This window comes from Bufo gargarizans, chromosome 4 (assembly GCF_014858855.1).
Source record: "Bufo gargarizans isolate SCDJY-AF-19 chromosome 4, ASM1485885v1, whole genome shotgun sequence".
NCBI lineage: Eukaryota > Metazoa > Chordata > Amphibia > Anura > Bufonidae > Bufo > Bufo gargarizans.
Genome location: NC_058083.1, coordinates 243,509,941 through 244,086,656, shown reverse-complemented (window position 1 = coordinate 244,086,656; position 576,716 = coordinate 243,509,941). Strand labels below are relative to the sequence as shown.

Sequence of the window (576,716 nt, the reverse complement as noted above, 5' to 3'; positions counted from 1 at the left end):
AAATCATTGTGAAAACTTACATAAATAAAAAAGAGTATACATATTAGGTATCGCCGCGTCCGTAACGACTGGCTCTATAAAAATATCACATGACCTAACCCCTTAGGTGAACACCCAAAAAAAATAAAAATTAAAACGGTGTAAAAAAAGCTATTTTTTGTCATCTTATGTCACAAAAAGTGTAATAGCAAGCAATCAAAAAGTCATATGCACCCCAAAATAGTGCCAATAAAACCGTCATCTCATCCCACAAAAAATTAGACCCTACTTTAGATAATCGCCCAAAAACTGAAAAAACTATGGCTCTCAGTCTATGGAGACATTAAAACATATTTTTTTTGTTTCAAAAATGAAATCATTGTGTAAAACTTACATAAATAAAAAAATTGTATACATATTAGGTATCGCCGCGTCCATGACAACCTGCTCTATAGAAATACCACATGATCTAACCTGTCAGATGAATGTTGTAAATAACAAAAAAATAAAACGGTGCCAAAAAAAGCCATTTCTTGTTACCTTGCCTCACAAAAAGTGTAATATAGAGCAACCAAAAATCATATGTACCCTAAACTAGTACAAACAAAACTTTCACCCTATCCCGTAGTGTCTAAAATGGGGTCACTTTTTTGGAGTTTCTACTCTAGGGGTGCTTCAAATGGGACATAGTGTCAAAAAAAACTGTCTAGCAAAATCTGCCTTCCAAAAAACGTATGGCATTCCTTTCCTTCTGCGCCCTCCCATGTGCTCGTACAGCAGTTTACAACCACATATGGGGTGTTTCTGTAAACTACAGAATCAGGGCCATAAATAATTAGTTTTGTTTGGCTGTTAACCCTTGCTTTGTAACTGGGAAAAAAAATTGAAAAATTGAAAATTTGCCCAAAAATTGAAATTCTGAAATTTCATCTCTATTTGCCAATAACTCTTGTGGAACACCTAAAGGGTTAACAACGTTTGTAAAATCAGTTTTGAATACCTTGAGGGGTGTCGTTTCTTAGATGGAGTCACTTTTATGGAGTTTCTTTTCTATGGGTGCATCAGGGGGGCTTCAAATGGGACATGGTGTCCAAAAAAAACTGTCTAGCAAAATCTGCCTTTCAAAAACGTATGGCATTCCTTTCCTTCTGCCCCCTGCCGTGTGCCTGTACAGTGGTTTACGACCACATATGGGGTGTTTCTGTAAACTACAGAATCAGAGCCATAAATATTGAGACTTGTTTGGCTGTTAACCCTTGCTTTGTACCTGGAAAAAAATTATTAAAATGGAAAATCTGCCAAAAAAGTGAAATTTTGAAATTGTATCTCTATTTTCCATTAATTCTTGTGGAACACCTAAAGGGTTAACAAAATTTGTAAAATCAGTTTTGAATACCTTGAGGGGTGTAGTTTCTAGAATGGTGTCATTTTTGGGTGGTTTATATTATATAAGCCTCACAAAGGGACTTCAGACCTGAACTGGTCCCTAAAAATTGGGTTTTTGAAAAGTTCAGAACAATTTCAAGATTTGCTTCCAAAGTTCTAAGCCTTGTAACATCCCCAAAATATAAAATATCATTCCCAAAATGATGCAAACATGAAGTAGACGTATGGGGAATGTAAAGTAATAACTATGTTTGGAGGTATTACTATGTATTATAGAAGTAGAGAAATTGAAACTTGGAAATTTGCAATTTTTTACAAATTTTGGGTAAATTTGGTATTTTTTTATAAATAAAAATGTATTTATTTTTACTTCATTTTACCAATGTCATGAAGTACAATATGTGCCAAAAAAACAATCTCAGAATGGTCTGGATAAGTCAAAGCGTTTTAAAGTTATCATCACATAAAGTGACACTGGTCAGATTTGCAAAAAATGGCCTGGTCCTTAAGGTGAAAATGAGCTCGGTCCTTAAAGGGATTCTGTCACCAGGATTCACCCCTGTCAGCTAAACATATGCTGATGTTCAGGGCCTCATCAGGATATCTAATGTGGGCTTCTAAATGTGATCCGTAGCCTTATTTTGCTAAAAAACTGGTTTTACTCAAAGAAATTAGGTGCCCAAGGGGATGTCAAGGGATGCAAGGTGCCGGCCGCACCCACCGCTGTTCGTGCCCAGCGCCGCCTTTCCAGACTTCCCCCCCTCCTCCTGCTGTAAGATCTCACGCATGCGCACAGGCCTCTCTCAGAGCCCTATGCGCACGCGCGAGATCTTACAGCAGGAGGAGGGGGAGGGAGGGAGAGCGAGAGGCGGCACAGAGGATTAGGAGGCGGTGCAGAAGTCTGGAAATGCGGCGCAGGGCACGAACGGCGGTGGGTGCGGCCGGCACCTTGCATCCTTTGACATCCCCTTGGGCACCTTATTTCTTTGAGTGACAGGTTAGTAAAATCTGTTTTTTTTAAGCAAAATAAGGCTACGGATCACATTTAGAAGCCCACATTAGATATCCTGATGAGGCACTGAACATCAGCATATGTTTAGCTGACAGGGGTGAAACCTGGTGACAGAATCCCTTTAAGGTGTTAATTTAATTTTTTTTAAGATAATGAAAGCTAAAAACAGTGGCATTAAAGAACTTGATGCATCCTGCAAAATCATCTTCAACATGTAACTTCAGACCTGAGCTCATACACTATACAACAACCATGTTCTAGGACTATTGACAGCCAATCTTGCAAACGTTGGCTCTGGAGTCTGGAGAAGCAATTACCAGTTTTCTAATTACTTCTGTGAATTCCTTATGACTCTGACTAAACACAATAAGCTCATCATATCACATTATGTATTGTAAACCAGTAGACACTATAAGAGCTTAATAACTCCAGTGGTGTACAATGCCTCAGCATAGTCCCTACTACTTGTAATTTATTGCTGATTCTGGGTAAATTCCAGATTGTAATGGAGTCAGTTTTTAGATGCAACATATCAATTGAAGTTTCAGCTATTTTTGTCCAATGTTAATTTAGGATGCATATCAAACAGAATCAATATTAATTGAGTTTTATTGAATGTATGAATATATGAACTTGTGTTTATACCATCTACTAACTTAGAGTACTTAAACCGGGTTTTCCCATTTCAGTGTGGTTCTACCATAACTTCTAGGCAGCATGCTCAATGTCTTGGGGTTATGTTTGATACAGATCTGTCATTTACTTCTTATATTTTATCACTTGCCCACATCTCCAGAACCTGCCCTTTTCTTACTGTGGAAAACAGCAAAAACTGTTGCCCTGGTTCATCCTCGTCTTGATTAATGTAACTCATAACTATTTGGTCTTCCCCTCACTAAACTCCAATCTGCACGGAATGCAGCAACCAGGCTCATCTTTCTGTCCAACCACAATTCCAATGCCTCCACCCTGTGCCAACTGCATTGATTATCCATCCACTAAAAAATACAATTTAACTTTATCACTGCCTCCGAGAAAGCTGTGCACAGTGTTGCATAGTGCTCTCCTCTCTCCAATCTGTCAAACATCCTAATTGTGCTATACATTCTACCAATGAACATTTTCTTTTCCCTCCACCCATTCGATTATTCTCAGAACCTGATACCTTCATTAAGCTTTTCCCCCCAAAACACCTGCACCCTAATAGAGATGTCGCAAACATAAAATTTTCTGTTCGCGAACGGCGAACGCGAATTTCCGAAAATGTTCGCAAACGGGCGAACCGCCATAGACTTCAATAGGCAGGCGAATTTTAAAACCCACAGGGACTCTTTCTGGCCACAATAGTGATGGAAAAGTTGTTTCAAGGGGACTAACACCTGGACTGTGGCATGCCGGAGGGGGATCCATGGCAAAACTCCCATGGAAAATTACGTAGTTGACGCAGAGTCGGGTTTTAATCCATAAAGGGCATAAATCACCTAACATTCCTAAATTGTTTGGAATAACGTGCTTTAAAACATCAGGTATGATGTTGTATCGATCAGGTATTGTAAGGGTTACGCCTGCTTCACAGTGACAGACCAAACTATGACAGACCAAACTCCCCGTTTAACGCACCGCAAACAACCGCAAACTCCCCATTTGCACAATTCCTTGTCCTCTCTGACGTCATTGAAGGTCTCTTCCTCCACCCAGCCACGTACAACACCAAGGGTCCCCGAAAGGTGACAACAAGCCCCCTGGGACGCCTGCTGTGGTTGGTCTTCCACCTCCTCAAAGCCACCTTCTTCTTCTGACTCCTCTTCTTCAGACTCCTCTCTCTGCGTTGCCGCAGGTCCAGCAATCGACGACGACAAGGCTGCTTCTGGTGGTGATGGTGAGTGACCACAACTCTTCCTCTTCATGCTCATCTACGGCCTGATCCAGCACTCTTCGCAGGGCACGCACCAGGAAGAAAACAAATGGGATGATGTTGCTTATGGTGCCTTCGGTGCGACTGACTAGGTTTGTCACCTCCTCAAAAGGACGCATGAGCCTACAGGCATTGCGCATGAGCGTCAAGTAACATGGCAAAAAAATACCCAGCTCTGCAGAGGCTGTCCAAGCTCCCCAGTCATACAAATACTCGTTGACGGCTTTTTTTTGTTGGAGCAGGCGGTCGAACATTAGGAGTGTTGAATTCCAAAGTGTCGGGCTGTCGCAAATCAAGCGCCTCACTGGCATGTTGTTTCGCCACTGAATATCGGAAAAGTGTGCCATGGCCGTGTAGAAACGCCTGAAATGGCCACATACCTTCCGGGCCTGCTTGAGGATGTCCTGTAAGCCTGGGTACTTATGCACAAAGTGTTGTACGAACAGATTCAACACATGTGCAATGCACAACAAATTGCTTCCGTTGTCACACACCACTTTGCCGATCTCCAGTTGGTGCGGAGTCAGCCACTGATCCACCTGTGCGTTCAGGGCGGACAGGAGTGCTGGTCCGGTGTGACTCTCTGCTTTCAGGCAAATCAACCCCAAGACGGCATGACACTGTCGTATCCGGGATGTGGAATAGCCCCTGGGGAGATGGGGGGGGGTGCAGTTGATGTGGAGCAAGACGCAGCAGCAGAAGAGGACTCAGCCGAGGAGGTTAGCGAAGAGGATGGAGTAGGAGGAGTAGAGGAGGTGGCAGCAGGCCTGCCTGCAAGTCGTGGCGGTGTCACCAACTCCTCTGCAGAGCCAAGCATTCCATGTTTGGCAGCCATCAGCAGGTTTAACCAATGCGCAGTGTAACGTGATATACCTGCCCTGACCATGCTTTGCAGACCAGGTATCAGTGGTCAGATGGACCCTTGCCCCAACACTGTGTGCCAGACATGCCATGACTTCCTTTTCCACAATAGAGTACAGGTTGGGGATTGCCTTTTGTAAAAAAAAAAAAAATCGGCCGGGTACCTTCCACTGCGGTGTCCCAATAGCTACAAAATTTTTGAAGGCCTCAGACTCCACCAGCTTGTATGGTAAAAGCTGGCGGGCTAAGAGTTCCAACAAGCCAGCTGTCAGACGCCGGGCAAGGGGGTGACTCTGTGACATTGGCTTCTTATGCTCAAACATTTCCTTGACAGAAAGCTGACTGTGGGCAGATGAGCAGGAACTGCTGAAGGTGAGAGGCGGAGTGGCGGGTGGTTGAGAGGGGGCAAGGAGGACAGCAGTGGTTGACGTGGCTGAAGATGCTGGACCACGAGGAGGATGGTGGATTTGAGTTGGTGTGCTGCTTGCACTCATCATGTGTTGATCCCATAGGCGTTTGTGATGTGAGATCATGTGCCTTCGCAAAGCAGTTGTACCTAGGTGGGTGTTGGACTTCCCACGACTCAGTTTCTTTTGGCACAGGTTGCAAATGACACTGTTATCAGAGGCAGACACACAAAAAAAATGCCACACTGCTGAGCTTTGCAATGACAGCACTCTGGTGGTGGCAACAGCATGCGTTGATTGGCGTGCTGTCTGGCTAACCCCGGGTGCCGATACATGCTGTCTGACTGTGCCACCAGCTCCTTGCGACGACCTCCCCTTGCTTCCAACTCCTCTCCTCCTCCTCTCTGTCTCCCCATCTGAACTTTGCCCCTGTTCTTCTTTTCTTCGAGCGGGCACCCACGTGACATCTACGCACACATCGTCATCATCAACCGCTTCACTTGTATCTGACAACTCAGCAAAGGAAGCAGCAGCGGGTACAACATCATCATCATCACACCGTACGTCCATGTCTGTAATGCTGCCTGACTGAGACATATTCCTGTTATCTACATCCTCTGGCAATAATGGTTGCGCATCACTCATTTCTTCCAACTGATGTGTAAATAACTCCTCTGACAGTTCAAGTGAAGCAGCTGTGGTGCTAGTGTTAGTGGTGGCTGCAGGCGGGCGAGTGGTAACTTGAGAGGTGCCCGAAGCTGAGCTGGAGGAGGATGGTGCGTCAAGATTCCGAGCGGAAGCTGTAGAAGATTGGGTGTCCTGTGTTAGCCAGTCAACTATGTCCTCAGAACTTTTCGAGTTCAGGGTATGTGGCCGCTGAACACTGGGCATTATTCTAGGGCCAAAGGAAATCACAGCACCACGACCACGACGGCCCCTGCGGGGTGGCCTGCCTCTGCCTGTCATTATTTTTTTTGATTAGTGGTACTATGCGTGCAAGGTACTGTGCCACCCGATATGAGTGGTGGGCACTGGCAGTAGGCACAGTAAACTCTGTGGGCCTAACACACACTGGCAGGCAACTGCAATTATATTACAGAGACATTTATTTTTTTACTGTTTTAAATGCAAGCTACTGTGACGGACTTAGCCCTACTAGCAGTCAGACATCCATTACTTTGAGACCAGCGGTGAAAGGGTGCCCACTAACCATCCCGTGTAGAAAAAAATCTGTCACGACCTTAGACTAACATAAGTCCTGTCACGACTACGGGCATTCCAAACGCGTCTGTCACGTCCACAGACTTAGCATACAATCCTGTCACGACTACAGGCATTCGATAAATAGAAAATAAATAAATAACCCTGTCACGACTACAGGCAGTTATGTTCAAGCGTCTGTCACGTCCACAGACTCGGCATAAAGTCCTGTCACGACTACAGGCAGTCTTGGTAAATACGTCTGTCACATCAACAGGTCTGGCTTAAAGTCCTGTCACGACTACAGGCACACCACCTGCTCGTTAGCACGTCCACACACTAGCACGAAGTTCTGTCACGACTACAGGCGCACGAACCTGGACGTCCACACATTCGTGGTCTCACCAAAGGTGCTGCCTGGTCAACCCTGTCACGACTACAGACACAAGACCAGGGCCTGTCACGTCTTCAGGCTTCACAGGCACGGGAGCCCACATGGGCACAATTACGCACGCAGCAGGTGGCGGTGGCATGGTACATCCGCCACTGCAAACGCGCGGCGGACGGGAACCACTGGTGGTCACAGCAGTCGGGCACATGGGCACGATGTCGCTGTTCATAGTTCGGGCGAGGGGGGTACTAATGGCTCTCAATTAATGACCAGTAGGAAGATGTCGCAAGAGTTCACGCCAGGAGGCTCTTCCGCGTCGCGGGACAGTGGGGACACCCAGTCTGAACGAAACGGGGGCCTTCCTTACGTTCCTGGACCATCCCAAAGTTGTCTGCCGAGCTGCGCCGGAGGGGCATCTCCTTTCCAGCCTCCGCAAGGAAAGCGGAGTTATATCGTCTCCTGATGACAGACGCACCGTTCGTGAGCCAAGCTGAGGTGTCCATGGGAACTATTCAGACGTCGCTCACTCAGCTACATGCCGTGATCAACAGCATGGCATCATCCATGACGGACTTACAGGCCAGAATGGAGTCGGTGGAGGCCAGTTCTGCTGTGGCAATATTGGCGGCACCAACACCAGTGGTAGCTGCGGCAGGCCAATCCAGCGTTTCTGGTGGGTCATCCCAGATTCCCACGATCGCCCCTTCCCACTTCATTCCGGCAAACATCAGGCAGGACATATTGGAGAGTAGGGACGTCAACCTGGCATCCCTGCTCATTGCCACACATGAGGCCCCGGACAATAAGACCATTGCATGCGGTGAGGTTTCTATCATCCTGAAGTCTAAGGATGCCAGGTTAAACAGGAAGCTTAATATCACCGAGTTTGTGTTAGCATTCAGCCTATACCGAGACGTCATTTGGACAGCTAACCCGCATAGGAGGACTGAGCTAGACTTATACAGGTATAAGGTAGTGGAATTAGGGTATAAGTATGGCTTGCACAGCGTTTTTTGATTATCATCGGTCATTCTGAGCTAAAGCGGCAGCCGCCCTGACACAGTGCCAACACATCCTGGATTGGTCTAACATAGACACCGAATTGTTTTGTTGCCATTTTGCAGGGCTGAAAGCTCCGACCTGCCCCGTCTGCAATTCATATTCCCACTCGGCGGGTTGGTGTACTAATACGGGCTACGCAGCAGAGGCAGTTCAGCCTAGTTCACCCCCAGGTCCATCTAACAACAAGTCATCATTCGGGGTCGATAAATTAGGGCGTCCCATCAAATACCTTGGGAACAGCCAGATATGCAATAATTATAATTACGCAATCTGTCATTATAATCAGTGTAGGTTACTACACCTATGTGCGATCTGTTTCAGAGCCCATCCGCGAGTAGCATGCCCTCAGAAAAATCAAGGCCCGGCGTGACTAAGCGTGGTTAACGTGGAGCTGCTCGCTCAGTTCTTGTCTGCCCATCCACACCCAGAATGGGTGCAGTTCGTCATCAACGGCTTGATCTACGGTTACCACACTGGTCTTCTCGCCCTCCCACAGACCACATTTGAGTGCGGAAATTTGCAGTCAGCAGCTAGAGACCCAGAGGCGGTAACACAACTAATCAGCACCGAATTAGACAGGGGTTATCTGATAGGTCCTTTCAGCCAACCTCCCTTTGCATGCTGGAGGGTCAATCCAGTAGGCATTGTGACCGGGAAGTTCAATAATAAAAAACTCCTAATTTATGACTTGTCGCCGCACATTTATTACAAATACCAAGCTTGAACTCATTAATTCCTTCAAAACAATTCGCCATGCGTTACGTGTCCATAGACGAGGCCATTCAGGTCATCATAAAATTGGGGAAGGGCACTTGGCTGTTAAAGGCAGATATCACTGAATCCTTCAAGCTACTGCCCATCCATCCAGAGTTATGGCAGTGGCACGGCATGAAATGGCAGGGTGCTTATTATTTCGCTAGCAAACTGACCTTTGGGTCAAAGTCCAGCCCCTGGTTATTTGACCAGCTGGCCAGCGCGCTGCATTGGGTATTGTCCAACACCTTCAGGGTAAACCATGTTATCCACTACCTGGATGACTTTCTCCTGGTAGAATCCCCAGAGCAAGAGCCTCAAGATCTACAGGTCCTGTGCACAGCTTTTGCAGACCTCAAAATTCCATTGGCCCCACACAAGGTCGAAGGTCCTAGCACAGAGATCACCTTTTTAGGGATTCACTTGAACACAGTGGACATGAAGGCCAGTCTTCCTCAGGATAAGTTGGCCAGAATCAAGATGGTTGTTCACAGACTAGCTCAAGGGAGGGTAACAACCAGGGCAGATCTTCAGTCACTCCTTGGCATGTTGAATTTTGCCATGCGAATCATGCCGCAGGGCAGATTGTTTATTTCAAGACTACTGGTACTCCTGCCACAAGTGCCATGCCAAGATAGCCCAGTTCACCTGGATCAGAATGCCATCTCGGATTTACTGATGTGGGACAACTTCCTCTCCCAGTGGAATGGAGTCTCTCTGTTCATTCCAGTAGCATCCAATCAGTCACCAGTAGTCCATACAGACGCCACTCCCACTGCCGGCTTCGCAGCCATACATGGCACCCATTGGTTTGCTGAACCATGGCCAGCAGAGATTACCAGCATAACTGGGTTTTCAAGGAGCTCCTCACTCTTCGAAATCTATCCCATAGTAGAAGCGGCAGTGACTTGGGGTAAACAGTGGAGAAACCAGACGGTCCTGTTTCTAACCGACAATGAGGCACTCGCTGACATCCTGATAAGGGGGAGGTCAGGTTCCAGGCACATAATGGCTTTCGTACAGAAGCTCATATGGCTAGCATTGCAATTCAACTTCGATTTCATTTGCTCACACATTAGTGGACGACGTAATGTCACAGCCGATGCTCTATCTCGCTTAAACTTTCCCCTCTTCTTTCAGGTCTTTCCAGAGGCATACCACTCCCAAACACCGGCCCCGCCTCATGGCCAGTTACTGATGGAGTAGCGCCATTTCTCAAGATGGCTAAGAGCCTCATGTCCGAGTCTCTGTCCGGCAACACACAAAAGGCATACAAGACGGCCTGGCGATTGTTCGACAAGTTTAAATTCACATACCCTCCAGCCGGTGAAGGTCCTATCACATATCTGATGGCGTTTACAGCTTTTTGCCACTCACATCTAAACCTGTCCCATAGCACCATCAAGCTGTACCTGGCTGGCATACAGCATCATTGGTATATTCAGTTTCCGGATCAACCATCACTATTCACTGCCCATCCGATCAAATCCTTGTTGAGAGGCATCCAGAAACAATCCATCAAAAGAAAACCCACTAGGCGGCCTTTCACCGGAAACATGGTCAGGACCATTTACGATGCACTGGCCAATAACCCGTTCGGTCAGTACATCAGCTCACTCGTCAAAGCGGCAATGTATCTGGCGTTTTACGGATTCCTCAGGCTGGGGGAGTTCACCTGTGCCAAGTCGTCCAGTGGCTACCTGCAGAGAAACCAACTGCAACGGGACGGCACGCATATTATCCTCCGTTGGACTACAGCAAGACAGGCCGACCTGGGGAGTCAGTTCAGGTCAGATACTTTGCCACAAACAACAAATGGTGTAACAACAAAAGTCGCAGTATTGCAGGAGTGGTTGCAGTGTAATGGGAGCGAGCCTGCTGAGTCCCCCTTGTTCAAGCTGGATGGGTTTTCACCTGAACATTCAGCCTTCCTCAAGTACATTCGCCTACTAGTGTCCTCGTCAGGGGTCAAACTGCTGGCCATTACAGGTCATTCGTTCCGGATAGGTGCCGCCTCAGCAGCCTCCAAAAATAATGTGCCGGCACATGTCATCCAGAAATTGGGCAGATGGAAATCTGCGTGTTACGCCCGTTATGTTCCTGATCCTCAACAGGAAATGTCCCTTGCCTTCAATCATTTGCTCTTGCGAACATGATCCAAACCTTTCCTGCATCCGTGTGGTTTTTGGCCCCTTCAGGCTACCCTCATACAGCAGTTCCGGCATAACTCTACTGCTTCAGGTAGGTACGGTTAGGTAGTTCCTCACAGAGCCGATCCTAGCACAAGTGTTAAGCAATAGTTAAAGCATTGCTGTATTTGTGCTGGGGGAGGCGGGGCCACACAGGGTTAAAAGGCAGCAGCCGTTACCTGCTGCACGATCGCTGGCAGTTCTGCCCACCCAACCCCCCCTTTTCTACACATAATCCACACTGGGTAGCCCCCTTCAGGCTACCCTCATACAGCAGTTCCGGCATAACTCTACTGCTTCAGGTAGGTACGGTTAGGTAGTTCCTCACAGAGCCGATCCTAGCACAACTGCAATTATATTACAGAGGAAAAATTGTTTTACTGTTTTAAATGCAAGCTACTGTGACACCAGATATGAGTGGTGGGCTCTGGCAGTAGTGGGCACAGTACACTCTGTGGGCCTGACACACGCTGGCAGGCAACTGCAATTTTATTACTGCGATTTTTTTTTTTTACTGTTTTAAATGCAAGCTATATTGACACCAAATATGAGTGGTGGGCACTGGCAGTAGTGGGCACAGTACACGCTGTGGGCCTGACACACGCTGGCAGGCAACTGCAATTATATTACAGAGAAGAAATTGTTTTACTGTTTTAAATGCAAGCTATATTGACACCAGATATGAGTGGTGGGCACTGGCAGTAGTAGGCACAGTACACGCTGTGGGCCTGACACACGCTGGCAGGCAACTGCAGTTATTTTACAGAGAAAAAAAAAGCAGACTGATGTACTAGCCCTAAAAAGGGCTGTCAGATGAGACTTTGAGGACTGGAGTGGACACAGAACACTGGCCTAACTAACAATTTCCCTATTAAATCAGCAGCAGCTGCACTGTCCCTGCTCTCACTAACACTGCAGCTTCCGAATAAATCTATGATGGATGCTGTCTTTGCTTTTTGATAGGAGGTTGGAGGGGCTGGGAGGGAGGGTATGCTGCTGATTGGCTGGAATGTGTCTGTTGACTGTGAAGTACAGGGTCAAAGTTTGCTCAATGATGACGTATAGGGGGTGGACCGAACATCGCATATGTTCGCCCGCCGCGGCGAACGCGAACAAGCGATGTTCGCCGGGAACTCTTTGCCGGCGAATAGTTCAGGACATCTCTATTTACGACCACATATGGGGTGTTTCTGTAAACTACAGAATCAGGGCCATAAATATTGAGTTTTATTAGGCTGTCAACCCTTGCTCTGTAACTGGAAAAAATGGATTCAAATGGAAAATCTGCCCAAAAAGTGAAATTTTTGATTTTTTTTCACTGTTTTCCATTAATTCTTGTGGAACACCTAAGGCCCCTTTCACAAGGGCGAGTATTCCGCGCGGGTGCAATGCGTGATGTGAACGCATTGCACCCGCACTGAATCCTGACCCATTAATTTCTATGGGGCTGTGCACACAAGCAGTGATTTTCACGCATCACTTGTGCGTTGCGTAAAAATGGCAGCATGCTCTATATTGTGCGTTTTCCACGCAACGCAGGCTCCATAGAAGTGAATGGGGCTGTGTGAAAATCGCAAGCATCTGCAAGCAAGTGCGGATGCGGTGCGATTTTCACACACGGTTGCTAGGAGACGATCGGGATGGAGACCCGATCATTATTATTTTCCCTTATAACATGGTTATAAGGGAAAATAATAGCATTCTGAATACAGAATGCATAGTCCAATAGCGCTGGAGGGGTTAAAAAATAATAAAAAATAATTTAACTCCCCTTAATCCACTTGATTGCGCATCACCATGGTAAAAGATCATGTGACGGACCATGTGATGACCGGAGTGACGTCACCACAGGTCCTTTTCCTGCACACAGCAAAGAAGAAGACAGAAGAGAAGCCGGGCTGCGCAATCAAGTGGATTAAGGTGAGTTAAAAAAAAAAATCATTTTTTTAACCCCTCCAGCGCTATTGTACTATGCATTCTGTATTCAGAATGCTATTATTTTCCCTTATAACCATGTTATAAGGAAAAATAATACAATCTACAGAACACCGATCCCAAGCCCGAACTTCTGTGAAGAAGTTCGGGTTTGGGTACCAAACATGCCGATTTTTCTCACGCGCGTGCAAAACGCATTACAATGTTTTGGACTTGCGCGGAAAAATCGTGCATTTGCCAGCAACGCACCCACACCTTTTCCCGCAACGCCCGTGTGAAAGAGGACTAAAGGGTTAACAAAGTTTGTAAAATCAGTTTTGAATACCTTGAGAGGTGTAGTTTGTAAAATGGGGTCATTTTTGGGTGGTTTATTTATTGTGTAAGCCTCACAAAGTGACTTCAGACCTGAACTGTTCCTGAAAAAAGGTTTTGAAATTTTCTGAAAAATTTCAAGATTTGCTTCTAAACTTCTAAGCCTTGTAACGTCCCCAAAAAATAAAATGACATTCCAAAAATGATCCAAACATAAAGTAGACATATGGGGATTGTAAATTAATAACTATTTTGGAGGTATTACTATGTATTATAGAAGTAGAGAAATTGAAATTTGGAAATTTTTCCACATTTTTGGTAAATTTGGATTATTTGTATAAATATTTTTTTTTTCACTCCATTTTACCAGTGTCATGAGGTACAATATGTGATGAAAAAATAATCTCAGAATGGCCTGGATAAGTAAAAGCGTTTTAAAGTTATTCACACATAAAGTGACACTGGTCAGATTTGCAAAAAAATGGCCTGATCCTTAAGGTGAAAATTAGCCCGGTCCATAAGGGTTAAAGGGGGAAAAAGAAAAAAAAATCTGTTTTCAAGTTTTTTTATTCAATATGACAAATTTCATATATCACGTAAACAAAATTAATGACAGGCACTTACTAATGTATTGTGATTGTCTATATTGCTTCCTTTGCTGGCTTGATTCAAGGCTCATATCCAGGCGTCATGACCACCCTGCAATTCATCAGCAGTGGTCGTGCTTGCACACCATAGGAAAGCGTGTCAGCCTCTCTGCTGGTTGGGACCGTGGTAATACTTACAGAAACAGACTATTTTTTCTTTTTTCATTTTCCCTAAAACAAAAATAATAAATATATCAGGGGGAGAAAACAGAACTGGATCGCACATCCACAATGCTATGTTTTGATCTAAATAAACTCGCTACACAGCACCATATTAAAGTGTACAGCCCCCATACTAAATGCTGTACAAGAGGCATTAGTGTACATTTTGATCAAAAAGCATAAGCCCACTCACCACACTAAGGTCGCCTCTTTGAGTGGGAACAACTCTGACAAAAAGGTGCAGCACAATGCGTGACAAAGTGGCACATCCCTAGTAGGCGGCGGGACCCAGGAGTCAAACAAAGAAATGTGTCAGTCTCTCTGGTGGTTGGGACCATGGGAATACTTACAGAAACACTTAAGAAAATATGAAAACAAACTATTTTTTTCTTTCTTCATTTTCCCAAACACAAAAAATAATAAAAATGACATAAAATGTCTCACTTATCACCAAAAAACATTTTAAAAAACGCAGACATCATCTAAATCAGTGTTTCCCAACCTGTGTGCCTCCAGCTGTTGCAATACTACAACTCCCAGCATGCCCGGACAGCATTTGGCTGTGTGTGCATGCTGGGAGTTATAGTTTTGTACAGCTGGAGGCACACTGGTTGGGAAACACTGATCTAAATGACCAAATAGGAAAAGAAAAGTAATGGCATTTAAAGACACATTTACGAAATAATTGGAAGATGTGTCTGTTGGGGGGGGGGGGTCTTGAATTTGTCAATAATTATTGTCATTTACTTAGAGAAGATTAAAAACTAAAGAAAATGGCATTTCTCTGTAAGCAGATGGAGCTGTTTCCTGACTATAAACTTCAAGCACATTTAGCCACAGGACAGCAAAACCATCGTTCTACCAATAGTTTTCAATGCTGATTTGTGTAGTAAAATGCCTAGAGATGCGTGTCTGCCCTGTTGCCCTCATCCAAGACTCCAGAATCATAGTTAGGCTTTCCTTCACAAAGATTCAGTTCACTGCATAGCCCCGCACCTAAATTCCCAGGCTTGATGGGGCCCAACCTTGGCACCTAACACAGGGACTCACTCCTTGCCAGCATTCCATCCTCTTACTCAGTGTCTCACAACTGATAGGTGTTACACGCTGCAGTTCGTTCTTCCTGACTAGCAAAGAACGTTGGCATCAGAACGTTGTATTTGGGCCTGGAATTCCTGTTCTTCTGGAGTAGCAAGGAAATCTGGCATCAGGACATTGTATTAGGGCTTGGGACTCCCCTCTAAAAGATAAAACTGAGAGCTGCTTTGTATGAGCATCCCTGACTCAGTCAGACTTAGGTCACCCTTCTATTACAGGGACAGCCATTCATCTGAAATGAAATACCTGGCTGGATGTGGATGGTCGAGGCTTCCCCCAGCAAAACCAGCTGTTTTCTGGAGATGTTGAGAGAACATCAGCTGATGACTCAGCTGCCCCATTTTCAGTGAACAAGGAGTGAAGGAGTGACGGCTCCTTTAACTTAGGGGTTTGCTACGAGGTCTGAAATAATTTAGGGTTCTGGTCAGAGGTTAGCATACATTTTTGGGCTTGGTTTGGGTCTGAATTAATTCAGAGGTCAGGTCTGGGGTCTCAATTACATATACAGCAAGCTGTAATGCACAGTGTGCTCTGACTCCTTTTTCCTGCTTCCAGTACATCAACTTCAGGAACTGAATGTTCCCTTGTCACCTTATATGTATGATCCACAATTGATATTGACACAATATAATGTTATTCAGTTCATCTACTGTATGTGGTTCCAATGTTATGGCTGAATGGTGTGTAATGTACTGTGCACCGTAGTTGGGAAGCCATATAGCAGAGCAAGTTTTCATTGCAACTTTAATTCTGATGCCCTTTCCTTAGGTTAGGCCATCAGTGCTTGATTTCTTGGAGTCTGCCATGTCCCTTTCATAGTATACACAGGCACAATGCACAGCCCCTTTCTGCAGACCATGCACAATTCTAATAGGCCACACATCCTTTTCATGACATGGCACTGCCCCCTCGGTGTACATTTGGGTGCCAGAGCTGCATCTGATCCCACACACAGGTTCATGGAGGACTATAGTACGGGAAGTGCCAGAATGCTTCTGTGATGCCCAGGAGAGTTGCCAACTCATGCAATAGAGCTCTTCATTTTCAGGAGCCTCCTGAATATTCTTCTTTTTTCTTTTATTTTTGCTTTTTATCTCAAATACAGAATTAAATTAAACATATCTCAAAAAAAGTTAAATACAAAAGCAGAGAAATAAAAATTTAGAAAATTTAGAAAAATAGTCTCTTACTGGCTTGGATAATTAAAGCATCCCAAAGTTACAGATTTTTAAAACTAGGCTCTGTCAGGAAGGTGAAAAATAACAGGAACGGGATAAAATCCATCTAGTAGGATTAATACTAATGCTTATTTACGGCATAGTGAAATAAAAAATTTTTTTTTTCCTTTAACCATATGTACCTTGCTATAAACAAAAAAGTTGAGGTATTTCAGGGGAAAAAGAGCAAAAGTATGAACACTAATGGGAAATGTAATTTGCATCAACTCTACCAACACTTTGCTATGGGGGAAATAATTGGTCCTTTAATCAAGATAATGCAGTCCACCTGGCAGTCGCACACATCAGTTGTGTGCACTCAGGGCTCGGGCTGTTGTGTGCTCCTCCAGTCCCAGGCTGTAGAGAACAGAGAGCTGCTGATTGGTGGATTAGAATCTGATCAACCAATCAGCACTTCCCCTCAGAAACATGCATGATGATTGCTGTTACAAACTGTCATTCCTGGTTGCCGGCTGCAGGAGGAGGAAGATGTCTCCCAGCTTTGCTGTATCACCCCCTCTGTCTGCAAGAGAGAAGCAGCCGTGTGTCTGTAGTGACGTCTGCGACCCCTCTTTAGATCATGGTAAGTTCTCAGTCAGACATCGCAGGAGGGGGATCATTACTGTACCAGGGAACTGTATGGGATGATTTATGTGTATGAAGAGTTCATCTAAACCACTGCATAAGACGAGTGGAGCTGTTCATAACAGCCAATAAGGTTCCAGTGCCTTTGGTTCATCTATTCACTGCCCCCTTCATCGTACTGGTCACTTGCCAGCCTAATTTACAGATCACTGCCTTATCTTACAATTCACTTCCATATATTACTGGTCACTGTCCTAACTTACTGGTTATTACCCTACCTTACTGGTCTCTATCCGCCCTATTTTACTGCTAACTGTCCTATCTTCAATTCACTGAGATTGATAATATAGAACACCAAAGAAGATATGTTGGGAATTATGGGTTATCTCAATGTCCTGTTTTGGGGTATGGTCATGAATCAGTAAAATCAGTTTTTTTTATACTAGAATTGGGGTTATGGATGATATTTATTGTGGGTGACTCTCACAACTTACCTATTATTAATTACTGTATCGCCCATTATCGTATGTATCAGTGGTCTTAATAGTCTGACATTTCCACTGTCCTGTCTTACTGGTCATTACCCTATCATACTGGTTATTATTCATCCTTTCTTACTAGTCTCTGTCCTATCTTACTGCTTACTATCTCCCCTCTCTTCCTGGATGCTGCTCTATCTTACTGGCCAATGTTCCCCCTATTTCACTGGTCACTCACTGTCACTGGTCACACAAACAACAGCAACCATGATAACACCAAGGTAAGGAGAGGCGATGATTAAGGCTACTTTCAAACTGGCGTTTTGGCTTTCCGTTTGTGAGATCCATTCATGGCTCTCACAAGCGGTCCAAAACTGATCAGTTTTGACCTATTGCATTCTGAATGGAAAAGGATCCGATCAGAATGCATCAGTATGCCTCAGTTTGCCTTTGTTCCGTCTCCATTCTGCTTTGGTGTCCGTCTGACGAAACTGAGCCACAATGTAAGTCAATGGGGACGGATCCGTTTTCTATGACACAATCTGGCACAATAGAAAACGGATCCGTCTTAGCTATGTTAAAGATAATAAAAACTGATCCGTTCAGAATGGATGCAGATGGTTGTATTATCTGAACGGATCCATTGTGCAGATCCATGACAGATCCGCACCAAACGCGAGTGTGAAAGTAGCCTAATTATTATGTCCACTGCTTTTGGTAGTCCACAGCACAAGGAGAGATTTATCATTCTTGTACACCAGAAAACTGATAAACAAAAGTTGCAAATTCTGTTTAAACTGTTTGTAAATGGCGTTTTACTGCCAGCCTCTCCATTTTTTGAAAGGGGTGGGCTTGGACATCAGCCCCAAAAGATTTACTTGTAAATGTATGCCAGTTTTCTGCTGTAAATGATGACCGAAATCTATGGCAGCTGTGAGCTGGCCAAGAATTAATTCAGGGCGCATAGACTGTCAGAGGATGCACTTAATTTTTAACCAGGCATGAACTTTATGATAAATTAAATGCATCCCCCCTGCTCTTGATAAATTTCCCCTGAGATGTTTGGTGAGTGGAAAACAACTCCAAACATGTTCTGACAGTTGCTGGCTATTATGGGATGATGGGAGTTGTATTTCTACAGCAGCAATTGCTGAGCCAGAGGTTAGAGACCATTGTTCTAGAACAGGGGTAGGCAAACTCCGGCTCCCAGCTGTTGTGAAACTACAATTCTCAGCATGCTCCATTCATTTCTATGAGAGTTCTTAGAAGTGCAGAGCAAGTATGCATACTGGGAGTTGTAGTTTCACAACAGCTGGGAGCCGGAGGTTGCCAACCCCTGTTCTAGAAGTTGAAATAATTTCTTGCATCAATCGTTATCAGGGTTTTGTTTTATTTCAAGTTTACATCAAATTTTATATTTCTCCTCTACTGCCTCCACAATTGCCTGAAAATGATTTATATGTTGTATTCTTCCTTGCAGGTGTGCACATGTCCATCATCTCTGAAAGAGGGTCCCACAGATGCATCCTAGCAGTTTGAGCACCACTCCTACAAGAGTCCATGCCCTGAGTGATTTCATTGGGTAATTACTCCAGGGTGGTACTTGTGTTGGGATGCACCTCTGGCTGACTATAATCATTATATAAGATAATGATGTAGGTGTGTGCTGTCAATAACCCCATAAAGATTTGTGAATGTTTAGATGAAATGGCTACTATCAGACAACCAGGAATGGATGTCTAACATCCCATGATCTATGCAGCTTATCTGGATACTTCATGCAGTACAGGAAGTCTAAGTGGCCATTTATGGACAGGTATGTCACGAAACGGCCCTGAGCGCGCCGTCCAGCGGGCCACGTGACTAATAACTCAGACAATTTGAAAGACCATTTTCCTTTTTATATTTCGGTTGTGCGTTTAAGTGTATGGACATCTTATTTCGTGCTAGATTTGGTTACTGGTGTTGTGCTTTTAAATGTATTCTCTTTTCCCTTTGTTGTAAGGATTGGAATCGCCCGTAGTCCTGGTCCCCAAAAAGGACGGTACCACTCGGTTTTGCGTCGACTACCAGAGGTTAAACGACTGCACCATCACTGATGCTTACCCCATGCCCCGAGTCGACGAGCTGTTAGACAAGATCTCCCAGGGCCATTTCTTGACCACCGTCGATCTGTGCAAGGGGTACTGGCAGATTCCCCTTGCAGAGGAGGCGACCCTGAAGTCGGCCTTCATCACCCCGTTCGGCCTGTACCAATTCCGGGTCATGCCGTTCGGGATGAAGAACGCTCCGGCCACCTTTCAGCGGTTAATCGATCGCCTCCTCGATGGCCTACAGGAGTTCGCTTGCGCGTACCTGGACGACATAGCCATATACAGCCAGACCTGGGAGGAACACCTCCACCATCTGGGGGTGGTATTAGATCGAATCAGGGACGCCAACCTAACCCTTAAACCGGAAAAATTTAAAATAGGGATGTCCGAGGTGCAGTACCTCGGCCACCGGGTGGGCTGTGGGACCCAGCGACCAGAACCCGCCAAGGTAGAAGCCATTCTAGAATGGCCCACCCCCGTGACCAAGATCCAGGTCCTCGCCTTCTTGGGCACCGCGGGGTACTACAGGAAGTTTGTCCCCCACTACAGCGACCTCGCCAAACCCCTGACAGACCTGACCAAGAAATCCCTACCCCGCCAAGTCCTGTGGTCCCCGGAGTGTGAAGCAGCCTTCCAGAAGCTGAAAACCGCCCTAACCCAAGCCCCCCTCTTAGCAGCTCCGAATTATAACAAACGTTTTATCGTCCATACGGACGCCTCAATGTTCGGACTGGGAGCCGTGCTAAGCCAAGTGGGGGACGACGGGGGGGATCATCCGGTGGCGTACATCAGCCGCAAACTCTTACCCCGGGAGGTGGGATACGCCGCGGTGGAGAAGGAGTGTTTGGCCTTGGTCTGGGCCCTGAGGAAATTTCAGCCATATGTTTACGGGCGGTCCTTCACCGTTATGACCGACCACAATCCACTGGTGTGGCTCAACCGGGTGGCGGGGGAAAACGGACGCCTGTTGCGGTGGAGCCTGGCCCTCCAACCATTTAATTTTACGGTCCAGTACCGGCCCGGGTCTCAGAATGGGAATGCCGATGGACTATCGCGACAATCTGCCAGGGAACCCGGAGACCCGAGCTCACGACTCCCCCTATTCGACCCGTTGGGGTCCAACCGTGTCCGTCTGACTTTATTGGGGGGGAGAAATGTCACGAAACGGCCCTGAGCGCGCCGTCCAGCGGGCCACGTGACTAATAACTCAGACAATTTGAAAGACCATTTTCCTTTTTATATTTCGGTTGTGCGTTTAAGTGTATGGACATCTTATTTCGTGCTAGATTTGGTTACTGGTGTTGTGCTTTTAAATGTATTCTCTTTTCCCTTTGTTGTAAGGATTGGAATGGCCTGGTTGAAATGCAATTGTATGCTAATTACTGTGTACCTTACCTCTCCAGGGGTGTGTAATCTGAGGTTGTAAGAAGGCCATCTGTATGCAAATCCGATGGTCTGATTCAAGCCTGGACATGTCTAGGGTTACATAAGACTTGCAGTGTGTGTATAAATGCATGTGTCCAAGACCCTAAATAAATCAGTCAGTCCCTGTTTCAAGTCATACAGCAACGTCTGGTGAGTGATTCCAGGGCGCCACACATTGTACCAAGAAGGCCGGGCCATTCGGCAGTCGGGCTGATCTCCACCGTGGGTGCCCCATCCCCTCCGCAGATGTCCGAGACATCACCAACCAGGGGGTCAGATAGGAGCAGGACCGCAGGCGGACATCCCATTCCGTCACAAGGTAGGAAAGATAGTTAGCTAACAAATGAGAAATTGTCACGAGGGTATCGAGAACCACGCCTGACTCCGTTATACCTGGGGTCAGGAAGTCGCAGCGGTTGGCTGCACGCTCTATTTAAGATAGGGCTGTTTTCTTTATGGCAGCTTTCTGGGTTTGCTTTGCAAACCCTTTTGGCTCACTCAGGGATCCGTAGCTCTTTCTCCTCAGCTGTTCCTTGTCCAGCACTCCCAAACCTCCTTATATTCCTCTCTCACACTTCTCTGGTTGCCAGAGATAGAGCTTCCTGCCTGGACATCTATCCTGACCCACTGGAGCTGTGTTGCTGCGTTCTCTGACTGTTGATTCAGAACGCTACCCTCCGGATCCCTGTTGGACCTTTGTGGACAGTTGTTGTCGTCCACCTGGGTGTTTGTGTTTGTCTGTGTTTGTCTGTCCTCTCCCTGGTGTTTCCCTCTTAGTGCAGTGGTGAGGACTAGCGATCCCACCGGCCCGTTCACTATCTAGGGCTCATTTCAGGGAAAGCCAGGGTTTAGGCACGTGATCGCCGCACGGGTGAGGAACCCGTCTAGGGTCGTCAGGGCAGTCAGATGCCAGCCGCAAGGTGAGTTAGGGGTCACCACCTTTCCCTCTCCCTTAGGCAGGGCTTTCCCTGTTTTCCTCCCTGTGCGTGAACCGGTCATTACATTATCTCTGGCCCTTATTTTGTGTAGGTAAAAAAGAAAGAAAAAAAATTAGATATATTTTTTTTTTTTTTTTTCTTACCTACTCAGAATCCAGTATGGATCAAATTGCTGCTCTGTCCAAACAATTTCATGGCCTGTCTTTGGAGGTGGTAGGATTGAAGGCGTCGGTCCTCCAGCAACAGCAGCAATTACAACTGACCGCAAGCCCAGCGGTTGCTACTGGTAACCAGGTTGTTGCGGAACCCAAGGTCCCTCTCCCTGACAGATTTTCTGGGGGAAGGGACAAGTTTTTGGCATTCCGTGAGGCCTGTAAGTTATATTTTAAACTGCGCCCTCACTCCTCTGGTAATGAAGATCAGCGGGTGGGGGTTGTTATTTCCCTGCTGCAGGGGGACCCGCAATCCTGGGCGTTCTCTTTACCTACTGATTCCCAGGCTCTTCGGTCAGTGGATGAGTTTTTCGGGGCCTTGGGTCTCATATATGACGACCCTGACCGAGTAGCACTGGCTGAATCAAGATTACGGAGACTCTTACAAGGAGAACGGCCGGTAGAGGAGTATTGCTCTGAATTCCGTAGGTGGGCTACGGATACCCAATGGAACGACCCGGCTCTCAGGAGTCAGTTCTGATCTGGGTTATCCGAAAGGGTTAAGGATGCGCTTGCATTATATGAGACCCCCTTTTCCCTTGATGCGGTTATGTCCCTTTCTATCCGTATAGAGAGACGCCTTAGGGACAGGTTGAAAGAACCGGAGAAATTGGTAACTCCTCTCAAGCAGCAGTTAGTCTGTACGGACTTAGACGAGCCTATGCAGCTAGGAGGAACTACTCGTCAGGTCCGTCCTCCTGAGGCTCGCCGTAGGCGTAGGGTTTGTTTTTTTTGTGGGGAGAGGGGTCATTACATTAATGTCTGTCCTTCTTTCCTCAGAAACAAAAGACCGTCGGAAAAACTACTAACCCCAGGCTGTGTGGAGGATGTCAGCCGGGGGGTATACGTCTCCTCCATACGTACATCGCAATTTGTGTTGCCAGCGGTTATTGTTTTTGGTGATAAGACGGAGACTATTTCTTTCTTTTTAGACAGTGGAGCAGGGGTAAATTTGATAGATGCCCATTTTGCCCGCACTTTGGGTTTGTCTCTCTGTACGTTACAGAGACCCATTCCCATATTCGCTATTGATTCAGCTCCCCTGTCTCAGAGAAACCTCACCCACATTGTTCATAATATACACCTTCGGGTAGGGGACCACCATAACGAGATGCTTTCAGGTTATGTTCTGGAGGGGCTTCCCACTCCGGTGGTGCTGGGTCTTCCCTGGTTGGTAGCGCACAATCCAGTAGTGGATTGGCAGGCCAGGGAGATATTGGAGTGGAGTGAGCAGTGCAGAGAAAATTGCTTAACTACCTCAGGACCGCCGTACGCAGGATTGCGTCCTGCCGGCGGTCCTGCTCTTCTGGGTGGACGCATATACGCGTCCTCCCGCGAGAGCCGAGATTTCCTGTGAACGCGCGCGCACAGGCGCGCGCGCTCACAGGAACGGAAGGTAAGCGAGTGGATCTCCAGCCTGCCAGCGGCGATCGCTCGCTGGCAGGCTGGAGATCCGAATTTTTTAACCCCTAACAGGTATATTAGACGCTGTTTTCATAACAGCGTCTAATATACCTCCTACCTGGTCCTCTGGTGGTCCCTTTTGTTAGGATCGACCACCAGAGGACTCAGGTAGGTCAGTACAGTAGCACCAAACACCACACTACACTACACCCCCCCCCGTCACTTATTAACCCCTTATAAACCCCTGATCACCCATGATCACCCCATATAAACTCCCTGATCACCCCCCCTGTCATTGATCACCGCCCTGTCATTGATCACCCCCCTGTCAGGCTCCGTTCAGACGTCCGTATGATTTTTACGGATCCACGGATACATGGATCGGATCCGCAAAAAGCATACGGACGTCTGAATGGAGCCTTACAGGGGGGTGATCAATGACAGGCGGGTGATCACCCATATACACTCCCTGATCACCCCCTGTCATTGATCACCCCCCTGTCATTGATCACTCCCCTGTAAGGCTCCATTCAGACGTCCGCATGATTTTTACGGATCCATGGATACATGGATCGGATCCGCAAAACACATGCGGACGTCTGAATGGAGCCTTACAGGGGGTGATCAATGACAGGCGGGTGATCACCCATATACACTCCCTGATCACCCCCCTGTCATTGATAACCCCCCTGTAAGGCTCCATTCAGACGTCCGCATGCGTTTTTTGGATCCGATCCATGTATCCATGGATCCATAAAAAATCATGCGGATGTCTGAATGGAGCCTTACAGGGGGGGTGATCAGTGACAGGGGGGTGATCACCCTGATTACCCTGATCACCCCCTGTCATTGATAACCCCCCTGTAAGGCTCCATTCAGACGTCCGCATGCGTTCTGTGGATCCGATCCATGTATCCATGGATCCGTAAAAAATCATGCGGATGTCTGAATGGAGCCTTACAGGGGGGGTGATCAGTGACAGGGGGGTGATCACCCTGATTACCCTGATCACCCCCTGTCATTGATAACCCCCCTGTAAGGCTCCATTCAGACGTCCGCATGCATTTTGTGGATCCGATCCATGTATCCATGGATCCGTAAAAAATCATGCGGATGTCTGAATGGAGCCTTACAGGGGGGGTGATCAGTGACAGGGGGGTGATCACCCTGATTACCCTGATCACCCCCTGTCATTGATAACCCCCCTGTAAGGCTCCATTCAGACGTCCGCATGCGTTCTGTGGATCCGATCCATGTATCCATGGATCCGTAAAAAAGCATGCGGATATCTGAATGGAGCCTTACAGGGGGGGTGATCAATGACAGGGGGGTGATCAGGGAGTCTATATGGGTGATCACCCCCCTGTCATTGATCACCCCCCCCCCCCCCCCCCCCCCCGGTAAGGCTCCATTCAGACATTTTTTTTGGCACAAGTTAGCGGAAATTTTTTGTTTGTTTTTGTTTTTTCTTACTAAGTCTCATATTCTACTAACTTGTGTCAAAAAATAAAATCTCACATGGACGCACCATACCCCTCACGGAATCCAAATGCGTAAACATTTTTAGACATTTATATTCCAGACTTCTTCTCACGCTTTAGGGCCCCTAAAAAGCCAGGGCAGTATAAATACCCCACATGTGACCCCATTTCGGAAAGAAGACACCCCAAGGTATTCCGTGAGGGGCATATTGAGTCCATGAAAGATTGAAATTTTTGTCCTAAGTTAGCGGAAAGTGAGACTTTGTGAGAAAAAAAAAAAAAAAAAATCAATATCCGCTAACTTATGCAAAAAAAAAAATAATTCTAGGAACTCGCCATGCCCCTCATTGAATACCTTGGGGTGTCTTCTTTCCAAAGTGGGGTCACATGTGGGGTATTTATACTGCCCTGGCTTTTTAGGGGCCTGAAAGTGTGAGAAGAAGTCTGGGATCCAAATGTCTAAAAATGCCCTCCTAAAAGGAATTTGGGCCCCTTTGCGCATCTAGGCTGCAAAAAAGTGTCACACATGTGGTATCGCCGTACTCAGGAGAAGTTGGGGAATGTGTTTTGGGGTGTCATTTTACATATACCCATGCTGGGTGAGAAAAATATCTTGGTCAAATGCCAACTTTGTATAAAAAAATGGGAAAGGTTGTCTTTTGCCAAGATATTTCTCTCACCCAGCATGGGTATATGTAAAATGACCCCCCAAAACACATTACCCAACTTCTCCTGAGTACGGCGATACCACATGTGTGACACTTTTTTGCAGCCAAGGTGGGCAAAGGGGCACCTTTCGGATTTCGCAGGCCATTTTTTACACATTTTGATTGCAAGGTACTTCTTACACATTTGGGCCCCTAAATTGCCAGGGCAGTATAACTACGCCACAAGTGACCCCATTTTGGAAAGAAGACACACCAAGGTATTCCGTGAGGGGCACGGCGAGTTCCTAGAATTTTTTATTTTTTGTCACAAGTTAGCGGAAAATGATGATTTTTCTTTTTTTTTCTTTTTTCCTTACAAAGTCTCATATTCCACTAACTTGCGACAAAAAATAAAAAAATTCTAGGAACTCGCCATGCCCCTCACGGAATACCTTGGGGTGTCTTCTTTCCAAAATGGGGTCACTTGTGGCGTAGTTATACTGCCCTGGCAATTTAGGGGCCCAAATGTGTGAGAAGAACTTTGCAATCAAAATGTGTAAAAAATGCCCTGCAAAATCCGAAAGGTGCACTTTGGAACATGTGCCCCTTTGCCCACCTTGGCAGCAAAAAAGTGTGACACATCTGGTATCGCCGTACTCAGGAGAAGTTGGGCAATGTGTTTTGGGGTGTCATTTTACATATACCCATGCTGGGTGAGAAAAATATCTTGGTCAAATGCCAACTTTGTATAAAAAAATGGGAAAAGTTGTCTTTTGCCAAGATATTTCTCTCACCCAGCATGGGTATATGTAAAATGACACCCCAAAACACATTCCCCAACTTCTCCTGAGTACGGCGATACCAGATGTGTGACACTTTTTTGATGCCAAGGTGGGCAAAGGGGCACCTTGGCAGCAAAAAAGTGTGACACATCTGGTATCGCCGTACTCAGGAGAAGTTGGGGAATGTGTTTTGGGGTGTCATTTCCCATTTTTTTATACAAAGTTGGCATTTGACCAAGATATTTTTCTCACCCAGCATGGGTATATGTAAAATGACACCCCAAAACACATTCCCCAACTTCTCCTGAGTACGGCGATACCAGATGTGTGACACTTTTTTGCTGCCAAGGTGGGCAAAGGGGCACATATTTTGGATTTCACCGGTCATTTTTTACACATTTTGATTGCAAAGTTCTTCTCACACATTTGGGCCCCTAAATTGCCAGGGCAGTATAACTACGCCACAAGTGACCCCATTTTGGAAAGAAGACACCCCAAGGTATTCCGTGAGGGGCATGGCGAGTTCCTAGAATTTTTTATTTTTTGTCGCAAGTTAGTGGAATATGAGACTTTGTAAGAAAAAAATAAATAAATAAAATCATCATCATTTTCCGCTAACTTGTGACAAAAAATAAAAAGTTCTATGAACTCACTATGCCCATCAGCGAATACCTTAGGGTGTCTACTTTCCGAAATGGGGTCATTTGTGGGGGTTTTCTACTGTTTGGGCATTGTAGAACCTCAGGAATCATGACAGGTGCTCAGAAAGTCAGAGCTGTTTCAAAAAGCGGAAATTCACATTTTTGTACCATAGTTTGTAAATGCTATAACTTTTACCCAAACCATTTTTTTTTTTGCCCAAACATTTTTTTTTTTATCAAAGACATGTAGAACAATAAATTTGGCGAAAAATTTATATATGGATGTCTTTTTTTTGCAAAATTTTACAGCTGAAAGTGAAAAATGTCATTTTTTTGCAAGAAAATCGTTACATTTTGATTAATAACAAAAAAAGTAAAAATGTCAGCAGCAATAAAATACCACCAAATGAAAGCTCCATTAGTGAGAAGAAAAGGAGGTAAAATTCATTTCGGTGGTAAGTTGCATGACCGAGCGATAAACGGTGAAAGGAGTGTAGTGCCGAAGTGTAAAAAGTGCTCTGGTCATGAAGGGGGTTTCACCTAGCGGGGCTGAAGTGGTTAAATAGCAATTGCTTAGTCGCCTCCATAACTACCCTACCTACATTTATTTCGGATTTTGAGGATGTTTTTTTCTGAAAAGGGTTGTCAGAAGTTACCACCTCATCGTCCTTATGATTGCCCGGTTAACCTTATTCCCGGCGCAAAATTACCCAAGACCAGGTTATATAATCTTTCGGGTCCAGAGAGACAAGCCATGAAAGATTATATCTCTGAGGGCTTGGCTAAGGGACACATCAGGCCCTCTTCTTCACCCGTGGCTGCAGGGTTTTTCTTCGTTAAAAAGAAAGATGGGGGCCTGCGTCCTTGCTTAGATTTTCGCGAATTAAATCGGATAACCATCCGAGACCCATACCCTCTTCCGCTCATTCCTGACCTGTTTAATCAGATTGCGGGTGCTAGGTGGTTCTCCAAACTTGATCTTAGGGGGGCCTACAATCTGATTCGTATTAAGGAGGGGGATGAGTGGAAGACAGCGTTTAACACCCCTGAGGGGCATTATGAAAATCTAGTTATGCCTTTCGGTCTGACCAATGCTCCTGCCGTTTTTCAACATTTCGTTAATTACATTTTTAGTCATCTAATCGGCAGGTTTGTGGTAATATACCTAGATGATATTTTAATTTATTCGTCTGTTCTGAGAACACATGAGGAGCATGTCAGACAAGTACTGCAGGTCCTACGGACTAATGAATTATATGCTAAGATTGAAAAATGTGTCTTCGCCGTTCAGGAAATACAATTCCTGGGTTATTTTTTATCTGCTTCAGGTTTTCGTATGGATCCTAGGAAGGTCCAGGCAATTTTAGATTGGGATCTTCCTGAAAACCTCAAAGCACTACAACGGTTCTTGGGCTTCGCGAATTTCTATAGGAAATTCATTAAAAATTATTCACTTATTGTAAAACCGCTTACTGACATGACTAGGAAGGGGACTGATTTTTCTAAATGGTCTGACGCCGCTAAAGTTGCTTTTTCCTCTCTAAAAGAGAGGTTTACCTCAGCACCTGTACTAGTCCAACCTGATGTCTCTCAGCCTTTTATTGTTGAAGTCGATGCGTCAGAGGTGGGAGTGGGGGCTGTGCTGTCTCAGGGTCCATCTCCTGGCAAATAGCGTCCTTGTGCTTTCTTTTCGAAAAAACTATCTGCAGCAGAAAAGAACTACGATATTGGCAATAGGGAACTATTAGCTATTAAACTTGCGTTTGAGGAGTGGTGCCACTTCTTAGAGGGGGCAGTCCACCCCGTCACTGTGATTACGGACCACAAAAATCTCCTGTACCTCGAATCAGCTAAGCATCTCACCCCTAGACAGGCTAGGTGGTCGCTATTTTTTACCAGGTTTAACTTTGTTTTTACCTATCGTCCTGGGGCAAAGAACACCAAGGCTGATGCACTATCTCGTTGTTTCCCTGGAGGGGGTAATGTGAGTGATCCGGTGCCCATTCTACAAAGAGGAGTGGTTGTCTCTGCGGTACACTCTGTTTTGGAGGGGAAGGTGTTAGAGGCCCAGGGGGACGCCCCGGTCTCTTGCCCCTCAGAGAAATTGTTTGTACCGTTGAACCTAAGTTTCGAATTATTAAAGGAACATCATAATTCGGCACTTGCTGGGCACCCGGGTAGTAAAGCAACCTTGGAGCTATTGTCTCGTCGTTTTTGGTGGCCAAGGTTGCGTCAGGATATATTGATTTTGTGTCTTCTTGTTCTTGTTTATTTCTAAATTTTGGAAAGCTTTTTGTTCCCGTTTGGGGGTACACTTGTCCTTTTCCTCAGCTTTCCATCCTCGAATGGACAGACTGAGCGAACCAACCAAAACCTTGAGACATATCTAAGATGTTTTGTGTCTGAAAACCAAGAGTTGTGGTCATCATATTTACCGTTAGCTGAGTTTGCCATAAATAATCGTCGTCAGGAATCCACTGGCAAGTCACCATTTCTTGGTGCATATGGTTTTCATCCCCAATTCTGTACTTTCAAAGAGGGGGGGTCTTCTGGGGTTCCCGAAGAGGAAAGTTTTTCGTCATCTCTTTCATCGGTATGGCAGAAGGTGCAAGCTAACTTGAAAAATATGGGAGGTAAATACAAATGCATGGCTGATAAGAGACGGTCGCCAGGTCCGGACCTAGGAGTGAATGACTATGTGTGGTTGTCTACTAGGAATATTAAATTGAAGGTTCCCTCTTGGAAACTGGGTCCTAGGTTTATTGGCCCTTACAAAATTGTAGCCATCATCAACCCCGTGGCTTTTCGCCTGGAGTTACCTCAGACTTTTAAAATTCATAATGTTTTTCATAAGTCGTTACTCAAAAAATATGTTCCACCTCTAGAACCATCACCGCTGCCACCCCCTCCTGTTGTCGTGGATGGTAATCTAGAATTTCAGATATCCAAAATTGTTAATTCTCGTCGGGTCCGCCGCTCTCTTCAATATCTGGTGCATTGGAGAGGTTACGGTCCCGAGGAAAGAATGTGGGTTCCTGCGTCTGAGGTAAACGCCGACAGGTTAGTTCGGGTTTTTCATGCCTCTCATCCTGAGAGACCTCGTCCTGAGTGTCCGGAGGCCCCTCGTAGAGAGGGGGGTACTGTCACGAGGGTATCGAGAACCACGCCTGACTCCGTTATACCCGGGGTCAGGAAGTCGCAGCGGTTGGCTGCACGCTCTATTTAAGATAGGGCTGTTTTCCTTATGGTAGCTTTCTGGGTTTGCTTTGCAAACCCTTTTGGCTCACTCAGGGATCCGTAGCTCTTTCTCCTCAGCTGTTCCTTGTCCAGCACTCCCAAACCTCCTTATATTCCTCTCTCACACTTCTCTGGTTGCCAGAGATAGAGCTTCCTGCCTGGACATCTATCCTGACCCACTGGAGCTGTGTTGCTGCGTTCTCTGACTGTTGATTCAGAACGCTACCCTCCGGATCCCTGTTGGACCTTTTGTGGACAGTTGTTGTCGTCCACCTGGGTGTTTGTGTTTGTCTGTGTTTGTCTGTCCTCTCCCTGGTGTTTCCCTCTTAGTGCAGTGGTGAGGACTAGCGATCCCACCGGCCCGTTCACTATCTAGGGCTCATTTCAGGGAAAGCCAGGGTTTAGGCACGTGATCGCCGCACGGGTGAGGAACCCGTCTAGGGACGTCAGGGCAGTCAGGTGCCAGCCGCAAGGTGAGTTAGGGGTCACCACCTTTCCCTCTCCCTTAGGCAGGGCTTTCCCTGTTTTCCTCCCTGTGCGTGAACCGGTCATTACAGAAATGCATATATAAGTCATAATGTAATGATCAAAAGAGGAGAAAATGTGGCAGGAAGGAATTAACTCTGATTTCTTGTATCAATCATTATCGGAGTTTTGGTTCATGTCTGGTTTCTTTCCACTTTCCCACAGATGCACCCTAGCAGTTTGAGCACCACCCTTACAAGAAGAGTCAATGCCCTAAAAGCATGATTTCACCGGGGATTACTCCAGGGTGGTCCTTGTGTTGGGATGCACCTCTGGTTGGCTGTCGTCATCCTTTTAGGTAGATAATGAAGTGAGTGCTGTCAATAACCCCATAAAGAAGCGGAATGTTCAGATGAAATGGCAATTATGAGGTGGTCAGGAATGGATATCTAACATCCCATGATGTATACAGCTTATCTAGATACTTCATGCAGTACATGCAATTTAAGGGGCCTTTTCTAGACAGATAGTTAGCTAACAAATCAATGAGAAATGCATATATGAGTGATAATGTAGTGATCAAAAGAAGAGAAAATGTGAAAGGAAAGAATTAACTCTGATTTCTTGTATCAATCATTATCAGGGTTTTGGTTCATGTCTGGTTTCTTTCCACTTTCCTGCTTCTCCTCTATTGATATAACATTTAATAATTACCTGGAAATGATTAATATGTTATATTCCTAGTTAAGGGTGTGGACATGTACATTTTGTAGGAAGGATGACATCACAGCTACAGAGTTGACCGTCTGATAGCCCAGCTCGACTGCCCACCTTTCCTGAAGACCCCTCAGCGTTTTGAGAGTTGGGTGGAGGACATCATCTCTGAAAGAGGGTCCCACAGATGCACCCTAGCAGTTTGAGCACCACTCTTGCAAGAAGAGTCAATGCCCTAAAAGCGTGATTTCACCGGGGATTACTCCAGGGTGGTCCTTGTGTTGGGATGCACCTCTGGCTGGCTGTCGTCATCCTTTTAGGTAGATAATGAAGTGAGTGCTGTCAATAACCCCATAAAGAAGCCGGAATGTTCAGATGAAATGGCAATTATGAGGTGGTCAGGAAAGGATATCTAACATCCCATGATGTATACAGCTTATCTAGATACTTCATGCAGTACATGCAATTTAAGGGGCCTTTTCTAGACAGCGAGACAGATAGTTAGCTAACAAATCAATGAGAAATGCATATATGAGTGATAATGTAATGATCAAAAGAGGAGAAAATGTGAAAGGAAAGAAGTAACTCTGATTTCTTGTATCAATCATTATCAGGGTTTTGGCTCATGTCTGGTTTCTTTCCACTTTCCTGCTTCTCCTCTATTGATATAACATTTAATAATTACCTGGAAATGATTAATATGTTATATTCCTAGTTAAGGGTGTGGACATGTACATTTTGTAGGAAGGATGACATCACAGCTACAGAGTTGACCGTCTGATAGCCCAGCCCGAATGCCCACCTTTCCTGAAGACCCCTCAGCTTTTTGAGAGTTGGGTGGAGGACATCATCTCTGAAAGAGGGTCCCACAGATGCACCCTAGCAGTTTGAGCACCACTCCTACAAGAAGAGTCAATGCCCTAAAAGCGTGATTTCACCGGGGATTACTCCAGGGTGGTCCTTGTGTTGGGATGCACCTATGGCTGGCTGTCGTCATCTTTTTAGTTACATAATTATATGTGTATGTATTGTCAACAGCTCCTTAAAGAAGTGTGAATGTTCAGATGAAATTGCTACTATGAGGCGGCCAGGAATGGATGTCTAACATCCCATGAACTATGCAGCTTATCTGAATACTTCATGAAGTACAGGCAGTCTAAGGGGCTTTTTCTAGACAGGTAGGATAGATAGTTAGCTAAAAAATCAATGAGAAATACATATGTGTGATAATGTAATGATCAAAATGGTGAAAAACGTTAAAGAAATAAATTATTTCTGATACCCTGCCTGCCTGTAATCAAATTTCTTTCATATTAATAATATATTCTGTTGTGCTTGAGAAAATTATACTTATATACGCATAAAAACTTTTTTAACAAGAAGACTTCATATCTTGAGGACCCGTCGAGCCTACCATCAACACCCTCACATTCCAAGAAGACAGAAAAGAAGGACACATATCTCTGGACTATGACTGCTCGCATTCTAATTAGTTGTTTACCATGTTCAATACTACATGCTCTTTGCATGCTGTATGTGAATATATATTGTCATATTACAATATATTGTCATATTACTTTATTGTAATCCCCTGCGGGGACCCTTAAAATGAGTGGAGAGGCAATTCTTCTTGAACTAGATGATCGCGTAAATTGTCTTGATTAAAGTGGGCAACATTAACCAGTTTTTGACTGCCCATTTATATACATCTGGGGGGGTGTTGCATTTAACTCCACAAGGACATTTAGGAGTGTCGTTGCAGAGTTAGGATACTTTCACATCTGCGCTTTCACTTTCAGCTATTGAGATCCGTCATAGGATCACAAAAGTGGGGAAAACGCTTCAGTTTTGTCCCCATTCATAGTCAATGGGGACAAAACTGAACTGAAGAGAACAAAGTGCACCAAAATCTTGTTCCATTTCATTGTGTTCCAATAAAGCACACAAAAACAATGCAAGCAGAGCTTTTGAGTGCGTCCTGGGATGCAGAGCAAGACGGATGGTAAATAAATAGTGGCATGCCCTTGGCTGGGATCCGGCTTTTGCGGATCCGCCATTTACAGACAATAAAACACTTACGACTATGTACATGAGCCCAAATATGTATATTTACTCATATTCCTATGTAGTCCTACAGCCTGTCCACCTCATGCTGTGAGTAGAGAATTTATCTTAAGACCTCCATACATTTCCATGGGATTGAGTGATTTGCTTGTGTGAAGATTGGTACTTATCTTATTAAACAATACCATAAGGGCCCAGTTGACCCAACATCTGGTATTAGCATAATTGAATTGGATGACAAAATAGATGTTTCTACCACCACACAGCCTCCCAGATTCAGCGGAGCCGAAAGTCATCATTTATCAAATACTGAAGGATCAGAACAATATGGGTTCCAAACTAAGGTTTTATCAATGCCTGGATCTTGGCTACTAGAGTTCGTGGAAGGAAAAAGTAGGCGGTAGACTGACGATCCATCCCAGCAGGGGTCATACATCCTGGGCCAGAGGTTTAAAACTGTGTTTAAATGGGTCTTGCAAACATTTAGTAAGCTTATCATGTCAATTAATTTGAAGACCATTGGCCAAGATACCCAACTTTCTGCCTGGCCCTCAAGGACTCGGTGGTGGGCTTAGTTACCCCACAGCAAGCTTCATATTCCTCCCAGAAGCTCAATCTTCCTTCCTGGGGCTTCATCTCCACCCTGGGAAGTTCACCAGTAATGACAGTAAAATCTGTCATTCTGCACAATCCACCTTTCCCCATCCCCATGCCACATTTACATCAGCCAGTTGTTCTCACCCAGGTGCTTTTGCTCTACAGGCACATCAGATATACCAAGTGGACTGACATGCAGGCTTTCTCCGACTGCACCAAATCATTCCAAAGAGAACCAGGATCTTTTTCATCAGCCTCTCAGCGTATTCGACTGGCCAGGTGTAGCACTCATTATCCTATTATTCATGTATGCCTTAAATAAGGCCTGAGGGCATTATTATACATATTACATCCCAATTCTGTAGAAATACTCACCAACTTCCGATTGCTAGTCATCTTTTAAATGCCCAATTGATAAGAGCCTGTCTAGTGACGTGTTCATATTAGAGGCTTTTGTAGACCCCCAAAAAAAACACACATATTTATATTTGTAAGGGCAAGAAGATTTTCCTGTGAAGAGTCTGCATTTGAATAGAAATGTGAACACATCATAATCAGATTGAGCAACCGCGGGTATAATGTCAATCATTTAAGTGGGGCCAAAGAAAGGGCTGCTGCTTGAAGAACCCGTGTACACAACAAGAAGATCATCTCAAGATAGATGTGCCTCTACATGTGACAAATTTACCATTAGTACACATTTCAGCCATATCTGTAAGGATATTGTGGCAATCATCTGCAAATCAATACTTGTCCTGTGTAAAGATGCTGACCTACGTTTCATTTTACAAAAGAAAGTTACGTTTATATAAAAAAGAGCTGTTACAGAGGGAAACATTTTTTTTCCCCCACAGCATTTAAAGTGGTTGTCTCACAGAAAATATTCTACAGTTTTCAAACCAGCACCTGGGTCTGAATACTTTTGTATTTATATGTAATTAAAAATCTGTGTAGCGCCACCTGCTGTTTTTTTTTCTTATTTCTTTGACCTGCTCACTGAGAAGGCCACACATGCTCAGTTTCATCCTTCAACTGGCTACTGAGCTGTGATAGGGAGAGCATGGACACGCCCCCTTAGCTGCAGCAGAAAAGACACTCCATTTGAACTGCCAGCTTGATATAAATCTAGCAGAGCATTGAATGGGGAGATTTCTGGATCCATGTGAGGTACAGGGCTGGTTCTAGCTTTGTTAGAAAGATGTTGTCATGTACTATGTGTGATTTACATTTTTTACATTAGTCATGGGATAACCCCTTTAAGCATAAAACAGGGTCAGTGTCTACCTGCTTCCACCTCAGAGGATCACACAAATGTGTTTACAGTCACTCCAATAACTGTAGAATGGTAGAACATGTCCTATTCTTGTCCGTTTTGTGGACAAGGATTGAACATTTCTACAGAAGTTAAAAAAATAAATGGTTGCATGCACTCGGCTGGGATCTGTCTTTTGCGGATCCACCATTTACAGACAATAAAACACGACCGTGTACATGAGACCTAATATGTATATTTACTCATATTCCTATGTAGTCCTACAGCCTGTCCACCTCATGCTGTGAGTAAAAACTTTATCTCTAGACCTCCATACATTTCCATGGGATTGAGTGATTTGCTTGTGTGAAGATTTGTGCTTATCTTATTAAACAATACCACAAGTGCCCAGTTGACCCAACATCTGGTATTAGCATAATTGAATTGGATGAAACAATAGATGTTCCTATAACCACACAGCCTCCCAGATTCAGCGGAGCTGAAAGTCATCCTTTATCAAATACAGAAGGATCAGAACAATATGGGATACAACTCACACAATAAGATATATAATACACGCTACAAGATAGGTTGTCTATCTATCGCAGGTCCGATTCTACCTAACTGGTCAGAAAATTCCTTACTGGATGAATAAACTCAACCCGAATTCAAAGTCCTCCAACTGTCCTGAAAATTCTTAGATGACACTTAACCAGTTTTGTTTTAAAATGAAAGTAATAGCTTACTTCAGTGTAAGTGGTCAGAAAGGAAAACAGCAGGACACTTTTAATTGAGCTCCTTATCACATAGAGAAATAAACATAAGACACGGTTATCCATTTCAAAATCATTTATTAAAACGAAATCCCTGCAGAGAAAAATTGTGATCCAGATGAAGACAAAAACCTAGACACATTTGGCCAGTTTGTGTCACAGGGAAAAAAATCCTTCTTGACCCTGAGAAAAGGCCATCAGTCGGAAGATCCTGGATCAGAGTCATTGATAATTCCACCTGGTTGGGGTCTACTTACCTATATATCTCACTTACCTATTGTGAAGGATGGAAATATATTGAAATTTGCCCATCTTACCTCCATGTTGGATGTACACACGGAGACGAAGACTGTTGTGATCTCTGTTGACTCTTGGTTTCTCCATCTGGGACGTTGGTCTGGGGCTTGTATCCTGAAAGCCTCTTGCCTTAACTATCAGCCTGGCGTCCACCGGCATGCCACGCATATAGGAAGACTGTTCTAACCATCTCCGTGTGGTTGGTGATTGAACCTGCTTGGTCGATGCATCATAAATTTTGGTGATGCTATGACTGCTGTGTGTTTAATCCATAAAGTCGAGTTCCTATAGAAGCACAGAAAAGCATAGTAAATATGTGGTTGGAAACCAACTGTTTCAGATCGACAGACAAAACCTGCCCTGCGGGGTAAAATATCTGCCCATTAAAGGGCATATCCATATATAAAATGTCACATCCGAAAAGAGCGGAGCTCGCCTACTTGGCTATTTTCTTAAGCCTCACTAAAGTGAAAGGAGAGAGCAGCACAACGTCGGCCACTTCCCCCTTTCCTGGCCGTGTGTGACAGGGTCCCGTTCTTGAGACAGCAGCAGGTGTCAGAGGTAGGAACCTAGACACTGTAACCTGGGAATGTGTCATAAATTTCCAGATAGAACAAGCCCTTTAATAACAGAGGACACAGCACCCTCTAAGCAGATCCTGGAATGTCTCCTTCATTATGTTGTAGGGCTGGTAGGACATACGCACGTACACTACCAGTACTGGCTGCTATGACATGGCCACATGGGGAAGATTGCCCAACATGGAAATTTTACTGCAGATTTTGCTGACATTCCACAGTGTATTTATGTGCGGATTTACTAAAGATCTAACTCTACGCATTGCAAACGGTGAAATATACTGTGGAAATCTGTAGTATAAGCTAAACCAATCAGATTCCATCTTTTATTTTGGACAGCTCCTTTGGAAAATAAAATGAGAAATCTGGTTGGTTGCTATGGGCAACTAAGCCAGTTCTACTTTACACCAGTTTGATAAATGACCCCCTTAATTCTTCTCAATACCAATCATGATTCCTATTCGTTTTGAATGTGTACTCTTTGTGGAAGCTTCCATGCAGATTTATTTTATTTTATTAAGTATTGGTCATTTAAAAGACAGTGTATAAGAAACTGGTTATACTAAAATCTTGTTAATGTAATAGTTTGGTAGATTGCTAATTACTGGCACCAAAAGAAAAGTCCACTGGAATCTGTGTAAATTCTGATGTAGCAAATGGATTTGAGGGCATGGCTGTGCATATTACACCTCAAATCTGTCATTACACTCCCTAACTTACTATTGTTAGGGCAGCTTTTAAATGCCATAGTGATTAGGGGCCTTTCTAGTGACAAGTACATTGTAGAGTCTCCAGTCAGTCAAGAAAGGGTTAATACTTGGGACCACTGTGGCTGACTTCATAGTTAAAGTGCATGAGGTAGGTATCAATAATAAGCCCCTGTAGTAACTATGGTAATTGTGCTGCTGATGTCATAGATGCATAAGTCTATGACATAAAGTATCCACAGATGAAGGTTCCATAACAGAAGGACAAACGGCCATTTGTGGAGCCATGCTTGATGTGTCTGGAGGCCTGGAGCTTCACCATCTGTAGAGGGAGGAAGTGGACGCCCGCCTAGCTAGCCAGATCAGCCCTATCGCTTAGCCAGCCAGATCAGCCCAATCCACCTAGCCAGTCAGACCAGCCCTATCTGCCTAGCCAGACAGATCATCCAAATTAGCCCTAGCCATCAATGGGTCGACAGATGCTGCAGCCAGATCTCCCTCACATCCAGCGCCAGCTGCTAAAAATGTACGTGTAAGGCCAGGAGTGGTCGAATTTGGCTATCTCCATAAGAGGCTGGCACAGAGAGTTTCATATTGTGTAACTGCTTACTAATCTGTTTCTTTAACTTTTTAACATGTGTGACTATTTGATGTCCTTTCTGTCATATCTTTAATGAATTTCTATCATGTCTCATTGAAAATGTACACCTTCTGATAAAATATCTTGTTCCATTTTGGCATTAACCTTCTAAGCCCAAGGGAAGGGCAACCCTCCAGCCATGGTTCCCTAGAGGTTTCCCCCACAGGGGTTTTTCCTCTCCTGAGTGCGGGGGGGGGGGGGGGTGACTCTTCGTGAGTCGGGGTTGTGCCATGTTCAGTGCCCTATTCATAGCGATTGGCCTGAGAATAAATTTGAGGCACTGAATAAAAATAGTCATTTAAAGTTAAATAAATTCTCTCTATTTTACACCCAATTTAAGTTTGAGTGGTATTGCTTCGGAGTGAGCGTTCATTAAATATTGCATAGCGACAAAGCCAGTGGTGCGTTTTTAAACCTGTGCAGCAAGAGGATGGAGCAGAGATGACAAGCTATTCAGAGATGACAAATTTATCAAAAAGGAACTTGTGTCATGATAAAGTTGATGTGCAGCGCACTATGTGAGGAGAGAGGAGAGGGTAGGAGCGGTGACTGAGGCAGTGAGGGTGGCTGTGGTCCTCAAGGTGCCTGACACTGTGAGCCTGTGGCTTAATTTTTTCCAGCTAAGTAAATAATCTTCAACCCTGGTAGTTGAACGGACATGGCCGCTCATTGTGTCCTGACCACAGTTCCATGGCCCCTGGTACTGACCTCCCATTCTCTTGTTGCGTGGACCTCAGGTACTGGGGGTGTGAAAGGATGCTAGCTCCAACTCAATAGAGGTCAGTCATGCCGAGAGGACTGCTTCATCTTCCTCCCTGGGGCTTAAAGGGTGCTATACATTGATGAGCTATTCACAGAATAGGTCATCAATATCTGAGCGGTGGGGGTCTGACACCAGGCACCCCGACCGATCAGCTGTTTGAAGAGGAGACAGTGCTCCACTGCCCGTGGTCTCGCAAGTGAAGTGTAATCACAAGTACTCGCTCTATTCACTTGAATGCCACCACTGCAAAGGAGTCCCAGCTGAGTGTAATGAAGAGGAAGCAGCTCTCGCATGGAGCGTCACCTCTTCAAACTGCTGATCTGCTGGGTTGTCAGACCCCCGCCCATCAGATATTGATGACCTGTCCTGAGGATAGGTCATCAATATATTCCTTCTGCACAAACCCTGTAATCTTCTCCTGGATAATGGGACACTAGCAGTTGCTGAGCCCACACCAGAGTTCCTTGTCTCCAGGAACCAGTGGTATTTTTCCACCCAGTGACCCCGAACAGGTGGGGATTGGACAATGGAGGGGGACGGTGCTTGGGAATCATCTCCTCATAGCAGGGCACATGTTGATTTTTAAAGCAAGCTCAAAGAGGTAAGGTTCTAATTTGCCATCAGAGGAGGGAATCTGATATTGCACCCTTACGGAGCATCAGCAGACGCTGTATCTAGGGCAGAGTTTTGCAGCCTCGGGTTCCAAACTGAGGTTTTACCAATGCCTGGATCTTGGCTCCTAGAGTTTGTGGAAGGAAAAAGCAGGTGGTAGACTGCCGATCCATCCCAGCAGGGGTCATACATCCTGGGCCAGAGGTTTAAAACTGTGTTTAAATGGGTCTTGCAAACATTTAGTAAGCTTATCATGTCAATTCATTTGAAGACCATTGGCCGAGATACCCAACTTTCTGCCTGACCCTCAAGGACTCGTGGTGGGCTTAGTTACCCCACAGCGGGCTTCATATTCCTCCCAGAAGCTAATACCCAACTTTCTGCCTGGCCCTCAAAGACTCGGTGGTGGGCTTAGTTACCCCACAGCAGGCTTTATATTCCTCCCAGAAGCTTAATCTTCCTTCCTGGGGCTTCATCTCCACCCTGGGAAGTTCACCAGTAATGACGGTAAAATCTGTCATTCTGCACAATCCACCTTTCCCCATCCTCATGCCACATTTACATCAGCCAGTTGTTCTCACCCAGGTGCTTTTGCTCTACAGGCACATCAGATATACCAAGTGGATTGACATGCAGGCTTTCTCCGACTGCACCAAATCATTCCAAAGAGAACCAGGATCTTTTTCATCAGCCTCTCAGCGTATTCAACTGGCCAGGTGTAGCACTCATTATCCTATTATTTATTTATGCCTTTAATAAGGCCTGAGTGCATTTTTATGCATATTACATCCCAATTCTGTAGAAATTCTCACCAACTTCCGATTGCTAGTCATTAGAGATGTCGCAAACATAAAATCTTCAGTTCGAGGGCGGCGAACGCGAATTTCCGCAAATATTCGCGAACGGGCGAACCGCCATAGACTTCAATAGGCAGGCGAATTTTAAAACCCACAAGGACTCTTTCTGGCCACAATAGTGATGGAAAAGTTGTTTCAAGGGGACTAACACCTGGACTGTGGCATGCCGGAGGGGGATCCATGGCAAAACTCCCATGGAAAATTACGTAGTTGACGCAGAGTCGGGTTTTAATCCATAAAGGGCATAAATCACCTAACATTCCTAAATTGTTTGGAATAACGTGCTTTAAAACATCAGGTATGATGTTCAGGTAGTGTAAGGGTTACGCCTGCTTCACAGTGACAGACCAAACTCTGACAGACCAAACTCCCCGTTTAACGCACCGCAAACAACCCATTTGCAGAACCGCAAACAGTCCATTTGCACAACCGCAAACTCCCCATTTGCACAAGGTTGGATACCAAGCTAGTCATGTCCCGTTCCTTGTCCTCACTGACTTCATTGAAGGTCTCTTCCTCCACCCAGCCACGTACAACACCAAGAGTCCCCGAAAGGTGACAACAAGCCCCCTGGGACGCCTGCTGTGGTTGGTCTTCCACCTCCTCTAAGCCACCTTTCTCCTCTGACTCCTCTTCTTTAGACTCCTCTCTCTGCATTGCCGCAGGTCCAGCAATCGACGACGACAAGGCTGCTTCTGGTGGTGATGGTGACCACAACTCTTCCTCTTCATGCTCATCTACGGCCTGATCCAGCACTCTTCGCAGGGCACGCTCCAGAAAAAATGCATATGGGATGAGGTTGATGATGTTGCCTTGGGTTTGACTGACCAGGTTTGTCACCTCCGCAAAAGGACACATGAGCCTACAGCCATTGTGCATGAGCGTTCAGTAACACGGCCAAAAAATACCCAGCTCCGCAGAGGCTGCCCTCTTTTTTTTAATAAAAAAAATCTGATCTTACCAGTTTAATCTCTGTTTTGTCCCCTATCAGGGGCCGGTATATGGAATAGATTTTAGGAACCGGGAAATGGAAAAAGATGCTTGATCGGTCCTCTTACTTCCAATTTGGGGCACGGCGCGTGAGCCGTGCAATGTACTGTACTACCCTATATGAGTGGTATGTTAAGTAGTACTATTCCTATCAGTTTAATCCCTGTTACGTCCCCTATCAGGGGCCGGTGTATGGAATAGATTTTAGGAACAAGGATATGGAAAAGATGCTTGGTCGGTCCTCTTACTTCCAATTCGGGGTACTGCGCGTGCGCTGTGCAATGTACTGTGCCACCCTATATGAGTGGTGTGTTAAGTAGTTCTTATCAGTTTAATCCCTGTTACGTCCCCTATCAGGGGACGTGTATCGAATAGATTTTAGACAACCGCAAAGAGTTGTCAATAGTTGATACACTCATGACATAAATTTTATTCCTCTATGCGTCAATCTTGGTGTAGTGATGACTGTGCTCGTGCGCACATTTGGGAGATTGCAGGCGATGGCGGTTTTTCAAAGCCTATGGTCGTGCTGAGGTAGTTCAGTGACAGTTAAGTGACCCAGAAAACAATGATTCTGCAGTGTGGGCCCATTGTTGGCTTAGTAGGCTTTAATGATCACCTTAGATGATCACAAAGAAAATTCATGTTTTTTCTATGAAAAATTATACAGCCGATCGCTTTTGGTCTGTTCACAATGAAGCAACGACCTTATCATCTGGGGTGTGCCAACATTGCCATTGCCAACACACTCATAGAGGTGATCGCTTCATTATGATACGCAAGCCCCTTCACCACAACAAGGTAACGATCACGAAGGGGAATTAACACATGTAAGTGCCTTTTTTTTGTTTTATTTTTGCAGCCACAGTGCAGCACCAGAGGCCAGAAAAATTAGGCATGTACACATGCCTGAAAAATCAGGTATTGTTGCAGCCGGAAAAATTTATGTTTTCCAGGCAGAAAGTGCACTAAGTAGATAACACAGGGTTAATAGTGGCTCACCCTTCTGAAAACCAGGTCAGGTGCTCTCACTAAGGTGTGGTTCACCCTAACCACAATAGCAAATATATAAATGTATAAAGTATAGTGGGCACTCAATAACTGGCGCTACACATCAGGTCAATCTTGTTATAAACACAGTACATTTATTTAACAATCATTACAATACAGTGAATATTACGGTCTATCAATAGACATGATTCCAGATATGTAAATATAATAAAATCCTCTAAAACTGATCCATAAAGTTCACATATATAAATGTAAGTGCTGATCTTGGCGCTTCAGAGAGTCTCAATCGTGTAGCTCACTGCTAGGGAGTACAGTCCTCAATCTCATAGTATGTATCAGTGAGTATCGATGATAGGTTAGTACTGACTCTTTGATGTCCGGCTGGCTTGTCTCTGCCTGTGGCAGCGTCCCACCACAGGTCAGTGCACTCACCCGACTTCCTTACTGTGTTGTGGAATATCCTCCGATATTATGTTTCCACGATACCGCTGCGGTAGTTGGCCACCTCCTCGTAGCTTACAGCTGAATGTCCCCACGTGTTGCTGGCGTCCTGCGTCTTACCGGTGTTCCACGTGATCAGGACATCAAGGTGTCCTTGTTTGTTGATTGGTTTAAAGTTCCTGTAAAGAATCGGGGGTGGTATCACCAGCCGTCTATGCGGTTTTGTCCGTAGCTGATCAGCTGATGTTTCCAATATAGTGAGGTGTCTTTTCAATATAAGGATCTCATCTGCTATACGCGTTTCAAGGTCTCAGACCTCTTCCTCAGTAGCCTGGCCAGTAGCCTAGCCTCGATATCTGCAGTTAAGGCGAGGTAGTCTGCTACCTGTTGGTCGAGGGTGGACCCCGAAGGGCTGTGGCGATGCGTAGGACTTAAAAAGCTCTGCATGTCCTCCATCAACAACACTGACTTAATAGGATGGAAGAATTTCCTCCGTCTACTGATACCTACCCAGATCCCCTTTAAATAATCACACCAACACCTACTTGCTTTGGTAAAATGACTGTGATGGCCAAGCTTACCCTTGGCCGCACTCACCGACCCAAGGGCACCAACTCCTTGAAGTATACCAGTATCCCTCCTGTAGGCCTTGTAGCCCAAACAGGAGCCCCATCCTCGATATTAACAAACCATATGAGATGCAGGCTCTAACATGTCCTGCATCTCTTAACCATTGAATTGCTCCCCCAGGATCCCATATCAAGCAGCCCCTTCTAAACTGCCACAGGGCTACAACCAATACAAGGGCGGGAGGGTGGGAAAAACTCGCTGGCTCAAGCTGGCAACTGACCAGTAGCCCCTCCCTCAGTTCCTTATATACAGCCCGCGAAACTACCAGCTCCCCCCACTCCGTCCAGCAGACCAGCCCCCCAACCATGCACCAACCCAGCATCATTAACCCCTTACTAGCCTACAGTCTTCCCCCTAATCAGTACGCCCTGCGCTATGTCTGCGCCTCGCTCCATTGCTATTATGACTTAATAGGATGGAAGAATTTCCTCCATCTACTGATACCTATCCAGATCCCCTTTAAATAATCACACCAACACCTACTTGCTTTGGTAAAATGACCGTGACGGCCAAACTTTATTATTCCACACATTAAAGCAACATCTTTCACCATATAACATGAATAATAATAACAATAACAACAGCAGGCACTTTTTAAACATCCCTCAACATTATTACCTACTGCACCGTAACAAGGATCCTGGAGGGCAACCCAAACTAGCAGTATCCTCCTTCACCGCCTCACCTCGTACTTCAAGCTTACCATTGGCCGCACTCACCCACCCAAGAGCACCAACTCCTTGAAGTATACCAGTATCCCTCCTGTAGGCCTTGTAGCCCAAACAGGAGCCCCATCCTCGGTATTAACAAACCATATGAGATGCAGGCTCTAACATGTCCTGCATCTCTTAACCATTGAATTGCTCCCCCAGGATCCCATATCAAGCAGCCACCAAACAACCACCGGTGACACCTCACCTGTGGGTGTCCCGCCATACCTTAAGGGCAGTCTCCAAACCCTCCTGAATACCCAATGCCCACATGTCTATGCCAACATCATTAAGGTGCACACCATCCTCTCTCAAGAATTGAGGCTATGCCGCCTCCAATTCCCGGTGACGCACTACCAAACCACCTTGCCTGCGAACAAAACGCCCCACCTCCTTATTCAATTTCGCCCGGGCTTTATTAATACGCTCCACCGACCTGGCGAACCGCCAGCAACGTCTCGCAACCACCTCTGACCACACAATCAACAAATCCGGAAAATCCGACAATAAGCGCAGCACATCCAACTTAATGTCCCGGATTACATCCCGAGATCGCCGCACACCCAGATCGTTGCCCCCAACATGGAGCACTAAGATATCAGGCGACCGATCTAAAGTGGCATTAACATGAATTTTAGGCAACACCCGACCCCAAAGGAGCCCCCTCAACCCAATCCACCTGATTACCAACTCATCCGTCGGGAAACCCAATTGGCGCCCGTTCCGCCTGACATCCGCACGTAAGGCCCCCCAATGGACGTACGAGTGCCCGAAAATCCATGCCAGACAAGGCGCTGCCCCTGTAACAAAAAATAAACATATTCATAACAGAACCAGAACACCAACACGCTCCATTCACAGAAGCCCCGCCCAACAATCATTCATAAAAGATGAGGTCGAATATATGAGTGAAAACAATCCGACTCCCAGCGCCCAATACGCTTGATAACATCTTCACCCAGCCCCCACCTGGCCGCTTCAGTTGCTGCCCCGATCCGAAAGGAGTGGGATGCATAATCATCAACAGGCAAACCTGCCGCCAACAAACACTTCCTAAAAACCAAAGAAAACAGTATCTGTGGATCACTCCAGCTGGACAATATGGAACAGGTGCTCTTGGTCTGAGTGGCCCACCCAGCCACTAAGAAATTGGAAAACTTTGTAAAAATAGACCAGGCACTCGATATATGTTACCAACCGACGAGATATTTATTCTAAAATCAATTATCTAAAATAGCATATAATAACAGCACACAATATCAGAATAAAAAGGTATCAATAAAATATCAGTAATGGCAATTAAACATATAAAATATAGCAGCAATAAGTAGCAAAATAGCAGCAGTTAGCAGCAGTGGATGTATCAAATAACAGTAGAAGTCCGTCTATATACGCCACAAATATTACGTATATTCCTCTTTGGTTGCAGCAGAGGATATAACGCTAATTAAGGGCTAGATGTAAAAAGTATCTTTTCTCAATTTAGCTTTCCTGTATTCCGGGTCGAAGTATCTTAAAGTCTTTACAGTCCCAATCCTGGCTAGTTTTATTTGCGCATATATAGATCGCCAGTCTTTACAATATTACGGAGGGAAAAAGAGGTACAATTGTGGTGAGCGAGGTGGCGTCCCACCTAATTGTATGTGCTCATTCAATGTTACCTTACTTATGTTCCTCTCCTGTTTCCAAGTGTCGACTCAGCGTAGATGCCAGCTGACTCTGTGTCCAGTATCGTCAGCGGATTTTGCGCTCAATGAAATTTAAATGTTGCCAGGGTCTTTCGTTCCAGAAGCTTAAGTTGGATTCAGAGGGGACTCTCTGCCAGCATGCCGGTGCAAGGTATACCCATACGCGTTTCGGGGACGTGGCCCCTTTTAGCTCTTTTTCCCTCCGTAATATTGTAAAGACTGGCGATCTATATATATGCGCAAATAAAACTAGCCAGGATTGGGACTGTAAAGACTTTAAGATACTTCGACCCGGAATACAGGAAAGCTAAATTGAGAAAAGATACTTTTTACATCTAGCCCTTAATTAGCGTTATAGCCTCTGCTGCAACCAAAGAGGAATATACGTAATATTTGTGGCGTATATAGACGGACTTCTACTGTTATTTGATACATCCACTGCTGCTAACTGCTGCTATTTTTCTACTTATTGCTGCTATATTTTATATGTTTAATTGCCATTACTGATATTTTATTGATACCTTTTTAGTCTGATATTGTGTGCTGTTATTATATGCTATTTTAGATAATTGATTTTAGAAAAAAATACTCGTCGGTTGGTAACATATATCGAGTGCCTGGTCTATTTTTACAAAGACTTCCTAAAAACCGCAACCTGTCCTGGTGAACCAACAATGCACCCGATCCATCAGGCCGCACTCCCAAATATTCCTCAACGCAACGCACTGGACAAAGTACCGACCCCACCAATTGCCGAAGCCACAAAACCACACCCCTACCTTCCTGATCAGTTTTAGACTTGCGTATCACGCACCTCAAACCGCCGTCACACACAGGACATCATCCAACAACAAACCTCCACCACCCGAGCGACTAGCTGCTACCAATTCAGAAATACGAAATGCTTCAAAAAAGGCTAGCGAAAATGCAGCCCTAAACAAAAACACCTCAAATGCCGACACACAAACCGACTCCGCCCTCTCCCACAACAACTGCAACACCGTGAAAGACACTGGCCTCCTAGTCTCCCTCCGAATCATCCCACGACGGTAACCCTTCAACGCCTGCCGAACCCCAAAACACTTAGAAACATCCGCCAGACCCCGCCAGCGCAACCAGAAAGCCACAGCCGCAACCCTCTTTGACACCACCGAGAAAGACACACCTGCCGCATAACACGAACCCACCCAAAAAACCAATAAGGTCCGGAAATCATCAACCGAACTACAACCACCTACCTGCTCAATCAATTCCTCCCACAAAGCCCACACTGCTAAGTAGGCCGACCACGTACCTCTACTAAGCGACTGCCTAATCAGATCAGCTGACACCCCAAGGCCACGCTCCAGAGCCTCTGGGGACGGGGTAACCCCCGTACTTCAGCACCCGGCGCCAAGCTGCGAAAGCGATCCCACTGGAAACGAGAAAGGGAATCAGCAAGTGAGTTGTCTACCCCAGGAATATCCCCAGCAACAAAACAAGCATTCAGCCGCAAACCCCTCAACACCAAATGCCTTAATAAATTCAACACCGGCGGAGAGTTGGCTGACTGACTATTAATCGCCTGCACCACACCCAAATTATCACAGTAGAAACGCACCCGCCGATTCCTAAGCCATTCCCCCCACAACTCCGTAGCCAAAACAATAGGGAAAAGCTCCAACAACACCAAGTTGCCAAGGACACCAGCCCGTCTCCACTCTTCCGGCCATGCCTCCGCACTCCATTGACCCTGACAAAAAAACACCATATCCGCACGAACCTGCCGCATCCGAAAACAATTCCAAATCCACACTACTAATCGCCTCTTCCATCCACATAGACCGCCCATTATACTCCCCAAGAAAGCTCTCCCAAACCGCCAAGTCCTCCTTTACCTCAGCTGGTAACCGCAAGTAATGAAACGGTGCAGTAACACCCGTAGTAGCCAAATGCCGGCAAAAAACCTCTCCCATCAGCAAAATACGACAAGCGAAATTCAGTATGCCCAAGACCGACTGAACCCGCTTGAGCTGGACCTTTTTGGCCCTACGTAGGAAGACAACCTCAGCCAACAAATCAGACACCTTGTTGTCAGGTAGCCGGCATTCCATGGCCATGCTGTCAATCTCAATCCCCAAAAACGTCAATACAGTGGAAGGACCCTCCGTTTTTTCACCCGCTAAAGGGATCCCAAACCTAGCCGCCACACGCTCCATTGTATGCAACAGAACAGCACACACCCTGGATTCAGCCGGACCCAAGAACAAAAAATCGTCCAGATAATGCAATACCGAATTCCACCGACTCCTGTTTCACTACTACCCATTCCAAAAACGAACTGAACGATTCAAACAATGAACAAGAAATTGCGCAGCCCATCGGCAAACAACAATCCACATAAAAACAACCATCCCATTGGAAACCCAGTAAATGCAAGCTATCCGGGTGGATGGGCAACAACCGAAAAGCAGCCTCAATGTCCGTTTTAGCGAGCAGGGCGCCCTGCCCGAAACGCCTCACCCAACGCACTGCCGCATCAAATGACGTGTAGGACACAGAACACAACTCATCAGCAATGCCATCATTCACAGACCCCCCTTGCGGATAGGACAAATGATGAATCAACCTAAACTTATTGGGCTCCTTCTTAGGCACCAAACCCAACGGGGAGACCCACAAATCAGGCAAAGGACACTCCTTAAAGGGGCCTACAACCCTGCCTGCCGCAACCTCCTTCTCAATCTTCTCCTTTACCACACCCGGATGGCGCAATGCAGAGTTCAAATTCCTAGCCGATACACTCGGCACAACTAAACTACACGGAATCACGAAACCCTCAGTAAACCCCGCCAACAACAACCGAGCCACCTCCCTATTTGGATACTTCCTTAAATAGGGGACCATCTCTTCCACCCTCACCGGCGTCACCCCTCTTCTGCGTAACCTCGGGTCCCTTACCTCTCCCTCGCCGGAAACACTGCGACAAACTGTGGGAGCCACCGCAACCGGAGCACTCATGCTTGTACCGGCAGTCTGACAAGAACCTGCAATGGCCTTCATTATACTGCCAGCAACAACCCTTTCTATTCCCTCCTTGAAAATCCGAGGCCGAGGGACCACCGGCCGCTCTCCGAAAGGGCTGAGAACCTCCCCTAGGCGCCGCCATCAGCCGCATCCAGAGACCAATGTCCTTATGATCCCATCGTATGCTGGGCCTGACCGCCTTCCACTGCCGGAACTGCTCATCATACCTAAGCCACGCCACACCCCCATACGTCCGATGAGCCTCTCCTATCGCGTCCATATAGCAGAACAGTGCAGAGCAATGTTCAGGCGATTTCTCCCCAACCACACTGGCCAGAATCGCAAAGTCCTGAAGCCAATTCTGAAACGTACGCGGGATCAATCTATACCGCCTCCGTTCTTCCTCCTCCTTCTTACTCTCATCAGGTTTACCCCTATCTAAATAAAAAATTTCCAACGGAAGCAATGAGAATATTTCCACATACTCATCCTTCCATATCTTGTCCCTAATGTCCTGCTTCAAGTGAGCCCCCAGCGGCCCCTCAAAACACACATATATCTCCCCCTTTGCAGCATCCGCCAACCGAACTCCATCCCCCACATCACTACTAACATCCGCAACCGCCCTTGAACCTGAGGCCTGCGAACCAACAGCGGAGACACTCACCCCAGAACCACCAGTACCCTGCACCATCCCCTGATCCAACACCCCAACACCTGAGCGGACCCCCAAACCGACGCCGGAGAGACAGGCGCCCCAGTTCCCAGCCGTGAAAGCAAAGACAGCATACCAGACAGTACCTCCCGAGCTAAAACATCCGCCCCAACCCCCCCCACTATGCTGTACTGGACCCCCAACCAGCATCTGACACGACGTCATCTCACCTGGCCGTCCCCGGATGGATCCTCCGGCAGCCGCGGATCCGCTCTCAGACACTCCCACCGGCGTGCTTGCTCCGCAGGGCACGGCGAACTCCAGAATGGAAACATCTCTTCCGCCCGCCGTGATGTCCGCGCCCAAATCCAGTTCTGCCTCCTCCAACTGCAATGCCTCCCCCTCCTGCAGATGGCGAGAGGGGAGGGTAATACTCCTACTCCTCGATGTGTGGGCCCGAACACTCGGCCAAAGGCTGTCCAGTCTTCCTGCCCCCAACTGAAGAGGCTCTGCAGCAGCTGCACTGCAAGCCGCCTCTCCATGCCCCTGCTCAGGGGGCAAAGCCGCATTATCCCACTCCTCAATACTTTGGGTGCAATGACGCCGGCCCACCACTTCACCACCAGCTCCTGCGCTCTCCCTGGACACCTCACTCCTCAGCTGCCAGCCTGTATCCATCCGCCGCAGCGCCGACACACCAGAAACTTCAGCCGCCCCAAGGCCCGAACCGGAAGATGGCCCGGCCGCACTGCTTCCTCCAGGCTCAGCTAAGGCCCTCCTGGCTCGCTCCCCGCGCGGAATATCTCGCGGGGATGCAGCCGCAGGTGATCTCACACTCCCCCGTGTAGCATGGGAAACAGGCCTAGAACGAACCCGGCCCTCTCCCGCCGGCCCGCCACGCGATCCCAGATTCCTCCCGCTGCTCCTGAGGGCCCGACCGGCTACAGACACCTCAGACCGCAGCGGAGGGTCCCTGGCGGGGCTCCCAATACGTCGGCGGACCCGAGGGGTGGATTCAGGGCTCAAACGCTCAGGGGGGACAGATCTCCTGGCCCTGACAGCGCGAGCGGACACAACCGGAGGCGGCGGGGGGGGGGGGGGGGTTAAGAACAGCCTGGATGGTCTGCTGAAGAAAATCCATACCATGCAACTCCACCGCAGCCCGCACCGACGCCAAAAGTTCCTCCATGGAGGCCATGACCACAAAAACTCGCTGGCTCAAGCTGGCAACTGACCAGTAGCCCCTCCCTCAGTTCCTTATATACAGCCCGCGAAACTACCAGCTCCCCCCCCACTCCGTCCAACAGACCAGCCCCCCAACCATGCACCAACCCAGCATCATTAACCCCTTACTAGCCTACAGTCTTCCCCCTAAGTCAGTACGCCCTGCGCTATGTCTGCGCCTCGCTCCATTGCTATTAGTCTGTAAAGCGTCCTGTCCTTGCCGGCGGGGTCGTGGTAGGAGGAGGATTACTTTCACCTCTTCCCCTGTTAGATTCCCATTGTGCTGTGACATCACCCTTATACGCTGTGTAAAGCATACTTTTTAACTTGTTTTGGTACTGCTGCATCCTTTCCGACTTCCCGAAATTCAGTAACATTTCAGCCACTTTCTGCTTATACCGGGGGTCTAGTAGCGTGGCCACCCAGTACAGGTCGTTCTCCTTCATTCTTTTTATACAAGGGTCCCTCAACAGGCAGGACAGCATGAAAGACCCCATTTGCACAAGGATGGATGCCGAGCTACTCATGTCCCATTCCACGTCCTCACTGATCTCATTGAAGGTCTGTTCTTCCCCCCAGCCACGTACAACACCACGGGTACCAGATAGGTGGCAAGGAGCACCCTGGGATGCCTGCTGTGGTTGGTCTTCCTCCTCCTCAAAGCCACATTCCTACTCTGACTCCTCTTCCTCAGACTCCTCTTCCAGCGTTGCCGCAGGTCCAGCAAGCGATTCTGAAAAGGCTGTTTCTGGTGTTGATGGTGACCACAACTCTTCCTCTTCCTCTTTACGCTCATCTATGGCCTGATCCAGCACTCTTCGCAGGGCACGGTCCAGGAAGAAAACAAATGGGATGATGTTGCTGATGGTGCCTTCGGTGCGACTGACTAGGTTTGTCACCTCCTCAAAAGGACACATGAGCCTACAGGCATTGCGCATGAGCGTCCAGTAACGTGGCAAAAAAATACCCAGCTCCGCAGAGGCTGTCCTAGCACCCCAGTCATACAAATACTCGTTGACGAATTTTTCTTGTTGGAGCAGGCGGTCGAACATTAGGAGTGTTGAATTCCAACGTGTCGGGCTGTTGCAAAACAAGCGCCTCACTGGCATGTTGTTTCACCGCTGAATATCAGAAAAGTGCGCCATGGCCGTGTAGGAACACCTGAAATGGCCACACACCTTCCTGGCCTGCTTGAGTACGTCCTGTAAGCCTGGGTACTTATGCACAAAGCGTTGTACGATCAGATTCAACACATGTGCCATGCACGGCACATGTGTCAACTTGCCCAAATTCAATGCCGCCAACAAATTACTTCCGTTGTCACACACCACTTTGCCGATCTCCAGTTGGTGCGGGGTCAGCCACTGATCCACCTGTGCCTTCAGGGCGGACAGGAGTGCTGGTCTGGTGTAACTCTCTGCTTTCAGGCAAGTCAACACCAAGACGGCATGACACTGTCGTATCCGGGATGTGGAATAGCCCCTGGGGAGCTGGGGGGGTGCAGTTGATATGGAGCAAGACGCAGCAGCAGAAGAGGACTCAACTGAGGAGGTTAGCGAAGAAGATGGAGTAGGAGGAGTAGAGGAGGTGGCAGCAGGCCTGCCCTCAAGTCGTGGCGGTGTCACCAACTCCTCTGCAGAGCCATGCATTCCAGGTTTACCCAATGCGCAGTGTACGTGATATACCTGCCCTGACCATGCTTTGCAGACCAGGTATCAGTGGTCAGATGGACCCTTGCCCCAACACTGTGTGCAAGACATGCCATGACTTCCTTTTCCACAATAGAGCACAGGTTGGGGATTGCCTTTTGTAAAAAAAAAAAAAAATTCAGCCGGGTACCTTCCACTGCGGTGTCCCAATAACTTCAAATTTTTTGAAGGCCTCAGACTCCACCAGCTTGTATGGTAAAAGCTGGCGGGCTAAGAGTTCCGACAAGCCAGCTGTCAGACGCCGGACAAGGGGATGACTCTGTGACATTGGCTTCTTACGCTCAAACATTTCCTTGACAGACACCTGACTGTGGGCAGATGAGCAGGAACTGCTGAAGGTGAGAGGCGGAGTGGCGGGTGGTTGAGAGGGGGGAAGGAGGATAGCAGTGGTTGACGTGGCTGAAGATGCTGGACCAGGTGGAGGATGGTGGCTTTGAGTTTGTGTGCTGCTTGTACTCATCATGTGTTCATCCCATAGGTGTTTGTGATGTGAGATCATGTGCCTTCGCAAAGCAGTTGTACCTAGGTGGGTGTTGAACTTCCCACGACTCAGTTTCTTTTGGTACAGATTGCAAATGGCATCGCTGTTATCAGAGGCAGACACACAAAAAAAATGCCACACTGCTGAGCTTTGCAATGACGGCATTCTGGTGGTGGCAACAGCATGCGTTGATTGGTGTGCTGTCTGACCCCGGGTGCCGATACATGCTGTCTGACTGTGCCACTAGCTCCTTGCGACGACCTCCTCCTGCTTCCAACTCGTCTCCTCCTCTTCTCTGTCTCCCCATCTGAACTTTGCCCCTGTTCTTCTTCTCTTCGAGCGGGCACCCACGTGACATCCATGGACACATCGTCATCATCAACCGCTTCACTTGTATCTGACAACTCAGCAAAGGAAGCAGCAGCGGTTACAACATCATCATCATCACACCGTACGTCCATGTCTGTAATGCTGCCTGACTGAGACATATCCCTGTTATCTACATCCTCTGGCAATAATGGTTGCGCATCACTCATTTCTTCCAACTGATGTGTAAATAACTCAATAAGATCAAGTGAAGTGGCTGTGGTGCTAGTGTTGGTGGTGGCGGCAGGCGGGCAAGTGGTAACTTGAGAGGTGCCCGAAGCTGAGCTGGAGGAGGATGGTGTGTCAAGGTTCCGAGAGGAAGCTGTAGAAGATTGGGTGTCCTGTGTTAGCCAGTCAACTATGTCCTCAAAACTTTTCGAGTTCAGGGTACATGGCCTCTGAACACTGGGCATTATTCTAGGGCCAAAGGAAATCACAGCACCACGACCACGACGGCCCCTGCGGGGTGGCCTGCCTCTGCCTGTAATTTTTTTTAGATTAGTGGTACTATGCGTGCAAGGTACTGTGCCACTCGATATGAGAGGTGGCCAGTGGGCACAGTACAGTCTGTGGGAATGACACACACTGGCAGGCACCGGCAATTATATTACAGAGAAAAAATTGTATTACTTTTTTATCTGCAAGCTACTGTGCCACCAGATATGAGTGGTTGCGGGCACTGGCAGTGGGACCAGTACACTCTGTGGGCCTGACACACACTGGCAGGCAACTGCAATTATATTACAGAGAAAAATTGTATTACTTTTTTATCTGCAAGCTACTGTGCCTTCAGATATGAGTGGTGGTGGGCACTGGCAGTGGGCACAGTATACTCTGTGGCCCTGACACACACTGGCAGGCAGCCTCAATTATATTACAGAGATAAAATTTTATTACTTTTATATCTGCAAGCTACTGTGCCAACAGATATGAATGGTGGCGAGCACTGGCAGTGGGCACAGTACACTCTGTGGGCCTGACACACACTGGCAGGCAACTGCAATTATATTACACAGAAAAAAATTGTATTACTTTTTTATCAGGAAGCTACTGTGCCAGCAGACATTAGTGGTGGCGGGCACTGGCAGTGGGCACAGTGCACTCTGTGGGCCTGACACACACTGGCAGGCAACTGCAATTATATTACAGAGAAAAATTGTATTACTTTTTTTATCTGCAAGCTACTGTGCCAACAGATATGAGTGGTGGCAGGCACTGGCAGTGGGCACAGTACACTCTGTGGGCCTGACACACACTGGCAAGCAACTGCTATTATATTACTGAGAAAAAATTGTATAACTTTTTTATCTGCAAGCTACTGTGCTAACAGATATGAGTGGTGGGCACTGGCAGTGGGCACAGTACACTCTGTGGGCCTGACACACACTGGCAGGCAACCTCAATTATATTACAGTGAAAAAAATGTATTACTTTTTTATCTGCAAGCTACTGTGCCAACAGATATGAGTGGTGGCGGGCACTGGCTGTGGGCACAGTACACTCTGTGGGCCTGACACACACTGGCAGGCAACTGCAATTATATTACAGAGAAAAAATGGTATTACTTTTTTATCTGCAAGCTACTGTGCCAACAGATATGAGTCGTGGGCACTGGCAGTGGGCACAGTGCACTCTGTGGGCCTGACACACACTGGAAGGCAACTGCAATATATATATATAATAAAAAAAAAAGCAGACTGATGTACTAGCCCTAAAAAGGGCTTTTTTGGGGTGCTGTCAGGACGCTGAGGACTGGAGTGGAAACAGAACACTGGCCTAAACAATTTCCCTATTAATTCAGCCAGCAGCAGCACTCTCCCTGCTCTCACTAACACTGCAGCTTCAGAATGAATCTAAGATGGATGCTGTCCTTTCTTTTTGATAGGAGGTGGGAGGGTCTGGGAGGGAGGGTATGCTGATTGGCTGGAATGTGTCTGCTGACTGTGAGGTACAGGGTCAAAGTTTGCTCAATGATGACGTATAGGGGGCGGACCGAACATCACGTATGTTCGCCCGCCGCGGCGAACGTGAACAAGCGATGTTCGCCGGCGAATAGTTCGGGACATCTCTACACCCTAATGCTCTTTAGATCTGTGCATACACAGATAGGAGGTCATTTATTATACTGAAATAGGGGACGGGCCAGCAGACCGTTATCATTTACCATTTTCTACGCCTGGTTTAGGTTTATGGTCTAAATGTAAGATAGCTCGGAAGCTAGCTTACATCTAGACCGGCGGTAGATGGAGAGGCCTGTGGCACTTCTTAACTTTGGTAGAACCACCACCAGCTATGGGCCTTTAATAATATATATATATTTTATATACAAATGAGCAACATTGAGTTCATTTGCTCATTTATATATATGGATGCATTATTTTGGTAGCTGCTGGGTCCTGATTCTCTCATTTTTATATCTTCGGCCACCAGATAGGTGAGGAAGCTCAGCATATTCTTTGCATATATCCATTTTCAAGTGAGACGTTCTTTTTTTTCACTTTTTGTCTTGTGTGCACCCTATTTTCTCATAGAGTGTAAGCTCTTGTGACCATGGGCTTCATGCCTTTCAGTTGAATTGTTCATTAGTTTGTTATTCTGCAAAGTCTAATTTTACGGGGGAAAATGTAGTGCTGTATGTACCCTCTAAACTACAAAGTGCTGCGAAATACATTGGTGCTATATAAAGCATATTATTATTACCATTAATGAAGGGTATTATGAAATCAGGATTTAATAAGCATGCAGTGATGCAATTCTTTCTAACAATACACCATTGCATGAGCCATGCATCACACACTACAGTGGCCTTTTGCCTACAGGATCCATATTGATAAATTAAACCCTACACACACTGTCAGAAATCCATATAGCCATATAGCCAAGGGTTTTATCAGTCGCTGCATTGTTTATAGATTTTTATAATTTTATGCTTTGTATTTAAATCTATGAAAATATGTTCAAAAGAAAAGCATGTGAGCTAGAGCCCACAAGTAAAAGCACAGATGCTTAAATATCTTAATTGTTAGAAATTGTCAGCAAACCCCTAACAGCTACATAATGGAATAGTAGGGTTAAAAAAGACCCAAATGCATCTACAGGGAGTGCAGAATTATTAGGCAAGTTGTATTTTTGAGGATTAATTTTATTATTGAACAACAACCATGTTCTCAATGAACCCAAAAAACTCATTAATATCAAAGCTGAATATTTTTGGAAGTAGTTTTTAGTTTGTTTTTAGTTTTAGCTATTTTAGGGGGATATCTGTGTGTGCAGGTGACTATTACTGTACATAATTATTAGGCAACTTAACAAAAAACAAATATATACCCATTTCAATTATTTATTTTTACCAGTGAAACCAATGTAACATCTCAACATTCACAAATATATATTTCTGACATTCAAAAACAAAACAAAAACAAATCAGTGACCAATATAGCCACCTTTCTTTGCAAGGACACTCAAAAGCCTGCCATCCATGGATTCTGTCAGTGTTTTGATCTGTTCACCATCAACATTGCGTGCAGCAGCAACCACAGCCTCCCAGACACTGTTCAGAGAGGTGTACTGTTTTCCCTCCTTGTAAATCTCACATTTGATGATGGACCACAGGTTCTCAATGGGGTTCAGATCAGGTGAACAAGGAGGCCATGTCATTAGATTTTCTTCTTTTATACCCTTTCTTGCCAGCCACGTTGTGGAGTACTTGGACGCGTGTGATGGAGCATTGTCCTGCATGAAAATCATGTTTTTCTTACCTTCCAGAAACTGGCAGTAGGACTGGGAGTTGAGCTTGACTCCATCCTCCACCCAAAAAGGCCCCACAAGCTCATCTTTGATGATACCAGTACTCCACCTCCACCTTGCTGGCGTCTGAGTCGGACTGGAGCTCTCTGCCCTTTACCAATCCAGCCATCTGGCCCATCAAGACTCACTCTCATTTCATCAGTCCATAAAACCTTAGAAAAATCAGTCTTGAGATATTTCTTGTCCCAGTCTTGACGTTTCAGCTTGTGTGTCTTGTTCAGTGGTGGTCGTCTTTCAGCCTTTCTTACCTTGGCCATGTCTCTGAGTATTGCACACCTTGTGCTTTTGGGCACTCCAGTGATGTTGCAGCTCTGAAATATGGCCAAACTGGTGGCAATTGGCATCTTGGCAGCTGCACGCTTGACTTTTCTCAGTTCATGGGCAGATATTTTGCGCCTTAGTTTTTCCACACGCTTCTTGCGACCCTGTTGACTATTTTGAATGAAACGCTTGATTGTTCGATGATCACGCTTCAGAAGCTTTGCAATTTTAAGAGTGCTGCATCCCTCTGCAAGATATCTCACTATTTTTGACTTTTCTGAGCCTGTCAAGTCCTTCTTTTGACCCATTTTGCCAAAGGAAAGGAAGTTGCCTAATAATTATGCACACCTGATATAGGGTGTTGATGTCATAAGACCACACCCCTTCTCATTACAGAGATGCACATCACCTAATATGCTTAATTGGTAGTAGGCTTTCGAGCCTATACAGCTTGGAGTAAGACAACATGCATAAAGAGGATGATGTGGTCAAAATACTCATTTGCCTAATAATTCTGCACGTAGTGTATTTCAACCTTTCCATGCAGCACTGATCCAGAGTAAAGCCTCATGCAGACGTCCATGGAACACGGTCCATGAGATACCAAACTGGCATTGCAGGAGCACACGGCATTATAGCAACCAATGAAGCCCTGTGCTCCTGCAATGCCAGTCCGGTATCTCACGGACCGTGTTCCAAGGACGTCTGCATGAGGATTAAGGCAAATTTTGCAATCCAGTTGCCAATTATCCTATGTAAAGGAAGGAGCAAACATCTTTATTCCAAACAAATCTTTGATTCAATTATCTACCCAAAACTGTAATTTTCTGTCTTTCAGGAAAAAAATATTTTATTAGAAAAAAAATCTAATTACAGAAAACAGTAAAAACAATGTTACAATACTGGGAGAGGAGATAAAACAGAACCCTCTGAGGATAGTCGATCTCATCTTGCCTATGCTCTAGTATTCATATATGATTTAACTCCTTAAGGACACAGCCATTTTTCACCTTCCTGATTTCACCTTCCTCACGGTGTTCCGTAGCTGGCAGGTTCCAATGCCTGTGGAAAGCATTCGGCTACCATGCCAGCCATCGGGTCCTCATCACTTCAGCGTGGTGACTAGAGATGTCCCAAACTATTCGCCGGCGAACAGTTCCCGGCGAACATCTCTTGTTCGCGGCGGGCGAACATATGCGATGTTCGGTCCGCCCCCTATACGTCATCATTGAGCAAACTTTAACCCTGTACCTCACAGTCAGCAGACACATTCTAGCCCATCAGCGGCATACCCTCCCTCCCAGACCCTCCCACCTCCTAACAAAAAGCAAGGACAGCATCCATCTTAGATTAATTCGGAAGCTACATTCTTAGTGAGAGCAGGGACAGTGCAGCTGCTGCTGATTTAAAAGGGAAATCGATAGTTAGGCCAGTGTATTCAGTGTCCATTCCACTCCAGACTCATCTGATTTGTTGTAAGGACAGCGTCCTGACAGCACCCCCAAAAAGCCCTTTTTAGGGCTAGTACATCAGTCTGCTTTTATTTTTTTTCCTCTGTAATATAATTGCAGTTGCCTGCCAGCGTGTGTGTCAGGCAAACAGCGTATACTGTGCCCACTTACCCAGTGCCACCACTCAAATCTGGTGTCACAGTAGCTTGCAGTTAGTTGCAGTTAGTTGCCTGCAAGCGTGTGTGCCAGTTTTTGACTGTAATATAATTGCAGTTAGTTGCCTGCGGGCGTGTGTGTCAGGCCTACAGTGTGTACTGTGCCAACTACTGCCAGTGCACAGTGAAATGCATATCTGGTGTAACAGTAGATTCAATTTAAAAATAAAAAAAACTTTTTTGACTGTAATATAATTGCAGTTAGTTGCCTGCAAGCATGTGTGTCAGGCCTACAGTGTGTACTGTGCCAACTACTGCCAGTGCACAGTGCCACTCGATTCTGATGTCACAGTAGATTACATAAAAAAAATAAAAAACTTTTTAGACTGTAATATAATTGCAGTTAGTTGCCTGCAAGCGTGTGAGTCAGGCCTACAGTGTGTACTGTGCCAACTACTGCCAGTGCACAGTGAAACGCATATCTGGTGTAACAGTAGATTCAATTTAAAAATAAAAAAAACTTTTTTGACTGTAATATAATTGCAGTTAGTTGCCTGCAAGCATGTGTGTCAGGCCTACAGTGTGTACTGTGCCAACTACTGCCAGTGCACAGTGCCACTCGATTCTGATGTCACAATAGATTACATACAAAAAAAAAAACAACAGTTTTTTGACTGTAATATAATTGCAGTTAGTTGCCTGCAAGCATGTGTGTCAGGCCTACAGTGTGTACTGTGCCAACTACTGCCAGTGCACAGTGCCACTCATATCTGGTGTCACAGTAGATTACATAAAAAAAAACTTTTGGGACTGTGATATAATTGCAGTTAGTTGCCTGCAAGCGTGTGTGTCAGGCCTACAGTGTGTACTGTGCCAACTACTGCCAGTGTACAGTGCCACTCGATTCTGATGTCACACTAGATTACATTTAAAAACAAAAAAAAACTTTTTGGACTGTAATATAATTGCAGTTAGTTGCCTGCAAGCGTGTGTGTCAGGCCTACCGTGTGTACTGTGCCAATTACTGCCAGTGCACAGTGCCACTCATATCTGGTGTCACAGTAGATTACATTTAAAAAAAGTAAATAAAACTTTTTGGACTGTAATATAATTGCAGTTAGTTGCCTGCAAGCGTGTGTGTTAGGCCTACAGTGTGTACTGTGCCAACTACTGCCAGTGCACAGTGCCACTCATATCCGGTGTCACAGTAGATTACATTTAAAAAGAAAACAACACTTTTTTGACTGTAATATAATTGCAGTTAGTTGCCTGCAAGCGTGTGTGTCAGGCCTACAGTGTGTACTGTGCCAACTACTGCCAGTGCACAGTGTCACCAGTGCCACTCATATCTGGTGTCACAGTAGATTACATTTTAAAAAACAAAACACTTTTTTGACTGTAATATAATTGCAGTTAGTTGCCTGCAAGCATGTGTGTCAGGCCTACAGTGTGTACTGCGCCAACTACTGCCAGTGCACAGTGCCACTCATATCTGGTGTAACAGTAGATTACATTTAAAAATAAAAAAACTTTTTGGACTGTAATATAATTGCACTTAGTTGCCTGCAAGCGTGTGTGTCAGGCCTACAGTGTGTACTGTGCCAACTACTGCCAGTGCACAGTGCCACTCATATCTGGTGTAACAGTAGATTACATTTAAAAATAAAAATAAACTTTTTTGACTGTAATATAATTGCAGTTAGTTGCCTGCAAGCGTGTGTGTCAGGCCTACAGTGTGTACTGTGCCAACTACTGCCAGTGCACAGTGCCACTTAATTCTGATGTCACAATAGATTACATACAAAAAAAACTAAAAAAAACTTTTTGGACTGTAATATAATTGCAGTTAGTTGCCTGCAAGCGTGTGTGTCAGGCCTACCGTGTGTACTGTGCCAACTACTGCCAGTGCACAGTGCCACTCATATCTGGTGTCACAGTAGATTACATTTAAAAAGAAAACAACACACTTTTTGACTGTAATATAATTGCAGTTAGTTGCCTGCAAGCGTGAGTGTCATGCCTGCCATGTGTACTGTGCCAACTACTGCCAGTGCACAGTGCCACCAGTGCCACTCTTATCTGGTGTCACAGTAGATTACATTTAAAAAGAAAACAACACACTTTTTGACTGTAATATAATTGCAGTTAGTTGCCTGCAAGCATGTGTGTCAGGCCTACAGTGTGTACTGTGCCAACTACTGCCAGTGCACAGTGCCACTCATATCTGGTGTAACAGTAGATTACATTTAAAAATAAAAAAAACTTTTTTGACTGTAATATAATTGCAGTTAGTTGCCTGCAAGCGTGTGTGTCAGGCCTACAGTGTGTGCTGTGGCAACTACTGCCAATGCACAGTGCCACTCTTATCTGGTGTCACAGTAGATTACATTTAAAAAGAAAACAACACACTTTTTGACTGTAATATAATTGCAGTTAGTTGCCTGGCAACTAACTGCAATTATATTACAGTCAAAAAGTGTGTTGTTTTCTTTTTAAATGTAATCTACTGTGACACCAGATAAGAGTGGCACTGGTGGCACTGTGCACTGGCAGTAGTTGGCACAGTACACATGGCAGGCATGACACTCACGCTTGCAGGCAACTAACTGCAATTATTTTACAGTCAAAAAGTGTGTTGTTTTCTTTTTAAATCTAATCTACTGTGACACCAGATATGAGTGGCACTGTGCACTGGCAGTAGTTGGCACAGTACACACAGTAGGCCTGACACACACGCTTGCAGGCAATTAACTGCAATTATATTACAGTCAAAAAAGTGTGTGTCAGGCCTACAGTGTGTACTGTGCCAACTACTGCCAGTGCCACCAGTGCCACTCATATATGGTGTCACAGTAGATTACATTTTAAAACAAAAACACTTTTTTGACTGTAATATAATTCCAGTTAGTTGCCTGCAAGCGTGTGTGTCAGGCCTACAGTGTGTACTGTGCCAACTACTGCCAGTGCACAGTGCCACTCATATCTGGTGTCACAGTAGATTACATACAAAAAAAAAAACAAAAAAAAAAAAACTTTTCGACTGTAATATAATTGCAGTTAGTTGCCTGCAAGCGTGTGTGTCAGGCCTACTGTGTGTACTGTGCCAACTACTGCCAGTGCTCAGTGCCACTCATATCTGGTGTCACAGTAGATTACATTTAAAAAAAAAATAATTCTGACTGTAATATAATTGCAGTTAGTTGCCTGCAAGCGTGTATTTCAGGCCTACAGTGTGTACTGTGCCAACTACTGCCAGTGCAGAGTGGCACTCATATCTGGTGTCACAGTAGATTACATAAAAAAAAAACTTTTTTGACTGTAATATAATTGCAGTTAGTTGCCTGCAAGCGTGTGTGTCAGGCCTACAGTTTGTACTGTGCCAACTACTGCCAGTGCACAGTGCCACTCATATCTGGTGTCACAGTAGAATACATATAAAAATTTAAAAAACTTTTTTGACTGTAATATAATTGCAGTTAGTTGCCTGCAAGCATGTGTGTCAGGCCTACAGTGTGGTCTGTGCCAACTACTGCCAGTGCACAGTGCCACTCATATCTGGTGTCACAGTAGATACAATTTTTATTAAAATTGCACTTTTTTTTACTATAATATAATTGCAGTTAGTTGCCTGCAAGCGTGTGTGTCAGTGTACTGTGCCAACTACTGCCAGTGCACAGTGCCACTCATATCTGGTGTCACAGTAGATTACATACAAAAAAACTAAAAAAAAAAAAAAAAAAAAAAACTTTTCGACTGTAATATAATTGCAGTTAGTTGCCTGCAAGCGTGTGTGTCAGGCCTACTGTGTGTACTGTGCCAACTACTGCCAGTGCTCAGTGCCACTCATATCTGGTGTCACAGTAGATTACATAAAAAAAAAAAACTTTTTTGACTGTAATATAATTGCAGTTAGTTGCCTGCAAGCGTGTATGTCAGGCCTACAGTGTGTACTGTGCCAACTACTGCCAGTGCAGAGTGGCACTCATATCTGGTGTCACAGTAGATTACATTAAAAAAAAACTTTTTGGACTGTAATATAATTGCAGTTAGTTGCCTGCAAGCATGTGTGTCAGGCCTACAGTTTGTACTGTGCCAACTACTGCCAGTGCACAGTGCCACTCATATCTGGTGTCACAGTAGAATACATATAAAAATTAAAAAAACTTTTTTGACTGTAATATAATTGCAGTTAGTTGTCTGCAAGCATGTGTGTCAGGCCTACAGTGTGGTCTGTGCCAACTACTGCCAGTGCACAGTGCCACCCATATCTGGTGTCACAGTAGATACAATTTTTATTAAAATTACACTTTTTTTACTATAATATAATTGCAGTTAGTTGCCTGCAAGCGTGTGTGTCAGTGTACTGTGCCAACTACTGCCAGTGCACAGTGCCACTCATATCTGGTGTCACAGTAGATTACATAAAGAAAAAACTTTTTTGACTGTAATATAATTGCAGTTAGTTGACTGCAAGCGTTTGTGTCAGGCCTACAGTGTGTACTGTGCCAACTACTACCAGTGCACAGTGCCACTCATATCTGGTGTCACAGTAGATTACATTTAAAAAAATAAATAAAACTTTTTTGACTGTAATATAATTGCAGTTAGTTGCCTGCAAGCGTGTATGTCAGGCCTACAGTGTGTACTGTGCCAACTACTGCCAGTGCACAGTGCCACTCATATCTGGTGTCACAGTAGATTACATTTAAAAAAACAAAAACTTTTTTGACTGTAATATAATTGCAGTTAGTTGCCTCCAAGCGTGTATGTCAGGCCTACAGTGTGTACTGTGCCAACTACTGCCAGTGCACAGTGCCACTCATATCTGGTGTCACAGTAAAATACATATAAAAATTAAAAAAAACTTTTTGGACTGTAATATAATTGCAGTTAGCTGCCTGCAAGCATGTGTGTCAGACCAACAGTGTGTACTGTACCGACTACTGCCAGTGCACAGTGCCACCCATATCTGGTGTCACAGTAGATTCATTTTTTTTTAAACTACACTTTTTTTACTATAATATAATTGCAGTTAGTTGCCTGCAAGCGTGTGTGTCAGTGTACTGTGCCAACTACTGCCAGTGCACAGTGCCACTCATATCTGGTGTCACAGTAGATTACATAAAAAAAAAACTTTTTTGACTGTAATATAATTGCAGTTAGTTGCCTGCAAGCGTGTGTGTCAGGCCTACAGTGTGTACTGTGCCAACTACTGCCAGTGCACAGTGCCACCAGTGCCACTCATATCTGGTGTCACAGTAGATTACATTTAAAAAACAAACACTTTTTTGACTGTAAAATAATTGCAGTTAGTTGCATGCAAGTGTGTGTGTCGGGCCTACCGTGTGTACTGTGCCAACTACTGCCAGTGCACAGTGCCACCAGTGCCACTCATATCTGGTGTCACAGTAGATTACATAAAAAAAAACAACAACACTTTTTTGACTGTAATATAATTGCAGTTAGTTGCCTGCAAGCGTGTGTGTCAGGCCTACAGTGTGTACTATGCCAACTACTGCCAGTGCACAGTGCCACTCATATCTGGTGTCACAGTAGATTGCATTAAAAAAAAAATCTTTTTTGACTGTAAAATATAATTGCAGTTAGTTGCCTACAAGCGTGTGTGTCAGGCCTACAGTGTGTACTGTGCCAACTACTGCCAGTTCACAGTGCCACTCATATCTGGTGTCACAGTAGAATACATTAAAAAATAAAAAACACTTTTTTGACTGTAATATAATTGCAGTTAGTTGCCTGCAAGCGTGTGTGTCAGGCCTACAGTGTGTACTGTGCCAACTACTGCCAATGCACAGTGCCACCAGTGCCACTCATATCTGGTGTCACAGTAGATTACATTAAAAAAACAAAAAAACTTTTTTTGACTGTAATATAATTGCAGTTAGTTGCCTGCAAGCATGTGTGTCAGGCCTACAGTGTGTACTGTGCCAACTACTGCCAGTGCACAGTGCCACCAGTGTCACTCATATCTGGTGTCACAGTAGATTACATTAAAAAAACAAACACTTTTTTGACTGTAATATAATTGCAGTTAGTTGCATGCAAGTGTGTGTGTCAGGCCTACAGTGTGTACTGTGCCAATTACTGCCAGTGCACAGTGCTACCAGTGCCACTCATATCTGGTGTCACAGTAGATTACATTTTTTTAAAAACAACACTTTTTTGACTGTAATATAATTGCAGTTAGTTGCCTGCAAGCGTGTGTGTCAGGCCTACAGTGTGTACTGTGCCAACTACTGCCAGTGCACAGTGCCACTCATATCTGGTGTCACAGTAGATTGCATAAAAAAAAAAATCTTTTTTGACTGTAAAATATAATTGCAGTTAGTTGCCTACAAGCGTGTGTGTATGAGGCCTACAGTGTGTACTGTGCCAACTACTGCCAGTGCACAGTGCCACTCATATCTGGTGTCACAGTAGAATACATTTAAAGATAAAAAACACTTTTTTGACTGTAATATAATTGCAGTTAGTTGCCTGCAAGCGTGTGTGTCAGGCCTACAGTGTGTACTGTGCCAACTACTGCCAGTGCACAGTGCCACTCATATCTGGTGTCACAGTAGATTACATTTGAAAAAAAACAACACTTTTTTGACTGTTTTATAATTGCAGTTAGTTGCCTGCAAGCGTGTGTGTCAGGCCTACAGTGTGTACTGTGCCAACTACTGCCAATGCACAGTGCCACCACTCATATCTGGTGTCACAGTAGCTTGCACGCATAGTACAACTAATCTAAAAAAAAATGACAGGCAGAGGCAGGCCACCCCGCAGGGGCCGTCGTTGTCATGGTGCTGTAATTTCCTTTGGCCCTAGAATAATGCCCAGTGTTCAGAGGCCACGTACCCTGAACTCGAAAAGTTCTGAGGACATAGTTGACTGGCTAACACAGGACACCCTATCTTTTACACCTTCCGCTCGGAACCTTGATGCACCATCCTCCTCCAGCTCAGCTTCGGGCACCTCTCGAGTTACCACTCGCCTGCCTGCCACCACCACCAACACTAGCACCACAGCTGCTTCACTTGATCTGTCAGAGGAGTTATTTACACATCAGTTGGAAGAAATGAGTGATGCGCAACCATTATTGCCAGAGGATGTAGATAACAGGGATATGTCTCAGTCAGGCAGCATTACACGCATGGACGTACGGTGTGATGATGATGATAATGTAGTACCCGCTGCTGCTTCCTTTGCTGAGTTGTCAGATACAAGTGAAGCGGCTGATGATGACGATGTGTCCGTGGATGTCACGTGGGTGCCCGCTCGAAGAGAAGAAGAACAGGGGGATAGTTCAGATGGGGAGACAGAGAGGAAGAGGAGACGAGTTGGAAGCAGGGGGAGGTCGTCGCAAGGAGCTAGTGGCACAGTCAGACAGCATGCATCGGCACCCGGGGTAAGCCAGACAGCACGCCAATCAACGCATGCTGTTGCCACCACCAGAATGCTGTCATTGCAAAGCTCAGAAGTGTGGAGTCTGAGCAAGCTGGTGGAGTCTGAGGGCTTCAAAAAATTTGTAGCTATTGGGACACCGCAGTGGAAGGTACCCAGCCAAAATTTCTTTTCACAAAAGGCAACCCCCAACCTGTACTCTATTGTGGAAAAGGAAGTCATGGCATGTCTTGCACACAGTGTTGGGGCAAGGGTCCATCTGACCACTGATACCTGGTCTGCAAAGCATGGTCAGGGTAGGTATATCACGTACACTGCGCATTGGGTAAACCTGGAATGCGTGGCTCTGCAGAGGAGTTGGTGACACTGCCACCTCCTCTACTCCTCCTACTCCATCCTCTTCGCTAACCTCCTCGGCTGAGTCCTCTTATGCTGCTCCGTCTTGCTCCACATCAACTGCCCCCCCCCCGAGCTCCCTAGGGATTATTCCACATCCCGGATACGACAGTGTCATGCCGTCTTGGGGTTAACTTGCCTGAAAGTAGAGAGTCACACCGGACCAGCACTCCTGTTCGCCCTGAACGCACAGGTGGATCAGTGGCTGACTCCGCTCCAACTGGAGATCGGCAAAGTGGTGTGTGACAACGGAAGCAATTTGTTGGCGGCATTGAATTTGGGCATCTGGGTATTTTTTTGCCACGTTACTGGACGCTCATGCGCAATGCCTGTAGGCTCATGCGTCCTTTTGAGGAGGTGAGAAACCTAGTCAGTCGCACCGAAGGCACCATCAGCAACATCATCCCATTTGTTTTCTTCCTGGAGCATGCCCTGGGAAGAGTGCTGGATCAGGTCGTAGATGAGCGTGAAGAGGAAGAGTTGTGGTCACCATCAACACCAGAAACAGCCTTATCAGCATAACTTGCTGGACCTGCGGCAACGCTGGAAGAGGAGTCTGAGAAAGAGGAGTCAGAGGAGGAATGTGGCTTTGAGGAGGAGGAAGACCAACCACAGCAGGCATCCCAGGGTGCTCATTGTCACCTATCTGGTACCCATGGTGTTGTACGTGGCTGGGGGGAAGAACAGGCCTTCAATGACATCAGTGAGGACGAGGAATGGGACATGAGTAGCTCGGCATCCAACCTTGTGCAAATGGGGTCCTTCGTGCTGTCCTGCCTGTTGAGGGACCCTCGTATAAAAAGGCTGAAGGAGAACGACCTGTACTGAGTGGCCACGCTACTAGACCCCCAGTATAAGCAGAAAGTGCCTGAAATGTTACAGAATTACCAGAAGTCGGAAAGGATGCAGCGGTTCCAAAACAAGTTAAAAAGTCTGCTTTACACAGCGTATAAGGGTGATGTCACAGCACAATGGGAATCTAACAGGGGAAGAGGTGAAAGTAATCCTCCTCCTACCACGACCACGCCGGCAAGGACAGGGCGCTTTACAGACATGTTGTTGATGGAGGACATGCAGAGCTTTTTAAGTCCTACGCATCACCACAGCCCTTCAGGGTCCACCCTCAGAGAACGACTCGACCAACAGGTAGCAGACTACCTCGCCTTAACTGCAGATATCGACACTCTGAGGAGCGATGAAGCCCTTGACTACTGGGTGTGCAGGCTTGACCTGTGGCCTGAGCTATCCCAATTTGCAATAGAACTTCTGCCCTGCCCCGCTTCAAGTGTCCTGTCAGAAAGGACCTTCAGTGCAGCAGGAGGTATTGTCACTGAGAAGAGAAGTCGCCTAGGTAAAAAAAGTCTAGATTACCTCACCTTTTTAAGATGAATGAGGCATGGATCCCGAAGGGACTGACAGTGGGCGACACATTTGACTAAAAAAGGCTACAGCAGTGGCTGCAACAATACCAATTTTTTCAGGCATGTGTACATGCCTAATTTTCTGTCAATTCCCCTCCGTGATCGTTACCTTGTTGTGGTGAAGGGGCTTGCGTATCACAATAAAGCGATCACCTCTATGAGTGTGTTGGCAATGGCAATGTTGGCACACCCTAGATGAGATAAGGTCATTGCTTCATTGTGAACAGACCAAAAGCAATCGGCTGTATAAATTTTGAATAGAAAAAACATGAATTTTCTTTGTGATCATCTAAGGAGATCATTAAAGCCTACTAGGCCAACAATGGGCCCACACTGCAGAATCATTGTTTTCTGGGTCACTTAACTGTCACTGAACTACCTCAGCACGACCATAGGCTTTGAAAAACCGCCATCGCCTGCAATCTTCCAAACGTGCGCACAAGCACAGTCATCACTACACTAAGATTGACGCATAGAGGAATAAAATTTATGTCATGAGTGTGTCAACTATTGACAACTCTTTGTGGTTGTCTAAACTCTATTCCATACACGTCCCCTGATAGGGGACGCAAAGGGATTAAACTGATAGGAATAGTAATACTTAACATACCACTCATATTAGGATTGCATAGTACATTGCACGGCGCACGTGCAGTGCCCCAAATTGGAAGTAAGAGGACCAACCAAGCATCTTTATCCATCTCCGGTTCCTAAAATCTATTCCATACACCACACCGGCCCCTGATAGGGGACAAAACAGAGATTAAACTGGTAAGAACAGATTTTTTTAATGAAAAAAAAAAGAGGACAGCCTCTGCGGAGCTGGGTATTTTTTGGCTGTGTTACTGAACGCTCATGCACAATGGCTGTAGGCTCATGCATCCTTTTGCGGAGGTGACAAACCTGGTCGGTCAAACCCAAGGCAACATCATCGACCTCATCCCATATGCATTTTTTCTGGAGCGTGCCCTGTGAAGAGTGCTGGATCAGGCCGTAGATGAGCATGAAGAGGAAGAGTTGTGGTCACCATCACCACCAGAAGCAGCCTTGTCGTCGTCAATTGCTGGACCTGCGGCAACGCAGAGAGAGGAGTCTGAAGAAGAGGAGTCAGAGGAGGAAGGTGGCTTTTAGGAGGTGGAAGACCAACCACAGAAGGCGTTCCAGGGGGCTTGTTGTCACCTTTCGGGGACCCTTGGTGTTGTACGTGGCTGGGTGGAGGAAGAGACCTTCAATGACGTCAGTGAGGACAAGGAACGGGACATCGCTAGCTTGGTATCCAACCTTGTGCAAATGGGGAGTTTGCGGTTGTGGAAATGGACTGTTTGCGGTGTGTTAAACGGGGAGTTTGGTCTGTCAGAGTTTGGTCTGTCACTGTGAAGCGGGCATAACCCTTACACTACCTGATCGATACAACATCATACCTGATGTTTTAAATGGATCCCCCTCCGGCATGCCACAGTCCAGGTGTTAGTCCCCTTGAAACAACTTTTCCATCACTATTTTGGCCAGAAAGAGTCCCTGTGGGTTTTAAAATTTGCCTGCCTATTGAAGCCTATGGCGGTTCGCCCGTTGGAAAACATTTGCGGAAATTCGTATTTGCCGTTTGCGAACGGAAAATTTTAGGTTCGCAACATCTTTAGTGGTGACCCGATGGGACCAGAGACGGGGCCCCCATCCCTCCGCAAACCCCGTACATGCCATAGTCAGCGTTGACCGTGGCATAGAAAGGTTCATGTGCTGGCACCTGTGTTTTCACCGATGCCAGCATATGCAGCAGGGGCCCAGCTGTCAGTAGCAGTCGCTGATCGAGCAGACCGCAAAATACATACGGTTGTGTGCATGAGCCCTTAGTGTGTGTTGGGTGTGAGTGCCTACACAGCAGCCAGGGAGTTACTCCAGCTATGAGTCCGTGCCTGTGCTTTGAATCAAATGTTTGGCATTATTCAGCTTTCGCATTTTTTACTTTTGGTTTCATTTGTAGACAAGCAGGGAACATTTGTACGTTCTTGAACATTGCTCACTCACTAACAGCCTTTTCTAGAGCAGATATTCACAGATAACCCAACATTCCAAAAGGGAATACAAAATGAATGTAAATTTATTGAAAGCAATCCAAAAATGTCATACCTGACGTTTCTGTCTGATCCCAGACCTCTGAACCTTCCACAGATAATTGGACTGGACCACATGAACAGCAATAAAAGCACTGCATAATGCAACCACCATGGCTGGAGAATGGAGCTGTGAGACTACCTCCTGGAGACATTCTCAAGTTTAAAGGGAACCTGTCACCTGGATTTTGGTTATAGAGCTGAGGACATGGGCTGCTAGATCGCCGCTAGCACATCTGCAATACCCAGTCCTCATAGAGCTCTGTGCTTTTATTGTGTAGAAAAAAACAACTATTTTATGTATATGTAAATGAGGCTACTAACGTTTCCGGAGCCCAGCCACACCCACTGTGAAGGAGCCCAGCACCGCCCCTTATACTCCGAATCTCCTCCTTGCTCCCCGACATCACAAAGCTAGAGCACCATAATCTCACGATGCACGAGCTAGCGCATGTGCAGTGTCGGAATAGTGTTCCTTCCCTGTGCTGGCATGCTTTTTGACGTCGGGGAGCAAAGAGGAATGTCAGAGGATGTGGGGCGGTGCTGGGCTGCTTCACAGTGGGTGTGGCTGGGCTCAGAGAACGTTGGACTCATCTCTCAAGCATGGAAGAGACAGGACTCATCTAAGGTTCATTTACATATATATATATATATATAATCGTTTTTTTTACACAATAAAAGCACAGAGAGCTATGGGGACTGGATATTGAGGATTTGCTGGCGGCGATCTAGCAGCCCATGTCCTCAGCTCTATACCCAAAATCCAGGTGACAGGTTCCCTTTAAGTGCCAGTGGAACGGGGAGACAAAATTAAGGACAACATTTTAGAAAACAACATAATGAGCATTAATGAAACATTTCTGTTTGTTAAATGAACCTAAAGGGAATGGGTCGGCTTTCTTAGCTGGCCCCTCTAAGAGCAAAATAGCCTAGGGACAGACCCGCTAATTTCAGTCGTTTGTCACTCGTGTTTTACCATGCAGCAAATTTAGAGTACAAAGCATGCAATTAGCCCTGAAGACTGCCTGATATTTGGGCAGGTAGAGCACCCATGGATATGTGCAAAGTGAATGTGGCAGAAACTATTGCAAAATTACTGCAGTCATTTCTCCCATATTCAGCTCTATTAATTATCGGAAGCACATCCCTGATTACACAACGTGATGTGCTGGTGATAATCAGCAGCTTTCATCCTGATGAACGATGTCTATCAGCCAACATATGGGTGTTTGCTCATTTATCGGCTGATTGGCAGCACAATTATGCCAGCCACTTATCGGGAACAAGTGTTCCTATGAATGACCATTCCCAATAACTGGCTCAGGGTATGTCATTAATATCAGATTGGCGGGGGTCTGATACCCAGCACCCTCTCCGATCAGCTGTATGAAGGGAAGGCGTGCGCAGTGTGCACGTGCTGTCTCCTGTATCTCATCCTGCTCACTGCTGCTAAGTCTATGGAGAGCAGGAAGAGAGAACTAGGCAGATGGAACACGCACTCTGCATGTGTCCTCCCTTCATACAGCTGATAGACGGGGGTGTCGGACTGGTAGTGATGACCTATCCTAAGGATATCAATATTAAAACCCCAGAAACCCCCTTTAAGCCTTTAATTCACTCATCAGTGTTTTGGTCGATGATTTCCATTAGTGTTTATTATGCAAAACGAGGAGGACAGCCTATACAGATAATGCATCATGGAAGGATTTGCACAGATTCTTCTATGTGTTGGTGCTGCCCCTGGTTTTGCATAACAAGTGCAAAAAACTGATGTGTGAATAAGACCTTAATTCAAATCTCAGTTAAGGAGATTGTCCCTTCTGGATATTTATGGCATATCGATAAGATACGCCATAAAAGTTTGATAGGTGCAGTTCCAAGGAACAGGGCCTTTCCCTGAATGGAGAGGAAGCTGTTCATGCTCTGCCTCATCTCCATTCACTGCCGTGGGGCCTCTGAAAATGGCTGAGCTGGCTATAGCAGTAAATGGGGAAAGAAGCACTTTCTCCGTACCAATGGGTCCAGTAGTGGGACCTGCACCTTTTAGACATTTTATTGCATATTATATCAATGTCCAGATGGGAAAAAAAACATTTAACACAATTTACGTAATAAAGTCTGATCATTTAGCCATCTGTAAAATTAAGAACTCAGAAAAGTAAAATTAACAACTCAAAATGCATGATTAGTAATCTCTCATACACCACTATGCAGTGCTTAGAAATACAAAAGCCAAATCCCGGCTTATGTGTAAATTGTGCGTTTTGCTTTGCGCAGTTGTCGTCATAGTAACACATTGCAGGTCAGCATAATGCTTTATCAGCCCCAAGCAAAAATGTGAACTGAATGAAACAAACCTTTACATCCAGGGACCTCAAAGAGCTGTAGTGCTTTTCCATTAGTGAGGTGTTTTTAGCTTTTACTAAATGTAACCCTTTATAGGCTACAGTCTGCGGAGCTCACAAATCCAATAATTCCATTTTATTTTGACATTGTTAGTCTGGCACTGGCACCAATTCAACATTACTCCATTGTTTGTAGCAACACATAGACACGGACACAGATAAATGTTACCAGTAAGTATCCTCCCATTAAAATCATAAAGTAGCTAATTTGATATGTTTCAGTGTATACTACCAAAAATAACACCTTTCCAATGGAGACAGAATATCCTGATCTCCATTTGTGGAGGTGAATGCCAAAAGTGCAAGATCTATAGCAAAAAGTCACCTCCATTTTGACCTATTTCAAGAGGTTCACCTATTTAGCTATGGGCAATAATCGGGATATGGTCGACGTCATATTAGTACACACAAAACTTCCTAATCATACAGTTGTCACTTCACAACCCTGAGGTAAAGAGCTGCCTCATCCTCCTCTCTGCTCTACTTGTCAGGGATTCTAATTCTGAATCCCTGTGGGATTAGGACAGGATTTGTGTATACTGATAGGACGGCGGCCATTTTATTTCTCCTAATGATTGTTCCCTAGACAAAATGAGCCATTATAACTAATAAAAGGTATTTGGCAATGTATTTATCATAAAATAATATTTAAAGGGGTTTTTAATATTGATGACCTATCCTCAGGATAGTTTATCAATATCAGATCAGCAGGAGTCTGACACCTGGCACACCCGCTGATCAGCTGTATGAGGAAACGACGTGCACAGTGCGCACGTGCCATCTTCTGTCTCTCTTCCTGTTTACCGCTGCTGTCTATGGAAAAGCAGCGGTGAACAGGAAGAGAGAAGGGAGATGGCATATGCGCACTGCGTGCACCATCTCCTCATACAGCTGAACGGCGGGGGTTACGGGTGTCAGACCCCTGCCGATCTGATATTGATGACCTATTCTGACTGCTCTCCTTAGATACAGTTTCTAGCTAAACTAGAACCTTCTAGTGGGAGGGGTGGAGTGGAGAAACTTGGCACAAACAAATACAATGTTACAACATTGCTTCAATGATACTCAGTAGCAATGACACAACTTCTATGGGATAAATCGGTCTGTTCAAGTGCATACTACAAAAAGCTGGTCTGCAATTATAGGAAGCGTTTGATTGCTGTAATAGCCAATTAAGGCTTTTCTATTGATTATTGAGAAGGATAGGAATAATTTTGGACTGGACACTTTTTGCTCAAATGTAAATAAAAGCTGAGAAATGTTTTTTCCACAATAATGCCTCTTGTACATCGTCTTATTATCTTTTGGGAGACACCTATGTCATTTCCCGTCAAAAAATTACTTGCTGGTTGAATAAAAGTAACTTTAAGTCTAAATTTCAATGTATAATTGTTACTATCCCACTAGAATACATGTGCAAGGGGTTTTAATACCCCATCCACACAGTATTGGAAAAAAATATTCATAGGAACATGATTCCATCCTTTAATGCATAAGGTGAAATCAGATGCAAATCTTCATGTAAAACATACGGATTTAGCTGCAAAATCAAAGTGAATTCACAGATTAGTGGTGAGATCTGTAGTCATATTTCAATTGTGTATGGGCATACTGTAAGACCTCACTCACATGGCAGAGCCTGTATGAAGGCTCTGCTATGAGTCCCTATGGCGCGGGTTGTGACTTTTTTGTGACTTTGGCAAAAGTCGCACATAGTAAATGAGCCCTAATCCAGGTCTAATCTTACCTTTCGCTCTTAAACATGGACCACTGTGAAAAGTGGCAAGGATAACAAAATGTCACAAAAATTTCACAGTTGCCATGACGTGCAACTTTTTTATGCCGCAAAGTGTGTCACCATATGGTTCTCCCGTGCAGCACAGTCTCTATAATATCACATCAGATGGAACATTGTATAAAATTTCCTACATAGTATTTCTATCTTTCTACCTTCTACAACAGGGGTAGGCAGCCTCCAGCACTCCTGCTTTTGGAGAGCCGAAGGTTGCTGACCCCCTGTTCTACAATATTTAAAAGGCATCCATCTCCTCATCCATCTCTAACAGTACACTTACATTCATAAACTGACCACTAAACTGAAATCTCAAATGGTAACGTTGCTGATGGTGCAGTCCTTTGCATCCCAGATGGTAGTTTCTGAGACTGTCCCAAGTTAAAGGGAATGTGTCATCAGAAAATGACCTATTGTTTAAAGGGGTTCTCTGGGAATTAAGAAAATTTTAATACTTAAATATCAATTTATTATAAAAATATTCACAAATACCTTTCATTAGTTATAATGGCTTGTTTTGTCTAGGGAGCAATCATTAGGAGAAAGAAAATGGCTGTCGTCGTCCTATTAGTTAACACAAAACCTGTCCTAATCACACAGCAGGACAAGTTACTTAACAACACTGAGGTAAAGAGTTGCCTCATCCGCCTGTCTGTTCTGCTTGTCAGGAATCATGATCCTGAATACAACTGATAAGATCTTCAGCTGAATCTCTGTAGGAATGGAGTTCGTGAGGAGACATGAAGTACAGAGATGACGGACAGGACAGACTGTGGTAATGTGGGGCTGTGATAATGGAGACTGCATACAAGTGCTGCTACTCATTAGCTAATTCCCCACCATCCACTCTGTATTTCATGTCTCCTCATGAACTCCATTCCTACATAGGTTCAGTTGAAGATCTTATCTTCTGTATTGAGGATCATACTTTGACAAGTAGAATGGAAAGGAGGCTGTGGCCGCTCTTTACCTCAGTGTTGTGAAGTAACTTGTCCCCGTGTACGATTGGGACCGATTTTGTGTGCACTAATATGAAGGCAGTGTTTTTATGTTTAACATTTTTTAACCCCTTCCCGAAATCCGCCATACATGTACGGCACCCGTTCCAAAACGTTGGGAGCACCATAGACAACAGGTGCCTGCTGTTTCATACTGCAGACACTCACGGCTAATGTTATCGGTTGGCAGTAATGATGACCGCGGACATTTGACCCCTCAGATGCTGTGGTCAAATATGACCATGGCATCTGAGATGGCTAAAACCTGGAAGAGCATATTTCCCGGGCAAGAACGTTTTCCTCAGGTGGAAATTGGGGGAAAGCATTTTATGCATATAATGAGCCGGAGCCGGTACTAGGCTTCCAGGCTCATTACTTTTACATATTACAGTTTAAGCCAGCAGGTGGAAGCACTGAACTGCGATATACCTCTTTATATATAGAACTAGCAGAAGGACCCGACTTTGCACGGGTATATTTAATCTATTTCATTTAATGTTTCTGTGTGTTGCTAAAAGATATCGACAGTATCCCCCATAACAGTGACCTCTACAGCACCCCGCTCCCTTAACAGTTAACTCCATAGCCCCCACCACTTAACACTGCCCCCCCCACAGTGCCCGCCTCCTTATCTTTGACCTTCACAGAAGCCCACCCCTTTAACAGTAAGTTGCACAGCACCCCACTCCCTTAACACTGACCTCCATAGGGGACCATACCCTTATCTGTGACCTCCACTGTTCCCTGCCCCCTTAACAGAGACCTCCACATCACCCATCCCTTTAACAGTGACTGTCATAGTACCCCATTACCTTAACAGTGACCTTCACAGTACCCTGCTCCCTTAACAGTGACCTCCACAGAGGCTTTACCCTTTACAGTAACATCCACAGTAAACGTCCCTTTAACAGTGATCACCACAGTGCCCACCCCTTTAACAGTGAGCTCCACAGCAGCTGCCCTTTTAATGGTGGCCCCTGCCCTCTTAACAGTGACCTCCACAGCGCCATGCCCCTTTAAGGCTAGGGCTACACAACGACATTTTGTCGCGCAACATTTTTTTGCATCAATTTCGCGCAACAATTATTATAATAATAGGCTATGGTGTCACACTGCGACATCTGACATGTTGCGACTGCGACATGACAGTCGCAAAAAATCCATCCCAGATTAATTTTTCTGTGACTGTCATGTCACAGTCGCAGCATGTCGCATGTCGCAGTGCAACACCGTAGACTATCATTAGAAAAATTGTTGCGCGACATTGGTGCGCAGAAGGACCTGGCTTCGCACGGGTATATTTTATCTATTTTATTTTATGTTTCCGTGTCTAGTAAAAAGATATCAACAGTTTCCCCCATAACAGTGGCCTCTACAGTAAACGCCGCTGTAACAATGAGCTCCATAGTGCCCGCCCCTTTAACAGTGATCTCCACAGTGTCCGCCCCTTTAACAGTAACCTACACAGTGTTTGCCCCTTTAACAGTTACCTCCACATTGCCCGCCCCTTTAACAGTGACCTCCACAGTGCTCGCCCCTTTAACAGTGACCTCCACAGTGTCTGCCCTTTTAACAGTGACTGCCCCTTTAACAGTGACCTCCACAGTGCCTGCCCCTTTAACAGTGACCTCCACAGTGCCCACCCCTTTAACAATGACCTCCACAGTTCCCGCCCCTTTAACATTGACCAACCCTTTAACAGTAACCTTTATAGTGGCCGCCCATTTAAGTGTGAACACCCCTTTAACAGTGCCCTTAACAGTGCCTGCCCATTTAATAGTGACCTCCACAGTGCCCGCCCCTTTAACATTGACCACCCCTTTAACAGTGACCTTCATAGTGGCCGCCACTTTAACAGTGACTTCCACAGTACCTGCCCCTTTAACAGTGAACTCCACAGCGCCCGTCCGTTTAATAGTGGCTCCTGTCCCCATGCATGTAGCAGTGTAGTTGTGCTGTCATACGTCATATGACTGAATATTTAAAGACCTGCGAACTGCTAAAACGTGTGATCAGTTGTTATGGCAACCTGGAGTAGGACCTGCAAGCTTCTATTGGCTAATAAAGGACACGTGACCGTGTAAATGGCAGTTCGGATTTAAGTGAAAGGCTTGCTGGCTTCTATTGGCTAATGCAGGTCATTTTGGGGGAATATCTCAAAAACGGTAAGTCCTAGACAGCTGAGACCCAGTTTAAAACCTTACCGGACACCTGATGTACCTGTGTGCCAAATTTGGTGAAGATCAGTCCAGTCGTTTTGTCGCGCATAAAGAACGTCTTGACAGACAGAAACTCATTTTTATATATATATATATATATATATAAGAGACTAGCAGAAGGACCCGACTTTGCACGGGTATATTTCATCTATTTCATTTTATGTTTCCGTGTGTCGTAAAATGATATCGACAGATTCCCCCATAACAGTGTCCTCTACAGTACCCACCCCTTTAACAATGACCTCTGTAGTATCTCTGCAAAATGACAACTTTGTATAAAAAATTGGGAAAAGTTGTCTTTTACAGAGATATTTATCTCACCCAGCATGGGTATATGTAAAAATACACCCCAAAAAACATTGCCCTACTTCTTCTGAGTATGGCAATACCACATGTGTGTCACTTTTTTGCAGCCTAGGTGCGCAAAGGGGCCCAAATTCCAATGAGTACTTTTAGGATTTCACAGGGCATTTTTACGCATTTGGATTCCAAACTACTTCTCACGCTTTAGGGCCCCTAAAATGCAAGGGCAGTATAAATACCCCACATGTGACCCCATTTTGGAAAGAAGACACCACAAGGTATTCTGTGAGGGGTATGGTGAGTTCATGTAAAATTTTATTTTTTGTCACAAGTTAGTGGAATATGAGACTTTGTAAGAAAAGAGAAAAAAATAATCATTTTCTGCTAACTTGTGACAAAAAAATAAAAACTTCCATGAACTCACTATGCCCATCAGCGAATACCTTAGGGTGTCTACTTTCCAAAATGGGGTCATTTGCGGGGTGTTTGTACTGTCTGGGCATTGTAGAACCTCAGGAAACATGACAGGTGCTCAGAAAGTCAAAATGCGTAAATAGATTTTTTTGCACCATAGTTTGTACATAGTTTGTAAACGCTATAACTTTTACCCAAACCAATAAATATACGCTTATTGCATTTTTTTAAATCAAAGACATGTAGAACAATACATTTAGAGAAAAATGTATATAGAAATGTAGTTTTATTTGAAAAATTTTACAACAGAAAGTGAAAAATGTCATTTTTTGGCAAAAATTTCAGTCAATTTCGATTAATAGCAAAAAAAGTAAAAATGTCAGCAGCGATGAAATACCAGCAAATAAAAGCTTTATTAGTGAGAAGAAAAGGAGGTCAAATTAATTTGGGTGGTAAGTTGTATGACCGAGCAATAAACGGTGAAAGTAGTGTAGTGCAGAATTGTAAAAAGTGGTCTGGTCATTAAGGGGGTTTAAGCTAGGGGAGCTGAGGTGGTTAATAACAGTGACCTCCACAGTGCCCGCCCCTTTAATAACAGTGACCTTCACTGTGCCCACCCCTTTAAAAACAGTGACCTCCACAGTGCCCGCCCCTTCCTGGACACCTGATGTACCTGTGTGCCAAATTTGGTGAAAATTGGTCCAGTCGTTTGGTCGCGCATAAAGAACGTCCAGACAGACAGACGTCTAGACAGTCAGAAATTCATTTTTATATATATATTAAGAGATAAGAGACTAGCAGAAGGACCCGACTTCGCACAGGTATATTTTAGCTATTTCATTTAATGTTTCTGTGTGTCGTTAAACGATATCGACAGTATCCCCCATAACAGTGACCTCTACAATACCCAGCCCCTTTAACAATAACCTCCACAGTGCCCGCCACTTTAACAGTGATCTCCACAGTGCCCGCCACTTTAACAGTGACCTCCACAGTGGCCCCCCCTTTAACATTGACCTCCACAGTGGTCGCCTCTTTAACATTTACCTCCACAGTTCCCACCCCTTTAACAGTGACCTCAACAGTGCCTGCCCCTTTAACAGTGACCTCCACACGGCCCTCGCCTTTAACAGTGACCTCCACAGTTTCCCCCATTTAACATTGATTACCTCCCTAATAGTGACCTTCATAATGGCCTCCCCTTTAACACTGACCTACACAGTGCCCGCCCCTTTAACAGTGACCTCTTGCAGTGCCTGCCCCTTTAATGTTGACCTCCACAGTGCCCACCCCTTTAACTATGACCTCCACATTGCCCGCCCCTTTAACATTGACCACCCCTTTAATAGTGACCTTTACAGTGGCCACCCCTTTAACAGTGACCTCCACAGTATTTGCCCCTTTAACAGTGACTTCCACAGTGCCCGCCACTTCAACAGTGACCACCGCAGTGCCTGCCCCTTTAACATTGAACTCCACAGTGCCCGTCCGTTTAATAGTGGTCCCTGCCCCCCATGCATGTAGCAGTGTAGTTGGGCCGTCATACATCATATGACTGAATATTTAAGGACCTGCGAACTGCTAAAACCTGTGATCAGTTGTTATGGCAACCTGGAGTAGGACCTGTGAGCTTCTATTGGCTAATATGGGACATGTGACCGTGTAAATGGCAGTTCGGATTTAAGTGTCTTCTATTCGCTAATGCAGGTCATTTTTTGGGAATATCTCAGGAAAGGTAAGTCCTAGAGAGCAGAGACCCGGTCTAAAACCTTCCCGGACACCTGATGTACCTGTGTGCCAATTTTGGTGAAGCTCGGTCCAGTCGTTTGGTCGCGCATAAAGAATGTCTAGACAGACAGACAGATGTCTAGACAGACAGAAACTATTTTTTATACATATAAGAGATATATATAAGAGATAAGAGATAATAGAGCAAGTTCTATATATTCTATAAAAAGTGTAATCTAATGGTTGCAAGTTTAAGTTAACTTGGGGACATAAACAAAAGTAAGAAAAAAGTTTAAAAAAAGTTCTGAAAAATATTAAAAATAAAAAAATATATAAAAATTCTGGATCTCAATTACTGCTGCAAATCCCTCTATTACTCCTACTAGCACCACACTCAATTTATTGCAAATGAGCCAGGATCCAGGAGTCCAGCCATGCTCAGGTAGGAGACACCGTTGACACCATTACCACTACCATACAGAGACATTACACCACTCAGGCATTCCCAACCTGGTACGTGAGTTACAACACCTTAAAGGGCCCTGTGTTAGTACCCTGTGCACGCTGCAATTGGCGTCACAAACAAACTATAGACTATTATTATACCCATATCCTGACCCACTGCAGAATTTGGCATCCGTGTAACCGTACCACGGTCAGGCTCTACTGCAATTGTGCCTATGGTCCATGTTGCTGCCATAAAGTAATTTTCTAAATGCTCTCTGAATGCTGTTAAGAACAGATCAGGCCAGGTGGCCGCCCCCATAATCATGCTCAGAAAGTATAAGAAATCTGTAATCACAAAATAAAAGCAAATTAGAAAAAAGGAAGTCTGGTTTTAATGGCAGATGACATTTTACTGACACATTTCCTTTAAAGAAGCACTCCCACAAAAAATGTTATTCTCTGACCTGCAGGTACATGATGTAAACTGTAGTGAAGGTATTCTTCTTACCAGTGACTGTATTTGTGAGTTATACCTCCCTTCTGATACTCAGCTATGTCATGTGACCAACTCTCTGATCCAAAGGCACTGGCGTCACGAATCCAACAGGGACCTTGCCCCAGGCACTCAAAATACCCGTAACATCCAGGGCACCTCATCCACCATCAGGCCTGGTCCCTACATACAGAGTGTGCCCCAGAGGAACCGTGTCTACCTCTCCTTCACTGCCACGCGCCTGCCCAGGGTTCTCCAATATAGTGAGTAACCCTCGATTGCCCATAACCGTGACCTCACTTCTCTATACCCTGCAGGTCTGGCGTGTTTCATAAATTGGCGTCACGAACAGGATACGAACATTCCTGCGCCATTGCGGATTTAAAAACTGTGTGCTGTAAATTGTCTTAAAGTGACACGCCCCAATTGTTTTATTGAAATTTGCTGGGCCAAAGTGAACTGTAATAATTGTGGTGTGAAGATTGCATTGTATGGACTGTTTTCTGCTTATTTAAGCCACCGCTTGCTGTCAGTGAATAGACAGCTATTTTGCTCAAAGATGGCCGCTTAGCTCGATTGGATTTGTTTGCTGCGTCATCTTCATCCTGAATTGGCGGTAAAAATTGGCGCCTTCTGCTGAAAAGTGCGGGAAGGCTGTATGCTGGCGCCACCGCCCTGTCTGGACATTTGCATGTCTGCTGAAATGGACTCCGCCTCCCCCATACTGGAGTACCTGGGGGGCGGCCTCCCAGTGCAATGGGAGGATCTGTCTGAACTTGTTGGCACCACCCTGTCGCTCTCCAGAGAAGGATCGAGCATGTTGAGGAGTGAGGACTGCTCTTGCGAGATGTCTGCGCCTGATCTACTAACCATGAGTGTTACTGGCGTAGAGCAAGAGGACGCTCCACCGGCCTACTCTCCGGGACCGGAGAGACCTGCCTGCCCGCCACCGAGGACGCAACCGGAGACCTACTACGGCTCCTGGAGAGACTTCTTCCAGCCCTCGTTCAAGTGGTCAGCGTTGATGGCAGAGATTCGGGAGGCCGCAATAAAGAAGACTACTAAAACCAAAATCTACTACGAAGAACTGGCAAAGACCGTTCACGAGTGCCACACGGACACCCAACCCCGCCTGGAAAGGAGAATGGGGTTGGTTGTGGCCTTTGACAAGGACCGAGGCTTCGGTTTTATCAAGGACTATCTCACTGGAAGAGACTTGTATGTCAATCGGAGGTCCGTCAAGCGGAGCTACCTCCCAGAACATTTGCATAACCTCCGCGAGGGAGAGGAGGTTGAGTTCACCCCTGCTGAGGGCCTGCGAGGCCCCTACGCCACTGCCGTGTCCCGTCCTAAAAAGAAGACGGAGGACTGGGACCTTGATGAGGACCACCCTGGCTGCGAGCGCGAACCTGTGTGCTCTCCAGAACGGGCCCATCATGCCTTTCAGGAACGGGGCTCTTTCATTGGCCCAAATGTATTCTGGCAACCAACAGTGGTGGAGAAGAGGGTTAGCCCATGGCCCTCACCTGAGCTGCCTCGCAGGGAAAAGACTGTACGTGAACTACAAGATGCAGAGAGATTCAGTGCTACCCTGGAGAATATCCGAAGAGGAAGAAAAGCGGACGCCTCACATGAGCCTGCAGCGGCTGCGCAGGACGTGCCACCCACCTTCCAAGTGCCGACGGCAACAGCGGAGAACAGCGATCCCGACTCCGAAAGCCTGGACGACCAGATCGTGCGGCTGGAGATGAAACTACGGGAGCTGCGCCAGATTGCCTCCGCCAGGATCCAGACTCCACCTGACCTTAAAGAAAGAGGACTTAAGGACTCGGACGTCTCCGGGTCTAAGGTGAGAGTACCTGTCCCTTCCAGCCGTCCCTCCTTAGTATTGGCACCAGCGGTGGGATCTTCTTACGCTGTGCACCGGCGCACAGAGCCAGTCGTCCAAGAGCCCACCGGACCGCTTGCAGCAGCGGTACCCAGGCCAGTGCAGCAGCCCGCTATTGTCATGCCTGCACCGGTGCGGTCAGCAACTTTGATAACCCCTAGGCCTATGGGGCCTATACCTATTAGGGGTCCATTTATGCTACAGTTGCCCCCCAATACTGTGTTGTGGGCACATCCATCTGTGGAATCTCAATACAGGCCCAATATACAAATGGAGCCAGGGAGCACCACTGAAATGCAAAGTGGATATGACTTGCCCCTGTGAATTGGCCTGCTAGGCCCTTGATGTTGGATTTATTTTGCCAACGGATCCTAAAGAAGATTTAACCCTTTCAGGACAGGAGTCCTTCGTTGTTTTGGCCCTCTGTTGCTGCTGCCAGTTACCCACGGCTCAGTGGAGGCGGCAAACCACTGAAATACCACGTGCAGCAAGGCCATCTTGTTTACAGGACCTCCTGCCTGCTTTCTCAGAGTGAAAACCCAGTTGTGCCTGTTTTCATGTTGCACCTTTAACCCTTTTCAGGTTGATTGAGGGTATTACAGCGCTTACTTTGATGTGTATGCCATTTAAATAATGTGGACTATTTTATGTGCTGCTGTTTTATTATGCACCTTAAATTTCAAGAATTGGGCCCAGGGATAGACTCAAATGCACATGAGCCTCTGAGATTTTGCTACTATTTTAAAGAAATGTGCCCAGAGATGGACTCCACCTTGTGCGAGCCTCTGTGATCCTATTTTCCTTGCTTTATCATCTGGGAAATCCTTACTTGGTTGGTGGATGGAAAAAAAAAAACCTGGGTGCGGACTCATTTTATATGCTTTGAGCCTCCAAGAAATGTTATTTAATTGTTTTTACATTTTCTATGGACTACAACTGTTCTATTATGGACTATCCTGGTATTTACTGTTACGCTGTGCCAGGTCAGCGCCCCTGTTCCCTTACATGATCCTGAGAGAAGAGAACGGCGCCCCTTTTCACCATTACTTGTTCCTAAGCCAGTGGAACTGCCTGATTTATGCATATAATGTATTCTTGCAAATGTAGATGGAATTTTCCTGCTTTGCATTATTTCCTCTTTTTCAGGTGCAGTATCCAGCTGTGCAGGGCCCCTTCCATGTTGCGCCGAGGACGGGCAACGTTATAGCGTGGGGGTATGTAGTGTCCCACTAGGTAGGGGTGGGCACTACACAAGGGTCAATTGGTGTGCGCGTTACTCCTACTCACAAGGAACAGAAATGTTATATTTAATTGTGCATTTAATGTATTTTCTAATGTGTTTTTGATATGTAATGTACCCTGTATGATGCAATAGCAGGCCTAGTTGGGTGTAGTTAGACATCCCAGACACTAGAGGGAGATAGGGAGCCCCTAGTATAAATGTCCAGGCCCACAGGGAGAGTGCAGTGCAGAGTCAGGAGTCTGAGAAGACAGAGGTTAAAAAGCCTGCTCCTGACATGCAGCTTGATAGCCCTGGCTGCTAGCTATGACCAGGAGGCTAGTGAGGAGATCCAGCCTGCCTGAAGCCAAGAGAGCCTTAGTTAGCTCTGAAGACACCCCAGTTGCAGGACAGAACCTCCTGGGAGAAACCCACAGTCAATCAACAGCCACGTGAGAAAGATCCAGGGAAAGATAAGTAACCCTGATGGGCAGATGCAAATAGAAAGGAAAGCAAGGATTTAATTAATACCAGAGGAAGATAGTTACCAAGGATTTAAGCCACCCTTTAGGCATCCGGGCCTTGGGATATAAAGCCAGAACAGGAGTTCTAGAAAGGACAGTGTACATTGTTTCTGAGGAAAGGTACAACCTGCTTCTGCGTGCATTGTGAATTTACCCTCTGCGTATCTTGCATAAGTAATACCTGCCATTTTGGAAATAAGCCTACTTGTGGAACTGTGATTGAAAGACTGTGTTACCACCTGCTGTACAAAGTTGGATTGTTCAGTAAAATTACGTTTGGTTCACTATTCTACTTGTGTACCTCCATCATTCCAACTACCAACCGGTGTGCCACCGTCCAAAGGCACTGGCGTCACGAATCCAACAGGGACCTTGCCCCAGGCACTCAAAATACCCGTAACATCCAGGGCACCTCATCCACCATCAGGCCTGGTCCCTACATACAGAGTGTGCCCCAGAGGAACCGTGTCTACCTCTCCTTCACTGCCACGCGCCTGCCCAGGGTTCTCCAATACAGTGAGTAACCCTCGATTGCCCATAACCGTGACCTCACTTCGCTATACCCTGCAGGTCTGGCGTGTTGCAACAGGAAGTCAGTTTTTCTATTAATTAATGAGACTAGGGTGCCCACTTGATTCACCCCCAAAAGCCAAACACTCTAGTCAAACGCCGACTCCGCTAAGCAACACCAATTCCGCTAAACCACGTCCCCCGCTGCCGTCAAAGGGGAAGAAAAGTACAGAAAGAAGGTCTAGTGAGCTGCAGGTGGGGAGGAGTGCTTTTTTTCCCCATCAGTCAGTCACAGTGACATGTTCGCCGGCTCTAATGACTGTAGTGACTGTCTGGGGGTGAGAGAAGCCTGTCAGTCAGTTTGTTTGTGCCAGCAGCTCACACACAGACTGCACAATGCTGCTGTCTTTTTCAGTGGCTCAAAGTACAGCCCTGCAACCATCCAGGCCCTGCGCCAGTCGGAGGACAGGGAGCCAGAAAACCGGACTGTGCAGCCTAAAACCCGACATCTGGCCACCATATATGAGACTGACATTGAGGAATACATAAACTGGCTTCCTGTCCACACATAAAATGCTGCTATTTGGAAAGTCAGAGTGCTGGTCACATGGCACAGCTGAGGATCAGAAGGAAGAAGATAACTCACAAATACAAACACTGGTAAGTAGATTACCATCACTAGAGTTTACATCATGTACCTTTCTAACAGATCAGAGAAAAAAAAATGTGAGTGATTCTTGGTGCTGGTTAAGTATTAAAGATCCAATGCCATCATTTTCCTGACAAAGTCAAACATGATACTTACAGTCATACTGAAGGAAATGTGGGGCAATCCCTATGGTTTTTGGACTCCCATAGACACCGGGAGTGTAACACCCCAGAGTGGTGTTACCACTCTTGCACCCTGCTACTGTCTTTATTGCGCTAACAAAATGTCATCTTATGTATTTTGTTCAAGTACTATTGTTACGGCCATGGTCATGGTCGTGACTCCTGTGTCCGCATGCTGTTGCCTGCGGTTTGGTTGTTGTTGTTCAGCCACAGGTGAGGGCCGCTAGTTTGTTGCCTCACTTGTGGTTGCTGCTGGCAACATGTGATTGTACTTGGCAGTATAGCAGCCGGAGCTGGTGCTAGGTTGCATACTGTCAAGTGCATGCGGTTACACCTGAGTTGTGTGTGTGTATTTATGCACTCTGAATGTCTGGTGTGAACTCTGTTTTATGTTTGGTGTGCACTGTGACATTTTCCCTTCACTGTAGCTGCCCGTGGCAACGTTTGGTGTATGTACATGTGGTGGCAGTGTCTCTGCCTTTTGGCCGGCTCCCAGGACACGTTTTCCACACATGTCGTTGTCATCGGTAACAGCTGCAGTGAGTATCTGTGTGTATTTCCCTTTATGTGGTCTCACTGCACTCCCTGGTGTTGGAAGGGTTAATTCCCTTCTGTGTGTGTGAACACTGGGTGTGTCTGTGTGGGTGTGACTACTTGGGCCTATAAAGCCTCAGTGTTTAGCACGTGTCTGAGGGGTACTTCAGCCATGGCTAGCTGGAGTAGCCTCCTGTCTTATTTCACATCCCAGTGGGGGCCACCCTTGTGGTCATAGGTTTATCTGTGAAGTTTATGTCTTGATGTTCAGTTGATGTTTTCCTTTGTCTCTGTTTATTTGCAACTACGGATGTCCTGGTTACCTGTGTGTTATGTGTGCTGTGTCCTCTAGTTGTTCTGTGGACATTAGTAGTGCATGCATAGGTTCCAGTCAGTGTGGCTGTGACAGGTACGTGTGGAACTAGTTGTTCGCCTGTCATATCTGTATGTTGTATGTGTTTCCCCATTCCTTGTAGCTTGGCCAGTGAGACCCCTGTTCCTCCGTGTCCAGAAGGAACAGGCCGTCTTACCTTGACTCCTAGTTCAGGGACCGGTCGGAGGGTGAGTTAGGGACCCGAGGTTCCTGAGCATGGGCCCTCCTACCTTCAAGGTCGGCCCATGCAGCTAGGAGTTAGGGTCAGGTTAGGGACGCTTTAGGAGGTGACCTGCTCCCTAATCCTGTCGTCCTGGCCGAGCAGCCTAACATCTTCAGGCATCGCACGGCTGAGGGTTTTCCCCATCCTCAGCCGTGACAGTATGACCACAAAGGCTCCTCACTTGGCCGTCCCTCGAAAGAGGGTGAAGCATGTACCGCCATCTGTGGAAGGGGTGCATGCGCGTTCTCCGGAGGGAGAGCGTTGTGGGGGTTTCGCCGCTGACGGCGCGGTGACCTGGCGTTTCCTCGCCATCCCTTCACCGTGTTCGCTTTTGGCGTCCCCTGATTTTATATTTGCACGCGTGTTTTTTTGGTGGACACACCTTCGAAAGAGGGTGCAGCATGCAGTGCCATCCTCTTTTGGCCTGCATGCGCGTTCTCCGGAGGGAGAGCGTTCCGGGGATCACCGTTAACGGCGCGGTTGGTGGCTTATTCCCCGCCACCTTACCTTCCGTGTCCGTGTTGGTGATCCCTCGTCCCTCTCCATGTTCCTATCTCTGGTCGTCTGCTGGCAGCATTCCGTTAGTGGTCCAGCTGCGTGCTGGTTAGGAGTGTCTTCTGGCAGCGACTGGAGTGGGGACATGAGTGTAGAGTGGATGCAGTGTCAGTGCGGTCTCCTCGGGCTGTTTCTTTGCTGGTCTCTGGTTCCTGTGTGTTGTTCCAGAGGCTGGCAGTCGGATCCTGGTTCCTGTGTGTTGTTCCAGGGTCCGGCAGCAGTCCTGGGGAGACTCGCAGGTACTGACACTGATTCCCTTTCTCCTATCCCCTTGTGTGAGTCCCTCACTAGTTTTCTTTTTTTTGGTGGGGGGGCTTTGAGGGGTGGGAGTGTCACGTCATGGTCGTGACTCCTGTGTCCGCATGCTGTTGCCTGCGGTTTGGTTGTTGTTGTTCAGCCACAGGTGAGGGCCGCTAGTTTGTTGCCTCACTTGTGGTTGCCGCTGGCAACATGTGATTGTACTTGGCAGTATAGCAGCCGGAGCTGGGGCTAGGTTGCTTACTGTCAAGTGCATGCGGTTACACCTGAGTTGTGTGTGTGTGTGTGTGTGTGTATTTATGCGCTCTGAATGTCTGGTGTGCACTCTGTTTTATGTTTGGTGTGCACTGTGACATTTTCCCTTCACTGTAGCTGCCCGTGGCAACGTTTGGTGTATGTAGGGTCGGAGGGTGAGTTAGGGATCCGAGGTTCCTGAGCATGGGCCCTCCTACCTTCAAGGTCGGCCCATGCAGCTAGGAGTTGGGGTCAGGTTAGGGACGCTTTAGGAGGTGACCTGCTCCCTAATCCTGTCATCCTGGCCGAGCAGCCTAACATCTTCAGGCATTGCAAGGCTGAGGGTACACTGTGTATTTCTAAGGTTTGTAACTGTTATGTTCAAATGTAATGTGCCTGGTTCACCGGCAAGTGGCAGCAAACATGGCAGAGCTGTACTTAGGTAGAATGGAGCTTTCCATTCCATTCTAACCCCCTCTGGAGAGGGCGAGTCCCACTTCCTGCAGGAAGCTTTGGGACCAGTGAGAGTTAGTGCTAGCTTACCCCCTGATTGGGGAAGCTGTGCAGGGCACGTCTCTGCTGGACATGCCCAAGCTAGCCAGAGAACCCTCAGCTCTGCTGGCCACGGAGGCCAAAGCTTAAAGCCTCAAAAGACAGGAGCATAGTTCCCTGGCATAACTTAAGAGTCAGACTACAGAGAGAAGGTGAAGCAGACAGAAGAAGCAAAGTCATACAGTCAGCCTGTCAGTACAGTAAAGCCAGAGAGTAACAGATGTAGCAAAGACGAGTTTGCCTGCCAGTTTAATGCTAAAGCCTGCTGGGACCAAGATAAAGTTTGAAGATTGTTTCTGATAAACGTTTATTCAAGTAAAACTGCTGTTCAATTTCATCTCCAGGTCTGGACTAAATTTTTCTTGCAAATTCCTCAATTATTCCCCCTATTTATTGCTTCGGAGCCAAATCCTGGGGTCCAGCCATATCCAGGTAGGAGCACCGTGACACACATAAAGGTACATTTTAGGCCGCACTATACCACTCGGCATTCCTACACCTGGGACACGTTATACGTAGAGGGCCCTAGGGAGAGGTGCCCGTTGCAGGAGCAGTATCTTCAGATCTCAGTAACTAGTATAATCTGAAGAAAACTGTCTTCATATGAAATCAGAGGCATATTGATGTACAGTAGTATGCCACAGACGTCCATAGATGCTCTATAGCAACTTTGAGGTTGCACAGTCATAATATAAATAGTGAATGTGACGCACAGGAGTAACTAAAAACCAGTTGAGGTGCACTCAGTAAAGCGGACTCACCCTGTCCACTCCAACAAAGAAACTGAGTACATATTGTACCTACATATTTCTTTTATGTTGAATGTTAAGTGATTGCTGCTTCATAGTCCGATTACCAGTCTATGCACTTTAGGTGCGCCATTTTATATTTAGATGTCTATGCTATTTTATTATTAACTGTTGCTGTTTTACATAGCCACGACTATATATTGAACTATATTGTATATACTAATAAATTCCTTATAGTTCAGATATCCTGAGAGTGCCCAGTTCTTTTTGTTACACAGTCATAAAATAGTAATTTCATAATATCAGTCCTACAATAGCTGTTACTGTAAATCACAATTAACTCTTTGTATAATATATTGTATTTCAGATGAATGACCTAATTTCTTACTTTGAAAGATGCATTTATGTAATGCTATATGAGCTTTCTGTAATTTGTGCTATATAGAGTATTAAGACTCAATAAAGGGCGATTTGGCGGAGCAATAGTGAAAAATATGACAAATCACGTACCCAATATGTGTACATGAGGACAAGAAAATATTGATTGATCCTGTAGCTCCATGAATGTGATTATGCCTTAGACTGCTAACTGCACAATTTTATCTGTGGCTTACTTTTATTGAGCATTGATTGACTCTTTGTAGCTGCTGTTCTATGCGGATACAATTGCAGTACGAACAGATGGGTTGCACCACAGTGTCTGGATAAATGCTGTTGCTTTTAACATTCACATTTTTTTTCTATTTTTTAAAGAATATTGTACCAAAAGTAGGCTGGGAGAAGCTGATCAGAACAAGGGTGGTTTGCAGCTTTAATTTGACCTCAGGAGGGAAGTGGAAAACAGAACAGTACACTAGTAAGGAAAACAAAATTGACAATTATTAAAATTGGCAAATGGCCTGGTAGTCTCATACTGGCATGTTAAAGTGAGGCGTAAAGGTTTCCAGAAACCTAATTGTCAATGTGAAATGGCACTGCTGGAGTGTGCTGAAAAGATGCGGGAAACTGAGTGGTGGGGGAAGGGGATAAAGGAAATTGAAATTATGACGAAAACTATTCCTTCTGCCAGATTTTGTGACCCATTTATTTAGGATTCCTTAATGTAGCCCAGACCAGTACTGAAAGGCACATAAATATACTTTTTATAGTCCTGTTGCTTAAAGGAACACAAAACCTAAAACCGAATGAATGAAAATAAACTTGCCCATAGTCATTGTCAGCCTGTGGGAATTTCTGCAGCTTCAGTCTAGTAGGGGTTCATAGGCGTTAACTTTCTCCTGATCTTACATTTTATGCCAACTGATACAAAAGCAGTTTAGCTAAAGGGGTGTGATTTAAAGGGTTATCCCCTGCAAGCTGTGACCCAACCAGAACCCATACGTATACATATAACCAGAGATTCAATTTACCTTGCAATCCATTTGTCTAGCTCCTTTGTGAGCCTGTATCATGGCGGCTGATCTTGCCTCACAAAACTTTAAAGACTACAATCCCCACAATGCCTAGCTTTTCTGCTGTGAGTGTTGATGTTTATTGGTTGGCTGCCTGATATACAGTCCAGTCACGTCCCATCTATTCTACACACTGAGCATGCTCGACCTAACAAAGGCTCAGAACTACAGGTCGATGCCATGGTAATTTAGGGGGAAACACAGTGGGTAGCAGGGAGGAAAACTACTTTTGTAACTACTGAACTATAAATATGTGAAATGTACATTATATTAAGTAATTATTGATGATAAATTAGTCTAAAACATAAGCTATATTTATGGTAACCAGAATACCCCTTTAATGTTGGTCTCCTATTACAGACATTAGGGTGAGGCTCATTTTGCAGCCAGTTGCCCTACAGCCAGACATGAATGTTGTGAGTAAGAGAGATAAAAGGCTGATCTCCTTGGACACAGAAAAATTCCTTATGTATTTTCAGCTGTTTTGTACGAGAAATTAAATAGTTGATTTACTATCCCTCTCTACAGTAAATGGGAAAATGCTGTCAATCTGTGACATGTTTCAAATGTCATTGATTTCAGTGGAACTCTAGTGTGCTTTATGATTTCTAGTAAAATGGGGTAATTTATCAAACTGGTATAAAGTAGAAGAATCAGATTTCACCCATTATTTTCCGAAGGAGAGGTCAAAATGAAAGGTGGAATCTGATTGGTTGCTATGGGCAACTAAGCCAGTTCTACTGTACACCAGTTTGATAAATTACCCCAAAAGTTTTTTTTTTGGGGGTATAGATTGGGGTCCAAGTTTATGTACCCCCACCATTGTTTTTTTATGAGACATGGGAAGATTGATTTAAAGGGATGTATAAGTTATTTAACCACCTCAGCCCCCCTAGCTTAAACACCCTTAATGACCAGACCACTTTTTATACTTCTGCACTACACTACTTTCACCGTTTATTGCTTGGTCATGCAATTTACCACCCAAATTAATTTTACCTCCTTTTCTCCTCACTAATAAAGCTTTCATTTGGTGGTATTTCATTGCTGCTGACATTTTTACTTTTTTAGTTATTAATCAAAATTTAACAAAATTTTTGCAAAAAAATGAAATGTCTTTGATAAAAAAAGAATGTTTGGGTAAAAAAAAATGGTATGGGTAAAAGTTATAGCGTTTACAAACTATGGTACAAAAATGTGAATTTCTGCTTTTTGAAGCAGCTCTGACTTTCTGAGCACCTGTCATGTTTCCTGAGGTTCTACAATGCCCAGACAGTAGAAAAACCCCACAAATGACCCCATTTCGAAAGTAGACACCCTAAGGTATTCGCTGATGGTCATAGTGAGTTCATAGAACTTTTTTTTTTTGTCACAAGTTAGCGGAAAATGATGATTTTTTTATTTGTTTTCCTTACAAAGTCTCATATTCCACTAACTTGTGGCAAAAAATAAAATTTCCATGAACTCACTATGCCCATCATGAAATACCTTGGGGTGTCTTCTTTCCAAAATGGGGTCACTTGTGGGGTAGTTATACTGCCCTGGCATTTTAGGGGCTCAAATGCGTGCAAAGTAGTTTGAAATCAAAATCTGTAAAAAATGGCCTGTGAAATCCGAAAGGTGCTCTTTGGAATGTGGGCCCCTTTGCCCACCTAGGCTGCAAAAAAGTGTCACACATGTGGTATCGCCGTACTCAGAAGAAGTAGGGCAATGTGTTTTGGGGTGTCATTTTACATATACCCATGCTGGGTGAGATAAATATCTCGGCAAAAGACAACTTTTCCAATTTTTTTATACAAAGTTGGCATCTGACCAAGATATTTCTCACCCAGCATGGGTATATGTAAAATGACACCCCAAAACACATTCCCCAACTTCTCCTGAGTACGGCAATACCACATGTGTGACACTTTTTTGCAGCCTAGGTGGGCAAAGGGGCCCACATTCCAAAGAGCACCTTTCGGATTTCACAGGCCATTTTTTACAGATTTTGATTTCAAACTACTTTGCACGCATTTGAGCCCCTAAAATGCCAGGGCAGTATAACTACCCCACAAGTGACCCCATTTTGGAAAGAAGACACCCCAAGGTATTTCTTGATGGGCATAGTGAGTTCATGTAAGTTTTTATTTTTTGTCACAATTTAGTGGAATATGAGACTTTGTAAAAAAAAAATAATAATCATTTTCCGCTAACTAGTGACAAAAAATAAAAAATTCGAGGAACTCGCCATGCCCCTCATGGAATACCTTGGGGTGTCTTTTTTCCAAAATAGGGTCAATTGTGGGGTAGTTATACTGCCCTGGCATTTTAGGGGCCCTGATGCGTGAGAAGTAGTTTGAAATCAAAATCTGTAAAAAATGGCATGTGAAATCCGAAAGGTGCTCTTTGGAATGTGGGCCCCTTTGCCCACCTAGGCTGCAAAAAAGTGTCACACATGTGGTATCGCCATACTCAGAAGAAGTAGGGCAATGTGTTTTGGGGTGTCTTTTTACATATACCCATGCTGGGTGAGAGAAATATCTCGGCAAAAGAAAACTTTACCCATTTTTTTATACAAAGTTGGCATTTGACCAAGATGTTTATCTCACCCAGCATGGGTATATGTAAAATGACACCCCAAAACACATTCCCCAACTTCTCCTGAGTACGGCGATACCACATGTGTGACACTTTTTTGCAGCCTAGATGTGCAGCCTCTGGGCTGAAAGAAAAAATGAACGGCACAGATTTCTTCATTCGCATCGATCAATGTGAATCATTGCCGGGATTTTTTATTTATTTTTATATACAAAGCGTTTGCCAAAGCATATGAACACCGCCGCCTCCTCAGCTCATATGCCTCGGCAAACGTATCTTTTACTGCAGAGGAGAAATCTCGTCTTGCAGCGCCGCATACACCGACTTTTGTGTAATCTGACAGCAGCGCGATGCTTCTGTCAGAATGCACTTCAGTGCTGCAGCTAGTCGATCGGTTGGTCCACCTGGAAGGTAAAATAACCAAAAGAAAAAACCAGGCCGCAACGCAATAAATTTATTAACCACTTCCCATCTGGGCCATTTGCCCCCGTCCTGACCAGGCCTAATTTTGCAAAACTGACATATCTCACTTTATGTGGTAATAACTTTGGAACGCCTTTATTTATCCAAGTCATTCAGAGATTGTTTTCTCGTGACACATTGTGACACACACGTGACACACTTCATGATAGTCATAAATTTGAGTCAAAATATTTCACCTTTATTTATGAAAAAATTTCCAATTTACCCAAAAATTTGAAAAATTCGCATTTTTCAAAATTCTCTGCTTTTAAAATAGAAAGTGATACCTCATAAAATATGTATTACTTAACATTCCCCATATGTCTACTTTATGTTGGCATCATTTTGGAAATGTCATTTTATTTTTTTAGGACGTTAGAAGGCTTAGAAGTTTAGAAGCAATTCTTCTAATTTTTAAGAAAATTGCCAAAACCCACTTTTTAAGGACCAGTTCAGGTCTGAAGTCACTTTAAGGGGCCTACATAGTGGATACCCCCATAAATGACCCCATTGTAGAAACTACACCCCTCAAGGTATTCAAAACCGATTTTACAAACTTTGTTAACCCTTTAGGCGTTCCACAAGAATTAAAGGAAAATGGAGATCAAATTTTAAAATTTCACTTTTTTGGCAGATTTTCCATTTTAATCCAATTTTTTCTTTAACACATCGATGGTTAACAGCCAAACAAAATGCAATATTTATTACCCAGATTCTGCGATTTACAGAAACACCCCACATGTGGTCATAAACTGCTGTATGGGCACACGGCAGGGCGCAGAAGAAAAGGAACTCCACATGGTTTTTAGATGCCATGTCCATTTGAAGCCCCCTGATGCACCCTTACAGTAGAAACTCCCAAGAAGTGACCCCATTTTGGAAACTAGGGGATAAAGTGCCAGTTTTATTAGTACTATTTTTGGGTACATATGATTTTTTGATCATTCATTATAACACTTTATGGGGCAAGGTGACCCAAAAATTGGTTGTTTTAGCACAGTTTCTATTTATTTATTTTTACAGCGTTCACCTGAGGGGTTCAGTCAAGTGACATTTTTATAGAGCAGATTGTTACGGACGTGGCGATACCTAATATGTATACTTTTTTTCATTTATTAAAGTTTTACACAATAATAGCATTTTTGAAACAAAAAAATTATGTTTTAATGTGTCCATGTTCTGAGAGCTATAGTTTTTTTTTATTTTTTGAGAGATTTTCTTATGTAGGGGCTAATTTTTTGCGGGATGAGGTGACTGTTTTATTGGTACCATTTTGTGGGACATACGCGTTTTTGATCACTTGGTGTTGCACCTTTTGTGATGTAAGGTGACAAAAATTGCTTGTTTTGACACAGTTTTTTTTTTTTTTTACGGTGTTCACCCGAGGGGTTAGGTCATGTGATATTTTTATAGAGCTGGTTTTTACGGACGCGGCAATACCTAATATGTCTATTTTATTTAATTTCTGCTATTTTTACTTTTTTTTTTTTATTCCTTACTTGGGGACTTTTTTTTTTTTTTTTCAACCCTTTATTTTTTTTTTTTTTACACTTTTCGTCCCCCATAAGATCATACCTCTGGGGGACATTTACTTCACTTTTTCTTTTTTTTTTTTCACTGTTGATTTCTCCTGTAACTGGGGCTGACATAGTAGCCCCAATTACAGGAGAAATGCACCCCCCCCCCCAGAGAGGCTGTACAGTGCAATACAGTGCTGTACAGCCTCAGTGCAGGGCTGATCGAGGTCTGTGAAAGACCTCACACAGCTCCTGCACTCTCCGGTCCCGGCGGTCACATGACCGCCGGGCCGGAACAGGAAGCGCATAGCGCTCGGTGAGCGCTGTGTATGCAGCAATCCAGAAGGCAGGGACACCTGGGCACTTTCCCTGCCTTCTCTCTGGGTTGCCCTGCTGTCACTGACAGCGGGCAACCCGATCAGCAGCTGCACGATTAGCGTGCAGCTGCAGTTTCTGAACGGACGTTTTAAAACGTCCATTCAGAAATAGAGATCCACCCATAGGACGTTTATATCCTATGGGCGGACGGAAAGTGGTTAACTTTATAATAACATTTGAACGGAACATATAAACTTTATTTAACTTTTTGAACAGAATGTTAACTTTTTTGCTTACTGGTGATTTTTTATTTTATTTTTTTACCTTTATAGGACAAACCTCTCCTTCCCCATGGGACAATGAGCAAAGCGCAAATCGCCCAAAGATGTGGCGAAGTACATTATGCACTTTGCCCCAGGTGAAAGGAGAGGTTTGCAGCAGCTCTGTGTGAATGGGCCCTAATTGCCCTGTGTGCCTGTCCTGTGAGATGTGATCCCTATGCTAAATGTACCTGTGTGTGGTACTTCCGGAAACACTCCCCAAAGCATAGGGCAGGGTGGTCAGGGCAGTCAGGACAGAAATAGTGGGTGTCACGCCTTATTCCACTCCTGCTACAGACACAACATCTTTTTCAGGGTGACGGTTGGGTTGAGGTACCGGCAACGACATTGGGGAAATGTCGCTCGCGTAGACGGCTCACTACACTGGTTGATGGGGCCACGGAACCTCCTGGATACAGGAGGTTCTCGATGATCTCTTCCTGAAATTTGAGGAAGGATCCTGTTCTCCCAGCCTTACTGTAGAGAACAAAACTATTATATGTAGCCAATTGAATTAAATATACAGACACCTTCTTATACCAGAGTCTGGTGCGTCGGGAAACTAAATACGGAGCCAACATCTGGTCATTGAAGTCCACCCCTCCCATGAGCGAATTATAGTCATGGACACAGAGGGGCTTTTCAATGACACTGGTTGCTTGTTCAATTTGTATTGTCGTGTCTGCATGAATGGAGGAGAGCATGTAAACGTCACGCTTGTCTCTCTATTTCACCGCAAGCAGTTCTTCATTACACAAGGCAGCCCTCTCCCCCCTTGCAAGACGGGTGGTAACGAGCCATTGGGGAAGCCCCTGCGGCTAGGTCGTGCAGTGCCACAGCAGCCAATCTGTTCTAGAAACAAATGCCTGAAGAGGGGCAGACTTGTGTAGAAATTGTCCACATAAAGATGGTACCCCTTGCCAAATAAGGGTGACACCAAGTCCCAGACTGTCTTCCCACTGCTCCCCAGGTAGTCAGGGCAACCGACCGGCTCCAGGGTCTGATCTTTGCCCTCATAGATTCGAAATTTGTGGGTATAGCCTGTGGCCCTTTCACAGAGCTTATACAATTTGACCCCATACCGGGCGCGCTTGCTTGGGATGTATTGTTTGAAGCCAAGGCGCCCGGTAAAATGTATAAGGGACTCGTCTACGCAGATGTTTTGCTCAGGGGTATACAAATCTGCAAATTTGTTGTTGAAGTGGTCTATGAGGGGCCGAATTTTGTGGAGCCGGTCAAAAGCTGGGTGGCCTCTGGGACGGGAGTTGATGTTATCGCTAAAGTGCAGGAAACGCAGGATGGACTCAAATCGTGCCCTGGACATGGCAGCAGAGAACATGGGCATGTGATGAATTGGGTTCGTGGACCAAAATGACCGCAATTCATGCTTTTTGGTTAGACCCATGTTGAGGAGAAGGCCCAGAAATTTTTTTAATTCGGAAACTTGGACAGGCTTCCACCGGAAAGGCTGGGCATAATAGCTTCCCGGGTTGGCGGCTATAAATTGAGTGGCATACCAATTTGTTTCTGCCACGACTATGTCCAAGAGCTCCGCAGTCAAGAACAACTCAAAAAATCCCAGGGCCGAACCGATCTGAGCTGTCTCAACCCGAACTCCAGACTGGGCAGTGAAAGGGGGAACTAATGGTGCGGGTGAAGTTGGGGACTGCCAATCAGGGTTTGCCAGCACCTCAGGGACTCTAGGGGGTCTACGGGCCTGTCTGTGCGGTGGCTGCGACGGGGTAACTATTGCACGTGCCACCGTACCAGCTTCAACTGCCCTTCTGGTGCTCGCATTTCACCATGTTGTACGGCAGTGCACTAGGTCCAGGGTGGGCTGCACTGCTGGTGTATGCCTAACCACGTAATCCGACAGCGCCAGCCCCACTCTGCTGCCCTTGAAGCGGATCCTGCGCAACCTGTGGTGTAGCAACACGGGGCCGGGTACGCCTGGTGCTATCAGGGACCTCAACCTCCTCGTCCGAACTTTGGGTCAGACTGCCACTGCTTTCTACAGGTTCATATTCTGACCCGCTAGATTCGTCAGATGAGGGTTCCCATTCCTCATCCGACTGGGTCAGAATCCTGTAGGCCTCTTCAGAAGAATACCCCTTGTTTGACATTTGGACTACTACATTTAGGGGGTATTCCCTGAGACTACCCAAGAAAAAAAAGCAAGCCTGTCTTACAAATGGGAGGCTAGCAAAGTACCGGAGGCCGCTGCGATTGATAAAAAATATCAAAACTGATTTTTTTTATCGCCGCAGCGCTTGGAAAGTGATTGTGCAGTGATAAAAAATAAATAAAAATGTTGTCACTGCGGCAGGGCGGGCATGGCTGAACGCACGTGTGGGCGACTGATCAGGCCTGATCGGGCAAACACTGCATTTTGGGTGGAGGGCGAGCTAAGGTGACACTAATACTATTATAGATCTGACTGTGATCAGTTTTGATCACTTACAGATACTATAAAAGTACAAATGCTGATTAGTGAATCCAGTGCGGTGGGCTGGGCGCTAACCGATTGCTAACTACCTATCAGTCAATACCAGTGAAAAAAAAGTGACAGCTTACACTGATCACTTTTTTTTACACTGACAGGTGCGATCAAGGGGTTAATTGGGGTGATGGAGGGTGATCTGGGGGCTAAGTGAAGTGTTTGGTGTACTCACTGTGAACTGTGCTCCTCTGCTGAGACCAACCAACGAAAATAATCAGCAGAGGAGCACAGCAGCCATTTAACACCTTATATTTATAAATATAAGGTGTTAAATGGCCTGTGATTTGTTTTTAAAAAAAATCATCAGCCTGCCAGCGATGATCATTGGCTGGCAGGCTGATGATGCAACCCCCTCGAACTTTTGCCGGCCCGCGATGCGCATGTGAGCGCCATCTCGCGTCTTGCGAGATGACGCGTATATGCGTGACCCTGCCTGAGACTGCCGCCTCCGGACCGCGATCCTGCGTTAGGCGGTCCGGAGGCGGTTAAAAAGCTCCCCAAAGGCAGGAATTGTGATAAAATAATGAAAAAAATGACACACTCACCAGTTTAATCCCCCCCCCCCCCCCGCTTTCAGCACCACTGCGCTGGTCTTCCCCACCAGGCTTTGTTGACTCACCTCACAGCATACCAAGCACAGTGCCGTCCATTGTATAGTGGCTTTGCCTGTTATTGCAGAGCAGGCCCATTCACTTGAATGAAACTAGGCCATGTGTCTGAAGGTGAAGTCACTGGTCTAGGGAGAGGCTATGATGGTGCTCTTCAAATAGTTAATCATTGGGGGCCGGATTGGCCATAGAACCTACAGGGAAATTTTCCAGTGGGCTGATGCCCAGAGGGCCACACAAGCTCTCTTGATGGCCATAGGCCAGGTACATAATTATCTGATGCTCAACGACCACAGGTGCAGTCCTGAACTCAACTGTATTACCGTATCATGATGGTGATACACTCGAATACTGTGGTTGGGGCGGCAGTATTTTGTGCTGCCCTGTGGTATTTGGTTCTGCTGGGGCAGTATTCTGTGCTGCACTACAGTATTGCAGGCCCCACCTACTTTTGTTGATCCCGTCTACTAGTTTTGGTCTGTCTTCTGTCAATTTGGACCACCTAGAACATGGGGCCACTTTTTTTTTTTCAGGGCCACTTTAAGTTTCCAATTCGCCCCTGTACATGTTGATGACCTATTCTGAGGATAGGTCATCAATATAGACGCTTTAAACACTAGACCACAAAGCACTTTCAGGATGTCTAATGTAATAGGAAAATCTCAAGCACTGTATTTGATACCATGTTCAACATCCTGAGGATAGCTCATCAATATACAGTAGAAGACCCAGAAAGACATTCATGATCGAGTGAAAGAGTTAAATAATACACTATGCTGAAATGGGTTAGATTTGCAGAGTAGGCAATTTTCTTTACTGAAGTTAGAAATGGCAGAATTAACACTTTGAGCAATACATCTGAATTGTAACATATGCGTTTTGGTTGGATGAGGAGCTTCTTGCTGCTTGCACACAGGTTTAATGATGTATACCTGCAATAAATCACAGGGACGGGTAAACAAAAGATGACATTGATAAATCAGTGTATGTGTTAAGTATCATACTAACATCTGAAATGGCTGCAGTTGGCATTCCTATACCTAGAAAAATTCCCTCTACTTCTGTGCTTTAAGGCCCCTTTCACACGGGCGATTTTTCCGTGCGGGTGCGATCCGTGCGGCGAACGTATGGCACCCGCACTAAATCCTGACCCATTCATTTCTATTGGGCTGTGCACATGAGCGTTGTTTTTAACGCATCACTTGTGCGTTCAGTGCAAATCGCAGCATGCTCTATATTGTCCGATTTTGACGTGACGCAGGCCCCATAGAAGTGAATGGGGTGCGTGCAAATCGGATGGCATCCGGATATACATGCGTTGCGTTCAGTTTTTTTTGACGGAAGTCACTTAGCAACACTCCTGGGCTATATAATACAGGAAGTAGGCGTTTTTTTTTCTGTCGGTCTGCATGTGGTTTTTGGCAGCACATGAGGGAGAAGTTTGCTGGATCTATTTCAAGCCCTCGCGGAGCGAATTATCGGCAGCATGCCCAAAAATCCTCGAGGCATGGATGTTGAGAAGCTCATTGTCCTGGTGCAGGATAGGCCCTGCCTCTGGGATCTCCGTTGTTCGGACTACCAGGACCGATATAAAAAGGACGCTGCCTGGGAGGAGGTTACCCAGGATCTATTTGCAGCCATATGGCAAACGACCAAAGGGCAAAGTCGCCGGAATTTAAGTAAGTTAACAATGTATACATGTTTGATCTATGTTGTCCTCCCTAGTATATAGGCCTTGTTATACCTTTGTTTACCTATAACTTTAGAAATTGATCCATGTTCCTTTATTGCCTTTCTATTACCAGTTGAAGAGGTCAAGAATCGTTGGCGGAGCTGCCGAGACCAATTCCGCAAGGAAATGAGAAAGCAGGGGCGGAGCGGGGCTGGTCTCCCCAAGAAAAGGCCGTACCTCTTCCGGGAGCAGCTAATGTTCCTCCGCGCTGTCATGGATCTGCGTCCGTAAGTCCATTCTACACAATAAGCTATACGCACTGTATGGGGAATTTTTACATACTGTGAATGTTTTGAATGGATCAATGTGAAATGTCATATTTATCACTAGCAAACATTCGCATTGCTCCTTTCTTAACCTAAAGTAGGAGATTAAAATGGTAAGTTGAGTAAAGATTGATGGTACGTAAATAATGTAGCAGGATGAACCCACATGCTCTATGGGACATAAGATGTGTAATAAATGTATTTTCAAATTTTCGTTTCCTCGTTTTGGTTAAAGTTAACACGATAGTATACATGAGTATAGACCTTATATTTCTGAGTGTGTGGGTTATCCCTGCTACATCTATACTACCACAATTACCACATATGTCTATTTTTTTTTTTTTTTTTTTTTCTTTTATTATACTTTATTGTTATAGTACAAAACTTTATATCAATATTACTTTGCGATATTATAAAATTCATAAACCCGTCAATTATATTAAATGACATTAATTTCCCTTCGCCAATCCCCCACCCGACCCCACTTTGCAGGGAAAAAAAAAAAAAAAAAAAAAAAAAAAAAATTTCTTCATAGAGAGCCTAAGGGGGAAAAAGGTTCTAATTAATTAACCCTATTCCAATCTTTCCAGAGTTTTTCCCATTTCAAGTAAGATCCTCTTTGTTTGTGCAGAATCTTTTCATAAGTTTTCACTTTCTTGACCAGGCCCAACCATTTGTTGTACTCTGGTGCAGAAGGGGAAAACCATAATCTAGTGATCAGGAGCCTAGCTAAAAACATAACCTTGATCAGCATTTGGCGTTTTATAGGCTGACAATTAAGCTCCGATAAATCTCCCAGGACCCATATCCTTGGTGACAAAGGGATAGAAATGTTGAGTTTGTGAGCCAGATTGTTTTGGACCAGGCTCCAGTATCTGCTCACCATGGGGCAGTCCCAGAACAGATGTAAATGGTCTGCCCCGGGATCGCCACAGCGTGGGCAATCAGAAGAGGCCCTAAGGCCTCTTTTATATAACCATGTGGGTGTCACATAAATTTTGTGCAAAATATTAAATTGTACAACAATGTGATTGAAATTGTGTGAAACCAACTTTAAACTATCCCCCATGTTCTCCCAACTTGGAGAACCCACCTCTGAAAGTAAGAAAGACCAGGCTCTCTGTCCTGGAGAAAGAACATCCGAACAAAAATTATTCATTAAGTGTTTATAGCAATGTGATATTTTAATTCTCGTGACAGTTTTCTTACAAATTAAATCGTGTAGAAATAAAGGGGTATCAATAAAAAATTGGCTATCCGGTATGCAAGATAGTGCTGACCTCAGTTGGAAATATGGAAACCAAACCACCTCACCTAAATTTGCCCTTTGTTTTAGTTCCATGAGGGGCAATATTTGTCCCTCACTGACCACTTGGTGTAGATACTGAACATTTTTGTTCCTCCAATACTGGCAACAATTTAAGTCATTTAAATTAAGGAGCTTAGAGTTGTGCCACAATGGGGTACAAATAAGTGAAGCCTTAACTCCACACCATCTCCTTATGGCCAACCAAGTCCTCATAGCCATTCTGCAGAACAGTGTATACCCACTCAGTATGTTTACTAGATAATCAGACTCCAATACAGTGAAGAAATCCGAGAATCCTGAGTCTTTCACCACTCTACTGCAGAGAGGGCTATTTTCCCAGTCCTTAAAAAGACATAATTGGGAGGCCATAAAGTAACCCCTAAAATAGGGGAGGTTGAGACCTCCCCGCTCATAGGGCATAGAGAAATAGAGTACCTTTAGTCTCACCCGCTTCCTCCCCCATATTAAATCATTGAGCATTCGGTCTATCAGTCTGAAGTACTTATCTGCAATCCATACAGGCGAGTTGCGCAGAATATAAAGAACCTGGGGCAGCACTACCATTTTTATTAATGAAATTCTATCCGCTCTAGAGAGCAAGATTTTTTGCCATACCTTAATTTTAGCCCTCACCTTCATTAACAGCGGAATCAGATTTAATTGTAGATATTCATGCGGTTTGGCAGAAACTGTTATCCCCAGGTATTTTATTGACTCAGAGATCGTCAGCTGATTATCCCGTTCGCCACGCAGCTCGTCTATAGGAAGGAGGACGGTCTTATCCCAGTTGATCTCCACATATGTCTATTTTAGGTTGGCAGGGGAGTTGCTAGTGTGTGAAAACATCTGAGGCACAAGGCCACTGTCCAACACCCCCGTGAATCAAAGTTCCACCCATGAAGCTATGTCGCTATCCCCGGGGGGGAGGGGGGCATCACACTAGTTATTAACCCCTTTCAGCAGTCCCCCCTTCAGTGAATGGGGGAGTGCTGAAAGTGGTTTAATAACTACTGCGAAGAGACTAGCCATCTGGGCGACCCCCAGATCAACCCCCAACCCCCCTTGTACTAGTTCCGCTACTTATCTGCTGCGTTGGCATGAGTTCAGTCACTTCTGTGCCATCGGTGCTCAATCGCAGCAGATAAGTAGCGGAACTAGTACAAGGGGGGTGATCAGGGGGTTGGCCAGTTCCAATCAATGGAAAAATTCACTGGAATATTTCCTTAACATTCTATCAGCAATCCAGCATAACATTCAGGGCACTGGACCAAACATATGGGGCACAAGCCCCGAATGGTTAGCCAAAATGAAACCTCGGTTTGTTGGGCCTGTTAGTACTATGTGACAAATGTAGATGGTGTAGCTCATGACAGGAATATGTTAATAGTTTTTTGGCGAATCGTCATGTTTATATATTTTCATCCTTTTGTAGAACGGAGGACAACCTAGAGGAGGATGAAGAAGAATCAGCACCCCAATTGTCAAGTGCCGGTGACGAGGAGCCGACAGCTGGGCAGCAGGAGAGTCTTCCGGGACCAACACCAGCACCTTCCGAGCCTCCTGCAGCATCAGGAGCTGATTCCCCCCCCCCTCCCTCTGGCTCTACCCATCAGGTCCAGACGACGGGCAAATCCCCCTGCCGAGTCCAACGTGAATGTCCAAGTTTTGGATTATTTATCTCGGGCTCGGCAGGAGGATCATCACGATATGTTTGCCCGTAGTCTGGCCCATTATATGCGGCAGCTACCTCCAGAACGATTGTTACGGACAAGAACTTCCGTAGAAATCGTTCTGGAGCTAGCGAATTCGCTTCCTGATCCCTCGATCATGCATGATGCCCTCGAAAATTTACGCCGCTATGGGCAACTAATTGTCCCCAAACACCCCACTGTTTCCCAGCCATTCCCCGACCAACCACAAATGCCCCCCCCAAGGGATCATTATGGGCCACCAATGGCGCCATATGTTCCCCAGATTCAGGGGGAGCCGAGCTATGGTCCTCCGGGACCCTCGCCCAGTCGAGCTGGCCCACCACAATGCCTTGGCCCCCCTTCCCAGGGCCAATATTCCGGCCCCCCTTCCCAGGGCCAATATTCCGGCCCCCCTTCCCAGGGCCAATATTCCGGCCCCCCTTCCCAGGGCCAATATTCCGGCCCCCCTTCCCAGGGCCAATATTCCGGCCCCCCTTCACAGGGCCAATATTCCAGGGCTCCTTATGAGGGACAAGGTCCAAATCAGGCTGGACCCTCACAATATTCTGCCCCTCCTTATCAGGGATCTTGTTCGCCATCAAGGCAATATGTAAATTTGTAGGAATTTTGGCTGATACATTTATTTATTTTCATATACCCCCGATTTTATTTTAATATTGTGTGAAATTAAACACATTTTTATTTTCAAGCTTCTAATGTGTGTGATTTTATTTTATTGTGCATACACATACGTACCACAATATATAGCTAGTACATTTGGACTAGACATTAGTAACCACATAGGACACATATGAAAAGTTAATTTTGCACACAAACACTGAGGTTCAATAGTTTTTATTTTTAGGGCTTCTTACATCAAAATGTTGGTCATAATAAATGTAAATGAGTTTGTTTTATTATACATACATACAAAACATTAAAAAAAAGAATTACGCAGCACATCCACGTAGTAGGAAAAATGAAAAACTTTATTCACCAAGCATGCGACGTTTCAATCCTCTCAATGGGATTTTCCTCAAACCGAAAAAAAACCATTTGGACAAATTAGAGAAATTTTGCCACGTTTTGGAGGTAATAGAGAAATGAGGTATTAGTACATATTTCACCTACCAGGTAGATTTGACTCTTTTTTTGCAAAATATGTAAGCTCGCAACCCACGTCAAGGGTCCTCATTATCTTGCGAGTCCCTAACTTCCAAAAAGCAAAACTGAACTAAACTCAAACCATCCTGGTTATGAAAATAGACTGCCAAACACAAAAGTCCATGAATTGACGACTACTGTGGAAATGGAAAAGAACCGATAGGGGACATAAAATAATCCGAAAAAAAATCACGCACTCTGAGTCCAGCAGATACAGATCGTCCAAGTAGTAAAGTGTCTCTTGATGATGGTGTACTGTACACTTGGGCATCTTCTTCTGGTGTGGCCTCATAGGTGCGTATGTAGTTATGCAGCACTACACATGCCTTGATGACCTGATTGACATTTTGTGGTGCCAGCTGTATTGACGACTGGAAAACACGCCATTTATTTGAAAAAATGCCGAATGTGCACTCCACAAACCTTCTGGCTCTACTAAACCGATAATTAAAATTGCGCTTCTTGGCATCCAAACCGCGTCGAGGATAAGGACGCATCAGGTGGCTAGAAAGGGCAAATCCCTCGTCCCCTACGACCACATAAGGCGCAGGTGGCCCAGTAGAGCCAGGAAGGTTTGCTGGCTGTGGTACGTCCAGTTGGTTGGACTGAAGCCAGCGACCCATTCTGGAAGCCCTGAAGATGCGAGCATCTGCAGAACTTCCATAGGACCCAATATCTACAATGATAAACCTGTAGTTTGTGTCAGCCAAGGCCAACAAAACTACAGAGAAAAACTGCTTATAATTATAGTATTGGGACCCTGAGTTGGGTGGCTTCTTAACCCGTATGTGCTTCCCGTCAAGGGCACCAATACAATTCGGAAATTGAGCCCTTTCCTGGAAGCCATGAGCTATATCAAGCCACTGCTGCCTGGTTGGTTGTGGCAGCACTGAAGCCTTCAGTGTCAACCAAATGGCGGCACATGTAGCCCGTACCACGCCAGCAATTGTGGAAGTGCCCATTCGAAAAACAAAATGCAAACACGAAAAAGAATTACCAGTCGCCAGATATCTGAAAAGAAAAAAAAAGGGAATTAGATACTTTCATAGCATATGTTGGTAAATCGACAACATTACTTGACATTATTTAATGGAAAAGTAGCTGGAAAATATAAATGAAACAAGCACATAGTGGTATATTTAGTTAACAAATAATTTATATTCTGATATCAAAGTAAATAAGGAATAGCATTTAAACCTTGATAAAGTTCAAGACAATTAACATATACACACACAGGTGAGGTGTCCTCATCATTACAGGCTGCATTTGAATAATTAACCCCTGCGGAACTGGATTCTGGTGTGACTAATCTAACCACACACAGTTTCTCACTACAAATCAGGGAGTTTCAATACAGGTCTACTTCATTTACGCACTCAGGCAGATAATATTTAAACTTTAGAATACATAGGCCATTGACCTAAAAAATATGTATTGGAAAACAGGGTGGCATTAAATAAGTATTTAGTATGAAAATATATATAGTCTTACCTTAAAGTAATAATAAGCCGTTCTTCAGGTGACACACTCGGCCGCATATTGGTGTCCTGAAAAGTTAAGGAAGGCCTCAACTCCTCCAACAGACGATCAAACGTAGACACCGACATGCGGCAATAATTGAAGAACTTTGGAGGGTGCGCACGGAGCTCTGCGTACAAGCCAACAAAGATACCTTTGCTGGCACGCAGCGAAAGTATTGGATGCACCCACATGCGCTTCCTCCGCGGCTCCTCCTCAAGCATTTCTGGCTGTTCGCCAAAACAGCGGGAGACCAGCCAGTGCAAAAACACATGGTCAGTGGATGACAGGGTGAAAGTGGACATTCTGCAAAGGAAAATCCACTAACAAACACACACACCAATCAACACACAAACCACTCCACCAAAAAATGGAGCTGTCCAACAAAACAATGCATGATGGGGGTATTTATATGGTGTGTGCAGTTACAGGTGAATGTAGTGGATTGATCAGTTTTTTTGAACGCGCGCTGAAAAAAACGCATGCCATCCGGATGTCACACGCACGGGAAAAACGTCGGAACGCGAGCCAAACGTATAATGAACTGACAGCACTCGCCTGAAAAATCGCAAGCTTTTAACTGAACGCACCCTGAACGCATCCGGCTAAAAAACATGACGCCCGTGTGAAAGAGGCCTAAGGCCTCATGCACACGACCGTTGTGTGCACCCGTGGCCGTTGTGCCGTTAGACGTTTTTTTCTGCGGCTCCATTGACTTTCAATGGGGCCGTTGAAAACTCGGCTTGTGCACCGTTTTTACACCGTGCCCGTGACCCGTGTTTCTAGGCCGTGAAAAAAATATGACCTGTCCTATTTTTTTCACGGCCAACGGTTCACGGGCCCATTCAAGTCAATGGGTCCGTGAAAATCACGGATGCACCCAAGATTGTCATCCGTGTCCGTGATCCGTGTCCGTGATCCGTGTCCGTTTTTTCCTATCATTTCAATGGCAAACTTGACTTAGAATTTTATTTCATTTTTCATGTCCGTGGATCCTCCAAAAATCACGGCAGACCCACGGAAGAAAAAACGGGCACGGATCACGGTACAACGGAACCACGTTTTGCGGGACGTTAAAAAATACGTTCGTGTGCATGAGGCCTAAGTGTTGCATATAATAGATGCTGTAAAAAAAAAACTTGATAGACGGTTATCACAAGAGGAATTTTTTACATCAGAAAAGTATAGGAAAATGACTTAATAAACCACTTTTATGGCCAAGAAACTGCATGAGATTGTAATTGCTTTATTAAATAAAATACATGTCTTTCATACCCCAAATCAAGTAGTGGCAATTCAAACTTAAATTAAAATGGAATATAAAACTCAAAAGTACAAAGGCAAGAAAAGTATGTCACCGTAATGCTATAGTACTCATCCCAGTACTTTACATTTTAAGTACTGTTTCATATTTTGTTATCCACCTCTAGCTTGATATATTGAGCTGTAAATGTGTGTGACATTTAGTGTGACCAACGACGTACACCCATATTTATATTTTTCAGATACTTCTTAACCCCTTAGTGACCACCCATACGTGTTTTTACGGCGGTCACTAATCTAAGCGCTGCATGGCTCCCCCGTGCAGCGGGAAGCGCGGACCCGGCTCTCACAGCCTGGACCGGCAGATTGTCACGGCCATGGCTATGACCGTGACTCTCTATCCGCATGCGGTTGCCTGCGGTTTCGTGTGGGTTAAAACCACAGGTGAGGGCCGCTGGCGTGTGGCCTAACTTGTGGTTGCCGCAGGCAACCCGTTGGCTCATGTGTATGTGCAGCAGCAGTCTGAGCGTGGCTAGGCAGCGTGCTGCAGTAGCATGCGGTCCCACCTGACTCCCTTTTTGTTAGGTGTGTGTGTTGTGTGCACGGTGTATTATGTTTTGTGTGCACTTCCCCTTATATGTGTGTTTTCCCTTCTGTGTGCTGGAAGGGTTAACTTCCTTTCCAGTGTGTGTGATGTCACTGGGTGTGGTTGACCGGTGGGTGTGGCCTTTTGGCCTATATAGCCTGAGTCTCTTGCAGGCTTCAGTAGGTTGCTTCAGCCCTGCTAGCTGGAGCAGCCTCCTGTGTATTTGATCTGCCTGTGAGAGCCACCACTGTGGTCATAAGTTTATGTTCAGTTTGTCTTTGTCTGTGTGATGTTCGGTTTATGCTTTCTTGTATATTTTTGTGCTGCCATGTATCTGGGTTCCGGTGTGTGGATGAGTTTGTGCTGACTTCGGTTTGCTATTTGTGCACTTCAGATTTCCTGCACACTGACCCAGTCAGCAGGGCTGTGGCAGGTGGCTGGAACTAGTGCAGCACCTGCCATATACATTGGTTTGCATTTGTGTTCCCCTTTTCTCTACAGCTTGGCCTTTGGGACTCCTGATCCTCCCTGTCTTGGAGGAGTGGGTTGTCCTACTCTGTCACCTAGGTCAGGGCCGACTTGAGGGCTTGTAGGGACTTTAGGTTCCGGCGTATGAGCCCTCCTACCATCAAGGTCGGCTCATACTGACAGGAGACAGGGTCAGCGTTAGGGACGCAATAGGAGGTGACCTGCTCCCTAATGCTGTGGTCCTGGCCAAGCAGCGACCGGACATCCTCTAACAACACACGGCTGAGGATTTCCCCCATCCTCAGCCGTGACACAGATGTGCCGATCCGGGCTGTTTAACCCTTTACATGCCGGGCGCAATGGCGCCCGCTGCATGTAAAGTGGTGACAGAGGGAGCGGACTCCCTCTGTCTCCCATCAGCACCCCGAAAATAAGATTGCGGGGTGCTGATGTGTTGGGAAGCTTACCTCGCTTCCAATCAGGGCCCCGAGCCTGTCTTCAGTTCTCTCCAGCAGGCTGTGCCTCTCTGGTGCAGCCTGCTGGTCAATCTTTGAATAAAAGTAAACTTAAATATGGATTATTTGCATATAATCACTCACATGAATCTTTGAAACCGTATTTTAGTGATCTGGATGAATTAAAACTTAGCTTTTATTCTAGCTCTTATAAGATAAATGAGATTTTGTTCCTCAAAATGAAAGTAAAAAGGTAGGTAATCGTAGATTGCTCACAGTGTCCCACGATATAACGGGACTTGTACTGAGGGCAATACTAAAATGTCCACAAGGGCAAAATATGAAGTGACTGATGTATTCCAAACCTGATGTTTCAAGGTCTAGACAATTAGGGTGGTACACATCAGTATTCAGGCCACAAGTGGTCAGGTTTGGTGCACGCAGGCGCCAATATCTGACACGTCAAGGTGGACATATGAACAAGTATTAAACAACAAAAAATCTATATGCACAACGACAAACACAACACAAATAATGACATGGATGTATGTGTATATCCGTGTTACATATTGCACACTCAAACATCCACAGCATATAGGTGCACGGCGGCACCGCTTGAGAAAAAAGACACACCACCAGGTGTCCTACCGTACAGGTTTGATGTACTCCAGACACCTGTGTTCTTTATGTCTTTATCAGGCAGGGTGGTCCTTTTCGGCAGTTGGAGGGTATTTGAAGGGAATAGAGATGATGATTTTTCTTTTCTATCCCTATAAGGCCCTCGCAGCCCTACAATAAGCCTCCAAAACTAGCCACGGGGTGTCCCACTAGTTGGGCCCCCGTCCGGAACCTAACCCTGGAATTGTGGTCCCTAGGAAGGCCCTACAAGGATCCCTACATGCACGTTTCTGGGGTAGGGCAATGAGCCCCTCCCCTCATCAGGGGATATAGTTTCTAAGGGCCGGAAAATACAAAAAGAGAGTCACCAAAAATGGTGACTCTCCTATAGAGTAAGGCGCACAGGTGGGTGTGCAACCGGCAATGTAAGACATACCTCAGGTAAGACATATGCCTGCGGCACCAACCTGTGCACCTTAAGAGGACAAGGGGCGCTTTCATCTGTCCCCTTTCTCTATTTTCATTGCGGCTGTGCACCTATCTGTGCGCTCCACTTTACACTGTGGCTGTGCACCTATCTGTGCGCTTCACTTTAGTGACAGAAGGGAGGAAACTTTACTTTACCTGTCTCCTCTCCTTCATTCCCATTGCCGGTTGCACACCCACCTGTGCGCCTTACTCTATAGGAGAGTCACCATTTTTGGTGACTCTCTTTTTGTATTTTCCGGCCCTTAGAAACTATATCCCCTGATGAGGGGAGGGGCTCATTGCCCTACCCCAGAAACGTGCATGTAGGGATCCTTGTAGGGCCTTCCTAGGGACCACAATTCCAGGGTTAGGTTCCGGACGGGGGCCCAACTAGTGGGACACCCCGTGGCTAGTTTTGGAGGCTTATTGTAGGGCTGCGAGGGCCTTATAGGGATAGAAAAGAAAAATCATCATCTCTATTCCCTTCAAATACCCTCCAACTGCCGAAAAGGACCACCCTGCCTGATAAAGACATAAAGAACACAGGTGCCTGGAGTACATCAAACCTGTACGGTAGGACACCTGGTGGTGTGTCTTTTTTCTCAAGCGGTGCCGCCGTGCACCTATATGCTGTGGATGTTTGAGTGTGCAATATGTAACACGGATATACACATACATCCATGTCATTATTTGTGTTGTGTTTGTCGTTGTGCATATAGATTTTTTGTTGTTTAATACTTGTTCATATGTCCACCTTGACGTGTCAGATATTGGCGCCTGCGTGCACCAAACCTGACCACTTGTGGCCTGAATACTGATGTGTACCACCCTAATTGTCTAGACCTTGAAACATCACGTTTGGAATACATCAGTCACTTCATATTTTGCCCTTGTGGACATTTTAGTATTGCCCTCAGTACAAGTCCCGTTATATCGTGGGACACTGTGAGCAATCTACGATTACCTACCTTTTTACTTTCATTTTGAGGAACAAAATCTCATTTATCTTATAAGAGCTAGAATAAAAGCTAAGTTTTAATTCATCCAGATCACTAAAATACGGTTTCAATCTTTGAATAGCATTGCTATTGAAATGTAATGCATTATAGAGATAATGCATTACATTTTAAAAGCAATCAAAATACTGTATATTATAGTCCCCTTGTGGGACTTTTAAGTAGTAAAAAAAAAATAGAAAAAAAATACACTTTATTAAATAAAAAAATTCCATAAAATAAAAAAATATGCTTTTTTTCCATTGAAAATACGTTTTTCAATGAGAAAAATTGCAAAAAGAAAATATCCCCCATATGTTTGGTATTGCCGCGTCCATAACGACCCGGACTACATAAATATTACATAAATTATCCACTATGGTGAACGCCATAAAAAAAAAAATGACTGAATTTCTCATTTATTCTTAGTTTCCACCGAAAAAAACTTAATAACAAGTGATCAAAAAGCGGCATTTACTCCAAAATGATACCAATGAAAAATACAAGTTCTCCATCAAAAATCAAGCCCTCGCTCAACTCCATAGGAAAAAAAAAAGTTATGGGTCTTGTGAAGTGGCAATGCAAAATAATTTTGGGGGTTAATAAAAGGGGTTTTATTGGGAAAAAGTTGTGAAACTTAAAAAAATTATAAGTATTTAGTATCACTGTAATCGTACTGACCCAGAGAATAAATATATTATGTTATTTGTACCGAACAATGAACGCCGTAAAATTTATAATGTAAAAACGCAGTGGCAGTATTGCTATTTTCTCCCCATCTCCCTCCCAAAAAGAGTTAATAAAAGTTAATCAGAAAGTTATGTGTACCCCAAAATGGTGCCATTAAAAACTACAACTTGTCCCGTAAAAAACAAGCCCTCATAAAGCTATATAGACGGAAAAATAAAAAAGTTATAGCTCTTGGAACGAGACCATGAAAAAAGGAAGAAAAACGCTTGGTCATAAAGGCCCAAACAGGCTTGGTCACTAAGGGGTTAAAGGGGATGTCTCACTTCAGCAAATTGCATTTATCATGTAGAGAAAGTTAAGATAAGCCCAGAGCTCACTAAGACCGACTAATCAGGATGTAAGGTATGACCTCTTGGAGGGGATGGAAAAGTGTAGACCATATGGCTGTCTCCACCTATTGTCTCTCAACAATAATAGTTAAGAGAGATCCAAGGATACACCCCTCTCCATAAGGTCCTAAGTGAATTATGTCACTGTCGGAAGTATACTGGCAACAGTGTCAATATTATCACAAATCTCAGCACCTACTCTTTTAAACAGCAGGTGTGCTGCAAGGTTGAGAAATTAGGGACGTACACCATAAGTTACCTAATTGAGGTATTTGATTGTCCATATTGTCTCTTTTGCTGGCTGGATTCATTTTTTCATCGCATCATACACTGCTCATTTCCAGCAGTGGTGGCCGTCTTTGTACACTATAAGAAAAAGGGCCGGTCTCTCTGGTAGCTGGGACCAATGGCGTGTGTACAGACGGGGCTTCTTTCTAAAATGAGCAAGCACAGCTACTTTGTATCTGCACCAGAGTGGTGGCCGTAACCCTTCCATACAAGCAGTGTATAACGCATCGGAAAAATTAATCAAGCCAGAAATGGAGGCAATATGGACAATCACAGTACATAAGTGCCTTGTATTAACTTTCTCTACATCACGGATCAGCAACTTTTAAGCACTCCAGCTGCTGTGAAACTACAACACCCAGCATGAAAACATGCTCGGCTGTTCTAACTCCCTTAGAAGTGAATAGAGCACTCTAGGAGTTGTAGTTTCAGAACACCTGGAGTGCCGGAGGTTGCTGATCCCTAGTCTATATGATAAATGGCATTTGTTGTAGTGAGACAACCCCTTTATAAGTATAAAACATAAGGGACATCCTCAACTTGGGAGAGAGCTACTGTATTTTTCCCCCTATAAGATGCAACTGCACATAAGATGCACCTAGGGTTTAGAGGAGGACAAAAAATATTTCATAATTTTTCATTAGACCTCAGATCAGACTAACAATCCGACCCCAATGTTAATCAGACCTCAGCTCACAGTCCCAGTCAGACCCCTGTTAATAAGACTCAATCAGACCTCAGATCAGACCCCCAATGTTAATAAGACCCCAATAAGACCTCAGATCAGACCCACAATCAGATCTCAACTCAGACCCTAATATAAATAAGACCCTCCATTTAGACCTCAGATGAGACCCCCGTGCCTCAGATGAGACCCCCGTGCCTCAGATGAGAATCCCATGCCTCAGATCACATGAAAAAATTAATAAATAAATCAACTTACCTCTCCTGCTCCCAATGCCGGGTGCTCCCAGGATCCAGCTCTTTTCTTCTTCCTGCCACGGCTGTGCTGTGACCTGATGTGCACAGCATGAGGTCACAGAGCATCCTCACACTGCGCGAGGTCACAGCACAGCCGACAGCCAGGAAGCGGTGAGTACAGAGCCAGGGGAGTGCTGCATTCACCACTTCCCTGTCCTCCGGTACTAATGAGCACTTCCAAAATGGAAGCACTCATTAGTATTTGCCCCAAAAGATTGCAGTGACACCCCCCCAAGCACACACTTTGGGGATAAAAGGTGCATCTGGGGTAAAAAGTACAGTAGATAGGCAGAACAAAGAGCTATAATTTTCAACACAGGGAGATACTGGCCCACCACAGTATCCGCCTGTGGGCCCAGGCTCCCACTGTGTAATAAGCCCATATTATACAAGATAGGCCCTATGAAGATATTTAACATATAAACCAATATAACGGCCAATAGCATAAATAACAGTGCCCTGTGCCGCCTCTATATACCACAACAAATGCACAGGACAAATGAATAAACAGTAAAAATGGTACTTTATTAATTCAATCCATAAAAGTATGTTTTTACAACCATATACATGGGACTTTAACCACACAGATGCAGAGATGCAGCAAGTTAAATGTACCCCATAAGCTCCCTTAGTAACTATTATATGGCGAACAATCATTAGCCAGAAAAATGTAAAACCAATAGCAGGGCTAAATAGGGAAAACACAAATATGGTGAAAAATTATAGTGTACAAATATTGACCAAGGTAGAGCACCGGACACCCCAACGTAAGTTTCGCTCACCAAGCTTTTCTGTATATTCATTTGTCCTTTGCATCTCTTGTGGGTCTCTGGGGAGGTTTATCAAAAGTGGTGACAGACAGAAGAGTCCACTTTTTTTTTCCAAAGCCCATTTGGAAATTAAAGGATCAATGATTGGTTGCTAATGGCAACTAAATCAGTTTTCCTTTGTACCAGTTTTGATAAATCTAATTCCAGCAGGGGAGAACACTGGACTTTGCGATCGATCAAGGAGCAGTTTATCAATGGATTTACACCGCTGTTATGGTGTAAAGAAGGTGCAAATGTCTTGCCATTTTCAAAAGTGGTAAGAAAAGTGGGTGGAGCTTAGTGGGAGTGGGTGTGGCCCAACAGATTAACCATAATTTACGTCAGGAACGGTCATAAATTACTGCCAAAATCTACATCAACTCATAGCTGGAGTAGATTTGCATTTCTGGTGCAATGCAAAAGAAAAGATGGGCACAACCCAACAGATGACTAAATAGGGTGCTCACAGCCATACTGAGCAAACGCATTAGTAAAGTAAAGATCTGTGTTTACAAAAAGTGAGTACCATACAAAAAACATCCCATAAAATCACTTTAAATACATACTCCAGTCATACCTGGGTTTTGCATATTTTGTATTTTGCACATTATTTAGTTGCATGTCTTTTTCTGCACCATATGTTTTTGTTCTTGTATTATTGGCCCTTTGTTGACCCAGATGCTTATTTATTGCTACGGGGGATAGGTATGGGGGATAGTGTGCTCTTCGTGATTTCTTCCTGTGTTTTTACGTTATTTTATTGGACGTTTTTGTATGGTATATTACTTATATGACTTAAACATTATTTTTGCATTCTTAGGTGTGCTCAATTTTTGTACACAGGTGTGAATCCCTTAATAAGTTCAGAGCATTTTATTCCCATTGCCTTTAGACTAATATATCACCACTAGGGATGAGCGAACTCGAACTGTATAGTTCGGGTTCGTACCGAATTTTGGGGTGTCCGTGACACGGACCCGAACCCGGACATTTTCGTAAAAGTCCGGGTTCGGGTTCGGTGTTCGTCGCTTTCTTGGCGCTTTTGTGACGCTTTCTTGGCGCTTTTTGAAAGGCTGCAAAGCAGCCAATCAACAAGCGTCATACTACTTGCCCCAAGAGGCCGTCACAGCCATGCCTACTATTGGCATGGCTGTGATTGGCCAGAGCACCATGTGACCCAGCCTCTATTTAAGCTGGAGTCACATAGCGCCGCCCGTCACTCTGCTCTGATTAGCGTAGGGAGAGGTTGCGGATGCGACAGTAGGGCGAGATTAGGCAGATTAACTCCTCCAAAGGACTTCACTTGATTAATCGATCGATCTGCAGCTGTGCATCATTGAGCTGCTGAAATTCAAATGCTCACTCACTGTTTTTAGGCTGCCCAGACCGTTTGTCAGTCACTTTTTTCTGGGGTGATCGGCGGCCATTTTGTGTCTTGTGCGGTGCTGCGACCAAGTGCATCCAAGCTGCGACCAAGTGCATTTAACCCTCAATGGTGTGGTTGTTTTTTGGCTAAAGCCTACATCAGGGTGAAGCTGTCACACCAAGTGCATTTAACCAGCAATAGTCTGTTCATTTTTTGGCCATATACTAAATCAGGGGCAAGCTGCGCCTGTCACCAAGTGCATTTAACCCTCAATGGTGTGGTTGTTTTTTGGCCATATACTACATCAGGGGCAAGCTGTGCCTGTCACCAAGTGCATTTAACCCTCAATGGTGTGGTTGTTTTTTGGCTAAAGCCTACATCAGGGTGAAGCTGTCACACCAAGTGCATTTAACCAGCAATAGTCTGTTTATTTTTTGGCCATATACTACATCAGGGGCAAGCTGCGCCCGTCACCAAGTGCATTTAACCCTCAGTAGTGTGGTTGGTCAAGCTATCACACCAAGTGCATTTAACCAGCAATAGTCTGTTCATTTTTTGGCCATATACTAAATCAGGGGCAAGCTGCGCCCGTCACCAAGTGCATTTAACCAGCAATAGTCTGTTCATTTTTTGGCCATATACTACATCAGGGGCAAGCTGCGCCCGTCACCAAGTGCTTTTAACCCTCAGTAGTGTGGTTGGTCAAGCTGTGACACCAAGTGCATTTAACCAGCAATAGTCTGTTCATTTTTTGTCCATATACTACATCAGGGGCAAGCTGCGCCCGTCACCAAGTGCATTTAACCAGCAATAGTGTAGTTATTTTTTGGCCATATCCCAGTCTAATTCTGTCACTAAATCCATACCGGTCACCCAGCACCTAAATACTAGGCCTCAAATTTATATCCCGCTAAATCTGTCGTTACCGCTGTACTGTTGTGGCTGGGCAAGTTATTTAGTGTCCGTCAAAGCACATTTTTTGTTCAGGGTTGAAATACAATTCCCAATTTAGCAATTTCATAATTTAGTGGTTTCTGCTATATCAGAGCTATTTGAAATCTATCCCTAAAAGGGTATATAATATTCAAGGTGCACATAGGGTCATTCAGAATAACTTCACACACACGCTACTGTGCATTTCCAAGTCCAATTCTGTTAGTAAATCCATACCGGTCACCCAGCGCCTAAATACTAGGCCTCAAATTTATATCCCGCTAAATCTCTCGTTACCGCTGTCCTGTTGTGGCTGGGAAAGTTATTTAGTGTCCGTCAAAGCACATTTTTTGTTCTGGGTTGAAATACAATTCCCAATTTAGCAATTTCATAATTTAGTGGTTTCTGCTATATCAGAGCTATTTGAAATCTATCCCTAAAAGGGTATATAATATTCAAGGTGCACATTGGGTCATTCAGAATAACTTCACACACACCCGCTACTGTGTATTTCCAAGTCTAATTCTCTCACTAAACCCATACCTGTCACCCAGCGCCTAAATACTAGGCCTCAAATTTATATCCTGCTAAATCTCTCGTTACCGCTGTCCTGTTGTGGCTGGGAAAGTTATTTAGTGTCCGTCAAAGCACATTTTTTGTTCTGGGTTGAAATACAATTCCCAATTTAGCAATTTCATAATTTAGTGGTTTCTGCTATATCAGAGCTATTTGAAATCTATCCCTAAAAGGGTATATAATATTCAAGGTGCACATTGGGTCATTCAGAATAACTTCACACACACCCGCTACTGTGTATTTCCAAGTCTAATTCTGTCACTAAACCCATACCTGTCACCCAGCGCCTAAATACTAGGCCTCAAATTTATATCCTGCTAAATCTCTCGTTACCGCTGTCCTGTTGTGGCTGGGAAAGTTATTTAGTGTCCGTCAAAGCACATTTTTGTTCTGGGTTGAAATACAATTCCCAATTTAGCAATTTCATAATTTAGTGGTTTCTGCTATATCAGAGCTATTTGAAATCTATCCCTAAAAGGGTATATAATATTCAAGGTGCACATTGGGTCATTCAGAATAACTTCACACACACCCGCTACTGTGTATTTCCAAGTCTAATTCTGTCACTAAACCCATACCTGTCACCCAGCGCCTAAATACTAGGCCTCAAATTTATATCCTGCTAAATCTCTCGTTAACGCTGTCCTGTTGTGGCTGGGAAAGTTATTTAGTGTCCGTCAAAGCACATTTTTTGTTCTGGGTTGAAATACAATTCCCAATTTAGCAATTTCATAATTTAGTGGTTTCTGCTATATCAGAGCTATTTGAAATCTATCCCTAAAAGGGTATATAATATTCAAGGTGCACATTGGGTCATTCAGAATAACTTCACACACACACGCTTCTGTGCATTTCCAAGTCTAATTCTGTCACTAAATCCATACCGGTCACCCAGCGCCTAAATACTAGGCCTCAAATTTATATCCCGCTGAATTTGAATACAATACATTGGGCCAAATAATATATTTGTTGTTGTGGTGAACCATAACAATGAGAAAAACATCTAGTAAGGGACGCGGACGTGGACATGGTCGTGGACATGGTCGGACATGGTGGGTGACGTGAAGCCTGATTCTCTGCTATGACATGCAGACTGATTCTCTGCTGTCATGAAGCCAGATTGTCTGTTACGGGACCTCTCTGCTCTGCCTGTGTGCTAGGCCTAAATATATGCCAATGGACTGTTGCAGTGGTGGGTGACGTGAAGCCTCATTCTCTGCTATGACATGCAGACTGATTCTCTGCTGACATGAAGCCAGATCGTCTGTTACGGGACCTCTCTGCTCTGCCTGTGTGCTAGGCCTAAATATATGCCAATGGACTGTTGCAGTGGTGGGTGACGTGAAGCCTCATTCTCTGCTATGACATGCAGACTGATTCTCTGCTGTCATGAAGCCAGATTGTCTGTTACGGGACCTCTCTGCTCTGCCTGTGTGCTAGGCCTAAATATATGCTAATGGACTGTTGCAGTGGTGGGTGACGTGAAGCCTCATTCTCTGCTATGACATGCAGACTGATTCTCTGCTGACATGAAGCCAGATTGTCTGTTACGGGACCTCTCTGCTCTGCCTGTGTGCTAGGCCTAAATATATGCCAATGGACTGTTGCAGTGGTGGGTGACGTGAAGCCTCATTCTCTGCTATGACATGCAGACTGATTCTCTGCTGTCATGAAGCCAGATTGTCTGTTACGGGACCTCTCTGCTCTGCCTGTGTGCTAGGCCTAAATATATGCCAATGGACTGTTGCAGTGGTGGGTGACGTGAAGCCTCATTCTCTGCTATGACATGCAGACTGATTCTCTGCTGACATGAAGCCAGATTGTCTGTTACGGGACCTCTCTGCTCTGCCTGTGTGCTAGGCCTAAATATATGCCAATGGACTGTTGCAGTGGTGGGTGACGTGAAGCCTCATTCTCTGCTATGACATGCAGACTGATTCTCTGCTGTCATGAAGCCAGATTGTCTGTTACGGGACCTCTCTGCTCTGCCTGTGTGCTAGGCCTAAATATATGCCAATGGACTGTTGCAGTGGTGGGTGACGTGAAGCCTCATTCTCTGCTATGACATGCAGACTGATTCTCTGCTGACATGAAGCCAGATTGTCTGTTACGGGACCTCTCTGCTCTGCCTGTGTGCTAGGCCTAAATATATGCCAATGGACTGTTGCAGTGGTGGGTGACGTGAAGCCTCATTCTCTGCTATGACATGCAGACTGATTCTCTGCTGTCATGAAGCCAGATTGTCTGTTACGGGACCTCTCTGCTCTGCCTGTGTGCTAGGCCTAAATATATGCCAATGGACTGTTGCAGTGGTGGGTGACGTGAAGCCTCATTCTCTGCTATGACATGCAGACTGATTCTCTGCTGACATGAAGCCAGATTGTCTGTTACGGGACCTCTCTCCTCTGCCTGTGTGCTAGGCCTAAATATATGCCAATGGACTGTTGCAGTGGTGGCTGACGTGAAGCCTCATTCTCTGCTATGACATGCAGACTAATTCTCTGCTGACATGAAGCCAGATTGTCTGTTACGGGACCTCTCTCCTCTGCCTGGGTGCTGGGCCTAAATTTATGACAATGGACTGTTGCAGTGGTGGCTGACGTGAAGCCTGATTCTCTGCTATGACATGCAGACTGATTCTCTGCTGACATGAAGCCAGATCCTCTGTTATGGGACCTCTCTCCTCTGCCTGGGTGCTGGGCCTAAATTTATGACAATGGACTGTTGCAGTGGTGGCTGACGTGAAGCCTGATTCTCTGCTATGACATGCAGACTGATTCTCTGCTGACATGAAGCCAGATCCTCTGTTACGGGACCTCTCTCCTCTGCCTGGGTGCTGGGCCTAAATTTATGAAAATGGACTCTTACAGTGGTGGGTGACGTGAAGCCTGATTCTCTGCTATGACATGAAGACTGATTCTCTGCTGACATGAAGCCAGATTGTCTGTTACGGGACCTCTCTCCTCTGCCTGGGTGCCGGGGCCTAAATATCTGAGAATGGACTGTTCCAGTGGTGGGTGACGGGAAGCCAGATTCTCTGCTATGGAACCTCTCTCCAATTGATTTTGGTTAATTTTTATTTATTTAATTTTTATTTTAATTAATTTCCCTATCCACATTTGTTTGCAGGGGATTTACCTACATGTTGCTGCCTTTTGCAGCCCTCTAGCCCTTTCCTGGGCTGTTTTACAGCCGTTTTAGTGCCGAAAAGTTCGGGTCCCCATTGACTTCAATGGGGTTCGGGTTCGGGACGAAGTTCGGATCGGGTTCGGATCCCGAACCCGAACATTTCCGGGATGTTCGGCCGAACTTCTCGAACCCGAACATCCAGGTGTTCGCTCAACTCTAATCACCACTAATATATCAAAATACAATAGTGGCATAAAAACTTTTATAGCTTTCCCGCATTAGCTTGTGCAACGACCTGCGGGGGAGTGTGTGGAGGAAGATGGGAGTGGTGGTTATGGCCCAGAAGGTGGTTCTGGTACTCACAGGTCCCTCTGGTGCACCCTGGGGCCGAGCAGTGACAGGTAGAGTTGAGCGAACACCTGGATGTTCGGGTTCGAGAAGTTCGGCCGAACATCCCGGAAATGTTCGGGTTCGGGATCCGAACCCGATCCGAACTTCGTCCCGAACCCGAACCCCATTGAAGTCAATGGGGACCCGAACTTTTCGGCACTAAAACGGCTGTAAAACAGCCCAGGAAAGGGCTAGAGGGCTGCAAAAGGCAGCAACATGTAGGTAAATCCCCTGCAAACAAATGTGGATAGGGAAATTAATTAAAATAAAAATTAAATAAATAAAAATTAACCAAAATCAATTGGAGAGAGGTTCCATAGCAGAGAATCTGGCTTCCCGTCACCCACCACTGGAACAGTCCATTCTCAGATATTTAGGCCCCGGCACCCAGGCAGAGGAGAGAGGTCCCGTAACAGAGAATCTGTCTTCATGTCAGCAGAGAATTAGTCTGCATGTCATAGCAGAGAATGAGGCTTCACGTCAGCCACCACTGCAACAGTCCATTGGCATATATTTAGGCCTAGCACACAGGCAGAGGAGAGAGGTCCCGTAACAGAGAATCTGGCTTCATGTCAGCAGAGAATCAGTCTGCATGTCATAGCAGAGAATGAGGCTTCACGTCAGCCACCACTGCAACAGTCCATTGGCATATATTTAGGCCCAGCACACACACAGGCAGAGGAGAGAGGTCCCGTAACAGAGAATCTGGCTTCATGTCAGCAGAGAATCAGTCTGCATGTCATAGCAGAGAATGAGGCTTCACGTCAGCCACCACTGCAACAGTCCATTGGCATATATTTAGGCCCAGCACACACACAGGCAGAGGAGAGAGGTCCCGTAACAGAGAATCTGGCTTCATGTCAGCAGAGAATCAGTCTGCATGTCATAGCAGAGAATGAGGCTTCACGTCAGCCACCACTGCAACAGTCCATTGGCATATATTTAGGCCCAGCACACACACAGGCAGAGGAGAGAGGTCCCGTAACAGAGAATCTGGCTTCATGTCAGCAGAGAATCAGTCTGCATGTCATAGCAGAGAATGAGGCTTCACGTCAGCCACCACTGCAACAGTCCATTGGCATATATTTAGGCCCAGCACACACACAGGCAGAGGAGAGAGGTCCCGTAACAGAGAATCTGTCTTCATGTCAGCAGAGAATTAGTCTGCATGTCATAGCAGAGAATGAGGCTTCACGTCACCCACCACTGCAACAGTCCATTGGCATATATTTAGGCCTAGCACACAGGCAGAGCAGAGAGGTCCCGTAACAGACAATCTGGCTTCATGACAGCAGAGAATCAGTCTGCATGTCATAGCAGAGAATGAGGCTTCACGTCACCCACCACTGCAACAGTCCATTGGCATATATTTAGGCCTAGCACACAGGCAGAGCAGAGAGGTCCCGTAACAGACAATCTGGCTTCATGTCAGCAGAGAATCAGTCTGCATGTCATAGCAGAGAATGAGGCTTCACGTCACCCACCACTGCAACAGTCCATTGGCATATATTTAGGCCTAGCACACAGGCAGAGCAGAGAGGTCCCGTAACAGACAATCTGGCTTCATGACAGCAGAGAATCAGTCTGCATGTCATAGCAGAGAATGAGGCTTCACGTCACCCACCACTGCAACAGTCCATTGGCATATATTTAGGCCTAGCACACAGGCAGAGCAGAGAGGTCCCGTAACAGACAATCTGGCTTCATGTCAGCAGAGAATCAGTCTGCATGTCATAGCAGAGAATGAGGCTTCACGTCACCCACCACTGCAACAGTCCATTGGCATATATTTAGGCCTAGCACACAGGCAGAGCAGAGAGGTCCCGTAACAGACGATCTGGCTTCATGTCAGCAGAGAATCAGTCTGCATGTCATAGCAGAGAATCAGGCTTCACGTCAGCCACCACTGCAACAGTCCATTGTCATAAATTTAGGCCCAGCACCCAGGCAGAGGAGAGAGGTCCCGTAACAGACAATCTGGCTTCATGTCAGCAGAGAATTAGTCTGCATGTCATAGCAGAGAATCAGGCTTCATGTCAGCCACCACTGCAACAGTCCATTGGCATATATTTAGGCCTAGCACACAGGCAGAGGAGAGGTTCATTCAACTTTGGGTAGCATCGCAATATAATGGTAAAATGAAAATAAAAATAGGATTGAATGAGGAAGTGCCCTGGAGTCCAATAATATATGGTTATGGGGAGGTAGTTAATGTCTAATCTGGACAAGGGACGGACAGGTCCTGTGGGATCCATGCCTGGTTCATTTTTATGAACGTCAGCTTGTCCACATTGGCTGTAGACAGGCGGCTGCGTTTGTCTGTAATGACGCCCCCTGCCGTGCTGAATACACGTTCAGACAAAACGCTGGCTGCCGGGCAGGCCAGCACCTCCAAGGCATAAAAGGCTAGCTCTGGCCACGTGGACAATTTAGAGACCCAGAAGTTGAATGGGGCCGAACCATCAGTCAGTACGTGGAGGGGTGTGCACACGTACTGTTCCACCATGTTAGTGAAATGTTGCCTCCTGCTAACACGTTGCGTATCAGGTGGTGGTGCAGTTAGCTGTGGCGTGTTGACAAAAGTTTTCCACATCTCTGCCATGCTAACCCTGCCCTCAGAGGAGCTGGCCGTGACACAGCTGCCTTGGCGACCTCTTGCTCCTCCTCTGCCTTGGCCTTGGGCTTCCACTTGTTCCCCTGTGACATTTGGGAATGCTCTCAGTAGCGCGTCTACCAACGTGCGCTTGTACTCGCGCATCTTCCTATCACGCTCCAGTGCAGGAAGTAAGGTGGGCACATTGTCTTTGTAGCGTGGATCCAGCAGGGTGGCAACCCAGTAGTCCGCACAGGTTAAAATGTGGGCAACTCTGCTGTCGTTGCGCAGGCACTGCAGCATGTAGTCGCTCATGTGTGCCAGGCTGCCCAGGGGTAAGGACAAGCTGTCCTCTGTGGGAGGCGTATCGTCATCGTCCTGCCTTTCCCCCCAGCCACGCACCAGTGATGGACCCGAGCTGCGTTGGGTGCCACCCCGCTGTGACCATGCTTCATCCTCATCCTCCTCCACCTCCTCCTCATCCTCGTCCTCCTCGTCCTCCAGTAGTGGGCCCTGGCTGGCCACATTTGTACCTGGCCTCTGCTGTTGCAAAAAACCTCCCTCTGAGTCACTTCGAAGAGACTGGCCTGAAAGTGCTAAAAATGACCCCTCTTCCTCATCCTCCTCCTCCTCCTCCTGGGCCACCTCCTGTTCCATCATCGCCCTAAGTGTTTTCTCAAGGAGACATAGAAGTGGTATTGTAACGCTGATAACGGTGTCATCGCCACTGGCCATGTTGGTGGAGTACTCGAAACAGCGCAACAGGGCACACAGGTCTCGCATGGAGGCCCAGTCATTGGTGGTGAAGTGGTGCTGTTCTGTAGTGCGACTGACCCGTGCGTGCTGCAGCTGAAACTCCACTATGGCCTGCTGCTGCTCGCACAGTCTGTCCAGCATGTGCAAGGTGGAGTTCCACCTGGTGGGCACGTCGCATATGAGGCGGTGAGCGGGAAGGCCGAAGTTACGCTGTAGCGCAGACAGGCGAGCAGCGGCAGGATGTGAACGCCGGAAGCGCGAACAGACGGCCCGCACTTTATGCAGCAGCTCTGACATGTCGGGGTAGTTGTGAATGAACTTCTGCACCACCAAATTCAGCACATGCGCCAAGCAAGGGATGTGCGTCAAATTGGCTAGTCCCAGAGCTGCAACGAGATTTCGCCCATTATCACACACCACCAGGCCGGGCTTGAGGCTCACCGGCAGCAACCACTCGTCGGTCTGTTGTTCAATACCCCGCCACAACTCCTGTGCGGTGTGGGGCCTGTCCCCCAAACATATGAGTTTCAGAATGGCCTGCTGACGTTTACCCCGGGCTGTGCTGAAGTTGGTGGTGAAGGTGTGTGGCTGACTGGATGAGCAGGTGGAAGAAGAGGAGGAGGAAGCCGAGAAGGAGGAGGTGGCAACAGGAGGCAAAGAATGTTGCCCTGCGATCCTTGGCGGCGGCAGGACGTGCGCCAAACAGCTCTCCGCCTGGGGCCCAGCTGCCACTACATTTACCCAGTGTGCAGTTAGGGAGATATAGCGTCCCTGGCCGTGCTTACTGGTCCACGTATCTGTGGTTAGGTGGACCTTGCTACAGATGGCGTTGCGCAGTGCACACTTGATTTTATCGGATACTTGGTTGTGCAGGGAAGGCACGGCTCTCTTGGAGAAGTAGTGCCGGCTGGGAACAACATACTGTGGGACAGCAAGCGACATGAGCTGTTTGAAGCTGTCTGTGTCCACCAGCCTAAATGACAGCATTTCATAGGCCAGTAGTTTAGAAATGCTGGCATTCAGGGCCAGGGATCGAGGGTGGCTAGGTGGGAATTTACGCTTTCTATCAAATGTTTGTGAGATGGAGAGCTGAACGCTGGCGTGTGACATGGTTGAGACGCTTGGTGACGGAGGTGGTGGTGGTGGTGTTGGTGGTACATCCCCTGTTTGCTGGGCGGCAGGTGCCAACGTTCCTCCAGAGGCGGAGGAAGAGGCCGAGGCGGCAGCAGCAGAATAGGCCGAGGCGGCAGCAGCAGAAGAGGTAGCAGGGGGAGCCTGAGTGACTTCCTTGGTTTTAAGGTGTTTACTCCACTGCAGTTCATGCTTTGCATGCAGGTGCCTGGTCATGCAGGTTGTGCTCAGGTTCAGAACGTTAATGCCTCGCTTCAGGCTCTGATGGCACAGCGTGCAAACCACTCGGGTCTTGTCGTCAGCACATTGTTTGAAGAAGTGCCATGCCAGGGAACTCCTTGAAGCTGCCTTTGGGGTGCTCGGTCCCAGATGGCGGCGGTCAGTAGCAGGCGGAGTCTCTTGGCGGCGGGTGTTCTGCTTTTGCCCACTGCTCCCTCTTTTGCTACGCTGTTGGCTCGGTCTCACCACTGCCTCTTCCTCCGAACTGTGAAAGTCAGTGGCACGACCTTCATTCCATGTGGGGTCTAGGACCTCATCGTCCCCTGCATCGTCTTCCACCCAGTCTTGATCCCTGACCTCCTGTTCAGTCTGCACACTGCAGAAAGACGCAGCAGTTGGCACCTGTGTTTCGTCATCATCAGAGACATGCTGAGGTGGTATTCCCATGTCCTCATCATCAGGAAACATAAGTGGTTGTGCGTCAGTGCATTCTATGTCTTTCACCGCTGGGGAAGGGCTAGGTGGATGCCCTTGGGAAACCCTGCCAGCGGAGTCTTCAAACAGCATAAGAGACTGCTGCATAACTTGAGGCTGAGACAGTTTCCCTGGTATGCATGGGGGTGATGTGACAGACTGATGGGGTTGGTTTTCAGGCGCCATCTGTGCGCTTTCTGCAGAAGACTGGGTGGGAGATAATGTGAACGTGCTGGATCCACTGTCGGCCACCCAATTGACTAATGCCTGTACCTGCTCAGGCCTTACCATCCTTAGAACGGCATTGGGCCCCACCATATATCGCTGTAAATTCTGGCGGCTACTGGGACCTGAGGTAGTTGGTACACTAGGACGTGTGGATGTGGCAGAACGGCCACGTCCTCTCCCAGCACCAGAGGGTCCACTAACACCACCACGACCATGTCCACGTCCGCGTCCCTTACTAGATGTTTTTCTCATTGTTATGGTTCACCACAACAACAAATATATTATTTGGCCCAATGTATTGTATTCAAATTCAGCGGGATATAAATTTGAGGCCTAGTATTTAGGCGCTGGGTGACCGGTATGGATTTAGTGACAGAATTAGACTTGGAAATGCACAGAAGCGTGTGTGTGAAGTTATTCTGAATGACCCAATGTGCACCTTGAATATTATATACCCTTTTTGGGATAGATTTCAAATAGCTCTGATATAGCAGGAACCACTAAATTATGAAATTGCTAAATTGGGAATTGTACTTCAACCCAGAACAAAAAATGTGCTTTGACGGGCACTAAATAACTTTCCCAGCTACAACAGTACAGCGGGTAACGAGAGATTTAGAGGGATTTAAATTTGAGGCCTAGTATTTAGGCGCTGGGTGACAGGTATGGGTTTAGTGACAGAATTAGACTTGGAAATACACAGTAGCGGGTGTGTGTGAAGTTATTCTGAATGACCCAATGTGCACCTTCAATATTATATACCCTTTTTGGGATAGATTTCAAATAGCTCTGATATAGCAGGAACCACTAAATTATGAAATTGCTAAATTGGGAATTGTACTTCAACCCAGAACAAAAAATGTGCTTTGACGGACACTAAATATCTTGCCCAGCAACAACAGTACAGCGGTGGGTAACGAGAGATTTAGAGGGATTTAAATTTGAGGCCTAGTATTTAGGCGCTGGGTCACCGGTATGGATTTAGTGACAGAATTAGACTTGGAAATGCACAGAAGCGTGTGTGTGAAGTTATTCTGAATGACCCTATGTGCACCTTCAATATTATATACCCTTTTAGGGATAGATTTCAAATAGCTCTGATATAGCAGAAACCACTAAATTATGAAATTGCTAAATTGGGAATTGTACTTCAACCCAGAACAAAAAATGTGCTTTGACGGACACTAAATATCTTGCCCAGCAACAACAGTACAGCGGTGGGTAACGAGAGATTTAGAGGGATTTAAATTTGAGGCCTAGTATTTAGGCGCTGGGTGACAGGTATGGGTTTAGTGACAGAATTAGACTTGGAAATACACAGTAGCGGGTGTGTGTGAAGTTATTCTGAATGACCCAATGTGCACCTTCAATATTATATACCCTTTTAGGGATAGATTTCAAATAGCTCTGATATAGCAGGAACCACTAAATTATGAAATTGCTAAATTGGGAATTGTACTTCAACCCAGAACAAAAAATGTGCTTTGACGGACACTAAATATCTTGCCCAGCAACAACAGTACAGCGGTGGGTAACGAGAGATTTAGAGGGATTTAAATTTGAGGCCTAGTATTTAGGCGCTGGGTCACCGGTATGGATTTAGTGACAGAATTAGACTTGGAAATGCACAGAAGCGGTGTGTGTGAAGTTATTCTGAATGACCCTATGTGCACCTTCAATATTATATACCCTTTTAGGGATAGATTTCAAATAGCTCTGATATAGCAGAAACCACTAAATTATGAAATTGCTAAATTGGGAATTGTACTTCAACCCAGAACAAAAAATGTGCTTTGACGGACACTAAATATCTTGCCCAGCAACAACAGTACAGCGGTGGTAACGAGAGATTTAGAGGGATTTAAATTTGAGGCCTAGTATTTAGGCGCTGGGTCACCGGTATGGATTTAGTGACAGAATTAGACTTGGAAATGCACAGAAGCGTGTGTGTGAAGTTATTCTGAATGACCCTATGTGCACCTTCAATATTATATACCCTTTTAGGGATAGATTTCAAATAGCTCTGATATAGCAGAAACCACTAAATTATGAAATTGCTAAATTGGGAATTGTACTTCAACCCAGAACAAAAAATGTGCTTTGACGGACACTAAATATCTTGCCCAGCAACAACAGTACAGCGGTGGGTAACGAGAGATTTAGAGGGATTTAAATTTGAGGCCTAGTATTTAGGCGCTGGGTCACCGGTATGGATTTAGTGACAGAATTAGACTTGGAAATGCACAGAAGCGTGTGTGTGAAGTTATTCTGAATGACCCTATGTGCACCTTCAATATTATATACCCTTTTAGGGATAGATTTCAAATAGCTCTGATATAGCAGAAACCACTAAATTATGAAATTGCTAAATTGGGAATTGTACTTCAACCCAGAACAAAAAATGTGCTTTGACGGACACTAAATATCTTGCCCAGCAACAACAGTACAGCGGTGGGTAACGAGAGATTTAGAGGGATTTAAATTTGAGGCCTAGTATTTAGGCGCTGGGTGACAGGTATGGGTTTAGTGACAGAATTAGACTTGGAAATACACAGTAGCGGGTGTGTGTGAAGTTATTCTGAATGACCCAATGTGCACCTTCAATATTATATACCCTTTTTGGGATAGATTTCAAATAGCTCTGATATAGCAGGAACCACTAAATTATGAAATTGCTAAATTGGGAATTGTATTTCAACCCAGAACAAGAAATGTGCTTGAACGGACACTAAATAACTCGCCCAGCTACAGCACTAGGGACAGATTTAGCTGGATATAAATTTGAGGCCTAGTATTTAGGCGCTGGGTGACCGGTATGGATTTAGTGACAGAATTAGACTGGGATATGGCCAAAAAATGAACAGACTATTGCTGGTTAAATGCACTTGGTGTGACAGCTTCACCCTGATGTAGGCTTTAGCCAAAAAACAACCACACCATTGAGGGTTAAATGCACTTGGTGACAGGCGCAGCTTGCCCCTGATTTTGTATATGGCCAAAAAATGAACAGACTATTGCTGGTTAAATGCACTTGGTGTGACAGCTTCACCCTGATGTAGGCTTTAGCCAAAAAACAACCACACCATTGAGGGTTAAATGCACTTGGTGACAGGCGCAGCTTGCCCCTGATTTTGTATATGGCCAAAAAATGAACAGACTATTGCTGGTTAAATGCACTTGGTGTGACAGCTTCACCCTGATGTAGGCTTTAGCCAAAAAACAACCACACCATTGAGGGTTAAATGCACTTGGTGACAGGCGCAGCTTGCCCCTGATTTTGTATATGGCCAAAAAATGAACAGACTATTGCTGGTTAAATGCACTTGGTGTGACAGCTTCACCCTGATGTAGGCTTTAGCCAAAAAACAACCACACCATTGAGGGTTAAATGCACTTGGTCGCAGCTTGTGCTGGCGCACCACAAGACACAAAATGGCCGCCGATCACCCCAGAAAAATGAGACTGACAAACGGTCTGTGCAGCCTAAAAACAGTGAGCAATTGAGGATCAGCAGCTCAATGATCCACAGCTGCAGATCGATCAGTTAATCAAGTCCTTTGGAGGAGTTAATCTGCCTAATCTCGCCCTACTGTCGCAGCCGCAACCTCTCCCTACGCTAATCAGAGCAGAGTGACGGGCGGCGCTATGTGACTCCAGCTTAAATAGAGGCTGGGTCACATGGTGCTCTGGCCAATCACAGCCATGCCAATAGTAGGCATGGCTGTGATGGCCTCTTGGGGCAAGTAGTATGACGCTTGTTGATTGGCTGCTTTGCAGCCTTTCAAAAAGCGCCAAGAAAGCGTCACAAAAGCGCGAAGAAAGCGACGAACACCGAACCCGAACCCGGACTTTTACGAAAATGTCCGGGTTCGGGTCCGTGTCACGGACACCCCAAAATTCGGTACGAACCCGAACTATACAGTTCGAGTTCGCTCATCCCTAGTGACAGGATGGTGCACCCTTACTTCCCTTGGGGTACCTCCTGAAGTTGGGGCTCCTTCCTGGTGGTAGTATGAGAATAATGTAAAAATAATTTGCAGTTTGTGGCAGACGGAGAAATGTTCAAGTTGTGGAAACATTATATTATAATGTATAAGAGTTTGATAGGAATTCAGTGGCTCCCAAAGACAAGGTTCCAGTTTCCATTAATTAGCGCTATGAGCTCTGCCTTAACAATTAATGTGCATTTGTTTCTTTCACACAAAATGGTCATCAAGAGCCAAATAATCAAGAACGGCAGAAAAATCTGTTTACATCCATTTCTATCCATAGAATTAGTGAGGCACCAAGTTGTTACTTGATGCCTGCCAACATTTAATTAACATTGCTGCAGTGCTTTAATATAATGAATTACTATGGTAGTTGGAACACAATCAGCATGGTTCATGCTGGAATACAATGCTTTCATATTGTGGATCCGCTACCGCACTTTCTCAGCTAGCACTTTTATTTTTCCACATTGGCGATGCATCCACATCGCACAGCCATGTAGTGATGTGCAGGGGTGCACCTAGCCTTTCTGCTGTCTGAGGTGAAAATTAATCCCCATCCCCCTCGGTGCCAAATTCTCAATCCATCCCCTCCAGCTCTGCTGTTAAAGATATACTTGGACAACATCACACACGCCATTACAAAACATACAGGGCAATATAGCACCACATACCTGTTACATAATCCTCTGATGTAGATCCTTCCGGCAACCCAATATTGTTATCCTGCTGCTACCCCCAACACTGTGCCCGCTTTGTTCCCTAATGCCCCAAAACACTAAAGTGCAAAGATATTTTTTCCTTACAGATACCCCCCTCCCCCCTTCATGGTAATAGTACTTACTCTCAATAGTAATATTGCCCCCTACAGCACCTCCAATAGTAATAATGCTCCTCAAGAGTGCCCCTATTAGTAGCAATTGCCTCCATATTGTGCCCAATAATAATTCCTCACAGTACCTCCAGTGGTAATAATGCCCCACAGTGACCCCGGTAGTAATAATACCCCCCTATAAACCCCACAGTATTAATAAGGCCCCTTATACTGTGATAATAGTTATAATGTCCTCAATAGTGGCCCAAGTATTTATAATGTACCCTGTAGTAGCTCCAAGTAGTTGTTATGCCTCTGTAGTAGCCTCAGTATTTATAATACCTCTCTGTAGTGCTCCAACTATTTACAATATTTACAATGTCACCTGTAGCAGCCACAGTATTTATAAAGTGCCCCTGCAGTTCCCCCTGTAATTATAATGACCCCCTGTAGTGCCAATACGTATAATGTCCCCACTGTAGTGCCTGCAGGGGTGCACCGCTAATGAGGTTAGATGAGGAGATTGTCTCAGGCAGCACCAGGTGGGTGCAAAGGGGGGGCAGTGGAAGGGCCATGGCAATGAGCACTTCCATTGTAGAAACGCTCATCTCTACATATTCAACTGTATTGTTGTATTTAGGACAGCAATACAGTTGAATGCCACAAGGGGGCATGGGAGCGATGTCTCCCTGGCCCACCATTTCCTCTAATAGGCTTTAGTCCTAGTTCCTGTAGCCTATCAGATGCCAGTGTCCTCATTATCGCGCTGGCTGCATAGAACTCAGAGCACAGACTAGAAGAGGCCAGTGTCTTGCACTGCATCAGTGACAGCAGAATGGAGGTAAGCATTTGAGTTTATTATTTTTATTTGGCAGCATGCTGTTTGGCCACAATGGGGTGGGGGGTCATTATTTTGTAATTTGAGAAACCACTATGGGGATATTGAGACTGTAAAAATAAGAATTTTTTGTACTGGCACACATTATAAGGGGGCTACTATAGGGACATCCGTCTCACTAAAAGGGGGTTGTTTTTTGTACTGACACATAAGTGGGCATTTTTTGTACTTAACAAACATTATAAGGGACCATTTTTGTACTGGCACACATTCTAAGATGGCCATTATGGGGAAATTTGTTCTATAGGTCACACTAAAAGGGCTGTTGTTCTTTTGTATTGGCACACATTCTAAGAGAACATTTTTTTGCATTGGCACACAGAAGGGGATATTTTTGTACTGCCACATATTATAAGGGAGCATTTTTGTACTGGCACACATTGCAAGGGAGAATTATTTTACTGGCAAACATTATAAGGGGTCATCTTTTGTACTTGGCACACATTATAGGGGTAATTATTATTACTGGGGGCACTATGGGGACATTATTACTTCTGGGGGCAAAATGAGGGACATTATTACTACTGGGTGCACTCTGGCAGAGAATTATTACTATTGGTGGGACTTTTGGAAGGATTGTTACATTGGGAGGCACCCGGGCACAGTATCAGCTTAGCACAATTATTTTGTAGGACATTATGTTCAAGTTTCAGGGACACTATTTTCTGGGCACAGTAATTTTTTAGGGTACTGTGTACCAATCATTATTGAAGGGGAACGATCTGTGTGGTAATAGTATTTTCAGGGGGATAATCTGTTTCTACAGTATAGTATTGGGAAGCACAGTGGGCACAGTATTCGAGGTGGCAGGATGGGGTATTCAGAAGTTGGGGAGGAGGATGGAAAAGTAGGAAATTAAGATGTCTGTTCATCAAACTCTGCAGAGAAAAGAGATGGCTGAAATAAATTATCATGGCGGTCTGGTCTGAATGGAGAAGATAAAGAGAGAGAACGTCTACATAAGAAGACATGTCACTGGATGTACTGTAAGAGGTATGTGGCGCTGTATTACCCTGTATGTTTTGTAGCTCTGTATGTAATGTTTTCCAAGTATGTCTTTAACAGTAGAGCTGGAGGGAGGGGGTTAAGAAATTATTATTTTTTGCCTCAGGCAGCAGAAAGGCTAGGTGCACCCCTGAATGCCTTAATGTATAATGGCCCCTGTATTATAATGCTCCCCCTGCAGTGCTCTGGCCTGTACTATAATGCCCACTCCTGCTTATGTTAAAATATGCTGCCAGTAGTGCTCTTGCCTGTATGTCTGTATTATAATGCCTCCTGTAGTGCCCCTTGTATTATAATGCCCCCTGTATCACTCTGGCCTGTATTATAATGATTAATGACCCCCTCTGTTGCTCAGCCCTGTAATATAATGCCCTACCTGTAGTGCTCCATCCTGTATTATAATGCTCCCCTGTTTTATAATGCCCCCTCTGTTGTAGTTCCCCATTTACTTTTATATTTCTCTATTCATCTATCCATCCAATATGTATCACATTTAAAGGCTACAGACTCATTTAAGGGAATTTCTTTTTAAATTGTATTTTATTGCATGTATTTTGGGCTAAAATTAATTTTTATAATTGGGTCTTTTTTTATAATTAAAAAAAATAATGATCTGTTTTCATTCTAACTTCTAAATACTTGAAAAACACCATGGGCCGCAAAAAACTGGGGCCTGGTGAAAATAAATCCCACTATGAAACTCAGTCCAACAAGACTCGAACACAAATAATGTCAAATAATTTCAAAGGCCTCTTTAATCTGACATGATTTGGTAATGGACTGAATATGAAGAAGAAAGGAAACTTTGGAATCAAATAATTCTGTGAGACAATATTAGTCCAATTATTTAGTTTGAAAAACATCCACCTAGCCACCTAAAATAGACACACACATATACCAGAAATGAGAGATACTGAGTGCTAAATTACATTTACAAGACATTTATTAAAAAGATATACAGTATCATTAGCATAAATAAATGAAAGTCTACTTATTGTCATGTTTTTGTATGAAACATAAAGATCAAAATGACTTATTTTGAACATAAACTATTTTGAACTTTTTAAGTAATATAATGCTAAAATATAAATGTAATTCCACAGCTTGTGCCTAATTTATTATGTGTTCTAGACAGCTATTACACTTCATCTCAAGTGTCTAACAATTTACAGTATGAGAAAGCACAGTACGTCAACTATGTCTAATATACCTAGTGAGTCGAGCCAGGTAGATTATATCATGTTGCCACTTTGATAAATTCCAATCAATTTCCTAAATTTTCTGTAACTCAGGCATACTACGGCACTGTTGACAAATACAGTGCCTCCCAGTATCTATAACAGGGGTGCACAACCTTTTCTGGTTGGGGGCCACATTGTCAGCCTGAAGCAATTCCAAGGGCCAAAAATAAAACTTAAAGGGGTATTACCAACTAAAATACTAGATTTATGGCATAATGAACAAAGTATATATCATAAATGTCTAGTTACACTTCTAGTACTCCCATCTAATGGGAGGCACAAGACATAAGCATACATGTCTATTACCAGATGGTTGGGGGCTGCACAGAATGGTATCAAGGGCCGCATGTGACCCCTGGGGCGCAGGTTGTGCACCCCTGATCTATACCATACTTGATTCTCCTTTTTATACCTCCCATAGGTAGTAGAGTGATGCTTCAGTCACTAAAATATTATGTAGACTCAAGAAATATCTCCATTTGTTGACTAGGGATGTCATTTCTGTTGTTTTTATCATTTAACTGGTGTCATGGAAAATATCATACAATTCTATAAAAGACATTCCAGAATGTTATATGCCCCTATCTATATAAAAAGCATACTGACACATTGAGGAGATTACTCTCTCTCGCTCTTTAAAGAAAGGGTCTGCGGCACTCTCGTCAAATAAGGGTGGGAGAGGAATTCGCCTATGTGGACGTGGCTTTTCGGCTCAAACACTGGAGCATTTTTCAAGCCTTGGGAGGGGCTCTAGTGTTTGGGCCGAGGCGCCGTGTCCACATGGGTGAATACATTTTTCTCTTGCTTTTATTTGATAGGAGTGCTGCAGATTTTTTTTTTTTTCTATATTTGGACGATAGTCCTAGTCCAATTTGGCCTTCACCTCTGTTATTACTTTTTCTACTTTTATCCAGTGCTGCCATCTTTTCATTTTCTCTCTCTCTCTCTCATATAATTATAATATGATAATTATAATAAGAAATAACAAAATAAGAGCAAAGGGAAGGAAGATATGAAAGGAGGAAATGTTTCGATGCTTAATTATTTTTTGGTGCATTTTCTGCGTTCAGAAAACATTTTTTATTGATCACATTCTCTGTTGAATACTTTATGTACAGTAGCCCTTCTACTCTTATGACCTAATAATAAACCTCCCTGTTTTTTTCTGAAAAAAAATAAATAAAAAAAATAAAAATAATAATATTTTATTTTAAGTCCCAGTTAAGTATAAATATTATCCTGATCATAACAGAGACTCCAAGTAATCATCAATCATCCGATGACATCCAGGAATGGTAGAAAAAATCAGAAGAGATAATAATACCTAAAAATAAAAAATCTGAAATTAATTAAGGAAAAGGACCCTCTAAAAACTAAAATAAAAAATCTAAATCCAAACTCAAGAGGGGCTAACTGAAACAGGGGAACAGAAAAAGCAGAGGAACCCACATACAGGCTGAAAAGGGAACCACCAATAGATGAAATAGGAACTAAATATCAAGTTCACATACAGGTAACAGGATAGAGCTCCCAGTAAAGAAGATGTCCACTTCAAAGGAACGGTACAAAACTATTATATCTTTTATATCTTTCTGTGCTAACTGCCGTTTCCTCCTCCTCGTATAGTCTGTGAGACCCGATCAATGCCTTTACCTTAAGGAGGTCACCATTACTTCCATGTTTGAGTCTAAAGTGTCTTGGTATATATACTTTTCTTATTTGGCTACTGGTTTGTGGCCTTTTGTGTTGGGAGCTATGTGTAGTTATTTAATTATGGATGCCTTTGCGTCATATTGACTGATGGGATAGTACTAGTGTATTTCATGCACTTTATTTCTTATGCAGTCCATTTGGATGCTATTGTACTTTGATTCCCTTAATTTAATGTACACCTACCCAGCTATTGTATGATATACTACGCCTTTACCTGTCTGCATTGAGGTAGTCCCTCACTAGATTATTTTTTTCCCTACTGTAATTTAAACTTTTCATGTATTTTATTAATATTCAATAAAGGACATCATTTTTACTCCTTGTGGCTGTCTTTGGTATGTGTATTCACACCATGGTTTCTTGTAGGTTTGATTATGCCTATGGTGAGCAGAAAGAGTGAAGGGAGATGGCACACATGCACTGCAGCGCCTTCACTTCATACAGCTGATCGGCGGGGGTGTCGGGTGTCGGACTCCATCCAATCTGGTATTGGTTACCTATCCTGAGGATAGCAAGAAGAAACAAACATTTTTTTTTTTTTGCACAGCTCACCCTAAATTTGCATAATCCAGGCACTCCTGTAATATGAAGAAAAAGGCAGCACGAATGAATCCCCCGGATCTGGGGTCATGAGAGACTTCAGTAACATATTTTCAATAGGTCCAGCACCTTGTAATTTAAAATAAAACGTTCATTTTATTTATATGAATAAAAAAAAACTCCATGGTGTCCTCGAGGGCACCATGGAGTTTTTTTTATTCATGTAAATCAAATTTATGTTTTATTTTAAACTCCAAGGCACTGGACCTATCCTGAGGATAGGTCATCAATATTAAAAGCCTGGAGAACCCCTTTAAATCTGTTCTGCACTATTGTGGTGCTTCATACCTTCCCACCGCGATGTAATGATACTGTGCTTAGAAACGGGTAAAGGAATTGATGGGTAGAGATGAGTCAATTTTTCTAAAATTCGATTTGGACAGTTTGCTGAATTTCCCAAAAAGATTTGATTCGATCTGAATTTATTTGTGACAAATTGGGTTAAAAAACTGCTATTTCCTGCCTGTATAGTGATGTAGAACACTGTGCATTGCAGAAACATGCATAGAGTCCACATAGAGTTCTACAGAACCTGTTCTGTTACACACTGAAATAAGTAGTGCCCCCATGACCGAGTGGAGAGGGTGGCAACAGCATGAGGAGTCAACACAGTGGCGCAGTTACAGAGTGGTGAGGTGTCAACCACATAGGAGCCAACACAGTAGCCAGTGACAGAGTAGTGAGGGTGACAACAGCATGAGGAGTCAACACAGTGGCCCAGTCACAGAGTGGTGAGGGTGGGAATCGCATGAGGAGTCAAGACAGTGGCCCAGTCACAGACTGGTGAGGGTGGGAATCACATGAGGAGTCAACACAGTGGCCCAGTCACAGAGTGGTGAGGGTGGGAATAGCATGAGGAATCGCATGCGGAGTCAACACAGTGGCCTAGTCACAGAGTGGGCCATGCTGACGTCCTCTGACAGCTTGATGAAAAATTCCCACACCGCCGAGTATGGCATTTTCCCCCACCACTTGATGCTGACTGCCTGCTACCGCTGAACCCATGCACCACTACTTCTTTACGGACAGGTAGGCTTCTGCGTAGCAGGCTGTCTACCCTAGGCACGTTTGGCTCCATACCTCACACTGCTCCCACCATGCTGACTCACGGTCATGCTACCACCCTGCTGGCTCAGTCGCTGCCTCATGCGCAAGTTGCCACCCTCTTCTCCTGATAAAGATGAAGCACCCTTTTCACCCAGATCCCACATGTGATCAGCTACAGTTGCAAGAAAAAGTATGTGAACCCTTTGGAATGTATTTCTGCATAAATTGGTCATAAAATTTGATCTGATCTTCATCTAAGTCACAACAATAGACAATCACAGTCTGCTTAAACTAATAACACACAAAGAATTTAATGTTACCATGTTTTTATTGAACACACCGTGTAAACATTCACAGTGCAAGTGGAAAAAGTATGTGAACACTTGGATTTAATAACCGGTTGAACCTCCTTTGGCAGCAATAACTTCAACCAAACGCTTCCTGTAGTTGCAGATCAGACGTGCACAACGATCAGGAGTAATTATTGACCATTCCTTTTTGCAGAGCTGTTTCAGTTCAGCAATATTCTTGGGGTGTCTGGTGTGAATCGCTTTCTTGAGGTCATGCCACAGCATCTCAATTGGGTTGAGGTCAGGACTCTGACTGGGCCACTCCAGAAGGCATATTTTCTTCTGTTTAAGCCATTCTGTTGATTTACTTCTATGCTTTGGGTCGTTGTCCTGTTGCAACACCCATCTTCTGTTGAGCTTCAGCTGGTGGACAGATGGCCTTAAGTTCTCCTGAAAAATGTCTTGATAAACTTGGGAATTCATTTTTCCTTCGATGATAGCAATCCGTCTAGGCCCTGATGCTGCAAAGCAGCCCCAAACCATGATTCCCCCACCAGTATACTTCACAGTTGGGATGAGGTTTTGATATTGGTGTGCTGTACCTCTTTTTATCCACACATAGTGTTGTGTGTTTCTTCCAAACAACTCAACTTTGGTTTCATCTGTCCACAGAATATTTTGCCAGTACTGCTGTGGAACATCCAGGTGTTCTTGTGCAAACTGTTAACATGCAGCAATGTTTTTTTGGGACAGCAGTGGCTTTCTCTGTGGTATCCCCCCATGAAATCCATTCTTGTTTACTGTTTTACGTGTTGTAGATTCGCTAACTTTTGTAAGTCTTTTGTAAGTCTTTAGCTGACACTCTAGGATTCTTCTTCACCTCATTGAGCAGTCTGCACTGTGCTCTTGCAGTCATCTTTACAGGATGGCCACTCCTAGGGAGAGTAGCAGCAGTGCTGAACTTTCGCCATTTATAGACAATTTGTCTTACCATGGACTGATGAACAGCAAGGCTTTTGGAGATACTTTTATAACCCTTTCCAGCTTTATGCAAGTCAACAATTCTTAATCGTAGGTCTTCTGAGAGCTCTTTTGTGAGAGGCATCATTCACATCAGGCAATGCTTCTTATGAAAAGCAAACCCAGAACTGGTGTGTGTGTTTTTTTTTTTTAGGGCAGGGCAGCTTTAACAAACACCTCCAATCTCATCTCATTGATTGGACTCCAGTTGGGTGACACCTCACTCCAATTAGCTCTTGGAGATGTCATTAGTCTAGGGATTCACATACTTTTTCCACCTGCACTGTGAATGTTTACATGGTGTGTTCAATAAAAACATGGTAACATTTAATTCTTTGTGTGTTATTAGTTTAAGCAGACTGTGATTGTCTATTGTTGTGAATTAGATGAAGATCAGATCACATTTTATGACCAATTTGTGCAGAAATCCATATCATTCCAAAGGATTCACATACTTTTTCTTGCAACTGTATATCATCATCTTCCACTACTGTCTGCACATCACTGATATCACCCTCACCAGTCTCAGGGCCATGTGCCTGACCCCTCACAACACCAGCTCCCACGCGACTCTCATCATCGCTACTTGCCGCCTACCAGAGGAAGCAGCGGATCTCTCCTCTACACCTGTCTGTGGAACATACTGTACTGTAACATTAACTAAAGGGTAAAAAACAATAGTGTCAGGCCAAAATTTTGCACCAACTCTGCAACTACTGATTGACGCATTAAATTAAGTATAAAAGAATTTGAATACCCTAAAAGTGTGTAGTATCATGCCGTGATTTCACACCAACTCCTCAACTAGGGATTGACGCAATTAAGTGTAAAATAATTTGAACACCCTAAAATGTGTAGTATCAAACCAGTTTTGGGTAAAAAACACAAAACAGGTGCCGATCTCTCTATTACACCTTATCACCTGAAGTGTTAACTCACCCTAAAGTGTGTAGTATCAGGCTGGTATTTCACACCAATTTCTGAACTACTGATTGACGCATCAAATTAAGTGTATAAGAATTTGATCACCCTAAAAGTGTGTAGAGAAGTTTTCTGCTTCTGTGAAATGTGGCATCAGCGGCTAACCCTTTTTGGGTTATTTGTTCTCCGCCTTTATGGTGTGATAACCTCTAGTAAATTTTATTTTTTTTAATCTCTAGGAGCGTGCTTTCTTCACCTATGCAGCATGCCAGACCGCAAGTACTTAAATATCAACTAAGTACACCCCAAAGCTGTTTGTATCAGATTGCAATTTCACCCCAGAAACAAGGATGAATGGAAGTAGTTATGGGTGGGATTCAAATTTTTAACAACAGGTTCCCTACTCAATGGTGCATATGCAGTGTCAGGACACATGTTTACTGTACATATACATGTAAAGCGAAATTAGGAATAATGGTCACCTTTAATAATTAACTTTTAATAATATTTATATTAAAATAGTTGCCCTAAGATAAGGTGCAGAGAAACAAAAGAGCAGGGTAGAGATCCACCCTACTCGTGGTGAATGTACAATATCTCTAGGGAGGGAGGGAGGGAGGAAAGGGGGAAAGGGGGTGCTGGGTCTCAGCCCCTATTATTACCCTGATAAAAGGGCCCTATTCCTAATTTCCGCAACCTCCTAACAAAAGCCCTCAGTTGTCCCTAAGCAGTGCTCTGACTGCCCAGCTTCGTCCTGAAAAGGGGACAGGTGAGGGGGGAGGAATTCCCTAGAAGCAAATGAGGTACACCACCTACAGATACGCTCACAGGTCCCTGGTAGCGACTGTAATTGGTACACTAGACCTATAAAGATCAGTGTCCTGAGAGAATGGTGTGTGTGGGTGTCACGGGTTGATCACCCCACACATATACAATATTGTGCTGAAATGCTCAGTATCCATAGGATGGCCCGACGCGTTTCTCTGTTATGTTACAGTTCGTCAGGGGCCCAAAGGAATGGATATCAGCAACAGTAGCGGCGGCCTGCCCTCTGGTTGGGACAGGTCACCAGATTCCAATTAAACTGTACTCAGCAATGGTTATTAACAGCTGATATGTATCATGTCTCCTTCATACATCTCCCATAGTATGGCAGTATAGCAAAAGCCACAATCACAAGTGGGGGTGGAAGGAATACTACTTAGCTCGTCAGGAGTTCCTCCCCAGTCTGTATGCTGGATCCCGCGTGTGGCAGTGCAGCCACACGCGGGATCCAGCATACAGACTGGGGAGGAACTGGAACCAGTCTGCATCGTAGGAACAGGTCCACTGACCGGTCACTCCTGACGAGCTAAGTAGTATTACTTCCACCCCCACTTGTGATTGCGGCTTTTGCTATACTGCCACACTATGGGAGATGTATGAAGGAGACATGATACATATCAGCTGTTAGTAATCATTGCTGAGTACAGTTTAATTGGAATCTGGTGACCTGTCCCAACCAGAGGGCAGGCCGCCGCTACTGTTGCTGATATCCATTCCTTTGGGCCCCTGACGAACTGTAACATAACAGAGAAACGCGTCGGGCCATCCTATGGATACTGAGCATTTCAGCACAATATTGTATATGTGTGGGGTGATCAACCCGTGACACCCACACACACCATTCTCTCAGGACACTGATCTTTATAGGTCTAGTGTACCAATTACAGTCGCTACCAGGGACCTGTGAGCGTATCTGTAGGTGGTGTACATCATTTGCTTCTAGGGAATTCCTGTCCCCTTTTCAGGACGAAGCTGGGCAGTCAGAGCACTGCTTAGGGACAACTGAGGGCTTTTGTTAGGAGGTTGCGGAGTGTAGGAATAGGGCCCTTTTATCAGGGTAATAATAGGGGCTGAGACCCAGCACCCCCTTTCCCCCTTTCCTCCCTCCCTCCCTAGAGATATTGTACATTCACCACGAGTAGGGTGGATCTCTACCCTGCTCTTTTGTTTCTCTGCACCTTATCTTAGGGCAACTATTTTAATATAAATATTATTAAAAGTTAATTATTAAAGGTGACCATTATTCCAAATTTCGCTTTACATAATTACTAGGTACCTTATACCCCAACGGCTCATTAATTGTTTAGTCTAGTCTGTACATATACATGCACAATATATATGTAACACACATAAATACACCATATACATGGTACACATACATAAATACACTACACACACATAACACCCAACTAAGGAGCTAAACTATCAGTGGCACATGAAGTAATGGAAGTGAACATCTCCAGCTGCCCTGCCAACACCAGAGCACCGGATCGGGACTCAACAGGACTGTAATTTTAACAACCGGATCTGGAGAACTGGAGGGAACTGGCTAAATCCCATGCCTGGTTATATATCACCTAAATACACCCCAAAACTGTTTGTATCAGACTGCAATTTCACAACAGAATCAAGGCGGAATGGATGTACTTATATATCAACTAAATACACCCCAAAACTGGTTGTATCAGACCGTATTTTCACCCCAATAACAGAAGCAAGGATTATTGGAAATACTAATGTATCAAAGAATGCAAACAACCTAAAATCTGTAGTAATAGATCACTTTTAGTAACCCCAATTAGTGCAGCAAGGTGTAATAGCATAGCCCCTATTACCCAGGCTTTACACTCTCCTATTGGTCTCTTCTCTCTCACTACAGTGTGGATAGTGCCTCCCTGTCCTTTTCCCACACTATGAATAATTTTCCCCTGAACTGCTCAATAGTTGTTTTTTTTATGAATAAAGTCTTTCCTAAACACTGTCCCTTTTTTTTTTTAAAGATTTTTTATTTTCTTCATAATAAACCACAAAGCACATTATAGTAGAAAAAGCAGCCAATACAGCGAAACTTCCATACAAAAATATACAGCTATCCTATACAGGGAGTGCAGAATTATTAGGCAAGTTGTATTTTTGAGGATTAATTTTATTATTGAACAACAACCATGTTCTCAATGAACCCAAAAAACTCATTAATATCAAAGCTGAATATTTTTGGAAGTAGTTTTTAGTTTGTTTTTAGTTTTAGCTATTTTAGGGGGATATCTGTGTGTGCAGGTGACTATTACTGTGCATAATTATTAGGCAACTTAACAAAAAACAAATATATACCCATTTCAATTATTTATTTTTACCAGTAAAACCAATATAACATCTCAACATTCACAAATATACATTTCTGACATTCAAAAACAAAACAAAAACAAATCAGTGACCAATATAGCCACCTTTCTTTGCAAGGACACTCAAAAGCCTGCCATCCATGGATTCTGTCAGTGTTTTGATCTGTTCACCATCAACATTGCGTGCAGCAGCAACCACAGCCTCCCAGACACTGTTCAGAGAGGTGTACTGTTTTCCCTCCTTGTAAATCTCACATTTGATGATGGACCACAGGTTCTCAATGGGGTTCAGATCAGGTGAACAAGGAGGCCATATCATTAGTTTTTCTTCTTTTATACCCTTTCTTGCCAGCCACGCTGTGGAGTACTTGGACGCGTGTGATGGAGCATTGTCCTGCATGAAAATCATGTTTTTCTTGAAGGATGCAGACTTCTTCCTGTACCACTGCTTGAAGAAGGTGTCTTCCAGAAACTGGCAGTAGGACTGGGAGTTGAGCTTGACTCCATCCTCAACCCGAAAAGGCCCCACAAGCTCATCTTTGATGATACCAGCCCAAACCAGTACTCCACCTCCACCTTGCTGGCATCTGAGTCGGACTGGAGCTCTCTGCCCTTTACCAATCCAGCCACGGGCCCATCCATCTGGCCCATCAAGACTCACTCTCATTCCATCAGTCCATAAAACCTTAGAAAAATCAGTCTTGAGATATTTCTTGGCCCAGTCTTGATGTTTCAGCTTGTGTGTCTTGTTCAGTGGTGGTCGTCTTTCAGCCTTTCTTACCTTGGCCATGTCTCTGAGTATTGCACACCTTGTGCTTTTGGGCACTCCAGTGATGTTGCAGCTCTGAAATATGGCCAAACTGGTGGCAAGTGGCATCTTGGCAGCTGCACGCTTGACTTTTCTCAGTTCATGGGCAGTTAGTTTGCGCCTTGGTTTTTCCACATGCTTCTTGCGACCCTGTTGACTATTTTGAATGAAACGCTTGATTGTTCGATGATCACGCTTCAGAAGCTTTGCAATTTTAAGAGTGCTGCATCCCTCTGCAAGATATCTCACTATTTTTGACTTTTCTGAGCCTGTCAAGTCCTTCTTTTGACCCATTTTGCCAAAGGAAAAGAAGTTGCCTAATAATTATGCACACCTGATATAGGGTGTTGATGTCATTAGACCACACCCCTTCTCATTACAGAGATGCACATCACCTAATATGATTAATTGGTAGTAGGCTTTCGAGCCTATACAGCTTGGAGTAAGACAACATGCATAAAGAGGATGATGTGGTCAAAATACTAATTTGCCTAATAATTCTGCACTCCCTGTATACGCATGTTAGAATCCTTCAAAGATTATGCAATGGGCTGCAGATTCGTACTTACTACATGTAATACAGCTATAAACACCCATCCCGTCCCCCCCTATTGGCTGTCGTCACTACCAGCTCTAATAAAAACCATGATAGTTACCCCAGATGTTATATCTGGGCAGTCTTACGTGCCGCTCTCCGTTTCCTTTCCATATCCTCATACACTTTAATTTGTTGAAGGTACAGGATCCATTCATTTATTGAAGGTGGAGAAACAGAACCCCAATGTTTGACTAAAATAACTTTTTCCACCCCGGTATATGATCTGGCAGTGACAGCGGGCTGGACCACACCGCACCCGCCCGCTGTCACTGCCAGATCATATACCGCTTAATGGCAAATTGAATCAGCTGTGTGCAGCAATTTTTTTCTTTTAAGGACTACGACTAACAAGTCTTTTGCGAGCACCAGCGACAGCGGTGTGCGGTGCTTCACTTTGTGATTACTATAAAAAGTCTCAGCCTGCTCGGTCTCCGCCATTTTACAGTGAACTTAGTGCAGGGATCATGCACTGGATCATGTATGCAACATAAAACAAGTTGTGAATAATAAATTTCACCGATTAATGGCAAATTGAATCAGCTGTGTGCAGCAATTTTTTTCTATTAGATACTTTTTATAGGGCTGTGACATCATAGGGGCTAGCTGGCTGCTGATTGGCTGGCTGGCTGCATGCATGGCATTGTGGGTCAACCCTCGTTCCCGGACTTTTTACTTCCTCATTCTAACATGTGCTGCAGCCATTTTAGAAAAAACGTGATTTGTAACCACAAAGCGCGAGAAAATATGTCAACTTATGATGGACCACTTTGCCTACAGGGCCCCTTTTTAGCTAAACATACAGTATGACAGGACACCCCTGATAAGGTCATATAATGCACTGGGGAACTTAGATATTTGCACATCACACTATAGATGTCTTTTAATGCATGAAAACATTTATAGTGTCTAGGACCAGATACCTTAACAATTTTGGCCATGTGATTATCACACAGTTCAATGGCATTTCATTGTGCAATAAATATATTTATTTACTGCCACCTAAATATCTCTTTAACTTGAAACCCACTGTACTATAAAGAAATAAAATTAAAAAAAGCATAAACCACAAATTAAAATTTCCCACGCTTTCTCTATAAACTGTCTAGCAAACAGCAAACACCAGCTGCTGTATGTAACACAAAATGTGCTGGCTGATGATCCCTCAGATGAATACTGTTATCTATATACTTAAATATCTCCAATACATGTAATAATTTTTGGATTAATTAGAGTGAGAAAACAGTTTTTCAACTAATGTAAATCTATGTTCTGTTTTCCAGTATTGTGGTGCTACTGCGCATGGTGTCTAATTTGCCAATACTTCCTTAAAGAAGACCTGTCATTATTCCTAACATCAATATGTATAATATATTGTACTTGTAGTGGCTCACCCTTCTTGATCGATGGATTTAGGTGCTCTGTCTTATGGCTCACCCATTACCAATCTTGCGGTTAATGAAGTATACTATAGAATTGACAGGCACTCTACCATCTAAAAATGTATTTAAAAAGTATTTAATTATACCAATTAATAACACACATTTAAAATATGTAAAAAAAAACATAAAAGAATGTATTCAAAAGTGGATTGGCAGATCAATATTTCATGATCATGATCAATCGCATATACCTCATTCCCCCAATTTGTTGATAGTTGATGTATATGCAGTTGATCATTCATAGATAATAAAAAAATTTAAAATAACATACAAAAATAGCAAACAATAAACATTGGTTCTCCTATATATTCATCCCAGTCTTTATATATATTGTAGTAGGTAATTCATATATTAGTCTTTAAATGATTGGCTATTGGTTTATGGTTAGAAACATAGTAACATAGTATATAGTCCATTTAGTTCGGCCTGTTATCCTGCAAGTTGATCCAGAGGAAGGCAAAAAAAAAAAACTGTGAGGTAGAAGCCAATTTTCCCCACTTAAGGGGGAAAAAATTCCTTCCCGACTCCAATCAGGCAATCAGAATAAATCCCTGGATCAACGACCTCTCTCTAGTAGCTATAGCCTGTAATATTACTACACTCCAGAAATCCCCTCCTGAATTATTTTATTGTACTCACCATCACCACCTCCTCAGGCAGAGAGTTCCATAGTCTCATTGCTCTTACCGTAAAGAATCCTCTTATTTGTGTACAAACCTTCTTTCCTCCAGACGCAGAGGGTATCCTCTCGTCACAGTCCTGGGGATAAATAGATGATGGGAGAGATCTCTGTACTGTCCCCTGATATATTCATACATAGTAATTAGATCTCCCCTCAGTCGTCTTTTTTCTAAAGTGAATAACTCTAATGTTGATAATCTTTCAGGGTACTGTAGTTGCCCCATTCCAGTTATTACTTTAGTTGCCCTCTTCTGAACCCTCTCCAGCTCTGCTATGTCTGCCTTGTTCACAGGAGCCCAGAACTGTACACAGTACTCCATGTGTGGTCTGATTAGTGATTTGTAAAGTGGTAGGAATATGTTCTTATCACGGGCATCTATGCCCCTTTTGATGTAACCCATTATCTTATTGGCCTTGGCAGCAGCTGCCTGACACTGGTTTTTGCAGCTTAGTTTGCTGTTTATTAAAATTCCTAGGTCCTTTTTCATGTCAGTGTTACCAAGTGTTTTACCATTTAGTATGTACTAGTGACTTGCATTATTCCTTCCCAGGTGCATAACTTTACATTTGTCAGCGTTAAACCTTATCTGCCACTTCTCTGCCCAAGCTTCTAATCCAGGGCTGGCCAACCTGCGGCTCTCCAGCTGTTGTAAAACTACAATTCCCACCATGCCCTGCTGTAGGCTGATAGCTGTGAGCATTCTAGGCATGCTGGGAGTTGTAGTTTTGCAACAGCTGGAGAGCCGCAGGTTGGCCATCCCTGTTCTAATCTATCCAGATCCATCTGTAGCAGTATATTGTCCTCTTCAGTGTTAATTACTTTACTCAGTTTAGTGTCATCTGCAAAAATTGATATTTTACTGTGCAAGCCTTCTACAAGATCATTAATAAATATATTGAAGAGAGTAGGGCCCAATACTGACCCCTGAGGTACTCCACTAGTGACAGTGACCCAATCTGAGTATTTACCATTAATAACCACCCTCTGTTTTCTATCATTAAGCCAATTACTTACCCACATACAGACATTTTCTTCCAGTCTGAGCATTCACATTTTATATACTAACCTTTTATGTGGTTCAGTGTCAAATGCTTTGGAGAAGACCAGATATACGACATCCATTGATTCACCACTGTCAAGTCTAGAACTTACCTCCTCACAGAAACTGATTGAATTAGTTTGACATGACTGATCCCTCATGAAGCCATGCTGATATGGCATTATTTGCTTATTTTAATTGAGATCCTCCAAGATAGCATCTCTTAGAAAACCTTCAAACTGTTTACCCAACAGTGCCAATCAGTGCCAATCCTGTGGAACACTCCCTGTCAGTATAGAGTAGGTAAATATCAGAAATTAGGGTCTGGCTATGTCATTACTTAATTTTCTTAGAATCATGGGGTGTATGCAATCTGGTCCTGGCGATTTTAATCATTTTAAGTCGCTGTTGTACTTCTTCCTGGGTCAGACAGGGCACTTTTAATGGGGAATTTACTTTTACATTCTGCATTTCATCTGACAGTTTATTTTCCTCAATGAATACAGTGGAGAAAAAAATATTTAATAGCTTTGCTTTCTCCTCGTCGCTCTCTGAAACTCCCCCTCATTGCTCTGTAAAGGGCCGACACATTCAGATTTATACTTTTTACCATTTATATAATTGAAGAACATTTTAGGGTTAGTTTTGCTTTCTTTGGCAATTAATCTCTTGGTCTCTAGTTTGGCGGCTTTTATTTGTTTTTACATATTCTAGTTTTTCAGTGCTTCCTGGCTCCCCTCCTGTTTTAGTGATTTAAATGCTTTCTTGTTGTCATTTATTGCTTTCTTTACAGATCTATTTATCCACATTGGTTTCTTCTTGTTCCTAAACCTTTTATTCCTATAAGGTATGTACAATTAGAATTTAGGATGGTTTTAAAAATATCCCATTTTGTGGCTGAATTTTTATTTTTGAGGACTTTGTCCCAGTTAGTTATGCCTATGGCCTCTTGCTTTTTTGAAGTTTGGTATTTTTGTTCCTCCCTGTAGAAACGCTTGTTTGAAGGATAATTGGAAGGTTATTACTTTTTAGTCACTATTTTCCAGGTGTCCCCAGATCTGCACATCTGTTGTTCTCAGTAAGCAGGCTTGGTTTATACTGTAATTAAACAGATGTGTGCACCATAGGGTAATTCTGCGAGTACCAGAAAGTGAGAAAATAAATTGCAAGGCTCACCTTGTAGGATTGTGCTAATGTTATGCACAACTCTAATGAATGCTCATCAGAAGGATCCTGAAAACCTGGAAAATGGTGGTCTGCAGCCACGGGAAAAGAAGGAATCTTCTTATCGGAGATGCCTGGAATCCCCAAGTAGGTATGTAGTTGAAGAAGTAAAACGTCCCACAAACAACGCGTTTCGGGGAATCACTCCCCTTCATCAGGTACAAAAGGCTGCACATATACAAAAGACAAAAGCTACACACATTTATACATGTAAGAACCACCTATTTTGGGGGTCAGTAGGAGTGTTCCCTAAAGCACCTTATGTCAAACTAATATGCATTTCTAAAATTTCTGTATATAGGGACATTGTTACATAGAGACTGATCGCCATTAAGTCATGCTATGAGGAATAAAGTAACTCTATATACTTATTAAACACTAAGGCTGGAGTTATGTGATAGACGTGTCACACAGAAGAGGCCGGCATCTGCAATGGAGAGGTTGGGAGCGCATAATGACGTAACAGTGACACGTGATCTGGACTGTATACGTGCAGCCTTTTGTACCTGATGAAGGGGAGCGATTGTATTGCTGCAATAAAATACCGTGCAATATTCATGCTGTCTAATCAGCACCTTGATATGCCACACCTGTGAGGTGGGATGGATTATCTCAGCAAAGGAGAAATGCTCACTGACACAGATTTAGACATATTTGTGAACAATATTTGAGAGTAATGGGTTATTTGTGTATGTAGAAAATGTTTCAGATCTTTGAGTTCAGCTTATGCAAAATGGGAGCAAAACCGAAAGTGCTGCGTTTATATTTTTGTTCAGTGTATATAAAGACTGGGATGAATATATAAGAGAACCAATGTTTATTGTTTGCTTTTTTTGTATTTTATTTTCTATTTTTTAATTATCTATGAATGATCAACTGCATATACATCAACTATCAACAAATTGGGGGGAATGAGGTACTGTATATGTGATTAATCATGATCATGAAATATTGATCTGCCAATCCACTTTTGAATGCATTCTTTTATGTTTTTACATATTTTAAATGTTTTATTAATTTTAGTGTTTTATTAATTGGTATAATAAAATATTTTTTACATCAATTTTTAGATGGTAGAGTGCCTGTCAATTCTATATTTTATTTAATTATTACTAACATGTCTGTTTTAACTAATATTTGCATTCCTCATGAAGTAATTTTGGATCATCTTTTCTTTAACCAGCTTTGTGCCAATACAGCTTTGTGCCGCATGTAGTGGATGCCCCGTGGATTTTCATGCTGCAAATCTGCATTATTGACAGTAACAGCAAAGAGGCTAAGCATTTAAGAAACCTCATCCACATGCTGCAACAATCTGCTTTGAAATCAGTCAATTTATGCTGCAGATCTCCACCAGGTTCATCTTTTGCAGTGTAGAGAGTGAAAACCACAGTCATTTCTGCCAAGTTACATGGATTTTTCCGCTGTAGTTTACCTCTTAATCTATGAATAAATTGACAGCTGGATGTTACCAGTTGGGGGTGTGCTGCTGTACAACCTCATACTGTCCAATCATTGCTGACAGTTTCAGACTGTATGGGGACACACCCCAGCTCTTTGCCCTCCTTGGTGAGTCCTCTGTATATGTTTGTGTGTAAAGATTTGTATCTGGTCATCTAGGGCCTTTGAAGTTGTCTTCTAGCTAGTTGACCGCAGCAACCCGAGATAACACAGGGCTGGCGTTATAAAACTCAAGAATCTAGCTATACAGGTGAAATAAAAAAAAGTGAATATTGTGCAAAATTCATATAATTAGTTAATGCAACTTAAAAGGTGAAACTAATATATGGGATAGACTCATTACATGCAAAGTGAGATATTTCAAGCCTTTATTTGGTATAATTTGGTTGATTATGGCTTATAGCTTATGAAACCCCAAAGTCACAATCTCAGGTCCCCTTTGCTCAGAGGGTATGGAATAATTAGCTGACTAGAGTGTGAAACTTTGAGCCTATAATATTGAACCTTTTCACAAAATTCAAATTTTAAGCTGCATTAATGCAATTCCTTTTCATTTGCATTACTGAAATAAATGGACTTTTGCACGATATTTAAATTTTTCGAGTTTTACCGGTACTCAGATTCTCCACAGTGACATGAGAGAATGGGGGGATGAATATAGAAAGACAACGTTTATAAGGTATGAACAAACAGGGCTGGGTGTCAATTCTTGGGGCTCACCGAAGTAGTGAAAATTTGTTCTGGTTTTCTGCCTGCCCTGGCACCTATTCCATCAATGTGGATCAAGAGTGTTAGGTTTCTGGTTTATTTTTATTTTTTTACTGTGCCCCAGCACAGTACCTATATAAACACGATAAAAGCTTATCATAAGAGAGGGCCCCTGGCAGTAGCTGTATGTACTGTAGCTTACCTGAGGAAGAGCAGGAGGTAGACCCTTTACCGGCGTTAGCCTCCTTGGTGAGAAAAGGGAGATCCTTAGAAGATCCCACATTAGTAAAGAGTTGACTGAAAAGCACGTGAGACAGCTGCATGAGACATTAAAGCCCCACTGGAGCTTTTTCACTGGGAAGCCATGAAGAACTCACCTAGCAATGCACCATGTAGACACAGGCAATCAACCTCCTCTCAGACAACCACCTTATAGGCTCTTTCTGGATGTACAGGCAGACAAAGAGGGAGATAGAGGAAATCTTGGTGCAAGGGTGATAAGAAAATCCCATAGCTCCTGGGCTGCCCCAGTAGTGCTGATCCCTAAGAAGGATGGGGGAACCAGGTTCTGTGTGGATTATAGGAGGTTAAATGAAGCACCTTTTTTTGATGCTGATCCCATGCCTAGGATAGATTAATTTCTGGAGCGACTAGCCAGTGCCTGCTATATAACCATTATGGCTCTAAGTAGGGGATACTGGCAGATTCCTCTGACATCAAAAACTCAGGAGCTTTCGGCCTTTATCATTTCCTTTGGGTTATATGAGTTCCTAACCATGCCTTTGGTATGAAAAATGCTTCTGCCACCTTCCAGAGGGTTTTGAATCACTTGGGGCCTGACCTTGATGACATTGCGGTGTTCCGCCAAACCTGGGAGGAACACTTGATTCATTTGAGCAGCGTGCTAGATAAAACTGCAGAGGCAGGTCTGACCATCAAACCTGAAAAATGCCAACTTGGCATGAGTGAAGTGCAGTATCTGGGACACTGGGTAGGAGGAGGTACCCTGCACCCAAAGTCAATTACGGTAGAAGCTATTACTGCTTGGCCTGTTCCAATGACTAAAAAACAAGTAATGTATTTTCTAGGGACTGAGGATACTACCAGAAGTTTGTACACCATAACAGCATCCTAGCTAAGACCATAATCGACCTGACAAAAAAGAAGTTACCCCAAGTAGTTACTTAGACTCCACTCTAGTGTGAACTGGCTTTCTCCACTCTGAAATTAGTACTGCAGGCCTCCAATTTTTCTTGGAGGTTCATAGTACAGAGAGATGCCTCCAACTACGGGCTAGAAGCTTTGCTTAGCCAGGTAAACGAACCAGGGAGAGACCATCCCATAATGTACCTCAACAGAAAACTTATCTCCAGAAAGGTGACCTATGCTGTAATTCAAAAGGAGTGCCTTGAAGAAATTACAGCCCTACCTGTACGGAAGGGACTTCACCGTGACCACTGATCGCAATCCACTCAGCTGGTTGAACAGGGTAGCTGGAAAAAATTGCAAACTACTAAGGTGGAGTTTGACCTTTCAGCACTAGATTTTTACTGTACAGCACAAGAAAGGCAGTCACCATGGTAATGCTGATGGGTTATCATGCCAAAATGAAGGTATTGTACCTGGTGAGTAGGGAAACTGTCCTGCGGCTGACAGTTCCCCTGTCACCTTTTAAAAGGGGGAGGTGTTGCAAATATTGATTTTAATTTGGGTCCAGCTCTTCCCCCTTCCTGGTGAGTCCTGTGCATATGTTTGTGTGTGCAGATTTGTATCTGGTCATCTAGGGCCTTTGAAGTTGTCTTCTAGCTAATATTGCCGCAGCACGGCTGCTCCATATGGCCATACCCTAAGGCAGAGTGGCCTGAGTATAACTAATGTATAGTGGTTCATGATAATAATAATTCAAAATAATTAGGAACAAATGGAATTTCTTGGCCAAGTACGGCAAAGTTGCCGAATATAATTTTTCAAAACTTTGCTTGTCTCAGATAAATCATAACTCTTTTAATGGTAAAATAATTGTACATGATGTTTCATTTCTTTTCCTTTTTATATATTGCAAGAAGTTGTCCTTTTCTTTGCTTTCCTCTGAAAGCCTGGAAGCAGTGACAAGTTTTTAAAGTAAAAGACGACAATCATGGACATGAAAAGTAAATTTTATTAAACATGTTTACAGAACATGAGTTGGAAGTTTATTTAAAAGCACAGGGGGGTGTTAAGACAAGTGGTCCAATAGAAAGATACTACCCAATTAGAATTAGTTCAGTTGTTTTGGCCACTAAGACAGTACATAATCTAGTAGTGCACCAGTGCTTCAGTTCTTCCTGCTCAGCAGGTCAAGCAGTAACCTATCAATGCCCTCCACAAATATGGGCATAATGGTTTCAGCCTGTATATTAACAATAAATAATTCACTTGGTGCAGGCAGTATGTCTATGAATCAAAACCTAGTGTGTACACCATTTCTACATGTGTTACAGCCCCACAGTAGGAATTTACACCAAAATATTTATTATAAGGAATTTGGTCCGTACTACATTACGTTTCCATAGGGTATAAAATAATGTCCATCTATAGGCATTTAGCACCAGACTATCACATCTAAGTCTGGTAAAAACCTGCAAAATGTCTATCAGAAAAATGGATGGCTTAGATTTCTTGGTTATGTCATTATCATTACGGTCAAACTGTACAAGTACATGCAACATACAAGCCAGCCTATGTGGAACTAACACACATTATTATTTCACCTTTTTTTGTCTTTTTTATTTTTATTTTTTTAACAAAACATGCATGCAGCGTTGAATTACTCCATGACATGCTGCTCTACTCGTGTGATCACAAAATTTGAATGGCCCAAAAAAGGAGGGAAACATCATCAATGCACCTGCACAGTCTGCAGCTTGTAGCACATGTACAGAGATCACGAGGAACTTCAAGGCCAAAAAAAGGAACAAAGAAAAGAAAAATGCAAATTGAAATTTAAGTATATTCTCTCTTTTTCTTAATCCCTCTAAAAAGTAAAATATTTTGCGTTAAAAAAACCAAGCCTTGTGCTTGCATCAATCTCAAACAAAGGTAAACGAAAATCTGATAAAAATATTAGTAAGTGCAGAATATCTCAACTGGAATTCCCAGTGATTTTTAAACAGCTCATACCATGCTCTACCCAGGACAGACAGGGGTGTCTAAAGTGACACATATCATAGACCTGGATACAGCTCAAAGTGTCATATGCTCATCCCCACCATTGGTCAGCATTACGGGATGTAAACTATACAATTTATACACAGAAACAAGTACAGCAACTGGCTAATGGTCAAAGAAAAACAGCTCAGACGATACTTTATCTGGAAATGCCAAAGGAAGGAAATCTCTTGCAGCAGCCTCGGCGTTGGTTACAAACAGACTTCTTCAAACCTCTCCCATGCACAGAAACAAATCAAAGAGAAAAAACATTAAAGCCATAATTTGCAATCCAAAATGTACAAAATAAAAGTGGGAAAACAAAATATTTGTAATATTTTAAACTGTATTTTTTTCTTTTTTTTTTTTTTTAAATTTTTTGATAAAGAATAATCTTACGCAATCAATCATTCTACATTTTCCCATACCGCAACAAGGAGTAACACAAACATGTTGGCATTTTTATTATGGGATGAGAAACGTTGGCAACATAAACATATCCTTTATTGGTGAAATAATGAAAGCTATTGCATCCATGACTATTCTGTAGCGTTAGTCACACCATGTAACAACATAGATGCATTTCATTGCACTTGGACCATTTCGAAAGGGGTCTGCTTCATGCGACTGCTGCACTGCAGCATCTGCGTTTATCCATAGCCCTGAGGCCAGAGTATGGGGGGTAGTGCTAACAATTGCTGTGCTCCAATAGAATGGCAGCATGCAGTATAATACATAAAATACATCTGTGGTTCCCAGTGGTGAAGCACTACATGAAAAAGCAGGGTCAGTAATAACAGGAAAGCACTACATAGCAGTGCTCCTCAAAGTCACTGACAGTATTTCAGGCAGCGGGGAATTTTACACGGAACCACAGCCATCATCACTTCTGCAATGCTCAGCTCCTATGAAATCAATAACAAAAGGACAAAAAAAAAAAAATGGTATGTGAGAATTGTCACAAATGCCTTTATGAAACTGGCAGGTTAACACAGTATAAAAAAAAAAAAATGGAATTAACAAGTATAAAATATGCTGAAATACCAATATGATAACACTGCTTATGGTCTGTAAAAATGTATCACAAACATTTCTAACAGAGTGAAAGCTTCCAGTTTTGAATTCATTGTCACCCTTACTATCCCACTGAGCATGTGTGACTTCAATAGTGCTGAACTGTATATTCATTTTACAGTACTCATATTCTCGCTTTCCTCTGCCAACAGGACTAATTTTCAGATATTTTTATTTTTTGGATCATTACTGAAGGCAAAAAAATAAATGATTGTCTGTCTCCAGCAATGCTTTTGATCATACGTATACCGTTCGAAATCTTTTATTAGGCATTAACATTGTGATTACATCAGGTTAGACTGCCTTCCAGATTGCTATGACCTAATGGAAGGAGGGCCCGTTGAACTTTCAAGAGATGATTGGGAAGCCCTGCGAGTAAGGGGAGTCATTGTTGGATCCACCAGGGACGAGGGTGGAAACAACTTGTACCATCCGATCACCACGCTGGACAGATCAAGGTCTTCCAGGAGAATCTGTGCAACACCCATAAAAGATTTGTGATCCATTCGGCCGTAGTCTCCCCAGACGATCACCTGGAAAAACGATAAAAAACAAATCAAACCATATACAGTACATAGTATAGTACAGTGTGTTATATTGCAAATTGTGTTCAGTTAACGACCAATTGTGCAAAGTTCATACTGCTTAACAAAACAAGATGCAGATGACACAAATGAGCTGAGAGGTCCGCTGCCTCTGTTCTTAGAAAAAATATTGAAACTTTCAAAAGTCAAATAGTAAATGATTGTATCTTGAAAGGAAATACATGATTTAAAATGTATAGAACTATTATTTCAAACATTTTATGCTAATGCTATCCTAATATCTGAAATACAGATGTTGAAAACATTAACTTGACACTCAACACATAAGATATAACTGCTGTAGAAGCTTTAAACTCACATGTCTCACAACAAAAGCGATTGAAAACAATAAAGTTAAAGGTTGCTGCAACTGCACATTTAATAACGTAAATTGCAAGATAATGTTTGCTACGTCTGTAGTCATAGCATTTCTTGCTATAATTGACATTATAGCTTGGTTATATACAATCATGGAGGGAAGTTAATCTGAGGTGAACACAATTGTGCTGAGCAATTGTGTCTAACAATCTTGTGACTTTATGCATTTAGACTAAGTATCTCGTGATTATTGTTCATAGGAAACAGGATTTTGCCAAATTTGCAAGTAGGGAACTGCTGATATAAGCAAGTTGAGTTTCAGTTTAGCATCAGAAGCTTCTGGCGAAATGCTGATCACGTGCATTACTATAACAATTGTTTAATCATGACAAGTAATTTTTCAGTTGCTATCTTTTATTGGTAATTTTGAGGGGGGGGGGAGTACCCTTCTCCAAGCTATGGTCAAAAAGGTAAAAAAGTCTTAATGGGACACAACCATTACAGAAACCAGTGTACACATCAAGGTGTCTGCGTCTTCAATTCTTAAGGCGGGTTTACACTGTGGCAGGTTGTCGGGGATGAACATACCTGTGAATGCTCATTCTTGATAATCTGCGCGTCTAAAAGTGCAGCAGATCACCAGATGAACAAGTGAAACACTTGTTCATCGGGAGAAACAATCGTTCATGCAGACACCTAAATTATGATTTCTGGGCAGCAAATCGTGCTGTCTAAACAGCAGGCAACTGTCGGGAAGGATTGCTTCGATGTGCTCGTTCGCTGCATGCAAATGCCACATTAGGCCATCTGACCCCTAGGAAGAAGGTGAAGCTAATATCCACTAATTTGAAGCCCACAGAAAAACTAAGTAAAGTCTCAACCATGATTTATTTTACATTTTTTGTTCAACATATTTGTGTGTTTTCTTTTTCTTTTCACTATTAAAAATGTATTGTACATTTAAAGGGAACCTGTCACTGGGATTTTGTGTATAGAGCTGAGGATATGGGTTGCTAGATGACCGCTGCACATCCCCAATACCCAGTCCCCATAGCTTTTGTGTGCTTTTTTTGTGTAAAAAAATAAATAAAATGTTATACATATGCAAATTAACCTGACATGAGTCCTGTCCGTGACTCATCTCACATACAGGACTCATCTCAGGTTAATTAGCATATGTATTGAATCGTTTTTTTTACACAATAAAAGCACACAGAGCTATGGGGACTGGGTATTGCGGATGTGCTAGCGGCCATCTAGCAACCCATGTCCTCAGCTCTATACACAAAATCCCAGTGACAGGTTCCCTTTAAACACAAATAAATCAAATTGTACTGACTGTACAGAGTAAATAATCTATTTGCTTAAATGACATGGACATCTTTGAGAGCACTTATTGCATTCTACTCATTTTGGGCTAAGACTCATTTTTTCTGTTTTTATTAAATGTGTTTCCTCTAGCTTTCAGTTTCAGCGTATATGCAGACTACTGCTTCCTTCATCTCAATGGACCCGTCAGAGAGCAGCTCTAATAGCTCAATCTGTTGCACTCATTTCTGAACTCCTGCCGGCTCGTAAACTCTTTAGGCTAAATTCTTTCAAACTGTTATGAGCCGTTAGGAAAGTACAGATAAAAGCTACAGATCGAGCCATCAAAACAGCTCTCTGATGGCTTCACTGTGAAGCAAAAATCAACAGTCTGCAGATACACTAAAGGTGAAAGCTGTAGAGGAAAAACTATTGACATTTTTAATAAAGACCAAATAAAAAAAAAAAATTGCCCAAAATGAGTAGAATGCAATAATATTTTTTTTTGCCTTTGCAGACTTTAAATTCCTGCATGTAAATTTGTTCACACCAGGTTTGTTGTAACAGAGCCCGGAAACTATAGGCCGGTAAGTTTAACATCTGTCGTGGGTAAACTGAGGTTTTTCTAAGATATGCTACCTCAATGAAAATAACCGAATAACACCAGATCAGCACGGCTTTATGAGGGATCGGTCATGTCAAGCTAATTTAATTCGTTTTTATGAGGAGGTAAGTTCTAGACTTGACAGCGGTGAGTCAATGGATGTTGTATATCTGGACTTCTCCAAAGCATTTGACACTGTACCACATAAAAGGTTAGTATATAAAATGAGAATGCTCGGACTGGGAGAAAACGTCTGTATGTGGGTAAGTAAGGGGCAAATTAGATATATTTATGTTTAAATGTACAATAAATGAGTTTTTTTTTTCCTTGCTCTGGATCAACTTTACAGGATAACAGGCTGAACTGGATGCACGGATGTCTTTTTTCAACCTTACAAACGATGTTACTATGTAAAACTAAAATACCTGCATGTGGATGCTGCACGGTATATGCTATTATACAATGTGAGTTAATAGGAGATATGCGAATTGCTTAGCACACATCGGCATAGATTGTTTTCATACATTCAGCATATATCTCAGGAGGTACATACACCAAACATGCACTGAGCCTAATTTTGTATAATTTAAATATATAATGACAATAAAATAGGTCCATAAGCATCTATCATAAAATATAGGATCTCATAATAAAACACAGTAAGTCAATTTAGGCTACTTTCACACTCGTGTTTTGGGCGGATCTGTCATGGATCTGCAAAAAACAGATCCGTTTCAATAATACAACCGCATGCATCCATCGTGAATGGATCCGTTTGTATTATCTGTAACATACCCCCTTGAAAAAGCTAATGCGAAACGCACGTTGGGGAGTGGACTGGTGGTGTTCGTGTGCGGTGTCTTAGTTCGATTGGTCAGTATCTGTTATGTGCTCATAATATTTTGCTGCCCTTATGCCTTATGTATTTCATGTGGTGTGCGTTATGTGACATCACTAATATGGCAATGTGGTTTTGATGTATTGAGATATGAATTTTGACATTATTTATTATTAAGCTTATACTGTTTGGTCACACCAATTTTTACTATCAGATGCTGACCATTAATATTGCACTTGCACTTTATTATTGTACGTCGACCCCCCACCATCGGTCCTTTTGGTTTTTAATGTTTTTAAATGTCTTGTGCTAATCATGTCTTTGTGAAATTTTCAATAAAAATTATGTCATTTTGTGATTTATACTTATTACAAACCTTTAAGGCCAACTTATCGTCTGTAAATGATAAACTGTATCTTATCATTTGACCCGTGAACAGTGTACTGTACAAGAGACTAATAAATATTGCATCATAGTGACAAATATGTATAGGGCTTGTGCTGCTTAGGATAGCCCCACGTGCCCCTGATATAGGGGCCCTCCTAGATATATATAATATAATGCCACCCAGGACCATAGAACACAATGGAGTAAAATTACTGTTCTCGATGACACCAAATTGGTCTGTATGCAGTATCTATCACTTAAGGGGGATGGAAAGAAAGTTAATAAGGTACTGGAGAAAAACCTCAGATAAATGATACAAAGGAGATGGAATCATTAAGACCTGCCGGTTTGGTGGTATTAAGCCTGAATGTCCACTGAGCCTCCTTCTGTAAAAGAAGAAGGTCAGTGTTGCCACCCCTAGATGATTTTCTAATCAATTCAATCCCCTGGAATCTCACTGATTCCACCTTGCCTTCATGGCAGGCACCCACATGGCGTGCTATTGGTGTATCATTAGATTTCATATTGTTTGAGATGTGCTCCCCAATATACTGCCTTAGCTCGCGCTTGGTCTTTCCAACATGTCATGAGGTAGACTACCCCTACTGATTTGCAGTTTATAAATGCTCTGATGTAGTAGAGTCTATCAGCAGTGCTACCACTGAAAGATTTGCCCCTTTGTATGTATCTGCAAAATTTACATGATCCACATGGGAAAGTTCCTGTCAAGGTGTTTTGTAGCCAAAGCTGTTGACCAGGACTCTGGTAAAAGCTGTGGACAAGACAGTAGCGTAGATTCCGACTGCGGCGATATGTAATCGTGGGTCTTGCTGGTAATAGGCTGCCAATGTCAGGATCAGATAGTAAGATATCCTAGTGTTCTGACAGTATGTTTCTCACTTCCTTGTGGGCTTTATCATAAGTTCCAATAATCCTGAGTGCATTCTCTTGCTGTTCCCTACTTTTCGGGCAGAGTAGTTGTTCCCTGTTAATACTCAAAGAATGTTGGAATGCCTGTTTAAGGACGTTTTGTGGGTATCCGCGATCCCTGGCAGCAAATCTAAAATCGGATAGATGAGAGCAATTTCTCCGTACCCTCAAATATTGCCCTTTCGGTATGCCTTTTTTCAAGGGCCTAGGGTTGGTGGCAGTTGGTTTCCGGTAGATGTTGGTGACAATCTGTCCGGACTCATTGATGGATATTGAGAGGTCTAGGAATGAAATTTGCTTCTCGTTAATTTCCGATGTGAAAAAAAGGCCATACTGGTTTACATTAAGAGCTGCGACAAATTCCTGAAACTGTGCTTTATTACCTCGCCATACAATTAGCACGTCATCAATATATCTGATCCATAACATGATCAATGATGTAAATTGTTCATAAATGTCACTGAACATGTATTCTCTCTCCCACCAGCCCAGGTAAAGTGGGGGCACATGGGCTCCCCATTGCCACACACCTGAGCTGGGAATCAAAGATAAATTGTGCATCAAGACAAAATCCAGCAGCTCCATCACAAACAGATTGGGTCGTTTGAGATGCTGACCCCTCTGCTGGAGAAAGGTGAGTACCGATTTACAGCCCAGATCATGCGGAATGGAGCTGTAAAGGGCCTCTACATCCAAACTAGCCAGATGCACGCCCTCTTCACTCTGGATGTCATTCAGACGGCAAAGGACATGCATCGTGTCCCTTGCAGATGAGGGCAGGCTGATGACGAAGGGTCTAAGAATCGTGTCAACATAGGTGCTGATATTAGCCGTTAAGCTCCCTATGCCCGACACGATTGGTCTGCCTTTGAGGGGGTCAGTACCTTTATGCAGTTTGGGTAGACTATAAAAAGCGTCCAGAATAGGAAAGTCAGGGAGGAGGTATGCAAAGACTTGTAGGGTAAACCAGTTCACCTGCCACATATATTGCAGTCCTTGGGTGCACAGGAAACCATGGTGAGACCTCTTGAGACAAGGATAAAGGAGAAAAGCAATCCAGCACTCCACATTTTTTTTTTAGCCGTCGGTTCCTTTATTGCAGTGATAAAAATTCGTACAGTTGTACAACCTCCATTAGTGTAATTCGCAGTCTACATGTTTCGAACTAAACTGTTCTTATTCATGACTCGAATAAAGGAACCGACGGGGCTAAAAATTTTTGGGGGAGTGCTGGATTGCTTTTCTCCTTTCTCCTTGTCTCAGGAGGCATGCAAACAGATTTATTAATTAAGTTTGACTCCCGGGCCTTTTGCAGGATCAGTGACAGTTCCTGTCTATAGATCGATGTTGGATCAGATGGTAACTTTCTATATGTGTGTCTATCACTGAGAATTTTTTGGCACATATTCTGATACTTTTCATGCGCCAAAATAACGATATTGCCGTCTTTGTCCGACGGTTTTATGACAATATCGTTATCCTGCTGAAGCCCCATCAATGCCTCCCTTTCAGGCGTTTGTAAATTGTCTAAACCACATATCTGCGACTCTAGATTGCAGAGTTTATTAAAACCACTGACACAAACGTATCAACCAGTGTGTTATCATTAATAGGGGGCATTTTAGTGGATGGGAGCCTTAGAGTAGTAAATGGACCATCCCCCTCCTCACGCAGACCCTCAGAATATAAGTCTGCTAGTAGCTACATCAGGAAGGTCCTGCTCCTCAATACCCCAACTCCTCACATCTACGGCGATCGTTGTGCAAAAAGAATTTGCGCCATTTTAATTTTTGTGCAAACAGGTGTAGGTCCTTGGCCCATTCAAAGAGATTAAATCTCTGAATGGGCACAAAGGAAAGACCCTTACGGAGAACCTGCATCTAAAATTCAGACTGAACGTTCTTCCATCTATTAGATTGGTCTGTTCCGATTCAGTTTCACACTCCGTATCTAATTCAAGGGCGTCAGTGTGTTTGGAACTGTAATCAAAAATCCTCCCTTCTTTAAAATCTTTTATGTCTCTATTAAACAATAAGTGCTTTTTTTCTTTTAGTTGTGCGGTGTATTTTTCAGTTGTCAGCTGAAGATTAGATTCTTTCTTAAAGAACTCAGTGTGCGTGTTGAACTAGTTGTTAAACCTAAAACTACTAATTAGACAGTGAATAACATCTGCAACCATACAAACTGGTGAGAGCAAATATCATTCACAGTCTGAGGCTCAAGACTGAGGTCAGCAGTTAAGATACCTGCTGGTCTCTTAACAAGTAGATCATGCAGTTCCACTATTGTTATGGAAAATAATACAAAAAAAGAAACATAGATATAGGATAATATAAGTTCGGGTCAGTAGATCCCATGGTTGGACTGGGACTTGCTACTGTACTTACTATTGTGTGAAAGGGGCCAAAGGCTAAACATACACTTAAAGGGAATGTGTCATCAGAAAATGATCTGTTTTTCTCTGACCTACTAGACCTAATAATAGGTCATGAATTCCTGTTCTGTACAGGTAACCTTTCGGTATCTATTATCATTATCACTACATGCAGAATTACAATGACAAGTAACACCTCTATATAGATAACACAGGATCCACCATTCGCAATAAGAGATATCACAGCTTATCAGCTCACTCCAGACCCCTGCACAGGTCACAGAGAACACTTTGAAAAGTCTCCCATATAAGTCAATGGAGTCCCCTTCTGTCCATTGTGTCTATGGCCCATGTAGTTGCTCTTAACCCCTAAGTGACCACCCATACGGCTTTTTACGGCAGTCACTAAGGGGCCTTAGTATAGAAGAAATCTCAGCAGTCGTGTCTTGATAGTATGATGTTTTTTATTTTTATTGCATCAATAATTTTATTGATGCAATAAAAACAAAAAACATCATACTATCAAGACACGACTGCTGGGATTTCTTCTATACTACTTGTGGAGATTGCTCATATCCCGTGCAGCATGCATAGGGTGAGTGCTGGCTGATTCATTTTTGTTACTAAGGGGCCTTAAGCTGGGCCACCGCTTTTTTACGATGGCCCAGTCTAAGCGCTGCACGGGTCCCCTGTGCAGCGAGGAGCGGGGACCCGGCTCTCACATGAGAGCCGCAGCCCTGCTCTAACAGCCTGTACCGGCAGGAGTGCCGATCCGGGCTGTTTAACACTTTACATGCCGCGGGCATTGGTGCCCGCCGCATGTAAAGTGCTGACAGAGGGAGCATCTGTCTCCCATCGGCACCCCGCAAATGTGATCGCGGGGTGCCGATGTGTGTGAATGCTGCCTGGGGTCTGATGTAGGCCCCAGACCAGCCTTGAGTCATTTCCAGCAGGCTGGTCAATGTCAGAATAGCTTAGTCATTAAAATGCAATGCACTATAGGGATAGTGCATTGCATTTTAAAAGCAATCAAAAAGCTGTCTGTTATAGTCCCCTTGTGGGACTATTAGGGGTAAAAAAAAGTTAAAAAAAAAGTTAAAAAAAAAGTTAAAAAAAAACTCTTTTTTTTTTTTTTTTTTAAATACGCTTTTCAATAAAAAAATTGCAAAAAAAAACAAACAGTCGGCACTCCTCCTCATAAATCGTGGTGCTCGCGTCCAGGGTAAGAATAACCTGCTTCCAATATCCAAAGAAAAGACCGGCACTTCACTCCTTGTTCAGAATAATGTTGCTTTATTCAAGCATAGAGGAGACACAACGCTGAAGCGACACGTGTTTCGGCTCGAATCCGAGCCTTTTTCAAGCATCAAAAAAGGCTCGGATTCGAGCCGAAACACGTGTCACTTCAGCGCTGTGTCTCCTCTATGCTTGAATAAAGCAACATTATTCTGAACAAGGAGTGAAGTGCCGGTCTTTTCTTTGGATATTCCTCATATGTTTGGTATTGTCGCATCCGTAACGAAAAAATAAAAGAGTTGTTTTATAAAAAGATCATTTAAAGGGGTCAGCCACTTTCCGGCTACTGTTAATCAATGTGTTTTTGAGATGATTATATGACACTTACTAATGTAGTCTTTGTAGATATTCTGGACCATTTTCTATATTTCATGAGGTATGCCCCCTTGTTTACAGTGCTGTCCACACAGAGGTCCTGTCCATAAAATGGCTGCTGATGGAGGTTCACGTGACCAGGTAAATAATTTCCATGTGATGTCTCCACCATTCAAACACACTGCACTAAACTCCCAACAGAACAAGTAGAGATGGCATGTTCTGTGTATTTAAACGTAGGAGACATCACACAGAAGTGATTTGCCTGCTCACATGACCCTCCATCAGCAGCCATCTTATGGACAGGACCTCTGTGTGTATAGAAAAGGTAGGAGGCCACAGCAGCATATCCACAAAATCCTCTTTATTCAAACGAGCGCCTCACGACAAGGCATAAAATTAACAGCGACGTTTCGGCTATGACTAGCCTTTATCAAGCATGTATAACAATTAAAATCACTGCATATAAATACCCATATTAGATACGCCCACAATACTGCTCAACCAGTAAAATCTAGAAATTGTAGGTAACACCCACCCATCACTAGATGTCATCAAAATTAATCACATAGATCAGCTGACTAGAATCCCATGTTCACCTGTGGGGAATTGTGTCATCCGTTTCTCCTTACAGGTGGTGGCGTTACGCCGTCCATAATGCGCATGTTGTCAATTTCCATCGCATCATCAAACCACGTCAACTGCAGAGCGCCGTCAAGCAACCACGTGATGTGTACGTCAGAGGGCAGCTCTCCGCCTATCCGCATTGATGAGCGTCATCAAACGGCGGCCCGCTTGCGTCATCGGAAGCGGCCGGCTATGCATCATCAATACGGGCGGCTGACAAGACGTCATCAAGCGGCGCCATGTTTATGAACTATAGTCGCGTCGCATAGCGATGTGAAAAAACAGACATGCGCATAAATGAGCAGCGAAACAACAAATGAGCAAGGTTCATATGTCAAAATAAATCATGTATGGAGTGACAAATATAGAGACACATAACCCCATACATTCTGACAAGTAATACAATAGATAAGATCAATATTGTGAAAGTAAAGGTCAGGGGTGAGTGGCATGTGGGCCCAATGGTTATGGGGCCCCCATGCCAACCAGGCCGTCCCTTAAAGAAAACAAATAGGTGGGTGTATTGGGCAATCAATTATATGGTGATGCAGTTGAAAAATATACAACATTAAAATACAAGGCAATACAACACAAGAGAGATCAACGTATGCCTGCCACATTGAATTCTAAATTCAACCCAAAGGGGTGTAAAGACTTCAATGTGTAGATCCACTTGAGCTCCTTCTTCCTTAATATTGCGTCCTTGTCTCCTCCTCTCCGCAAAGGTCCCACACTATCTATAACTCGAAAACGAAGTTGGTTGACCGAATGCCCTGCATCTACAAAGTGCTTTGCGACAGGTTTATCCATGTTTTTGTTACGTATGGTACTCTTGTGCTTATTAATACGCTCCCTAACCTCCATGGTGGTCTCACCCACGTAGGTGAGGCTGCAGGGACACTGGATGGCATATATCACATCCCGTGACCTACACGTATAATAACCATTGATTTTATATTTCTTGCCACTATATGGATGAAAAAAATGGTCCCCCTTGAGAACATTCCCACAATTGCAGCATGATAGACATGGATACGTCCCGTTTTTGCGGGGAGCAAGTAATTTTTGTTTCACTGTCACATCGCATATATCTGTTTTAACCAGCCTATCACGTAGGCTAGGATTCCGCCTGTATGCCATCATCGGTTGGGAATTGAATTCTTTTATCTCTGGCAACCCCCGCTGGAGTATATGCCATTCCTTTCTAAGGACGTGGGCAATGTCACCACTATCCCGACCGAAGATGGACACAAACGGAATCCTAGCCTCGGATGGAGTTCTCACTGTTTTCTGTAGTGCAGTGCGTCTGTCAACCAACCTCGCCTTCTTTTTAGTCCTATCAAGTAAAGATTTTGGATAACCCCGTTCCATAAAACGTGTGCACATAGCATCCACTTTTTGTGTGCACACCTCCTCATCAGAGACAATTCTTCTCACACGTAGAAGTTGGCTCCATGGAATGGAGTCAAGCATTTTCCGTGGATGATAGCTATCATGCATCAGAAGGGTGTTCCTGTCGGTGGGCTTCTGATAGAGATCAGTAGCCAACCGACCACCGGTCACGTACACCCTTACATCAAGGAACTGCAACTCGCTAGTCGAAGAGGTGACTGTGAATTGTAATCCAGGGGCTCCCGCATTCAAGTGGACATGAAAAGAATCCAATTCATCCACTGTACCTGTCCAAATCATAAAGATGTCGTCGATGTAGCGCCACCAACATAGGACCCTCCCAAAAAAAGGGGAACGGTAAACCAGTCTGTCCTCCACCTCGGCCATAAAGATGTTAGCATAAGTTGGGGCCACATTCGACCCCATGGCCACACCCCGCTGTTGTTGGTAGAAGGTGTCCCCGAAGAGGAAGTAACTCCTCCTCAGGACCAACTCCAAGAGGTGGAGGACAAACCGGCACACCCCAGGGGAGAGCCCCATGTCGGCCAGGGCCACATCGACGACACCCAATCCATAAGCATGGTCAATCGAGGTGTATAATGATACAATATCAAAGCTGACCAATAGATACTGGGCGGGTAATTCCAAATCCTGTAATTTCGATAAAAAGTGGCCAGTATCCTTGATATAGGATGGGGCGGAGGTCGCCCGGACCTGCAGCAGTCTGTCGAGAAAGACAGACAATGGATTGAAAACCGAGCCCCTACCGGAGACTATTGGTCGACCCGGTGGGTCATTCAACCTTTTGTGAATTTTGGGTAGTATGTATAACATCGGGGTGACAGGGTGAGGCACCACAAGATATTGATACAGACCATCATCGATGACTGAATCCCGTAGCGCCTCACCCAATATCACCCCGACGTCACGCATGATATCCCATTTAGGGTCCCCAGGTAATCGCTTATATACTTCAACTTCGCTTAGTTGTCTGTCAATCTCGCAAACATACCTAGCAGTATCCATGACGACCACCGCCCCACCCTTATCGGCAGGTTTGATAGTAATGCGGGTGTCACGTTCCAAAGAAGAGATAGCTTGTCGCTCAGCCTTGGAAATATTACTACGTCCAAGGCTGGTCGATTTAAGGGATTCGATCTGCTTGTGGACTATGTGGATATATGATTCAACCACATGATTGGAATGCGGTGGTGAAAAGACACTGGGTTTCTTAAGTGCTAACTCATTACATGTTAACAATGCATCAGGTATTTTGTTAATTGTAGATACTTTATTTTCCAATTTTTTGGAGGCAAAGAAGCCCTTTAAACGCAAAGTTCTAAAGAAGCGCTGTAGATCCAGCTCCAAAGAAAACCAGTCCCTCTCGATGGTGGGAGAAAAACTGAGTCCACGGCTAAGTACTTGAACTTGTTCAGGAGTGAGTACTATGGAGGAAATGTTCACAACCAGTTGCATTATCTCCTTGGGTTGCGTCTGGTCGATCTCGCAGACTGAGCTTGGTGCGGCGGTGGTTTCTCTTTTGTATGCCCGTTGGTGTTTCCTTCCACCTCGGCGACATCCCTGTCGCCTTGCCGACCTAAAAAAGGTGCTGACGTGGAGGGCTCATCGGTGGAATCAGAAAGTGTAGAAAAGCCAAAATGGCTACGGTCAAACCTTCTATTGTATCTCCTCCTAGGTCTGCCTTGCGGCTGTTGGTTACGCCAATTGTAGACTTTGCCGGCCTGATAATCTTCCAAGTCTCTGTGCCATTTTTCTCTTTTGACACGTTCTGTTTCGCTTTTATGGCGTTGGACCTGTTGTGTGATCTTATCACTATATGCCGTAAATTCATCAACATTAGACAGAGCCTGGATTTGTGTGTTTAAATCAACAATCATTTTTTTGATGTTGTCCACCTCTTTACATAGATAATCTATGTTAAGCAAAATCAATTCAAAAGAGTATTTATTACTCACCGCTTCGAATTTGCTACAAAAATCCGTGTCATTCGGAAAGAGGTTTGGTCGTAGATGGGACCGCAACCCTCTTGGAATGCGTTGATTCCTGTAGTATTCACGTAAAGTGCTCAAATGTAGCTCCATAGTAGTCAGTCTTTTCGACTCCTGTTCGCACTTACGCTTCAATAAATCAATGGAGGGAGTGCTAAGGAAGGAGACATCAGTGGGATCTGTGCCGATCAATCTGTTAATCTCATCCTCTGTGTACAAATATGCCAAGTCGTTCGGCGTCTCAGTGCTCCTATCAGAGCCTGGGAGTAGATCCATGATCACAAACAATATATTAAACGTAGGTATACTCCCCGGTGCACGCTCCCCGGATCAAGTAGTGAAAGAAATTGGGTCAGGAGCAGCACGGCAGACAGCTGATCTATGTGATTAATTTTGATGACATCTAGTGATGGGTGGGTGTTACCTACAATTTCTAGATTTTACTGGTTGAGCAGTATTGTGGGCGTATCTAATATGGGTATTTATATGCAGTGATTTTAATTGTTATACATGCTTGATAAAGGCTAGTCATAGCCGAAACGTCGCTGTTAATTTTATGCCTTGTCGTGAGGCGCTCGTTTGAATAAAGAGGATTTCGTGGATATGCTGCTGTGGCCTCCTACCTTTTCTATATACCTTTGGATCACGTTGGATCTGTGACCCTTTGCCCAGCTATTGCAAGACCACTAGATCGCCCTTCACAAGCCGTCTGCCGTGCTGCTCCTGACCCAATTTCTTTCACTACTTGATCCGGGGAGCGTGCACCGGGGAGTATACCTACGTTTAATATATTGTTTGTGATCATGGATCTACTCCCAGGCTCTGATAGGAGCACTGAGACGCCGAACGACTTGGCATATTTGTACACAGAGGATGAGATTAACAGATTGATCGGCACAGATCCCACTGATGTCTCCTTCCTTAGCACTCCCTCCATTGATTTATTGAAGCGTAAGTGCGAACAGGAGTCGAAAAGACTGACTACTATGGAGCTACATTTGAGCACTTTACGTGAATACTACAGGAATCAACGCATTCCAAGAGGGTTGCGGTCCCATCTACGACCAAACCTCTTTCCGAATGACACGGATTTTTGTAGCAAATTCGAAGCGGTGAGTAATAAATACTCTTTTGAATTGATTTTGCTTAACATAGATTATCTATGTAAAGAGGTGGACAACATCAAAAAAATGATTGTTGATTTAAACACACAAATCCAGGCTCTGTCTAATGTTGATGAATTTACGGCATATAGTGATAAGATCACACAACAGGTCCAACGCCATAAAAGCGAAACAGAACGTGTCAAAAGAGAAAAATGGCACAGAGACTTGGAAGATTATCAGGCCGGCAAAGTCTACAATTGGCGTAACCAACAGCCGCAAGGCAGACCTAGGAGGAGATACAATAGAAGGTTTGACCGTAGCCATTTTGGCTTTTCTACACTTTCTGATTCCACCGATGAGCCCTCCACGTCAGCACCTTTTTTAGGTCGGCAAGGCGACAGGGATGTCGCCGAGGTGGAAGGAAACACCAACGGGCATACAAAAGAGAAACCACCGCCGCACCAAGCTCAGTCTGCGAGATCGACCAGACGCAACCCAAGGAGATAATGCAACTGGTTGTGAACATTTCCTCCATAGTACTCACTCCTGAACAAGTTCAAGTACTTAGCCGTGGACTCAGTTTTTCTCCCACCATCGAGAGGGACTGGTTTTCTTTGGAGCTGGATCTACAGCGCTTCTTTAGAACTTTGCGTTTAAAGGGCTTCTTTGCCTCCAAAAAATTGGAAAATAAAGTATCTACAATTAACAAAATACCTGATGCATTGTTAACATGTAATGAGTTAGCACTTAAGAAACCCAGTGTCTTTTCACCACCGCATTCCAATCATGTGGTTGAATCATATATCCACATAGTCCACAAGCAGATCGAATCCCTTAAATCGACCAGCCTTGGACGTAGTAATATTTCCAAGGCTGAGCGACAAGCTATCTCTTCTTTGGAACGTGACACCCGCATTACTATCAAACCTGCCGATAAGGGTGGGGCGGTGGTCGTCATGGATACTGCTAGGTATGTTTGCGAGATTGACAGACAACTAAGCGAAGTTGAAGTATATAAGCGATTACCTGGGGACCCTAAATGGGATATCATGCGTGACGTCGGGGTGATATTGGGTGAGGCGCTACGGGATTCAGTCATCGATGATGGTCTGTATCAATATCTTGTGGTGCCTCACCCTGTCACCCCGATGTTATACATACTACCCAAAATTCACAAAAGGTTGAATGACCCACCGGGTCGACCAATAGTCTCCGGTAGGGGCTCGGTTTTCAATCCATTGTCTGTCTTTCTCGACAGACTGCTGCAGGTCCGGGCGACCTCCGCCCCATCCTATATCAAGGATACTGGCCACTTTTTATCGAAATTACAGGATTTGGAATTACCCGCCCAGTATCTATTGGTCAGCTTTGATATTGTATCATTATACACCTCGATTGACCATGCTTATGGATTGGGTGTCGTCGATGTGGCCCTGGCCGACATGGGGCTCTCCCCTGGGGTGTGCCGGTTTGTCCTCCACCTCTTGGAGTTGGTCCTGAGGAGGAGTTACTTCCTCTTCGGGGACACCTTCTACCAACAACAGCGGGGTGTGGCCATGGGGTCGAATGTGGCCCCAACTTATGCTAACATCTTTATGGCCGAGGTGGAGGACAGACTGGTTTACCGTTCCCCTTTTTTTGGGAGGGTCCTATGTTGGTGGCGCTACATCGACGACATCTTTATGATTTGGACAGGTACAGTGGATGAATTGGATTCTTTTCATGACCACTTGAATGCGGGAGCCCCTGGATTACAATTCACAGTCACCTCTTCGACTAGCGAGTTGCAGTTCCTTGATGTAAGGGTGTACGTGACCGGTGGTCGGTTGGCTACTGATCTCTATCAGAAGCCCACCGACAGGAACACCCTTCTGATGCATGATAGCTATCATCCACGGAAAATGCTTGACTCCATTCCATGGAGCCAACTTCTACGTGTGAGAAGAATTGTCTCTGATGAGGAGGTGTGCACACAAAAAGTGGATGCTATGTGCACACGTTTTATGGAACGGGGTTATCCAAAATCTTTACTTGATAGGACTAAAAAGAAGGCGAGGTTGGTTGACAGACGCACTGCACTACAGAAAACAGTGAGAACTCCATCCGAGGCTAGGATTCCGTTTGTGTCCATCTTCGGTCGGGATAGTGGTGACATTGCCCACGTCCTTAGAAAGGAATGGCATATACTCCAGCGGGGGTTGCCAGAGATAAAAGAATTCAATTCCCAACCGATGATGGCATACAGGCGGAATCCTAGCCTACGTGATAGGCTGGTTAAAACAGATATATGCGATGTGACAGTGAAACAAAAATTACTTGCTCCCCGCAAAAACGGGACGTATCCATGTCTATCATGCTGCAATTGTGGGAATGTTCTCAAGGGGGACCATTTTTTTCATCCATATAGTGGCAAGAAATATAAAATCAATGGTTATTATACGTGTAGGTCACGGGATGTGATATATGCCATCCAGTGTCCCTGCAGCCTCACCTACGTGGGTGAGACCACCATGGAGGTTAGGGAGCGTATTAATAAGCACAAGAGTACCATACGTAACAAAAACATGGATAAACCTGTCGCAAAGCACTTTGTAGATGCAGGGTATTCGGTCAACCAACTTCGTTTTCGAGTTATAGATAGTGTGGGACCTTTGCGGAGAGGAGGAGACAAGGACGCAATATTAAGGAAGAAGGAGCTCAAGTGGATCTACACATTGAAGTCTTTACACCCCTTTGGGTTGAATTTAGAATTCAATGTGGCAGGCATACGTTGATCTCTCTTGTGTTGTATTGCCTTGTATTTTAATGTTGTATATTTTTCAACTGCATCACCATATAATTGATTGCCCAATACACCCACCTATTTGTTTTCTTTAAGGGACGGCCTGGTTGGCATGGGGGCCCCATAACCATTGGGCCCACATGCCACTCACCCCTGACCTTTACTTTCACAATATTGATCTTATCTATTGTATTACTTGTCAGAATGTATGGGGTTATGTGTCTCTATATTTGTCACTCCATACATGATTTATTTTGACATATGAACCTTGCTCATTTGTTGTTTCGCTGCTCATTTATGCGCATGTCTGTTTTTTCACATCGCTATGCGACGCGACTATAGTTCATAAACATGGCGCCGCTTGATGACGTCTTGTCAGCCGCCCGTATTGATGATGCATAGCCGGCCGCTTCCGATGACGCAAGCGGGCCGCCGTTTGATGACGCTCATCAATGCGGATAGGCGGAGCGGAGAGCTGCCCTCTGACGTACACATCACGTGGTTGCTTGACGGCGCTCTGCAGTTGACGTGGTTTGATGATGCGATGGAGATTGACAACATGCGCATTATGGACGGCGTAACGCCACCACCTGTAAGGAGAAACGGATGACACAATTCCCCACAGGTGAACATGGGATTCTAGTCAGCTGATCTATGTGATTAATTTTGATGACATCTAGTGATGGGTGGGTGTTACCTACAATTTCTAGATTTTACTGGTTGAGCAGTATTGTGGGCGTATCTAATATGGGTATTTATATGCAGTGATTTTAATTGTTATACATGCTTGATAAAGGCTAGTCATAGCCGAAACGTCGCTGTTAATTTTATGCCTTGTCGTGAGGCGCTCGTTTGAATAAAGAGGATTTCGTGGATATGCTGCTGTGGCCTCCTACCTTTTCTATATACCTTTGGATCACGTTGGATCTGTGACCCTTTGCCCAGCTATTGCAAGACCACTAGATCGCCCTTCACAAGCCGTCTGCCGTGCTGCTCCTGACCCAATTTCTTTCAGGACCTCTGTGTGGACAGCACAAAAGACTTTGTAAACAATGGGTCATACCTTATGAGATATTGGAAATAATCATCTCACAAACACATTAGTCAACAGTAACCAGAAAGCGGCCAACCCCTTTAAACAATGTCATTTCCTGACAACATATTCCTTTAAATCAGACCCCAATCTGGACCAAGATATAAGAAGTTAGGATTACAATCCCCAGCTATAGAGAACAGTTGAGAGACCATTAACAACTTTACCTGGAGGACCTTTCCATGAGGGCTTTCTTCAAATACCAACGTCTGCTGATAGAGAGGATCAAGGGTTTTCCGTGCAATTCTAGTCTTCTTCTTGGCTATACAAGCTCCATTTTCTAAAAGGTACACTTTCACATATGGAGCTGTAAAGAGCATGTCACAGCAAAAAAATCATATTAATATGTTTTACACTATATAAACACAATATGTTTCACCATGTTGATTTTCACTTGCAGGCTACCAGAAATATTAAATATCATAAATACTATTAAAGCTCAATCAGTGGTGTGACTAACACTAGGGAGAGGATTCCTGATACTCTGCCTACGTCTTACCCTGGATACCCTAATGTTACAGAACACTCACCACGACAACTCTGATGCCAGTAACTGGCACAAGTGCCCTGCTCTCCTTTAGTGCCAGCATGTGGTTATGGTAAGTGGATCCACTGTGAGCCTGGTGATTGGAACCTGTTTTATCTTTATGGTTGTTTTATTGTGCATCAGGCTTAATGTATTGATTATAATTGATGCTTTCTGCTTTATATCCACTTGCAGAGTCCTCCAAATAAACTGTATTTTTGAGGATAATGCGGTAGGACAGTGGTATTGGGTTTAACAGTGCGCACCAGGGACAGGTACAAGGACAAGATTACTTTTGTCATAGCAATTGTTCTGTGAGAGTACCAGGAATCCTCCCCCTGCTTTACTGGGGCCTTTGGAGTCAAACCAGTAATTGAGCTCTAGTAATTTTGGGCCCTATTTTTTCTCTTGTATTATGTAGTCGTTTTTATTATTATACATATAATTAGTGATAGCCATGTTTTTACCCCTTCCCACTCGACGATGTACTATTACATCACAGAGCCTTGGTAGTTATCGCTCAGTACTGTAATATTACATAATGGCAATGCCATGAGCTCAGAAGCTGGGCCATAGCTTGCAGGTTCTGTATTATACAGCACGCACCCAGTTCTCCCTGCCAGGATCAGAGGTTAACTCTAATCCTGGCAGTTTATCTCCCTCCTGCTATACCTAAGCAGTTAGACGAAAGGAGGGAGCTCCCTCTATCCTCTGATGACCACCCCACAAACATATTTGCGGGGTGGCTTGTACTTCACATGGTGGCCAGCAGTGTCCTTAAGGGCCCCAGGTCTGCCATGTCCCAGCTGCTAATACATCCTGACTGGCAGGATGTAATAGCCTGCCCGGCAGAAAAGTACAAGAGATCAAAACATCACAGGTTTAAGTCCCCTAAGGGGACAAAATAATGTAAACACAGTTTAATAAAGTTTTTTTTTTATGTGAAAAAACTATATATAATAAATGTATTGAAATATACCATTATTTAACCCACACAGTTTATACCCTTGAAATAAGAATTTAAGTTTTTTTTTATTATTATCCCGTCACCTCCACAAAAAATAGAATAAAAAAATGATCAAAAGGTCCCGTGTGATCCAAAATGGTATCAATAAAAAGTACTGCATAGCTGGCAAAAAAACAGGCCCTGAAAAATAGAAAATCTATTGGTGTTAGAATCTGGTGATATAAAGAAACTTTTTTTTAAAGCGCTGCATAGAAATTAGTAGAACATACAATCATACTGACCTACAGAGTAAAGATAAAATGTCATTATTACCTTGCAGTGAACACTGTAAAAACTAAACTATGAGAACAATGGTGGAATTGCACTCTTTTTCCACACTGTCGCCCCTCAATTTTTTTTTAAACATTATACAATTCACCTGATGTACCCCAAAATGGTGCCATAAAAAAAGACAACTTGCCTCACCAAAAAACAAGCCCAAGTTGATGGAAAAATAAAAAGTTAAAGATTTTGAAATGTGAGGAACAAAAAACAAAAACTAAAATTACAATCTTCAACTACTGTGACATAAGGAACATGGCAGTGGCGTACCGCCCATAGAGGCAGACCACGCCATTGCTATGGGGCCCGCGGCACTGTGGGGCCCGGAGCGCAGATAAGGCCCCGCCCACACTATTTGGCCCCGCCCACTGACATGCGGCTATAGCGCTATGCGGCTGCTTTTATTCTCAGCCTGCCCTGAGCCAACTATTCTTCCCCCCGGCTCCCAGGGCCCCCTCAAGCCAGGAGAAGTTAGAACGCAGCCGGCCAGCCGCAGCTGAATAACTAAAATAAGATTTACAGGGGGCGGAGCGGAGGCCGGCGAGAGGAGGGGCCCTGCGTGACGCGGCGAAGTGAGGAGGGGCCTGGGGAGCGGCTTCAGTTGAGGTGCGACGCAGGACTTTTAGTCACGTACCTCACTGTGACCTCCTGCGTCGGATCTCGCGAGATGACGCGATGACGCGGCGCGGGAAGGCACAGTGAGCGATCCTGTACCAGGATGCCACAAGCTGTCCTTAGAGAGGTAAGTAATAATTTTTTATTTTTTTTTATTTTTTATGTACCCTACGTTCTTCCCTTATTGCAGAGGCACTGGGGGCACGAGAGGAGGACCACTGACAGTACTCAGTCAGTGGACATCATAGTATTAATGAGGGGGCCATTACATTAATAATAAAGAGGGGGGCATTACATTAATAATAAAGAGGGGGGCATTACATTAATAATAAAGAGGGGGGCATTACATTAATAATAAAGAGGGGGGCATTACATTATTATTAATATAATGGCCCCCTCTTTATTATTAATATAATGGCCCCCACTTTATTATTAATATAATGGCCCCCACTTTATTATTAATATAATGGCCCCTCTTTATTATTAATATAATGGCCCCCTCTTTATTATTAATATAATGGCCCCCTGGGCCCCTCTTTATTATTAATGTAATGGCCCCCTCTTTTTTATTAAAGAGGGGCCCTTATATTAATAATAAAGAGGGGCCCTTATATTAATAATAAAGAGGGGCCCTTATATTAATAATAAAGAGGGGCCCTTATATTAATAATAAAGTGGGGGCCATTATATTAATAATAAAGTGGGGGCCATTATATTAATAATAAAGTGGGGGCCATTATATTAATAATAAAGTGGGGGCCATTATATTAATAACAAAGTGGGGGCCATTATAATATACAGGGGGAATAATATTATGGGGAATGGGGGACTATCTGTCTGGCTCTAGCACAATATTGGGGGGCAGCAGGAGGAGTTGTTGAGACACCAGGAAGGAGAGGTTTATAGTAAAGTGAGGAACCTAAATTTTTTTCTGTGAAATTCTGCAGAGACGAGAAGCGGCTGAAAGAAGGTATCATGGCGATCTTATCTCCGAATGAAGACGTTGAGAAAAGTCTACATCACAGGAGACGTCACTGGAAGTAACAGGTATGGTGCGGCATTCTCCTGTAATAATATTATCCATGCACATATCTGTATTTTCGGTAGGGTAAGGGGTATATAGAATTTGACCCACACTGCCTCAGCCCGGCCCCAGACTTCAGGTAACACTGTGTGTGTTCTGAATTCTGGGGCCTCACACCCATCTACATTATCTGTACTCAGAGAGTTATCACTGTGTTACATAGGACTGCTAGTGATCTACTACAGTATTTGTTAAAAGGGGCGTGCCCGGGGTAGGGGGGGGGGAGTAGGAAGAAAGCACACTGTCCTGAGAATTTTGGGGGGGGCATTAGGGGTTGGGGGGGCTCATAGAGGACAGTGTGCTTTCCTCCTACACCTACTCCTTCCTAACAACCCCCCACCCCCCCACACAAACACATGCGTATATGTGCACACTCAGCAGCAAGGAGTTAAAGGGGTTTGGGGTAAGAGAAGTGATGACAAAATGGCGCAGGTAGCAAAGGGGTTAAGATGTGGGGGATGGCTTACGTCCGGCTTTAGCACAGTGAACAGAGGCAGGAGGAGTGATGTGTATGCGCTCCTGCCCTGCACTCACTCAGTTGTGTGGCATACATATTGCGCCCTGTGTCCACTCTGCTAAAGCCTGGCAAGTGACATGCCCATTGTATGAAAATATAAAAAAAATAAAAATGTTTATCCCTAACAGTTTCTGTAGGTCATGTATAAATTTATTTAATGGGGGTGTGGCATGGGAGGAGCCAGGTCAGGAAGTGGGAGGGGCCATGGTGGGTAGTGGGCGGGGTTAAGGGGCCCAATTCCGATTTTTGCTATGGGGCCCAGTGATTTCTATGTACGCCCCTGGAACATGGTCTCATATTTCTACTATATGGACGCTACTGTATGATAGTTACTGACAACAATCTCACTCGCTCTTACCTGGTGTAGATTTGGAGCCTGGCTTTTGTATGAGGCCTCGAGCTCTTATTACTTCAACCTCTAACTGTCCTTTCTTATCCACCATTCCTATCTGTATGTCACCTGGAAGACATATGACAAGTTAGAATATACTTTTACATCCCATGTTTCCTTTTATAAGGATCTACCAGAATGTATAACAGAGAAATGAAATGTTTTAGGGCACTGCATGCATCATAGAGGATTTCTCTCACATTGCCTGGAGCTGCTCTAGTTACTATGCCCCAAAGCACATACAATTCTTACTTAATGTAATTTTAAGTGTTTGGCTTGGGAATAGATAACCATAAATTCAATAAGAAGGAATAATAAAAGTATACAATGTGTAATTATAGACATGCTTAATGAAGTATTACATTAGATTCACTAGGGTACCCCCAAGTCTCTAAAGTGCAACTGACAGATGAATAGCTGATTAACAGAGACAGTAAAACATTAAAGCGCAATGACATTAAAGCATATCAAGAATACTAATATAACTTGGAACATAAGAAAGAATGGGGATGGTAAGATATAGTACAAGGACTTCAGCTCAGGCCTGGTAGGGGGGTCTTGGCATCTACTGTAAACAAGACCATCCTGATATGCCAATAGGTATGGCTATACACAAACTATACAGTCTACTCACATTATTATGACCACCATCTAATATCCATATTAATTGCCATGTGCAGCATGGACAGCAGTCAGATGGGCTGGGAGTGACTTAATAAGGTCCAGGTAGGTTGTCACAGGTATTTGGAGCAAGGCTGACTGCAGTGTATCCCACAGCTGCTGGAGGGTGAGTGAGGGAGGATACATGTGGTCCCACAGATTCTCAATTGGGTTCAAGTCAGGGAAATTAGGGGGCCAGGGTAGTACTTGGAAGTCTTGGTCATTGCTCTTTTAATCAATGTCGGACATTTCTAGCCATGTGACATGTTGCATTATCTTGCTGAAAGATCCCATCCACCCCAGGGAAGACAATCAGCATATATGGGTGTACGTGATCTGCAAGGATAGATTCATCTCATACCCAAATCGGTTGAGAGTGCCTTCCACATGAATGAGTGAGCCCAAAGAGTGCTACCAAAACATTCCCCAGATTATAATGCTGACACCACCAGCTTGTGTCTGATGTTTCTCACCTGACACACAAACGTCCATTCATTTGATGAAGCAGAAAACGTGACTCATTGGAAAAGGCAACTATATAGTGGAGGTCCAGTTCTATTACTGCTCAGAAAATGGAAGCCTTTTCTGCAGATGAAACTTGCTTAGAAGTGGTGCACTGACCATTGGTCTACTTCAGAGCCTCATATGCAGTAGGGTTCACTGAACTGTTTTAGACATATCTGGTAGCCCCTTGGTTCATTTTGATGGTGAGCTGCTCTACCGTGGCATGTCGGTGCACCATCCTGCACCTTTGTAGCCAACGGTCACCTTCACATGGTGCCATTTGTCCACTCACCATACATGTTCACCACAGCAGTATGCAAACAGCTCACAAAGTACGCACTTTCAGAAATACTGTCTCTTTGGCCCTAAGCCAAAATTCATCCCTTTTTGCAAGTCCCCCCTTTCACTCATGACAGCAATGAGGGATATGTGTGCATACAGCCTACATCACACATTTTATATACCCACCATGCCAGCTCACCACATGCGATTTCCTTCCTGAACTACACACTGCCAACGTCAAAAGTAGGAAGTGGTCATAATAATGGGACTCCACTGTGTACGATGCTAATTTGCACAGTAAATTTCCACAAGAAAACAACATGGCAAACTATACAGGGAGTGCAGAATTATTAGGCAAATGAGTATTTTGACCACATCATCCTCTTTATGCATGTTGTCTTACTCCAAGCTGTATAGGCTCGAAAGCCTACTACCAATTAAGCATATTAGGTGATGTGCATCTCTGTAATGAGAAGGGGTGTGGTCTAATGACATCAACACCCTATATCAGGTGTGCATAATTATTAGGCAACTTCCTTTCCTTTGGCAAAATGGGTCAAAAGAAGGACTTGACAGGCTCAGAAAAGTCAAAAATAGTGAGATATCTTGCAGAGGGATGCAGCACTCTAAAAATTGCAAAGCTTCTGAAGCGTGATCATCGAACAAGCAAGCGTTTCATTCAAAACAGTCAACAGGGTCGCAAGAAGCATGTGGAAAAACCAAGGAGCAAAATAACTGCCCATGAACTGAGAAAAGTCAAGCGTGCAGCTGCCAAGATGCCACTTGCCACCAGTTTGGCCATATTTCAGAGCTGCAACATCACTGGAGTGCCCAAAAGCACAAGGTGTGCAATACTCAGAGACATGGCCAAGGTAAGAAAGGCTGAAAGACGACCACCACTGAACAAGACACACAAGCTGAAACGTCAAGACTGGGCCAAGAAATATCTCAAGACTGATTTTTCTAAGGTTTTATGGACTGATGAAATGAGAGTGAGTCTTGATGGGCCAGATGGATGGGCCCGTGGCTGGATTGGTAAAGGGCAGAGAGCTCCAGTCCGACTCAGACGCCAGCAAGGTGGAGGTGGAGTACTGGTTTGGGCTGGTATCATCAAAGATGAGCTTGTGAGGCCTTTTCGGGTTGAGGATGGAGTCAAGCTCAACTCCCAGTCCTACTGCCAGTTTCTGGAAGACACCTTCTTCAAGCAGTGGTACAGGAAGAAGTCTGCATCCTTCAAGAAAAACATGATTTTCATGCAGGACAATGCTCCATCACACGCGTCCAAGTACTCCACAGCGTGGCTGGCAAGAAAGGGTATAAAAGAAGAAAATCTAATGACATGGCCTCCTTGTTCACCTGATCTGAACCCGATTGAGAACCTGTGGTCCATCATCAAATGTGAGATTTACAAGGAGGGAAAACAGTACACCTCTCTGAACAGTGTCTGGGAGGCTGTGGTTGCTGCTGCATGCAATGTTGATGGTGAACAGATCAAAACACTGACAGAATCCATGGATGGCAGGCTTTTGAGTGTCCTTGCAAAGAAAGGTGGCTATATTGGTCACTGATTTGTTTTTGTTTTGTTTTTGAATGTCAGAAATGTATATTTGTGAATGTTGAGATGTTATATTGGTTTCACTGGTAAAAATAAATAATTGAAATGGGTATATATTTGTTTTTTGTTAAGTTGCCTAATAATTATGCACAGTAATAGTCACCTGCACACACAGATATCCCCCTAAAATAGCTAAAACTAAAAACAAACTAAAAACTACTTCCAAAAATATTCAGCTTTGATAGTAATGAGTTTTTTGGGTTCATTGAGAACATGGTTGTTGTTCAATAATAAAATTAATCCTCAAAAATACAACCCTGCCTAATAATTCTGCACTCCCTGTAGATGACTGAATAGAAAAAATGCATACATAAAAATCTTCATACTGTATTATTATAGGAACATTTTCATACATCCTATGGCACACTCCATTTTCCTATAACAAAAAACGGATGGCGCATGCAATCTGACAGGCATAAACCACTGTATGCCTCCATATAAAATCAGAGGTACAGAAGGGTCAAAGACCTCTGAGTGCTGTATTACGACTTTGTACAGCTGGGAATTTTAGAGATGGCTGATAAGTAATAGTTGGTAAAAAAAAAAAGCATATGGTTTAATACACTTTATAAAATACTTGACAGTAGGACTTGACAGTAAAGTTTGGCCTCCTGTCTCAGTGATGATGAGATTTTGGAATAAACAGACGAGTAGAACTTTTATAAATATTGCCTCAGCTTACACAATGGCAATCTCAAGGGCCTCATAACACTTTGCTCATGTCAATGATTTGTTTGCCTACAGACCAACTGAAATAACATTTTTCTTCTACAGAAATAATTCCTGTGATGTATATCTGCTATTTGTGCAAATAGTACATATAAAAACAAATGTCATGGTCTACAGATGGTATCTATGTACTAAATGTTCCATCAGCAGCTATTTCCAGAAGTAGAAAACAAATAAGATTTCAAGCAGAGTCGCCACAATTAAGGTACTTTCACACATAAGTTTTTTGCTACTGCCATTTATGTTAATTAGATGGTGTTTTATGTTTTTCTGGCTTCTTCTCAAAAACGCAGCATGCTAAAGCTCCTGAGGGGAGATTTATCAAAGACTAGCATTCTTCTTTGAAATCTCCTGCACTGCCTGAGGATGCGCCTAATTTACGACGATGCTCACGCCCTGTAATAAATTAGGCGCAACCTCCAGCAGTCCATGTGCCAGAATGAAATCTACAGCAAGTCAGAGCTGCAGTAGGTTTTTGCACAATTGAAAATAAATGTGTTGGCCCAATGCGCTCGTCCCCCATGAAACAAAATTTCACGTAAGTCCTGTTTAAAAAGTAACAAACACGTTGCTTGCAATTTTTCAATGCCAATAAAATGGCACAGGGTACCACTTAGTGTTTTTTCTGTCCTTTTAACAAAACCTTCTCTATAGGGTAACTTAGGCGTATCAGGTTGCAGCGGACAGGGACTAAGACCGGCGTCTAAATCGCCGATCTTAGTAACTGTCCTCCTTAATGCTACTGTTGCCCTTGGTTAGGTTCAAACCTAGAACCCTAGGGTTAAAGGGCACAAGAGCCAATCAATGAGCCACCATACTTTGGTCACATTATGAGAACATATTATTATTATTATTATTTTTTTTATATACAATGTAAGATCTGACTTCAGTGAACAAAATGCAGGAAACATGCTATCATGCGTTTTTTATTTTTTGCCAACAAACCAGTTGGCTGCTCTGGTGGTGATTTAGATGGTCATAGTAAGTGGGGTTCTTTATAGGGGTCCTGGTCAAGACTCATTAACGTATCGGAGCGTACAAATATTTATAATATATTGAATATTAATAACAAGCCCAGTGAACTTGTATGTCAGATGTTCTGACCCACATGAAGATTTGATAATATTGATAGTAAGTGCCTTGTACTCGGTATAAATAATACATGGTTTTCTTTTACATGGCGGGTCTGTAAACATCCGTCCGATGCAGTGTTTAGTCTCATATTCCAGCACTTGAACACATTCGTAAAGTGCTGACGTCCTAAAGTAGTCACTGCTTTACTAGGAGCTAAACTAAACCCAGTGTGCTAAATAGACAGTAGATGGTGCCAGTACAATACAATAGAGCAGGCACCTGTACACGCAGCACGTACAACTGGAAAGAAATCTCCCGGAGAATTGGTCTATTATTACTGCAATCGGTGATCCTCATGTTAAAGAATAGTAGAAAACAAATCAGATATTGTATATTAAGCCTGCATACCCAGGGGATTACATTTATTACACACTGAGTAACCATTAAATTAATATTAATATTCTATTCTAAAACTGCATGCACTCAGTTCTTATTCCCTAATGCCATGTATGAAATGGGCTTACAAATCTTGGGGTAAATACACATAGACAAGTCGTTAGGTCCGATCCTTCAGGTTCCTTTTGGCTGTAGATTCTGTTTGTTCTAGACTGGGTTCCGTGGTGTTGAAATATGTTCTATGTAGTGGGGTTACAAAGTGGATTATGGCTTATGAACTAAGGCTGAAACCACACACGGTTTATGCTTTTAGTGGCAGCTTTTTTTTATGCAGATTATTAAGCCTAACGCATGAGTTGACACAAAATAATAGAGAATCTATCATTCTTTCCTTTAGACTGGGTTCACACGGGGGCGTCACGTTTTGGCTCAGGATGCGTCCCGGGTGCATTGCGGCAAACCCGCGCGAGTAGGTACGCAATTTCAGGGTGCAAAGCGTTTTGCACGCGCGTGATAAAAAACTGAATGTGGTACCCAGACCCGAACTTCTTCACTGAAGTTCAGGTTTGGGTTCAAGGTTGTGTAGATGTAATTATTTTCCCTTATAACATGGTTATAAGGGAAAATAATAGCATTCTTTAATACAGAATGCTTAGTAGAAGGTCAATTGAGGGTTAAAAAAATAAATAAAAAATTAACTCACCTCCTCCAATTGATCACGTAGCTGCCAGTCTCCTGTTCTTTCTTCAGGACCTGTCAAAGGACCTGTGGTGACGTCACTGAGCTCATCACATGGTCCAATCACATGGCCCATCACCACGGTGATGGACCATGTGATGTAACTTCACCACAGGACCTTTAGCCAGCAGCTCATGATTAAAGAAGTAAGAAGAGATCGGCAACTACGAGATCAAGAGGAGGAGGTGAGTTAATTATTTTTTATTTTTTAACCCTCAATTGAGCTTCTACTAAGCATTCTGCATTAAAGAATGCTATTATTTTCCCTTATAACCATGTTATAAGGGAAAATAATACAGTGAATAGACTTTTATCTTAGCAACTACACGTGAAAATCGCACCACATCTGCACTTGCTTGCGGATGCTTGCAAATTTCACGCAGACCCATTCATTTCTATGGGGCCTGCGTTGCCTGAAAAACGCACAGTATAGAGAATGCTGCGATTTTCATGCAACGCACAAGTGATGCGTGAAAACCACAGCTTATGTGCACAGCCCCATAGAAATAAATGGGTCCAGATTCAGTGCGGGTGCAATGTGTTCACCTCACGCATTGCACCCGCGCGGAAATCTCACCCGTGTGAACCCAGCCTTATACTAGCCTCTCCTTTTAGATCCACTTCTGACTTTGGCTGAACAAATTTATCAAAAACTGTGTATGTGATTCCAGCCCTAGAAAACTCAAAGAGCTGTTCACAGACAGCAAATTTATCTCTTTGTATATATTTTCACACAAAGCAGATTTTGTTTCAAAAAGTTCTGCAAAGCAAACTCACTTCCACTAGTCTCAAAGACGTTATTTTGGTGCAAGTGCATGGATTTCTTCAAGTCCTGTGTACATGAATAGGACAGGTACATACAGTACAGACCAAAAGTTTGGACACACCTTCTCATTCAAAGAGTTTTCTTTATTTTCATGACTATGAAAATTGTAGATTCACACTGAAGGCATCAAAACTATGAATTAACACATGTGGAATTATATACATAACAAAAAAGTATGAAACAACTGAAAATATGTCATATTCTAGGTTCTTCAAAGTAGCCACCTTTTGCTTTGATTACTGCTTTGCACACTCTTGGCATTCTCTTGATGAGCATCAAGAGGTAGTCACCTGAAATGGTTTTCACTTCACAGGTGTGCCCTGTCAGGTTTAATAAGTGGGATTTCTTGCCTTATAAATGGGGTTGGGACCATCAGTTGTGCGTTGTGGAGAAGTCAGGTGGATACACAGCTGATAGTCCTACTGAATAGACTGTTAAAATTTGTATTATGGCAAGAAAAAAGCAGCTAAGTAAAGAAAAACGAGTGGCCATCATTACTTTAAGAAATAAAGGTCAGTCAGTCCGAAAAATTGGGAAAACTTTGAAAGTGTCCCTAAGTGCAGTCACAAAAACCATCAAGCACTACAAAGAAACTGGCTCACATGCGGACCGCCCCAGGAAAGGAAGACCAAGAGTCACCTCTGCTGCGGAGGATAAGTTCATCCGAGTCACCAGCCTCAGAAATCGCAGGTTAACAGCAGCTCAGATTAGAGACCAGGTCAATGCCACACAGAGTTCTAGCAGCAGACACATCTCTAGAACAACTGTTAAGAGGAGACTGTGTGAATCAGGCCTTCATGGTAGAATATCTGCTAGGAAACCACTGCTAAGGACAGGCAACAAGCAGAAGAGACTTGTTTGGGCTAAAGAACACAAGGAATGGACATTAGACCAGTGGAAATCTGTGCTTTGGTCTGATGAGTCCAAATTTGAGATCTTTGGTTCCAACCACCGTGTCTTTGTGCGACGCAGAAAAGGTGAACGGATGGACTCTACATGCCTGGTTCTCTCCGTGAAGCATGGAGGAGGAGGTGTGATGGTGTGGGGGTGCTTTGCTGGTGACACTGTTGGGGATTTATTCAAAATTGAAGGCATACTGAACCAGCATGGCTACCACAGCATCTTGCAGCGGCATGCTATTCCATCCGGTTTGCGTTTAGTTGGACCATCATTTATTTTTCAACAGGACAATGACCCCAAACACACCTCCAGGCTGTGTAAGGGCTATTTGACCATGAAGGAGAGTGATGGGGTGCTGCGCAAGATGACCTGGCCTCCACAGTCACCGGACCTGAACCCAATCGAGATGGTTTGGGGTGAGCTGGACCGCAGAGTGAAGGCAAGAGGGCCAACAAGTGCTAAGCATCTCTGGGAACTCCTTCAAGACTGTTGGAAGGCCATTTCAGGTGACTACCTCTTGATGCTCATCAAGAGAATGCCAAGAGTGTGCAAAGCAGTAATCAAAGCAAAAGGTGGCTACTTTGAAGAACCTAGAATATGACATATTTTCAGTTGTTTCATACTTTTTTGTTATGTATATAATTCCACATGTGTTAATTCATAGTTTTGATGCCTTCAGTGTGAATCTACAATTTTCATAGTCATGAAAATAAAGAAAACTCTTTGAATGAGAAGGTGTGTCCAAACTTTTGGTCTGTACTGTAAATTCCTGCAACAAGTTTGCTGTACGTGTGACAATATTCCTAGTTATAACCATTTTTATGCTAAACTAATATTCACAAGACTATAGCAATTTTGGAAACATAAACTATGTATAGAAGTCTGACAGAATATTAGTGTGCTGCAATATGCTGATGCAATGTAATCAGTTCCCAGGCTAGCACACTAATCTCATTACTGCGTATAAACTTTACTCCACTGGAAGGTTCCTGGGCTCATGACCTTAAGTAGAAATGTTCAGCTGCATTTTTTAAGTGAAGCCAGATTACAGTATTGCTTAAAGCAGTGATTCCAAATTTATGACCATAAAGTAACCCATGACCCACTCTTGAAGAACCCCAGCTCTCAGTTCTATCTTAAAGGGTGTCTGTCAGTACTTGTGACAATGTAAAACTGCTGACAGTGCTAAGTAGGGGTTGGGTAGAGCAGGGAAAACATTCCTTTTGCAGAGCTTTTATTATCAGGGATGTGAATATGAAGTTTCATTCTGCCAGATTTTGCTTCTGTAAGTGCACTGGTGGCGGAGTTTCACTGTGAATTGCTCCCTGCATTGAGCTGCTTCACAACCCAACCCCTCTGCCTTGAGTGACAGCTGAAGTATCCAACCAGGAGACCACTAAAGCTGTCACACTGCAGAGAGCACTACAAAGTGAAGTAGGACAATTGCAGGAGCACAACTTGATAAAATAAAACTTCATGCTCACACCACTCCTGATAATAAAAGATCCACAAAAGGTATGTTTGTACCACTCTTCTCGGTGCTATCAGCAAAAAATAAAATAAAATAGTTGCAAATGTTATAAAATGAAAAAACACTACTTAAGGAGTGTTCACATCTGAGATCTGTTACTTTAGACAATACTTTTTTTTCGATTTAAAAAAAACAGATCTCAGTCAGGAATAGCTCAAATGGATGCCAAATGTGCAAAACTGATGCTCGGGACCTTTTTTTTTTCAAAATCTGTTTTTTTCTTTATTTGTCTGTTCTTCTTGTGGATCAGAAGGATGGAAAAATAAAGGGTGATGTGACCCACCCATACCTCTTCCTTCCTCCTCCAATCCAATGCAGATGCTCTAGCAGTACCCTGCCGACCTTTGCTTACGATCTGCCACTGATGACTTGCTATGCCTTTCCTGTATTGCAAAGCACACTGAGAACTTCAGCTTTGATTTTTTTTCAATAGGCACATACAAAAAAGGATACAGACACCTACTATATATTTATATGGCTTGATGGTACATTTACTTCATGTGGTTAAGTTTGGGGGTGGGGGTTGGAGGGCTTCCTTACTATTGCTATAGGGCAAGCCAACATTAAACCCATGCTTATGTTTTTTTAACATTACAAAATGTCAGCATGACAGTCTTTTCTTTATGTGATTCTTACCCACTGCAGGTGTTGCTAATGTCTGTCGACCAACTAGTTGAGCAGGTCCAAGTCCATCTAGGAAGTCGCTGAACTGGCTGTCAACCCCCAATCTTACTCCTGGAAATATTAAACTGGAAAAAAAAAAGTTTTATTAGTTGTATTGAACACATTTATAATTCTTTACTTTGTCTGTAATATTGTCTATTTTTTTTAAATCAGATTGTTATATGTGATAGACTAATGACTAGGTGAGTTTTAATTCCAAATGCAACGTTTCGGCTTAGTGATGGACGATTGACAAAGGCTATCACTAAGCCGAAACATTGCATCTGGAATTAAAACTCACCTTTTTGGACGTGCTGTCTCCATTTTTTTATTTTTTGGACATCTACAAGTTGTTAATATTGGGGGGCCTTTTACCAGCTCCCTCGGAGACGAGCACCCGCAGCATTTTTACTTAGGAGTGCTGTCCACCCGTGTTTTTTATACTATACAAGCAGTCCTATCTGCAGGCAGCATCAGGAGGAGCTTAGCAGACAGGATCACAATACCTCAATAGCTGGATCCGGTATATGCAACCTACCGCTGGTGCCTAATGTATCCCACTAACTACAATGGGGTTTGTCGGTTTTCCGGCATAGGTACCGTACCAGCATACCAGCACTATGCAAGACAATATATTGCTGATCACAGAGATTTTTTTATCCTATTTTTTTGCTGAAACCTCATTCACAAATGTAAACTTAGTCTTAGCAGTGGTCGACTACTCAGTCAGAGAGTCTTCTGTGTATGAGCATGCATTCAGAGAAAGCTGTCAATCACTAAGTAGGACCGCTGATGAACTCCTAAGCACAGAAAGAGCAGAGAATTAAATTAATGATATTCAACTCAATAAAGAAGTTCAATTGGAACGTTTCTGACAAAACTATATATCAATCTTCTCTAGCTCAATCTGTTCTATAACATGCCGACTGCAGGTCATACCATCTTCAAAATATCAGGTTCCCTTTGAGAATTTTTCCTGGAATCTATGCAAGCTACTTGTAAACGTACCACCTTCAGGACCTGCAGCTATCTCCAGATTGGGAGCAGCTGCTACATCTAAGTGCAGAAGAAATGCAGAGGTGGCAATGCATGTCTGTGGCCGTCTGCATTCACTTCTCTAGGAGCCATGAAAACACATGAGTATGCTTGTTTGGCTGTTTTTATACCTCCATCAGAAGGGAAACAGAGAGAAACATGCATGACAACCCTTACGTTCATCCTTAGCCTTGGGTCCTAGGCAGGAACTGCAAAATCAGACACTTATGGCACCTCTTGTAGATATTTCATAAATGTCTAATTTGGGAATATGGTTTACTGTGGCTGAAATCCTTTAGGTACTGTATAATATCATCAAGGACATAGCTATCAACCAGCTCCTGGAGACCAGTACTATAAACAATGGGGGAGATTTATCATTAAAAAAAAACGGGCTTAGTTGCCCCTAGCAACCAATCAGATGCCATCTCATCTTTCAGAACTCCTTTGGAAAGTGTAAGGTGGAATTAGTTGCTATGGGCAACTAAGCCAGTTTTCCTTTATACCAATTTTGATAAATCTCCCTCAATATGTGATAGTAAAGGGCCATATTTTTAATTGGGGCCAGGGAGCGTTAAGTTACACCTCTGAACATCATCTGCTGTTATTATGAGAAAGTGTGAGAAAAGAACCTCAAATCCACAATAACCATGTGTATTTTTAAGTAATTTCCATATACAGTATTTATAGGTGTTCAGATGGCACTGTGGCTGTTCAGTAATATATTGATGGCTGTCCCAAACCACTATTTGCCTAGACATAGTTTGGAGTACAGAAGCTCCACTTTAAAACCATGTTAAAGATTGTCAGGGAATTGTATTATTCTCCAGTATTGTTGGAATTGATAATCCCAAAGGTCTGGTAAATGTTCCTGCCATTATAAATATACAATCACTTAATGTCTGTGGCACAGGCAGTCCAGAATGTTGTCGTACTAAGCAGTAATAGGGCCTCTTCCTTGGAAATGCTAGCATAGTTAAAGGGGTTGTCTTACAAGACACTTACTAATGTAATGTGATTGTCCATTTTGCTTCTTTTGCTGGCTGGATTCATTTTTTATATCACATTATACACTGCTTGGTTCCATGGTTACAGACCACCCTGCAATCCATCAGTGGTGGTCGTGCTTGCACAATATAGGTAAAAACATCAGCCTATGTGCACTCCTATGGACCCGGCCACCAGAGAGGCTGATGCTTTTTTCTATAGTGTGCAAGCACAACCACTACTGATGGATTGCAGGGTGGTCTGTAACCATGGAAACGAGCAGTGTATAATGTGAAAGAAAAATGAGTCCAGCCAGCGAAGGAAGCAATATGGACAATCACAATACATTAGTAAGTGGCTTGTATTAACTTCCTCTACATAATGAATTGCACTTACTGAAGTGACACAACCCCTTTAACGTTTTTAAGGGAATCACTGACCACAAGTCGTCCATATTACTGCATCCAAACACTGCTGCATGATGATAATTTAGATCATGACAGTTTGGCATTCTTTCTAGGTTAAAGGGTTTCTGTCACCAGATTTATAGCAGTAAAACAGGCTACTTGCGACATGTCCGTAAGAAAAACAACAATCTGTGTTGGTCCCATCCTGATTTGTGCCAGCATTTTGGAGAAAAATAAAGTTTTAATATATGAAAATGAGCCTCTAGGAGGAACAGGAGTGTTGTTGTCTCACCTAGAGCAGGGATGTCAAACTCGTGGCCCTCCAACTGTTGCAAAACTACAACTCCCATCATGCATGGACATTACTCAGCTATCAGGGCATGCTGGGAGTTGTTGTTTTGCAACAGCTGGAGGGCTATGAGTCATATGACATCCGTGACCTAGAGGCTCAGCCCTCTCTGCAACTGCCACACCCTCCGCACGTTGATTGACAGGGTACAATGGAAATCATAGGTTTTATACACAGAATCAAAATGAATTAGCTGAACTAGCCCCTGCTTTGCCCCAGTAATGAACTGAGCCTGAGAGCAAGCCCCTTCATACATGTCACAAACACAGAGGGATTTATTTTCCAAAACAGCAAAATAATGTCCCTGGGCAACCCTTTTAACATGCACATATTTTGTGATTCAAAAAGCCTTGTAGCCCACGTAATATTCAATCCTGCCCAGATTTCCAGAAACCTGTGAAATATATGAAAAAATTTACATACTTTTGTCATATGTTTGCACAGTAGAGGCCTATTTACAGTGTAAAGTATATTAGAAGTCTGACCAAAATCGTAATACATTCAGCACCTTCTTACTGCTAAAATGCAATCTAGTGTTGGGTTTAAAGGGAACCTATCACAATAAAAATGCAATGTAAGGAGCAGGCATTGTGATATAGAGCACAGGAGCTGAGCAGATTGATATATAGTTTGATGGAAAATTTATTCATCTATATTCCTGCTCATTCTGAGCTTTGAAGTCAAGGAGGCGGTCCTATCAGTGATTGACAGCTATCTCTGTATACACAGTCATAGGGAGAAGGCTGTCAATCACTGATAGGACCGACTGCTTGTCTTCAGTCAGTGACTGACAGCTATCTCTGTATACAAAGTCATAGAGGGAAGGCTGTCAGTGTCAAGGAACCATGAACCAGACGTACAACAAGAGGTAAGTGGAAATAAGAAGGCTTTATTGAAAATCAAGCTGTAAGGCAAAAGTCCAAACGGATGGCTAAACCGAAGCAGGGTCTTGCGAAGCCAGAGGTCAGGAACCGGAAGGGTAGTCAGACGAAGCCTGGATCAGGAACCAGCAGGGTAGTCAGACGAAGCCTGGATCAGGAACCAGCAGGGTAGTCAGACGAAGCCAGGATCAGGAACCAGAAGCAGCAGCAGTCTTAGAAGCATGTGAACACAGGAGGAACAAGCAAGGAACTGAAGCCACAGACCTCCTATATATATGAGCTAGGCATCCAGCTCCTCCCAGTGGGAAGGAGAAGCCGCAGGGTGGGAGGCTACAAGAAACCCAGAAACCAAGATGGCCGCCAGCACATGTCAAACGAAGGAGAACAGCAAGAAGGTAAGACCATGACAGTCAGTCACTGATAGGACCGACTCCTTGTCTTTAGTCAGTGACTGACAGCTATCTCTGTATACAAAGTCATAGAGGGAAGGCTGTCAGTCACTGATAGGATCGACTGCTTGTCTTCAGTCAGTGACTGACGGCTATCTCTGTATACACAGTCATAGAGGGAAGGCTGTCAGTCACTGATAGGACCAACTGCTTGTCTTCAGTCAGTGACTGACAGCTATCTCTGTACACAGTCATAGAGGGAAGGCTGTCAATCACTGATAGGACAGCCTCCTTGTCTTCAGTCAGTGACTGACGGCTATCTCTGTATACACAGTCATAGAGGGAAGGCTGTCAATCACTGATAGGACCGTCTCCTTGTCTTCAGTCAGTGACTGACGGCTATCTCTGTATACACAGTCATAGAGGGAAGGCTGTCAGTCACTGATAGGACCGTCTCCTTGTCTTCAGTCAGTGACTGACAGCTATCTCTGTATACACAGCCATAGAGGGAAGGCTGTCAGTCACTGATAGGACCGACTCCTTGTCTTCAGTCAGTGACTGACAGCTATCTCTGTATACATAGTCATAGAGGGAAGGCTGTCAGTCACTGATAGGACCGCCTCCTTGTCTTCAGTCAGTGACTGACAGCTATCTCTGTATACACAGTCATAGAGGGAAGGCTGTCAGTCACTGATAGGACCGACTCCTTGTCTTCAGTCAGTGACTGACAGCTATCTCTCTATACACAGTCATAGAGGGAAGGCGTCCAATCACTGATAGGACCGACTCCTTGTCTTCAGTCAGTGACTGACGGCTATCTCTGTATACACAGTCATAGAGGGAAGGCTGTCAGTCACTGATAGGACCGTCTTTAGTCAGTGACTGACAGCTATCTCTGTATACACAGTCATAGAGGGAAGGCTGTCAGTCACTGATAGGACCGCCTCCTTGTCTTCAGTCAGTGACTGACAGCTATCTCTGTATACACAGTCATAGAGAGAAGGCTGTCAGTCACTGATAGGACTGCCTCCTTGTCTTCAGTCAGCGAGTGACAGCTATCTCTGTATACACAGTCATAGAGGGAAGGCTGTCAGTCACTGATAGGACCGACTCCTTGTCTTCAGTCAGTGACTGACAGCTATCGCTATATACACAGTCATAGAGGAAAGGCTGTCAGTCACTGATAGGACCTCCTCCTTGTCTTCATTCAGTGACTGACAGCTATCTCTGTATACACAGTCATAGAGAGAAGGCTGTCAATCACTGATAGGACCGCCTCCTTGACTTCAAAGCCCAGAATGAAAAGGAATATAAATTAATATATGACAAGTTTTACTGAATCTTTTCCCATAAAACTATATATCAATCTGCTCAGCTCCTCTGCTCTATATCACAATGCCTGCTCCTTACATTGCATTTTTATTGTGACAGGTTCCCTTTAAAAAAAACTTGTGACATGAAAAGTGTGAATTTGAATACATATCATGCTCTGCTGTGCTGCTTAGTAGGGAATGTAGTGGTTAGTACATTGTGCAGTGTATAATGTTAGATGGGTTATCCCATGTAGACAACATTTAATTAGAATGAAGCCACCATGGCGACTCGTCTCCCCTGCAGTGGCCATGGCAAAGGAAATGCAGTATTACCCATACAAGTGAGCAGGTGACCATGGTCTGACTCAGTCCAGTTTCTAGATGGACCCCTCTAGGAAGTCACTATGCCCAATAGGACATACCCTTTAAGTTTTTTGTCCGCCCATTGCAGACTGGTTCTAAACCACAACCAACAACAAGTAAAAAGTCTTAGTAATGTTATTTATTCATTCAAACTATAGCTTGATGTTCAGCCAGGCTTTACTGTCCTCTAAAGGTTAAAGCGACTACTTTAGAGACCTACATACCCTATCAGTGGCAGGAACGTTATGTAATATTCTTTACACATCTGTGAAAATCTATTCAGCACTGAGAAAAATGTGCAATCCATGTCATAAGACCCAGAGATCACAATTTCTTTTTCTTTTGTATGGGATGAACGGAAATGAGGAATGATAGCAGACATATTGCTATTAATCTTCCTCCACCATGTACTTACTTTCCCTCAGAGCTGTAACTGTTAATACTTCCATCTGTCGACTCTCGGCTTGGCTGTCGCACCATACGACTCCTCATTTCAGCTGCCATTCCCGTCTCTGTGCTTCTCTGAATTGTACTTTTGAATTTCTTGTTGCCAGAATCTATAAAGGTGAATGAAGATTTAGTTAAGTGACACGCAGTCAATATCTTCTTATTGAAGCCATCAACCAAATCCACTGAATTAATACAGAAGCAAAGAATCTATAGTAATGCTTAAGATATTAATACTGCATCAAAGACAACCCAACTACATTTAACCCTTAGAGGACCTTGCAATGTTCCATTTTCATTCTGCACTTCTGCCATAGTTCTATGTTTTGTTTTAGGTTTTTTACGACGTTCACTATGTGATAAAATTGACCTGTTACCTTCATTTTCCAGGTCAGTATGATTACAACTGTAACACACTTGTATAGTATATCTTGTGTTTTAATACTGAAAAAATATAAAAACCTTACAATATAACAACAGAGTGCTGCCACCTGCTGGCCTGTATTGGTATATCTTAGTAATGGCTACCGAAGCCTGCTGGCTATTACTGTAATATAATAGGTTCCCCAATCTCAGTCGGAAAACGCTGTTATGGGAGAAGGAGCGTGCAGCTCCCGCTTCTGGACCACTCAGATTCCATGCTCACATTTCATCACAGCAAATGAGGGGTTAAATGTATGCGATCAGCCTGATGGCTAAACACATACATCTGCTGCGGAAACATGGCAGCCGTGGTGCGTGCCATCTTTAAAGTGCTGACTTTCGCCGTACATGTATAGCAGAGGTCAAGAAGGGGTTAAAGGGGTTGTCCCAAGAAAAATATTCTACATTTTGCAAACCAGCACCTGGATTTAAATACTTTTGTAATTGCATGTAACTAAAAAATTTGCATATCCAATGAGTTATATACTGAAATCTACAAACCGGATTCCCAAAAAGTTGGGACACTAAACAAATTGTGAATAAAAACTGAATGCAATGATGTGGAGATGGCAAATGTCAATATTTTATTTGTAATAGAACGTAGATGACAGATCAAACGTTTAATCCGAGTAAATGTATCATTTTAAAGGAAAAATACGTTGATTCAAATTTTCACAGTGTCAACAAATCCCCAAAAAGTTGGGACAAGTAGCAATAAGAGGCTGGAAAAAGTAAATTTGAGCATAACGAAGAGCTGGAAGACCAATTAACACTAATTAGGTCAATTAGCAACATGATTGGGTATAAAAAGAGCTTCTCAGAGTGGCAGTGTCTCTCAGAAGCCAAGATGGGTAGAGGATCACCAATTCCCACAATGTTGCGCAGAAAGATAGTGGAGCAATATCAGAAAGGTGTTACCCAGCGAAAAATTGCAAAGACTTTGCATCTATCATCATCAACTGTGCATAACATCATCCAAAGATTCAGAGAATCTGGAACAATCTCTGTGCGTAAGGGTCAAGGCCGTAAAACCATACTGGATGCCCGTGATCTCCGGGCACTTAAACGACACTGCACCACAAACAGGAATGCTACTGTAAAGGAAATCACAGAATGGGCTCAGGAATACTTCCAGAAACCATTGTCAGTGAACACAATCCACTGTGCCATCCGCCGTTGCCAGCTGAAACTCTACAGTGCAAAGAAGAAGCCATTTCTAAGCAAGAGCCACAAGCTCAGGCGTTTTCACTGGGCCAGGGATCATTTAAAATGGAGTGTGGCAAAATGGAAGACTGTTCTGTGGTCAGACGAGTCACGATTCAAAGTTCTTTTTGGAAATCTGGGACGCCATGTCATCCGGACCAAAGAGGACAAGGACAACCCAAGTTGTTATCAACGCTCAGTTCAGAAGCCTGCATCTCTGATGGTATGGGGTTGCATGAGTGCGTGTGGCATGGGCAGCTTGCATGTCTGGAAAGGCACCATCAATGCAGAAAAATATATTCAGGTTCTAGAACAACATATGCTCCCATCCAGACGTCATCTATTTCAGGGAAGACCCTGCATTTTTCAACAAGATAATGCCAGACCACATTCTGCATCAATCACAACATCATGGCTGCGTAGGAGAAGGATCCAGGTACTGAAATGGCCAGTCTGCAGTCCAGATCTTTCACCTATAGAGAACATTTGGCGCATCATAAAGAGGAAGGTGCAACAAAGAAGGCCCAAGACGATTGAACAGTTAGAGGCCTGTATTAGACAAGAATGGGAGAGCATTCCTATTTCTAAACTTGAGAAACTGGTCTCCTCGGTCCCCAGACATCTGTTGAGTGTTGTAAGAAGAAGGGGAGATGCCACACAGTGGTGAAAATGGCCTTTTCCCAACTTTTTGGGGATTTGTTGACACCATGAAATTCTGATTCAACATATTTTTCCCTTAAAATGGTACATTTTCTCAGTTTAAACTTTTGTTCCGTGATTTATGTTCTATTCTGAATAAAATATTAGAAGTTAGCACCTCCACATCATTGCATTCAGTTTTTATTCACGATTTGTATAGTGTCCCAACTTTTTGGGAATCTGGTTTGTATATGTGTGGTGCCACCAACACTATATATATATATATATATATATATATATACACTGATTGCATACATTCAACCCCTCAGATGCTGTGATGAAATGTGACCATGGAATTTGAGTGGTCCAGAAGCGGGAGTTGCGAGCTCCTGCTCCCGTAAATAGACAAACACAATAGAGAATTCATTAAGTTCTAGATAGAAGCATCGCTGGAACAAGAGGGCAGGTCCGTTTCCCCAAACTATAGTAAAGATAGTCAACATTAGAGAAAGCTTCAGTGCACAGTCCCCACAGACCCTCTACACAACTGCTCAGTCCTCTTCTCCCAAAACCCGCTTCTCCGCCATTACAGAAGAAAAACTCTCCAATCTACTCTCCAGATCACATCTCACTACCTGTGCATTTGACCCAATCCCAGCCCACCTCATCCTTAACCTCACTACAGTGTTTATCCCAGCCCTAACTTATCTCTTCAACCTATCACTAACCTCTGGTGTCTTCCTGTCTGCTTTTAAACATGCTACCATTACACCCATCCTCAAAAATCCTTCACTTGACCCATCTGCTTTCTCCAGTTATCGACCCATATCACTTCTTCCATTTGCCTCAAAGCTACTTGAGCAACATGTCCATTCTGAACTGCCCTCTCACCTCTCCTCCTGCTCCCTCTTTGACTGCCTACAATCAGGCTTCCGACCCCACCACTCAACTGAGACTGCCCTTACCAAAGTCACCAATGACCTACTAACAGCCAAAACCAGAAAACATTACTCTGTCCCCCTTCTCTTTGACCTGTCCTCTGCCTTTGACACTGTTGACCACTCCTTTCTGTTACAAACTCTCTTATCTCTTGGCATCACTGACCTGGCCCTCTCCTGGATCATATCATACCTCACAGAATGGACATTTAGCGTCTCCCACTCTCACACCACCTCCTTGTCTCATTCCCTCTCTGTTGGGTGTCCCGCAAGGCTTTGTCCTAGGACTCCTGCTCTTCTCTATCTACATTTTTGGCATGGAACAGTCCCATGGCTTTCAGTATCATTTTTTTATGTTGACGGCACACAAATCTACCTCTCTGGCCCAGACATCATCACCCTACTATCCAGAATCCCAGAATGCCTATCTTCCATATCATCCTTCTGCTCTCGCTTTGTAAAACTTAACATGGATAAAACAGAATTCATCATCTTTCCCCCATCCTGCTCACCCCCCCCCCTCCCCCACACCAAGCTGCACACTCTCCCCGGTCAACCAAGTCTGCTGCCTAGGAGTGACATTGGATTCTGCCCTCTCCTTCCAACCACACATCTAAGACATATCCACCACCTGCCGCCTCCAACTCAAAAACATCTCCTGCATCCACTCTTTGCTCAACTTTGAGTCTGCGAAACTAATTGTACATGCCCTCATCATCTCCCGCCTAGACTACAGCAAACTCCTCTGTGGCTTTCTATCAAGCACTCTCGTATCCCTCCAACCTATCCTCAACTCTGCTGCACGACTGATCCACCTCTCACCCTGTTACTCCTCTGCCTCTTCCCTCTGCCAATCCCTTCAGTGGCCCCCCATTGCCCAACAAATTCAGTTTAAAATACTAACAAATACATACAAGGCTGTCCACAACCTGTCCCCTCCCTACATCTCTGAGCTACTTTCCCGATACATCCCCACACGCAATCTCCAATCCTCACAAGATCTCCTTCTCTCATATCCTCTTATTACGTCTTCCCACAATCCCCTCCAAGATTTCTCCCGTGCATCCCCCATTCTCTGGAATTTGCTACCCCAACATATCAGACTCTTACCTACAGTGGAATCCTTCAAAATAAACCTATAAACCCACCTCTTCAGACAAGCCTACAACCAGTGACCCTGCTGCCTCAATAATGCCATGACCAGCTTCACCCTCACCTACTGTGTACTTCTCCCATACCATGTAGATTGTAAGCCCTCTCTCCTGTACCAGTTTGTAACTCGTCTTGTTCATGCTTAGTGCAATTGTCTGAATTATGTATGTATACCCCTTTTTATATGTACAACAGCGCTATGGAATAATTGTCGCTTTAATAGTAAATAATAAATAATAATTTGAATATTATTTCATAGAAAAACGTTGTTTATGTTTGTCAGATTTCAAGATGGCAACTTTGAATTTGGTGGATTGACTTTTTAGGCCCACTGTGTGATATTGGCCCAGTGCACTAGATAAGTTATCTTCCCATATTTGGTTGGCTCACCGCCTTTTGACTTATCATGTACACATTTATCTCTACTTGATTACAAGATTTGCAATGGCTACACAGATGAAGAAAGGGAGATAAAGTATTTGGCACTAACATCAAAACATATAATTTGAGACATATTTATTTATTCTTAATATAATAGTTTTTGATCAGAGCTTAGATCCAACAGAACTCTGAGCCTCTAGGCTCCAAGGTGACCATAACCTCTGGTTAGAAGTCGAGTGGTGGTTAAATAACCATTGAATGAAAGTTCATCTGGTGAAAAATCGTTAAGTTTACACAGCTACACGGTTTAGCTGTTACAGTAGTAAAACGCAGCCATACATGTTCACTTACAATGGGAAAGCAACGACCAATGACTTTACACAAAGCGACTTACCGTACGTGTACATAATAAAGAATGAATGATCATTTACAGTAGGGTTCCTCACCTTCAGTCCTCAGGACCCACCTGCCACCCATGTTTTAAGGATTTCCTTAGCATTGGGCAGGTGATATAATTAGTGTCCATGCATCAGGACTTACCACAGGTATTCATTATGTGGGGTATTCTCAAATCATGACCGGTAGGTGGGCCCTGAGGACTGGAGTTGAGGAACACTGATTTATAGGACAATTGTGCATCAACCGTGTGACTCAAATACAGCCAACTACTAGTAACTATCAGACAAAAATTTCAAACATGGAAGATGATGATCGTGTCATCCATGTTTGATCCATGTTCATCAAATTCTGTCTAATTTGTATGGGCACCTTTAGATTTGTTGTCAATTTTACTAAAATGACAGATTATTTTGTCTTCTTCTTTCACCAGAGAATAATTATCTACTCCAGTGAGATCATCCTACCACCATTTGAGCATTGACGGGATAGTAGTTTCTGTGTATATTACAAAGGAATCTTGACTAAAATAAATTTCAATAAAAGATCATCACCAAACAAGTTAAAGGTATAGTGTACAACTGGATGAGTGTAATAGAATATCAGACCTGCTTGTTTCACTAATAAACAATATAAGAGGTGATTCTACAGTATAAGCGTATCTTAAGTAGAAACTCCCCTAAAAATACAATACAAGAGCAGCATTTGCTAGGCAATGCCTAAAAGTTTGGCAGCTCTCCGACAACTATCCAAGATGACCATGTTCTTGCGCAGATCAGTAAAAATGCCAATAGTATATCCATTTTTGTATTTTAAAGAAGATGACCTTGCGATCACCTCCCCCTTGCTCTGTAATTCCATAGTATTTAAAGTGGCATCAGGTTTCTCATCATCATACAAACCTTAGTTATAACTATTTTTAGTGTTGCTCTATCTAACCCAATTCGTTTCAAAGCTTTGTGAGCCGTACTGCAGTAAAATGTATGGGCTCCACTGAAGCCTTCTTCTTCTAGCCACAAGTAACATAGTAACATAGTAACATAGTACATAAGGCCGAAAAAAGACATTTGTCCATCCAGTTCGACCTGTCATCCTGCAAGTTGATCCAGAGGAAGGCAAAAAAACTGTGAGGTAGAAGCCAATTTTCCTCACTTTAGGGGAATAAAAATTTCTTCCCGACTCCAATCAGGCAATCAGAATAAATCCCTGGATCAACGATCTCTCTCTAGTAGCTATAGCCTGTAATATTATTACGCTCCAGAAATACATCCAGGCCCCTCTTGAATTCCTTTATTGTACTCACCATCACCACCTCCTCAGGCAGAGAGTTCCATAGTCTCACTGCTCTTACCGTAAAGAATCCTCTTCTATGTTTGTGTAACGCGAGACTTGCTTAGTCTGTGAGGTTACAGTTCGGTTCTGCAGATAAATTACGGTTTTAAAACCCGTGCCTCATTAACGAAGCTATGTTCAGCTTCAGATTTTGAAACAGTAATGTGTATGTGCAGAACCGAACTGTAACATCACCGGTACGAGACTAAGCAGGTCTCATGTTAGTTGTGGAAAGAAGAAGGCCTCAGCGCAGCCTATACATTTTAATGCAGTATGGCGGGCATATTATAAACAAAGTTTTGAAATGAATCAGGTTCAGATACGGCAGTCCGAACCTGATTCGCTCAACACTAACTATTTTCATAATAGCAAGCATTGCTCCAATTCACACAACAGACAGTAAGAAATTCCACAGCACCTATTTAGGTTATTCCTACAATAAACACTTGACTGCACTTACAATTTAACATTATGAGAGCACAGCATGGCATTTACACTCTGAAGGATTTTTGAAAAGGTCAGAAGTTTTACAGAGGTCCAGAACTTAAATACATACTAATACATACATAATAACCTTTTGCACTGTATGACGGTTTTGAATGCACTATGAACCTGAACACAAATGCATGGTTCTAGTGTGTTAACGCCGCATACCCGCTGCACACCTCTCTTTCTCTTATGTAAGCTTTACAGCTTTAAGAATATAATATTCGCTCCAGTGCACCAAATTTAAAAGCAGATTGCCAGAGTTTTAATATGGTTTGAGACAGTAATGTGCTTTGGGAAGATTAAAGAGCAATTCCAGTTAGAGTTGATAGTAACATCAATGGTACAGTAAACAATACTAAATAAAGTGGTAAAGAAGTTGTAAAATCTCTTCATCACTCAAAATAGACCAAAGATTTAAATATTCTTTTTATCTTGTGCCCATTGTCTCTCCACGTGCTAGCTAACAGAAGGACTAAGCTGGCCATACATATTAGATAGCCATCGGGAAAACGCTCTTTTGGCCATCCGCTATCTCCTCAGACCCCTGTGTCCTGAACTGAACAAAGCGAGAAAGCCATTCTCTTTAGAACAAAAGGATTGGGCAGTTGAAATCCAACTTACCCGATCCTTATCTTCACTGATATCTGTTGTCAGAGGTCAGGACAGGAGACCCCATACACATTATATGGTTGGCTGGTCAAGCCAAAATTGTCAGGTTTAGGCAACATCTATCTAACGTATATAGCCAGCTCAAGGGAATGAAGTGATAAAAAATCTGGACAACTTTTAGGCCAAATACCAGCATAATGTGACCACTCTAGGGGCTTTTTCTGCCACAGAGTTTGCAGCAAATCTCCACTAAAATTCACAGGTTACATTCAAACCCAACTCTTAGGCCTCATTCACACGACAGGTCTGCGTCTGATCTGTATTTTTTTTCACATCGTACTTGGACCCATTCACTTCTATGGGGCCGCAAAAATGCGAATGGCACACAAATATCATCTGCGTGCTGTCCGCATCCATGCAGCCATGCTGCAAATTATTGAACATGTCCTGTTTTTGCCTGTTTTGCGGACAGGAATAGTTTTTTTGACAATGAAAAGTGTGGAATGCACATGGCTGCTATCCCCATTTTGCAGATCTGAGGTCTGCAGACCGCATAATGGATACGGTTTGGTGAATGTAGCTTTACATGCAGATTTCACTCTATGCACTGCAAAGGATGAAATCTGCCCCAAATCCAAGACCGACTGTTATGCTGCAGATTAGAATATCCACAGTTTGCAGTCAATTCTATGCAGATTTGTTTCCACTACACATATAATACCATCCACATGTACTGTGCCGTACATTCTTGTGGATTTTCAGTGCAGATGCACACTGGAAATTGTAGCTATTCTGCAGCGTGTAACTTCACTCTTACAACTACTTTGAAACTTTCTTATATGCACATTCATAATTTAATTAAGCTATAAAAATAATTGACCAAAGTAGCAGTAGATTCAAGTAGAAGACCATATTTACCTTTTTCAATTAAATGTATGCCTTACAAAAGTCTTATGATGGCCACACATTAGATTAGTGGTGAAACCAGAAGACCATCAAATTTGAATGGTCATGTCCCAAATTTGCCCTGATATCAGATGCTGCAGGAAAGAAGGATTAGGCTTTTGGATTTCAACATGCCCAATCTCTTTGTTCTCAGACGAGGTAAGTCACTGATAGAGGTGGCAGCAGCACGTTGAGCTTGGGAGGGAGCGCTACACAAACAGTATGGTCATTTTTATACCACTGATTAGCAGAAAGCCAATTCTGAAATTCACGGCCATAGCATAGGCGATTGTATCCATGAGCATATTCTGAACAATTTCATATATATGTTTGATAGGATTAACAATACACAACAGAAGGGCAAGTAGGAGAAAAAAAAAAAACATTTAAAATAAAACAGAACCCGGGGAATAAAAATGTGTCTAGGTCATGATCACACAGGTACAGGGCTTGCTATAAGACAAAGCTATAAGGCTGGGTTTGCACGCTGTGGCTTCCATATGTTGCTGAAACCCAGTCCACTTGTGGAGGCCCATGGCCATACAATTTTGCAAGTGGCAAGCATTACCTAGAAAATCAGGTGTCAATTGCCCACTGACGGTGAGCAGAGTTTCAGCCATATGTGGCAAATGCAGCACGTAAGCCCACTGTAATATCTGTACTGTAACAAATCCATCACTCACGTGATCAGCAAATGACCAGGACTGTTTTTATCTCCTGAAGTGTCTTATCTTATTCCATACTAACACAAATCATGAAAATATAAGGACTTACTATGGAAAATACCCCCATGCCAGTCATGTAGACATTTTTCACATTTCTTCTTTCTAAAGTCTAGACACTAATTGTTGGCATTATCAAGTTCACCATTACTGATGCTTTGCCGTTGCAATTCCAGCACTTACTGGTCCTATCTCGATGTCTGTGACATGCCTCAGCCAGTGACTGGGTTAGTGGACATCTTGTCTTTTCTGAATGTACAGCTAGGGCCAGGAAACAGGGACCAGAAGCGACCCCAGTAAGTGTCAGAACGGCACCAGTGGGGGACTGGTGAGAGTTTTTTTGTTTTTTTAAACATTCTGACCTTCCTCTCTAGACAACCCTTTCGAAGTTCTGAAGATCTCCTTTAATATGACAACTTTAGATCTCTTTATATTTCCAATAAATAATATCTGGTTAAAAATATACTTGTAGTATAAAGACACTTCTGGTACAAGATATTCCCTAATTTACTAGTATATCTTCTAATTCATGTGGGAGTAATGTAAATCTGGAGCAGAGTAGACTCCCAGCAGTTACCTGTCAACAGAACATACTAGATACAGCCTGTGTACAGGATGGAGATTACTAATGGTGTTAAACTGATTATTTTATTAACAAGGTGCAATTTTGGTGCAGTTGTTAAAGTGTTAGTCCAGCAAGATTGGATTAAAAAAGAGGGGGAATATAGGATAACAATTGTACCTATCCTCTTAAGATGCTTTCCTAGTTAAAGCTAGAAAAAATTGCATCAAACGCTGCATAAGAAAGTAACATGTGAACAAAGCCAATATTCCGTTGCCTAGAAGCTACTGGTAATTTGCCACAACTTTTTGGATCATTACACCCCATTATAGTGTATTAGGAAATTACTCATTCCCCAAAATGTCATCCGAAGTGCCACAAAATGATTACAGTACCACATATATACCTTATACATTCTGTACCATATGCACCTTTACATGACTGTTTTCCAATACACCTTAAGGTTCTTTAAAGCATACGTTTAACAACATAGAGTAGATCCATCAAATCGGTTGTCCAAGACAATGATCTTTATTGGTAGAAACAGCACCACTACTGTCCATGGGCCATGTCTGGTACTGCAGATAATCCCTACTGAAGTTAGTTAGGCTGGACTGCAATGCCAAATAAGGGCCATAAATTAGAGTACTGCTGCTTCTGGAAAATATATTGCTAGATCAGTTTTCTAATCCTGGAAAACCCCTTCTGGGTTCACACAAATGTTCCTCCAGTTGTTCTGGTCCTTGATAGGAGCAGAACAATTAAAATAATGGAAGTGTCTGATATGGAGAATAACTAGAACTAATGTTGCTGGGGAGACCTCATTGACTATAATGGGATCCGTTGGGTTTCTGAAGACTAGCATTTTACAGGACAAAATGGGGCAGAATGTTTCGCTAAGATTTCCAATAGGATCTGCAATAGAGGCCCCAAACACAAATGTGAACAATATATCATTCAAAAGAGATGCCTTTTATGCTAATATTGGGATGATTATTATTCTTCATATTGGGAACAAAGCTCACACATATAGTAACAAGGCCATAGTTCTTCGTTAACGCTTAAATTAATCATGGTCAGAAGCTGTATTCCCACGCTTGAGATTGTACTTTCATCTTTGCTTTTTCAGAGGCTCGAGGTGAAATTAATTTACCACTTGGGTAAACAATTCAGTTTGTTACAAACATAAGAAGTTCAGACCTCTAAACAGTCCACTGATGGAAACATGGAAACGGGACTTGTTGTACGGAAGATCAGAAGTAATGTTTATCCCCCAGTGCAAGTTCCTTTGGACATTACTGTATCACATTTCTCTTCCCACAGAGATAAATTGATTCAATTTATTCTGTGGGAAAATTCAGAAAATAATTATTTATAGTTTGGTGGCCTAAACTTTTCTAATTGGTGACATCACTGTCATTCAAGAATGAGAACATGCTCCAATGTGACTCCTTGGAGCTGATTTATTATGACACATGAATTTATATTTATAGTAAAAAATATAAACCTTTTACATGATTTTTCTATAGTAGACATCAAGTAAGTTTACTTTTTACTTTAACTAAATTAGGAATGCTATACACTAGTTACAAGTGAACCCATCAAGAACTATTAAGGACGGCAGGAATTCTATCATTTTTTTACTCCTTGCATTCCGTTGCCCAAAGGTGCTGATTTATATTTTTTGGGCAACAATCTGGGCTACCTATTAGCTATATACATATATATATTTAAGATGACTGGATCACTGGACAAACTTAGGAGCCTTTGTCAGGGCTCCTTGTCTTTTAGTGTACAATTGCTGCTGCTAGGGTGGAGATCAGTATTCAAAAGGAGCCTGCGCAGTCAATCATCGCCATTCTCCCACCGTTGGGCTCTCAAGAACAGTTCTGCTGCCTGCAATTTTACTATTGCATACATGATTATGCCTCCATTGGACAAATTCACAGCAGAGCATAAAGGATTTCCTTTGTTCATGTTTTGTAGTCAGGAAACAACAGCAATGAAAGATAAACCACTACAAATACTCCATTTGTAAAGCTGAATTTTTTTAAATTTTAAATACTAAGTATTTAGTATCTATTTTTCTCTGTATATTGCTTTGAACATGTTTTTAGATGAAATATGATCTTACAGTATAATTACAAGACACAAGCAGTATATTCTGTATATACAGCCAAAAGCTTGTAGCGCTTCCACAGTAAGTAAAGCAAAGTGATTTTTAGTCACTTAGCATGACATTTAAGCCCACTTAGATGGGGTTTGTTTCAACTTGAGAAAAAGTCCCAGTAAGCATGCTGGAATGTCGCACTGGTCGAAAAAAAATCGCTTCACTTGACTTAATCTGGAAAGTCTGAAAGTACTTTCGATTATAAACTCTTGATCCCTGATAACAGTTTTATCGATGGCATGCCACTGTGCCGCCTTTATGCTGGAGTTTATTTCTTTAGAATTAATTTTCCAAGAGATACCATTATCAGCTACTCTTTTTTAGTATTTTGTACTAGACAAGAGTAGATGACAGCAAATCTAGAATTAAACACTGACATAACTAATAATTGTGCATGCTCACTGCAAATGCCATCCTTTAACACTGCAAAATAACAAAATGTGTCCTTAGATGTTGAATTATTAGAAATTGCCATATACAATATTACAGTGGCACAAATGGCATTATTTTGGAAAAGTAAAAAGTAAATGGTTATAAAAGGCACACTCTCTTCTGGGAGAATTAGGTTACAGGAAATGTATTTTCAGAAAATGACTTACTGTTTAAATTAAGATCTAATATTAAAGAGAACCTGTCATCTCTCCATTTTTATTTTAATAACTATTGTACTTGCAATCCATGCAAAAACTATTCTGGAGCATGTTTTCATATAACTCTATGTTGTGGCTTTTCTGTATTATTCCAGCTATACATTTATTAATGAATTGTCAATAGTCTGAAATATACAGGTCTATCTTGTTACCAATTGGGGGGTGTCCATGCACATTCGGCCACTATCCAATGAGTGCGGCCAGTGTCAGACTGTGCAGGGACACACCCCTAACTGGCAACACCCAGATGGACCTTCACTGAAATTAATTTCTAAATGTCTAGTAGGAATAATAGCAGAATAGCACAACATAATTGTTATATGAAAAGGTGCTCCAGAATTGTTATTGCATGGTGAATGCAAGTAATTTACTAACAGACATGACAGGAGACATTATAGGTCCTCTTTAATGCCTTCCCGACCTCCGCCATACATGTACAGTGGAAGCTGGAACTTTAAAGATGGTGCCTGCTCTGGAGCTGAGCAGGAGCTGTAGATTCCAAATTTCTCTTGTTTTATTGTGTCTTTACCAAGCACAGAAATCAAGGGAGCCATTTTGTTGCTGTGGCAGCCTCGGAACCTCCACAGCCTACCACAGCAATGTTCCTATGGAACATGGTGAATTTCCCATAGACTGCAATGTTAAATTATCACAGTGTATGGGAGATGCAATCAGATGATTGGATATTCAAGTTTCCTAAGGGGACTTAAAGGGGTTGTCTCACTTCAGCAAATGGCATTTATCATGTAGACACAGTTGTTAAAGGGCACTTACTAATGTATTGTCATTGTCAATATTGCTTCCTTTGCTGGCTTGATTCACTTATCCATCACATTATACACTGTTCATTTCCAGGGGTTATGACCACTGCTGCAGCATAGATACGAGGAGGTCAGTGGTGTATGTCATTTGCTGAAGTGAGGCAACTCTTTAATGTAAGTGTAAAAAAAAGTTGATAAAAGTATAAAAGAAATATAAAAATTCAAATCACCCCCTTTCCACGTATAAACAATAAAAAAAATCATTTATTAGCATTACCATGTCCCCAAATGTCAGTACTATTAAAATATAAAAATATGTATCCCGTACAGTGAACAGTGTAATGGAAAAATGATCAAAATGGCTGGTTCACAGGTTTTTTTTTCATCTAGTTTTTTTAAAGCAATAAAATAGAAAAAAAACTATATAAACGTGGTATCACTGTAATAGTATTAACTAGGAGAATAAAGTTAACAGGTCAATTTTATAATAAAACCCATAAGACCGTGGTGGAACTGCATTTTTTCTAATTCCATTCGATTTGTATTTTTTTTCCAGATTCCCACTACATCGTATTCAATATTAAATGGTGCCATTAGAAAATACAACTTGTCCCACAAAAAAAATAAGCTCTCATACAGCTATGTGAACAAAAAAATAAAAAAGTTATGGCTCCAGGAAGGTAAAAAGTAAAAAACAAACAAACAAAAAAAAAACACAAAAGGTAAAATTGGCAGGAAGGGCTTAAGCATATTTCTTTTTAGAAAATGTTTTCTTTTTATTTGACCTTGTCATTATCTATATTTAAATAAAATCCTGAAATCTTATAGTTTTCACTTAGGCCACTAGTCATAATAGGCTAACACTTCTTATTCTGTAGAGATCACTCATCATATTCACTATCATCATCACAGGCAGGATTACAATGACAGGTAGCACCTCTACTACAAAGTCGGAAGCAAATAATACAGTATCATCCTATTTACAGTCACAGCTTAGCTCCTCCCCATTCCTGCACAATGACCCCTGCACTGATCACAGAACATGCCTAGAAGTATTCTCCTATACAAGCAAGTCATACCCTGACACCAGTTTCATTTGTCCATGCTCCTGCTGTAAAGCATATCTTTTAACTGCTCACACAAGACTCCCATCCGCATAATGTTCTATGATAAGATGGATAAATCTTAGAAATGGTGACATTTGTACATTTGACCTATTCAAATCCTGATATAATATAGACAGCATTTATCATATATAAGTAACAAAGCTCCGTAAATGTATACAGTTGTATGTTATTCTTTAGGACATAAAACCATTTTTATAGAGGTACACCAATAGTGGAAAAGTTCTATTAACTCAGCGAACTGCCATTCACACCACTACACAATACGTCTAACATCAGGAATCCAGCCAGAAAACAATGTTTGGCTTTTATTTGGAACATGAAGACCTCATACAAAGAATCCAAAAATAGTTTGTTCCTTTTACTGTTGAAGTGCGTTAGCACAGACGCCATTTAGTGTTTCTTGAAAAGGTTCATGAAACCAGACCTATTACAGGCTCAATTTTCCTTAAAAGTTTACAAAACAGTCATCCTTTCCTTGGATTACGCACTATTATGTTGTCTCTCCAGTGTAAACATTTAGCAATGAACGTTACAAACTGTGCAGCTTATGAAACACAACAAGTACATGTAAAATACACAACATTTATAATGTGCTTAACTAAGGCATACAAAGCACACACAAATCAATACAATATCTTGTCACCTCTGCTCTCCCTGGAGTAGAGGACACAGCTTTACAGTCATCATAACCAGTACTAGAGACTTCTCTCAAACAAGTCCTCCATAACACAACATACCGTCTGCCAGAGCTGAAAACTCCGCCACCATGTCGCTGATTTGCTGTCATTCTTGGACACCAGTAAAGTTTAGAATTCCCAACCTCAATATATCTGTAATGGGCTACCATAACACAGAATATATCAATGTACATAATAAGAGGAACAAGTGGGGAACAAGTCAAGATCCAGTATATGCCATGCAATCCTATAAAAGAACATACAGTTATATGACGTTTTCAAAGTATATGACTATATCTACAGTATATCTCCCATTAAGCAATGTTATATAAATTTACCTAACAAAATATTATTTCAATAATTCACAATATTATTTCTCACTGACACAAATATGATAACTTCATTTCTGTGATACTATAAGATACTATTTCCCAACCAGTGTTCCCCAGAAGATAGCATCAGCAAGGGTTGGCTCTTTTATAGTAGACATGATATAGTCAATAGGTGCTACTATGACCACCACATTGCACTCAATCTCAAACAAGGACAGACAACCTGCAACTCAGTCCTGAACCGCTATTTTAGGTGTACCCAAGTAAACACCAAAATAATGTAAAAAGTAAAACATTACCAACATCAAACCTTAAAAAGACTTAGAATTAACAACAGATTTCCCTGCAATGTACTAAAAATAAGATAATGGTGATTTTGCCCTGCAGTGCTGCATTAATCTATGATGACCCTATTACCCTCTCTGTTATACCACCTACACACACAATCTATGGAAAATGTTTCAGTAGAAGAAAAACGTGTTGACCTGAAATGAAATAGAATCAGATTCTATAATAATAGCATTCATGAAATGTGGTGCCAGAAGGTCAATCAGGCATGCCAGAACAGGTAATAATGCCCATGTTGTGCTACCCAAAAACCAAAGTAAAAGTCCTACCTGGTAGTGCTCATGAATGTAGTTCTATGCATAGAACAATTCACAGTGAACTGAAAGCGTTACCTTGCTAAATGTAGTATTCCCAGGCTCTTCCGGTATGTAGCTTTTTTTTTCTTTAAATCTTGGCACAGGAGGAGTTGCCCGACTTTTTTTTACACACTAGATCTCTTAACAACTGATATGTAGTGCCATGAAATGAAAACCACACAACATCCTGACAGCTAATATATTACTGAAAATCCAAGAAGGTGCTAGGTGTACACACCATATGTTATAGTGTGGTGTGTATATTCTAGCAGGCTCTGCCAACGATTGCCTTTCAGACTTCAGTTGCCATCTTGATAGTGTATTTGCATGTGAAGCTTGTGCACTGCATTGTTCCATGGGACTGGTTTACACTATTAACAAACTAATTACACAGAGGAACATCACATCCCTTGACAGATGCTCTAGATTTCATTATAGATCTTATGCTGCATTTAAAGGACACGTGTCAGCAAAATCAAACCTATTAAACCAGGCCTACTGCCTGGTAGCATTGATCCTGCTGAATAAAATGTTACCATTCTTGAGAAAATCAGTTTTGGTGTTCCTCCAAAACTTTATTCTTAATGCAAAAGAGAGGCTCTTTTGCTTTCTAGTACTGGCCCCACCCATCGGTGCACTTAAGCCCTCATTTGCATTAAGAATACAAGTCTCGGGAACGTTACAACTGATTTTCACAAAGACTAGTATCATTTTGACCAGAAGGATCAAACCCATTAGTTTGTTCTCGTTTGATGAGGTTGGTCCTGCTGATAGGTACTTTTTACGTGCTTGCACAGGTAACAGGAATAGTCAGCAACATAACCAGAACAGATGATCATAAGAGATTACTGCTATTTGAAGGTTGCTAAAATGATCACTTTTGAAGTTGTTCCATTGGTTGTAAGGCTAATGATTGTCAATGGTGTCACAGTGTGTCATGTGACAATCGTTGAAAATCCAATACTGTTGGATTTTCAATTGCGGGGCACACGTTTCATGAGACTTTGCTATCATGGACCACAATTCACGTTGTGTGCAATGGTGACTTTTCTGTGCTTTAAAGGGGTTGTCCCACTAAATATATTCTACAGTTTTCAAACCAGCACCTGGATCTGAACACTTTTGTAATTGCATGTAATAAAAAATTTAGCATAGCCACGGAGTTATTCAATAACATGTATCTGTACAGCGTCACCTGCCATTTGTTTGTTTTTTTCATTTCTTTGACCTGCTCACTGAGAAGGCTGCACATGCTTAGTTTTATCCTACTGCCTCCTGAGCTGTGATAGGGAGAGCTGAGACACGCCCCCTTAGCTGCAGCAGAAAAGACACTCCCCTGAGCTGTCAGCTTAATATAAATCTAACAGAGCAAAGAATGGTGGGGGGGGGGGGGGATCTCTGGATTCATGTGAGGTACAGGGCTGGTTCCAGCTTTGTTAGAAAGAGGTAAGCATGTACTAGGTTATGTCTGATTTTCATTTTTTACATTAGTCATGGGATAACCCCTTTAACGTTTTTTACAGCCAAATAACACAACAGGCAAATTATTACACAACAGCAATCTGCAGATCAGTCTCATAAATGTTTTTGTTGCACAACTTTACTGTGGCTTACTGTCACCGCTGCGTTACAGATTGAGAACTTGCTCCAAAATTTTACGGTCATTAGCAAGGCTGGATTTTCTATTAGACACATGCACATGCCTAGGAGCAGCCCCGCAGGGAAAGAGCAGATGCTATGCAGGGTTAGTTTAAAATTATAGAAGTTGACATAGTAGTTTCTATTTAATCCTTTAATATCAGTAATTTAGCACTGATGGTTCTTACACGGTTCTGGGTCAATACAATATATGCAATTCTTTGCATGATTTATATCGCTTTTGAGGGACTTGATTCATTGAAGGCACTTCAAAAAGCCTTTGAGACATAAATACAGTACTGGTTATTATAATGATTAGCACAATCTGTTCAGTTTACCGTATCATAAAATGCATGTACAGAAATCAGTATATATTATACAGTATTAAATAGGATTTTTTGGTAAATATTATTATTGCAGACATTTTTCAATATTCTTTTAGCAGGAAAAGATATGTGAACACTGGTTTAATCGAGGGCAAATTATAAATAATGTAAATTAATATGGACATTTTTGTGCTCATCCTTGTACATTTGGCCTCCAATCAGACTAATGTAAATCAAAACTGGTGTCAATTGGCCTTAGTAAAAACTTGTCTCTACAGTGGTGCTTGAAAGTTTGTGAAACCTTCAGAATTTTCTATATTTCTGCATTTAATGCGACCTAAAGCTACATCAGATTTTCATACAAGTCCTAAAAGTAGATAAAGATAACCAAATCAACAAAAATTTGCTAAAAATATTAGACTTGGTTATTTATTTACCATGAGCCAATATCACATGTCTGTGAGTGTCAAAAGTATGTGAATCTTTAGGATTAGCAGGTTATTTGAAGGTGAAATTATAGTCAGGTATTTACAATTAATGGGACGACAATCAGGTGTAAGTGGACGACCAGTTTTATTAAATGATAGAGATCTAATTGTCACAACACATTTGTGGAAGTTTATCATGGCACTTCTGAAGACCTCAGAAGAAGAGTTGTTGATGCTCATCAGACCGGAAAAAGTTACAAAACCACCTGTAAAGTGTTTGGACTCCACCAATACAGTCATACAGATTGTGTACAAATGGAGGAAATTCAAGACCATTATTACTCTCCCCAGGAGTGGTCGACCAACAAAGATCACACCAAGAGCAAGGCTTGAAATAGTCTGCAGGCTCACAAAGGAACCTAAGGTAACCTCTAAGCAACTAAAGGCCTTTATTCACATTAGCTAAGGATAATGTTCATGAGTCCACCATCAGCAGGGCACTGTGCAAAAATGGTGTGCATGGCAGAATTGCAAGGAGAAAGCTGCTGCTCTCCATAAAGAACCTGCACAAGCCAGAAGGCTACTGGAACAAAATATAACTTTTTGTTTTGAATGAGAAACGTTATGTTTGAAGAAAGGAAAACACTGCATTCCAGCATAGAAACCTCATCCCATATGTGAAACATGGTGGTGGCAGTATCTTGGTTTGGGTATATTTTTATTGCATCTGAGGCAGGACGGCTTGCAATCATTGATGGGACAATGAATTCTAATTATATCAGCAAATTCTAAATAAAAATGTCAGGACATCTGTGAGCTGAATCTCACAAGAACTTGCGTCAAGACAGTGACCTTAAGCCCACTAGTTGTTCTACCAAAGAATGGTTAAAGAAAAAGAAAGTTAAAGTTTTGGAAAGGCCAAGTCAAAGCTCTAATCGTAAAGTGGCTCTGTCACCAGGATCAACCCTATTAAACCAGGCACATAGCCTGATAGGGGTGGGGTGATCCTGTAGTTTAAAATAAAGCCATATTCCTTACTGTCGGCGGCACAGTTTATGATAAAATTTTACATTTATTCCCTTGCTGGAAGGCAATTTCGAGCACCAGTAGGCAGGCCTTTTCAGTACGAGCACCACTATGCGACGCCTAAACATTATTTTAAACTGCAGGATCACCCCTACTAGGTTATATGCCTGGTTTAATACTGTAGGGTTGATTCTGGTGACAGAGCCTCTTTAATTCAATGGATGTGCAGGACTGTACCACAATGCAAAGACCAATATCAGTAACAATAGCATCATGCAATGTCTATATAGTGATAAAATACCAGTTTTACAAAGTGCCCTGTAGAGTATCATCATGCTGCAGACTATACAATGGAAAACAATACTGATCAGAGGCAACTCACAGGTGATGAATTCTTTGGTCTGAGTTCTACATCATCCAGCTCAGGATGCCATCATGACTTCTTACGACTGCAGATTTTACTGCCCAAACAACTTCTGCAGCCCATCTCCACCATGTAAAGCTTTATAATACCCCCATTCTCCAACCTGCCCCTACTGCTATCACGCAACTGCACACAACTGTGTTTTTTGTCCGCATTTTTTGCAGGAGGAATGCGGACCCATTCACTTCAATGGGGGCGCAAAAGATATGGACAGCACACCGTGTACTATCCGCATCCGTATGTCCGTTCCATGGCACCCACAAAAATATAGAACATGTCCTATTATTGTCCACATTACAGAAAGGGATAGGACTCTTCTATTATGGGCCGGACTTTCCGTTCCGCAAAATGCGGAACACACAGGGCTGGTATCCGTGTTTTGTGAATCCACAATTTTCAGACTGCAAAACAGGCAATGGCCATGTGCATGAGCCCTAATATTGTATCCTGCTGCCACCTCAGGTGCTCATATTACTGTACCTGGGATGATGCCTAATGCAACCAAATACTATACGGCCAAAATAATAGTACCTAAGCACACCTATATAGATGAAAGCCGGGGCATAACTAAAAAACTCTGGGCCCAATAGCAAACTTTTAGACTGCCAAATATGTCTCTCCGGTGTCATCCGGAAAAACTGATACGGTATTATTATTTCTTTGCATCTTTAAAGGTCTGCGCATGCGCAGACCGGAAAGCCGTATGTTTTTGCCGGAAGACTTAATGCCGTATGCGGCACCAATACACTTCAATGTAAATTAATGCCGAATCCGGCATTCCGGCAAGTGTTCAGTATTTTTGGCCGGAGAGAAAACTGCAGCATGCTGCGGTATTTTCTCCATCCAAAAAACGTAAGAGGGACTGAACTGATGCATCCTGATGCACCCTGAATGTAATGCTCTCCATTCAGAATGCATTAGGACAAAACTGATCAGATTTTCTCCGGTATTGAGGTCCTGTGACGGAACTTAATACTGGAAAACAAAAACGCTAGTGTGAAAGTACCCTTAATCAGACCCATAAAATAATTCAGAACACAAAGACCTCAAAATGAATTCCGACCGAGAAGCCAAAATTAATTCAGACCTTGGACCACAAAGTAAGCAGACCCTTGATCACACCCCAAAATTATCAGATCATATACCAAAGCACCCTGGGGCTGTAATAGCACCATATAATACCTTAAGTGGACTCTATATCCCTAGTTATATAAATCAATACGCCTAACGGTGAATGTCTGACCACCGCGACTGACATAAAGTGCTAACCAGTAAGGTTTGGAGATACGGCCTCAACATAAAAGGACACCTGAACTATTAGGAATCTAATGAGGTATTAGAGAATAACATGGATCCACAATAGGTAGTAAATCAATCATATACCAACCATTGTAACTTCAGCCCCGATGCACATTTCGCTCTCGCTTTCTCAGGGGATTTTCTTTTTGAAGGAAAGGAACATAAAAAACTGTGAACAATCTTGTATTAAGACCCTAACATACACTATACTGCTTTATACAGTATGATCAAAAATGCGATAAGCCTTCTTTACTTACTAACAGAAGTGGACTTGGGAAGCAGACTATAGGGAGCATGAAACCTTCAGGGAAGTATATTATTAACTGTTCATTCTTTGGCTTTTGAAATAAAACTTTCATAAGATAAAGATCATTTGGATTAGGCTCCATCTTATTGTAGCAATGACGAATTAACAAGCTCCATGGAGACTCCATTTTCCTCTTTCTTGGTTAGGCAGAATATTGCTCTTCTAATTTCATTTCTGTAGTGTACACATTGCCTACAGCAGTGAGATCTGCAGTACTCACCAGGTGTTTTATAAGAAGATGCTGGTACTTTTTGTATATTGCCTATTCTGCAATAAAGATACGAAACTTATACTTTTCCACTTTGCTTGGTGGATCTCAGATTAAATTTTCCTTAAAAACATGGGGGAACTTGTGCAGCTCCATACATAAAAAAAAAATGAATGCATAAAAATTAGTAAAGAGCAATAATATATCCTGCTTGTATGTATATAAACCTGCCTGAGACGTGGCTGTTTGAAAAACAAATCACAAATTTTCTGACCAACTGTCACCAACTTTGCCTCATGGCAGTTGGAAAATTTCCTGAGATTAATTACTACTGTATATATATTATTTATTGCTTAATCCTCAATAGCTGTTATCATAGAATAGCCATGTAGCCATTTTTTTATATTAGCATTGCATCTGCCATTTACATTTGGGGGGGGGGGGGGGGGGGCAGTTCAATCTATATTAATATTTAAAGGGGTTGTTTCATCTTAGACAATGGTATCTCTAGGATATGCCACCAATGTCAGGTGCAGGTCTAACCTCTGCACCTATCTCTGCTGTGGAAACCCTATTTTTTAAGTCCTATAGAAATGAATGGAGCGTACAACTTAAACTATAAACCGCATAGCATAGTGGGAGAAACAACAATAAATAGAGAGGGTGAAATGACCATAATAGGCACACCTGGGGAAAGAAAGTGTGGCAAGCACCAGAAACAACATAGACATCATTTGATCCAAACGGAAAACATGTCAGATCAAACCACGTGTTGCCAGTCTCACCGATCTCCTGCCACCTGTCGCGGGAACGTCCGTGACACATACACAGTCAGAAGAAAGAGTGGCTTGTTCGGTGCAAGCGTCCAAAAAATATGCAGACCTGCCTGTATTTATACACACACAAGTGTTAATCTGTCAATAGAAAGTGTGGCCTGTTCTGATCAAGCCATAAAAATTCTCCCTTTTAATCGGGAGCAACAGAAGTACAGTGTGGATGTGGCCACAATAGTCATGGTTGTCAATATTTTTTATTGAGTTTCAAAAAATTTAAGCATAATTACAAGAATCACAAAATTTTGGAGGCTGAAAGGGGTTTTGAACACAGAAACCATGGACATGGGGCAACAGCATTACCACCAAGCTATCAACTATGCACTTATGGCCACAATAGTCATGGCACCAATAGCAGCACAGCATGGAACAGACAAGGCAGTAGATGTGCGCAGCTGTTTAGGGGTAATGGTAGTTGCAGTAGGGGTACTGGAAGTGCCAGAAGGGGGATTAGCATCAGGGAGAAGCAGTGGCGGCAGCAGCAGCTATATGCTATGGAACATGATGACAGGCAGGAAGACAGCAGCAGTTCATTTATTGGCCTCAGCCGGAGAAGTGTTTAAATCCTCATGGATTGATGTCTAGTTCATTTTGACAAAAGTGATGTTTTGTACAATGGTAGAGGACAACTTCATCCAACGTCACAACACCCCCTGCCATGCTGAAAACCCTCTCTGAGATGACATTGGAGGCTGGGCAAGAGAGAACAGAGACAGTATACTGGGCCAGTTTGGGGCACTGCCTGAACTTGAAACAACACATGCTCCCTGCTGAAGTGGTCTGGTGTATGACAAAATCATTCCCCGCTTTATGCTGTTCATGCAGACGTTCCAGCATATGCAAGTTGGATTTCAGCAAGTTGGAATGTCTTGGATCAAGCAGTGCAATGACAGAACTTTCTGTCACTGCAAGTTCAGAAGGTCGTTACTTGCCACATAAGAATAGCTGAAATGCGACGACAGTCTCCTGTATATGGCCAGCACCCTCTGCAAGCTACTGTACTTTTTCATACAGCATTGCATGATTAAATTCATCATGCGTGCCATGCAGGAAGCATGTGCTATTTCCCCCAAATGCAGCCTGGCCATGATTTTCCTGCCATAGTCGCTGAACACTTTGCCCAGTTGGAGTTGGTGAGGAGACAGCCAAGGGCATGTTTGCTGCTTGATGCACTTTAGCACGTGATCGGCTGTGTGGCTACTCTTGCCCAGAACAATCAGCTCTATCATGGCATGGCAATGCTTCACTTTACACATATAATAAAAGGCAGTGGGAGAGATGCTCTGCCCTGCTTCTGTTGAGGATGGAAGGGTATTTATGGAGGAGGAGGTGGAGAATGAGGATAAGAACCTGGTGTGGGAAACCAAACCAGCACAATCATGGAGGTGTCAATAGGACCTGGCCTTGTTGCTGCCTTGCCGCTGCGGTGAAAAACATTGACCACATGGGCCATGAAAGACATGTACTGTCCCCATCTGTAAAAGCTGCTCCAGGTTTCCACGTTGGCGTGTACCCTGTTCCACAGTGAAAAATTGTAATTTTAAACAATTGTTTTGACAAAACTGCTGGGCAGAAGTATGAACTTATGACGGCAGAATTAAATTTTAGTGAAGAGGCAGAACTGAACCACAATTACACCAACTAAGTGGTATCGCAGCAACTGCACCGCCAGCTACTTGGCCAGGTGGGAATTCAGCTTTGCACACAAGCTGGTCGAGAACAGTATTCTCATGGCCACACATTCCATTATGGATGTCTCATGATGAAATAGAGGACAAGGAGGAGAAGACATGTTCTGATTTGGAATGCTGGCCAGTTCTATTTTCCCACAGGATCTGGTGATGCCACCTCATGTGCTGCAATATAGCATTGGGGCCTACATTTGTGTTTGAACACTCATGGTTTATTTTAAAACTGCAAATGTTGCACACGGCTGTGGTTTTGTGTGCTTCCCTTGTGGAGAACAACTGCAATATGGGAGTTGCTCACATAGAGCTAGAGGCAGCAGAGCTTCACCTAGGTCTGGCACATTTTGAGTCTTCGCCCACAGTATCAGCAATATCAACTGTTAATGAGCTAACCACAATAGAAGCAGATCAAGCCATGTCGGTCTTTAGGAATTTTTGGGTGTACATTGCCTCTGCTTTTTGTTGCTGCCGAGGCCACCTCCCTCCTCCTCTGATGTCACCTCCTCCTCAGCACCCCAATCAGCTCCCAGGTCCTGCCCAACACATAATCGTCATAGAGAAATCTGTTTTAATTCATATGAAAATGAGAAGTTCAAGAACCAGGATTCGGGGTTGAATCCTTTGAGCACTGCTATGTAACACTCCCTGTGCTCTGCACACTTCCCCCTTCCCTTGATTGGAAGGGCTAGACGTGCTGAGGGCAGAGCTGTGTCCTAGCATCTACCTATACTCTATGTACTATAGCTTCATCAATATATTATAAACACACTAGAAATATGTTAGCTTATAAGCATAGATATACATGCATCTGTATGTGGTAATGCTATATAGCTATAGCTTGTAGCATGGTTTTGCATGTAGAGAGGTTTGAATCCTGGGAGAGACTTACATAAACTTTTTTTCATTTTTTTTTTATTTTCTCTCTCATTTAACTGTAATAAAAGGCTAGACTATAATAAGTAATATATAATCATAACAATAAAAGGCCTTACTATATTAAGAATAGGGTTGTTGTTTTTTGGTTAGTCACCTGAAAACTATTACTTTATCCACGGGCACAATATGTGTTTATAAAGAAACCAGCAATATTTATTAGCTTTTTAAGCCTCAAAACATTTCCAATATGAAAAGGATATAGGGGGTAATTTATTAAACAGAAATGCACTTGAATTAGGCGCATTTCTGGCACAGATTGCGGCACAAAGATCCTTTGTGCAGCAGTCTGCGACTTCTCTCTACTGACACAAGGTCTAAAAAAGTGGGCGGGTAAGGGGTGGGTTGGCAGGCCCGTCTCATTCACCATTCTCTATGCCTGTTTTAGGGTTCATTCACACGTCCCCAAAATGGGTCCGCATCCGTTCCACAATTTTGCGGAACAGGTGCGGACCCATTCATTTTCAATGGGGCCGGAATGTGCTGTCCTCATCCGCATTTGCGGATCCGCACTTCCGTTCCGCCAAAAAATAGAACATGTCCTATTCTTGTCTTGCAGACAAGAAAAGACATTTTATATGAGAGTGCACGCGATATGCGGTCCGCAAAATGCGGAACACACATTGCAGGTGTCCGTGTTTTGCGGATCCGCAAAACACATACGGACGCGTGAATGGACCCTTAGTTGTAGAAAATGGTCTAAATGTAAGACAGCTAGGAACCTGTTTTAAGTTTAGAAGCGGCGCTGGATGCCCTGACGTTGTGTAGAGGCCTGCGCCTCTTCATATCTCCGGCGGATACACAGCCAGGTATAGAGCTTATTAACACCAGCATCTAAAATGCTGGTCTTAATAAACGTGCCCCATAGACTTTTATTGACTTAAACGTGGAAGAAAAAAAATATCTGAAGAAAAAACCTGGAAGTGTCTCCCAGAATTCAAACCTGGAATCTCTACATACAAAATTAAGCACTTAACACAAAGCTATAGCATTATCATACAGAAGCATATTTTTTCTATGCTTATAAGCTAACACATTTTACTGGTGTTTTTCTAATTATATACTGTGCCTGTGAATAAAACAGTAATATGTATATTAGCTTTCTGAGCAGATTTCAATGTGGTGAAGCTATAGTACATAGTCTATATGACATGTAGATGCTAGCACACAGCTCTGCCCTCAGCATGTCTAGCCCTGTCAATCAAGGGGAGGGGGGAGTGTGCTACAGGATGTGTTACAAAGCAGTGCTCAAAGGATTCATCTCTGCATCATAGTGCTCAAATCTCTCATTTGCATATGCATAAAAATGCTGATTTCTCAGGAGCTGTTTAGCATACAGACAAAAAAAGGTATTGTTTTAATCAGCATGATGAGCCCTACCAGCCAGTATTTCTGGTTTAATAGGGTTGATCCTGGTGACAGAGCCGCTTTAAGCACAATGTGACCAGCCTCTCACTCCTCCAAAACTTCCCCTGATTAATTCCCTAAAATCTACACAATTCTTTTTTTTACTAGCAAAAGGACCCTGTACAGCACCCCACCCCCTTAACAGTGAACTCCACAGCCCCCCACTCCTTAACACTGACCTCCTCACAGTGCCCCGCCTCCTTAAAATGGGATCTCCACCTTCACAGCAGCCCGCCCCTTTAACAGTGAGTTTCACAGCACCCCACTCCCTTGACAGTGACCTACTCACAGTGAACGCCCCTTTAAAAGTGACCTCCATAGTGCCTACCCCTTTAACAGTGACCTCCACAGTGCCTACCCCTTTAACAGGGAGCTCTACAGCAGCTGCCCTTTTAATAGTGGCCCCTGCCCCCTTAAAAGTGACCTCCACAGCGCCCTGCCCCTTCGCACCAATGTCGCACAACAATTTTTATAATGATAAGCTATGGTGTCGCACTGCGACATGCTGAGACCGCAACACGATAGTCGCAAAAAATCCATCCAAGATGGATTTTTCTGTGACTGTCGTGTCACAGTCGCAGCATGTCGCAGTGCAACACCATAGCTTATCATTATAAAAATTGTCATGCAACATCAATGTTGCAGTGTAGTTGTGCCCTACGTCGTGTAGCCCTAGCCTAAAGCTGTCATTCACAGTGCTTGCCCCTTTAAAGCTGACCTACAGCAGTGAAGAAAAATGGCTGGGTTGTTATGAAAATCTGGAGTAAAACTGTGTGTATGTGGAGACTAAGGGCCTGCGAGCTTCTTTTGGCTGATAAGGGACATGTGACCGTGTATATCGCAGTTGGGATATGAGTGAAAGACTTGCAGGCTTCTATTGGCTAATGCAGGTAATTTTTTGGGAATATCTCAGAAACGGTAAGTCCTAGAGAGCTGAGACCTGGTCTAAAACTGGACACCTGATGTACCTGTGTGCTAAATATGGTGAAGATCAGTCCAGTCGTTTGGTTGCGCATAAAGAACAGACAGACGTTCAGACAGACAGAAACTCACATATATATATGACTAGCAGAAGGACCCAGCGGCTTCGTAAGGGTATATTTCATCTATTTCATGTTTCTATGTGTCGTGAAAAGATATTGACAGTATCCCCCATAACAGTGACTTCTACAGCATCCCTCCCCACTGTCTGCTGAGCTGTGTATCTAATCCTATCCTGTCTGATACTGTCTGCTGAGCTGTGTAACTAATATCCTATCCTGTCTGATACTGTCTGCTGAGCTGTGTAACTAATATCCTATCCTGTGTGATACTGCCTGCTGAGCTGTTTGTCTAATCCTGTCATGTGTGATACTGTCTGCTGAGCTGTGTATCTAATCCTATCCTGTCTGATACTGTCTGCTGAGCTGTGTATCTAATATCCTATCCTGTGTGATACTGTCTGCTGAGCTGTGTAACTGATCCTATCCTGTGTGATACTGTCTGCTGAGCTGTGTATCTAATCCTATCCTGTCTGATACTGTCTGCTGAGCTGTGTATCTAATATCCTATCCTGTGTGATACTGTCTGCTGAGCTGTGTAACTGATCCTATCCTGTGTGATACTGTCTGCTGAGCTGTGTAACTAATATCCTATCCTGTGTGATACTGTCTGCTGAGCTGTGTATCTAATCCTATCCTGTGTGATACTGTCTGCTGAGCTGTGTAACTAATATCCTATCCTGTGTGATACTGTCTGCTGAGCTGTGTATCTAATCCTATCCTGTCTGATACTGTCTGCTGAGCTGTGTATCTAATATCCTATCCTGTGTGATACTGTCTGCTGAGCTGTGTAACTGATCCTATCCTGTGTGATACTGTCTGCTGAGCTGTGTAACTAATATCCTATCCTGTGTGATACTGTCTGCTGAGCTGTGTATCTAATCCTATCCTGTGTGATACTGTCTGCTGAGCTGTGTAACTAATATCCTATCCTGTGTGATACTGTCTGCTGAGCTGTGTATCTAATCCTATCCTGTCTGATACTGTCTGCTGAGCTGTGTAACTAATATCCTATCCTGTGTGATACTGTCTGCTGAGCTGTGTATCTAATCCTATCCTGTGTGAAACTGTCTGCTGAGCTGTGTATCTAATCCTATCATGTGTGATACTGTCTGCTGAGCTGTGTAACTAATATCCTATCCTGTGTGATACTGTCTGCTGAGCTGTGTATCTAATCCTATCCTGTCTGATATTGTCTGCTGAGCTGTGTAACTAATATCCTATCCTGTGTGATACTGCCTGCTGAGCTGTTTGTCTAATCCTGTCATGTGTGATACTGTCTGCTGAGCTGTGTAACTAATTTCCCCTATCGTCCTCCGGCAGCACAGCATGGGTTAATAGTTGGTCATCTTCTCTCTAGGACCGCCCACCTAGTAAAACAAATAATCAATTAATCAAACTAATAGCCTCCCCTATAAGGGTCACCTCCCCGAATGCCTCGGCGTGTTTTTTATTTGTCCTCTTCTCAGAGGATGTAGCCCACCGTCAGGAGTTTTCTCTGGCCGCAATACCTTGACACGGTTATGGCCGTGGGAGTGGGAATAGCCATGGTGTTCCCTGGCTCCACTCCCGACCGCTTTAAGCGCCATCCCCGAAGCCCTGGTTCTTCGGCAGCAGGTCCCGGATCTCCGGGGTGCAGCGCGACCGGAAGTCTGAAGCTGAACTTCCGGTTTTGCGGTGGAACGCATCGTGACACGCAGGCGCTTCCGGATGACGTCACAGACGCGCCCGGACCTGTTTGAGCGCCAAATTCAAACCTGGTAAGGTATTTAAAGCGGGTTTTAGCTGGAGCTCGGTGCCCTGGTACCAGGCAGCAGAGCTCCAGCATTGCAGAGGTATATGTGATCCCTCACACTGTCAGGAGATGGATGCCTTCTCCTTTTTGCCTCTATAATTTACTTGTCTTCCCTTGAATTGCAGATGTCCACCGCATCAAGCAGGGGGGAAAAGAGAGCCAGAAAGAGCAGACACAGGATGTGTCAGGCCTGTGAACAGCCGCTCCCTGATGAGTTCCCGCACGATCTATGTGTCAGGTGTCACCGCGATATGCAAGATTCCTCGCCATCCAAAAAGAAACAGAGGTCGCAATCGTCTCTCTGTATTTCGTGTCTCCACCAGTTACCCGCGGAACACTCCTCCAATATTTGTGAGAATTGTACTCAGCCTGATAATCCGTCAGATGCCGAAACAGCGAAGATTATGTCTCTATTCAAAGAGTTCCTTAAACAATCCAAAAAGAAGAAGTGAAAGAAGCCGTGTTTATCCCCATCAACTTCCGAGGAATCGCTTCGGTCGGAAGGCGAGATTTCTACCGATTCAGATACACACTTCATTGAAGATAATTTTTTATTTAATAAAAAGGATGCGAACCGTTTAATAAAGGAAGTTAAAAATATCATGGAAGCCAGTAAGGAGAAATCCGGTACTGGTGAGGAAGATGATCTCTTCTATTTCCCTAAGAAGAAGGCTCCCGTGTTTCCCAGCCACCCGGTCCTAGATGCAATAATGCATAAAGAATGGGAGCAACCGGTAGGCAGAATTAATCTAGGATCTAGATTCAAGAACATCTACAAAACTGATCCTGCGGAATCTACAAGTTGGGAGTCTCCCGCCAGAGTGGATGCAGCCGTAACCAGATTAACAAGAAAATCTTTCTTCCCTTCAGACGATTCAGCATTGTTAAAAGACCCTATGGAGAAAAAGGCGGATGCTCTGCTTAAGAGATTACATACATATCTCGCGTCTATGAATAAAGCAGCTATGGCCACGGTACCTGTAGCCCGTGCTCTGAGGCTTTGGCTCAGCCAGTTAGGCAGAGATATCGAAGATGGCGTCGCCAGGGAGGATCTCTTCCGACAACTACCGTCTTTGAAACTGGCGGCAGAATTTCTTTGCGACTTTCCTGTTGACTCCTTAAGGCTCATTGCTAAAAACATGGCACTTGCTAATTCTGTTAGAAGAGCCATATGGCTAAAGCTCTGGTCTGGAGAACCCTCTTCAAAGAGTAACCTATGTTCCCTTCCGTTCGAACCGGGCAAATTATTCGGCTCTCATCTCGATAAGCTTCTTGAGGCCAATATGGAAGATAAAGCTTTAAGTTTTCCTCAGCCTAAACGTAGAGAGAGAAGATTTTTTCGTCCCTACAGGGGTCAAGATTCCAGAAGATCTACCTTTAGAGGCCGATCCAGTCGTGGAAGATCTGACCGTAGAACCTGGGTTCCTACGGAGAAGTCTAGAAAGAAAACCGACGATAACAAACCTTCCAAACATGACTTCTGACGCCAGAGGTCAGGAAGTGGGAGGACGCCTGGCATTCTTCTACCCCAAATGGCAGCAGATTACCTCGGATTGTTGGGCGCTGAATGTGGTTCGCAACGGCTATGCCCTAGAGTTCAACCGTCTACCAAGAGACAGGTTTCTTCTCAACGATGGGAGAGACCTAAAGATCATCCAGCTTTTAAAAGAGTTCGTAGAAAAAGGAGCCTTAGAACCAGTTCCAGTTCAGCAAGAATATGCAGGCGTCTACTCCAGAGTCTTTTGTGTTCCCAAACCCGACGGAAAAAGCCGCTTAATTATAGACCTCCGCTATGTGAACCGTTACATGAAAAAAATCCATTTCAAAATGGAAACGATAAGGTCCATTACTGCGGTTCTCAGGAAGAATCAGTTTATGTCCTCTCTGGACTTAAAGGACGCATACCTCCACATTCCGATCCAGTTGCAGTCAAGAAAATACTTGAGAGTCGCCATCAGGATGGGGAAGAGAACGCTGCATTTCCAATTCAAGGCTCTCCCGTTCGGCTTGTGTTCTGCCCCAAGGATCTTCACCAAGATTGCTGTCGTTGTTGTTGTGGAGCTTCGTCTTCAGGGGATTCAGATCTTCCCTTATTTGGACGACTGGCTTGTCTTTGCAGAGTCAGAGAGTCGTCTGCAGCATCATCTAGAAGAGACCATAAGACTTCTCCAGTCTGTAGGTTTCCTGGTAAACTGGGGAAAATCCGATCTGATTCCTTCCACTTCCAAGATTTTTCTCGGCTTCTTGATAGACACAGTCTCCATGAAATTATACCTTCCTCTACCAAAGGTGGAGTTATTAAAAAAGGAAGTAAAGACACTAATGTCTCTGCCGTCACCGTCCGTCCACAGAGTCATGAAGACACTGGGACATCTGACAGCTGTTGCGGATGCAGTACCTTGGGCGAATATCCACACCCGGGATCTCCAGCAGAATTTACTCCAGACTTGGCGGCGCAGTCGTTACCAGTTGGGGGCAAAGGTGAAGTTATCCTCCTACACAGTACAGAGCCTCAAATGGTGGCTTCACTCAAGCAATCTGATCAAAGGGAAGAAATTCCAGTTTCTCTCTTCAGTAACCATCACGACGGATGCATCTGGCCAGGGCTGGGGAGCGCACCTCCAGAACAAATGGGTGCAAGGCCGCTGGGCCTCCAAGGAAATGAAACAATCTTCAAATTACAAAGAATTGAAAGCTGTAATGTTAGCACTGTACAAATTCAAGACCGAGGTATCTGGGAAGTCAGTGCTGATCCGTTCAGACAATCTTGTCACGGTATTCTACTTAAACAAGCAAGGGGGCACGAGAAGCGGGTCCCTGCTGCAGTTATGCAAGAAGATTTTCAGCTGGGCGGAATCACATCTTGCAGAGTTGAAAGCGCTGCATATCAGAGGCTCCTCGAATACTCAAGCGGATCTTCTGAGCAGGAAGATAGTCAACCAAGCGGACTGGGAACTAAATCCTATTGTCTTCCAGAGCATTGTAGCCAAGTGGGGTTGTCCGTCCTGGGATCTGATGGCGTCCGCGACGAACAAGAAGTTAAGCAAGTTCTGTTCTCTGAAGATCTCCGACAATCCTGCAGTGGTAGATGCTTTCTCAATGAATTGGAAGAACCTTTCTGCCTACGTTTTTCCCCCACTTCCTCTCATTCCGAAGACATTACGGAAAATAGTAGAAGAAAAACCTTTATTTGTAATAATGATAACCCCGTTCTGGCCAAGGAGGTCGTGGTTCCCGCTCCTGCTCCATCTGTCCAGGGGAGAATTCTGGAAGCTCCCTCCACGTCCGGATCTGCTTCTCCAGAACGGCCTATATCATCAAAATCTAGACCGTTTACATCTTACCGCCTGGAAGTTGAAAGATCTAAGTTAGAAGCAGAAGGTCTCTCACAATCTGTCATAAATACTCTGCTTGCCTCTCGCAAAGACTCGACTAACAGGAAATATTCTAAAATATGGAGGAAATTTGTTTCCTGGAGTTCTGATTCGGGCCACAATGACCTCGATGTCTCTTCAGTGCTGCAATTTCTACAGGATGGTTTTCAGAAAGGTCTCAAACCAAACACGTTGAGAGCCCATATGACGGCCATTAACTCTATGACAGAAAATAGATTCCTTCATCACCCTCTAATCCTCAGGTTCTTCAAGGCAGTTAGAAGACTGCAACCGGTACATAGGGACCCTACACCTATCTGGGACCTTTCCTTAGTCCTAAAGAGGCTTACCTCAGCACCTTTTGAGCCTTTACAAGATGTAGATCTCAAATGGCTTTCTTATAAAGCTCTATTTTTGACGGCCGTCACTTCCGCTAAGAGGCTCGGAGAACTACAAGCCTTGTCATCCAGATCTCCCTATGTACGCTTTTTACCAGATGGAGTCCTACTGCGTACAATTCCGACTTTCCTGCCGAAAGTGCCTTCTTCAGCTAACAAGAACAGGGAATCATTTCTCCCGGTATTTTTTCCTGATCCGATTAATGAACAACAGGTACTTCTTAATACTCTAGATGTTAAAAGAACATTACAGATCTACCTCCAAAGAACTAAAGACTTCAGGAAGACCGAAAATCTTTTTGTTCTCTTCGCTGGTCCAAGAAAGGGACAACTGCCTTCTAAGGACTCTCTTGCGAGGTGGATAAAATCCACAATTATGGAAGCCTATTCTCTTGAAGCCGTGCCTCCACCCTTTCCAATCAAGGCCCATTCCACCAGAGCTGCAGCAACCTCCTGGGCAGAAATGGCGCAAGTTCCCATTGAAGAGATTTGCAATGCCGCATCATGGTCCTCGTCTCTGACGTTTGCTAAACACTATCGTCTGGACATCAATGCTAGGAGCTCAGCCTTTGGTACTGGGGTTTTGTCAGCAGCCGTGGATGAAAGTCCCTCCCTATGAGATCTATAAAAATCCCATGCTGTGCTGCCGGAGGACGATAGGGGAAAGGAAAAATTCTTACCGGGATTTTACTTTTCTTGAGTCCGGAGGCAGCACAAGTATACCCTCCCTAATAAATTGTTGTTTTTTTTTTGCACTTATGCTTGTCTGAGTCTCTATTTTTTAAACACGCCGAGGCATTCGGGGAGGTGACCCTTATAGGGGAGGCTATTAGTTTGATTAATTGATTATTTGTTTTACTAGGTGGGCGGTCCTAGAGAGAAGATGACCAACTATTAACCCATGCTGTGCTGCCTCCGGACTCAAGGAAAGTAAAATCCCGGTAAGAATTTTTCCTATCCTATCCTGTGTGATACTGTCTGCTGAGCTGTGTATCTAATCCTATCCTGTGTGATACTGTCTGCTGAGCTGTGTAACTAATATCCTATCCTGTGTGATACTGTCTGCTGAGCTGTGTATCTAATCATATCCTGTCTGATACTGTCTGCTGAGATGTGTAACTAATATCCTATCCTGTGTGATACTGCCTGCTGAGCTGTTTGTCTTATCCTGTCATGTGTGATCCTGTCTGCTGAGCTGTGTAACTAATATCCTATCCTGTGTGATACTGTCTGCTGAGCTGTGTATCTAATCCTATCCTGTCTGATACTGTCTGCTGAGCTGTGTAACTAATATCCTATCCTGTGTGATACTGCCTGCTGAGCTGTTTGTCTAATCCTGTCATGTGTGATACTGTCTGCTGAGCTGTGTAACTAATATCCTATCCTGTGTGATACTGTCTGCTGAGCTGTGTATCTAATCCTATCCTGTGTGATACTGTCTGCTGAGCTGTGTAACTAATATCCTATCCTGTGTGATACTGTCTGCTGAGCTGTGTATCTAATCCTATCCTGTCTGATACTGTCTGCTGAGCTGTGTAACTAATATCCTATCCTGTGTGATACTGCCTGCTGAGCTGTTTGTCTAATCCTGTAATGTGTGATACTGTCTGCTGAGCTGTGTAACTAATATCCTATCCTGTGTGATACTGTCTGCTGAGCTGTGTATCTAATCCTATCCTGTGTGATACTGTCTGCTGAGCTGTATAACTAATATCCTATCCTGTGTGATACTGTCTGCTGAGCTGTGTATCTAATCCTATCCTGTGTGATACTGTCTGCTGAGCTGTGTATCTAATCCTATCCTGTGTGATACTGTCTGCTGAGCTGTGTAACTAATATCCTATCCTGTGTGATACTGTCTGCTGAGCTGTGTATCTAATCCTATCCTGTCTGATACTGTCTGCTGAGCTTTGTAACTAATATCCTATCCTGTGTGATACTGCCTGCTGAGCTGTTTGTCTAATCCTGTCATGTGTGATACTGTCTGCTGAGCTGTGTAACTAATATCCTATCCTGTGTGATACTGTCTGCTGAGCTGTGTATCTAATCCTATCCTGTGTGATACTGTCTGCTGAGCTGTGTATCTAATCCTATCATGTGTGATACTGTCTGCTGAGCTGTGTAACTAATATCCTATCCTGTGTGATACTGTCTGCTGAGCTGTGTATCTAATCCTATCCTGTCTGATACTGTCTGCTGAGCTGTGTAACTAATATCCTATCCTGTGTGATACTGTCTGCTGAGCTGTGTATCTAATACTATCCTGTGTGATACTGTCTGCTGAGCTGTGTAACTAATATCCTATCCTGTGAGATACTGTCTGCTGAGCTGTGTATCTAATACTATCCTGTGTGATACTGTCTGCTGAGCTGTGTAACTAATATCCTATCCTGTGAGATACTGTCTGCTGAGCTGTGTAGCTAATCCTATCCTGTCTGATACTGTCTGCTGAGCTGTGTAACTAATATCCTATCCTGTGTGATACTGTCTGCTGAGCTGTGTATCTAATCCTATCCCGTCTGATACTGTCTGCTGAGCTGTGTAACTAATATCCTATCCTGTGAGATACTGTCTGCTGAGCTGTGTAACTAATATCCTATCCTGTCTGATACTGTCTGCTGAGCTGTGTAACTAATATCCTATCCTGTGTGATACTGTCTGCTGAGCTGTGTAACTAATATCCTATCCTGTGTGATACTGCCTGCTGAGCTGTTTGTCTAATCCTGTCATGTGTGATACTGCTGTGTAGCTAATCCTATCCTGTGTGATACTGTCTTCTACACACACAAAAAAAAAGAGTAAACTTAATTCCCAAAAGTTTTAAATTTGATATTTATTCAATAACAAGATCAAAGGACATATTCATACTAAATATGTAATCGCTGCCAACGTATGCAGAGCATCCAACATCCAATTAACAGCACCACCTGACCTTAAATGTCTTACTGGTCACATATAAGTAGTGAACTGGCACTGCATGAAAGACTAGACCGGTGAAAACTGACAAAGTGAGCAGGGAAATACATCCTCTCTAATCAATATATGCATCCACTAGTCTAGATTTATTCCTAAATACAGTGACAGAAATGTGACCAAAATGTAAGAGCTTCTTATACTATATAAGACAGATCATACCGGGATAGTGGCAGGGCTTGGTGGTAGCTGGCTCCTCTGCTGAGCTGTGTATCTAATCCTATCCTGTGTGATACTGTCTGCTGAGCTGTGTATCTAATCTTATCCTGTGTGATACTGTCTGCTGAGCTCTGTATCTAATCCTATCCTGTGTGACACTGCCTGCTGAGCTGTGTATCTAATATCCTATCTTGTGTGACACTGCCTGCTGAGCTGTGTATCTAATCCGGACAAGTCATATTACTGAATATTTATGGACCTGTGAACTGCTAAGACCTGTGATCAGTTGTTATGGAACCCTGAAGTAGGACCTGCAAGCTTTTATTGGCTGATAAGGGACATGTGACCGTGTGCATGGCAGTTGGCATATGAAGAGAAACAACTGCAGGCTTGTATTGGCTAATGCAGGTAATTTTTGGGTAACATCTCAGGAATGGAACGTCCTAGAGAGCTGTGACCTGCTCTAAAACCTTCCTAGACACCTGATGTACCTGTGTGCCAAATTTGGTGAAGATCGGTTCAGTCGTTTGGTTGCACAAAAAGAACAGACAGACGTCCAGACAGAAACTCATTTTTATATATATCAGAGATATACTTTCCCTATAGTGTCCCTATTACACTACAATAGTTGCTTGTGGCCCTGTAATCGTTTTTGTGGCAGACACTACCGCACACTCTTCCAGGTCAGAAGCTGAACACACTATTGTGCTTCAGCTGGTTCAGCATAGGTTCTCCCTGCCTACTGCCCCCCTGATTGGCTGATGAGGCTTGCTTTCAGCTTCTGAGCCAATCAGGGCAAGCCCCCCACTTCCTTCCCGTGTCATGTGATCCTCTGTCTTCTTACTCTTTCATGGTTTTCCCCACCAATATTAACAGTAAAATGTAACTAGGCTCCGTTTTTACACAATTTGTCTGATGCGAATCACAAAAAGCTTTGGATTCGTTTGGCACACAAACTTTTGTGAAGTTCTCAATTAATTTGATTTGTTTAAAATTAATTTGCTCATCGTTAATCTGATTTAAGAAACAATTATACATGTTAAAATGTTTATATAGTTATATGTTGTGTGTATAAATTATCCACTTCAGCCACGCTAGCTGAAACCCCCTTCATGACCAGAGCACTTTTTACACTTCTGCACTACACTACTTTCACCGTTTATCGCTCGGTCATGCAACTTACCACCCAAATGAATTTTACCTCCTTTTCTTCTCACTAATGGAGCTTTCATTTGGTGGTATTTTATTGCTGCTGACATTTTTACTTTTTTTGTTATTAATCGAAATGTAACGATTTTTTTGCAAAAAAATGACATTTTTCACTTTCAGCTGTAAAATTTTGCAAAAAAAAGACATCCATATATAAATTTTTCGCTAAATTTATAGTTCTACATGTCTTTGATAAAAAAAATGTTTGGGCAAAAAAAAATGGTTTGGGTAAAAGTTATAGCGTCTACAAACTATGGTACAAAAATGTGAATTTCCGCTTTTTGAAGCAGCTCTGACTTTCTGAGCACCTGTCATGTTTCCTGAGGTTCTACAATGCCCAAACAGTAGAAAAACCCCACAAATGACCCCATTTCGGAAAGTAGACACCCTAAGGTATTCGCTGATGGGCATAGTGAGTTCATAGAACTTTTTATTTTTTGTCACAAGTTAGCGGAAAATGATGATGATTTTTTATTTTTTTCTTACAAAGTCTCATATTCAACTAACTTGCGACAAAAAATAAAAAATTCGAGGAACTCGCCATGCCCCTCACGGAATACCTTGGTGTGTCTTATTTCCAAAATGGGGTCACTTGTGGGGTAGTTATACTGCCCTGGACATTTAGGGGCCCAAATGTGTAAGAAGTACCTTGCAATCAAAATCTGTAAAAATCCGAAAGGTGCACTTTGGAATATGTGCCCCTTTGCCCACCTTGGCTGCAAAAAAGTGTCACACATCTGGTATCGCCGTACTCAGGAGAAGTTGGGGAATGTGTTTTGGGGTGTCATTTTACATATAACCATGCTGGGTGAGAGAAATATCTTGGCAAAAGATAACTTTTCCCATTTTTTTTATACAAAGTTGGCATTTGACCAAGATATTTTTCTCACCCAGCATGGGTATATGTAAAATGACACCCCAAAACACATTCCCCAACTTCTCCTGAGTACGGCGATACCAGATGTGTGACACTTTTTTGCAGCCTAGATGCGCAAAGCGGCCCAAATTCCTTTTAGGAGGGCATTTTTAGACATTTGGATCCCAGACTTCTTCTCACACTTTCGGGCCCCTAAAAAGCCAGGGCAGTATAAATACCCCACATGTGACCCCACTTTGGAAAGAAAACACCCCAAGGTATTCAATGAGGGGCATGGCGAGTTAATAGAATTATTTTTTTTTGCATAAGTTAGCGGAAATTGATTTTTCTTGTTTTTTTCTCACAAAGTCTCACTTTCCGCTAACTTAGGACCAAAATTTCAATCTTTCATAGACTCAATATGCCCCTCACGGAATACCTTGGGGTGTCTTCTTTCCGAAATGGGGTCACATGTGGGGTATTTATACTGCCCTGGCTTTTTAGGGGCCCTAAAGCGTGAGAAGAAGTCTGGAATATACAGTCATGTGAAAAAATTAGGACACCCTTTGAAAGCATGTGGTTTTTTGTAACATTTTTAATAAAAGGTTATTTCATCTCCGTTTCAACAATACAGAGAGATTAAAGTAATCCAACTAAACAAAGAAAACTGAAGAAAAGTCTTTTCAAGATCTTCTGTAAATGTCATTCTACAAAAATGCCTATTCTAACTGAGGAAAAAGATAGGACACCCTTGCCCCTAATAGCGAGTGTTACCTCCTTTGGCTGAAATAACTGCAGTGAGACGGTTCTTGTAGCCATCTACCAGTCTTCGACATCGGTCTGAGGAAATTTTACCCCACTCCTCAATGCAGAACTTTTTCAGCTGTGAGATGTTTGAGGGGTTTCTTGCACGTACAGCCCTTTTCAAGTCACCCCACAGCATCTCAATGGGATTCAAATCTGGACTTTGACTTGGCCATTCCAGGACTCTCCATTTCTTCTTTTTCAGCCAATCTTTGGTTGATTTACTAGTATGTTTTGGGTCATTGTCATGTTGCATGGTCCAGTTCCGCTTCAGCTTTAATTTTCTAACTGATGGTCTCACATGTTCTTCAAGCACCTTCTGATACACAGTAGAATTCATCGTGGATTCTATGATGGTGAGCTGACCAGGTCCTGCTGCAGCAAAGCAGCCCCAAACCATGACACTTCCACCTCCATGCTTCACAGTTGGTATGAGGTTCTTTTCTTGGAAAGCTGTGTTTGGTTTACGCCAAACATGTCCTCTGCTGTTGTGTCCAAATAATTCAATTTTGGACTCATCTGTCCAAAGAACATTATTCCAGAAGTCCTGGTCTTTGTCAACTTTATCTCTGGCAAATGTCAGTCTGGCCTCGATGTTTCTCTTGGAAAGCAAAGGTTTCCTCCTTGCACACCTCCCATGCAAGTTAAACTTGTACAGTCTCTTTCTGATTGTAGAGGCATGTACTTCTACATCAACAGTAGCCAGAGCCTGCTGTAGTTCTCGAGATGACACTTTAGGGTTTTTGGAGACCTCTTTCAGCATCTTGCGGTCTGCTCTTGGGGTGAACTTGCTGGGGCGACCAGTCCTGGGCATGTTGGCAGTTGTTTTGAAAGCCCTCTACTTGTAGACTATCTTCCGGACAGTGGAATGGCTGATTTCAAAATCTTTTGAGATCTTTTTAAATCCCTTCCCAGACTCATAGGCTGCTACAATCTTTTTTCTGAAGTCCTCTGACAGCTCTTTTGCTCTCACCATGGTGCTCACTCTCACTTCAACAGTCAGGAGCACACCAAACTAAATGTCTGAGGTTTAAATAGGGCAAGCCTCATTCAACATGCAGAGTAACGATCTACTAATTATGTGCACCTGGTGTGATATACCTGTGTGAGATCTGAGCCAATTTAAGAGGGAATACATGTGAGGGTGTCCTATCTTTTTCCTCAGTTAGAATAGGCATTTTTGTAGAATGACATTTACAGAAGATCTTGAAAAGACTTTTCTTCAGTTTTCTTTGTTTAGTTGGATTACTTTAATCTCTCTGTATTGTTGAAACGGAGATGAAATAACCTTTTATTAAAAATGTTACAAAAAACCACATGCTTTCAAAGGGTGTCCTAATTTTTTCACACGACTGTAAATGTCTAAAAATGTTTACGCATTTGGATTCCGTGAGGGGTATGGTGAGTTCATGTGAGATTTTATTTTTTGACACAAGTTAGTGGAATATGAGACTTTGTAAGAGAAAACAAAAACAAACAAAAAATTTCCGCTAACTTGGGCCAGAAAAATGTCTGAATGGAGCCTTACAGGGGGGGGGGGTGATCAATGACAGGGGGGTGATCAATGACAGGGGGGTGATAACCCATATAGACTCCCTGATCACCCCCCTGTCATTGATCACCCCCCTGGTAAGGCTCCATTCAGACGTCCGTATGATTTTTACGGATCCATGGATCGGATCCGCAAAACACATGCGGACGTCTGAATGGAGCCTTACAGGGGGGTGATCAATGACAGGGGGGTGATCAATGACAGGGGGGTGATCAGGGAGTGTATATGGGTGATCACCCCCCTGTCATTGATCACCCCCCTGTAAGGCTCCATTCAGACGTCCGTATGATTTTTACGGATCCATGGATACATGGATCGGATCCGCAAAACACATGCGGACGTCTGAATGGAGCCTTACAGGGGGGTGATCAATGACAGGGGGTGATCAGGGTGATCACCCCCCAGTCATTGATCACCCCCCTGTAAGGCTCCATTCAAAAGTCCGTATAATTTTTACGGATCCATGGATACATGGATCGGATCCGCAAAACACATGCGGACGTCTGAATGGAGCCTTACAGGGGGGTGATCAATGACAGGGGGTGATCAGGGTGATCACCCCCCTGTCATTGATCACCCCCCCTGTAAGGCTCCATTCAGAAGTCCGTATAATTTTTACGGATCCATGGATACATGGATCGGATCCGCAAAACACATGCGGACGTCTGAATGGAGTCTTACAGGGGGGTGATTAATGCACTCCCCTGTCACTGATCACCCCCCCTGTAAGGCTCCATTCAGACGTCCGTATGATTTTTACGGATCCATGGATACATGGATCGGATCCGCAAAACACATGCGGACGTCTGAATGGAGCCTTACAGGGGGGTGATCAATGACAGGGGGGTGATCAGGGAGTGTATATGGGTGATCACCCGCCTGTCATTGATCACCCCCCTGTAAGGCTCCATTCAGACGTCCGCATGTGTTTTGCGGATCCGATCCATGTATCCATGGATCCGTAAAAATCATGCGGCCGTCTGAATGGAGCCTTACAGGGGGGTGATCAATGACAGGGTGTGATCAGGGAGTGTATATGGGTGATCACCCGCCTGTCATTGATCACCCCCCTGTAAGGCTCCATTCAGACGTCCGTATGATTTTTACGGATCCATGGATACATTGATCGGATCCGCAAAACACATGTGGACGTCTGAATGGAGCCTTACAGGGGGGTGATCAATGACAGGGGGGTGATCAATGACAGGGGGTGATCAGGGAGTGTATATGGGTGATCACCCGCCTGTCATTGATCACCCCCCTTTAAGGCTCCATTCAGACGTCCGCATGTGTTTTGCGGATCCGATCCATGTATCCGTGGATCCGTAAAAATCATACGGACGTCTGAACGGAGCCTGACAGGGGGGTGATCAATGACAGGGGGTGATCAATGACAGGGGGGTGATCAGAGAGTTTATATGGGGTGATCATGAGTGATCAGGGGTTCATAAAGGGTTAATAAGTGACGGGGGGGGGGGGTGTAGTGTAGTGTAGTGTTTGGTGCGACTTTACTGACCTACCTGTGTCCTCTGGTGGTCGATCCTAACAAAAGGGACCACCAGAGGACCAGGTAGCAGGTAAATTAGACGCTGTTATCAAAACAGCGTCTAATATACCTGTTAGGGGTTAAAAAAATCAGATCTCCAGCCTGCCAGCGGGCGATCGCCGCTGGCAGGCTGGAGATCCACTAGCTTACCTTCCGTTCCTGTGAGCGCGCGCGCCTGTGTGCGCGCGTTCACAGGAAATCCCGGCCCTCGCGAGATGACGCGTATATGCGTCGTTGTGCGCAGGGCTGCCGCCTCCGGACCGCACATCTGCGTTAGGCGGTCCGGAGGCGGTTATTGTGGTCTAAGTAAATGCACATGAAAATTATTTTGTATTCATGGTTTGAATTAAGGCTACTTTCACATTAGCGTTTTTGAAAGGATCCGGCAGGGTTCAGCAAAAACGCTTCCGTTACCGATAATACAACCATCTGCATCAGTTAGGAACTGATCCGGTTGTATTATCTTTAACATAGCCAAGACGGATCCGTCATGAACTCCATTGAAAGCCAATGGAGGACGGATCCGTTTACTATCGTGGCAGAGTTGACGGATCCGTCCCCATTGACTTGCATTGGCGGTCATGCCGGATCTGTCTTGCTCCGCATCCCAGGACAGAAAAAAACTACAATTACAATGCATTTTGGAGCATTCCGCTCAGTTCAGTTTTGTCACCATTGACAATGTATAGGGACAAAACTGAAGCATTTTTTTCCGGTATTGAGCCCCTATGAAGGATCTCAATACCGGAAAACTAAAATGCTAATGTGAAAGTAGCCTAAAATATGGAATCATAGTAATAAAAATCAAGCAAAAATCATAGACATACTCTTCAAACTTGACAACTGTACTTCTTATGCGCAGGGTCTTTGATTTATCACTACCATCTAAGATGACTTTTATCATCCAGGCCAAATAGAGCTACCTAGTCTCCACAGAGTGGTATATAATGTGTCCGCACAAAGCAGTCTATTAGGCTACTTTCACACTTGCGTTTTGTGCGGATTCAAAATGCATTAGAATGCAAACTGATCCGTTTTGGACCGCTTGTGCGAGCCCTGAACGGATCTCAGAAACGGAAAGCCAAAACGCCAGTGTGAAGGTAGACTAAGACCACCCACTGCAGAAAGAAAATGCCACTGGTTCTGGCAGCATAATCTCCAGCACACAGAAACAGCAGGTTCAGGGATTATTCACCACACCAAGATGTCATGTCTGTTAGCACAGGAGGTAGAAGACAATGCTGGAATGGCCGCACAGCACAAGCAAGCAGCTGCTAGTAATATTTCTGCCTATATTTAGACTGTCATGTCTTCTTACAATCAACATTCACGTAAATGTTTAACTGCAGGAGATAAATTCTCCTCTGCTGTTAAAACTATCTTGTGTTAATGAAGAGTAGAATACAGGCGCACGGTCGCAGCTTGTATAACACACTTAGGTTCATACATTTTAAATGGGAATCTATTTTTACCCACCTGATCTGTTTTATTTCTTGGCAGCATCCCACTTGGTGCCATAAAACACAGGCTTCTGGCCTTTTACAGCCTTTAGATTGCAATCTTTACCCCTTCTCTTACTGTTTCTAGCAAAGCTTACAATATATAAAGTAAGGGAGTCTGTGCTATTTCCTATTTCAAACAATATCCTGTTGTAAAGAATCACTATCCCAAGTTCTGTTAAAGCTACAGTAGGTGTTTCTGTAGATTAAGGGGCTAGATGTCTAAAGCCTGAATGTTTTATAACTTGATTATGGAGTTCAAAGACATCGTATAGCTCATGATCCATCTTGGGCTCAATTCAGATATGCGTTGTCAGCTCCATTGTTCTGCTCTGTTAGAGATGCAACATGAAATTGACAAAGTGTTGTCTCTATTACATGGGAGAACATATTGATTTATCATAGGTCTGTCATTTTACAGCAAAATACAGTGCTGTCTAAGTTTAGGCTGTGTATATTTTAAAAAGGAATCTGTCCCTGTAATATTTGACCCATGCTGACTTGGTTAATTAGTTAACATTGTTACGGACATTGGGCATGGAACCACTATGCTTTGGGCTAAACCTAAGGGCATTGTCCTGTCAGACCGCTTATATTTCACTCTTTAACCCCTGTACACAGACTTCATTGCACTTCCCTGGAATAGTCCCAGTGTAGTTGGCAGCTGTCCCAGGGCATTGAAACCCTGGTGCAAAGCACCAAGGATTAGACAACACTAAAAGTCAGGAAACAGGTCTAGGTCAGGGCAGGCACAGTACATCTGTATCCATGAAGCTAATCTGAGGTCAGGGCAAGCAGAGTTCATGCGTATCCAAGAAACTAAGCTGAAGTCAGGGAAGGCAGCACAGTATCAGAGTCGGTAAACAGGCAGAAGCTCAGTACATGGCAGACAGAAAGAACAGCATTCCTTACCTAGTTAACTAGACAACTAGGAACCTAAGCTCTGGCAAGGATTGATAGGGCATAGCTGCATTTTATAGCAGAGGCTGATCACAATTAGAAGCTGTCGTGCAACTGCACACAGTAAGGAGAGGAGGGGAGTGGTAGTAGCAGTAATGGGATAATTAGTAGCTCAATGAATAATGTTCTTAATAGCAAAGTACAAGGACCGCCAATGTAAAACATCCATTAATCAATCATAAATTTGCTACTAGATAATCACTGCAATGTTAACTTTTTCATCTAGGCATTCACATACAAAGATTTCAATAGTAATTTATCAGGAATGAACTGCACATATAAATAAAACTTAATAATTGGCACATTCTGACATCAGTACATAATTTTCCCTTTGCAGTAATGATCTGTAATACTTCAATACTGCACCAAGTTCCTCCTCTTCCTCCTGTGATGACCTCTGGCACGGAAATAAAAAGCCACCTGGCTGGAATTGCATGGATCGGTATACTGTGAATGCCACAGTATGGCAAAGCATATAATGACTAGCAATAACCAGATGGACAACACAATATGGGGGACACACACTTTGGCTGGTGCTCTAGTACACATCTCATCTGCTCCAAACGCTTGTTTTGAAGACGTTCACATTATTCAATTAGTTGAGGTTAAGCTGAATGGAGCAAAGTACAAAAATATTCTTAATGAAAACCTGATTCAGCGTGCTCTGTCTGGACCTCAGACTGGGGCTGAATGTTCACCTTTCAGCAAGACAATGACCCTAAGCACACAGCCAAGAGAACAAAGGGACAAGCTTGTGAATGTCCTTGAGAGCTCTGACTTGAACCAAATCAAATATCTCTGAAGAGACCGGAAAATGGCTGTCAATCGGCGGTCCACATCCAATTTGACTGAGCCTGAGAGGATCTGCATAGAATGGCAGAACATCCCCAAATCCTGGGGAGCAAGCCTTGTGGCACCATACCCAAGAAGATTGGAGGCTGTTATCATTGCTAAAGTTGCTTCAACTAAGTATTGAGTAAAGAGTCTAAATATTTATGCCAATGCAAGATTTTAGCTTTTGCTTTTTAATAAATTAGCAAAGATTTAGAACATTCTGTTTGAAAGTGTGCAGAATGATGGGGATTTTTTTTTTTTAAGCGCAAGGCCGCAACATAACAAAATGTGAAAAAAGTTAAAAGGGTCTGAAGACTTTCCAAATGCATTGTAGATGGTCTGACTGTTAAGAACTGTGTTGTCCAATGCCCTACTATACAGTACTGTCATGGACAGTAAGCCTCGGCCATTTGTGCTATGTTTATGAATAGGCATATTAAAACAAGGAATCAGCAAGTCTGCATAGATGCAACCTAGATTACTGGTGCAAATAAATTACATTTGAATTCTGTTAAATAGACTTAGTTACAGTAATGCTTGAAGACTATGAAGGACACATAGTTCAAATTAGTAATTGTTATAGTAAAGGGGCTGTCCACTTCATTTATATCCTCAGCATAGGTCATCAATACCAGATCAATGGGGGCTGACTCCTGGCACCCCTGCCAATCAGCTGTTTGAAGAGACCACAGCACTTATACGTGCGCTGCCTTCTCTTCACTATTTACCTGCCCGCCATTGCAACCACAGCTGTGAATAGGTGTAATTACATCTCAGCCATCCCATTCACTTCAATTGGACGGCTCCTTCCTTTTCACATGGACAGGAAGTTGCCATCCCATGGAAGCGAATGGCATGACTGAGATGTAATTACACCTATTCACTGCTGTGGTTGCAAAGGCGGGCAGGCAAACAGCGTATAAGCGATGTGGTCTCTTCAAACAGCTGATCTGCCAGGGGTGTCGGGAGTCGGTCCCCTGCTGATGTCATCCATATAAATAAAGCGGACACCCCCTTTAATGATCACTGACATTGTCCCACCGTGCATGCACAAACCAGCCGTGCATTGCATAAAGAGGATTAGGACACAAAAAATAATCCCTGTGAATCCCTGTAGTTAACGGGATCAGTCCGAGGTGACTGTGAGGTGGGTCCCTTTAAATGTTTCAATGGCTTCATAAAGCTAAGATATTTGTGGGGAAAGTCGTACTGTACTTATATACTGATGTGCATGAGTTACTGAAGAACAAATCTGTAGGCCTCTTTTCCTCTGAAGTTGGTGGTAACAGAGAGGCTTACATGCCTTGCCTTCCTCCATAGACTAGATGTAAACACAATTCCAAGCATATCTTCCATCTGTGTACAGGAACCGGAGGAGACATGTCTGTTTAATTTTTTGTTCCACAGACCCTTAAAGAGAATCTAATCAAAGCTATTAATTTCGTAAATTTGGTTTATGAGGAAGTGTGACGCATTAAAGAAAAAAATTCTATTTTATAATGGGGTTAAAGGGAGTCTGTCAAAAGGAAATCCACTGTTAGGGCTCATTCAGACGACTGTATCCATTTTTGTGGTCCACAAATTGCGGATCTGCAAAATACGGATACCGGCCGTGTGCGTTCCTCATTTTGCAGAACGGCTAGCCCTATGATAGAAATGCCTATTATTGTTCACAAAATTGCGGAACGGATGTGGACACGCATATACAGTTGTCTGAATGAGGCCTTAAACCAAGCACAATGTCTTGTAAGGCTAGCTTGCTCAGGTGAATGTAATGATACATTTCACTTCATCTGTTGCTTTATTCTGGAGAAAAAGTACTTTTAATCCATAATTAAATGCACAGTAAGTGGACCCAAGCCATTCTGTGCACACTTGCTCCTTCTGCTTTTCTCTTCCAGTCTCTTCCTTTCCTTTTTTATTGACAGGGGCAGATTTTTGCACAGTCATCTCACCAGGCCCGTAATGAAGAAAAGTAGGGAAAGGCAGGCAGGGGAACTCTCCTAAAGGGTTACAAGTGAGATTTAGGGAACGGCGAAGGGGAACGTTAGACTGAAAATTAACTTGTGGGTGTTGTGCGGATTTTGTGCGTTATTTTTAATTTAATAGTATTATGCCATTGAAAATTAAACACAAAATATTATTTTTTTCCTACAAAGATTGCAAATCCACTGTCAGTTTTATATTAAAACTAGGCATAGACATGGGGTAACGGTATGACAGCTCTATTGTTCTCTTGATAAAGATGCCTATAAATTGATAAGTGTAATTTGTGATGATCTAATTGACTCACTCACTCCCCTCCCTCTCCAATTACAGTGATGGTCTCACTAAGAAAGTGAAGCGAGACAATCTGAGGAAGTTTTAACACCAGGACAGGAAGCACAATACATGAAGTGATTTTAAAAAATCATATCCAGAAAATCATCCACCCATTTTAACAAATACATAGAATATTCATATCTATGTTGTTAATATGTTATAAAACTTTTCATGGTTTAACAACTTTCCTATAATCACACAATAAGGGCTCATGAACAGGACCGTATGCCCTACGAGACATACGGTCCGTCAGCAGGCCATATGTCCCGGAGCGGCATACATCGTGTACACGGGAGCTCACAGCATCATAGGTTACTATGATGCTGTGCACATTGGGCCGCCCGCGGGGCTATTGTCCCGCATTCATATGATCTTATGAGTGCGGGACAATAGCCCCGTGGGCGGCCCGATGCACACAGCATCATAGTAACCTATGATGCTGTGCGCTTCCGTGTACGATGTATGCCGCTCCGGGACATATGGCCTGCTCACGGACCATATGTCTCGGAGGGCATACGGTCCCGTGCATGAGCCCTAATTAAGTATATTTGATAGTCCAGCACTAATCAGCTGGATCGGCACTAATTAGCCTAAATCTGCTGGACATGTTAGGGGAGAGAGATACTAGCTTATAACACTACTTGTCGACAAATCATTACACAAACTGAAAATGGGCACAGAAAGTCTACAGTACACAAGAGAAAAAGTAAAACCCCTGTATAAATAAGGTCAATCGGAAGTACATCTAAAGTGCAGCATTTTAAGAACCTCACAATCTTAATACTCCAATTACAATTTTCCTTCAAGATGTGTCTACCTATTCATAGTAACCGAGTGTGAACCTCATGTTCACTGGAGAATGCTCATCACATGGACTGTTTGACACATCACTTACCTAATAATAGGTGATTATTATTATTTTGTGAATATTTTCCCATCTGATCAAGTAATTTCTATATACTGGTAATCTCAATGCTGTCTCTTTGCTATACATGGTTAAAATTGTCCAAAAAGCTGTACAACCCCTTTAAGCAGTTGCTTTTTACTGACCACTCTTCCAAAAAGACTCAATCTATGGGAGTATAAGGGTTATAATTGTCATGTGGACAGATTCTCCTTCAGTGTCATCATTGGTGTCCTGTCTGTGAGTTTTGATGGGTGGTCTTCTCTTGTCACGTGTGTAGTTGTGCCATAATCTTTCCATTTTGTTAGACTGGATTTAATTGTGTTCTGTGGGGTGTTCAATGTTTGGGATATTTCTATAACCCAACCCTGATCTATACTTCTCTGCAACTTTGTCTCAGACCTGCCTGGACAGCATCTTCATGTTGTTTGCTTAGTAGTGTTATAGATGACTCAAGGATCTTACTTTGCATCATTTAGTTATTTTTTAATTAGGTACTTCTTTAATTCCACTATAACTGCTTGCATTACTTCGTCAGGTATATGGGGTATATAGCATAATAGTCTTATGGGTGCGAGGCCCAGCTATGGGACACACTCAGATTTCAAGAACAAGGTCCGCCATGAATGGAGAGCACAATGCACATGTCCTTTTCACTTACCGCCATGGGACTTCCAAACACAGCCAAGCTCACAGCAGGGCCCTGTTCCTGAAAGGAGTAGGATCCGGCACTAGCTAAAAATCTTCGTTGCACTTTATTTTATTTCGCAGCAAATGACTTACAAGAACATAACGCTTATTAACAAGTGCTGGGATCTACTTTTATGTCTTTTGGATTTAACCTGATCCCTTCCGTGCATTCGATTTTGATGTATTGGGTGAGCTGGAGTATATTTATATGATGATTTGCCCTTTTCCTGAAATGGGAGCGAGTACCTGAGGTGGGACCCATACCAGTCATAAGTTTATGGCATATCCAAATCAATATGCCATAAATGTCCACATGGGAATACCCTATTAATGAGACACTTGCCAGTTTATATACAAAAAATTGAGTATATTTCAAGTTTTCTGGATAATGGTGACTCTTAGTTGTCAAGCATGTGTGAACAGGACACAAGACCATAAGGAACACCCATCAAAATGACTTCACAGATGTGTACTGTGATACAAAAGTAAAACACAGATTTGCAAAATACAGATGGCAAGTTGTGTTGTATTTTAAAGTAATATGTAGTATATTAAAGAAGTATGCTAAAATAGCCCAACCCATATTAACACCCAACATTTGATGACCGTGTGACACATGCTATTTCTGCTCCCAACTCAAGCATCAATGCTCTCATTTGAATTTCAAATGCATTCACAGATCCGAATATAATCTGTTCCTGGTAATCTCACTCAAAATATAAACGCTATAAGAATCAGGGTACTTTCACACAAGTGTTATTCCGGTATTGAAATCCGGTAAAGGGTCTCAATATTGGTAAAAAAAAAAACACATCAGTTTTGTCCCAATGCATTCTGAATTGAAAGGAATCAGTTCAGTATGCATCAGGATGTCTTCCGTTCCGTCCCTTGTACGCTATTTGACCGGACAAAATACTGCAGAATTTTTCCCGGACAAAATCCCTAAACACTACCGCACTTGCCGAATCCGGCATTAATTTCCATTGAAATGTATTAATGCCGGATCTGGTACCAAGTGTTCCAGAAATTACAGTTTTTCCGATTTGCGCATGCACAGTGCTTTCTAGCTGTGAAAAAAAAAATACCGGATTTGTTTTTTCCGTATGATACCGGAAAGACGGATCCAGTATTTCAATGAATAAGTCTACCGAATCTGTATCCAGAAAAAAAATATATCCATTTGCAAACGGATTTCCGAATATGGAAGCAGTTCCGGCAACGGAACTGCCTGCTGGATTCTTCTAACGCTAGTGTGAAACTACCCTCAGAACACAATGGTGCCATTACTGAGTGTGACAAATGCCATGCTTCAACTTATCAAGTATCATACTAAGGCTACATGCACACATTCAGGATTCATGTGCGGAGCATCCGCACTGAAATCCGCAGGTGTTTGCAGGCAAATCTGTGCAGTCAATCCACATCAATTGAGTGCGGATTAGGTGCGGTTTCGGTGCAGATTTTCCGCATGCAGATTTTACTAAGTGAATGAAGAAAATCCGGTCAGGAAAAATAAAATAAATTGACATGCTGCGGATTTTAAAATCCGCACCGCAGGTCAAAATCTGCGTGGAAAAAATCTGCATTGTGTGCACTGAGAACTTAAAATTCTCATAGAATAAAATGTACATGACCTACAGTGTGGATTTTCCGCACGCAAATCCGCGTGGAAAATCCGCACACAATTTGGATCGTGTGCATTTAGCCTAAAGGTAACCTGCATTATTATATTCATACTTTGTACATACTGAACACAAATAATATGCAGATATCAGACCGATGATTTCATACGGAAACCAAAGAATTTATATGAACGGACATATATCTCCCAAGAAAACATACTGTACAGTTGTAATCTATATTTTTTTTTTAAGCAGGGGAATACTTAACAAAGGTTCACTTTTATGGTGAAAATGGAATTTATGACAAAATAAAAAACAACCTCTGTGAACATACCACTTTTTTACTGTTACAGAAATTTTGGCTGCAAATAATGTATATTATGTCCCGTGAAAGTAAATTCCTTGGCCATGCCTGTCTATTTGTATACCTGTCTTGCAACAGCTGCAAGGAAGATGCCGGTGGCAATGCCCGATCTGTCTACCTGGTTCAGTCACTGATAAACTATCGAAAATGGACAGCCCTGAAAGTCAATAGGTTAATAAACACAGTTAAAAAGTATAATAGATAGAAATTCAACAAGTCACAATGGATCTATAATATCTTTTACAAATCTTATAAAAATGGAAGCTACGGTAACAATGTGAATAACTGCATTTGCTAGTCAGGGGGTAAAAACACACATATTGGGGAAGATTTGTCCAAACTGGTGTAAAGTAGAACTGGCTTAGTTTCCCATAGCAACCAATCAGATTCCAACTTTTATTTCGAGCAGCTCCTTTGGAAAATGAAAGGTGGAATATGATTGGTTGCTATGGTCAACTAAACCAGTTGTACTTTACCCCAGTTTGATAAATCTCCCCAAATATGTTGCTTCCCAAAGAGTCAAAGAAACTATTTCCATCAGGTAGCAGCAAACCTACTCCTCTCTAATATTTCACTTTACATGACTCTTGTTCAGGTAGGAAGGTTCTTATGATTAACATTAACCTGAGAAGAACTATTAATTGAAAGCAAGGTACTTCTGACTTCCGTCTCGAGGCTGATGTAAATTCAGAGATGGCTGTGTATCACTTCTGTGGGGGTCTGCTGAGCTGGCTAACTCAGCTTTTTTCGGGACGCCCTTAGTCGTGAATTCATTTGCTGTATGTTGACTAAAGAACATATAAACCCTAGCAACAAAGGAAAACCTGATTTCATATAAAACCATACTAACGGATTGATGTGGGCAACATCAAATATTTTGGCACCAGTTTTAACAAATACAATATTATCAGATTTTATCAGATTACAACAAAGCTGTATATCATGGATTCCTGAACATCAGCAAACATCTGTCAGGCAGATATGTCTAAATATAAAGTCTGCAGCAAAAAAATAAAAAAAATAAAAAATCTAATATCGTTCATACTATGAAGCTGTAATAGGATACAATGGCATTCAGATACACAAGCTGCATGTCATAATTCATTGAATATGTACTCACTTGTGCTGACCGTGATCCAAAGACTAACCAAACACTTAGAGTAGAGAGCACATAAAAGCTTAAGACAAGAAAGTTAGCGTAAAATCTAAAACATCCACTGTGTTCCTGCCACAAGTTCCTTTCTCGTGGAAGAAAAGAAAAATGTGCACCATGCATTCAACTGGTAGAAAGGTTTGTTTAGAACATGAGCCCTTATTAGGTAATCTTTTTTGAAGATGAGTAAGTAGAATCGAACGTGTCTGTAATCTATTAATGGCAGGGAACTATTCAAGTACACATAAACATAAATGAACACTTGCATGTGACTATTCTCAAAATGAAAGTGATTGAAACAAATGAGGCACAAAAAAGTTGGAACAAAATGTAAAAAAAAATAAACTTCACCAGTAAATTACACTGAGCAAAAATATAAATGCAACACTTTCGGTTTTGCTCCCATTTTGCATGAGCTGAACTCAAAGATCTGAAACATTTTCTACATGCACAAAAGACCCATTACTCTCAAATATTGGTCACAAATCTGTCTAAATCTGTGTTAGTGAGCACTTCTCCTTTGCCGAGATAATCCATCCCACCTAACAGGTGTGGCATATCAAGGTGCTGATTAGACAGCATGAATATTGCACAGGTGTGCCTTAGACTTCCCACAATAAAAGACCACTCTGAAATGTGCAGTTTGATCACACAGCACAATGCCACAGATGTCGCAACGTTTGAGGGAGCGTACAATTGTCATGCTGACTGCAGGAATGTCTACCAGAGCTGATATCCATGCAATGAATGTTCATTTCTCTACCATAAGCCATCTCCAAAGGTGTTTCAGAGAATTTGGCAGTACATCCAACCGGCCTCACAACCGCAGACCACGTGTAACCACACCAGCCCAGGACCTCCACATCCAGCATGTACACCTCCATGATCGGTAAGATCATCTGCATGCTGGTTGTCCTCATGGACGTCAACATGGATCCGTAACAATAATTACACCTTGAGTCCTGTGCTTACGGGGTGAAGTCAATGTTTACCAAGGGTATATGTACTGTGGTCATCCTAAAAATGTCACTGTCAAGTGGAATATTGATCTTTGTCACACAGAGAAATTAGCCATGGTCAAAATACTTCATGCATTATATGATTACCATTATCGTCTGCCTGTCTCTGCTAGAGGTACTTAAGAGATTAATTGGTGGAATATGAATTAACCTAAAGCAGGGGTTTATTGGATTTATTAGTTTGATTTTAAAGGGCTGTGCCAATAATATAAATGTATCCTGCCCAGCTGTTATATCACTTCCCCAAATACCACCATTTATCAAAACTGCCTTATTCTAAACTTATCAGCCTACCAGTGCAGCCTGTGACAAATCTCTTGATATTCAGTTTAAGGTTACGTCCGGCCTTGGAGCCTTGCAATGTAGGGCATAGAAAGAGTCATTGGTAAGAACAAGGGGTGTGGTTAGTGTCACATGATCTACTGATGCCATGACACATGTCACTGCCCTAAGGCATGATAGGAGAGCAGAAACATGAGAAACCAGGAAGTAAGATTCAAGCATGGGGGATAGGAGAAAACAACAAAGGTGGGAAATTTTGAAAAAAAAAATATCCAAGGGGGAACAGAAGATAGAGCAATTGATGAAAAAAATTTTTTTGGTGAAAGATCGTTCATGGTACAACCCCTCTAAACATGCCTTAGATTGTTAGAACATGCTGTATTTTTCCCCCTATAAAACACACTTTTTTCCCCCCTGAAGTGGAGGGAAAATGTTATTGGGTTTTATGGGGCGAATACTAATGAGTGCTTTCATTATGAAAGCACTCATTAGTACAGGAGGACTGGGAAAGTGGTGAATGCAGCACTCTCCGGGTTCTGTACTCACAGCTTCCTGCTCCTCGGCTGTTCGCTGTGCTGTGATTGCGCACAGCGTGAGGACATTGGGTCACAGCGCAGAGCTCAGCAGGCTGAACTAGAAGAGTGTGGATGCAAGAAGCGTAGGTGGCCGGAGCAGGAGTGGTAAGTACATATTTTTTTTTTTATGTTTGCTGTGAGCCTGGGAGTCTGATCTGAGGTTTTCCTAGGGGTCATTTACCTTGGGCTCTGATCTGCGGTCTGCTTGGGGGGGGTGGAGTTATTTACATCGGGCTCTGATCTGAGGTCTGATTAAAATGGTTGTCCGGGTTCAGAGCTGATCCTGGACATACCCAGAATTTCAACCCAGGCAGCCCTCCTGACAAGAGCATCGGAGCAGTTTTATTTACTATATTTATTTACTATAACACACTGCCGGGCGGAGGCTTCCACCCAGCAGTGTGTTCGGTGATGTCACCGGCTCTGATGGGCGGGCTTTAGTGCTGCCCTAGCTTTTTTACAGGCTAAGGCAGTGCTAAAGCCTGCCCATCAGTGCCGGTGACGTCACTGGGCTCACTGCTGGGCAGAAGCCTCCGCCTGGCAGCCCAAAGGAGAGCCGGTACATCAAAGGATCTCCTGAAAATGCCTCTGCCCTGCGCGATTTAGCTCTTGTCAGGGGGGCTGCCTGGGTGAAATTCTGGGTATGTCTGGGTTCAGCTCTGAACCCGGACAACCCCTTTAACATTGGCGGTCTAACTGGGGCTCTAAGCTGAGGTCTGATAAACATTGGAGGTCTGATTTGGGTTCTGAACTGAGGTCTGAAGAATTTTTTATTTTTTTTGCATTTTCTTCCTCTAAAACCTCTCTGCAACTACCGTCCGTGTCCTCTCCACTTTGATTGACAGGGCCAGGCAGATGTGATGATATTTACACTGCCTGGTTCTGTCAAAGTGAAGAAGGTGCAGCAGTTTCAGAGAAAGCTACGTGCAAGGGTTTCATAGGTACAAATCTACTGACAGATGCTCTTTAAATACATGTATTACACAATATTGATATTATATTTAATATTTCAATGTATTATTTTGATATTTTGAAGCTGGAGTTGGAGATGGTACTTTTCTACCTATTAGATGCCATCCAAAACAGACTCTAACTCCACAGCCCTGTTACTGTCTGTATTCCTCATACAAATAGAGTAAGCGTATCAATGCAATATACAGTAAGCAACTGTTTTGGGCACATCTGGTCAATAATGTTTATAGTCTGTTCTCATTCACGTATCAGGCCACAAAATTTTTTGTGTTTCTGTTCATCATAGAGTGCTGAGCAGGGTTAGTAAATCATTTGCGCCTACAAAGCACCTACATTTGCATATACTATCAGTTGTCAAACCTTAATCAGGAAAAATCTGTTCCACACTGACTAAGACAATGATAAGGAGGCATCCTCTGTGCTTAAAGGAAAAATGGTTTTACCATCAACATACACAGAGATTCTTTACTGTAAGGCAGGCATGTCCAAACTGCGGCCCTCCAGCTGTTGCAAAACTACAACTCCCAGCATGCCCTAATAGCTGTAAGCTATCCAGGCATGCTGGGAGTTGTAGTTTTGCAACAGCTGGAGGGCCGCAGTTTGGACATGCCTGCTGTAAGGCGTCATGCACACGACTGTATATTGGGTCAGCTTCTGGTCTGCATTTTTTGTGCATGTAACACGGACCCATTTATTTCTGTGGGTCCACAAAAAATATGGACAGCACATGGATATCATCCACGTGCTGTCCACATCTGTGTGGCCATTACACAAAATGGCTTGTCTGGTTTGTAGCCAAGGATAGCCAGTTCTAGTGAAGTGAGTGAGAAAATTGTGTCATCTGCCAGAGGATCCTGTGATGGTTGATTCACTGTGCAAGTTCAAGGGGGGCCTGGATGTTTTTCTTGAAAAATATAATATTACCAGGTATGGTTATTGGAACTGTGTTGAAAGGTTGGTGATTCAGGGATTTATTATAATCCCCAGAATTGGATTCAGGAAGGATTTTTCCCCTAATATGAGGTAATTGGCATGGTTGGAATATAGGTTGGAAGACATGATGGGCCTATGTTTTTTTTTTTCAACCATATCAACTACAATACTATACAAGAAATTGAAAAGATAAAATATATAAAAATAGATATAAAACATACAGAGGCTATCATTTTCAGGACCATGAAAGACTCGCCTTGCAAACAGATGAAAGAGTCTAGGGATGATAGTATGAATCATGATGTCTGACTACTTTACATCTGTAGAAAAATTATGTTCATGTAGTAAATAGTGTGCCCAAGGCTGAATTTGTATCTAGGCACTTTAGGGCATGCCCCTAGGGCAGCGCCTATCAGAAGAGTGATGCCAGAGAGGCAAAATGTTTTTTTATATTATTTTTACCCTCCAGATAATTAGGTCACCATCACGAAAAAGGAGGTTTGGTTCACACGGCCAGTGGCCAGACCAGGCTGCAGACAGTGTGAGCTATGAAGCCCAAATCAAGTCTGCAACCAGCACTTAAGGTAGAGGAGGAGAAGAGTACTTCTCTTTCTTCTCCTCTGCAGCACAACGTGTTAAGCTGACTAGTATTGCAGCAGTGAGTGGGAACTGCTACTGTTACCAATCATTTCAATCTTACTTCAGTGACAGAACATCGAGCAATGCATGGGGAATAACTGGTTCCATGTGAGGTACAGGGTTGGTTCTAGTTTTGTTAGAGATTGGCATGTTCTATACGATGTATCATTTTCATTTTTTAAATCAATCATGGCATAACCCCTTTAAGTGAAGTTAGTAGTTAATAGTAATGCAACGAAATGGGGAAAACACCAAGGGAGTGAATACTTTTGCATGGCACTGTAATGTATAGACTTTAGCAGGGGCCAGGTATGGAAGGTATTAAGCCATTTTTGGTTTTCTGCCTGTCATTGATCCAAATTAACACCATCATAAGGAAAGTGGGCAATGTTCCAAAATGTGAATAAAAGAAACACTTCGGTACATTGCCTATATTGTCAGCGTCGCTGGTCCCAAATGTGAAGTGGGCAATGTTCAGACAGACACAAAATGTTTTTTCAAGGTAGGACCGCCTGGGCAGGAGTAGGAGACGGTGTTATATATTTGTGATGAGCTTTTAACCAAGAGTGGCTTTGTGAGTATAATAAAACCTTTTTACCTGAATGGAACTATCAGTACTTCACTTTTGGTGTGATCTCTCGATATCCCACAGGATTGTGTTGGAAGAGAGGAGTATTTGTGTGGAGGGCAATTTAGTTCTCTGTGTCCGAATATGCTGACGGTTCAGTGCTAGAGTGAGGAATCCAACATCGCTAAAAAAGCAGCGCGGTCCTACCTTGAAAACGCAATGTTCCAAAATGTGATGAGACTTGTTACATAAGATTTTGTTAAGAATATTATATTTTATTATATTATTTATTATAGTATTATCTGACTAAAACATACAGCATATCCATCCTTCTTTCTTTACATTTTGCTGCATGTATATTATTCACAGAGTCTCAATTAACTTGAGTTTAATACTCATACATAATTCATTAAAATGATCCCAAACATCTGTCAAAATGATCTTCCCATAGGTATATGTGCAACATATTTATAATGCCATCTGTGATTTCAATATCTTGTTTTGTAGAACATTGTCAGTTTATGATGAAGTAAGGTCAGGTCAAAACCTGGCACAGCACGTTATGCCAAATGAACAACAGTGCTATGAATAGGATATGAAATGCATTTCTCCTTATTTGTCTTTTGTGCAAATCTCCACTCGGTTAGCCGTATCTTGATAACTTTCTTTTCCTAGTACACATCTCATTTGCTTGTCATTCAGATACTGGGTACCTCTGGAACAGTTCACTAAGTTAGATTTATACTTCCTGGGACAGTCCATTTCCTAGAAGGGATAATATTTCCTACCCTTTTGGGGTATGCCATCCCTGACCACACATATTCCATGGGTGAGTTACAAATATCCCTACTTGTTGTTATCTGACACCGGTATATAAGTATTTGAGTTATGACTTACATGTAGTTATTTTGTTATGGAAATCATTTGCTTGGTGTCAGAGGGGCCAGGAGAGTAAACACTTAGGGGGTCATTTAATCAAGACCGGTGATTTAGATACCGGTCTTAATAACCCCTGCATCGGCCTCTACATAACTTCGGCGCATCCATCGCCGTTCTTAATCCAAGCCAGAACAGGAATATAAAATGATAAATGAGATGAGATGCTGTAGAGGTCACTGTTGTGGAGGTCACATTTTAAGGGAACGGAGCTCTTTGGAGGTCACTGTTAAGGGGGCGGGTTATTGTGGAAATCACTGTTAACGAGAAGGAGTACTGTGGAGGACACTAATAAAGGGGCGGCCGCTGTGGATGTCACTGTTAAAGGGGAGGGCGCTGTCGGTGTTAATGTTAAGCGGGCAGGCCATTGTGGAGGTCACTGTTAAAGGGGAGGGGTAAATATATATATATATATATATATATACATACACTACTCACAAAACGTTAGGGATATTTGACTTTAGCGTAAAATTTGAGGATGAACCTAAAATGCACTCAAAGCTTTACAGGTGAACTTAATGTGACCTTGTCTAAACTTTTGAATGTACATGTCCAACTGTTTAATGTTTCAGTACTTTTTTGCACAACTTGCTGTTCTCTAACAAAAAGCTTAACGGCAAAATTTACATGAATCCATGATCCATGAATCGTCCAATACATTTCTCATTTCAATAAGAATTGCTATTTAAACAGTCCTCCTCATCATGTTGTTTTTTGTTTTCAGACGGAAGTGGCCACTGAGCTTAGAGTGTCACAGAGTGTCAGCAGGTTGCAACAGAAATAGAGAGACTGGAAGAATCACAGAAAGGCATAGAAGTGGACGTCCTTTGGCTGCACCCCACACTGATGACCGCTTCATTGTGAACAATGCCCTGTGGAACCGGATGATGAAGGCCAGGGATGGGAAATGCACCCAAGTGTCACGTCAGACCAGTTGAAACCATTTACATCAGCATGTTCTGCGTTATCATCTTGCTTGGGCCAGGGAGCATCTATGCTGGACAAGGGACCAGTGGGCCTCATTGCTGTTCACTAATGAAAGTCTATTCACGCTGAGAAGAAATGATGGCCGCCAATGATGTTGTTGGAGACGTCAAGGAGAGCGCTATCCATCAGCTACTGTTGTCACCAGACGAGCCATTAGTGGTGGTGGTTGTTACAGTATGGGCAGGTGTGTCTACAGGGAGTGCAGAATTATTAGGCAAGTTGTATTTTTGAGGATTAATTTTATTATTGAACAACAACCATGTTCTCAATGAACCCAAAAAACTCATTAATATCAAAGCTGAATATTTTTGGAAGTAGTTTTTAGTTTGTTTTTAGTTTTAGCTATTTTAGGGGGATATCTGTGTGTGCATGTGACTATTACTGTGCATAATTATTAGGCAACTTAACAAAAAACAAATATATACCCATTTCAATTATTTATTTTTACCATTGAAACCAATATAACATCTCAACATTCACAAATATACATTTCTGACATTCAAAAACAAAACAAAAACAAATCAGTGACTAATATAGCCACCTTTGTTTGCAAGGACACTCAAAAGCCTGCCATCCATGGATTCTGTCAGTGTTTTGATCTGTTCACCATCAACATTGCGTGCAGCAGCAACCACAGCCTCCCAGACACTGTTCAGAGAGGTGTACTGTTTTCCCTCCTTGTAAATCTCACATTTGATGATGGACCACAGGTTCTCAATGGGGTTCAGATCAGGTGAACAAGGAGGCCATGTCATTAGATTTTCTTCTTTTATACCCTTTCTTGCCAGCCACGCTGTGGAGTACTTGGACGCGTGTGATGGAGCATTGTCCTGCATGAAAATCATGTTTTTCTTGAAGGATGCAGACTTCTTCCTGTACCACTGCTTGAAGAAGGTGTCTTCCAGAAACTGGCAGTAGGACTGGGAGTTTTTGCTTGACTCCATCCTCAACCCGAAAAGGCCCCACAAGCTCATCTTTGATGATACCAGCCCAAACCAGTACTCCACCTCCACCTTGCTGGCGTCTGAGTCGGACTAGAGCTCTCTGCCCTTTACCAATCCAGCCACGGGCCCATCCATCTGGCCCATCAAGACTCACTCTCATTTCATCAGTCCATAAAACCTTTGAAAAATCAGTCTTGAGATATTTATTGGCCCAGTCTTGACGTTTCAGCTTGTGTGTCTTGTACATTGGCCTAATTTAATCTTTATGGACAACAATACTCCAGCTCATCCAGTTCGCATCATTAGGAAACTGCTGCTGGAGACTTAGGTACCTAAAATGGAGTGGCCTGCACTTTCTCCAGACCTGAATCCTATTGAAAACCTATATGATCAGCTGAGTCGCTATGTAGAGGCTTATAACTCTGTATCCCAGAACCTCAATGAGGTTAGGGCTACTATTCAAGAAGAGTGGGATGCCATGACTCAGCAGACAATAAGTCGACTTGTGAACAGCATGAGACGTCGTTGTCAAGCTGTAATTGATGCTCAAGGCAACATGACAAGTTTTTGAGACATTGAAATTTTTTGTGGGGGTATACCCACCACTGTTGTTGGCTTTTGTTTTAATAAATTGTTTAAGATGAGGAGATCACCATTGCATGCTTCTACTTAAATGCCCTACTTTCATGACATTATATCACTGTAGCATGTACTTTTTACATTTTCCAGAAATTTCACTTGAAAGCCAAACTTTTTGAGAGTAGTGTATGTGTGTATGTATATATCTAATATACTGTATAAAGCTGAGTGTATGTATGTATATATGTATGTCCACTAAAGGAATCTGCACCGTCGCGTTTACAATCACAAAATTTGGCACACAGGTACATCAGGTGTTCGGGAAGGTTTTAGACTGGGTCTCAGCTCTCTAGCACGTACCGTTCTTGAGATATTCCCAAAAATGCTAATATGGCACATCACATGACCTACATTAGCCAATAGAAGCCCGCAGGTTTTTCTCCTCATATCCTAACTGCCATAAACACGGTCACATGACCCTTATCAGCCAATAGAAGCTTGCAGGCCCTTAGTCTCCACATACACACAGTTTTACACCAGGTTTCCATAACAACCCAGCCATTTTTCTTCACTGCTGTAGGTCAGCTTCAAAGGGGCAAGCGCTGTGGATGACACTGTTAAGAGAGCAGAGTGCTGCAGAGGTCACAGTTAAGAGGGCAGGCTGCTGTGGAGCTCACTGTTAAGGGGCCGGTCGGCTATTGAGGTCAGTGTTAAGGGGCAGATTGCTGTAGAGGCCACTGTTAAGGAGGCAAGTTATTGTGGAAATCACTGTTAAGGAGACGGGGTACTGTGGAGGTCACAAATAAAGGGCTGGCCGCTGTGGAGGTCACTGTTAAAGGGGCGGGCACCGTGGAGGTTACTGTTAAGAATGCAGGGGACTGTGGAGGTCACTATTAAAGGGGCAGCTGCTGTGGCGGTCACTGTTAAGGGAGCGGGTCATTGTGGAAATCACTGTTAAGGAGATGGGGTACTGTGTAGGTCACTAATAAAGGGGCGGCCGCTGTGGAGGTCACTGTTAAAGGGGAGGGTGCTGTGGATGTTACTGTTAAGGGGGCAGGTCGCTGTGGAGGTCACTGTTAAAGGAGCGGCACTGTGGAGGTCACTGTAAAGGGAGAAGAGGACTGTGGAGGCCACTATTAAAGGGGCAGCAGGGTACTGTGAGGTCACTGTTAAGGCAGCGGGGTACTGTGAGGTCACTGTTAAGGGAGGGGGGTACAGTGGAGGTCACTGTTAAGGGACCGGGGTACTGGAGCAGTTACTGTTAAAGGGGCAGTGACCATATACTTGATTAGTGAATTTTTATCGTTATGCGGCTTAGACGTGACGTTTCAGCCAACAAGGCCTTTTTTAAACTGGTGCCGCTCTGTAGGAAGAGTAGAAAATTTTATATTTGAGCGATGGCTGAAACAGGAGGTGTGCTGTTGCACTACAAGAGGAAGTGAATTTTCTACAAATTACACTAGTTAAAAGGGTGTGTCCATTTTAGGACACTGTGTGCCAATAATTATTGAAGGGCATTATCTGTATGGTATTAGCATTATCAGGAGGTTTATCTATTTCTGCAGTATAGGGTTGGGGAGCATAGCGGCACAGTATTGGAAGGATGATTTGTCCAGAAGATGGGAGGATAATGGAAAAGTAGAGATGGCTCAAACATCATCATGGTGGTCTGGTCTGAAAGGAGAAGCTGAGGAAATAGAACATCTAAATCAGAAGAGACGTCACTGGATGTAAGAGGTATGTGGTGCTGTATTACCCTGTATGCTGTATTACCCTGTATGTTTTGTAGGCGCTGTTTCAATTTTCGCCTCAGGCAGCAGAAAGGATAGGTGCACCCCTGCATGTATGGCAGTAATAGTAAGGCACTGTAGCAGTATCATTCAGGAGCACCCACTCATATTTAAAAAAAAATGTCTATCATAAGAAAAAACATGCCTTCCTTTGCCATGGATCACTGAATGATTATTCTATAAGGCCTTATGCTTCCATATCACAAAACAGAATAGCAAGTTTCAACATGTGATCTATCAGATCTATCAATTTAAACATTCACAAACTATTTTACTAACGGCAGAATATATGCACATTGATTAAAGTCTACATATTATTAACAATGGGTTAAATGGTATCTGCTAAAAATATGTAATATTTAATTTAAGTTATACCTTTGATTTGTATTAGTGCTGTTTACTAGGTGCAAGGACTGAAATATGTAATGTCTTGCCTTGACCATCCTCCTCATCACTACAGAGTTCTCCCTTATGGGTCTGTATGGCACTTTCTGCAGTGTGGGCTCTGTCTCCCTTCCTCTGTACAAGTTTCAAAAGTTCCCACATTTAGACAGTAGTCTGTTGCTCTATGCGTGCCCTTGAAGCCCACTTAAAAGTAGCAGGCAAGGGGTGACAGGCAAATTACATCCCCAGTACCTGAAACCGTGATAACCACACTGTATAAAATGCTGGACAATGCCTCTATTTGGAGGACACTCTGCCAAGAACATGAGGGAGAAGGAAGGTTGAAGTAGAGCCACAGGAACATGGTAATGTAATCATACCGGCTTGTAATGGAAGAATGGAGACTTGGAAGCCAAACTTCCTGAAAATAGGTCATCAACAGCCTGGAGAACCCATTTAAGGACTAGGGATCCAAGGACAGTCAAAAGTGAAGATTCTCTACATTACTGTACATTTCTATCTGTTAAAACAGCTAAATGACTCGTATTATACCTAGAATTATTGGGACGGATATTGGTTGGGCTTTGAAGCTGTAAGCACTTGATTGTTTTTCTTCCTATTAAGTGCCTATTAGCTTCTCGACCCCTTTAACGTTTTGTCCATTTGTCCAGCTGACAATGGAAGATCTACCACCTAATGTTCGCACTCTCTAGTGATCTGCTCAGATCAGATAAACAGGGTCCCAGGAATAATTAATCTTGGGAAGGAAGAGGAATCTCTATTAGTCACATGAGGATACAATACTTGCTATGAAACAGGAAAAAACCACTTAGGGCTGTTTCACACGAGCGGATGCCGTGCGTGACATCCGCTGCGTGAATGACAGCCAAGACCCGATGCGGACAGCAGAAGCATTAACATGATTGATAATGCTCCGTGCCTCTCTGTGATCTCTTTACTACAAAATCACAGTGAGATAAAGTTGTCACTGCGATTTCGTAGTAAAGAGATCACAGAGAGGCACGGAGCATTATCAATCATGTTAATGCTCCGTGCTTCTGCATCGGGTCTTGGCCATCATTCACGCAGCGGATGTCACGCACGGCATCCGCTCGTGTGAAACAGCCCTTAGTGATCACATTACATAATAATATTTGCTGGCCAAAACTATCCAAAAAGAGCATCTCGGCAGTTCACTAGCTATGTTTTTGTTTTTTGTGGCAAAATGAAAGACAACCAAGACGCCCACAATTATGACTAACACAAAGGTGGTCACTCAACTTTACCACACTCTGCAGCAATATAGGAGCACGGGATGTATGCATATCTAACCCAACAGATTTATCAATCTAGTATGCAAGAAAGTTGCATTATGACCCCTGTGGGTGCTAATTCTTCAGCTTCTTCACAGAGGGACACAAGTAAAAAAAAAATCATGAATGGGATTTACCCAGCTCAAAGGGGAGATTTACCACTGAAAAGTAAGCCCTGGAAGTTGAATAGTACTAGCAAGCCACTACTCTCTGCTTAGTTAAAGAGCTGAACATTGACTTATAGGATAGCTGCCTTACATCTGGTGGCATTAGTGGCAGAGCTTGTTAAGAGCTCATTTGCATCCATTTCCTCCCAGAATTCCAGAGGCGCATATATTGCTTATAAGTCTCCTCACGCTGATTAAGGTGTTCTCTCCCTAAGGAGAGATAGTACCCCCCTGACAAAATCTTGTCGCAGTGGTAGTTAAAATGTTGCAAACACAGGGTATGATAAATTCCCCATATATTTTCGTAGTTGTCACTAAAATGTCAGGTTTGGATGAAACCTCCTACAGTGAAGACACTGACCATACAGTATAATTAAAGGAGTTTTCCGAGATTTTCATACTGATGACCTATCCTCTGGCTAGGTCATCAGTATCTGATCGGTGGGGGTCCGACACCTGGGACTCCTGCTATTCAGCTGTTTGAGAAGGCACCAGTGCTCCATCGAGCGCCGCAACCTTCTCTCTGCTTTCCCTAGGCTGAGTGATGACATGTCCATCGGTCACATGGCCTAGGCACAGCTCAGCCTCATGGAAGCGAATGGGCCTGAGCTTGATACCAAGCACAGTCACTATATAATGTACGGAGCGGTGCTTGGTAAGCACAGAGAAGGCCGTGGTGACCACAGGAGTGCTGGCACCTTCTCAAACAGCTGATCTGCAGGGGTCCAGGTGTCGGTCCCCCACTGATCAGATACGGATGACCTATCCTGAGGATTGGTCATCAGTAGGGATGAGCGAACTTGAACTGTATAGTTCGGGTTCGTACCGAATTTTGGGGTGTCCGTGACACGGACCCGAACCCGGACATTTTCGTAAAAGTCCGGGTTCGGGTTCGGTGTTCGTCGCTTTCTTCGCGCTTTTGTGACGCTTTCTTGGCGCTTTTTGAAAGGCTGCAAAGCAGCCAATCAACAAGCGTCATACTACTTGCCCCAAGAGGCCATCACAGCCATGCCTACTATTGGCATGGCTGTGATTGGCCAGAGCACCATGTGACCCAGCCTCTATTTAAGCTGGAGTCACATAGCGCCGCCCGTCACTCTGCTCTGATTAGCGTAGGGAGAGGTTGCGGCTGCGACAGTAGGGCGAGATTAGGCAGATTAACTCCTCCAAAGGACTTGATTAACTGATCGATCTGCAGCTGTGGATCATTGAGCTGCTGATCCTCAATTGCTCACTGTTTTTAGGCTGCACAGACCGTTTGTCAGTCACATTTTTCTGGGGTGATCGGCGGCCATTTTGTGTCTTGTGGTGCGCCAGCACAAGCTGCGACCAAGTGCATTTAACCCTCAATGGTGTGGTTGTTTTTTGGCTAAAGCCTACATCAGGGTGAAGCTGTCACACCAAGTGCATTTAACCAGCAATAGTCTGTTTATTTTTTGGCCATATCCCAGTCTAATTCTGTCACTAAATCCATACCGGTCACCCAGCGCCTAAATACTAGGCCTCAAATTTATATCCAGCTAAATCTGTCCCTAGTGCTGTAGCTGGGCGAGTTATTTAGTGTCCGTTCAAGCACATTTCTTGTTCTGGGTTGAAATACAATTCCCAATTTAGCAATTTCATAATTTAGTGGTTTCTGCTATATCAGAGCTATTTGAAATCTATCCCTAAAAGGGTATATAATATTCAAGGTGCACATTGGGTCATTCAGAATAACTTCACACACACCCGCTACTGTGTATTTCCAAGTCTAATTCTGGCACTAAACCCATACCTGTCACCCAGCGCCTAAATACTAGGCCTCAAATTTATATCCCGCTAAATCTGTCCTTAGTGCTGTAGCTGGGCGAGTTATTTAGTGTCCGTTCAAGCACATTTCTTGTTCTGGGTTGAAATACAATTCCCAATTTAGCAATTTCATAATTTAGTGGTTTCTGCTATATCAGAGCTATTTGAAATCTATCCCTAAAAGGGTATATAATATTCAAGGTGCACATTGGGTCATTCAGAATAACTTCACACACACCCGCTACTGTGTATTTCCAAGTCTAATTCTGGCACTAAACCCATACCTGTCACCCAGCGCCTAAATACTAGGCCTCAAATTTATATCCCGCTAAATCTGTCCTTAGTGCTGTAGCTGGGCGAGTTATTTAGTGTCCGTTCAAGCACATTTCTTGTTCTGGGTTGAAATACAATTCCCAATTTAGCAATTTCATAATTTAGTGGTTTCTGCTATATCAGAGCTATTTGAAATCTATCCCTAAAAGGGTATATAATATTCAAGGTGCACATTGGGTCATTCAGAATAACTTCACACACACCCGCTACTGTGTATTTCCAAGTCTAATTCTGGCACTAAACCCATACCTGTCACCCAGCGCCTAAATACTAGGCCTCAAATTTATATCCCGCTAAATCTGTCCTTAGTGCTGTAGCTGGGCGAGTTATTTAGTGTCCGTTCAAGCACATTTCTTGTTCTGGGTTGAAATACAATTCCCAATTTAGCAATTTCATAATTTAGTGGTTTCTGCTATATCAGAGCTATTTGAAATCTATCCCTAAAAGGGTATATAATATTCAAGGTGCACATTGGGTCATTCAGAATAACTTCACACACACCCGCTACTGTGTATTTCCAAGTCTAATTCTGGCACTAAACCCATACCTGTCACCCAGCGCCTAAATACTAGGTCTCAAATTTATATCCCGCTAAATCTGTCCTTAGTGCTGTAGCTGGGCGAGTTATTTAGTGTCCGTTCAAGCACATTTCTTGTTCTGGGTTGAAATACAATTCCCAATTTAGCAATTTCATAATTTAGTGGTTTCTGCTATATCAGAGCTATTTGAAATCTATCCCTAAAAGGGTATATAATATTCAAGGTGCACATTGGGTCATTCAGAATAACTTCACACACACCCGCTACTGTGTATTTCCAAGTCTAATTCTGGCACTAAACCCATACCTGTCACCCAGCGCCTAAATACTAGGCCTCAAATTTATATCCCGCTAAATCTGTCCTTAGTGCTGTAGCTGGGCGAGTTATTTAGTGTCCGTTCAAGCACATTTCTTGTTCTGGGTTGAAATACAATTCCCAATTTAGCAATTTCATAATTTAGTGGTTTCTGCTATATCAGAGCTATTTGAAATCTATCCCTAAAAGGGTATATAATATTCAAGGTGCACATAGGGTCATTCAGAATAACTTCACACACACGCTTCTGTGCATTTCCAAGTCTAATTCTGTCACTAAATCCATACCGGTCACCCAGCGCCTAAATACTAGGCCTCAAATTTATATCCAGCTAAATCTGTCCCTAGTGCTGTAGCTGGGCGAGTTATTTAGTGTCCGTTCAAGCACATTTCTTGTTCTGGGTTGAAATACAATTCCCAATTTAGCAATTTCATAATTTAGTGGTTTCTGCTATATCAGAGCTATTTGAAATCTATCCCTAAAAGGGTATATAATATTCAAGGTGCACATAGGGTCATTCAGAATAACTTCACACACCCGCTACTGTGCATTTCCAAATCTAATTCTGTCACTAAACCCATACCTGTCACCCAGCGCCTAAATACTAGGCCTCAAATTTATATCCCGCTAAATCTCTCGTTACCGCTGTCCTGTTGTGGCTGGGAAAGTTATTTAGTGTCCGTCAAAGCACATTTTTTGTTCTGGGTTGAAATACAATTCCCAATTTAGCAATTTCATAATTTAGTCGTTTCTGCTATATCAGAGCTATTTGAAATCTATCCCTAAAAGGGTAGATCATATTGAAGGTGCACATAGGGTCATTCAGAATAACTTCACACACACGCTTCTGTGCATTTCCAAGTCTAATTCTGTCACTAAATCCATACCGGTCACCCAGCGCCTAAATACTAGGCCTCAAATTTATATCCCGCTGAATTTGAATACAATACATTGGGCCAAATAATATATTTGTTGTTGTGGTGAACCATAACAATGAGAAAAACATCTAGTAAGGGACGCGGACGTGGACATGGTCGTGGTGGTGTTAGTGGACCCTCTGGTGCTGGGAGAGGACGTGGCCGTTCTGCCACATCCACACGTCCTAGTGTACCAACTACCTCAGGTCCCAGTAGCCGCCAGAATTTACAGCGATATATGGTGGGGCCCAATGCCGTTCTAAGGATGGTAAGGCCTGAGCAGGTACAGGCATTAGTCAATTGGGTGGCCGACAGTGGATCCAGCACGTTCACATTATCTCCCACCCAGTCTTCTGCAGAAAGCGCACAGATGGCGCCTGAAAACCAACCCCATCAGTCTGTCACATCACCCCCATGCATACCAGGGAAACTGTCTCAGCCTCAAGTTATGCAGCAGTCTCTTATGCTGTTTGAAGACTCCGCTGGCAGGGTTTCCCAAGGGCATCCACCTAGCCCTTCCCCAGCGGTGAAAGACATAGAATGCACTGACGCACAACCACTTATGTTTCCTGATGATGAGCACATGGGAATACCACCTCAGCATGTCTCTGATGATGACGAAACACAGGTGCCAACTGCTGCGTCTTTCTGCAGTGTGCAGACTGAACAGGAGGTCAGGGATCAAGACTGGGTGGAAGACGATGCAGGGGACGATGAGGTCCTAGACCCCACATGGAATGAAGGTCGTGCCACTGACTTTCACAGTTCGGAGGAAGAGGCAGTGGTGAGACCGAGCCAACAGCGTAGCAAAAGAGGGAGCAGTGGGCAAAAGCAGAACACCTGCCGCCAAGAGACTCCGCCTGCTACTGACCGCCGCCATCTGGGACCGAGCACCCCAAAGGCAGCTTCAAGGAGTTCCCTGGCATGGCACTTCTTCAAACAATGTGCTGACGACAAGACCCGAGTGGTTTGCACGCTGTGCCATCAGAGCCTGAAGCGAGGCATTAACGTTCTGAACCTGAGCACAACCTGCATGACCAGGCACCTGCATGCAAAGCATGAACTGCAGTGGAGTAAACACCTTAAAACCAAGGAAGTCACTCAGGCTCCCCCTGCTACCTCTTCTGCTGCTGCCGCCTCGGCCTATTCTGCTGCTGCCGCCTCGGCCTCTTCCTCCGCCTCTGGAGGAACGTTGGCACCTGCCGCCCAGCAAACAGGGGATGTACCACCAACACCACCACCACCACCTCCGTCACCAAGCGTCTCAACCATGTCACACGCCAGCGTTCAGCTCTCCATCTCACAAACATTTGATAGAAAGCGTAAATTCCCACCTAGCCACCCTCAATCCCTGGCCCTGAATGCCAGCATTTCTAAACTACTGGCCTATGAAATGCTGTCATTTAGGCTGGTGGACACAGACAGCTTCAAACAGCTCATGTCGCTTGCTGTCCCACAGTATGTTGTTCCCAGCCGGCACTACTTCTCCAAGAGAGCCGTGCCTTCCCTGCACAACCAAGTATCCGATAAAATCAAGTGTGCACTGCGCAACGCCATCTGTGGCAAGGTCCACCTAACCACAGATACGTGGACCAGTAAGCACGGCCAGGGACGCTATATCTCCCTAACTGCACACTGGGTAAATGTAGTGGCAGCTGGGCCCCAGGCGGAGAGCTGTTTGGCGCACGTCCTTCCGCCGCCAAGGATCGCAGGGCAACATTCTTTGCCTCCTGTTGCTACCTCCTCCTTCTCGGCTTCCTCCTCCTCTTCTTCCACCTGCTCATCCAGTCAGCCACACACCTTCACCACCAACTTCAGCACAGCCCGGGGTAAACGTCAGCAGGCCATTCTGAAACTCATATGTTTGGGGGACAGGCCCCACACCGCACAGGAGTTGTGGCGGGGTATAGAACAACAGACCGACGAGTGGTTGCTGCCGGTGAGCCTCAAGCCCGGCCTGGTGGTGTGTGATAATGGGCGAAATCTCGTTGCAGCTCTGGGACTAGCCAATTTGACGCACATCCCTTGCTTGGCGCATGTGCTGAATTTGGTGGTGCAGAAGTTCATTCACAACTACCCCGACATGTCAGAGCTGCTGCATAAAGTGCGGGCCGTCTGTTCGCGCTTCCGGCGTTCACATCCTGCTGCTGCTCGCCTGTCTGCGCTACAGCGTAACTTCGGCCTTCCCGCTCACCGCCTCATATGCGACGTGCCCACCAGGTGGAACTCCACCTTGCACATGCTGGACAGACTGTGCGAGCAGCAGCAGGCCATAGTGGAGTTTCAGCTGCAGCACGCACGGGTCAGTCGCACTACAGAACAGCACCACTTCACCACCAATGACTGGGCCTCCATGCGAGACCTGTGTGCCCTGTTGCGCTGTTTCGAGTACTCCACCAACATGGCCAGTGGCGATGACACCGTTATCAGCGTTACAATACCACTTCTATGTCTCCTTGAGAAAACACTTAGGGCGATGATGGAAGAGGAGGTGGCCCAGGAGGAGGAGGAGGAGGAGGAGGAAGAGGGGTCATTTTTAGCACTTTCAGGCCAGTCTCTTCGAAGTGACTCAGAGGGAGGTTTTTGGCAACAGCAGAGGCCAGGTACAAATGTGGCCAGCCAGGGCCCACTACTGGAGGACGAGGAGGACGAGGATGAGGAGGAGGTGGAGGAGGATGAGGATGAAGCATGGTCACAGCGGGGTGGCACCCAACGCAGCTCGGGTCCATCACTGGTGCGTGGCTGGGGGGAAAGGCAGGACGATGACGATACGCCTCCCACAGAGGACAGCTTGTCCTTATCCCTGGGCAGCCTGGCACACATGAGCGACTACATGCTGCAGTGCCTGCGCAACGACAGCAGAGTTGCCCACATTTTAACCTGTGCGGACTACTGGGTTGCCACCCTGCTGGATCCACGCTACAAAGACAATGTGCCCACCTTACTTCCTGCACTGGAGCGTGATAGGAAGATGCGCGAGTACAAGCGCACGTTGGTAGACGCGCTACTGAGAGCATTCCCAAATGTCACAGGGGAACAAGTGGAAGCCCAAGGCCAAGGCAGAGGAGGAGCAAGAGGTCGCCAAGGCAGCTGTGTCACGGCCAGCTCCTCTGAGGGCAGGGTTAGCATGGCAGAGATGTGGAAAACTTTTGTCAACACGCCACAGCTAACTGCACCACCACCTGATACGCAACGTGTTAGCAGGAGGCAACATTTCACTAACATGGTGGAACAGTACGTGTGCACACCCCTCCACGTACTGACTGATGGTTCGGCCCCATTCAACTTCTGGGTCTCTAAATTGTCCACGTGGCCAGAGCTAGCCTTTTATGCCTTGGAGGTGCTGGCCTGCCCGGCAGCCAGCGTTTTGTCTGAACGTGTATTCAGCACGGCAGGGGGCGTCATTACAGACAAACGCAGCCGCCTGTCTACAGCCAATGTGGACAAGCTGACGTTCATAAAAATGAACCAGGCATGGATCCCACAGGACCTGTCCGTCCCTTGTCCAGATTAGACATTAACTACCTCCCCATAACCATATATTATTGGACTCCAGGGCACTTCCTCATTCAATCCTATTTTTATTTTCATTTTACCATTATATTGCGATGCTACCCAAAGTTGAATGAACCTCTCCTCTGCCTGTGTGCTAGGCCTAAATATATGCCAATGGACTGTTGCAGTGGTGGCTGACATGAAGCCTGATTCTCTGCTATGACATGCAGACTAATTCTCTGCTGACATGAAGCCAGATTGTCTGTTACGGGACCTCTCTCCTCTGCCTGGGTGCTGGGCCTAAATTTATGACAATGGACTGTTGCAGTGGTGGCTGACGTGAAGCCTCATTCTCTGCTATGACATGCAGACTGATTCTCTGCTGACATGAAGCCAGATTGTCTGTTACGGGACCTCTCTCCTCTGCCTGTGTGCTAGGCCTAAATATATGCCAATGGACTGTTGCAGTGGTGGCTGACGTGAAGCCTGATTCTCTGCTATGACATGCAGACTGATTCTCTGCTGACATGAAGCCAGATCCTCTGTTACGGGACCTCTCTCCTCTGCCTGTGTGTGTGCTGGGCCTAAATATATGCCAATGGACTGTTGCAGTGGTGGCTGACGTGAAGCCTCATTCTCTGCTATGACATGCAGACTAATTCTCTGCTGACATGAAGACAGATTCTCTGTTACGGGACCTCCCTCCTCTGCCTGGGTGCTGGGCCTAAATATATGCCAATGGACTGTTGCAGTGGTGGCTGACGTGAAGCCTCATTCTCTGCTATGACATGCAGACTGATTCTCTGCTGACATGAAGCCAGATCGTCTGTTACGGGACCTCTCTGCTCTGCCTGTGTGCTAGGCCTAAATATATGCCAATGGACTGTTGCAGTGGTGGGTGACGTGAAGCCTCATTCTCTGCTATGACATGCAGACTGATTCTCTGCTGTCATGAAGCCAGATTGTCTGTTACGGGACCTCTCTGCTCTGCCTGTGTGCTAGGCCTAAATATATGCCAATGGACTGTTGCAGTGGTGGGTGACGTGAAGCCTCATTCTCTGCTATGACATGCAGACTGATTCTCTGCTGTCATGAAGCCAGATTGTCTGTTACGGGACCTCTCTGCTCTGCCTGTGTGCTAGGCCTAAATATATGCCAATGGACTGTTGCAGTGGTGGGTGACGTGAAGCCTCATTCTCTGCTATGACATGCAGACTGATTCTCTGCTGACATGAAGCCAGATTGTCTGTTACGGGACCTCTCTCCTCTGCCTGGGTGCTAGGCCTAAATATATGCCAATGGACTGTTGCAGTGGTGGCTGACGTGAAGCCTCATTCTCTGCTATGACATGCAGACTAATTCTCTGCTGACATGAAGCCAGATTGTCTGTTACGGGACCTCTCTCCTCTGCCTGGGTGCTGGGCCTAAATTTATGACAATGGACTGTTGCAGTGGTGGCTGACGTGAAGCCTGATTCTCTGCTATGACATGCAGACTGATTCTCTGCTGACATGAAGCCAGATCCTCTGTTACGGGACCTCTCTCCTCTGCCTGTGTGTGTGCTGGGCCTAAATATATGCCAATGGACTGTTGCAGTGGTGGCTGACGTGAAGCCTCATTCTCTGCTATGACATGCAGACTGATTCTCTGCTGACATGAAGCCAGATTCTCTGTTACGGGACCTCTCTCCTCTGCCTGTGTGTGTGCTGGGCCTAAATATATGCCAATGGACTGTTGCAGTGGTGGCTGACGTGAAGCCTCATTCTCTGCTATGACATGCAGACTAATTCTCTGCTGACATGAAGACAGATTCTCTGTTACGGGACCTCCCTCCTCTGCCTGGGTGCTGGGCCTAAATATATGCCAATGGACTGTTGCAGTGGTGGCTGACGTGAAGCCTCATTCTCTGCTATGACATGCAGACTAATTCTCTGCTGACATGAAGACAGATTCTCTGTTACGGGACCTCTCTCCTCTGCCTGGGTGCCGGGGCCTAAATATCTGAGAATGGACTGTTCCAGTGGTGGGTGACGGGAAGCCAGATTCTCTGCTATGGAACCTCTCTCCAATTGATTTTGGTTAATTTTTATTTATTTAATTTTTAATTTAATTCATTTCCCTATCCACATTTGTTTGCAGGGGATTTACCTACATGTTGCTGCCTTTTGCAGCCCTCTAGCTCTTTCCTGGGCTGTTTTACAGCCTTTTTAGTGCCGAAAAGTTCGGGTCCCCATTGACTTCAATGGGGTTCGGGTTCGGGACGAAGTTCGGATCGGGTTCGGATCCCGAACCCGAACATTTCCGGGATGTTCGGCCGAACTTCTCGAACCCGAACATCCAGGTGTTCGCTCAACTCTAGTCATCAGTATTAAAATTTTAGAAAACCCTTTTAAAGTGCCTTCATCCCCCTTTCAGTAAAATACTGTATTTGCTTAATCTTTCTAATTTAAAGAATAGGAAAATGCTGGATTATTAAAATTTTTACTGCCAACAGCCAAGTATCCGAAGTCAAAGAGTTAAAAATGATCATTTTTTAGTAGGTGCCATATATCAGGTATATCTCTAAGATGTCTGGATAAAAAATACTCCACTTTTTCCAAAGGACAGGGATACATACATAGCTTTTAGTCTCCCAATCATGCCAATACTAGGAAGATTAGTCTGCACTGCTTTACATGGATGGATATTCTCTATACAACATTTGTGAGATCACGGTGCACAATTTTTAAGCAGGTCCAATTTAAAAAAAAATATTTTTCACAGACTAAACAGATTATCTTTTACATAAACCAAATTATACAGATTTTGCCCCGAATGGTGGCTATAATCTTCTAACCTAGCCTAACGGACCATATAGACGCAATACAACAAGATACAAGTCAATATCATTGTAACAGATAAGTAAAAGTGACCTAAATAAAGAATATTCTTGCTGACTGGTGACAACCCATGATGTGGATGCCTAAACCTGGAAGAAATTATGTCAGATGTGATTAAACGGCGATAACATAAGAACTGAAAGGCATTTTCTTACCTTTTCCTTCTCTCTCTAGTGGTGACTAGCATTCTGCTGTGTGGCCAACTATTTCAGAGTTTTAAGGCAGATTAAGAAGGAGGCCACTTAAAGCCTGTCCTCATCCGTAGCTTCACTCTACTTGAATTTGCTTAGGGCAATGACATAGCAAGCTTTTAAGATGTTTGAATTGAAACTTATATAATCGTACGCAGGCTGAAACTCACTGACCTAATTTTGATAACAGTCTTAAAAATATATTTGCGTTTCATCTGGATGTGATTAAACCATCTCCTGAGACTATATTATTAAAGCGGTTTCAACTTTTTTACTTAGTTTGCATATTTAAAACAAAAAAAAAGCATCATAAGAGTTTGTCATCTGATAAATTTGCTATTTGTGAACACACTCTAAGGCCCCTTTCACACGGGCGAGTTGCACCCGCACTGAATCCGGACCCATTCATTTCTATGGGGCTGTGCACATGAGCGGTGATTTTCACGCATCACTTGTGCGTTGCATGAAAATCACAGCAGGCTCTATTTTGTGAGTTTTTTATGCAATGCAGGCCCCATAGAAGTGAATGGGGCTGCGTGAAAATCCAAGCATCTGCAAGCAAGTGCGGATGCAGTGCGATTTTCACGCACGGTTGCTAGGAGGCGATCGCGATGGAGACTCGATTATTATTATTCTCCCTTATAACATGGTTATAAGGGAAAATAGCAGCATTCTTAATACAGAATGCATAGTACAATAGGGGTGGAGGGTTAAAAAAAAAATTACAAATAATTTAACTCACCTTAATCCACTATTATTTTCCCTTATAACCATGTTATAAAGGAAAATAATACAATCTACACAACCTTGAACCAAAACCTGAACTTCTGGGAAGAAGTTCGGGTCTGGGTACCACATTCAGTTTTTTATCACGCGCGTGCAAAACGCATTGCACCTGCGCGATAAAAACTGAACAACGGAACGCAATCGCAGTCAAAACTGACTGCAATTGGGTACCTACTCGTGCGGGTTTGCCGCAACGCATCTGGACCTTATCCGGACACGCTTGTGTGAAAGAGGCCTAATACTTTTCACAGCTCAGGGTTTGCTACAATTGTATCCAGATTTGGAAATCCTCAGTGAGCTAACATTCTCAAGCGGGAGCTGAGCTGCGGTGCCCCAGAAAGGCCCCTACACGGTGCATGGCTTAGTGCACTATTTCTGGGTACTCTGTCTCACTTCTCCTGCTCCCCTCTCACAGCAAGTAGTCTCCTGGACAGAGAGAGACTGCAGAAACATCCCCCTCCTTCTCGTCCACTAATTACTGCATAACCCCAGAAGTTTTTGTACAATCATAGAAAGCATGCAGGCATGTGAAGAGGGTCTACAGACTTCTTTCCCCTCATAAGACATGTAATATGTTAGGTCTGCGGTCCGTGCCCACCACCTTCCTACTGTCTCCTGCGGGCATGGATACTGTGCCACTCACCATGCTATCCGGTATCCCAGTGGCCGGCGTCCTCTCTATGCTGCTGCCTCTATGCTCTTGCCTGATGTTCCCCTAGAGCGCGTCCTCCCTCACCTCCGGCCCCTTTACACGCCAGTATGTGCTCTCCCAACAGCTGAAGGTTTCTGGGTATTTAAGGCATCCTCTCCAGGCAGAGAGGCCCAAGCTTTAGGTTCCCTATTCCCTAGTGACTAGCAAGAGTGTTTGATAGTCTAGTGCTATTGTGTTTATCCTGCGTTATTTCCTGCCATGCAACCCAGTCTATCTTCTCTGTCTGTGTGCCAGGCAAGTTCCCAGCCTGCCTATCCTGTGTGTGTTGCAACACTACCCCGCCCTCAGGTCTTTCCTGTGTCTACCTAAAGGATTTGCCCTTGTGGATCTGTGCATGGTAAATCCACAGCGTTAGGCCTCTTTCCCACAACCATTTTTTTTTTTTTCCCGTTTACAGGCCATTTTTTGCATTCCGTAAACGGTCCGTATACGGAGCCATTAATTTCAATGGTTCCGCAAAAAAAACGGAATGTACTCTGTATGCATTCCGTTTCCGTTTTTTCCGTTCTGTTGAAAAATAGAACATGTCCTATTATTGTCCGCAAATCACGTTCCGTGGCTCCATTCAAGTCAATGGGTCCGCAAAAAAAAACTGAACACATACAGAAATGCATCTGTATGTCTTCCGTATCCTTTCCGTTTTTGCAGAATCATCTATTGAAAATGCTATGCCCAGCCCAATTTATCCTATGCAATTAATGTATACTGTATATGCCATACGGAAAAACGGAACATAAACGGAAACACAACAGAAACAAAAAACGGAACAACGGATCCGTGAAAAATGGACTGCAAAACACTGAAAAAGCCATACGGTCATTTGAAAGAGGCCTTATACAGTACCAGCAAAGTGCATGAGAATTTCTGAATTCTCATCCAAACGCTGCATAAAAAAAACACAGTGGAAAAAATGCAGCCTTACAGATTTGAAATCTATAGCATGCACATTTATACAGCGGATTTCATCCTTTGCAACGCTTTGCTGGATTTTCCCATGGGCAAAACTGCATGGAATACATGAGATTTTGTTGTAGTTTTTCATGCATTTTTTGCTGCAGAAACACACCAAAAACTGCAGCGGATTTGACCATTGGATTTAAAGTCACTTATGAACCTAGCCTGGGTGCTGTCTTTATCTGTAAAATCGGCCTTCAAGCCTGTTCAGACTGTACCAGCATTTTTTCGCAGTTTTCCAGAGCTCCCAATGCTAGCACACCAGTGTCCCTGACCCCAGTGGGTCAGCTGCCAGCTACTTTCGGTATTATCCCAGGAGGTAGCGGTCTGGTTGCTAACCCACTGCGAAGTCCAGATCCCTGTATTGGAGTTCAAGGGTGAATCCCAGGGAAGCACCAGAACAACGCCCTTACAGTTAGTTGGCACAGTGGGTTCACATTCGCTGATCCATAACAATAAATTATAACGATAGGTATACCATATAGAAAGGTTGTACCTACGTTACTGTTCCAGTATTTCAAGCATAATATCTAAGCAATACTGCTGCTACTCAGTAAACACAGTAACAATAAAAAAAGAAGGTATTCATGCGCTAGATAATGTGCTGCCACAACCTACAGTAAATAATGTACCAGGTGAAATTCCAAAATCACTATGGGCCAATTCTATAAATGCTGTGGCGCAATCTTGGTGCAAAGTCGTACCCCTTTCCATCGAAGCTCTGCCCTTTTCTTATAAGCCCCACCCCTTTTGGAGCAAGTCAGAAAAAGTGTAGAAACCCAAGTTATGACAAATTGGGCCGATTTGCATCACCTTTTATACAGATTTTAGGTGCAGACACATTACTTGGTCTATATGTAAGGCAAAAACATCAAAACACACTACTAGCACTGACACATCAGTATAAGGCTACTTTCCCATCTGCGTAGTGCTGTCCAGTTTTGAGATCCAGCACAGGGTCTCAAAACCGCAGCACAACGCTTCAGTTGTGTCCCCATTCATTGTCAATAGGGAAAAAAACTGAACAAACCTGGAATGGAGTGCACCAAGAATGCATTCAGTTCCAGTTTGTTGCGTTCCCGTGCCGGACACAAAATCGCTGCAAGCAGCGTTTTTGTGTGCGGCATGGGAAACTGATAAAGCTGTATCCAGCACCAAAAACCATGTAAGTCGATGGTGCAGGTTCCGTTTTTTTTCTGACATGAAAAAAACTGATCAGGCGCCCATTGACTTACAATTATTTTAGTGCCAGATCTTGTTTCTTCATTTCTGATATAATAAAACCGGATCCGTTCTGAATGGATACAGCTGGTTGTATTATTCAAACGGATGTGTTTTGCTGTGGGTTTCAGATCCCATGCCGGATCTAAAAACCGGACAGCAAAAATGCAGATGTGAAAGTAGCCCAACTTGCTTTCCCCCATGATTTTCACTGCTCACTACACAAATAAACACATTCTGATGAAAAATTGTCAGTAGTCATAAACCAGCAGATCCTAGCCCAACTGTGGTATACTAAATCAGTATTGGTTTCCAACTGTTTTAGAAAAACGGCACTTTTTGCCCATACAGTAATGCAGAATGTGAAATGTAAGTGGTATAACGTCTTGTATCTCTAGTTGGTAGCAACAGAAGAATAAGCTATTCAGACAATGAATAAGCTATTCAGACAAGTACTATATACAGTCAAGTACTACACACAACAGTTGTGATGCTAGAAATGAAAGAGCACTGCCACATCCTGCCACCATATGCACATCCAATGTGTGTGAGCAACAACTTGATGAATATACAAAATGATCTAAAATCCTTTTACCAATACATATAAGAAGTAGTTAAACCGAACAGTCACATATTAAGTCTTCCGTGCATAACTAAGCAACTTTATGGATTTGCCCAAACACTATAAATTGCATAAAAAGCAACAGCAACAACATGCAGTCAGTTCATCAACATACAATATATTTTGACTTCTTTTCCCAAACTTGTTCCTGTGGAATAATAATGGTAAGAACACTTGACTAGTAATTAGTGGGGAAGAAATGCTACCACTCACCTGTTTGGCTAAGCTGTGATGTGCTTCTACTTCTCCGGGACACTATGGCAACAACTTTGGCACTCAGACTTGGTCTTCTTTTCTTTCCAAATGTCATAACTGTACCCACAGCTGTATCAGACTGGCTTCCATCATTGTGTTCTAGCTTGTAGATTTCTCCACTTACACTTGTGCTCTTAGTGATGGTTCTCCCTGAATATCCCATCCGTCTGCCTTGCATCCTGCACGGGAATTGGCAGTAAATTATAATAAAAGTGCAATGATCCAGAGACATTAAACATGCAGAAAAGCACATTATATTATGGTATAGTTTATAAGAATGTATGACAGCATACTGTCAGGGTCAGAGTTAGGCTACATACCCATGACATTGAAAAAAGCAGTGTGACGGCCGTTTTTGTAGGGGCCGTCACATGCCAGTTTTCAGAGCTATTTGAAGTTTATGGGGATATTCACATGGCCATCTTTTAATAACATCCTGCTGCATCCTGTGAATATCGAGAGTCTGAGGAGTGGATGAGTTGTTTTTTTAAGTTGGCACTAGCGAGGATATTGGGGGCATTATATATCGGGGCACAACTGGGGGCCATTATATATGTATTGGGCACAATTGTGGGCTAATATCTATACTGGGGCACAACTTTGGGGCTATTATACACAGTAAAGTCACAATATTATGACCACCAGCTAATATCTAGAGTAACCTCCGTGTGCAGCATGGACAGCAGCTAGATGGGCTGGGAGTGACTTAATAAGGTCCAGGTAGGTTGTCACAGGTATCTGGAGCCAGGCTGACTGCAGTGCATTCCACAGCTGCAGGAGGGTGAGTGCGGGAGGATACATAGAGCAAGCATGACGATTGAGGTGGTCCCACAGATTCTCAATTAGGTTCAAGTCTGGGAAATTAGGGGGCCAGGGTAGTACTTGAAGTTTTGGCCATGCTTTTCCAACCAATGTCAGATATTTCTAGCTGTGTGACATGTCGCATCGTCTTACTGGAAGATCCCATCTGCCCCAGGGTAGACGATCAGCATATATGGGTGTACGTGATCTGCAGGGACGGAATCATACCCAAATTGGTTAAGAGTGCCTTCCACATGAATGAGTGAGCGCAGAGAACAAAAATATTGCCCAGACCATTACACAGCTTGTGTTCTTCCAGCAATGATTGCAGGGTGTTTGTTCTCTGATGTTTTTCACCACACGCCAACGTTCGTCCGTTCGATGAAGCAAAAAACATGACTCATACGAGATGGCAACCTTTTGTCAATCAGTGGAAGTTCAGTATCAATACTGCTGCGAAAATTGAAACCTTTTCTGCTGATGCAACTTTCTTAGCAGAGGTTCAGTGACCATCGGTCTTCTTCTGAGGCCCACACGCAGTAGGGTTCACTGAACTGTTGTTTTAGACACACATCTAGCCCCCTGGTTCATTTTGACACAGAACTGCTCCACTGTATCATATTGGTCTGGCCTTGTGCATCTTCATAGCCAATGCTCACCTCTTACATTAATGACATATGGTGCTCTGCAGTTTCCACATCGCTTATTTCCACTGGTGCCATTTGTCCACTCAGGATACACTTTCACCACAGCAGCATGCGAACAGTTAAAAAACTACTCAGTTTTAGAAATACTGCCACACTTGCCCCAAAAGCCAATAATCATCTCTTTTTGCAGCTTTGATAAATTGGCCCTTTTTCCCAGACAGCAAGGAGGGATGTGTGTGCAGACAGGCTATCCAACACCTCATATACCCACCAAGTCATATCATATACCCACCAAGTCATATCATATACCCACCAAGTCAGTGACACATGACTTCCTTCCAGGAAGAGTAGGAAGTGGTTGTAATAATGTGACTCAACTGTGTAACTACAGGGGGCACAAAGAAGGGTTTTATTTATACTGAGGCACTGAAGGGGGGCATAATATATATACTGAAAGCACTGCAGGGGTTGGGGTTTAAACTTTAAAAAAAATATATATGAAAATCATCTGTTTTTAATGATATTTTTCACAGCCATTAAAAAGGACAGATGGCCAAAAAAATGGATGTAAAATGGTTGAAAAATGGCCATGAAAACCAGGCGATGTGTCTGTTTTTAACAGCCTTTTTTAGTAGATGCAGAGGAAAGCTAATTTGCATAACTTTTCCCAGCCTGCATTGCAAGTAAGACTGTCCCTAAAAATTAGGTACTGATGGATTGTGATGGCAGCCCAGGGCTAACAATGGCCTCTGAAATTGCCATCTACAGAAGCCTATTAGGCCCTGACAGGTATAATACATTCCAATACAGTAGTATTGTAATGAATCAGATCAGCAACCAGTGTGATGTATGTTCAAGTCCACTAATGAGACTAAGTATTAAACTAAGTAAAAAATTAAAAACATAACTCACAGGTTAAAAAGTATAAAACAATGCCAGAATTGCTTTACTTTCAGAATTCCACCCATAAACCAGGAAAAAAAACGTGTATGTGTATGTATTCCAAACACTAGCGCTGTACTAGTGTCCCCGGCGATCTTCAGCGCATGCGCCCGGCACCCTCACTGGCCAGGATCGCATTGCGCGTCTGCTTTATGCGCCGGCACAGCGCATGCGCATAAAGCAGACGCGCGATGCGATCCCGGCCAGTGAGGGTGCCAGGCGCAGTGCGCTGAAGATGGCCGGGGACACTAGTACAGCGCTTCAGAGTAGTCGCCCAGCTCAGTGAATATTGATGAGCTGGGCGGCGCTTCAAACAGCAGTTGTGGCGAGGCTGGCTGGGCGCAAATTTATATGAAGCACCGCCCCTTGGGCAGATTGAACGCCAGGAAAGCAGGTTATAAAACTTCTTTTTACTGTATTTATGAGGTGGACAGGGGGGATACTTAGATGATTCTAATACCCTTTATAAGACCTATACTGTCATATATACCCCTAAATATGCTTTTTGGGCCTGTCAGTGTCCCTTTAAGGTAACCTGCTATGCTTAACAGTGCAAAATTTACAATGCAGAAAACAATAATAAAATAAAAGTTAATAAGTTATATGTAGTCCAGAATTGGGCCAATTAAAAATACAACTCAGAGGAGGATTAAGTTGACCATAGGCACTGGATTGTTTTCCAAACTTGCCCCTACCACCCCCATCGCTGACCAGACTAAATAAATTCAAACACAGACTAAACATACATATCCTCCCACGGGTTATCTTCAGCTCCAGGAGCCTGGGTCTGAAGATGACCCTGGAAGTAAAGAAAGTAAAGCCCCCTCTGAAATGTCTTAGAGAGCCTCCAGCTCTCATCCACTGTCAGAGGTAGTGAAGGATCAACACCTGATCCTTTGGTTCTTCTCTATGAGATAAGGTGCTGCCAGAGGTGTCTGGAGGCAGTTTTCTCCACTCTCCCCACTGAATACACATGTACCGTATGTGTATGGAGGATTTGGGAGAAATAGAATGATTGCATTATAAGCTGTTAGCTATTAAATTCCATTAGACAACAGAAAATAAGAAATAAAATAAGACACATGGGTATATTCCAGGACATGTAAGCAGGCAGTCACAAACTGGCAGATATTCTGTAAGAAAGGAAGGGTTGTGGAGGATGCAAGGTGAAATTTGAACCCTGGTACAAGAGTCATCAGAGGATCACAAATGGTCAAAGCTGTAAGTGGTGAGAAGGGATGGGGGATAGGTGATTGGGGCTCTGTATAGGAAAGAAGAGTGGACACGTTGCAAAGTAGCTGTGAGGACGTAGGGGGGAGAAACACAGTAAGTAGGTGGTATGAGCTCTTTGCATGTTGGCAGAGTGTCACCTCCAGACATCTGAGAAGCTCTGACAGACATCCTTCAGAACCTCCTCCTTGAGGTTCCTTTTGTTTTGCTTTCATTTTCTCATCTCGTTAGCCTCTCTCAGCTGTCATGTAGTTGCACTGATTGCATCCCTTTAAATCCCTCCCCATACTGCATCACTTTGCGGTTTATATTACTTCCTGGAGTGTGTGCATGCTGATCCTACTTCTGAGTCTTCTACAGATTTTTTTTTTATTCGTTCATTTGTGTTTTCCTGTTTGCTGGATCCCAGGTGACCCTGACTCCCTCCGTATCAAGTGTAGGGAGCCGGTGGTCGTGTCCCCTCACTATTATAGGGTGTTCAGGTGTTATACAGTCGAGGTACGAGGATATGCGATCATCTACCATTGGGATTTTCGCATAGGCTGAGCAGTTAGGGAAAGAGCCAGGTCTGATGCAGGGCTCTCCCTTTTGTTCCTTAGTTTTGGATCCAGTCAGTCGGATCTTCATTTTGTGTCTTCTAGTTTCCTGTACACCTTCCGTGACATTATAAACCGCCAAAACTGTCTCAAGCATGGATCCGGTTTCACTTTTGACTGAACGCATGCAGGGTCTTTCATTGGAAGTAGCAGATCTCCGTAAGACTCTTTCTTAGTTTCAAGTGACCGGTTCAGCTTGCGTTCATGGAGTTTGTTCTGAGCCTAAGATCTCACTCCCGGATACGTTCTCCGGGGGTAGTGAGAATTTTGTTTGTTTTAGAGAGGCTTGCAAACTCCATTTTCGCCTACTTCCCCATTCCTCTGGTGATGAGGAACGGAGGGTGGGGATCATCATCTCGCTGCTCAGGGATAACGCTCAGTCCTGGGCTTTTTTGTAGCCGGTGGGGGCACGGCCTCTCCGTTCAGTGGATTAATTCTTTTTAGCCCTGGGTCAGATATATGATGATCCGGATCGTATTGCTCTGGCTGAGTCTAGACTACGTCTTTTATGTCAGGGTAAACAATCCGCAGAGATATACTGCTCAGAATTTCGGAGATGGGCAGCTGATACTGGTTGGAATGATGCTGCACTCCAAAGTCAATTTTGCCATGGTCTTTCAGAGGGATTGAAAGATGCATTTCCCTTTCATGAGAGACCTACCTCCTTGGACTCTGCCATGTCTCGGGCCGTTCGTATTGACAGGCGTCTTAGAGAGAGAGGAGAGATCACTCCTTCCTGTCATACTCAGTCCAAGGACAGTGCGGCGGTCTCATTCAGTGCACAGGGGTCTCAGTCGCTCTCAATCCCTTCTGAGCAGTGGCCCATGCAGCTGGGTTTGCTTGCCTCTGACAATAGAGGATTCAGCTCTCATGGGAAGGTTTGTTTCTGTTGTGGAGGTATAAATCATTTGGCAAATGTTTGTCCCTCTAGGAGATTCAGGCAGTTTTTTGAGAGTAATAAAGAAACAAAAAGAAAAAATCCTCTAAAAACTTTCTATCTGTTACTATTGGCAAGGTTGATGCGGAAATTGAAGGTTTTCCATTTGCTCGTAGTTCCAGTTTTGTCCAGGGTGGCGCTAGAGAGCAAGAACATTTTTTGTGAGATTTTTGTAGATAGTGGAGCAGCTGTCAATCTTATTGATACTCAATTTGCTATAACTCATGGTTTCCAGGTATGCACTTTGGAAAAGGATATACCTGTTTTTGCTATTGATTCCGTTCCACTTTCTTAGAAATCGTTAACGGGCATAGTTCACAATATCCGTTTGATTGTGAGTGATACTCATGTTGAGGATGTGTCATGTTTCGTCCTAAGCGGGTTGCCTACTCCTCTAATGTTGGGGTTACCCTGGCTCACTAAACATAACCCCACTATTGATTGGCAAGCGAGGCAAATAAATGGTTGGAGTGACTTTTGCAGAGAGAATTGCCTCACGACATCTGTTTCTGAGGTTTCTACTAAGACTGTACCATCTTTTCTCTCAGAATTTTCGGATGTGTTCTCTGAGAGTGGTGTTCAGGACTTGCCCCCGCACAGGGAGTACGATTGCCCTATTAATCTCACCCCAGGCGCCAAGCTGCCTAAATCTCGTTTATACAATCTCTCCCAACCTGAAAGGGTCGCTATGCGTGCTTATATCTCTAAGAGTCTGAGAAAGGGACACATACGACCCTCGAAGTCACCTGGGCTGTTGTTAAGAAAAAAAGATGGTTCTTTAAGACCATGTCTGGATTTCAGGGAGCTGAACAGTATCACAATTCGCGACCCTTATCCGCTTCCTCTGATCTCGGACCTGTTTAACCAGATTGTTGGGGCTAAAGTTTTTTCCAAGTTGGATCTAAGAGGGGCATACAACCTGGTCAGGGTCAGAGAAGGAGACGAATGGAAGACGGCCTTCCATACCGCTGAGGGCCATTTTGAGAATTTGGTTATGCCTTTTGGTTTGATGAATGCTCCAGCCGTCTTTCAGCATTTTGTGAACAGCATTTTTTATCATTTAATGGGGAAATTTGTGTTAGTGTTTCTAGATGACATTTTGATTTTTTCTCCTGATTTCAAAACTCATAAGGAACACTTACGTCAGGTCTTGCTCATCCTGCGGGAGAATAAATTGTACACTAAACTGGAAAAATGTGTGTTTGCGGTTCCAGAAATTCAATTTCTGGGGTTTCTTCTCTCCGCTTCTAGTTTTCGCATGGACCCCGAGAAGGTCCGCGCTGTGCTTGAGTGGGAGCTTCCTGAGAATCAGAAGGCGCTGATGCGTTTTTTGGGTTTTGCCAATTATTACAGGAAGTTTATTTTTGAATTATTCCTCTGTTGTTAAACCACTCACTGATATGACTAGAAAGGGGGTAGATTTTTCCTCCTGGTCGGTAGAGGCGCGTAAGGCCTTTTCTAATATCAAGGAGAGTTTTGCTTCCGCTCCCATCTTGGTACAACCTGATATTTCTCTACCCTTCATAGTTGAGGTTGATGCTTCTGAGGTGGGTGTGGGTGCGGTCTTCTCTCAGGGTCCCTCTCCTGCCAAATGGCGACCGTGTGCCTTTTTCTCGAAGAAACTTTCCTCCGCAGAGAGAAATTACGATGTGGGAGATAGGGAGTTGTTGGCCATCAAGTTGGCTTTTGAGGAATGGCGCCATTGGCTAGAGGGAGCCAGACACCCTATTACCGTGTTTACTGACCATAAGAATCTGGCCTACTTGGAGTCAGCCAAGCGTCTGAACCCGAGACAGGCCAGATGGTCTTTGTTCTTTTCAAGGTTTAATTTTGTTGTCACGTTCTGCCCTGGGGTTAAGAATGTGAAGGCGGATGCCCTGTCACGTTGTTTTCCGGGAGGTGGGAATTTTGAAGACCCGGGTCCCATTTTGGCTGAAGGTGTGGTGGTCTCTGCTCTTTATCCTGAATTGGAGGCAGAGGTTCAGGTAGCCCAGTCAGAGGCTCCTGATCTTTGTCCTCCTGGGAGGTTGTTTGTGCCTCTCGCTTTAAGACACAAGATTTTTAAGGAACACCACGATACTGTCCTTGCTGGGCACCCGGGGGCAAGAGCCACAGTGGATGTCATCGCTCGGAGATTCTGGTGGCCGGCGCGTCGTAAGTCGGTTGAGGGTTTTGTGGCAGCCTGCGAGACTTGCGCTCGTGCCAAAGTCCCTCATTCACGGCCATCAGGTCCTCTCCTTCCGTTACCCATTCCTTCCCGTCCTTGGACATATCTGTCCATGGACTTCATTACGGACCTACCTCGTTCCTCGGGGAAGACTGTGATTCTGGTGGTGGTGGACCGTTTTAGCAAAATGGTGCATTTCATTCCTTTTCCTGGTTTGCCCAATGCTAAGACGCTGGCGTAGGCATTTATTGATCACATTGTCAAATTGCATGGTATTCCTTCAGACATAGTCTCTGATAGGGGCACACAGTTTGTTTCCAGATTCTGGAAGGCTTTCTGTTCTCGCTTGGGGGTTCGGGACATTCTCTGGAGAGGGGTCTTCTGGTTTACCTGATGAGGACAGATTCTCCTCGTCTTTGTCATCTATTTGGCAAAAGATTCAGGATAATCTAAAGAGCATGAGTGAGAGATATAAGCGTGTGGCGGATAAGAGACGTGTGCCTGGTCCGGACCTGAATGTTGGTGATCTGGTGTGGTTGTCTACTAAGAATATCAAATTGAAGGTTCCCTCCTGGAAGTTGGGTCCTAAGTTTATTGGGCCTTACAAAATCTTGTCCGTCATCAATCCTGTTGCCTACCGTCTTGATCTTCCTCAGACTTGGAAGATCCATAATGTTTTTCATAAGTCCTTATTAAAACCTTATGTCCAACCCATTGTACCCTCGTCTTTGCCTCCTCCTCCGATTGTGGTTGATGGTAATCTTGAATTTCAGGTCTCTAGTATTGTGGATTCTCGTGTTGTCCGCGGTTCTCTCCAGTACCTCGTTCATTGGGAGGGTTATGGTCCTGAGGAGAGGATGTGGGTCCCAGTGACGGACATTAAGGCCACTTGTCTCATCAGGGCTTTCCATAGGTCCCATCCTGAGAAGGTGGGCTCTGAGTGTCCGGAGTCCACTCGTAGAAGGAGGGGTACTGTCACCACCAGACATCTGAGAGGCTCTGACAGACGTCCTTCAGAACCTCCTCCTTGAGGTTCCTTTTGTTTTGCTTTCATTTTCTCATCTCTTTAGCCTCTCTCAGCTGTCATGTAGTTGCACTGATTGCATCCCTTTAAATCCCTCCCCATACTGCATCACTTTGTGAGTCTTCTACAGATAAGTTTTGTTCGTTCATTTGTGTTTTCCTGTTTGCTGGATCCCAGGTGACCCTGACTCCCTCCGTATCAAGTGTAGGGAGCCGGTGGTCGTGTCCCCTCACTATTATAGGGTGTTCAGGTGTTATACAGTCGCGGTACGAGGATATGCGATCATCTACCATTGGGATTTTCGCATAGGCTGAGCAGTTAGGGAGAGAGCCAGGTCTGATGCAGGGCTCTCCCTTTTGTTCCTTAGTTTTGGATCCAGTCAGTCGGATCTTCATTTTGTGTCTTCTAGTTTCCTGTACACCTTCCATGACACAGAGACGCAGTAAGTGGCAGGTGCTATGTGCAAGAGCTATGAGACCGGGAAGAACAAAGTATCATGGACTCTGTTAGGTGGATAGAAGGCAGGACAGAAGGAGACAAATATTCCTCAAAAGCGGCTGCCTGTAAAGAACACAGACAGGCAGCAGGTGCATTAAACCAGCAGTGATTTATTGTGTGGGCACGTTGGACATTCAAGGGCCCCCAAAGACCCTTAGGCCCTGGGCGACCACACAAAAAGCCCATATGATAATTCACCATTGGGTACACTTGTCAAAAGTAGCCTCCAAGAGTCTTTTTATAGGGCAACAGGGGAAGCACTTTTACATCCTCTTACGGCAAGACCCAGTGTGTAATTAGGACAAACTATAATCATTTTCATATCTGCCTGAGACATAACTACATGCAGAGTTTTGCAGCAATCTATCTGGGTGCGTTATTTCTTTATTTGGTTAATGAGTGTACTTGTATCATTGACTATAATGATTATTCTTTTAAACTACTTCTATCTATACTTTAATGGTCCCATAATTTAAGAACATCATGCTTTGCACTAATATGGCTTATTACAGTTATAACCCCTTTAACTAGTAATCCAAAAAATAATATATAATACGGTTTAAAAAGCTGGTTATTATCGCTATAGGATATGGGTGAGGCCTGTAACAACAGACTTACTGGATATACCATAAGTGTACGCTCTTACATCCACTATGTCTATATGACCACACTGTGGTCCACCTCTCTAAGAGCCTTGATCATGGCAACGGTCCCCCACTAAGCAGACATTTTATAGAATATACAAATCAATATACCATAACTGTATATAGTGGTAAAAATAATTTCAGTTGTGTAAGTCTGTTCTGTATTTCTATTGAATATAAACAAATATACATTTAAATTACACTGTAAGCCCTCACGGGCAGGGTTCTCTCTCCTTCTGGACCAGTTTGTAACTTGTTCATGCTTATTGTACTTATTTTTCTATTATGTATGTACACCCCTTGTCATATGTACAGCGCCATGGAATAAATGGCACTTTATTAATAAATAATAGTAACACTTAAACTTACATTGGACATTCATTTCTCAATTTTGAAAAGCTCTATCTTCAGTCAGTGAATGGAAATATTCAACTGTGCAATTGTGTGAGTGGCCCATTTTCTGGACAGATTGTCAGTCTCGGTATGCAAGCAATATTTCATTCATTTACAGCAAGCAGAGATTTAGAAAACTAGGGTTTGTAGACTGGGGTTGCTGGATTTTATGAAAACTTAAACACAAATCGCATCGGAAAGCTAGATAACTTACCAGAGCCTTCTGCTTGGACGCTCAGATTGCTCGGACATAAAGCTTGTGCTGCTGAGACGTGAGGCACTACTGGTACGGGAAATGGCTGACACATCGCTGACATCACTATCTGATGATTTGGCTGAGACGTTGTCACAACTTCGATATTGATCTTTATGCATGTTATACTATAAAGAGAGAAAAACTCTTTAAAACATGTAAAATGTTGCCATAGTTCACAATAGATGCAACCAGATCACTATGACAAGACTTAAAGGGAGTCTCCAGCTTGACAGCACTTACTAATATACTGGAATTGACCAAGATTTACCGTCCAGCTGCACTTCAATCTTGTGTTTAACAATTGTGATCAATGCAGTATGGGAAGGGGGATGGTTGGCTTACCCCTTTCAATAGCTAAGCCAGCTCCCTTCTCTGTTTATGCACTGGTCATGATAGAGAAGGGGGCTGGCTTAGCTACTGAAATGAGTCAGGAATCCCCCTTCACACAAAGGCCTGGTTATACCAACACAGGATACTCTCTCCCATGTTTAACACAAGCTGGCAACTCACCTGCCAGAACCAGAAATAATACAGTTGTAAAATGTGAACCCTTTGGAATTACCTGGGTTTCTACAATGGCTACTAATAAAATGTGGTCTAACAGTTGTCTAAGTATCAATTAAAAACACAATCTAACTAAACTATGGTAATATCATGCAACCAGTTGTATCGTGCATATCTTTTATTGAGCATATATATCCACAGTACAGGCAGAAAGTAAGTGATACCCCTTTAGCAGCAATCACATCCACAAAATATTTAATGTAGTTGCAAATTGATTTGCAAGATTTGAGGAGGAATCTTGGATTGACTTGACCATTCCAAAAAACAAATCTTCTTTTTCAACCATTCTTTAGTTTGCTTGGTTGATTATTTGGGGCCAATGTCTTGCTGCAGCATCCAAGATTTCTTCAGCGCGAAGTCATAGACTTCTGCCCTTATATTCTTCTTTAAAATGTTTTCATACACCTTAGTATTCATCATTTCCTCAATGGTCGCAAACCATCCAGGCCCTGAGGCAGCAATCAGCCCCATATCAGCAAGTAGTGTTTATTTACTTCATTATTATCTGCGTTTTCCCGCAATTCATCCATGCAAATCTTACATATGCTAGACAGACTGTTTGGGATTAATCATTGTTCTGGATCATCCTTTTGATATCTGTTGCTTCCAGAGCTGGTCAGGATATCAGGACCTAACGAGACACTCTTCCTGACCAGAAGTGCCTAGCGCTGAGACCACAGAGACGGGGCAGCCGTGGAAGATTGCATGTCAAGCTGAGGCATAGTCCACATCAGCCTGTGCTACATTTCTCGGAGACAAGGCTGAGCAGCAATGTTCCTGACAGCAGGGAGTTAGAGGGGCGCACTATTTTTAGGGCCAACAGGTTGGCTACAGCTTCAGGTATGGGCCTCAGTGGTGATGTGTGCATTAATGTAAATGAAGCATGGTGCATGGATTCTGTCGCTTTTAGTACCTATTGCTCCGGTGATCTGGAGTTTCCTTCTATTAAGTGAAGGCCCTTCTATCGTTTATGTAAGTTCACTTGTATTGTTGCTGTTGCAGTCTATGTTCTTCCAGATGCTAATGTTAAAGGAGTTGTTTCACGTCAGAAAATGGCATTTATCATGTAGAGAAAGTTAATACAAGAAATTTCCTTATGTATTGTCATTGTCCGTGCTTGCACACTATTGAAAAAACTGCTGGACTATAAGAACTCCCATGCATGGTCCTAGCTACCAGAGAGGCCTGCACTTTTTTCTTCATTGTGCAAGCACGGCCACTGCTGCTGGATTACTGGGTGGTCGTAATCATGCAAACGAGAAATGTATAATGTGATGGAAAAATGAATTTAGCAAGCAATAGAAGCAATATGGACAATGATGGTACATTAGTAAGTGCCTTGTAATAACTTTCTCTACATGATAAATGCCATATGGTGAAGTGAGACAACCCATTTCATGTGGCTATGAAAGATCGTTGTGCTGCTATTGGCAAGCTACATCGCAAACCAAGCATCCTGATGGAGTCTTTAGTGTTAATGGGGATTTAAATCATTGTAATTTGAGACCTGGTCTTCCAAAGTTTCATCAGAATGTCTCCTGTAATACAAGGGGACAAAAAACCTAATCTATATACTAATGTGGCCAATACTTACAAGACCCACACTTGTTCCTCATCTCGGGCAGTCTGACCACCTTTCTCTGATTTTGTTTCCTAAGTAAACCCCAGTTAATAAATAAGGGAAACCTACAACAAGGTCAGTTGAGATCTGGATGACTAGGGTTGATTCCTTTCTTCAGCATCAATTCCGCAATACTGATTGGAGTGTGTTTTGCAGCTCCAGCCACCATAGAGTCTGGTAGTAATATTCATACTTATACTAAACTAGTAACTACTCATAAAATAATAAAGACTTTTCCTAACCTGATGCCCCGGATAAACAGAGAGGTTCACCTTCTGATTAGAGCAAGGGATGATGATTTAAGGCTCGGGGATCAGGAGGCTTATAGTTCACCTAGAGCCAATCTTAAGAAGGGCATTTTAAAGGCTAAATATTGTTCTGAAAGGAGGATTGAGGAGCACTTTAATTCTATTGATTCCCATTGTATGTGGCAGGGCATACCTCAATTACTGAATTTAAACCATCTACCACTTTTATGCTCGCTTTCATAGAGGAAACAAAGTGGATTTCTCTAAAATAGAGTTAGAACCTGATAATCTGCCACCCAAACTTTCCACTATGGATGTTTGCCATATGTTGAGTAGGGTGAATGCACAGAGGGCAGCTGACCCTGGTGGAGTGTCTTAAAAGCTTGTGTTATGCAACTGGCTGAAGACTTCACTGACATTGTCACTAGCCTAAGCAAAAGTTCCAACTAGCTTTAAAGGTGTTTTCCTCCCATTTATATTGATCATCAGGACAGATCATCAATATCTGATAGGCGATGGTCCGACACCCAGAACCCCCGATGATCAGCTGTTTAAGAAGGAGGAGGCAGCGTTCCCTGCGAGTGCTGATTCTTGTTTATTACACTGTCTGCCGTCTAAGAAGTTACGGCAGTACAGTGTAATGAGTAGTACTTGCTCAATTTACTTGAATGAAGCCAGTACTTATAATTACACTACACCACCGCTCTACAGGAGACTACGTATAGTCTGATGAAGAGGAAGCAGCGCTCACATGATATTGACAATAGCTTATCAATATAAATGGCAGGGTAACCCCTTAAAGACCACCATTATTGTACCATTGCTGAGGTCACTGACTGCTTCAGCTCTGAATTAGTTCTATCCTTTTGCGTTAACTTAAATTATCTCAAAGTGCTTTGAAAAATGTGTTCTTTCTCATTTCAAATCATGCTCGCCTACTACACTGGAACGATATCAGTTTGTCTACCAACGTAAAAGGGCAACAGAAGACGCCATTTCCACTGAGCGCCAAACTGTATTGACTCATTTAGCTTATCAAACCTCACATGTTAGAATGCTGTTCACTGATTTTAGTTCACCATTCAATATGATGATTCCCTCCAGGTTGATGTCTAAGCTTGGTCAGATTGGTATTAGTACATCCAAGTGCTGTTGGATTCTGGAGTTCAGAGTTAATTTATATCATCTTTTTTCCAGTCCTCTTATACTGAATACTGGTATGCCACAAGATTGTGTATTGAGTCCTCTTCTGTATTCCCTGTTCACCTATGACTGTTCCTGCTTATGGTTTTAATTCTGTAATCAAGTTCATGAATGATATCACAGTGACAGGTATTAGAGATGATGAGAGGTCGTACAGGGATATGGTGCAGCATCTGGCTGCTTGATGTCATGATAACTTAGCACTTAATACTAATATTAAAAAGATCATTGTAGATTTTAGGAGGGTTAGGAGCTGGGAACACGCTACTATCCGCCTTAAAGGAGCTGTGGTGAAATGAGTGTCTGGTGGTAAGTTTCTTTGCATTTATATATCTGATGATCTTATTTGGTCCCTAAACTACTCTGTTACAGTTAAAAAAGTGCAACACCTTTTTTATATTTTTAAAGATGCCTTAAGAAAGCTCACTAGTGTCCCAGAATATTGGTCGACTTCTATGGTTGCACCATTGAGAGTACTTACAAACTGCTCAACATATTATAGGGATTCAGCTACCATCTATTGAGAGCATTTATCATAAGCGTTTGAGTCGTGCAAGAAGGATTTCAGAGGATGCCTCCCATCCGAATCATGGACTTTGTATTCTCCTTTCATCAGGTAGCCTCTATAGGTGTCCCTGTTCCTGCACCTGTAGGTTCAGAAACAGCTTTTTTCCGGAGGCTATGATCATGTTAAACTCAGAATTGCACTATGGTACTGTATTTAAAAAGGACCTTTCACCACTCCTGACATGCCTGTTTCAATAGCTCCATGCATTCCCCATGTAATAACAATTCTGGAGCATCTATTCTTATGACTCTATGTGGTGCCGTTCTGTTATTATTTCTACTAGAAGTTATGAATGAATTGCTAGCAGTCTGCAGTAAGGGTACAGGGGGGAGGTAACCAGTTGGGGGGGTGTACATGCAAAGACTCACTCTATCCAATCAGTGCAGCCATTTTCAGCAGACTGTGCAGGTGCAGGTACAACCCCCCCCCCCCCCCCCCGACTGGTTACCACCCCCTCTGTACCCTTACTGAAGGCTAATAGCAATTCATTCATAACTTCTAATATAACTAATAACGTAATGGCACAACATAGAGCCATAAGCATAGATTCTCCAGAATTGGAATTACATGGGGAATTCACAAAGCTACAGTCCTGATCAAAAGTTTAAGACCACTTGAAAAATGGCAAAAAATCATATTTAGCATGGCTGGATCTTAACAAGGTTCCAAGTAGAGCTTCAACATGCAACAAGAAGAAATGGGAGTGAGACCAAACATTTTTTGAGCATTCAATTTAATGAAAACAACGAATAAACTGAAACAGGCTGTTTTTCAGCTGATCAAAGGTTTAGGACCACATGCCTTTAAAAGGCCAAATCTGTGCAAAGATGTGGATTCATTGTCATTTTCTGTCAGGTAGTCACACGTTGTGATGGCAAAAAACTCTCCCTTTTTGAACGTGGTCGGATTGTTCAACTGCATAAGCAGGGTCTCTCACAGCACGCCATCGCTGCTGAGGTGGGACGCAGTAAGACAGTTATTTAGAATTTTTTAAATGATCCTGAGGGTTAGGCCTCTTTCACACGGGCGTTGCGGGAAAATGTGCGGGTGCGTTGCGGGAACACGCGCGATTTTTCCGCGTGAGTGCAAAACATTGTAATGCGTTTTGCACTCGCATGAGAAAAATCGCGCATGTTTGGTACCCAAACCCGAATTTCTTCACAGAAGTTCAGGTTTGGGATCGGTGTTCTGTAGATTGTATTATTTTCTCTTATAACATGGTTATAAGGGAAAATAATAGCATTCTGAATACAGAATGCATAGTAAAATAGCGCTGGAGGGGTTAAAAAAATATATATATATATTTTAACTCACCTTAATCCACTTGATCGCGCAGCCGGCATCTCCTTCTGTCTTCATCTTAGCTGTGTGCAGTAATAGGACCTGAGGTTACATCACTCTGCTCATCACATGATCCATCACATGATCTTTTACCATGGTGATGGATCATGTGATGGACCATGTGATGACTGGAGTGACGTCACCACAGGTCCTGTTACTGCACACAGCTAAGATGAAGACAGAAGGAGATGCCGGCTGCGCGATCAAGTGGATTAAGGTGAGTTAAATTTATATTTTTTTTAACCCCTCCAGCGCTATTTTACTATGCATTCTGTATTCAGAATGCTATTATTTTCCCTTATAACCATGTTATAAGGGAAAATAATAAGGATCGGGTCTCCATCCCGATCGTCTCCTAGCAACCGTTCGTGAAAATCGCACCGCATCCGCACTTGCTTGCGGATGCTTGCGATTTTGACGCAACCCCATTCATTTCTATGGGGCCTGCGTTACGTGAAAAACGCAGAATATAGAGCATGCTGCGGTTTTCGCGCAACGCACAAGCGATGTGTGAAAATCACCGCTCATGTGAACAGTCCCATAGAAATTAATGGGTCGGGATTCAGTGCGGGTGCAATGCGTTCAACTCACGCATCGCATCCGCATGGAATACTCACCCGTGTGAAAGGGGCCTTATGGAACAAAAAAGTCAAGTGGAAGGCCCAAAAAAATTTCACCAGCACTGAGCCGGAGGATCCAATTGGCTGTCCGTCAAGACACTGGACGATCCTCGACCCAAATTAAGGCCCTTACTGGTGCTGACTGCAGCCCCATAACCATCAGACAGAATCTGAGACTGAAGGGCTTCAAAAACAAAAAACGTCTTTAAAGACCTCATCTCCTTGAACGCCACAGAACTGCTTGTTTGGATTTTGCAAGAGAGCACCAAACATGGGACATTCTCTGATGAGAATTTTTTTTACCTTGATGGTCCTGATGGTTTCCAACGTTACTGGCATGAAAAGCAGATCCCACCTGAGATGTTTTCGACGCGCCACAGTGGAGGGGGCGACATAATGGTCTGGGGTGCTTTTTTCTTCAGTGGAACAATGGAACTTCAGGAAGTGCAGGGGCGTCAAACGGCCGATGGCTATGTCCAGATGTTGCAGAGAGCATTCCTCATGACTGAGGGCCCTCGTCTGTGTGGTAATGACAGGGTTTTTCAACAGGATAACGCTACAGTACACAATGCCCGCAGGACAAGGGACTTCTTCCAGGAGAATAACATCACTCTTTTGGCCCATCCTGCGTGTTCCCCTGATCTAAATCCAATTGAGAACCTTTGGGGATGGATGGCAAGGGAAGTTTACAAAAATGGACAACAGTTCCAGACAGTAGATGGCATTCGTGCGGCCGTCTTCACCACTTGGAGAAATGTTCCCACTCACCTTATGGAAACGCTTGCATCAAGCATGCCGAAACGAATTTTTGAAGTGATCAACAATAACGGCGAAGCTACTCATTACTGAGTTCATGTTTGGAAGTTAGATTTCTGTTTTGGGGGGGTTTAGTTTTTTGAGGAGGTGTGGTCCTAAACTTTTGATCAGCTGAAAAACAGCCTGTTTCAGTTTATTCGTTGTTTTCATTAAATTAAATGCTCCAAAATTTTTTTTTCTCACTCCCATTTCTTCTTGTTGCATGTTGAAGCTCTACTTGGAACCTTGTTAAGATCCAGCCATGCTAAATATGATTTTTTGCCATTTTTCAAGTGGTCTTAAACGTTTGATCAGGACTGTATGAAAACAGACATGTCAGAAGTGGTGAAAGGTCCTCTAAGTGTGCTATACATTTGGTATTCTTAGTATTAATATGTAAATAATACCATATTTGGCATTTCTGGTTGGATGTAAACTGCATTTCATTGGCTTTGTTTTTGTACTTGCACAGTTACGATAAAATAGATTCTAATCTAATCATGATGTTTCTCCCACCATGCTTCACAGGTGGGATGAGGTTGTGTAGTGCACTGTTCTTTTTATCCAAAGATGATTTTATGTATTTGTTCATAAGTTCCACTTTTGTCTTTAAATAGAACCTATTTCCAGGAGTATTGTGGAACATCTAGGTGGTCTAGGGCAAACTTGGGATGGGCCACAATGTGTCACGGAAGGTGTACAGGAAACAAGACAATACAAAATGAACATATGACTCACTGGATCCAAAACTAAGGAACAAAAAGGGAGACCCCTGCATGAGACCTGGCACTCTCCCTGACTGCTCAGCCTATGCGAACATCCCAATGGTAGATGATCACATATCCTCGTACCTCGACTGTATAACACCTGAACACCCTATAATAGTGAGGGGACACGACCACCGGCTCCCTACACTAGACACGGAGGGAGTCAGGGTCACCTGGGATCCAGCAAACATAAAATCACAAATGAATGTACAACACTTATCTTGTAGAAGACTGGGAAATAGGATCAGCATGCACACACACTCCAGGAAGTTGTATAAACCGCACACTAATGCATTATGGGGATGCAATCAGTCCAACTACAAGACAGCTGAGAGAGGCTAACGAGATGAGGAACTGAAAACCAAAACAAAGAAAGCTCAAGGAGGAGGTTCTGAAAGGCATCTGTCAGAGCTTCTCAGATGTCTGGTTGTGACACAATGTTTTTTTTTCTCTACAAAGCAACACCTTCTTTTCCTTCAGTGCCTTTTCCTTCAGCAATTCAAATAGCTAAACAGTGGGGGGTTTTCAAAAGTCAAACCGTACAGATATGATATTGAATAGGTTAACCATGTCCTTCCGTAGATATTTCTTCTCAAGACTAAATACCCCCTATCAGTTTAGTTGCTCTCTTTTGTACTTTTTCCAGTTCCAGGACATACTTTCTATAAACTAGTACCCAGAACTGAACTGCATATTCCTGAGAGTCCATGCCTCGTTTAATGCATGACAATATCTTGGTAGCCTCAGAAGCAGCTGATTGACATTGTATTCTGTTATTTAATCTATAATCTACAAGTACACCCTAAATCCTTTTCTAAAAGTGACTACCAATGTTACCTCCCCTAGGACATATGATGCATGTAGATTATGCATAACTTTACATTTATCCACATGCCCAAACACCCAGTGTCCAAATCAGCCTGTGGCGTTTGGACATCTTCCATAAACTGCACAATAGTTCTTTAGTAGTTTTTAATTCAATTACAAACTAATTTCTAAGCCTATAGACCATATTTTACCTAGTAAACGTCTATGAGGGACAGTATAAAAAGCCTTTGCAAAATCCAGGAAAACTACATCCACAGCCGTCCCTCTGTCTAGGCTTCTACTCACCTCCTCATAAAAACAACTCAGGTTAGTCTGACAACGTCTGTCCTTAGTAAACCCATGCTGGTTATCACTTATCATATTATTAAGTCACATACTTCATTTTTCCCAACACAGAAGTTACACTAACTGGTCTATAATTACCTGTGGAGGAAACAAGAGCCCTTTTTTGAATTTGGGCACCACATTTGCCTTGTGCTAGTCATTTGGGATTGTACCAATCTTTAGAGAGTCTCTAAAAATTATAAACAGGGGCACGGTAATGACTGAACTGAGTTCTTTTAAAATGTGTGCGTGTAATCCATCTGGACCCGGAGCCTTGTTCACATTTACCTTATTTAACTTGGCTTGGACCATATCTACAGTTAGCCAATTGATTATGTTACTGGATGTACTAACAGTCCTGGCACCACAGATATCAACTCCTTTCTCTTCTTTTGTATATACAAAGCTACAAAAAAAAAAACATTTAGTAACTCTGCACTTTCCTGATCTTCAGTGATCATCCCCTATTGCCATTATTTAGAGGACCTACCTTCTCTGACCTTGGTTTTTTAGCAATTATATATTTAAAGGATTTTTGGATTTGTTTAGCTCTATTTTGCCACCTGCTGTTTGTATTGTATTTTTGTAGATTATATCTTTTTTTTCTTTCTTTTTTTACAAATTTTATTAAAGGATAACTGTCATATTATATATATATATATTTTTTTTTTTTTGCTAAGGTGTAGGGCAAGTAATAGGTAAGAATTTTGCTATGGACTTTATTTAGCCAAAACGTTTATTTTTGGTAGAAAACTGGGGCTGAAATGGCCCTTAGCAGCAAAGAGCGTTGCTAAGGGCCATCCGTCCATTAGAAAAGAGGGGCTATGCAGACGCTGTGCTTCTGACTCGTGCTTCCGTGGGAGACAGAAGGCTGGTGTCACCACCAGACATCTGAGAGGCTCTGACAGACGTTCTTCAGAACCTCCTCCTTGAGGTTCCTTTTGTTTTGCTTTCATTTTCTCATCTCGTTAGCCTCTCTCAGCTGTCATGTAGTTGCACTGATTGCATCCCTTTAAATCCCTTCCCATACTGCATCACTTTGCGGTTTATACAACTTCCTGGAGTGTGTGGAAGAAACTCTCCTCCGCAGAGAGAAATTACGATGTGGGAGATAGGGAGTTGTTGGCCATCAAGTTAGCTTTTGAGGAATGGCGCCATTGGCTAGAGGGAGCCAGACACCCTATTACCGTGTTTACTGACCATAAGAATCTGGCCTACTTGGAGTCAGCCAAGCGTCTGAACCCGAGACAGGCCAGATGGTCTTTGTTCTTTTCAAGGTTTAATTTTGTTGTCACGTTCCGCCCTGGGGTTAAGAATGTGAAGGCGGATGCCCTGTCACATTGTTTTCCGGGAGGTGGGAATTTTGAAGACCCGGGTCCCATTTTGGCTGAAGGCGTGGTGGTCTCTGCTCGTTATCCTGAATTGGAGGCAGAGGTTCAGGTAGCCCAGTCAGAGGCTCCTGATCTTTGTCCTCCTGGGAGGTTGTTTGTGCCTTTCGCTTTAAGACACAAGATTTTTAAGGAGCACCACGATACTGTCCTTGCTGGGCACCCAGGGGCAAGAGCCACAGTGGATCTCATCGCTCGGAGATTCTGGTGGCCAGCGCTTCGTAAGTCGGTTGAGGGTTTTGTGGCAGCCTGCGAGACCTTGTCATGGAACCATGAACCAGACGTACAACAAGAGATGAGTGGAAATAAGAAGGCTTTATTGAAAATAAAGCTGTAAGGCAAAAGTCCAAACGGATGGCTAAACCGAAGCAGGGTCTTGCGAAACCAGAGATCAGGAACCAGAAGGGTAGTCAGATGAAGCCAGGATCAGGAACCAACAGGGTAGTCAGACGAAGCCAGGATCAGGAATCAGCAGGGTAGTCAGACGAAGCCAGGATCAGGAACCAGAAGCAGCAGCAGTCTTAGAAGCATGTGAGCACAGGAGGACCAAGCAGGGAACTGAAGCCACAGACCTCCTATATATATGAGCTAGGCATCCAGCTCCTCCCAGTGGGAAGGAGGAGCCGCAGGGTGGGAGGCTACAAGAAACCCAGAAACCAAGATGGCCGCCAGCACATGTCAAACGAAGGAGAACAGCAAGGAGGTAAGACCATGACAGACCTGCACTCGTGCCAAAGTCCCTCATTCACGGCCATCAGGTCCTCTCCTTCCGTTACCCATTCCTTCCCGTCCTTGGACACATCTGTCCATGGACTTCATTACGGATCTGCCTCGTTCCTCGGGGAAGACTGTGATTCTGGTGGTGGTGGACCGTTTTAGCAAAATGGTGCATTTCATTCCTTTTCCTGGCTTGCCCAATGCTAAGACGCTGGCGCAGGCATTTATTGATCACATTGTCAAATTGCATGGTATTCCTTCAGACATAGTCTCTGATAGGGGCACGCAGTTTGTTTCCAGATTCTGGAAGGCTTTCTGTTCTCGCTTGGGGGTTCGGTTGTCATTCTCTTCTGCTTTCCACCCGCAGTCGAATGGCCAGACAGAGCGCGTCAATCAGAATCTGGAGACATATCTGTGCTGTTTTTGTGGCGGAGAATCAGGAGGATTGGTGTTCTTTTTTGTCCCTTGCTGAGTTTGCTTTAAATAACCATCGTCAGGAGTCCTCTGATAAGTCACCATATTTTGGTGCATATGGGTTTCATCCGCAGTTTGGGACATTCTCTGGAGAGGGGTCTTCTGGTTTACCTGATGAGGACAGCTTCTCCTCGTCTTTGTCATCTATTTGGCAAAAGATTCAGGATAATCTAAAGAGCATGAGTGAGAGATATAAGCGTGTGGCGGATAAGAGACGTGTGCCTGGTCCGGACCTGAATATTTGGTGATCTGGTGTGGTTGTCTACTAAGAATATCAAATTGAAGGTTCCCTCCTGGAAGTTGGGTCCTAAGTTTATTGGGCCTTACAAAATCTTGTCCGTCATCAATCCTGTTGCCTACCGTCTAGATCTTCTTCAGACTTGGAAGATCCATAATGTTTTTCATAAGTCCTTATTAAAACCTTATGTCCAACCCATTGTACCCTCGTCTTTGCCTCCTCCTCCGATTGTGGTTGATGGTAATCTTGAATTTCAGGTCTCTAGGATTGTGGATTCTCGTGTTGTCCGCGGTTCTCTCCAGTACCTCGTTCATTGGGAGGGTTATGGTCCTGAGGAGAGGATGTGGGTCCCAGTGACGGACATTAAGGCTACTCGTCTCATCAGGGCTTTCCATAGGTCCCATCCTGAGGTGGGCTCTGAGTGTCCGGAGTCCACTCGTAGAAGGAGGGGTACTGTCACCACCAGACATCTGAGAAGCTCTGACAGACGTTCTTCAGAACCTCCTCCTTGAGGTTCCTTTTGTTTTGCTTTCGTTTTCTCATCTCGTTAGCCTCTCTCAGCTGTCATGTAGTTGCACTGATTGCATCCCTTTAAATCCCTCCCCATACTGCATCACTTTGCGGTTTATACAACTTCCTGGAGTGTGTGCATGCTGGATGCTACTACTGAGTCTTCTACAGATAAGTTTTGTTCATTCATTTGTGTTTTCCTGTTTGCTGGATCCCAGGTGACCCTGACTCCCTCCGTATCAAGTGTAGGGAGCCGGTGGTCGTGTCCCCTCACTATTATAGGGTGTTCAGGTGTTATACAATTGAGGAACAAGGATATGCGATCATCTACCATTGAGATTTTTGCATAGGCTGAGCAGTTAGGGAGAGAGCCAGGTCTGTTGCAGGGCTCTCCCTTTGGTTCCTTAGTTTTGGATCCAGTCAGTCGGATCTTCATTTTGTGTCTTCTAGTCTTCTGTACACCTTCCGTGACAGCTGGGCACAGGAGTCTTAGGAGTTAAAATTACATTTATATTCCCCCTTTCTATGCAATCTAATGCTCCGTTACATTCACTGACCTGCGATCCCCGTGATAATAATTCATGAAGCAGCCGCCGGCTCACTGCGCACAGTGCTTCTACTTCCGGTGGCTGCTTCATGAATTATTATCACAGGGATCGCAGGTCAGTGAATGTAACGGAGCATTAGATTGCATAGAAAGGGGGAATATAAATGTAATCTATACATTGTACAGGACACAGGAAAAAAAACTGTAAATATGATTTTAAATTTAAATGTCTCTCTCTGTAATTGGGGAACTTGCTCAAATCAATCAAACAATGCACAAAGAAATTCTATGGCCTTGTGTTAAAGCACAGCCTAGTGTTAAACTATGTAGTTATCTGTAATTTCGATACTTCTCTGTAATTTTACAGTACTCAGCAACCCTAGCTGCACTCGCAAACCTCGCTTGCAGTTTCTGTGGCTTGGTAGCAAAGATTCTTTTTTTTTTTTTTTTTTTTTTTTTTTTTTTATGATTTTGTAAAGCAGACAAATTAGGCTACTTTCTCACTAGCGATTTTACTGGATCCGTCAGGGTTCAGCAAAAACGCTTCCGTTACTGATAATACAACCGTCTGCATCCGTTATGAACTGATCCGGTTGTATTACCTTTGACATACCCAAGACGGATCCGTCATGAACTCCATTGAAAGTCAATAGGGGGTCATACCGGATCCGTCTTGCTCCGCATCCGAAGACGGAAAGCAAGATGCTGCGGTTTGCTCTCCGGTATAGGAACGCAACTAAATGGAACAGAATGTATTTTGGTGCATTCCGTTCTGTTCAGTTTAGTTTTGTCCCCATTGACAATGAATGGGGACAAAACGGAAGTGTTTTTTTACGGTATTGAGCCCCTATGACGGATCTCAATACCGGAAAACTAAAACGCTAGTGTGAAAGTAACCTTAGTAGAGGATTTTATGAACTTTGTACAATTTAAACTAAAGGTCTCGATAACATGAACTTTTATGGATCTTTCCAAAGTGTTATGGTTTGATGCATGAAGCTGGTCATGAGTGTAAAGCGGTAGGTGGCATTTTCACAATGGGGCAGGTATGTCCATTCAGAAAATATATGGGTATGTAATTATAATAAGATTTATTTTAAAATTCAGGCTTTCTTTGCGCATGTCAAAAGTCTGAAAATTGTTACAAAATCCCTGGCAGTAAATGGATTTGAGTGTATGTTCAGCAGTAAAAAAAAGTTGTTTCCCTTCAGCAAATGACATTTATCATGTAGAGAAAGATAATGCAAGGCACTTACTAATGTATTGTGATTGTCCATATTGCCTCCTTTGCTGGCTTGATTCATTTTCCCATCACATTATACACTGCTTGTTTCCAGGGGTTATGACCACCTCACAATTCAGCAGCGGTGGTCGTGCTTGCACACTATAGGAAAAAGCACTGGCCTCTCTGGTGGCCCGGACTGTGGGAGTGCGCATAGGCATGCATGCGCAGCAGCTCCCATCCTGGTCACCGTGTCTGCACTGGAAACGAGCAGTGTATAATGTGATGGAAATTAATCGAGCCAGCAAAGGAGGCAATATGGACAATCACAATACATTAGTAAGTGTCTAATAAAAAAAACTTTGTCTACATCATAAATGCCAGTTGCTGGAGACAATCCCTTTAAGGTTTCCCAACATTCCTTGCTGCCTCACTCTCTGCACATAGAATGCTCTTTGTGGTGCATTTTGTGAAGTGTTGTTTGATATCACACAGTACCAGTGCCGGACTGGGCGATCTCAGTAAAATTTATTTTGGGTGCCATCTGTATAGATACATTCAAATATTACCTGCTCACACGGCAGCAAGAGGCTACCAGATGACTGAATATGGGGGTCCCTGCAACAACTTTGAGAAGGTAGGTCCTGGGAAGAAGAGGACACTGGTAGCTTTCCCCTATACCTAGAAGTCATCTCATCTCTGATCGTGTCTATAATAATAAACTGGGGAGTTTCTGTAATAATCTATAAAGTGTTTTATATGACCATTGGCTGGTGGAGGTGCTGTACATTGAATATATGTATGTAGTGCAGTAAGTCTACTGTGTTCTGTGCCACTTGTGCAGGGGGTGGGAGACTAGCGGCCCACCTTCATCAGGGGCCCACCGGGGGATTCACCTGTACACCTGTGGGCCAGTCTGAGTCTGCACAGTACAGTAATCTGTATAGCCACTAAACAAACTACAATGTAACACATAATACAGTGTGTACAATTTATTAAACCCATTACCTGTATGCATTTTTCCAAATTGTTATAGTTTGATGTTAAATTGTAGGGTGGACATAAGTATTTCCTTTCAGATGTATACTTTATTCAGACATCAGATTAAAATCAGATAAGGGCGGAAAACATCCCGATAGAAGAATCTCTGCTTTCTGAATAACACATTTTAATCTATTGGGGCTGGAGAGCCACATTTCCATGATGTAATGAACTTGCAGACCTGAGAACTGGCTCAGTGACTCAGGTAAATGCGCTGGGAAGCTCATAAACTTTCCTATCATGCAACACATGTCCATTATTCCCTGCCCGGCAAAAAGTTGCTGAATGAATAACCCCATAGACTACCATTGTTCTGAAAATGGATGTGAGATGGCCGTTAAAAAAAAAAAACTCCATTACACATCCATTTTTCGCTGTCGCATGAACATAGCTTCATTGTTCTGGGCAAATGTATTCGGAAGAAACTTACACTGTGACTGAAAGAAAAATCTAAAGAATGAATGGCAAAGGTTTGTAAAATCCAGCAAGAAACTTTGGGTCTGACAAAATAATAACCAAACTTATACTTTCCAAGCCCCCTTCCATCCAACACTATTGCTCCATTCTCTTCCAAAAGATGCAGCCAGTGACATTTTATTATGGCTGCAGTGGTAAAATCTCATACACTGCTGCAGCTAATCGTTGCCCTCAGCAGTGTAGGGCAGTGATTGACTGCAGCAGTGTACAAGGTGTAACTGCTGCAGTCAAAACAATACGTCACTGGCTGCAGTGGTAAAATCTCATACACTGCTGCAGCTAATCGTTGCCCTCAGCAGTGTAGGGCAGTGATTGACTGCAGCAGTGTACAAGGTGTAACTGCTGCAGTCAAAACAATACGTCACTGGCTGCAGCATGGTGAAGAGGACAGGGCAGCACTGGCAAGGAGGCGGCTGGGAGGGTAAGAGTACTTATCAACCCAACAGCAGTTTCATGAAATAAATAAAAAAACTTTAAGATCTTCATTATGACAAACAATTCTGCTTCCAAATCATAAAAGAAAAAATAAGTCCATGTAGCAAATGGCTGAAGATGGAAGACCTTACACAGTTATTGCACATACAGAGTCATGAATTCCATTTTTGTCTACCCTTTGTATGCATCTCTCTTTATAAAGCATACCTCGTTTTGTCTTCAAAAATACCTAAAAACGTAAAGGTATAAAGCTAACCGAGCGGTTTCCATAGATATTTTTACTGTAAATTTAAAGGGAACCTGTCAGCAATGTTCTCATTATTAAACCCCTAGTATGATGCAATAGGGCTCGTAAATAAATTCCTTTGTACATGTGACTCTGTAAAAAATGCTGGTTATCTGGGCTCTGCTGCAGCGGTTACTAGTCACTGAGTAAGCTGTCTTATGGACGTCCTGCTTGGCAGAGCTAGAGCTGGATTCACACACTAGCTCAGACGAACACCATGTCTAGTGAAATCCCCAGTTTATCAGAATGTATCTTATAGTAGTTTTCCAGGAGTATAATATTGATGTACTATGCTCAGGACAGGACATCAATATTAGATCTGTGGGGGCTAAATCCCGGCACCCACCACTTATCAGCTCTTTGAAGACCAGTGACATCACATTTGTCAGTCACAGGCCTATATGCAGCTCAGTCCCATTTAAGTGAATGGGCCTTGTCGGCAATAGTGATGAGTGGAAGGGGCAGTATTCGAATTTGCGATATTTCACAAATATGTGGTAGAACATTCGGCATATATTCGCAAATATTCATATTTGAGATTAAATCTGAAATGTTAAAAATCGCATAAGATTATAATCTGCAGTGTAAAAATCGCATAATGCAAAGTGGGTAAAAAACAAATATATAGAACTATAGAATATAGTGCTATATATTAGTTTTTCAGAATATTCGTAATTTTTTTCCATCTGAAGTGAACAGTCATTGGCCCACAAGCAACTTAAGCAGGTAGGAATCATGACTTCAGATGGAAAAAAATTACGAATATTCTAAAAAACAAATATATAGCACTATATTCAATATAGTGCTATATATTTGTTTTTTAGAATATTCGTCATTTTTTTCCATCTTATCTCTTGATTCCTTCCTGCTTAAGTTGCTTGTGGGCCAATGACTTATTGGCCCACAAGCAAGAAGCAGGGAGGAAACATGTTTTCAGATGGAAAAAAATAACGAATATTTAATATAACGAATATATAGCACTATATTCAAAATATTCACAAATTCTCGAAGTTGCGATATTCGCGATAAATATTCGTAATTTGAATATTCACGCTCAACACTAGTCGGCAATGCTAAGCACAGACACTATACGACTTATAGCACTGTGCTTCGTATGCTGTGAGGAATGCTCACCGGAGCACCGAGGACTCTTCAGAAAGCTGATCAGTAAGGTGCTAGGAGCCGACTCCAATCGATCAGATATTAAAGATCTATCCTAAGGATTGGTCATCAATATTGTAGTGCTGGAAAACCTCTTTAATAAATTGCACTCAGACGCTAATATTTTTATTCTATTTGTTGTCTAAGTGAAAGAACAAAGCCCATATTCCTAGTGCTGTGATAAAAGAAAGCCATAAGCATTAGATAGATTTTAGACAAATGTGCATATTGTGTCGGCAGAGGAAGATTCTACAGATCCTTCCTGCCACTTATCTTCTAGCTTTTCCCCATCAGACAATATCTGGTGGTTTTCTGGCATGTCCCATATACTGAAATTCACAGGAATCTGTAATGTCTTTGGGCAGCTTAAAGGAGTTTTCCCAGAAGGCCAACTTATCACTTATCCCCAGTGTGTCATTGGTGGAAGTCCAACGGCTCATGAAAACGGAGATCCTGTATCTCCCATCTGAAGGAAACAGTGGTCGAGCATGCTCACTGCCACTCTATTCAAAGTCTTTGTGACTGCTGACCATAGCAAAGTCCAAACAGAATCAGAAACTCCCCTATGCTGTAGATGTGTGATAAGTTGTTTTTCTAGGACAAGTGTAAGGCCGATTCATTGGCCTGTATTTGTGGGAGGGGCTTGGTTGCCTACTTCAACGGCCAGTGCCCTCCCACAAATCGTACGACGTGCAGAGTTTTGCAGGAAGCGTGCGCTCGTACCTGGCATCTTTGTCTTCAGCAGGCAGGTGAGTGGAGTCCGGTCGGCTGGCCCCTAGGTGAGTGGGGCTATGCTCCGGACCGCGTCGCTTCTTTTCCTCCAGGCTGGGGGCGGACCGCACGGAGGCCAGGCTCCCTCATGCACCATGTCTGGCCGTCATTCAGGGGGAAGGGGGGCGGCGGCGGAGCCGCGGCGGTATCTGCGCCCCCCTCCTCCCCCCGTCCACACAGGGATCCCGAACACTGCCCTCCTCCGGCGGGGGGGCGGAGCCACGGCGGGGGGGGCTGAGCCACGACGGTGACGAGCTCCCCTCCTCCCCTCCACACTGGGCTCCGGAACAGTGCCTTCCTCCGGCGGGGGGGCGGAGCCTCGGCGGGGGGGCGGAGCTACGATGATGCCGAGCTCCCCTCCTCCCGTCCACACAGGGTTCACTGCCCTCCTCCGGCGGGGGGGCGGAGCTACGATGATGCCGAGCTCCCCTCCTCCCGTCCACACAGGGTTCCCTAACACTGCCCTCCTCCGGCGGGGGGGAGGAGCCACGGCGGGGGGCGGAGCCACGACGGTGGCGGCGCTCCCCTCCTTCCCCGCTTACAGGTCCACCACGTTCCACTTCACCAGCGGGGGGCGGGACACTCGATGGAGCAGGGCCCCCCCCCACCCCTCCGATCTGGCCAGCGTCGCACTACCTCCCCACGTGGTGGGCGGGCTCAGCCGGCGGTGGGTCAGCCCCCAGATGAGGGGGGGCGCCCCCGCACTGAGCGCCCTGCCAGGGAGCGAGTGCGGCGCCACGGGGCCACAGTTTATCCGGATAAGGGGGGGGGCTGGGTCACATGAGGCCTCCCCCCTGTCCCGGCTCCTAGATGCCAGGGGGCTGCGCCGTTTCCCCACGTGGTGGGTGTGCCCAGCCGGCGGCGGGTCGGCCCCTCGAGCAAGGGGGGGCACCCCTGCACTGGGCACCCTGCCAGGGAGCGGCGTGACCCCCCACGCGGCTCGTCTCAACCGGTGAAGGGTGGGGGCCGGCTCATATAAGGCCCCCCCCTGTCCCGGCTCCTAAATGCCAGGGGGCTGCGCCGTTTCCCCACGTGGTGGGTGTGCCCAGCCGGCGGCGGGTCGGCCCCTCGAGCAAGGGGGGCACCCCTGCACTGGGCACCCTGCCAGGGAACGGCGTGACCCCCCACGCGGCAACATTCATTTGACCGATGTGGCGGGGCCCGCGTTGATTCAGGGGCCCCCCCGCACCGGTTTAGGCCAGAGGGCTACGCTACTCCCCACGCGGTAGAAGTGCTCAGCCGGCAGGTGGGCAGGCCCTGAGCGACGGAGGGCACCCCCCGCACTGGGCACTCTGCCAGGGAGCCGCGCAGCCCTCCACGTGGCTCACGTTCTGTGTTGGCGTGGGGCAGGGGCCAGTGCGCTAGAGGGTCCCCCCATTCCGGCCACGGTGCCAGGGAGCTCCGCGCTCCCCACGCGGTTATCGTGGTGGAATGCGGGGGGCGCATTGGCCATGCTCTGCGTTTTCACTAAAGTCTGGCACGGGCCGCCGTGCCACCTAGATAGGCAGGGATCCGTGACAACGCCGGAACGGTCGTGGGGGGTACATCTTAGCCAGTGACTAACCCCTTCTACCGGTCACCTGCAGCTTACAGCTCATGTCCAATCATTCCATGTTTTACCTGCACGGTTCCGCATGGCAGGCACGATCCACAGTTGACACCTTCATTGTTTGCTTCCAGGGTCCAAGTTGTCTTGATCTCATTACGTAATTGTGGCTTATCGGTAAGGTAGTAGGGGTTCACGTGGGGGAGGGGAAAGGAAGTGCCCATCAGTGGGTTATGTGTCTCACGCATTGTCTCACGTCCAGGTTGTGCTGTTTCACGAACTTTCTGTGGTGGTCAGTGTAGATTTCTGAGTAGGTAAGTAGATCATTTCCCCCGTATTGTATTTCCGGGTGGCGGTTCCTGGCCACTCCCTCACGGTTCCTTTTGTGTCAGTGTGCATAGCTACACGGGGGCAGTACACCTTTCCCTGCTTTGCGTGCAGTTTCACGGATACTGGTGGTCGTCCAGTTTAGCCGGTCACTTATGTTACTGTTTCCACAGCTGTGATGTCACACGCATCAGACATCATCGAGGCGTCCGTGGACGAAAACGCAGCAGGAATGTCTGAGGGGGGCAGTATTCCGTCCCTACGTGCATGGACCATTCCCAAGCTCATGTCGGAGCTAACGAAGAAGGGCGTCCCTTTCCCGGCTTCCGCCAGGAAGGCAGAGTTGTATCGACTGTGGAAAGACTCTTTAGTGCCCAGTAGTGACGATCCCCCTATGGCCACGGTGCAGACGTCACTCGCGCAGTTGCACGTCATGTTGAACAGTCTGACTTCGGTAGTAGTCAGATCCCGTAGGGGATACCCGTTCTGTCCAGGCCATCCCCAACGTGGCTCCATCTCATTTCGTGCCAATCAGCATCAGGAAAGACATCCTTGAGGGTAGGGATGTTAACCTCGCTTCATTGCTGACAGCCTCCAGAGACTTGTCTGACAACAAAGTCATAGCTTGCGGGGAAGTCTCGGTGGTGCTGAGAGGCCGTGACCACAGGCTTAACCGCAAGCTAACCATCCCAGAATTTGTCATGGCGTTCAGCCTTTTAGGGATGTTATATGTTCTGCCAGGCCGGACAGGAGGGAGGAACTCGATCTGTACCTCTTTCGGGTTACAGAGTTGGGTTACAAGTATGGAGGAAATTCGCTTTACGACTATCATTGTTCGTTTTGGCCAAAGCAGCAGCTGCGCTTTCCCAGTTCCAACATGTGACAGATTGGTCCAACTTAGACACAGAACTGTTCTGCAGGCACTTTGCTGGCCTGAAAGCTCCCTCCTGTTCCGCCTGTCAGTCCTTCTTCCACTCGGTAGAGTGGTGTCACTAGTCAGCCGCCAGTACCTCATCGTACCCGTCCAGCTCTACAGCTGGACCACTCGATGTTTTCAGACCCCCCCAGCTCCGTGGACAAGCTAGGTCGGCCCATTGTTCAGCTAGGTAGGGCTCAGATCTGCCAAGAAAGTTGAGGGCCCGTCCACAGTTATCACCTTTCTGGGCATTGAACCAGACTCACAAGACATGTTAGCCAGGTTACCTTCGGACAAATTGATGAGGATCAGAGAAGTCATCCACAGGTTTGCAGTCACGACCGTGGTCACTAAGGCCGATTTGCAGTCACTACTGGGCATGTCAAATTTTGCCATGCGCATCATTCCGCAGGGCAGGGCGTTCATATCCCGCCTGTTGGCGCTCCTGGCCACGGCCCGGAGCAGGACAGCCCAGTGTGTCTGGATAGTCAGGCCTTAGCTAATCTCCACATGTGGGATCAATTTCTTTGTCAATGGAATGGGGTGTCCTTGTTCAGTCCCGAGTTGTCGTGTAATTCTCCTGTAGTATTTTCAGATGCGGCCGCAAGCTCAGGTTTGGCCGCTATTTTTGGCACCCACTGGGTCGCGGGCGAATGGCCTGCCGAGGTGAGACAGATCCCAGGTTTCCTCCACTCCTCGGTACTGTTCGAACTGTACCCCATTGTGGTAGCTGCCTACATATGGGGCAATCGTTGGGTAAATCAGTCTGTTCTGTTTGTGTCTGACAATACAGCAGTGGTAGACATTGTAAACAGTGGGTCGTCTAGATCATCCCATGTTATGTGTCTCTTGAGACGACTAGTACTACTCTCCCTACATCACCACTTCCATGTCCATAGCGCGCATGTGCCAGGTTCACAAAACGTGGCTGCCGATGCCTTATCAAGGGCTAATTTCTCCCTTTTCTTACAGGTCATGCCAGAGGCAGATGTAGTGGGCGCTACCGTCCCTCCTCACGAATCCTTAATCCTAGCGTGACTAGTCACCTAGAGACGGCCCACGCCTTGATTTCCAAGTCCCTTTCCCCCAACACCACCAGGGCATATACCACCGGGTGGAAGGCGTTTTGCAAGTTTCAGGGGGAATGTCCTCAGGAGGAATCTAGTTGTAGAATACATCCTGGCGTTCATTGGCTACTGCCACTCAGAACTAAAAAACTCTCTCCTAACACCGTGAGATCATACCTGTCGGGAGTGCAACATTTCTTCTCCATCAATCATCCCGAACGGACATCGGTGTTCTCCATGCATGCTGTCAAAGCCGCACTCGAGGGTTTGAGCAAATGCGGGCCCCAGGGCCAAGTACGTAGGCAGGCTGTCACAGGGCTCCTTTTCGTAGACTTTATGACGTTCTGGATAGGAATCCTTTTGGGGTTCTACCCAACCTGGTGCTCAAATCCGCCATCTATCTAGCTTTATGGCTTCTTGAGGCCTGGGGAGTTCACTTGTTCTCCTGGCAGCAGCAGGTTCTCACAGTCGACCAGCTGGTCCAAAACGCCGAAGGTTACGTGCTGCTGCTGAGGACGTCCAAAACCTCACAGGTGGGGCCCCCAGTACCGGTGTCTTATTTCCCGCGTCTCATCAATGGTGCCCTGTCACAGTTCTGTCAACTACTATCAGCCTTGTCAGGGTCCGGGCCAGATAGTCCATTATTGCCCTTTGGGGTGGCGTCACTCACCACCCATCAGTTCGTGTCCCACGTACGCTCCCTGGTGGCCAGCTTGGGCGGCGACGCCACCGCGATCTCGGGACATTCGTTCCGCATAGGTGCTGCGTCCGCGGCTTCCAAGAATCAGGTGCTAGCGCATGTTATTCAGAAATTAGGGCGTTGGCGCTCCACGTGTTTTAGCCGTTACTTACCTCACCCGAAACTGAGATGTCAATAGCTTTCAGAGTCTGGTTTGTAATCACGTTGTAATAAAGTACTCCTGCCTACCGGTATGTCTTTTGCCCTCTTTCAGGCGTCCCTCCACGACGCGGTTACGGCACAACTCTGACCGCTTTAGAGTAGGGCATTCCAGGTAGATCTCGGTACGTTCCTGGTTGCCACGACCACAAGTGTAAGGCCGATTCATTGGCCTGTATTTGTGGGAGGGGCTTGGTTGCCTACTTCAACGGCCAGTGCCCTCCCACAAATCGTACGACGTGCAGAGTTTCCCCTCCCACCCACCCTTTTCACCTGTTACTCTCAAAGCGGATGCCCTCTTTCAGGCGTCCCTCCACGACGCGGTTACGTTACAACTCTGACCGCTTTAGAGTAGGGCATTCCAGGTAGATCTCGGTACGTTCCTGGTTGCCACGACCACAACTCTTTTAAGCCTTGATCAAGCAGGTGGTAACATTTCATGTGTAGAAATAGTGCTATTACTGTCCATGGGCTGAGTCTGGTACTGCACCTCTGCCATTCAACGGACTGCAATACCAGATACCATCCATGAACAAGCATAGTGGTGTTTTTGAAACAAAGCATGCAATCAATTTTTTCTTAGTTCATACACTCTTATAGTAATTCTTACTAACATAACATGTTGTGCTTCTATTCGGTCCACTGATCTCAAGCACATTTTGTAATTATCACCTCAGTTATCTTCATATTTCATATTATCTTAATATTATTGTGTAAGATCAAAAAAATCATGGGGCTATTTAATGAACCAAATCTTCTTAAAAAAGGCCCCACTAATGTATTTTATGGCTATAGGTTGAATTAATCTGTCAGTATGGAAACCAATTGAGGTTCTCTATACATGTTTTAGTGATCTCATCTACCATGAGGACTTAACTTAGATGGGTCCTTACATTTGCATTATACTATACCTGTATAGCAGAATCCTTACCAATGTCTACTTCCTAATACTTCTATTTGGCTTGGGATAGTCTGAATTAAAGGGGTTCTGTGTGCTTCTAATATTGATGACCTATCCTCAGGATAGGTCATCAATATCAGATTGGCAGGGGACCGACCGACACACCTGCCGATCAGCTGTATGAAGAGACGGCGTGCGCAGTGCACACATGCTGTCTCTCGTCTCCTTTCCTGCTCACCGCTGCTGTCTATGGCAAAGTAACAGCGAACAGAAAGAGAGACGGCACGTACCCACTGCACACGCCATTTTCTTATACAACTGTTGTATGACCCCCGCTGATCTATCCTGAGGATAGGTCATCAATACTAAAAGCCTAGACAACTCCTTTAAGTAGCTAAAGATGACCCGCCAAAGTTTGGTCACCTTGCACCAGTCCTTTCAGGATATTTTGAGCCAAGAGAAAAGGTGAGGAAGGACACATCTACACATGATGACCTCAGTAATAGCTTTACTTTGTACTAATGAAAAATGGTCTTGGATAATAAGAGGAGTCCACAACCAAGATGGTGGCAGTCATCCCCACAGGTAGTCAGCACTTCTTAATAATGTCAAGTAGGTAGGTATGTCTACTGTCTGAGGGGATAACTTTTTATGGAGTCAGTAGCAAAGGCCAACATATGCAAATGGTTAGTCATACAGTTGGATACATCTGCTATCAGTCATACCATTAAAACCACTGACAGATGAGGAGAATAGCATTGATTATCTTATCATGGCACCTTAGTTGGTTTTGGAAGCAGAAAAAGTGGCCATGCATACGGAGCTGTGTGACCTTGACAAGGGGCAAATTGTGATGGCTAGAAAACTGGCAGATCTTGTGTTTCCTGTATGCAGTGGTAGTGATAGGTTGGCGAAAGATTAAGGGCCGCCAAGGCTAACTAATACATGTGGAGGGTGGGCTTACTTTGAGACTAAAAAATAGTGCGCAAAAATAGTGCCTCTTAGATCACACCCATTTCTTATAAAGCTCCCCTTTTCTGATAAGCCTCACCCCTGTCAAGCGATTTGAAAAAAAAAGTGTAGAAACCCTAGTTGTGCCAATATTGCACCACTTTTAGACAGATTCAAGGCACAGACACATTAGTATATCTGGGCCACAGTGTATTGCAGCTTACCTGCAAAGCACACAATATTTAGTTTTAATGTTATGGCTGATTGGTGTACAATCAGCTAAATGCATCTCTGCGAATGTAATGTCCAAAAGTGACGTGAGCCTGGCTTTAGTTTTTATATTGGATATTTTAATTTCTTATAAACAAACATTCACATATTCCACAAAAATAACCCTCGCTAAAAATCCTTGCAAAAATGACCAATATAAGCTTATTTCATATATCAAATCCATTTAACGTTGTACTTACTTTAGAAAATTGCTCTCTCTCCAGTTCTTGACTGGAACTAGATCCAGCTGTCTGCTTATATCGCTGAACCTTTATTTTCATTTGTCTTGCACGTTCTTCCACTAACAAATTTGCTGAAAAAATATGGATGCAACTTATTTAATAAGAAGTAATGACAGACAATATAAAATGATAGACGTGACGTTTTTAGCATTATATGGTTTTTGACAAATATTTGCTGCATTTCCCAGTCGAGCATTTTATGTATTCATTAGCATTTATAAGACGGCAGCATCTCACGTAAATACCAGCAGCCTATCCAATTTACTAAGCATCATAACCATTAGAAAACAGATTTGCTCTCCCTATGCTAGGATAATAAGAACATTTAACATGTAAAATGACTCTCAAGCAAGTTATAATATACACAACTTCATTACTTATAACGGTATTAGTCTTCCTATCATAAAGTTTACTGAAATTTCATACATACATATTTGCTTCATTAGGGTGCATAAAAGTATAATGAAAACTGAGAGCATATGGGCGAGATATGGAAGCAATAGTATATTATAACAATACCGTAACATCAACAGTAGTTCATACATTAAAATCACAATTATAGAACCAAACTTTGTATTTAAGTCATCACACCTTCACTTTACCTTCTCTCTAGCTTAAAGCGGTCTTCCAAGTCTTTTATACTGACGAACTATCCTCTGCGCATGCCAGTGCCTTCTCCAACAGCTAATCGGCGGGTGGACCCCCCACGATCAGATACTGATGACCTATCTAGAGGTTAGGTCATCAGTATAAATGCCTTGGAAAACCCTTTTAAATCCTTCGTATGTACGGCACCATCCACAGAGGAATTAATACGCCTGATGAAGGGTACTTTCTTATGGTATTTGCCATGAGGAAGGACCATAGCAGTCTGAAACCTGTAGGTAGAATTATCCATATGTAGCACTGTCTATATGTGTGTGTTTTTTTAAATGTATTTTCAATAAAGAAGAAATATTTAGTTTACCATGGGTGACAGATCAGTCTGCAATATGTTTGTGGACCGAGGTGACACTGAGGGGGTGATGTGACCCGTGCACAGAGAACAGGTAATCCGGCTTTAACAGACTGCTGCTGTGCACACGGTACTGTGTACTCAAACTACTTGTGGGATGGAATAAGACCTATGACAAAACTTGGCACGTCTGTTAGGTAGCCCATAACAGGACACCAGTGGGCTGATAGAGGGAGCTCTTCCCGGTGACAAACTCCTAAGAGCAAATGTCACAACTGACTAAAACTCCAACTCAGTATTCTATGGTTGGCATGTCATCAGTCCCAATTATGAATTGGAAATAAATTTAATGGGTAACAGCCTATGAATTTGTCATCAATCTGCAGGTTCACCCACTGCTTGCTACTGGACTTGTTTTGTACTAGACAGGGATGTGGAGTCTAGGGGATTATCTTCTCTTCACCCTTAAAGAGCACCTGTCTACAAGTTGAACCCTATTAAGCCAGGCTTACTGTCTTATAGAATTGATCCTGCTGATTAAAACGATACCGGTCTTGTGAAAAATCTGTTGCAACGTTCCTGAGAAAATGAGGGCTTCATTGCACCAGGGGGTGGGGCTAGAAAGCAGCGAAGCGGAGGCCACCAAGAAGCTAGGCCCAGTCCCTTAGTACACTGAAGTTCTTATTTTCTTAAAGGGGTTGTCTAATTTTTCCATTCTATTATACACTGCTCATTTCCACGAGTTATGACAACCCTGTAATTCAGCAGCAGTAGTCGTGCTATAGGAAGAAGCTCCAGCCTCTCTGGTGGCTGGGACGTCGGGAGTGCACATAGGGTGGCCCTTTTTTCTATAGTGTACAAGAGCGACCTGGATTAACTTTCTCTATATGATGAATGCCATTTGCTGAAGTGAGACAACCTCTTTAAAGAATAAGGGGGACATTTATTTTCCACACCGGTCTTATTTCCCCCTGTACTACTGGAGGAAGCTCCAAAGTTATGTGGAGGCGCAGGCCTCTACATTACTTTGGTGCATCCTCCAGCAGGCCATGCGACAAACTTAAAGGGGTTGTCCGGGTTCAGAACTGAACCCGGACATCCCTCCATTTTCCCCCCGGCAGCCCCCCTGACAGGAGCATCGGAGCAGTTTATGCTCCGATGGTCTCCTTTGCCTTGCGCTAAATTGCGCAGGGCAAAGGCATTTTTAGGAGTTCCGGTGACGTAACGGGGCTCTCCATGGGGCTGACAGGAACCCCGGTGACGTCACCGGCACTGAAGGGCGGGATTTAGCTCTGCCCTAGCCAGTAAAATGGCTAGGGCAGAGCTAAAGCCCGCCCCTCAGAGCCGGTGACGTCACCGAACACACTGCCGGGCGGAAGTTACAGCCCGGCAGTGTGTTATTTAAAACAAAAGAGCCCGTGCCCTGCGCGATCTAGCGCAGGGCACAGGAGCGCATCGGAGCATGACATGCTCCGATGCTAGGCTCAGGGGGGCTGCCGGGGTGAAAATAACGGTATGTCCGGGTTCAGCTCTGAACCCGGATAACCCCTTTAAATCTACACCACCACCCTTGCTGGCGTAAATTTAAGCCATTTCACACTGGCGTGGAAAATGATAAATGAGCCGGACCTACCGGCCCGCCCGTTTCCCTGCCCCTTTTTTTAACACCTAGGAAAAGTGATGAAAAGTCGAGAAAACTCACAGATTTTGCTGTGAAATACTGTGCGACAAAATCTGCGTCTTGAATACGCCACTACTGTGGTGTATGACTGTTAATAAATGTACCCCGTCTTTTTTTCTCAGGAACACTGCAGGATCTTTGGGTACTGTGGTTGTCCAGTCCAATGCTGTTAGTAGCAACAGTTGTTAGAGGATAGGCTGATAAGCCAGAAGCACAGTGCAAAAACCAACAGGTAGATTCGTAACTGGACAAAGTAACAGGTCAAAGCAGGAGGTGATCCTCACAGACCACTAAATAAGCAAAGTCAAGATGAGTGGAGATTACTATCAAGGTAATCAGCCAAGCCAGTAAACATCTTACGCAAATGGGTGTTGTTAGGTTATCAGTAACATGGGAAATCATGGTGCTCAGAGCTGTGCTAAGCTAGAAAGCAAAGATACAGTTGTGTGACATCAGAAGAACCAGCACTCCAATAAATCCAGTGTATACAGGTAGATCTTTAAATCACAGACAGTTCCATACAGAGTTTCCTACACCAGCAAATACCATAGGAGAGGAGTCTCACATTATGATTTAAAGGGAAATTAAACCCTAAAAAAACATAAATAACACAAATAAATTTAATGATCCATAGTGCACACACTGCTATGTCTACAAGGAGCGCCTCAAATTGCTATCATAAGCAGTTTAGGAGAAATCTTGCTGATAAAGTTTTCTTTCCCCCACTCTTCTCCATCTTCGGCTACAGAACGGCTAGGTGAAGGTGTCTTATGTCTCACACACACAGTGAGCACAAAGTTCAGGAGAGGGACGGGGTTTAACCACATGGAAGACAAATCGATCTGCCTGCACTGATATATGAGTTCCTGCCCCAACTCCCCTGAGATCTATGATCTGACTCCCAGTCTTTTCTACTTGCTCCTTCAACTCCAGCTTCTATGCTGTGCTGTGTAGTGAGAGGTTAGTAGTTTCCTTCTAAAAGTTGTCAAATACTAGGAGTTGTAGTTCTTTCCTTATACTCCCTTCGTGCAATATCCTCTGATAGCCCATAATAACATCCTTGAAATGTTAAGACTTCTAGTTCTCTTCTCCATTTAATGGCCACTGATGCCCCCATAATAACAGTCTGGACATGTAGTTTATGTCCAGACTGTTGTAGTTCTCTACTCTTATACCTGTCTCCTTGTAATGTCCACTGATGCTCCATAACAACAGTGTAGACATGCTGGAAGTTGTAGATCTCCTCCTTTATACCTCTCTTGCTATAATGTCCACTGATACCCCATAATGAAAGCATTGTCCTCTTGACTTATAATGACTTACCTGATCACTAGAGAGGACGAGCTAATTGATTTCTAACAGATGGGGAAGGTTTCCATCAGAAAAGGCATTTTCTCTCACTGACATATATTGAGGAGAAAGGGGGAATTACGTATCTTAGTATATTTAGTATTTCCTAATCTTTTAAAGATCAACATACTTGTAACCCACCTTTTTCAAGATCCTGAAACGCAAAACTGCCTAGCTATGCCACTATTTAGGAGTGAGGAGTGGGATTTTTTTAGGTACATTTAGTTTTCCTGATGATAGCATGAGAAAGAAAGCACTGCGGCACTCACCACTGGTCACAAAGTTGCTGTTTGCAGTTTATTTCTCAATGCACATCGTGGACGTAGACAGTACACAGGTGAATGAATAGACTACAGCTGTTTTGCGCTGTTTTGCATTTTGTCAAGGCTTGACAAAGCGCAACACAGCGCAAACAGTGTTCTGTCTGCATCCACGATGTGTATTGAGAAATAAACTACAAACAGCAACTTTGTGACAAGTGGTAAGTGCCGCGGTGCTTTCTTTCTCATGCTATCACCATAATCGCTATATATCACCGATAGAGCACCACCGTGAAGGTTCGGGATCCAAGTGTTTAAAGCGCTCCAGTGACTACATAGGCACATGTAGCAGTGCTGGTTGCGTTCTTTCTCTCATTACTTGTAACATTTAGTTTTCCGCAGACTCCATTACAGATCTATATAGTAGTAACCTAGCTTTTCCAGGTACTTTAAAGGCAAATCTACCTAGCCATGATGCTAGTTAGGAGTGGGGAAGGGGATTTATCTTGATAGATTTTGTATTCTGTAGTTGATTACAGATCCACATGGTTGTAATCAAATCTATTTTGTGCTATTACTAACTAAGAGATTACTTCCAACAAAATGACCACACTTGCTGTGTTGACAAAATGTATCCAGACTAAACCACGCCTCTTCCCCCGATACTTTCTGGCGCAAGTGCACTAGCATGAGAGGGATAAGAAGGAGGGATTGTAAGCATGGCTGCAGCCTGAGAGAACAATGTACTGCTTTTCTTTTGTATTTTTCATACTCTACAATTGTGATATCTAACAAAACAAGAACAAATAACAAAGACACATAAGGAGATTATGCTACATTTTGTTGATTATCCTTTTTTCTGTTTGGATTGTTTTTGTTTTAGGGATAAAAAAAATTAATTCAGCCAAAAACAAAGTTTTCAATATACTCACCTAATGCTGTTCGGGTTCCCTGTTACATCTGTTTGCAGACCTGCATGATAACTGTCACATGGTCAATCATAGGCCACTGTAGTGATGTGTCAGTCAGAATGATGTCACCAGGGTCCCATAACTGACCAGCCCACTTATAGCCAGTTTCACATAATAGCACACAACTTTTGTATGTGCAGGAAAAGAGTGAATAAGTCAAACATATCCAAAGAACCCCATTCCCAGACACAGTTCAAAAGACTGTCCCATTGGTCTCTACTTGTTTGGTACTGTTTTCTGCTGTATGGACTAGCACAGCAGACTGCAGTATTCCATACTAAGGCATCCAGTGAAAAAGTATACATACAATATACTTATATTTTACAATTAGAGCTTGTAGTCGACAGATGCTACTGTACACTTATACCTTCAGCAATCACTGCAAAACGCAATGTAAAGCGGGCCTTAGTAATGGGTGGTCCCTATGGACCACAAGTCATCATTCCTGTATCGGAGGCTTCATGTCTTTATCTGAATGAGACGGAGTGTTTAAGGATTGTGAGAAGAATCATCTGCCGGTAATTGACTGTGGATAAGCAAGATCAGTTTGCTTTTTCTGGTGTTACAACCCCCTACTGATGATACGAGAAGCGCAGATCAAGAGTATATTATCATGAAGCTAGAACAGCAGTGTGGATGAATTGAAGACATAGGCTAGTTTCACACTAGCGGCAAGGAACTCCGGCAGGTGAACAGCCTGTCGGATCCGTGCTGCCACGAGTGCACGAGTGCCCCCGGACTACCGCTCCGGCGGCAGCACAGCAAGCATGCCGGAGTTCCTTGCCGCTAGTGTGAAACTAGCCTTAGCAATAATTTTTTCTGCTAGTATTGCTCTATATTGCCATACACATTAGTCTAAAGTATATCAAAGTAGAATATTTCAACCAAAATGATTGTTCATCCGGTAAAATCTTTCTTAAAGATCTTTCATTGAAATAATGTTCTCAGAAAGATCTTTTGCCAATTGCCCGTTTTCTAAATGTATGGTCAGTTTGAACAGCTATAATGGCCAATATGAACTGAAATGTGTATGGCTGTGTCTGAGAAACAATTGTTTAATAGATGACTGTTGGTTCAACTGCTGTTCTATCTAATTTGTATGGCCACCTTAACACCAAACATTCTTTGGTGTTTGGTCTTGTGCTCTACCATTCATTGTTAACCCATGACAGTGGGTTATCAATTGTTTTTAATCACCAACATAGATTTGTAAGACTAAAGACTATTGGGCACATTTATTGAGACTGGCGTTTTAGACGCTGGTCTTAATAAAGACCCATAGCTGGCGAAGGATCCGCTGGAACCATGTAGAGGCGCCAGCGCCATTTTAAACGTAAGCCAGCTTTCTTGTTGTCTTACATTTAGCCATTTCTACTCCTGAAACAGGTCCCCTTCCCTGCCCACACCAGTCCACTGCCGTGAGCGGGAAAAAGTCACTGAATTTTTTTATGATTACATTTTACTCATTTGGGCCTACATATCCTTTCCTCTTCAGACCAATTAAAAAATATTTTTTTGCTCAAAATGAGTACAAGTCAATAATAAAAAAAATTATTCCCAAAGGTGTCTATAGCCTTCAAGGCCTCAAAAACTGTAATGGAGTTCTAGTGGTTCTGAGTAAATTAGAATATTGGAGGATTACCACAATAATATGATATTCAATGGGATATGGCACAAATACCTGCACACAGTGGTATAGTAGTGCTTGGCAAACCTTCATGGGTACCGAATTACAGTTCTGTACAATACTAAGGTTATGTTACTGTTAATAGTCAGAAAAATAAAAAAGTTAATGCTACGTGATGCTTTTTGGCTTAGTAACAAATTCATTTAGACGATAACAAGCATCAGTGTCAACATTACTATGAGCAATAGCGACTAGTTACTATATAGAAACTAGCTACACATATAAATGATAGCAGTGTCTGATTTTATCATCACTGCTAGTGTTAACCGAAGCTGAGCATAGGGAGAGACGTGGTAAGTGCTCATAAGCCAGGGACAGCGTTACTGAAAACAATTAATAGAAGAATATTGGAGAGGGAGAGTGCAGGGAGACTGCAGGGACAGTTCCAAAAGACTTATTCTGCATCAGATTTTTTTATTTTTTCCTACAATTACTTATTCCTACATCAGCCGTAAATGTAATTCAATACCAATCAAAGGTAAGTCTTTATTATTCCGGCGCCAGCGTGCCAACAAATACCATCAGGTCTACACCTCTTAAGGGGGCCAGGTCTTAATGATGAACATAATCATCTTTTGCTGGCTTAACTTTTTCCAAATTATCCTAAAATCTCCATGTCCTAGAAAAGTCGGCAAGATGCAGAGAGACAAGGAGCTGGTGTTCCTTGTGACATATTCTCATCGATATTTGATGATGTGGAAAAGGAGGAAAAGCAGATGGCAGAAGAAGGGCTCCCATCTGTAGGGCAGGAGAGCGCTGGGGTTGGAGAAGGGGGTATGCCAGAGCTGATTAATATTCTGTGTTTACTGTCAAATAACCTGCAGGCTATTGCAGGCAAGAACACCAATAATATACATATTGTGCCCCCACCTAACCAGCCAAACCCCATACCAGCAACAAAAGTGTTTTGTTCTGATGATCTATCCTCGTAATAGGTCATCTGAATCTGGTGGGGGTCCAACTCCCGGGATCTTCGCCAATTGGCTGTTTAAGGAGTCCTTGGCACGCCAGTGAGAGCTGTGGCATTCTCACAGCTTCTCAAGCACAGCGTTGTCCATTTGACAGAAGCTAGGCTTGGTATCGAAGCTCAGCCCCATTAGTATAGTGCATATGCTTTAATTATTCTTATAGCTGAAATATAAAAGTGTGTCACTTACTCCCCTGCAGCACACTGCAATCTACCACTTTGTTAGGCTCTGTGCATATCACATTTGGGTGTCATTTTGGCCTCCATCTTGCTGTTATGCATCCTTTTTTTAACTGTTGGCTAAACTTTCCAATACAGAGTCATCCTGCAATCCTTCCCAATAATTGCGCCGATTGTCGGCCCTAAGAGGCCTTTAGTGGCAGTACATTAAAGGGCTAATCTCAAAAGAGTTAACTTTTTTTACTGAGATAAGCCATCTTTTGTTTGTATAGCAGGTGATTTGTCAATATGACACGTCACCAAACTTTATAAAAAAAAATAAAAAATTATATATATATATATATATATATATACACTCACCTAAAGAATTATTAGGAACACCATACTAATATGGTGTTGGACCCCTTTTTGCCTTCAGAACTGCCTTAATTCTACGTGGCAATTGATTCAACAAGGTGCTGATAGCATTCTTTAGAAATGTTGGCCCATATTGATAGGATAGCATCTTGCAGTTGATGGAGATTTGAAGGATGCACATCCAGGGCACAAAGGGTTGAGATCTGGTGACTGTGGGGGCCATTTCAGTACAGTGAACTCATTGTCATGTTCAAGAAACCAATTCGAAATGATTCGAGCTTTGTGACATGGTGCATTATCCTGCTGGAAGTAGCCATCAGAGGATGGGTACATGGTGGTCATGAAGGGATGGACATGGTCAGAAACAATGCTCAGGTAGCCCGTGGCATTTAAACGATGGCCAATTGGCACTAAGGGGCCTAAAGTGTGCCCAGAAAACATCCCCCACACCATTACACCACCACCACCAGCCTGCACAGTGGTAACAAGGCATGATGGATACATGTTCTCATTCTGTTTATGCCAAATTCGGACTCTACCATTTGAATGTCTCAACAGAAATCGCGACTCATCAGACCAGGCAACATTTTTCCAGTCTTCAACAGTCCAATTTTGGTGAGCTCATGAAAATTGTAGCCTCTTTTTCCTATTTGTAGTGGAGATGAGTGGTACCCGGTGGGGTCTTCTGCTGTTGTAGCTCATCCGCCTCAAGGTTGTGCGTGTTGTGGCTTCACAAATGCTTTGCTGCATACCTCGGTTGTAACGAGTGGTTATTTCAGTCAACGTTGCTCTTCTATCAGCTTGAATCAGTCGGACCATTCTCCTCTGAACCAAGGTTAAAAATAATCTTTATAATCACCTGTCCTTTCTGCCCAAGGGGCGTTCTTCGTGCTGCATTTGTGCCCAGCCGCGTCCCAACTGCCGGATCCTTAGACACGCCCATCTCATTAGTATTCACTTCGCTGGGCGGTATTTTCCTGTTCCCGACATTCGGAGATCCTGCGCATGCGCCCGGCACCCTCGCTCCCCGGGATCACATTGCGCCAAGTGAATACTAATGAGATGGGCGTGTCTAAGGATCCGGCAGTTGGGACGCAGCTGGGCACAAATGCGGCACAAAGAACGCCCCTTGGGCAAAAAGGACATGGTGATTATAAAGATTATTTTTAACGTTTTACAATGCGCACAGGGATAATACTTATATGAATTGGAAACTTATTATAAGACCTAGGGGGGCATATAAAGAGCTAATTATGCTCAGAAGGCCTGTCAGTGTCCCTTTAAGACCACTTGAAAAATGGCAAAAAATCATATTTAGCATGGCTGGATCTTAACAAGGTTCCAAGTAGAGCTTCAACATGCAACAAGAAGAAATGAGAGTGAGACAAAACATTTTTTGAGCATTCAATTTAATGAAAAAAACTACTGGTAATAAACTGAAACAGGCTGTTTAGGACCACATGCCTTTAAAAGGCCAAATCTGTGCAAAGATGTGGATTCATTGTCATTTTCTGTCAGGTAGTCACACATTGTGATGGCAAAGGCAAAAAAACTCTCCCTTTTTGAACGTGGTCGGGTTGTTAAACTGCATAAGCAGGGTCTCTCACAGCGCGCCATCGCTGCCGAGGTGGGATGCAGTAAGACAGTCATTTGGAATTTTTTGAATTCTTAAATGATCCTGAGGGTTATGGAACAAAAAAGTCAAGTGGAAGACCCCAAAAAATTTCATCAGCACTGAGCCGGAAGATCCAATTGACTGTCCGTCAAGACACTGGACGATCCTCGACCCAAATTAAGGCCCTTACTGGTGCTGACTGCAGCCCCATAACCATCAGACGGCATCTGAGACTGAAGGGCTTCAAAAACAAAAAAACGTCTTCAAAGACCTCGTCTCCTTGAACTCCACAGAACTGCTCATTTGGACTTTGCAAGAGAGCACCAAACATGGGACATTTAAAGGTGGAAGAACGTTTTATTCTCTGATGAGAAAAAATTTAACCTTGATGGTCCTGATGGTTTCCAACGTTACTTGCATGACAAGCAGATCCCACCTGAGATGTTTTCTACGCTCCATAGAGGAGGGGGCACCATAATGGTCTGGGTGCTTTTTCCTTCAGTGGAGCAATGAAGCTTCAGGAAGTGCAGGGGCGTCAAACGGCCGCTGGCTATGTCCAGATGTTGCAAAGAGCTTTCTTCATGACTGAGGGCCCTCGTCTGTGTGGTAACAACTTGGTTTTTCAACAGGACAACGCTACAGTACACAATGCCCGCAAGACAAGGGACTTCTTCCAGGAGAATAACATCACTCTTTTGGCCCATCCTGCGTGTTTCCCTGATCTAACTCCAATTGAGAACCTTTGGGGACGGATGGCAAGGGAAGTTTACAAAACTGGACAACAGTTCCAGACAGTAGATGGCCTTCGTGCGGCCGTCTTCACCACTTGGAGAAATGTTCCCACTCACCTCATGGAAACGTTTGCATCAAGCATGCTGAAATTAATTTTTGAAGTGATAAACAATAACGGCGGAGCTACTCATTACTGCGTTCATGTTTGGAAGTTGGATTTCTGTTTTGGAGGGTTTAGTTTTCTTTTGGAGGTGTGGTCCTAAACTTTTGATCAGCTGAAAAAAAGCCTGTTTCAGTTTATTAGTTGTTTTCATTAAAATGAATGCTCAAAAAATGTTTTGTCTCACTCCCATTTCTTCTTGTTGCATGTTGAAGCTCTACTTGGAACCTTGTTAAGATCCAGCCATGCTAAATATGATTTTTTGCCATTTTTCAAGTGGTCTTAGGACTGTATAAGTAAATATATACAATGCACGTGGGTTTCTACAATATAGGTTTGTGCAAATCCCTACTCTGTGCACAATTCATTATAACTCTGGGCCTTATGTCGGCATACAGGTCTGTAAACTGTAATAGAAAACATTTATTGAGAAAGTCTGAGTGAAACACTAGCAAAAATTAGATAATGTACATAATGCATAACTATGGCATATCCAGGAGACTGTTCTGATAGATGCAAAAAAAAAGACCAGCAGCACAAATGTTTGTCTGCATTTAGTACCTTTAAGCATTTTTATAGATGAATTGCAAAAGGTAGCACTTTACCAAATTCTTCCCAATGGAACTTTATATCTGCTCATCTCTTTCTTCTCTATAATTCTACAACTGATATGCATTTAAATGTTGAAATTAAAAGTTGTTGGCACATTTATGGCATTTTTGTAATGTACTGTGCTTATTTTGAGCGACAATGTTTTTTTCCAACTACAGTTTATTTAAAACATTGTCCATAAGATCTGTAGCCCATATTTCCTTAAAACATATGTAAGCTAAATTTTTATCAGTTTGATCCTAATTCAGCTTAAATAAGTATGCATGAGCTGTCAGAAAGTCAAGATAAAGGCTACAGATTGAGCTGTCAGAATGCTCTTTGATGTATTTTAATCACCTACAATATGATTCATAAGGTGAATTGCTACAACACTTCCATCCCACTCTTCAGCTTTCTAGTGAAATATATTCTCTATATTTTATATGACAGTGACACTAACAAAAGTCTTTCAAATCTAATTTATCCCATGTCTTAGGTTTATCACTTACAGTACATAGGGTTCCTTAAAGGGATTGTCACATATGAACATCTACGGCAAAATATTTCCAATAGGTCCCACCTCTGCCACACTCTAGTGCACTCATCTATTTTTGGAAGTTCTATACAAGTTAGAGGAGAGAACAGCGCCAAGCGTGGTCACCTCTCCATTACCGATAGTGAGAGATGTAAATTTGGACCAACACTGTATATCCCATAAATGTCCAAATGGAAATACCCCTTTAAGATCATGCTGGATGACTTGTTCATACTCTGCTGAAATGCTGTTAAAGAGGACCTGTCCTCTATCCTGACATGTCCATTTTAATAAATAAGTGTCTTCTTATAATTTCATAATTCTAGAGTGTATGCTGTTAGAATTCTACACTGTACCATTTCTTTGTTATTCCTCCTAGAAATGTAAGAATAAATTAACTCTGTGTTACCAGTAGGGGTTGTGTCCCATCAGTGCTGACAGTGTCATACTGTGTAGTGACAAAGGAAATGGTAACATGTCAATTTATTAATATATCTATACAGAAGAACAACACAGATTTAACAGAAAAAATGCTCCAGAATAGAGTACAGGTATTTAATAAAAAAGATATGTCAGGAGAGAGTGATAGGTCCTCTTTGATAGCTCATTTCCAATCCGTTGTCTTTAGTTTTTACGATTATTGCATTGTAATAGCCTAGCTCCTTTTGGTCAAATTGGCGAGGGAACCGCACACCCTATAGGTACTTCTCCAGTTTCAGAGGAAGGATTCTCCAATACACAGTATATAGTCAAACAATAGAAATCGGTTACATGGTTTTGTTATGACTTTACCATCTAGATACTTGTATGCATTTTGCGGTGCTCGGGCTCAGACATGTCCTCCTAGTAGGACATGTTGACCAATCTCTCAATTTTAACATCAGTTTGAGGGCTTAGGAAGATCGCAGAGTGGACTTGTCCTTGCTCTTATTAGATTATTATATTGGTTATCACATCCACATAATTGCTATCTTGTGTAGGATGTTTTCTGTGGTACTTGTGGTTTGCTGCGGGCATCCTCCACTGTATGCATTTTTGCTGGGAATCGCCATTAGCAACTGGGCCACAAGTGCAGGATTTGCTCCCCTGTTTATACAGTGCTGCCCATAATTATTCATACCCATGGCAAATTTTGACTTAAAGTAACTTTTATTCATCCAGCAAGTAATTTTTTGACAGAAATGACATAGGTGTCTCCCAAAAGATAATAAGACGATGTACAAGAGGCATTATTGTGGGAAAAAAAATAAAACGCTAACTTGACACTTTTTGACCAAAAAGTGTCAAGTTAGCGCAAAAAAGCCTTCAACCCAAACAACACCACCCCCACTGTCAAACATGGTGGTGGGAACCTAATGCTTTGGGGGTGTTTTATTAGCCATTGAACCAGGGAACCTAATCACAGTAAACGGCACGATGAAAAAAGAGCAATACATATGGATTCTCAACGACAACATCAGGCAGTCTGCAGAGAAACTTGCCCTTGGGTACCAGTGGACATTTCAGCAAAAGTGGGGAAGAAATGGTTAGCAGACAACACTAAAGTTTTGGAGTGGCCCAACCAGAGCCCAGACTTGAATCCAATTGAGAATCTGTGGAGGGAGCTAAAGATCAGGGTGATGGCAAGAAGACCCTCCAACCTGAAAGATTTGGAGCTTATTGCTAAAGATGAATGGGCAAAAATACCTGTGGAGCCATGCAAAAACTGGTCTGCAATTATAGGAAGCATTTGATTGCTGTAATAGCCAATAAAGGCTTTTCTATTGATTATTGAGAAGGATATGAATAATTTTGGACTGGACCCTTTTTGCTCAAATGTAAATAAAAGCTCAGAAATGTTTTTTCCCCACAATAATGCCTCTTGTACAACGTCCTATTATCTGTTGGGAGACACCTATGTCATTTCCTGTCAAAAAATTACTTGCTGGTTGAATAAAAGTAACTTTAAGTCAAAATTTGCGAGGGGTATGAATAATTATGGGCAGCACTGTACATGCACAACTGCATATGGGTTTAAGCATTTCCTGCCTGTTTAACACCACGCTATTTTTGTCAGTATGCATTTTGCAGCAACAATCCAACATCTTGCTTCTATGCTTATTACCGAGAGTTTAATCATAGTCTCATTTAAAAAACATTATAGGCCGCTAAATCACTTACTTTTACCAGTTCCATTAGTTGTACTAATAATAAATATATATATATATATATATATATATATATTTATATATACATATACACAGTATCTATCTGTTTATCTATAGCAGGGATCAGCAACCTTCAGTACTCCAGGTGACACTACCACTCCTAGAATCTCCCTTTCATTTCTGTAGGAGTTAGAACAGCCAATAAAGTGTGCATGATGGAAGTTGTAGTTTAGTTGTAGTTTGACAGCAGGTGGAATGTTGAAGGTTGCTGACCCCTGATCTATAGTATCTATCTATCTCACATCTAGCTAGCAATCTATTTATCTTTGACTGAATAGTTATTTTATGGCAAGAATACATACTTTCCTTTATCATTTCTTATGCTACAATTTATGAATTTATTCAACTGGTTTTAGGTTATTGTTATTTTTGTGAAGTCAATAATGGTTGTGTTCAACAACAAGGTGACAGAAGGAACGTTTTATCTTTCTTAAATGTAAATTAGTTTTTTAGACTTCAGTATTCTAGATGAAGTCATTTAAAAAAAAATGTTTGTAATTTGTTTAACCAAATACTAAGCTTGCAACCAGTGATCTGTCCTTTGCTTAGGGCTCTTTCACACTTGCGTTGTTCTGTTCCGGCATAGAGTTCCGTCGTCGCGGCTCTATGCCGGAAGAATCCTGATCAGGATTATCCTAATGCATTCTGAATGGAGAGAAATACGTTCAGGATGCATCAGGATGTCTTCAGTTCAGGACCGGAACGTTTATTTTTTTTCACTTCAAAATAAGATATGTGCAGTGTGCATAGGAATTTGTTCATAGTTAAAGGGGTTTTCCCATCATGGACAATGGGGGCATATCGCTAGAATATGCCCCCATTGTCCTATAGGTGCTGGGACCCACACCTATATAGAGAACGGAGCCCCGAAAGTGAAGGAGGGCGCACTACGCATGCGCAGCTGCCCTCCATTCATTTCTATGGGGCGGCCTCATAGAAATGAATGAGAGCATGGGCAGTGCATGCGCGGTACGCTCCCATTCCCATTGTCCAAGATGGGAATACCCCTTTAAACTATAGTCCGGCCCTCCAACGGTCTGAGGGACAGTGAACTGGCCACCTGTTTAAAAAGTTTGAGGACCCCTGGTTTAATCCATAATTCAGACACAGCTACAAACAGTAAATGTGGACCAGTATGCACACTGCTATGGCTGCCTACTTTACCTTTAATGGGTTTTCAGAAAAACATGACTGCCTGCCTCCAGAAACAGTTGCCTATAGGCTATTTCAGGTACTGACACACTCAGCTCCTTTGACATGAATGGGGATGAGCTGCAATAAAGCAACCGACTTGCAAAACAGATAGAGCCCCGTTTTAGGGAGAAAACAGCCAAGTTTTGTAATCCAGAAAATAAAACAAAATAGTATATGGTATATTGGGTGCTCATTGCGATTAGTAAAATGCCTACTTATAGATTACTAGAATAAACTTTACTTAAACCCTAATGCCACCTGATCAGATCTAGTTGGCAAATAGTCCACCTTTAAAATAAATGGACAAACCAGGTTCGTCAAATTAAATATCTGCTACATTACGTGAAGATATTCAATATTGATTCATAATTACCTGTTGAAGAGGAGCTATAACTCTCTTGTTCTTCAGTGATATAATGCATAGTATGATGTGAAATAAAAGAAAGAAATCAGCAGAGTATACATTAGACAAATATGTGCTACAGAAGACAAATGAGAAACACAATACAATATGCTCTACGGAAAAACAAAGTAGTATGCTAAAGTTATTAAACACATACAATATGACATAAAGGGAAACTACAACAAGGAGTAAATAAAGTAACATCCATGGAAGCTCTGGGAAGGTCTGATAACGAAAACCGTCCACAGTCGAAATCTACATTCATATACTGTAAACCTAATTTATTAAAACTGTTTAACTGATATACTGGGCTTGTTGTCCATAGCAACCAAACAGAACTAAACTTTTATTTGTTAGACTGCTCTGGAAAAATTAATCTGTGATTGTTTGCCATGAGCAGCAAGTTTGGATCAACACAGTTTAAATAAATGAAGCACTTGACTCTTTCAACGTTCTGCTGGTTGCCACAAGAGAGAGGCAACATTTTAAAGGGAGTCATCAGTTTTGACAATGCTACACTTTTGACATCACTCGGAAGGGGCTAGGGAGAGCAGGAATTTGTGGAGCTCTATTATCAGGAGTAGTGTGAATATGAAGTTTTATTATGCTAGATTCTGCTCTTGCAAGTTCCCTAGGGTTAGGCTTCATTGCAAAGTGCTCTCTGCATTGAGCTACTTCACAGCCCCTCCCCATGAATGACACCTGTAGTGGTCTCCTGATTGACTGCTACAGCTGTACAGATATAGTAGGGTGAAGGGCTATGAAGCAGCTCAACGCAGAGAGCACTTTGCAGTGAAGCTCCACTATAGGCATTTGCAAGAGCAAAATTTTGCACAATAAAACTTCATATTCACACTACTCCTGATAACAAAAAATGCTCCAAATAAGTTATGTCCCCAGTCCCCACCTAGTGTGGTTAGTAATAGCATTCCAGACAAGTGACTCACCAAAGCACTGCTGTCCGATGACACAAAACCAGCAGAAATCCGACTAGCTTTCTGTATTAGAGCAGAACATAATAAGTAAAGATTAAGGAAGCTTATTGTCAGCAATCTTATTTAACTCAATGTAGATTTGCACTGTGAAATTTTGTAATCAATTCAAACATCATAATTTCTATAAAATTGGGGCGCCCATTTGTGCACTTATATTAGACAAGTTTGCATGTTGCCAAGTTAGTTTGACTTGCAATATGTGGAATTTCGTTGTAGTTTTCCTTTTAAACATATTAAAATAATAATAATAATAATAAAACTGCATAAAAATGGATAGTTTATCAACAACTGTTGTCAATTGTGGCATCTGTTTAACTACTGCAACGATAGGCATACTGAAGTTTATTTCTTTAACCAAATGACACAACCGTGTTAATTAACATTTTATAATGAGTTATATTAATTTACTATGCAAAATAACACAAGCATGAGGGATACAAAACATCAAGAAATTAAGATCATGCTGAAATTGGAACGACATGCATAGATATAAAGACAATTAACATTCTCTACTGCACTTTGAGAACTATACGGTACAACATCACGACTGCTGTTTATCAAGTATGTCCAAAATGTACGGTACTAAATCGATGCTGATATTGCACAGTGACTAATATAGTAACTAATGATAGGATGCAGATGGTAAATCACACAGGAAACACACTGTTTTGTGGCATATTATCTGTTGTAAATGATAAAAGCTCATTGACCGTTAAGAGATTTGCCATTTCACTCTTCTCTAGACCAGAACAGCAAGACGTACCCAAGACCACCCAATGGTGTGGTCCTAACATTACCGTGTTGTGTAGCAGATTATAAGTCATATATGCTGAAGTCATTTCTGCCCATGCCACTGTACCAGCCCATAGGACATCATATTCAGTGAGTTGACAAGAGAACTTTGCCATGGTTAAGCAGAGCTGCTCTTTACCCTCACTACTCTCGGACAGCCCCTAATAGGAGATATGGGCAGGCTGTCTTACTGGGAAGACTTTTTAACGATTTTACCCCTTTTTAGGGGCTGTTCACATCACATTGCTGTCCAAACAGTTAACATATACATCGAGGAAAAAAGGATGCCAAACCATGGTGCACTACACTTTTCCATCCTGCAGAGGCCAGTAAAAACTACATATGCTAAACAGATGTTTTTTGTTTTGTTTTTTACAATGGAACCCTACGGTGATGGATGAATGTGGGATACAAACTTCATGAGGACACAGCGTCATATAAGTTAAAGAGACATTGAGAGGGAGGAGATCCAGCATCAATATTTCCTAATAAAAATGTGTCACCAGTGTTGCCTTCATCAATTTACTGCTTTCATTACAGACCTACTCTAGAAACATATAGGAAACAATGATGCTTTTTCAATAAGACCGACTCTAATTCTAAAGAGTGATCGACATTTCATATGGGCGGCAAATATTTCATTACACCGATTTCATATTTGTATCACAAATGAAAAGAGGAGGTTTTAAAGTGAGGCTCTTGCCACAGACAATCATAACTCTTTATTAAACCAACAATAAGAAGGACACCTCCAAAGTTCACCTTCAATCTGTTGCCAACCCTAGGGCACTATACATATAACCTGGTTTAAAACATGTAACAGATAAGCCAATTTTTCTTTTACATTAAATAGGTTTGACAATAATTTATCACTCAAGTGCTCTAATAAAAGTCCTTCAAAGGTAACCAACTCCGTTCAGATGTTGCAAAGAAGTCATACAAAAATCAAAGCATGTTTTCAACCTGAGCTGTACAGCAGATTCTGTTATCACTTCTGTAACTGTATGAAATGGTAGTCATCCAAAAACCAAGTCAAGTGGATGCTAGGTGACCTAAAAGGCCACAACTTTTGGAATACACTTAGGCTTCCTATCCTGCAGTAGCAAACACAGGGAGGTCTTTAACTATTACACCTGACTTGCAGTATACTCAATACACATTGACAGAATCATTCACAAAGACACAGCGGACTGCAAGCTGTAACACATATAATTAATATGTTGAGAATAAACATAACAGGATTTATAAATTCAAATATCAAATTGGTATTAATTAAAAACAGAAAATGAAGACAGTACTTAGATGGCATGGTGCTCCTTCTGTAATTCACACAATTGAGATGTAAATATAAAGTATAGCTATTATGCATAAAGGAGCAGTAGGAGAAATGATGCGACTGAAGCTGCAGTTTGCCTAAAGAAATCTCCTTTTGTGCCTGACTTTTCTACATCATCAAGCCATCACTACATATTATTCCCCTTTAATTATTATAACATTACTTTATGTTAAACTGAGTTATATAATAACCCCATGGTAATTGTTAAGAAATGAATCATGGGTGTTTTATCTGCTCTAACACATAAAAGAAGAGGTTTCAAGATGTGCTCACTTCATCTGGTTCAAGTAGTCCTGAGTTACTTAAATCCGCAAAACTTATAAAAGCAAGATGACAAGTGAGGAAAGAACAAGACATCACACTGAGACCAAGAAGTAAGTGGGGAGTGGATGGGCTGAGACAAAGAATGCAGAGGAGGTACACAGGTAAGACTGCTGAAACATGGTTACGATTCAGAAACACGAAAACCTGTAGTTCATTCTCCTCGCAACTTCAGGACCACCCCCATATGGATGTCATAAGGAGGGCCTCTCAGACATTGTACTTCTCCTTATGATGAACTGTAGTAAGAGACCCATTCAACTTGAATGGGACTGTGATCCGTCCGCACCGCAAAAAAATAGAACATGTTCTATTTTTTTGCGGTCCAGAGGCACGGACAGAAACACCACGGAAGCACTCCATAGTGCTTCTGTGATGTTCCGTGCCTCCGTTCCGCACCGCAGCTCCAGATCGCGGACCCATTCAAGTGAATGGGTCCGCATCCGTGATTCGGGGAGCATATTGCGGACCCGATGTATGCGGGCTGCAATATGGCCACGGCCGTGTACATGAGGCCTTAATCTGTTCTTTTCTCCATTCCACTAAAAGCAATGATAGCAGTTTCTGCAAATTGTATTTCACCATTGCTTCTACTCTCTATTACCCAAATTGCCCTTGCTGTTAAAGGTGTAGCGCAGAATTCGAAAATAACATGTCTGATTTCTTCCAAAAACAGCACGATACCTGTCTTATAGATTGCATCTGGTATTGCTTTTCAACTCCATTGATGTAAATGTGCATGAGCTGCAATACCACTCACAGATTTTGTAGGAAAGCAGACGGATTTGACTAATTCTGTACAACCGCTTTAAGGTTTTTTTCCTGATACAGTGTCACTCCTCCCCATGGGTTGTATTTGGTAATACAGATTGCCCATTTCAACTGAGTGGGACCGAGCTGCAATACCAGACACCAAGTGGTGCTCTTTTGTGGGACAGGAAAGTGGCCTTTTTTTAAATCCCATATTACTGAAGCTATTTCGTTGAAAGGTCTATATTGAGGAATGGCTCATAGGCATTAGTTTACCAAAGGTGATCCTATGCTTTAAGACTGGAAGCAATCAGTAAATAACAGTGGAGGGATATCTGTGTCTTCTTTATTTAACTTGAAAATTAATTTAGCATTTTGAAGAACTCTCATGGGGAATGGATTGTTCAGGATCAGTAGCACATTACTACTGACATCTGTGAAGTCAACAAGCCATCACTTTAATTAATTAGTTTCAACTAAATTACTCAAGCGAGGACTGTACACTGTGAGAAAGTGCCAGCATTCCTCCTGAGTACTAATGCATCACTAAGCAAATCTTTTCAAAAACATTCTGTTTTTCACAGAACTGTCACACAGTGCTCAATAAAAATAGAACATTTTCAATGCATAGCAAAAGTAATACAAAACAAAAAATCAAAGTTATGTTCAAGCAAACTACTTAGGGTCATTCACGCGTCCGCAAAATGTGTCCGCATCAGTTCCGCAATTTTGCGGAACGGGTGCAGACCAATTCATTTCCAATGGGGCTAGAATATGCTGTCCGCATTTGCGGATCTGCACTTCCGCATCCGTGCTTCCGCTTCCGCAAAAGAATAGAACATATCCTATTCTTGTCTGCAAGATTAGGCATTTTTTATTATAGTGCCAATGATGTGCGGTCTGCAAATTGTGGAATGCACATTGCCAGTGTCCATGTTTTGCAGATCCGCAAAACATTTACGGACGCGTGAATGGACCCTAACTCTACAACCATAAACTAGACCGCAATAATTGTACTGCTATCAGGAATCAGTAATTGGCTCTTGTACTAGATGCAATCACTGTATTAGTATGGCTTGGTCACACACCCCTAAACATGCAGGTTTAACAATAAGAATAAAGTGAACATTTCCAAGTAGTGCTGCATATAGTGTTACCGGCACAACGAAAGCACCATTAGTATTATTAAGATGTTGATAAATGCTAAAATCTCAGTTTTTTATTAGAAGGTATCAAATTTACAATCCAAACAGGCAAAAAAACTTCTAAACTGGATTATCTCATAAGAAAGTTATCATTTGTCTGGTTTTGACACCATGTTCTATGTATACAACATATCCATATGTCATAGTTAATATGTAGTACAGAAGCATAAAGGAACAGATTATTGAAAAGAAAAAACACTCAACAATACAACTCAGTTCCTCCGAAATGTCTGTATAGGGGGCTATTATCGAAACATTGAAGTACACACACAGTGAGCCAAGAAACGTTCAGTTAGAAATATAATACGGTATATACAATATAGCGCAATATATATATATATATATATATATATATAAAATTAAATAGCACTTCAAAACACAACATAAATAACCAGTAAACCTAATAGAAATGGTAACCTTTCTTAAGCATAATGGGTATTGCATAAGCTATATCCAGTTTTTGGTATTCGACAGCTATATGACTAAGGACGTCAAACATGGAAATATTTTGCGCAGCTTCAATCTGACTTGTATACATTCTCACTGCTGGTGTTATATACTGTACATGCTTAGAGTTCTCTCATCAAAAAAGCATTAAAGTGCTGGCAGGTTCATTGACACACGACGCCATATATTAACTAGGCAATTACTACTCAGCTCCATATTGCAAACTCAATTACCCCATCCAGTGACAACGCGTGATGTGTTATAAAGGCAAAGACACTTTATAGAAAAGTTATATTTAGGACCTATAATGAAATTCTTCATACCAAAGAAATACACATGCTGTACATATATATATATATATATATATATATATATATATTGTATTTTGCAGTAAAGTGGTATTGACTACCACAATGTTATTGACCATTAGAGCTAGAGAGTCTGGCAATCGCTTTTGATCTTAAAAATAGTAAGAGATGAAAAATAATTCTGAACAAACCATCAAAAGATCACATTATGCTTCATGTTACTGAGAAGGTTAAATTTCCATGACCCCATTTGAAAAGATAAATCCAATTTTTTTATTTTTTTATTTGATCAATTCCTTTTATATACAACTATAAACTATCTTCCAATAAAAAGTAGCACATGCTTTAGATAAATGTTATTTCACGCTGATAATTAGTGACTACAGTATTATAGAGTACATCATTTCTTAACCCAGTTTTGCTTCTGTATCAAGTTTGTGGTTCGGTTGTGGTAAAGTCTTATTAGCAATACATTGATTAGATGTCAAACATGTCATCACAAAAACCAACAATAATGTACAGTATGTAAAGTTATAAAATGCAGCCATTACTGGACATGAAACCTTATGTGAAGATTTACACCGAATGATAAAGAACACAGTGAGGACATTAATAATCCACCAATCCACACCACTTCAAAACTCATTGAACATACAAACGCACAAAACACTGTTTGCAAGTGTGGTTGGTCACTTGGGCTACCTTGTTCTACACTGTTGCTCCTTACAGGGACCTGTGGAAGCTGCCTTCCTCTCCGACTAAATGAAGAGTCCCCCGTAGATGAATGACTTCCTACTTGATGGTTTCTGTAAGGTAAAAGAAAAAACAAGCTAGTTAGGAAATAGGTAGAAGGCAGCCATGCCCATAAAATGGCTTTCCATGGTAACAAAGGTTCAAAGATTCAGAGCTAGATTACTGCAGTCTGAGGTCAACGTCTTTTGAGGCCAAACTATCTACAAACAAAATCAATCAGCAGGTAAGAGTGCCAGCTTAGTTCAAAATTTTTATGGTGCAGTTCATTTTAATTAATTTTCCGAAAGTAAAGTATTGATGACCTATCCTCAGAATTGGTCATCGATATCTTATCGGTGGGAGTCCGACTCCCAGTACTCCTGCTGATCAGCTGTTTGAAGAGGCCACAGCACTCCGGCCTCCTCCTAGGCCACTGAGGTCACATACATTGTTCACATGAATGATGTGCAGCTCAGTCTTATTCAAGTGAAGGGCCTGGACTTCAATACCAAGCCCCTATACAATGTACAGTGCTGTGAGCAGGCCGTAGCCTCCACTGCCTCTTTAAACATTCAACTCCCCCCTCTATTCCCAGAAATCCTTGTTAACCTTTTTAAATTAACCTATACCTTATTTCTTTCAATCTCCTAATGCAAATTTGGTTGTAACAGCTAAATAATGGGCAGCATAAAATTGCTGTTGAGCAAATAAGCAGCCAGCAATCAGTTCACTCAAAAATGCATCATTCTGTGGTTGCTGAAAAGATCAACTGCTCTACTGTCTCTTTCCGCAATTCCCAATCTAACTATAATTCCCAGACATATGACAATAACTAACAGAATTCTAATATGTATGGGCAACTTTATACTCAAAGAAGGCAAAAGCTTGAGAGTAAAAGTGTATAACAAGGCAAAGGTGCAGAACAATAGCAGGACAATGTATCACTATCTGGCATAAAGCCAGATAGTGATACATATCCTTTTTTCTAATCTGTCTTTATTTTCTGATTGTACTTTTTTATTTGATTTTCTGAACATGATTATGGGGGCGGCCATCTTGCCTGAGCTGTTGTTAACATGATTATGGGGGCGGCCATCTTGCCTGAGCTGTTGTTAACAACATTTAGAGATATGCTTTGCTGTGGCCACCATGGTCCATAGACACATTAACTTCTATAGGAGAGTTTTCTAGGCATGCTTTGTGACCTGTGCAGAGGTCAGGAACAAGGACGGACTGGCAACTTAAAAGTGGCCCTGGAAAAAACGTAAAAGTGACCCCTCCATATTCATTGAAGGTGGGGCAACACAAGTAGGTGGGGTAAGCCATACACACAGACCTCTTTCAACTCGAGGCGTCTGCATCCTTGTGTCGTCAGTATAGGCTACATGCCTGGTTTCCTGTGGAAGTGAACAGTGGGGCAGGAAGCCATGGGCTCCTGTGTCTGCCACAGTATTTAAACGTATCACTGTCTTGATAGGAAGGGTACCTAAGTACCTGATGCTCCCATTGTTAATTAATTCTAACAGTGTCAGATTGTGAAGTACTTGAAGAGGGCTCAGGTAGCCCCTGGGCATCGGCCAGTTTCACCTACTGCATGGCTTATCTAAAATAGTATCCCCACACACATGGTTTTTTGTCCAAGGGCTTCCTTAAAGCTTGATCCAGCCTGGTGACATAAAGTTATTTGTATAATACACAAACACATGGTACATAAAGCCATAGGGCACCAGGGTTAGAACCACACATAGGAGTAACTACATGCAAGTAAAATCAAGGAAAGGTAGAGGAACAGAAACAAATAAGGAGACTTCTGAAGAACAATATTGTTTCGGGTTGTGCAACGGTCTGCAGAATTAAATCCCAAAACCTACGGTAGATTGCATGTAAATAGGACAGATATGCCATTTATAGGATGTAATGGCTGTAAGACAGCCTCTAAGGCAGTTCAGATATTGATACGGATATTCTAGGCGGGAGGAATATTATGTATGTACCTTTAGTAGCCAGTCCAGTTTATATTTGTGCACGTTTTACATGTCAGAGTGAGTCTTATTTATCAAAATTGTCTAAAAGAAAGAACAGCCCAGTTGTTTAGAACAACCAATCACACAGCAGCTCTCAATTTTCCACAGCACTTTGAGCTCTGATTGGTTGCAATGGGCTACAAGGCTAGTTTTTTCTGTATAAATAATACCACATGAAATCATACTGTATGCTGTATGTATATCAGCATGCACAACAGAGACATCAGGAATATAACAAAGTTAGTGTCACTGATACATAGTTAAAATATAACACACATTTAACAATGGAAAACACATGCAGAAAAAACAACTATAGGAGAAAAGTTTTTTAAAACCTACAAACCTTATTAACTTTATAAAATAAACCCTCTTGATTCTGGTTACTAAGGAGACATATGTATCTCCCTGTTGACATCACCCCTATAATTTATTGTTTTGGCCGACACTCCAAGTCCTTCAATATTCCAGCTATTTCATACAGTCTTAATATGAGTTCTTTAAGTTCACTTTAAATATTAGCCAGTAAACCAAAATCCAAAATATCTGGGTATCAATGGAATCACTTGTCCAGCAGATTGTGAGAAGTTAAACCTTGTCCCACTCCTAGCAAAATTCACCTCTAAACTGGCAGTGTGGTGTAAACTACCTCTACCAGTCACAGGGAGGGTAACACTTATTACAATGTTCTGGCCCTGCAGCTTCTTTATGTCTTACACTACGCACTGGTTTGGATACCCTTACGGTTTTTTAATAAAGTCAAAAATAAATTTTGTAAACTGATATGGCGAAAAGGGTAGGCACACATTAAACTTGACACTTTACCATATGTGAAAGATGTGGGAGGCGTAGGACTAGCAGTCCACAATCCACATCTTTATTTTTGGCTTCACAACTACATCATCTTAGGGTCTCGGAGAATGAGGTGGAGTTCAATTCTACTGGTGCACTATTGAAACACCATCTTTACGCTCCATCTTTGTTTGAGGCTCTTGAAACAAAGCGTTTCTATACTCATGGATGAGACCTACCCACTGTTCTACTCAGGGCCGGCGTTAGGGGCGGGGCAAACAGGGCAACTGCCTGCTGAGCTGCCCAGACAGATGTGTAAGAGAGCTGGTGGCCGCACCTGAGAAGAGCACAGACAGCACAGCAAGGAGCGCTGGTCCCTGGTCTTCCACCCACTGTGGCCCACAGAGTCCTTACGCTGTAGTGAGGAGCTGGGTGCTGCAGTCAGGCAGACCTTGGCCCCGCCCCCTTCCTCTCTCTCACTGGAGGCCCTGCACTGTGAATGTAATGGCCTCCTCTGCTCCTGTGGTTTACTGGTGAGTTCAGAATGTCACCCTCTAATGACCTGACATATTGAATGCCCTTCTCTCCTCTCTGTGCTGCAATAAATTGCAAGGGCTGCTTTTTAGCTGATGTGCCCTGATAGGTACAGCTGGACAGTCCAGACCCTGGACTAACAGGAGGGGAGAAAGCCTGCGGAGAATATACAGGACCTCTCGACTGCATCCCCCCTTCTGCCTCCCCCCACTGTAGCTCTTTTACTATTTGCTGCCTGGAACAAATCTAGCTCATATCTATTATTTATCTATAATCTATCTATCTACCTTTCTATCTCATATCTGTATCTATCTATCTGTCTGTCTCTCTGTCTGTCTATCTACTGTATCTAAAATTATGGAAGAAAGGCAGCATTCTGACTTCAGTGAAACAAGTGGATTCCTTTATTCACCCAACACTCAATGCCATTGAGTGTTTGGGTAAATAAAGAAATTCATTTTTCCCTCCAGTCCGGAACACCACACGTTACAAGATGCTGACATCAATGCGCTGTATGTGTAATGCATTCACATGTCAGGTCCACTCCATCTCCACAATGGCCTATGGTTGAGCACTGAAAATGACTGGAGGTGATCAAGGATTTGCTCACTATTGTATCAGTACATTAGATATTGTGATTTAATGCGAGATGCCAGCATGCCAAACAAAGTTGCCACCTTCATCGTAGCTCTCACACCTTCCTTCCTTTTTGTAAAGCTTACAACAGGTTAGAGCTGCATAATCTATAATGTATCTAAATATGCATTGAAACCCTCATACCTTTTTACTTCAGAAACAGCACATTTATTGTTTGGTTTCTGGTTGCTAGATTTTTCCATTTTTCTGGGCTGCCTGAGATGAAGTGATAAATGAAAAAAAAAAGAAAAGCGAGAGCAAAAAAACAATAATAACAGGAAACAGCAATGAAGAATGAGATTACATGTAAAGCATTGAAATGATGAACATTACTGGCATTGACTACAATTCACTATACATGTAGAAGACCAATAAAAATAAGATGCAATAAACAGAAATTTCCATAACTTGAATACACCACTGAATACACAACGAATAATACAATGATTGGAAATACTCCATGTTAAGGCTGCTTTCACACTACACTAGGCAGATGTGCTCTCTTGTACATCTGATCTTACTTCATCAAAAGTTGGAATGGATCCTAATGCAAACGAGAAGGAACATACTCTCTGGGGAAGTGTTTGGGAACGTTCCTTTTCCTCTTTGTAGTAGGATCTGTTCCGACTTTTCATGAAATAAGGAGCATGGGACTGCGGCTCTATCAAACAATGTGTGAAGGCAGCCTAAGAAATATAGACTGAAATGCAATTCATGAATATTACTGAATCAAAAGAGCAATAACAATACCCAATAAACATTTCCCCTTCTCCATGAACATTATGCACATGCAATAAATAAAAAAAACTATGTTGAAGGTGTCTTCTCCTTTATCTGCGCTTATTTCATTTATTTTATCTTGGAGCACCATCATGTCACTGGACGGTGATAGTACGCTCTAATGTCTGTGGATGTCCTCATCAATTGACTATCCCATCATGCTATGGGATCTGTTGTACCCTGTACGGGATGCTAAGCGTCATGCTCAATAAAGCAATATATATAGGAGAACCTCTTGCGATATACATATACCATGTCTGCGGTAAAATACTGTGCAGTATGTCTAGTCTGATTTACAGATTGGGCTGCCAATGGATTCCCCCTGATAAGAAGTCACTCCCCAGCATCGCTACACTAGACGAGCGGTGGACGCCGAGCAGCGGGCTGGAAACTGTGGACACCCCCCTGCTCCTATTGGTTGTTCCCTGAGACCGCGCCTGCTGAGGGGCGGAGTCATAACTATATTAAGCGAGTGAGTGGCCGGTATGGCTGTCATAGCGCCCACATGCTGCCAAGCTGCACGCCACGTGCAGTAATTTAATGCTACATAGTCACCTAATAATCCTGCACCTGCTCCTGATTAAATGCAGGCTCGCCACTGCATGGAAACGCATTGAGCAGGAGAGAAATACTTAGGGCTTGCTGGCAGGGGTGGGAGGCGTTGTAATCACAATGCCATATGTATCTAAGTTGACCAGATAACACTCTGGCAGGATACAAACCCCAAATAGTCCCTGTAGTTGGCTCTTTTAGGCAGTAGTTGGTAACATAACAACTGCTCTGTATACCAGCAGGCATTCATTTATGTGTTACAGTAACACTGTTGCTCATATGTGCTCAGAGAGTGTTACTAAGCGTTACAGGGTATAAAGAGGCACACTTTTTAAGCTCAATCAGTCCATTCTGAGATATAAAATAAAAAGATTACCCCTCCCCCATATCTGGGGTTACACCCTAGCCTGATTTACTCTAACAAAGAGTGTTAGTTTGTGATTCCTGGTTTTTAATAAAACAAAACAATAAAGATTTATTATTTTATTTTAACGTTCCATTCAGGCAAGGTTCTATTGGTCTAGTTCGAATAACCCTGGAGAAAAGCCGATATCAGCTGTTGTGGACTATTGGTGATCTACTGATTGAGCTTGGCCAACACAAAGACATACTGTAGTGTGACAGCTTGAGTTCACTGTAATATTCCTCAACTTCTGACAATTTTATAGAGACAGGTCATAAGTTGTGATTGATGAGGGTCTATAAATTGAAAACCCAACATTTTTATTTTAGAATGAATGTTCTAATATACGCTGTGCTCCTTGGGTTCGTGTTTGCATTCTTCACTTCTCGAGAGAGACCTGTGTACAGAAAATATCATGACTCTTCTAGGAAATCTAATGGGAGTTAGCTAGTCTCGTGAACATTGAAAGCACCCCGGAACACCACCAACCACAATTTCTGACATGCCTCTGTTAGGGTACTTTCACACTTGCGTTAAACTTTTCCGGTATTGAGTTCCGTCCTAGCATGCTGCAGTATTTTCTCCGTCCAAAATTCCGGAACACTTTGCATTGAAATGCATTAAATAATGCGGCCCCAAGTGTTCCGGAAAAACGGACCTGGTTTTCCAGACTGCGCATGCGCAGACCTTTAAAAATGTGAAAAAAATAAATACCGGATCAGTTTTCCCAGATGACAACCGGAGAGACGGATCCGGTATTGCAATGCATTTGTGAGATGGATCCGTCTACAAATGGTATCCGTTTGCATACAGATTGCTGGATCGCCGGCGATGGAACTGCCTGCTGGAATCCAACAACACAAGTGTGAAAGTGCCCTTAGTAGTTGAGAAAATGACAGCTATAGTGTGCATGCAGTCTACAGGAATACATTCAGTAGTACAAAACAATAATGTACAGTATAAGGGGTGAAAACACCAAAAACTAGAGCTGTCAGCTAGTGAGGGCCGATGCACAAGGCAGTGAGTGGGAATAAACCACTCATTCTCAATGAGTTGCAGTTTCAGTACTGTAATCATTTGTCCCCATACAGTTCTGCTGTTTGTCGGTAAACCATCCCTATTTACACAGGCAATGTACTACCCACAAAAGCTGATTTTAAGTACTGTATGCAAGAAGGATGCGATCAACAGACAAATGGGCATTTGCTCAAACAACCCCTACATTTCACTGTAATAATACAAGTAAACAAGTGAAACTTCTATACTTGGATATTTGGCTTGTGGGTGAATTTTCAGGATGAACCTTAAATGCACTCAAATGCACTCTTTACAGGTGAACTTAATGTGAATTTCTTTAAACTTTTGAATGCACATATCCAACTGTTCAATGTTTCAGTACTTTTTGCACAACTTGCTGTTCTGTAACAAGGAGCTTAACGGCAAAATTCACAACAGGTGTTTGATTCATATATCGCCCAATAAATTTCCTGGTTCAATCAGAATTGGTATTTAAACAGTCCTCCTCATCATGCTGTTCACATTTTGACATCATGAGACCAAGCCGACGCCTAACAATTGATCAACAGTATCTCGCCATTTCGGGGTTTCAAGCAGGATTTTCCCAGACAGAAGTGGCCACTGAGCTTAGAGTGTCACAGAGTGTCATCAGCAGGTAGCAACACATATACAGAGAGACCGGAAGAGTCACAGAAAGTCATAAAAGTGGACGTCCTTTGGCCACAACCCAAACTAATGACCGCTTAATTGTGAACAATGCCCTGCAGAACCGGATGATGAATGCCACACAACTCCAGGCACATTTAAGGGAGGTGAGAGGCACCCAAGTGTCACGTCAGACCATTCAAAACTGTTTACATCAGCATAGCTGCGTGCTAAAAGACCTGAAAAGGTACCTGACCACAGGCGTCATGGTCTTGCATGGGCCAGGGAGCATCTACACTGGACAAGGGACCAGAAATGAGGGCTGCCAACGATGTTGGAGACGTCAAGGAGAGAGATATGCATTAGCCACTGTTTGCCTTTGGTGGAGGTGTTTTAGTATGGGCAGGTGTGTCTAGTCAATACAGAGCTGCCTTACACTTTGTGAATGATACAGTGACAAACCCATACTACTTCAATAACATCATTAACACAGGCCTAATTTCATCGTCATGGACAACAACGCACCAGCTCATCGAGGTTGCATCATTGGGGAACAGCTGCTGGAGACTAGGGTACGTCAAATGGAATGGCCTGCATTTTTTCCAGACCTGAATCCCATTGCAAACCTATGGGATCAGCTGAGTCACCGTGTAGAGGCTAATAACTATGTACCCCAGACCCTCAATGACCTGAGGGCCACCCTTCAAGAAGAGTGGGATGCCATGACTCAGCAGACAATAAGTCCACTTGTGAACAGCATGAGACGTCGTTGTCAATCTGTAGTTGATGCTCAAGGCAACATGACAAGTTTTTGAGACATTGACATTTTTTGTGGGGGTATACCCACCACTGTTGTTGGCTTTTGTTTCAATACATTTTTGGAGATGAGGAAATCACTATTGCATGCTTCTACCTAAATATCACTGTAGCGTTAACTTTTTACATTTTCCATAAATTTCACTCGAAAGCCAAATATCCCTAACTTTTTGTGAGTAGTGTATATTGTACAATAAAGTTACAATATAATTATTTAAAAGGCAAAGCAACTAGAGCAACACATGTGATAAAATATTTAAAGGGGTTTTCCGAAATTTTACTATTGATCAGTTGGGTTTCCGATCCTGGCAACCAGCTGTTTGAGAGCAGTGGTCGCAGTAAGCGCAGCGACCATGTCCCTGCCTTTCCAAGACCAGTGACGATGAGTTCATTTGTCACATGGCCTAGGTGCAGCTCAGCCCCATACAAGTGAATGGGGTAGAGTGCAATACCAAGAACAGCCATTATATAATGTATGGTGCTGAGTTTGGTAAGCACGGAAAAGGCCGTAGCACTCACAGAAGCACCGGTTCCTTCTCAAACAGGTAACTGGCGGGGTGCCGAGTGTCAGACCCCACCGATCATTAGCAAAAATGTAAGAAAACCATTTTACAGGATATGTGTGGGACACTTCACTATTATTGCATTCTACTTATCTTGGGCTAAAAATTATTTCTTTTCAATTAGTCTTTATTAAAAATTTGCAAACATTTGTTGTTTTATAAATTTGTCTGATTCTTAAGGCCTTATTCACACGTACAATACGGATTGGCTCAGGATGCGTTCGGTGAAACCATTTCGCACGCACGTTTAGTAAGTTTGGTCTGCAATTGCATTCAGTGTTTCAGTTTTTTCCTGCGAGGGTGCAATCAGCTTTGATGCATTTTTCACACGTGTGGAAAAAAAATAACTGAAGACTTATAAACAACATCTCCTAGCAACCATAAGTGAAAAACACATTGGGCCAGATTTATCATTAGCTCAAGTCAGAATAATGGAGTGAAAAAGTCGCAAAAAAAATGCGCAAACACTAAAACTGTGCACAAATTTGCACTTTTTTCTGCTCTGCACTATGCTCGCCCGTTTTCTGAAAGTGGGCGTGTTTTCTTATGTAAATTAATCTCTAGACAGATTTACTATTGGGACTATTAAAAAAGTCGCAAAAAAATGCGCAATTTCACTCCAGTGAGGACCATGCTTATGGGACTTTTTAATAGAACATGCGACCTTTTCGCAAGGACGTGCGACTTTTGTAAAGCTGCTTACTAACGGATAAACTGCTACCGTCAAACCACATTTATTACAGTCTTAAAGGGCCGATCATAAATCTGACTTGGCTAAAACTGACTTTAGCCATATGTGAAAGTGGAGTAAGCGGTCAGAGTCATGATAAATCTGGCCCATTGCATCCAGATTGCATCTAGGTTACATCTGGATGCAATGCGTTTTTCACTGAAGCGCCACTCACTTCTATGGGGCGAGGGCTGCGTGAAAAACACAGAATACAGAACACGCTGCGATTTTCACGTAACTGAGAAATGATGCGTGAAAAACATGAATGGGTCAGGATTCGTTGCGGTTGCTATGTGTTTATTTCACGCATTGCACCCGCGCAGAAAACTCGCTCATGTGAAAGAGGTCTAAACCTAACACTTTTGTCTAGAGAAGTTACTCCAGTTTTCCTACTCCACCATCCTACTGAAATGTGATTGCAACTTTTTTTAAAAAGTCTCAATGATAAATCTGGAGTGAAACTCATTAACATAGCTATCCACGTCCACTTTACAACTTATATTTCAAAACTGGAGTGAGTAGTGTAAAAATGCAAAAAGTCAGAACATTTTTGAGCAAGTGAGCCCAAAAAGTTGCCCCCTCTTCATTTTGCGACCTTTTGAGCTGATAGGCAGTGGTTTTGGGAGTCAGACCCCCCACTGATCAAATAGGTCATCAATATGGTATTCCTGAAAAATCCCTTTAAGTGAACTTAGCTAAGGTTCCTTTTTCTAAAGGTCATGGGATTTTTCCTTCCATACTTTGTTCACTGCACATTATTGAATATAGTAATATGTCAGCAGAGTGGTAAAATTTTTTTGCATAGATTCTAGCTCACTGTAAATACAGGCAGTTCAGACTATAATAAGTAATATAATGCAGTATTGAATTATAGCTTTTATTGCTTTCATTGCTTCTCTGCAAGTTAGTCTGCAAAAACTCAAATATAATAGCTCCTAAATGTTTCCCACAAAAATAAGCTCTACTATATACAGTAGGAAATAAAAAAAAATAGACATGCACTGCACAATGTATTACTTGTCAGTGGGAGTAACATTTTATATTAGTTATAGAATAATACTTAACTATAGCAATTAAGTTATAAAGAATTTAGTGGCAGACACTGTTCTCTCGATATTTTACTCAATTTTGCGCAAACAAAATTTTTTTTTTTTATAGCAAAATGCAATTTTAGGACTTATATGTTTGCATGAAATATAGAGCTAAATTATAATTACCTGTCCTATATTCCCTTTCTAATGTACCTTGGATAATATTATCATTTTTAATATCTGCTTTTCGCAAAAATCAATCAAGTGGTAAAAATAAACAATTATGCTGGGAAAAAATTCTAGCTGACTGCATCTGCCACTTTTCTGTAAAATGGATGCATCATGGGAGCCATATCAGTAAGTGAGCAGAGTCTGTGAATGTTTAACATATTTAGGTTTCCACAACCTGACAGATTTACTATGATTTACTCCTAAAAGTTGTTGTTTAGGTGCATGGACTGCTAGAAGATGCATCAAATTTATTAACAGGCTGCGTGCGTGTCTTAAAGCGTAACTGAGTTTATAAAAAAAAGTTTCCATAATGGCTGTGTTTCTTTGTAAAATCATAAGTGAAAGAATAGTTCATTTTTGGGCTTCCCTTATCTTTCAGCCATATTATTCCCTGTGTCAGCTGCACAGCTAGAAGCATTTCTCTCAAAGCAGGAGGCATCTCCCTTCTGTGGATTCTGCCAGAACTGTACTGCTGTGACGTTGTTTCCCTTACTTCCCACTATGTCTGTTTTTAGCTCTGGAGCTCACAGAACAGATAAGGAGAGGGAAATCACACTTACAGAATATGTGAGGCTCCTATAATCTTCTAAAGCTGTGTAGAACCAGCTCTTTTATCAGCTAGCTCTGACAGGCCCCCATTTCCTGTGAGCCGTCTTCTGAGTTTCTGTTACTAGGGACAAATCTAGTGAGACCCGTAATGGATTTACAGTTTTTTGTCAGGTGGATACAGGTATATTTTTTAAATGAAGTGATTTAGAAATTTGCTAGTTACACTATTCTCCATTAAATGAAATTGTGTCAAAATACAGTGACTCTTTAATGAATCGGACGCATCTTACACCAGCACACTTGTTAACAGCAATGTTAATAAATTCTACCCCAATATGAACACTTTAAACAAACTATCACACAATCTGATTAGTCTAATCTGGCAAATATTTTCTCATACTTGAAACATGATATGTTATTATTTAACAAGGAACATGACAGTGTTCACTAAAACACATCACAATACTGACAGTTCTTGGGCATACAAGAGAATTATTATAAACTACCCTCTAAGACACAAATATACTAGTGGCATAAAAAAAAATATTAAATGACATGAAAGGGAAAAAAAATGAAATTACTAATACACATGATAAGAATGAAAAAAGTCTGTTTTATACCTTTCTCGTTCTGGTGAATGCAAACTAGTATCTGGTCTCAAGCAGTTGGTACTAGCACTTCGAGCCCTGTCAAGGGAGGGCTGTAGTTCACTAGTGCCAGTGCATTGCATCCAATGGTAGAAGAGAAAGAAGAATAGAAAAGAAAACAAAGAAAGGAATACAATGTTAGAGATAAAATCATAAGTAATGTTTTCTTAGCATAGGATGTAAAATCTTTATGACAGTTAATGCTTGCAGGAATATGAATGTACCCTTCTTCATATGAACTAAGCTATGAAACCAATAAACTGCAGCCCACCTGGGCTCTAAACTTGGCTGGGGAATATTAAACTTACTGGAAAATGTGCTTGCATATTTAGACTCTATGGAGTTAGGATTGACTTTAACTCTTGTAATCGTTTGGTTGAAAGAAATAACTTTTAGGACTTACAGAACAGTAGAAGATGTTCTGTTCTGTAGCCTACAGCAATCTTTCAGATCTTAGATACACAGCAAAAACAGGTTGTGGTTGATCTCTGTCTATACTTTCCACTATTCCTACCATACACTTACTATATTCATACTAAAGGTGTACTCAATTTCATACAGGCCAGGGTGAATAATATACAACACCCAGTGTACAGTGGAATTGATAGAACAGCAGATTATCTACATCAGGGACTAAGGTTGGCCATACACTTTGGCCATAAACTTTACATAGCTGCCAGCTAAATGCTCCGTCAAAGGCCTATCTACGTTGAGAATAAACGATTGGGCATGTTGAAAACCAACATCCCCAACCCTCTTCCACCAAGTCGGAAAGATCCTCATACACAATAGTTTAGCTGGTTCTGCCAAAAATGACAGGTTCACCTGGCATTCATCGAATGTGTATGCCTGCCTCAAAGGGGTTGTGAAAGAATGGGGATGTTTTGGCAAACCCCCTCCACTTGGCTAGACCTGTAAAGGAAAGATGACTTACTTGCTCCCCGCTCCTTCTTCTCCAGGCCTGTGATGCTGCGCTGGTCTCCCTCGATGTCAACATCCGATTTGACATTGCTGCAGCCAATTACTGGCCATGGAGGTGACCATCTCACCTTACATCATGAGAAATTGTCACATAATGCAATGGGATCCGGTCTGTGCTGCGGCCAGTAATTGATTGTGGTGATATCAAACCAGATGCTTACAGCTAGGGAGCTCAGCGGAGCATCACAGGCTTGGAGAAGGAGTGGGGAGCAAGTAGGTCATCTTTCCTTTACAGGTCTGGCCAAGTTACGGGGGTTTGCCAAAACTCTCCTTCATACTTGCACGGAAACCATAAAGCCTGGTAAGCGTTGCAGAGTATTATGAAGCAGCATGGTCCAATTTTTTTTCCTGCAATGCTGCATTCTTGATAGAAACTTTTCAAAATGCAAATGAACTGTTGAAAGGGGTTGTCCCACCTGTCACATTTTTGTCCAATAGATGCAGGTCCAACATTTGGGACCTGCTCCTATCTCCAGAACAGGGCCCCATCACGCCCAGCTGGGAGTGGAAATTGTTCTCTCCATTCACTACTATACTACTTCCGAAAACAGCCGAGTGCTCTGTCAGTTTCTGTCTATTTGCAGACTATTGCTTAGACAACAGCTCTGATGGCTCATATGTAGCCCTTATCTCTGAACTCCTGACAGCTAATAAACACTTATTTAAGTCATATTTTAATCTAATTGATTTAGCTATAGTGAGTGTTTATGATCTATCAGGAGCAAACGTGTCCATGGGCTTCAAGTGCACCAAAGGCAGGCGGGAGCCCATTACTGCATAGAAACATAGAAACATAGAATGTGTCGGCAGATAAGAACCATTTGGCCCATCTAGTCTGCCCAATATATCTGAATCCTATGAATAGTCCCTGGCCCTATCTTATATGAAGGATGGCCTTATGCCTATACCATGCATGCTTAAACTCCTCCACTGTATTTGCAGCTACCACTTCTGCAGGAAGGCTATTCCATGCATCCACTACTCTCTCAGTAAAGTAATACTTCCTTATATTACTTTTAAACCTTTGCCCCTCTAATTTAAAACTGTGTCCTTTTGTGGTCGTTTTTCTTCTTTTAAATATGCTCTCCTCCGTTACCAAGTTGATTCCCTTTATGTATTTAAAAGTTTCTATCATATCCCCTCTGTCTCTTCTTTCTTCCAAGCTATACATATTAAGGTCTTTTAACCTTTCCTGGTAAGTTTTATCCTGCAATCCATGGACCAGTTTAGTAGCTCTTCTCTGAACTCTCTCTAGAGTATCTATATCCTTCTGGAGATATGGCCTCCAGTACTGCGCACAATACTCCAAGTGAGGTCTCACCAGTGTTCTGTACAGCATCCTAGCTCTGTCGCTGTTCTCCTGAAGCCACTCCCTCTTATGGTTGATTGACAGGGCAAGGTGTCTGAATTCTCTCCCTGTAATCTCAAGCATGCACCGTGTTATACAACTATGGCATATACACAGTATAGCACTTTGATCCTGGCTGGAAGAGCTGTTCTGCAGATGTGTCAAGATTGTACTGCATGGTGCAGGCGTAGGAAACAGGGGCCAGGCAAGAGGAGAATTCAGACGCTTGGTCTGGAGGGAAAAAAACATAAGAGGGAGTAGCTTGAAGAGACCAGAGGTGTTGCTAGGGTGCACCAAGTGGCCCCTGCCTGCCCTGGTGCACTTAACAGCTCATTTACATATTAACCCTCATTTGCAATATATGCAAAAAAGAAACCTGCAGGCATCTACATTATACTCTGCAAGCCATACTAGGAATTACTGTATCTGTGGTCTAACTGCAAATTACATGCTGACAGACTCCCTTTACAGAACAGTCCAGACGTTTCAATTAAATAAGCAGACTTACTAACATCCTCAAATATTCTGCTGGCACTTGACCTAGCTAAGTAACGGTCTGGCACAACCAGACTACTTTCATTCTCTTCGCCAATCACATTTAAGTCACTAATCATGGAAAACTAATAGGTGATATAAAATAATTACAAGGACGGACCGACATGTAGCTTTAAAAAAAAAAAAAAAAAACATGACATGTCATGATGAAAAATAAAACAAAATATGCACGTTCTCGGGTCTGAATGTCCTTCTTTCTTCACGTACTATCCTTGGAGAGTGTAGAGTTTAACAGAATTATAGGAATTCTCCCGGGTTATTGTATGCTTTTATAAAGGCTTAAATCATATACATTTGAAAATACAGTACAGATACAGAACTACTCTGCATTACTGATCCCGATCCTGCCAAAGTGAGACAAGCCCTTTAAACGGAGTCTGTCTGCAGTTTTGACCCAGAGCCATTCTCTATATTTCATAAGCCATTGCCCTTGTTGGGCAAATCTTCTGTGCTGTCCATACAGAGGTCCTATCCATAAGATGGTCGGTGATGGAGGGTCACTCCACCACACTAACTCCCAAAAGTGCAAGTGCAGGTGGCAGGTGCGGTGTATTGAAATGGAGGCGACTGAGTGATGTGTCTGGTCACATGACCCTCCATGAGCAGCCATCTTATGGACAGAACCTCTATGCGGACAGGACAGAAGATTTCCCCGAGGTGCCATGCCTTATGAAATATAGAAAATGGCACAGGAAATTCACTAAGGCTTTATTAGCAAGTACCACATAGTCATCTTACAAACACATTGGTCATAAGTAGCCAGAAAGCCGCCAACCCCTTTAATTTTCTTACTCCCGATGATAAAAGCTGCTCATAAAAGGTATGATTACCCATCTCGCATACACATCTAGTCAGGGTCAAAGCTGCTGAGAGACTCTGGTTGAAGGGGTTGTCTCACTTCGGCAAATGGCATTTATCATGTAGAAAAAGTCGATACAAGGCCCTTACCAATGTATTGTGTTTGTCCATATTGCCTTCTTTGCTGGCTAGATAAATGTTTACATTCACTGCTCATTTACGACCACCCTGTAATCAGGCATCAGTGGTCGAGCTTGCACAGTAAAGGGAAAAGCGTCAGTTTCTCTGGTGGCCAGGATCGCTGGTGTACGCATAGTCCACCACTTTTTCCTTGGGTGTGCAAGCACGGCCACCACTGCTGGATTGCAGGGTGGTCATAACCATGGACATGAGCAGTGTATAATGTGATGGGGAAATGAATCCAGCCAGCAAAGGAAGAAATATGGACAATCACAAAGTGCCTTGTATTAACGTCGTCTACATGATGTGCCATTTGCTGAAGTGAGACAACCCTTTTAAGTACATACAGAACTTACCGAATGTGACCGGTTTATATGAAAGGGACCTAATAACTGTGAGGCAGTAAAGGTTTTTATACTATAAATAATACCAGTACCTGGTGCTGCGAGTACAAACAGTGATGTAAAAAAAATCTACTATTTACCTAAAAAACATAGAAAGAGCTAATAGATGTGCTAACTTAAAAGTGTTTGGCAGTGAATCTACTGAATCTGCCACAAATGTTCATACTGATACGTGTTGCGAATGCATCCAGATCTTTGCATGTGGTCCACCACGTCTTACATATACATACTCTATCACCATGTATCTTATATATACTTACAGTGAGAGTTTATTTAAGCTGAAAAAGCTTGAGCCTTTACTTCTCAGACACCAACAGTGAATTTAACCAGAACAGGGCTCTTCAACATATCAATCCCTCAACAATGCTGCTCAGATGGGCATTGAGCAGAAATAAACTTATATAGTAAGTCGTGTTTTTATCATAGTGTTTTTTGGGGGGAGAGGGGATTATACTGTAAATGACACTTTGCATTTGATATTAGAATTGTTCAAGAGCCATGTTCTAGCACACAACAATACAAAACCAGAAGTTCATACAGTACAAGGCAGACAATAGAGAGCATGTAACACTACAAGGACAAAGCATACAAAAAAAAAGCAAACACAATAGTTGCCCCCGTAAAGAAAAATGTCAACAAAATTTGTTTTTCTGCGAAAAACATAGTGACCAAAACAAGGACAACATGACTGTTAACTCCACGACAAAATTCTTACCTGTACAGCCTCCAATTAGAACCAAACTCTAGCAAAGGCATCTTGGGTGGCAAAGTTTTACTGTGCCTAACAGTATTTCTTGTGTATTGCAAAACACAGGAGGACACAAAGAAAGAATGCAATAGTACTTCAGCAAAACAGGATATGTAGTCAGAAATATAATAGTTGTACAGCCATTATGTGTTTCACTACGGGATAGTGGCAATAGTGGCAAGCCTTATCACTGAACTGTATGTTACACAATACATAAGTAAAAAAAAAAAAGTATGTTACCGCGTTGGCCAGTAGATTTAATGCTCTCATTAAGAGAAACATAGTCTTGCAGGTATGATATCTTTTAATGGGACCATTGATGTTTCATAGCAGGCTTTTAAGACAACCCAGGTCTCTTCCTCAGGCAAAATATAATGAAGTGTCTGAAGAAACAGCAATATATACAGTATATAAGAGCAGAGAGGCAAAGAGACTCATTCTCCAAGCTCTTTTTGTTTCTGTTTTTCAGATGTCCAATCATTACACTACTGTATGTGTCTCAGCTCTTTTTATATATATATATATATATATATATATATATTGTGACACAGTGAGGGGTTGTGTCTGGCAAGGCAGGTATTTTCCTCCCAGCATGTGCGGCTGGGCTGGTTTCCAGCTAGGGGGAGGTCAAATACCGGACCGAAGTTTAAGTGCCGGTCCAGGTTTTGGCAGCATCTGGCTGTCCTTAAATAGGCAGATGGGCTCAGGAGAGATGTCTCTCTGTTTTTGGGATTTGAGGCTTTGTGCAGTGCTGGAGGGCTGAGAGCCGGACGCTGGGGAAACAGGCCCCCTAAAGTCTGCTGTGGACTACTGGAGGCAGAACTGCCAGCAAGGTGACTTGTGTTATATGAACTTTCAATTGTGTGTGAATTAACACCAAGACTGCAAAGTTACGTGCTGTCTTGTGCAATTGCCTCAAGTGTGAATAAACACTGACGTTTTCAGTTAAGAACTTGTGTTTTGCCTCTGTACTGCGCCCGCTTACCCTATCTACCAGAGCGAAACCCCACAATATATATATACTGTATATATATATCTACAAATATATATATATATATATATATATATTTACACACACACTACTGTTTCCTAAGAGACTTCATTTTATCATGCCCAAGGAAGAAACTTACAGTACGTTGTCTCGAAAACTTGCTTTAAAAGGCATCGTACTGTGCCTACAAGAGTCTTATTTTGTTTCTCTTAATGAGAGCAATAAAACAATGGGTGATATATTCTGTCTGGGTGAAGTCAGATTGTCGTCATATTAGATAATGTAATATGCATTACTTTGTAAGTGCAATTATTGTACAAGATAATTATACAAATGTCCAGTCTTTAAAAAAAAATTGCAATTTTGTAAAATTGTAAAGTGCAATTGACTGAATTTATACTCATTGACAAAAAAATAAAAAATAACGCACCAAGAAGGAGCTGTTGGAATCGAATGAAAGGTGTGAATGTAATGATGATATATGTAAGTGATTACCCAGTTGGGCTGTTTCTAGCCTAGATACAAGGTGAGATATGATTGAGTATGGGGCATACAGGTTCTGTATGGTATCCTGCAGCACATTTGCCCACAGATGTTGCAGCTGGGCCTCTAGATCCTGCACACTCCTAGGATGCCCACGCTGGCGTCCCATCTGGTCCTATAAATGCTCAATTGGTAATAATTCTGATGACTAGGCAGGCAAAGGAAAGGTTACAATCTGGCAGGGACATTCCTGGGAAACATTGCTGCGTGTGGGCGAGCATTATCCTACTGAAAAATGCCAGTTGGAAGCCCTTCCATGAAAGGCAACACAGGATGTCCTGCACATACCGCTGAGCTGTTACTTCCCCTCATATTACTTCTAGGATACTGTCCTATACAATGGCATCCCAGATCATCACACCAGCAGTTGGGGCAGTGTATTGCTCCACAGCAAAAGTAGGATTGAAGTGTTCATCACGAGGACTCCATACTCGAACCTGACCATGGTGGGATGCCAAACAAAACCTAGATTCATTGCTAAACACAATACAGTTCACAACACCACTGCAAACCAGGGCACCAGTAGCTGGCTGTCAACGGCAGAAACATAATGGGTGCTGTAACACCAAATTATCTCTGATAAGTGTCTGGAAACGGTCCAGGCAGAGACTGGAGTATGTAATGAAGGTGCATACTGGATGGTGGACAACAAATCTGTTGGTGTTGCTCATGGATCAAACAATCCTCTGTAATGGTGGTCTTTCTGGAGCCTATTCACAGTGTTTGCATGCCCACACGTTACGTTACCACCGTTCTTAACACCTCCTAACAGTTAAGTTACAACAGCCTAGATGGAAGTCAATTCATAGAAACCATCATTCTGCTTTTCTCAGTCCAATGATGTGCCTCCTGTTTTGTACAGTAACCTTAGCAAGCAAAGATTTCTCACCAAGAGGTACACTACCCAAAGGTAGCCTCTGAGAGCTGTTTTATAGGGCAGAGGGGAAAGAACTTTTATGCCATATGGTGGCAAGACTCAGGGTCTACTCAAACCAAACCAGTAATTATTTACACATCTGCCTGAGACATAACTGTATGTTGAGTTTTGCAGCAATCTGACATTTCTATCAAGGTGCATTATTGTATATTTTTCTTGTCAATAAGTGTATCAAGCCATCCTATGCATGCCTTCTATGTAAGGTGTGTAAATTAGGCTTTGTTTACATCTGCATTCGCCTTTCCATTTTTCTGTTCCATCACAGGGAACAAGAATGACACAAATGCCAAATCAATCACATGACCACCCCAATAGACTACATTGACTTTACGGTTTTTGTTGAGGTTCCACCATTTTAACTGGAAAAAAGAAAATTGCTGCATTCTGCACTATTCTTTCAGGCAAATTCGACAGAATCTACCAACGCAGCCACCAACGCAGATGTGAACACAACGTTTTTTTTCCGGGAATTTATATCTCTGTTTCCTGTATTCAATTCCAGTTTTTGGCAAAGAAAAAAATATGGGCAGCACAATGATGAATCGTGAAATCTACGAAATTCGATCATAATGCAACTGCTATAGACCACTGGTAACCAATTAAATAATCTCTGACCTCTCTTAAAAGGTTTTCCAAATCTTTACAACTGATGACCTACTCTCTAGATAGATCATCAGTACCTGATAGGTGGGGGTCCGAAACACGGGACCCCCAGTGATCAGCTTTTGGAGAGTGCTCCTGTGAGCACTGTGGCCTTCTCTATGCTCACCAAGCATAGCACCATACATTGCATAGTGGGTGTGTTTGGTATCACAGCTCAGCCACATTCACTTCTATAGGGATGAGCTGAACCTAGGCCACGTGACCAATGAACGTGTCGTCACTGGCCTAGGGAATGCAGCGAAAAGACAGAGGCGGTACTGAGGGCACTGCTGCCTTCTTGAACAGCTGATTAGTGGAGGTCCTGGGTGTTGGACCCCCACCGATCCCATACTGATGACCTTTACTGAGGATAGGTCACCAGTTGTTAAGTCTCGGAAAACCCGTTTAACCTTAATATTACACAAAACTATTATCATTTAATTATGTAACTTTAATTCTTCCCCACATTTTATCACCTGCACTGCATTAAATCAATACAGGTCATGCAGTATAACTCACTTTATTTCTGGTTGGAAATGGCCTTAACTTAAATGCTCTTAATCAGCTGGGCTGACAGTGATTCCCAGCAACTAAACCATCTAGCAACACACACTCATTCAGCTGCCGACTATTCCCCCCAACTCCCCCATACACATGCAATCTGGGCTAAGTTGGGAGGGCAGATTTTTTCAATGGGGAGAAGGAAGTAAGCCGCTGCCAGACACCCCAGACAGTGGTTTATCTCATTTGTGAACAAAATATAAGGAGTGTTGAAATTCAACATGTCTGACCATTCTCATTCCTCAATGTCTATGAGTTGCGACATCACCATTAAAGGGACTTGTCATCTCTTGTCATACTTGAACTCCCCATGTAAAAACAATTCTAAATAATATTTTCCTATAACTCTAGGTTGTGTCCATCTGGGTGTTGCCGGTAGTAGGTGTGTTCCCGCACAATAGGATATTATCTAATCTTATTATCTTGCCAGTGTCAGACCCATCTGGACCTTCACTGCTACCTTCTGGACCTTCACTCATTTATAATATCTAGCAGGAATAATAAAGGAATACTACAGCATAGAGTCATAAGAATAGATGCCCCAGAACTTCTACATGGGGCATGTAAGTAGTTACTTACTAAAACTGATATGTCAGGAGAGGTGACAGGTCCTCTTTAAAGGTCCCTTTACAAGGGACGACGATCTAGCAGATTGTCGGCAAGGAACGCTTCTGATCATTTAGATGCAGCGATCTCCAGAGTATGGGGAGGAGTGATCGCTAGTGCCATCGCTCTTCCCCATACTGTCCTGTTGTTTCCTGGCAGCAGATCATGTTTACACAGCACAATCTGACACTGGAAAACAATCTTTTGGCGCTCGTTCATTGGGTAATCGGCATTTACACCGCAATATCATCGCTAACAAGCATTACTAGTAATAATCTGTCCACTCATTGGCCCGTGTAAAGTGCCATTAACATTACATGGTGGCTATTCCTGCTGTAATTGAGGGGTTCGGCCAACATTTATCTAATCTATATAGGCCACTCTAAAGGTGCATTTACACCAACAGATTATCAGATTTCCAATTTCTGTCCAATCAGACCAAAAGTTGGTGTGTATAACAAAAGATCTGTGCGTGTAAACGGCCATTTGACCAATGGTTGATCAGAAAATGTGTCAGATAATCTGTATTACACCATCAGATTATCTGAGCGATTATCTGACCAATCATTGGTCAGGTGGCCTATTACACACACAGCTCTTTTGTTATACACACCAACTATTGGTCTGATTGGACAGAAATTGGTAATAATATTCTGTTGGTGTAATACAGCCCTAAGGCTATTTACATACAGTGCCTTGCAAAATTATTCACCCCCCTTGACTTTTTTTGTATTTTGGTGCCTCACAACCGGGAATTAACATGAATTGTTTGAGGATTTGCATCATTTAATTTACAGAACATGCCCACAGTTTTGAAGATTTTTTTTATTTTTATTGTGAAGCAAACAACAAATAGGACAAAATAACAGAAAAGGTCAATGTGCATAACTATTTAACTATTCATCCTCCTAAAGTCAATACTTTGTAGAGCCACCTTTTGTGGCAATCACAGCTCCAAGTCGTTTTGGATAAGTCTCTATGAGCTTCCCACATCTTACCACTAGGATTTTTGCTCATTCCCCCTTGCAAAACTGCTCCAGCTCCTTCAGGTTGGATGGTGAACAGCAATCTTAATGTCTGACCACAGATTTTCTATTGGATTGAGATCTGGGCTTTCACTAGGCCATTCCAACACATTAACATGTTTCCCCTTACACCACTCAAGTGTTTCTCTAGCAGTGTGTTTGGGGTCATTGTCCTGATGGAAGGAGAACCTCCATCCTAGCCTCAAATCACACACAGAGTGGTACAGGTTTTGCTCAAGAATATCCCTGTATTTAGCACCATCCATCTTCCCCTCAACTCTGACCAGTTTCCCAGTCCCGGCTGCTGAAAAACATCCCCACAGCATGATGCTACCACCACCATGTTTCACTGTGGGGATGGTGTTCTTTGGGTGATGTGATGTATTGGGTTTTCGCCAGAGATAGCGTTTTTATTTGATGGCCGAAAAGTTCAATTTTAGTCTCATCAGACCAGAGCACCTTCCTCCATACATTTTGGGGGTCTCCCACATGCCTTTTCGCAAACTGACAACGTGCCTTTTTGTTTTTAGCTGAAAGTAATGGCCCAACTCTATTTGTACGGCTTATTGTCGTCCTATGTACAGATACTCCAGTTTCTGCTGTGGAACTCTGCAGCTCCTCCAGGTTACCTTAAGTCTCTGTGCTGCCTTTCTTGGGGCCTTTCAAAAAAGGTGTGTATATGTAATGACAGGTCATGTGACAGATTACACACAGGTGGACATCATTTCACCAATTATGTGACTTCTGAAGGTAATTGGCTGCACCAGAGCTTTTTATGGGCTTCCTAACAAAGGGGGTGAATACATACGCACATGCCAATTTTCTGTTTTCTAGTTCTAAACAATAGTTTTATTTATATATTTTTTCATTTCACTTCACTGACTTAGACTATTGTGTTCTGATCCATCACATAAAATTCTGATTAACAAAACATAGAACTTAAGTCTGTAATGTAACAAAATACAAAAAAAGTTAAGGAGGGTAAATATTTTTGCAAGGCACTATAAGTGACGAATCTGTTACAGACTTTAAATGCAGTTTACGCAGCAGTACAGTGCAATGCACGTGAATGTATTTTTATTTTTTTTTACTTTTTTTACAATTCCTCATTCACAAGCTGTGGAAAAGAATCTCTGTGGATTTTCAGTAAGTAGGCAAAGGGAAATTGTAAATCCTTGAATCTGCCATATGGTATTGATGATGTTCTCTTTAAGGAGTTATGTACCTAAAGTACTATTTGTGTGGTCAAATGAAAAATATTAACGTATGACCTTATTACTATTATATGCAATGAGCCTGTACTAAACGTTTCGTAGTCCATAAGTCCACATTTAATGGCTTCTTCACCATTCATATACACAGCCGTATGAGCAGCTTGGCAGTAAACGTGCAAGTAAATACAGTGTACATAAGTCTTTCACAAGAAAATACAAGTAACTTTGCAAGAATGGAGAGTAAACGCTTGAGAATAGTATACTAAATATACTAATAGGAGGATCCACAGTGGAGTCACATCACACATTTTATCAGATATGTCACTATAAAGTCTCCTTTTTATATAATACTAAATCGTTACAGAATGAACGGCTAGGAAAGTCAAGCTTTACCTGAGCTGGCCTTGGAGTTGCCTATGAATCCGACCAATGTTCAATATGTAATTACATTTATAAAAAAAAATAAGAAAATGTTGAGGGCACTGTGCAAGATATCTGCAGGAATGGAAAGGGAAAAAGTACCAATACTGCAAATATCCCTTGTGCATTTCTGCGCAGGCATATTATTGATTAGATGGTTTTCCACCAATATGTACTCGCATAATGCTAGGATATGTCCTAAATCAGTGGTGGCGAACCTATAGCACGGGTGCCAGAGGCGGCACTCAGAGCCCTCTCTGTGGGCACCCAGACCCTGGAAAAAGCCTATGGTGTGCTAATATGCCTTAGACTTTTCCTGCCATTCATCAGCGCAGGGCGCACTATGAGCAGCACAAGCACCGCAGGCAGGCTATTATAGCTAAATGATAAAGTACATGGAAGATATACTATATTGGACGGTAGTATTTAGGTTAAATTGCCGTGTTAGCACTTTGCGATAAATATGTGGGTTTTGGATTACAGTTTGGGCACTGGTTTGTAAAAGGTTCACCATCACTGTCATAAATTAAGCTGGCTATACACATTGAATAGCCTCTAAATAAAAGCTATTCCTCTTGGCCTACTCATAGACATGTATGCCTGTGTTCTCTGGAGTACTGTAAGCAGATGCTAGACACCTCTGACTGTGATGAATCTCCCTTTAGAACAATGGATCAAGAATACTCATATCCAACATGTCAGGTTCCTTTCTTCTGCTGACATAGGCTGGACAAATGTTGGTCGAACACCCGATAGACTTTAGATGGTTGACCAGTCCCACCAGAATCTTTAGGTTTGGCTGACCTGGGTCCAATGTGTATGGCCACCTTTAGTGATCACTGTGGATCCAACTGCTGTGAAGTACACATATCAATAGAACAAAGGGGTGCTGTGTTTACCACCACTCTGGACTACTTATTCTAGTGAATGGTGGAGTCACAGAGAATGGACCACCATCAATCAATACATTATGGCATACACTGCCTGTCCAAAAAAAAGTTGCTACCTGGATTTAACTAAGCAAATATCTATGAGCCTCCTATTGGATAATTACTGCATGTGCAATTATCTTTCAGCTGGCAAAAAGTTATTTAACCCCAATTGGTGCAATGAGTTGCTTTTCATTTCTTAAACAACCATGTCGAAAGACACAACTCGTAGTCGTGGAAAAGATGTTAGTCTGTTTGAGAAGGGTCAAATCATTGGCATGCATCAAGCAGAGAAAACATCTAAGGAGATTGCAGAAACTACTAAAATTGGGTTAAGAACTGTCCAACGCATTATTAAAAACTGGAAGGATAGTGGGGACCGATCGTATTCGAGGAAGAAATGTGGTGGGAAAAAAATCCTGAATGATCGTCGATCACTTAAACGTTTGGTGAAATCAAATCGAAGAAAAACAATCGTAGAACTCAGGGCTATGTTTAATAGTGAAAGTAAGAGCATTTCCACATGCACAATGCGAAGGGAACTCAAGGGTATGTGACTGAACAGCTGTGTAGCTGTAAGAAAACCACTAATCAGTGAGGCAAACCAGAAAAAAAGGCTTCAACTTGCTAGGGAGCATAAAGATTGGACTCTGGAGCAATGGAAGAAGGTCATGTGGTCTGATGAGTCCAGATTTACCCTGTTCCAGAGTGATGGGTGCATCAGGGTAAGAAGAGAGGCAGATGAAGTGATGCACCCATCATGCCTAGCGCCTACTGTACAAGCCTGTGGGGGCAGTGCTAGGATCTGGGGTTGCTGCAGTTGGTCAGGTCTAGGTTCAGCAACAGTATGTGCTCCAAGAATGAAGTCAGCTGACTACCTGAACATACTGAATGACCAGGTTATTCCATCAATGGATTTTTCTTCCCTGATGGCACGGGCATATTCCAAGATGACAATGCCAGGATTCCTAGGGCTCAAATTGTGAAAGAGTGGGAGCATGAGACATCATTTTCACTCATGGATTGGCCACCACAGAGTCCAGACCTTAACCCCATTGAGAATCTTTGGGATGTGCTGGAGAAGGCTTTGCTCAGCAGTCAGACTCTACCATCATCAATGCAAGATCTTGGTGAAAAAGTAATGCAACACTAGATGGAATTAAATCTTGTGACATTGCAGAAGCTTATCGAAACAAAGCCACAGTGAATGCATGCCGTAATCAAAGCCTTAGGCAGTCCAACAAAATATTAGAGTGTGTGACCTTTTATTTTTTTGGTGGCGACTTTTTTTTTGGACAGGCAGTGTATCGTCACTTAAATTGGTGGACACCTGCCTAAATGCTACTGGCCTAACCAGTAAAGGCCAGAAACCAGTATAGAGGTGAGATAAAAAAAAGCTGTTTCCTCTTGACATCATGAGCTGTCCCTTCATCCGCAGCCTGAGATTAGGTGGGGTATCTGAATTGGTTTCTTATTTGTTGCTTTTCTATTATAGAAATCAAATCAATTTTTTCAAAGTCAAGTGGTCAATTCACATACTTTAGGTAAGGATAAGTGCTCAGAAATGTATGGTACCTGATAGTATGTAAGCACTCAGCACTTCGTCCACGTTTTGCTCTGGGCAACATAAGGAGTTCACTGGAAATCAAGAGAAAACATCAAGTAATTGTAATCATCTATTTAATGCGGATTATGGAATATAAAATCAAAGATAAATCCTTGCTCTAGTATTGTTACACTGTACTTTCAAGCCTAGAGACTATTACACATCATACACAGAAGTTAGGGCGCTCATAATGACTTTGCTTTTAGTTCGACCGTACTAACAACATTTAAAGAAGACCTGTAACCTCTACTGACATATTCCTCATGTAATAACAATTCTGTAGAATCTATCTTTATGTCTCTGTTGTGCCATTCCTTTATTATTCCTGCTAGAAGTTATGAATGAATTGCTAGCAGTTTGCAGTGAAGGTCCAGATGGGTTTTACCAATGGGGGGGTTTCCCTGCACAGTATGACATTGGCAGCACTGATTGGATAGTGGCAAACTATGCAGGGACACACCCTCAAGTGGTAACACCCAGCTGTACCTTCATTGCAAACTGATAGAAATTCCTTCATAATTTCTAGAAGGAATAATAAAATAATGGCACAACATGATGATTCTTCAGAACTGTTATTACGTGGGGAATGCAAGTAGCTACTAAAATAGTCAGAAGAGGTTACAAGTTCTCTTTAAGATTAATCTAGATCTATACTGTTCTTAGAACTGGAAAATCACATCATCACAAAACTGAGGTTCATGCACACGACCATATGAATTTTGTGGTCCGCAAAAATAAGACCCACAGAAAATACGGATGACGTCCGTGTGCATTCCGTATTTTGCAGAACTGAACAGCTGGCCCCTAATAGAATAGTCCTATCCTTGTCCGTAATGCAGACAATAATAGGACATTTTCAATTTTTTTTTTGCGGAACGGACATACAGAATGCAAATGGAGTAACTTCCGTTTTGTTTGAGGATCCACTGAAATTAATGGTTCCGTATACGATCCACAAAAAAAAAACGGAATGGACACAGAAAGAAAATACGTTTGTGTGCATGAGGCCTAAAACAGAATTTGGTGGAGTATGTCACAATTTTTATTCCATGAGATTACTTACAACTGGAGATGAGAAAAGTTATCAAAAATGTAATTCAATAAGAATTAGGCCTCTTGCACACGAACATTGTGCACATCATGGATGCGGACCCATTTACTTGAATGGGTCCGCAATCATGGAGATGCGGAACGGAAGCACGGAGTACTTCCGTGGTCTTTCTGTCCGTGCCTCCGCACCACAAAAAAATTAAACTTGTTCTATTTTTTTGCTGTGCGGACGGATCACGGATCATTTCAAGTTCAATGGGCCTTGATTCGTCCCAGCCGCCGCAAATTGCGGTCCCCAATGCACCGAACGGATGCACAATGTTCGTGTGCAAGAGGCCTCACTTTGTCATGAATCACATTCCATTGTATGTAGCGTGTTCAACGCTGATTGCAGCATCTGACATTATAACTGAGGCCTTTCAGGGTTTACTCAGGGTTAAAAAAAAAATATTACATACTCAACTTATCCATTTGTTCACTGAGAGGCCGTTGCGGCCATCATGATTGAAGAAACCGCACAAAATCTTGCGTGGTGATGTGTTGACATTTTGGTGTCAAACTGTTTCTTCAATCAAGATGGCCGCGATGGTCTCTTCGCAAGCAAATGGATGAGGTATGTTTTTTTTACCGCTATTTCAGGAAAAATTGATTCGATGCCACGAAACGTGAGGAAATTTGGCTTTGTGGCCAATCGAATTTTTCCTGAGATTCAGATCGAAGTCAATTGTTTTTTCTTTGATTCGCTCAACACTACTGACAATACTAATGCTGCAGCCTTGACGATGGGTGGGGGGTCCTGGCTGTTGATCCTCTACTGACCAGAAAGAAAGATCAGAACCTGCAATATGACACCCCCTTCTGCTGCGGAAAACACCCTTTAACACTAGTAATGAGACCACTGTGGAGATGATAGTGTACATCATAATATGGGTCTGGTTACTGTATATACTACTAGATTATTACATGTGGTCGATACTACATCAACAGACTAACCTTAGATATCCTTTCTCTATGCAGATAGCGCCATAGGTATGTACTGTATACAATAAAATACATGTCTCTTTAGAGTCTATTTAATCTATACTGTAATTATGCGTAACATAAACTCACTTTTCTTGATCTGACAAATACTGACTGTCCGAGTCCCTGGACCTATGAATAACTGGACTGCGGGAGGCATCATGGTGTCTTGTTGGAGAACGTGATCTTCTCATTTGATGAATTTCATCTAGGCTCCTACATGGTGCAAGGCACATAATAATAACGCCCATTATAGTAAAACATTAACAAAGAAATAATGAAAAAGAGATTTGTGAGACAAAACAAGTGTGGGGACATGAACGCAAGGCAGGTTAGTTTTGATACCCTAGCGATATTTCAATGAAAAGCAAGTGCAAACACTTTGCTTTATACAGTCAGGTCCATAAACATTGGGACATCGACACAATTCTAAAATTTTGGGCTCTGTACACCACCACAATGGATTTGAAATGAAACGAACAAGATGTGCTTTAACTGCAGACTGTCTGCTTTAATTTGAGGGTATTTACATCCAAATCAGATGAACGGTGTAGGAATTACAACAGTTTGCATATGTGCCTCCCACTTGTTAAGTAACCAAAAATAATGGGACAATTGGCTTCTCAGCTGTTCCATAGCCAGGTGTGTGTTATTCCCTCATCATCCCAATTACAATGAGCAGATAAAAGGTCCAGAGTTCATTTCAAGTGTGCTATTTGCATTTGGAATCTGTTGCTGTCAACTCTCAAGATGAGATCCAAAGAGCTGTCACTATCAGTAAAGCAAGCCATCATTAGGCTGAAAAAACAAAATAAACCCATGAGAGAGATAGCAAAAACATTAGGCGTGGCCAAAACAACTGTTTGGAACATTCTTAAAAAGAAGGAATGCACCGGTGAGCTCAGCAACACCAAAAGACCCAGAAGACCACGGAAAACAACTGTGGTGGATGACCGAAGAATTCCTTCCCTGGTGAAGAAAACACCCTTCACAACAGTTGGCCAGATCAAGAACACTCTCCAGGAGGTAGGTGTATATGTGTCAAAGTCAACAATTAAGAGAACCAGAGTGAATACAGAGGGTTCACCACAAGATGTAAACCATTGGTGAGCCTCAAAAACATGTAGGCCAGATTAGAGTTTGCCAAACGACATCTAAAAAAGCCTTCACAGTTCTGGAACAACATCCTATGGACAGATGAGCCCAAGATCAACTTGTACCAGAGTGATGGGAAGAGAAGAGTATGGAGAAAGAAAGGAACTGCTCCTGATCCTGAGCATACCACCGCATCAGTAAAGCATGGTGGTGGTAGTGTCATGGCGTGGGCATGTATGGCTGCCAATGGAACTGGTTCTCTTGTATTTATTGATGATGTGACTGCTGACAAAAGCAGCAGGATGAATTTTTGATGTTTGGGGCAATATTATCTGCTCATATTCAGCTAAATGCTTCAGAACTCATTGGACGGCGCTTCACAGCGCAGATGGACAATGACCCAAAGCTTACTGCAAAAGCAACCAAAGAGTTTTTTAAGGGAAAGAAGTGGAATGTTATGCAATGGCCAAGTCAATCACCTGACCTGAATCCGATTGAGCATGCATTTCACTTGCTGAAGACAAAACTGAAGGGTAAATGTCCCAAGAACAAGCAGGAACTGCAGACAGTTGCAGTAGAGGCCTGGCAGAGCATCACCAGGGATGAAACCTAGCATCTGGTGATGTATATGCGTTCAAGACTGCAGGCTGTAATTAACTGCAAAGGATTTGAAACCAAATATTAAAAAGTTAAAGTTTTATTTATGATTATTATTCTGTCCCATTACTTTTGGTCCCTTAACAAGTGGGAGGCACATATGCAAACTGTTGTAATTCCTACACTGTAAATACCCTCAAATTAAAGCTGACAGTCTGCAGTTAAAGCACATCTTGTTTGTTTCATTTCAAATCCATTGGGGTGGTGTATAGAGCAAAAAATGTTAGAATTGTGTTGATGTCCCAATATTTATGAACCTGACTGTATGTGCAATGATGTTTTCAGGTTTTTCTGTAATACAGCTTACAAACTGCATAGTGAAAAGTTTTATAGATCTCTGTTTCATGTCACTGAACAAAAGATGGCTCCGAACAGGTCATCAATATCTGATCGACAGGGAGATGTCCACACCCCCACCGATCTGCTGTTCTGCACAGCCCTGTCCATTGTGTACGGATGGAATCTGGAGCAGCAGCGTTGCAGTAACCAGCACTGTACAATAAATGGAGCTGTATAGTTTTGACACAGACTCCCAGTGCTGGTAATACTGCAGAACAGCTGATGGATGGGGTGCGGGGTGTTGGACCCCGGCTGATAAAATATGGATGCACTATCCTGTGAATAGGCCATCAATATAAAAGGATTAGAAATTAGCGTATTTCATATTTTGAAATTCGTTCACACTTTGTTGGTAGAAGGTGAATTGCGTTATGGATTCTGTTACCACAGACCATAACACAATTCTATGACGAAATGCATAAGGGAATGCCTTAATTCAGTCATAATAGGAGTCTATGGGCTGCATAACGGATCCGTTCCGTTTCCGTTATGCCTCTAAAGGCATTCCGTTATTCATTCCGTCATAGAATTGCGTTATGGTCCGTGGTAATAGAATCCATAATGCAATTCTGCTTTTACCAACAAACAAAGTGTGACCGAATTTCATAAGCTAAAATTCGCTCATCTCTAAAAAGGATCATAAAAACCACTTTAAGTATTATACAGTTCTCTCTAGAATACTAGAGCCTTTACTTTTCCAACGCCTCATAATTAATTAAGATGACTTCAATAATTTGATATGGACAATTTTACATTTTCAAATTGAAATCTGAACTGCTCATTCAGTAAACATCCTCGCTGTGTGGTCGCACTGTGCGTGGTTAGTTTACAATACGTTATACATAAAAACGGTCATGAAGATATTTGCAGAATGCAAGTGTCTGGCATATACAATGGAGAGGGGCCGGCCGTACATACTTGCATTGCTGATGGATTTTTCAAAGCATTTTTACGGAACATACACACAATGGTGTACTATTGGGGGGGGGGGGAGGCGGTCCACCCCGGGTGCCGACTCTCAGGGGGGTGCCAGAAGCAGTTAGCGCTTCCATCAATACAGATGGAAGCGCTCATTGCTGGAGCGCTGGGAGCTGTAGTCCTGTCACTCACCGCTCTGCTCCCTGTGCTCCTCCCCCCCTTCAGGCCGCCCACACCATGCTGCAGAGCGATCTGTGCCTGCAGGGAAGAGAGGTATGTGGCTTCAGGAACGGGACAAGGTGTGTAGTTATTGTGGGTTTTTTTTTTATACAGAGGGGACACAGAGGGCTTTATTACTATGGAGGGGGTACAGAGGACTTTATTAATATGAAGGGGGCACAGAGGACTTTATTACTCTGGAGGGGGTACAGAGGACTTTATTTATATGAAGGGGGCACTGAGGACTTTATTACTATGGAGGGGCACAGAGGACTTTATTACTATGGAGGGGGCACAGAGGGCATTATTACTGTGAAGGGGGCACAGTGGGCATTATTACTGTGAAAGGGGCACAGTGGGCATTATTACTGTGAAAGGGGCACAGAGGTCATTACTAGAACAGTGGGCATTACTACTATTGAGGGGGCACAATGGGCATTATTACTGTGAATGGGGCACAATGGGCATTATTACTATGAAAGGGCACAGTGGGCATTATTACTGTGAAGGGGGCACAATGGGGATTTTTTTCTATGGAGGGGGCAGAGAGGTCATTACTAGCACAGTGGGCATTACTACTATAAAGGGGACACAACGGGCATTATTACTGTGAATGGGGCACAATGGGCATTATTACTGTGAAGGGGGCACAGTGGGCATTATTACTGTGAAGGTGGCACAGTGGGCATTATTACTGTGAGGGGGCACAATGGGGATTTCCTCTATGGAGGGGGCAAAGAGGGCATTACTAGTACAGTGGGCATTACTACTGATAAGGGGGCACAATGGGCATTATTACTGTGAAGGGGGCACAATGGGCATTATTACTAAATAAGGGGGCACAGTGGGCATTATTACTATAAAGGGGGCACAATAGGGATTATTACCATGAAGGGGGCACAATGGGGATTATTACTGTGAAGGGGGCACAAAGAGGGCATTACAACTGTGAAAGAAGGGGCACAGAGAGGGCATATCTAATGTGAGGAGGGCACAATGTGGGCATAACTACTGTATATGTGGGCACATATCTGTATAAAACTACTGTGAAGGTTGTACAATGAGGGCAATACTACTGTGAAGGGGTACAACAGTTTTAAAGTATTGGGGGCGGGGTGCCAGAGAAAGGACCCGTCCTGGGTGCCAATCACCCTAGGCACACCACTGCATACACACTATTAAGAACGTGTCTTGCAACTCTACTGGTAGGTGCAATGCAGTGTATTTTATCCGTCTGTGTAATTTCCCTGCGGTTCTCACACCTCTACACTGAAAAGAATGAAAATTATGGTTGACAAAAATCAACACCACAGTTCGATTTCCATGCAGGAATTTAATGCAACATATGGATGAGGCAATATTAGGAACCTCCATCACAGATTCTGTTAGAGGGGTTATCCAGGTAAATATAATGATGACCTATCTTCAGGATGGATCATCATTATCAAATGGGCAGGGGTCTAAATCCCAGTACCCCCCGCCAATCAGCAGTTTCAGGAAGCCGCTCACTAGACCTTTGAAGGCTCCTGGCAGCTTTTCAATCACAGTGCTGTCCATTGTACATCGGCTGTGCTTGGTATTGCAGCTCAGCCCCATACACTTTAATGGGGCTCATCTGCAACTAGGCCATGTGGCCGATTTACTGTGAAGTCACATGGTCTAGGACAGCTGATTGGAAGGGTCCCTGGAGTCAGACCCCCACTGATCTACTATTGATGACCTATCCTGCAGATAGTTCATCAATATTAATTCCCAGATAACCCCTTTAAAACAACCAGAGAAAACATGTGATGTAAAATAACACCATGACAATAACCCATTGGACACCATTATAGTCAATGGGGCACTGGTGTCCATTATGTGCTGGATTTTCATTGTAATGCTCCTAAGATAGAGCATAACAATAGCGGAGAATTGAACAGAGTCTTAGGAATCATGCATATGGCCGCTACCTGGCCGTGCCTGTATTGCGGCCCGCATTCATTTGAATGGGTCCAAAACCCAGAAGCTCGGTGCAGAAAGGAGGCACAGAACCCCACAATAAGCACTACAGAGTGCTTCCGCAGGGTTTCTGTCCGTGCCTCCGCACTGCAAAAAAGTAATGCATGCACTACTTTTTTGTGGTGCGGACAGACTACGGACCCATTTAAGTTGAATGGCTCTGGATCCGTCTGCGGAATCCGCACAGATGTTGCCCGTGCATTGGGGATCGAAAATTGTGGTCCCCAATGCACGGAACAGCCGACCAACGGCCGTGTGCATGAGCCCTTAATGTCACCCACATGTGTTGTACTGTAATTTACCGCGGAATTCAGATGTTCAAAATGTGAAAATCTGCAGCAATTCCGCTAGGTGTGCATTTACCCTAAATGTTCTCAATATGATCCTATTTCCTCTTTACAATCTCTCTATTCAGTCCTCTGTCAGTCTGCAAGATTATCTGCATGGAACTAATAATCATACAGAAATCAGGCAGAAAAAGACAAGGGTTCCTCTCCTCTAATTAACCAAATTTCTGTTCAAAAATAACACTGAGGCGACATTTGATCAAATAGGTTGGGTTCGACCTGCTGGTCTTCCACTGTAGACAGAGCAGAGGTGGAAGTTTTCTGCTGCACAAAGCTTCCTACTTGTCTGATCTGTGGTTTGAGATGGACAAAATGGATGCCTGTTGTAAATCATCAAACACGACGGGGAAAGCAGGGTATGTAGGGAATTCTTACTAATATGTAGGAATTCTTACTAATATTTTTTGGTTTTGAATTTTATTTAAAAGAGTTTTTTTTTAAGGGTTTTCCAAGATTTTTATACTGATGACCTATCCTTTAATACTTTAGAGTCCCCTTAACATACATCGAAGTGTTTCCTGTACTAATCCATCCATGTGCAATGACCTCAAATGCTTTGCTCATGCCTGTACTGTTTACATGTACCCCTATTTTGGTGTATACTTGCACCAGCATATAGAAAATTAGATCTGCTGAAAATGTCTTTAAAATTGACATACTATATGTTACCTTAAAATGTACTAGCAGGGGTAGTTAACCAGCTCAGCATCCCTAGCTTAAAGGAAACCTGTCACCATGATTTTGTGCATAGAGCTGGGGACATGGGCTGCTAGATGGCCGCTAGCACATCTGCAGTACCCAGGTCCCATAGCTCTCTGCGCTTTTATTGTGTTACAAAAACTGTTTTGATCCATATGCAAATTACCTGATATGAGTCCTGTAGCCGGAGATGAGTCAAGCGGAAAGGAGCCCAGCACCGCCCCACGTCCTCCAAATCTCCTCCTTGCTGGCTGACGTCACAGAGCTGGAGCGTCGAAATCTTGCGATGCGCGAGATAGCGCATGCGCAGTGTCGGCATCATGTTCATTCCCTGTACTGGCATCAGCACAGGGAACGAACTACGCATGCGCTAGCTCGCGCATCGCGAGATTTCGGCGCTCCAGCTCTGTGACGTCAGCCAGCAAGGAGGAGATTCGGAGGACACGGGGCGGTGCTGGGCTCCTTTCCGCTTGACTCATCTCCGGCTACAGGACTTATATCAGGTAATTTGCATATCAATCAAAACGTTTTTTTAACACAATAAAAGCGCAGAGAGCTATGGGACCTGGGTACTGCAGATGTGCTAGCGGCCATCTAGCAGCCCATGTCCCCAGCTGTATGCGCAAAATCATGGTGACAGGTTTCCTTTAAACCCCCTTAATGACCAGACCACTTTTTACAATTCTGCACTACACTACTTTCACGGTTTATTGCTCGGTCATACAACTTACCACCCAAATGAATTTTATCTCCTTTTCTTCTCACTAATAGAGCTTTCATTTGGTGGTATTTCATTGCTGCTGACATTTTTTGATAGTAATCAAAATTGACTGAAATTTTTGCAAAAAAAAAAAACATTTTTCACTTTCTGTTGTAAAATGTTTCAATTAAAACTACATTTCTATATAAATTTTTCTCTAAATTTATTGTTCTACATGTCTTTGATAAAAAAATGCAATAAGTGCATATTTATTGGTTTGGGTAAAAGTTATAGCGTTTACAAACTATGGTGCAAAAATGTGAATTTCTGAGCACCTGTCATGTTTCCTGAGGTTCTACAATGCCCAGACAGTAGAAACACCCCACAAATGACCCCATTTCGGAAAGTAGACACCCTAAGGTATTCGCTGATGGGCATATTGAGTTCATGGAAGTTTTTATTTTTTGTCACAAGTTAGCGGAAAATGATTTTATTTTTTCTTACAAAGTCTCATATTCAACTTGTGACAAAAAATAAAATTTTACATGAACTCACCATACCCCTCACGGAATACCTTGGGGTGTCTTTTTTCCAAAATGGGGGTCACTTGTGAGGTATTTATACTGCCCGGGCATTTTAGGGGACCTAAAGCGTGAGAAGTAGTTTGGAATCCAAATGCGTAAAAAATGCCCTGTGAAATCCTAAAGGTGCTCTTTAGAATTTGGGCCCCTTAGCGCACCTAGGCTGCAAAAAAGTGTCACACATGTGGTATCGCCGTGCTCAGGAGAAGTGGGGCAATGTGCTTTGGGATGTATTTTTACATATACCCATGCTGGGTGAGATAAATATCTCTGTAAAAGACAACTTTTCCCATTTTTTTTATACAAAGTTGTCATTATACAGAGATATTTATCTCACCCAGCATGGGTATATGTAAAAATACACCCCAAAACACATTTTCCTACTTCTCCTGAGTACGGCGATACCACATGTGTGACATTTTTTTGCAGCCTAGGTGTGCAAAGGGGCCCAAATTCCAATGAGTACCTTTTAAGAGGGCATTTTTAGGCATTTATATTCCAGACTTCTTCTCATGCTTTAGGGCCCCTAAAATACCAGGGCAGTATAAATACCCCACATGTGTTCCCCATTTTGGAAAGAAGACACCCCAAGGTATTCCGTGAGGGGCATGGCGAGTTCCTTTTTTTGTCACAAGTTAGCGGAAAATGATTTTGTAAGAGAAAAACATATATATACATTTTCCGCTAACCTGTGCCAAAAAAAAAAAAAATTCATTCTAGGAACTCGCCATGCCCCTCACGGAATACCTTGGGGTGTCTTCTTTCCAAAATGGGGTCACTTATGGCGTATTTATACTGCCCTGGCATTTTAGGGGCCCTAAAGCGTGAGAAGAAGTCTGGAATATAAATTTCAAAAATTTTTTACGCATTTGGAGTCATGAGGGGTATGGTGAGTTCATGTGAGATTTTATTTTTTGTCACGGACGTCTGAATGGAGCCTTACAGGGGGGTGATCAAGTGTTAATAAAGGGTTAATAAGTGACGGGGGGTGTAGTGTAGTGTGGTGCGGTGCTTGGTGCTACTTATTACAGAGCTGCCTCTGCCCTCTGGTGGTCGACCCAAGCAAAATGGACCACCAGAGGACCAGGTAGCAGGTATATCAGACGCTGTTAACAAAACAGCGTCTGATATACCTTTCAAGGGTTAAAAAAAAAATCGCATCTACAGCCTGCCAGCGAATGATCGCCACTGGCAGGCTGTAGATCCACTGGTTTACCGTCCGATCCTGTGAATGCGCACTCCTGTGTGCGCGCGTTCACAGGAAATCTCGCCTCTAGCGAGAGGATGCATCGGCGCGTCCATGAGAAACAACCGGACCGCCGCCAGGACGCAATCCTGCGTTCGGCGGTCCTGAGGTGGTTAAAGGAGAGGTCTTGAACCTTTGGCAAAACTAAATCACTGAACATGCCTAAAGCCTGATCTAAGAGGTATGAGTCTGATGGTGGTCTGATCTGAGGCTGGGGGGTTTGATCTGAGGCTGATGGAGCGTGGGGATCTGGGGGTCTTATCTGAGGCTGATTTAGCCTGAGAGTCTCAGGGACTGATTTGAGGACTGATGGAACATGTGGGTCTGATTTTGGGGTCTGGTCTGAGGTCTGATGCAGAATGGGAGTAGGAATGAGGACTGGGGCTCTTCCCTGAGGTCTGATGAAAAAGATTTTCCTCCTCCAAATCCTCGCTGTGCCTTATAGTCTGGTGCGTCTTATAGTCAAATAATACAGTACATGCAATTACAAAAATATTCAGATACAGGTGCTGGTTTGAAAAATATGGAATATTTTTCATGGCAGAACCCCTTTAAGGAGTTGTAGAGATCAGTACCACTGACATGTGTATAATCATATCACCACAATTATTAAAACAATGGGCTTTATATTTTGGAAAAGCCTCTTGAGAATTATGATGAAACAAGGTTCTACAAAAAGTGTTAATTACTCATTTAGGAGTATAGAGTAAATGCAACAAGCAGAGTGGCAAAGAACATACGTTGCTGTGTAAATGGTAAAATGACATAGCATACCTCTGTAATGGCACATTTGGTAAACGTGAGCGGGTCCTGCCCTGATCATCAACACGGTGAGGAGATACGGAACGGGAACGATGATGAGTCACTCTTTGCTGTTCCGGCACTGTTAATGTTGTAGATCGGCTTTGCCTAGTATTAGACCTTGAGCCTAGCAATACAAAAATTTTCAACACAAAAAAATTAGATTTAACTAATAGTGTAGTGGATAAGACCTGGTAATACTTTAAACTTCTGGAGTCCATTTACAAGATTAAATGGGTAAAATGGGCAAGTAGTGTAAAGATTAATAAGACAAAATCATACCCCACTAAACTGTATGGCGTCGCCCTAAGAATCATATAAGCATCAACTCTATTTTCAGACAACTAATCACATCTAACACAACTAAACACGATCAGACTCTTTTTGTATTTGACATGCAAATATAGCTATACAAAATATATACAATGATATAAAAATATCTCTTTACCAGTTCCTTACAATAATGGAATAAATTAGTATATAATAAAAGTAGGATGAATTGTTCCTCTATCAGAGGTTAAGCTAAAAGCTCATGGGTCCTTGTCTAAAGGTGGTGCTCGGGCTCCCTCTCCTAAGCCTACTGCCTATAACAAAACCAAAACCCCACACTGTATACATTTGTATATACAACATATGAGTAGAATCCTAAGTCAATATAAACCCCAGACTAGACTCCAAAGTTAATCAAGATCCCAGAATAGACCTGAACAGACAGCGAGATTAATCCAGACCAGATCCTAAAATTAGTCTAGACATCAAAACGGGACCCCAAATTAAATTCATGCCAGTTCACAAAATAATTTTAGATCCCAGACCCTAAAAAGAATCAGACCCCAGATAAGACCACTAAATCTACTCAGATCCCAGGTCAGACCATAAAATTAATGCAGACCTCTCACTGCAGGAGATGGAAGTGAGATGGGCCCACAGACTTTCTATTGAGTCTGTCTTGCTTCCTCTCCTGTAGCAAGGAAAGAGTGCGATATGTGAGCGCTTGTCTCTTCACGTTCTAGTGATCGGTGGAGGTCTCAGTACTCAGACCCCCACTGATCAAAACTTTTGATATGTCTCTATGACATATCAAAAGTTTTCTGAATACTCACATACCCCAAAAGAAATCTGCAGTCACACACCAGACCCCAAAATCAATACAGATCTCAAACCAGACCACTACATGTACTTACTGACCCCTACTCTCAGGTTGGGTCCCCTTTAGCTCGAGGTGCCACACAGGGTCCCGGTGGCATTCAGTGTGAAGATGTTGTCAGTGTGAAACATACAACGTGCTTATTCTAAAATGGACTTAGTGCAGCAGCAACCAGAAGAGGACCTGATCTGGGAGTGAGGAAAGTAAGTAAACTGAGGTTTAACTGTTGTAATTTGGGCATGTGCAGTCTCACCTAATGAAAACGACACAGGTCTCAGATATTACAATAACTTCACTGTTGGCCCCTTTGCTTTGGGTTCAGTCTCAATTGCGACTGCTGTCACCCATATAGCTGTCACGGTGCGGTTCACTGTGACAGTTGTGGCCGTGCAGGCTGGCTGCAGGCTCTATCGCGTACTGGCTGCAGGCTGAGACCTTTGTATGCTGGTTGCTTTGGGCTGCGTGCTGGCTGCGATGGTGTGTGTGAACTGTGGCCTGTGTTTGTGGCTTCCGTGTCTGTCTTTTTTCCAGAGCTGCGGACCGGAAGATCAGGGCAGCGCTCCGGAAATGCGGATGCGGAGAGCACATAGTGTGCTCTCCGCATCCATTCCTGCCCCGTTGAGAATGGAATGGGTCCACACCCATTCCGGACGTGTGAATGGACCCTGACTCCACGTGTATGCTGGTTGACAGGGACAACGTCCTGTTCTGCCGTCTGTGTGTTCTCTTCTCTGTTCATGCAGGCTCCCCTCCCTGTTTGGTTCTGATGGGGTTAACTTTCCCTGGTCTGTTCCTGGGTGTGGCTTATCAGGTGCCCTCATTATCCAGCTATATCTATCTGTGAGCTGTGGGGCTTGAGGTCAATGTCTTGCTGGGTGTTGCATCTTGCTGCTCACCCAGGAGGACAGTCCTTCCTGTGCCTTACTGGGTGTAGCCCCTTGCTGCTGACCGAGTTTTTTTTGCCATTTGCCTTGTTTGTGGTGTCGTCTGATAATGCATTGATGTTGTTGCTTTGTCTGATCTTCTTTACCTGTCCTGTGATGATGTTGTTATCCTTGTCCATGCCTTGTCTGATCTTCTGTACCTTTTCTGTGCCTTGATCTACTCTGTCTATGTTTAGCCTAGCAGTGCTCTAACTGTGTCTGATAGCTTGGCAGTGCTAAACTTCTTCTGATCCTGCCTGTTCCTTGTCCAGCCTGGCAGTGCCTACTGCTTCTGATCTAGTCTGTTCCTTGTCTGTCCTGCAGTGCCTTACTGCTTCTGTTCCTGTGTTTGTACTGCCTTCGTGAGAGGGCCCCTGGGTTCTCCGGAGGGAGGATCTCTAGTCTGTGTGCAGCTCTGCCCGAGACCGCCATGTTTCCATTCCGCTTGGGGTCCAGGCATCTGCTTCTGTGCTGGTTTTCGTTCGTCTTGTTGTCTGTTCCATGTCCTGTGTTTGCTTGGGTTCCAGTTCTGTTGTCTGTTCTGCTGGTGCTTGCACCAGCATGGTTCCTTGTAGGTAGGTGCCATGTGTACTGGGACCTTCCTGGAGGTGCGACCAGTGACACCTCAGCCCAGTTTATCCCCACCACCAGGGGCTCTGTGAAAAATGGGCCCTCTACAGCAGGGATGCCCAACCTGCGCCCCTCCGGCTGTTGTAATACTACGTGCCCTGCTGAAGGCTGATAGCTGTAGGCTGTCCGGCATGCTGGAGGTCATAGTTTTGCAACAGCTAGAGGGCTGCAAGTTGGGCATCCCTGCTTTAAAGTGGCAGATACTTTTGTTATCAATCTTCTGTTTGGGACGTCAGCCCTATAATAAAGCAGTAAACCCTAACAGGGTTTTATTAAATAATTTTATAAAACACAACTCGTTTTGCCCTGCCAGGACAGGAAATAGAATTGGGGATAAGAAGGAGGTTCCCCTTTAAGTGATTCTGGTTCCTATTTCGGAAGAGGGGGTCTCTTCATCATTGCGTCATAAGACGAAGGGGAAAGTTCAGCAAGAAATTCACCACATTTTATAGTGATGGAGGATCCCAATCAATAAGTCAGAAGACAGCAAACCTAGTTATTTCAGAAGGGGCGTAACTATAGGGGAAGCAGGGGAAGCGGCTGCTTTGGGGCCCTGATCCAGAAGGGGGCCCATCCAGGAGGAGGAGGACTAAAAGATTTTGTCAGGGCCCCCTCAACAGTATTACACAATGAAATGATATACAGTGACAGTATAGACAGTGTAGGAAACGGATGGAACAGCTGCCGGGCCTGGACTGAGAGAGCGATCTTTACTAGCCACAGGAATGGGGGCGGCGTGAAAGGAAGGGGTTGCGAAAAAATTACTGGGGGAGGGGGGCCCCATTCACAAATTTCCTGTGGGGCCCAGTCATTTCTAGATACGCCACTGTATTTCAGTAGAACAATATAGGGCAATATACAAACCAATATTGCCCAGAATCTGGTGGTAGATTGTCAGATGCAGTTTAACAAAGACCTTAGTTCTAACTTCTTTACTTTAGAGTGAGTAAAAATCTGCAGTAAATTTAATTTCATCGTTGAGGTGCAGCAAGGCACAGAAAAGTCTGCACTCAAACTAGTGACACACTACTATAGATAAGAGGTAAGCCCAGTGAGCTCAATTACAATAGGTTTATCAGTAGGGTGGCTGCTATTGTACTATGGCAGGAGGAGGTAGAAGACAGCAGCAATTGTCTCAAGGATAGTGTAACGAAATCCGAGGTAAATAGACAGATAGATAGATAGATTTCATATTGTCCTAAAAGTATTATCAATAGCTGATTGTATAGCAGTGGCTGTTGATCTATTAAGTAAATGCAAATTGTACCTCTAGGTGCCAGCCAGTCTGAAAACTAGGTGAGACACTCCACCTTCTCATAGGAAGCTCTATTTAACACTGGCCTGCTAATTACAAGCCATTTTGGCACACTAATCAAGACCTGGAAGGGAGATATTAAAAATGAGGAGCAACCCCAGACATGCTGTCTGCTAGACCAGCGGGTGGTCTAACCCATTCAATAGATGAATGAAATAATATCAGAAGCCATAACTCCGACCTCATAACACCCACATTCTCAAAACCCTAATAATTGTGTCCAGCCTGACATGGGCTTCGGGGAGAGTCTATACACGCCATACTGAACATGGGGCGTTTCTCTGGATTCAGGATCTGGCCTTCTGGAAAGCATAACTTGATCATATTTGGTGTCTGTATGACCGAGACGAGGTGACTCAGATTAAGGGATCGGGACAGATTGTCTGCTCATGTAGAAAGCAGGGGGTTTGGTCAACTTATGAAAGCAGGGGGTTGGCTTTGATTGGGAGTTATCTTAGAAGAAACACACATCCTTTCTGTCTCTATAGAATCTGACTATGGTGTAGAGTAAGAAGATGAGAACTGCTCCTCTCCCAACAACAGAATGAGGAAGAGGGTGCAACATACAGCTCCTTCTGTCACACAGTGCAATAGGGCACAGTAAGCACCTGCACCCTCCAATCTACTCTACTAGTGCCATTTCTGCAGCCTTGTTTAGCTAGTTTTCTGCAGTCCAATAGAGCAGTTTCAGTTATTGAAACACCAGCCATGATCAGCTTGGCTGCTCAGAGGTTTACAATGTGGCCTGCAGCACTGAAACCCTTGGTTGGGATTCATTGGCATCTATGGTCTCCCAGTACTTGCGTGGGAATTCTCCAAGTACTCCAGTTTTTTCCCATACTTCATTGGTTAATAGGCTTTCTATGAAATTGGCTTTAGCATTTGAATGTTTGAAATGCACAATTCACTAGGGATAAAGAGATGAGTCTTCTGACAACACTGATTGAGCACAGCCCAGTTAGAGGGATTATCCCACAAAAACTATTGAGGATATTTGAGAAATACTTTTCGTGGGTTAATCCCCTAATAAGAAGGATGAACACCCTTTGTTTATTTTAAAACTACAGTGTAATTATAAAATCATAAAATATATGGTAATAAAAAGATAACGACAATAACAAGTTTTGGGTTTGTTATTTTTTTTTTACAAATCTCTGGCTCAAACAAAAATTAAACTTTGCAACAAGAATTTTTTTTAAATTAATTTTCCAAATACAGATGATCTTTAAGATAGGTCACCGATATCAGATCATTGACTGTCTGACACCTGCCAATCATCTGGTGGTAGGAGCCATGGTCACTGGAACAAATACAGTATAAGGAGCCAGAAGTAGACAGGTCGGTACACTGTGTAGTGTCCATGCTGTGTTACTGCAGCTCAGTCCCCATTCTAGTGAATGGTAACCCGGCAAGGCCACTACACAGTGTACAGAGCTGTCTGCTTCCGGCTTTGTAAACTGTGTTTGTTCCCATGGCTGCAGCTCCTGCTAGCAGCTGATCAGTGGGGGTGCAGAGTGCCGGACCCCCACCAAACTGATACTGATGACCTATTGTAAGGATAGGTCGTCAATATCAAAGTATCAAAAACCCCATTAAATTTGCTGCATGTTGGTCTATGTACAGATTAATATAGGCATACATCATATATAAGTTTGGTATATCACTATATCACATTGAATAAGCAAATACAAAGCACAATAACAGCATTAATATAATTTAATTCCAGTGTTTTGCTTTCAAACCTATTACCATAACTCTCAATAGAGCATGCAGTTCTGAAGTCTGTTTTTCCAATGGGATTATACAAGATTTAGTAATATACTCGATAGTCCAAGGCACAAAACAACCTCAGATAACAACCCATCCTCGATAACTACATTTTTCAAGAACACCTGTCAGCCATGATTTTGGGGCATCTATGAAACATTCTTTACCTCCAGGTTTTGCAAATGACTGACCTTTTATGAAGCCTAGCACAGAGTTAATAGGTAAAGATATCTTACTGTGATAGTCCCCTTATGACATCATTTGGTATTTTTTTAACTTAATTAACTTGCTACTTCTCAGTTGGCATGGGAAATGTGTGAGATAACTGGGATCACAGTGGCACAAATGTGTATGGTCTCCTTGTAATCCCATGGAAGAGTACCGTACTTCAGTCAGCCTTAGCCTTGCCTGAAACAGCTGGCAACAGGGAACACCAGACTACAGATAAAGGGGATATACCATCAATGTCAGATAGGTGCAGGTCCCACCTCTGGGACCCATTCTTATCTCCAGAAAACGGCACCCGAAGTGAATGGAGAGCAGACGTGCATTTGCAGCCACCCTCTGTTCACCACTGTGAGAGTTCTGATAATAGTTGAGCGCTGCCTCGTCTATTTCGGGCAGTCCTAATGCGATAAATGGAGAGGTGGCCATGCATGTGTGGAGTGTTCTTCATCCACTGCTATGGGGCGTTAGAAAATAGCTTGGCTATTTTTGGAACTACCTTATCAGTGAATGGAGAGCATGCGTAGTTCACTCTCCTTCACTCCGGGGCCTCTGTTCTGGATATAACAGCGGGTAGCATCAATGTCTGAGATGGGAATACCTCTTTAACTTGATAAACCAACTAGATGTATTCTTTAGTCTATGTGATCATTTATTATATGATTATTGTCAAACCTGATTTTTTTTTTTAGCATTTTACATTTACAGGTGAAACTGGAAAAATTTGAATTTCGTGCAAAAGTCCATTTATTTCAGTAATGAAAATTAAAAGGAATTGCGTTAATGCAGCTTAAAATTTGAATTCTGTGAAAAGGTTCAATATTCTAGGGTCAAAGTGTCACACTCTAGTCAGCTAATTAATCCATACCCCCTGAGCAAAGGGTACATCAAAATTGAGACTTTGGGGTTTCATAAACTGTAAGCCATAATCATCCAAATTATAACCAATAAAGGCTTGAAATATCTTGCTTTGCATGTAATGAGTCTATCTCATATGTTAGTTTCACATTTTAAGTTGCATTACTGAAATAAATGAACTTTGCACGATATTCAAATTTTGAGTTTCATCTGTACATTTCCAAATGGAAAAACAATCTTCAATGTCATTTTATGTGCTGGCATCATGGAACTTGCATAAAAATATCATTATCATCATATTTTGCTTTCATGTATCTCCCCTAGTTCTGTTGGTAAACTGTGTGGCTCTGGACAGAATTAGTCTACTTCCCCCTCTGGCAGCAAACTCTATATGCAGAAGGAGCCTTCTCAGCTATATAGTGCCATGCTACTCCTTCCCTCACAAGCAAGGCATGAAGCCATTTGTATTGGCTGCTCCGCAGTGAACAGAGAGTCACTGTGCAGAATACTGGCTGTGGGGAGATTGCCCCAGCATGTGTGACTAGCATTACACAGCTCAGTAGATGGACATGCACGTTGCTATACACTAGGAATACCAGGTGGCGCCATACTGTGTCATAACTCTTTATTGCAGTATGTAAAAGGCACTTAATTGTTATGGTCTGTACAATGAATATGATATTAATTTCTGTTATGGGAGAGGTTTGGGATAGGTTTGAAAGCCATACCTTTAAGCATTAGTGTGGTGCTATATTAAAATCTCTATTTTATATCCTAATGGCAAAATATAAATTGGCAGCCATGCATCATGCACTGTTAACACTTCCGTGCAGCAGCAGTTTCATGAGTACTACAGACTAGTTAATTCAACAAGCAGAACAGTGAAACAGGACAAATCTATGCGTCTTGGAACGTTAATTGATGCCATGGTGTTTACGCTCTAGAAATAATGTTGCATTTATTAGCTCAGAGCATTGTGAAGTTGAATATTTATTATCCCCATAATTTACCACTTTGATCATGAATCAAAACCTTGGAAAAGATTCAACATGTGGTTGCAGAAAACGCAAATCAAATGATGTTCTTTACTCATTAGAATAGTCTCCACAATACACTGAATCTCCAAAATGAACATCCTACTGGAATCTAGATTAGTGAAACGAAGCAGAAAGCAAAAAGAGATGGGACCATGCCTTTACCAACGCACCTGGAGGCACAACTCCAATACCATCATCAACATCAAAATCTGAGAAGTCACTATCAATGATTCGCTGAGATCCTGTACAACAGCAAACCATAGGTGGTCATTTCATGAAGCACAAGACGGTTTATGCACACAGTAATAAGCAGACTTGACGTTGTTGAGAACAGGGTACTTACTTTGTAATTTTTTGCTAGAACTTTCTCCATGTACATGTCTCCTTGGCATGAAAGGTGATGGCTGAGGCAGAGGTAGTGAAGACTCATCATGTGTTTGCAGTTTATACCAGTGAGGTTCATCATCTAATAGTGCAGTCTCTAGCTCTATGAGAATCTGAGAGGAAAGTTAAACTATGAGTGGGGAAGCCAAATAACCAGCCATGATTCATGAGTGATGATCGCTACCGAAAACTCAACTTGAACAATCTATGTAACAGCTGATATTGGTGGTTTTATCCCACACGGAGTGTTAGAAGTACACATGACAATATAACGATACAAAAAACATGGTCAAGTTTGTTGACTCCACAGTTTTAAAAGTTATCCCACAAAAGTACAGTATGTATCACCTATACATAGGATAGGTGATAAATATCAGGTTGTGGAGGGTTCGGCTGCAGCGATCCCCTCTCTGAATGAAGAGGTAGAGCACATGTTGGTCCACCGCTCTCTTCAATTCTATGGAACTAACAGATTCAGAGTTCTCAGAGTTGAAGGGAGTCTCAGCAAACGGACCCAAAACGATCCAATAAATACCACCTATCTTAGGGATAGGTGATCAATATGTTTTGCAGGATAATTCTTTTAAGCATGATCTAAAAGACAAAAGGGGAGATTGATCAAAACTGGTGTAAAGGAAAACTCGCTTAGTTGCCCATAGCACCTTTCATTTTCTATGGAGCTCTGAAAAAGGAAAGGTGGAATCTGATTGATTGCTAGGGGTGACTAAGCCAGTTTTTCTTTATACCAGTTTTGTTAAATCGCATTAGGGTGGCTTATCACATTCCCTAATCTAAAGGCTCATTTAGATGAGTAGATAATCGTTCAGGTGATTGAAGACACAAGTGACCTACCGACAACGTCAATGACAAGGACAAACATTAACATGCAGGGAGTATCTTATACAAATTTGTTTACATTTCACATCGTACACTTGCTTAAACGATGATCGCTGACTGCGCTCGGACAGTTCTAGTCATCGTGACTATCACCAAAAGGTCACATGATGCACATTTACATTACCACAGTTAATTAACAACAAATGATGATTTTCTTGTTCACATCAACAATTTGAAAAGCATTGAACAAGCATTTTTAATATAATTGTTCAGTCACTATGTACAGTCGTGGCCAAAAGTTTTGAGAATTACATAAATATTGGAAATTGGAAAAGTTGCTGCTTAAGTTTTTATAATAGCAATTTGCATATACTCCAGAATGTTATGAAGAGTGATCAGATGAATTGCATAGTCCTTCTTTGCCATGAAAATTAACTTAATCCCCCCAAAAACTTTCCACTGCATTTCATTGCTGTCATTAAAGGACCTGCTGAGATCATTTCAGTAATCGTCTTGTTAACTCAGGTGAGAATGTTGACAAGCATAAGGCTGGAGATCATTATGTCAGGCTGATTGGGTTAAAATGGCAGACTTGACCTGTTAAAAAGAGGGTGATGCTTGAAATCATTGTTCTTCCATTGTTAACCATGGTGACCTGCAAAGAAACGCGTGCAGCCATCATTGTGTTGCATAAAAATGGCTTCACAGGCAAGGATATTGTGGCTACTAAGATTGCACCTCAATTAACAACTTATAGGATCATCAAGAACTTCAAGGAAAGAGGTTCAATTCTTGTTAAGAAGGCTTCAGGGCGTCCAAGAAAGTCCAGCAAGCGCCAGGATCGTCTCCTAAAGAGGATTCAGCTGCGGGATCGGAGTGCCACCAGTGCAGAGCTTGCTCAGGAATGGCAGCAGGCAGGTGTGAGCGCATCTGCACACACAGTGAGGCGAAGACTTTTGGAAGATGGCCTGGTGTCAAGAAGGGCAGCAAAGAAGCCACTTCTCTCCAAAAAAAACATCAGGGACAGATTGATCTTCTGCAGAAAATATGGTGAATGGACTGCTGAGGACTGGGGCAAAGTCATATTCTCCGATGAAGCCTCTTTCCGATTGTTTGGGGCATCAGGAAAAAGGCTTGTCCGGAGAAGAAAAGATTAGCGCTACCATCAGAACTGTATCATGCCAACAGTAAAGCATCCTGAGACCATTCATGTGTGGGGTTGCTTCTCATCCAAGGGAATGGGCTCACTCACAATTTTGCACAAAAACACAGCCATGAATAAAGAATGGTACCAAAACACCCTCCAACAGCAACTTCTTCCAACAATCCAACAACAGTTTTATGAAGAACAATGCATTTTCCAGCACGATGGAGCACCGTGCCAAAAGGCAAAAGTGATAACTAAGTGGCTCGGGGACCAAAACGTTGACATTTTGGGTCCATGGCCTGGAAACTCCCCAGATCTTAATCCCATTGAGAACTTGTGGTCAATCCTCAAGAGGTGGGTGGACAAACAAAAACCCACTAATTCTGACAAACTCCAATAAGTGATTATGAAATAATGGATTGCTATCAGTCAGGAATTGGCCCAGAAGTTGATTTAGAGCATGCCCAGTCGAATTGCAGAGGTCCTAAAAAAGAAGGGCCAACACTGCAAATACTAACACTTTGCATAAATGTCATGTAATTGTCGATAAAAGCCTTTGAAACGTATGAAGTGCGTGTAATTATATTTCACTACATCACAGAAACAACTGAAACAAAGATCTAAAAGCAGTTTAGCAGCAAACTTTGTGAAAACTAATATTTATGTCATTCTCAAAACTTTTGGCCACAACTGTACATTCATAATACACGATTATCGTCCACCATGAATGTTCAAATTGTAACGATTGTCTACTTGTCCAAACGAGCCGTTTACCCCCTAATACAATATACCTTATCTGATCACTTCATCCAACAATATCCCCCACCCTCCTAGCACATAAATGCCCTTCATATCAGATCTGTACTTACACAGATACTGTCTCGTGCAGATGTATGCTTACTACCCTGATAATATAAAAGATGACTAGACCACTGTAGAAATCAAGCATTTCTACCTTCTACCTTTATTTCCTCATAGATTGCAAGCTCTTACAACTCTAAGACTACTTTCACACTAGCGTTAATATTTTCCAGTATTGAGATCCATCATAGGGTCTCAATACCGGAAAAAAAAAGCTTCTGTTTTGTCCTCATTCATTGTCAATAGGGGCAAGACGTAACTGAACAGAACGGAATGCCCCAAAATGCATTCCATTCCGTTCTCATACCAGAGCGCAAACCACAGCATGCTGTAGTTTGCTTTCCGTCCTGGGATGTGGAGCAAGACGGATCCGGCATGATACACAATGCAAGTCAATGGGGACGGATCCGTTTTCTCTGACACAATAGAAAACGGATCTGTCCCCATTGACTTTCAATGGAGTTCATGACGAATTCGTCTTGGCTATGGTAAAGATAATACAACTGGTTGTATTATCAGTAACGGAAGCGTTTTTGCTGAGCCCTGCTGGATCCTGTGTGAAAGTAGCCTATATTTGATTTGTGGATTATTTTGTTACTCTGTAATGTCTGATTTGATCTAGACATATTTTCTCTGATTGTAAAGTGTTGCTGAATATGTCATGCTATATTAATTAAGAATAAAATATCATTATTTTTAATGTCCTCTAATATTAAAACTCTCAAAAATAAAGATTATGCTGGTGACTCAATCCTTGTCCGTTTCGTGTTTGCAAGACCTTGTTTTTAAATGGACTGGATTTAAAGTATGGATTTTGTTGGTGAGCACTTACTATAGTTCCACTTCTACCTGGTTGATTGCTAGGGGCAACTAAGCCAGTTTTCCTTTACACAACATTAAAAAAATATAATCAATATGTCAATAAAAGGGAGAGAATGTTGTCAATTCAGCATGGAACTCTAAATCTAAGTAATTCAATCATCAAATCATCTGGACCAGGTTGATATCATCCCCCTGTACTAGCACACTGGAACATTGTTTAGCACACTTTAGCATAGTGTTTTTCTAATTTTCTTTATAAACTAGTAGGCCAGAGAACTGGTGGCAAAAAGTTGCAGTTTGGCAGATGCCCTGCTTGCATAAAATTCAGTGACTTTTTGGGGGCTTTGCACTCATCACTTTTCTAAAAAGTAGGCGTAGAGGTAGGTAGTGTAGGACTAGATGGCCCAGCATATTTATTATAATCTATGCCAGGAAAGGTGTGTAGACTATACATGAAATCTACACCAACTCCCTTGCTGACATAGGTTTCAGTTTGGGCAGACGAACCTATGGAGATGCACCACAATTATTTAAATATATATGCCTCATGTGGCACATCTGACACCAGCGTGGGATAAATTAAGACCAGTGTGGAAGGCCTCCTTCACATATATCTAGTCATCCGGTTCAGTTTCCCTCAGGCGAGGTGGAGAAAACACCAGAGGGGAACTGAATCCGGAACTGATCCCTTTGTTTTCTACGGGATCGCTCTTATACGTTTCTAGTGCATCACTTAGGGTGCATGCTATATTCTTCTGTCCAGAGCTATCAGGATGATCACTGCACTGAAGGAGGAAAAGGAGAACATGAGACCTCCAATAGATATATGGGCATTAACTACAAACTGATCTCTCCACAAGCTGATTATCTGTTTCTTCTCCATAAATAAAGAGGAAAAAAGATGTAGCTTATAAGTGGAGAAAGAGGCCTTTTTACTACTAAGATATATTACAATGTTTCTTATTACTGTTTGTAATATTGATTCATGTAAAGTTGTTTCTGACGGGTGGTTGACGTAAGGTACATGTTCTTTAACAATGAAATTCAAAGACAGATGTTCAGTATACAGCCGTAATGGCATACAACAGCAAATGCATACCTCATCGGTATGGTATGAATAGAGCCTTTCTTTTTGGCAGGTTCTAATTAAACAGTAAAATAATGTTATTTGTGTTAATATTATATATATATATATAAACATTTGAGCCCCTTTGGGGTTGGAAGGGAACAATATGTTGGTGGATTATTTGAATGGATCATATCAGAGTATACAGAACCCCGCAGCAAGCATATGATAGAAATGTAACGATATAAAGACTGAGCTAGTAAAAAAGAAAGGGACTAAACAAGCAGATTATTTAGGAACAATAATAGAACAAACTACTGATGTTTCAAATTGAGTCTCCTCGCTAATAGATGCAGTCCAGAAACCCTATAATCCAATAGAGAAATTAAACTTATGAAGAAAATCTAATATGGGAAAAACATAATTCCTAGTCAATAGATAATAGACAATTCTTCAGCTTTAGTAACTACTGCCAGTCCGATTTATTTATTCATTCATTTAGTTATCGAAACCAGAATAGTTTTGGCTTTTATATTAATGCATTTAGTCCAAATAGGAAAATAACTTCCAGCAATGCTGCAGATCATTAAATGGTAATATGTTCTATTTAGATCGCATTGCTCTGTGAGATATATGTGTATGATAAAATTGGTTTCTTTATGATAAGCACACATATGACAAGCACATATGACTGCTGGGACTCCACTTTCAGCATTTTTACAGCCACCCAGGGACGCTCTTCACAGTGGGAAAGCTTTTTGTGCCCTTGCCCCATAAAGGGTTTGTCTCACCTGGAACATTGGTGGCATATCGCTAGGGTATGTCACCTATGTCAAATAGGTGCTAGTCCCGCCTCGGGGACCCTCATCTATCTCAAGAACAAAGCTCCCAAAGAGAGGGCCACCTCCATTAATTTCTATGGGAGTGCCAAAAATAGCCGAGCTCATCCCTTGGTTATTTTCGTCGCTGTCATAGAAGTGAAGGGACAGCAGCCGGGCATGTGTGGTGCGCTCTCCCGCACCTAACTGACATTGGTGGCATATTCAAACAGGTGAGACAAGCCCTTTAATCATTGCCAGGGTGGGCAGGCTCAGCTTTAAAACTCTGCTGTTCAGACATTGATGGCATAACTATAGCTATAACTATTATGTAAATCTGTTAATCTTTGAGAGGTTGCAGTTCTCTTACCTAAAAAATAAATACTAGAGCTGTATATATCTGATAGATCAGTGTTCCTCAACTTCAGTCCTCAGGGCCCAGCTGTCGGTCATGATTTGAGAATACCCCACAAAATACACACCTGTGGTAATTCCTGATGCATTGACACTAATTATATCTCCTGCTCGATACTCAGGAAGTCCTGAAAACATGACCGACAGGTGGGCCCTGAGGACTGGAGTTGAGGAACACTGTGATAGATCACACGTAAGCTGTTACCCATATTCCCATCCATGGTGCACAACTTATGGAAAACAGGTGAGGGATTTTTAGCAGAGCAACGAATGTGGTGGTCTATGGCTAACACTTCACTACATCAATTTAGCAGATGGAAAACACCCAGGTACGCCATGTTGTTGGCCCCAACAAAGCACAATGATTGCCTAGGTTGCCAGCCTTATAAAAGTAAAATCAGTATATATAGCCTAAAAACGCTAACTGAAAGAAGGTTAATACAGATGATGGTGTGCATGCTTTTATCATACGCATATACTAGATGCATCCCCATCTATTTTGTGATCTGAAAGGAATACCTCTCCAAGAAATTCGCTTTCCTCTTCTTGCACTCTTGGCTGATCCCATACAGTTATTTCTAACATTCGTTCTCTAAAATTTTTACGATGTACATGGGAGTAAACAAATGTTTGGTTCCATTTTGGTTCGGAGCTTTTCTTCACTGTTTTGGTCCTCCGCTTACTTTTATCGCTGCCAAAAGACAATTTAGAGGACAGTTACTCTCTGCCATCTAGTGGCAACTCATAAGATTGCAGTCTGCTGCTTCCATTCTCAGGCGGTACTTTTATACTTGTGTCCCGTCAGAGGAACAGAAGAATGGGAGGGGGCAGTGGGGCGGATTAGTTTTAATACCCATTTGCTTGAATGGGTTATTGTGAGCATCAGTTGTGCTCAGTTCCATCAGTTATTTTTGATGGAAGAAAAATTCTGTTGTACTTTTTCTATCATCAAAAATAACTACCATCTGATGGAACTGACACAAACTAATGGGAACTGACCACAACTTAAGCTTAAAATAAAACATCAGTTGTTTTTTTTGGGTTTTTTTTCTGTTCCTCTGACTGAACAGACATAAGGAAAACACAACACATCTTTTATCAAGAAGGTGCCTGCCACTTTCACATGGTCAGTATTTGGTAAGTATTTGGCATCAGCATTTGCAAGACAAAACCAGGGGTAGATTCTACCCAGACAAAGTATAGTGTAAAGATTTGTGCCTCTGATTTTGGACCCACTCCCGGTTTTGACTTATAAATTCCTATGAAAATGCAGACCAAAAACTGATGGTGTAAAAGTGTCCCAAGCCTCAGAAACAAAACTTGCCATTATGAAGGTCATCTATAGGTTGTGACAGCATAAAAAACAAGTATTATAAAAATAAGATGCATTCTTACCTTCTATCCGGAAGAAAATACATTTTTACATAAGGATTCCTGGGGCGCCCATCTGGTCTCGGTGGGAGATCTATTGCTTGTAGCACAGTGACTATTAGATGATGTTCTACTTTATCATACAATAATTTTACCTGATGTGAATGAAATGTAATTACTACCAGTATAATAACAGTATTCTAATTACATACACAGTGTTACATTACAATGAATACATATATGTTCCCTCAAGCATTAAACTGTTGTACAAATTTAAAAAAAAGAGTCCATAGTGCACCAATCAAATTCCAAGTTTTCATTTTTCAAAGTATGTTTGAAAATGAAAATGTATTAACTGATTGGCAACAATGACACTTTTTCATAGGCTATGTCCACACGTTAAAAATACACATCGTGTACACAGGTGGATTTTTTGCCACAAATTTGTTGTTTGTCATGTCATGGATCCATCTGTAGATTAGCTTTAAAATTGCACCATCAAAAATAGCTTCATAATGTACAATTCACTTAATAAAAGCATCCTTAGAAAATATTATAAGGCAGTTAAAGGTAACATGTCATGTGGATATTTGATTATAATCTAACTAATTATATACAATCATTAACTACTAAAAAAGTGCCTTAGATGTATTCACTTACTGGTGTGACAGATGGTTACCTCATAATATACACACAAAGATGCCACATGCCGCATGCTAATGAGCTGATTTGAGTCCAGCGTGACATCATTGAGTCCAGTGTTTTTTTAATTCAGATATATAGCCACTCCCCTGCCCACCTGCTGCTGATTCATATGGAAAATAACTGTCAATCAGCAGCAGGAAGGTGGGGAGAGTCAGGAGCTCGTGAATATTCAGGAATCATCATTATGAGCTGGAGCTTTTCAATACAAGATGTTGACAGATTGACTGGGTCAATTAAAGTGAGCAAGAATTTTGCTAAGAGAATCAGTCTCTTATTTATGTTGCCCTTAGTTAGGACACCATAAAACTGGTGACAGGTTCCCTTTAAAAATAAAAATAATTCTAGGATGCTTTCACATATAAGTATTCTTTAGATTATTAGACAGAATAATCAATGCAGACAATCTGTTATGGTCATAATTAGTCATTTAGATGTCGGGATTGAGATATCCCCTCAGGATATAATGTTTGGATATAAAGCACACAGTGAATTTATCGCTCATACAGCTGTGATCAGTTTTTTCACGGTGCATATCCTGGTTGCACTACCAACCATGGATAGTGTACACCTCAAGGTCTCTGACCACCACAAAGTTTTATCTAAAAAGGGCAGGGGATACAGACAGGGGTCACACTGTTATTCTCTGCTACAAAAAGGACACCGCTATACCCCATGCTGTTTGCAGAGACAAATATTGAAATAAAGGGGTAGTCTCATCAGAAAGTAAACTTTTCAAAACGTAGTCCCTGGAGTGTTCGTCCCACCAGGTTCAGTCCCCAGAAAACAGCTAAAGCATTTCCCTTGCAGCACTCAATACATGGTAATAGTATTAGGGTCCATTCACACGTCCGCAAATGGGTCCGCATTCGTTTCACAATTTTGCAGAACCAGTGCAGACCCATTCATTCTCTATGGGGACGGAATGGATGCGGACAGCACACAGTGTGCTGTCCGCATCCGCATTTGCGGAGCGCGGTCCTGATCTTCTGGTCCGCGGCTCCGGAAAAGATAGAACATGTGCTATTCTTGTCCGCAGCTGTGGACAAGAATAGGCATTTCTGAAGGGGATGCCGGCCGGGTGTGTTGCGATTTGCGGGTCCGCAACACACCACGGACGTTTGAATGGATCCTTACACAGTGGCCGTTCACATTAATGGCTGTCCTTTTTTTGTGTGCGCCGAATAGAGTTGTTTTATGGCTCATAGAGTGGGCCATGGACTGAGGACCTAACTCTATCATGTCCATATGAACTAGTAGGACATATGATTTGGGCTGTTTGTAAGATGTCCCCTTTAAGATATTGCAATCTTTCTGACGTTATCACACATAATTCTGTAGACAGAAACTGTATATCCTCTAGTAACATAAATACTTACAGACAGCTGTCCTGGCAAGACCTGAGGTGCATCTTTAAGAGCTCCAGGACTAGTTGGAGATATTACAGATATTGAAGGCCTATCCATCTTCTGAGATTCAAAGGAACTAGAACCTTGAACAAAAAGTGCATTGAATGAATGGCTAGCACAATGAAACTAGATTAGGAAAAGTGACTAAAAAACATAAACCAAGAGAAAAATTGGATGCTAGGGATGCAGTGACATCTCCACACTCCGACATCTGATATCAGGCATGGTCGTCTTTGTAAATGTACATTTGCTTATGTGTTTTTTTTTTTATACTGTAGCAACAAAATGTATAGTGTTAGGGAATAGTAAAACGTGGCAGATATGTTGCAGACATTTCTACAACTAAAACTTAGTTTCATATACTCCATATACATGTAGTCAGTCCTGCTCAAATTCTAGGACAGGTTGCTGGCAGTCATTTTAAATAATTCCCAGAGAACCCCTTTGAATCCCTCACCACTCTAGAGCCGCTGGTCCAGAGACACAGCAAATTAACAGGTTGCATATTTATTATAGTTCTTTAACATGTTTCCTGCTGTTAAGCCAAATTTTGTTATCGCCAGAAAACCCCTTTAACGTCGCACATTTAGGCTACATGCACATTGTTTGGCTCCATGTCCATTCTGTTTTTTTTTTTTAAATAGGATGCAAACCCATTTATTTCAATAGGTCCGCAAAAAATGCGGACAGCACACCGTGTGCTTCCGCATCGTTATTTTCGTTCTGTAGCCCCACAAAAAAAATAGAACATGGCCTATTCTTGTCCGTTTTAGGCATTGTTACAATGGATTTGCAAAAAAAAACAAAAAACGGATGGCATACAGATGTCATCCGTTTTTTTTTAGGCGGATCCGCAATTTGCGGACCGCAAAACACATACGGCCGTGTGCATGTAGCCTTAATTTAACATAAATGATAAAAAAAACACTTACTAGATTCTAATGGCGGATGGGAGTTTTCTGGGATCCTTGGAATGTCACTGGAAGTAAATAAGAAATAGCAAGGAAGAAAATATCACTAACAGGAAATAACACTGGTGGCAACCAAAACAGAACATAAAACATGGCACAATACGATGGATTTATATAGGATCTAACAGAAAAAAATAAAGAAGCGTATGGAGGTACAGTAAGACTCCATTTACATCTTTAGGTGCTCTATTATGGCTATGAACACTCACTGACAAAAAAAACATAATGCACCCAGATAGAAGTGTCGGATTGCTGTAAAACTCAGCATGCAGTTACATCAGATACACTATATATCATATTTTTCGGACTATTACACACACTTTTTCTCCTCGATCTTGTGCTGCCATCTTCTGGTGCATTTAACAATCCAAATACCGTCATTAGAATCAGGAGACTCTGGGCTCAGTTACTAACTGACAGGTCCTGGCAGGGCAGTTGTGAGGACACAACATAACACAACTGTATGTGTTATCTGCTTACTCCTGTCACATCTTACACACATACCCTATAAGACGCACAGTTTTCTCCAAAAATGGGAGAAAAGTGGCAGTCTTATTTTCCTAATGCTAATGACGGCTTCCATTATGGAAGTGGTCATTAGCATGCGGAGGTGAGAGCAGCTGTACTCACCTTCCCTGGTCTTCATCCGGGTTCTGCTGTGGTGTCCTGACTGCACACAGCGGCAGGACGTGATGCATGTAGACACGCACTACGACCTGTCAAGTGGTGTGTCCTGGATCTTCAGCACTGTCTGGAGCAAGCGAGGTTTATTTATTTTTTGTAACATCTGATCTGATGTCTGATGGGGCTGGGGGTCCGATCTGAGGCTGAGTGGAGCTGGAGGGAGTCTGATCAGAGGCTGATATGGTCTGATTGGGGGTCTGATCTGAGGCTGGTGATCCGATCTGAGGCTGAGTGGGGCTGGGGGGATGCGATCTGAGGCTGATAGGGTCTGATTGGGGGTCTGATCTGAGGCTGATGGGGGCTGGGGGGTCTGCTCTGAGGCTAATGGAGGCTGGGATGGTTTCATGGGGGTCTGATCTGAGGCTGACGGAGACTGAGGGAGTTTGATCTGAGACTGATGGAGGCTGGGGCGTCTGATGAAAGGCTGGTGGAGATTGGGGTCTGATTTTGGGGTCGGTTCTGAGGTCTGATGAAGAATGGGGATCGGATTTGGGGGTCTGCTCTGAGGTCTGCAGGAAAATATTTTTTTTTTCATACTGTCCTCCTCTAAATCCCAGTCCAAAAAATACAGATTATGTAAAGTGTGACAGTTTAGTGTACAAATAACACACACATTAGTACACTCAGCAGAATAAATGTGTAGAGTGTATGCTCTGCCAGGACCTTTGTAGCCATGTCCCCCCTCCATGCTGTGCACAGGAGAGATTCATGCCAGTAACTCCAGACTCCTACTACTGCTTCTGATTGGGAAAGCTCAAGTAGCAAGACTGTCCCTAATAATATGAGTGGTCTGTGGCTGGCATAGTCAGGGGGATCTCTGGCTGGCAAGGTCAGGGGGCACTGTGATGAAACAGTGTGGCTTGCAATGTGAAGAGGCGCTGTGGCTGGTGTAGCCAGGGGGCCCGGAGACTGGCATAGTTATGTGGTATTATAGGTACTAATGTGACTAGGCACTGTGGTTGGCAATGTGATGGGCACTGTGGCAGGCAATGTGATGGGCACTGTGGCTGGCAAAGTCAGGGGGCACTGTGGCTGCCAATGTTATGAGGCACTGGCTTTTGTACTGTGTCTATACAATAAAAACTGCATATCACCCATGGGATATTTACAGTAAAAATAGTATTTTAGGCTTCTAATTGTGGGTGCATCTTATAGTCTGAAATAAACGGTAAATGATTTGAAGTGTAGTCTGATTAGACGCTGGGTCTTGCTACAAGAGGATGTAAAAGTGCTTCCCCCATTTTCCTATAAAAAGGCTCCCAGTGGCTACTTTTGTGTAGTGTACCTCTTAGTGAGAGATTGTTATCTGCTAGACATGTCTCTACGACACACTCAAAGACATTTTGCCCAGTTGACAGACGTTAAGCTTAATTGAACTAAGAGAAGCAGGATGGTCATTTCAACAAACTTCCTGTTATCTAGGCTGTTCTGACCTAAGTGCTAGGAGGTGTTGGAAGCAGTGGTTACACAAGGGCACGCACACACAGGCCCCAGACGGCCCAGACAGCCGACCATTAGGGAGAAATGTTTGATCCACCTACCAGCACAAACAGCTGCCAGTTTCATTGTCATGGCCTGGACCATTTCCAGATGCTTAGCGAAAGGAAATTTGGTGTCACAGCATCCAGTACGTGTCCTGCCATTGACAGGCAGTCAACGGGGTACTGGGGCTTCCTTTCAATTGTACAGTTTTATCCAATAAACTTATACTTTCTATGTAATATTGTAATCACTTGCATACAATATATCATCATTACATTCACATATAGAAAGTTTCATTCGATTCCAACAACTCCTTACATGGAGCCATATTATGACTATGTATAAGAGGCCCAAGGTAGACTTCACAGTGGCTACAACAAAAAAAAGTCAGAAACAAGGGACTCAATGGGAGACAATTATGAAAGCTTTTAGGCCACTATTGTTGTGTAAAAAAAGTCGCACATTATGGTGCATTCCATATTTGTGCCTTTTTCAGCTTCTCACCACTTTTCTGAAGTTGCAAGAAAAGCGGAGGTGCTAAGCTAAGCGGGAGGGGGACTTACCTTGCACTAGAAACTGGCGTCAGCTATAGCTCAAGTCTATGTCAGCTCCTGGCTGGCACAGAACTGAGCTTCTGGCACACAGAGTACAGTATAAGAGATGCACCTAATTTATGAAGAGTAGAAGATGAGTCCACCTTGCGCTCCCTACTGGTGGATCTGTGAATAATCAGCAGAAGCTGACTCCGCTGCTAAGTGTCGGAAGGAGCTGTTGTCCTCCTTCAATTTCAAGATGAAAGGAATACTATAGTCACCCAAAAGGTAACGTAGGACACCAGCGCTGGAATAACAGAGCCCACCCGCTGCCACCTTCTATGTCTGGATTAGTTGGTAAGTGTTGATATGAGGAGGAGGGGGAACGGGCAGTTGATGGGATCGGAACGAAAAGAAAATATATATGTATATATATATGATAAAGAAAAAGGCTGCCTGATGCACTGGTCTAGTCTGTTATACTGAATACAGGGAAAAAAAGGCAGGTTCAGGCAGGAAGAATTCTCACAGTGTGCGGTGTATAATGCGATATATAATTTATACCTGATAGAGTCCTGCCTGATGACGGTCTGTATTATGTCCTCTCCGGTTGGTTTCTTTCTTTTGAAGTCCAATAGTTGTGCTGTGAAAAATCCGTCCTGTGTGCTCACCTTCTAGCACAGACGCTGCCCCGGCCGGAAGCAAGCGTGGTGCGAGGGAGCTGGTTGTTGCCGTCGTCCTGGAGACCGCTGCGGTGACGTCACCTGTATAGGTACTGTAGCCGTCGTAGGACAAAAACCTCCAACGCGTTTCGGAGCCTATCGGGCTCCTTCGTCAGGGATGGTTAGCGCAATGTCCGTGCGGGTTTAAGTAATCTATCCGGTCTCCATGGTGACGGGAATCGGCTTGTACAGGGCAGATGTGTAAAGCGGAGGGTACTGTGTTTATTCCTGAATCATGCTTGAGGTTATATATTATTAAATGTGTCCCACTATAGGGTGCCTGTGAGTTTTAAGTATACATTGAATACTGGTTATATTAATAATGAGGGCATAGATATATGGATAGTAAATTGTGTGATGGATCTAATAGTGGTTAGTGAAAAGCAAAAAGTTCGATTTCTTGATTTAACCCTGTGGGTGCCAAACTGTTACATTTGAAGATCCACTTGCTTTCCGTCCTTGACATCAATTTGATATAGTCTCCTCCCCTACTGTCCTGTTTTATTTTTTCGATTCCTATAACAATAGATCCCGCAAATTTTCCCTGATGGAAGTTGGCATAGTGGCGTGATAGCGGATGGTGGTCTGCCTTTTTGTGTATGTTATTCACATGCTCCCTAATTCTGGTTTTGAGCTCCCTTTTGGTGCGTCCTATATAAATCTTTTGGCACGGGCATTTGATGGCGTAGATCACCCCCTTGGTATAGCAGGAAATATGATCCTTAATAATGAATTTGCCCTGAGGGGTATCAAATTCTAGTATGGGTTTTGTTTGGAGTCTAGAGATTTTACAATTTTTACATAATTTACATGGAAAAAAGCCTTTTCTGACATTGGCTTTCTTGCTCACTGTATTATTTTTAACAGACGGAGCTACAAGGTTGCCTAAATTAGCAGACTTTTTAAAAATGAATGTCGGTTTGGGGGGGATTTTGTTCCCGATCGTTTTGTCATATTTAAGGATATCCCAATATTTATAGATAATTTTCTTAAAATGATTAGCCCCTGCACTATATGTGGTGATGATTGGTACTTGGATGTCATCAGTGTCATCACTTATATATTGTTCCTTTTTAGTTTTTATTTGTTCTCCAAGTAATTTGTTTCTATCCATGTCAATCACAGTTTTGGTGATGGGAGTCAGTGTTTCTTCCTTGTAGCCTTTCTCAATGAATTTTTTATTTAATGTATCAACTTCCTTATGGTAATCTTCGGTGGTAGTGCAATTTCTGCGGGCTCTTATATACTGACTAAAGGGGATGTTATTGAGCCATAAGGGTAGATGGCAACTTTCCAAGGGAATGAAGCTATTGGTGTCCGTCGGTTTATGGTAGGTTTTGGTTTCTATTTTCCCGTTTTCAATAAATATGGTTAAGTCAAGGAAATTGATTTGTTTTTTATCAAAGGTTGGAGTGAAGTGTAGATAAAATTCATTTTTATTTAAGTTAATTAAAAAATCATTTAGTGATGATACGTCCCCTTTCCATATAAAAACAACATCGTCAATAAATCTTCTCCAGAGGACCAGACCCGCACCGAGCTCGCCATTGGGAAATATGGCAGACTCCTCCCATCTGCCCATATATAGATTTGCGAAGCTCGGTGCGAATCGGGTCCCCATCGCGGTCCCCCACGTCTGCAGATAAAATTCAGATCCATATTTAAAATAATTATGTTCTAAAATGAACGTAATGCAATCCCCAATAAAATGGATCTGTTCTTCTGACATCTTTGTGTCCCTTCTTAAAAAGTGTTCTGCGGCCTCACGGCCTTTTTTCTTTTCTATAATCGTATACAGGGCAGTCACGTCCAGTGTTCCCAGGATATAATTGGACTCCCATTGGATACCTTCAAGAATTTGCAAAATATGCTTGGTGTCCCTTAAGTATGCTGGTAATGATAAAACTTTCTCTTGTAGTAAGACATCAACATATTTTGATAAATTAGAGGTGAGGCCATCAATGCCTGATATTATAGGTCTACCAGGGGGATTATTTCTGTTTTTATGAATTTTTGGCAGGTAGTAAAATATGGGGATCTTAGGACTCTGGTTGTTAGTAAAGAGCGTTTCTTCTCTTGAGAGTATTCCCATATTTTTACCTTTTTGAAGCAGTGAATTCAATTTACGTTTGTATGCATCAGTGGGATCCATGGTAAGTTTTTTATAGGTTTTATCATCAGAAAGGAGTCTGAGAGATTCTTTGTGGTAATCACTGTGGTTTAGTATCACTAATCCGCCACCTTTATCTGCAGGTCTGATGGTAATGGATTGATTAATTTGTAGGGACTTGATAGCTTTGATTTCACCTTTAGATAGATTATGGAGGCCTATCCTTTTTTTTGGGTTGGTGCGGAGTAAGTCCCTAATCACCAAAGATTGGAAAGTAATGATGGAATCAGAGTATTCTGAAACGGGGTTAAATTTAGAAACTGGTTTTAGGTCAGTGTGAGTGAATTTTTCCTGAGCAGTAGATGGATTATTAATGTCAGTCTTGACCAGTCTAATATTTGATTCCTGAGATATTTTAGGGCATGATTGTACACTTCTCATAAGGATTCCTCCATCTTCTCTTGTCAGATGGTTAATGTTCTCACGTTGGTCCATCATAGATTGTTTTTTTGGATTGTAGTTTTTCTCCTTTTTGATGAAGAATTTTTTTAGGGCTAGTTTTCTGAGGAATTTTTTTACTCCTATAAAGGCATCAAAGGGATTAAATGTAGATGTCGGAGCAAATTTTAAACCTTTATTGAGAAGGGTGAGTTCTTCTCTGGTCAGATTATGACTACTCAGGTTAAATATACCTTCTCCCAGGTTTTTCTGTAGGAGTGTGGTTTTGGTCATTCCTCTACCTCTTCTTCCCCTTTTGGTTTTTTTCTTTTTTTTGTGGTTTGGCTCCTTGCACAAAAAAAATCCTTATTAATAGTTTTCTTTACTTTTTTACTAGATATGGTATTCCTGGATTTGGTTTGTTTAGAATTAGTTTTTATGGATGTGTTATAGCCTCCTTTTGTCACGGCGGCATAACTAGGTTGTTGATTTTGAGGTATTTTGTATTTAATAGTACTGGTCCTTGGTGATAGGGCCTCTGTTATAGGGTCTTCCTCTATTCTTTCTAGAATTGCAAATCTGTTTGGGGATATTATAGAGCCATTTTCTGGTTGTTTGGTTCTGTCTGTGGTGCTACTGGATTCTATTTTAGATGGTGAAGGTGTTTTAATCCTGTCATTGTGTGTGTGGTTAGTGGCTGGTCCCTTTTCTGGACTATCCTCATAGACTGAAAGGTTATTGAGGGTACAGTCACAACATGTGTTATCAATGGTGTCAAACTCCCCTTCTGACACCAAACTGACTTCCTGTAGGGTATCTGTGTTGGATATTTTGTCTGTTTCTCCTGTGTCTCTCTTGAATTTTTTGTTTTTTTTGACTATAATAGCATCTTCTTTATTTTTAATTCTATTTTTTATTGACCTAGAGATCCTGATTAGCTCTTCCTCTTCTTTATATGGTCTTATTTTATCAAATATTTCCAGAATCTCCTTGTTGTTTCGTCTTAGACTTTCTTTTCTTTTGTCTATAATAAAGCATACTGCTTGTTTGGAGAAATCATGGAATAATGAATCCCATTCATTTAGAGTCATAGGGTCCCCTAGATCACCATTAAGCGGTTTAGACACTTTTAAACCCTTAGGTACCGTGTCATTTTCTAGGTATTGTTCTAGGGAACAAACTGTGATTGACATGGATAGAAACAAATTACTTGGAGAACAAATAAAAACTAAAAAGGAACAATATATAAGTGATGACACTGATGACATCCAAGTACCAATCATCACCACATATAGTGCAGGGGCTAATCATTTTAAGAAAATTATCTATAAATATTGGGATATCCTTAAATATGACAAAACGATCGGGAACAAAATACCCCCCAAACCGACATTCATTTTTAAAAAGTCTGCTAATTTAGGCAACCTTGTAGCTCCGTCTGTTAAAAATAATACAGTGAGCAAGAAAGCCAATGTCAGAAAAGGCTTTTTTCCATGTAAATTATGTAAAAACTGTAAAATCTCTAGACTCCAAACAAAACCCATACTAGAATTTGATACCCCTCAGGGCAAATTCATTATTAAGGATCATATTTCCTGCTATACCAAGGGGGTGATCTACGCCATCAAATGCCCGTGCCAAAAGATTTATATAGGACGCACCAAAAGGGAGCTCAAAACCAGAATTAGGGAGCATGTGAATAACATACACAAAAAGGCAGACCACCATCCGCTATCACGCCACTATGCCAACTTCCATCAGGGAAAATTTGCGGGATCTATTGTTATAGGAATCGAAAAAATAAAACAGGACAGTAGGGGAGGAGACTATATCAAATTGATGTCAAGGACGGAAAGCAAGTGGATCTTCAAATGTAACAGTTTGGCACCCACAGGGTTAAATCAAGAAATCGAACTTTTTGCTTTTCACTAACCACTAACCACTATTAGATCCATCACACAATTTACTATCCATATATCTATGCCCTCATTATTAATATAACCAGTATTCAATGTATACTTAAAACTCACAGGCACCCTATAGTGGGACACATTTAATAATATATAACCCCAAGCATGATTCAGGAATAAACACAGTACCCTCCGCTTTACACATCTGCCCTGTACAAGCCGATTCCCGTCACCATGGAGACCGGATAGATTACTTAAACCCGCACGGACATTGCGCTAACCATCCCTGACGAAGGAGCCCGATAGGCTCCGAAACGCGTTGGAGGTTTTTGTCCTACGACGGCTACAGTACCTATACAGGTGACGTCACCGCAGCGGTCTCCAGGACGACGGCAACAACCAGCTCCCTCGCACCACGCTTGCTTCCGGCCGGGGCAGCGTCTGTGCTAGAAGGTGAGCACACAGGACGGATTTTTCACAGCACAACTATTGGACTTCAAAAGAAAGAAACCAACCGGAGAGGACATAATACAGACCGTCATCAGGCAGGACTCTATCAGGTATAAATTATATATCGCATTATACACCGCACACTGTGAGAATTCTTCCTGCCTGAACCTGCCTTTTTTTCCCTGTATTCAGTATAACAGACTAGACCAGTGCATCAGGCAGCCTTTTTCTTTATCATATATATATACATATATATTTTCTTTTCGTTCCGATCCCATCAACTGCCCGTTCCCCCTCCTCCTCATATCAACACTTACCAACTAATCCAGACATAGAAGGTGGCAGCGGGTGGGCTCTGTTATTCCAGCGCTGGTGTCCTACGTTACCTTTTGGGTGACTATAGTATTCCTTTAATTTATGAAGAGGTATTTCCCTAAATTAGGCTCATCTTACTCCAGCAAAGTGGAATCAAGATTGGCGTATGGGCCAGTCTATTCGCTCTAGTTTAATGCCTTCTCGTGGTATCCATATATTTTTGAGAAAAAGATTTGAGACATTGGAGGAACTTTATCGAACAGTCCATATACTGTAAGTATCTATCGAGAAGAAATAGAAGCAATAACATACCCGATGGGTCGTGACACAATGATCTCCACTTGTGGTTCCGATTTTGATTGTAAAATTATGTTGTAAACATCTTCATTTGTTGCTCCTGGCAAAGGCTTCCCATTCCATTCTAGAACTTCATCACCTTCAATGTAGAACAAACAGAAATCTTTAAAAATTATTTCAGTAGGAAACGTGGGGACAGCTAATCAGTAAAAATATATGGAATAGGATGTGAGACAATCATGTGAAAGGCCATTATGTCTGTAACATGGGCCTTAGGGTCCATGACCATGGCACTGATGTGTGCTGTATTTGCTTCTTGGGTAAAACACTCCATAATACAGCATGTGATGAAGCATGCCTTGTGGTACCATTGTCAGGAAGCCATCTTTATTTTATTCTTGCTTTAATATGTGTTATTGTATGACTATTAGTAAACTTACCAGTACATGTAATTCATTTTTGTTATAATACTTTACACTTTAAAGGGAGTCTGTCACCTCCATATGGCCATATACAGTGCTTACATGGCTCTGTAGCACACCTATACAGGATTGTAACGGTACCTTTGTTCTTTTCTTTAGACTTGCACCAGCAGGAAAAAAAAGTTTAATTCCTATGCAAATGAGCACTCGCAAGTGCCCAGGGGAGGAGTTCAGTGTGTAGGTGCCCAGGGGCAGCGATCATTGTGTAGGTGCCCAGGCTGCTCTGCCTTCTTTTCACTTTACTCCTCCCCAGTCTCTGCCTTTGCCTGCCCTCCAAGTCCCTTGCCTCATCAATAGGGCAAAGGCAGAGGCTGGGGAGGAGTGAAGGGAAAAGAAGGCAGAGCAGCCTGGGCACCTACACAATGAACGCTGCCCCTGGGCACCTACACACTGAACGCCGCCCCTGGGCACTTGCGAGTGCTCATTTGCATATGAATTAAACTTTGTTTTTCCTGCTGGTGCAAGTCTAAAGAAAAGAACAAAGGTACCGTTACAATCCTGTATAGGTGTGCTACAGAGCCATATAAGCACTGTATATGGCCATATGGAGGTGACAGACTCCCTTTAAAAGCTGGCTAATTGATTATGCAATGTGATGGAGCATGCATGATTTTATTTCCATGTATCGCTATATAAAATCGGAGGCACTAGAGCTTAGAATGAACCCATAGTACGGTAGTTGCATTATGAATGTGCAATTTTTATGCAGGGGACCCAATAATGTCTACTTATACTCTAAACCATGGCTTGGAATACTGTATTCGGACTTTGTTTTATATCAGAATTTTTATCTTGAGTCTGTAGCCTTTCTATCAAGTTCAATCTATGAAAGGGCTCTTGTCTACAGTGAAGATGCTACATTAATCAACTGAGAAAATTAGTTTCCTAAAACACTATGGGGGTCATTTATTAAGACTGGTGTTTTAGACTGCCAGAGTTATGAAGAAGCACAGGCCTCACCATCTAAATGTAAGCCAACTTCCTAGCTGCCTTACATTTAGACCATTAGAAAATGGTAAATGAGATGGGCCTACCGACCTGTCGCCTTCCCCACACACAAATTTAAACCTAGCTTGAGCAGGAAAAAGTCACAGATTGCGGCGCAACTGTCGCCATCTGCATCTGAAATACGCCTAACATAGGCCTATTTCGATATAATAAATGACCCCCTATATGCAAAAAATGATATGGATACCTCACCAGTTTAATGGACTTTCTATTCCAAAACTAGAAGCATACATTTGGAGTTGGGCCCTCTTCTTCTTGTGTCAATGCAGACCGCAGGACGCCAACTGCTTCACCAAAAATCTGCATAGTCCATACCTACTGGAGTCTATCTCATGTCAGACTGCAGAAAGACCCCAGTAGGTGTCAAGACTATGCAGTTTTTTATAAATAATAATTTAACTAAACAGTCTGTCCATCCGCTGTAAAAATAAGTGTTGTAAGGACTGAACAATCGTAACTGAACAGTGTTTCTCCTTTTTAATAAAGGTGTCAGATGTTAAGGTTTAGACTCTCTATTTGGTAAAACTCAGCACAGCACCAGCAGCTAGCATTGGTATATATTTCTTTTTTGGCAACCTAATGTCTCATGGGAACATGTATCCTTGTACCACCATCTACAAGACAGTGACATCTGAATCGTGTTGCCTTTTAGAGGAGGATGGGGTTTACTTGTCAGACACATTCGGAAATACTTTTCTGCGTCAGAGGTCATGTATACAGAAGTGCGGTGCCCAAGGAACCTGTACGGTGGCATGTAGAGTGCCAATGGGTCTGTGCGCAATCGGTGGAACGTGCACTGCTTTTAGGGCAGAATACCTCCATAATGCAGCATGCACACAGCCAAATGACACTAAGGTTCAGAGAAAAGGTAAAAATATATCACCTCGGAATGGGGAATTATTAAAGTGGTTATTCCATCTTGCATAATAAATGCTGAATAGGTGTGGGTCCCACCTCTGGGGTACCACTCCTATCTCAAGAATGTGACCCCGGCCCATTGAGCACTGCTGTGAATGGACAGCAGGCTGCGGCTCTCTCTATTCACTGCTAAGTCTCATAAGAGTGAATGAAGAGACCAGTGCATGCACAGCCTGCTCCCACTTCACGCCAGCATGCAACTGGTCGCATTTTTTAGGGTAGGAGCAAGTCCCAGACCTATCAGACATTTATGACATATCCTTTGGATATGCTATATATGTTCAGATGGAATAACCCCTTACTGTACCACTTTTTCAAACCTTGATATGTCATAGTGTCACATCAGAAATTCTTAATGGTGGGGATCTGGGTGCTGAGACCCCACCGATCTCAAAACATAGGGGGAAACAAATGCTCAGATGAGTGCTGTGCCATCTCATTTCTGCTGTGGTCTCTTCAGAGAGCAGAGTGTGTGGTCTACAGAGTCATAGAAAGCCTACAGTCTCTGAGGAAAGCTGCCGAATTATAAATAAAATATGGGACTGTTACAGACAGTAAAAAACACTGATTAGATGTCCATTTTATTGTAAATGTGGATGATATGGATTTTACAGTAAGCCATAAAAAGAAAACCAAAAGAAATGAGTATGTCTGCAACTTGGCTGTTGAATACCTGCTCTTAAATGACCTACAACATCTGCCAGGCTTCCCTTCTTTACTTTGGTGATGAAGGCACCAAGGCGTCCTGTTTCTGTCATTTTTCCACCGACAACCTGTGTAAAATTGAAGCAGTACATACAATTAGTAACATTACTGTGCACTACAATACAAAGTCATTTCAGCATGTGGTGTGAAGTAGGTCTTAGGCTACTTTCACACTAGCGTTAATATTTTCCGGTATTGAGATCAGTCATAGGGTCTCAATACCAGAAAAAATCGCTTCTGTTTTGTCCCCATTCATTGTCATTGGGGACAAAACGTAACTGAACAGAACGGAATGCACCAAAATACATTCCGTTCCGTTCTCATTTCCGTCCTGGGATGCGGAGGAAGACGAATCCGTCATGTTTCACAATGCAAGTCAATGGGGGCGGATCCGTTTTCTCTGACACAATCTGACACAATAGAAAACGGATCCGCCCCCCCATTGACTTTCAATGGAGTTCATGACGGATCTGTCTTGGCTATGTTAAATATAATACAACCAGATCCGTTCATAACGGATGCAGATGGTTGTATTTTCAGTAACGGAAGCGTTTTTTCTGAAATCTGCCAGATCCTGCAAAAACGCTAGTGTGAAAGTAGCCAAATGTAGAAATGTTTCATCAGCTATAATAGTCAAATTCTTCACATGCTTAGTGTTTCCTTTTACTTTTTGATACAGGTGCTGTGGATGAAGGTACAGTGAAAAATGTTTCAGACAACATCCCCAAATGACATTAAAAAATATCATGTTTTCAGGATTTCCTTAGTATTGAGGAGGTGATATAATTAGTGTCAGTGCATCAGGACTTACCACAGGTGTGTATTCTGTGGGGTATTCTCAGATCATGACCAACAGTCATGGGTGGGCACTGAAGGCTGGAGTTGAGGAACCGTTACGTACAGAACACTTACTGAATCCCAGAAGTGACTATTCTCTCCCATATTCCTGGGTTGAGCTTTTAATAAAAACGGGCATCTTGCTACACTCTTGCAGCAGTTCAGTAGGACATTGGAAAACATCATCTAACCCTTCAATTGTCAGGGTTACTGAACATCTTAATCATACAGTATAAGGATGGGACAGAACTGACAGCTATTGACTGACATCACATGGATGGCCTACTGTGCCGTATCACTCCAGTGCCACGAGGGCTGGATGTGCTGTCATGCACAATGAGTTACCGCTTACGCTTACACACTTGCCTCGAGGGCCACTCTTTGATGTGGTTTACTATAATCACTTCTTCCTTTATTTCTCTGTACACTTCTCTTTCTTTTTTCTATTATTGTTTCTATTCTTCTCTTTTTCCATCTATTTATTTTATCTAAGTATATATCGATTTTGGTTTGTTTTCATGTAAATGGCCCAATAATATTCAAATAATAGTATTATCTGCTGTTTCTCTGGGACTGGGTTATTAATTTTTAATACACAAACTATATCTAATATATAAAGCTGAGTGTATGTATGTGTGTGTGTATGTAGGTATGTCCGCTAAAGGAATCCGCACCGTCGCATTTACAATCACAAAATTTGGCACACAAATACATCAAATGTCCTGGAAGGTTTTAGACCAGGTCTCAGCTCTAAAGCATGTACCGTTCCTGAGATATTCCCAAAAAATGCTAATATGGCACTATCACATGACCTATATTAGCCAATAGAAGCCTGCAGGTCTTTATCTTCATTTCCCAACTGCCATATACACGGTCACATGTCCCTTATCAGCCAATAGAAGCTCGAAGGTCCTTAGTCTCCACATACACACAGTTTTACACCAGGTTTCCATAACAACCCAGCTATTTTTCTTCACTGCTGCAGGGCAGCTTAAAAGGGGCAGGACGCTGTGGATGACACCCTCAGGTCCCGCTAAGCCACGCCCCCAATCTGGTTAGGCCATGTCCCCCTCCACAGCCGACGGGGATTGAAAAAATTAAGGTAAAAATCAATTTCTGTCAGCTGCAGGGGTGGGAGGGAGGGTGACTTTCTCCCTGCAGCTAACGTTCAGACAGCACGGTGCTGCTATCTGAGAGTGAGATGTTCAAAAGGACATCCCTGTGTCTGTCCAGGCCCTGCGCCAGACGGTGGACAGGGAGTCTGAAAGCCGGACTAGTTGCGTTTTTGGTTGGACAGCGCTGCTTTAAAAATATTCCAAAAGGAAAATTCATCAAGTCAGAGCCATTCGAACTGATGGACAAGGGTAAACATCGAAAGCCACCCGAAGCCTCCTTCACTCCTACACGTGCTTCTGTGGAAAACCAAAGGTCGCAGCAATAGTGAAGCACAGTCACCCAGGGTCAAATACAAAAGGGGTTTATTATACCTCACAATGTTTCAATGAGATAAAAGCAGTGTATACAAAGATCAAACACCCAACCCGGGTTTCGCTCCAAGCTTCGTCAGGGGCGTCTGCTCAACCCTTTCCGGGGAGGTCTTTTAAATACATAGGTAAGTGCAAGTCCCACCCTACACAGGCAAATCAATACACTTCCCCACTGCACATATTACATAAAATATAACAAAAAAATTAATAAAAACATATAAAAAATATATTATGTAACATGTGCAATGGGGAAGTGTATTGATTTGCCTGTGTAGGGTGAGACTTGCACTTACCTATGTATTTAAAAGTCCTCCCCTGAAAGGGTTGAGCAGACGCCCCTGACGAAGCTTTGAGCGAAACCCGGGTTGGGTGTTTGATCTTTGTATACACTGCTTTTATCTCATTGAAACATTGTGAGTATAATAAACCCCTTTTGTATTTGACCCAGGGTGACTGTGCTTCACTATTGCTGCGACCTTTGGTTTTCCGCAGAAGCACGTGTAGGAGTGAAGAAGGCTTGAACTCACTGTCAAAGGGGCAGGCTGCTGTGAAGGTCAAAGTTAAGGGGGTGGGCTGCTGTTCAGGTCCCATTTTAGGGAGATGGGGCACTGTGTGTGGCGGGGGGGTCAGTGTTAAGGGGCGGGGGGCTGTGGAGGTCACTGTTAAGGGTGCGGGGTACTGTAGATGTCACTGTTATAGTGGATTCTGTCGATATCTTTTAACGACACACATAAACATTTCATGAAATAGATGGAATATACCCGAGCAAAGCCGGGTCCTTCAGCTAGTACACTATAAGAATTATGTATGAAAATTCCTATGTGTACCATTGTATTACCATTGCAACAACTAAAGTATCAGGCCTTTCCTATTTCAGAATGACTAGCACAGTGGAACAAAGCGACATGGGGGGGAATTTACCATGACGGGAATATTTGAACTAATTTTTGCTTGAGATTGATCAAATGTCGTACATTCATTGCTTTGTACATTTGGAGTATCTTTAAACCTAATGCTTTTGCCTAAAAATGCTACTCCAGTTTTCTGCATTATCCCCCTAATGGGGTGAGTTAGTGACTTTTTATTGCAACTTAAAAAAAAATAAAAAAATCCCAGTTGATAAATCCGGAGTGAACCTAATCAACACAGCTAACCACACCAACTTTTCAAACTGGAGTGAGTGGTGTAAAAATGCAAAAATTACAAAATCTTTAAAAGTAAAAAATAGACTTATTTTGGGATTTGTGAAGCCAGAATTCTGTACTGCAGAGCATGATAAATTCTCCTTGTCCTGATATTCTCTGTTGACATGTCATAGATCATGCAACCAAAGAGGTTCGCCTTGCATCCTCCTCTCAAAGCCCTATCCCCACATGATCTATGACGTGCTGACACAGCAGCAAGGAGGGGGATCTGGTTCAGAACAGCAAGGGTTTCAACACACAAGCAACATCAAAGAAATAAAAAAAAAATCAGCCATTCCAGATCTTTGAGAAAGGGAAATTTTGGTATTAGACGTAAATAATAAAAAGATTTAGATCCTATATTAAGAGGAATGTAATTTTAAAGGGAACCTGTCACCATGAAACGCAGTGCAATCTGCAGGCAGCAGGTTACAGGGCAGGAGGAGTGTACAGTTTTGTGGGGAAAAGATTCAATAAATTCCCTGTATGCTAAATCATGCACAGTTATTTAGGGTCCATTCAGACGTCCGTAGAATGGGTCCGGATCCGTTCCGCAATTATGCAGAACAGGAGCGGACCCATTCATTTTCAATAGGGCCGGAAAAGATGCGGACAGCACACAGTGTTTCCGCATTTCCGGTCCGCGGCTCTGCAAAAAAATAGATCATGTCCTATTCTTTTCCACGGATGTGGACAAGAATAGAAATCCTCTATTAAGTGCTGGCCATGTGCGGCGTCAGTGTTTTGCAGTCCACAATTTGCGGACCGCAAAACACTAAGGACGTCTGAATGGACCCTTAGCTGTCAATCACTGAGTGGCACCGCCCACATGACTTCTATGCATAAAAAGAGCAAAAGTAAGAATTCATGAATTACAAGTTCTACTGAACTTTTCCCCACAAAACTGTATACCAATCTGCTCAGCTCCTTCTGGTCTATAACATGCTGCCTGCAGATTGCACTGCTTTTGTATGGTGACAGGTTCCCTTTAAGTGGCTGTAAAAGCCGTCTCATATATACTAATATGTTACAGTATTTCTTGTGTATCTCGTAGACTGGTTATTAAATGACTCCTGAAAACAGGACTATAAAAACAAATACATACAAAACATTAGGTTCTAAAAATATAACTTTTCTCCATGATTACATTTAACAAAAACTGCACAATAAAGTATTCTACATTAAATGCAGATGCTTTGTGTTAAATGGACACAGCACATTAACGCTGTTTATTGCAGTTATTGGAGTTATTACTGTGAAGAAATGAGTCATGTAAAGGCCCTAGTGAGGCTACAACTGATAGCAATGCATAACATAGAAAAAGAAGGAATGGCGGAGAATCTGTAATTCATTATTAATTTATTAAATTACTGAAAGAGCTTGTCTGAGGTTAGAAAAAAGTGGAAAGGTTCTGAAAAACAAGCAGTCCCTTTTTAATGATCTCAAACAACTTAATATTAATATAAAGGTACCCATCAGACATGTAAGGACCACCAGAAGTGAAGATACAACTGCTTCAAAGGGGTTGTTCATTTTTTGGAGATTTTTTGGGCAAACCCTGTCATGGCCATACCTGCTCCCCGCCGCTGCCTTGCTAGGGTCCATTTGCTTAAATGCTGCTGTGGCCAATTTCTGGCTGCAGAGGTGACCTAACCCTCTTGCGTCACATGACCAAGTGGCATGACGAAAGGGGGTCATTCAGATCACCACTGCAACCAGTCATTGAATGCAGTGTCCCAAAGTGGATGTTTACAGCAGAGGACCCGAGCAAGGCTACCGAAGTCAGGAAGCAAAGGCGGGGAGCAGGTAAGTATGCTTCCCTTTTATAGGTCTGGCCAGAAGGTGCTCAGGAGAGGTGACACGTCCTCTTTAAGATGGAAAACAGCATAATTAATTAAAGTTTGTCACAAAAATTATTTTTCGGCTATTTAGAACAGTTTCAAAGAAAATTGTAAAAAAAAAGTTTAGTTACTCTTTAACACTTAATGCCAGGTTCCCCCACAGATAGCAGTTGATGGCTGGAGGCCACAGCAGTAGGACACTTTATTAGCAATTTATCATCTGGGAACCCTTCTAACAAAAATAAGTTGTCCAAAGGCTGATAAGCCCATAGCTGAGATTCATGATGTGTCTTTCTTCTATAAAGAAATAAATCCAATTTGGGTTTGATGGTTTGGTGATATTTTGGTTTAAACAGGCCTTGAGAAATAACTTGGCCAATAAATAAGCCAGCACCTCATCTGCAGACAGCTGTTTCAGGGTGATTGCCCCTCATCAGTGTGGAGCAGAGAGTACTGGCTTAACTGTATGAAAGGCCTTCTTCTACAAGGAATGGGAAGGGTGGCATCACAGGATACAAAAATACGGTGCTAAGAATAAGGATGTAGAAAGGTGGCTCCTGTTTTGGTTTGCTGAATTCCCCATACATTTTCAGCCCAAAAAGAAAAGCCATCTTTATACATCACTTGTGCTGATTGTAAGTTAAAGGAATTTTCTGATACACATCCAGGACCCTCATCTACAAGCCAGAGTAGACAGCAGCTACAAAGAGCATCTCACGCTCTGGAGGACCTGTCTTTTCAGTATTAAATTTAATGGACAACCCATTGATTTCAATAAATATTGAGCAATATTGTTTTTTCCCTATGGTAGTACTGCAGGGAAAAAGAACACTTCCTGATGGGTCCTCACACAAGTTGCTACTGATTGGTGCAGGGCTAGGCAGTGGCACACCATGAGATCACAAGGAGACATTTCCTACACAGAGACTGTCAAAAACGGACAATCCCTTGCAAACTGTAAAAATGATGTACAGTAAAAAGCCAGAGTTGAAAGATCTCATCGGCAAACTACAAGCAGCTCATAAAATAATAAAACAACTTGAACTCACTTTCCGGATTCCCCCTCCGATCCAGTGATGCCCTTCTTTCATTCCTATTTTATGAGCCTGTCTGCAGATTGCCCGTAACACCTTTCATCTCGGACCCCCATTATGGATTACATTTGTACTCTTACAAATAACAGTATATGATCCACACTTATTAATAATGTTGAAAGTATAGGAAACGGTAATTGGGGAGAACTGTGCCTAATGAAATGGCACATCCCTCCTAATACATCTGGAACACGTGGAATGGTTGCATTCCTTTATATACCTGCTATGAGAAGCCGTATGTTTGCACCGCTAGGGGTACATTTACACCGCATGTGCAGTGTCCATTTGACATATGTGCCAGGAAATCTCAACAGGCCCCTTTTCACCTGACGGAGGCTAAAAGAGTGTCCTTTTAGCCCTCATCATGCCAGTATGTGTCAGTTTCCTTTTTGGTGTTGTTGTATAGGGTAGCACAGTGCACTACACTATTCTATGCAGACATCCAGCAAAAAAATGTATACCGCTCAGGAGAATTAAAATAGGAGCCTATGGGCCTCATATGCCATAGGTCAGAGGGACCTGTCTGGCGTATACCTCTAATGCACACTACAAATGTCAGGTGAATATACCCTAATTTGAACTTTTTTAATCACTGTCTTTGATAAAAGGGTTTAAACATACTTTAACAACTTTTTTTGTGCAAAGACAAATGTTACAAACTTTAGATGTCTGACTTTCTAACCAGTCCAAAATCAGCCATAAATGGACTACAAGTGTGAGCCTCACCGTGTGAGCCAATATTTTCAGACGAATGTACTACTTTTTCACTTACTTTCAGCCCTAGAAGTGCTCCAGATTCTTTTGGCATACTTGTTCTCTTATTTAAAATAACACGTCCAATTAAACGATCGCCCTCCTTTGATGGCTGCCAGGTAACAGGGTGCTGGAGGAGAATATCAAAGACAAAGTAAGGATGTGCCTACTGTTCTTTTCTTGCTTTCAACACCTCATACAATAACTATTTGATTTCAGCAGGATTTATTATGCACAGTGGTCGATTTAGAAAGGCAGAGAACAGATTACTATACATGGGAAACACAGCACTACAGGTCAAAGAGTCAGGGTTTGTAATAAACTTCATTCCTTTCTGCTGTAGAAGTGAAAAGAACTAAAAGTGGACATATGCTTTTTTGTTAGAATAAGTTCTGAAGATCTAGATAAGAAAGAGGGAGATAGGAAGGGAGAAAAGGAGGGAGACAGAGATAGGGCTCTTTTACACTTGCGTTGTCTGGATCCGGCGTGTACTCCACTTGCCGGAATTACACGCCGGATCCGTAACACCGCAAGTGTACTGAAAGCATTTGAAGACTGATCCGTCTTCAAAATGCGTTCAGTGTTACTATGGCAGCCAGGACGCTATTAACGTCCTGGTTGCCATAGTAGTAGTCGGGAGCGGGGGAGCAGTATACTTACTGTCTGTGCGGCTCCCGGTGCGCTCCAGAATGACGTCAGAGTGCCCCATGTGCATGGATGATGTGATCATGCGATCACGTCATCCATGCGCGTGGGGCGCCCTGACGTCACTCTGAAGCGCCCCGGGAGCCGCATGGACGGTAAGTATACTGCTCCCCCGCTCCCCACTACACTTTACCATGGCAAACAGGACTTTAGCGTCCCAGCAGCCATGGTAACCATTCAGAAAAAGCTAAACGTCGGATCCGGTAATGCGCCGAACTGACGTTTAGCTTAAGGCCGGATCCGGATTAATGCCTTTCAATGGGCATTAATTCCGGATCCGGCCTTGCGGCAAGTGTTCAGGATTTTTGGCCGGAGCAAAAATCCTGCGGTATTTTCTCAGGCCCAAAAAAAACTTTCCGGTCCTGAACTGAAGACATCCTGATGCATCCTGAACGGATTTCTCTCCATTCAGAATGCATGGGGATAATCCTGATCAGGATTCTTCCGGCATAGAGCCCCGGCGACGGAACTCTATGCCGGAAGACAAGAACGCAGGTGTGAAAGAGCCCATAGAGAGGAAGAGAGAGAGGGTGGGGGAGAGATTTTTGCTGCCACCACTAGAGGGAGCTTAGGAGCTCACTGCATACTGTTTATATATTGAACTCAATAATAATACAGAATTAAGCTGGTGGTGGCTGCAGGCAGACAAAATGTTATCATTTAAAGGGTCACTAAGGCCGAGTGCACATTTTTGATATCACCCAACCCTAGTCTCAGCATTCAGACCCCAGCAATCTAAACTTTTGATGTGTCTCTATGACATTATTTTTTATTTTTTTTAAGTTAGGCTAAGTTCACACCTCAATTATTTGGTCAGTTATTTCCATCAGTTATTGTAAGCCAAAACCAGTAGTGAAGTAAGGTAAAATGGAAAGATCTGCACCTGTTCTGTGTTTTTGCCCCGCACCTGGTTTTGGCTCACAATAACTGATGGAAATAACTGACCAAATAATTGAGATGTGAACTTAGCCTAACTTAAAAAAAAATAATAATAATGTCACAGAGACACATCAAAAGTTTAGATTACTGGGGTCTGAGTGCTGAGACTAGGGTTGGGTGATATCAAAAATATTCCCACGATAACGATATTAAGAAATTGTTTGCAATAATATGTATTGCGACTGTACACTGTATAGCGATTGTACACTGTATACAGGGGAGATCGGTCAAGTGTGCTACACTGTGTGGGGGAAGGTTGGTCATGTGTATATGGGGGGGAAGTAGGTGGTATATTCCATTTAAATACAGATGGTAAGATTGAGCAGATAGGAGACAGTATTAGGCCTCTTTCACACTTGCGTTGTCCGGATCCGGCGTGTACTCCACTTGCCGGAATTACACGCCGGATCCGGAAAAACGCAAGTGTACTGAAAGCATTTGAAGACGGATCCGTCTTCAAAATGCTTTCAGTGTTACTATGGCACCCAGGACGCTATTAAAGTCCTGGTTGCCATAGTAGTAGTGGGGAGCGGGGGAGCGGCATACTTACAGTCCGCGCGGCTCCCGGGGCGCTCCAGAATAACGTCAGAGCGCCCCATGCGCATGGATCATGTGATCCATGCGATCACGTCATCCATGCGCTTGGGGCGCCCTGACGTCACTCTGGAGCGCCCCGGGAGCCGCACGGATGGTAAGTATGCTGCTCCCCTCTCCCCACTACACTTTACCATGGCTGCCAGGACTTTAGCGTCCCGGCAGCCATGGTAACCATTGAGAAAAAGCTAAACGTCGCATCCGGCAATGCGCCGAAACGACGTTTAGCTTAAGGCCGGATCCGGATCAATGCCTTTCAATGGGCATTCATTCCGGATCCGGCCTTGCGGCAAGTGTTCCGGATTTTTGGCCGGAGCAAAAAGCGCAGCATGCTGCGCTATTTACTGCGGCCAAAAAACGTTCCGTTCCGGAACGGAAGACATCCTGATGCATCCTGAAGGACGGACTGTCCATTCAGAATGCATTAGGATAATCCTGATCAGTATTCTTCCGGCATAGAGCCCCGACGACGGAACTCTATGCCGGAAGACAATAACGCAGATGTGAAAGAGCCCTTAGCTAAGAGACACATAGCTTTTACAGTCCACATGTGTCTTCCCCCGCCTTGGCCAATGGTACAGGGCAGTCCAGGGTTGGCTCATAGCTGACCTGTGAGGACGCCACTGTATTTTTGCCTCTCTCATTGGCTACGGACATTAGCCTGGCTCATGTGCCCAGCCGTTTCCTGATGTCTCACGTCAGATGTGTCTGAGCCTTCAGAGCGGCCGTTGATTAGCTAATGAGTCACGGTTCTCTGGTCGTTGGAGGAGTCTTGGTGAAATCGGAACAAGGTGGGGGAGGCTGCTGCGAGAACTGACAGGTAATGTGTACAGGAAACCAGACGAGGACGCTTTAGAAGTGATCAGCGCAAGTGTGACCGTCCTTATCACTAAAATACAGCAGTGATATCATCATATCGCGGTTTCTTAAGGTCTGTTTCACACTGGCGTTAATCTTTCCGGCAGGCTGCTCTGGCAGGGGAACAGCTGTGTAACTACTGTGTGTAGCTGTGCACTATAATGGGGACTGGTGGAGGTCCGTCCGCAGCACGGCAAATATGCCAAGACGCGGCCGGACAAATACAGCATTTTTTTTCCGCCCGCCTCTCTGCATATTTGCCATGCTGCGGCCGGATTGCCGCCTGTTCCTATTATAGTAAATGAGAACTTCAGGCAGCGCAAAGCTGTACACGGTAGTTACGGATCCGGGAGGCTGTTCCCCTGCCAGAACGAGTAACGCCAGTGTGAAACAGGCCTAAGACCCCCAAGGATCTCCAGAATGAGGGGAGAGAAGCATGCGTATAGCTACAGAAGCCTATACGGATGCTATGAGCGTGCCTCTCTTCCCTCATTCTAGGGATTGTGGTGGTGTCAGAACATAAACCCCCACTGATCTAAACTTTTGATATGTCCCTATGACATATAAAAAGGTTTTTTCTTCAAAAGTTAGTGACCCTTTAAATCTATCTCTACTAACAGGCTTTAGATATATTAGAAAATAACAACACAACATTAATCAGTACAGGAGTCTGTACCTAAAAACATGATGATTAATGATAAAAGGCAAAAGGTGGACATATGTAAAATAAAACATGTAACTCATGGCATTAACATGTGGTGAGACATCTGTCCTGGAGACCATTTAGGCACTATATAAATCTCCCACATAGTCTCTAGTAATCATGTTCCCACCTATAATAAAAATCTAAACAAGAATTTGCCACATTATAAGCTACACACATGCCCCTGCTGATGCTGCTACGGCATGCAACTCCGGCTACGGCAGCCCCCTTTCATTGGCCTCTGGTGAGGTATACGAAGCATCAAAAGAATGGAGATTTCACTTCCTCCTTAGGAAGCGCAAACTCAACTACAAGGTATGGCAAAATTCATGTGTTCCATGAAGATTTGTTCTGGATTTTTCTGCAGATGGACTTCACCCTATGCATTGCAAAGGATGAAATCTGTGACATAAATTAACATGCTGGAGATTTAAAATCCGCACTGTAGGCAGATTTTCACTTATCCACTTTGCTGGTATTGTAAATGCTGAGGACTTTCAACCCACAATTCCACAGCGTATGCACCACACGTGAAAATACCCTTATACTTCACTCGGTATTACTGGACAACATTTCAGTACTCAAAGAATGACTGGTTCAACCAGATGCTGGACACACGCCGTGCCAGAGCTTCTCATGCTAATGTCACATAACTTTTTAACACACTGCTGTGAAGACTTATCAGACATTTTGACCAGTACCGTCTGCCCCAGCATCAGCTGCTTGTGGGAGCGATTAAGGGCCATCTGTTAGTATGGCTATTCGCTAGTCCCATTACAGCATGTATCCTGGTCCCGGTTATTTGTGGTGTGAATTGTGGATATGTGCTTGCACTCTGCCCCAGTTCTGTATTTCAAAGGTTAAAGGCTATGTACACATTTGGGGGCAATTTTTTTAATTCGAGAATTGAACTCATTATAAGCTAAAAATCTTTTTTTAAATTGGTCTTTATTAAAAAAAATATGGAGTCCTTTTTCCTGTACAGAGCTGAGAGGCTCTACTAGCAGGATCTCAATTTTCTCTCTGCTCCATCAGAAAGGGAGCTGATGGGCTCCTTATCTCTGATCTCTGACCTTATAAACGCTCATCAAAGCTCAATCCTTATCTCACTGGTATGAATGTGGCTTAAATAAGTGTTTATGACCTCTTAGTAATTTAGAGATAAAGGTTATTGGTTGAACGGGCTCAAAGTGAAAGGATGCACACAGCTAGAAAAACAGCTAACCCTGTGTGACAGAATGGCTCAATATGTTTAAGACTTTTCTGTCTTAGTTCATTTTCCATAGTCTGATCTGTGTCACAGTCTGAATACTGTTCTAGTTAATTTTCTATGATATGAGTTTTCTGGATTCCATCCTAGTTCTTGTCGGATCGGTCTTGCCTAGTTTCTGTATGTATCTGCTGTGTCTGAACATTGTCTAAGTTGCTGAAGTCCATATGTCCAAGTGCATGAAGTCTGTATCTCTGGGTTCCTTATACGTTTGTCTACTAGTGCTTTGTGTTCTGTCTCTTGCCTGTATTTCGAGGTTGTCTTGGATTTGCCTGTGTTCTGTCTTGTTCTGAATCATACCATGCATGTGTCTCTGGTGGTTTCACCAGTGTCTCTGACCCATGGAGGTCAGCTGCCAAGTACACTGAGACCATCCCAGGAGACAGCGATCTGGTCGCTAACCGAAGAGAAGTCCACATCCCTGTACAGGGGTTAAAGGGTGAATAACCAGGAAGCACCATAATATCGCCTTTAGGGTTTGGCCCAAAGTCAAGGCACTTTCTTTGGCATAATGGATCCACAACCATTGTCTGTACGCATGTCTGCAACAGTAATGTGTCTTCCCTCGTAATGAAATCAACTGCATGGAGAACACAAACTTCTCCTATACTCCTGTATAAACATGGGGCCAAATTTACCACAAAGGTGCACATACAGACAGTCATGAGAAAGCAATAAATGGCTCAGGCTTGTTGAATATTTAGGCCACCCCAAGACACGCATCTACAACCTGAGATTGTTAACCCAATATTTCCTACATTTAATGTTAGTCTTCCTGCCCTGAGAACCCTGCTTCAGAATGGCAGCCCTGTGCCATGGTACTTTCATCGGAAGTAAACGTTTCATATACACTGAGAAATGTAATTTTCTTACCGAACCGAGAGGGGACGTGTCTCTAGTGTGCCACGTGGCAGGGTCCAGCCAGTAATAGTCCAAGTCACCTGTAGCAATGGAAAACATTAAAGGTATGTAAGTACACTTGAACGTCTTCATATTTGCTCTTTTGTATTTATTCATTTTCTTTTGCCCAGTGTGAACAGAGTGTAGTAATCAATTGAGAGCATCAGCAAAATAATTTGGATGCAGTAGTCAAAAAAACTTGCCAATAAAGTTTGTAGCATTAACCAACCATTTACAATGGAATATAATGCTAATTGTGTGAGCATTACACAGCAGCTCCTTACCATTTCCAAGATCTGAATGGAGGAAAGGTTTAGAACAGGCATCCTCAAACTGCAGCCCTCCAGCTGGTGTAAAACTACAACTCCCACAATGCCCTGCTGTAGGCTGTTTGGGCATGCTGGGAGTTGTAGTTTTGCAACAGCTGGAGGGCCGCAGTTTGAGGATGCCTGGTTTAGAACCTTCTCATACCTAGTCTTTCTTACAGCTGAGATCTTGATACCATTGTATCTAGTCTAGGAGCTCTAAAAATGAAAGTTTGAATCAGATTGGTTGCTATGGGAAACTAAGCCATTTTTCCTTTACACCAGTTATGATAAATCTACCCCACTATGTGTGGCCAAGCAAGTACAAATGCGGCCTGGTAATTGAGGGCAATAATCTCAGTATTAGGTCTGTATGGTTGTCAGACTGTGGACTTTCTAAAAGGGGTTCTCCAGGAATTGATGAAATACAATTACTGAAAATACTTAAATATTATTATTTTTTTTAAATATGGAGAGCAGTGTGGCATCCCATCGACAACAATGGGACGAGGTTTCTGAGAAGTTTACGGTGCAGAAATCAGTGTACAAAATCTTCTGTGTGAACAAAGCCTAAGAGAAAATCCAGCACAGTATCTAGAATTGCATTTCTCTAAATAGCTTATGTCAGCCAAACCAAGGAAGAGCAACCCAACTGTAGACAGCTGTCTCAGGGTTCTTGCCCTCTTTAGTAGAAGGAAGAGTACTGGCAAGATGTGATGCCTTACACGGAGTGCAGGGGGTTTCCTGATTTTCATTGAAGAGAACAGGCAGGTGCAAAGCTCCATGGGAAAAAAGTATGTAAATTAGCCCATGACAGCAATACCAATTACTCCTCTAAAAGGAAGAGCAACCCAACTATAGACAACTGTTTCAGAGTTCTTGCCCCTCGACATGAGCAAATTTGCATACTTTTTTTCCCATGGAGCATTGCCAGAACATTAGTCTCCATACGCCCTCCGTGTCTCTTCAATGCAAACTAGTAGCCCCCCTTAACACATAATAGCCCTGTTTAATAACAACCTAGATTAGTAGACACTGGATGAAGTGTCAGTGGCGCTTCCATTATGATAATTCCATCTTATTAAATATTTAAAATCATCAAAACAAAAAGTTTATATAGGTAAAAAAAATGGGTGTTAAATATACAGTAGACAGATTTAGGGCCGTTCACATCTCATTTTTGCTGTACAGTACATCAAGCGTATACATTTTGTAAACTGTAAAAACATACTGAAATGTATTGCTCAACATACCCATAGGCTATAATTGGGCAAACGTAGTTCAAAAACTCTTTTGACCACGTTTGTCACTGTTTATGGTTCTGTATATATTTTTTTAAGACAGAATAACGTATCAAACACACCATGCTTTTCTGTCCTGCAAAAATAAATGGATAAACGTATGTTATTTTTTTTACACTACAGTGCATGAAAGACGGATGAAAATATAAAACAAAAAAATCCTATTTCTTTTCAGATGACGCCTACAAATCTTTAAAAAAAAAAGAAAGGTTCAGAAAAATGTATATGTTAAAAAAAATGGACACATACCGTATATATTGAAATATGCACATCTGTATATGTTCGAAAAGATGGAAAGATACCCACAAAATTGCATACGTTTTTTTCATGTACATCTAATATGTTAATCCTACAGCAAAAAACAAAATGTGAACAGCCCCTTATATTGTAGCTATTGACTGATGCAGCCGCTCGTACACATTTGCATTACTCTTTAGAGAATCCCTGTCCGATACCCAATCCCGAAGCTTCCTTCAGTGGCACGGACTGATCCTCAATTGCTGTGCTATGAAATGCTTCTGCAAATAGCTGTGTGACCGCAGCCTCCTTCCATCAGAGCTCCGGCTCCCTCTCCTGTTAATCACAGCACAGAAATAGGCTCTCATTGCTTTTCAATAGGCTCTTAAAATGTACTAACCACAGCACGACTGAGGGGACACAGGGCACTCCAACTGTCTTCTGCCAAACACGGCGGCTAAAAATAAGCCAGACAATCTGTATGAATGTTATCCAAGAAAGTACAGTCCAGGAGGTGCCTGACATGCAGTTCAAATTAACCCTTGTCACGACGTGCCAAAGTGGATCGTCTACTCCACTAACAATGGGGTATAAAACATACGCAAGACAAGCATACCGTATAAAATAATATATATACATAACATCAGCATTTCTTAATGGGTCAGGCAATAGACTGGCAGGCAAGTCTCATTCTTCTTCTGAATCATGCAAAAAATGACTACGCTATAGTAAATGCTGCGACAAGATGAGCATACAAAACCTGCCCCATCTGCAGTACCATGGTGGTTACCTGTCCCTGAATGCAGCGTCTGGAGCAGAAACTGGACAAGCCCAGAGAACATATCACAGGCATGAGAATGCTCTCAAACCGAGCTGTCGTCAAGAATGTCGCTGGAGAGCGTCGTGTAAAAACGTACAAGCAGCGGTGCAACGTAAGCATTGGCAGAGATGTTCAGATACAACTCATCAGCGGCTGCTTTCTTTGAGCTCTGAGCCAAAATCCTCTGCAGTGTCAAACAACGCGCGTCGAAGAGGCCAGAGCTGCCATATACAGCGTGCTGCTGTCATCAGAACAAATCTCTGCAGCGGATTGCCCTCATTGATCACCACATAAATCAATAACTACTCAGTGCAATGCTAACTAGATCTCGGCTTCCCCCGATACAGCTGACCTGATGAGCCTAGAATTAACGGTCTCATGCAGATGCCGGTCATTTGTAGACAGCGGCATGAAATAAATATTGTACCTCATAAAAGCTGATGTGAGAAAACCTCAGCTCTGGAATTTCAGGAATCAATAGGGCTGCCGCAATCATCATTTCTGCTTACCTGGGATAGTCTGACTGACTTCTAATGGACTACATATGAAAAGGCTAGAGGAACATAAGCATTTGCTTCACACGGATAGACATCTTGTCATAAGATAAAAGGGGTTGTCCCACATAAAATATTTTACAGTTTTCAAACCAGCACCTGGATCTGAATACTTTTTTAATTGCATGTAATTAAAAATGTTGTATAGCCAGTGAGTTATTCAATAAAAATGTATCGGTAAAGCATCACCTACTACTACTACTACTTTGTTTGTTTTCTTATTTCTCTGTCCAGCTCACTGAGAAGGCCGCACATGCTCAGTTTCATCCTTCAACTGCCTCCTGAGCTGTGATAGGGAGAGAGCTCCATCAGAAAAGACACGCCCGCTGAGCTGCAGCAGAAAAGACACACCCCCTGAGCTGCAGCAGAAAAGACACTCCCCTGAGCTGCAGCAGAAAAGACACTCCCCTGAGCTGCAGCAGAAAAGACACTCCCCTGAGCTGCATCAGAAAAGACACGCCCGCTGAGCTGCAGCAGAAAAGACACACACCCTGAGCTGCAGCAGAAAAGACACTCCCCTGAGCTGCAGCAGAAAAGACACTCCCCTGAGCTGCAGCAGAAAAGACACTCCCCTGAGCTGCAGCAGAAAAGACACGCCCGCTGAGCTGCAGCAGAAAAGACACCCCCCCTGAGCTGCAGCAGAAAAGACACTCCCCTGAGCTGCAGCAGAAAAGACACTCCCCTGAGCTGCAGCAGAAAAGACACTCCCCTGAGCTGCAGCATAAAGGACAATACCCTTGAGCTGCCAGCTTGATATAAATCCAGCAAAGCAATGAATGTGTAGATCTCTGGATCCATGTGAGTTATAGGGCTGGTTCTAGCATTGTTAGAAAGAGATTGTTGTGTACTGTATGATGTCTGATTTTCATTTTTTACATTTCATTACAGTTTTTACATTAAATTGGATAACCCCTTTAAAAAATGAAAAAGATTGTAAAGTCCTAACTGTAATCTGAGTTCACATATACTAGCAATGATACAGGAATGGATGAAAGGGGTATTTCCATCATATCATGTGATTATATATCATGTAGTTACATCATAACATTATAATTAGCGGGGGTATAACCTGTAGGACCCCTGAGGATCATGAAAAAGGGACTGATATTCCAGTATCTCTTCCATTTTCTGGCCACCCACAATGCAGAAAAACACTGGGAGGTGGCCAGAAAATGGAAGAGAGGGAGGGCCATGAACAGGGCTTTGTTATAGCTCCCAGCACAGTAGGTGAACAGAAGTGTTCTGTGCAGGAGGGGCAGTAATTCCTCTGCTGCTTCTTCATGAGTGAGGATGAGTGAGGGCTAAGGTAATTGGACGACCGCTGACCAGTAAGCGATGGCCAATCATATCGATATTATAAGAATACCCCTTTAGAAAATAAGGGCTCAGCTATATTTGCAGCTTCACTGCAGTCTTTTGGTTGTGTCCCATATTCAGCTTGCACATGAACATAAATTAGTTAACATACACACAGTCAATGGACAAGGCATGGTTTCTTGAAGAAAAAATCTTATATTCATCAGTTGAATGGGTTTTATACATTACTAGTTCCAGATAGTTCCATAAATCAGAGCTTCTCAAGATTTAAGGCAAGCCCCACTGCTGAGGTGCCCACCAGTTGCTTATCCCGGGATGCATTAACTAACAGAAATTATCATAGGCTGCACAAGTCTTTCTCTGACTTTGGTAATACTCATTGTGTGCTCATTTTAATATGCTACTGCATTCAAGAGACAAATTGTAAGACAAACTGAGGAAATCATTTTTTTTTACATTTTGGCATGGACTACAATCTATGGTGAGTTCCAGAAATTACTATTTTCTGGTCCGTGAGGCCCCAGTAGATAACGTTCAAAAGCAATGCAATGGAAGCTCAAAAGTGTCAGGTGCGGGTCCCACAGCTAGGATCCGCTCCACGTCCAGAACTGGACCCCTAAAATGAAGCAGAGCACACTACACCTGTGGAGTTCCAAAAATAGCCAATTGTGTATACTCGTATTCCAAAGCCTTATAGCGGTGAATGAAATATGTACTGCTCAAGTTCACCCACTTCTCCATTCGCCACTATGGGACTGCTGGAAATAGCTGAGCTAGGGCCCTATTTCCAAGATTTCAGATGATGCAGTGTGGCCCCTTTGTTTTAGTGACTGCTGGGCGTCACAAGATACAGCCCTCTGATAGCCTCTCAGTAACAACTCAGAAGATGTTTACAGATGAACCTTCCCTTTACACCAACTATTCTCAGCACAGTATCTGGCACTGTTGCCTTGTAGCACTAGGGTCCTGGATTCCAATCAGCCACCACAAGAGGGAGCTTGGTGCAGAGATTATTGAAAGCTTCCATTGATATCAACTGTATGTATCCCTATGCACTGAGCTCCCTATAGGGGTGGCTACAAGCAGACAGTTTTACAATATACTGTGTAAAGGTAAACAGCAGATTTATTAGTGCATTTATGTCAGTTGTCTGGTATAAATAGATTAAGAAATTTGGAGGTCAGAAAGAGCAACATATTTATGAAGGAGCTGTTCCACTTTTTCTAACATAGAAGTCAGATAAAGTGGATGATACGGAGGGTGACTTTTATTAACACAATGGCAAGGCAGGTATTTTCCTCCCAGCATGTGCAGCTGGGCTGGTTTCCAGCCAGATGAGGTCAAATACTGGACTGGAGTTTAAGTGCCGATCCGGGTTTTGGCAGCACCTGGCTGTCCTTAAATAGGCAGCTGGGCTCAGCAGAGATGTCTCTCTGTTTTTGGGATCTTAACCTTTGTGTCGTGCTGGAGGGGTGAGAGCCACATACTGGGGAAACAGGCCCCCTAAAGCCTGCTGTGGACTACTGGAGGCAGAACTGCCAGCAAGGTGACTTGTGTTATATGTACTTTCCATTGTGTATGAATTAACACCAAGACTGGAAAGTTACGTGCTGTTTTGTGCAATTGCCTCAAGTGTGAATAAACACTGACATTTTATTTTGCCTCTGTACTGCGCCCGCTTACCCTATCTACCAAAGCAAAACCCCATAATTGGTGGAGGATGCGGGCAAGAGCAGCGAGGCTGTTGTGAAGGCCCTCAAGGAGGCTAATCTGCAGCAGCGAGAGAGACAAACCAGTTGCTGCTAAAACACGTGATGGCTTTGCAGACAGCAGGAGCAACCCCGAGCGTCCACGATGCCCAGAAAGCAGTCTGTGACAAGATTCCTAAGATGAACCCCGCAGACGACATCAAAACCTACCTGGCGATGTACGAGAAAGTGGCCATCAGAGAAAAGCTACCCCGTGACCAGTGTTCCCTGTAAGCTGCGCAGGCGCGCGGCCATGCAGCCTCCTTTATGCCTCCGCTCAGGATCTCTGCAGGCCTGCTCACCGTCGCAGACCGGATTTCAGGTGTATACAATGGCAGATTATCATAGGCGCACTTGGGTCGGCAGCCCCGGGCCCAGTGTAAATGAGGGGCCCATTGCCGTCCCAAACGCCCATGTGCCATTACATAATAATTTCACATTTTTACATGTATATGCAGCACTAATGCTACGATAAAAGCAGCCGGCCCAGAGTGAAGGAAGGGGAAAGGGGAGTGAGGGGGAGGGACTTACATCACTGCACAGCTCCTCCAATCAGGTGGCAGCTAAGTTCCCGCCGTACCCGCCCCTCTATTCTTCAGCTACAATGGAATATACGTCCCAACGCCATCTTTTTATTCACCTCTTGGCATGCTGGGCACCTGTGAAGAAGAGGCAGGGCAGAGCAGCAGTGACAGCCAGAGAAAGAGTGTGGCCAGCGGCCGCTGCCATGTTAGGCAGAGCCAAAGCTGTAAACAGAGCACCTCCTCTTCAAATACTGACAGTGGGATTAAATCTACACTGTCACATTACTAGTCTGTCTCAGAGTGAGACAGCCAGGCCAGCCCCCACTTATATTTTTATAGTAGAAAAGCAGCGTGCCAAAAGAGGGTAAAAGAAGAGGGGACGGCATGTTCTTAGACTGAGCCCCCCAGCCAAGTATTGAAGTGGCGTCCGAGATCCCCAAGGGCCAAGCCAAGTAATTGTAAGTTTTCATGTGGAATATGTTTATGTTATACACATATAGCATACACTGTGCCACAAAATATACAGTATACCTTTACACTGTGTAGGGGTTAGGCCTCATGCACATGACCGTTGCGTTTTTTGCGGTCCACAGTTTGCGGCACGGAACAGGCGGCCCATTGTAGAAATGACTATTCTTGTCCGCAAAACGGACAAGAATAGGACATGCTATATTTTTTTGCGGCGCCACAGAATGGAGCAAAGGATGCGGACAGCACACCGAGTGCTGTCCACATCTTTTGCGTCCCAATTGAAGTGAATGGGTCCGCACCCGAGCCGCAAAAACTGAGGCTCAGATGCGGACGAGAACGGTCGTGTGCATGAGGCCTTATACTGTATATTGTACAACATGGCGCAGGGGTTATATTGTCCGGCATGGTGTAACCTCCATACATTTGCCGTATAATATACAGTATAATCCTTGCACCATACTGTACAATATATAGTATAATTCTTGCACCATACTGTAGAATATACAGTATAATCCTTGCACCATACCGTACAATATACAGTATAATCCTTGCACCATACCGTACAATATACAGTATAATCCATACACCATGCCATACAATATACAGTATAACCCCTACACCATGCTTTACAATATACATTATAATCCATACACCATGCCGTACAATATACAGTAGAGTTCATACACCATGCTGTACAGTATACATTATAATCCCTGCACCATGCTGTATAATATACATTATAATCCCTGCATCATGCTGTATAATATACATTTTAATCCCTGCACCATCCTGTACAGTATACTTTATAATCTATACACCATGCTATACAATATACATTATAATCCATACACTATGCCGTTCAATATACAGTATAGTTCAGACACCATGCCGTGCAATATACAGTATAACACCTACACTGTGGGGTTATCGTGTATATTGTACGGCATGATGTATGGATTATACTGTATATTGTACGGCATGGTGCAGGGATTATAATGTATACTGTACAGCATGGTGTAGGGATTATACTGTATATTGTACAGCATGGTGTAGGGATTACACTGTATATTGTACCGCATGGTGTCTGAACTATGCTGTATATTGAACGGCATAGTGTGTGAACTATACTGTATATTGTGCAGCATGTTGCGTGGATTATAATGTATACTGTACAGCATGGTGTATGGATTATAATGTCTATTATACAGCATGGTGTATGAACTATAATGTATATTGTATGGCATGGGGCAGGGATTTTATAATGCATTCTGTACTGCATTGTGTAGGGATTATACTGTATATTGTACGGCATGGTGTATGGATTATAATGTATATTACACAGCATGGTTTAGGGATTATACTGTATGTTGTACAGCATGGTGTATGGATTATAATATATATTACACAGCAGGATGTAGTGGTTATACTGTACAGCATGGTGTATTAACTATACTATCATGTTACACATGCATGGTTTGCCTTTTCATTATGTGTGTCCCTTCTCTCTTCCCCTAGCTTCTGCTCTCTCTCTCTCTTGTCTCCTCCCCTCTTCTTCATTCTGGCTTCACCCCTCATCTCAGCTACTTGCTCTGTTAGCTGCTCACAGCATGATTTTTTGACCTATACATTTGTTCATCGGTGTATGATCTGCACAGTTTGGAATAAACTTCTTCACGATCTACAAGGTGTCGTTTGGATCGAGTCACTGTCAGCCAATTCACCTAAGATTGATGGTTACTGCTATCTCAGCAGAACTGTAAGTTCTCACACTTTCAATGCTTAGATTGGAGAGGTAGAACATATACTATATATTGTACGGCATCGTGGAGGGATTATAATGTATTATGTACAGCATGGTGTAGGGATTATACTGTATATTACACAGCATGGTGTAGGTATTATACTATATTGTACGGGATGGTGCAGGGGTTATACTGTATGCTCTTTGATGTGATAATCACCTTAGGTTTTCCTATCGCCCACCTTTGATGGCGGTGTGCCCAGCTGTAAGCCAATTCCGCTCAGCAGCTGCCACGGCTTAGAGGAAACACTGCTCGTGACCAGTGGGCTGAGGTCGTCGCTCCATTCCTGGCATTCGATTCCAAGCGGTGTATTTCAACTTGCCGGACGATCAAGCGGCTGACTACCAAAAAGTAAAGGGTGATATTTTGGCAAGACTGGGGGTGAATGTGTTAGTCTGGGCCCAGCGGGTACATCAGTGGGGGTTTAAGCCGGCTGAGCCTGCGAGGACCCAGTATTATGACTCACTCCACCTCTTGCAAAAGTGGCTACAGCCTGATGTGCTGAGTCCCACGGCTATGCTGGATAGACTATTGGCTGATATGTTCTGGAGGGCTCTGCCACCCACTCTCCAGCACTGAATCGGCCAGGTGTCTCCTGGCAACACCCTAGAAATCGTGGACCTGGTGGAGCGCTATGAGGCTACTAAGACTGTTACAAGGGGTTATTTTGGGAGGGGGGTAGTCAAACCCCGTAAATCTCCATCCCAGACCTGGCGACTTGTACCAACCAAACCCACCCGGGGTGTACCCTCTACGGACCTAACCCCAATCTTCTGCTGGTGGTGTCAGGAGCCTGGTCATGTAAGAGCTGACTGTCCCCATCAGGTGGAAACCATGGATACTATGGCTACCGTCAGTCGCTATATGCCAAGAAGCTGTGTGCGGCAGGTACCCCAAAAACTCTAAACCACCTGTGCCAGGTAGAGATAGGAGACACTCCAGCGGAGGCTCTGCTGGACTCAGGGAGTCTGGTGTCCCTAGTAAGGGCTCCCCTGGTACGGTCAACGGAGTATACTGACTGGAAAGTCGGGGTCATGTGCATCCATGGAGACTTAAAAGACTATCCCACCGCCCTGGTGTCTCTAACCACAGGGGCTGGCAGATGGATTCAAGAAGTGGAAGTTTCCCAAAATTTACACTGCAAACGTATAATAGGGAGAGACTTCCCGGGCTTCCCGGCACTGTGGCCTGCTATGACAGTGACTGATACCCATGAGACATGGGTAACCCTAGCAGAGTGGCCCAGCTCAGGGGGGAGACCAGAACCCTGGGAACCTGAGACTGACGGGCCAGCGGTAGGGGTTACCGCCAATTCGGTGGCAGAGGGGGAGACAACCCTGCTAAGTGTGATGGTGGGAGACGTGGAGGACTTGCCGCCGGGTCCTGAATTGGCAGACCTCAATGTCTTCGGGGATAATTTTGGTACCGCCCAATGTCGGGACCCAACCCTATCCTGAGCCTGGGAAAATGTGTTAATAGTAGATGGTGAACCACAACAACCTGGGGCAGAGTCAATGCTTCCCCATTTTGTGGTTCATCAGGATATGTTGTATCGGGGAAACCAAATACGGGGTTAGCCTATTGAACAGTTGGTGGTCCCGAAAGCTTATCGCAAGCTTGTGTTAGATCTAGCCCACCAACATGTTCTCAGGGGTCACCTGGGGCTGCAGAAAACTCAGGGTCGTATTCTACAGCGGTTTTACTGGCCCAGCATATTCAAAAAAGTGGAAGAGTTTTGGAAGTCTTGCCTGACCTGCCAGATAACTAGTCCGCAGCCACATTTCCGTAGTCCTCTAGTACCTCTCCCGATTATCGAAGTACCGTTTGACCGAATAGGACCAAGGGACCCCTTTTATGTCCAAGGTGATGAGGGAACTCTGTAAGTTAATGCACATAAAACATATGTTGAAAAAGGTAGTGTCTAAAGATAGGAAGGACTGGGACCTCCTTCTGCCCTATCTCATGTTCGCAGTGCGAGAGGTGGCCCTTCGAACTGCTATATGGAAGACGTTGGACGTGGCCAAAGTGGCGTGGAAACAACAAGCCACTCCACATAAAAGTGTCATTGAGTACGTTAACCAGATGCAAGATCGGATAGAGACAGTGTTGCCTCTTGTTAGGGAGCATATGGAGGCAGCACAGCAAGCCCAGAGTTAAGTCTATAAACGGCAGGCTCGGGTCCGGATCTTTAACCCGGGTGATTGGGTTTTGGTTCTGGTGCCGACCGTGGACAGTAAGTTCCTGGCTAGGTGGCAGGGGCCTTACGAGGTACTCGAGAAAATTGGAGATGTAAACTACAAGGTACACCAGCCAGGGCGGCGAAAGCCGGAGCAAGTTTACAATGTGAATTTACTCAAACCGTGGAAAGATAGGGAAACCCGTACAGAAGACAGCCCGCGGCCGGGTTTTCTAGGAGAAGAGGTACCGACCCCTTTGTCTAATGCAAGAGAGGCGGCTGCCACAGTAAAAATTGCTGGCAGCCTCTCCTCTAAACAGACTCAGGAGACCAGGGAGTTCATTAGTCGGAACACGGATGTGTTCTCGGACCTCCCTGGACGCAGTTCCATAACCCAACATGACATTGTCACTTAGCCTCAGGCAAAAGTCAGATTAAAACCATACCGGGTACCCGAGGCTCGGCGAAAAAAGCCATATCAGAGGAGGTGCAGCTAATGTTGCAGCTAGACATCATTGAGGAGTCAAAAAGTGAGTGGTCCAGTTCTATAGTATTGATACCCAAGCCGGACGGGACGTTGCGGTTTTGTAACAACTTTCGAAAACTTAATGAGGTTTCCAAATTCGATGCGTATTCCATGCCCCAGGTGGATGAGCTCATCGAAAACTTAGGACAAGGCCGGTATTTTTCTGTTTTGGACATCACGAAAGGGTATTGGCAGGTGCCCTTAATGGAGGCTGCCAAAGAGAAAACTGCCTTCATCACGGCTGAGGGACTGTATCAATATGAGGTCTTACCCTTTGGTCTGCATGGCGCCCCCGCCACTTTTCAGCGACTAATGGACATTGTGCTTCGTCCATATCGTCGGTATGCTTCGGCTTACCTGGATGATATTGTCATCCACAGTACCGACTGGGAAAGTCACCTACCCAAAGTGCAGGCTGTAGTGGACTGCCATTGGAAAGCTGGCCTAACCGCTAACCCCAATAAATGTGCAATAGGGTTAAAAGAGACTAAGTACCTGGGGTATGTCATTGGGCGCGGAGTCATCAAACCCCAAGTGAACAAAATAGAGGCAATAAGGAATTGGCCCCAAACTGTTACTACTAGGCAAATTAAGTCATTCCTGGGAATGAAGGGCTATTACATGAGGTTTGTTCCCCACTTTGTTACTCTAGCTGCGCTCTTGAAGGGACAAAAATCTGTGACGGTTTGCTGGGATAATCGGAAGAGGCTTTTACCGCTTTGAAGTCGGCCCTGTGTGTGTCACCGGTTTTGGTGATGCCCGACTTCAAGAGGGAGTTTGTGGTACAAACGGATGCCTCCGAAGTAGGCTTCGGTGCTGTACTGTCTCAGGAAGTCTTCCTAAGCCGCCAACTCACCCCAGCCAAAACCAGGTACAGTGTAGTGGAGAGAGAGTACTTGGCTATCAAGTGGGCACTAGAGTCTCCCCTCTATTATTTGCTGGGGAGAAAGTTCCGCCTTGTGACCGACCACTCCCCTCTTAAGTGGATGAACCAGGTGAAAGACAGGAATGCCCGGGTCACCAGATGGTTTTTGTCTCTGCAGAACTTTAAGTTCTCAGTAGAACACAGAGCAGGCCGGTTCCAGGGAAATGCAGATGCCCTGTCCCGGGTGCATTGTCTGGCATGTGTCCACCCCCTCAGGGTTGAACAAAGGGTGGGGGAATGTGACACAGTGAGGGGTTGTGTCTGGCAAGGCAGGTATTTTCCTCCCAGCATGTGCGGCTGGGCTGGTTTCCAGCCAAGTGGGGTCAAATACCGGACCTGAGTTTAAGTGCCGGTCTGGGTTTTGGCAGCACCTGGCTGTCCTTAAATAGGCAGCTGGGCTCAGCAGAGATGTCTCTCTGTTTTGGGGATCTGAGGCTTTGTGCCGTGCTGAAGGGCTGAGAGCCGCATGCTGGGGAAACAGGACCCTAAAAGCCTGCTGTGGACTATTGGAGGCAGAACTACCAGCAAGGTGACTTGTGTTATATGTACTTTCCATTGTGTGTGAATTAACACTAAGACTGGAAAGTTACGTGCTGTTTTGTGCAATTGCCTCAAGTGTGAATAAACACAGACGTTTTGAGTTAAGAACTTGTATTTTGCCTCTGTACTGTGCCTGCTTACCCTATCTGACAGAACAAAACCCTGCAGTAATTAAATTCATCAGAAATCTAGGGAGACATGCTTTGCGTTCCATGGGAATGTTTGACACACACGTACTGAGAAACTGGCTAGGGAAGGTGGGTGCCAATACTTAAATTCCCTATGGGGCATTATGAGATCTGAGTATTTAATTTGGAATGTATATTCTAAGCCGCAATCGAGACAGGGACTGATGTTGGTGATGACAATCTCTGTACAGTGCTGAATAATATGATGGCAATAAATTAATAAAAACAAGAATAATATTGAATAAAAATAAAATAAATAAAATACTGGTTCCTCTAGAGAGAAACTAAAAAGTTCTACAATAAGCAGATACATAGACTGAAAGACCAAAACTAGAAAGTTCTTCTCACGGCATACATTATGTGGTATCAGGCACTTGGGGGAAGACCACGACAAGTGGTGTTACAGTGGTGTTATAGGAACATACGCATATCTTTACTAACTTGGTTTTGTAACTGTGCATAGTGATCCTGTACAGTGGCGTAGTGTAGAGAGAAAGGGGGTTGGAGGTGGAGGGGTGGTTGTTGGTTTAGGCCTACAGTCCATGAAAAAGATGCGCAGGGTTGCATCTGATGGTGCTCCCATCCACACCATTCACACTCATGACCCACAGGCCTAAGACCTATAAGGTCCCTTTCACACGAGCGAGTTTTCCGCGCGGGTGCAATGCGTGACGTGAACGCATAGCACCCGCACTGAATCCTGACCCATTCATTTCAATGGGTCTGTGTACATGAGCGTTGTTTTTCACGCATCAGTTCTGCGTTGCATGAAAATCGCAGCATGTTCTATATTCTGCGTATTTCACGCAGCCCTGGCCCCATAGAAGTAAATGGGGCTGCGTGAAAAACGCATTGCATCCGCAAGCAAGTGCGGGTGCGATGCGTTTTTCACTGATGGTTGCTAAGAGATGTTGTTTGTAAACATTCAGTTTTTTATCACGCGCGTGAAAAACACATCAAAACGCATTGCACCCGCGTGGAAAAAACTGAACAACTAAACGCAATCGCAGACAAAACTGACTGAACTTGCTTGCAAAATAGTGCGAGTTTCACTAAACGCACTCTGAACGCATCCGGCCCCAATCCGCAACGCCCGTGTGAAACCAGCCTAAGGCTGAGTTCACACGGGCGAGATTTTTGCGTGGGTGCAATGCGGGAGGTGAACGCATTGCACCTGCACTGAATCCTGATCCATTAATTTCAATGGGTCTGTGTACATGAGCGTTGTTTTTCACGCATCACTTCTGCAATGCTTGAAAATCGCAGCATGTTCTATATTCTGCGTTTTTCATGCAGCCCTGGCTCCATAGAAGTGAATGGGGCTGCGTGAATAACGCATTGCATCCGCAAGCAAGTGCGGGTGCGATGCGTTTTTCACTTATGGTTGCTAAGAGATGTTGTTTGTAAACCTTCCATTTTTATCACACGCGTGAAAAACGCTTCAAAACGCATTGCACCCGCGCGGAAAAAACTGAACAACTAAACGCAATCGCAGACAAAACTGACTGAACTTGCTTGCAAAATAGTGCGAGTTTCACTGAACGCACCCTGAACGCATCCTGAGCCAATCTGTCAAGCCCGTGTGAACCCAGCCTAAGGCAGTAGGTGCAGGAGATTGCGAAGAGATTACATTGTCGAAATCACCTGATATCATTGCAACCACCTGCACCAGGACTCAGTCAGCACAATGACCACATTGCGACCATCTGTGCCTGGGCCCAAGGAGGAAAAGGCCGTAGCCTGCATCACACTATGAGGCTGGGTTCACACGGGCGTGACGGATTGGCTCAGCGTGCGTTCAGTGAAACTTGCACTATTTTGCAAGCAAGTTCAGTCAGTTTTGTCTGCGATTGCGTTTAGTTGTTCAGTTTTTTCAGCGCAGGTGCAATGCGTTTTGATGCGTTTTTCATGCGCGTGATAAAAAACGGAAAGTTTACAAACAACATCTCTTAGCAACCATCAGTGAAAAACGCATCGCACCCGCACTTGCTTGGGGATGCAATGCGTTTTTCACGCAGCCCCATTCACTTCTATGGGGCCTGTCCTGCGTTACAAACGCAGAATATAGAGCATGCTGCGATTTTAAAGCATTGCAGAAGTGATGCGTGAAAAAAAACGCTTCATTGAAATGAATGGTGCCGGATTCAGTGCGGGTGCAATACGTTCACCTACCGCATTGCACCCGCGCGGAAATCTCGCCCGTGTGAACTCAGCCTAACTGGCTAGGGGTACTGACTGGGAGCATTATAACTGTCTGGGGGCACTACAATGGGAATTATCACAGACTGCGGACGCTAAGGGGGGTCATTATAACTGGCTGGAGGAAATACAGGGGAAATTATAACTGGCTGAGGGCAATACAGGGGGCACAATAAATAATGGTGACACTACAGGGGCATTATAACAAATGGAGAACCACAAAAGGGCATTATTATTGGCTGTGGGCACTACAGTGGGCATTATCACTGGCTGGGGACACTACGGGGGGCAAAATAACTGGTGGGGGGCCCTACAGGGGGCATTATAAATACTGGGGAGTCTGGGGACACTACAGGGGGCATTATAACTAACTGGGGGAACCACAGGGAGCATTATAACTGGCTGGAGAACTACAGCGGGCCATTATAACTGACTGGGGGCACTAAAGTGGGACCTCATAATTGGCTGGGAGCAGTACAGAAGGGCATTATAACTGACTGGAACATTACAGGGGAATTATAACTGGCTGAGGACACTATATGAGACATTATAACTGGCTTGGGGTGCTGCAAGGAGTCATTATAAATACTAGGGGGGCTAGAGGGGGCAAACATCAGCATAGCGCAGGAGTAAGATGTGTATCCTGTTTGTTTGTTTTTTGTCTGCACTACTAGAGGCATTAGAACTGTCTGATAGCACTACAGGGGAAACATAATAACTGGCTAAGAGCACTAAAGGAGGCATTATAAATACTGGGGGTACAGCAGGGGGTCATTATAAATACTGGGGGCACAAGAGGGGCCATTATAAATACTGGGGGCACTGTAAATACTAGAGGCACTACAAAGGGCATTATAACTGGCTTGGGGCCCTAAAGGAGGCATTATAAATACTGGGAGAAATTGTCATGGTGATTTGGGCTGTATAGAGAAGAAAATAAAGGAAAGTGGTGATATCCTGATCCTATGTAGTCATAGTGTAGCTGCATTATTTGGCCTTTACATAGTGCTATTATTGGTAATGTTGGTCTTGGTATACTGTGGGGGGTGACTGCATAAAAATGGGCATGTGCACAAGTTAGGGGGTGCAATACTTGGATTTCCAGGGCACTAGCAACCCACACTACGTCACTGATGCCATAGCGTACCTGCTATACAGTGTAGGAGCGGCTAATCATTCTTGTCTTGCCTGTTTTCTAATTCTAGTTGACAAGATCCGCAAATATTTTCTTTCTGGGTTGCAGCCATGTCAGTGCTAATGCATTTAACCCCCTTGTGCCTCGTGAAGCATGGCACCAGCCATTATGAAGGAGGAAGCTGCAGCACAGGCTTTCTTTCAGGGTAAGGTTTATTAGTTTCCAGTTATTTGCAATCATTTTTGGATTATGAAATGAGTTTTCATTAATGACTATAGAACACGATTGATAGAGGGTCGGTAATCATGACCTGAATATAACAGCACATATTGCCTTCTGGGTGGAAGACATCAATTACTCCCTGCTCATACTATTGTGACAAATGGAAGCATGCAGCAGCACCCTTAAAGGGAAACTCCAGCAAATCCTCTTATAATCATTTATTAGAGGACCTAATGAAGAATTTTTTTTCTGGTGACACCACTTACTTGTAAGAGGGATTCCTTGACTATAAGCTGATCGCCAAGTGCTCAGAACTCTTGCAATCAGGTGTAATCTATGGATAAACCTGACAAAACTGTTCAATTTCCCTATTGCTCTACCACAAGAAACATTCAAGCGGTTGTCTCACTTCAGCGAATGGCATTTATCATGTACAGTTAATACAAGGCACTTACTAATGTATTGTGATTATCCATTTTTCTCCCTTTGCGGGCTTGATTTATTTTCCATTACATTATACACTGCTTGTTTCCAAGAGTTATGACCACCCTGCAATCCAGCAGCAGTGGTCGTGCTTGCACACTGTAGGAAAAAGCGCTAGCATCTCTGGTGGCCGGGACGGCAGGAGTCTGCACTTTTTCCTACAGGACTGCAGGGTGGATGTAACCATGGAAACGAGCAGTGTATAATGTGATGGAAACATGAATCCAGCCAGCAAAGGAGGCAATATGGACAATCACAATACATTAGTAAGTGCCTTGTATCAACTTTCCCTACATGATAAATGCCATTTGCTGAAGTGAGACAATCCCTTTAAGCATTACACAATATCAATGACATGGACTTTTCATGCAATGCAAGACTGGCCAGTCCATTAAAGCAAGGGATGCTCTTTGTAATTGCCCTCCCCTTGCACAAAGAAATGAACAGAGGAATCCAGTCTCTTAGAATGATGAAAATGGGGTTTCTAAACTGGATAACCACCTTTAATAACAGGAGAAACAGGCAATTGGCCATAACACCCGATTTCTCCCATTGGGATCATCTGCATTATAGGGGCTTAACTAAAATGTTAGAGGGGAGTTGAGTCCAAACCTAAAAACTATGCATGACACATGTACCTGTATGTTCAACACATGTGGCTGCATATTGGCCCCTGTTATTATGGAGCCCTGTAAATGTATGTGCAACTGCATTGTTTAGAGCTCTTAAAGGGGTTATCTGATCAGTGGGGTCCAACACCCGGTTATGTGGCCTAGGTTAAGCTCAGCCCCATTCAAGTGAACAGGGCTGAGCTGCCCCTAGGCCACATGACAAATGGTCCTGATGTCAGTGGCCTATAGTAATTAGCCAGAAGGCCGTGGCTCTCACAGAAGCACCATGAATTTCTCAAACAGCTTATCGACAGAGGTCCCGGGTGTCAGACCCCCAACGATCAGATGTTGAAAAAGAGGCGGATAAACCATTTAAGAACTACTTATGTCATCTCATCAAGTTCAGCACCTTAAAGGGGTATTCCAGTTAGATTACCGCTGTTAGACCTACCACTGGGACCTCCATCGATCATGAGAACAGGGGCCCAGTAACACTCGCAGCCCCCCTAAAATGAATGGAGAGGGCCACGCACATGTGCATTTCAGGGGTGCTGCCCGTCGTACGGGCCTCAGTTCTCGTGAACGGTCGGGGTCCCAGTGGTAGGACCCCTACTGATCTAATGGTTGTCCTCTATCTTGTGGAAAGGGGACAACTTAATATAACTGGAATATCCCTTTAACTCAATAGTATAATATTTTAAATCTAAATATATTGTTAGTAATTATGCGTAAGTTTGGGTAATGCTTCAGATAATGCTCGCAGGCTATTTACTTTCTTTACTGTTGGCTGCATGGCTACTTCTTACGCTGGGTTCACACCTGAGCGTTCTGAAAGGAGCTGTATGTGCGATTGTACCGGCGTTTGCAATCGCAAACGCGCGACAAGACGCCCCAAAGAAGCTCATGTACTTCTAGGGGCGTCGGGCGTTTTACAGCGCGATCGTACGCGCTGTAAAACGCCCAGGTGAGAACCATTCCCATAGGGAAGCATTGGTTTCTCCTTGTTGAGCGTTTTACAGCGCGTAGGAACGTGCTGTAAAACGCTCAGGTGTGAACCCAGCCTTAGTGTTGCTCTGTGAGGACTACAGCTTGGCTTCAATGTATACACGTATTAGGGCACTTTCACACTAGCGTTTTTCTTTTCCGGCACTGAGTTCCGTCCTAGGGGCTCTATACTGGAAATGAACTGATTCGTTTTATCCCCATGCATTCTGAATGGAGAGGAGTCCGTTCAGGATACATCAGGATGTCTTCAGTTCAGTCTTTTTGAGTGATCAGGCAAAAGATAAAACTGCAGCATGCTATGGTTTTATCTCCGGCCCAAAAAAAATGAAGACTTGCCTGAATGCCGGATCCAGCATTTTTTTCTATAGGAATGTATTAGTGCCGGATCCGGCATTCAAAATACTGCAATACTACAGAAAAAATAATAATAATAAAAATGCCGAATTCGTTTTTCCGGATGACACCGGAAAGTCGGATCCGGCATTGCAATGCATTTGTAAGACGGACCAGGATCCTGATCCGTCTTACAAATGCCATCAGTTGGCAGTTCCGGTGATGAAACTGCCTGTCGGATTCCTCTGCCGCAAGTGTGAAATTACCCTTAGAGGCAAACACACACGACACACAACAGTAGAAACTGTTTTAATGACTTCAGTGAAAGACACATGGCAGGACCAACAGCAAAGTGAAGGCAGCACTGTTGTGTCAACAGACACGCAATGACATCTCCCATCGTTATAAGAAAACATTGCGTATTTCATCTTTAGCCATAGCTTTTAATACATCACCAAGTAATGTACAATAATATCATACACTCACTGATAAGCTTCAAGCATCATGCACTGATACAGACTATACAATGTTCTTTATGCTAAAAACAGTACAAGGTCATTCAAAAAAGTCTCCATATAAAGGGAAACTTTCTTTAACAAATTCAAATACCCAAACAAAGGGGCTTGTGACCTCTGCAATCAATGAATGTAACCAGTCATCGTTGCTGCGGACAGTGATTGACTACAGCGGTCCAATGCCCTGTGTCAGGACATCATCACTAGACCAGGATGCAGAAAGCGTCAGGGGACAAGGGTAGTGTCAGGCCTGGTTCACATTTCCATTTTCCACACATGCACCCATTGACCGTGAGTCAGTGAAAAAATCACAGAGACATGCACTACTTTGGTCCGTGATGCTGTCACGGAAGGTGTACAGAAAACTAGAAGACACAAAATGAAGATCCGACTGACTGGATCCAAAACTAAGGAACCAAAGGGAGAGCCCTGCAACAGACCTGGCTCTCTCCCTAACTGCTCAGCCTATGCAAAAATCTCAATGGTAGATGATCGCATATCCTCGTTCCTCGACTGTATAACACCTGAACACCCTATAATAGTGAGGGGACACGACCACCGGCTCCCTACACTTCATACGGAGGGAGTCAGGGTCACCTGGGATCCAGCAAACAGGAAAACACAAATGAATGAACAAAACTTATCTGTAGAAGACTCAGTAGTAGCATCCAGCATGCACACCCTCCAGGAAGTTGTATAAACCGCAAAGTGATGCAGTATGGGAAGGGATTTAAAGGGATGCAATCAGTGCAACTACATGACAGCTGAGAGAGGCTAACGAGATGAGAAAACGAAAGCAAAACAAAAGGAACCTCAAGGAGGAGGTTCTGAAGAACGTCTGTCAGAGCTTCTCAGATGTCTGGTGGTGACAGTACCCTTCCTTCTACGAGTGGACTCCGGACACTCAGAGCCCGACTTCTCAGGATGGGACCTATGGAAAGCCCTGATGAGACGAGTGGCCTTAATGTCCGTCACTGGGACCCACATCCTCTCCTCAGGACCATAACCCTCCCAATGAACGAGGTACTGGAGAGAACCGCGGACAACACGAGAATCCACAATCCTAGAGACCTGAAATTCAAGATTACCATCAACCACAATCGGAGGAGGAGGCAAAGACGAGGGTACAATGGGTTGGACATAAGGTTTTAATAAGGACTTATGAAAAACATTATGGATCTTCCAAGTCTGAGGAAGATCAAGACGGTAGGCAACAGGATTGATGACGGACAAGATTTTGTAAGGCCCAATAGACTTAGGACCCAACTTCCAAGAGGGAACCTTCAATTTGATATTCTTAGTAGACAACCACACCAGATCACCAACATTCAGGTCCGGACCAGGCACACGTCTCTTATCCGCCACACGCTTATATCTCTCACTCATGCTCTTTAGATTATCCTGAATCTTTTGCCAAATAGATGACAAAGACTAGGAGAATCTGTCCTCATCAGGTAAACCAGAAGACCCCTCTCCAGAGAATGTCCCAAACTGCGGATGAAACCCATATGCACCAAAACATGGTAAATTATCAGAGGACTCCTGACGACGGTTATTTAAAGCAAACTCAGCAAGGGACAAAAAAGAACACCAATCCTCCTGATTCTCCGCCACAAAACAGCGCAGATTCTGATTGACGCGCTCTGTCTGGCCATTCGACTGCGGGTGGAAAGCAGAAGAGAATGACAACCGAACCCCCAAGCGAGAACAGAAAGCCTTCCAGAATCTGGAAACAAACTGCGTGCCCCTATCAGAGACTATGTCTGAAGGAATACCATGCAATTTGACAATATAATCAATAAATGCCTGCGCCAGCGTCTTAGCATTGGGCAAGCCAGGAAAAGGAATGAAATGCACCATTTTGCTAAAACGGTCCACCACCACCAGAATCACAGTCTTCCCCGAGGAACGAGGCAGGTCCGTAATGAAGTCCATGGACAGATGTGTCCAAGGACGGGAAGGAATGGGTAACGGAAGGAGAGGACCTGATGGCCGTGAATGAGGGACTTTGGCACGAGCGCAGGTCTCGCAGGCTGCCACAAAACCCTCAACCGACTTACGAAGTGCCGGCCACCAGAATCTCCGAGCAATGAGATCCACTGTGGCTCTTGCCCCCGGGTGCCCAGCAAGGACAGTATCGTGGTGCTCCTTAAAAATCTTGTGTCTTAAAGCGAGAGGCACAAACAACCTCCCAGGAGGAAAAAGATCAGGAGCCTCTGACTGGGCTACCTGAACCTCTGCCTCCAATTCAGGATAAAGAGCAGAGACCACCACACCTTCAGCCAAAATGGGACCCGGGTCTTCAAAATTCCCTCTTCCCAGAAAACAACGTGACAGGGCACCCGCCTTCACATTCTTAACCCCAGGGCGGAACGTGACAACAAAATTAAACCTTGAAAAGAACAAAGACCATTTGGCCTGTCTCGGGTTCAGACGCTTGGCTGACTCCAAGTAGGCCAGATTCTTATGGTCAGTAAACACGGTAATAGGGTGTCTGGCTCCCTCCAGCCGATGGCGCCATTCCTCAAAAGCTAACTTGATGGCCAACAACTCCCTATCTCCCACATCGTAATTTCTCTCTGCGGAGGAGAGTTTCTTCGAGAAAAAGGCACACGGTCGCCATTTGGCAGGAGAGGGACCCTGAGACAAGACCGCACCCACACCCACCTCAGAAGCGTCCACCTCAACTATGAAGGACAGAGAAATATCTGGTTGTACCAAGATGGGAGCGGAAGCAAAACTCTCCTTGATATTAGAAAAGGCCTTACGCGCCTCTACCGACCAGGAGGAAAAATCTACCCCCTTTCTAGTCATATCAGTGAGTGGTTTAACAACAGAGGAATAATTCAAAATAAACTTCCTGTAATAATTGGCAAAACCCAAAAAACGCATCAGCGCCTTCTGATTCTCAGGAAGCTCCCACTCAAGCACAGCGCGGACCTTCTCGGGGTCCATGCGAAAACCAGAAGCGGAGAGAAGAAACCCCAGAAATTGAATTTCTGGAACCGCAAACACACATTTTTCCAGTTTAGCGTACAATTTATTCTCCCGCAGGATGAGCAAGACCTGACGTAAGTGTTCCTTATGAGTTTTGAAATCAGGAGAAAAAATCTAAATGTCATCTAGCTACACTAATACAAATTTCCCCATTAAATGATAAAAAATGCTGTTCACAAAATGCTGAAAGACGGCTGGAGCATTCATCAAACCAAAAGGCATAACCAAATTCTCAAAATGGCCCTCAGGGGTATTGAAGGCCGTCTTCCATTCGTCTCCTTCTCTGACCAGGTTGTATGCCCCTCTTAGATCCAACTTGGAAAAAACTTTAGCCCCAACAATCTGGTTAAACAGGTCCGGGATCAGAGGAAGCGGATAAGAGTCACAAATTGTGATACTGTTCAGCTCCCTGAAATCCAGACATGGTCTTAAAGAACCATCTTTTTTCTTAACAAAGAAAAAACCAGCGGCAACAGGTGACTTCGAGGGTCGTATGTGTCCCTTTCTCAGACTCTCAGAGATATAAGCACGCATAGCGACCCTTTCAGGTTGAGAGAGATTGTATAAAGGAGATTTAGGCAGCTTGGCGCCTGGGGTGAGATTAATAGGGCAATCGTAATCCCTGTGAGGGGGCAAGTCCTGAACACCACTCAGAAAACACATCCGAAAATTCAGAGAGAAAAGATGGTACAGTCTTAGTAGAAACCTCAGAAACAGATGTCATGAGGCAATTCTCTCTGCAAAAGTCACTCCAACCATTTATTTGCCTCGCTTGCCAATCAATGGTGGGGTTATGTTTAGTGAGCCAGGGTAGCCCCAACACTAGAGGAGTAGGCAACCCGCTTAGGACGAAACATGACACATCCTCAACATGAGTATCACTCACAATCAAACGGATATTGTGAACTATGCCCTTTAACGATTTCTGAGAAAGTGGAACGGAATCAATAGCAAAAACAGATATATCCTTTCCCAAAGTGCATACCTGGAAACCATGAGTTATAGCAAATTGATTATCAATGAGATTGACAGCTGCTCCACTATCTACAAAAATTTCACAAAAAATGTTCTTGCTCTCTAGCGCCAGGTAGGACAAAACGGGAACTACAAGCAAACGGAAAACCTTCAATTTCCGCATCAACCTTGCCAATAGTAACAGATGGAACGTTTTTAGAGGATTTTTTTCTTTTTGTTTCTTTATTACTCTCAAAAAACTGCCTGAATCTCCTAGAGGGACAAACATTTGCCAAATGATTTATACCTCCACAACAGAAACAAACCTTCCTATGAGAGCTGAATCTTCTATTGTCAGAGGCAAGCAAACCCAGCTGCATGGGCTCCTGCTCAGAAGGGATTGAGAGTGACTGAGACCCCTGTGCACTGAATAAGACCGCCGCACTGTCCTTGGACTGAGTATGACAGGAAGGAGTGATCTCTCCTCTCTCTCTAAGACGCCTGTCAATACGAACGGCCCGAGTCATGGCAGAGTCCAAGGAGGTAGGTCTCTCATGAAAGGCAAATGCATCTTTCAATCCCTCTGAAAGACCATGGCAAAATTGACTTCGGAGTGCAGCATCATTTCAACCAGTATCAGCTGCCCAACTCCGAAATTCTGAACAGTATATCTCTGCGGACTGTTTACCCTGGCATAAAAGACGTAGTTTAGACTCAGCCAGAGCAATACGATCCGGATCATCATATATCTGACTCAGGGCTAAAAAAAATTCATCCACTGAACAGAGGGGCTGTGCCCCCACCGGCAGCGAAAAGGCCCATGACTGAGCGTTATCCCTGAGCAGCGAGATGATGATCCCCACCCTCTGCTCCTCATCACCAGAGGAATGGGGAAGTAGGCGAAAATGGAGTTTGCAAGCCTCTCTAAAACGAACAAAATTCTCACTACCCCCGGAGAACGTATCCGGGAGCGAGATCTTAGGCTCAGAACAAACTCCATGAACGCAAGCTGAACCGGTCACCTGAAACCGAGAAACAGTTTTACAGAGATCTGCTACCTCCAATGAAAGACCCTGCATGTGTTCAGTCAAAAGTGAAACCGGATCCATGCTTGAGACGGTTTTGGCGGTTTATAATGTCACGGAAGGTGTACAGAAAACTAGAAGACACAAAATGAAGATCCGACTGACTGGATACAAAACTAAGGAACCAAAGGGAGAGCCCTGCAACAGACCTGGCTCTCTCCCTAACTGCTCAGCCTATGCAAAAATCTCAATGGTAGATGATCACATATCCTCGTTCCTCGACTGTATAACACCTGAACACCCTATAATAGTGAGGGGACACGACCACCGGCTCCCTACACTTCATACGGAGGGAGTCAGGGTCACCTAGGATCCAGCAAACAGAAAAACACAAATGAATGAACAAAACTTATCTGTAGAAGACTCAGTAGTAGCATCCAGCATGCACACCCTCCAGGAAGTTGTATAAACCGCAAAGTGATGCAGTATGGGAAGGGATTTATTTAAAGGGATGCGATCAGTGCAACTACATGACAGCTGAGAGAGGCTAACGAGATGAGAAAACGAAAGCAAAACAAAAGGAACCTCAAGGAGGAGGTTCTGAAGAACATCTGTCAGAGCTTCTCAGATGTCTGGTGGTGACAGATGCGGGCCAAACACGCCCATTTAAGTCTATGGGTCCATGAAAATCACTGGCACAACATGGAAGGCATTCATGGTTGGTCCGTTTTTCACTGACCACTGCTAGGAGATGTGAAAAACACCAAGTTGGAGCTCACCTCACCATACACCACCGAGGAGCACGGACACAGAACCGGAACCAAGGCTGAGAAGTAGCAAAAAAAGTAGATTGTCCAGCTTCACCTCGTAGTGCGAATTTTATTAGGAAAGTGCTTAAAACCAAACATCAGGCTTTTTTCATCTACGCGTTTTCGGATCAATATCTATTACAGATCCTTACTTGACTGTGAGTCAGTGTAAAAATCACAGAGACATGCACTACTTTGGTCCGTGATGCGGGCCAAACACGCCCATTTAAGTCTATGGGTCCATCCATGAAAATCACTGGCACAACATGGAAGGCATTCATGGTTGGTCTGTTTTTCACTGACAACTGCTAGGAGATGCAATGGAAATTAATTCTCAGCTGAGCTCTGTCCATGGAATACGGGTGACACTCCGAGGGCAAAAAATGGACACACAGATCGAACACTGATCCTTTACGGACACCTTCACAGATGGAAAAATGACAGATTTTTTTCACGGACATCAAACAGACACAAATGTGAACGAGGCTCAGTACGGGAGTGTACTGTAACTCTCCATACCTCAATCCATATTATCACACTTGCACATAATTAGAAATATATGGCTGTATGGCCTGGTCATATCAAGGTTGTAATTATGAGGAACAGTCCTGGATTCTGATGGACTGACTTTTTATATATTTTTACAACAACTCTAGCTAAAACTACTAATATTATACTGCCTAGACCTCAGACTGAAAATCAGGACATCGGCATATAATATATACCGTATGTTACAGGCGAACTATGAAATCCAGGAATACCTTTACAATGGTTAGCATATTTTAGGCAGGGTATAAGATAAAGTAATTTTATGGATTAGGCAAAGTATTACCTAACCCTAACCCTTTAGCATGCGCCCTACTGGCTCTAACCATACATAAGAGGGGGACTTGTTGCCATGACATGTAGTACAATCTGCAGACAGCATGCTATAGAACAAATGGAGCTGAGTAGATTGACATATGGTTTTGTGTGAAAACATTCAGTATAACATAAATTTCTATCTCAGATTTTTCTGACTTAAGACATACCCTGTGAAAGCTCTCAGTACATGGAGGGGCTATCATTACAGCTATCTCTGTATACACACTTAGGGTCCATTCATAAGTCTGAAATTTCGTTCCGCATTTTGCGGAACGGAATTGCGGACCCATTCATTTCTATGGGGCAGCAATTCCGTTCCCGAAAAAAATAGAACATGTCCTATTCTTGTCCGCAATTGCGGACAAGAATAGGCATATTCTATTAGTGCCTGCAATGTGCGGTCCGCAAAATGCGGAAAGCACATTGCCGCTGTCCGTGTTTTGTGGACGTCTGAATAGAGCCTTACACTGAGAATGCTATCAATCACTGATAACACCTCCCCTGTGTACAAGTATCAGTGACAGACAGCTATCTCTGTATTCACACTTATTGAATGCTATCAATAACTGATAACACCTACCCTGTGTACAACTATCAGTGACTGACAGCTATCTATGTATGCACACTTACACAGAGAATGCTATCAATTACTGATAACACCTCCCCTGTGTACAACTATTAGTGACTGGCATCTATCTCTGAATACACACTTACACTGAGAATGCTACCAATCACTGATAACACCTCCCCTGTGTACAACTATCAGTGACTGACATCTATCTCTGTATACACACTTACACAGAGAATAATATAAATCACTGATAACACCTTCTCATGTACAGCTATCAGTGACTGACAGCTATGTATATACACTTATACAGAGAATACTATCAATCACTGATAACACACTCTTGTGTGTACAGCTATCAGTGACTGACAGCTATCTATGTATATGCACTCACACAGAGAATACTATCAATTACTGATAACACCCCCATGTACAGCTATCAGTGACAGTAAGCTATGTACAGTAAGTATACACACTTACACAGAGAATGCTACCAATCAATGATAACACCTCATGTGTGTACAGCTATCAGTGAATGACAGCTATCTATGTATACAGACTTACACAGAGAATACTATCAATCACTGATAATATCTCATTGTGTACAACTATCAGTGACTGACAGCTATCTATGTATACACAGACAGAGAATGCTATCAATCACTGATAACACCTCCCCCGCAATGGCGAATTACAATAGGGGCGTTTGGGTCAGTAGCCCCGGGCCTATCACCACTGGGGGGCCCAACGCCATCCCGAACGCCCACATACTGCGACGGGGCACGGGAGCGCATAGTTCCCTGCCCCACCACCGATCACCACCATAGGCTTCAGGTCTAGTAGGCCTGAGTCCTATGCGGTAGTGAAATCCTGTAGCAGGCGGGCGCCATGACGTCATTGTGTGCCTGTGCTGGGACGCAGCAATGTGGGGGCAAATTACTATGTGTGGCAGTGTGGTGGAAATTACAATGTGGGGCAGTGTGGGGGAAACTACTGTGTGGGAGCAGTGTGGTGGGAATTACTATGTGGGGCAGTGTGGGGGAAACTACTGTGTTCAGGTAGTGGAAGGGAAATTACTATGTGGGGGCAAATTTCTATATGGGTCAGTGTGGTGGAAATTACTATATGGGGCAAATTTCTATGTGGGGCAGTGTGGGGGCAAATTACTATATGGGGCAGTGTGGGGGCAAATCACTGTGTGGGGGCAGTGTGGGGAAAATTACTACATGGGGCAGTGTGGGGGAAATTACTATATGGGGCATTGTGGGGGAAATTACTATATAGGGCAGTGTGGGGCAAATCACTATATGGGGGAAGTGTAGGGGAAATTACTATGTGGGTCAGTGTGGGGAAAATTACTATATGGGGCAGTGTGGGGATAAATTACTATGTGTGGGCAGTGTGAGGGCAAATTACTGTGTGGGAGAAGTGTGGTGGGAATTACTATGTGGGGCAGTGTGGGGGAAACTACTGTGTTGAGGTAGTGGGAGGGAAATTACTATGTGGGGGAAATTACTATATGGGGTCAGTGTGGGGGAAATTACTATATGGGGCAGTGTGGGGGCAAAGTACTATGTGTGGCAGTGTGGTGGAAATTACAATGTGGGGCAGTGTGGGGGAAACTACTGTGTGGGAGCAGTATGGTGGGAATTACTATGTGGGGCAGTGTGGGGGAAACTACTGTGTTCAGGTAGTGGGAGGGAAATTACTATGTGGCGGCAAATTACTATATGGGGCAGTGTGGTGGAAATTACCACATGGGGCAGTGTGGGGGCAAATTTCTATGTGGGGCAGTGTGGGGGCAAATCACTGTGTGGGGGCAGTGTGGGGAAAATTACTACATGGGGCAGTGTGGGGGAAATTACTATATGGGGCATTGTGGGGGAAATTACTATATAGGGCAGTGTGGGGCAAATCACTATATGGGGGCAGTGTAGGGGAAATTACTATGTGGGTCAGTGTGGGGGAAATTACTATATGGGGCAGTGTGGGGATAAATTACTATGTGTGGGCAGTGTGAGGGCAAATTACTGTGTGGGAGAAGTGTGGTGGGAATTACTATGTGGGGCAGTGTGGGGGAAACTACTGTGTTGAGGTAGTGGGAGGGAAATTACTATGTGGGGGAAATTACTATATGGGGTCAGTGTGGGGGAAATTACTATATGGGGCAGTGTGGGGGCAAAGTACTATGTGTGGCAGTGTGGTGGAAATTACAATGTGGGGCAGTGTGGGGGAAACTACTGTGTGGGAGCAGTATGGTGGGAATTACTATGTGGGGCAGTGTGGGGGAAACTACTGTGTTCAGGTAGTGGGAGGGAAATTACTATGTGGCGGCAAATTACTATATGGGGCAGTGTGGTGGAAATTACCACATGGGGCAGTGTGGGGGCAAATTTCTATGTGGGGCAGTGTGGGGGCAAATTACTATGTGGGGCAGTGTGGGGGCAAATCACTGTGTGGGGGCAGTGTGGGGGCAAATCACTGTGTGGGGGCAGTGTGGGGGAAATTACTACATGGGGCAGTGTGGGGGAAATTACTATATGGGGCATTGTGGGGGAAATTACTATATGGGGCAGTGTGGGGCAAATCACTATATGGGGGCAGTGTGGGGGAAATTACAATGTGGGGCAGTGTGGAGGAAACTACTGTGTTGAGGCAGTGTGGGGGAAATTACTATGTGGGGCAAATTACTATATGGGTCAGTGTGGGGAAAATTACTATATGGGGCAGTGTGGGGGTAAATTACTATGTGTGGGCAGTGTGAGGGCAAATTACTGTGTGGGAGAAGTGTGGTGGGAATTACTATGTGGGGCAGTGTGGGGGAAACTACTGTGTTGAGGTAGTGGGAGGGAAATTACTATGTGGGGGGAAATTACTATATGGGAGCAGTGTGGGGAAAATTACTATATGAGGCAGTGTGGGGGCAAATTACTATGTGGGGGCAGTGTGAGGGCAAATTACTGTGTGGGAGCAGTGTGGTGGGAATTACTATGTGGGGCAGTGTGGGGGAAACTACTGTGTTGAGGTAGTGGGAGGTAAATTACTATGTGGGGGGGAAATTACTATATGGGTCAGTGTGGGGGAAATTACTATATGGGGGCAGTGTGGGGGCAAAGTACTATGTGTGGCAGTGTGGTGGAAATTACAATGTGGGGCAGTATGGGGAAAACTACTGTGTGGGAGAAGTGTGGTGGGAATTACTATGTGGGGCAGTGTGGGGGAAACTACTGTGTTGAGGTAGTGGGAGGGAAATTACTAAGTGGGGGCAAATTACTATATGGGTCAGTGTGGGGGAAATTACTATATGGGGCAGTGTGGGGCAAATTACTATGTGGGGCAGTGTGGGGCAAATTACTATGTGGGGCAGTGTGGGGGCAAATTACTATGTGGGGCAGTGTGGGGGCAAATTACTATGTGGGGGGCAGTGTGGGGGAAATTACTGTGTGGGGGCACTGTGGGGGAAACTACTGTGTGGGGGCAGTGTGGGGGAAACTACTGTGTTGAGGCAGTGTGGGGGAAATTACTATATGGGCCAGTGTGGGGAAAATTACTATATGGGGCAGTGTGGGGGCAAATTACTATGTGGGGGCAAATTACTATGTGGGGGCAGTGTGGGGGAAATTACTATGTAGGGGCAGTGTAGGGGAAACTAGTGTATGGGGGAAACTAGTGTGTGGGGGAAACTACTGTGTGGGGCAGTGTGGGGGAATCTACTGTGTGGGGGAATCTACTGTGTGGGGGAAACTACTGTGTGGGGGAAACTACTGTGTGGGGGCAGTGTGGGGAAAATTACTATGTGGCGGCAGTGTGGGAAAATTACTATATGGGGGCAGTGTGGGAGAAATTACTATATGGGGGCAGTGTGGGAGAAATTACGATGTGGGGGCAGTGTGGGGGCAAATTACTATGTAGGGCAGTGTGGGGAAATTACTGTGTGGGGGAAGTGTGGTGAAAATTACTATGTGGCGGCAGTGTGGGGCAAATAACTATGTGGGGAAATTACTGTGTGGGGGCAGTGTGGTGGAAATTACTATGTGGGGGCAGTGTGGGGCAAATTACTATGTGGGGGAAATTACTGTGTGGGAGCAAACTACTATATGGGGGCAATGTAGGGGAAATTACTGTGTGGAGGGCAAATTACTATGGGGGTTACTATGTGGGGGCAGTTTGGGGGAAATTACTATATGGGGGTGTTGCTATTGGGTAGGCACTGTAGGGGCAATTCTATTATTTTTGGGGACACTATACAGGGATTATTACCTGGAGCACAATATGGGATATTAGTATTACTGGGGGCACTCTAGGACACATTATAACTGATGTAGACACTATAGGGATATTTTGAGTAATTTATCAAACTGGTGTAAAGTAGAACTGGCTTAGTTGCCCATAGCAGTCAATCAGATTTCACCATTCATTTATGACATCTCTTTTGGAAATCCAGTCCTACTTTACACCAGTTTGATAAATGACCCCAATTATGTCTATTAGGGTCACTATTTTTTCAGAAGTATAGTACCTGGGGCATTGGGGAGCACAACAGCTACAGTATTAGGAGTGGCAGGAGGATGATACTGTGGGGACACCATGATAGGGAGGTTGATGGAAAAATAGAGAAATCTAACATGACTGTGTTACAAACTCTGTAGAGACGAGATGTGGCTGAAAGAATTTGCAATGGCGGTCTGGGTCAAACGAAGGAGAAGAGGAAAGAGAAGGTCTACGTGACAGGAGATGCCAATGTATGTAAGAGCTATGAGGCGCTGTATTCTCCTCCAAGTCTTTTTTATTATAATTACAGATGTAGTAGAGACAACACATATGCTGTATGAGACGTGTTATCTAAACTAAATGCGTTAAGCAAAAACCTTCAATTGCTTTTCAATGGCTTTTTTGTTTCAAGATCACGCGATAAGTTAAGAAATTTGAGTTAAAAGTTTGTGTGTTAACCCTGCTACATCTCTATATGTATTATAAATTTGGCGACCAAATTTTTCAGTTTAGGAGCCAATTTGGGGTAATTTGGGGATTTTTTTTAGTCTGAAGATGTCATATGGCCTAGGAAGAGACTGTGGTGCTCACGAAGCACCGTAGCCTCTTCATACAAAAAAAAAAAAACTAAACTAAAATAGAGGGAGGGGCCCAATTTGGGAAGACAGCACGGTGCCTATCGTGCACTTAATCCGCCCCTGCCCAAGATACCCCCCCCCCTTCCCTCCCGTGTACAACTGAATTTTCTGTTTCAGAGCTATGATGCTGGCACTTGATAAAAAATATATAATAACAATAATAATTTTTACCGGAAAACTCCTTTAACATATTTTAGGCCTAGTGGTCATGGCAAAAACTGCACATTTATGATTTATATTTAACAATATACATTTATTAATATAAATGGAAATTAAAAATAAATAAAAAATCACCCAAAAATTTAATTTAAAATCTACAGAAAATATTGCTCTCAGGTATCACTGTACAAGTTATGAATTTTTCAGTATAGATCCTTTCCCTGTTAGACCATTTAAATTATGCTTAGGTGATCTCTAGTGGCCACAAGCAAAATGCTTCTTGTAAGAAAAAGTTCATATAGTACAACCAAGATAATAAACCTCATCAAGTTAACTTGTTTCAGACTCCTGCTTTCTCTGCTAGCACCTCCTTTTCCTTCTTGATTGACAGGGTCAGACTAGAGGACTAGGCAGGAACTTGGCCCTGTCAATCAAGGAGAGGATAGGGCTGGCAGAGAAAGCAAGAGGAGCATTTGCATATTGATGAATTAAATGTACATATTTTTTTATCAGAATGAAGCAACGGATTGCAAACTGAAAGGTTTTTATTTAAATAGTCACTAACTTTTCACAAAAATGTGCATAAATCAATAGTACAAGTGACCACAAGGAACTTTGTAATATGTAATATCAGGGAGAAATGTCTAGTTCTCCTCTAGTTATCACGATCGGCGTAACTGTCACATACGTGACACGGAGGGAGGAAAAGAGGGAGGCCCTGCCCTAGTGAGAGGGAAGGTGGTGACCCCTGACTCACCTTGCGACTGGCGCCTGGCTGCCCTGTCGTCCCTAGACGGGTTCCTCACCCGTACGCCGATCACGTGCCTAAAACCCTGGCTTTCCCTAGGATGAGCCCTAGATAGTGAACAGGGCAGTGGGAACACTAGTCCGCACCACTAGCTCTAAAGGAAAACACCAAGGGGAGGACAGACAATACAAACTAAACATATAATCCCAGGAGGGCAACAACAGGAGACAACAAAAGCCCAACAGGGATCCGGAGGGTAGCACTCTGGAACAACAACCAGATTCTCAGCTCCAGTGGGTCAGCATAGATGTCCAGGCAGGAAGCTCTATAACTGGCAACAAGAGAAGAGTGAGAGGAGAATATAAGGAGTTTGGGAGTGGCAGACAAGAAACAGCTGAGGAGGAGAAGCTACGGATCCCTGAGTGAGACAAAAAGGATAGCAAGGCAAACACAGAAAACAAACACTAAGAAACACCGTGATCTTTAGACATAGAGCGCGCAGCCACCCGCTGCGACTTCCTGACCCCGGGTATAACGGAGTCAGACGTGGCTCTTGACACCCTCGTGACAGTACCCCCCCTTTCACGAGGGGCCTCCGGACACTCAGGACCAGGTCTCTCCGGATGAGAGACATGGAAAGCCTGAATCAACCTGTTGGCGTTTACCTCTGACGCTGGAACCCACATTCTTTCCTCGGGACCGTAACCCCTCCAATGCACCAGATACTGAAGAGAGCGGCGGACCTGACGAGAATCAACAATTCTGGATATTTGAAACTCCAGATTACCATCCACAACAACAGGAGGAGGTGGCAGCGGTGATGGTTCTAGAGGTGGAACATACTTCTTGAGCAGCGACTTATGGAAGACGTTATGGATCTTAAAAGTCTGAGGTAGCTCCAGGCGAAAAGCCACAGGGTTAATGACGGCTACAATTTTATAAGGACCAATGAACCTAGGACCCAGTTTCCAAGAGGGAACCTTCAACTTAATATTCCTAGTAGACAACCACACATAGTCATTCACTCCTAGGTCCGGACCTGGCGACCGTTTCTTATCGGCCATGCATTTGTATTTACCACTCATATTTTTCAAGTTAGCTTGCACCTTCTGCCATACCGATGAAAGAGATGAAGAAAACCGTTCCTCTTCGGGAACCCCAGAAGACCCCCCCTCTTTGAAAGTACAAAATTGGGGATGAAAACCGTATGCACCAAGAAATGGTGACTTGCCAGTGGATTCCTGACGGCGATTATTTATGGCAAACTCGGCTAACGGTAAATATGATGACCACACCTCTTGGTTTTCAGACGCAAAACACCTTAAATATGTTTCTAGGTTTTGGTTGGTACGCTCAGTCTGTCCATTCGACTGAGGATGGAAAGCTGAGGAAAAGGATAAGTGTACCCCTAAACGGGTACAAAAAGCTTTCCAAAACTTAGAAATAAACTGGGTTCCCCGATCCGAAACCACATCGGAAGGGACCCCGTGAAGCTTCACGATTTCACTGATAAACACCTGAGCAAGAGTCTTAGCATTAGGAAGTGCGGGTAGCGCAATAAAGTGTACCATTTTGCTAAACCTGTCTACTACTACCAAGATAACTGTTTTACCCGCAGACAAAGGTAAGTCAGTGATGAAATCCATTGATAGATGTGTCCATGGTCTATTGGGGATGAAAAGTGGCAATAAAGACCCTGCTGGACGTGTATGAGAGACTTTCACGCGTGCACAAGTAGAACAAGTAGACACGAAATCTATTACATCCTGACGCAACCTTGGCCACCAAAAACGACGAGACAATAGCTCCAAGGTTGCTTTACTACCCGGGTGCCCAGCAAGTGCCGAATTATGATGTTCCTTCAATAACTCAAGACGCAGGTTTAACGGTACAAACAATTTCTCTGAGGGGCAAGAGGCCGGGGCGTCCCCCTGGGCCTCTAACACCTTTCCCTCTAGAACAGAGTGTACATCAGAGACAACCACTCCTCTTTGTAAAATAGGTACCGGATCACTAACATTACCCCCTCCAGGGAAACTACGAGACAATGCGTCTGCCTTGGTATTTTTTGCCCCAGGACGATAGGTGATTACAAAGTTAAATCTGGTAAAGAATAGCGACCACCTAGCTTGTCTAGGGGTGAGACGCTTAGCCGATTCTAGGTACAGAAGGTTTTTGTGATCCGTAATTACCGTGACGGGGTGGATTGCTCCCTCTAAGAAGTGACGCCACTCTTCAAACGCCAGTTTAATCGCCAACAGTTCCCTATTTCCAATATCATAGTTCTTTTCTGCTGCAGATAATTTTTTGGAAAAGAAAGCGCAAGGACGCCATTTGCCAGGAGACGGACCCTGAGACAATACAGCCCCCACTCCCACCTCCGACGCATCAACTTCAACAATAAAAGGCTGGGAGACATCAGGTTGAATTAGGACAGGTGCCGAGGTAAATCTCTCTTTTAGAGAGGAAAATGCAATTTTAGCGGCGTCAGACCATTTAGAAAAATCAGTCCCCTTCCTAGTCATGTCAGTAAGGGGTTTAACGATCACTGAATAATTTTTAATAAACTTTCTGTAGAAATTTGCGAAACCCAAAAACCGTTGTAGAGCTTTAAGGTTCTCAGGAAGATCCCAATCTAAAATTGCCTGGACCTTCCCAGGATCCATACGGAAACCTGAAGCAGATAATAGATATCCCAGGAATTGTATTTCCTGAACGGCGAAGACACATTTTTCAATTTTCGCATATAATTTATTCGTCCGTAGGACCTGCAGTACTTGCCTGACATGTACTTCATGTGTTTTCAGATCAGCCGAATAAATTAAGATATCATCTAGGTATATGACTACAAACCTGCCGATGAGATGACTAAAAATATCATTAACGAAATGTTGGAAGACAGCAGGGGCATTGGTCAGACCGAAAGGCATGACTAAATTTTCGTAATGCCCCTCAGGGGTGTTAAAAGCTGTCTTCCACTCATCCCCTTCCTTGATACGAATCAGATTGTAGGCCCCCCTAAGATCAAGTTTGGAGAACCACCTAGCACCCGCAATCTGATTAAAAAGGTCAGGAATGAGAGGAAGAGGGTATGGGTCTCGGACGGTTATCCGGTTTAGCTCACGGAAATCTAGGCAAGGACGCAGGCCCCCATCTTTCTTTTTAACAAAGAAAAACCCTGCAGCCACGGGTGAAGAAGAGGGTCTGATGTGTCCCTTGGCCAGACTCTCGGAGATATAATCTTTCATGGCTTGTCTCTCGGGACCCGAAAGATTATACAACCTGGACTTGGGTAATTTTGCACCGGGAATCAGGTTAACCGGGCAATCATAAGGACGATGAGGTGGTAGCTTCTGACAACCCTTTTCAGAAAAAACGTCCTCAAAGTCCGAAATAAATGTAGGTAGGGAAGCTATGGAGGCGATTAAGCAATTGTTATTTAAGCAATTCTCTCTGCAATGCTCACTCCACTCCAATATCTCCCTGGCCTGCCAATCCACCACTGGATTGTGCGCTACCAACCAGGGAAGACCCAATACCACAGGAGAGGGAAGGCCCTCCAGAACGTAACATGAAAGACGCTCCTTATGGTGGTCCCCTACCCAAAGATGTAAGTTATGGACAACGTGAGTGAGGTTTCTCTGAGACAGAGGAGCAGAGTCAATAGCGAATATGGGAATGGGTCTCTGCAGCGTACAGAGAGACAAACCCATAGTGCGGGCAAAATGGGCATCTATCAAATTTACCCCTGCACCACTGTCTAGAAAAAAAGAAATAGACTCCGTCTTAACACCAAAAACAATAACCGCTGGCAACACAAATTGAGATGTTCGTATGGAGGAAACGTATACCCCCCGGCTGACATCCTCCGCACAGCCTGGGGTTAGTAGTTTTCCGACGGTCTTTTGTTTTTGGGAAAAGGAGGGACAGACATTAATGAAATGACCCTTCCCCCCACAGAAAAAACAAGCCCCCCACCTACGGCGAACCTCAGGAGGACGGACCTGACGAGAAGTTCCTCCTAGCTGCATAGGCTCATCCAAGTCAGTACAGACTAACTGCTGCTTGGGAGAGGTTACCGATTGCTCAGGAATTTTCGATCTCTCCCTAAGACGTCTATCTATCCTGATAGAGAGGGACATAACAGCATCAAGGGAAAGGGGGGTCTCATACAGCGCCAGCGCATCCTTAACCCTTTCAGATAACCCAGAGCAGAACTGACTCCTGAGAGCAGGGTCGTTCCACTGAGTATCCGTAGCCCACCTGCGGAACTCTGAGCAATATTCCTCTGCTGGCCGATCTCCCTGTAGGAGTCTCCGTAACTTCGACTCAGCCAGGGCGACACGGTCAGGGTCATCATATATGAGAGCCTCAAAGCCCCAAAAAAATCCCTCCACTGACCGGAGAGCCTGGGAACCAGGGGGTAACGAGAACGCCCAGGATTGCGGGTCCCCCTGAAGCAGGGAAATAACAATCCCCACCCGCTGTTCTTCATTACCTGAGGAGTAAGGGCGCAGCTTAAAATATAATTTGCAGGCCTCACGGAACAACACAAATTTGTCCCTTCCCCCAGAGAATCTGTCAGGAAGAACAACCTTGGGTTCTGTAACAACCTGGTGACCCATAGCAACCGCTGGGCTTACGGTCTGCTGCATTTGCTGCTGCTGTTGGAGGACAGACGCCTTCAATCCTGCCACCTCCAAAGACAGGCCTTGAAGCTGTTTTGCCAAAGCAGCAATAGGATCCATATTGGATTCTAAGTAGAGAGAAAAAAAAATAAATTATATATATATATTTAAAAAAAAAAATAAAAAAAAAAAAATAAGGGCCAGTTATAATATCACGATCGGCGTAACTGTCACATACGTGACACGGAGGGAGGAAAAGAGGGAGGCCCTGCCCTAGTGAGAGGGAAGGTGGTGACCCCTGACTCACCTTGCGACTGGCGCCTGGCTGCCCTGTCGTCCCTAGACGGGTTCCTCACCCGTACGCCGATCACGTGCCTAAAACCCTGGCTTTCCCTAGGATGAGCCCTAGATAGTGAACAGGGCGGTGGGAACACTAGTCCGCACCACTAGCTCTAAAGGAAAACACCAAGGGGAGGACAGACAATACAAACTAAACATATAATCCCAGGAGGGCAACAACAGGAGACAACAAAAGCCCAACAGGGATCCGGAGGGTAGCACTCTGGAACAACAACCAGATTCTCAGCTCCAGTGGGTCAGCATAGATGTCCAGGCAGGAAGCTCTATAACTGGCAACAAGAGAAGAGTGAGAGGAGAATATAAGGAGTTTGGGAGTGGCAGACAAGAAACAGCTGAGGAGGAGAAGCTACGGATCCCTGAGTGAGACAAAAAGGATAGCAAGGCAAACACAGAAAACAAACACTAAGAAACACCGTGATCTTTAGACATAGAGCGCGCAGCCACCCGCTGCGACTTCCTGACCCCGGGTATAACGGAGTCAGACGTGGCTCTTGACACCCTCGTGACACTAGTTCTCCTGCTATTAGCTATTTACCAGCTCCTCCCCCCTCCCATTTGCCATCCATCCATAGGGAGCTTATAGCTCAGCACAAGTGCTTCATTCACAAAAGTACAGATCATTTTTCATTAGGGTGTCCCTACACACAGTGACACCATATGCACTGAGGAAGAATAACATAGGAATGGTATATTGCATAATTCTAAGAAAAGGTGCACCAGAATTGGTATTTTATTACCAAGTAATTAATAAAACAGATGTGAGGTGTGGTGGCAGGACTTCTTAGACAGGTTCTTGAAGCCTAAGTAGTACTGGTGTTTTTTTTATCACTATACCACAAAATGGGTGCCAAATACCTGAACTCTGGGGGACCACTCCACTGGATCCCTTACCAATCATAAACACTTGAAACCACATTTGTGGTGAGGAGGAACTTATGCACTTACAGTCAAGTATGTATACTGTTACTCCATACATACAAGAACAAGAATAGTAAGTAAGACTAGCTAATTTTGGGGGTTCCTCCTGGTTTCGAACTGAAAAGCTGTGCCTCCCTCTGCTGCTCCTCTTCCCCTCTCACAGTATAAATATCACACACAGTATTACTATCTTAGTACAGTGCATTTGTAAAGTCTTCAGACCCATTCGCTTCTTTCACATTCTGTTATGTTGCGGCCTTGTATTAACATTAAAAAATATATGTTTTTTCCCCATCATTCTGTACTCAATACCCTATAATGACAAACTGAAAACTGAATTTTAGAAATTCTTGCAAATGTATTAAAAAAAAAAAAATTTGCCTGGACAAACGCATATCAGAGTAAAAACCACACCATAAGGAGGAAAGAACTGCATGTAGAGATCAGTGACATGATTACCTGGAGGCACAGATCTGGAGAAGGGTACAGAAAAATTCCATATCCAGTTAAAGTTCCCAAGAGCACAGCGGCCTCCATAATTTTTAACTAGAAAAAGTTTGGAACAACCAGGACTCCTCCTAGAGCTGACTGTCCCACCAAAATAAGTAATCAGGGGAAAAGGGCCTTGGGAGGGGAGGTGACCAAGAATCCAATAGACACTCTGGCTGACCTCCAAAGATCCTGTTTGCAGATGGGAGAACCTTCCAGAAGGTCAACCATCACTGTAGCATTTCTCCAATCTGAGCTTGATAGCAGAGTGGCCAAAAAGAAGCCTCTCCTCAGGAAACTAGGCACAATGCCATCCCTAAAGTGAAATAAGGTTGTGGCAGTCTCATTCTGTGAGGGTGATTTTCAGCAGCTGGCACAGGGAGACTGGTCAGAGTTGAGAGAAAGCTGAAAGGAGCAAAGTACAGAGATATTCTTAATGAAAACCTGATCCAGAGTGCACTGTGTCTTGACCACACACTATGACCTGATGCTGAGCGACATCAGGTCACAGTGTACAGCGGGACCAAGAAGCGGTGCAACAAGAGGCGGGTCCTGGATCTGCAGCGCAGTCCAGAGCAAGCAAGGTAAGTTTATTTTATTTTTTTAATGTCTGATCTGAGGGCTGATGGGAGCTAGGGGGTCTGATGGGAAAGCTTACCTGAGGCTGATGGAGACTGAAGGGTCTGATGGGGAGCTGACCTGAGGCTGATGGAGGCTGGGGTGTCCAATCTGAGGCTGATGGGGTCTGATCTGTGGTTGATGGAAGCTAGGGGGTCTGATGGAGAGTTTACTTGAGGCTGATGGAGACTAAGGGGTCTGATGGGGAGCTGACCTGAGGCTGATGGAGGTTGGGGTGTCCAATTTGAGGCTTATGGGGTCTGATCTGAGGCTGATTGGGGCTGGGATATGATGGGGAGATGATCTGAGGCTAATGGAGGCTGGGGGTCTGATCTGAGGCTGATGGAGGTTGAGGGGTCTAATCTGAGGTCTGATGAAGAATAAGGGTTTGATTTGGAGGTCTGATAAGGGTCTGATGAAGAATGGGGGTCTGATTTGGGGGTCTGCTCTGAGGTCTGATGCAAAATATTTTTTTCTTATTTTTTTCTCCTCCAAATCCTAGGTCTTATAGTCTGGTGCATTTTATGGTACAAAAATACAGTATGTTAATGCAAGATTTTAGTTTTTACTTTTCAATAAATTATCAAAGGTTTTAAACATTCTGTTTTCACTTTCCCATTATGGAATACTGAGTGCAGAATGAGGGGGATTAGAAGTTTTTTATTTTATTTTAGGCCAAGGCCGCAAAATAACAACATGAGAAATAAAAATTGCAAGAAAAATATGTGTCATCTTACCTTTTTCACTAACACTTTCGCTTTCAATTTCCACATCCTCACAACTGGTGTATTCTGGTGTAGAAGCTCCCTCTTCTTCTGAGCTACTCACTGACATCTGTCTTCTCTTTCCACCTCTTTTAGACCTGTGGGGCTTTGGTGGGGATGGCCTAACAGATTCTGATTGATCGGAACTAAGAGAATCATTCCTTGACATTGTCTCCATTTTTTCACGGTTAGTTTTTCTCATTAGAAGTGCAGAGCTTGGGTCTAACCGAGTTTGTTTTTTGAAAGAATCATGGTTTTTAGTCTCGGTGTGTTCTGGTGGCACGGGGCTATGTCTAGGACTAGGTGGGCTGTGATTTGACACTTGGTTTGGCTTAGAAACTATCCTATCGCCGTTCCTATCAATAGAATAGGATTGCTGACTTTCTAGAACAGTTCTTTTGTCCTGAGTGCCTTGCACTTGAGAATTCTTCCCTAATTTGTTCTCAGGAACTTCTGGTTCATCTAATTCTGTATGTGGTAGAGATGCATCACTGTGCCTTCTTTCGTGCCGCGCCTTTGAAACCTTAGCATGCATACGCATCTGTTGCTCCTCAGGCTGTGGCTTTACAGGGTACCTGGCTAAGTTAGGGTCACTTCTATACCGTGTTTGATACTCTTCATTAGCTCTTTCTTTGTCTTGTTCCATGTCTGTCCCCTCTTCGGATTTCTCTGGAATGTCCTGTGATCTCCCCTTTCCCAGTCTTCTACTTTCTCTTCTTTCTTTATGTTCATCAGTATAAACCTGCCCTTGTTGGTTAGGAAATTTCTGGTTTCTCTTACGATCACTTTTCAGAATTTTTCCATTCTGTTCGGAAACTGACACAACCTTTTTCCTATAAAATTCATGCAAAAATAAAAGATTTACAAATAAAATTGTATGTGTAACTCATGTTGTCCTTTTATTTTACACTTAGGCCTCATGCATATGACCGCAATAATTTCTATGGGTCCACAAAAAATGAAGACAAAACACGGATGTTATCCATGTGCTGTCAGCATCTGTGAGGCCATTCCTCAAATGATAGAACTTGTCGTATTCTTATCCATTTTGTGGACAAGAATAGGCAGTTTTCTTAGGAAAATGCGGCATGCACACAAACGGGATCTCTATTTTGTGGACTACAAAATACATACGGTTGTATGCATGAGGCCTTAACTTTATTCCCAAAAGTGAGGGATGTATGGCTTAAATACATTGTATAATAACCACACAGTGCGACTGGTCCCACCTGTAATTATTATTGACCCATGCTACATTTATCAACAATGCGTGCTGAAAGTGGTGATCACTGCATAGTATGTCAGTATTAAATTGTGTCTTCAGTAATTCAAAGTTCAATGCTCACATGAACAGTCATATAAAGGAATTTTTTGTAAATTAAAGGCCGCTTCCTGGACTGAGGACCTATTGGGAAAACTGACTCCTAGCACCCCACTGTTTGAAAGACCCCGAGTGCAAAAGTTTAAATCTCTGACCACTCTGTAGCATTTTTACACTAAAATCTGCAGCATTTGGAAAATCTGCAGCAACCCCTATGTGTGACCATACCCCTATGAGTGACCATCTCTTCACATGGCAGATTTTTCGTGTCTACTGGCACTCCATTCATTGTCTATAGGAGTGCCAAAGAAGCCAAGCATGGCACAGTAGTTGGACCTCCAACGATTAGACATTTATCGAGTATCCTTTGGAGAGGTGATAAATGTTGCACTTAAAGGGGTTTTAGAAGCTTGTGATACTGACGACCTATCCTCAGGATAGGTCATCAATATCAGATTAGCAGGGGTCTGACACCTGGGACCCCCGCCAATCAGCTGTTTGAGGAGGCTGCAGCTCTCTGGTGGGTGCCGTGGCCTCCTTGCAGCTTACCAAGCACAGCGCCATTCATTGGACAGCGGCTTTGCTTGCTATGGCAGACCAGTGACATCCACCTCAATGGGACTGAGCTGCACCTAGGCCAGGTGACTGATGAACATGACATCCCTACTGATGAGCGGGAGGTGCCATATTCGATTTAGCAATATTTCGCGAATATTCGATTGAATATTCGTCTTATATTTCGTCGAAATCAAATATTCGCATATTGTGTTTTTGTTTTTTTTTACTGTATAAGGCAACTTTCCTATTGGTTGGCTATGGCTATGGCTAATATGTGTATTTTATGAATATTCACTATATTGCTATATATTCTTGTTTTAGTATTTTTTTTTCATAGTGTAAAAATTAGACTATAAAAAAAATACTATAGCACTATATTAACTAAATTGCAGTCTATATGTGTATTTCATGAATATTCGCTATATTGCTATAACTTTGCTTTTTAGAATATTCATTATATTCAAAAATTTTGAATATGACGAATATGACGGATATTCTAAAAAACAAAGTTATAGCAATATAGCGAATATTCGTCTTTTTTTTTCCAATCTGTACGGTCGTTCGCATACTCCTAAACCGACAAGCGTCCCCGTCACCATGGGAACACCTGTGGGTTAGAATATACCATCTGATCTGAGTTTTCATGATCTCAGGGAAAACTCAGATCCGATGGTATTTTCTAACCCACAGGCGTTCCCATGGTGACGGGGACGCTTGCCGGGGAGGAGTATGTGAACGACCGTACAGATTGGGAAAAAAAAAAGTGAATATTCTAAATAACGAATATATTCCCTATATTGCTATATATTGTTTTTTTTAGAATATTCGTAATTTTATTTTCCATATGAAAACATGATTCCTTCCTGCTTAAGTTGCTTGTGGGCCAAAGACTCATTGACCCACAAAAAAGAAGCAGGGAGGAATCATGTTTTCAGATGTAAAAAAATTATGAATATTCGATATAGCGAATATATAGCACTATATTCGTGAATTAGCGAAGTTGCGATATTTTCAATTAATATTCGCTATTCAAATATTTGCGCTCAACACTAGACATCACTGGCCTAGGAAGAGACCTAGGAAAAGAAGAGCTGTGGCTCCATTCAACATCTGATCAGAAGGGGTTCCAGGTGTTGGACCACTGCTGATCTGATACTGATGACCTATCCCGAGGATATATCTGTAAAGAATAAATCAAGGCAACTGGACTTACTGTAGATTTCTTGAAAACGTTTCATTCGTTCTTCCAACGAGCTTTCTAAATTCTGAGTGACTGTACAAGAATTCTCTGGGAATAAATATGTAACGGAATCAACATCTGGTAATTATACCCAGCATGGGGTCAAAGGTGTTGATTCCATTATCCTATTTGGAGTCAGTAGGTAATAATGACCTCCCAGAAAAAGGTGTCAAGTCAGCATTGTATGTGGCAGACAATAGATGTCTAACCTCCCCGCCTCTATTCAAGCTTGGCTTCTCCATTTTTACGTAGATGGCCTGCTTCACACCTCATTTGAAGCCAAGCTTGAATAGAGGCAGGGGGGTTAGACATCTATTATCTGCCACATACAATGCTGTCTTGACACCTTTTTCTGGGAGGTCATTATCACCTACTGACTCCAATTAGGATAATGGTATCAACACCTTTGACCCCATGCTCGGTATAATTACCAGATGTTGATTTAGTTATATATTTATTCCCAGAGAATTCTTGTACAGTCATTTAGAATTGAGAAACGTTTTCAAGAAGTATACAGTAAGTCCAGTTGCCTTGATTTATTCTTTACAGATATACCATGACCTGGATAAATGAGAACCTTCACAGACATATCCCGAGGATAGGTCATCAATGTCACAATCCCTGTTAGAGGGGTTGTCTCATCTTGCTGTTTCTAAGGTCAGATGAGACATGGTCCCAACCACCAGCCAGCCGATACACAGTGGAGCGCACCGATTCTCGCTGTTTTAGTAACTTCCATGGGAGTTACAGAAACAGTGTAGCACGGCAAGCTATGCTGCTTCCGACTCCCATGGGAGTTACTGAAACAGCGAGCATCGGTGCGCTTCACTATGTCCCTGCTGGCTGGTGATTTGGACCGTGTCTCATCTCGCCTTAGTAACAGCGAAATGAGACAAACCCCTTTATGAATTTCCCTTTAAATTTATTTTACAATCATATTATACTATGCTTAGATATACTAAGCACATGAATGTGCCACAAAGGAGATCTGGGAAAATCCAACCCAAATCTCAATTTTTAGTACAAAAGTTCTATAATCTGTGTAGACATGAGTTGCCACTACACAGGAATTTTTTGCTTACTGCTTTATGTCAATCTGGTAATCGGGAATGTTTGAGAAATTGGCAATACTGAATTATAAACTTTTTTCACTAAAAGGGGGTTTCCAAGTGTTTTATACTGATGACCTATCCTCAGGATAGGTCATCAGTATGTGTTCGGTAGGGATCTCTCTCCCGGCACCCCTGGCAGTCAGCTGTTTGAAGAGGCTCCTTGTAGCTTACCAAACACAGCATCTTCTATTGAATAGTGGCTGTACTTGGTATCACACTTCAGCCCTATTCACTTAAATGGGACTGAGCTGAGCCTAGGGCATGCGGCCAATGAACATGATGTCACTGGCCTAGGAAGAGGCCTCTGTGTTCAAAGGCCCGCGTGACCTCTTAAAACAGTTAATCGTCGAGGGTGCCGGGAGTAGAAACCCCATGATCATATACTGAGACCTATCCTGTGAATAAAACATATTAAACATTCGGATAACCTCTTTAATATACTAATACAACTCCCAGTACATCTCCTATCAGCTATCTGGGGGCTTTAGCGCTTGGGAGTGGCATGGCTTCCCTCAACATCAGTACTATCAATAGTAATAGAAATATACACCATTTAACCAGCAGTTACTTCTAAGAATTGCACATATGAGCATATAAAAGGTAATGATAAATGGCTGACAAGTCATAACATCCAACAGATATATTGTAAGACATGTCAGTCACCATACTCTTACCTGTCTCGTGGTGGTTCACTTCTTGACCTTGATGACTGTTTCTGCTCTTGGACTGCACCTTGTAATGATGGTTCTGACCCTTTGCTTCGATTAGACTGTAAACTAGTAGGTGAGGTCTCTTGAGAACCGGCTGTTGCGGCAGTACTTAAAGGTGTTTGAGATCTAGATCTCTCTTGAAGTCTGGCTTTCTTTTCCCTTGGTGCATCAGAACCAACACCTGTACCAGTGTCACTTAATGTTCCATCCTGACTTGGAGGCTGTTGTGGCCCACTTCCAAAAAACCAAGCTCCCGATTTTGTAAGAATTTCTTGTTGTTTTCGGCACAGATTACAAACCCACATAATCTATTGAAAAAAGAGGAAAGCAATGAGCGAGGAAAAGTTCTTAATTGTATAGTGAAAAGATCTACAATGTTCCATGACACTTAATGAACTAATTCCTGGCAGTTTTCACAATCTCTGAATAGGAAACGTTGTTGTTTACTTCCACTGGATAAATATCTGTGCTAGTCAAATGATGGACATACAAGTGACTGGCTTGTTACAGTGCCCGACACTGCATGGACAAGGTCAAATGCTCCGCTGCAACAAATGACTGGCTTCAGTGGTGACGTGCCACTTCTGTCCACATCACTGTTGAGGCCAGTCATTGGCTGCAGAACAACATGTGACCATGCCCATGCAGCAGTAGAAGAAAACAAGCCAGGGACCAGAACATGGACACAGCTAGGGCATTGAGGACGAGCAGAGCGGTGGGGAGCAGATAAGTATGAATATTCTGTTTACTGAGGCAGGCTGCAGGCACTTGCTAAAAAATCAGTATTCCCAGAGAACCACTTTAAGTATATGTGACCAGACTGAATAGGTATGAGAATCCTTGTCTTGTAAGTACATGTAGTAATATAATGAAAATCAATTCCAGTAGATCCAGGTTACATACAGACGCTGATTTTACAATTCTCATAGAGGAGTTCAGCATCTAAGCAGACTGTTATAGTTAATGGTTGAATTTGTCTAATACTCCAGGATTACTAATACTTGAGTCAAAGAGAAGAGTAATAAGCAAAAAAATAGACATCTGTCCATCTATCATTGATTAGAGGAATACATGGTAATTAAAGGGAACATGTCATCAACTTTATGCTGACCTCACTGAGAGCAGCATAAAGTAGTGACAGAAATGCTGATTTCAGCGATGTGTCACTCATGAGCTATTAATAAGTGGTTGCTGAGAACCAGCTTTATAATCATTACAGCACAGGTCTTGAAAAGAGTCACGGCCATCTGAGAAGAGTCAGGGTTATTCATAGATTCCTGCGCTCCCTGCCCACCTGCTGACGATTGACAGTCTTCTACCTAGTTTTCTCCCTTTCTATCTAGGAGAGAACTGCCAATCATCAGGAGATGGGCGGGGAGAGCAGGAGATTATGAATAACCAGGACTCTTCTCAGGTAGACTGGACTCTTTTCAAGGCCTGGGCTGTAATGATTATGATGCCGGTTCTCGGCAACCAGTTATTATTAGGTCATGAGTGACACACCGCTGAAATCAGCATTTCTGTCACTACTTTATGCTGTCCCTCAGTGAGCTTAGCATAAAGTTAATGACAGGTTCCCTTTAAAGTTTATTTATTGTATTTACAGAGACAGGAAGATGCACAGCCCAAGCCAGTAGAAGAAATGCTACTGAGAGTATTCTCTATATCATTATGGAAAAACACGTTATTGTTCATTAAACTTTCCACAAATTGTCTACATTAGAAAACTTGTTTTCAAATACCCAATTACAGAATTCTAAATTATTAGAGATGGGGCTCATTTCTTATTCCAGGGAGGGTGGAAAACATGTGTATAACCTCTGGAGGACCCAACACATTCATGCCCCACATAGACAGCCCACAGATTTCAACAGAAGCTGAGTAATGCTTCATTTCCCCTGTGGTGGTGCTGTAGGGGGACACTTTCTCCCAGGTTTCCTCATAGATTACAGCTGATTGGTAAGGGTCCCACCAGCAGGAAACTTTTTTGGGGGGGAATATATTATGAGGACAATATGTGAAGTAAGTTTTGCTTAAACCTATGTTAACATACTTTGCACCAAATTTATCAAACATCCCACATTGTTGTTAAATTTGAAGCATCTTTAAATCTTGTTTATAAATGCTACTCCAGTTTTTTATACCACTCCCACTGAGTTGAAGACTTAAAAAAAAAGGTCTTAGTCATAAATCTGGAGAAACACTACAGTAATGAACACAGCAAACCCCAACTACTTTCTCACCAACTTTCCAAAACTGGAGTGAGTGGTGCAAAAATGCAAAAAGTTGCATATTTTTGAACAAATAAGCCCAAAAAGTCTCAAATGCCGTATTCTGCAACTTTTTAAAGGCAGAATTCTGGATTGCAAGGCTTGATACATTTCCCTCTAGGCTCTGTTCACATATTCATTGGGAGCTCAATAGAAGGTTTTATAATATTTGCCACAAAAAAAAAACTTAGCATGTAGCACAATTTTTTTCTGGAAACTCTACAGACCTCATTATAAGTCAATCTGTATCCATCATTTTAAAAAAGCATAAATTCAGTTTTTATGCTCCTATGACGGAACAGAAAAAAAAGGAATTTCAGAAAATGTAACCTACCTCACTGTTGAGGTCTCTATCTCACAAAAATGTACTCTCCAGAGCACACAACCTCTGTACTACTCCTGTACATAAGACCTCTAAGGAGCAGCTTTCTCAAAAATAACAGTGAATTGTGGGGGTTTCTAAAGCCAGACGCAAGCAATTATTTATGAGACAACCCTTTCAAAATATCTTTACTGGATACTGGAGAACAAGAAATCAGTCTTGGCCTGTGATGCAGTAACATCATATCTTGCTTCATTTTTTGGAGGGTCATATGAGGCAACGCTTGCTGTGCTCCACAGTATAGAAAAACAGATCATTTTGAGTAGTGAATCTATATATGTGTATCCATCTATATTCTAATCTGTGTATAGTGTCGATGGTTTATTTCTATACCAGGTCCAAACATGTAGAAGACCACACTGTGACAGTCTATGGGTCATGCCCTATGCATATACACTGTACTACCATTTACTGTATAAAGATAATCATATTGTGCATCTAGGTCAGATCATTTCTAAAAATACACAGTATTTTAATCCTGCCATGGAATGCAGATGTCTATGACAGCAAGAGAATACAGATTACATGAATTCCTGGTAATAATACAGCTGCTTTTCTAGTCCCCCTTTAGAAGAACATATCTACAAGCATGTTAATCTCTTTCATTGAAGACTTCCCTAATTCTAACTTTATTCCAGCTTCTAATGTGAAGTGAAAGGCAAGAGGAGAGATTTATAGAGCAAAAAGAATAAAAATGGTTGGGGTCATTTATTAAGACTGGAGTTTTAGATGCTGATGATGCGCCTAAGTTATATAGAGATGCCGATTCCCCCTCTTGAACATACCCTATCTGAACAGCGATCATGTTAGGCCCCTCACTGCCCATGTCCCATCTCATTCTTATACTCTTGCTCTCCCACGCAAGAGTCCAGACTAGAAAACAAAGTGGAAGGAACTACAACAACTCTGTGTTAAAGGAAATGTGTCACCAAAAATGTTTTCTGCCAGTTAAACCTTTTTTTCTAATGTTTTTATTTTCTGAATTCAGATTTGATCTATTTTCCTGAACATGATTATGGGGTGGTCATCTTGCCCGAGCTCTTTTTAAGAGCATTTAGAAAGCATTAAGAAAATTGCTTTATGGCAGCCCCATGGGCCATAGACACAATGGTCAGGAGGGGACCCTATAGACTTCTCTGGGAGAGTTTTCTAGGCATGCTCTGTGACCTGTGCAGAGGTCATTGTACAAGAAACGAGTAGATAAGCTTTTACAATCACCTATTGTGAATGGTGGATCCTGTCTTATTTGTCATTCTAATCCTGGCTGTCATGATATCACCTCTGTGTATAGATAAGCAGGTAAATGCAGTAAAGTGATGCCTATTAATAGGCTTAGTGGCCAGTGAGAAAACCGACGGATTTTATGATTTGTGTTTAAATATAGATATTAACATGGAAAATTAAAAATAACGTAATTAAAAATTCTTCAAAAATAAATTAAACATAAAGACGTGATTTAAACATTAGGTCATTTTCTGATGACACATTTCCATTAACCTCCTAACAGTCTTGTTAAAATTTGAAAAACCCTCCCAAAAATTTCACTTTTTTATTTTAGATTTTTAATGTGTGTCTGCAGTAAATCTTGTTGGCACACAACTCAGGGGACACTATTGCATTTTTAAGTGACCTCACTAATTTTAGCCTTAAGGACCAATAATATTTTGCCCCTTTGTGTTCTAGCAGTCATAACTTTTTTATTTTTTCTTCTATATATTTTTATTTTGCAGGATTAGTTGTAGTTTTTTTAGGAACCATTTTTGTGTATATTTTGCTTATTAAATAACTTTTATTGTTTTATTTTTAGGGGGAAAGATTAAAAAACAGCAATTTTTACATTATTTTGTAGAATGTTTTCACGGCTTTCACTGTGTGTGTTAAAAATAACATAATTGTATTATGTGGTTCTGTACACTGATTATAATGTCATATTTCTATATATTTTTACAGTTTTTTTCTCTCCCCTTGCAGCATATCAGCTCTGCAGGTGCTCCCTCATTCTCCTCCAGACTGCAGGGGAGGGGGGGGGCTGCTTTAGGTGCTCATATCTCTGGTTTGGTATCAGATAGAGATATGGGCTATGGGCTTTGTATTGTTAAAAGCTTACATTCCAGGCAATACCAGAATAAAAGCAATAGCTTCAGTACAGGGGAAGATATCACTGATAGAAATCGGGATGCTGTGAATGCAGCTGAAAGGGAAAGTGAAAGCAGTTTTTACCCACAATTATACCCGACTCGATTTCAAATAGTAATTTCTCCACTGCTGCATGGACTTTAGCTGTCATTTTGGTCTTGTATGAAAGCCTGTAATGTGAGCTTTCAAACAAGACCATGTTTGTTGCATGTTTCTAGCTGATACCATTCAGGAGATAGCAGCATCTAAAGCATCCCCCCTCCAATTTCTGTCCGAGCCCAGCTCCGGCAGAACAGTTAGCTACTTGTCTTGTTTGAAAGTTGACATTCAACATGAAATGCATTGCACCATATTATAGAGCAGGAGGAGCTGAGCAGATTGATATATATATATATATATATATATATATATATATATATATATATGTGGCGAAACCAACCTCGCCACTGGGTTTTGGAGGGGCCTGGTTGCCAGCCTCTTGCCCCAGGATTATAGCCCATACTAACTTTGAAGGAGAAGACAGACCGGCCGCACAGCTTAAATCTGTTGAACTGTTTTGGACAGAAAAGCCATGAGTACAGCCAGGCCCAAGAGACATTTACAACTAATTCATGCTATGTTGGGATGTTAAATGTCTGTGTATTGTAAAGGGTGGGACATTGTATACGTTGAGTAGTGAGGTCTGTTCCATTGTCTCTCTGTGTGTATTGGCGATTGCCCTCTGTCCTGAGAGATAATTGAATTACAACTCGGTTGTCTCCAGGACAGAGGACATTGCGTATTCTCATGCTGTGATGATTATGTTAACTATGGTGTACCATGATTATATCACAGGCAGACGGGAGGATTCTATGTGGGTTGTAGCCCTTGTGTTATTGGTAATTGTATTTTGTTGATTGTGTCTCAGACAATGTCAGTGTGTTAGTTAATTGCGTCTCAGACAATGCCAGTGTGTTAGTTAATTTCGTCCAAGACAATGCTCATTGTATTTTGTTGATTGCGTTACAGACAGAGGGAAGGGGGTTTTGTGTACAATTGCTGGGAAGGTTTCAATACTGTAAATGCATGTGATTGGCTAAAATATAAACTGTGACAGTCTTCTACAAGGGCCCCAGGGGGAGTGTCCCTTGCTAGGAGACCTGCATAAAAGGCTGAAAAATAACCCATTAAAGAGTTGCTGTTTTACATTCAACATAGAGCCTCGTCTCATGTGTGTGGGGATTGCTATACGTGTATACTCCCCTGGCTATTACTTCTAGCTCTTGTAAGAGCTGTTCCTGTTCCTGGCTCCTGTGGTGGTTTTGGTGTAGAGCGGAGTGCTTGGAGTCCTCGGGAAGCACTGGCAGCATCCATCAACGGAGGTACCTGGTCGGGGTGCTAGGAGATCCGTTACATTGGTGGCAAGCAGTGAGATGGCGTCCTAGTAAGAGGAGACGCAGCTCGGAGACGCCGTTCGTGGATTTACAAAATTGAGGGCAACGCTAGTATCCGTACAGCACCCCTGGATACAGCAGGATTGAATCAACTAGTCTTCGGACAGCGTTCTTTGACGAGGAGGAGGAGGCAGCCGCAGACTACAGGGATGCAGACAGAAAGGAAATCTGGTATGATGTCCTGGAAAATGCCCAGCAGCGGCGAGGTGAGAGCCTCCCCAGTTATGAACAGCGGCTACAGAAGTGTGTGGTGATGCGGATGGGTCTCTTGGGAGAGCAGCCCCTGGATTAGTGGGTGACAGAACTGGAGAGCCTGGTATGGAAGGAGCTTTGGCTAGACAACGCCTACCAGGCACTCTGGTGGGATGTGATTCGGCACTCCCCCCGGATGGCTGAGCACGACAGACCCGAGGGTAAGGATTATGATGGCCCTGGTCTATTGTTTGAGGCCTTCGCAGAACCAGAATTCAGAGATGCTGGAGAGTCCCGGTTCTGGGATATCTATGACTACAGGGAGGCTATGCATGATTGGGCTACAGCGAGAGAGGAGAGACAAGACCTGACATCTCTAGTGACAAAGGAGTGGGACTACCAATACTTCTTCAGCTCAATTCGGTCCCAAGATACATTGCCAGAGAACTGGGTGGCCGTCCCAGACCTACAACCCTACAGCTGGGAAGACCCGACTGAAGTATCCCCTGCTTCAGTACCAGCTACAGAGGTAGGGGACCTCATAGACTGGTCCTGGGGGGAAACCCATATGGCAGGTGGAGATGGGACCGAGATCTCTCCACCGGCCCTACAGGGATGCTGGGCAGTCGGTCCAGATCCCGACGGCTGCCGGAGTTTCAGGGAGTAGGGACAGTTGGTCCTGTTCCCCAGCGGCAGTATGTTTTGCAGGGAGAGGAGAGCATCGTCTCCATTCCCCAGCGGCAGTGTACCTTGAAGGGAGAGGAGACAATCGGTCTCTCTCCCCAACCACAGGGGGATAGCACCCCTAACTCCGATGGTGCAGATGGGACCGCAGTCTCTGCACCAGGCCTACCGAGATGCTGGACGGCCGGTACGGATCCCCCACCAACCCCGCAGGAATGCCAGGAGGAGGAGGTAAGCGATCCCTCCGCTCCACAGCTGATCTGCAACAAGGTCTTGGGGGCAGGATTCCCTGACCCCATCCCAGCGGAAGAGCTGGCATTTGGGCAGAGCGCAGTTGGCCTCTGCCCTCCCCTATCCTCTTGTCCAGAGGCTGACTCCTCACAGGCTACCCCAGCAGAAGAGCTGGCATCTGGTCAGAGCGCAGTTGGCCTCTGCCCTCCCCTATCCTCTTCTCCAGAGCCGGACTTTCCCACAGGCTACCCCAGTGGAAGAGCTGGCATCTGGGCAGCGCGCAGGCAGCCTCTGCCCTCCCCTATCCTTTTCTCCAGAGCCGGACTTCTCACAGGCTACCCCAGCGGAAGAGCTGGTATCTGGGCAGAGCGCAATCGGCCTCTGCCCTCCCCTATCCTCTTGTCCAGAGGCTGACTCCCCACTGGCTACCCCAGCGGAAGAGCTGGCATCTGGGAAGAGCGTAGTCGGCCTCTGCCCACCAAGTACCTACAGCTCCAAGCTAGAGAACACCAATGAAGCAAGGAGTAGCAGATGCCCACTCAACAGCTGGGGACGTACAGAACAGAGCCAGGCCCCAAAATTCAACAGGTCCAGTATTTGGTTGTGGGTGGACTGCCAGACTAACTCAGGTACCGACCTGCGTGAGGTCAGGTATCTGGTTAGTCTTCCCTGGGAGGGGGAGATGTGTGGCGAAACCAACCTCGCCACTGGGTTTTGGAGGGGCCTGGTTGCCAGCCTCTTGCCCCAGGATTATAGCCCACACTAACTTTGAAGGAGAAGACAGACCGGCCGCACAGCTTAAATCTGTGGAACTGTTTTGGACAGAAAAGCCATGAGTACAGCCAGGCCCAAGAGACTTTTACAACTAATTTGTGCTATGTTGGGATGTTAAATGTCTATGTGTATTGTAAAGGGTGGGACATTGTATACGTTGAGTATTGAGGTCTGTTCCATTGTCTCTCTGTGTGTATTGGCGATTGCCCTCTGTCCTGAGAGATAATTGAATTACAACTCAGTTGTCTCCAGGACAGAGGACATTGCGTATTCTCCTGCCTGTGATGATTATGTTAACTATGGTATACCATGATTGTAGCACAGGCAGACGGGAGGATTCTATGTGGGTTGTAGCCTTTGTGTTATTGGTAATTGTATTTTGTTGATTGCGTCTCAGACAATGCCAGTGTGTTAGATAATTGCGTCAAAGACAATGCTCATTGTATTTTGTTGATTGCGTTACAGACAGAGGGAAGGGGGTTTTGTGTACAATTGCTGGGGAGGTTTCAATACTGTAAATGCATGTGATTGGCTAAAATATAAACTGTCACAGTCTTCTACAAGGGCCCTAGGGGGAGTGTCCCTTGCTATGAGACCTGCATAAAAGGCTGAAAAATAATCCGTTAAAGAGTTGCTGTTTTACATTCAACATAGAGCCTCGTCTCATGTGTGTGGGGATTGCTATACGTGTATACTCCCCTGGCTATTACTTCTAGCTCTTGTAAGAGCTGTTCCTGTTCCTGGCTCCTGTAGTGGTTTTGGTGTAGAGCGGAGTGCTTGGAGTCCTCGGGAAGCACTGGGAGCATACATCAACGGAGGTACCCAGTCGGGGTGCTAGGAGATCTGTTACAATATATATATATATATATATATATATATATGTACACAGTATCTCACAAAAGTGAGTATACCCCTCACATTTTTATAAATATTTTATTCTATCTTGTCATAGGACAACACTGAAGATATGACACTTTGCTACAATGTAAAGAAGTCAGTGTAGAGCTCGTATAACAGTAAATTTAGTGTGTTCTCAAAATAACTCAACACACAGCCATTAATGTCTAAACCGCTGGCAACTAAAGTGAGCACACCCCTAAGTGAAAATGGCCAAATTGTGCTTAAAGTGTCAATATTGCCCAATTAGACATTTTCCCTCCACGGTGTTATTGTGGACAAGAATAGGCAGTTCTATGGGGGTGACAGCCGGGTGCAATACACTACGGACGTGTGAATGGACCCTAAAGGTGTTGGACTGGCCAAACATGTCCCAAGACCTAAACAATATTGAGTATCTTTGGAGCATCATCAAACGGAAAATGGAAGAGAGCAAGGTCTCTATTATCCACCAGCTCCATGATTTTGTCATGGAGGAGTGGAAGAGGATTCCAGTGGCAACCCTTAGAAGCTCTAGTGAACTCCATGCCTAAGAGAGTTAAGGTAGTGCTGGAAAATACTGGTGGCCAATCAAAATATTGATACTTTAAGCACAATTTGGCCATTTTCACTTAGGGGTGTGCTCACTTTTGTTGCCAGCGGTTTAGACATTTATTGGCTGTACGTTGAATTATTTTGAGGGCACACCAAATTTACACTGTTATACAAGCTGTACACTGACTACTTTACATTGTATCAAAGTGTCATATCTTCAGTGTTGAGAAGAAAAGATGCTGCAATGGCGCAAATCCACTAGTGGAAACGGACATGAAACTTCGATCTGGATATTCCTTTTTTTATTTAAAGAAAGTGCATAGCCATGTAAACAACGCGTTTCGGGGATTAATAGTAATGTGATGTCCCATGTCCCATGAAAAGATAATAAAATATTTTTAAAAATGTCAGTACTCACTTTTGTGAGATACTATATATATATATATATATATATATATAATATATTTTTTTTAATAGGAAAAGATCCACATATTTTTTCATTTAAATCTCTCCTCTTTCTGACTTAATTGAGAGGTGTTCTCAGTGATTTATAGCATTCTCTTTGTAAATGTGTATACAGAGATAGCCTTCAGTCCTGGATAGCTGTGCATAGGGCAGTCTTAAATTCAGAAATCTTTTCCAATGAAACTATATGTCAATCTGCTCAGCTCCTCCTGTTCTATAACATGCTGCCTGCAGATTGCACTGCATTTCAGAGTGACAGGTTCTCTTTAAGTTTATGACTATTAGCATTTTATGAGGTTTGCTGGGTCTTTAAAGGAGCTGTTCATCTCCTGGGGGTTGGACCTGCAGAAGAAAGTATACGTACCTGCTCCCCACCGCTAGGTACCAACTCTTTTGCTTCCCCACCACTGATGCAGAGCTGGGGTTCCCCAACCAGTTTGATGCCACTGCAGCCAATGACTGGCCAAAGTAACGTCAAACCAGAGATTGATCAGCGTGGAACCTGAGAGCAGCAGCGGAAGTGACGGGCCAAAGGAGTTGGGACCCAGCAGCAGTGAGCAGGTACAGTAAGTATGGTTCCGTCCACAGGTCTGGCCATGGGGTGGAGTTGCCAAAAGATCCCCAGAAGATGAACAATACGTTCAACCATGGCAGTCTTTCCTTAGCTCTGCCCAAGCTGCAATATCAGATATAGTCCAAGGAAAGATGTGGTGCTGTTTTTTTCCCCTCATCAATATGTGCTACATCATAACGGAACCTGGTGTCATGATTTCTATTTTGACTCGAGGCATTACGGATCTATGATCCATCAGTTATAATCTGTTTGAGGGATCCACTGACTTCACTAATGGGTGCAATACTGCAGCAAGCCATGCTATACTATAACTGTAAGTAGACCCTAATTCATTCAATATTAGATTATTTCTTAGCTTGACAACCAAACTAACTGAGATAAAAACAAAATGCAGTAACCTTTTAAGAGATAAGAAAATGTATTATTTTTTTTTTATGGTGGCTTTTCCTTTTATCGCTAAATACTATGCTACTAGTGCTACTGTATTAATATTTTTCTGGTATAATTTATACATGTTGTCTGCAGTTGCATCCCACGAGGAAGTAAGATTACTACAATGATTAATCACTGTTTTTCAATAAGATTGCAATCTCCGTATAAAAAAAAGGCAAAAACTCTTCAGCTAAGCAAACATCCTCCCTTGCTGATCCAGGATTATGCACTCCTCTTAGCATCTATTTTTATTAGCTGTTCTGGATGACCAGATGCACATTATAAAATGGTATTTTAGCTATCTAAATTCGGAATAAGGTGGGCCCGCACAATCTGCTCCAAGTATAAAAACACATCAAGCTCCACGATGCCAATGTGCTGTACGTCATGACATATGACTAGATATACAGCATAAACCTGTTCTCATTTCTTTCTTTCCAAAATGACTCGGAAAAACATCAAAGGACCAATGGATCAGGCCTCGTACACAGGATCGTAGTTTTGGTTTGCATCTGATTCACATTTTTTGTGGATTGAACAGAGACCCATTAGTTTCTATGGGTCTGCAAAAAATGCTCCATGCATGTATCTGTTCTGCAAATTATGGAACATGTCCTATTCTGGTCCATTTTGTGAACAAGAATAGGCATTTCTACTGATGGGAGTGAAAAAATTACACAATGCATACAAAAGGTTTCCTTATTTTGCCGATCTGCGATTTGTTGACTGCAAAATGAATAAGGTCATGTGAATGAGGTTTAAAGATGTCTTCCCAACTACCCATGTATTGACCAGTTTAACAGTGCATTTCATGACCTGGGTATTTCTGGGATTAAAGGGCTGCTCCATCAGGAAAACATTTTCCATGTGTCCTATTACAGTATTTCGACGTCACATAAGGGGATCTCTGTCCCAATCCGAAGGGTTCAACATATTTAAAAGGCATCTGTCAGCAGTTTTGTACCTAGGAAACTGGCTGACCTGTTACATGTGCGCTTGGCAGCTGAAGGCATCTGTGTTGGTCCCATGTTCATATAAGCTGAGGAAAATGAAGTTTTAATGTATGCAAATGAGCCTCTAGGAGCAACGGGGGTGTTGCCATTACTCCTAGAGGCTCAGCTCTCTCTGCACCGTCTTCTCCACTTTGATTGACAGGGCCAGCTGTGATGACGTTTTCACTGCCTGGCCATGTCAAAGTGCAGAGGGCATGGCAGATGCAGAGTGAGCTGAGCCACTTGGTGTAACAGCAATGCCCTCATCGCTCCTAGAGGCTCATTTGCATACATGAAAAAAACAAAAGCAATGTGGACAGATATGAACAAGGGACCAACACAAATGTCTTCAGCTGCCAAGCGCACATGTAAAAGGTGAGCCAGTTTCATAGATACAAATCTGCTGACAGATGCCCTTTAAATGAAACCTGGCCCAGATTTACTAATCCTGTAGATGGCCTAGACCTGCACCAGATTTATCACTGGCTCAGGCTGAATCATACATTTTGTAAAGGCATAGACTATTTTCACTGACTGTATACCAACTGTTGGTTGGCTTTTTAGTACAGGAATTGTGGCTCAATTGTGATGTAAAATGGTGAATCTTAGGCCCTACGCTTTTCCCGTGAAGCTCTGCCCTCTTTCTGCTAAGCCCTGCCCCACAGATTTTCTTTTTTTTCCTTTAAATTTCTTTATAAATTTTATCAAAATCAACGCAATATACAAATCGATAAAAAGATGAGCATAATACATATACAAATTACATGTATGATCTTCATAGTGTACATACTAATAAGATTCTGGCATGCCACGTTAACTTGCCAGTCCAACCAGCCTATAAGAAAAGCCCAGGATAAATACTCATCTTCCTCCTTCCGTAAACAACATAACCCAACCCAGCCACCCCCCCCCCCCCATTCCCACCCTCCCAGGCCGGGCCACGGCTGTCACTCCCGCCACCATTCCAGGCTGTTTCCTATTATCACCTAGTGCACTGTAAAGCGTACCATTCTCACGGTTTGTACAAACGTGCTTCCGCCTGGGCTTCCCCAGTTGTTATTAGTTATCAGCTCCACTCCAGCCATTCTCCTTCACCTATGTCCAATGTTTCTCCCCTTTACATTTAATATCCTCAAATTCCTTTACTCTGTGCATTAGTCTTCCCCACTCTAGTAAGGTAGGGGCCCTATCCATCACCCAATTCCTAAGAATTAATATCTTGGCCACCAAGAATCCCTTCAAGACAGATTTTCAGTGCAGACACATTAGTAAATATGGGTCACTGTGTAGTAATACAACCATTCAGAGGTAAGGGGAATTGATCACCAAAGGTGCTTAGATTGGACTACCCTTTAACCCCTTCAGGACGAAGCAACATCCGATGGCAACATTTTTGCTTTTTAACTCCCCGCTTTCCAACGGTCATTAACTCCTATTCTATAACCATAGGAGGGCTTGCTTTTTGCGGGATGAATTGCATTTTTTAATCTCACCATTTAGTGGTTCATATAACGGCAAAGGAAGTATTAGTCAGGTGGAATGAAAAAAAAACAAATGCAATTCTGTCATTGTTTTTTGGGGTTTAAGTTCACTGCATTTACCATGTTGTAAAAATGACCTAAAAGTATTATTCTGTGGGTCAGGTTACAGGGATACCACATTTTTTATTATTCTTGTAATGCTTTACTTCTGTACTTTGAAAACAATTACAATTTTTTTGACAATTTATAATTTATAGATAATTCTTTTGAGGAGGTGAGGTGAAAAACAAAACAGGACTTCTGAAACTGGGATTTATTTTTACGGCACTTATAAGATAAATGGGAAAAGGTTATTTTTAACTTTTTATATTTGTGATTCTATATTTTTATATATATATATATATATATATATACACAGTATATATATATATATATATATATATACACTCACCTAAAGAATTATTAGGAACACCTGTTCTATTTCTCATTAATGCGATTATCTAGTCAACCAATCACATGGCAGTTGCTTCGATGCATGTAGGGTTGTGGTCCTGGTCAAGACAATCTCCTGAACTCGAAACTGAATGTCAGAATGGGAAAGAAAGGTGATTTAAGCAATTTTGAGCGTGGCATGGTTGTTGGTGCCAGACGGGCCGGTCTGAGTAATTCACAATCTGCTCAGTTACTGGGATTTTCACGCACAACCATTTCTAGGGTTTACAAAGAATGGTGTGAAAAGGGAAAAACATCCAGTATGCGGCAGTCCTGTGGGCAAAAATGCCTTGTTGATGCTAGAGGTCAGAGGAGAATGGTCCGACTGATTCAAGCTGATAGAAGAGCAACGTTGACTGAAATAACCACTCATTACAACCGAGGTATGCAGCAAAGCATTTGTGAAGCCACAACATGCACAACCTTGAGGCGGATGGACTACAACAGCAGAAGACCCCACCGGGTACCAATCATCTCCACTACAAATAGGAAAAAGAGGCTACAATTTGCACAAGCTCACCAAAATTGGACTGTTGAAGACTGGAAAAATGTTGCCTGGTCTGATGAGTCTCGATTTCTGTTGAGACATTCAAATGGTAGAGTCCGAATTTGGCGTAAACAGAACCAGATCTCAACCCAATAGAGCATCTTTGGGATGTGGTGGAACGGGAGCTTCGTGCCCTGGATGTGCATCTCTCAAATCTCCATTAACTGCAATATGCTATCCTATCAATATGGGCCAACATTTCTAAAGAATGCTATCAGCACCTTGTTGAATCAATGCCACGTAGAATTAAGGCAGTTCTGAATGCAAAAGGGGGTCCAACACCGTATTAGTATGGTGTTCCTAATAATTTTTTAGGTGAGTGTATATATAGATATATAATTTATTTATTATTAATTTACTAATCTTTGACTTTAACTTGCAATTGTTTGATCGCTTGTACAGTCGTGGCCAAAAGTTTTGAGAATTACTCAAATATTGGAAATTGGAAAAGTTGCTGCTTAAGTTTTTATAATAGCAATTTGCATATACTCCAGAATGTTATGAAGAGTGATCAGATGAATTGCATAGTCCTTCTTTGCTGTGAAAATTTACTTAATCCCCAAAAAACCTTTCCACTGCATTGCATTGCTGTCATTAAAGGACCTGCTGAGATCATTTCAGTAATCGTCTTGTTAACGCAGGTGAGAATGTTGACGAGCACAAGGCTAGAGATCATTATGTCAGGCTGATTGGGTTAAAATGGCAGACTTGACCTGTTAAAAGGAGGGTGATGCTTAAAATCATTGTTCTTCCATTGTTAACCATGGTGACCTGCAAAGAAACGCGTGCAGCCATCATTGCGTTGCATAAAAATGGCTTCACAGGCAAGGATATTGTGGCTACTAAGATTGCACCTCAATCAACAATTTATAGGATCATCAAGAACTTCAAGGAAAGAGGTTCAACTCTTGTTAAGAAGGCTTCAGGGCGTCCAAGAAACTCCAGCAAGCGCCAGGATTGTCTCCTAAAAAGAGGATTCAGCTGCAGAATCGGAGTGACACCAGTGCAGAGCTTGCTCAGGAATGGCAGCAGGCAGGTGTGAGCGCATCTGCACGCACAGTGAGGCGAAGACCTTTGGAAGATGGCCTGGTGTCAAGAAGGGCAGCAAAGAAGCCACTTCTCTCCCAAAAAAACATCAGGGACAGATTGATCTTCTGCAGAAAATATGGTGAATGGACTGCTGAGGACTGGGGCAAAGTCATATTCTCAGATAAAGCCTCTTTCCGATTGTTTGGGGCATCAGGAAAAAGGCTTGTCCGGAGAAGAAAAGGTGAGCGCTACAATCAGTCCTGTGTCATGCCAACAGTAAAGCATCCTGTGACCATTCATGTGTGGGGTTGCTTCTCATCCAAGGGAGTGGGCTCACTCACAATTTTGCCCAAAAACACAGCCATGAATAAAGAATGGTACCAAAACACCCTCCAACAGCAACTTCTTCCAACAATCCAACAACAGTTTGGTGAAGAACAATGCATTTTCCAGTACGATGGAGCACCGTGCCATAAGGCAAAAGTGATAACTAAGTGGCTCGGGGACCAAAACTTTGACATTTTGGGTCCATGGCCTGGAAACTCCCCAGATCTTAATCCCATTGAGAACTTGTGGTCAATCCTCAAGAGGCGGGTGGACAAACAAAAACACACTAATTCTGACAAACTCCAAGAAGTGATTATGAAAGAATGGGTTGCTATCAGTCAGGAATTGGCCCAGAAGTTGATTGAGAGCATGCCCAGTCGAATTGCAGAGGACCAACACTGCAAATACTGACTCTTTGCATAAATGTCATGTAATTGTCGATAAAAGCCTTTGAAACGTATGAAGTGCGTGTAATTATATTTCACTACATCACAGAAACAACTGAAACAAAGATCTAAAAGCAGTTTAGCAGCAAACTTTGTGAAAACTAATATTTGTGTCATTCTCAAAACTTTTGGCCATGACTGTACAGTATAATATACTGTGATACCTCTGCATTGAATTGAATTGTCATTTTTCTGGCATCCTATTAAACCCTGCCAGAGGTAAGGTATAATAGGAGTCCTAACATGGCAGGCCTGGGGAACTTCACAATGACCCCAGCTGCCATAACATCTGATAGTCACACATCGACTGAATCAGGGTGGGGGTGTTTGGGAAGATGCTGCAGTCGCTGTTGAGAGATAATATAATTACAGACTGGATTAGAATGAGTTACAGGAAAGTAAACTGTATAAACCAAGAATGGCGCCAATTATTAGACATAGTGGCCAGTGCAAAAACTGCAGGATTTTTTGTTTTAGTTTAAATATAAAAAGTGACATGGAAAATTAAAAATAACATTATCAAAAATCATTAAAAAATATGTTAAACATAAAAAAGTGTTTTAAACAGCAGGTCATTTTCTGATGGCAAATTCCTTTTAACATATCATGGGGTCTAACGCCAGGCACCCCTGCCAATCTGCTGTAGTTAGCACATGTTTGAGGATGGCAGCCTTTTCCTCGGCCTGTGATGTCACGTACTTTGTGCAGTGTAGTCCTATTTAAGTGAATAGGATTGAATTGCAATACCAAACACAGCTGTTATGCAATGTGCAATGCTGTGCTTGGTATAGTGTGAAGAGACCATAGTCTTCAGGCAGCTGATCTGCGGGGATGCCACGTGTCGGACCGTCACCAATCAGATATTGATAATTAATAGCTCATCAATATTTAATTCTTGGAAAACCCCTTTAACTTTCAGAAAAAGGAAATCACATAGAAGCAAAAAAGCAGCAGCTAACACCTATAAAATGTTACGTGGGAAGTGTGGTTTACAGCAATTAAACACATGCTGAAGTTGTGAAGCTCAGAAAGATCTATATTAAATGCAGCAAAAATAAATATTTTTCAGCAGTAGTTTGGAAAACACCATATTGCTATATACAGCAACAAAATACAGTACATCAGCTTTAGGCTACATGCACACGGCCGTATCCATTTTCCGGTCCGCAAACCACAGATCTGCAAAATACGGATGCTAACAGTGTGCATGCCATATATTTCTACTAGAACTGGGTATTCTTTTCCACAAAACAGACAAGAATAGGGTATGTGTGCTGTCCACATTTTTTACAGACCCATAGAAATGAATGGGTCCACTTGTGATCCACAAAAAACGCAGATCAGACGCGGGTCAAATCTTTGGTCTTCTGCATGTTGCCTAACTATCCCAGTTACTGTTGTATCAGGAGTGCACCCTCATCACAAATGACTGGCAGCAAGGTATATTTCACCTGCACCCCTCCCCCCAAACTTTTCCCAATCTAAAATTGTGTGAGGAGCTATACTGAAAACATACCAGTAAGTCCTTGCTCTCACACAGGGCCAGATTTATCATTAGCTCAAGTCAGAATAATGGAGTGAAAAAGTCGCACATTTTTGCGCAATCGCTTAAACTGCGCAAAAATTTGCAACTTTTTTCTGCTCTGCACTATGCTCGCCAGTTTTCTGAAAGTGGGCGTGTTTTCTTATGTAAATGAATCTCTAGACAGATTTACTATTGGGACTATTTTAAAAGTCGCAAAAAAGTCACTCCGGTGGGGACCATGCTTATCTTATGAGACTTTTTAATAGAACATGCGACTTTTTCATAAAAACGTGCGACTTTTTCATAAAAACGTGCGACTTTTGTAAAGCTGCTTACTGACGGATAAACTGCTACCGTCAAACCACATTTATTACAGTCTTAAAGGGCCGACCATAAATCTGACTTGGCTAAAACTGACTTTAGCCATATGTTAAAGTGGAGTGAGCTGTCAGAGTCGTGATAAATCTGGCCCACAGTGTTCAGGATTCAGGGGGTTTTGAGTGGTCTCTCCTACAGGACTCTGTCTGGGTCCTTTATAAGACACTTGTTAAAGGGGTTATCCAACACTTAATTTTTTTAACAGACCCCTTTAGAGTGACTGGACCTGGAGCGGGGTTCATAGTAACCTGGTATCTGCTGCTGGATTCTGCTCCATCACTCCGCGGCAGCTGTCACGTGACCGATGTAGCCAATCACTGACCATAGTGGCTACATGTCACCCATGTTGTATGTCACTGGGTCACTTGCGGCACGGGTGACAGGTCACCGCTATGGCCAGTGATTGGTTGTGGCAATTAGCAGTAATCTACATGCAGTTACCACAGCCTTTGCATGGGCAAGCTTAGTGTATGATCAGATGGAGGGGCTACACCCACCCACTGCATGATTTTATGGTAAAATCATGCGGCCATAGACTGCCACCAGTGGTGTGACTTGGCCAAATGCAGCCAGCCACACTGTCTGGCCGTACCTTAAGGCCTATCCAATCAGGTTAACCATGATCAGCTGCTCTTTTTATGTATGTTATGGCTTGGTTTACACATGTCAGTAAATGAAAGTTCTACAATATTAGAATTTGTCAAAACATATGAGAAAAGTGATCATTCATACATTTCCCAGACTGGATAAGGACAATGAACCATTATGATGTTTCCACTGATTGTAGAGATTAGTGTCCAGTCTAAATGTAGAACAGATCAACAATAAAACTCTTGTATATTACTGATAAAAACTGACTGTGCATCCATAAAAGTCATTCCAACTGAAATACTCAGCAGATCTGGTCAAAAAACTGTTGCCATAGAAAAAGCCAAAAACGCTAAATAAAAGCTCCACTAAGTGTATGTATTTCCTTCTCTCCCTAGCCCCTACCTAGCACTGTCAGCAGTTTTGCATGGATAAAACTGCTGATAGACTCCCTTCAATCCAGTTCCTACCACAATGGAGCTAGTAATAACATGACTGATGCAAGTACATGCACACCCCCACAGAGAAATAATATATTTCACAGGTGGAAAAAATGGGCCCTATCAGGGTATATGGACATCATAAAGGGGTCCGCGCTCTGATCAGAAAACCCTTTAACATACTAACAATATAGTGACTGGTTCACGTTTGGGATTAAACATCTTGCCCCTCTTACTACAAGGTAAAGAGAACAATGTTGGCAGCGGTAAACCATGAATCGCACTTTCTGGGCTCATTTACCTTCCACATTTCTGAAATGAGGCTTCATAAATATGCCATGAAGTTTGACCCAGTTTAGGAGTCAAGAGCCATTGTCAAATATGATAAATAAGCAGCAGCCCCGTGCTTTAACTATGCATACAAGTGACAGCACTACCTGTGGGTGTACTGTTTCAGCAAAAACACAGCAATCCATCCCAGTTCTAGATTTTCTCTGAACAGAACATTTATTTATTACATTCTAATTAGTAATGGGACACAAATATGGGAAAATGACATGTCACCGGTACAGGAAAATACTAAATGGTAAAATACTCGGTAACACTGGGAAAGGACCAAGGAATTTTTGTGAACAGCAAACTAAGCAGTAAAAACCAGTGTCAGGCAGCTGCTGCCAAGGCCAATAAGATAATGGGTTGCATCGAAAGGGGCATAGATGCCCGTGATGAGAACATAGTCCTACCACTTTACAAATCGCTGGTCAGACCACACATGGAGTACTGTGTACAGTTCTGGGCTCATGTGAACAAGGCAGACATAGCAGAGCTGGAGAAGGTCCAGAGGAGGGCATCTAAAGTAATAACTGGAATGGGGCAACTACAGTACCCTGAAAGATTATCAACATTAGGGTTATTAACTTTAGAAAAAAGACGACTGAGGGGAGATCTAATTAATATGTATAAATATATCAGGGGTCAGTACAGAGATCTAACCCATCATCTATTTATCCCCAGGACTGTGACTGTGACGAGGGGACATCCTCTGCATCTGGAGGAAAGAAGGTTTGTACACAAACATAGAAGAGGATTCTTTACGGTAAGAGCAGTGAGACTATGGAACTCTCTGCCTGAGGAGGTGGTGATGGTGAGTACAATAAAGGAATTCAAGAGGGCCCTGGACGTATTTCTGGAGCGTAATAATATTACAGGCTATAGCTACCAGAGAGGGGTCGTTATTCTAAATGCCTGAATGGAGTAGGGAAGGAATTTTTCTTCTAAAATGAGAAAAATTTGCTTCTACCTTTATGTTTTTTTTTCCTCTGGATCAACTTGCAGGATAAGAGTCTGAACTGGATGGACAAATGTATTTTTCATCCTTATAACCTATGTTACTATGTAACAGAAAATATCACAATAAAGATGTAAGGACTATGGAGAACCATGAATAACAAAGCTCTGCCACGTCTGTATAATGAAGCCATGGTGTACATGACTTTCTGGAGTATAAGGAATGACATGACCTACACTTTGGGCTGTTCTATAGGGCCAGATCTTCTTGCTCAATTATAGAATTAACAAAATAAACACCCGATGAGTCTGGATACTGCATGACCGGCCTGGACACAATCCAGTGTCTCTGCCTCTTCACTACTGCAGGTCCCAATGCGGCAAAAAAATGACTTCATATACTTTTCAATAGACTGCCAAACAATGCCTATCTGAAATGATGCGTAAGTATTCTGTCACCTGCAAGTGTTTGGTGGGAGTCTGACAGCTGGGACTTGCACTGATCACGATAACTGGGGTCTTCTGTGTGAATGGAGTGGTGGTCGAGCATCCACACTGCCACTCTTTTCACTGTCTTTGGGACTGACAGATAGCGGAGTAACAGACTTGGATGGAGGGGTAATGTGCATGCTTGACCACAGCTCTATTCAAACAGGGAACCATATATATTTTTTAATTTTCAGCTACAGTATGTCAACTATCCAATACTTTCTTTCCTTTATCCTTGCATTTATGAGTACCTATAGTTACCTCTTGTGCTAAGCCAAGTAAAAATACAATAACCTCTCAACCGCATACAGTTGTCGTTTATATGTGATCGTTATAACATATCTGTCACTCCCTTTTACCAGGCGGCAACAACCTTCTTCATACGATGAACATGAAAGATGTGGAATTTTCAATAACATACAATAACACAGTATACTAATGTTACCATTCCCATTGAGCATTAATACAACATAGCAAATTCTGGAAAAGTAAACACAGGCTTTTGAAAGACAATTTCTTACAAGGCATTATCTCTGGGCAGGCATCCTAACATACAGCAAGGGTATGCTGGACAACCATAAATGTTTAAGGCCTCTTTCACACGGGCGTCGCGTGTGAGGGCCGGATAGGATGTGGGTGCGTCGTGGGAAAATGCAAAATTTTTCCGTGCGAGTGCAAAGCGTTTCAATGTGTTTTGCACGTGCGTGAGAAAAATTGGCATGTTTGGTACCCAGACCGGAACCCGGACTTCTTCACAGAAGTTCGGGTTTGGGTTAGGTGTTCTGTAGATTTTATTATTTTCCCTTATAACATGGTTATAAGGGAAAATAATACCATTCTTAATACAGAATGGTAAGTAAATTGATGACCTGGGAGAAAAAGGACCTTTGGTGACGTCACTGCGCTCATCACATGGTCCGTCACATGGTCCGTCACATGGTCCGTCACCATGGTGATGGACCATGTGATGTGCGCAGTGATGTCACTAAAGGTCCTTTTCCTCCCAGGTCCTCAAAGAAGAAGAAAGAAGAAGAGTCGGGCTGCGCGAACAAGTGGATGAGGTGAGTTTAATTTAATATTTTGTTTTTAACCCCTCCATCCCTAATTTACTTAGCATTCTGTATTAAGAATGCTATTATTTTCCCTTATAACCATGTTATAAGGAAAAATAATAAAGATCAGGTCCCCATCCCGATTGTGTCCTAGCAACCATGCGTGAAAATCGCACCACATCCGCACTTGCTTGCAATTTTCATGCAGCACCATTCACTTCTATGGGGCCTGCGTTGCGTGAAAAACGCACAATATAGAGCTTTCTGCGATTTTTACGCAACGCACAAGTGATGCGTGAAAATCACCAAGCATGTGCACAGCCCTATTTAAGTGAATGGGTCTGGATTCAGTGCGGGTGCAATGCGTTCACCTCACGCAAACTCGCTTGTGTAAAAAGGGGCCTAAAGCTTATCTATGAGTTACTGCGGACACAAAGTTTCCATGTGTAAGGAGGATCTAGGAAGTGCACTCTTGTATAGTAAGAGGAGAATTGAGCTTAACTGAGCTAATGTACACAGCTCCATAAATATGATTTCAGTAAGGGATGTAAACAGATCTCAAATGGCCCCATAGCCAAGCACAGCGTGGCCCTTGCCCAACCTAGTTTCCTAGTACACGTGCCTCCAGGAAATATGGAATACACAAATGATGCCCCAGATTTCTGACAAATTTACAATTAAGTAAATTAATTTATAAAATTGTATAAAAAAATTGCACACTGCCTCTATTTCTAGTTTTAAAAAAGTGAAAGGGGTGCTTCATGAACATGAGGTCATTCTGAAGACCATATTACTCACCTTCTAAATGTCCTCTGACACTGATCTTATTCCCACTGTGCATGGAACGGCCATGTGCCGTTCATCGTTACTGTGATCACTGCAGCCAATCACTGGCTTCAGCAGTCACATGTGCAGGAATGGCACAAGGCCAGCGATCTGCTGCAATGGTCACAGGAACAATGTGACCACTGAAGGCCCAGCAAGAATTGAAGTGGTGGGGACTGAAGGCATACTTTCACACTAGCGTTTTTCTTTTCCGGCATTGAGTTCCGTCCTAGGGACTCAATACCGGAAAAGAACTGATCAGTTTTATCCCCATGCATTCTGAATGGAGAGCAATCCGTTCAGGATGCATCAGGATGTCTTCAGTTCAGTCTTTTCAGGACGGAGATAATACGGCAGCGTGCTACGGTTTTATTTCCGGCCAAAATTATGGAACCCTTGCCGGAATGCCAGATCCATATGCATTTTTTGACATGCATAAATGCCGGATCCGGCCCTGAGTATTCTGACAAAATAGATCCGGCATTGCGGTTTGCGCATGCTCAGACCGCAAAAATGTGAAAAAAAAAAAAACGCCGGATCCGTTTTTTCGGATGACACCGGAGAGACGGATCCGGAATTTCAATGCATTTGTCATACGGATCAGGGTCCTGATCCGTATGACAAATGCCATCAGTTTGCATACGTTTTGACAGATCCCCTGCCGCAAGTGTGAAAGTACCCTAAGGTTTTTTTTTTTGTTTTTTTTTTAATAAGCCCCCTACTTTATGCCAATGTATAAAGCTATGTCAAGAGAAAAATTGAACTTGGACCATCATTAAAAGTGCATGAAAATCATCTGAACAGAATTACGGACATAGTAAGATATAAAAATGAGATGATTAATACTGTTTAAGTTACCGTAGTTAAAAAACAACAACTCTTTAAGGTACTTTAAAAATATGGCACTTAAGAGACCCAGCATCTGCAAGAAGTCCATTTGTACCTCAGCACCCAGATGCTTCTTGGCAAAGACAGGACCAGACAACTTTAGGTGAAAGCGGAAACCTAGAAATTAGCATTTGTCACGTCTGGATTTTCCTATTTTCTACTAATGGGATTCATTTGTATTCAGGGCAAATAAAATATGAAGACGAAACCCAAACTGAAATACAATCACGTGAACAAAATATTGCATGTACTCGGTGATCTTAGAGGGAACCTTAGGGGAAAATGTGTAGAAAACCTATTTGCGCCCAAATTGCACCAATTTGTGCCACTTTTTAGATAGATTCTAAATGCAGACACGTTAGTAAATCTGGGCCTCAGTGTTTGGGTCTTGCTGCAGCAGTGATTTTATGAAAACTACAGCATTTTCATATGTTAGGCTACTTTCACACTTGCGGCAGAGGATTCTGGCAGGCAGTTCCGTCGTCAGATCCGGCAATCCAGACGCAAACGGATGGCATTTGTCAGATGGATCCGGATGCAGATCCGTCTGACAAATGCATTGAAATACCGGATCCGTCTCTCCGGGTTCATACGGAAAAACGGTTCCGGTATTTTTTTTCCCCACAGGTTTAAAGGTCTGCGCATGCGCAGACCGGAAGAACAGATCCGTCAATGAATTTTAATGCTGGATCCGGCACAAATACACTTTAATATAAATTAATGACAGATCCAGTATTCCAGCAAGTGTTTGCTGCAGTATTTTCTCTGGCCAAAAAACGTACGAGGGACTGAACTATTGCATCCTGAACAGATTGCTCTCCATTCAGAATGCATTAGGATAAAACTGATCAGTTTCTTTCCGGTATTGAGCTCCTAGGACGGAACTCAATAGCCGGAAAAGAAAAACGCTAGTGTGAAAGTACCCCAAGTGACCCAGCACTGGAATCAGGGTCTCGGGCACTACTCTATTTTTCCTTTAGATAGGAGGTGATAGGTGATAGGCTCCCTTTAATTGATTAGCCAAATGTAGAACAGGGTTTTTAACTAGTAATAAAACAGTACAATGCACATTATTATACAGAGGTTTTCAGCCTAAAAAGTGAATTTAACCTCAGCAAAACCAACCATTAATCAGCGCTCTAAGCATAAAAGAGTCCATCCAGTTGATTTCTATTTGGAGGAAATGGAGAGTTCCTTAGTTTGTACATTAGCATTGGCTATTTATACCCCTTTTCATAAAGAGAACAGCTGTAGTTTCTCCTAACCTCCTATAAATATAGGTTACCTGACAGAAGTCATTTACAATGCAAATTGCATCTAATATAATTTACTGAGGGAGTGATTGAAGAGCAGCGACACCGCAACTGTCAAAACTAAACAATACCAAAACCCACGCATTTGGCACCATAATGTCTAGAGAAATAAACTCTAACATTGTATCATACACAAGATAAAAGAAAGAAAAGATTCTAACCACTTTGTCCTCCTTTGGGAAAGCATCCAAGACAGCAGAATAAAAAAAGAGAAAAAATAGAAAATTAATGATAAGCAGGTACAAAATGAGCAAAATGAAAAAGGTCAAGGTCAAATTAAATTAAGGCTTTTAAAAAGAGCATTATTACTTAAGAGAAGGAGAAGAATCATCCAGTGTTTCATTACTTTTCCCTTAGCGTGGTAAAAATTAATCACTCTCTAAAATGTCCACTCTGGAACTTTTCTTTCAACCAAAATACATTCAACAATCTGTGCTGATGAAATTATTTTCTTTTATAGAAGTCAGGGCTCCATTTTTATGCTACATATCTTTCATTTCTCTGCATAGATTGAGGATACCTGAAGCCACCACTAGAGGGAGTCAAGGAGAATACTGTAAACTGTGTTATTATGGAGTACAACATATCATCAGTACACAGTAAACTCATATGCTCCACCTAGTGGTGGCTGCAGGTAGACTACGGTTTATCATTTAAATGTACATCTATGCAGGGCATTTATCTAAAGCTATTTCACACAACTAATCAGCACAACGGTGGACTTACAGTAAAAACAAAATGTTATTGAGATGTGGAAACTCAATGTAAAGTATAACTAAATGAGAACTACCAGACATTTTGTATACACTCTTAATTTTAATAAGAAAAGCTATTTACTGAGTGATTTACTGTGTTATTAACACTGCAAATTACAGACTACCAGACTATTTTCTTGGTGTACCTTCTGGCCAGTAACACATCTCTTACCATTTTACATACACACTAATTACCTCTTACAAAAAACATTTTCATTTAAACTAAGCAATGGTTACCGTAGTTAGTGGGTATAAAATGTAGAGTATGTGGATAGTTTACTATATTACTTGCTTAAAAGGGTCGTCCGGTTTCTGATATTGATGACCTATCCCCACCTATTCTCAATAAAAGGGAATCGGTCAGCAAGTGATGCAAAGAGAATGGTCTACAGGAAATACAACAGGGGCTGAAGGCTACCTGAATCCATGTTCAGGACAGTTAAAGTGTGTACTGGGCAATATTGCCCAAAATTAAATGCTTTTTTTTTCAAACTTAAAAGTTGTATTTTAGTTGTATCAAGTTATCCCCTATCCATAGGATAAAGGATAATTATTAGAATGGTGGAGGTCCAACCACTAAGACCTTCATTGATCACAAGAACAAAGGTCCCTAAACCACTTGGGGACGCTGAAATGAATTAGGTAGAAGGTCAAGCACACATGCTATCATTTTATTAATCTCTATCGAACTGCCGATATAGCCAAGTACAGAGTTTGGATACTTCTGGCAGTCTGATAGAGATGAAAGGAATGGCACTGCTCAAACTCAACCTGAAGCTCCATTCCTTTAGGGTACACGCTGGATTGAAGTCACAGCTGAAGCCTGGCATCAGTCAGTGCTAGAATCCCATGATCTTTATGCATCCTGATCTTAGTCCGTCTGTAAGAGTAGGCTAATATGAATTTCACCATTCTGATAAAATCAGAATCAACATTTATTGAAACTGTCCATCCCTAACTATATGTTAACTTATGTGCTAGTTAGGCTGATCGGAAACATGTTGTAATAGGCATGGCATTTCAGTGCCTCACAAAGTCCTATCTGTAACTACATGGTGTCTCTCTGCCAATGAGGCCTAGACACAAATCATTTTACAGGACTTGGGCACCTATTTATGTATTTTCAATAGATCATTTTACTTAAAAGGGGTTTGTCGTGATGAAACACTGACTTTAAATGGGTTGTTCCATCTTGCCACTTCGATGGTCGAGATTGGACCAAGCACTGTCCATGGGTGGTCCATGGCTGGTGCTCTACAGTTTCAATTACTTCCACAGCAGTGTGGGGGTGCTACGTACACAGCATAACTCGGAACTGCAATGGGAATTACCGAAACACCAAGGTGCCAGCCACTTGGCCATTTATCCAACTTCCATGGCCGAGATGGGACTAAGGCTACTTTCACACTAGCGGCACAGACCTCCGGCAGGCTGTTTCGTCGGGCTAACAGCCTGTCGGATCCGTCCTGCCGCTAGTGAGCATGTGCCCCCGGACTGCCGCTCCGTCCCCATTGACTATAATGGGGGCGGGGGCAGAGTTCCGGAGGAGGCACGGAAGCGCACGGCGAGAGGCTGCCGGAATAAAACTACGACATGTCCAACATTTATTCTGGCAGCCTCTTGGCATGCACTGCCGCGCCTCTGCCGGAACTCCGCACAGCCACCATTATAGTCAATAGGACGGAGCGGCAGTCCGGGGGCACACGGTCACTAGCGGCAGGACGGATTCATCCGACGGAACAGCCTGCCGGAGTTCCGTGTCGCTAGTGTGAAAGTAGTCTTAGTCCATCTCAATCATGGAAACGGCAAGATGGGACAACCTTTTTAATGCTTTCTTGATCCACTTTTACCCATACCTCATCATGTACTGTGTTCTGCGCATTTTGCAAGGCTGAGATTTTGTCACGATTTTGTTCCACCTTTAATGCATAAGCGTGAAATATACGTTAAACGAATGCGTCCAACTTGTGACATACAGTGACATCCTCACCATATAGTCCCAATGTACAAAAATATTCATTTATAAAAAATCTTATACTTTTTTTTTATTGAACTTGTGGGATGAAAAAAGTGCAATATTGTACAATTTTTCATCTTTTTTTCTCCCCAAAATATGAGTTAAACATGAGATTTAAAAAATGATGTACGCACAGCCCTATACACTGTACATACAAATCTCTTTGCCAGAATTTACACCAGAAATTGGTGTAAATTATAGCTGAAATCTACACCAGCTATAAGCAATTTCAGTTCCTAGCGCACAGACAGCCAGAAGATGTGTCAAATTTATTAAGGGGCCTGTGCCTCTTAAAAAATTTGGCTCAACTGAATCCAGTGCAAAAGGGTTCAAGAGTGGCATATGAAATAGCAGTCTTGAAAAATCCCTTCCATTGTGTGTGTCTACTCTCTGCTTTTTGTATTTGTGAGGACAGATCATATACCTTGGGGTGTTATTTGCTAAAGACCAGCACTTCTTAGTAAAAAGCCTGGTGGAGGAAGATCCTAATAATTTATTGCAATGTGCACACCTCTTAATAAATTTGTTGCATCCACTGTTGTCCCTGCACCAGAAACTGAAATCTACTCCCCTTAGGACTTGGAGTACATTTCAATGACAATTTTTGGGAAATGTGTTAGGCCTGTGTTACCTGTCCCCTTCAGCTAAGCTTTGCCCACTTTAAAGTGTAACTGTCATATTAGTTTATTAGAGCCAGGCGTGTATATTTAAGTTAGTATGTAAATGATTACCAAGCGATCTGTAATTACCTTATAATAAAAGCTTTCATTAAAGGGGGTTTGCCATCACATACAATGGGGCCATATGGCTAGGATATGCCCCCATCGTCTGATAGGTGTGGGTCTCAGCTCTGGGACCTGCACCTACAACGAGAACGGAGCAGGGAAATTAATGGAGGGTGCACTGCGCATGCGCAGCCGCCCTCTATTTATTTCAATGGGGCCGCCGAAAATAGCCGAGCTCTGGCCCATTCACTTGTATGGGGGAGCGCTAGGTGGTGGACGGACCCCGGGAAACCTGTGGTCCTCCAGCCACAGCTCTCCCCGCTCCGTTCTCCTGGTAGGTGGGGGGGGCAATTTCCTTTAATGTCTCCTGTCCCTTTCCTCTGGCTCCCTAAAAGACAGTTGCTAGGACTTTTCTATCTTCCCTTTAGTGTAAATAGAAGACAGACACTCCACACTATATGCCTGCATTAGGCTTCAGAGTGAGGAGGCGTGTCTCTCAGTAATCCAATCTGATTGGCTGGTCAGGAAGCTGCTGGCTACAGCAGGTGTGTATGTGTAGTCAAGGAAGGCCATCTTGAGAAGATTCTCATATTGTAGGGTTTAAAACAGCCATATCTAAGGGAAGAGCTCAAGGTATGTGAAGAAACTAAAGATTGCTTTAAGAAACTAAAGCAGCAGTAACATATGCTAAAAATTTTTTTTTTTTTTTTATGAAAACTTGACAGTTACACTTAAAAAAAAAAGAGGCAGAAAGCATGTCACAGCGTGCCCAATTCTGCTACTTTTTATACACCAAAAACTTGGTGTAAAGCTTTTGTAAACGACTTGCCTTCTTTATTCTCCCCAGTCACCAATATCTGCACAATGACCATTTTACGTAAACATACAGGGGGTCATTTATCAAACAGAAATATGCTTAAGTTACTCATAGGTGTATTTCTGGTGCAGAATGCAGCGCAAAGGTCCTTTGCGCTGCAAGCTGCAACTTCTCCCCGCTCACGCCAGGTCTAAAAAAGTGGGTGGGGTGTGCCAATCCTGGTTCCCGCACCGTTGCTGCTGCTTCTCCCCGTGCGCGGATGAAAACATTTGGTGTCAGGGGGTGGGGTGGAGGAGCCAATGACAGGCGGTGACGTTGAAGAGCCTCATTAGCCTCACCCGCGATGCTAGGGAGGCTCGTCCTCATCCCCGCCTCCCATTGGCTCCCCCCCCACTCCGGATGTTTTCATCCGCGCACGGGGAGAAGCAGCAGCGATGGTGCAGGGACCAGGAGTGGCACAGACAGCCAGGTAAGTAGATTCAGTGTGAAGGGCCCGACATATGGAGGAGCATTTGTTAGTCTCGGACAAACCCCTTTAACTGTTAGCAGCAGCTTGTAGTACCTGTTAAGAAAAATCATACCTTTTTCACACCTCTTCATTCTGGCTCCCTTTACTGGCCCTCATCCTGTAAACCTCTGGACAAGCTCATGGATATCGCTGCTGCCAATTACTGGCCTCAGCAGTGAAATGTTCTCAAGTGGAACGTGACCCAGCAGTGACATTCCCTTGGGCAGGGGCGTAGCTAAAGGCTCATGGGCCCTGGTGCAAGAGTTCAGCTTGGGCCCCCCTTCCCTCAAACCTTCGTGCTGCATGAGGCAAAAATTTAAATTGCACCCCCCCTCCTCCATACCAAATTCTTAACCTAACCCCTTCTGTCCAACCAGAGGTGTAACTTGCATACATTTTTTTATAATACCGGTGTATTCTTATGAGGCACAAGGGTCTTTGGGCCCCTCAGGCTCCTGGGCCCGGTAGCGACTGCTACCTCTGCACCCCCTATAGCTACGCCCCTGCCCTTGGGGACATGTCCCCACTGAGACAAGTCATTGGTTGCAGCGTTATATCTATCCATGTCTATCAAAAAGTATACAAGACGGGGTCTGGAAGAACAGTTAAAGCAGCCAGGGAGCCGGAACACAGTGGCAAGAAGGCGAGTATGAGGTTTATAAACAGGCATGAGCTGCTACTGACAGTTAAAAAAAAGTAAAAAAAAAGCCAACTGCTTTAAATCTTTGGGAATTTTATTTTATTTTTTTCATTTTATAAGCTGTGCATTTCAAAATCCATATAGCCATACATGGGATTGTTTTTTGCATATTTTTAATATGATCATTTTTGGGTACATCTAATGTACACATTTTAAAAATTTTGTGGGGTGGTACATGTAAAAAAAAAAGAAAAACAGTGATTCCTTCGCGTTTTTTTTTTTTTTTTCATGGCATTCACCATACAGTATGTGACATAATAACTGTATTCTGCAGGCCAGTACAATTACACCAATCCAAATTTATATAGTTCGTTTACGTTTTTCTACTTTTGCATAATAAAAAATATATATTTTCTTTCATTTTCGTTTCGCTGCCTTCAAAGATACATAACATTTTATTTTTTCATTGAGAGATCTGTGTGAGAACTTTATTTTTGCAGGACAAGTTCTAGTTTTCATTGGGTCATTTTGGGGTACGTATAACTTTTTGATCACTTTCTACTGCATTGTTTGAGAGGTGGAATAAATTTTGTCTTTTTTATGCTATTCACTGTTCAAGGGGGAAAAAAAGTCTTCATTCTATTGTATAGGTCCTTATGGAGGCACCAATACCAATTCTGTATAGCTTATTTTAATTATTTGTATTCTCACATAAATAAATGTGCTGGCATGTGAAAAAAAGGCAAAAACACTTTTATTTAACTTCGTTTTTTTTCTATTGCCCAATAGGGGACTTGAACATGCGATCCTCTGATTGCTCATATAATACACAGCATTACTGTATAGTTGTGTATTACGTCAGTTACTGTAAGACTGACATAATGCCCATTTGGCCCTACCAAAACTAGGGCTGAAAAGACATCCGTACACGGTATACCTAGGGTCTATTTTGAGGCCCTTGACTTCAATAGCAACCAATTAGGACCCTCCAATAGGGGTGAGATTGGAATCCCCTCCCTCTAACCGCAGTCAGCATTGATAGGGGCATCAAAGGGGTTATACTAGAGCAGGGAGGCAGTTCCATAATATAGCTTGCACCTGCAAGCGATGGTGCGGCACAGCTCCTGAGTCTGCATCATTAAAGCGCAGTACTATTACGTCACTGTGCATTTAATTACTATACTCTGAGATGTATGTAATAGTACAGCACTGAGCGGGAAGGGGTTAATAGGGTTTTCCAGAACATAACATAATGTATAATCAATGAATATCTAGTTTATCCATGATAAACATTTATATTTTTATAAATGTATATTATTTATATTTTTTACTTATTTGGGGTTATGTCTCCTGGTACTGCTGCTCAGGCCAGGGTGTATCCACAATCACTTCAGTATTGCTTTTCTATTATTTACAGAATCTTACCAAAATGTGTGTGAAAATGTATAAAAAAAAGCCTGAAGTAAAGCCAACTTACATTGTTTGACCGAAGTGACACACGACCACCACAACGGGCACAAAATTTTGTTCGACAGTAAGAGCATAAATGCCCGCAGCCATCGGCAAACTTGGTTTTGTGACAGATCCCACATGTTGGTGCATCATCCTTGTGTTCTCCAGGGTACCGATTGGTGTCCTCTCCGATTTTTCTGATTTGTTCTTTATAGCTTTCAAACTGTTGATGTAGCGTCCTGTAGAAGGTAAAGAACCAGGGTCACAGGAGCAGACAATATAAAATGTAGACATCACATGTTTCTGCAGCCTGTGCAGGGAATTCTGCAAACCCCCTGCAGATGTGAGGAACAGTTACAGAAATTTCTTCAAAAATCGTGCCATGTGTGAACGTACCCTCACCAAGCATTTTTTCGGTTTACACAGACCAATACTGGGTGGCTAGTCCGATCTGGACAGTCACTCTTAACACAGTCCACAGTAAAGGAAAGTGGGCTTAGTTGCCCACAACGACCAATTAGACTCCATCTTTTCATTTTTCAGAGCTCCTTTGGAAAATGAAAGCTGGAATCTGATTGGTTGCTATGGGAAATTAGGCCAGTTCTACTTTACACCAGTTTTGATAAATCTCTCTCTCCACAGCAATGCAGCTCCCAACCCACAAGACAAACAATAGACCTGAAATAAAGACACCACACAACTACCCTGGATTATTAAATTGTCTCTCCAGCGTTTTAATACCTTTAGTCCCGCCTCCCCAACAGACCTGTGGAGGGAAGCATATTTACCTGCTCCTCGCCACTTGGTTCTGGGTCCTTCCATCCACTGCTGCATTCACCACGCTGCCGTCCCAATTTATAAACTTCCAGCATGGACCAGAGTCACATGTGCCACTGCAACCAATGACTGGCCACAGCAGTAACATGTCTAGTAAGATGTGCCAAATCTAATAAAAGGTGTATGTTGTGCTGTCCATGCGCCAGAATCTAAAATCTATGTACATTTCAGTCATAATTTACACCAGTTTTCTGAAGTAAATTATATTGAATGTGTTCATGGAGGCCCTCCTTCCACTAAGCCCTGCTCACTTTTGTAAAAAAATGTAATTAAGCTGCAGATTTTTCCCGGGTGGACAGCGAGGTCAGTCCATCCGAAAAAGGAGGCACTGGCGGCTTCACAGACTGTGGAGGAGCACAGATGCTGGGAAGATTTAAAGGTCAGTATTTTCTCCTTCTCGTACAGCCCTGTCTCCAGAGGTTCCACTGCCACCAATTAATGCCAACACCCACATATTTGCCACAACACATTAGGAAAAACCCAAGAATTCCTAGTGGAATACATGATTTTGCTAAAACATCCTAGGGAAGATTTATCAAAACTGGTGTAAAGTAACACTGGCTTAGTTGCCCATAGCAACCAATCAGATGCCACCTTTCATTTTTCAAAGGAGTTCTGAAAAATGAAAGAGGGAATCTGATTGGTTGCTATGGGCAGCTAAGCTGGTTTTCCTTTACACCAAAACTCTGATAAATCTCCCAAACAGCAAGTCCGCAATATGCGGACACCAGCCACGCGCACCCCGCATCACGGATGCGGACCCATTTACTTGAATGGGTCCGCAATCTAGAAGGTTGGTGCAGAACGGAGGCAACGCAAAAAAGTAGTGCAGTTGAATGTAGTCAGGTTGAATGGGTCTGCATCCGTCTGCGGAATTTGCAAGAATGTTGCCCAAGCATTAGGGAACGCAATTTGCAGTCCCCAATGCACGGAATGGCTGATCAACGGCCGTGTGCATGAGCCCTAAAGGGAGCCTGTCACTTGGTTTAAGGGTTTAGGGTTTCAAACTTGCCCATATCAAACCGATCCATAAATTTACCGGGAAATGAGTCTGGGACTCCAGCGGCATGGGGCATATGCGCACTGTACCGATGAGGTCAAGTACACCTCACTTCACTTCGCACCAGGCACATGCCGAGTGAAGCATGGCATACCACCTCCGGTACACTGGTGCAGGGCACATGCACCGGATGCTGCTGGAGTCCCGGACTCTTCTCCATGTAAGTTTCATCTTCATTTACTATTCTTTGTGGGGATGGATGGGCTTGATAAAGGGCAGGATTGGGGCCCCAAACCCCTTATGCTTATTGCCATGCTGGTGGTTTTGTGGCCTCAATCCAGGGGACAAGTTCCACCCCACTACATCTGATTATGAACACACACAAATGCCACATTGGTAAGCGGCATAGCATCAAGACAAAATGGCTTCTGTACTGCGATTATTCCCTAGTGGATCCCCAGTGCCATAAATAGAAGCCCTGTGAAAGAAGAGCTCCCAACAATGCCAGCTTATACAAGGCTGGTAATGACGCTACGAATAAACGCCAATTATAATTTATTTTTAACCCCTATCCCATCCTATTCGTCTTCTTAGCTTCTACTAAATGATATATTTGATGTGTTCCATATTCTAAAAGTGTATGCGGAAACGGCCGCAGACAACAGAAACTCACACTGCCTGGAAGGTAAAGGAATAATGGACATGTAATGCAAAGCACAAAAGGAAAAATGGATCAATAAAGATTAATGTTAAGTAGCAGAGACATAAATAATTAAGGCGCAGCACATTATGTCGAGAGGTCTTGTAGTATTATGTTTTAGGAGCTGCTGATAACAGCGATTTTTACATTGGGTAGTGTTTCCGTTGGCGGCCGATAACCGACTGACTGAAGACAGTAAATAAAACTGTCCTGATCTCATTCCCTACACAAATATAGCTTCTTATCTCATGTGTCCTGCCGCTTAACCCTATGAGGATCTGAACTCACAAAACTAAGGCTACTTTCACACTCGCGTTTTAGCTTTCCGTTTGTGAGATCCGTTCAGGGCTCTGACAAGCGGTCCAAAACGGATCAGTTTGCATTCGAATGCATTCTGAATGCAAGGATCCGCTTAGAAAGCATCAGTTTGCCTCCGATCAGTCTCCATTCCGCTTTGGAGGCAGACACCAGAACACTGCTTGCAGGGTTTTGGTGTCCGTCTAATGAAACTGAGCCAATGGGGACGGATCCGTTTTCACTGACACAATCTGGTACAATAGAAAACTGATCCGTCCCGTATTGACTTTCAATGGTGTTCAAGACGGATCCGTCTTGGCTATGTTAAAGATAATACAAACGGATCCTTTCTGAACGGATGCAGGCGGCTGTGTTATCTGAATGGATCTGTCCATGACGGATCCGCACAAAACGCGAGTGTGAAAGTAGCCTGACAGAGCGTTCATTTTCCTTCTACAGACCAAGACTTGATAACTGGTAGAGGTCCCGGGATGGGAGTAATGTCAATATACCAAATCAGCCTGCCCACACGTGGTGTATGATAGGAATGGCAGGGCACAGGCTATAGCTGTCTCAGAGGTTGCAGTATATGGTTAAGCGCACGCCTGCTGGCATCTTGGATCAGACTTCATGGACTACACTGCTGGAAATCAGGATGATGGACTTGTTCAAGCTGCCAGACTATTTTGCTATGCTTGAGCCAGGGATGGATGGATAGACGGATAGATAGATAGATAGATAGATAGATAGATAGTGATAGATTCGATTTCTGAGAAAATCACAAGTGGGTGCCAGCAAACTTAACCTTGAACAGGGGTCAAGTTTAAATAAAGCAAAGAAATCACAGCACGCCCAATAGATCCAATGAGACAAGTGGTTTATTCATTCATATCATTCAGGAATCAAGAGATCAAAATAGAGAGAGAGACCGAAGATTCGGAAGGAAGGAAAGATAGATAGATAGATAGATAGATAGATGATAGATAGATGATAGATAGATGATAGATAGATGATAGATAGATGATAGATAGATAGATAGATAGATGATAGATAGATAGATAGATAGATAGATAGATAGATAGATAGATGATAGATAGATGATAGATAGATAGATAGATAGATAGATAGATAGATAGATAGATAGATAGATAGATAGATAGATAGATAGATAGATAGATAGATAGATAGATAGATAGATAGATAGATAGATAGATAGATAGATAGATAAAAACAGACATATACAGGTGAAACTCGATAAATTAGAATATCGTGCAAAGTGCATTTATTTCAGTAATGCAAATTACAAGATGAAACTAACATATGTGATAGACTCATTACATGCAAAGCGAAATATTCCAAGCCTTTATTTGGTATAATTTGGATGATTATGGCTTACAGCTTATGAAACCCCAAAGTCACAATTTTGAGGTCCCCTTTGCTCAGGGGGTATGGAGTAATTAGCTGACTAGAGTGTGACACTTTGAGCCTAGAATATTTAACCTTTTCACCAAATTCTAATTTTGGGCTGCATTAAGGCCTCTTTCACACGGGCGTCACGTGTGAGGGCCGGACAAGATGCGGGTGCGTTGCGGGAAAATGTGCAATTTTTCTGCGCGAGTGCAAAGCGGTTTAATGTGTTGTGCACGCGCGTGAGAAAAATCTGCATGTTTGGTACCCAGACCCGAACCCGGACTTCTTCACCGAAGTATAGGTTTGGGATCAGTGTGTAGATTTTATTATTTTCCCTTATAACATGGTTATAAGGAAAAATAATAGCATTCTTAATACAGAATGCTAAGTAAATCTTTATTTCTTTTCCAGAGTTTCCAGAAGGTCACAATTTTTTGGGGTGGTCAGACAACCCCTTTATCGCGACCCCTTTCAGTTATATACATTGCTACAGAAAACAGGCAAGGAGTGTCAGTACACTGGTGAAAATCCTACCTGGGACTTGACACATTGATCTTCTGCAATAATTAGAGTCATTGCCTTCTCTGAGGTTTATTACCAGTCTCCACGGAAGTAATAATAGGAATCCATTTATTATTTTCACATTAGTAACTTCTTGGTAGAAATTGATTTTAGAGTCTAATAAAATAATAGGGGGATAATGTAATTTTTTCTCCCATGTACTTAGCTAATTTTTCAGATTTATTTTAAATATTTTCCCACCTTTCCCAAATTAAAATTAAATCCAAAATATAAAGAAAATATCACTTTGTATCAAAAATAAGATCAGTACGGGATAGATTCCCAATTAACCCTTTAATAACCAGACCTCATTTAAGCCTCTTTGCATTTCACCAACCGTAACTTTTTTTAAATATTTTTCTTTACTAACTACTACATGAACCTTTGTTTTAAGCGGGAGAACATTTATTTTTGGACAAATGGATACATATAATTTGTAGTATGTACAATTCTTTTATGGATGAAGTTATTTCAGTTTTTGGTTAATTTTTTCATACTGTTCAATTTTCATACTAAATAACTTGTTACATATATTCTTCAGGTTATTATGGCTGCAGGGATGCCTGATATATGTAGGTGTTTAGTTTTCCTAAATGTACATTTAAGAAAATGGACTTCATTTAAAACGAAATATTTGTCATTTTTTGTGGACTTTTAGTTTTTAATTATATATTTTTTTACATTTTTAAAGGGGTATTCCCATCTCAGACTATGGGGGTATATCACTAGGACCCACACCTACACAGAGAAGGGAACTGGGGAAGGTAGTGGCTGGCCACCTCCAAGCGCTCTCCCCACAGAAGAAAATGGGAGTGCACCGCTTCCATTCATTTCTAAGGGGCCAACGGAAATAGCGGCCCCTCAAATATTTTCAGGCGGCCCCAAAGAAATGAATGGAGGATGCTGCACATGTGCAGTGCATGCTCCATAACAGGGATCTGTTCTCGATGTAGGTGCGTGTAACAGTGGTGGGACCCGCACCTATCAGACAATGGGGGCATATGCTAGCGATATACCCCTTTAAGTCCTAGAAAGGGTTTTACTGTATTATGTGTTTATATTTAAAGGGGTTCTTCGGGAACTAAGAAAACAAAACAAAAAATGAATATTACTTTAGTATAAATATATTCCCAAATACATTTCATTAGTTATAATGGTTCATTTTGTCTAGGGAGCAATCATTAGGAGAAATAAAATGGCCGCCGTCCTATCAGTACACACAAAACCTGTCCTAATCCCACAGGAGAAGTTACTTCACCACAATGAGCCATAGAGCTGCCTCATTCCTCCTCTCTGCTCTGCTTGTCAGGGATTATGATTCTGAATACAAATGATAAAATATTCAGCATAATCTCTGTAGGAATGGAGTTCATGAGGAGACATGAAGTACAGAGAGGTCGGACAGGAACAGACTGTGATAATGTGGGGCTGTGGTAATGGAGACTGCATACAAGTGCTGCTGCTCATTCATCCACACCTCACCCTCCTCTCTGTACTTCATGTTTCCTAATGAACTCTATTCCTACGGAGATTCATCTGAAGATCATATTAAACTGTATTCAGGATCATAATCCCTGATAAGTAAGAGAGGAAGATGGCGCAGCTCTTTAACTTGTCTTCCTGTGTAACTCGGACAGGTTTTGTGTGGACCTAGTAGGATGGCGGCCATTCTATTTTTCCTAATGATTGCTTCCTAGACAAAACGAGCCATTTAAGTATTTTCATTTTCTTAATTCCCGGAGAGCCCCTTTAACCTAAAAAAATATTGCCTATACTTCTGCACTGGGGTTCCCCAGTAATCGACTGCTGATGACACAATCAGAGGTGGGAGCAACCTTTAGCATGCCGTGCTCACTCTAGTTGCCAAAATCAATCGGTTTAGGACCAGGATCATGGTTGCTTCTGATAACAGCCTTTAGAGCAGGAGCTGGATTGTCAGACGGCTGAGCACCCACCCTAGGCCCAAGCGGCTGTCTGGGAGCTTCAGACACTGGCAGCATACGTAGCCAATAAGACAAAAGGTGGGTTTTATATTGATGATCTATCCTAGCCAGCACCGGGAAGCAGGTAAGTCCGCAGTATATGCCATAAATGTTTGCTAAGTGCAGGTCCCACCTGGGACGCACTTCTATCTCAGAGCCCTGTCAGGAATGGAGAGGACACCACCCGTGTGGCTCTCTCCATTCACTGCTATGGGATTTGCACTTGCTTAGCTATTTTCCTGAGATATGAGAGGGTTCCACCTGCATATCGGATAAATAGCATATACTATGGATGTGACTTTTTTTTAGAGAATACATTTTTGTCAGCCCTGACTATTGTAGCGTCCTCGGCCAGAAAACGAAAAACATTCATCCCCTATTCACAGGATGAGTGATAAAGTATGATGGCAGAGAACCTCACTGCTGTAAAAACACACATGTCACTAAAAGAGGGGTCCTGAACCCTTGTTTCGCTGGACTTTGAAAAAAAAAATGGTGCTCACATATGTGCCCTGCAGCTCCAGTCAATGTTAATGGGACTGAAGGACCTAGATGAGCGCTGCACTCTTCCAGAATGGGAGCTTGGGGCCCCTGTTCAAGTGACTGGCTGTGATCCCACTTGTGCTGCCCCCTGCAATAATATCATTAAAAGAAAAACTACGGTATGTGAACATTTTGGAATTACCTGGATATCCTGCATTGATTAATAATAAAATATGGTCTGATTGTTATCTCAGTCACACTCACAGAGAAATACAACCTCATTAAACTAATAACACACAAACAGTGTTTAACTAAACATCCACAGTGCAGGGAAAAAGAGTACAAAATAATAGCCTCAGCTGCTTTTAAGGCTCCTTTCACACTCGCATTTGGTGCGGATCAGATAATACAACCGTCTGCATCCGTTCAGAACGGATCCGTTTGTATTCTTATTAGCAAAACGGATCAACATAGCCAAAACAGATCCGTCTTGAACACCATTGAAAGTCAATGGAGGACGGATCCGTTTGTACTATCTTTAACATAGCCAAGATGGATCTGTCTTCAACACCATTGAAAGTCAATGGAGGACGGATCAGTTTTCTATTGTGCCAGATTGTGTCATAGAAAACGGATCAGTCCCCATTAACTTACATTGTGTGTCAGAACGGATCCGTTTGGCTCAGTTTCGTCAGACGGACACAAAAACACAGCAAGCAGCGTTTTGGTGTCCGCCTCCAGAGCGGAATGGAGACGGAATGGAGGAAGGGCTACTTTCACACTCGCGTTTGGTGCGGATCCTGTCATGGATCTGCACAGACGGATCCGTTCAGATAATACAACCGTCTGCATCCTGTTCAGAAAGGATCCATTTGTATTATCTTTAACATATCTTTAACAGACGTATCCCTCTTGAACATCATTAAAAGTCAATGGAGGATGGATCCGTTTTCAATTGTGCCAGATTGTGTCATAGAAAACGGATCTGTCCCAATTGACTTACATTGTGTGTCAGAACAGATTCGTTTGGCTCAGTTTCGTCAGACGGACACCAATAAAGTTGCAAGCAGCGCTTTGGTGTCCGCATCCAAAGCGGAATGGAGACGGAACAGAGTCAAACTGATGCATTCTGAGTGGATCCTTATCCATTCAGAATGCATTAGGGCACAACTGATCCATTTTGGACCGCTTGTGAGAGCCCTGAACGGATCTCACAAACGGAAAGCCAAAACGCCAGTGTGAGAGTAGCCTAAACTGATGGATTCTGAGCGGATCCTTATCCATTCAGAATGCATTAGGGCAAAACTGATCCGTTTTGGACCGCTTGTGAGCTCCCTGAACGGATCTCACAAACAGAAAGCCAAAACGCCAGTGTGAAAGTAGCCTAAGGTTACCAGGATATTGTCATGTATTAAACGAGGCATGGACCCGCGGGGCGGGGATGTAATATTACCACTTTACAAAGCATTGGTGTAGCCTCATCTAGAATATGCAGTTCAGTTCTGGGCAAAGGTTCAAAGAAAGGACGCCCTGGAGCTAGAAAAAGTACAGAGGAGAGCAGGGGCGTTGCTACTTTAAAACATTCGGGGCCCGGGCCCCTAATATTTTGTCCAGGGCCCCGAATTTATGGCCTGCCAGCTAGATACAACTGTAAGTCCTCAGGACTGCAATACAATTTAATCTAATGCAGTGGAAGAGCTGAAGGACCTATGGTGACATCACAGGTCATGTGACCAGTAAAACAGACTAGTCACTGAGAAGGACCTGCGATGATGTCACCATCATGTGACCAGTGCAGAAAAGAATGGCAGTGAAGAGGAGAAGCCCTGGGGAAGAAGCTGTGGTGATGTCTGCTACATGAGGAGAGGTAAGTGAAGGGAGAGGCAGAGCAATGCTGAGAGTTGTGGTTATTTAACTGGGACTGTATGTTAGGGCTGAAGGGAGTAATGTTATTTACATGGAACTGTGTGTTGGAGGGGGCTGGGGGAGCAAGTGATGTCATTTACATGGCACTGTATGTTGATGGTGGTTGTGGGAGGGAGTGATGTTATTTACATGGGACTGTATGTCTGAGGGGGCTGGGAGTGATGTTATTTACATGGGACTGTATGTTGATGGAGGCTGTGGGAGGGAGTGATGTTATTTACATGGGACTGAATGTTGAGGGGATTGCATGTTGGAGGCGGCTGGGAAGGGGGTAATATTATTTACTTGGGACTGTATGTTGAAGGCGGCTGGAGAGGAGGAGATGTTATTTACATGGGACTGTATTTTGGAGGGGGCTGTAGATAGAGAGGGATGTAATTTACATTGGACTGTATATTGGAGGGGGCTGGAGAGATGGTGTGATGTTATTTACATGGGACTGTATGGTGGAGATAGGAATATATATATATCTACAAGGGGCACTGTAAGATCCAGGGGACATTAGGTTTTCTTATTACTACTGGGGGCTCTATAGGAGGGTCTTATAGATCTGCCTTATTTCTACTAAGAGCACTATGGGGGCCTTATTACTACTGTGGGGTCTGTAAGAGGGCTTTATTACCACTGAGGGCACAATAGGGGGCCTTATTTCTACTGGGGGCTCTGTGAGGGTATTATTAATACTGGAGGGCTATTATACTAATGGGGCACTGTAGGGGGCAGTATTACTAATGAGGGCATTCTAGAAGGGAATTACTATAGGTGGGACTATGAGGAGCACTATTACCATGGGGGGCACTCATATTTATTCAGGATAGTATTTGGGGGCCCATCGAGCAGCAGGATAACACTGTGGGGACTCTAGGTTGGGGGGTGATGATAGGAAAGTGAGGAACCTAAGATGTCTGTGTGTCACACTCTGCAGAGACGAGGAGCGGGTTAGTGAAGATGTCCAGACCGAATGGAGAAGATTGATGAGAAGATCTACATCAGGAGGAGAAGTACCTGGAGGCACTGGATGTGACAGGTATGTGCTGCTGTATAGCAAATACAGCAAAATGCGGTGTGTGGGGGGAGGGCCAACTTAGAAAATTGGGCCCTGAATCTTTTGACACCCTAGCAACGCCACTGGAGGAGAGTGACTAAACTAATAAGGGCATGGAGGTTCTTAGGAAAAATAATAAAATGTATTTTGTCTGGAGAAAAGGGCATAATCAACTTGCATAAATATACATAGACCATACAAAAATATTTTAAAAACTGATCCATGTAAAACTCCCTCAAAAGACATGGGGCTATTGCCTCCATATGGAGAAGAAACAGGTCAGTCTCCACAGGCAACAAGGTCCCTCCCACACATAGTGCACTGATGCGCAAATAAAACACTGTGGCCCAACTCAAGTTTGTCTGAGACCACCTGGATGTTAAAGCCTTCTGTGAAAATGTTCTTTGGACAAATGAGACAAAAGTGGGACTTTTCAGCAAAGATCTACAATGCTATGTTTTAGTAAAAAACAACACAACCCGTCAAAATCAAAAGATCATTGCAACTGTGAAACACGAAGGAGGGAACATCATAGTTTGGGGCCGAATGCTGCCTCAGGGCCCGGATGCCTTGTGATCACTGAGAAAACAATGAATTCCAAGATGTATCAAAACTTTTACAGGCAAGGCAGCAGTCCATGAGCTCAAGGTGAAGGGACAATGGGTGATACAACAGGACAATGTCCCAAAGCACACAAGTAATATAACTAAAGAATGGTTGAAAAAGATGGTTATTGTTTCGGTGGCCAAATATACTAAACACCTGATGTAAAGATACAGTAACATAAACATCTGTTATCTTTATTTGGAGAATTTGGCTAGATTTTGCTCACACTTTAAGAATCGTTTGAATAACAGTATATAATGATTGGCTCTATTTGAATACAACCACTGATTAAACTTTAATCTAAATGGAGGATGAGGGATTTTAAACAATTAAAACATTTAAAAGCGAGAATAATTAGATAGTCTTAATCTTCTTCTATGAGGGTTGACAGTGTCTATAATTAGTACTACATTAAAAGCCATTCCCAATATTTCTTTAGGTTACTGTCACAGTAGTCTGGGAGTCTGCCAAGGCAGTATTTACTAATAAGGAAATAATAGTCTTTGGTTTAATTACAGAGCTATGTCAGTTCCTGAGTTCTTGGTGAGCAAGGCTTGCAATAGAAGAGATGCTATATGTACCTCCATACAGTCCCTGCATTTTGCAGAGGGAATCTGCAGCCAGCCACGTGGCCAATGGGTCCACCAGATCAAACCACATTCTTTAATTAGAGTCTCTCTCACCGGACGACCACGAGTAGGAGACTCGCTTTTCTAACATCCATATGCCCTATAGGACATATAACAAGGGGTGACCCGCTACTACCAGAAGTCACATGTCCATATCAAGAGGAAGAAGAAAGAAGAGACTCGCGAGGAACTGGATGGCACTGGAACCAGAGTAGTGGGAAATGTTTGTTCTCTCATGGTTGGAAAAGGGCTGGACATTTCTCAGAAAACAGAGAGCCAAGGTACCTAGAAATTGAAGAGTTTTCCGATAATATTTTACTGATGACTTATCCTCTGAATAGGTCATCAGTACCTGATCGGTGGGAGTCCGACACCCAGGACCCCCGCTGTTCAGCTGTTTTGAGCATCGCTGCCTTCTTGCAGCTTACCAAGCACAGTGATGTACATTGTATAGCGGTTGTGCTTGGTATCGCACTCCGCCCAATTCACTTGAATGGGGCTGAGCTGCTCCCAGGCCACGTGACCAATGAACATGACGTCACTCGTTCTAGGAAAAGCAGGGAGAAGGCTGCACTCACAGGGGAGCCACTGCCTTCTCAAACAGCTGATCGGAAGGAGTCCCATAACCACCGAGCAGATACTGATAATGTATTTAGAGCATAGGTCATCAGTAAAAAAAAAGAATAATAATTTTGGAAAACTTATTTAATGCTGACACCTACATTTTTGGCTTGCATTCTATTAATGTCTATGAAAGCTATTGCCTGGCCACTAGAAAATACAAACTTTACTTTTTCTAGAGTAGTTTAAATTCTACACTGTTTTGTCCATCCCTGCCTAATCTGAAACTTGTCCAAAGTTCTTGTCACATATGTCTATGGATAGATTGCTTTAAAAATTATTGCAATCTTAAGCATTTATGGCATAACCTGTAAGAGACAAGGGCGCCTGTGAACCCTTTTCTTCAATGTGGTTGTCAATGCCTGCTTTTAGCATTAAAACGGTTAAGTAAACTGAAGTCTTTGAAAGTTAAGAGTTATGGGAGTTACAGTAAAATCAATGGCTGATGGATATTTTGAAATGCATGATAGCTGAGGTCTTGCTTCTGGTACCCATACGTATCTGGAAAGAGGGGGAGTGGAGTCCCATGATCCCTTGGACTTCACCTTTCCACATACTCCAGGTTAGTGAGGCTACCAGAGATAGGAACACCCCTGTCATGCATATGACATACTCTACGGTTTTGCCACAAATGTTTAAGATAGACATACCCCTTTAACAGGAACCTGTCAGGAGCTTTATGCTGCCCAACCACAACAAGCAACCTGGTTACAAACAACTAGGTTGGTGAACATGGACTCTGCCAGGAATGAGGAGAAGGACACTGGGCAGCTCCATGCTGACTTCTCCCCACCAAGTTGGGCTAGATTGACAAGCCTCTCCCTAGTTGTTTATAGGTGGAGAACTGTCAATCAACCCAAGCTAGGTGTGGAGAAGCCGGAGAATAGCATCTCCTGTGACTCTTCTCATTCCCAGCTTGTTTTTAAATGGGCAGTGCAGAAGTGTTTTGAATTATCTTTTTATACCTCTACCCCTACAGGAAAGAATGTTTCACCATCAAGACAGACAGAGCTTCTTTACTGTAAGAGCAGTGAGATGTTCTTACTTAAAGGGAATCTGTCACCACCCTAACTGTTCCTACGGCACTGTGGCTCTGCAATACCACTTTTTCAAATATACCGTATCTTTATGTCAAGAACAATGTTCACTTTCCCCCAAAAAAATGTAAATATGAAGTTGAAAACCACTTTAAAACTTGAAAGCGAACTCGGCTTTGGTTCCAACTAGTACCTCGGGACCGCAGCCGAGTTTGGTTTCAAGTTTTCCACTTTAAAAATCAATTACCGAAGTTATTTAACGAAGTCTCGCGCAACTTCACGAATAACTAACTTTGGCTCATCGGAGCCTATACATTCTAATACTGCACGGAGACAGATCTCCGTACAATATTAATCCGAAGTTATGAGTGAAGCGACTTAGGATGTAACATTCAAAGCTCTCTTCGCTCATCCCTAGTGGCGACAGATTCCCTTTAAAAGGACAGATTACACTTAACCACAACTTACTTATCTCTTAGGTTACTGTCACATTTGCCTTGTTAATTCCGGTTTTGACATGCGGCAGAGGATCTCTAAACCAGAATTAAATGGATCCATGCCATTTAATACATCTGGATGCATCCGTTTCGCCCAGATCCGGTTGTATAAAATAAAAACTGAACAATCAGGATCCGGTATGAAAATCATTGTAAGTCAATGGGCGCCGGATCTGTTTTTTTTTTTCAACAAACCGGACACAAAAACGCAGCTTGCAACGGCATCGAAAGGGAACGGATACATACTTATGTATCCTGCTCAATTGTGTCCTCGTTGACAGTGAATGGGGACAAAACAGAACTGTTTAATTCCGGTTTTGAGATCCTCTGCCAGATGTCAAAACCGGAATTGAAAACGCAGATGTGAAAGTAGCTTTATAGGTAAACCACCTCTCTGTAAAATACACAGACAGACTCTATATGAAATTCTACAATACATGGAAAGGAATGGATTGCACAGACTTTAATGACTCAAGCCACTAACTGCATATACCAATAAGAAAGAATAGCCAAGATTTCAAGGTACCAACTGAAATGAGTATAAAATCTAAGTTTTCTTTATATGCTGAAAGTTCTAGGAGCGAGCAGCAGGAGGAAATCATTATTTTCCAATTCTTTAATGTCCCTTTAACTTTTAGAAATGCTTGCCCATTCAACAATCTCTAACATGAGAGACCGCTTGCCCTGCGCTGTGTTTCTGTGACGCTAGTTCACCTTGATATAACAAAGGCGAAGGTGTTCCGCTATTTCCAACTGTGCAGCTATATGGAACTACCGAAATAAGAAGCAGGCCAAAATACACGCCACACAACAACGGATGTTTGATCACAGCTTAGGGAAATACGTAGAATGAGAAAAACGCATTTGTGGAGCAGATATACATTGTGGATCCCTTGAACTATTTTCCAATGGATTTTCATTTACTTCACAATGTTAAAAAAGAATAATGAGTCATCGGAAACTGGCGTCCTGCCATATATTAGCTAACAACGCATTGATACAGGTATATAAAACCCCTAAAAGTTAAAAAGATAAATAAAACAAAAGCTGTGGGTTAACATAATATGCTGACCTATTAACTAAAAGTCTTAAATGGGTTTTTTGAGACCCAGCTTCCCGCAAAGCCGCTTTAATTACACAGAACACACCTGTAGGGGAAAGTTTATAATATACTTATTGTTCCAAAGTTGCGTGGATGGGCCACCCGGTCACGTGATGCTCCTCTTCTAAAATCCAGCTTCCACCGATGTCACGCCCTTTACCACATTTCCAGCCTGGTCACTACATGGAAGGCCATGGATGAGCCAGAAATATCTCTTTGTTTGGCGCATGCACGGATGAGGCAGAAACAAGTATTTGTGCATGAACCAGGGAGGGAAATAGTTCTGGCCCCGTCCATAGCAGAAGCGACAGTTCTATCATTAGCCCAGCCCAGAAAGCCCAATGGCATCAGCAGAAGCTAGATTCTTTAGGTCACATAACAAGGTTCAAGGGAGGCTGATCCTCCTAACATCATTACTTTATCCCTTTAAATGACTGGGAAATTTTCAGTTTTTTACTCCATAACATTTTATTTTTTCATTCACATAGCCATACGAGGGCTTTTTTTTTTTTGCAGGACAAGATGCACTTTTTAAGGGCACCACGGATGCATAAAATGTGGGGGGAAGCGGGAGAAAAATTACTAATGGAGTGGAGTTATAAAAAAAAAAAACATTTCGCCAGAGTTTTATGGGGCTTTTTTTTCACCATTTCCTATGCGGTAAAACTGACCTGTTACTTTTAGGGTACTTTCACACTTGCGTTTTTCTTTTCCGGCATAGAGTTCCGTCAAAAAGGCTCAATACCAGAAAAGAACTGATCAGTTTTATCCCCATGCATTCTGAATGGAGAGCAATCTGTTCAGGATGCATAAAGATGTAGGATGTCTTCAGTTCAGTCTTTTGACTGATCAGGCAAAAGATAAAACCGCAGCATGCTACGGTTTTATCTCCGGACCAAAAAACTGAAGACTTGCCTAAATGCTGGCATTTTTTTCCATAGGAATGTATTAGTGCCAGATCCGTTTTGCTGGATGACACCGGAAAGACGGATCCGGCATTTCAATGCATTTTTCTGACTGATCAGGCATTTTTAAGACTGATCAGGATCCTGATCAGTCTTACAAATGCCATCAGTTGGCATACGTTTAGCCACAAGTGTGAAAGTAGCCTTATTCTACAGGTCAGTACGATTACAGCGATACCACATATGTATAGTTTTTATTGCGTTTTAATACTGAAAAAAAATATAAACTTTGGGAAAAAAATGTTTTTCTTTTTAGCGCTATATTCTGAGCCCTCTAACTTATTTGCAGTACGGTGTGTGGGCGGAGCTATCTGTACTTTTCAATGATACCATTTTGGGGTGTGTATGACTTTTTATTATATTTTTTTTTCTTTTTTGTCGTTTGCCATATGGGAAAAATATTTTTATATTTTTAATACTATGTGTGTGTTTTCGCATGTGGCTAAGCCCATGGTGTGTATTTTTTTATTGTTTACATATTTTTATTTACATTTTGGGGAAAGGTGATTAGAATTTTTTATTTTTAAAAACGTTATCTTTTTTTTTACACTTTTATATATGAGATTGCTTGTCTCATAGACTTTGGAGTCAATGACAACTTTACTATGTTCCATTTTATTATGTTCTTATGGCTCCATAGAAACTAATAAGCAGAAGCCTCCTGTCACACAGGAGGACAGGCTGCTGCATACAAAATCTGGCTCCCCCGACCCCAGCTGGGGGGAGCTGGAGCACACCCAGAAGCGCAAACTTCTGGGTTTTAGGGCATCCAGATGCCATAGTCACATTTGATCATGGTATCTAAAGGGTTAAAAAGTCTGCGACCGGCATTACTGCCGGGTGTCTGTGTCACGGCGGGGAGTGGGGGAAACCGCCCACCGTGCGGTATCAAAGGGATAAAGAGTAGCTGCTAGGCCAGGACGCCGGGATCAGGGAGCGGGTCACCTCCTATTGCATCCTTAATCCTCACCCTAGCTCCTAACCGTATGAGCCAACCCAGATGGTAGGAAGGCTCATACTCCGGAACCTCAGGGCCCTACTAACCCTCAAGAAATCCCTGGACTAGGAGCAGGGTAAAGACGACCTGTTCCTCTACAACACAGAGGAACAAGAGTCTCTAAAGGCCTTCTGCAAAGAGAGGGGAACACATACAGCTATAAGGAGATGGCAGGTAAGTGAAACCAGTAACACACTTACCTGCCACAAACACACTGACTGGAACCCGTGCACATGTGCTGGTGTCCACACCAACATTAAAAGGACACAGCACACACCACAAACCACACAGGAACCCAGGACACCCATAGCTGCAATAAACGTGAGACACCGTAAGAACATCTATGACCACAAGGGTGGCCCTCACTGGACAGATGGAATAAGAAGACCAGGAGGATGACGACTCCAGCACACACCAAGCCTGGAGTACCCCTCAGCTTCAGGCCTCCAGCAGAGGTAAAATAGCCCAAGCAGCCACACACACACACACATAAACCCAGTGTTAACAAAACACTAGGAAGGGAGTTAACCCTTCCAAGACCGGACAAGGGAAGGAAGCCACTTAAAGGGGAAGTGCACACACAAGCAAACTAAGCCACATGTTACCACCGGCAACAGCATGCGTGGCAACCATGTCCCGGCAATCACCCAGAAGGCCGAGACACTGCCACCGCATGCTCTCACAGCAAAACGTTGCTGCGGGCAACCGCAAGTGTCGCAACAGTGTCACAGAGAAAACCAAAGGCCGTGACAGTCTGCTGTTTAAAACAGCAGACACCCGGCAGCTATAGTGCACGCTATATGCGCCAACGGCCGCCATTTTTAAATGCAAGGCCGCCGATGTAAATTTAAGTTGCTATAGGGAATCTGTCACTAGTTTTATGCTGCTAGGTTCTAACAGCTCCAGCACGTGCCAACGAGTCCCCATATTCATGAGCTCCCGGCTCTCCTTGCCCACCTGCCTCTGATTGACCGTTTTTTTCCATATGAATCAGCAGGTGAGAGCCAGAAGCTTATGAATGTCAGGACTTATTGGCACGCTCTGGAGCAGTTTAGCACAAGATTTTAGTTGTCACTAGTTTATATTGCCCTTTAGTTAGGATACCATAACACTGGTGACAGATTCCCTTTACTGTAAGTATATTACTAACTTTCTCCTATATGTGTATAGTGTGTAATCAAGGTGGCTTTGAGGGACCTGATGGGTCTCAAAAAACATTTAATAGCTCAAATTACAATAAAAATACTTTTAGTGCATGGCTTAAAGCAACAGCACCATACATTTTTGCAGTATTAGACGCATTCTGTGCATCAATCTGCTGAGGACATCTAATAGCTCAGATGAATGCAGCTGCCAGTGCCCAGAAGCATCAGACTATGACCTGTATGCTATCTAAGCAGGAGATACCGAGGGGCATGCATGCGAGTTTGGTCCAATCATTGCCTTGTGTTTTGGCTCATGTAAATGGGTCCTTAAATATAGACATCTGTAGTGTGATGACTATGTGCAGTATCTGCCCTGCATGGATCTTCAGCCAGGACATTACTCCCCTCTATATGTCAATACAGGAGCAGCTCCGTCCCTGTACCTCCTGCCCCTGTGCACTACTACTGGTTGATGATATGGCACTGGGGCGTGCAGCGAAGGGGACTATACTGGCTGGAATTCTGATGGGACACTGCAGCTGGCAATATGATGGGCACTATGGCTAGCAATGTGTATGTTTACTTTGGAACTGATTCTGGAGGTGACAGATTTAGGAATACGTATTGCAGTATAGTACGTACAGAAGAGCTTATTTCACTCCTTACATTGCCGGACAATAAGAGCTTTCATAGGGGTAGACATAACACCCCTGTTTCTCAGTGTTCTTCAGCAGCACTTAAGGTGCACACTTCTACCCTTGGGATTCCGTGTCATTTCTGAAGTGCTAATGCTTGTCATATCACCATGCTAAACTTGATTTGAAGCAGAAAGTGACAAAAGTATCACTTAGTCAACAGGCAGCTTCTGACCTTGAGAAATCATCTCAGACACTCGGTTGTGAGGAAGAACCGGCCATTTTTACAGGTTTCTAATATGTATAGGTGTGTCCCAAGTCTCCAAAATGGCACTTCTCAGGGAAAAGGGTTGGGCGTGTTGGACTTCAACATGTCCGATCCTTGGTCCTCACGTGAAATAAACCACTACCAGAGGTGTCTGGCAGGGGCTCTTTTCTCACTCATTCAGACCACAGGGTTCTCAAAGATTTTACTACTGATGGTCTATTCTAATGATAAGCCATCAATATCTGATCAGCCAGTGTCTGACACCTTGTATCCCTCCATGCCGATCAGTTGTCCTGCATAGCTCTGGCTTTGGTAATCAGCACCGGAGCTACACAGCTATGTCCAGAGCTGGTTACTGGCGCTGCTCCCACGGAAGTAGTATCAAGCAGATTTTTTGGGCTGAAAATAATACTGCAGCATGCAATGCTATTTTGACAATATAAAACTGCAGAACTGTGGCCAGATGATAAAAAATGAATACAAGTATGAAAAGAGCTTATCCTGAACAATAGGTTTTGAGCAACACACTGTACACCGGTCCTGCTTTGTCTAATACAAAAAAAATCTTATAAAAAACATTATTTTGTCGGCAGAGTTTTTTCTTTTTTAGGCACAGCACATTGACTATATAGAGCATTAAAAGAGCACCATTTTTTATCAGGCTGAAACCCGGTGCTGATGCTGCAGATTAGACCATTATAGTCAATGGGGCCTGATGGCAAACGGCTGTATCTGGCTAGGCCGGATAGGGTGAAATCTCTGCCGGAACAGCCTGTGGTATAGCTTTAACGCAATGTGGAACTAGCTTAATGTGAGAAAATGGACCGTGTGACACTTGCCTAAACAAAAAGCTTATATTATTTGCAGTTGCTGAAGAAAGCGTCGCTTCTATTTGACTTTATAGGGGTCATTTAACAAGGGACTTTTTTAGTCGTAAATAAAGTCGCAAATCACTTTTTTGCTGTGAATCACTTTCCAATCCTGTTTTATGCCCTGTTCGACAGTTAGGCAGGATGGGGGCGGAGCGGGGGCATGTAATGGGCATAAATGTTGGCGAAAAACTACTCCAGCCAGTTTTTAGGCCAGGCACATAGACTGCCATAGATGCATCTCATTTATGACGAGGCGCACGCCTCATTATAACTTAGCTGAATCTTTCGGCACAGTAGGGGGGAATTCAAGACCAATCGTAAAAAGCCTTGTTCTAGTAAATGACCCCCTACGTGATGCTGGACAAGCATCCTGTTTATTTTGCCTTTAAAAGTGTCCTGCTGAATCATAACCTGCATATACCTACCATTTGATGCTACGCACCCACACCACATACAGATGTGATCTACTGGTCCTTTTTGAGATAGTGATGCCTTAGACTACAGCCACACGGTCAGATTTCCTGATGCAGATTTGGAAGCCAAAACCAGGAGTGAATTAAAAGAGAAGTCATATCTGCGCTGCATACCTTCTCTTCCCTTATGATCCACTGCTGATTTTGGATAGCAAAACTGTAGGCAGAAAACTGACCTTGTGGCCGTCCACTTACACCTCTTTCACACAAGCGAGTTTTCGATCCACGCGGAAAAAACGGAAACAATAAATGTAATAGCAGACAAATGTGATTAAACCTGCATGCAAAACCATCAATTTTTCCCTGAAAAGACCCTGACTCATTCCGTATCACTCATGTGAAATAAGCCCGGAACCCGGACATATCCCCATCTTCAGCCCCCTGACATGAGCATCGAAGCATTTCATGCTCCAATGCTCTCCCTTACCCTGCGCGATCCAGCTGTTTTGTTTATATTAATACACTGCTAGGCGGCTGCTTCCACCTAGCAGTGTTGCAGGTGACGTGGCGGCTTCCACCTAGCAGTGTTGCAGGTGACGTGGCGGCTTCCACCTAGCAGTGTTGCAGGTGACGTGGCGGCTTCCACCTAGCAGTGTTGCAGGTGACGTGGCGGCTTCCACCTAGCAGTGTTGCAGGTGACGTGGCGGCTTCCACCTAGCAGTGTTGCAGGTGACGTGGCGGCTTCCACCTAGCAGTGTTGCAGGTGACGTCACCGGCTCTGATGGGAGGGCTTTAGCACTGCCCTAGCCATTTTACAGGCATGGGCAGGGCTAATGCCCACCCATTAGTGCCAGTGACGTCACCGGGCTCACTGCTAGGCGGAAGCCTCCGTCTAGCTTTACCCATGGAGCGCCTGCTACGTCACCGGATCTCCAAATGCCTTTGCCCTGCACGATTCAGCGCAAAGGAGAGCATTGGAGCATTTTTTGCAGGTCACACGCAGACTCATTCATTTGTATGGGGCTGCAAAATATGCGGACAGCACACAGATGTCATCCGTGTGCTTAACACATCAATGCTGAAAATTACAGAACATGTCCTATTCTTGTCCGTTTTACAATGTGGGCCAAGAAAACCGCGAGAAGCACACAGAAACGGTTGTGGGCAAGAGGCCTAAGACCTCTCCCTCCATGAGCCAGAATGAAGAGCTGCCCTATATGAGTCTCCTTTCTGGTGGACTTGAGCAGTCCTTGTATTATTAACACCGGCCATACATCTGAACGGCCAGAATGTAATACTATATTTCCCATTCAATGGTTACTATAGCTGACTGGCTGCAGGACCGGGGGCGATCGGCTGATCAGAAAGGGTTTGTCATAGATAATATAGTATTTCAATATTCATTAAAGCTCTGTTCATTATATTAGTTGTGTATAATTGAGGACTGGCAAGTGTGAGAATGAATGGAAGTACATCTGCCAGGCTTTCATATGATTGGAGGTTTTCTTTTCTGTAACATTTAACCCTAATTTGAATCATGGCCCTGATTTGCTAATGTGTCTGCGCTTAGGAGGTGTCTAAAAAATGGCACAAATTTGACACAATTAGGCATTCTCAAATGGTTGAAAAGGGTCAGACTTAGCTGGAAGGGGTGTAGCTTAGTGGGAAAAGGGGTGTGACCTAAGATATGCAAGTTGTGCCAAACTTGTGCTACAATCCTGATATAAAATTCTGTCTCCGACTAATAGTATCGCATTACGCAAAAAAATATACCCTTCACCAGATTTCTCATCTAGCATGGGCCACTGTGATAAATCTGAAGTCTAGACAGCCTGTCTACATTAAAGGGGTTCTCCGGGCTTTTAGTATTGATGACCTATCCTCAGGGGGTCAGTTGTAGGAGGAGACGGTGCGCAATGCGCACGTGCCGTCTCCACTCTCTCTTCCTGCTCACCGATGCTGTCTTTGGCAAAGATCATAGACAGTAGCAGCGGACAGGACGAGAGAAGGGAGATGGCAAGTGCGCACTGCGCGCGCCGTCTCCTCATACAGCTGTCGGACCCCCGTTGATATAATGATGAACTATCCTGAGGATAGGTCATCAATACTAAAAGCCCAGACAACCCCTTTAATGCCATTTACAGGATTTGTAAATGTGCCCCAATGTTATATGAGTACATATGAACAAAGGCCCTCCCGAGATTTAGCAAACATCCACTTCCACAGTCCTCTTTAGGCCTCATGCACACAACTGTATTTGGTATCCGCGTCCAATCTGCATTTTTTGCAGAAAGCACATGGACCTATTCATCTTCATGGGTCTGCAAAAAAAAAAAAAAGGACTGCACGCAAATGTCATCTGTGTGCTTTGTATGCATTGGTATGTCCGTTCTGCAAGTAGTTGAACATGTCCTATTCTTGACCATATTTCTAGTGATGGGAGTGAGGACAATGTGGATTGCACACAGGAGGTGTTCGTGGTTTGCGGACTGAAATACGGACACAGTGGAATGCTTATTGTAAGATGTGTTTTATACTACATTTTATAGCCGGCATTACAGTATCCCTAGTATTCCTTTCATCAGCTCCAATCCTTTTCCATTAGGACTCCTCCTCTCCCGACTCTGTGTCTTTGTATGAATGACTAGCAATCAATGAACAAGAATGACTGCCAACTGCCCACTCAATCACTCTACTCTCTGCACGTACACACCAGGGCGTGGAGCAACATTCGCTGACTGCAGATGGGCATCAAATAATTGTACAAGGTACCTATTAAGGGGACAAAATGCTTTTTACAATGCATGGGGCAATAAAAGCAGCCAGGGAAAGAGAACTAGTGGATAGAAATATTGAGTTGGTTCTTCGGCGACAGTCCCGTCATTGTAGACAGTAAGGGCAGTGTGTACATGTATGCATGGCTTACAGTTCATATGCATGTGCATATAATATCTAGAGGAGGTTTTCCACTTTTACAAACTATGGGGAAAATTATCATGAGGGTTATCCATTTTTCTTGAGTCTGCGTTGGAGTACTTTACACCAAATTTATCAAATTCACGTGTTGCTTGTTAAATTTGGAGAGTCTTTAAACCTAACACTTTAGTGAAGAAATGCTACACCGTTTTTCTACAATACATCCCTACTGGAGTGAGTTTGCGACTTTAAAAAAGTTGCAGCCATAAGTTGCTGGCAGGGAATTTATCAAAGTATATACTCCAATAGTCGCACAATTTTGCACAAGCATCAGTGAGTGCAAAAATCTGCAACATTTTTAATATTTAAGAAGCTCTGACCACTTTTGAAAAATTTATATGGTGGTGTAGCCTCCCACAAATTAACAAACTGGCATGATTTTTTTTTTTTTTTTATCAAATTATTTTTTATTAAAACACAATTTTCCAATCTCAAACACCATTTAACAACTATACAATCACATAAAAAAATAAAAAAACAACAATTACAGCAACACCAACAAGGAGCAGACAATAGAGAACCTACAATTCCGGTCCTCCGAAGCAGAGTCCCACAATCTTAGTAGTAGCTATATATTGCCATAGCAAAAAACACTAATGGCATAATATGGGAAAGTTAAGAAGAAATAGACAGATAGACAATAAGGCATTACAGCCAGTACTGACTGAAACAGTGTATTTCAAACACCTGCAGCTCACACCGTACCTTACCCTGTTGCAGTCTATCCCAAATATTGGAAGGGAGCCCTGAAGTTGCCAGTCATGATCCTCACACACTGTCAAACTTTCATATTGCATTTCTTTTTTATATATATTCCTTGTTCTAAGGCTACTTTCACTTTAGTGGCAGCCTTTTCCGGCAGGCTGTTCCGGCGGGTGAACAGCCTGCCGGATCCGTGCTGCCACTAGTGTACACGTGCAGCCGGAGGTCCGCTCCAGCCCTATTCACTAAAATGGGGGCAGGCCGGAGGTCCAGCAGCAGCTTAGCAAACATGCAGAGAGGCGGCCGGAATAAAACTACGATATGTCGTAGTTTTATTCCAGCCGCCTCTCGGCATGTTTTCCGTGCTGTCACCGGACCTCCGGACCCGCCCCTATTGTAGTCAATGGGGCGGGAGCGGACTTGCGGCAGCGCGCGGGCACTAGCGGCAGCACGGATCCAGCAGGCTGTTCACCCGCCTAAACAGCCGGCCGGAGAAGGCTGCTGCTAATGTGAAAGTAGACTAAACAAATAATTCCATTTAATTGGGAAATAATAGCTGGCATAAATTAAAGTGCAAATCTACACCAGCTCATTGATGTGCCAATATAGAGCCATATCTTACTCCAGTGCAAACCTTACTAAGACTGGCATATGAAACACCAGTCTTGGGACCCATTTACATGGGCTGGTACTGAGGGTGATAAACAAACCATTCACTCCTGGCAGTTTACTGAGGGTAATGTGCTGCCAAGAAATGATGGGATTAATGGCACCTTTACATGGAGCGGTTTATTGGGAATGAGAGTTCCTACAAGTGCTTGTCCCCAAATAACTGTCCCAATCACCAGCCCATGTAAAGTGGCTCTTAAAGGATAATTGTCATATTTTATTTATATGCTAGTTTATTAGAGCTAGGCATGTATACCTGAGTTAGTCTGTCAATGATTGTCAAATGATCTGTAATTACCTTATAATAACAGCTTTCATTAATGTCCTCTCTCCCTTTCCACTGCTCCCTTAAAAGACAGTTGCAAGGGCTTGTCTGTCTCTGGCTAACAGCTAAGACGGGAGGGGGGGGGGGGGGGGGCGGTCCTTCACACTGCATGGCTGCATTAGGCTTCAGAGTGAGGAGGTGTGTCTCTCAGTAATCCAATCTGATCGACTGGCAGGGAGCTGCTGGCTACAGCAAGTGTGTATGGGAAGTGAGGGAAAGCAGTTTTGGCCTCAGAGAACTGGCAGAGGAGCCATCTTGAAAGGTCCTCATATTGTAAATGTTTAAACAGCCGTAACTAAGGGAAAAACTCAAGGAAAACTGTGGTATGTGAATAAACTAAAGATCGCTTTATGCATAATGCTGCTGCAGCAGTAACACATGCTAAAATTGATTTTGTGATGAAAACATGACAGTTACCCTTTAAAAATTCCCACCCCTTGTTTTATCTCTGGTCCCAGTTAAAACTTAGTTCTACCGTGAGCTCAAGCCCTAAGAAATCTGAAGCAGACTGGTTGCTACAGACTTGTTGCCCAAGAACACCACTCAAAAGAATGTGGGTAGCTAGTGTACAGTTGCAAGAGAAAGTATGTGAACCCTTTGGAACTGAAACTGTAAAGAGGAATGGTCAAGAATTACTCCTGACCGTTGTGCACGTCTGATCTGCAACTACAGGAAACGTTTGGTTGAAGTTATTGCTGCCAAAGGAGGTTCAACCAGTTATTAAATCCAAGGGTTCACATACTTTTTCCACCTGCACTGTGAATGTTTACATGGTGTGTTCAATAAAAACATGGTAACATTTAATTATTTGTGTGTTATTAGTTTAAGCAGACTGTGATGGTCTATTGTTGTGACTTACATGAAGATCAGATCACATTTTATGACCAATTTGTGCAGAAATCCATATCATTCCAAAGGATTCACATACTTTTTCTTGCAACTGTATCATCAGACATAGCTAGGTTGGTCAGAGAGGCATAACCTGAAGCCCATGGGCACCAGTGCAAAATATGTAATAGCACCTCTCAACACTCATGAGTTATCTTCTGTGGTAAAAGCTCCTGGCATATACTGTTCTCAAATATGAGTACTAGTGTTGAGTGAACTTATGTTTTCAAATTCGGCATACACGGTTCGGGTTATCTAAGAATTTAGTTGTGGATTCCGCTACCATGGACCATAACGTATGGACCATAACACTAATGAGTACTTTTTAAACGGTTTTCCAGGATCCTGAGCTCGATGACCTATCCTCAGGCTAGGTCATTGATATCTGATCAGCGGTGGTCTAACACCCAGGACCCCCGCCAATCAGCTGCAGCCTCCAACGCTGGAACCAGCACTGTGAATAGAATAGGAAGCACAGCTCCAATCAAAGTGCAGTGGCCGTGTTGGGTTACTGCAGCTCAGCTATCCTGAAGTTACCTGACACAGCCACCACAATAGCTACAACACCTGTGGAAAAAAACATCCTCACCTGCTCCCTGACGCTCCATTCTGGCACCCTGGCTCCCTTCACTGAATTTTCCAGTCCCTGTCTGTAAATTTCCAGACAGACATATCCCCAAGTGGCATGTTGTGGCTGCGTAACATGCCTCATGGGAAAATGTCAATGATAAGGCGCATATGATCATGTTCAACCGGACGTTTACACATGAGGACTCGAAGACCAGTGAAGGTAGCCAAAATAAAGCAGCGGGGAGCAGGTGAGTATGGTTTATTCCACGGGGACAACAGGCAAAGGTTGACGTTTATAAAAAGTTAAACAACCCCTTTAAGTTTTATTTTGTGCCCTTGGAGTGGTACGAGGTAATACCTATCAATGTTGCCCTCTATTTTAAAGAAGTATGCTCCCCTGGTCTAAAGTAAAGACTACCAGTGCTAGGAGAAATGGACAGAACCTTTTTCCACTTGTCAACACAGTCATATGAATTCAGGAGGTTTCAGACCAGGTTTTGTACTGAATAATCGGACTTGAACTAATCTCAGGCGAGTGTCATAGGAATCTAGCTTTACCAACTCTCCCAGCCCTAACTTTCCCCTTATACAACATAAACACATAAAATAACTCAGTTACATAAAAAGTAAGTTAAAGAAGCCTTTTGGGATTTTTTTTTTAATTCATTTGTAAAATAAAAGGTGTAAATAGCAATGCCGTTAACCTTCTGATTGCTCAGCTCCTATTTGTTCCACTGTTACACCATAAGAGGGTATTTATAAACGAACTTTCAACTATTTTAGAAGTAAAACTTGTTGCAAATCCCCTTTTTGACCAGCTGTACAACAATATTGTCACGTGGCCAGTGTCGAAAAGTTTGGGATGGATGTGTCAAGCCCCAGCACATTTACTTACATATAAGCCTGGAAACAGGGTCGTTTTTCTGCCAGACGCACGCAACCGGAGGATTAACCCAATTTATGACAAGACACATGCCTTGTCATACATTAGGCTAATTCTCCGGCAGTGCAAGACCAGTGTAAAAACGAAGGTCTTTGTAAATCTGCCCCAATGTGTCCTGAACTCTGACTATCCACAATCGTACAACGTCTTATGTGTGGACCAGAAGTGAGTCTCTCTACACAGGGTCTCATAGGAACATATAGAAAGGCTGATGTATAGAGATATACAGTATATCTACTAGAGCAGCACTGAAAACCTTGCTATCATGTTAGCGCCTACACATTGTGACACTTCTCGTCATGAGAATAGAAGATGAAAACAAATTGCTGCTTATTTTTACGCCCAGATGTCCCTTGTTTTTGCCAAGGACCTGAACAAAAATACTTCTGTCAGTTTTCCAGTTACTGACAAGAAAGTTGTAACACCTGAGGCACTATACATAGCCTATAGATATATACATACTGTATATACAGTAGCACATACCTACATACACAAGACTAACCTCTGGATTTATTTGTGATTTAATCTTCGGCAGGTTGATTTTAGAAACTAAACTATCCAATGTGCAGTGGGGGGCAATCAAATGGTCAATAAGATCCAACAGTTATTCCAAGAATATTGGGACTGGTTTCTCTGGTAATAATGACATTTTACCAAGTGCCACCAGCCTGTCTCCATGTCCTGGTCCCTTCAGTGTTTACATCTGCCACAGCACGTGGGCATGGTCACATGCTCCACTAAAGCCAATGACTGCCTTCGGCAGTGATGTGACCGCTCTGACCACATCATCTCTGAAGCCATTTCTTTGCAGTTTTCAAGACCTCTGCCTGCCATCATTCAGTAGGGGCTGGTTTACTTCCAGTGGATAAAAGTCTGTCCTGGCCATGTGATGGATACAGGTGTACGGTTCTGTAGAAGAAGCATCAATTGTTCAAGGATAATAACTGTGGTGCAGGAATAGACGCTATCCTTTGACTCTATGTCAACTATTGGTTGGCTTTGGTAAGGGTTAGTCTCATAGTAGTGGCAAATTCTTGCGGCACTTTGTTCCGGCAGAGTGCTGTCCGCATCCGTTGCTCCGTTCCGTGGCCCCGCAAAAAAATAGAACATGTCCTATTCTTGTCCGTTTTGCAGACAATATTAGGCATTTCTACAATGGGCCGCCCGTTCCGCAAATTGCGGAAGGCACACGGGCGGCTTCCGTTTTTTGCGGCTCCGCGGTTTGCGGACCGCAAAAAACGGCACGGTCATGTGCATTTAGCCTTACTTTGAGACAGAATTTTAGGCCAGAACTGTAGCACAATTTTGGTATAAAATAATGCATTTTAGGCTGTGCCAATTTCCTGAAAAGCTAGTTGTCCCAAACTGCACCACTTATTAGCTAGATTCTCTTAGTCCATCATATGACCAGGACATATTTTTATCAGTGGAAGTAAACAATAAAGCTTCCCAATGAATGATGGCAAAAGGAGATACTAAAAACTACAAGGAAACAATTCAGAAAGCAAATTACTGCTGGGAATGTGTATAAAATAAAGAAAAAAAGCCACTGACCCATTGAAAGCAGCTCAGTTTCAGAAACGATAGTCCATTTCCCAGGGATCAGCAACCTCCGGCACTTCAGCTGTTCTGAAACTACAACTCCCAGAATGCTCCTTTCACTTCTATGGGAGTTATAAGAACAGCCGAGCATGTTGCATGCTGGGATTTGTAGTTTCCCAGCAGCTGGAGTGCCGAAGGTTGCGGAACCCTGCCCAACACTGTTGTGTCCAGTCCCTATAGGGCCCTCACATGACCACATACTGGACATAACACTTCCGGTCTGCCAGGGATAGAAAGCAGTGGGGAAGGGACCTTCAGTGCTGGAATGGAGATGCTTTCAAGGGGTGAGTCGCTTTTTTTTAAACTTTATTTCACATACTTTTTCAGCAGTAATTAACATTGATTTATGGGTTGGGTAACCCTTTTAAGCGCTGTTTATACACAAACTAGTTGAGGGTGGAGGTTTATGTGAAGTGAAAAATCAATAGTAAATCTTTTTGTTGGATCTTCATCAGTTTTGGTAACTACAAACTAAACAGTGAAAGATATTTTTAGGAAAACAAATTGAAAGTAATACAATGACCCAATTCAGAAAGCCAAGGGATCTCACAGCACCATATCAAAAATATCTATTACCTACTGTGAAAAAGAGTGGTGGCAGCTCATGGTTCGTGACTGCTTTGCTGTGACAGATCCTCTAGTCAAGATATTGAAATATAAAGAAATGCTGGCCAAATCCTATAGTCAGAGTAAAGGCTGAAGATGAAAAGAAATATCACCTTCTAAAACAAAAAATAATCCAAACTGCAAATCCAAGTCAAGCCAGAGAATAACTTCATACAAGGATGATCAAAATGTTTCTAATGGTTTAGAGTCGAGCGTTCTGAATTTCAGATACATTTCCACTAAAGTATGCTTTTCATTCAGTCGGTCATATTAGGATGGGTTCACATCTGCGGTAGGAGCTTCAGTCGCAAATTCCTAAGGGGTTTGCACAATTTTTTCAGTGTAAAATGATACAGACCATGATGGATAGTCAATGGACCCAATCATAGTCAATAAGTCCACCATGCACAGTTGGTGTAGAATAATGACGCAGATCTGAATGCTGCCTAATATTTTTTCTTTGCCAAAGAATATCAGTGGTCTGTGAATGCCAGGTCAGATCAGTAGTCTACAAAAATCCTCTCATAATCTCTTCTTCTTTCATTCTATTATGTCTGATATGGTGCTTAAACCTGAGAAATCCCAAAACATATGTTCCTTTCCCCTTCTCCTTTGTGTGTGGCTGTAAAACAGATGGCTGCAGAAAGAGCCTCTCCCCACTGCTCTGTTTCCAATAGGATACCAAGAACATTAATCACTGGCCACTGTCACGGATGTTCCCGCGACAGGTGGAGGAGATCGGTGAGACTGGCAACACGTGGCATGTTTTACGTTTGGATCAAATGACGTCTGTGTTGTTTCTGATGCTTTCCACACCTTCTTTCCCCAGGTGTAGCTATTAGGGTAATTTAACCTTCTCTATTTATAGTTGCTTCTTCCACATTGCTGTGCAGTTTATAGCTTCTATTTGGACCTTTGGATAGATTGTGGTTGGATCTCGGCTGAGTTCCTGGTGGTTCCATTGCTCCTTTGAAGTTAAGTCTTTCCTTTCCCTTTTGTATTTTCTTTGGGTTCTCTGTGTTGCATTTCCCTATTGTTTGTATTAGGCCTGAAGGAGACTCCTGTTCGTTCTTCCCTTTGGAGGAACAGGTAGTCTCGTCGCTGCCATTAGTACCAGGGTCCTATAGGGCTTGATAGGACTCTAGGTATTCCTGTGTATGAACTCACCACCTTTGGAGTCTGTTCATACTGGTAGTCAGTCAGGATTTTGGTTAGGGTTTTCACTAGGAGGTGTCCATTTTCCTTCCTTGTTCTCAGGCCTGATTCCCTGTTCCCCCCTTCCCTCCTATGCTCGGTGTGGTGTTTACGGCGGAGATGGGTCAACTAAGGAAAACTGGCTTAGTTGCCCACAGCAACCAATCAGATTCCACCTTTTATTTTCCAATGAATCTGAAAAAGATGGTGGAATCTTATTGGTTGATATGAGAAACTAAGGCAGTTTTCCTCTACACCAGTTTTGATAAATCTCCCTCAGTGTGTTTTTTAGGAACATCCTACAGAGTGGCAAACAGTGTGGACAACTTAATCTGCTGTTGATTTTTAGTATTCATTTCTAGGTTTACTGTCCCTTTAACCTGACGCATGCAATGGTGGTTTGTTCAGGGTTTGGTTTTAGGAAAACATTCCCATTACTTGCACTTCATTGGTCTTCCTGTGTATTACAACCTCTTCCAACTATTGATGTTGCCCTTAAAAATTCAAATTTTCATCTCTCTATGCCATTTTTCTGGCAAAAACAAGTACAAAAAAACATGTTTTCAACTTTTTAAACAAAGTGCCATACAAATTGCCAGAGGATGCGCCTGTGCCTCGCCATAAAGTAAGCGCATCCTCTGGCACTGATCCCTGCACAAAAATGCTTCCCCATTTAACATACATTTGGCAATATGACACTAATACAATACTTTTTGATTATTGGTATCTGCTATGAGTCACAAGCTGATTCAAGGCAGATAACAGAACCAGGCACTAAGCCAATCAGGTTTGTCACAGAGCCGTCCCGTCACTCTGTAGTGTCCCACTAGGTAAATGTGGGCACTACACAAGGGTTAATATGACTATTGTATTAATGTGATGTTTTTATGTTCATTTCCCTGTGTTATCTTGGTAGCAGGCCTATTAGGGTGTAGTTCAGCCTCCTAGACACTAGAGGGAGTTAAAGAGCCCTTAGTATATATAGTTAGGCCCAGACAGGGAATGGCAGTGCAGTCCAGGAGGCTAGTAAGTGCAGTCTAGCCTGCCTGAAGTTCCTGAGCCTCAGAGTTTACCTCATGGGAGAAACCAAGTTCCCTAACCAGAGCAGAGCAGAGCCAGTGTTCCAGCTAAACAAGTAAGCTGAAGGGCAGAAGGAACATTAACCTAAAGCAAGGGATATATACCTGAGGAGGATTGCTACCAAGGATAAAAGCCAGCATTAGGGTATACGGGCCTTGGGATACAGACAGCCAGGATAACTGAGGAATAGTGCAGCCTGGTCTGTGAGTGCTGTTTTTACCCTCTGAGAATCTTGCAAAGACATTGTACCTGCCATTAATGTGAAGCCTGCTGATTACTGCTGCATTATCTGGAACTTACAAAGGACTGTATAAAGTTTAACCGTTTCCAGTAAAGAAAAGTTTGGTTCACCACAACCTGTGTTCCTCACTTATTACAACTATAAATCGGTGTGCCACCGTTACAGACACTGGTGTCACAAATCTTAAAGGGACCTTGTCCTAGGCACATTAAACACCTGCAGTATCCAGGGCACCTCATCCACCATCAGGCCTGGTCCCTAAATACAGAGTGTGCCCCAGAGGACCCCCTGTGCCAGCCTCTCCATCACTGCTGTACGCCTGCCCAGGGTCTCCCTACAAACTGTGAGTAACCCTCTGTGGCAATGTGAACATTAAGTGTTTTTTCCCCAGGTTCTAGTCCGGGACTTAGGGCATGCTCATGTCCAGGGATCCTATTTAATCCTGCTACTGGATCTTGGGTGTGTCTCACTCTGGAGTGTGCAGACAGAGGCCTGGTGAGGCTCTGTCAATGTGGTCTCAGCTAGGCAAGGCTGAGGGGCCACGAGGCTATGCAATAGCCTGGACTTTGGGGGACTTGCACACAGAAGGCTGGAGTGGCTCTGTGTGGTCTGAGCCGGGGGAGGCTGAGAGACCACTATCCCACAAGAGACACTGGTGTGGGAGCAGCCTGGAGGCTGCTGGAGGTTGGGCTGGGAAAGCCGCATCTCATCACGGGTGTGAACTGTGGTACGCTTTAGGTGAGTCAGGGAAACCTATGTGTTTAGATAGGGCCCAGACGGGCAAGGTATTTTATTTTGGCTTTGTGTGTTTTTCTTTATGCCGTGTGCCACAATAAAGAACAGTTTGGCCCCTAAATCCTGGTGTCTGCGAAGAAGTGTGTGATTGCAACCACCGGAAAAGAGCTAATCCCCCACACCTCGTATGCCCATTAACTGTGACCTCACATCGCAATACCCTGCAGGGCGACGTACTGCAACTCTAGTAACCTGTATCCTTCAATAAATGCAATTGCAGACAAGAATAGGACATTTCGGGAACAAAATTGCCGACCTAGAAGTGCGGATCCGCACTTCGTGCTGCTCCATAGTAATAAATGGGTCCGCAATTCCGTTCCGCAAAATGCAGAACAAAATTGCGGACGTGTGAATGGACCCTTAGTGGCATCAACTATATTCACAATAATCAAGAAAATGGAAAAATGTAAGTTCTCATCGTCGTTCACATCTACATAGCTGCCCTATTTTGTCCGCTAAAAAGCCAGGCCCGATGACAGAAAGCCAACGGACACAATTTCTGCCGCTATTCCAGTGAGCGAGAGCAGCTCTGCAGTAATCAGTCCTGGCTACTAACAGTGGACTGAGCTGTGCTGTTCCAATGCCTGGTTTGGGCAACACAGCTCTGGATGCTGGCAGTCGGACCCCTGCCCATGTGATGACCTGTCCTTTCGATAGGTTAAGTGCCAGAGGACCCCTTTCATCAAGATTTCATAGTGTTTTCATTATGCTCTTCATGTACATTCAGGCATTCATACATAGGACAGATTTGAGCAGCTCAATTCATTTCTACCACAAAATAAAATCAAGACATTATACTAAAACGACAGAAATGCACTAAAATGTAGGCTCTGGGCATGGCACCAAACACATTATTATTTCCCATTCATTCAGATTCCTGCCTCGTTTATACAATGGTATTTTCGGCCACACTTATTCCTAGTATCAGATGTATATCAATACCAATACGGCAAAGTATTTTATCGCCAAGTTTTTAGATGATTTTGCTCTTCGCAAACATGACTAGTTTTTGTAACAATTAAAAAGGGTAATATTCTTACACTATATTGCTCTTGATTAAATCTTATTAGGACTACACAGGTCGGAAACAGGACAGGGTCCTCAACTGAATATCACCAACCACTAAGTTTTGTTATGACAGCAGCAATGAACATTGATGTATCCCAACTGCATAGACCGTACATCAGCATCTTCTCTGAGACAGGGTTGTCCAGTTGCACTAGCATCATTTCCCTATCACTATTTCCCATTCCTTGCAGCCACTGGCGTTGGAACTACCTCTTGAATAGAGATGTAAACATAGCACCAGTCAAAGTGTGGGGACCCTGCTGGGTTACTTCATCTCATTTCCACTTACATGGGAATTAAGAAAATGAAAATCCTTCAATATTACTTTATTACTTATATACACTGACTGTCCAAAAAAAAGTTGCCACTAAAAAAAAGCCTTTAGCTTTGATTACGGCACACATTCGCTGTGGCATTGTTTCGATAAGCTTCTGCAATGTCACAAGATTTATTTCTATCCAGTGTTGCATTCATTTTTCACCAAGATCTTGCATTGATGATGGTAGAGTCTGACTGCTGCGCAAAGCCTTCTCCAGCACATCCCCAAAATTCTCAATGGGGTTAAGGTCTGGGCTCTGTGGTGGCCAATCCATGTGTTAAAATTATGTCTCATGCTCCCTGAACCACTCTTTCACAATTTGAGCCTGATGAATCCTGGCATTGTCATCTTGGAATATGCCCGTGCCATCAGAGAAGAAAAAATCCATTGATGGAATAACCTGGTCATTCAGTATTTTCAGGTAGTCAGCTGACCTCATTCTTGGAGCACATACTGTTGCTGAACCTAGATCTGACCAACTGCAGCAACCCCAGATCATAGCACTGCCCCCACAGGCTTGTACAGTAGGCACTAGGCATGATGGGTGCATCACTTCATCTGCCTCTCTTCTTACCCTGATGCGCCCATCACTCTGGAACAGGGTAAATCTGGACTCATCAGACCACATGACCTTCTTCCATTGCTCCAGAGTCCAATCTTTATGCTCCGTAGCAAATTGAAGCCTTTTTTTCTGGTTTGCCTCACTGATTAGTGGCTTTCTTAGGCTAGTTTCACACTAGCGTTCGTCGGTCCGCTCGTGAGCTCCGTTTGAAGGAGCTCACGAGCGGACCCGAACGCCTCCGTCCAGCCCTGATGCAGTCTGAATGGATGCGGATCCGCTCAGACTGCATCAGTCTGGCGGCGTTCAGCCTCCGCTCCGCTCGCCTCCGCACGGACAGGCGCGAGCGGATCCGTTCAGACTTACAATGTAAGTCAATGGGAACAGATCCGCTTGAAGATGTCACCATATGGCTCAATCTTCAAGCGGATCCGTCCCCCATTGACTTTACATTAAAAGTCTGAACGGATCCGCTCAGGCTACTTTCACACTTAGAATTTTTTCTAAGTTATTAATGCAGACGGATCCGTACTGAACGGAGCCTCCGTCTGCATTAATATGATCGGATCCGTTCAGAACGGATCCGATCGAACGCTAGTGTGAAAGTAGCCTAACGGCTACGCAGCTGTTCAGTCCCAATCCCTTGAGTTCCCTTTGCATTGAACGTGTGGAAATGCTCTTACTTTCACTATTAAACATAGCCCTGAGTTCTACTGTCGTTTTTCTTCGATTTGATTTCACCAAACGTTTAAGTGATCACCGATCACAATCATTCAGGATTTTTTTCCCGCCACATTTCTTCCTCAAATACGATGGGTCCCCACTATCCTTCCAGTTTATAATAATGCGATGGACAGTTCTTAACCCAATTTTAGTAGTTTCTACAATCTCCTTAGATGTTTTCTCTGCTTGATGCATGCCAATGATTTGACCCTTCCTAAACAGACTAACATCTTTTCCACGACCACGAGATGTGTCTTTCGACATGGTTGTTTAAGAAATGAGAAGCAACTCATTGCACCAGTTGGGGTTAAATAACTTATTGCCAGCTGAAAGATAATCGCCCATGCAGTAATTATCCAATAGGAAGCTCATAACTCTTTGCTTAGTTAAATCCAGGTGGCGACTTCTTTTTTTGGACAGGCAGTGTATATTCCCAAATACCTTTCATTAGCTATAATGGCTTGTTTTGTCTGGGGAGCAATCATTAGGGGAAATAAAATGTCCACTGTTCTATTATCACACACAAAACCTGTCCTAATCACACAACAGGATAGTTTACTTTAGAATCCTGAGCTAAAGAGCTGCCTCATCCTCCTCTCTGCTCTACTTGTTAGGAATCCTCAATAGAGCTGATAAGATCTTTAGCAGAATCTCTGTAGGAATGGAGCTCATGAGGAGACATAAAGGAAAAAGGAGGTGGTAATAATGTGCAGCAGCTATTGTCTCCAATACCACAGTCTGTCCTGTCCATCCTCTCTTTCTTTATGTCTCCTCATGAGCACCATTCCCCAATTCAGCTGAGGATCTTATTATACTGTATTCAGGATCATAATCCTTGATAAGCAGTGCAGAGAGGAGGATGAGGCAGCTCTTTAGGTCACTGTTCTATAGTAACTAGTCCTGCTGAGATTAGGACAGGTTTTGTGAGTACTAATAGGATGTTGGCCATTTTATTTCTCCTAATGATTGCTTTCTGGACAAAATGAGCAATTATAACTAATGAAAGGTTTATTTATAATAAAGTAATATTTAACAGTTTTCAGTAATTTTATTTTTTAAATCCTGGAGAACCCCTTTAAGTAAATGGCAGCTGAGCTGCACTAACCCAGCAAGGCCACTACTCGTAGAACGGAGCTGTGCTTCCTGTTTCATTAACAGTGCTAGCTCCAGCGTTCCAGAGTCTGCAAGGAACCGCTAATCAAGGGGGTTCAGTGTTTCGGGTCCCAACTGATCAGATATTGATGACCCACCACAACCCTATGTCTACATTGTAGACAACAAATCATCATGCCAGACAGAAACAGCAGTGGACTAAGCAGATAGGCAATGAGGAAACAGATGAGAATCAGTAGGGTCAGTAAATAGAACAAAAGGTAATGGTTTACAGGGGGTAGAATTTATGAAAACTAAAAGTCAAATACTCGGTAACTCATGGGAACCTTAAGCGGAGTAAGGTCTAAACCTCTTACCAACATTACATCTGAGACCTAACTGCTTGCAATGGAAAATGCTAGTTTGCTTTCCCACTACAGTATATTTTAAAAATGAGACCCATCAGATGTTATAAATGTATTTATTTCTTAAAGGGTTTCTGTCACCTGAAAAATGGGTATTAGGAGGCTGACATTAGCGATGTGCTAATGTCAGCTGAACATAACTATATTAGTGCCATCTCACTGCCTGAAGCCTTTATTGAGAAAAACAAACTTTAATAATATGCTATTTAGCCTCTAGGAGCCTTTAATAAAGCCCCTGTAGCGGCCATGCCTGGTACTTGAAGTGAATGGGAGCTGATATGCAGTGTAGTTCCCTGGTCCTAGCGCACAGCCAATCCATCAAACAGCTGATCGGCGCGGGTGCCGGGAATCTGACCCCCAACAATCTGATAATAACACCCTATCCTAAGATTAGGTCATCAATATTAAAGACCCAGAGAACCTCTCGGTTTGAGCTAGATCCATCTTTTTACATATTTTTCGGAGGACACAATAGCGTGGCATACCATATTACTGTGTTCTGTAATAAAAGATGAACATCAAAGTGAATTGATCTGCTTATTGGCTTCAGTGGAAGAATGCTGAGCAGTGAGCTAACACGTTATGTGAACTGCGCCTAATAAAAATGCTGTGTATTTGTTACTGACGGCTATACTTCTCTCACTGCAGCCGTCAGTAAGCTAGTATGCATTACTCATTACTCAAGTACATGAGTAATATGTAGCACATCTTTTTCAATGGAATATTAAAAAAGTGAATGGCTTATGACTAAAACCATTCTTGGCACTACAGATTGATGAAAACACTTTAGAGAAAATCCTACAAAGCAGAAGAACATGACAGCAATTCCCTGTATGATTAGCGACCAAAACAACTAATTTACCAAAGTTTTGGTTACACATGACGAGTCTACACTTCCTAATGCTCGTTATACTAATAAAGGGGGTGTGCAGTCGATTAGAATTTTTTAAATAGGCTCAGAACACTGTAAAACATGTAAAATACTCCACAGATCCCCCACAGCACCCATTCTGATGCTTCCCCGATCTGCAGTCTCTGCCTGGTAGTCCCTCACAAGACACAGCCAATCATTGGCCGCTACAGAATCCCACCTCAGCCAGTGATTGGCTGAGAGGTAACTTCCTGTGTGAAATTTCTGCTGGAATTTTTGAAATGCCATACAGTGACATGGCTCATGAAATGCTAACACAGCTTATCACAGCAGTCACATGATTTAGGCTACTTTCACACTTGCGGCAGGGATCAGCAAAAATGCTTCCGTTACTGATAATACAACCATCTGCATCCGTTATGAACGGATCCGGTTGTATTATCTTTAACATAGCAATGACGAATCCGTCATGAACATCACTGAAAAATCAATAGGGGACGGATCCGTTTTCTATTGTGTCAGATTGTGTCAGAAAAAACAGATCCGTCCCCCATAGACTTGCATTGTGGGTCATGCCGGTTCCGTTTTGCTCTGCATCCCATGACAGCAAGAAAACTGCAGCTTGCTGTGGTTTGCTCGCCGATATGGGAACACAACCAAATGGAACGGAATGCATTCTGGTGCACTCCGTTCTTTTCAGTTCCGTTTTGTCCCCATTGACAGGATTCTCCGGTATTGAGATCCCTTTGGTGGATCTCAATACCGGAAAAGAGAAACGCTAGTGTGAAAGTAGCCTTACCCCCACTGTTGTCTTCCTGGCTGTGTCCTCTACTGCGCAGACGTTGAAAGCGTCACCATGTGCACCTTGGGAGCTTCTATGTGCATGATGCACTTCAAATGCCATTACACTTCAGTCTATGGCAACTTACAGCAAGCCAACAACACATTTAACCCCTTAAGGATCCGCATACATGTACGGCGCTGGTGGACGTGACTTAAGGACCAACGCCATACATGTACGGCGGGCTGATCGGGCGGTTGCAGGAGCTGCGCCCACCCGATCAGCGGCAGGGGTCCGGCAGTCACTGATAGTTGGACCCCTGCTGTATGCACCGGCATCGGTGAAAACAGCGCTGCTGTGACGGGGACCCGATGGCAGGGAAGGCAGCCTGATGCCTTCCTTAGGCATCGTGGTTGCCTTCTGTTACAGCCTGTGAGATCCAGCCCCCTGGATCTCAGAGGCAAGCAGGCTGAAGTGTATTACAGTGTGTAAAACACTTACAGCCAATTGCAGTCCCAGAGTAGGACAAACAATAAAGACAAAAAAGAAGTAAAAAAAATAATGTTATATAAAAAAAAGTTTCAAGTAAAAAAGCTTCTTTTTCCCAAAATAAATTAAAAAACAATTCTAAAAAATAGGGAAAAAAAGAAAAGTAGACATATTAGGTATAGCTGCGTCCGTATCGACCGGCACTATAAAAATATCACATGACCTAACCCCTCAGGTGAACACCGTAAAAAAAAAAATATATAAAACAAAAAACGGTGTAAAAAAAGCAATTTTTTTGTCACCTAACATCACAAAAAGTGTAATACCAAGCGATCAAAAAGTCATAAGCACCGCAAAATCAACCCAAACAAACAGTCATCTCATCCTGCAAAAAATGAGACTCTACCTAAGACAATCTCCCAAAAAATAAAAAAAACTATGGCTCTCAGAATATGGATACACTAAAACATGATTTTTTGTTTAAAAAATGCTGTGCTTGTATAATATCACATGACCTAACACCTCAGGTTGAACAAGTGTGTCAAAAAAGCAATTTTTTGTCACCTTACATCACAAAAAGTGTAATACCAAGCGATCAAAAAGTCATATGCACCCTAAAATAATACCAATCAAACCGTCATCTCATACAAAAAAAAAATTGCCCCTACAGAAAGAAAAAATAAATAAAACTATGGCTTTCAGAATATGGAGACACAAAAAAAAAATGTTTTTTCAAAAATTCTTTATTATGTAAAACTGAACCAAAAAAACTAAAAAAGTAGACATATTTGGTATTGTCGCGTCCGTAACAACCTGCTCTATAAAAATACCACATGATCTAACCTGTCAGATGGATGTTGTAAATAACAAAAAATAGAAACGGTGCCAAAACAGCTATTTTTTGTTAACTTGCCTCACAAAAAGTGTAATATAGAGCAACCAAACATCATATGTACCCTAAAATAGTACAAACAAAACTGCCACCTTATTTTGTAGTTTCCACTTTTTGGGAGTTTCTACTCTAGGGGTGCATCAGGGGATCGTCAAATGTGACATGGCAACTTAACATTATCCCAGTGAAATCTGCCCTCCAAAAACCATATGGCGTTTCTTTCCTTCTGCTCCCTGCCGTGTGCCCGTACAGCAGTTTACGACCACATATGGGGTGTTTCTGTAAACTACAGAATTGGGGCAATAAATATTGAGTTTTGTTTGGCTGTTAACCCTTGCTTTGTTACTGGAAAAAATGTATTAAAATGGAAAATCTGACAAAAAGTGCAATTCTGAAATTTCAGCTACATGTTCCTTTAATTCTTGTGGAACACCTAAAGGGTTAACAAAGTTTGTAAAATCAGTTTTGAATACCTTAAGGGGGGGTAGTTTCCAAAATTGGGTCACTTTTTTGGAGTTTATACTCTAGGGGTGCATTAGGGGATCGTCAAATGTGACATGGCAACTTAAAATTATCCCAGTGAAATCTGCCTTCCAAAAACCATATGGCATTCCTTTCCTTCACTCCCTGCCGTGTGCCCATACAGCAGTGTACGACAACATATGGGGTGTTTCTGTAAACTACAGAATCAGAATGGAAAAGAACTGTACAAGAAAGATGGTTTGCATCTTTCTCTCACGAATGTCCTCGGTGAACAGTTCCAAGTATTTGCTAAGAAGAGGAGGGGGGAAAAAGAGTGATAATCCAGCAGTCCAACTGCCCCCCGGAACAATGCCAGAAGAGGCCAGTAGCACAAAGGTTAAGAAATGACAAGCTCAGAGTCTTGTCTACAAATGCTCGCAGTCTAGGGAATAAGATCAATGAACTTGAGGCTATAATGGCATCTGAGAATATAGATGTAGTGGCTGTTACTGAGACGTGGTTCAAGGGGAGTAATGACTGGGATACATCAATACCAGGGTTCTCTCTATACAGGAAAGACAGAGTAGGCAAGAAGGGGGAGGGGTGGCCCTGTATGTGAAAGATAGCATAAAATCTAATTTGATACAAGTTAGCGAGAACAATTTGGAGTCAGTTTGGGTTACCTTGCAGCTTGATAATCATAAGGTAACTCGTGTAGGTGTGATATATAGACCACCTAGCCAAGTCAAAGAATTAGATGATCTACTAGTTGAGGAAATAGCTAAAATGACATTGAAGGGGGAAGTTATCATTATGGGAGACTTCAATCTTCCAGATGTAAACTGGAAAACCAAAATAGCTAGTTCTGCCAGGAGTACAGATATTCTAAATTCCCTACTGGGATTATCTCTACAGCAAGTAGTGGAGGAGCCAACCCGGAAGGAGGCCATTTTAGATTTAGTATTCACAAATGGGAATTTGGTATCTGATATTACTGTAGGGAAAGCTTGGGATCTAGTGATCACCAGGCAGTGTGGTTTACTATAAGTACAGTGACTGAGTCACACCACACAAAAACAAAAGTTTTAGATTTTAGAAAAACTGCCTTTTCTAAAACTAGATTAGTGGTACACAAGTCCCTATCAGACTGGAACAGTTTCATTGGAGTCCAGGAGAAAAGGGACTACTTAAAAGTGGCACTATTGAAGGCAACAGAAAATTGCATTAGGCTTGTCAGTAAAAGCAAAAAAAGGAAGAGACCACTGTGGTACTCAGCAGAAGTGGCCAAAATCATTAAAAACAAAAAGATAGCATTTAGGAATTATAGAAAAAAAAAATGAGGATGACAGACAAATTTATAAGATTAGGCAGAGAGAGGCCAAACAAGTTATAAGAGTTTCTAAAGCACAGGCAGAAGAGAAATTAGCTCAGTCAGGGAAAAAAGCCGATGAGGCATTCTTCAGATACATAAATGAAAAAAGGAAACTAAAACAAGGAATTACCAAATTAAAAACTAAAGAAGGAAGGTATATGGAAGAAGATAAAGAACTAGCTGACTGCCTCAATGAATACTTCTGTTCAGTTTTTACAAAGGAAAATGAAGGAGAAGGACCTCAGTTAGGAAAGAAGACTAATGAATCTTTTGACGCATGTGTCTTGACAGAGGAAGAGGTTCTAAGTCAACTGTTTAAAATTAATACAAATAAGTCACAGGGGCCTGATGAGATACACCCAAAGCTATTAAAAGAGCTCAGCGGTGAACTAGCAAAACCATTAACAGATTTATTTAACCAATCACTGGCAACAGGAGTCGTCCCAGAAGATTGGAAATTAGCAAATGTTGTGCCCATTCACAAGAAAGGTAGTAAGGAGGAATCGGGCAACTATAGGCCAGTAAGCCTGACATCAATAGTGGGGAAATTAATGGAAACCATACTTAAGGAGAGGATTGTGGACCATCTAAAATCCCATGGATTGAAAGATGAAAAACAGCATGGGTTTACTTCAGGGAGATCATGTCAAACTAATCTTATTGATTTTTTTGATTGGGTGACTAAAATAATAGATGGAGGAGGTGCAGTAGACATCGCTTATCTAGACTTTAGTAAGGCTTTTTATACTGTCCCACATAGAAGGCTTATCAATAAAGTTCAGTCATTGGGCTTGGACTCCCATATTGTTGAATGGATTAGGCAGTGGCTGAGGGACAGACAACAGAGGGTTGTAGTCAATGGAGTATATTCAGACCAAGGTCTTGTTACCAGTGGGGTACCTCAGGGATCTGTTCTGGGACCCATATTGTTTAATATCTTTATCAGCGAAATTGCAGAAGGCCTCAATGGTAAGGTGTGTCTTTTTGCTGATGATACAAAGATTTGTAACAGGGTTGATGTTCCTGGAGGAATACACCAAATGGAAAAGGACTTAGGAAAACTCTGGCAACTAAAATTTAATGTTGATAAGTGCAAGATAATGCACCTGGGATGTAAAAACCCAAGAGCAGAATATAAAATCAGTGATACAGTCCTAACCTCAGTATCTGAGGAAAGGGATTTAGGGATCATTATTTCAGAAGACTTAAAGGTAGGCAGACAATGTCACAGAGCAGCAGGAAATGCTAGCAGAATGCTTGGGTGTATAGCAAGAGGAATTACCAGTAGAAAGAGGGGGGTGCTCATGCCGCTCTCATTTGGAGTATTGTGCTCAGTACTGGAGACCATACTTCCAGAAGGATACTTATACTTTGGAGATAGTTCAGAGAATAGCTACTAAACTGGTACATGGATTGCAGGATAAAACTTACCAGGAAAGAGTAAAGGACCTTAACATGTATAGCTTGGAAGAAAGACGAGACAGAGGGGATATGATAGACACTTTTAAATACATAAAGGGAATCAACAAGGTAAAAGAGGAAAGAATATTTAAAATAAGAAAAACTGCTACAAGAGGACATAGTTTTAAATTAGAGGGGCAAAGGTTTAAAAGTAATATCAGGAAGTATTACTTTACTGAGAGAGTAGTGGATGCATGGAATAGCCTTCCTGCAGAAGTGGTAGCTGCAAATACAGTGAAGGAGTTTAAGCATGCATGGGATAGGCATAAGGCCATCCTTCATATAAGATAGGGCCAGGGGCTATCCATAGTATTTAGTACATTGGGCAGACTAGATGGGCCAAATGGTTCTTATCTGCCGACACATTCTATGTTTCTATGTTTCTATAAATGTTAAGTTTTGTTTGGCTGTTAACCCTTGCTTTGTTACTGGAAAAATGAATTAAAATGGAAAAATCTGCCAAAAATGTAAAATTCTGAAATTTCATCTACATTTTCCTTTAATTCTTGTGGAACACCTAAAGGTTTAGGAAAGTTTGTAAAATTAGTTTTGAATACCTTGAGGGGTGTAGTTTCTAAAATGGGGCCATTTATGGTTGGTTTGTATTATGTAAGCCTCACAAAGGAACTTCAGGCCTGAACTGGTCCTTAAAAAGTGGGTTTTTGGAAATGTTCTGTAAAATTTCAAGATTTGCTTCTAAACTTCTAAACCTTCCATCCCCTAAACATCCCCAAAATAAAATGTAATTTACAAAATGATCCAAACATGAAGTAGACATATGGGAAATGTAAAGTAATAACTATTTTAGGAGGTATCACTATCCGTTTTAAGAGCAGAGAAATTGAAATTTTGAAAATTTCTATTTTTCCAAATATTTTCTACATTTGGTATTTTTTTTATAAATAAAAATAAAATATTTTGACTCAAATTTACCACTGTCATGAAGTACAATATGTGACGAGAAAACAATCTCAGAATGGCTTGGATAAGTAAAAGTGTTTTCAAGTTATCACCACATAAAGTGACACATGTCAGATTTGCAAAAAATGGCCTGGTCCTTAAGGTGAAAAATGGCAGGGTCCCGAAGGGGTTAATAGATCTCAATTACTGTTCGTGTTGTCACAGCAGATGCAAAGACATAGATTCAAATTTTAAGGGCTGGTCACAGACATCTAGAAGAATAAGCAGATGGACACAGACAGATTGACATCAGAACATTTTCTGGGTACAGCTATAAATACGGTAAGTAAAACAACTTGTCTACGCTCTATATGGTTGCATATTTCTTTATAATCAGTGTAATGCTAAATATTGTTGTTCAGATATACATAAAATACATAAAAGCCATGTGAGGGAAGAAAGGGTTGTCTGCATTCCAATAAATTACATTTAATAGATGCCAATCATCAAGATAAACTATTTAGTACTGTAAATCGGGGAAATGTACCATAACTGTTGCCAAGAGCAATTGCCCATAGCAACCAAGAAGTTTCGAGCAATTTTCAAAGGCTCTTTGCAACAGTTGTTGCATGCAGTTAGGCTAGTTTCACATCTGCGGCAGAGCTCTGCAGCAGGCTGTTCAGCCAGAGTTCTCCGGATCAGGCATTGCTGTATGCTGCCGTCTGCCCGCTGGACCCCAGTGACTATAATGGGGTCCAGCAGAGATCCAGCTACTACCCGGCAAACATGCTGAGAGTTGACCAGATAAAAAAGCTGCATGCATAGGTTTTTGTCCTGCGGGCTCCCAGCATTTTCTGCTGGAACAGCCGGCTGCAGATTTGAAAGTAGCGTTAGATAACTTTACATAGTGCTTTTTGGAGTTCTCCTCCCCTGGTGTACAAATAGACATACTGGGGCACATTTCTTAAGACGTGCGTTTTAGACGCACCAGTCTCTACATAACTTTGGTGGATCCACTGCCGCTTCTAAATGTAAGAAGCCTTCCTACAAGCATAGAAAATGGTAAATGAGATGGGCCTAACAGTTGTGCCACAATCTGCGCCTGAAATATGCATAATATAGGTGAATTTCAGTAAAACAAATTACTCCCACTGTGACTAAATATTAGTGCCACACCTTCAAAAGAAACCTGAAAACCCACCTCTTCAGACAAGCCTACAACCAGTGACCCTGCTGCCTCTATACCGCCATGACCAACTTAACCCGCACCTACTGTGTCCTTCTCCCATACCATGTAGATTGTAAGCCCTCACGGGCAGGGCCCTCTCTCCTTCTGTACCAGTTTGCAACTCATCTAGTTTATGATTAGTGCAATTGTCTGTATTATGAATGTGCACCCCTTATCATATGTACAGTGCTATGGAATGAATGGCGCTTTAATAAGAAATAATAATAATATGGTACTTGAATATCAAAGTTAGGGCTCATTCAGACGACCACATGCTGTCTGCAAAAATGCGGATCCGTTTTTTTGCGTACAGTTCAGCAAGTCCGTAAAAATAAACGGATAAGGCCTCATGCACATGACCATATGTATTTTGCGGTCTGCGGAACAGAAAAGCTGGCCCCTAATACCCTAATAGAACAGTACTATCCTTGTCATTAATGCAGACAATAATAGGACATGTTCTATTATTTTGTGGAACGAAAAAACGGACATGGAATGCGCAGTACCGTATTTTTGGCTTTATAAGACTCACCTGGTGATAAGACGCACCTAGGTTTTTGAGGAGTAAAATAAGAAAAGAAAATTTTTTAACCAAAAGGTGTGCTTTTGGTGGGTTTTGAACTAATGGTGGTCTGTGAATGACACTATTATGGAGGGGATCTGTGGATACCGCACTGCTATGGGAGCGTCTGTGGATGACACTGTTATGGAGGGGATCTGTGGATGACACACTGTTATGGGGGCATCTCTGGATGACGCACTGTTATGGGGGATCTGTGGATGACGCACTGTTATGGGGGATCTGTGGATGGCACTGTTATGGGGATCTGTGGATGACGCACTCTTATGGAGGCATCTGTCGATGACGCACTGTTATGGGGGATCTGCGGATGACACTGTTATGGGGATCTGTGGATGACGCACTGTTATGGGGGGCATCTGTGGATGACGCACTGTTATGGGGGATCTGTGGATGACACTGTTATGGGGATCTGTGGATGACACTGTTATGGGGGGGGGGGAATCTGTGGATGACACATATATAGCATCTTATGCTATATATGTGTCATCCACAGATCCCCCCCATAACAGTGTCTCTGTGTAAATAGTGACCCCCAATACACCGGCCCCGTGCACAGCAGTCTTTATATGTAAAGAGACGCGACTGTACAGGGAAGCGCAGTGACGAAGGCGGCGCTCAGCTGTCTGCATAGAGGAAACAGGCACACCAGCATGAGCAGCCCAGACACTGTGCAGCGTGTGACCCCCTGAGTGTAGTCCGCTCTGTCCCTGTCATCAGCCCGCACCCTAGTGAAGGATGAGCCCGTAGTCATGTAATCCTTAACCTGTGGGTTAGCTTTGTTAAAGTAGCGCAATCCTCTGCAGTAGTACTCACTATCAAACTACTGTAGCAGGCCGTCCGGCAGCGTAATGTCCCTCACATTCCCTCACGCGCCTGCTCCTTCCACTTTATTAATGAAGCAGGCGGAGCAGGCGCGTGAGAGAGTCAGTGACGTTACGCTGCCGGCCGGCCTGCTACCGTAGTTTGATAGTGAGTACAACTGCAGAGGATTCAAGAAAGCCAATTGTTGAGGCTCACCTGGTCCCAAGTTGAAATGGAAGCACGGATATTCGCCAGGAACTAAGCGATGGTAGAAATATAAGTGGTCATAAGTAAGGATCTGAATTTATTGATCTGAAACGCGTAGACCTGATGTACATGTCTGGATTTTAGCACCTTTTCATTAAAGCATCTATATGTTGTTTGGAAGCTGGATCTCCTTCTTCAACTGCAGAGGATTGGGCTATTTAAAAAAAGCTAACCCACTGGTTAAGGGTTAAATGACTACACTTTACATATGAAGACTGCTGTGCGCAGGGCCCGGTGTAATAGAGTACAGTGACTGCACCGGGCCATGCTGCGATCGCAGTATCAGTTGCTGGCCTCAAGCCCCTCCTCCCTCCCCGCTGATACATCGCAGGCCGCACTGTGCAGCATAGCAGCCGGCGATGTATCAGTGTCAGCAGATAAAAAATGGCAGCATTCGCTTTCTAAGACGCACTACCATTTTGCGGACCCATTGAAATAAATGGTTCTGTATATGGTCCGCAAAAAAAATACGGAATGGACGCGGAAAGAAAATACGTTTGTGTGCTTGAAGCCTAACATTCAATATTTTTGCGGACCCATAGACTTCAATGGGGCCACATCCTGATTTTCACTGACAAGTATAGGACATGTTTAATTTGTTTTGCGGAGTCGTGGAATGGAAGAAAAGGGCCCCACAGAAGTGAATGGGTACACATCTAATCCACAAAAAAACGGATGTGCATTTTTGCAGGCGGCATACGGCCGTCTGAATTAGCCCTTATACAGTGCCATCACTACCATACACTACAAAAACAATACTATGTATAACACCATAGCAGTGTAAAATAAAGCTATGTTAATTAATACAACCATAACATGCTCAAATGATACCAATATAAGAGCATAGATAATCAGTGTAAAGAAAGCAAACTAATAAGTGCATTATACAATGTATAGAAAGGATATGCTGCACTCCATCATGTAGGACCTTACTCCGTATGATAGCAAGAATGATACTTGATACTCAAACAGAGAATCAGTTGTTTGTGAGTTTACTTCACAACCCTCTACACCAGGGATGCTCAACCTGCGGCCCTCCAGCTGTTGTAAAACTACAATTCCCAGCATGCCCTAATAGCTGTAGGCTGTCCAGGCATGCTGGGAGTTGTAGTTTTGCAACAGCTGGAGGGCCGCAGGTTGAGCATCCCTGCTCTACACAGATGAACATATACACGTAATGTGTTGGTCCTGGAATATGGACCTTCCTCAGACATGGACTACATACAGCAGGAAGTACACTCTAGCGCTGGGTAGAACAGTGCTATGGAGAAGCCATGGAGAGTACTGTACTTCCTGCTGTATGCAGTCCGTGCCTGAGGAAGGTCTATATTTCAAGACCGAAACATGACATGTATATGTATATGTTCATCTCTGTGGACTACTAATGAACTCACAAGCAACTGATTGCACAGTAAGGCTGGGTTCACATCACGTTTTTGCCATCTGTTTAACGCATACAAAAAAACGTATGAGTTAAACAGATGCCTCTGACGGATGTCATGCAGCGGCATCGTCACCATACAGTTCTATTGATGGAAAAACGTGGTGTGCTATGCTTTTGTATCCCTTTTTCCTAACATATATGTTAAATGGACGACAAACGTGATGTAAACCCAGCCTAAGGGAGCATTCATACGACCGTGTTTTTCTTCCGCGTCCGTTCTGCAATTTTTGCGGACAATGCACAGACCCATTCATTTCTTTGGGTCCGCGAAAATTGCGGAATGCCTTTCATTGTCATCCGTGTGCTGTCCGTTCTGTGTGTCCGTTCCTTTTATTTTAGAACATGTCCTATACTTGGCCGCAAATTGCGGTTCGTCGCCCCAATAGGTCCGTAAAAAACGGATAGCACACTGAAATGCATCTGTATGTCATCCGTTTTTTGCAGACCCCTGGACTGAAAACATTCTAGGAAACCCTATTTCAGTCCCATTTCAGTTTTTTGCGGACCGTGAAAAACGAATGACACACGGAAGCACCACGTCCGTATTATACGGAACGGAAACGGAAAGATAACTGAAGACATACGGAACACACGGATCCATGATTTGCGGACCGCAAAACCAACACGGTTGTGTGAATTCTCCCAAAGCGTGAGTTTCACGTATAGTCTTGTACAGTACAATGATTAGACTCATGTACAATTAAAGGGACACTTCCATAAAAAAGGGTTTTAGCACATACTAACAGCCTATATGTGACTATTTCAAGTATTTATTAATTTTTTATAAAAAAATAAAAAATTGTTTGTTTTCTGGAGAGAGTTTGTAAGTCTCTCCATGTATTTTACTTCCTGTCCTGGCTCTTTAACTTCCTCTTTGTCTGGACTTTCAGCACATCAGATAGTCTTGCTTGACTTTCACAGTCAGACCATCACTGTAACCAGAGAGAGACGCCTGTAGAGCATCACACATTACACTAATCAATGAGATGCTCTTCTGTGGGCATCTTTATCTAGGCCTATAAAAACTCTAATAGTGCTGACCCAATTCTACACCTACCATTATAAAGAGAATTGCATTGCAGATAAATTCTTCCCCTCACAGCAGCAGTAAAATGACAATGAATTACCTATTTATAAAGGAGTTTATCTCTGTGCTGACTGCTGCAGAAGGACAATATTTTGTATTTCGTTTTTAATGGCATAGTACTGCCGAATTGAAAAACACAGCCAAAAATCTAAGCAAAAAATAGTTTTCTATGAATATTGAGTTAAAAAAAATAACCTTTTCTGATGACGCATCCCTTTATAGTGGATCTGCCATGAGTCTATGCTGCCCTATGTACGTATTAGCTAAAACAGCACAAACATATGGAATAATAGGCTAATTTGGCTAATTGGAGTAATAAAAGAATACACTGTGTACATACAGTAGTTTATAATACACTCCTCCCAACCTCCTCCATCATAAATATAGTTGTCACGGTGGGGGGTGGGAGGAAATTCCCCACCGAACACCAAAGGTAAACAGGAGTAGAAACTAGGCTTGGACACTGGAGAAAGGGAGCAGGGCACCTCCTAATGCCACCCTAATGCTAGTCCTGACTAACTAACAGTATGAATGGTAGGGAAGTTCATACACCGTAACCTAGGGCCCAAACACACCCTGTAGAACACGGGTTATAGTGTCAGGACTAGAGACGACCGCTTCCTCCACCAGAAGGATGAACCAGAATCTCCCACAGGCCTAGAAACATAGAGACATGACAGCGAGCAGCAAGCTGGAATCCATGTATATGTACTTGAACCCGAACACCATACAGGACACAGTACAAACAACAAACACAGAACCCAGCACACCAGTAACTGCCTGGACCCCCATGCAGACAGGATGACTGGCGGCCTGAGGCAGAACTGCACACTGACTTGTTCTTCCCCCTCCGTGGAACCCAGGAGCACTCTCACCGAAGGCACAGACAGGGGACATGTCTAGCATCCATACAGGACTATACACATCATGGACAGACCAGACATGGAACAACAACTAGACATACAACACCCACCCAAACACAGAATAGGAAAAGGAAGGGAAGGTGACATCGAGATGACATAGAGATGATATCAATGTCTCACAAGGTGGCCCTCAAGGACTAGGCAGATGGAACACCCAGGACAGGAGCATAGCTCCAGCACCAACAGAGGCTGGAAGACAACTAACCCTAGACTACCAGCCACAGGCTAATAGCACCAAGTGACCACACCCAGCCAGGAACACAACCCTACACACACCAGACAGAGAAGGAACCAGGAGAAAGGAGCAAAGCACACACATGCTGAATAAACAACACGTTGCCCCAGGCAACAAGCATGCACGGCTAACGTATCACGGCAAACAACAATGAGACCGTGCCACACAGCCGTGACAATAGTGTAACAAACTCCCAGCAGACGCTCAATGTTTTTAATTTATCTGCTCATTTATTTCTACAGGTATATATCCATAAAACATACGCGTTTCAGCTGAAACACATCCGCTTTATGGATGTATACCTGTGGAAATGAATGAGCATATAAATTGTAAACATTGAGCGTCTGCTGGGAGTTCATTACACTGTGTTTGTTGGAGACCTCTCCTTCCCGCATACCGAATCGGGTGCTGACCATACTTCTTCATATTCCATCATGAATATGGCAGACTCATGAACTATGTGACCAGTGTAGGCTTTGATCACGCCTATTAGCCAAATAGCACAATATATATTGAATGACTCCGCCCAGATGACTATTTAGAGATACTGGCCATATGGTGTGCCCAGTATACGTTCATTTTCTTCATAATGGTAATAAGCACATTGTACACAGGGGCATGCTGATAAAGCTATTGCACAGCAATATAACGGTATGGTGGTCGTTTACGGTAGAAGATGAAGTGGCAGGTTCTCTCTAAACTATAGGACCATGGATAGCACATGACAGGTCTACAGTACCATGGTCAGCTCCATGATCCTCAATGAGCACTGTGCATCGAAATACTGATGCATTAACTGCTGAGCAGTCAGAAATGTGACCAAATAACATGATAAAATAAACTGACCCTCTGCAGGAGAAGCTTTTTGTGTTCCTGATCACCACAAGAGATAACACTGTGCATGTTAGTTATTACCATGGTTTATTATTAGGAAAAAATGCTGAGGATTTTGACAATTCAGTCGCCGGGGAGCCTTCAAACTAATGGACATCTAACCTCACATAGTTAAGGTGTAACCTTATATTTGTGGTTCTAAGACCTGTCCTCGGGGGACTTGTCAGGCTTGGACAACAAAAATCAAGTTCTCAAACAGCTACTTCAATCACAATTCTCAAACTGATTGTCTCACGGGCTGGAGTATGCTCAGGTTGTAATATTCTGGAAGGGTAACTATAAAACCAATGAACATAACATCAAATCAATTTAGTAATAATGTTAGGCATATTGCTTTTTGAACTTTTAGATGAAGCAGTCAGAATCATGTTGTAGTATGTTCAAGATATGAAAGGAGAACCTAGGCTAGAATCACACGTACAGTTTTTGGAGCTATCTTAAAGGGGTTGTGGAGAAATGGGAGCAGCGATGTAGTAACCGGCATCGTCTGCTACATAATGGATGGAGCTGTGTAGTCCACACTGCTGATCGGTGGAGGTGACTGACCCCCTCAATCAGATATTGGGGTACCTGAGCACAAATCTCACATTCACAAATGTCCATACAGCAGTGCGAGTCCAAAGTAACTTAAATAAACCATTTTGTTGGTTAAATAATCCACGTAAAGAAATGATAAAGAAAAAATATACTTTTGGTGCAGCTGGTCCAGTAATCAGAGAATTGTGGAATTTTTAGCTAATTGAACCAATTCAAAAAATAAAAAGCTCCAACATAATTTAAAATCGAGGTATAGCTCATATGTCAGACCACCATTGCACCCACACTCTTCTTTGTCCCGGTGCTGTTCTGGAGGAAGTTGAACAATGGTTGCGACCTCAGGGGCCATATTTTCATCACCTATCCTATGGGTAAGTAACAAACCTATATGGTGGGGAAAAAATGACAATTCCACAACTGACTTTTAGGCTACATTCACATGACTGTATTTTTGGTCCACGTCCAAACTGCATATTTTTTGCAGATCACACGCACACCCGTTCATTGTACATGGACAGCACATGGATGTCATCAGTGTGCTGTTCGCATCATTACAATGGAGCACTGCAAAAGCGCCGGATGCACATGGAACGCCTCTGTATTTTGCGGATCCGTGATATGCTTGCCGCAAGACAGAGATAGTGGTGTGAATGTATCCTTACTTTCACACTTGCGTTCAGAGCGGATCCGTCTGGGGTCTGCACAGACGGATCCGCTCATATAATGCAGACGATGGGATCTGTTCAGAACGTTTCCATCTGCATTCGATTTAAAAAAAAAAAATTGTAAGTGTGGAAGTAGCTCAGACGGATCTGTCCAGACTTTACATTGAAAGTCAATGGGGGACGGATCTGTTTGAAAATTGAGCCATATTGTGTCAACTTCAAACGGATCTGTCCCCATTGACTTACATTGTAAGCCTGGACGGATCCGTTTGCCTCCGCACGGCCAGGCGGACACCCGAACGCTGCAAGCTGCGTTCGGGTGTCCGCCTTCTGAGCGGAGCGGAGGACAAACGGTGCCAGACTGAGGCATTCTGAGCGGATCCGCATCCACTGAGAATGCATTGGGGCTGTACGGATGCGTTCGGGGCCGCTTGTGAGAGCCTTCAAACGGAGCTCACAAGCGGAGCCCCGAACGCTAATAATTTACCCATGGGCTTCCTATTCTTTTGCTTTATAATGGAAGTCAAACATTGGGTATGTGACAAATATTGTCTGACAAAAAGCTGCAAAAAAAAATCACTGTCAAAAATGCAGAACTTGACTATAGGGTCCACATGTGGTGTGAATAGAGTCATATTCTTAAAGATACTGTTTATGACTGTATACATTTTACAGTTTTACGTAAATCTGCTTACAATATTCACCACCTTTGTAAGTTCATTGCTTTTATATCGGACTGTTTAGTCCCGAGCTGCATTCACATGTATGGGTTTTCAGGGACTTTAATACTGATAACCTATCCCTAGGACAGGTCACTCCTGGCACTCTCACAGATCAGTTGGCTGGCACATGCACTAGTAAGTGGCATAGCTACGTACTCTAGTGGCCAGGAGCGGTACTGCAGCAGAGATGAGCCTATTGTGGACCTCTGGAGCTCCTTAGCTGACCAGTAGGCGTGCTGGGAGTGGAAAACCAACAATCTGATATTCATGACCTGCCCTAAAGATAGGTCACCTGGAAAACCCATTTGACATTGCTTACTGACAGACATCATGTCAAGGTAACGGCTGTTTTTTTAGAACCTATTCACATTGCTGTTTTTTTAACGGCCAGTGAATAACTTCTGTCAAAAAATAGGAAGATTCCTACTTTTGGCCATCAGCCAGATGGACCTCTTTGAAATTAACGGCCGTTTAGACAGGAGTACATCCGTCTAACGCCCATTTCAGGAGTGTGCCCATCTAACAGCCTTTCAGGGGTTAAAATAAAGAAAAATACTCACCTCATCCACTTTCACTTGCAGGGACACTCATTCCTCACTGGATGCAGCAGGACCTGCACTCCCAGAATGATGACGCCACCATGCTAGGAGCGCAAGTCCTGCTGCATCCAGTGAGGAGTGAGTTTCCCTGCAAGTGAAAGTGGACGAGGGTTTTTTTTTTGCTTTTTTTAAAACAAGCAGAATGGGGACCCAAGGAGGGCATTCTTTATACTGGGGCCACTAATAAGGGCATTCTTTATACTGGGGCCACTAATGGGGGCATTAAAGGGGTTGTCCGGGTTCAGAGCTGAACCCGGACATATCCTCATTTTCACCCCGGCAGCCCCCCTGATTTGAGCATCGGAGCAGTTCATGCTCCGATGCTCTCCTTTGTCCTGTGCTAAATCGCGCAGGGCAAAGGCATTTTCTGGCGTTCGGGTGATGAATCGGCCTCTTCATAGGGCTGCCAGGCGGAGGCTTCCACCCAGCAGTGAGCCCTGTAAAACGGCTAGGGCAGCGCTAAAGCCCGCCCATCAGAGCCGGTGACATCACCGAACACACTGCTGGGCAGAAGCCGCCGCCCGGCAGTGTGTTATTGTAAGTAAAAGAGCCCTTGCCCTGCGCGATCCAGCGCAGATCAAGGGAGAGCATCGGAGCATGAAATTATGCCTAGGTGAAATTATGGGTATGTCTGGATTCAGCTCTGAACCTGGACCACCCCTTTAATAATACTGGGGAAACTAAGAGGGAAAAAATCACACTGAGGGCCCAATGGGGGGCATTTAATGTCCAAGGGACACCATGGGGGGCATTATGTATACTGAGGGCACTGTAGTGGTTGGGATAAAAAAATAATAATAATCCAATTGAATTCATCTGTTTTTAATGGCTGTTAAAAATGGATGCAAAATGGGCGTTACAGACAGACAGACGGCCAGGAAATAGATGCACAAATGGTTGAAAAATGTCCATGAAAAACTGACAGACTTTCCGTTTTTGATGGCCTAAGGCTACTGTCACACTAGCGTTTTTTGCTGGATCCAGCAGGGCTCAGGAAAAACGATTCCATTACTGATAATACAACTGGCTGCATCTGTAATGAACGGATCCGGTTGTATTATCTTTTACATTGCCAAGACGGATCCGTCATGAACTCCACTGAAAGTCAATGGGGGACAGATCCAATTTCTATTGTGTCTGAACAGAATGGAATGCTCTAAAATGCATTCCGTTCCGTTTTGCTCCGCATCCCATGCTGACAGAAAACCGCAGCTTGCTGCAGTTTGCTCTCCGTTATGGGAACGCAACCAAACAGAACGGAATGTATTTTGGAGCATTTTGTTCTGTTCAGTTACGTTTTGTCACCATTGACAATGAATGGGGACAAAGTGGAAGCGTTTTTTTCCGGTATTGAGACCCTGTGATGGATCTCAATACCGGAAAATAGAAACGCTAGTGGGAAAGTAGCCTAAGGCTTTCTTCACACATAGTGTGAAATATATCATGACAGACTGCATTCCCCCATAGTTTTTGGGTGTTTTTCCATAGCATGTTATTAAAATACTGCCCAAAATGTTCAAATGCAATACAAACATGCCCGAAAGGCAATATGTACAGTATGTAGTGCATTTCATAATGCCACGTGATGCCATGCTAATACCCTTTTCCCTACATCACATTACAGAGCATGGTTTAAAGAGGTTGTCCAGCCTTTGCTAAGTGATGGCAGTATGGCTATCCTCAGGATAAGCCATCACTAGCTGAATTGTGGAGGTCCAACACCCCGCAGCCCCCCCCCCCCCCATCATGCTGTTTTATAGAAGTCAGTACTAAAACTACACTGCCCCGTCCACCTTGTAGTGGGGAGCTTGTTACTACAGTGCTGTGTAGTTCTGGTGCTGACTTCTGGTGATGAAGCTACACCCGAAAAGCTGACGGGTCAGACGACCCCCGTCAATCAGCTTACCTTAAAACAGGTTATCACTTATTAAAGGCTAGACCACCCTTTAATGTGCACAAACGCTGGAGCTCTGAAACCAGCAAAGTGGGCGAGAGTACCGGGTATCGAAATATTGATGTTTTTTCGATACTTTGATGCCCTGTTGGGTTGGGTACTGACATTTTCAGTCTTTCGATACTAAGCTGTGCTACTGTTTGCATGCCATATTCTCATCAGCGGCAGCATGGGGAGAATGAAGAAGAGTGTCCCTTCCTTCCCACTGTGACGGACGGCCATTGCCACCAATGAAAATGTGGAGCAGGCTGATGGGGGGTGTCAGGGAGGGAGCATAGGGCTCTGCTTGCCAGCCAGCAGCATAGAGGAACATTGCAGTTATGTGAGATAAATGATGGGGGTAGCTTATAATTAATGTGAGGCACATGGTGTTTTTACTAAAGTACCTCCATGTGCCTCACGTTAATAGTCAGGGACCCCATCAAGTAACTCCTCACATAACAGACGACATGGGGTTAATGTGAAGTACATGATGAGGTACATTATATTTACTATTAATATGAGGCACATGGAGGTCCAAATTGATAAAACCATGTGCCTTGCAATAATAGGAAGTAACTCCATCACATACCTCCACACATTAACGCCATGTTGCCCATTACGTGAGGAGGTACGTGATGGGGTTACTATTAATGTGAGGCACATGGTATTATCAATTTGAACTCCTATGATGTGCCTTACATTAACCCCATCATGTACCACCTCCCACCTACATTTGGAAGGACTTTACACTTTTTTATTTTTTTTGCAAAGTATCGATTTGGTATTGACTATCATAATTCTTTACTTGCTATTAAAATCAAAGCTCAAACTCTGGTATCCTCCTCAGGACTATAACCCAGGACTAATACTCACAATCAGTGAGCGATAAGTAATGCAATGTATTTACAAAGTTCTCCATTTTTATTTTTTTTAAAGCACACCTACCACCAAAATGATCTTACTTAGACCTCCTCTACCTTCTACACAGAGCTGTCGTACTATACTGCTGAAAGCTCATTTTGGCAAACTCTACATTGAGGTGAACTGTTAATCTACTAATTTATTCTATACAAATATATCTTACAAAAAGGTTTAAAGTGGTTGTTCAGGATTTTTTTTATTTCCTCCCACTCAACAAAAACCTTTTTGGAGAGTCATCCGTACCTGCTCCCCACTGCTCCGGTTGGGTTCTGTGGCATCACGACTTCCATTTGTAGTGTCCCACTAGGTAAAGGTGGGCACTGCACAGGTTAATGTGTATTCATTGCATTTAATTTCATGCGGTTGTTTTCCCTGTATTATATGGGTGTCAGGCCTGTCAGGGTGTAGTTTAGCCTCCCAGACGTTAGAGGGAGCTGGAGAGCCCTAGTTACATATAGGAAGGCCCAGACAGGGAAGTGTTAGTTCATTCCAGGGGACTAGAGGAGTTACTTTGTCCACCTGAAGCTCCTGAAGCTAGGATCAGCTCAGTAGAGACACCCCAGTTGCAGGACCCAACCTCCTGGGAGAAACCCATAGTTATCCACCTTACAAGAGAAGGCGATCCAGGGTAAGCTAAGTAACCCTGATGGGCAGAGGAAACTAGAAAGTGCAGCAAGAATATAATACCTGAGGAATACAGTAACCAAGGATTTAAGCCACCCTTTAGGCATCCGGGCCTTGGGAGATAGAGCCAGAGCAGGAGTTCTAGAAAGGACAGTGTACATTGATTCTGAGGAAAAGTACAACCTGCTGCTGAGTGCTTGTGAAATTACCCTCTGCGTATCTTGCATAGCTATTGCCTGCCATATTGTGAATAAGCCTACTTGTGGAACTGTGAATGAAAGACTGTACTACTACCTGCTGTACAAAGTTGGATTGTTCAGTAAAGTTTACGTTTGGTTCACTATTCTACTTGTGTACCTCCATCATTCCAACCACCAACCGGCGTGCCACCGTCCAAAGGCACTGGCGTCACGAATACAACAGGGACCTTGCCCCAGGCACTCAAAATACCCGTAACATCCAGGGCACCTCATCCACCATCAGGCCTGGTCCATATATACAGAGCGTGCCCCAGAGGAACCGTGTCTACCTCTCCTTCGCTGCCACGCACCTGCCCAGGGTTCTCCAATATAGTGAGTAACCCTCGATTGCCCATAACCAAGATCTCACTTCGTCATACCCTGCAGGTCTGGCGTGTTGCACATTCTCTGCCTGTAAACTTCCTGTACAGACTGGGTCATATGTGCCACTAAAGCCATTGACTGGCCTCCGCGGTGACGTGTCACCGAAGGGGCACATCACTCCATCTGTGCAAGACGTTTACAGGCAGGGGCTGTATTTCCAGAGGAGACATCCCATGAGCCATGGAGCCTGAACAATGCAAGTTCTCTTCAGCTATACCAAGACCAACAATCAACTGATCAATGCTTTTCCAGCATGGTGAATCTCTGGCGATCATCTGGTATAAACAGGAAAGCCTCATCTGGTCACGGCATTTATATTGGCTGATCATGTAATAGATGAAGAGCTAAGTTTATCAAATCAGGAGCCAACTTTTTTTAGTGGTTTGGGCTATGGTTCATAAAGTCCTCTGTGACAACCATATACCCTAGTATGAGCTATGGAAACAGCTGTCTTCTTAAGACAACCCTTTTAACTTTTTAATTGGCCAAGTAATAAAAACTTTTGTAGACAAACACACAAAATATGGGTGGCCACCTCTTTATTCATTCTCCATCTCACCAGCCAGCTAGGGGAAGCCCAATCGGGAGATAGGTGAAGGATTCCAGAGGTGGGAATAGTATCTATGAAACATTATGGCATATTATGTGGATATGATCTAAGTGTCTAAAATGCCACTTTAAAGTTTCTTGTTCAAATTAGGCTGGGGCTACAAGGCGATCTTGGTCGCAACATACTTCACGCAACTAAGGATCGCTGTGTAGCAGTTCAGCCGCAGAACTGAATGGTGTTGCAGCTCAACTCTCAAGTTGTTGCCGCAACCACAGAATTGCCAAAAAATCCAGCGAGCTTGGATTCTTTGCAACACCATTCGGTTGTATAGCTGTACAGCTACACAGTAATCCTTGGCCACGTGGAGTGTATCACAGCCTAGATTGCCATGTATCCCCAGCCTCTATATGTGCAAAAGAAAGGGAAGCATTTTCAAAGTGGACCCCTTTATGCAAGCATTTCCGACTTTACCTAATCCGTAGGGCCACTCAATGAGGTTGAAGAATTTACACCTACTACTACTAATGACCAACTACTTTATAGTTCTTCCACTCCTACATACATGGGAGACTAGAATGAGCCCTCAACCACAACATACAACCACAAAATGTAAAAATTATATATGAGAACATTTATGAGAAGATGTCTCATCAAAGCTCCACAAATAAAAACTGTATGGATTATTATGCAATCATGGTACGGGATGGATTGCAACCTGTGCGTATGTAGTGCAGGTCCATCTCTAGAATGAGACCCTCGACTTCTGGCCAGAATGAGACAGCCAGAGAGGGCTGTGCTATACCTGTATGAGAGTTATGGAAACAGCACGGCATTCTCAGCTGTTTCCATAGTCCGACTCCAGAACACCTCTACCGGCTAAATTCCAGCCAAATGAGTGTGGAAGGAGGTCCTCCTTCTAGACATGGGTGGCACATGGGGTAGAAGTGACACACACAGGGCAATTTTCCTGCCACACCTAAAGAACAAGCAGCATCTTCCACTAGAATTTGCAAGCTAAAGGTCCATCTCCTGCTGTCACTTTTGGCAGGAGATGCAGCTTGTCCTGGAGGGTAATGAGGAGGGGAGGCTGCATAGCACTTGGGTCACTGAGTACCATCCAAAGCGCAACTGCAGTGATTGCTCTTTCTCTGCCTCTGCTCACCAGACCGCAGTCACTTTCTCCAACCCAGGGACAGTGCTCCTCAAGGTATTTCACACTAGCCCTGATATGGAGGACCATTGGCTTAGACAAAAAAACAAAAAAAAAAACAAGGTATATTGCTATAACATACTGAATACATTGTGCTGGAATGTTTGTTGCCCTGTAGCTCCGGCCTTATTGATACCCTGGCACACAAAAAATAGAGTCAGTTTGGGCACAGTGACTAAAAGATCTACCACCCCTGAACTATGTGAACATCGTCATGATGGACCTAAGAGACTGATGGATCTATTGGACAAGTCAGTGGGCAAAGCACAAGATGTTCACTGCTACCCCTACATAAGCAGAGATATCTTGTGTCCCGTGGATGTCATCATGGTATGGTAAGATGATATTATAAAGTATGTCCAAGGCTCCAAGAGAAATCATTGACATTACTGTGCCATCTTCAATGTGCTGGATACATTAAGAACATGAGGCTACCCAAGTCCTGGTCGCCAATATGCTATATTACCATGCTGCCAACTGTTAAAATGTGCCACACCCACCCAAGACTACATCAACCGCCATGCTGTATGTGACATAACCATTTCATTCATAAGAGGCCAGCTTAATCCTAATCCCTACATCATGCTCCTCTGTGAATTAGCTCAGATTTCTCAGTATGATGTTAACAGGTTAATACGCTATAAGATGTTGGCTTTTCACCAACAAACAGATGGACATTTTTTTATTTTTCTCTGTTTCTAATTTGTCATTAAAAATACAAAAAAAAAAAAAAAATTTTTAAAGATACAGGACTATTGAAGCCACTGGTCATTGGTAATCTGCTGTATCTTGCAAATGTTCCACAGGCCAGTGTGGTCACATACACATAGTTCAGCTGCGGTGGCCATTCTGGCATGGTCAGAAGTGTCTACTCTTCTACTGAGGATACCCAACCATATATTTAAGAGGAGAATATAACAGGTGAAGACAAAATCCAAGCCCTCCCGATTGCAAACTGATTGTGCTTTATGACAGTACTGAAACCGTTCTCTTCCTGCAAGGCCCATGGGTTATAAAACAGCAGGGGATTCATATGGCAGACCAACAACTACATCCCATTTCATTCATTCAGTCTATGGAAATAACAAGCTGCCAACCTGCATGGTAATGATGAATCCATGCACGTATGATGGAGATACAACTGATCTATGGTAGAAAGTAATTCTGCCATACAGTGTGTATATATATATATATATATATATATATACATACCATTAGCTATAATGGACAACACTGATCCCATCAGACATTTAAATGGGGAGTACAAGTCAAAAATGACAGATGAAGAAGGCTTCAGCTTTTCCTCCATCAGAAAATGCAACCACACCCCATGCTCCCCAGACCCGCAAGTCAGCTGCCCACTTCCCCTCCACCACCCAGAGACATGGTGGAGATGACCAGGGCACACACTGGGACCTTCTCTCACCCCACCCTACATTTGTGCTTCCCATAGAGCTTCCATGCAATGGTCATCATGAATGAGCTTCAGCAGAGGAGGTCCCTATGTGACAATGGTGCCATGCCAGGCTGGGTAGGCCTGGGAGCTCTGTCCATCCACCCAGGACAGGTCTCCTGCAGGCCACAGACTAATGAGTTCAGGCTGTCTATTGCAGTACATGGAGACATCTCTTCCATTTGCAGGCAGTGCAGTGAATCACAGCTGTGCTACCTGTCAATGGATGGAAATGAGGCAAGATGAGGAGCCTGACATCATCCCCATTCAGCAGCACCCGGGGGGTTCATCCCAGCCCTGCTGCACCTGAATGCCAGGCTCTCCTGGTAAGAAGTGAATGCATGTGATGCCCTTACTTGAGCATGGCCTCTTCCTTCTCCTCCTCCTCCTTCTGTCGGTTCATCACTGCCATGATCGTGTTCCTCTCGTCCTCGGTCAGATGGCTGAGATCGGGGAGATCGGACATCGGGGGAGGCACTAGGGGTGGCCGGGGGCCTCTGGGCCCCATTGAAGAAGACATGGTGTGAGTGGAGGGGGCAGGAGGAGCGGCCACCTTCAGCCTTCACAGCTACAGTATGGACCACTTGTCTCCCCCACCCCACCTAGTTACAGGAGCGCTAGCGGCCAGTCACACAGGGGCCCCTGCACATCCCTAGCAGAGGCTCTGGGGAGGGGGACGGGTCCCCCCAGGTGTCACAAGGCTGGGGGCGTCATCCTCGGAGCCCTGCCGTCCTCCTGTCCGTGCTGTCCCGGGTGCAGCCGCCGCCGCTGCTGCTGACATACAGGCTGATGTGGGAGTGGAGAAGGGGGGATGAACACAAGCTGTTATCACTGTGCGGTGGGGGAGGGGCGGATGACTGCATCCCTCCCTGGCAAGACAGCAGCAGCATCCATCATCTTCCTCCTTGCCTGGCAAGCATCATATGGCCGTCCTGTCACCCTATGTCCCCTATACACGTCTGTCCTGTATGGTGTCCGTGTATCCATCCGTGTACATGACAATTACCGCCTGCAGCTCCACCCTTCATCCATCTGCCAGGCTACACTGTGCGGCTATGACTGCCTACTGATGACACCTTACTACAGGGCATATAGAGAGACACTGCCCAAAGTGGGCATCACATCCATAGGTACCTGCCAAAACCATGGGTCCTCCCTTTCCAGCCCTCAAGCTCCTCTCAAGGCCTTCCACTAAATTCTGAATCACGATGGCTGCCCCACAAAGCACCAGTGAGGTTGGGTAAAGCTCTGTTCGATTTTCTGGTACATCATAGGAGCAGAAATATGAAAATGACAACAGTGAGTTCTCACATGATGGACACCAATAGCGTGGTGGAATCTCACACAGCCTAAGGGTACTTTCACACTAGCGTTTTTGTTTTCCGGTATTGAGTTCCGTCACAGGGGCTTAATACCGGAAAAAGACTAATCAGTTTCATCCTAATGCATTCTGAATGGAGAGCATTCCGTTAAGGATGCAATAGTTCAGTCCCTCTTCCATTTTTTGGACCGAGAAAATACTGCAGCATGCTGCGCATGACCGTATTTTCAGTCCGCATCTTATCCACATTTTTTGCATTACAAGTGCGGAACCATTCATTTCTATGTCATTCACGTGCTGTCCACATCCATTTGTACGCATGTTCCTCCCTCAAAAAAGATAGCACATGTCCTCTTCTTGTCCATAAAATAGAACATGTGCTCTTCTTGTCCATGAGCTAGAACATGTCCTCTTCTTGTCTGTAAGAGTGAACATGTCCTCTTTTTGTCCGTAGAATAGAACATATCCTCTTCTTGTTCGTAAGAAAGGACATGTCCTCTTCTTCTCCGTAAGAAAGAACATGTCCTCTTCTTGTTCATAAGATAGAACATGTCCTCTTCTTGTTCGTAAGATAGAACATGTCCTCTTCTTGTCCTTAAGATAGAACATGTCCTCTTCTTGTTCATAAGGTAGAACATGTCCTCTTCTTGTCCATAAGATAGAACATGTCCTTTTCTTGTCCATAAGATGGAACATGTTCTCTTCTTGTCCGTAAGGTAGAACATGTCCTCTTCTTGTCCATAGGATGAAACATGTCCTCTTCTTGTCTATGAGATAGAACATGTCCTTTTCTTGTCCATAAGATAGAACATTTCCTCTTCTTGTCCGTAAGATACAACATGTCCTCTTCTTGTCCGTAAGATAAAACATGTCCTCTTCTTGTCCGTAAGAGTGAACATTTCCTCTTCTTGTCCATAAGATAGAGCATTTCCTCTTCTTGTCCGTAAGATAGAACATGTCCCCTTCTTGTCCATAAGATAGAACATTTCCTCTTCTTGTCCATAAGATAGAACATGTCCTCTTCTTGTCCGTAAGATAGAACATGTCTAGTGATGAGCGAGCACCAAAGTATTCGGGTGTTCGGCCCGAACACATCGCGATATCCGTGCGCTTGGCCGAGCACCTGAGTATAATGGAAGTCAACGGGAGACAACCAGGCACCCCCTGCTCTGAAGAGGGGAGGGTGCCTGGTCCATTGGAAAGTGACAGAAACACCACCAAAATGGATCGTGAACAGCAAGGGGACGATGTCTGGATGCATCTTGGACTCCCAGGTCGCTGCAGGGAACTATTCTGTCCGCGTTGTAACACACTTTTACAGACTGATCAAAATACGCACAAACCCCCCCCCCCCAAAAAAATTTTATTTTACTGTAAAAATTGTTAGGAAATATTCTTTCCTGTATATTAAATTGTATATAAAGTGCAAGAGCTGCAAAACATTACAAGGAAGAGGCACTTCGAAACAGCCTGTATATCACATAAAGGAGGGCCTTATTCACATTGTGGTACAATTGTTCAGGTAGTGGGACTCCTACACTCATAAAGCCTATGCACTAAGTGAAAGGGCTGCCAAAAATTACAAGGAACCGGCGCTCCAATACACTCTTTGTTACACATAAAGGAGGGCATTATACACACCCTTGAAAAATTATCATTAATGGCCTGCTTGTGACCCTCAAAAACAGGCGCAAGGGCCTGCTGCTGATCCGACCATCTAAAATATCAGGGGCGAGGGCCTGCTGGTGAGCTGACGCTCTAAAACATTATATGCGAGTGCCTGCAGATGAGCAGAAGCTCTCAAACATTATATGCGAGTGCCTGCAGATGAGCCGACGATCTAAATCATTATATGTGAGTGCCTGCAGATTAGCAGGCGCTCTCAAACAATATATGCGAGTGCCTGCAGATGAGCAGCCGCTCTCAAACATTATATTATTATATTATTAGATTATTATCAATAGGATTGCGTTGATTAAAATGGTTTTGTTACCCTGGATATTGTATACGGTCAGCTCCTGCCCCACTTGGATTGAGGATAGCGTCTTCAATCTGATTGACCGCTTGATAAATGATCTGATATGGGGCAGAAAAAGGGTCCGCATCAAACTACAATACCTGCGAATGGCCGTAAGTAACGGGGGCCTAGGCCTGCCCCATTTTCAAATCTATTATCTCTGTGCACAATTACAATGGTGCGTTAATGTCGGGGATGGTGTATTAATATCACATATCCTAGGTCAACGCCCACTACACTCCAATAACATTTTTAGTATATTGGAATCCGGAATGTTTCAACGTACAGATTACTTTTGCCCCATCGGAGCCGCGCTACAGAAAGTTTGGAATAAAATTAAGATATTGATCCATGCCCCTCAAATTCTGGATTTCTCCCCCTTATGGGACAACCCTGCCCTAACTGAATTTTTGACACTTAACGAAAACGAATTCTGGACTCGAAAAGGTATTTCATTATTTTCACATATATACACAAAAGGGAATAGTAAATCAATACGGGAATTGATAAAACAAGCACCAATAACTGCACTAGAGCACTATAGATATTGTCAACTACAACATGCACTATCATACACTCTCAAAAAAACACCCTTGATAAAAGTTACTCCGGGGTTCTTATCCTTTTGTTATAACATAGTAGGGAATAAAGTTAAGATTTCACTAATATATAGGAGATTCATCGAGGAAATAAGCACTATCACTAAATTTAAAAGTGTGGATAAATGGAAGACAGATATTGGGGAATGTAACCCCTCACAATGGCAGGAAATATATCAAAATATAAAGAAGGCCTCTCTTTCACGACAACACCGATTGATACAATTCAAAATAATACATCGCTTATATGTTACTCCGAGCCTGTTGACTAAAATGTACACTAACAAGGGTCAAGAATTTAGCTGCCTTAAATGTTCTTGTGTAGCCGCAGGGCTTGTACATATGCTGTGGGACTGTCCAGCTATTAGGACTTTCTGGGGCTGCATATTTCAGACAATGGTGGCAAACAGCAGGAACAGTCCTCCCATGACTATTCAAGTAGCAGTTCTTGGATTGCTTCCTCCTGAGTATAAAAACAAAACCACTAAAAATGAACAGGTATACTGGTTAAAGGGGTTTCTTTTGGCCAAAGTGATAATCTTGAGACAGTGGGTGAAAGATAGACCCCCAACAATCAATGATTGGCAAAGTTTAATGACGCGAATAACACATTTTGAGGGCATGAAACGACGTGGATTAAACGACGCTACCGGAATGGGCCCATAGAGAAGGGAAATAGCCAGCCGTAATACCCCAGAGCAGAATTGATGGCTAGTAACTGGGGAGACCACTGATATACCCCAACAAACCATTATATATTCCTAGATAAACTCTATCAACACAGCCCACGCCAGAATACGTGTGAAATTGTAAAGGCTCTAATGAAAATCCTTATGAGGGGGGCAGGAATACTCCGCCGCCCCTCGCGGCGGCCGCACCAAGCCGGGTGGAAACGGGTGGGGGGTGAGGGGGCGGGGCGGAGGGGGGTTGGGTTTATGGTTTTTTTTTTTTATTCTTGTGTGTTTTTTTTTGGGTTGTGGATCCCATGCCTATGTACTGGTATTAGAGCTGACTCCTCTGGTCACAGATTGTTTTGTTGTATGTGTCCGATATATGGCATGGAGACGATACACTGTCTAATGTGCGCTATTATAGTATATCTGATTGGAAATTTGCTTTTATATTGTCTGTAAAATAAAAATACAAATAAAAAAAAAAAAAAAAAAAAAAAAAAAAATTGTATATAAAGTGCAAGAGCTGCAAAACATTACAAGGAAGAGGCACTTCGAAACAGCCTGTATATCACATAAAGGAGGGCCTTATTCACATTGTGGTACAATTGTTCAGGTAGTGGGACTCCTACACTCATAAAGCCTATGCACTAAGTGAAAGGGCTGCCAAAAATTACAAGGAACCGGCGCTCCAATACACTCTTTGTTACACATAAAGGAGGGCATTATACACACCCTTGAAAAATTATCATTAATGGCCTGCTTGTGACCCTCAAAAACAGGCGCAAGGGCCTGCTGCTGATCCGACCATCTAAAATATCAGGGGCGAGGGCCTGCTGGTGAGCTGACGCTCTAAAACATTATATGCGAGTGCCTGCAGATGAGCAGAAGCTCTCAAACATTATATGCGAGTGCCTGCAGATGAGCCGACGATCTAAATCATTATATGTGAGTGCCTGCAGATTAGCAGGCGCTCTCAAACAATATATGCGAGTGCCTGCAGATGAGCAGCCGCTCTCAAACATTATATTCGAGTGCCTGCAGATGAGCAGACGCTCTCAAACCTTATATGCGAGTGCTTGCAGATGAGCAGACGCTCTCTGTAACGGATCACCTGGCACCCCGACTGAGTACCTCCGTTTACGGATGCGCCTAGCGTTTTCCTGAGGCTTCCAAGCACTTTGGCAGACACCACAATCACCGAACCAGCATATAAATCCTCTCCCAGCAATGAATGCTGTAGGCAGTTGAATAGGAACCATACGAATAGGTTTTCACTCCTAGCAGTCAAACTGAGACAGCATGCAATAAATCCTCCCCCAAGAATGAGACGACACTTCACCTTGAGGTTTAAAACAGGAACTCCCTTTATTTTAACACAAGCATTGATTTATACATATCTTCCAACAAGGTACCACCCACAGGCTCTGCAAAACAGCCAATCATATGTATCTACAGTATTTAAACCTTCCCAGCAATTGTACACAAAATGCCCTTCCCTCTGTCTGTAACGCAATAAACAAAACACAATAAGCATTGTCGGAGATGTAATTAACCAACACAATAAGCATTGTCTCAGACGCAATCCACAAAATACAATTATCAAACGTAATGGACTAACTTGAACCCTGGCATACACATATACAATTCAACCGAACACATAATAACATACATAGTATTTAAGACAGCCTGAATGCAATCTGCTACACAGTCTTAAAGGGGCATTGCTCCTAAAAGTCAGACATGTCCACGGATGGCCATTAAAGGGCCAGTAGCAGCAATATAAAATACCACATGCCCAAATATTGCATTCAAACGTACCAAATCACCAGGGGCCATAGTCAGCAGGTAGGAGGCGGCCAGCCAGGCCTCTCCAATGCCCAGTGGCGAGGCGGGTTCCGCCACACTCTCAAACTTTATTTGCGAGTGCCTGCAGATGAGCAGACGCTCTCCAACATTATATGTGAGTGCCTGCTAATGAGCAGACGCTCTAAAAAAATTTGAGTTGAGGGCCTACAGGACTCTTCAGGACACATGACGTACTGGTACGGCATGTTGTCCTGGTACTTAAGGACGCATGATGTACCTGTACGTCATGTGTATTTCCGATCACCGGCGGGCGGTGATCGCAACCCGGTGCCTGCTCAAATCATTGAGCAGGCACCTTGGCTAAATGCACGGGAGGCAGGCACCTTGGCTAAAACCTGCGGTTTGCGGCTTTTACCTGTGGTTGCAGCGGCTGGCGGCGGTGTCATCGGGTCCCCATGCGGCTGTAGGGGGGACCCGATGGCATGGAAGGCCTTGCGCTGCCTTCCGGTGACGAGCCTGTGAGATCCAGCCCCCTAGATCTCACAGGCCGGAAGCTGTATGAGTAATACACACAGTATTACTCATACAGCCAATGCATTCCAATACAGAAGCAATACATTGTAAAGGGATTAGACCCCCAAAAGTTAAAGTCCCAAAGTGGGACAAAAAATAAAGTGAAAAAAATTGAAAAAATAAAGTTTTCCCCCCAAAAATTAAAAGTTTCAAGTAAAAATAAACTAAAACGTCATTTTCCCCAAATAAAGTTAAAAAAAATTGGTAAAAAATAGGGGGGGAAAAAAGTATACATATTAGTTGTGGTCGTGGCAACCAAGTACGTGTCTGTCCTACCTGAGTTACCCTACCCCTAAGCGGTCAGAGTTGTGCCGTGACCGTGTCGTGGAGGGACGCCTGAAAGAGGGCATCCCCTTTGAGAGTAACAGGAGAAAAGGGTGGGTGGGAGGGAGGACTCTGCACTACGTACGTTTGTGGGAGGGCGCCGGCCGTTGAAGTAGGTGGCCAAGCCCCTCCCACAAATACAGGCCAATGAATCGGCCTTACACTTGTGGTCGTGGCAACCAAGTACGTGTCTGTCCTACCTGAGTTACCCTACCCCTAAGCGGTCAGAGTTGTGCCGTGACCGTGTCGTGGAGGGACGCCTGAAAGAGGGCAAAAGACATACTGGTAGGCAGAAGTGTTTTATTGCAAAGACGTTACAAAGCTAAAGTTTGAAAGGCTGCCGACATTTCGGTTTCAGGGTGTGGTATGTAGCGGTTGAAACAAGACGAGTGCCAACGCCCCAGTCTCTGTATGACATGCGCAGGCACTCGGTTCTTGGAGGCCGCGGATGCCGCGCCTATGCGGAACGAATGACCCGAAATGGTGGCAGGGTCGCCACCCGTGCTGGCCACTAGTGACCTGACGTGGGATATGAACTGCTGGGTGGTGAGCGGCACCACCCCGAAGGGTAACAGAGGACTGTTCGGTCCGGCCCCGGACAAGGCGGACCGCAACCGACGAAGCACCGTGACGGGACACCATTGATGTGCTGTGGGAAAGTAGGATATCTGGACAGGGGGTCCGCACTGGGAGGTCTTAGACGTCTTGAGGAGCAAAGTGAACCCGTCGGAGTTCTGGACCAGTTGGCTGACCGTGAGGAAATTGTCGCTGCCTGGTGAACAGGTGAACTCCCCAGGTCTCAGGAAGCCGTAGAAGGCCAAGTAGATGGCGGATTTAAGTACCAGGCTGGCCAAAACCCCGAAAGGATTACCGTCCAAGGCATCAGACAGTTTGCGGAAAAGAGGGCCGGTGACCGGCTGCCTGCGTACTTGGCTTTGAGGCCCGCACTTGCTCAAACCCTTGAGGGCGGCTTTGACAGTGTGTAAGGTGAACACTGATGCTAGCTCGGGGTGGCCAAGAGAGAGAAAGTGTTGCACTCCCGCCAGGTATGACCTCACTGTAGCGTGGGAGAGCTTGCGTACAGAGTGGCAATACCCGATGAACGCCAAGATGTACTCTGGAAAACTGGAGTCCTCCTGAGGACATTCTCCTCGAAACTTGCAGAACGTCTTCCACCCGGTGTTGTACGCCCTGGTCGTGTTAGGCGAGAGGGAATGGCGTATTAGAGCGTGGGCCGTCCCAAGGTGGTCGGCTACACTGGCCTTAAGGGCTCGAGAGGAGGGATGGTGGCGCCTGTCGCATCTGCCTCTGGCATTATCTGGAAGAAACGGGAGAAGTTAGCCCTCGACAAGGCGTCAGCAGCCCCGTTCTGCGCCCCTGGCACGTGCGCACTAAAAATATGAAAGTGGTGTTGCAGGGAGAGCTGCACTAGCCGTCTGAGAAAACACATGACTTGGCTAGATTTCGACAGTCCACTATTGAGAATGTCCACTATGGCTGTGTTGTCAGTCACGAACAGAACAGACTGACGTACCCAAACCTTGCCCCAAATGTGGGCGGCTACCACAATGGGGTACAGCTCGAACAGCGCCGAGGTCTGGAGGAAGCCTGGGATTTGTCCCACCTCGGCAGGCCATGCGTCTGCCACCCAGTGGGTGCCGAAAATGGCGGCAAACCCTGAGCCCGCAGCTGCATCTGAAAAGACTGTAGGTGACTGACACGACAGCTCGGGTACAAATAAGGAGACCCCGTTCCAGTGGCTCAGGAAATGATCCCACATGTGGAGGTCCGCTAGGGCTAGACTGTCCAAGCACACCGGGCTGTCCTGTTCTGGGGCGGAACTCAAGAGCGCGAGTAGGCGGGATATGAAAGCTCTGCCCTGTGGGATGATGCGCATGGCGAAGTTCAACATGCCCAGAAGAGACTGAAGGTCCGCCTTAGTGACCACGGTCGTGACTGCGAACCTGTGAATGACTCCTCTAATCCTTGTTAACTTGTCCGCCGGCAATCTAGCTAGCATGCGCTGGGAATCTAACTCGATGCCAAGAAAGGTGATGACTGTGGCCGGGCCTTCTACTTTCTTGGGGGACACCGGGACATCTAATTGGGAAAAGCACCTGAGTAACTTGCCCAGCCCTAGGGGGAGTGCCCCTGGCCTCTCAATCAGCAGGAAGTCATCCAGGTAGTGGATGACAAATTCACAGAGGACTACGTGTTCCAGGATCCAGTGGAGTGCCTGAGCCAACTGATCGAAGAGCCAGGGGCTACTCTTGGAACCGAAGGAGAGCTTAGTGGAGAAGTAGTACAGGCCTTTCCACTTGATGCCGTGCCACTGCCAGAGGGCTGGCATGATGGGAAGCAACTTGAAGGCATCCGATATGTCGGCTTTGGACAGCCAGGACCCTGGGCCCGTTTTCATGATGATAGCGATAGCCTGGTCTATTGAGGCATATCTCATGCCCACTTCCTCCGAAGGAATGAGGGAGTTGAGACTGGGGACCTGGGAGCCGTGTGGGGCCGATAAGTCGATGATGAGTCTCTCCTTCCCGCTGAACTTGCCTGTGACTACCCCCACGGGACTGACTCTCCAGCGTTGAAAAGGGGGCACACCAAAGGGACCGATTAAGAACCCCTTGCTCAACTCGGCTTCTATGAGTGCGTCTACCGAGGCGGGATTTCTTTCGGCTGACTGAAGATTTTTGCACTCGTGTGTGGACTCTGGAGTCGTGATCAGTCCCGTGTGGAAACCCTCGTGAAATCCTGTCACCAGGAACTGAACAAACCCAGGGTTGTGGTGGCCTTGCAAGAATTCTTGTAGACGGCTGATATTGACCACACTCATGTAGCTTTTTACGGATTTTAATGAGCAAGCTACTCGGGGGTGGGCCCTGAAACAATTGGTACAGATATGCAACAACCGGCACTGCCCAAAATTACAAGAGGCGTAATTAAAGTTGTTGCATATCTGTGCCCTACCAAGCTGAATGATGGGCCGGCCCAGCTTGTCTACTGAGCTGGGGGGCCTGAAGACCTCAAGAGGACCAGCTGCCGAGCTGGAGGGGTAGGACGCCGTGCTGACGGCGGACTTGTCGCACCACTCAACCGAGTGGAAGATAGATTGACAGGCGGAACAGGAGGGAGCCTTCAGACCTGCAAAGTGTCTGCAGAAAAGCTCAGTGTCCAGGTTGGACCAGTCAGTGACGTGCTGAAACTGGGAGAGAGCCGCTGCCGCCTTAGCTGCAAATGAGCAGTGGTAGTCGTAGAACGCGGTTCCTCCATACCTATGACCCAACTCTGTGACCCTGAAGAGATAATGGTCTAGTTCCTCCCTCCTGTCCGGCCTGGCAGTGCAAATGACATCCCTGAAAAGACTAAATGCCATAACGAATTCCGGGATGGACAATTTGCGGTTGAGCCGGTGGTCGCGGCTCCTTAATACCACTGACACTTCTCCACAAGCTATAACCCTATTATCAGAGAGGTCCCTAGATGCTATCAGTAGAGACGCAAGATTGACATCCCTACCCTCCAGGATGTCCTTCCTGATGTTGAGCGGGACATAGTGGGAGGGAGTCACGTTAGGGACGGACTGGGCAGAACGAATGTCTGCTATGGCGGAGGTGGAGGCGACCGGAACCTCGAGGGAGGAAACTGGTGCAACTGTGCTGCGAGCCTCGATGGACTCCAACCTCGCCTGCATGGATGTGACGGCCGACGTCAAACTGTTTAGCATGACGTGTATCTGAGTCAGCGATGTTTGCATCGTAGTTGCAGGGGGATCATTGGCGCTGGATGCCAGGGAGTCTCTCCACAGCCGATATAGTTCAGCTTTCCTAGCGGTTGCCGGGAAAGGGACGCCCCGCTTTGTCAACTCCGCCATCAGCTTAGGAATTGTCCAAGCACGTAGGGACGGTGTGCTGCCCCTCTCGGATGTCTGTGCCACGACCTCGTCCACCGACGCGTCGACAATGTCCGAAGCACGTGACATAGCGGCTGTGGAAAGAGTAACGTAACATGACCGGCTAGCCTGATGGTCGCCGGCACCCGTGCAGCTGTCTAACCATGCACAGAAAAGTGAACAATTGCCGTGAGGTATGCACACTGAACCAGAAGAGCCGTGAAGGAATGGCCAGGAACCGCCACCCGGGAGTCCATGCAAGGAGACCCGACGTACTTACCAACTGAGAATCCCTATGCACTGACTTCACGGAAGTGAAATGAAATGAAAAAATGACCTGTACGTTGACAAAAAAACACATGAGACCCCGGCCTGAGGCCAAGCACTTCCCATCCCCCGACGTGTACCTCACTACCTTGGTAGCCAAGGAAAAATCAATTGAGATCCCACCAACTTCTCTCAGACTAACCACTGTACAGAACCTGGAAAACAACAACGGAACAAATGCAAAAGAACCAGTCAATGCGTGAGGCTCGATGCCAGGACGTGTACGTGAGGGGAGGTATGGTGACTGGTGGGAGAGGGTGTGTTTTTTTTTGTGTTGCGTTGATGATGGAAAAAACCCCTACCTATCTAGGCGGCACGGCGGCCCGTGCCAGACTTTATGTGAGCGGGGAGCGAGCCGTTGCCTGCACCGCCGTGTTCCATGGTAACCGCGTGGGGAACGCGGAGTTCCCTGGTACCATGAACCACGTGGGGATGGATATTGGCAACGGCTGGCAACCCCCGCAAACATGAGACGAGTGCCACGTGGAGAGCTGACGCATGTCCCTGACAGGGTGCTCAGTGCGGGGCCCTCTCTGTCCCTGGGTGGCGCCGTCCGCCGGCTGAGCACTTCTGCCGCGTGGGGAGCAGCGCAGCCCTCAGGCATGAGGTCGGCCCAGGGGGGCCCCTGGCGACGAGGGCCCCATCTTGCCGAGGCTAAGCGTGCCGCGTGGGGGGCCTCACCGGTCCCTGATGGGGCGCCCAGTCCGGGGGTGCCCCCCTTACTCCATGGGGGGCCGCCTCCCGCCGGCTGGGCACCTCCACCGCGTGGGGAAACGGAGTTGCCCCCTGGCATAGGGGGGAGGCCTAATCAGACGTGCCTCCCCCCTTCTGTGTGAGACGTGCCACGTGGGGGGCGCACCACTCCCTGATGGGGTGCCCAGTGCGGGGGTGCCCCCCTGCTCCACGAGGGGCCGCCCCCCGCCGGCTGGGCATCCCCACCGAGTGGGGAGAAAACGCGCCCCCTGGCAATTGTGTGTGTCGGCGCTCCACAGCTGTCTGCGCTGCCCACTAGGTGAGGGAGCGAGGCAGCGCAGGCTGTGTACCGGCCGAGAAGAGGGGGGCGGGAGCGGGCGGGGAATTGGCCCTCATGTGACCACTGGCTCCGCCCCCCGCCGGAGAGCGGTGCCAAGCGTGAGCCTGGGCGGCGAAGGAGGGGGGTGCCGTAAGCGTGGCTCCATTCCCCCCCCGGCGGCTGACAAGGTGCCGCATGTAGAAAACGGCAGGAGGGGTGAACCAGACGCAGCGTATGGCGGCCCCTACGTACCAAAGGGCCGACCACCGCACTCCTGCCTGCACTTACCCGATCCACCAAACGACTGCCAGGTACGAGCGCACGCTTCCAAGGACTCTGCACTACGTACGTTTGTGGGAGGGCGCCGGCCGTTGAAGTAGGTGGCCAAGCCCCTCCCACAAATACAGGCCAATGAATCGGCCTTACACGTATAGCCGCGTCCGTATCGTCCGGCTCTATAAACATATCACATGACCTAACCCCTCAGATGAACACCATAAAAAATAAAACTTTGCTAAATAAACCATTTTTTGTCACCCTACATCACAAAAAGTACAACAGCGAGCGATCAAAAAGGTGTTTGCCCACCAAAATAGTACCAATCTAACCGTCACCTTATCCCGCAAAAGATGAGCCCCTACCTGAGACAATCGCCCCAAAAATAAAAAAACTATGGCTCAGAATATGGAGACACTAAAACATCATTTTTTTTGTTTAAAAAAAGCTGTTATTGTGTGAAACTTACATTAATAAAAAAAAAGTATACATATTAGGTATCGCCACGTCCGTATGGACCGGCTCTATAAAAATATAACATGACCTAACCCCTCAGATGAACACCGTAAAAAAATAAAAAATAAAAACTGTGCTAAATTAAAAAAAAATTGTCACCTTACATCACAAAAAGTGTAAAAGCATGAGGTCAAAAAGTCACACGCACCCCAAAATAGTGCCAATAAAACCATCATCTTATCCTGCAAAAATCATACCCTACCCAAGGTAATCACCCAAAAACTGAAAAAATTATGGCTCTCAGACTATGGAAACACTAAAAAAAACTTTTTTTTAAAACTTGTTTAAAAAAAGAAATCATTGTGTAAAACTTACATAAATAAAAAAAAAGCATACATATTAGGTATCGCTGCATCCGTGACAACCTGGTCTATAAAAATACCACATAATCTAACCTGTCAGATGAATGTTGTAAATAACAAAAACTAAAAACGGTGCCAAAACAGCTATTTCTTGTTACCTTGTCTCAAAAAAAGTGTAATATAGAGCAACCAAAAATCATATGTACCCTCAACTAGTACCAACAATACTGCCCCCCTATTCCGTAGTTTCTAAAATGGGGTCACTTTTTGGGAGTTTCCACTCTAGGGGTGCACCATGAGACATGGTGTCCAAAAAAACAGTCCAGCAAAATCTGCCTTCCAAAAACCGTATAGCATTCCTTTTCCTTCTACGCCCTACCGTGTGCCCGTACAGCAGTTTACGACCACATATGAGGTGTTTCTGTAAACTACAGAATCCGGGCAATTAATATTGAGTTTTGTTTGGCTGTTAGCCCTTGCTTTGTTACTGGAAAAAATGGATAAAAATGGAAAATTTGCCCAAAAATTTTAATTCTGAAATTTCATCTCCATTTGCCAATAACTCTTGTGGAACACCTAAAGGGTTAACAATGTTTGTAAAATCAGTTTTGAATACCTTGAGGGGTGTAGTTTCTTAGATGGGGTCACTTTTATGGAGTTTCTACTCTAGGGTTGCATCAGGGGGGCTTCAAATGGGAAATGGTGTAAAAAAAAAAACAGTCCAGCAAAATCTGCCTTCCAAAAAACGTATGGCATTCCTTTCCTTCTGCGCCCTGCTGTGTGCCCGTACAGTAGTTTACGATCACATAGGGGTGTTTCTGTAAACTACAGAATCAGGGCCATAAATATTGAGTTTGGTAAGTGAAATTTTGAAATTGTATCTCTATTTTCCATTAATTCTTGTGGAACACCTAAAGGGTTAACAAAGTTTGTAAAATCAGTTTTGAATACCTTGAGGGGTGTAGTTTCTAGAATGGGGTCATTTTTATGGAGTTTCTACTCTAGGGGTGCATCAGGAAAGCTTCAAATGGGACATGGTGTAAAAAAAAACTGTCCAGCAAAACCTGCCTTCCAAAAACCAAAGGGCCGCTTCACACGAGCGGATGCCGTGCGTGGCATCCGCTCCGTGAAAGAGTGCCAAGACCCGCTGCAGACTGCAGAGGCACGGAGCGGTAACATGACTGTTAATGCTCCGTGCCTCTCTTTGATCTCTTTACTACGAAATCACAGTGACAACTGTGATTTCGTAGTAAAGAGATCACAGAGAGGCACGGAGCATTAACAGTCATGTTACCGCTCCGTGCCTCTGCAGTCTGCAGCGGGTCTTGGCACTCTTTCACGGAGCGGATGCCACGCACGGCATCCGCTCGTGTGAAGCGGCCCAAATGGCATTCCTTTCCTTCTGCGCCCTGCCGTGTGCCTGTACAGCGGTTTACGATCACATATGGGGTGTTTCTGTAAACTACAGAATCAGAGCCATAAATATTGAGTTTGGTTTGGCTGTTAACCCTTGCTTTGCAACTGTAAAAAAATTATTAAAATGGAAAATCTGCCCAAAAAATGAAATTTTGAAATTGTATCTCTATTTTCCATTAATTCTTGTGGAACACCTAAAGGGTTAACAAAGTTTGTAAAATCAGTTTTGAATACCTTGAGGGGTGTAGTTTCTAGAATGGGGTCATTGTTGGGTGGTTTCTATTATGTAAGCCTCGCAAAGTGACTTCAGACCTGAACTGGTCCCTAAAAATTTGGTTTTTGAAAATTTCAGAAAAATTTCAAGATTTGCTTCTAAACTTCTAAGCCTTGTAACATCCCCAAAAAATAAAATATCATTCCCAAAATGTTCCAAACATAAAGTAGACATATGGGGAATGTAAAGTAATAACTATTTTGGGGGGTATTACTATGTATTATAGAAGTAGAGAAATTTAAACTTGGAAATGTGCTATGTTTTACAAAGTTTTGGTAAATTTGGTATTTTTTTATAAATAAAAATGTATTTATTTTACTTCATTTTACCAGTGTCATGAAGTACAATATGTGATGAAAATACAGTCTCAGAATGGCCTGGATAAGTCAAAGCATTTTAAAGTTATCACCACTTAAAGTGACATTGGTCAGATTTGCAAAAAATGGCCTGGTCCTTAAAGAGGACCCTTCACTACAATAAAACATCTAAACTAAGCATACAGACATGTAGAGCGGCGCCCAGGGATCTCCCTGCACTTACTTTTATCCCTGGGCACCGCTCCGTTCTCCCGGTATAGGCTCCGGTATCTTCATATTTTCGGCTCAACTGGGTGGAGCCTGCCCGCGTCTCCTTCTCCCAAGCTGTAGCGCTGGCCAATCGCAGCACTCAGCTCATAGCCTGAGAGGTTTTTTTTTGGACTCTGCCGCCAGCGTTGTCAGATGGAAAATTCCAGAGCAATCTCTCAACACGTACCTTCTGGTATTGCACCATTTTACTCGTCCTCTCCACCACAGGAATGAGAGATGAGAAGTTCTCTTTGTAGCGGGGGTCATGAAGGGTGAACACCCAGTAATCCGTGTTATCTAAAATGCGTATAACGCGAGGGTCGCGGGAAAGGCAGCCTAACATGAATTTAGCCATGTGAGCCAGAGTACCAACAGGCAAGACGTCGATGTCGACATCAGGATAACTCTCCATCTCCTCCTCCTCCTCTTTGGCCCATCCACGCTGATCAGATGGAATTAAAGTTCCATGGGTACTACCCTCTGTAGCAGAGGCAACTGTCTCCAGCTCTTACTCCTCCTTTTCATAATCCAATTCGCGCTGAGAAGACGAACTGTGGGTATTACCCTGTGTGATGTTCTCCCCCATTTCCTCGTCTGCCACATTCAGAGTGGCGTCCTTAATTGTCGAGCAGCGATCGTTTGAGTAGACGCAGCAGTGGGATGGTTACGCTGATAATAGCTTTATCGCCACTAACCATCTGTGTGTATTCATCAAAGTTTTTTAAAACCTCACAGAGGTCTGACATCAGTGCCCACTCCTCGCTTCTGAATAGTGGCAGTTGACTCGAAAGGCGACAACCATGTTGCAGCTGGTATTCCAGCCACAGCTCGGTCTGGTCCCTTATACCCTGCCAAAACTCTGCGGCGGTGTGCTGTTTGTCCCCTAAGCAGATCAGCTTCAGCACGGCCTGTTGACTCTTACCCACAGCAGTGCTACATTGCTTCCAGCTAGTGACTGATGGCTGACTGGTGCTGGAGGTGGAAGTGGAGGAGGATGAGGCGGAGGAGAAGAAGTGGAGGTTGGAGACAGTAACATAGCTGCTAGTGGAGACCCTGATGGACGTAGGGCCCGCAATCCTGGGTGTGGGTAGCAACTGTGCCATCCAGGGGTACGACTTCACCCAGTGTGCGGTCAGGGAAATGTAGCATCCCTGGCCCCCAGCACTTGTCCATGTGTCCGTGGTTAAGTGGACCTTCCCAGTAACTGTGTTAGTCAGGGTATGGGTGATGTTCTGGGACACATGCTGGTGTAAGGCGGACACGGCACACCGTGAAAAATAGTATTTCCCCATCCCTTAGTGCTCGCCTTCTTCATATTTATGGATTTGTAACTGGTTGTGACGCAGTTTTTTTTTTTACTGTCCACAAAAGACACTGTTTTCAGATGCAGTACAGTATATGACACAGAACAGCACAGATTTTGGACACTATTTTAGCCACAGATAATTTGAATCTGCAGTACAGACACTGTTTTATGATGTTTATATTTATAACTATATTATTCCCAATATATGGCCGTAACAACCACTGACGGTGTTCAAATGCAGAGCACTGAGATTAAGTGATTAAACCGCAGACAGCAAAAATGGGTTCAGTTTCTGGGAAATATATATATTTTTTTGTATTCACTTTTTCCCAAGATAAGGCCCTGAAAACCACAGACGGTGTTCAAATGCAGAGCACTAAGATTAACGGATTAAACCGCAGACAGCAAAAATGTGTTCAGATTCTGGGAAATATGTATTTTTTTTTCTCACTTTTTCCCAATATATGGCCCTAAAAACCACAGACGGTGTTCAAATGCAGAGCCCTGAGATTAAGGGATTAAACCGCAGACAGCAAAAATGTGGTCAGATTCTGGGAAATATATGTAAATTATAAAAAAAAAAAAAAAAAAGTGCAACTTTGCACTTTCAAATTGCTGCCAACACACATAATACACAACAAGGACTTTTGGGTCTTTGAAACGTCTTTAAAATGAGTAATTTGCGATCAAATTCTCCCTACACTCTCTGTCCCTTCCTAACAGCAGCTCTCCCTGACTCGCAATGAGCTGAACCTGCGTGACCGGGTGCTATACAGATGACGTGACCGGCCAGCCAATCACTGTAATGCCAGTAGAAAACATGGCTACTGGCATTACAGTGATGGCAATACTTACCTGCACGTTTATTGGCTGATTAGCAGGCGCCAATTGCGCGGGGAGGAGACTCGAGCATGGAGCTCAAGCACATGTGGTACTCGGCAGAGTACCGCCATGTGCCGAGCATAGCGAAGCTCGAGCAGAACAGGTATTCGGCCGAGCATGCTCGCTCATCACTAAACATGTCCTGTTCTTGTCCATAAGGTAGAACATGTCCTCTTCTTGTCCATAAGATGGAACATCTCCTCTTCTTGTCCATAAGATAGAACATGTCCTTTTTCTTGTCCGTAAGGTAGAACATGCCCTCTTCTTGTCCATAAGATGGAACATCTCCTCTTCTTGTCCGTAGGATAGAACATGTCCTCTTCTTGTCCGTAAGGTAAAACATGTCCTCTTCTTGTCCATAAGATGGAACATGTCCTCTTTTTGTCCAAAAGGTAGAACATGTCCTTTTCTTGTCCGTAAGATAAAACATTTCCTCTTCTTGTCCGTAGGATAGAACATGTCCTCTTCTTGTCCGTAAGGTAGAACATGTCCTCTTCTTGTCCATAAGATGGAACATGTCCTCTTCTTGTCCGTAAGATAAAACATGTCCTCTTCTTGTCCGTAAGAGTGAACATTTCCTCTTCTTGTCCGTAAGATAGAACATGTCCTCTTCTTGTCCATAAGATAGAACATGTCCTCTTCTTGTCTGTATGATAGAACATGCCCTCTTCTTGTCCGTAAGATAGAACATGTCCTCTTCTTGTCTGTAAGGTAGAACATGTCCTCTTCTTGTCCATAAGATAGAACATGTCCTCTTCTTGTCCATAAGATAGAACATGTCGTCTTCTTGTCCATAAGATAGAACATGTCCTTTTCTTGTCCGTAAGAATGAACACGTCCTCTTCTTGTCCGTAGGATAGAAGATGTCCTCTTCTTGTCTGTAAGAAAGAACATGTCCTCTTCTTGTCTGTATGATAGAACATGCCCTCTTCTTGTCCGTAAGATAGAACATGTCCTCTTCTTGTCTGTAAGGTAGAACATGTCCTCTTCTTGTCCATAAGATAGAACATGTCCTCTTCTTGTCCATAAGATAGAACATGTCGTCTTCTTGTCCATAAGATAGAACATGTCCTTTTCTTGTCCGTAAGAATGAACACGTCCTCTTCTTGTCCGTAGGATAGAAGATGTCCTCTTCTTGTCTGTAAGAAAGAACATGTTCTCTTCTTTTCATAAGACAGAACATGTCCTCTTCTTGTCCATAAGATAGAATGTGTCCTCTTCTTGTCCATAAGATAGAACATGTCCTGTGCTTGTTCATAGGATAGAGCATGTCCTCTTCTTGTTCGCAAGATAGAAAAGTCCTATTCATTTTCTACTGTCAAAAATAACTGATCTCTGACAGAACTGACACAAACTGATGCTCTAAATAACAGATGCGTTGATTTTTTAAAATTTTGTTTCTGTTCCTCTGACAGATCAGAAAAATGAACAGCTAAAAGGTGATATGAACTCGGCCTAAGACACCTGTTCTGTCTAACCAACTGACCTTTACCTCATGGACCTTTTACTTTTCTAAAGAAGGCATTCAGGAAACAACAAAAATTTAACAGTCAACTGTTAGGCTACATGCACACGACCGTATGTGCTTTGCGGTCCGCAAATTGCGGATCCGTTGTTCCGTTGATAGTTTCCGTTGTGCTTCCGCATCCGTTCTTTGTTTCCGCAAATGACGTCCATTGTGTTTCCGTGTGTGAAAGTTGTATATAAGCTGGTCATGTGAGTGTTTGGTGGCCATTTTATAGGCTTTCTTTCCAGAGTACAGAGTGTCGTTGTATTCCTTGGCTTTGCTCGCGTCGTATTCTTGCGGTTTGGGTCTTGCATTCACCATGACAGATGACTCTGATGATGATGTCCTCCTGCACTGGCTTATTTCTCGGCGATTTGGACAGCAGTCCGTTCTCTTGCAAGAAGAATCGAGGAGAAGGAGGAGATTTTGGGTCCATCCCATTGTTTCTCAACGGTACAGGAAAGGACACTTCCATACACTGTACACTGATCTTCGTCAGCATCCTGAGAAGTTCTTTGCGTTCTGTCGGATGTCAGTGCCTACCTTTGATTGCTTGCTGTCGTCTCTACGTACTGTCCTTACCTTCATGGACTCCAATATGAGGCGCAGCATTTCTCCTGAGGTAAGCAATGTGTTATTTATTGCTAACATTAATGTCCAGTGCTTCTGTCCTTAGTAAAATGTTGTTTAAAGTGGGTGATGTTAGACAATGTGCTGATGTAACCTGAAGTTACCCTTGTTTGTTCCTTCTTTCTATATGCCATTGGGTAGTTCTTTAGTTATCTTTTTTTTTCATGCCAAATAACATGCAAAGATGAAAGGTAGTGTTGTGTTTTCCACGTCATCATCATGCTGATAGAGTGCTCACAGCATCCTGCGTTGAATATACATTGTGCATTAAAATTGCGTGACCATAGTAGTCGTTACCTAGATTGTAGTACTACGGGCCACACACACATTTTTGTAAAGTTTGTTAGTCAGAAGTGAATATTTTTTTAAAAGAGCAAACTGGTGTATTGGAAAATATATTCATGCTTGTATTTTTACCTTTTTCCACAGATTCCTTTCTACTGGTAACTCATTTGCATCCCTGCTGTCACGGCTGGAAATGGGGGAAACCCCCAGCCGTGCGGTGCCAGGAGATGGTAGGTCGCTGCTTGGCCAGGACCACAGCATTAGGGAGCAGGTAACCTCCTATTGCGTCCCTAACGCTGACCCTGTCTCCTGTCAGTATGAGCCGACCTTGATGGTAGGAGGGCTCATACGCCGGAACCTAAAGTCCCTACAAGCCCTCAAGTCGGCCCTGACCTAGGTGACAGAGTAGGACAACCCACTCCTCCAAGACAGGGAGGATCAGGAGTCCCAAAGGCCAAGCTGTAGAGAAAAGGGGAATCCAATACAACTTATGGCAGTGGCAGGTACGTGGAAACTACAACCTCACCTACCTGCCACAGACACACAGCCTGGAACCCATGCAAAAGTGCTGTTTGTCCACAACAACAGAAATGACAACAGCACACACCATACATCACACAGGAAACCAGGAAACCATAAGGTGCAACAAACCAGCAACCACATACACATAAAACATAACATCAGACAAGGTAACCAAGTTTTATGAACAGAAGGGAGGCCCCCACTGGTAGATGGTAAAATACACAGGAGGCTGCTCCAGCTAGCAGGGCTGAAGCAACCTACTGAAGCCTGCAAGAGACTCAGGCTATATAGGCCAAAAGGCCACACCCACCGGTCAACCACACCCAGTGACATCACACACACTGGGAAGGAAGTTAACCCTTCCAGCACACAGAAGGGAAAACACACATATAAGGGGAAGTGCACACAATACATAACACACAAACACACTCACCTGTTACCGCCAGCAACGGCATGTGTGGCCACCATGTACTGGGGAACAGCCCGCAGGCCGAGACCCTGCCACCACATGCACACAGCAACAGGCGTTGCCGCGGACAACCGCAGGTGAAGGAAGGTGTCTCCGTGCATATAACACATGACCTAGTGCACCACAAACAAACAAAGGGAGTGCACATAAAACACGTTGCCAAGGGCAACCGCACGCATGCCTGTTATCCACGGCAACCGCACCTGAGGCAAACCACTAAGTGCCCCCAGCTGCGGTTGACACAACACCACAACCGCGGGTAACTGCATGCGGCTCCCAAGGAGTCACGACCATGACCAAGGGTCGTGACACCTGCATTTTGAGTTTCTTTTGGGAACCTCAACGATTTCTCGGATCATGCGTCACACTTGCCATGTCATCTGGCATCAACTCCGAGAGAGACGGTGATGCCACAGCCCAAGGAGGATGATTGGGTTCGGATCGCTGAGGGCTTCAATATTTCTGCGCAGTTTCCAAACTGCATCAGGGCAATGAATGGCAAGCACATTCGTGTGAAGAAGCCTCCTCACTCAGGGTCCCGATTCTTCAATTATAAACAATATTTTTTGGTAGTGCTTATGGCTGTTGCTGACAGTAACTACCGGTTTATAATGGTTGATATTGGGGCCTATGGAAGCACTTCGAATGCTCGCATCTTTAGTGCTTCTAGAATGGGTGAGCTGCTTCGTGCCAACCAGCTTGCCCTGCCCGAGCCCAGAAGACTGCCTGGATATGCAGGTTGGCCGGCTCCATTTGTCATCGTGGCGGATGAAGGGTTTGCATTAACTCCCCATGTTATGCGGCCCTTCGCAAAACGTGGTTTGGATGTCAGGAGGCGTATTTTCAACTACCGGTGGACTCGTGCCCGCCGGTATGTTGAGTGCGTCTTTGGAATACTCTCTGGCAAATGGATGGTGTTTTTGTCATCCATACAGATGGATCCGGAGAATGCTACCCTGGTGATTCAAGCTTGTGTTGTTTTACACAACTTCACCAGGATTCACGAGGCTTCCTCTTCTGTTCATATGGATGAATTTCCGTCGCCAACAGTTTTGGGATTGGATCTGACCCAACATAGACGACCTGCGACTGCAGGCATTGCAGTTCGGGAACTCTATGCAGATTTCTTTTCCAGCCCAGAGGGGTCTGTGCCATGGCAGATGGACGCTATTCGTGGTAAGATTTGATTTCTTCTGGGCTTGTTAGTTTATTTTTTGTTTTCACAGATAGATTTGTCAATTTATTATGGTGTAGTTGAGTGTAAAGACTCGCAAGATAATGAGGACCCTTGATGTGGGCTTGCGGGCTGAGGTTTTGGCCCATTTACAAATTGAATGTTCAGAGAATTAACAAACAGACTGTGCCAAGTGTGTTTTAGCAAAACATCATTCATCAATTT

The 576,716-nt window shown here is 43.4% G+C and overlaps 1 protein-coding gene across 14 annotated transcripts; it reads right to left on the bottom strand.

The window, feature by feature from the left end:
- Positions 1-154,003: 154,003 nt before the first annotated feature.
- On the bottom strand, positions 154,004-554,441 carry RIMS1 (regulating synaptic membrane exocytosis 1). 14 transcript variants are annotated; one of them, XM_044292437.1, is made up of 32 exons: positions 554,172-554,441; positions 492,506-492,719; positions 485,728-485,739; positions 460,428-460,771; positions 455,496-456,355; positions 414,529-414,596; positions 408,606-408,716; positions 401,359-401,458; positions 398,293-398,416; positions 389,298-389,344; positions 388,336-388,448; positions 386,279-386,409; positions 385,403-385,574; positions 378,878-379,031; positions 378,705-378,776; positions 377,259-377,261; positions 370,606-370,759; positions 361,120-361,245; positions 358,929-358,991; positions 344,445-344,534; positions 336,652-336,723; positions 332,495-332,598; positions 325,609-325,638; positions 309,752-309,864; positions 284,488-284,654; positions 274,353-274,573; positions 246,211-246,303; positions 194,545-194,686; positions 188,379-188,491; positions 178,455-178,556; positions 174,234-174,373; positions 154,004-156,636 (listed from the first exon to the last, which is right to left on the bottom strand). In XM_044292437.1, the coding sequence occupies exons 1-32, from the start codon at positions 554,333-554,335 to the stop codon at positions 156,418-156,420; spliced, it is 4,638 nt and encodes a 1,545-aa protein (XP_044148372.1). In that variant the 5' UTR covers positions 554,336-554,441; the 3' UTR covers positions 154,004-156,417. The 14 variants fall into 14 exon arrangements, with proteins under 14 accessions (XP_044148372.1, XP_044148371.1, XP_044148374.1 ...); XM_044292436.1 differs by lacking the exons at positions 377,259-377,261; positions 378,705-378,776; positions 485,728-485,739; XM_044292439.1 differs by lacking the exons at positions 246,211-246,303; positions 377,259-377,261; positions 378,705-378,776; positions 485,728-485,739.
- Positions 554,442-576,716: the final 22,275 nt, after the last annotated feature.

Bases quoted from the DNA above. Each gene is read 5' to 3' on its own strand.
- RIMS1 (XM_044292437.1), bottom strand. From the start codon at position 554,335: ATGTCTTCTTCAATGGGGCCCAGAGGCCCCCGGCCACCCCTAGTGCCT. The intron at 456,356-460,427 runs GTAAGAGTATGG...TGAATTTTATAG, and splicing joins AGTGAACCACCACGAGACAG to GAAAAAGGTTGTGTCAGTTT. The intron at 325,639-332,494 runs GTAGCCCAAGTG...ATATCACTGAAG, and splicing joins GAGCAACAGTGTAGAACAAG to AACAAGAGAGTTATAGCTCC.